Source organism: Prionailurus bengalensis, chromosome C1, assembly GCF_016509475.1.
Source record: "Prionailurus bengalensis isolate Pbe53 chromosome C1, Fcat_Pben_1.1_paternal_pri, whole genome shotgun sequence".
Lineage (NCBI taxonomy): Eukaryota > Metazoa > Chordata > Mammalia > Carnivora > Felidae > Prionailurus > Prionailurus bengalensis.
This window is the reverse complement of record NC_057345.1, coordinates 157,609,786-158,186,501: the sequence shown is the minus strand read 5'-3', so window position 1 is coordinate 158,186,501 and position 576,716 is coordinate 157,609,786. Positions and strand designations below refer to the sequence as shown.

Below are 576,716 nucleotides of genomic sequence, written 5' to 3'. Positions count from 1 at the left end.
TTTGTCCAAAGAAGACACCGAGATGGTTAACATACACATGAAAAAATGCTCAACATCATTCATCATTGTGTAAATACAAATCAAAACCACCATGAGATACCACCTCACTCCTGTCAGAATGGCTAAAATTAAGAACTCAGTCAGGGCACCTGGGTGGTGCAGTCTGTTAATCGTCCGACTCTTGATCTCAGCTCAGGTCATGATCTCACAGTTTGTGAGTACAAGACCCACGTCGGGCTCTGTGCTGATGTTGCAGAGCCTGCTTAGGATTCTGTCTCTCCTTCTCTCTGACCCTCCTCCACCTGTGCTCTCTCTCAAAATAAATAAACTTAAAAAAAATTAAAAAAAAAAACTCAGGCAACAACAGATGTTGGCAAGGATGTGGAGAAAGGGGAACACTTTTGCACTGCTGGGGGGATTACAAGCTGGTGCAGGCACTCTGCAAAACAGTATAGAGATTCCTCAAAAAAGTAAAAATAGAACTACCCTACAACCCAGCAATTGCACTACTAGGTATTTGCCCTGGTTTGAAGGGGCACATGTGAGACTGTTAAAAACTGAGAACAAACTGAGGGTTGATGGGGGTGGGAGGGAGGGGAGGGTGGGTGATGGGTATTGAGGAGGGCACCTTTTGGGATGAGCACTGGGTGTTGTATGGAAACCAATTTGACAATAAATTTCATATAGGGAAAAAAAAATGAAGGGGCACATGTACCCCAGTGTTCATAGCAGCACTATCGACAATAACCAAAGTATGGAAAGAACTGAAATGTCCATTGACTGATGAATGGATAAAGAAGATATATATACAATATTCCATATGTATATATAATGGAATATTACTCACAGGTCAAAAAGAATGAAATCTTGCCATTTGCAACAATGTGGATGGAACTAGAGTGTATTATGCTAAGTGAAATAAGTCAGTCAGAGAAAGACAAGTATCATATGATTTCACTCATGTGGAATTTAAGAAACAGAGCATAGTGGAAGGGGAGCAAAAATAATATAAAAACAGGGAGCCATTAAGAAACTTTTAAATACAGAGAACAAATTGAGGGTTGCTGGTGGGGTGTTGGATGGGGGAAGGACTAAAGGGGTGAGGGGCATTAAGGAGGACACTGGTTGGGATGAGCACTGGGTGTTATATGTAAGTGATGAATCACTAAATTCTATCCCTGGGGAGAAAGAAGGAAAGAAAGAAAGAAAAAGAAAGAAAGAAAGAAAGAAAGAAAGAAAGAAAGAAAGAAAGAAAGAAAGAAAGAAAGAAAAGAAAAGAAAAGAAAAGAAAAGAAAAGAAAAGAAGGAAGGAGAGAGAAAGAAAGAAAGAACGAACAAACTAAAGATATAGGTCAGTTTATTTATTTATTTATTTATTTATTTATTTATGAGAGAGACAGAGTGCAAGTTGGGGAGGGGCAGAGAGAGAGGGAGGCACAGAATCCGAAGCAGGCTCCAGTCTCTGAGCTGTCAGCACAGACCCCGACACAGGGTTCAAACTCACAAACAGTGAGATCATGACCTAAGCCGAAGTCGGACACCTAAGGGACTGAGCCACCCAGGTGCCCCTAGGACAGTCTCCTTTAAATTTCCCATGGTTATTCCCTTCCTGTTCCCCACACCCCTCTCTTCTGATGTGTTTGAGGTGCTAATTTCTTCCAGTGTATTCTCAAATAGATTTACATGTAGTTTTATATATCACTACATAAAATGTGTGTATATACATTTCTGCACATATATAATATTCCTGTTTTTAAATGCTAAGCATATATAACAGATATGCATAACAATACATGAAGGATTGTTTTCTTTTGTATATGGCTTATATATATATATAGCATATTATATTTATCAATATCTTGCTTTTCTTTTTCAGCATTGTTTTTGATCTATTTATATTGATATTTACCAGTTAAAGATCTTTTTAATTGCCACTGAGTATTGATTGCATAGATATAATACATTTAATTTATTTCCTTGTTGATGGGCATGAAGGTTTTTCCTCTTATTTACTAATACTAACACTGCTTCCATGAACATCCTTGATGTTTACTTTTTGCACATAGGATTTTTCTAGAGTATATGTGAGATGTAGAATTAGTGGATTGTAGCTTATAGACATTTTATTTTTTTAAAAAACATTTTTTAAGTTTATTTATTTATTTTGATAGAGCAAGTGGGGGAGGGGCAGAGAGAGAGGGAGAGACAGAATCCCAAGCAGGCTCTACACTGTCAGTGTGGAGTCTGATGTGAGGCTCAAACTCACAAACCTGTGAGATCATGACCTGAGCTGAAATCAAGAGTCAGACGCTTAACTGAGCCACCCAGGTGCCCTGTAGTTTATGTACATTTTCTTTTATTTTTTATTTTCATGTTATTTTACAATTAACATGCAGCATTATATTAGTTTCAGGTGTACAGTATAGTGATTCAACAATTTTATTCATTGCTCAGTGCTCCACACAGTAAATATACTCTTAATCCCTTTTATCTATTTCTTTCATCCTCCCACCCATCTCCCCTTTGGCAACCACCACTTTGTTTTCTATATTTACGAGTGTTGTTTTGTTTGTCTCTTTTTTCTTTGTTCATTTGTTTTGTTTCAAAACTTCACATGAGTGAAATCATATAGTATTTGTCTTTCTCTGATGGACTTATTTCACTTAGCATAATACCCTCTAGGTCCATGCATATTGTTGCAAATGGCAAATCTCGTTTTTTTTAAGGCTGAGTAATATTCCATTGTGTATGTTTACCACCTGTTCTTTATCCATTCACCTAATCAGTGAACATTTTGGTTGCTTCCATATCTTGGCCATTGTAAATAATGCTACAATAAACATGAAGATGCATGTATCTTTTTGAATTAGTGTTTTCATTTGGGGGGGGGGGGTAAATACCCAGTACTGGAATTACTGGATCATATATTTCTATCTCTTTTTTTTTTTTACTTTTTAAATTATTTTCCACTTTAATGATTCCTTTTCAAAAGTCCCATTCTGTCCATTAAAACATTTTCATTTAGTTTTGCCACTTTGGTGTATTAAGTGTCTGAGAAAGCAAATAAACTATTATTTCTTCAAGAAGCCCTTCTCTGAGCCCCAGCCTAAAAAAACCCAAAACTTATTTTTACCCTTTGTTAACCCTCTCATTGTACTCTGTATTATAACTATATGGTTATTTGTGAAATTATTTTTTAATTGAATCACCCACTAGGCTTTAAGTTCCATAAGGGCAAGGCATGTTATCTGTTTAACATTGCTGTAAGCCTAGGGTCTAACCTGTGTTTAGTATATAATAGACACTCTAAAAATTATTTGCAGAATTAATGAGTGATTAAAGATTAAATGAATCACGGGGCGCCTGGGTGGCGCAGTCGGTTAAGCGTCCGACTTCAGCCAGGTCACGATCTCGCGGTCCGTGAGTTCGAGCCCCGCGTCAGGCTCTGGGCTGATGGCTCAGAGCCTGGAGCCTGTTTCCGATTCTGTGTCTCCCTCTCTCTCTGCCCCTCCCCCGTTCATGCTCTGTCTCTCTCTGTCCCAAAAAAATAAATAAACGTTGAAAAAAAAAAAGATTAAATGAATCACAATTTGAACCTGATGATGCCCAGGGTCTTTCTCTGTTTAGAATTTGCCTAATGAGGATATAACAATTCAAAGTGCATTACTAGGCTATTTTTTTTTATTTTTTTTCAACGTTTATTTATTTTTGGGACAGAGAGAGACAGAGAACCAGCAGGGGAGGGACAGAGAGAGAGAGAGACACAGAATCCAAAGCAGGCTCCAGGCTCTAAGCTGTCAGCATTGAGCCCGACACAGGGCTCAAACCCACGAACCGTGAGATCATGACGTGAACTGAAGTCAGTTGCTTAACCAACTGAGCCACCCAGGCGCCCCTCAAACATTGATTTTTTAAGACCAAAGATAAGTGTGCCAAAGACCAGCTTTGGGTGGGAATGTCCAGATCCTTGGGGATTTCAATAGTCAAATTGAGAGAGGCAGTCAGTCTTTCATATCTCAGTTCTTTGGAAGGTACCAGAAAATCTTCAAACAGGGGTGGCTACTTTCTGTTTTTCTGATCCCCTGTAGCACCAAAGTTTCCTAAATTTCAACACAATTGTTGAAGTTTAGGCTAATTTTAAATAGAGTGTTAAAGAGTTGACTGCAGTTACTCTCATTCTTTGCCATCAGTTACATCTTGAGAAGCTTTAAGGAATTGTCACTTTTTTTCTGATTTCTTAAAAGTACACATGTCATAATTAAGGATATCACCTTTTGCCTGTGATGACATTTTAAAATTAATTAATTTTACTTTCCTACATACCCAAAAATAATTTGAGGTAGTTACAGGTTTGTTTGTACCAATTATTAGGCTACTATCAGTGGTTAAATGTATTAAATGCACTGCTAAATTAGTATCATATTCAAAGTTTGCTAATTTCACAATTACAATTTACAACCCACAATTAAATCCTGAATAAGTTGTAATTCAAACGATGATTTTTTTTTAATGAACAAATTCCTTTTGTTCATAGATAAGAATAAAATTTGTTTGTTAAAACATTTATTCAGGACTTACTGTGTATTGAAAGTTATTCTAAGTGCTGGGCACAACATATATTCCCTGGTATCATGAAACTTACAGACTAATAAGGGATTGGGTAGTTTTGTACTGTGTCAACTTAGTTAAAACTGAAACCATGATTCTCAGAATCCTCCTTCCGTGTATGGTTTTGGTTTAGTGTTGGGCACAAGAAACATCATCTTAAGATTTGGAAGGGAAGAGGAATGGGAAGCAGCAGCTCTAAAAGCTGGTGTAATGACAGGCACTGCTGCATTCATGCCCATCCTCACTGACCCGCCGGCTCACTTTGTCATCAGGCAGCCAGCCTGCAGCTGCTGCCGCCCCTGCTGCTCCTGCCTGGTCTCCTTCTTCAGCTTCTCTGAGTCCTGGGGCAGACATAGGTGCATCACCACAGCAAAGAGTACCAACTTCTTTGGCACGTTTTCCACATTCTCAAGATTGGGCGTTGCTATAGACTGAATGTCTCCCCCTTAAAATTCATATGTTGAACCCTAAGCCCTCACAGGATAGTTTTTGGAGATGAAACTTTGGGAGATAATTAGTATAAAAGAGAACCCAGGGAGCTCCCTCATCCCCTCCAACAAGTGAAGTTACAGAGATAAGATGACATCTGTGAAATAGGAAGTGAGCTCTTACCAGATCAGCAGACACTGAATCTGCTGGTGCCTTGATCTTGGACTTCCCAACCTCCAGAACTGTGAGAAATAAATTTCTGTTGCTCATAAGCTACCTGATCTATGGTATTTTATTATAGCAGCCTGAACAGATTAAGACAAAGGTAGTATGAGATGAACGTGGGTTCCAGTTGTCCTCGTGGTTTCTTGTTTGTCCTTGCTCTCCCCATTTCATACCTAGAGTTTCTTCCTGATTGCTGAACCTATAGACCTATGGAGTCTATGGAGACTTCAGGCTCACCACCAGAGGCAAGGCAACAGCCTTCCATAGACTTCTTTACCAGCACCCACAATTGCATAAGGTCTAATCCCTACAATAAATTTCACTTTTGATATTATTTAGGGTGGTTCTATTTCTTTGACAAAATATGAATGATAGAAGGAAATAGACTTTGTTCAGTGAATCGTGCAACATTCTACAAGTATGATTTGTGTTAAGGGATTTGAAGGAAGAGTACAAGCTATAATGTGACAATATAAATACAGTGCATTAATTTGGATTGGGGAAGGAGGTGTCAGGGAAGACCCTTTTGAGGAAGTAATATTTTATCTTATTTTATTATAATTATTTTTTTTTAATTTTTTTTCAACGTTTATTTATTTTTGGGACAGAGAGAGACAGAGCATGAACGGGGGAGGGGCAGAGAGAGGGAGACACAGAATCGGAAACAGGCTCCAGGCTCTGAGCCATCAGCCCAGAGCCTGACGCGGGGCTCGAACTCACAGACCGCGAGATCGTGACCTGGCTGAAGTTGGACGCTTAACCGACTGCGCCACCCAGGCGCCCCATTATTATAATTATTTTAAATGTTTATTTTTATTTTTGAGAGAGAGAGAGAGCAGAGAGGATCTGAAACAGGCTCTGCACAAACAGCAGTAAGCCTGATGCGGGGCTCGAACTCACGAACTGCAAGATCATGATCTGAGCTGAAGTCTGACGCTCAAACTGCTGAGCCACTCAGGCACCCCTGAAGAAGTAATTTTTTAGCTGAGACCTGGAGTTTGAGTAAACACTAACCAGGTCAAGAGTTAGACCAGAGGAATCAGTGTACAAGAGCTCTAAGGTCTGCCTCATTGGAAGAAATGAAAGAAGACCAGAGTAGCCAGAGCAGAGGGAAAGAGGCAGCAAGTGGTAGAGAGGGTGCTGCATTCCAGTTCGGTCTTGATGCTTTACTCAAACGGGATATAACAGGAGCATATTTCTGTTTTTAAAAGATTAAAAAGATCTGGCGGCACCTGGGTGACTTAGCCGGTTAAATATCCACTTCGGCTCGGGTCATGATCTCACGGCTGATGGGTTCGAGCCCCGTATTGGACTCTGTGCGGACAGCTCAGAGCCTGGAGCCTGCTTTGGATTCTGTCTCCCTCTCTCTCTGCTTCTCCCCTGCTCACTGTTTGTCTCTCTCTCTCTCTCAAAAATAAACAGACATTAAAAAACTTTTAAAAAAAGATTACTCTGACTGCTTTGTAAAAAAAGTGATTATATATTTGAAAATGATCATCTGATTGTTGAGAATTTTGAGAATTTTCTATAATGGGATTCAAAGTTTAGCACTTGTCTGCCTCTTGAAATAACAATTACCTGTCAAAAACTTCAAAAGCTCCCAGCATGCAAAAAAATAAAGACCTGCCCCCAGAGTCCTCAAAGCCTGACCATCAAATATGTGGAGGGTGGTTTAATTGCTATTCTTGATGAATCATATTATAGTATCATAGATGTCTTTTGCCTTTATTTGGTTTGCAAAGTCTTTGGTTTGCCTTTATTTGGTTTGGAAAGACTTTGAAATAAGTAAGGAAAACTGCAAAGTCAAGATCATGACTACAACAATGAATTAGAGAAGACTATTTGAACCTAAATTTAAAAACATGTAGACCTTGGGGAATCTGGGAGGCTCAGTCATTAAGCATCTGACTTCAGCTCAGGTCATGTGTGATTTCATGGTTCCTGAGTTCAAGTCCCACCCACATCAGGTGAACTCCAGCCCCACTTAAGGTAAACACAAGCCCCACTTTGGGTGAGCCCCATTCCTGTCTTTCTCTCTCCCTTTTTTTCTCCCCCCCTTCTGCTGCTTGTTTACTTGCACCCCTCTCTAGAAAATAAACAAACATGTAGACCTTATTCTGACACAGAGTTCTTCTTAAATATCACTGAATCATCTCTTTCTATTAGCTCTTGAGTTACCTACATGCTGACAGTTTTGCCTGCAAAAACTATTAGATGCCTTCTGCCACGTCTGTTGCACTCAATTTTTGTTATAAGTTTTTATTTCTTCTCAGGAAAAAGGCTTTGGGTTATAATTCCTCCATTTCCAATTTGAAAAGTATATTCCCAAACTGATGCCTTGTTAGTTCAAAGCCAAAATCTGAGTCACATGAAGAAAAAAATTAATAACAGAGGTGATGATGATGATGAAGATGATGATGATGATGATGATGATGATGATGATGATGATATCAATGATGGAATATGGAGGAGGCTAGAGAAGACTGGCTTAAGAATAAGCTTTTAGAGTCTCATACTCTACCAACTGAGCTAGCCGGGAAAGAACAAGCTTTAAACATGGAAAGGCTTAGGATGCCTAAGTGGCTCAGTCTGTTGAGCATTAGACTCTTGATTTCAGCTCAGGTCATGATCCCAGGGTCATGGGGTTGAGCCCTACAGTGGGCTCCATGCTGAACATGGAGCCTGCTTAAGATTCTCTCTCTCTCTCTCTCTCTCTCTCTCTCTCTCCCCCTCCCTCCCTCTGCCTCTCCCTCACTCATGCTCTCTCTCTACAAATAATTTTTTAAAAATGTTTAAACATGGCAAGGCTGAAAGAAAATACAATCATAGGTTTGGATTGGTTGTTGTTCCCAAGGAAAGAAAACTCTAATAATGAAGAAGTCTGATAAATACTGAAAAATAAAGAATTGAAAAACAGGATATGATTGTCATGGGTCTGATGAATGAAGGGCTATGGCAGCGGGAACAAAAAGGAGAGCAGATGCAGGGTGCCTGTGTGACTCAGTCTGTTTAGCGTCTGACTTCGGCTCAGGTCATGCTCTCATGGTTTGTGAGTTTGAGCCCCACGTTGGGCTCTGTGCTGACAGCTCAGAGCCTGGAGGCTGCTTCAGATTCTGTCTCCTCCCTCTCTCTCTTTCTGCCCCTTTCCCACTCGTTCTCAGTCTCTGAAAAATGAATAAATGTTAAAAGAAATTATAAAGCGTAAAAAAAGGAGAGCAGATGCAAGAATCTTCAAAAAGCAAAGGCAACAATATTTGGAGTCTGATAGAACATGAACGGTATAGGAGAAATGGTCACTCAGTAATGATAATAAGGCTAAAATTGAGGGTCCTGGGGACCCTGGTAGAGAGAACCTTTATTTCCAAAAAATTGAGATTTACTAGTACTAATGAAGAAAGTGGTAACTGGGCATTTTCTGTAGGTAAACAGAACAACTGAAACTCCTTTTAAAATATAACAGAATATCCATTTTCCTCAGGCATTCAAATGCAATCAAACTACTTCAGCCTAGAGATCATTGGGTCCTCAGATTCCCGAGAAGGGAATGCTTCATTTTTTGGAATAGCACAACACATGGACACAGTCTGTCAAGCTAACATGGGCATGGCCTTTAATTGTCTTTGGTCTTTCATTTTTTATTATGTTTATAGCCTTGGTTTAATTAATACAGAAGGAAAATATTTCAGAATGAAGTTGCCATGGTAACATGATTGGTATCTTGATTCTTTGTATTCATATGAATGTGTGTGTGGTTTTATCTAAGACAAAAATAGCATTACAAGAATACGATCATGCACTTGGATATTCTCTCTATTCAGATTACAAGCTGCCCTTGGTATTCACTATAACTATATTTCCCCTAAAAAGCACACTTTCTGGCAGAAATACGTGTGTGAGGAGCATGGTGTTTGCTCCCAGGGTCCACCTCACTCTACCGCCCCTCTTCTACCTGGCACCTCCATTCTCATTCCCTCCATTTGAGTGATCTTTTCTCTTGCACCTCCTGGAATTCCTACTAACTTCTTCCTTGACTGGGCCTTTCTCTGCTCCTGGACTCTAAGTAGGAGAGAAGATTCCATTATTTATGTGGTTTGCAAAAGAAAAATAGCAATTACTATCTGTGATGACAACTACTCAGATTGGGGGGGGCGGGATTTGTGTGAACATTCCATTCCTTCATTCAGAGCAATAAAAGATTGAGAATCTGGGGCTAAGAGTTATGGTTTTTTTTTAATTTTTAATGTTTATTTATTTTTGAGAGAGAAAGAGAGAGAGAGAGAGCACCCAAGCAGGGAGGGCAGAGAGGGAGACACAGAATCTGAGGCAGACTCCAGGCTCTGGGCTGTCAGCACAGAGCCTGATGCAGGGCTTGAACTCATGAACCATGAGATCATGACCTGAGCTGAAGTTGGATGCTTAACCGACTGAGCCAACCACGTGCCCCAAGAGTTATGTTTTTAAATTGTAAAATATATGTTGCTCTGGTTTGTTTGGAGTCAACTACTAAGGGATTGTGGCTCTAACTTAGGTCCCAAAGGGTAAGCCTTAGTTGAGAGTAGTGTATGTTGTACAGCATATGCTTTCATTCTAGAGAGTTCCTGAAAAAGGATTTTATTGGCATGTCCCAGTGGGAGCCATTCAGATTGTTTTCTCTTTTTTTTTCAACATAAAAACAGTATCGGTTTCAGCCTTAATTGTATTTCAAGGTTGCCACAGATATTCAAAACCCTCTAACTACAAAAACAGCCTCAAGCAGCTTCAAATTTTCTACTCCCACATTTCTCCCTTCAACTGATAAGTGCAAAAATCACTGTGTTGCTTTAAAAACTTTTTATCTTTGGAAAGACTAGAGCTTCAGAAAATTTGAGAAATTCCTAATCAAGACTATCCCAAGAGTTATTGTTTAATGAGTACAAAGTTTCAGTTTGGGATGATGAAAAAGCTCTGGAAATGGATAATGCTGTTGTTTGGACAGCAGTGTGAATATACTTAATGTCACTGAATTATACCCTTAAAAATGGTTAAAATAGTAAATTTTATGTTACATATATTTTACCACCATTTTAAAAAGTCAGGTTAATGGTTGCCTAAAGAAGGAGGTGTGAGGTTGTATTTGGGAAGGTCCTGGCATTATTCTATTTTTGTTCCAGTGATTATATGTCTCTTCAGTAACTATCATACTTACCTTTGCTTATGTTTCAGCATAGAATTGTTATGTTTCCCAATAAAGAGATTAATTAAAAAGTTAAAAAAAAAAGCTATCCCCAGTGTAAGAATTATGAAGCCTTGGGAAATCCGTTCTCCTGCTTTGGGTCTTTTTTTTTTTTTTTAATGTAAAATAAATGAGTTCGACTAAATGATCTTGGAAGACTTTCTGCTGCTAACATCCTGTAATTGTAGAAAATAACTGCTTGTGAATAGCAGAACTATAAAAAGCAAAAATCCTAGGGGTATTATTTCTTTGGGCTGTTTATTCCTTCACGGAAATTTGGAAAATCAAAGGAAAAAAAAACTTGGGGCAACAAAATCCACTGACTAATATGAAGAAATATAGATTATTTAGGATATAGCCAGGGTAAATAAAAATCCTAGAGGAGAAAACAGGCAACAATCTCTTTGACCTCAGCTGCAGCAGCTTCTTTCTAGACATGTCTCAGGAGGCAAGGAAAACAAAAGCAAAAATGAACTGTTGGGACCTCATCAAGATAAAAAGCTTCTTCACAGCGAAGGAAACAATCAACAAAATTAAAAGGCAACTGACAGAATGGGAGAAGATGTTTGCAATGAATATTGCATATCAGAGAAAGGGTTAGTATCCAAAATCTATAAAGAACTTATCAAACTCAACACCCAAAAAAACAAATAATCCGGTGAAGAAATGGGAAAAAGACATGAACAGACACTTTTCCAAAAGAGACATCCAGATGGTTAATAGACACATGAAAAAATGCCAGTATCACTCATCATCAGGGAAATACAAATCAAAACTACAACGAGATATCACCTTACACCTGTCAGAATGGCTAAAATTAACAACTCAGGCAACAACAGATGTTGGCAATGATGCAGACAAAGGGGAACCTTTTTGCACTGCTGTTGGGAATGCAAACTATGCAAACTGGTGCAGCCACTCTGGAAAACAGTATGGAGATTCCTCAAAAGATTAAAAATAGAACTACTGGGGTGCCTGGGTGGCTCAGTCGGTTGGGTGTCCAACTTCGGCTCAGGTCATGATCTCATACCTCACGAGTTCAAGCCCCGCGTTGGGCCCTGTGCTGACAGCTCAGAGCCTGCAGCCTGCTTCGGATTCTGGGTCTCCCTCTCCCTCTGCACCTCTCCCACTCATGCTCAGTCTCTCTCTCTCTCTCTCTCTCTCTCTCTCTCTCTCTCTCACCCTCTGAAAAACAAATAAACATTAAAAAATTTTTAATTAAAATGAAAATAGAGCTATCCTATGACCCAGCAATTGCACTACTAGGTATTTATCCAAAGGATACAAAAATGCTGATTCAAAGGGGCACATGCCCCCCAATGTTCATAGCAGCACTATTGACAATAGCCAAAGTATGGAGAAAACCCAAATGTCCACTGACCGATGAATGGATAAAGATGTGGTGTGTATATATATATATATATATATATATATATGTGTGTGTGTGTGTATGTGTGTGTGTATACATATATATGTATATATATATACACATATATATGTGTATATATATATACACACACACACATATATATATGTATATACACACACAATGGAATATTATTCAGCGATCAAAAAGAATGAAATCTTGCCATTTGCAACAATGTGTATGCAACTAGAGTGTATTATGCTAAGCAAAGTAAGTCAGTCAGAGAAAGACAGATGATTTCACTCATATGTGGAATTTAAGAAACACAACAGGTGAACATTGGGGAAGGTGGTGGGGGGAATGAGATAAAAACAGAGTGAGGCAAACCCTAAGAGACTCTTAAATACTGAGGACAAACTGGGGTTGTTAGAGGGGAGGTGAGTAGGGGAATGGGCTAAATAGGTGATGGGCATTAAGGAAGGCACTGGGATGAGCACTGGGAATCATATGTAAGTGCTGGATCACTGGGTTCTACCCCTGAAACCAATACTACACTGTATCTTAACTAACTTGAATTTAAATAAATAAATTTGATTAAAACACACACACACACACACACACACACACACACACATATATATATATATATATATACTTTTCATCCTCCATAAACTTCAAGATAGCACAGTAGTTGGGTACAGGTTCCGGGGTTAGAGCGCTTAGGGTTTGCATCTGGACTCTGCCTCTTGCAGCCATGTGACTTTAAAGTAGTTATTTAAGCTCTCGAGGCTTCACCTTCTCATCTGTACAATAGTCATAACCATAGTACTTCATTGCAGGGTTGGTGTGAGAATTTTTAAATAAAATAATGTATTTTAATTGTTAGCTATAGTTCCTGGGAAGTAGTTTAAAAATGGTTGGCAGTTGTTATTGCCTTATTATAATTACATCTTATTCCTTTCTGTCACCCTTTCCCTACCTATTCCTCTATCTCAAATTCCTTTAAAAAAGATATGTTTTCCCTGTATTTCTTTTGTCTTGAATTCTAGGGCTAGATAGTTGGAATTATCTTGGCAGTGAAAGAAGGGTGGCAATGGACAGATTGGTTCCTGTTTCCTTGTCTGAATTCTCTTGCCATAGAAAAGCAACAACCATTTCTGCCTAGTAATCAGTTCAGAAGCTCAGTAAATGCAATAAGTGATTTTTGCAAGATGGTAGCCTCCTAGAGGAGTGAATATGGCATGGTCATTTAGAGGGTGAATAGCGTATTATATGCTTAATTTCCGATGAAAGATAAAAGTGCAGCATAGCTAAAATAAACATCAAGAGCAAATCCGAAGGAAAATTAACTTCCCAAAAGCCAGTGGAATAGGAAAAGAGAGTGGAGTAGTATTTTACTTTGAGGATAGCATTATTTGACAAAGCTCATCACTCCTTCTCTTAACAATTTAGGAAGCCCCTTTTATGCTCCAGCTTTGTTTTGGATACTAGGCATAAATCAATAAAAATAATCAGATAAAAATACGCCCTTGTGGACTTACATTTTAGTAAGAAGAAAATAATGTATAGATAATAAGATGAATGGATGAATGGATGGATGAAGGATGGATGGATAGATAGGTAGGTAGGTAGGTAGACTCTACAGCATTAGAAGGTGATAACTGCTGTGGAGAAAAAGGTAGAGTAAAATAAGAAGAAGAATGAGAAAAGAGCATGGAATGTTATTTGCATTTTTAAATAGGATGGTCAGGTGACATTTGTACAAAATTGTGAAGGATCTGGACAGCAAGCTACAGGGACATCTAGAGGGAAAAATTACAAGCAGAGGAAGCATACTGTGCAAATGCCCCAAGGCAGAAGTATATATGGCTTGAGCCAAGAACAATACTGAGGCCAATGTAGAGACCAGAGATAATGATAATAGAAATAAAGTAGCTAACTTCTGTTGAGGCCTTACTATTCTCTGAACACTCTTCTAAGCGTTATTACATATAATTTTCAAAATAGTCACACAATGTAGGCAAAGTTATTCTCTCCATTTTATAGATAAGTATATCGAGATTTTTAAAAGGTTGAACAATTTGCACAAGATTGCATATCCAACAGCTGCTGGAGTCAATGTGTCTGATTCCAGTGCTCATGCTCTTGGACACTGCATTTGTAGCCACATGTTTGTCTGTCTTGGAGCTCAGGATTGGATTAGTTCCACTCTGTTCCCCACATGTCTAAACTGCATAATTCTTTGTGACTTTTTAAACTGGTTAACTTATCCTTTACATGCATATTAACTTAAATGCACAGTTTTAAATGTTAGCTGAGGTTTTCCTGGGGCCCTTTACCACCTTGTGACATTTCCAAATTCTCTCCTCTCCTTTCCCATTCTGATCTTCCATCATTTTACCAACTCTGCCTTTGCATACAAACCAGTTCAGCCTCAAGGATAAATCTACACACCAGAGGGCAACCATATCCTTTCTGGACTTCTTTCTCCAGAGATCAACTGATGTATGGTGGAGCCTCTTCAAAATACTTTTTACTTTGTGACTATAGGATTGTGGGCATTCATACATGGAGGCATTTTTGCAAGTTATTTTGATATATCCTTTTTCCTTCCTCCTTTTTTTTTAATAGAGGTTTGAAGATCCACCTCATCCTTTCATGGTATTGCTTTAAAAAATCCTAAATTCTCAACCCTGCCTACCACCTTCTTAATCAGATGCAAAATGTATTAATAATAAAGACAAGAAATAGTACCAAAAATTTAAAAGTCTGTTCACTTCTCTGTCCACTGATGAATATTTTCATCAGAATTCCTATGAGCATCATTCTTGTCCAAATTAATTTTTTCTCTCTTCAAAGAAAATACAAGAGGATTAAATGACTTCTGTTCCTTATTCAATATGTATAAAATATTTTCTTCTGGTAAAAGTGTGTGTCAAATTTCAAGCCAGAATGAAAAAGACAATGTTCATTTCTCTATTTGGTTCCAAAATCCCTGAGCTAGAAAGACAATGACCATGACAAAGAAAAAATTGATCTTTTTGCATTACTATCTGAAGAGAAATGGAGAAAAGAGTAGAATTCTTGGATATTTTCCCCACAAAAAAAATACTTAAAATTAATAGTTGCTTGGGTATTGGTATGCCTGGAATGGGCATTGAAATAGATGGAGGTGGAGGAAACTGTGTTTTGTGAATACTGTTTTTTAAAGGAAGTCCTATTTTTTTTAAATGAAAAGACTTATGTTGAACAAAGTTTTGAGATTTATGGCATAAATTGAAATGGCAGAAAGCCACTCTGTGGTAATTGCTTCCTTCAAAAGGTAAAGTTACATTTGCTTTTTTAAGTATATGGAAAAATGAGGCATAGGGAGTAACCAAGCCCATCTTATCATATTCCAAGTAAAAGCCAAATGGTTCTTAGATCACGACAGATAAAATCATACCCATAGAAATGATCTGGCTGAACTCTTCATTGGAAAACCACTCAAGGTTTCTTTGCCCTCCTAAAATGATTGAAATTAATATATGCCTGAATAAATATGACTTTGCACAATTTCTTCTTTTTTATTCTTTCTTGGAAATGTTTAAATAGATACAAAATTAGGATATTTTAATGAATCCTCAGTGCTCATCACCTAGCTTCAACTACTATCAACACATGGCCAGTCTTTGTTTGTTTGTTGTTGTTTTTGTTTTATTTATTTATTTATGAATATAATTTATTGTCAGATTGGCTTACATACAACACCCAGTGCTCATCCCAGCGAGTGCCCTCCTCAATGCCCATAACCCATTTTCCCCTCTTGCCTACCCACCCCACCCACCCTTAGTTTGTTCTCTGTATTTAAGAGTCTCTTATGGTTTGCCTCCCTCCCTCTCTAACTCCCCCCCCTTCCTTTCCCCCATGGTTTTCTGGTAAATTTCTCAAGCTCCACATCTGAGTGAAAACATATGATATCTGTCCTTTTCTGACTGACTTATTTCACTCAGCATAATACCTTCCAGTTCCATCCATGTTGCTGCAAATGGCATGATTTCATTCTTTCTCATTGCCGAGTGGTATTCCATTCTATATATAAACCACATCTTCTTTATCCATTCATCAGCTGATGGACATTTAGGCTCTTTCCATAATTTGGCTATTGTTGAAAGTGCTGCTATAAACATTGGGGTACACATGCCCCTATGCATCAACACTCCTGTACCCCTTGGGTAATTCCTAGTAGTGCTACTGCTGGGTCCTAGGGTAGTTCTATTTTTAATTTTTTGAGGAACCTCCACACTGTTTTCCAGAGTGACTGCACCAGTTTGCATTCCCACCAACAGTGCAAGAGGGTTCCCGTTTCTCCACATCCTCGCTAGCATCTATAGTCTCCTGATTTGTTCATTTTAGCCACTCTGACTGGTATGAGTTGGTATCTCAGTGTGGCTTTGATTTGTGTTTCCTTCATGATGAGTGACGTTGAGCATCTTTTCAACACATGGCCAGTCTGGTTTCATCTATACTTCATCCTCTTAACATCCTTCCCCTATAATTTTGAAGCATATTTAAAACAGTATATTATTTCATTCTTTCTCATTGCCACGGTGATGGGTATTGAGGATGGCGCCTGTTGGGATGAGCACTGGGTGTTGTATGGAAACCAATCTGACAATAAATTTCATATTAAAAAAAATATCTGATTTACAAATAAAAAACACAGTATATTATTTCACCTGTAAATACACAATTTTTTCCACATTCAATTTTGTTTTAATGTTTATTTTTGAGAGAGAGAGAGAGAGAGAGAGGCAGAGTGTGAGCAGGGTAGGGGCAGAGATAGAGAGAGGGAAACACAGAATCTGAAACAGGCTCCAGGCTCTGAGCTGTCAGCACAGAGCTGGATGCAGGCTTCAATTCACTAACCCTGAGATCATGACCTGAGCCAAAATCAGATGCTTAACCAACTGAGCCACCCAGGCGCTCCAAGAGGAAAGTTCTTACATTCGAAGTGTTATAATCTGAAAAATGCAATAAATCAAGATTAATTCTACTCCTGAAGCCAAGACTACACTGTATGTTAACTAACTTGCAAATACATAAATCAATCAATAAATGAATAAATAAATAAAATTTAAAAATACAATAGCCAAAACATGGAAACAACCTAAGTGTCCCTCAGTGGGTGAATGGATAAAGAAATTGTGGTGTGTGTGTATGTGTGTGTGTGTATACATTTTATGCGTGTGTGTGAGTGTATATATATATATATATTATATATATGTAGTATATATATATATATATTATGTATTTAAAATACATGCATAGGGGCGCCTGGGTGGCGCAGTTGGTTAAGCGTCCGACTTCAGCCAGGTCACGATCTCGCGGTCCGTGAGTTCGAGCCCCGCGTCAGGCTCTGGGTTGATGGCTCAGAGCCTGGAGCCTGTTTCCGATTCTGTGTCTCCCTCTCTCTCTGCCCCTCCCCCGTTCATGCTCTGTCTCTCTCTGTCCCAAAAATAAATAAACGTTGAAAAAAAAATTTTTTTTAAAATACATGCATAAAATGTATACACACACTCCACAGACTCCACAGTTTATATATATATATATATATATATATAATATATATACACACATAAAAAATACATATATATATAAAATATATAATATGGAAATACTATTCAGCCTTAAAAAATGAAACCCTACCATTTGCAACAACACGTATGGACCTTGAAAGCGTTATGCTAAGTGAAATAAGTCAGAGATAGACAAATACTGTCTGATCTCACTAACATGTGAAATGAAAAAGAATAACTCATAAGAGATTAGATTTGTGGTTACCAGAAGTGGAGGGTTTGGAGAGGATGAATTGGAAAAAGGTCATCAAAAGATACAAACTTCCAGTGATTAGATAAGTAAGTACTAGGAATGTAACATACAACATGATGATTATAGTTAACATTGCTACATGACATAGGAAAGTTAAGAGAATGAATCCTAGGAGTTCTAATTACAATGAGAAAAAATTGTTCCTTCTTTTCTTTTTTGCTTTTTATTATATCTGTATAAGAAGATGGATATTAGCTGAACCTGTTGTGGTAATTGTCTCACAATGTATATAAATCAAACCATCATGCTGTTTGTCTTAAATTTATAGTGGTATATATCAAATATTTCTGAATAAAACTTGAAAAACTAAGTAAATTAATTAAATTTAAAAATTTAAAGGGGCGCCTGGGTGGCTCAGTTGGTTAAGCGGCCGACTTCGGCTCGGGTCATGATTTCGCGGTCCGTGAGTTCGAGCCCCGCGTCGAGCTCTGTGCTGACAGCTCAGAGCCTGGAGCCTGTTTCAGATTCTGTGTCTCCCTCTCTCTGACCCTCCCCCGTTCATGCTTTTTCTCTCTCTGTCTCAAAAATAAGTAAACGTTAAAAAAAAATTAAAATAAATAAATAAATACATAAATAAATAAATAAATAAAAATTTAAAAAAATCAAGGTTAAAAAAAAAAGTGCTGGGAGTTTCTCCTGTGTTTAAATGTGCTTCCTGGTTCCCCTGGTCTACCGTAACTTCTAATGTTAGCCCCAGAAGGATAAGAGCACAGTTTCAACCAAGTCTAGTAGTCCATTGGAAAAAAGTCAAGAGGCCAAAGATCCACTGTCATATGTAGCAGATGTGCATAATTATTTTTGTCGACCTAGTATTTAAAGACCCTTTTCTATCTTTGGAGGCTTAATTGCACCTGGGGCTTCATGGAAGTCAGAGTCTATTTCCCATTGTAGGAGCTGAAAATGTGGAGGACTTTCTTTCCTGGCTCCTTTGAGTTTAGGGTCTTACTTGATGCTTAGCCATGAGAAACACCTGCCCTAGATTTTAAAAAGGGAGTGGATGACCAGAAGAAGCAGGGACAGAGAAAGCCTGCTATGGAGGCAGTGGCTCTGGCAGCCACGTCCATTTCATAGGTGGGAAGGGAGGAAGAATAGGGCAGACAATGTCAGTGGTGCCTATGTCTGAGTTCAGCATCCGTGTATAGAGTATGTTGATGAATGCTCAGCAGTGAAATTGATGTGGGACTAGTATGTTATAACATAGCTATAGCTGCGGTGCTGGTTGAATAGTTTCCATACTGGATTTTCAGCTCTGCTGGTCATTCTTTGAGCTACTCAATATCGTTTGACTAAATAATTTTCTGCATAATCTATGTTTCTGTTTTTGTTATCAAGAAACCTCACGGGGCGCCTGGGTGGCGCAGTCGGTTAAGCGTCCGACTTCAGCCAGGTCACGATCTCGCGGTCCGTGAGTTCGAGCCCCGCGTCAGGCTCTGGGCTGATGGCTCGGAGCCTGGAGCCTGTTTCCGATTCTGTGTCTCCCTCTCTCTCTCTGCCCCTCCCCCGTTCATGCTCTGTCTCTCTCTGTCCCAAAAATAAATAAAAAACGTTGAAAAAAAAAATTAAAAAAAAAAAAAAGAAACCTCACTGATTCACCTGGAGTGTATGCAAAACTTTAAATTTCCATCTGAAAGGGACCTTAAAATATAAGATGTATTAAAGAAGAAATAGAGAGAAGGCCAAAAATTACTCAAAGATCACTGACAAAAAGCTAGTAGAAACATACCACAGTAGCAGTTTGAATCATCATGGAGTCTTCAGATGGTGTGGTAGTTAACATTTTTTTACTGCATTCCATTTGAACTTCTTAGTTTAGGTTATTACTGATGAAGAGGGATGTTCACCAAATATTGCCTATAGTAGTAAAACAAAAATGAGGGAAATGTCACCTTAAATATCCACCAATTGGATTGGACACATTAAGACAGACTATACTACAGGAGCTGCCCTCTCCTACTGCCCACCCATCCCTCATTCCACCCAAAGTTAATGTTAAAAAGTCATATGTGGGCTTTAGAAAAATGTTAGTGACAAAATTTTAAGTAAAAAAAATCCCCAAGTCTGACTTTGGCTCAGGTTATCATCTCGTGGTTTGTGAGTTCAAGTCCCGCGTCAAGCTCTGGGCTGACAGCCCAGAGCCTGGAGCCTGCTTCAAGTTCTGTTTCTCCCTCTCTCTGCCCCTCCCTTGCTCATGCTGTCAATCAATCTCTCTCTCTCTCTCTCTCTCTCTCACTCGCTCGCTCAAAAATAAATAAACATTAAAAAAGTTTTAAAAATCCTCAAAACCCCAACATCAAATTAGACAGAACAGCAGTCCCGAGTATAGCCCAATTTTTGAAAAGGGCATGTTTGTGAATATTTATGTAAATATAACACAGAAGTAGTTCATGATGGCTCTCAGTGGGAAATAGGAATACAGAGAGAATTTTTATTTTTTTCATAGGCTTTATGTATTCGCTTCCAGTTGGGGCTGTAGCAAAAAAGCCACAGGTTGAGTGGCTTAAAACAATACAAATTTATTATCTTACAATCTGGAGATCAGAAGTGTAAAATGAGACTTACTGGGCTAACATGAAGATGTCAGGAGGGCTGTGTTCCTTCTAGAGGCTGCAGGGTAGTATCTGGTTTGAGGCTTTTTCCATCTTTTGTGTCATCTACACTCCTTGCGTTGTGACCCCGTCCTCCATCTTCCATGTGCATCACTCCAACCTCTGGTTCCCTTGTCATATCTCCCGTTCTGACTTTGCTCCTCTGGCCGCCCTCTTTCAAGGGCCCTTGTGATTACATTGAGCTCACCTGTATAATCAGGATAATCTCTCCATCTCATAAACCTTAACTTAATCATATCTGCAAAGTCCACTTTTCCCTGAAAGGTAAAATATTCATAGGTTCCAGAGACTAGGACATGAACGTCTTTGGGAGAAGATTATTCTGTCTATCATACTTTCTAAAAGCACTTTAATATTATTAAGAACTATTTCTTTCCTAGAAGCCCTTGTTCTCATTAGTTTAATAGTTTATTTATAGTATAATTGTAAATTTCCTACAAAGCCTCAACTAGAGTGTACTATTTAAGCCAAATAGATTTAATGAGGAGTTTTTGGTTTTGTCGTTTTCTTTTTACAAAAATTATATGTTTATTTCAAACTAAAGATATTTTTGGGAATTAATGAATTTATAGTTCTCTGTATTTCCTTTCTTTTCACTAGCCATGGCTTTCTTTTCTACCATAGTACATTTTTTATTTGACAAAAAGTCTTTAAAGTATTGTTCAAGATAGTTATGGTTGATGTTGAATCCATTTTTCTCATCTTCTAAAGATAAGTATTACGCTAAGTGTCAATGAATTTATGCCAACAAAGGCCATTAGCAATAAAATAAGTAACAAAAGTGTGAAATTTTAAATGGTAATTCATCAAAATTTAGTATTCACATTAAAGATACATGGCTTTTGACTCCTTTAAAACTTGATCCAGATGGGAAATAATAATAGAATAATCTCTAGTTCAAGTGTACCCTGTGTTTGAAAACAGAAGTTCATGATCAATATATTTTTAACTACCTCTGAATGTTAATGATCAGGAAAGCAGTGTTCCATTGTAAAACGGATCCTCAGTTGTGGTTGTTGGTGTTGTCATATCAGATAATATCAAATCTGCACATCCTGATTTATAAAATACATTATGGAAAAATACTCACTGATGATAACCTGGACAGTTAGGGATGTTCTGTCAAAGGATGAATGTGGTTAGCAGGCCTCATCAATTTCCCTGCCAGAAACAAACAAACAAACAAACAAACAAACAAACAAACAAAATATGACAACGTTGCTTTCCTTTGTGAACCATCTTAAAAGCAAATGACAGGAGCAATTTCTCTTATTCTTTTACTGGCACAACATGAATTCATGCTCATTAGAGGGTTGAGTGTGCAATGCATTGCAGGGGCTCTTTTGTAACTTGGGAATATTAATTAAGTCTTTGCTCAATATCTAGTCACTAATTACTATTTAGCTCCACCAGTTCATGTCTTGGTCTTTATGTGTTGCTGTTTTTTCCAGCTCAACCAGCCTCCTTTGCTTGGCAGTGTTTTGCCTTCGCCTTTGCCTTGTGTGTTTGAAACCATTTCTCTGGTGTAGTTTACTCTCCAGCCTTCACAGAACCTCAGCAGCACAGTGTATATTGTTTTGACTGCATTGAAATTCTGTTACAAAATTCTCTCTCCACCTCCTCCCACCACCCACCATTTTCATGTTGTTTTCAATGATATCTTGCCAACATCCTAGTTTCCTGGGAAACTTTGAAAGACATTTTTTTTGTTTTTGGAGCTATATAATCTTAGCAAAAATAATCATAATGATAATAGGTGGGTGTGTTATTGTAGGAAAAATGTAATGTAAGGAATAGTTTAATCCATAGGAAAGAATGCAATTGTGCATAAGATTTCTGGTTAGAACATTTTTCTCCCATTGGTAGAGAGGTTAGAGGTCTGATACACACAGAGGTATGATTCCTTTAAGATCGCTGCTTTGTAGTTTAAGCTATCCCTGAATGCTCCGGGCAACTGACCAACTGGAGCGATTGAATGATTTCGGGGCTCTGAAAAGCTACTTGGCCCCAAATATTTCTCTAACCCATGTTCAGAAGAACCACTTCTTAAGGGCTTTCTGGTAAAGATCTTTGGGGTTAGTAGCACATCTGTTGGGACTAGTGAAACTTACTACCATTCAGAGTTACCTAATGGAAAGCAAACACTAAAGGAATGTGCGCTCATGGCAGTTTACTTTTTGATAGAAAGGACAAATCAGAAATCGTAGAGAAAAGTCTAGAAAATGCCTAGAAGGAAGCACAGTGTAAGAGAATATTTAATGTTTCAAAATTCATCAAAGGAGAGGAGAAGGAGGAAACTTTTAGGGAATGTTGCACAATTATCCATATAGATATATTTATTCATCATTTCACACAGTTCTTATTTGTTTATGGCCCAATTAAATTATTCAGTGTCAGCTATGTAATGCAGTAGTTTTTCACATTTTAAATTTAGTGGCCAAATAAAAGTTACACAGACTATCCATGTGTAAACCAAATGAAAAGAGAGCTCTTTTGATTGAAGAGGGTTGGAGTATTTAGGGATTGCACTTCCCCACGTCAGTCTCTGAGGCAGCCTCTGATTAAAGGCTGGTTGAGTAATCAACATCCTTTGAAATGAGGGATGTTTATTCAATAGATTTGTGATTCGAATCACCATGTTGGGAAGAAAAATCACTCTTCACGAAAGTTGGTAAACTTGAGAAATTGCTGATACCACCACTTCATTAATTCATTTGCTCATTTTCTCAATAAATATTATTAATAACCTGTTTTGTGCCAGACACTGAGACAAGCTCTGCAGATACAGCAGTGACCAATGTAGACATGATCTGTGCCTCACGGAACTGACATCTTAATAAGAGTCAGCTATGTGCTGCTACATGTCCTCTTTGAACAAATCACTTACCCAAGGTATTCTCCCTGTATCCAACTACACTTTGCTCAACACATATTTTTCCATAGATAATGAACTTAGACATGTCTTACAACAACTTGCTCATGCTGTATAAAGTTCAAAAGATTATCTAGGTGGATCTATTACAACAATTGAAAAGATAATTTACAGTATGTTGAAAGATCACCAAAGCATTACCCAATCCCCAAAGACATTATTATTCTGTGGCCAAAATGTTGGGGATTAAAAGATTTTTCTCTTCATCCATACTAATGTTTCTCAATTCCCCCTATCAATGAAGTTCTTTGAGTCACTTAAAATTAATTCTCTGAACAAACTCAAGTATCAATATCTCATTTATTTTAGGCCTTTCTCTTCTTTGTCACCAGCAAATCATAGAAAAGTAGAAACCCAGGTTTCCATACTCTGTGATCTCAGGAAGCCGTCCAAAGGAGACCTGCTGACCAGCTTCATGGAAGCCACTGTGTGTGGTCTTCAAGGTCTGCCCTTCCAGAGGCCCAAACTTTCTAGAGTTGCCAGGATCAGTACTTTATATCTTGCCATTTCTCCTCTCTGTGTCCTTGGAACTACATGTCACGTCTTTTCTTTTAAACCTACTTGTTAATTTTATTGATTGATTGATTGATTGATTTATATTTTTTATTTTTTAAAATTTACATCCAAATTAGTTAGCATATAGTGCAACAATGATTTCAGGAGTTGATTCCTTAGTGCCCCTTACCTATTTAGCCCATCCCGCCTCCCACAACCCCTCCAGTAACCCTCAGTTTGTTCTCCATATTTATGAGTCTCTTCTGTTTTGTCCCCCTCCCTGTTTTTATATTATTTTTGTTTCCCTTCCCTTATGTTCATCTGTTTTTTCTCTTAAAGTCCTCATATGAGTGAAGTCATATGATTCTTGTCTTTCTCTGACTGACTGATTTCACTTAGTGTAATACCCTCCAGTTCCATCCACGTAGTTGCAAATGGCAAGATTTCCTTCTTTTTGATTGCTGAGTAATACTCCATTTTATATATATACCACATCTTCTTTATCCATTCATCCATCGATGGACATTTGGGCTCTTTCCATACTTTGGCTACTGTTGATAGTGCTGCTATAAACATGGGGGTGCGTGTGTCCCTTCAAAACAGCACACCTGTATCCTGTGGATAAATGCCTAGTAGTGCAATTGCTGGGTCATAGGGTAGTTCTATTTTTAGTTTTTAGAGGAACCTCCATACTGTTTTCCAGAGTGGCTGCACCAGCTTGCATTCCCACCGACAATGCAAAAGAGATCCTCTTTCTCTGCATCCTCGCCAACATCTTTTGTTGCCTGAGTTGTTAATGTTAGCCATTCGGACAGGTGTGAGGTGGTATCTCATTGTGGTTTTGATTTGTATTTCCCTGATGATGAGTGATGTTGAGCATTTTTTCATGTGTCTATTAACCATTTGGATGTCTTCATGTCTTTTTTCCCATTTCTTCACTGGATTATTTGTTTTTTGGATGTTGAATTTGATAAGTTCTTTATAGACTTTGGATACTAACCCTTTATGTGATATGTCATTTGCAAATATCTTCTCCCATTCTGTCGTTGCCTTTTAGTTTTGCTGATTGTTTCCTTCATTGTGCAGAAGCTTTTTATTTTGATGAGGTCCCAGTAGTTCATTTTTGCTTTTGTTTCCCTTGCCTACACTATTTGTTAAGTTTATATTGATAACCTTTGAGATAGCTAGAATCACTCTAAAGTGAGGTAAGACAGGACCAGAAGATCAATAGCATAATAATAATAACTAATATATCAACTGGTTATTCATAATTACTTTGATCTTCACTGCAACACTATAAGGAAGGAGTTATAATGAATCTCCTCTGACAGAGGAAGAAACTGATTACCAGAGATGTGAATTGACTAAGGTTCACACAGTTAGAAAGCCTCTGAGCCTAAACTCAAAACTGAGTCAAATTGGTACCAACTGTCTGCCTGCAGTTCTGGACATTTGGGATCATTCTTGTCCTCAGGCCTCCACATTTTCTCACTTTCAGACTCTTGAGGAAACCCATTAGGAAGAAATTTTAATCTTGATATCCTACGAGAAGGATATGGAACAATAAAAGTAATTAGAACTCCTCCATAAAAAGAGCAAAGATAGTGTGGTCAGTTAACAGTGTCGACCTGCTGACTTGAATGGTGTGGCTGCCTCGGCAGAAGACCTGCCCTGCCTCCCTCTTGCCTTCTTTCTGCTCCTCAAGTACACAAAGCTCTTTCCCATTGGTAGCCTTCACACTGCTGCTCCTCTGCCTCCTCTGGTGCCCAAGATCTTCTCCTGGCTAGCTCATTTCCATCGTTCCCATCTCATTCAGACACTGTCTCCTTGGAGAGGCCTCTTCTGACCATTCTGCGTAACCTACCCCATTACTTCCTGTCCTATCACCTAGTTTTGTTTTCCTCACACTACTTGCACTCTCTAAGATTAGCTTGTTTTACTTTGTAAAAATTGTGGTAAAACACACACAACGTGAAATTTACCATCTTAACCATTTTAAGCATGCAGTTCAGTGGTATTCAGTGCTATTGTGTAACCATCACCACCATCCATGTCGACAACTCTTTCATCTGGCAAACCTGACACTCTGTGCTGATTAAACAATAACACCCATTCCCCCACTGTTCCAGCCCCTGGCAACCACTGTTCTACTTTCTGTCTCTGGAAATGTGACTGCTCATGGACCTCATGTAAGTGGCATCATACAGTATTTTGTCTTTTTGTGTCTGGCCTATTTCACTTAGCTCCAGGTTCATCCATGTTACAGCATGCGTCAGAATCTCCTTCCTTTTTAAAGCTGAATAATATTTCGTTGTATGTACTACAGACCACATTTTGTTTATCCATTCATCTGCTGATTGACACTTGTTTGGCTTTCACCTTTTGGCTGTTTTGGGATTACTCAGCTGAGTGATTACTGAGTTGTGATTACTCAACTGCTGCTAGGCACACAGTGTATAAATGTCTCTTAGAGTCTTTGTCTCCAGTTCTTTTGGTCATATACCCAGAAGTGGAATTGCTGGATCATATGGTAATTCTATTTTTACTTATTCAATAGTGTCTGACATATAGTAGGTACTCATTATTTTCTGACTGAACAAAGAATGACACATAGTTTTTCATTAAATTTTAAAAGTACATGGTACATGTAAGTCGAAGAAGGAGGAGTAGGAAGAGGGGGAGGAGGAGAAGGAGGAGAAGGATGGGGAGGAAGAGGAGGGGAAGGAAGAGAGAAAGGAGGACTACAGCAACTTAAAATCTATAATAGGGTTTAATTGACAAGTAAGTCTCTCTTTCCTTGCCCCTAACTACCTAATATCTCTACTTAGATTCAGCAACTTTTACTAATTTCTTGTGTGTTCTACTTGAAATATTCTGTGAATATACAAACATATTTAATATATTCTCTCTTTTTCTTTAATGGTAGTATACTGACTTATTATCAAAGTGAAGGATTGACAGACAGGATGAGACTAATCAGCTCAAGAAGTTTTAAGACCTCAAAGTAAAAAAAAAAAAGTAACCCACCAGGTCAGAGTTACGAGGAAGAAATAGCTCCGAGACTCAGGATCAGAGGTCAGAACAGGCAGTCCTCAAGTAGAGAGGAACATTCTTACATCTGTTATTTAAGTCCCTATCTGAATGTGGCAATATCTTCTATCTGCCCCTTGTTTACCAATTAACTTCCCAGTGTCTCCCCTTTACCGGCCAAAGGAAAAGCTTAGGTAGCAGGACGGAGGGATGTGATGTTTAGTTTGACTGAGGAGTTTGAGGTCACAGCATCATGTAGAAGCGGGATATATCCAATAACACAATCACAGGGGTGGAAGTGGTGGGCACGAATCTGGACTAGTGATAAAGACTTGGGTATCACTTTTTGGTGGGTTGATGAAGTTTGCTGGCAACAAGTAGACATCAAAGAAAGTGTATCAGGACGGAAGAGCAGTAAGCCAAGGACTGAGCTCTGTCAATGTCCACGGACATAGTGGTGGGAAAGGGGAATTATTGAAGACAGGAGTAATCAGACCATATCATCATTAACAGATGAAATTTACTCATGAGCACAAAGATGATGTTTCTTCATTTAAGAACTTGGAAGTTCACTCTGATTCAGATAAGTATTTCCAGTAATTTATTTGCTCTAAGATCAAATGCTTTCCTAGAAAATTAGTCTGTAAAAATATGTAACTCTAAAAGAAAATGTTCACTGATAAGGAACAAGAAAAAACAATGTGTCCTGTTCACACACACTGTTCTTAACATGATCCTTTGACCAAATAGTTGCCATATTTCCACTATTCCTTTCAGTCCTTCTTCCCTTCTTCAATTTACTTTAAACTATCATGTTTCCTCTCAGACTTACTCTTTTCTAAACCTAAAACAATAGCTGTCTTATTCTGCATTGCAATGTCATTTTTCTTTATCTACGTGGGAACAATCAACTCTTCCTGAATCTTCAGTTAGGTTTTTGTTGATTTTCCTATAAAAGTTGCTTCTAGGTTTCTCTTAGGAACACTGTCCACAGTGACTTATTCATATTTTAGAATAAAACCTCTGAGTCTTCACATTTTTCTTTCTCCTCCTCCTTACTGTTTCTTTCAGGCCCAAATATGCAAGACAGCCTCCTGAAAAGCAGACACCTCTCTCATGTGAAACTTCAAATAATACAAAGAATGATCTTTGTTTTAAAGGAATCATGGGAATCTGGTTCTTTGGCTGTTTTATAAGGAAATTTCACTGTGGTTTTCTCTAGCACTCTCTGAATCTCAATGTTTTATTTTTTGAGGGGGAGCAAGAAGGTAATTCTGAATCCTAGTAAGTCCATAGGCACATATTAGGACTGCAGACTCAAGCTCCAGAACTATAAACTCATAAAATGTAATCCCATGCTATACAGAGAAAAGAATAATAGTGAAGAAAGAGCCCAATTATTGTCCAGAAAATACATCTGGGGAAAGAGCCTTAAAAATTATTTAAGGCTTTGTATGTGTTTCTACCTATTTGTTTCTATTCAACTTGCCTTTATTTACAGTTTATCATGTGTCAGGCACTCTGATTAATGCATTAATGTAAAGATAAGTAAGCTTTATAGAACATAGGTAAGAGATAAAATGAATATGATCTTTCACAGAGAAAAGTAAATATAACACCATTGGTGTTACAAAGTCCCAAAGGAATAAAATTGTCAGTTGGAATAAGGTATTGGAAGGGATTTTCTTTCCACTTCAAAAAGTAACCAATGAAAGAGACATGTCAAAAAAGCATAAAACCCTGTATGAAATTCAGAAGGACATGTCAGCTATATTTAGTAATGGAAAGCTGGAAACCATCATACTTCTTCTAGACATGCTATTCTACCTAAAGAGGAGCATCTAATAAATCCTTAGCTAGCTTGCTGACAATTTCTCCTCTGATAGGGTAGGGCAAACAATGAGGACAACAGCTACACTGGCTATACCTCTAGCCAATGTGAAGGACTGGTCAGAAAGAGGGAAGTGATGGGAGTCTCCCTTCAATGTGAAGGAAGAGAAGTTATGAGTGGCTAAGCATTCCTCTAGACTTGGAGAAAGCAGCTTGTAGAATGTTCAAGGGAAACGTATGCATGTTCCATTTTCTGAGGCTAAGAAGGAATATGACTGAAGAGAGATGGGAGGCTGTACAGGGCCAAGTGCTGACAAGGTAACCAGAAATCATCTCGAGTAGGAAGAAAATGGGGAAGCAGTCATGGAAAGCAATGCAGGAACCTAAGTACTCTGAGGAGTACTTTCACATGGAAGGCCATGTGAAAAAGATGCAAGCTGGGACACAAAGTCAGGGGCACCCAAACAAGTGCCACAATCTTGAAAGTCTAGCAAGAATCAGCCTGTACAACCTGATGGGGCATGGCACTTGTTTGACACAATAATTGTTGTATTTTCCCTGTGAAGTTCTTGTTATCTTGTGCCCTTCCCTCATCAGCAAGCTAGACACAGACACCTGTTATCTCAAAGGATGACTGTCACAGCACACAACCAGGAGGAAATTTAGTCCCATTCTGGGGTCTGATTTGTTATAGAACTTTTTCAAATGAGAGATACCCCCAAGCCCCACACCAACCCACTGTGCCCCATGGCTATGCCAAGTTTGATTCTTTTTAAAATCATTGAGATAATTTCAGAAAACAAAGTTGAGCTTTTATGTTCTTAAAGAAATAATTTTTCTATTATCCTCATTTTTCTCTAAGACAACATTAGCAATAATAATGTTAACACTTGTTAACAATAAAAATAACAGATATTACTTAAACTATTTTAAGACATTTTATTACAGATGAATTTCTTCATCGGTATATACATGCAGTCAGGGATACTACTCCCTACTCATTGCCAACAACAATCCTTACCACACACAAGTACACAAGAACTCCATGGGCGTGGTTAAGTGAGTACCACAAGGAAGGGAGGTGTGTGAACTCCTTTATTAAGAGCCCCAAGGCAGAATTGTGAGCTGTGGAGACATCACCACCTGTGGTCAACTCAGCTTAGGCAGTTTCATTGGGCAAGTTCCTCTCTATGCTTTATTAAAGAATGGCGTATAGAAATTTTGCAAAATAATTATATGGTCTCTTTCATTTTTGCAACATCTAAATTTTTGTCTTCTGGAAAGGGGCTTACAGGCCTTACTGTGATCTACCTTAGAACCATAGTCAACATAAAGTGCTAATCCTATTTTTTTCTCACAAGAAACAAAATCATACCTCTAGAGTATTGTTTGAAGAATTAAATATAATTGTCCTATGTCATTGGTCTCTCCTGATATCTTTATGCACAAGACAGAGCTTATACACAATAATGGTGTATGGATTGGCTTTGTAATGGTTTAAGTACTCTTTGTAAAAGAGAATTACTTAATGGATAGACGGCAATGTAAAAAGAAACTTCTAGTAGTATGTCAAAGGAATCTCTCCTGTTAAAGAATTGTCTAACAATGACAAGAATGAAGTGGTGCCTGGATGGCTCAGTCAGTTAAGCATATGACTCTTGATTTTGCTCAGGTCATGGGTTGTGAGTTGGAGCTCTGAGTTGGGCTCTGTGGTAACAGCACAGAGCCTGCTTGGGATTCTCTCTCTCCCTCTCTGTCTGCCCCTCTCCCCTCTCAAAATAAATTGACTAATTTAAAAAAACAATGATTAGAATGAAGACATGAAAATCATAAATAATTGTAATATAAAAACAAAATAAAACTGGTGGGAATAGAAAATATACCAAATAACAGAATCAAAATATTATATCTCAACTTATTGATAAAGTGGGGTTGAAATAAATAACAACTGAGAAAAGAAATGTAAATTCCCACACTGGGACTAAAAAAGGGTCAATTTTTATAAATCCAGATCATGGGGAAAATACCTTTAAGAGCAGGTCTCAAGAAAAATGTTGGGTGTTTTCATTGATTAAAGTGTCAACATGAACCAGATTAAAGAGGTTAATAAATTTTGAGAGAGAGTTTGCATTTTAAAGCTGCATTAGTAGAATAATGATGAGCACATCTAGCGCAGTGCTTCTCTCAACTGTGCTTTGTCCTGAATATAACTCAATCAGGTATTGTATTTAATTCTTGATACCACATTTCAACATTGACAAGCATTTGGAATAAGGCAATTAGGATTTTAAGGAACTAATTTTGGTTTCTTTTTATTTGGCTAGAACCACTTTTTACAAAAAAGAAACAATTCCTCCCTCATTCCATCAGATCTTAGTGGTATTATCTGTCATTGTACTCTCCCTCATCTTCTAGCTAAAGTGATTGGTCCAAGCACTAATGTGATTTATGTGTTGGAGGGTCAAGAGTTTCACATCTTTGTATGATAGGCTTTAAGATGTGGGCTTGGGGCAGCCAGCTGCCAACTTTCTAGCCAGGAGTCTGTTCCCAGAAGAAGAGAGTGAGGTCAATATGCCAAAAGAAGCAAATAATGGTGTGCAGGAGCCAGCTCAAACTGGCTTGTGCGAACCAATTGTTAAGTTTTCATGAAATTTGTGAGCCAATCATTAAAGATAGCCATTATTAAAAAACAAATGACAGGAACTTACCATTAACTAAAAGCAATACATAGTATTATACATAAGGGGAATACATATCTAAAACTCACCAGTTCCTAATTATTTTATGATGTTATTTATGATTATTTGTGGCTATTGTTTCCTAAATGATGGAAATATCATATAATGATGTGTTACTGCACATCTCTTCTCAATTCTGTGGTCAATGACATTTACACCAGTAGTTTGAAATCAGCCATGCTGGAAATATTTACATTATAGAAATTGACAAACACTACCAATCAAGGCTTAATTTATTGTTTTGTTTATTTTCTAGACCAGAGATTAGTAAACATTTTCTGTAAAAGACAAAATGGCAAACAAATCATGCTTTGCAGACCATATCATCTGTCAGAACTACTTACTTGAGCCAATTCAGTGCAAAAGCAGTTATAGACAATACATAAACAAACATGGCTGTGCTCCAATAAAACTTTATTTAAAAAAACAAGCAGCAGGCCAGATTAGGACCACAAGGCATAACTTGATAATTCTGTTTCTAGATTTAGCAAAATTATAGAGAAATGTTATGCAGATTAAACCTAAAGGTGTGTCATTCTAAAGATGTTACATTAGAAATAGTGCATAGAAATGAGTAAATATTATTCTAGTATTCAGCTATAATCCAATTCAGCAAAGAAGTCAGTTATTGCAAAAAGAGTGAAGCTCCCACATATATATTTATTGTTTCCCTTTCATCTTTCTTGTCTGGATTAGTAGGCTTGAACTGCCAAACAAAATACCATAGACTGTGTGGCTTAACTAACAGAAATGTATTTCTCATGGTTCTGGATGCTGGGAAGTCCAAGATCAGTGTGCTGGAAACAGGTTTTGTTCTGAGGCCTCTTCTTTTGAGTTCTAAGCAGCCTCCATCTTGCTGTGTGCTCATGTGATCCCTTGTTTGTTCACATGCAGAAAGAGAGAGGTCTCTTTTATTTTTCTCATAAGGCCACCAATCCTATAGGATTAGCACCTCACTCCTATGACCTCATTAAACTTAATTACCTCCTTATAAGCCCTATCTCCAAATATAGTACAGTGGTGCTTAGAGATTTGTCTTAGTCTGTTCAGGCTGCTAAAACAAAATACCTTAGACTCGTGGCTTGAACAATACACTTTCTTTTTCTCTGAGGTCTGGAAACTGGAAGTCTGAGATCAAAGTGCCAGCATGATGAGGACCCCCTTCCCAGCTGCAGATGGCTACCTTCCCATTGTGTCCTTACATGGTGGGGGCGGGTTTAGGGGGAGGGGAGAGAGAGCACACTCTGGTCTCTTTCTATTCTTATAAAAACATTAATCCATCATGAGGATCCCACCTTCATGACCTCATTTCAGCCTAATAACCTCCCAAAGTCCCTCCTTCCTCATGTTATCACACTGGGGGTTAGGACTTCAGCATATGCATTTTGGAGGAATACTTTCAGTACAGAACAGGCTTCAACACATTAATTTGTGGGGGACACAATTTAGTTTACAGCATTATCTTTCCTGTAAATGAAAATAGCAACTAACATTCAGGTCAGAGCTATACACATTCTTAAAAACAATCACATTTGGCTACAGATGTAAGAGTTTGGCAAAAATCAACAAAAGCATTCTATGGAAATAAATCAGCTATATCAAATTTATGTAAAGAGAATTATATATTTTATTATTATTCATAAGTCATTCCATACCTCATTTCTATTAGTAACATTTGCAATAAGCTTATATATGTACGTACACACATAATTTTGTTTTCCTTCAGAGACCTAGTTGCTAAAACATCTATTCACCCACCGCTAGGTAGAGACAAGTAGAAGTGAAAGATTGGAGAAGAATCTGAGGGAGTATTTAAGCCCCTGGATCTAACTGTGTTTATAATTGTCAGATCTACCCTTGTGCTTTCTAGTTACATGAACCAATAAATTCCTTTTATTGTGGTTGCTTAAAGCTTATCTTATTTTATTTTATTTTAAGTTTATTTACTTATTTTGAGAGAGAGTGCACATGTGAGCAGGGGAGAGCCAGAGAGAGAGAGAGAGAGGGAGAGAGAGAATCCCAAGCAGGCTCCACGCGGTGAGCACAGAGCCTGATGTGGGACTCCATCTCATGAACTGTGAGATCATGACCTGAGCCGAAATCAAGAGTTGGACGCTCAATCAACTGAGCCATTCAGGCGCCCCTAAATCTAATTTTAATTGGATTTCTGTCACTTGCCATCAGGAATCCTGACTAATATTAAGTGTCACAGACAAGGTCAGGAAACTGAATTTTTTTTTTAAGCATTGAGGAAGAAATTTCTGAGCCCTCCCTTTTAGGATCAAATCAGACTTTAGTAGAAGGAAATGATGAGCTCTGTTGTGAAACTCTGGATTTTGCATTCCTAGCTTTACTATTGCCCTTACTCTGCCCTTGTGTCCCACTTTGACAATGGGATCCATTTCTGAGCCCCAATTCCCATTTTTTACCCAGTTCTGCAAATAGGTCTCCTCTTTCTTGTACCTGGTGTAAGTAACTTTAGAACTGGCCCTGCCTTTTTCTTACCAATTCCCCTCGAGTTCTAGCTGCTGCAACATAGTATCCCCCTGTGCTCCCAGCCTGGTGTGTAGCTCTATGAAACTTGTTTCTTCCTGATTTTTATATCGGTGCCCTTGTGGGGACATGCTCTCATGGCCCTCTCTGATGTCAGTTGCTATTCTCATCAACCACATCCAGTTGGTAATGTGATCCACTGGATACAGTGTTCTGTGTTTGCCTGCTACACTAGACCCTTCGCAGAGTCTGCTGCTCAACAGAGCCCACTTAACTGTCCTTCCCCAGCCAGGGCCTTCCTTATAGGGTGGGCTCTTCCCAGGCCTCTGCTGCAGCCAGCAAGGCAAGCCCTATCGACTCCTTCTCAGAACTGTAGCACCTAATGTCTCCTCTTGTGGAGAAAACAAAATCACACACTCAAGTTTGGAAACCATTTGCATGAATGCTTTTCAACTTGAGACATGAGGGTTTGTTCCTCTTGAATACCGAGGAGAGTAGTCTACCTGTGAAAATAAAACATTTAATAGTCTCTAAATGTATCATTTAAAGACAAATTAATTAACTGTAGTGAGTTGACATGTACTTAGGTGATTATACAAAATAAGGCCATGCTTTGGATTCTGTGTCTCCCTCTCTCTCTGCCCCTCCCCCTGCTCATGCTCTCTCTCTCTCTCTCTCTTTCTTTCTCTCTCTCTCTCTGTCAAAAAAAAAATTAAAAAACAAAACAAAACCAAAATAAGGCCAAAGACTATCTCCGCTTGTTTATTTGTAACTTTTCCTTTACCTGTTCTTTTGAGATGTCAAAGCCACTAAAATCAAGGGTGGAGTGAGAACCATTAATCTAAGAGCTCAAATAACAACAAAAGGTTCAGTTCCCCGGTCCACAAAAGAAGAACCATGTGTATGTCTAGTCTTTGTTAGCATATCCCTTTGCACAATGGGTGCAGACACAGCCTAGCATCTTAATACTGGGTCCCATTAAATTGATTTTACTTTTAGCTTGAAAAAAAAGGAATGCAAACATATACATTATGTTCAAACAATTATGTGTCAACATCAGAAAGTCAAGACTGATGAATTCAAAAGACTGAAAATAAGGTGGGGCACCTGGCTGGCTCAGTCAGTATTGCATGTGCCTGTTGATCTTGGGGTCCTGAGTTTGAGCCCCACGTTGGGGGTAGAAATTATTTTGAAAAACGACAGGAAATAGGGCAATTTACTTTGCTCCACTTGAAAAAAAGTAAGAATGAAGCAAAGTGGGGCTAGTTAACAACCTTAGCCTGTATGAAATTTTTTCAGATGCTATAGGAAAAAAAATGGCTTTCAAAAACAGATGTTGATGGGGGAAGATGGGGAAACGATCTTTAGCAGGTAAGACAGGATCTATTCAAGATCATGTATATAGTAATGTAATTATTACAATAGAGAATTTCTCTCTTGAATCGTACCAAGGCTTCCACTGGGGATTTCCTACAGTAATGGGATTTGTCTTAGTTGTTCCCTAGAGCAGCTGTGCTCAACCTTTTTTGTTCTACAATTCACTTCCTGGATGACATTGAAATATGTGACATTCCCACAGGCATGCCCAGATTTTAATGAATCAAAAACAATTTTTGTGTGTGCAGAAATAAAACACTACAATTATTTGTAATGGCCGGGGCTATTAAATGTACATCAGTAATGTATAGGCAAGGCTGCCAGTGATGCTTACTTCCTGATACATTAGTGGTAATTTCACATCTTTTCCTCCCACTCAAGAAAGCATTATGGATTTTAGATGATTGAAAGTTATGTTATTTGAAGGCATAACCTTAATATATTTGCAAACTTGAGAACTTTAGCTCTCATTACTACACATTAGTGTGATGCACCTTCCATGTGGTTGAGACTTATAGCCTTGGCATTTAGGTCATCAAGAGACAAGAGGAAAGGGGAAAGCCAAAAGGAAAACAAGCCATTTTGATGCAAAATGGCAATCCGTGGGCAAGAGAATAGGGGGCGAAACAGAAAAGAATTGGAAGGAGTTGTGGAGTGTCAGACCACCAGCTCCTCTGACTTGCTCCAATTTAGCAGATGTGGTTCAGAAACAGGGAAGCAAACAGACTGTCCTTTATCCAGAGGAATCACAGGCCTGGGTAAGGGTGAGAAGGTGGCCTGGATTGGGGCCAGCATGTCTTAGAACTTTTTGTGAACACACTTTGTAAAGTTAGGAGACAAGATACACTTTTGACAGCCGGTCTAAGTAGCTAAAATGCTTTCCCAAAACCCACTTCCCAAGGAGAAGTTAGGACTCACCATTTTAGTATGAAATAACTTCATTCATATTAGGCTTTTACATTTAAAAAATTCCCCTTTCTGGGGTGCATGAGTAGCTCAGTCAGTTAAACCTCCACTTCTTGATTTCAGCTCAAGTCATGATCTCATGGTTCAGGTTGTGGGATAGAGCCCTGTGTCTGGCTCTACACTGACAGCAGAGCTTACTTGGGACCCTCTGTCTCTCTGTCCCTCCCCCGCTCCCCTCTCAGTCTCTCTCTGTCTCTCTGTCTCTCTGTCTCTCTCTCAAAAATAAATAAGTAAAGATTTTTTTAATAAAAAAATTCTCTCTCAAAGCAGGACATCTAATTTGAAAATACATCATATCACAACTTTTAAGCATAGTATGATATTAAGAAATTTAATAGGAATTTTAACATCAGAACAGAAGTATGTGTCAGAATACTGGCAGGACATAGTTGGGCACACTCAAAGGGATAACTGGTGAACTTTAATAAAGGAACTATTGACAGAGGTAGGATCAGGGTCAAGAGAAAAAATAAGGGATGGTAAGGCACCTTAGGATAAGCAACACAGGGAAGCCATTGCCATCCCTAAGCCTGAAGGGATGGGGGGAGGGCAGGTCGAGGGGGGTGGTCATCTGACAGAAGCATGGTGAGGGGAAAGGAGGCAATCCCAGCCAGAGCACTGCCAGGGAGGAGGGTGCACAGAGGTGGCAGAGGGGTCCAGGATTTTGTATCTTGTTGGCGTTTCCCATTGGCTGACCTAATCAGAGACCAGAGGGAGAGGAAACAGAAACAGAAGTGATGGAATCCCTGAAAGTCATCCTCCATGGGCACAGGGCACAGAGAATGGCTCCAAAGGGGCAAATAGAGAATAACCTGCACATAGAGTTTCTTTCTCCACAGCCTTCTGCCATCCTGCTGCCCGGCTCTGCATCACTCTGTAAAGTTCTGACAGTGTGGGTAGACAGGAAGAACTGGCAAACTAATTCTTTCTGGATTTTGAAATCCTCTCCATTTTGATTTGGGGAAAATTCTTTTAACATCAAAAAAAAATCACAGTCAAAACAACAACAATGGCAGTTTCAAGAGGCAACCTGGACAGTCTAAATCAAACTTTGGTGCCTTTTTCTTAAAGCATAAATATGGCCTGGAATATAGTTTTTAATAGAATTTGGTTCCTATAGAGAAAAGGCCATTGAGGTCAACAAATTGTTCTTGACTTTTTCTACTTTACTTAACTGTGTGAGGCCCCATAATCTGCAGGACCCAAAAGAAGACATGCCCTTACCATTCCAGACAGTTTGTTCATCAACTCTGAAGTGGTTTAGGTGTAGTAATTTTCTTTCTTTTAGGGAAGTTCAAAATGTCAATGAATAACTCAGCTTGAAATTAAAAAAAAAAAACCAATCGATTTTGAGTCAGTATAAAAATAAAATTGTTTAATTCTGATGTCTAGGAGATTACTGCAGAAACCTCACTTTGATGCCTGGGTGCAAGAGTTTTACTTCTCTGAGACTTGTGCCTCTACTTGTTTCTTTCATGATGCCTGAAAAGCCAGGTAAAAGAGATTCTACTATTATTCTTACTTAAAAGTCCTAACTCTAATTTTGTTATCTCTAACACAGTTTTATTATCATAAGTTTATAACATCCTATTAAAAGTTACAAGCTCTGGCTGTTAAAAGTTGCAGCACCCCCCCCCCAAAAGTTCTATGTTTAAAAATGGTTAGAAAATACTTTATTAAAAAAAAATAAATGGTTTTTGTTAGTACAGAATTTCTCATCTCCATATTCCAGTGTGAATGATGAATTATGTGAGTGGGTGGCTAATGGGTTCACCCTTCCCAAACTTCCTTGACTGCAGAAGTCAAGGAAATGTCACACATCATCTTGTAGACTAAAGTTTCATGGAATAAATTTTCGAAGCATGGTCTTAACAGCAGGTCTCCATGCTGCTGTTTCTCTCATAACAATGTATCCTGGTAAAATGAGTGGTGAGATTTAAGGGGCCGATGGAAGCTTCTCTAAGTGTAGAGTTGGGAAAACTAAGTTTGTTTGGTATTTTTTTTTTTATTTCACTGCTCACTGGCTGAGTAACATTGAACAAAGCATCAGGATATCCCTGAGACTCAATTTCCTCATCTCAAAGAGAGGAGTAATTATTTTTACCTGACTAGGTCGTTAAAAATTTTTCAAAAACAAGTTGGCAGTTTCATAAAATGTTAAATACATACCTACCATATGATGTAGCCATTATACTCTCAGCTATTTATTCTACATAAAGGAAGGCATGTGTCATATAGGAATGTTGATAGTAGCTTTATTTGTAGTAGCCAAAAATTGAAAAAATTCAAAAGTGTCCATCAATAAGCAAATGGATACATCAATTGTGGTAGATTTATAAAATGGAATATTAAGGGAGTGAACTGGTCACACATGCAACAACATGGAAAAATCTGAAAAAAATTATGCCTAGTGAAATAAGTCAGACAAAAAGCATTCGCTCTATAGGATTATACTTATATAAAATTCTAGAATGTGCAAACTAATCTATAGTGGCAGAGAAAGGATCAATGATAGCCTGGGGTTCCAGGGGAAAAGAGTGGCAGGGATTGGCAGGAAGGAGGATTTATAAGGAGTCATGACTAAACTTTTGGGAATGATAAATGTGTTCACTATATTTTTGCTGCAAAATAGCATTCTAGATTGACAGGTTTTTTTTTTTCTTACAGTACTTTAAAGATGTTTCTCCACTGTCTTGCTTGCTTGCCTTGTTTCCAATGAGAAAATTACATAGACTAGGGGTATATGAAAGATACATCCTTTTCCTCAGTACATAACAAGACCTTTTTTTTCCCTCCCCTCTGACTGTTTTAAAACTTTTCCCCTTTATCACTGGTTTTGGGCAATTTGACTATATACCTTCTTGTAGTTCTTCTCATGCTTGGGTTCATTAAACTTTTTAAAACTATGGTTTATACTTTCACCAAATTTGAAAAAATTTTGGCCATGATTTATTCAAATATTTCTTCTTTCCCACACCACTCTCCTCTCTCCTTCAAAGACTTCAATTATACCTATATTAGGCAACTTGAAATTGTGCATAGCTCACTGATGTTCATTTTTTTTTTAAATCCTTTTTCTCATTGCATTTTGTTTTGGATAGTTTCTGTTACTATCTCTTCAAATTCAGTAATCTCTTTTGCAATGTCTTTTCTGTATTTAATTTCATCCAGTGTATTTTATTTTTAAACATTTCATATTGTCGTTTTCATGTAGAGAAGTCTGATTTGGGCCTTTAAAGCCATTATCTTCTACATCTGTACTTAACTTTTCAAACATGTGGAGTACAGTTATAAAAGCTGTTTAAATATGCTTATCTGCTAATTCTAACTTCTGTGCCAGTTCCGAGTCTGCTTTGATTGATTGATTTTTCTCCTCATTTTTGGTTATATTTTCCTGCTTCTTGCAAGCCTACTTGATTGGATGCCAGACATTGTGAATTTTGCCTTGTTGGGTGCTGGATATTTTTATGTTCCCATAAACATGCTTGAGCTTTGTTCTGGGATGGTTATTTGGAAATAATTTGATCTCTTCTGGTCTTGCTTTTTGTGATTTGTTATGCTGGACAAAAGCCATGTTTAGTCTAAGGCTAATTATTTTCTTTTTTAAATGTTTATTTATTTATTTTAAGTGAGAGAGAGCATGCACATGTGAGCAGGGGAGGGGCAGAGAGAGAGAGGGAGAGGATCCCAAGCAGACTCCACACCACTAGCACAGAGCACAATGTGGGGCTTGATCCCACAAACTGCAAGATCATAACCTGAGCAGAAATCAAGAATTGAACACCCAACTCACTGAGTCACCCAAGGGCTAATTATTTTCCACTGTTGAGACAATACCTTTCTTAGTACTTTCTGTCCTCAACTCTGGCAATCTACCAAGGTTCACTTGGCCAGATCTGTCCTGCACTGTGGCCTGGAAAATCTCTCAAGGTAATGTCAAAGCTGTGGCAATTGTAGGGCTCACCTCATTTGTTTCCCATCTCTCAGGGAACACTATTCTTCCTTATCTGAAGTACAGTACCTTAATCCACCAGCCTTTCACTCAGTTGTTTTAGCAATTCTGATGCTCAAGTCCTAGAGCCATTATTTCATTAGGGATTATAAAATGATGATATTGGATTCTCTATTTCTGCATTTCTTAGATGGAATTATTTTTTAAAATTTTTTCTTCTATCATTTAGTTTGTTACCTGATAGTCCAGTTCATAAATAAAAGGAAGAATAAATGCTGTCTTGCCATAGTTTTTAGTTTTCATAATAACTAGCTATTTCACTAGCATCTTCGAAAGATAATCAATGAGTTGCATTTAAAAATTATACTTACATTATCATTGTGAGGTCATGGAATTTAATATATTTGATGAGTTTTTATATATTTTGGTTTTTTTGTGTGTTTAAGCTGTTCCATCTTCGGCCAAGAGGAGCCCTTTCAGATTGATGCCCCCTTCAGATTGACATTATTCTGATAGCTTCCTTGGTTTCTGACAAAACATAATATCTCAGATTCATTTGCTAGACTTCCTGACCCAGACATAAAGTGAACTAAGTAGCCCCCATTCCGTTTTAGTAGGAAATGATATTTAGACAGCATAATCTGGGTGCTAAGATTGTTTGTTTCAGGTGAGTAGTCACTGCTTCCAAGCCCATTTAGTGGAGAGCTTACAACTAAGTATTTCTAAAAAAAAAGAGACACAAATCATGAATTCATACTGACATTTACTATATAAATTTAAGATTATAGAGTTTTACTTAATTTTTTGGTTTTATATTTGCATGTCTTTTCTCTTATGCTAAAAAACAATTTTGTTCCTAATAAGAAAATTACTTATTTGCATATATATAAATATGTATTATATACACACACATGTGCACATATAAACATGTACAGTGTACTTCAATAAGACTGCTTAATGTAGATGAAGAATCCTTTGCATTTTTTCCCATTTAGGATATATTCCAGTAGAAATTTACAGACAAAATACTGTGTTTTAAAGTCACTTGAAATAACTTTTCTTTCAATTGTTATGGCAGCTAAATAATCTATATTTGATAAATTTGTCAATTGTGTTTGTCTTTTGTTTCTATTGATTACTCTTTTTTAAATTTCCTTTTATTTTTAAATTATGTAAAATATTAAATGGTTCCAAAGCAACAATGTTATGGTAAACATTTAACAACTGTCTTCCTAGAATAAAAGCTGTGATTTTGCCAATTTCTCTGGTGTAAATATTGCCACCATGGTTGATTTCAAGCTATCAGTGTTACATCACTGAATGCAGAAATTGGGAGATATACAGTAGCACACCATTATGTCATATTTCTACATACAATACAATAATCTCAGTCGCATAAATAATAGTAAAATGGAGTCAAATGATTAGAGACTGATGAGTTGTTAGTATTTATTATCTATTTTAATATAATTTATTTAATACTAAGTTCATATAATTTAATTTTCAATAATGGCTGTTTTATAAAATTCTCACAAACTTAACAACTGACTCCTGCTAGCTAGTGTGACCTGGCCCTGGGACACCTCTGCTCCAGAGTCAAAACCAAATAACAAAACATCCAGAAAAGGATTGTCTTCATACTTATTCTTTCTCCCAGTTTTCTCCTTTGCTCTATGGGTAACCATTTTTATTAGATTTCGTCTCATCCTTTCTTGTTTATTTTTGAAAATAAGCAGACTATTACATATCTTCTTAATATGTAGGTAGCACACACTAGACACTATTCTGCTCCATGTTTAACTTAGAATTTTTATTCTTGTTACATTGCAACTCCCTTAGTACAGGTGAAGAGGTAATGCTTAAACACCACACTTTGGTAGAAATTAGATTTCTTGAGAGATGACAAGTGTCTGAGTGGGACTTGGTTCCATTGAAAATAGGGGTAAAACCAGGCATCTGGGAGCTTTATACACAAACTTTACAAATTCACCCAGGATCAAAGCAGGGAAAAGCCAGGATTTGGCAAGCACTGAGGTGGCGAGTTTGCATGATGAATGCTCAGGTGCTGGCCGAACTTCTTCTACATATAAATCCAGCTCTCTTCATGGAAGTCATCCTACCTCCCTGTTATAAAACTTCTGGCCATCAGAGGGAGGAATTGGTATTTTAATGTTTTAGGTGGATTTTTCAGCTGAGTTAAATGTGATAGGGCTGTACTTATATCCTTGTGACAGTCATTTCTACAGTATTTACACATACGTACTGTATGGGACTGAAATCTTTTCTCAATATTCTGTTTCTGATGACTTTCCTTTGAAAGGACATGACAGATCTTGGAATTCACATCATTATCACATGATTGCTTCCAAAGTCATGAGATTTTAAACCTCTTTGTGTCTGGGGTGCCTGGATGGCTCAGTTAGTTAAGCGTTGGACTTTGGCTCAGGTCATGATCTCACGGGTCATGAGTTTAAGCCCTGCCTCAGGCTCTGACAGCCCAGAGCCTGAAGCTTGCTTCTGATTCTGTCTCATTCTCTCTCTGCCCCTTACCTGCTCATGCTCTGTCTGTCTCTCTCTCTCTCAAAAATAAATAAGCATTATAAACATTAAAAAAAATTTTTTTTAATTTTAAAAAACATCTTTAGGGGCACGTGGGTAGCTCAGTCGGTTGAGCATCCAACTTCGGCTCCGGTCATGATCTCACGGTTCTTGGGTTCAGGCCTTGCATCGGGCTGTGTGCTGACAGCTCAGAGCCTGGAGCCTGTTTCAGATTCTGTGTCTCCATCTCTCTCTGCCCCTCCCTTGTTCATGCACGCGCACTCTCTGTCTCTCTGTCTCGCTTTCAAAAATGAATAAACACTTAAAAATTTTTTTAAAGAAATTAAAAAAATAAAAAAACCTCTTTATTTCCTACAATGGCACATCCCATCTTGCATTCATCTTGATAGGTGATATCATTAGTGATTATTAGCACTAACACAATCATATTTACATGACAAAGGCCAGAAAGATTAAAAGGCTTTTGGCATGATTTGTTGGCTATTGTTCACCAGAATGGGCTCTTATTTATTTATTTATTTACTTATTTAATTTATATCCAAGTTAGTTAGCATGTAATGCAACAATGATTTCAGGAGTAGATTCCTTAATTCCCCTTACCTATTTAGCCCACCCCCCTCCCACAGCCTCTCCAGTAACCCTTTGTTTGTTCTCCATATTTAAGAGTGACTTACGTTCTGCTCCCCCTCCCTGTTTTTATATTATTTTTGCTTCCCTTTCCTTATGTTCACCTGTTTTGTATTTTAAAGTCCTCATGTGAGTGAAATCATATGATATGTGTCTTTCTCTGACTAATTTCTTTTAGCATAATACCCTCTAGTTCCATCCACGTAGTTGCAAACGGCAAGCTTTCATTCTTTTTGATTGCTCAGTAATACTCAGCAATATATATATATACATATATATATATACACACACACACCACATATATATATATACATATATATATGTGTATATATATATATATATATATATATATATATATATACACACCACATCTTCTTTATCCGTTCATCCATCGATGGACATTTGGGCTCTTTCCATACTTTGGCTACTGCTGATAGTGCTGCTATAAACATTGGGGTGCATGTGTCCCTTCGAAACAGCATACCTGTATCCCTTGGATAGATACCTAGTAGTGCAATTGCTGGGTCGTAGAGTAGTTCTGTTTTTAAGTTTTTGAGGAACCTCCATACTGTTTTCCAAGGTGGCTGCACCAGTTTGCTTTCCCAACAGCAGCTCAAAAAGGTTCCCCTTTGTACACATCCTCGCCAACATCTGTTGCCTGAGTTGTTATTGTTAGCCATTCTGACAGGTGTGAGGTGGTATCTCATTGTGGTTTTGATTTGTATTTCCCTGATGATGAGTGATGTTGAGCATTTTTTCACGTGTCGGTGGGCCATCTGGATGTCTTCTTTGGAGAAGTGTCTATTCATGTCTTTTGCCCATTTCTTCACTGGATTATTCGTTTTTTGGGTACTGAGTTTGATAAGTTCTTTATAGATTTTGGATACTAACCCTTTATCCAATATGTCATTTGCAAATATCTTTTCCCATTCCATCGGTTGCCTTTTAGTTTTGCTAATTGCTTCCTTCGCTGTGCAGAAGCTTTTTATTTTGATAGTTATTTTAGTTTGATAGTTCATTTTTGCTTTTGTTTCCCTTGCCTCCAGAGACATGTTGTGTTCCTGCGGCCAAGCTAAAGGAGGTTTTTGCCTGCTTTCTCCTCAAGGATTTTGATGGCTTTCCGTCTTACATTGAGGTCTTTAATCCACTTAGAGTTTATTTTTGTGTATGGTGTAAGAAAGTGGTCCGGGTGCATTTTTCTGCATGTCACTGTCCAGTTTTCCAAGCACCACTTGCTGAAGAGACTGTCTTTATTCCATTGGATATTCTTTCCTTCTTTGTCAGAGATTAGTTGGCCATACATTTGTGGGTTCATTTCTGGGTTCTCTATTCTGTTCCATTGATGTGAGAGTCTGTTTTTGTGCCACAGAATGGGCTCTTTTATTCTTTGCAACCTCCCATTATTTCTGGCTATTATTATGTTTTTCTGTGAATTCTAGGGGAATATATGGAATGGTGTTTATGAAAAGAACAAATGTGATCAGTTCATAAGACAAACTGATACAGTGTTTTCAGTGAATGTTTCTGTTAGCCAGGCTGAGGTTAAGGTTAGTGATCCCAGAGCATATAGAGCCTTTATGTGAAATCAAAGGGAAGAAATGAATCCAAGACATTGTATTGCAGCGCTGGGCAGCACTTTTTATCCTATACAGAGAAGTAGCCTCGGAAAAAAAGAGGATGGCAGATGATTAGGGCAGCCCTTATGTCCTCACATAGCATGGTAGCCTCTATAATGGATGAGCAATTACCTGAGATTAGAGATAGAAAAGAGAGTGGAAAGGAATTTTTATACTTTCATTAAATGTTGCTTTACAAACCTGCATTTGTAGGACCTCAGGACTTTGGGCCTGCTGTGATTATTGCTGCTCTAGTCTAATTGGTTGGCCATTAAAATTTGCTGTCTACTTACCCTGATAACAACATTTGAAAGAACGGGCCCAATCCCAATTTGTCTCTCTCGCAGCTACTATATTATACAATATGCTCGTTCTGAGTTAGTCCAGTGATTCAAATGTAACTGACAGTGGTTATAATCTAGCACCAGTGTACCAAAGGCATAGTGTCTGAGCCATGGAGTGGAATAAAGAGCTACCACACTTCTTACACTAACCTTCTCCTCTAAGGTGTATTAGAATCAGATATACCAAGTAAGAGCAGAGATTCTATATTAGAGATCTATGCCCTCAAAAGGGATAACCAAAGAATTTAACATACTGACATGAAGGCAGTGTTTCAGACACTTGAGAATGAGTGTAATTCACATTATAGAATTGGCATCACATAATCCAGCCTGAGACATTAATTCCAGTCTTGTCTTGTCTACTTATGTGTCCTTAGACAAATTGCAATGGGGATGATATTCTCTGTATATTTCACAGAGCTCTGGTGACAGTCAAAGAAAATGCTCACATAATAGAAACTCTTTAAACTATAAAATATTAGACCTGTAGAAAGGTTTTCATAAGCATCATGATCAGAATTTGAAGCAAGGGCCTATTCACAGTAAAAGGGTAAATCAGGAAAAATATACTCATTGTCTCAAGGAGGCAGTAAGGATGCTTTTCTGTCTTAGTCTGGGCTCTGGGGAGAAAAAGTTTCCCTTGATAATTTGAACCATGGGTCTGTCATTACCTTTGTTCCAAGAACACCCAAGCTGAGAAATAAACAAACTGAGGTGGGGGTGGTAATTCCTCTCAGGCAGCTAACAGAAACAAATGGAAAACCCACTTGTTTGGGAAGATTAGGCTCTTATCCAGGTCTCTCAGTCAGGATTTCCTTCAGCAATTCTGTATTTGAAAATACTTCTGATCTTCCACATGAATCTTATACTCTCAAGTTTAAATAGCCTCAACTCTTTCTTTCTTTTTTTTCAAATTTTTTTTATTATTTATTTTTGAGAGAGAGAGGGAGAGCACAAGTGGGGAAGGGGTAGAGAGAGAGGGAGACACAGAATGCGAAGCAGGCTCCAGGCTCCAAGCTGTCAGCACAGAACCCGACGCAGGGCTCGAATCCATGAACCATGAGATCATGACTTGAGCCAAAGTCAGACGCTTAACTGACTGAGTTACCTAGGCACCCCTGCCCCAATTCCTTCAACTAATTTTCATAGGATAATTTCCAGAAACATCCCCATCCATTTGCTTCTGTATTCTCTCTGTCAGTGTTCCATTTAAAATGTGATCCCTTCCTTCAGTTCAGACATAAGGGCAACACTCCAGAAATTGTCTAACGTGTATGAGATAAAAATGGGACCATTATAAAAATATAGAGGTAAATTAATATAGCATCATATCAATATAATAATGTATTAATATAATGCCAGTGTAATAAACTTTTATTTTCGGAGCACCCAAATACATAAAACAGTAAATAACAAACATAAAGGAGCTAATAGATAGTAATACAATAATAGTAGGGGATGTTAACACTCCATTTACACTGATGGACAGATCTTCCAAACAGAAAATCAACAGGGTGACAGTGGCTTGGAATGACACACTAGACCAGATGGATCCAGCAGATATATTCAGAACATTCCATCCTAAAACAGAATACACATTCTTTTCAAGTGCACATGGAACATTCTCCAAAATAGATCACATAGTAGGCCATCAAACAAGTCTCAACAAATTCAACAAAATCAAGTCATACCATGTATCTTTTCTGACCACAATGCTATAAAACTAGAAATCAACCACAAGAACCAAACTGGGAAGACCTCAAATAAATGGAGGTTAAATAACATGCTACTAAACAAAGAATGGGTCAACCAAAGAATCAAAGAAGAAATCAAAAAGTACACGGGAATAAACAAAAATGAAAACACAAAGGTCTGAAATCTTTGAGATGCAGGAAAAGCAGCTCTAAGAGGGAAGTTTATAGCAATACCTCAAGAAGCAAGAAAAACTGCAAAAAAACCCCCACAACCTAACCTTACACCTAAAGGAGCTAGAAAAATAAAAACCAAACCTAAAACCAACAGAAGGAAGAAAATAATAAAGATTAGAGCACAAATAAATAATTTAATAACTAACAAAACAATAGAAGAGGTTAATGAAACCAGGAGCTGGTTCTTTGAAAAGATCAACAAAATTGATAAACCACTAAAAGACTCAGAGAGAGAGAGAGAGAGGCCTCAAGTAAAGAAAATTACAAATGAAAGAAAAGAAATAACGACCAACACCGCAGAAATACAAATAATTGTAAGAGAAAATTATGAAAAACTATATGCCAACAAATTAGACCACTTAAAACAAATGGATAAATTCCTAGAAATGTATAACCAAAATTGAAGCAGGAAGAAATAGAAAATTTGAACAAATTGATTATCAGCAAAGAGATTGAATCAGTAATCAAAAAATTTCCAACAAACCAAAGACCAGGACCAAATGGCTTTACAGGCAAATTTTACCAAACATTTACAGAAGAGTCAATACCTATTCTTCTCAAAATATTCCAAAAAAATAGAAGGAAAGAAAACTTCCAACTTCATTTTATGAGGCCAGTATCACCCTGATACCAAATCAGATAAAGACACCACACAAAGAAAGAGAATTACAGGCCAATTTCTCTAATGGACATAGATGCAAAAATCTCAACAAAATACGAGCAAAGTGAATCCAAAAATACATTAAAATAATAATTCACCACTATCAAGTGTGATTTATTCCTGGGATGCAGAGGTCTTTCAATAATTGCAAATCAATCAACATGATATGTCACATCAATATCAATGGGGAAAAACTGTTCCCTAAGGTGAGGAGCAAGACAAGAATGTCACCACTTTTATTGAACATATTTCTGGAAGTTCTAGTCACAACAGTCAGACAACAGAAAGAAATAAAAGGCATCCAAATTGGTAAGGAACAAAAACTTTCACTCTTTGCAGATGACATACTATATATAGAAAACCCAAAGACTCTACCAAAAAACTACTATAACTGATAAATGAATTACGTAAGGTCACAGGATACAAAATCATTGTGAAGAAATCTGTTGCACTTCTATACACTAATAATGAAGCAGCAGGTAGAGAAATTAAGAAAATGAATCCATTTACAATAGCATCAAAAATAATAAGATACCTCAGAATCAACCTAACCAAACAGGTGAAAAACCAATACTCTGAAAACTTTATAAAACATTGATGAAAAAAATTAAAGACAAAGTGGTGTGCATGGCTGGCTCCATCAGTAGGGCATGTGACTTGATCTCGGGGTTGTAAGTTCAAGCTTCACATTGGGTATAGAAATTACTTAAAAATAAAATCTTAAAAAATATTAAAAAAATTGAAGGTGACACAAAGAAATATAAAGACATTCCATGTTCATGGATTAGAAGAACGAATATTGTTAAAATGTTTATACTATCCAAAGCAATCTACTGATTTACTTCAATCTTTTTCAAAATACCAACAGCATTTTTCACAGACCTAGACAAACAATACTAAAATTTGTATGGAACCACAAAAGACTTTGAATAGCCAAAACAATCTTGAAAAACAAAAGCAAAGCTGGAGGCATCACAATTCCAAACTTCAAGTTATATTACAAAGTTGTAGTAATCAAACCAGTATGATGCTGGCATAAAAATACACATGTAGATTAGTGGAACAGAATAGAAATAATCCCACAATTATATGGTCAATTAATCTTTGACGAAGCAGGAAAGAATATCTGATGGGGAAAAGACAGTCTTTTCAACAAATGGTGTTGCAAAAGAATGAAACTAGACCACTTTATTACACCATACACAAAATAAATTCAAAATGGAATAAAGACCTAAATATGAAACCTGAAACCCTAAAATATCCTTGAAGAGATCACAGGCAGTAACTTCTCTGACATTGGCTGTAGCAACTTCTTTCTAGATATGTCTCCTGAGACAAGGGAATTAAAAGCAAAAGTAAACTATGGAGACTACATCAAAATATAAAGGTTCTGCACAGTGAAGGAATCAATCAACAAAACTAAAAGGCAGCCTACTGAATGGGAGAAGATATTTGCAAATGACATACCCAATAAAGGGTCAATATACAAAATATATAAAGACGTTACTCAGATCCAAAAGCCAAATAATTCAATTAAAAAATAGGCAGAAGACATGAACAAACACATCTCCAAACAAGACATCCAGATGGCCAACAGACACATGAAAAGATGCTCAGCATCACTCATCATCAGGGAAATAAAAATCAAAACCACAATGAGATACCACCTCACACCTATCAGAATGGCTAAAATCGAAACCACAAGAAACAACAGGTGTTGGCGAGGATGTGGCCAAAAAGGAACACTTGTGCACCGTTGGTGGGTATGCCAACTAGTGCAGCCACTGTGGAAAACAGTATGGAGTCTCCTCAAAAAGTTAAAAATAGAACTACCCTATGATCCAACCATCACACTACTGGGTATTTATCCCCAGAGAATATGAAAAACACTTAATTCAAAGAAATACATGCATCCCGATGCAGCATTGTTTACAATAGCCAAGATATGGAAGCAGACCACATGTCCACTGATGGATGAATGGATAAAGAAGATATGGTATAAGGGGCACCTGGGTGGCTCAGTCGGCTAAGTGGCTAACTCTTGATTTCAGCTCAGGTCATGATCTCATGGTTCGTTAGTTCGAGCCCCAGGTCAGGCTCTGTGTTGACAGCTCAGAGCCTGCTTGGGATTCTCTCTCTCCCTCTCTCTCTGCCTCTCTCTGTCTGCCATACCCCCCACTCTTGCTCTCTGTCTCTCTCAAAATGAGTAAGTATCCTTTTAAAAGAAAAAGATGTGAGATACACACACACACACACACACACAATGGAATGCTATTCAGCATTAAAAAAATGAAATCTTGCCCTTTCCAATGACTTAGATGGGGTGAGAGAGTGTAATGCTAAGCGAGATAAGTCAGTCACAGAAAGACAACTACCATATGATTTCACTCATATGTGGAATTTAAGAAATAAAACAAACAAGCCAGGGCGAGGGGGCAGAGAAACAAACCAGAAAAAAAGACTCTTAACCATAGGAAACCAACTGATGGTTAACAAAGGTGGATGGGGGGGGATGGGTGAAATAAGGGATGGGGATTAAAGGAGTAAATTTGTTGTGATGAGCACTAGGTTGATGTATGGAAGTGTTCAATCACTATATTGTACATCTGAAATTAATATAACACTGTATGTTAATTATACTGGAATAAAATTTTTTTTACTTACAAAAAGGGTGTCTGGCTAGCTCAGTCAGAAGAACATGTGACTCTTGATCTGGGGGTTGTAAATTCAAGACCCACGTTGGGTATAGAGATTACTAAAAAAATAAATAAATAAAATTAAAATAGAAAAAGAAAAAAGAAAAAAACTTTTATTTTAATAGCAACTACTATTAAATGTGTTTTACATGCTAAACACTCTGTGCTTTATGTGCATTATCCCTTTTAATTATGTAATCCTAAAATAGGTTTTATTAGCCCCATTTTACAGATGAGGAGAAAGGTTAGTAAGTTGCCACAGAGATAGCAGTGTATACTGAACCAAAGCCAGGATTTAAACCCAGACATATCTGCCTTCAATATCTTTGTTTTCAACCACTAATATTCCACCTTTTTAAAATATAACTCCTGGTAGGGCATCTGAAAATTCAGGTGCCATTTCTAGTAACAGTCACACTTTTTATTGTGTTTGCAGTGAACTACAATTCCTAGGATTTTAAATTTCTTTAAAATTTAATCACAGGTACCTTTCCTAAGATGTTTTCATAAGAATAGGGTGACAAGAAGAATGAAGATAGAGGGAGAGAGGGAGCAGAGGCAAAGATAAGGGTGGTTAGGGATATTGGTAATATCTTTTGTATATATCCTAAGCTTGTAACCAGCCAGGCCTACCTGGCAGATGACGAGAAGCCGCTGTGGTCACTCAGTCAGGAATTCTGCTGGTTCTTAAACATGTTTTGATGCTTTTTATTTCTTACATTTCTTGAAGGTAATAGTGGTATTGTATTTCTGAAAGCCAACAGTCTGCTTTCATTGGAATCGCGTTTGCCTTTTCAAGGAACAAGGTCTCTGCAACACAGAGCCTTTATCTTTGGGAAGCCTGTCCCCTGCTGGATTAGAGAAATATTACATGCTCTGCTTTCAAAGCTCTCCAAAATTGGATCTAATTTATGGAGATTCCTAACCTACTGTTCAGAGTATTTGGGGGGGAAAATAAACACAGCTTTTTGAGATAATTTCTGTAAGTTCCTGGATTATTTGTGTTAACTTTTGGGTGGAGTTTAGGGATTTAAAAAACATCTTCCCCAAAACCTCAAAATAAATGGCTTAAGAACTCAAAGAGAGAATGGCAATAATGTAAATATTATATTCTGTGCTTTCTATGTGCTGGAAATGTGCCAAGTACTCTGCAAACATTGTCTCTTGCAACACTCACCAACACTGTAAGAGACAGGTTCTATGCATTATCACCCACATTCCAAATTTGCAGAAAGACTCGAGGAAGTTGAGAGCTCCTCCACCCCCACACTTACCCGCCCAGTCACAGGTTGGGAGCCATCAACTGACCACAGTTGATTGGACCAGAAATAGTCCACCAGGCTTGGTTACCCAGACTCTTTCTCCTGGGAATTTGGAACTGGACTTCAAAGAGAGCCATCAGTCAGGGCTGGTCACTTGAACAGAAGTCCTGTAAACTCAGGAGCCCCCAGTGAAAAAGCATCTTCCACCATATGCATGGAGAAACAGAAAAATATGATCAGGAGAAAGAAGAGAGAATAAAGGGGTAGCTTAGAGAGAAACAGAAACAACGTTCTATCCTTGGTCCTCGTCCCTCATGAGGCTCCCTGATAGTTTCATTGATTTGGCTTATTGATATACATCTTATTATTTTAAAAGGTATATGTAATCAAGCCATGTGAGCAGTAATATATAAAAATGAACCAAATCTAATGTTGTAATGAAATAAAATCTGAAGTTAATATGGCACATTGAATGATGTGCATAATTTTTATTGTACTTCATGGCAATTAGGCTCAAATAGGGAGCAATTAATGAAAATGACTGTAATTATTGTCATGTTAACAAAGCCAAACCCAGCGATTTCAGAGTCAGCTGTAGGGAAGAAAATTTAGAGACAGCAGGAAGTTGTTCTGCAGTTCCTCCCAAGGACCCTGGATTTAAAAACCAGGAGGTCAAATCCTAGGAAGAAGCTGTCAGCCTACTTTCCACAGGTCTACATCTACCTTTGGCACAGAGCATCGTCAACACAGTCCATTCTAGGTCACGTGGGTCCTGTATTGGGGATGCGGTCAAAATCCTCATGGCAATGAAAGTGTGAAATTGTCAGCCTTTGCTCTCTGTGCAGATAGATATCTTCCTCAGGTACCCAGGGTAGGCAGATTGACACATGGTTGGGGTAAGATTGGATTTTGATTGTTAAGATTGCTGGGTCCCAACCAAATATCATCCTCTCAATCTCTCACAGAGGTAAGACTAACAAAGAACACTCAAAACAGTTACCAAAGGCCAGAATCTTAGTGTGGCTTAAAGTAGCCAGTACTTATAGGAAGAAAAATTCAGAGACTTGAAAATATTTCATTTTCCTCCTTCCACACATGGTTAAACCCCAGCCTGAACTTCGACCAATTAGAGGCACATTTGCATTAATAAGCAAATATGTCTCAGATGTTTTAGATGTATTACTTTCTTGAAAATATTTTTTGTCATAATTAGCTATGGTCCTGGCATAGGAACAATGGGAATATTAGGGAAAGGACGAAGAAAAGTTTTTCTGGGAGTGATTCAGTGTATGTTATTGAATAACTACCACATGTCAGGCAGGGTGTTTGGCACTAGAGAAAAAGTCATAAAGTAAAATCTGTACTCCAGGAGGTTAATGGATGAAGTGGTCACCATTAACTAGTGTAATGACTTAGGGGAGCATGAAAAAGGGGCTATTCCATCTTGGAACATTTTAATTACATCTGAACGTTTTATACAGATAGAGTTGGGTTAAAATAAATACACAGAGGAGTCTAGGAGAGAATGGATGGCAGCAGGAGTGGGAAGAAAATTGCAGGAAAGGGGAGGATGGTTATCTTGGAGCTGGAGATGACTGCGTACATATGCATCTGAGGGCTGTTTTTAAACACTGTCTGAATCATCCCTCCACCCTCCACCCCCTACCTTCCACCCCCTAACTCACCCCTCTTTCCGAGTCGCCCAGATTGCCATTTCTCACTCGGAAAGGAGAAAAAGGAAAGGATGCCATTTTTCTAGCATTCTTACAAGATGCCAGGATACATTTGTGCCTTTCATCATCTGCACATACTGTTGGGCAGTAGGTGGGAAGTTCTGGGTAAAAATCGGCATACTGAAGGGCAAAGAGGTTGCATGACATCTCCATGTTACACAGATTCTACGAGACAGTGCCATAATGCAAACTCACATTGAACAATTATAACTAAGACATATATGTTGCTTTTTAAAAAGTAAAAAAGAGAGAGAAGCTTGAAAATATAAAAAAGAAAAATCTTCCCTTCTCTACCTTTCAAATTGTTTGGGGTATATCCCGTAGATTTTTTGTCTTGTGTGCACAAAGGTGTCTTTACACACGACATACTTATGTGGGTGAATATATATAATTTTTGCGTAAATGGGCATCCTAACTATATTGTTCTATAACTCACTTCTGTCACCTAACACGACATCATGGATGTAGTGTAATACAATGATACGTAATTTTAATACGTAATATATATCTTATTGAAGCATTTCCTTATTGATGAGGATGGCTGTTTTATTTTGAAATTCAAAATTAATGTTTTCTCATTAAAGTATTATCTGCAGGTGAGTTTTCAAATTTAAACCGTGCAGAGGAATCCTGAAATAGGAAAGCTCCTTTTCTCCTACCCTCCATTCCAATTCCCAACCCCCCCCCCAGAGTTGTTGTTACTGCTTTTGTTTTTTTCTGATACTTAACATTATAACTGAATTAAATACAGATACTTATAGGTCTTGATTTATCTGTTTTAGAATATATTGTTGTCTTGCCTCAGTGATACCTGAGAAGTTTAACATATTTTTGCTATCTCTGCCTCCCTCTTAGATTGTTAGCTATATAATATATAATATATCATTTTTAAGTTATTCAGTTTAATTACCTTTACATATTTTTCAAAATGTGTCTTTTGTGCTTTGTTAGAGATTTCAAAAGACATAAAGCCCATCTCAATAAAAATATAAACTATTCCAGGAGCACTTGGGTGTCTCAGTCGGTTAAGTATGCGATTCTTGGTTTTGGCTCAGGTCATGATCTTACAGTTTGTGGGTTTCAGCCCCTCCTTGGGCTCAGTGCTGTCAGTGTGGAGCCTGCTTGGGATTCTCTCTCTCTCCCTCTCTCTTCCTCTCTCAAAATAAATAAATAAACCTTTAAAAATAAGCTTTAAAAACTATAAAATATGCTGATTATGTAAATATTATACACTATAATGCCAAGAGGTAAAATAGGACCCACAGAGAAGGAGGTATTATCCTGGCAGTTACTGCTGGCAGCTCATAGGAGGGGATTATATTTTTTATTTCTTTTCAGTTTCCTTCTAGGCTGTACTGGGCTTCCACAGTTCTTTGTAGATTATATGCAAACTAAGGGATCCAAGCCAAAGAGCTCCATATTCTCCAAATCCAGATGAAGCATGAAGGGTTGAGGGCTTGGGTGAGGCAGAAGTTCCATTGTGTCCCTACTGAGGGAACATGGAAGTCCTAAGAGAGCCACTGACCTGCCGGCAACAACAGGTTGTATCCAACAGGCTGCCAAAGGCAGAGACGGGCTAAACCATAAACTTCAGTTCTGAAGTTAAGAGCATGGTATCCATAAATGCCAAACAGGACCAGACTCTGTGCAGGGGATCAGGTTCTAGATGCAAAACAGGAATTCTCCCTCGAACTCACATGTGCTGATCTGAGGCTTCCTTGTTCCCAAGCCACAAGGTTATGTAGATTGCCCTTTCCCAGCCCCAGACACCAAGATATCATTTTGACGAGGAGCAGGAGAAGGGAGAAGAAATACAATATAAAAGGACTGTTTCAACAAGATGGCACTAATATATTGGTATTTGTCGAGTTTAGTTATTTCTGCCCCCACACCCAATGAAAAAGAGATTCGTAAGAAACCATTCATGAGACAGACTGACTAGCTATTCGTTAAACCCATTTCCCTTCCTCATGGACTATGTTTCCCAGCTTCCTTGCAATTAGGTGTAGCCATGTGAGTGAGTTCTGGCCCCAAAAATGTGGTTGGAGGTGATACACCTTATTTCCAGGCCCCTGACCCATAAAGATGTCTCCTGCCTTATTCTTTATGTTCCTTTCTTTTCCACGATGATCTTGGAAAGAGTGTAATGAAAATGGTGGAGCCATATACGGTAGACATCTGAGTCTTTGGAGATTTAAGCCTGCCAGTTGGAAACCTGAAGCTGTGTTTCAGTTACCTATTGCTACATGGCAAACCACTGCAAAACTTAGTGGATTAAAGCAACACTTTATTATAGTGTATCCGTTTTGTGAATTGACTGAGCTCAGTCAATGGTTTCATTTGGGGCATCTCATATGGTTGACGTCAGATGAGGGCATCTTTTAATTCTAACTCGTTCACTGTTATAGATCCTTTATTAGTACCAAGGAAATATGTTAAGAATCCAACTTCCCAGACACTGTTTCCAGGGACCCTGATTCAGTAAGACTGGAATTGAGCCTGGAGGTTTGCATTTTAACCATCACTGTTTGAGGAGCTCTATTCCCCTTGTGAGGTCTTCCCATTTCCTAAGTCCCTAATTGCCCAGAGACTACAGGTCAGTCTCTCTGTAGACCTGATGGACCTTGCTTTACCCAACTCTGTATTTCAGCACAGATTTGGAAGACCTGCCATTTTATGAATCAATAGGAACTGGAGGTGTCACTGAGTCCTTTCAGCCCTACCTTCCAGAGGGGATAAAAGTGAAACTTCTTTTTCCAGATGAACATGGAACCTATTTGTAAAGACCACTGAGGAGGAAAATTGAGACAAATTAGACTGCTCAAACACTAAAATTATCATCAGTTGTGACTAGACTAGTTGACTGATTGACCTATACGTGTTTCAAATTTAGAATCCTAATCACAGAACAAGCCCCCCCTTTCCTTTTTCTTTTTTCTTGTTGCTGCTACTGCTGCTTCTCCTTCTTCTCTTTCTCCTCCTCCTTCTCCCCCTCCTCCCCCTCCTCCTCCTTCTTCTCCTTCTACTCCTCCCCCCTCCCCTTTCTCCTTCTACCCCTCCCTTCCCTCCTCCTTCTTTTTCTCCCTCCTCCTACCCCTTTTCCTCCTCCTCCTTCTCATCCTCTTCCTCCCCTTCCTTCTCCTTCTCCTTCTACTCCTCCCTCTCCTCCTTCTTCTCCTCCATCTTCTCCTCCTCCTCCTCCTTCTCCTCCTCCTTTTCTATCTCCTCCTTCTCCATCTCCCTCTCATCCCCCTCCACCTGCCCCTCCACCTCCTCCTCCAACCTGTCCTCCTCCTCCTTTCCCTCCTCCTCCTCCTTCAACCACTGCTTTGATCTTCATCACTCATTCTCTAAGCTCTCCACAGCTCAGCTGCCTTACTCAAAATTCTCATCTCATGTTTTCTGCAACTCCAGGCTTTCTTGCCTAGGATGTAGGTTTCCCACCCTGGCCATGCTACATTTTTATCCTCCTTGAACACACTGCTAAAATTGATCTCTCTGAAATAGCAAGTCATACAGGGAGGAACAGGAGCTGAGGAATGAAAGGAACACTGTCCAAGGTCTGGCTTGCCACTTCCTGGCTGTATTATCAGCCTGGTCTTCATTTTCCTTATCTGTAAAATGGGATCAGTATTAATCGTACCCCATTGGGTTGTGCTCCAGATGCACTAACTTTCTGTCAGTTCTTGGAAGGAATCATGCCCTGCCCCCACCAGCACAGGACTTTTGCAAAAGCTATTCCCCCTACCTGGAACATGGGCTCCTGCCCACCCTTTACCCTGGGAAATGCCTAGTGTTTCCTGGGGTATCAGGTCAGTGGTCACATCCTCAGGGACTAGGTCACATGTTGCTCTCAAACCACACTGGACCTCACCTCAGGACAGTGATCACAGTTCTAAATTCATATTGACTTGGGAGATTATTTAGTTAATATCAGTCTCCTATAATAGACTGCAGGCTCTCTGAGAACAGACACATCTGTTTTCTGCCACCATTTTATCTCCAGTGCCCAATGCTCAATAAATATTTATGAAATAAATGAATGAATATGAATGAATTAGCAATCGTTGTGAAAATAAAGGAGACCATGTATGTCAATCACTTACCACTGTGTTGTTATTATTAATAATATCTTCTCCAAAAGAGACTTTTTAAAACATGTTTTAGAAGTTTTTATTTATTTATTTTGAGGAGAGGAAAAGAGAGCACACAAGTAGGGGAGGAACAGAGAGAAAGAGAGAATCCCAAGCAGGCTCTGCACTATCAGTGCAAAGCCTGATGTGGGGCTTGAACTCACGAACTGTGAGATCATGACGTGAGCTGAAATCAAGAGCTGGATGCTTAACCGGCTGAGTCACCCAGGCACCCCCAAAGGAGGTGTGTTTGTTTTTTTTAACAGTAATACCAACTGTCAATATCACAAGAACTACACAGGGTAGGTATATAATAGTTGTTTGTAAGAGGTAAAGCACTAGACAAATATTAGCATTTGGTCACTGATCAAATTGATATCCCTGATCATTGATCATGATATCCGTTGGTTCTTTCTCCTACAAACACCTCAGTAAATCCTGGCACAGCCGTCTAATGTGTATGTACATACAGAGACAACTGTGCTTCAGCGACCTGGTAGGTACCTGGTTTGACTATTAGGTACTTGTCCTCACAAACAAATCGCAAGCACTGCAGTGGCACCATTCGTGGAAGAAGTGACACATTTTAAGGAAATGTTTCTGTTAAAACTCAGAGACAGAGGTGCTTGTTATCATGGAGCAGGCTTTGTCACAGACAGTGAGGCCAAGGTAGAGATGGTTGAGATTATGCATGACCAGGGACACTGTCCATAGTGGCTGCTCCCAGCAAAAGCATGTAGGCAGTCAGAGCACTGGGCCCAAAAGGGTGCAGCAAGCTCATGAGAAAGGTTTAGGCAGTCCTCAGCACTGGTGCACGATCTGTTGGATCAAACACGGACACAAATGTGGTCAAACACAGCGATATCAAGTAGTTTGTAACGTTCTAGTCAAACACAGAAAGACTCATACCAGTGGTTGAAGCCACAGGGACTCCAGGGAAAGGGGGTCATGGCAGACTAAAGACGGCCTCAAACCTTTTGACAATCTGAGAGGTGAAGTCTGTGTTTTCTCCCCTTGAATCTGGGCAGACTCTTTTGGCTGTGGCCAGTAGAATTTGCCAGACGTGGTGCTGTGCAAGTTTCTGAGCCCAGTCTTTACAAGATTAGCAGCATCCAAATCTTGTCTCTTGGAACACTCTGTCTGAGAAAGCCAGAGGCCATGTAAGAAATCCACCTACTTTTGAAACCTTCTTGTATGAGAAACCCAAGTTACCATGCTGTGACTAGCCCTGAAGGATGAACCTAGGTGAGGGAGTGGGGGAAGGGGAGAGAAGGGAGGGTAGGGAGGGTAGGGAGGGGAGAGAGAGAGAGAGAGAGAGAGAGAGAGAGAGAGAGAGAGAATTGGGTGGGAGGGACAAGGAGCATGGAGGCACCTCACCATGAAGAAACTATGGTTATCTGAAAGCATTGCATCTTGGGAAAGTCGATTATGCAGCAATAGACAACTGAAAAGGGACCTACTGGCAAGAAACAGGGACCCAAAGTTCTGACAGGTGAGGTCAGGGAAGTGCTTTAGTCCTAAAGGGAAACTGGACCACTAGGCAACTCATCAGACCAAATCCTACGGAGGAGAGAGTTCGGGAGATGGCTCAAGGTTAGCTGGTTCTCAGCATGTCCTAAGACACCAGACACAGTTAACACAAGAAGTTGGGGTTAAGCCAGTTACCATACTTCCTGGCCCTACAGGTGACTGGATGGTAAAGATAAGGTAAAACACTGCAAGAGTTTGGAGTTCCAGTAAGTGTATTAAAATAAATTATTCATCTTTCTAAGACTTGGAATATGTATGTATTACTATTACGTATTCTTTTAAATTACAAGTTTATTGAAAGCAACAGTTTTCTGCTCTATCCCTCTTCTTAAAATTTCTTTCACAATACAGAGTACATATATTATAGAGGTCAATGTCATTTTTGTTACCCAAAATCCAAGTTTCTTTTGCCTTCCTTGGGCACCCCCCTGCTTCTGGAAATCATAGTAGTGAGACATGAAACAGACTCCTGAGATCCTAAGGGAGGTGGATTTCCCAGGACCAAGTTATTTATATGAAGAGTAGGCTGAAAGAAAGGCTAGTTTACTTCACAGACCTAAGAAAAAAACAAAAGCCTGGGCTGTTTTGCTTACTAATCTACTGCAGCCATTTTCATGAATTTTTTTAATTACAGCAAGAGACAAATTCAGTAACATTTAAAACTAGTGCAAAATTATCCAGTGTAAGATTCCTGTATGCCAGTTCTGTGGGGAGTTTATTTTTGCTTTGAATTGCTTTTCCTTGTTTTGTGACCAACCAAGCTGAAAACACGGAAAGGATCTTGTCAAGTTTAAACTATTAGAAAGCCTTAGAAAAAGAAGTGAAAGCCTGCATTTCCCATCACTTAGGGAATGATTTCCTTTATGTCTGACAAAAAGGCTCTGTGGACTCAGAGGTCATTCTTCTAGATTCTTGCATGAATGTACCTTTCCAGCAAGCACTACTGAGTAGTTGTTTCAAGTGAGCAGATCTTACTGTGCTCGTTGGAGTAGAAGATTCACAAGGTCACTTTCTGTATATTAACTTTTAAATGTTTATCACATGGTCCAGTAAAGTATCAGACACACTATAAAAATGTTCTGAATGTGGTTGAATTAATTTAAAGGAATTCTTACAAACCACTGATGATTATGTAACTATACTTTTAAGGATAATAAAACAATTACTTTATCATAGTTAATCTGTGCTTTTAAAGAATAATTTTTCTCTTAATTATTTTGGGCCCAAATTTGCATATTATGGGCTTAATATTTCTTGCATTGAACAAGATTAATGATCTTTGTAGCTGAAAGTGCTAAGATCACTTAGGTTTTTAAAACCCACTAAAAATCTGTGCTCACCTCTTCCAGATCATAAGCAATAAGATGTTACTGTCAAATGCCAGGAAGGTCCACACCAGATCAGCTAAATCTCCTTGGTAGTAATTGCATGAATTTTTAAAATTCCATTATTTATAAATACAACAATAAAAAGAAAAGTTGAAAAAAACAGAAAATAAGAATTAACTGTTTGGAGTTTGCTAACAACTAACAAATATATATTAGTTTAAATTAAGTTTCCCTCCTCTTCTACCAAGATTATATCCTTAAAGATTCCCAAGGTAGAAAATGTCACTGAAATAAATTTAAGTAAAAATATGATTAGTGGGCTAAGGTTAGGAGTACACCTAGAAGATCTTTATAAACTCCTTAATGTTCACTAAAATAAAGAAACAGATTCTATAGCTACATAAAGGAGAAATCAGTGACATTTATACATCTTTTTTTTTTAATTTATTTGAGAGAGACAGAGACAGCACGAGCGGGGGAGGGGCAGAGAGAGGGAGAGAATCCCAAGCAAACTCTGCACTGTCAGGGTGGAGCCCAATGCGGGCTCAAACTCTTAAAACCATGAGATCATGGCCTGAGACAAAACCAAGAGTCAGATACTTAACCAACTGAGCCACCCAGGCACCCCCTATACATCTTAAAATAGTAGGTGTCTTTGTTCCTATGATCTCTTGCAAGCTAATAGCCACCCCAAAACATAGTGACATAAACCATTTTATTAAGTTCATGGAGTCTGCAGATCAAGAATTCAGAGCTCAGCAGGATGAGTTGTCTTGTATCATAGTAGCTGGGTCCTCAACTGGGAAGGCTTTAATAAGTGGAAGCTAAAATCATCAGGAAACTTCTTTAGTCTCATGTTTGGCGTCTGGGCCAAGAAGACTTGAAAGCTGGGCTCAGTTGAGACCGTCACCAGAAAGCATAGGCAGGGCCTCTTATCATGGTTTGGGCTTCTTCATAGCATGGCAGCCTCAGGATGTTTGGAATTCTTACATGGCCCTGTGGGACTCCAAGAACATGTGTGTTCAGTGAGCAAGGAGATAGCTACATGACTTTTATCATATAGCCTTAGGCATTGCATAGTACATATCTGCTATAATTTCTGGGCAAAGCAGTCACAAGCATAGCCAGATTTGAGGGGATGTATACCTCACCTCTAGATGGGAAGAATGTCAAAGAATCTGTGACCTTTTAAAGACCACCACAATCATACATTTGACATCTCCTAACTTACTAGAACTATTTATAGATCTTACCTACCACCTGTATTAGTCAGGGTTCTCCAGAGAAACAGACTAATAGCATCTGTGTGTGTGTGTGTATGTGTGTATGTACATTTCTCTATGAATGTGTGTATATATATGGAGATTAATTATAAAGAATTGGCTCACACAATTATGGAGGCTCACAATGCCAAAATTTCTATTCCTTCAGGGTAGGCTGGCAGGCTGGAGATCCAGAAGTTGTAGTCCAAAGGCTATTAGAGTGCTGTAGAACCAAGAAAAGCTGACATTGTAGATGAAGTCCAAACACAATCTGTGGGAGAATTCTCTCTTGCTGGAGAGAGACCTTTGTTCTAATCAGACCTTCGCATGAGTGGATGAGGCCCACCCACATTATGGAGGACAATCTGCTTTACTCAAAGTAACTGATTCAAATGTTAACTTCCTCTATACATTCCCATAGAAACACCCGGAATGGTTGACCAAATATTTCAGCATCCTGTGGCCCCGCCAACTTGACATGTAACATTAACCATCATATCACCCCTCTATCACATTCTTAGTTTTTAAAAAATACTTAAAAATCCCTTTTGTCTTGGGGCACCTGGCTGGCTCAGTTGGAGGAGCATGAGACTCTTGATCTCAGGGCCCTGAGTTTGAGCCTCACATTGGATGTAGAGATTGCTAAAATTAAAAAAAATAAAACTTAAAAAAATATTCCTTTTGTTTTATTGCCAGGTCATTTACATACTAAGCATCTTTCTTCTTTTTTGTTTCCTGCCTTTCCGATTCCATCAGCACTCACAGTTATTCTCCCTAAATCACTAATTGGAATAGCTGGAGAATCACATATGTTTTATCCAATAATTCTCAGGTCATAGACTCACAGAATTATGTAATGCACAAGTTCAGGCTGGACAGGAATAACCTCTGTGTCTCTAGGTTTAAATCACCAGAGAGTAGCTGAGGTGGTATCTCCATTTTGGTCCTAATGCAGATCCCAGTTCACATTTATTATCCTGTTTCTGTGTCTCTTACTTCCATTATCCTCATCTATATGCCATTCTGTTTCCTGCTAGACTGTTTCCTGCCTCACATTAATTAATACTCATTGAAGAGAGCTCTCAGGCAGTCAATAATTGTACAAAGTTCAAGCCATAAAATTCAGGCATTCTGCAGCAACTAACTACACAAAGCTCATCATCTGTGTTTATGTTGCTCTTTCTATTTCTGCTTCTGGTAGTCATTACAGAAAACATGCAATGCAAGAATTGCAGGAGAGTGACTCTCCCATGTGGCTATCTTTTAATGGGGAGCAAAATCTTGGAGGAAGTCTCCTATTCAGATTTTGTGTAGGCAGAGAAATGTTACAGACATCTATGTATGGCCTGAGGCAGGAAAAGGAATCTTCTGGTCTAAGTGGTACCTGAAGAATTCTCCCATTAAGTGGAACCCTACCCTCTTACTCACAAAACACTTTACTTCAAGGAATTGTTTTTTCCTAGTGCTGAGATGGAGGTTATCTTCCAACATCTGCTTTGGAATAGTGGGCTAGGTGTTCAAGTGCAGATTCCTGGGCCCCACCCAGACCAACTGAATCACAATCTCCAGCTGGAGGGCTGCCTGAGGCATTTGAGTTGTGTGTATAAAATATGTGTGTGTTTGTATGTATATATATGTGTGTGTATACACACACATACATAACATGAAACTTACCATTTTAAGACTTTTTAAGTATATAGTTCAGTGGCATTAAACATATTCACACTGATTTGCAACCATCACCACCATCCATCTCCAGAACTTTTTCATCATCTCATACTAAAACTCCATACCCATTAAACAGTAAATCCCATTCCCCCATTTCTCTCAGCCTCTAGTAGACTCTACTTTCTGTCTCTAAGAATTTGACTATTCTGGATTCCTCGTGTAAGTGGACTCATAACTATACTTATCCCTTTGTGTCTGGCTCATTTCACTTAGCATAATGTTTTCAAGGTTCATCCATGTTGTAGCATGTATCAAAATTTTTTTCTTGTTAAGGCTGAATAATATTCCGTTAAATGCTGCTGTCAACATGGGTGTACAAATATCTGTCAGAGCCCCTTTGTGTTCTTTTGAATACATAAGGAGAAGAGATTTGCATTTTTTAACAAGCCTTTCGGGTGAGGCTGTTGCCCTTAATTTTGATAGCCACTAGCTTAGAGGCTTTACCAGTAAATGATTTTGTCAAATCTTATGCAAACGCTTCCTGGAATTCAGTTTTATTGAAGGGTGGATAAATGAGTAGGTTTTTGCCCCATCTCTTTTCTTTTGCTATTCCCTTTTCAGCATCAGTGTTAAAGTCCTAAAACCCTGGGCCTCACTTACTAGAAGGATCTCCTGTGACAAGTCCTTTTCTTTTCCAAGTCATTCTCAGCAGATCAGTCAGGTGTTTTCCTGAAACACCTCCCTTGTTGCCTACATTCATCTCAACTTCTTTCAAAACCTTTCAGTAGTTCCCATGCCTAAACAATATAATCCAAACCCTTTAGCCTGACTTTAAAGCCATTCACAGTCTGGCTCCATTCACCTTTTCAGCCACATCTTCCCCCTGGAAATGCTGCATTCTTGCCAAGGGGTTCTCAGAGTAGGAGCCCTGGGGCACCAGCATTAGCATTACCCGGAAACTTGTTAGAAATGCAGCTTCTGAGTGACTCAGTTGGTTAAGTGTCCAACTCTCGATTTTGAATCAGGTCATGGTCTCACTGTTTGTGGGTTCAAGCCCCACATTGGGCCCTGCACTGAGCGGAGGCTGCTTGAGATTGTCTCTTTCCCTATCTGCCCCTCCCTTACTTGTACTCTCTTTCAAAATAAATAAATAAACTTAAAAAAAAATACTGCTGAGAAGGTCTGCCTCAGACCTATTCCATCAGGAAGGATGGGGAGTTATGGAACTCAGCAACTTGTGTTCTAACAAGCCCTCTGGGAGATTCTGAGTTTGAGAACAACTGTAGTGATGGGGTGACTTGTGACAGTCTTCCCAAAATACTTGTCATATTGCCAGCTGTTAATTTGTCCTCATACAATCCCACCTGCCAGAGATCACCCTCTCCTTCTGCCCTTTCAAATCCTGCATGACCTCCAAACCCCAAGCCATTGGCTACCTTCTTCACATGGCCTCCACTGAATCTCTTGTAGGGAATCCTGCTCCTAGTTCTGCACTTGGCTGGGCCCTTTTCTAAGAGCCACTTGGCAGTTCATCCTGTACTGGCTTGTGTCCTCTGACTTGCACATGGCAGGTAATGACTTAATTTTATTGATTCGAGTACATTTGCTTTACCTCTAATGAACTTAAAAAGGTAGCTGAGGAGCTTTTCAGACTATAGCCTCCCGTCCTTTCAAACCAGCCAGGACATCATGTTGTTAAGCCCAAATTATTGATGAGGATAATCAGACACTTCAGACAGATATCCAACCATGACGTACTGGCCCTGAACCAAAGGTGGGTAGTGTGAACTGGTGTGAAAATCAATCAGGTGGCACCCTGATAAACATTTCTTGCAGGAAATGACTGGGGCTCAGCTGTAGCAACAGATGGGTGGTGGGGGTGGGGAATCAGATCTCCTCCGCATCCACCAGAAGGAAAGGGCTGGAGCAAAGCACAGGTGCGGGGCTTTTGTTCCCTAGCCGGCTCCCTGCGGGTTTATGGAGATGTCTGAGAGCACTTCCCTTTTTGCTCAAGCTTTATGGCCCATGCAATCTACAGGATGCATTAGCTTCCTTGCAATTACTCAAAAAGGAACAAATAGTGAATTTTGTGTAGAAAATCTAGGAGGGTGTGCCAGGTTCAATTAAATCTTCTACAAAGCCTGTGAGAAGGAACAGTGGGAAGGCGAGATTTAATTTTCCCCCCAGATACTGAAGAATCTCCATAGTCCATGGGGAATGCTGAACTGTGTTCATGAGGGGAGTATCTATCTTTTTGTTCAAGTGCCACCTAATTCACTCAAAAATGGTAAGGGAAATGCTTTTCTACACATAACTTGATAAGAGGATTCATTAGAAATACTGTTGTAGAACTAATAAAATGTTGAATGATTTTTCCATCATTTTTCTTCCTAATGGTTTGTTAATGAGGATGAAAGGCAATTATTTTTATAATACATTTTCATGTAATTGGTGGCTAAGTGTACTCAATAGAGAATAACGAATGTACTAGTTTGTGATGAACTTCTTTGAAAGGAAAGAATATAATTTGGAAGATTCTAGAGGATTTGACCCTTTGGGCTACAAACACAAATTCTCCCCCACCAATCATTACCCATGACTTACAATATTTTAAACAGTGAAGGTGGTATTATTTCTTTAAACAGGCATAACTCTTTAAGAGTTCTGCATTTGGAATGAGTTCATACTCTTGCTTCAAATTCCCAACCTGCATATAGCGACAGGAAAAAACATGTTTGTTTTTTTAAGTTGGCCATTTTTAGCTATACAGGCTAAATGAAAAAAGCAATCTCATTTAAAATTATGCCACAATTTCTTGACATATGAAAGGAAGCCATTTTCACTAAATGTAATTCCAAACTACTCAGTGCCGTCAGGGGCAGGAAGTTCCTTAGTCTAAGAATGTTTTTCTAAGTTCTCTGCCCAAGAAGCTCCTGAAGAAAATAATCTACCAGTATTTATAGACAGTGATCACAATAACCACTAACCATTTAGAACCTTCTAGGAAATTGCTCTGGTTTGTGTCTTTGAAAACTCAATAATTTCTAGGTCCTAGGAAAAGCTTTCAAATACACATGAGAATAGAATGTGTGGAGCACTTACTAGTTTCTGTTTATCTTTCCAATATAACTATTTTCACTATTGTATTTCACTCTTACGTATACGGCTTTGCAGCTCTTCCTTCACCCCCTCCATTATTTCCTTAAAGTTCTGTCTGCTCTTGATGGAGAGTATTCTGCCTGGCGAACCATGTGATTTCAGGACAGGTTTGGAGTTATACAAAGGCGTGTCCGTGGGTATGCTTTGTAGGTGTTGATGGAAAGGCACTAGCACATAGTTTGTTTCTTCTAGAAGAGAGAACACTTCTATGAGAAAGGTTGAGATGCTAGATTGGCCTTTGGAGAGAGCAGACCTTGTAAGGTCTCAGTTTTCGTTCATTCTTTCTGTAGTTTTCCAAAAGAAAAGTTAACTTGTTAGCTTTATCAATTAATTCCAGTCATGGTTTTTCATTTGTTTGCTTTTTCACATTTCAGAAATGCATTGGAATTTCTCTTTCTCCCAAACTTTTTTCCTATGTGGCTCTTGTCTCCTTTTCTCCTGAGACATGGCCATCTTCAATGACAAATGGTTTTTAATAAATCCTCGGTTGACCATCAGATAGATCTCCAAAAGAATCTCTCCAGGCCAGGTGTCAATTTCATGGGAAATTACTTTGCTGCACTCAGCAGCCTGAGAATCAAATTCCAGTTTGTGGAGTAAAACTTGACAGTGACATTGTGAAATCTTATATTACTAATGACTGTATTTGTGATGCATGTGGTTCCACCAAGCCTTGCATTCATAATTTCATGCTTTATTTATGCAAATGTACTTTCCATAACAATACAGTTATTTCTTTCCTTCATAAAAAGGCACCTGGTACCTCCTGTCTGTCTCCACCTTTCAATCACTATCATCCTAATTGAGACCTTGGTCATTTTTTCCTGTGTATTGCCCCCATCTCTCTACACTAGTCTGTTCTACGTACTCTCATCAAATTAATCTTTCAAAATTGAGGCTCTATCATATCATTTTCCATGCTTGGAAACCTTCAGTTTTTCTTAATTGCCTCATGAACTTACACTGGCATCTGAGGCTCTGCGGATTGAGTAAATTTTCCACTTCTATCTCTCACTCTACCCTGTGCCTCAAACTTCCATAACCTTCAGCCACAGGAAACACACTCTGGCTTCCCACGTCCACATCTTAGCTCTTGCTGCCTACAACAGGGGTTGGCAAACTATGCCACGTGGGAAGTGGTCTGCAGGCTGTTGTTGTATAGCCCTGTAAGCTAAGAATGGTTTTTACATGTTTAAAAGGCAGAGGAGGAAGAGGGTAAGGATATGCAACAGAGACAGGATGTGACCTGCAAACCTTAAAATATTTATTGCCTGACCCTTTACAGAACAAGTTTGCCAACTCCTGGGCTAGATAACACCCTCTTCTTTCTTGTTCCTGCCATTACAATCATATTTATCACTGCATACCTATGCTAAATGTAGTCTCAAACACCCTTTCCTGCTCATTTGCCCAAATATCTCCTTCTTTGAACTCTGTTATTTTTGGGCTCTCTCAGAGCTCTTCTCTGTTATACAATAATTATGTGTAGGGGTGGCTAGGTGGCTCAGTCAATTGAGCATCCGACTTGGCTCAGGTCATGGTCTTGCAGTTTTCAAGTTCAAGCCCCATGTCGGGCTCTGCTGACAGTGCAGAGCCCGCTTCGGATCGTCTGTCCTCCTCTCTCTCTGCCTACCCCCACTCACACTCTCTGTCTCTGTCTCAAAATAAATACAAAAACTTAAAAAAAATTATGTGTGTAAATTTTTTTTATTTTGAAAAATTTGTAATGTTTATTTATTCTTGAGGGGGGAGGGAGGGGCACAGAGAGAGGGAAAAACAGAATCCGAAGCAGTCTCCAGGCTCTGAGCTGTCAGCACAGAGCCTGAAGCGGGGTTGGAACTCACGAACCACTAGATCATGACCTGAGCGGAAGTCAGATGCTTAACCCACTGAGCCACCCAGGTGCCCCATGTGTAAATTTTTATTAAGCTGGAAGCACCTTGAGAATTGAGAGACTATTTATTACTGTTTAAATTTTTAAAAAGTTTTTACAAGTTCCTTCCAACATTCCAGCATCTATAAAATGAGTTATAGGCCAAATACATTTTGTAAATATTTGTAACTGAAGTAAATTAGGGTCAAATATAAACACAAGCCATTTCCTGGGTTCCTAAAAATGGCTGAGAGATTTCCTCTTTGCTTGGGCCTCAGTATTTGCTGTTACAAGCAGCAGTATTCACTGGAGTGGGGGTCCCAGAATACAATGAAAGGGTGAGCCTGGCATGGAGTAAACCCACAGGGGCTGCTGGAAATTCTCTTTGGCCAAATCAAGAACAGATGCAAATTGCTAATACAGACCATAGCAACTCCTAAAGATGCATACTCCACAATGCTCTCACGTTTTCTGAGTTTACCATTTAATAGTTAGAGGAAGAATTTGCTACTCTCGGTGTAATTGATCTAGATCATTCCTTCTATGAATTTGTATGTTGGAATTTAGAAGTATAAGTTCTGGATCTGTGTGGATCAAAAGTTTGCCAAGCCAAGTACTCCATAAAGCACTCTGTCAGTCAGTAATCTACTACCAGCATTTTGGCAGAAGTTATGACATAATTTGATAACACACAAGAGTAGAATACAGATGTTGGTATATGGGGTAACATGATTAATAAGTTATTGAAGAAACAAGTAGCACTGATCCTACAAGCAAGGTTAAGTTTCATCACTCATTGGATACAGTGCATGTCAGTCATTTTTGCTCAACCAATAAGTTAAGTATAAAAAGCATCCTTCAGATAGGAAACAAACCTAGTGGGTGGTCCAAGGAGAGGCATGGACTTTAAAACACAAAGAAGAACCAGTGTATTTCAAACAGATTTCAGATAAGGCAACATGGTCATCTATGTAAAGATCTCATCTCATATTTGTGACAAATCCAGCAAGGACAACACACACACACACACACACACACACACCTGAACTAATATGTAAAGATATATATTATATATATATATATATATATATGCATATATATGTATATATATGTGTGTATACATATGTATATATGTATATATGTGTGTATGTATATGTGTATATATGTGTGTATATATATATCATATATATATATATATATGATATATATAAGGAAAACTCTTGTCATATAGCCAGAAGGAGAGCTTATGTTACAGTTGAGGAGGAAGCAAAACATCAAAGCCAGAAATAGAATCCCAAATGCAGGTCTAAGGAGTGAAGCAAGGCCATCATTCAGCAACAAGTATTCACGTCAGAAGTTAAAAGACTTGCTATAGCTCCAAATGCAGAGGGAGAGGCAGAACAAGGAGAATGGATCAGGATGAAGGCTACAACCAGTCACATGGGAAAGAGTTTTCAAATCAAGATCTTGAAAAATTAGGAATCTTCTAGTGAAATTGCATCCAGAGACCAGTATAGGGCTTAGAACTTTAAGCACCAATGACATTTTCTGAGATAACAATACCATTGTCACACCTTAAAAATAAACAAATAAACACAAACAATGATAACTTAATATTATCTAGTACCCACTCCACTTTCTAATTTTCTCAATTTTTTTTTTCATGTTTATTTTTTGAGAGACAGAGAGAGACAGGGAGGTGCAGAGAGAGAGGGAGACCCAGAATCAGAAGCAGATTCTAGGCTCCTAGATGTCAGCACAGAGCCCCACTTGGGGCTCGAACTCATGAACCATGAGATCATGACCTGAGTCAGAAGTCGGATGCTTAACCAACTGAGCAACCCAGGCGCCCCCTCAGTTGTTTTTATTTTATTTAATTTTTTTTTAATTTTTTTAAATGTTTATTTATTCTTGAGAGAGAGACAGACAGAGACAGAGTGTGAGTGGGGAAGGGTCAGAGAGAGAGGGAGACACAGAATTTGAAGCAGGCTCTAGGCTCTGAGCTCTGAGCACAGAGCCCGACGCAGGGCTTGAATTCATGAACTGTGAGATTGTGACCTGAGCCGAAGTCAAGACGCCCAACTGACTGAGCCTTCCAGGAGCACCCCCTCCCCTCCGCTCAGTTGTTTTTAAAAATAATAGAATAATAAAAGGGAAATTCTTTACTCATTTCTTATGGTGACATAGTTTCAAAAATTCTAATGGAGCCTAATGTTTATTGACTTTATGTTCCATCTGTGGGAGTTGCCAATTAATATTTTCAGAATCCCACCGCGACAGAAGCAGTAGCATGATGTCATATCAAGACTCCAGCAAGGCCAGGAGCTGGACCCAGTTTGTATCAATGGAAATACAAGGGGGAAACAGGGCAGAACTACCTCAAGGTGAGTAGGCATACACAATGAAGCTTTCAGGGTAAAAACAATCCTCTTTCTAAACCTCCTAAAACTTCATCTCCACCTATCCTATCCTGTCAGCCCCTCCCTGTTACCTGGGTAGAGCAAACATAGGCATGGGGCAGCAGAAGACCCAAGTCAGGATGCTCTGGCTGGAACTTCCCAGATTACTTTCTTTCTTTTCTCAGCAGCTTATCTACCCGCCTGCCCTCTTTGTTCCAAGTCATATACTTTCTGTTTGCTGCTTGTCTCACCTCTTGCACTTCCTCATTTTACGTGGACATTCAGACTCCGCCTTACTCTTTTTAACATGGTTCCATTTCCTCTGGCCTAATTCTGAGTACCTTCTAAATTTGGGCTCTCCACCCATTGGTTCATTGTGCTTGCTTCATGTTCCTTAACAATTACACCTTTGGCTTCCAAACTCCTACAGTAGAGAGAACCTTAGTCTCGCTTCCACAGCCCAGCCAACCTCTTTACTACACCTTCACAAGAGACCTTGAGCTAGAACCACCTAGCTAAGCCACTCCTGAATTCTTGATCCACACAAACAGTGAGATAATAAATGTTGTTTTAAGCTACCGAATACAGGGTACTTTTGATATGTAGCTGTAGATACTTCCTCATTTCTTCCTACATTTATCCACTTGATCCAACAAAAAATTATTGAGTTTTATTGGCTCAGTTGCAAAGCAGTCTATGGCAGGGTACACAGTACAAGCATCTATGGACAGAAGAAAACAGCTACATCTCAGACTTATGGGCAGCTCCCAACTTTAGCTGCAGAACAGCTCCTGTTTCCAAAGAGGCTGCATTTAATAAGGCACCCTTACCAAAGGGGGCTATCCTATTTTTTTTTAAATATTTTAGGGATGGAGATTGTACCAGTACTCTGAGAGTTGTTTTCATATCTTATTACTTCATTTAAGTTTATTCCCTTCCTTAGGCAAAGTTCATGCCATGATTTGAGCCCCCATATTCCTATCACTTCTTTGGGGAAGACAGAGATAATACTCAGTATAACAAACCCTTCACAGACTCCAAATTACCCAGCTCAGCATCGAAGTCATTAATTTTTAAAGGGCTTTGATCCCACTATGATAAGCACAAGAGAAATAAATAATGTATGTCTCTGTGTTTCTTATGTGCTTGTCCCCATCCATATTGTGTGGATGAGAGATTTAATCAATCCCAATTTGGGCTCAGAGACCAACCCAGTGATGCAGTGTTATTGCCTTTTGGTACAAGTATACTTCCTCCAGTATGTAATTCTCTTTAATGCTCCAACCCACAGGAGAGAACTTCTAAGGCATGAGCCTGATTTTCCTGGCATTTGTTTGCTCACAGATCCCTGTCTCTACATTTCTGATGCCAACTCTGATGTATGACTCTCCTTCTTCAGTAGCAGGAATTTTAAATTAAGTATGATTTTACATGATACTTGCATAGACTGTACCATGGCTTTGAATTCTTGAATAAATTATTATAGTCATGGCACATCTCTCGGGTCACTGCAATAGACAGTCAAGGGGAAAATATATTCTTTAAATCAGCTGTAATTTTTCATTCCAGTAGAAAATAATTTGTAATTCTATTCAAACAGATTCTTCCAGAGCCAGCTTCTAAAGCCTGTTTACTGAAGACTCAGGTATACCAGCTGTTTCTTAAAAGACCTACTGACTACAAGTGGCATAAATCAGGCTTCCTAAATATAGATAGCTTTTCCAAGTGAAATTCCTTAGCCTTTTTGTCACAGAGGCATAAGTGAATCGTTTTTCTTTGCAGATTTACTTTTCAGCTACCCAAAAATGTATAATGTTTGAATACTGGAATTACTCCTGAGTGGTCAGACATTTAAATAATAATTTTAGAGATTGGGGGCCCAGTGAGTATGAGAGAAGATAAATGGATCTTAGGCAACTAACTTTAGCCCATGTGGTAGAGGATACAATTGTCCAATATGAACATGATTCTAAAAATAACCCTGGGTAAAACTGTGGCCTTGTGGTAAATTAAAATGCCTCCCACTGAAGACAATCAAGCTTCATATATATTTAGCTCTTTGGGTGGGACAGAAATCCAAGTCTGTTGGATGAGACTATTAACCAAACTCAGTCTGTTTTAGTTGAAGGCAAGTTGTCAAAGAGATAGTAAGTCCAAAGAAATAACATAAGTTCACATTTAGTTTTAATTTTCAATTTCTCTACACAGTAGGGTCTTATTCTTAAGAGGCAAAAAAAATCACATTTCATAAATGAATCAATTCATAGAACAGCTCTGTGAGACAGGTTATGTTGACAGAAAGATGGGCTGGGGAGGGTGGAGAATGTCTCTGCACTCAAAATTCAGTGTGTGTTAATTTTGGAGGGAAATTATTTATGTTACCACTGCAAATGTTTAACTTATAAAAGCCATGCTTTGGAAGAGGGAAAGGCCAATGGGTAAGGCTTATCCAGCAAAAATATCTGGTTCTAAAGTTTATACTAAGCTTTTGTTTTGATAAAAGAACAAAAATACATATTCAACATTTATAAAAAATACCAGATATAGTGTTTTGTTTAAAGAAGAATCTATTTAAACTCAGGATTTAAGAAAAAAAGCTCACTCTGGAAATGAATTTTGATTAATTTTTTCATAAAGAGTAATTAAGGCAAATAAATATTCCTTCTGCCCAATGCATTAGCTATTAGCCTCATGTGCTATTTAATTTAAATTACTTAAAATTTAAATTATTTAAAATTTAAAATAACATTAAAATTTTAGTTTCTCAATTTCATGGGCCATATTTCAAGTACTCAATGTAAGTTGTGGCTACCATATTAAACAGCACATATATAGAACATTTCCATCATCACAGAAAGTTCTACTGAACAGCACAGCTCTATATCCTACCTGGAGAATAGCCAACAGTAGGTCACACCTAAAATTGTTACCTAAATTGAGAACGAAGATATAGGTAGTTTATTGGAAACAGTAGAGATTTTTAAAAATAGAAAGGCACCTGAAGATTCTGATAGTACTATAGTATGATATAATACTATTAAAGTGGTGGAGTGACCCACTGAAGATTTAACTTCTGCTTTGAATTGTGTTGTTATTGGTTGTAGCGATATTTATTTGTGGCTTTAGCAAGATAGATGCCAGAGATTCCTTTGGATTATCCTGGGTAGGATGACTGATCAGGGCAGCAGAGAAAGTATTTCCCATTAAAAATAATCTGGACCCTTCTCAAAGATAAGCAAACTCTGTTTTCTGATGAAGGGTACGGAATAAGCTCTCTGTGTCTTGTTAGGAAAGAAAAGAGGCTGGCCAACTCCTTCCCCCTGTCTCCCTGAATTTCTGAGACTGGAAGAAGGGACAGTTGTTGCATATTCTGTGAAGAGCTGACCCTCTAACCAACTCAAGCAGAGCACCTCTGGGCAGAAGACTTAGCTGCATGGGAATTCAGATGATGTCCAGGGATCCCAGAGAAGATGCTCTGGGTCAAATAGAGCTTCCTTTGAAAGCTTAGGCTTACCCAGAAGCTTGGCAGAAGTTGGTTGATGGTAACTTCCCTGTAGCTCTGGACAGTCAAGTGGACACAAAAAAGGGACAGTGTGTGGCAACAAGGAACAATGACCAAAAGGCAATAGCAGATCTTAAGACACAAAGTTCTTCCCCAGATAGAAGTGAAAGTAGATGGACTTCTTTATTGGATGAAAAGCTACCACAATTTTTGGATGAGCAAAGGGATTAAGGGAGCCCAGGGTATGTACTATAGGATTTCCTTTTCCTCTGGCATGCAGAGGGTTAAGCAATCTTCATTTAACCTGGGAAAAAGAAAAGACTTGATGTAACTTACATCCTCAGTGTGGGAGAGCAGTTGATACTCATTTCATGAAGACATAGGCAGCTGTAGTCTAACAGCTCACTCATGAATAGTTTGTATAAATAACCCATATTTAGAAATACTTCAATTGGCAGGAGACCCACATAACCAGTAAATTAGCAGATGGGACATGCCTACCTGATGAGAAAACTTAATTCAAGGATTAAAACAGTAAAAGTTCATTTTAAAACATTTAAATTTTTAAGTAATAAATTTAAAGATATATTTAAATTCCAGTAAGTTATGATTTTTATTAACAACTTTCAGACTCATAATATCTCAACAAATAGCATACTTGCAAATATTGACTTTTTTGTTTACTAAGTTCTAAATGAAGTTTTTCAGTTCATTTGGGCAGGTTTGATCTGCATTGCAAATAATTGGTTTCTGAACATGGTTTTGTACATAACAGGCTTTGTACGTGTATTAAAATTCACAGAATAATTGCCCTATTTTTAGATGAGTTAATCCATCTTCAAAATTGCAATGGGGATTTTTTATTGACTTGGTTTTGGAAAATAGTTCTCTCAATTCAAAATATTTTATGATTGCCATAACATAACTTTTTAAATTATAGTGATCTAAAATATTGGATTCATTTTAATCCACATGCCTTTCTTAGAAATGTAACTCCTTTTTTATAAGTATATACTTATGTTTACTTTCATACATAGATTATTATTTTTTTAAGTTCATTTATTTATTTTGAAAAAGAGAGAGAGAGAGAGAGCTCTGAAGGGGCAGAGAGAGAGGGAGAGAGAGAGAGAGAGAGAGAGAGAGAGAGAGAGATTCCCAAGCAAACTCTGCACCATCAGTACAGAGCCCAATGCAGGGCTCGAACCCACAAACTGTGAGATCATGCATGACCTCAGCTGAAATCAAGAGTTGGTCGCTTAACCAACTGAGTCACCCAGGCACCCCTTGTATGTAGATTACTAATGTCACAAATTTACAAATGCTTCAGGTTGACATTAAGATGCATAATGGCTCCATGCTTTCTCACACTTACACTGTGTTGTCCAGTTCTCTGTAACCTATTTATTACCTGCAGACATTTCCCTACCCAGTGCCCTATGAAAATTTTTAATTGTTTAGTCTCTTTGTTTACCAGAAGAAATGTTTATCAAAATACAATTTCGGCTCATATCATGATGTCCCTGGTGGGGTCAGGCTCTGTGCTGACAGTGTGGAGCCTGCTTGGGATTCTCTCTCTCTCTCCCCGCCCCCCTTCTCTCTGTCCCTACCCCACTCATGTGCAGGCACACACACATTAGCTCTCTCTGTGTCTCTTTCTTTCTCTCTCTCTTTCAAAATAAATGGATAAACTTTTAAAAATATATATGTTTTCAGATTGGATGTGTAAACCTCACTCAACCTCATACTATCCCCAATGTCTGCTTCTCCCACTTCTAAATACTGGTTTCAGTTACAGGATATTTATGATGATAAAGGAAAAACAGGTATGGTCATTATTTTTGAGCTTTTTTCTAAAAGCTTACAAAAGTAAGCATTATTGTGTTAGGTATAGTTATTTATTCACACAAGAATCCAATTTTGTGTATTGCTGAGTGACTGGTAGGTAAGTTCAAAATTAATTGGGGCGCCTGGGTGGCTCAGTCGGTTAAGCGGCCGACTTCGGCTCAGGTCACGATCTCGCGGTCCGTGAGTTCGAGCCCCGTGTCGGGCTCTGTGCTGACAGCTCAGAGCCTGGAGCCTGTTTCAGATTCTGTGTCTCCCTCTCTCTGACCCTCCCCCGTTCATGCTCTGTCTCTCTCTGTCTCAAAAATAAATAAAAACGTTAAAAAAATTTTTTCAAAATTAAAATAAAGACAGGATATGAAAAAGAAGTTCACATTTGAGCTGGCCAGTGGGCTATGCTGAATTGCTAAATGGGCAGACTAACAAGTTTGGTCATCAAAAAAAAAATGAGTGAGAAAGAAAAAAAAAGTCAAGTTCAGCTTCAATGAATTTATCCAGAATATTGCAATGTTAAAATCCATGGGGGAAAAAAAACTATTTTAATTTCTCTTTAATGTAAACTGTTCATATTCTGGCTTAATTTGGCTTATTTCAATTTTCATTTCTAGCCATATGTGTTGAAAATAGTACACCAGTTTGTTCAGAGTTTAAAGGATCCAAAGGGGACAGCTCTGGTAGGTGTCATAGTATCCAGGCCCGTCAAATCAGGCCATATTGATTAGGCAATAGTGTATTTTGGGTGAGATGTAATTAATATGTGTCTTCAGCTATGCCAACCAGGGACTCAGATGGTAGGAAATCCCTGAGGAAGTACTGCTGACTACCCTACACATGCCCTGGGTTGCAGATCCCTCTAAAGATGCTTTAGGTATTCCTGACAAATCCAGGTCTATAGTGTCTCTGCTATTCCTAGGAGAATTCAGACTTTTCCAATCTCCCATAAGTTGGCTCTTGGGAGAGTTCACCCATCTGAGTGGCATTTCTGTCTGGTTTGGTTGTGAATGAACCCAGCATGCACTAGGTCGGCCAAGTCCCCAGAAAATACTTCCTTCTTTTCCAAAGAAGGTGTGAATTTCCCCAGGTGACCCTCTTCCTAAACTTGAACCTTTATCTTTGCCAGGGGCACCTTCTCTTTCTCTTCTTTTAGCCACTACTTCTATCAGTAGATCCTCTACCAAATAAAATGAACAAGTCTGTTCTGGGGACTTGTAACACAATTCAATCATTAAGATTTTATGTGATGAAAGAAAGATTTGTTTCCCACCAAGAGTTAAAAGGAACTACTTTCCAAGTCTCTCAACCTCCAACCCTATAAGAAAAGATAAAATTTCTTTCAGTGAACCAACCCAGAATGTTATTTCCATTTAAATAGACATGAATAATGTCTTAAATAAAACTATTATGATGCTAATAAAAAAATCCCAAGTTTTCAATCCAAGGAACATTGTTGATGTGAATGACCACTTTTCTCCTAAATTCTGGCCTCAGTTACAGGATGTTTATGATGATATGAGCCTTATACAATGAATGCAGGCAACACTCCAGTTGATTTAATCTGACAAGAGCTTCCTTAGGTATGAGTGTGAGTTTGGGCTTTAAGCCAGCAGTCAAAAGGGATTGTAAATTTAAATGATTACATCACCTAGTGAAGTCTGCTTTTTGGCCAGGACAGAGGCACCTTCTCCAAAACTTATTCAGAATGTATTTGTATTATTCTAGCTGTGTGACCATGGAAGAATTACTTAATCTCCCTGTAGCTCTCTTTCTTCATCTGTAGGATGAGTAATTATAACAGTTACTTCATAGGTTCCTTAAACAAGTTAACATATGTAAAGCACGTGGATTACCTGACACATCATAAAATCTATATAAATATTAGCTATTACTAGTATTAACATTATTATTGGGTTGACAGAGGGAAGCTGCAAAGACTTTATATTTATTCTGAACCTCTGTAATTATCTAGCTGATACAATTTCTCCTTAGAGAATATTTTAAGACATACTTTGTGTACCTAAACATTTCCAAATAATGATCTTAAATCAACTACAAACCCCTTCTGCAAATAATTTCCTTTTAGAAGAAAAATAATTTGCAAATGTATGACTTGTCCTGGGAGAATGAAGGTAAAGAGATAAATGGAGAAAAATATTGCCATGAGTTCATAATTACTACCTGGGTCCTAATGGTTTTTTTTTTTTAATTTTTTTTTCAACATTTATTTATTTTTGGGACAGAGAGAGACAGAGCATGAACGGGGGAGGGGCAGAGAGAGAGGGAGACACAGAATCGGAAACAGGCTCCAGGCTCTGAGCCATCAGCCCAGAGCCTGACGCGGGGCTCGAACTCACGGACCGCGAGATCGTGACCTGGCTGAAGTCGGACGCTTAACCGGCTGCGCCACCCAGGCGCCCCTTAATGTTTTGTTTTTCATTGACCTGCATAAATACCTTATAGGTTTCTTGCATTTTTAAAAACTTACTTTAATATCCCTTTGGTAATTTAAAAAATCATTTAAAAATACTTTTTAAAGTTATAAGATATGTCTTGTAAAGAATATTTCTCATGTAAAAATTTATAATTATAGAACTTAAGGTTTTTGCCACAATGGAGTGTTGGTACCAGGCTAGCTCTCCTGTGATAAAATACTAGAAAACTGGGTAAAATATTTGAAATAATGATTTTCAGATATTGGACTACAGACAGTACAGGATTGTTATCCTCAAGGGAAGGAAAACAAGTAAGAGAAGCCCTACAATAACTTGGATTGACTGCCTAGAAGCGCTGTTCAGGCCATGGGGCACAGAGGTGAAAAACCAGCAAAGCACAATAGTCTCAGTGGACATGAAAACAAATCAGAGATTAGGGAGGCTGAGACAGCTAGAATTTATGGCACAGAAAGTGAGAGAATGAAAACTACATGGAATAAGAACTCCAGAAATCTTCATAGGGGTCCCTGAAGTCTTTGGCTAAATCTGTATATGCATAGGGTGACACTCAGTGAGGCCAGGAAAAGACAATTACCAGGGAACTATTTTTTTTTTTTTCTGAGTCAATGGATTTACTTATTTTAGATGTTTCATATAAATGGAATTATACAATATGTGGTCTTTGTGTCTGGTCTTCTTTTGCTAAGCATAAAGTTTTAGAGGTTCATCCACATTGTTGCATGTATCGATATTTCAGTCCTTTTTGTTTTGTTTTGGTTTTTTGCATTTGCATTTTTGGTTTTTTTTTGTTTTTTTTTTTTATGAAATTTATTGACAAATTGGTTTCCATACAACACCCAGTGCTCATCCCAAAAGGTGCCCTCCTCAATACCCATCACCCACCCTCTCCTCCCTCCCACCCCCCATCAACCCTCAGTTTGTTCTCAGTTTTTAACAGTCTCTTATGCTTTGGGTCTCTCCCATTCTAACCTCTTTTTTTTTTTTCCTTCCCCTCCCCCATGGGTTCCTGTTCAGTTTCTCAGGATCCACATAAGAGTGAAACCATATGGTATCTGTCTTTCTCTGTATGGCTTATTTCACTTAGCATCACACTCTCCAGTTCCATCCACGTTGCTACAAAAGGCCATATTTCATTTTTTCTCATTGCCACGTAATATTCCATTGTGTATATAAACCACAATTTCTTTATCCATTCATCAGTTGATGGACATTTAGGCTCTTTCCATAATTTGGCTATTGTTGAGAGTGCTGCTATGATCATTGGGGTACAAGTGGCCCTATGCATCAGTACTCCTGTATCCCTTGGATAAATTCCTAGCAGTGCTATTGCTGGGTCATAGGGTAGGTCTATTTTTAATTTTCTGAGGAACCTCCACACTGTTTTCCAGAGCGGCTGCACCAATTTGCATTCCCACCAAAAGTGCAAGAGGGTTCCCGTTTCTCCACATCCTCTCCAGCATCTATAGTCTCCTGATTTGTTCATTTTGGCCACTCTGACTGGCGTGAGGTGATACCTGAGTGTGGTTTTGATTTGTATTTCCCTGATAAGGAGCGATGCTGAACATCTTTTCATGTGCCTGTTGGCCATCCGGATGTCTTCTTTAGAGAAGTGTCTATTCATGTTTTCTGCCCATTTCTTCACTGGGTTATTTGTTTTTTGGGTGTGGAGTTTGGTGAGTTCTTTATAGATTTTGGATACTAGCCCTTTGTCCGATATGTCATTTGCGAATATCTTTTCCCATTCCGTTGGTTGCCTTTTAGTTTTGTTGGTTGTTTCCTTGGCTGTGCAGAAGCTTTTTATCTTCATAAGGTGCCAGTAATTCACTTTTGCTTTTAATTCCCTTGCCTTTGGGGATGTGTCGAGTAAGAGATTGCTACGGCTGAGGTCAGAGAGGTCTTTTCCTGCTTTCTCCTCTAAGGTTTTGATGGTTTCCTGTCTCACATTTAGGTCCTTTATCCATTTTGAGTTTATTTTTGTGAATGGTGTGAGAAAGTGGTCTAGTTTCAACCTTCTGCATGTTGCTGTCCAGTTCTCCCAGCACCATTTGTTAAAGAGGCTGTCTTTTTTCCATTGGATGTTCTTTCCTGCTTTGTCAAAGATGAGTTGGCCATACGTTTGTGGGTCTAGTTCTGGGGTTTCTATTCTATTCCATTGGTCTATGTGTCTGTTTTTGTGCCAACCAGGGAACTATAAACCGAAAAACCACTACAGAACTAGAAGGCATTGAAGTTCTGTACTTGAGCCAGAGTAGAGAGATATTCTTCAACAACTGGGCATTTAGTAGAGGCTTTAGAAAGTTTCTTCTTTAAGATTAGAGCTAAATTACCTCTACAAAATAGGTTATGCTACACATGCCTTACCAAAGCTTTAAGATAAATCTCAAAATGATCAAGGGGACCTTCAGTAGATTAACTGCTCACAAGAATAACACACAACCTTCTTCAAAGAAAGATAACAAAATCCATACACTAAATAAGATAACATTCACAGGAGAGGGCATATAATAAAAATTTACTGGAACTTCAAGGAAGCAGGATAATGTGACCCATAGCCAAGGGAAAACCAGTCAATAGAAGCAGACCCAGAAATTACAGAGACAATTAAATTAATAGACAAGTATTGTGAATCAACTTTAATGAATATAATTAGGGATTTAAGGAAAACATGTATGCAATGAGAGAAGAAATGGACACATATAAAAAAGACCCAAGTCAAACCAAATATATGGACACTACAGGGAAAAAGAATAAGTGAACTTGAAGATTGTGCAATGAATGGGGCACCTGGGTAGCTCAATTGCTTGAGCTCCAACTTCAGTAAAGGTAATGATCTCACAGTTTGTGGGTGCAAGCCCCGCATCCAGCTCTCTGCTGCAGCTCAGAGCCTGGAGCCTACGTCAGAGTCTGTGTCTTCCTCTGTCTCTCTGCCCCTCCCCTACTTGTGCTCTCTAGCTCTCTCAAAAATAAATGAATAAACATTACAAAAAAAAAAAGGACTGTGAAATGGAAAATATAAAAATTGAAGTAGAGATAGGAAAGGGGTTAAAAAATAAATATCATATATATTAGGCTGAATGAAAGAAGTCAGACACAAAAGAATACATATTGTATGGTTTCATTTATTTTAAATGGCAAAAAAACAAAACAAATCACAGAGAAAGTATTAGTGGTTGCTTAGTGCTAGGGTTAGGAATGGTGAGTGACTATAAGTGAGTATAGAATTCTTTGTTGAGATGTTGGAAATGTTCTAAAATTAAATCGTGGTAATGGTGCACATCTCTGTAAATCTACAACATCATGTGATTGAATTATATACTTAAAATGAGTGTATTTTATGATATGTAAATTATAACACAAACTATTTTTGTGTAATAATCAAAACAAAGCATAAATTGCCTAAGGAACAATATCTTGTGGCTTAACACATGTGTAATTAGAGTCTCAGAAAAGGGAAGAGTCAGAAAAAAAATTGTTTAACAGTTTATTGAGGTATAAGCAACTGACAAAAAAACTGTACGTACATATTTAGTGTATACAACTTAATGATTTGGAGATAATTTACATCCACGAAACCATCCCCATAATCTATGCCATAAATATACCTATCACTTTCAACAGAAAAAAAAATTTAACATGACTGAACATTTTTAGATTTAATTAAAAATATTAACCCAGCAATCTAAAGAGCTCAACATACTCCAAGATGGAAAAACAAGAAGGCATATCATAATGTAATTGGTTTTTTTTAAAGCAATTATTATGAGGAAAAAGTCTTAAAATTAGCCAGAGGAATAAAAGACACATTACATACAGGGATATGAAGCTAGGATTATAACTGACTTTTCATAAGAAAGAATGTAAGCCAGAAGACAATAGAAAGCCATTTTTAAAATGCCAAAAGAAAATTCAATCTGTCAAACTAGAAATCTATATCTAGTCAAAAGATCACTCAAAATGATAGTAAAATAAAGATAACCTCAGACAAACCTGAAAGAATTTTTGCTCAACAAACCCGTATTACAAAAAATGTTAGAAGAAGTTCTTTAGGCTAAAGAAAAATAATACTAAGTAAAAATTCAAATATATACCAAATAATAAAAAATGTCATAAGTGGTTAAAGTGTGAGGCAATGTAAAATGCATTTTACTGTTTTTAAAATGTATTAAAAATTATTAATTTTCTGAATCAGAACAATAACAACTTTTGTGATTAATCACATTTTTGAAATAAAATTAATATTCTTATTAATATTAAGAATCCTTATTCTTAGTAAGAAGAAAAAGGATGGGGAGGGAAAATGAGAAATACACTTTTGTAAATTGAGCTCTTATATTATGCATGAAATGGTATAATAGTATGTGATGATAGGCTATAAGTTAAATATGGATAGTATAAACACTAGAAGAATCACTGGGGAAAAAAAGAATGTGGAGGTAGAGATAATAATCCAATAGAGAAGACTGAATAGAATTCTAAGACAATTCAACCTATAACAAGGCATAGGATTGGAGTGAGGTCAGGGGGAGAAACAAATTACAATGGGAGAGAGACAAAACAAATAGAAACATGGTAGTATTAAACCAGTGGTGTGCTGGAGCTGATTGATGCCACTTCATGAAAGTGAGTGATGTGTACCTTTCCCAATTCTCTATCTACTGATTACATGTTGGTAGCTTGAAACCAGCACTGGTGAGAATATTTATACATGGAAATCAGCAGATGCTGAAAGTTGTGACTTCTTACTTTGGAAAGGCTATTTACCATCATACCAATGACTGCAAACAAAAAATTGTATAAAATGCAAAAGGAAAAAATACTGTAATTAAATGCCCAAGAATGGCATATAGATATAACATAATATTCAATATGATGCTGTTTATATTAAACACACTATAAGGATAAGACAGAAATAGGTTATAAATTAAAAAAAAAAGAAAGGATTAAAAAATATATTTTTAAGTAGGCTTCATGCCCAGCACAGAGCCCAAAACAGGGCTTGAACTCACAACCCTGCTATCAAGACCTGAGCTGAGATCAAGAGTCAGACATTTAACCAACTGAGCCACCCAGGTGCCCCAGAAAATATTTTATTCAGCATTTTTCTGGAGAATCTAGCCAAGACAGTTGAACAAGAAAAAGAAATAAAAAGCATCAAAATTGAAAAAGAAAAAAATAAAAGTACCTCTATTCACAGAAGACATGGTCTTGTATACAAAAAACCTAAGAAATCCATGAAAACATTAGAACCAGTAAGTACAGCAAAGTTGGAGTAAACAAAATCAATATACAGAATTTATTTGTATACACTATTAATGAACAAGCTTAAAATCATATTAAGAAAACAGTCCTATTTATAATAGCATTAAAAAATAAAAATACTTAGGAATATTTTAACAAAGGAAGTTTAAGATTTGCACATTGAAAACTATAAAATATGGGGCACCTGGGTGGCTCAGTTGGTTAAGCATCCGACTTTGGCTCAGGTCATGATCTCACGGTTCGTGGGTATGAGCACCATGTCGGGCTCTGTGCTGACAGCTCAGAGCCTGGAGCCTATTTCAGATTCTGTGTCTCCCTCGCTCTCTGCTCCTCCCCCACTTGCACCCTCTCTCAAAAATAAATAAACATTAAAAAGAAAAGAAAAAGTAAACTATAAAATATTATTTAAAAAATTACAGACCCAAATATATGGAAAGGTAATTCATGTTCATAGATCAGAAAACTTGACATTGTTAAGATTATAATATCACCAAACTACAGAGGAAATGCAATCCCTATCAAATTCCCAGTGTCTTTTTTTTTTTTTTTTGGCAGAAATTGATGACTATCCAAAATTCATATATAAATGTAGGGATCCAGATTAGGCAAAACCGTCTTTAAAAAAAACAAAGTTGGAGGACTCACATTTCCTGATTTTAAAACTTATGACAAAACAACAATAATCGAGGTAGTGTGATACTGGCAAAAGGATAAACAAATCAATGGAATAGAATTAAAATAAATAATTTTAATAAATCATTAAATAAAATAATAAATAAAACTACATTTACAGTCAATTGATTTTGACAAAGATACTAAGTGATTTATTAAGGAAAAAAATAGTTTTTTCAACAAGAGGTGTTGGTATAAATGGATATTCAGATATAAAACAATGAAATTGGACTCCAACCTCCTACCATCCATAAAATATAACTTAAAATTTATTACAGAGCTAATATATCCCAGCTATAAAAAGGAATAAAGTACTAATACATGTTACAACATGAATGAACCTTGAAAACATGCTAAGTGATAGAACCAGTCACACTAAGCCATATATCATATGATTCCATTTGTGGAAATGTTCAGAATAGACAAATCTATAAAAACAGAAAGCAAATTAGTAGTTGCCAAGGGCTAGGTGGAAGGGGGAGTGATTGCTAATGGGTACAGAGTTTCTTTTTAGGGTGGCAAAAATATTCTAATATCAAATGGTGGTGCTAGTTACAAAATATTTTAAAAACCACTTGTACACTTAAAAGGGGTTAATTTCATTGTGTATGAATTTTAGCTCATTTTTGTTTTTAAAAAATAATAAAGGGGTGCATGGGTGGCTCCATTGGTTGAGCCTCTGACTATTTCTGCTCAAGTCATGGCCCCAGGGTCATGGATCAAGCCCTGCATGGAGCCATGCAGTGGGCTCCATGCTGAGTGTGGAGCCTGCTTAAGATTCTGTCGCGTACTCTCTCTGCCCTGCCTACACTCTCTCCTTCCCTCTATAAAATAAAATTGAAAAAAAAAAAGTTATAATTGACAATCTCAAGTTTCCTTTCCTAGTAATTTATAATTAAGTCGAAAATTATTAAAAATAGAAATGGCTTTGCTACACTATCAATTTTGCCCAACTGATATTTATAGAACATTCCACCTAACTAAACAAATACACATTCTTTTGAAATGCACATGGAACACATTTCAATAAATTTAAAAAAGATTGAAATCACATAAGGTGTGCTTTGTGTTTACAGTGCAATTAGAAACTAATTACTAATTAAAATATCAAAAATTTCCCAAATTGTTGGAAAAACATATTCTAAATAATGATCAGTCCAAAAAAATCATAAGGGATATTGGAAAATATTTGAACCAAATGATAATGAAAACACAACATATCAAAATTTGTGGGATTAACAATGACTAGAGGGAAAGTCATAGCTTTAAATGCATCATAAAAAAAAAGAAAGATCCTTATTTCAAACCCAAGTTATATAAGAAGCTATAAAATAAGAACAAATGAGCCAAAAATAAAGGAAATAAATGATAAAGAGGAAATCTATGAAATAGAAACAGAGAAAACAACAGAGAAAATCAATGAAATTAAAAGATGGCTCTTTGAAAAGAGAAGAACGTTAAATAAGTTTATTAATTGTTCTATAAGCAATAGACATAAATTAAAGTATACCATTAAAACTGATAAAACAATGAAAGTTTAAACAGAGAAAAAGGATTAAAGGTATGTGCTGTCAGAGAAAGAAACAGAGATGGGTTTATCTTTTTGTTCTAATTTATAGAAAGTATATATGTGTCTGTCTGTGTTTATGTATACATAAAATTATAGCCAGGCTTATTATTATTTATATATAATTATAACCAGGTTTCTCATTGTTGAAAGACTTCTTCAAAAAGTGACTGATTTCAGAGCTTGGGCAGGGAAAGCACATGGGAAGCCTAAAACATTGTAATAGTTTGCAATTGCTGCATAAAAAATCACCACAAATTTAGCAGCTTAAAATAGCATCCATTTATTACATCGCCATTTCTGTAGGTCTAAAGTCTAGGCACAGCTCAAATGGATCTCTGTTCAGTGTCTCATGAAGTTGAACGCAAGGGGCCAGCCAGGGTACATTCTCATCTAGAGTTCAGAGTCCTCTAAGCTCAGGCAGATTGTTGGCAGAATTCAGTTCCGTGCAACTGAGAACCGAAACTCCCATTTTCTTTCTGGCTGTCAGTGGGGGTTGCTCTTAGCTCCTAGAAACCACCCTCAGGCCTTCAGGCTAAGAAATGGGCCTCTTACCACATGGTAGTTTTCTTCTTCAAAGCCAGCAGAACAGTCTCTGCAGAGAGCTACAACAGAGTTTCATATAACGTAACAAAATCATGGAGTCACTATCCTATCCTAAGTCCCTCTCCTTTCCAAGAGGAGAGAAGTATACCAAGTTTGTATGGGGAGGGAGCAGAAACCTCAGGGGCCATCTTAGAATTCTGCCTAACAAAAACATCTTGTGTCAGGGGTGCCTTGAGTGGCTCAGTCAGTACCTACAGATGACACAATGAGACTACATTCATATCTTTCAGTAATCACTCTGAATGTAAATGGACTAAATGTCCCAATCAAAAGACGTAGGGTATCAGAATGGATTAAAAAACCCACAAGATCCATCTATATGCTGCCTACAAGAGACTCATTTTAGACCAGAGGACATCTGCAGATTGAAAGTGAGGGGATGGAGAACCATCTATCATGCTACTGGATGTCAAAAGAAAGGTAGAGTAGCCATACTTTTTTCAGACAAACTAGATTTTAAAACAAAGACTGTAACAAGAAATGAAGAAGGGCATTATATCATAATTACAGGGTCTATCCATCAAGAAGAGCTAACAATTGTGAATGTTTATGAGCCCAACTTGGAAGGACCCAAATATATAAATCAATATCACAAACATAAGCAATCTTATTGATAAGAATATGGTAATTGCAGGTGACTTTAATACTCAACTTACACCAATGAACAGATCATGCAGGTAGAAAATCAATAAGGAAACAATGGCGTTGAATGATACACTGGACCAGATGGACTTGACAGATATAGTCAGAACTTTTTATCAAAAAGCAGCAGAATACACATTCTTCTTGAGTGCACATGGAACATTTTCCAAGATAGATCACATGCTGTGTCACAAAATAGCCCTCAATAAATATAAAAGAATTGATATCATTCCATGCACATTTTCAGATCACAATCCTATGAAACTTGAAATCAACCACAACAAAAAATTTGGAAAGCTTCCAAATCTATGGAGGTTAAAGAATCCTACTAAAGAATGAATGGGTCAATCAAGCAATTAAAGAAGAAATTTAAAAACTATATGAAAGCAAATAAAAATGAAAACATGAGTCCAAACCTCTTGGGATGCAGCAAAGGCAGTCCTGAGAGGAAAATACATTGCAATCCAGGCCTATCTCAAGAAACAAGAAAAATCCCAACTACAAAACCTAACCTCACTCCTAAAGGCACTAGAAGCGGAGCAGCAAAGAAATTCCATAGCAGCAGAAGAAAAGAAATTATAAAAATTAGAGCAGAAATAAACAATATAGAATCCCCAAAAAAACACTAGATCAATGAAACTAAGAGTTGATTTTTTGAAAAAATAAACAAAATTGATAAACCTCTAGCCAGCCTTCTCAAAGAGAAAAGAGAGAGGACCCAAATAGATAAAATCATGAATGAAAATGGATTTATTTCAACCAATCCCTCAGAAATAGAAGCAATTGTCAGGGAATACTGTGAAAAATTATATGCCAACAAACTGAACAACCTGGAAGAAATGGACAGTTTCCTAAACACCCACACACTACCAAAACTCAAACGGGAAGAAATAGAAAATTTGAGCAGACCCATAACTAGTGAAAAAATTGAATCAGTTATCAAAAATCTCCCAACAAATAAGAGTCCTGGACCAGATGGCTTCCCTGAGGAATTCTACCAGACGTTCAAAACAGAGTTAATACCTATCCTTCTCAAGCTGTTCCAAAAAATAGAAATAGAAGGAAAGCTTCCAGACTCTTTCTATGAAGCCAGCATTACCTTGATTCCCAAACCAGACAGAGACCCCCACTAAAAAGAATCACAGGCCAATATCCCTGATGAACATGGTTGCAAAAATCCTCAACAAGATACTAGCAAATGGATTCAACAGTATATTAAAAGAATTATTCACCATGATCAAGTAGGATTCATTCCTGGGCTGTAGGGCTGGTTCAATATTCACAAATCAATCAGTGTGATACATCACATGAATAGGAGAAAGGATAAGAAACATATGATCCTGTCAATAGATGCAGAGAAAGCATTTGACAAAATACTGCATCCTTTCTTAATAAAACCCTCAAGAAAGTCGGGATAGAAGGAACATACCTTAACATCATAAAAGCCATGTATGAAAAGCCCACATCATCTTCAATGGGGAAACACTGAGAGCTTTCTCCCTGAGATCAGGAACATGACAGGGATGTCCACTATCACCACTGTTGTTTAACATAGTACTGGAAGGCCTAGCATCAGCAATCAGACAACAAAGTGAAATAAAAGGCATCCAAATCGGCAAAGAACTCAAAGTTTCACTTTTTGCAGATAACATGAAACTCTACATGAGAAACCCAAAAGATTCCACCAACAATCTGCTAGAACTGATACACGAATTCAGCAAAGTCGCAGGTATAAAATCAATGTACAGAAATCAATTGCATTTCTATACACCAATAATGAAGCAGCAGAAAGAAAAATCACGAAATTGATCCCATTTACAATTGCACTGAAGACCATAAAATACCTAGGAATAAACCTAACCAAAGATGTAAAAGATCTGTTTGCTGAAAACTATAGAAAATTTATGAAACAAATTGGAGAAGACACAAAGAAATGAAAAACATTCCATGCTCATGGATTTGAAGAACAAATATTGTTAAAATATCAATATTACCCAAAACAATCTACACATTCAATGCAATCTCAATCAAAATTGCACCATCATTCTTCTCAAAGCAAGAACAAACAATCCTAAAATTTGTATGGAACCACAAAAAATCCCAAATAGCTAAAGTAATGTTGAAAAAGAAAACCAAAGAGGGAGGCTTAACAATTCCAGACTTTAGCCTTACTACAAAGCTGTAATCTTCAAGACAGTATGTTATTGGTATAAAAACGGACACATAGACCAATGGAATAGAACAGAGAACCTAGAATTAGACCCACAAATGTATGGCCAACTAATCTTTGACAAAGCAGGAAAGAATATCTAGTGGAAAAAAGTCTCTTTAGCAAGTGGTGCTGGGAAAAATGTACAGAAACATGCAGAAGAATAAAACTGGACCACTTTCTTACACCATACACAAAAATTAATTCAAACTGGGGCGCCTGGGTGGCTCAGTCGGTTAAGCGTCCGACTTCAGCTCAGGTCATGATCTCGCAGTCCGTGAGTTCGAGTCCCGCTGTTCGAGCCTGCTTCTGATTCTGTGTCTCCCTCTCTCTCTGCCCCTCCCCCGTTCGTGCTCTGTCTCTCTCTGTCTCAAAAATAAATAAAAATGTTAAAAAAATTAAAAAAAAATTCAAACTGGATGAAAGACCTGAATGTGAGACAGGAAACCATCAAAACCCTAGAGTAGAAAACAGGCAACAACCTCTTTGACCTCAGCCGCAGCAACTTCTTACTCAATACTTCTCTGAAGGCAAGGGAAATAAAAGCAAAAATGAACTATTAGGACCTCATCATGATAAAAAGCTTCTGCACTGCAAAGGAAACAATCAACAAAACTAAAAGGCAACCGACAGAGTGGGAAAAGATATTTGCAAATGGCATATCAGATAAAGGGTTAGTGACCAAAATCTATAAAGAATTTACCCAGCACAACAACCGAAAAGCAAATAATCCAGTGAAGAACTGGGAAGAAGACATGAATAGACACTTTTCCAAAAAAGACATCCAGATGGCCAACAGACACATGAAAAGATGTTTAACATCGCTCATCATCAGGGAAACACAAATCAAAACCACTTTGAGATACCACCTCACAACTGTCAGAGTAGCTAAAATCAACAACTCAGGAAAAAACAGATGTTGGCAAGCACGTGGAGAAACGGGAACCCTCTTACACTGTTGGTAGGGATGCAAACTGGTGCAGCCACTCTGGAAAACACTGTGGAGGTTCCTCAAAAAGTTAAAAATAGAACTACCCTACAACCCAGCAATAGCACTACTAGGAATTTATCCAAAGGATACAGGAGTGCTGATTCATAGAGGCACATGTACCCCAATGTTTATAGCAGTGTTATCAACAGTAGCCAAATTATGGAAAGAGCCCAAATGTCCATCAACTGATGAATGGATAAAGAAGATGTGGTTTATATATACAATGGAATACTACTTGGCAATGAGAAAGAATGGAATCTTGTTATTTGCAACAACGTGGATGGAACTGGAGGGTATTATTCTGAGTGAATTAAGTCAGTAAGAGAAAGACAGATATCATATGTTTTCATTCATGTGGAATTTGAGAAACTTAACAGAAGACCATAGGGGAAGGGAAGAGGGAAAAAATAGTTTCAAACAGAGAGGGAGGCAAACCATAAGAGACTCTTAAATACAGAGAACAAATTTAAGGTTCGTTGAGGCAGGGAGTGAGGGAGAGGAGAAATTGAGTGAGGCATTGAAGAAGGCACTTGTTGGGATGAGCACTGGGTGTTGTACGTAAGCGATGAATCATGGGAATCTACTCCTGAAGCCAAGAGCACACTGTATACAGTGTATGTTAGCTAACTTGACAATAAATTATATTTTTTAAAATGAAAAAAAATTAAAAAATTAGAAAGGATCTTGTGTTAGAGTAAGGAAGTACTTCAAAAATGATGTCAGATGGACAGAACAACCATCTTAGAGAGATCTCTTTTTTTGTCTTAGATCAATTTAAGTAAAATAAAAAATGAGAGTCATGGACTAAAATCCACAAAATAAGAATACATGCATTCATACTGATATACTGTAACTAATAATATGTATGGATTACATACCACATATATATTGTATGTTATGTATAAAAGCAAGTAAATGGGTGACAAGGGAAAGTTTTTTCATGTGGTAGAATCCAAGATACTGTGATAAATATAGAAGGAATAATGGAATTAGAAAATCACTATTTGGCAGCCATCACAGTAATAATTGTTTCAAACAAGAATCATCAATGAAGGGGCACCTGGGTGGCTCAGTGAGTTAAGCGTCCGACTCTTGGTTTCAGCTCAGATCATAATCTCACAGCTTGGTGGGTTTGAGCCCCACATTGGGCTCTGCACTGCCATCACAGAGCCTACTTGGGATTCTCTCTCTTTCTCCTCGCTCTCTGCCCCTCCCCCATTTACACTGTATGTCTCTTTCAAAGTAAAAAAATAAACTTTAAAAAAAAGGATTGTCAATGGATGATGAAATTAGTGGGCAAAAGTATGGTGAAAAACAGGTTATTTACGAAGTCTCAGAGTATTTCCCCTATAAGGTACAAATTGATTCGAAGAAGAAAATAGTAACTTTACAGCAGAGAAAGGGAGCAGCCCTTAGTTAACGTCACCAGTAATAGGATGAAGTCACATCATGTTCCTCCCGAAATGCTGACTGAGCATTCTTGAGCATTCTTCCCAAAACGTATAACCTGATCAAATCATGAGGAAACATCAGCCAAACACAAATTGAGGGACATTTTAAAAACTGGGTCATCAATACTCTCCAAAAGTGTCAAAGACAATGAAAAAGGGAAACTACAGAATGGTTAGAGGCTAAAGGAGACTGAAGAGATATGACAATTCATGCAAAATGTGGTCATATACCTAATCCTGGACCCAAAAAATGACATTAGTGGGAGCAATTAGAGATTTTTAATAAGGTCTGTAAATTAGATATCATAGTATCAATGTTGATCTCCTATTTTTGGTAACTGCACTAAATAGTTATATAAGAGAATATCCTTGTTTTTAAGGAAGGAAATACATACTTCAGTATTTAGAGGTCTTGCAAATCCAATCAATATAAGTCACTATATTAACAAACTAAAGGAGAAAAAATCACGTTTATATGAACATATGCAGGGAAAGTACTTGATAAAATTAAGTACACATTTATGATAAAACAAAGTATGATAAAACAACAAGAAAATTCCCAAACTATTGGAAAACCAGTATAAGCCTTCTTCCTCAATCTGACTGAAGGTATATGTGAAAACTCTATAGTTAAGACCATATTTAGTGGTGAACTACAAAATATTTCCCCCTATGATTAAGAACAAGGCAAAGATATCTTGTCCTCACATTTCTAGTCAACATTGTGCTGGAGGCAAGAGAATAATAAAGGGCATACAGATTGAAAGGCAGAAATAAGGCTGTCTTCATCCCCGACAACATGACCATGTATACAAAAACTCTAAATAATCTGCTAATAAACCAGTAGAGATAATAAATGAGTTTAGCATTGTTGCAGGACAAAGATCAATATAAACAAATCAACTAGATTTCTTGTTTTTATTTTTTAATGTTTTTTTAATTGGTTTTTGAGAGAAAGAAAGAGAGAGAGAGAGGGCATAAGTGGGGGAGGGGCAGAGAGAGAGAGGGAGACACAGAATCTGAAGCAGGCTCCAGTCTCTGAGCTGTCAGCACAGAGCCTTATGTGGGGCTCAGACTCATGAGCCATGAGATCGTGACCTGAGCTGAAGTAGGACACTCAACTGACTAAGCCACCCAGGTGCCCCTTCTTTTTTTTTTTTTTTAATTTATTTTTGAGAGAGAGAAATCAACTATATTCCTATATACTAGCAACAAAAAATTAAAAATTAAAATAAAAAATACAATTTACAATAGGATCAAAAACTTGACATATTTGGGATACATTTAATAGGAATATGTGCAGTGTTTGTCTACTAAAAATTATAAAATATTGACAAGAGAAATTAAGGAAGATTAAATAAATAGGAACATATATCATGTTTATGGATTGGAAGGCTTGATGTTGTTAAGATGTCAGTTCTCTTCAAATTAACAAGCTGATGCTAAAATTTATATGGATATTAAAAATACCTATAATAGCCAACATACGTTTTAAGAACTGACAGAAGACTTTCAGTGCCTGATTTTAAGATTTTCTATAAAACTGCAATAATCAAAGTGTGATATTGGTATAAGAATAGGCCTAAGATAATTTGGACAGAATAGAGTCCAGAATTAGATCCACACATACATGGTCAAATGATTTTTGACAAGATTGCATTGTACACCTTCCCTGTCAGGGACTTCTCACTGCCTCTGGCAACCACTGATCTGATTCCTATCACTACAAAAGAGATTTGCCTGTTTTAGATCTGCTTATAAGTGGAATCAAAGCATAAAGATTTTATAACTGAAAAGTCAAGGGAGTAGTTACGAATTCAGGCAGTATTCAAATGATTTAATCAGTTATTAATCTATTGGCTCCACCTTCTTTTTAAAAAAATTTTTTTAATGTTTATTTATTTTTGAGAGAGACAGAGTGTGAGTGGGGGAAGGGCAGAGAGAGAGGGAGACACAGAATCTGAACCAGCTCCAGGCTCTGAGTTGTCAGCACAGAGCCCGACGCGACGCTCGAACTCCTGAACCGTGAGATCATGACCTGAGCCGAGGTCGGACTCTAAACTGACTGTGGCCCCACCTTCTTCTAATTGACTTCATTCACAGCATATTTTCTTTAAGTGGGGGAAAATATGGCCATCAGAAGCTCAAGTACGATGTTGTTTCACAACCTCAGCAGAAATACTTCCTTATTTTTTGTAATTGCAGCAAAAGTGTTAAGTCTGATTCTTATTGTATTTAACTGGAGAATATGCTTATCCCTGAACTATGGCCAGGGACATGAGATGTGCTATCTCTGGATGACTCCAGCCCCACAGGACCCACATGGACTGAGAGAAAGGAGTAATGGTTTCCCTAAGTACTCTCTCAGGATCCTAATGTCCACTTTTGTTTGACAAGCTAAGCATCCTGGATTCTTGTCCAGCATTCATTAGACCACAATACTGTAATTCAGCACTTGAGACAATGCATAGTATTGCAGGACACCATTTGGTTGTCTGTTGCCAGGATGTGATGACCCTTCTTCCAAAGAGTCAGGGGGGAGGGGCTCGGACCCCATGGATTGGGGTTACCAGTGACAGAAATGATTACATAAGACCGTGTCATCACTGTGAGGACTTGCAAGCAAGAGTAGTTGCAACTATGACATCGTTTTCTAAAAATGAAATTTATAAAACTAAGCAAAGCATAACTGAACTTAATAGAGGGAAGAGAGACAATCCCTAGTCATTTTTAATTGTTTCATCTCAAGAAGATCAATGACTATGAAGAGAAAAGGAAAAGAAAAAAGTAAGAAAAATGGGAGACTGAAGAACTATATAGAAGAACACAGTTTCTTACTCAACATATCATTGACAATGTTGGCAAGCAGTCATTTTCAGCTGTCAAAAATGTAAGTAGAACAGCTCACTTAGAAAAGGGGAAGACAATATTAGTAAGCCTAATCTGTCAATCAATACTCACTTGATTATCTGTAGAGAAATGCTAGGAGAAAAGTTTACAAGTAGAAAAATATATGTGCATTTGCAATGAAATTAAAAACCTGGACTTTGAGAATATTCTACTTTTATATTTCTATGGCATTTGACAAGCTGGAATTATATTTTTGTTTTTTAAAGAAAGTCTGTATTTTATCATGGAAATTCAAAGTCCATCAATAAATGAATAACTTTCCACCGAAAGAGATCTTAATATTGTCAGCTTTACATGTAGTAAACACAGATATAGGCACCCTTATTTCAAGCAAGAAATAATGGAGGAAAAACATAGATCATAAAATTGTAAACTCCACCATCAATGAATTTAAAGTCAAAGGATTTCATAGAACTGAACCTTTTTCTGAAATAAGGAAAGAGCAAAAATACTTTAGATATTAGAAGAAGGGAGAGAGAAAAGCCTCCTGGAGTGAGGTTTGGTGAAACTTGAACACTCTTCCCACAGAATGTTGTGGGGTGATGGGATCTATGTTCCCTCTGTTGGAATTTGGGTGAGATTGTGACTGCTTCCACCAATGGGAGGTGGCAGAGTGAGGCTGTATAATGTTCAAGGCCAGGTCATAAGAGCCCTGGAACTTCTGTCTTGATCACTGGAGCACTAGCTCTCAGAGCAGACATAAAGGAAGACCAACTGCACTGAGACTGTCACGTTGGAAAGGCCAATTGTAGGTACAGTAGACCACAGTCTCAGCTGAGCTCAGCCCTTCAGCTGTCCCCACCAAGGCATTAATTATAGAATTGAAGCTGTGCTGGGTCCTCCAGACCACTGTGTGACCTTCATTAATGGTGTGTAGAACAGAAGAATCACCTAGCTAAGCCCTGCCCAATTTGTGACACGCAAAATTATGATATATCATAAAGTAATTTTTGTTTTAAGCCACAACATTTTGGAGTAATTTTTTATGCAAACAAAAGAACAATGGGGAAGCCATTTTAGAATAAGTGCTATAATTACTTTTTAATTTTATTTTTATTTTATTTAGTACTCTCTACCCTTAATGTGGGGCTCAAACTCATGACCCTGAGATCAAGAGTTGCATGTTTTTCCAAATGAGCCAGCCAGGCACCCCTAATTACTTTTTTTAAAAATGAGAACATAACACATATTTCTTAATGATGATTAAGGACAAATGGTCTAGCAACATATTGTAACAATTAACTAATATTGAATGTCCTTTCTCTGTTCTCAGGATGTTTGAGGCCCTGAGTGATACCTTTAATCAATAAGAAGAGTGATTCAAAAAGGAAATAACAGGAGAAATATAGAATTTCTTAATGTAATACACAATTAAATGAAACTTCTGTGCATCCAAAATTCAAATAATCAAAATGCTCAAACAGTAGATAGTGAGTTTTCTGTATCTTGTTTCTTTTTCTTTTTATGAAAAAGAGACAAGTAATAAGTAAGCAAGCTGATATTATCATTTTATTGAAAAAAGTCAAGCAATGTCAGGCCTTATCACTATGACACAGATTTTTAGAATTCTCATTTGAGGCAAAAGATACCAGAAACTTATTTATGAATAACTAGAGAAACAACAAAAACCTAAATTTATATCTGTATCTTCCCTCCTAAGTACTGCATGTTAGCAAAAGATGTTTATATCCTTAAATATCTGTAAGATACTGGGGGTCAAAAGGAACCAATAAAGATAACTAGAATAATCTCCAAAACTATCTTAACATAAAACATATCTTTCCTGATTTTTTTAACTTTAGTTACTCATTTCTCACAGACTATGTTTGTTTATTTTTCAATTCAAATAGTACGTCAATTCCACTGAAACATAATTTTTATTTGTTGAATTTGGCTTCTTAATGTGAAATGCAATACTTTCATACACGCACATGTGAAACTAGTGTTCTGCAATGAAAGCATAACAAGTTAAACTAAACACAGGAGCACACAGAAGAAAAAACAAAAGATATTACTTCTATTTTTTGTTAATCAAAAAATCAAAAACAACAGAATGCACAGGATTCACTTAAGTTTTGGTTACACTGTGGATCAAAACAATTCTACTATTAAACAAACTGCCTTATGTAGAAGGAATGCTATAAATAATTGTAGCATTGAGATGATTAAAAATAATAGTTACATGCACTAAAATTGTGATTAAAAAGAAACCAATATGCCAATACTATAAATCTCACCTTCAAAACAATTGTAAATTTTACTGATAGAAAGCTAGTTAAGAAAACTAATACCTGTCACATTTTATGTTTAGATTGAACCTATTCAGGATAAACAAGACCAAAATTTCTTAATTTTTAGAAGGTTTTTTTTTTTTTGCCTCTCAACATAATTGTCTCCAACTCTGATTCAACATTCAACATTAGGTCTCTAATAGGAATGCTTCTTTAGCAATTACTCTTATTTAAGTAAGTTTAATTAGTTTAACTTATTTCTTTATTAATTTTATTGTTTAATTAGTGTCAAAAATATGGATTCTAACAGCATCTTTAATTTCTTTTCAATGTTTATTTATTTATTTTGAGAGAGAGAGAGAACAGGGGAGGAGCAGAGAGAGAAGGAGAAAGAATCCCAAGCAGGCTCTGCAGTGTCAACGCAGAGCCCATCGAGGGACTTGATCTCACTAATCATGAGATCATGACCTGAGCCAAAATCAAGAGTTGGATGCTCAGGGCACCTAGGTTGTTCAGTTGGTTGAGCATCTGACTTTGGCTCATGTCATGATCTCACAGTTCCTGAGTTAGAGCCCCACATTGGGCTCTCTGCTGTCAGTGTAGAGCCAGCTTCAGATGTTCTGTCCCCACCCCCCCCTGCCCCTCCCCTACTCGTGCTCTCTCTCAATGTCTCTCTAAAAAAATAAATTTAAAAAAAAACATTAAAAAAAGCGTTGGATACTCAACTGAATGAGCCCCCCAGACATTCCAAGAAATGTCAATGTCTTAGAGAAGAGTGACACATAATAATAATAGAAAATCAGAATCCATCTCTTCCTACTGCCTAAGTAGGCTGTGAGATGGGCAGTTTGCTTTGGAGTTTCTTGCAAAGGTTGGACCCCTTGTTTAAGCTCAAAGAGGAAATACTGGCTGACGGAATTTAAGGGAGGGTTGAGCTAACACAAACGTGGTATTCATTGACTTAGTGGGACCTCAGGAACAAGTGACTAGGGATTCTCCTCACCAACGCACTTCCATCTCTGCTTCCCTCTGAGCATTAACTTTATTTTCTGACACCAAGGGCTGTGGGAGGAAGAGTGTGCCTTGTGGGTTCCCAAATGCTCCCAAGTGTGCCGATGAATAAAGAAAAGCAGCATTTTGTGATTTAGTGGTGAAAACTCTACTTTTACTTTTAAGACTACTGCCAGGAGACCTTGGAGCGGGCTGCATTCTCAGGCTGTTTTCCTCAGTCATCCATGATCTTAGCTTAGGGAAGAGGCCAATTTACTCTGATTTTACCTTTCCAACACAGATCCTACGCTCAGAAATTGAAAACAGGCATTTAAAAAAATTTTTTTCACCTAAAACAATCTTTGAGATTTGTCCCTGGAAAATCTCAAAGATTTGTTCTTTTGTCTTATAAAAAGAGGAATATTACCAATATTTAGGTTTATGGTCCACATTTCTTAAAGAACTCAAAATAATGTGAGCATTGCATGAGAAGAGTTGTCAAATCAAAGAATACTTTGTACTGGTAAAATGTGTCTAGTATAAATGTTTCAGAGAGTGTACACTTTCCAAAATGAAAAAGAAAGTTCTTAAAGATGTATCAAGACCCTCAAAATACCTATAGTTAACCTGGCGTCCTTCTTTGGAAAGTAGGTTAGTAATCAACTAGTTATAAACATACAAGTCCTTTGGGAGTTTCATCTCAAATCTTACATTCTGAAGGGTAGCAGAATATGTCACTCCAAAATATACCACGTTGGCATAAGGATTATTTTGAGCTGAAGACAATTAAGAAGAATAAGACACAAGAAAAACTCTCTTCCCTCTCCTATTTATCTAAAATCAGGACACAGTTTGGTACAAGTGCCCCCTTCTCTCTTTACCAGGAAGGACAGAAGTTAATCACCAGAGGTAATTCTAGATGCTTATCAGCCCAGAGATGATGGCACCAGAAGAATCTACAGAACAAACATGACTAGCTAGCTCCCACCTTCCATTAGTTCTCCCATTTATTTGTCTTCCTACAGCTTGTAGCCCTAGAAACTCAAAGTCCTTTTCCTTTGTTCTGTCACTTCTCTAAGAAGTTACTGTTCTTTTGTTAAGATGGTATGTAAGCACAAGTTTTAACCATCTATTTGAGCATCACTAAGTGCTACCATGTGTATGCCTCTTGTACGTGTTAATAAACTTCTGTTTGTTTTTTCCCTTGTTAATCTGTCTTGTGTTTATAGGATCCCAGCCAGAGAATGCAAGATGGGTAGAAGAAAAAGATTTCTTTTCCTGCCGTACAGTTTCTTAACAAAGTATTCCTTACAAACACATACAATACCTTGATATATACATTTCCTCCATCTCACTGTATTTTCAGATGACTTGGCACCTGAGCTAGATTCCATTATTGATCCCAATTTTTGATCCCTTTTTGCAGCTACACCTGTGCCATGGCCTCATCATCAGGGGACTATCTTTCCTCCCCTTGGCTTTGAATTCACTGTATGATTTGTTATGGCCAGTGATATGTGGGCAGAAATGACAGTGAACTTGTTCTGAGCCTAGGCCATAGGACACTGTGCATATTTCTGCATTTCCTCTTGCGTCTCTGCCTTCAGCTTGCTCACCCACTGGCCCAAAGAGAATGAGAAATGAGTAGAGCAGAGCTGCCCTATCAGTTGACCCACAGACGTAAGATCAAACCCAGTCAAAATTAATGGAATCGTTAGACTAACCTAGTATAGATAAGCCAATCTCCAACCAGCCTGCAGACACATAAGTGAAAGTAAATAATTGTCACTTGTAGCCAATAAATTTTGAGATTATTTGTCATGTAGTAGAAGCTGACCAATATAGCACACCCCCCCGTATATTGGTAGCCCCAAATCTTCCTAGCTGGTTCACACATTAATCTGGCTTGGAATTAGCATATGGTAGTATCAGGAAAAGAGCAAGGATCAGACCGTGGCTTACTGATGAAGAGGGCAATTGTGTGAGGCAACAAACTGGGATCGGACCCGAGGTGTCTTCATATGGCTACAAGTGCCATGATAAACAAGCATCCTGCTGTCTTTTCCCCTGTATCACTCTCTATGTATTCCCACAGAATGCTGGGCTTCTAAGCTGACTGGCAAACAAAGTACTGTGATATTACTTGTGCTAGATCTGAGACTTTGCAACAGAAACCCACACAGACTGACGAGCCAGAATTGGTTCCAATGCCTCAGTAATATGAATGATTTATAGAGATTCTGTAAGCTTGGTGACCATGTAGTATTGTCGCTTTATGTGAGTGTCTAACAGACATGTGAAGAAGCTTATCTACTGTGACTGGGATTGATTGGCTGGAAGATCAAAACAGAACTGCTCAGCTAATCATCAGAGAACCTAAAATAAACTGGAATGCAGCTGTGGATGACAGACAACCTTCAACTCAGAGGTAAAGCTGGGAAACTCCGTCTCATACACAGGTGAAGGAAATCCACTCTTTTTTTAGTTAAGTATTTATTCCCTGCAGGACGCTAGATTGACAGGCAGGCAGAATTCTGTGCAAAGCAGCCTTCTTCATGTCGAGAGCTACAGATCTTGCAATGGCCAATGGTTATGAACATGATAATATTTAACCCCCAGTTGTTGTGAAGATTAAACAAAATGGTGTGTTTAAATCATTTAGCACAAATCCTGCCTCGTACTAAGTGCACAATAAACATTAACCATTATTATTAGCAGTATGTTTCGAATGCCTTCAGTTAGAATGATTAAATATCATAGAGAATATCATCAACTATATAAAATGATTTAATACTTTCAAAAGCTGGAGCCAGTATGAATCATCACATTAAGCTGTTTCTGCAGAAGTAAGAACACTTGAAAAACTGTAATGTATTCTTGCAACAAGTTTCAGAGAGGCAGTACATCGGTGAAACTGTAAGAGATAATCATGAACAAGAAAATAATTGAGAGTAGGAAACTGCTCTTGGAAATGCAAATCATAATTGCTGAAATATAAACAATTAGAAGTGATAAAAAGCAAATTGAATGTGATAGAGTATTGATTCAGGGAATTAGGAAACACGCTCAAGACAGTTTCCTGGAACTTAAAAGGAAAAAGATAAAGGAATTCAAAATGTTGAAAGAAAAGTTTAGATATAGAATTCAAAAATTTCATATCTGTTTAATACGAACTCCAGAAAGAAAAGAGCAGGTGGAAGAAGGAAAGCAACAAAGAAAAAATAGAGGGAAATGTAGGTAACCTGGAAAAAAAAAGTGTATAGATCCTGAAATAGAAAGAATTCAGCAAGTATCATTCAAAAATTAATTAAAGGCCACAGATACTTAGATAAATCATGAAGCAACTTAAATGTAAAAATTAAAGGGAGGGGCGCCTGGCTGGCTCAGTTTTTAGAGCACACAACTCTTTTTTTGTTTTTTTTAATTTTTTAAATGTTTATTTACTTTTGAGAGAGAGAGAGAGAGGGAAAGACAGAATGCAAGTTGGGGAGGAGCAAAGAGAGAGAGGGAGACACAGAACTGAAACAGGCTCCAGGCTCTGAGCTGCCAGCACAGAGCCTAATGCAGGGCTCCAACTCACGAACAGCGAGATCATGACCTGAGCCGAAGCTGGACGCTTAACTAACTGAGCCACCCAGGCTCTTGATCTCAGGTTGTGAGTTTGAGTCCCATGTTTGGTGTAGAGATGACAAAAAAAATTAAAGGGGGGCGCCTGGGTGGCTCAGTCGGTTAAGTGTCCAATTCTTGATTTCAGCCCAGGTCATGATCTCACAGTTCCTGAGTTCAAGTCGGGCATCAGGCTCTCTGCTGTCAGCGTGGAGACCACTTCCAATCCTCTGTCTCCCTCTCTCTCACCCCTCCCCACCTCTCAAAAATACATAAACATTTTTTAAAAAATTAAAAGGAAAAAACCCTAAAAGTACACTGAGTCAGGTTAGAGAAAGATTATCAATTAAAGAACAAAAGTAAGACTGGTATCAGATATTTGTACAATATTAAATGCAAGAAGACAGTCCTGACATTTCAAAGGAAAATGATTTTCAACCAAGAATTATAAAATGTTTGCAATTTAGCAAATCTGCCCAGTAATAACCTACATTTCAGCTTAGTTTTAATTTACATTGCTCATTATAAGAAAAGTAAAACATCTTTTCATATGTATTTCTTTTTCTGTGAACTCTCTGTTCTTATCCTAAGCCCATTTGTTACTTGGGCTGTGTTTGCTTCTTAACTTCTAGAAACTTTTATTTATTTTTGTTAATGTTTATTTATTTTGGGGGGTGGGGGAGGCAGAGAGAGAATCCAAAGCAGACTGTGCACTGTCAGCACATATCCTGACACTGGGCTTGAACCCACAAACTGTGAGATCATGCCCTGAGCCAAAGTCAAACGCTTAGCCATCTGAACCACCCAGGCACCCCTAAAATCTTTTAAATACTGGGGAGATAAGCACACTTTGTAGTATTAGCAGCAAATATTTTTTCTAGTTTATTACATACATTTCCTAAAACTATTCCAGGTAATCAAAGATTGGCCCAAAGTGTAAAGAAATTAAAATATGCAAAGTATAATTCAAATAATTAGTAAGAATTAATAAAACGGGCAGCTCTTATCCAAATAATTGTTGCCATGAAAGTATGGTTATAAAAATGAATATATACTTTGAAAATAATTATTTAATAAGAATACACACAAGGCTCCTGGCTGGCTTAGTTGGTAGAGCATGCGACTCGATCTCAGGGGGTCATGAGTTCAAGCCCCATGTTGGGCATAGAGCTTATTTTTAAAAAATTTAAAAAAAAAGAATTCACATATAAAAAATAAATTAACATTAACACTTGGAACTTAAAGGCCTGAATAATCCCAACAGAAAAAAAAGAAGAAGAAGGCAATGGAAATAGGAGGAAAGAATAAAATATCTAAATCATCAAACTTATATGGATGTATGTTGACATTGGTAGCAAAATATATGTTCAAATTCATTTTCCAAAAATTTGAGGGTAAGTCTACTAGTTTCCCACGTTGTAACAGATGGTAACAGATTATCACAAATGTGATGTGAATTTAGTCTCTCACGGTTCTGGAGGCGCTTCTCACCAGGCCAACATCATGGCCTGCAGAGCTGCAGCCCTCCAGAGGCTCTAGGGGAGAATCTTGCCTCTTCTAGCTTCTGGTGGCAGCCAGCATTCCTTGAATTGCGGTCACATCATCCCAATTTCTGCCTCAGTGGTTACATTGCCTTTGAGCACTCTCTGTCTCTGTGTGTGTGTGTGTGTGTGTGTGTGTGTGTGTGAAATCTTTGTCTTTCTCTTATAAGGACTCTTCTGATTGTATTTAGGGCTACTTCAAATAATATAGGATAATCTCGCCATCTCAATATCCTTAACATTACACCTGCAAATACCTCTTTTCTTTATAGGGTAACATTTGTATCTTCCAGGGATTAGAGTCTGATATTTGGGGGGAGCTGGGGACATTATTTTGCCTATCATCTTAACCATTAATAAAATGAACATTTCAAATCACCAAAAGGAGAAAAAAAAAAGTAGGGATACTAAACCAAACATAGCAAATGATTTTGGAAAAAAATATCAGAAAGCATAAAATAAAAGTTAAGGAAAGTCAAATATATCCATTTTCACAGTAAATGCAAATAGCTTGAATTCTACTATAAAATGAAAAAGATCCTTGGATAGGATCAAAAAAACACCTCCAAGTATAAGCAAATAATGAAAGGCCCAATTAAAACAAAATAATGAAGAGAAGTGGGAAATAAAGTTATGGGCAAAAGATAAAGAAAAAGTGGCATTATTTATATCAAAGTAGAGGTCAAAACATAAATAATTAATTAAATGGATGGGTGCCTGGCTGGCTCAGTTGGTAGAGTAAGTGACTCTTGGTCTCAGGGTCATGAGTTCCAGCCCATGTTGGGGGTAGAGTTTCCTTTAAAAAATAAAAATAATAATAATAATTAAAATGGAACAAAGAATCATTTTATAATGATTAAAACTAAAGTCCACAAGAAAAATATAATATTTAATAATGTCTATATGCCAAATGACATACCTTTAAAATATATAAGCAATTGACAGATACAAGGAAAACCACTAGTGCAAATATTTTAAATACCTCCATATGTTTTTATTGGGGCGCCTGGGTGGCACAGTCGGTTAAGCGTCCGACTTCAGCCAGGTCACGATCTCGCGGTCCGGGAGTTCAAGCCCCGCATTGGGCTCTGGGCTGATGGCTCAGAGCCTGGAGCCTGTTTCCGATTCTGTGTCTCCCTCTCTCTCTGCCCCTCCCCCGTTCATGCTCTGTCTCTCTCTGTCCCAAAAATAAATAAACATTGAAAAAAAAATTTTCTTTAAATACCTCCATATGTTTTTATTGATCAACTAGACAACCAATAATCAAAGAAATAGAGAAATTGGAAAAGCAAATATAATTACCAAGATATAGGAGGCAATTTTTCTGAATGAGCTCTGCCAGAGGTCACTTTAATTTATCTGCATGTATAAGAGAGAGTGAATCAAAATGCTCTATGTCTAATAAGAAAATAGCAGATAAGATAGTGTATTAATTAACACAAATTTGGTGAGTTCACGTACACTTTAGTGAGAAAATTCAGTTTCTTACAAAAAATACCTTCAGTGGTATGCTGGAAAATGTGTTGCTACTAGGTCTCCATGGGGAGAAAAGGGCTCTAATTTATAGTATTTGCCCATTTCTGTGGTGTAAATACTCCCAACCATGGCTGATTTTTGAAGTCAAAGCTGGGAAGACATAGACAATTGACTCTCACAGCAACTATGAGTTGGCTCCAGCATAAGACTGATGCATTTAATTACGTAGAGAGCAAGCACATTTTCTTTACTGAACAAGGTTAACAAGCTTTCTGGTCACTCAAGTCTCATGGCTATACAGTGCATTCTTGGGAGACATAACTAAAACTTTATAGGTAAACAGTTGAGTGTCACAAAAATTCACTTGCCCCATCATCAAACATAAAAACAGGAACTGATAATAATGCTAACAGTAACAGAGCATATAGAGATGTAAACTTACTGCTCCTCCTAGCTAATCTCCAGTGGTGTTCCTTGTTTATTGTATCTTCGTGGCCACCAATTTGTAAATAAATGTAAAAAGAATAATTTCAACCTAGCACTTGAGTACTTATATCTACAGATTTTTCTCTTTTCAAAGCTTCTCATCAGATAAAATTCTCATCAGATAAAACCTATAGTCTATCACTTTTTAAATGTATACACACATACTCACACATGTGAAGATTTATACCCTACTGAGTATACATTTCCTTTGAACATTCATTGTTGGTCAATATGCAGCTTAACCATCACAAATGGTAAAAAAAAAAAAAAATTAGAGAGGATGTGATGATGTTGAACTTAAAATAGAGAGAGATATACCTATAATATATAAACTATTGCTTATTAGTTTTGTGGTGACAGAATATTGATCCAAGGGAAAAGGAGAGAGACAGAAGCAAACAACTTTTATGGGAAGAGAAGAAATTTAGACTCGTGTAACAGATTGGAAGATGATGGGTAATACTGGTCAGAAGAAAAAAATGTTTTAGGTTAATGATAAGTACACAAATGTGTTTGCTCAGAGGGTTTATAAGCATATAATTATGTAATTATGTATGCTCAGGCATATTATGTATTACATGGCAATAGAAACAGAATGCAGTAAATTAGTGGATTTATGAAAACATGTCTTGGTCAATTAGATGTATGAAGACACTGGCAGAATAAGGAGAAAACAACTGCTTGTTTATAATCCTGAAACCACAAAAATGAGACACAGTTGGCATTCCATCAATTTGGAACAAAGGGTACAGCTAGGAGTTAATTATTTAGACACCATTTCTAACTGCCCCAGCAATTTACTGATTAGGTCCAACTGAAAACCAGAACTAACAGTCACTTACACAAGATAGAAATGAATACTTCTTTCTCCCATCCAAGTACTAACCAGGCCCGACCCTTTTTAGCTTACGAGATCAGACGAGATCGGGCGCGTTCAGGGTGGTATGGCCGTAGACTGAATACTTCTTTCTTATAGAGTCTGGACATGTGGTCCAGGGCAAGGCATTCTTTTGTGACAGAGACCTGGGCTCCTTCTGTTTGTTTCTCTGTGTGTGGCCTTAACTTTATGGTTCTAGGTGGTCCAAGCAACCAAATGGAGGAAAGGATAAAAGAGAGACAGTGGGTGTTTAGGCTTTGTCTCTTAAGGAAGGTCCTGGAAGCTGCTGTACTAGATCTCCTTCTAAATCTCATCGTCCAGGGGCACCTAGGTGGCTCAGCCGGTTAAGTGTCTGACTCTTGATCTTGGCTCAGGTCATGATCTCACGGTTCATTGGGTCAGGCCCCATGTTGGGCTCTGCGCTGACATCACAGAGGCTGCTTGGGATTCTATTTCTCCTTCTCTTTCTCCCATCACGCCCCAAACTTGTGCATATGCTCTTTCTCTCTCTCAATAAAAAAGTAAACTTAAAAAATAAATCTCATTGCCCACATAACTAAATTTAGCAGAAAGGGAAGCTCAAAAATGTTCCATTTGTTCCTGGCTGCCTTGCACTCAGCCAAATATTTATATTATTGTAGAAGAGGAGAAGGCTGACTGAAGGACATTGATACCCCAGGTGACTGAAGGACACCTGGGGCATCAATGTCTACTGCCTTTGAAACTACCAAGAATGCTCTAGTACAGCAGATTAAGGGGCTTTCTTCCATGTCACATATTAAAATGAAAAAATGGTGAAATATGGGAGCAGGTGAGGTTAGATGTGAAGGAACATTCGGGGTCAGCTTGATCAAGAACAGCCTGGGGGCACTTGGGTGGCTCAGTTAGTTAAGCGTCTGACTCTTGGTTTCAGCTCAGGTCATGATCTCACATTTGTGAACGCCAGACGGCATGGAGCCTGCTTGGGGTTCTCTCTCTCCCTCTCTCTCCGCTTCTCTCTCTCTTTCTCTCTCTCAAAGTAAATAAACAAAAATGTTAAAAAGAGAACATGCTGGACAAGTTACCTGACTTTTATTTTTTAACTTAAATTCCAGTTAGTTAACATGCAGTGCTATTAGTTTCAGGTGTATGATATAATGATTCAGCAATTCCAAACATCACCCAGTACTCATCACAACTGCACTCCTTAATCCCCATCACCTATTTTACCCCCGTTCCCCTCTGGTAACCATCAATTCTCTAAAAGAGTCTGTTTCTTAGTTTCTCTCTCTCTCTCTTTCTCTCTCTCTGTTTTCCCCCTTGGCTCATTTGTTTTGTTTCTTAAATTCCACATATGAGTGAAATCATATGGTAGTTGTCTTTCTCTGACTTATTTTGCTTAGCATTATATTCTCTAACTCCATCTATGTCATTGCAAATGGCAAGATTTCATTCCTTTTTTGTGGCTGAGTAATATTCTATTGTGTATATATACCACATTTTCTTTATCCATTCATCTATAGGTGGACACTTGGGTTGTTTCCATATTTTGGCTATTGTAAATAACGCTGCTATAAACATAGGGGTGTACGTATACCTTTGAATTAGTGTTTTTGTATTCATTGGGTAAATACCAGTTGTCTGCTGGATTGTAAGGGAGTTCTATTTTTAACTTTTTAAGGAAACTTCATATTGTTTTCCACAGTGGCTGCACCAGTTTACATTCCCTCCAACAGTGCATTTAGGTTCCTTTTTCTCCATATCCTTGCCAACACCTATTGTTTCTTGTGTTTTTTATTTTAGCCATTCTGACTGGTGAGGTGAACCCATTGTAGTTTTGATTTGCAGTCCATGTGTCTGTTGGCCATCTGTATGTCTTTTTTGGAGAAATGTCTGTTCATGTCTTCTGCCCAGTTTTTAATTGGTTTACTTGGTTTTTGGTGTCGAGTTGTATACGTTCTTTATATATTTTGGATACTGAGCCTTTATTGGATATATCATTTGTAAATATCTTCTTCCATTCAGTAGGTTGCCTTTTACTTTTGTTGACTCTTTGCTGTGCAGAAACCTTTTATTATTATATAGTTCCAATAGATAGCTTATTTTTGCTTTTATTTCCTTGCCTCAGGAGACATATCTAGAAAGAAGTTGCTATAGCTGATATCAGAGACTTTACTGCCTGTGCTCTCTTCAAGGATTTTTATGGTTTTAGGTCTCACACTTAGGTGCTTAGTCCATTTTGAATTTATCTTGTGTATGGTCTAGAAGTGGTCTAGTTTCATTCTTTTGTATGTAGCTGACCAGTTTTCCCAACATCATTTGTTAAAGGGACTATCTTTTTCCCATTGGATAGTCTTTCCTGCCTTGTCAAAGATTAATTGGCCATATAATTGTGGGCTCATTTCTGGGTTTTCTATTCTGTTGCATTAATCCACATGTCTATTTTTGTGCCAGCATCATACTGTTTTGATTACTACAACTTTGTAATATAACTTGAAGTCTGGAATTATGATGCCTCCAGCTTTGCTTTTGTTTTCAGGATTGCTTTGGCTATTCAGGGTCTTTCGTGGTTCCATCAAATTTTAGGCTTGTTCCGTGAAAAATGCTGGTGGTATTTTGAAAGGAATTGCATTATATCTGTAGATTGCTTTGGGTAGTAACCTGACTTTTAATTAATGCAGTGCTGTTTGAAGTGTGGTGTGTAGACGAATAGCAGCAGCATTTCTGGAAAGTGATTTTTTTTGTCAAAAATACAAATCTTGGGTCCTCACTCCAGACCGAATGAATCAGAATTTCTGGAGGGAGGTGAGGCACAGGAATTGGTGTTTTAACAAGCACTCCAGGTGATTTTCAAGTGCTAAAAGAAGCATTGTATTAGTAGTTGGACTTGAACAATGTGACTAAACCAACTGTTTTTTTTTTTTTAATTTTTTTTTCAACGTTTATTTATTTTTGGGACAGAGAGAGACAGAGCATGAACGGGGGAGGGGCAGAGAGAGAGGGAGACACAGAATCGGAAACAGGCTCCAGGCTCTGAGCCATCAGCCCAGAGCCCAATGCGGGGCTTGAACTCCCGGACCGCGAGATCGTGACCTGGCTGAAGTCGGACGCTTAACCGACTGCGCCACCCAGGCGCCCCAACCAACTGTTTTTTTTAATCCAACTTCTTCACTGGGATCTTGTCACTATCCTTGCATAAAATATTAGCTGGAACTAGACACAAGATTGTTTGTTTGTTTGTTTGTTTAGTAAATTTAGTAGAATTTAGTAAAATAAAAGTGACATATTTATATATGTATGAAAATAAGAATAAATTCTGCACACACCCTATATATAGCAATATTTCTGTATATGAATATATATGTAACTATTTACTGGTGTTATGCTTGATGTGGAAAAACTAGACTCAATGCAACCAGTTGTTACTATTATTTACTATTGTTTTTTCAGAGTTAACCAATGAGACTAATCCCCAAGTAAAAATAAACTGATAAATACTGGAAAGGATGGTGCAAGGGTATCGTTATTTATAAATACTATTACCATTTTAGAGAAATAAACTTTCTTGAAAGAATTATGTAGGGACGCCTGGGTAGTTCTATCAGTTAAGCGGCTGACATCGGCTTAGGTCATGATCTTGTGGTTCCTGAGTTCTAGCCCTGCATCGGGCTCTGTGCTGACAGCTCAGAGCCTGGAGCCTGCTTTGGATTCTGTCTCTCTCTCTCTCTCTCTCTCTGTCTCTTAAAAAAGTGAATGAACATTAAAAATGAATAAATAAATTAATAGTAAACAAAAAAAAGAATTATGTAAAACCTAGCATTATAAATATTCCAGTGTTCCATAGTCTAATTTAGTTAATTAATGATATTAAAGTAAAACCTCAAAGCAATTTTTAGGAAAAATAAGACAAAACTATCCTAATCTATGAGCAAAAATAGCTATGCAAATTCTGGGGGGGAAATGGGATCTTGGTTTACCTTATATGCAGAAGGAAGAGAAAGAAATTAAAATATTGCAGTAGTCACACCAGAATAGGAAGGCGAAATAGGAGAACCAAATACAAAGTAGAAAATAAGACATATACATATTAAATAAGTTAATATATGATTTAAAAAAACCATTTTAACCTAGTAGAGAACGAATAGCTTAGTTAATAAATGAAGTTCATACTTTTGAAACTATTTTTGGGCTTTTGCCTTGGAGATATATGTATAAAGGGGTATCCCAAATATTTATAAATATGTTTTTAGTACATGACAACAGTGGCAATTTATAGTGAGAGAAGGTATAGTTTATTGAATTCATGGCACCAGGATAATTGATTCTATGGGAAAAATAAAATTATGTTCCTACTGCCTGTCAAACAAATAGTGTGTTCTAGAAAGATTAAACCATAAAATGTTTAATGGATGGAAATGCAAATTAGAATTAAAATGAGATACTTTCTTACACTTATGAGATAGGAAGTTTGAAATCACATAGTGTTGGTGAAGGTGTAGGGGAAAGAGGTATTCTTTTTTTTTTTTTTCAATATATGAAGTTTATTGTCAAATTGGTTTCCATACAACACCCAGTGCTCATCCCGAAAGGTGCCCTCCTCAATACCCATCACCCACCCTCCCCTCCCGAAAGAGGTATTCTTAAATATTGTCTTTGTGGGTATATAAATTGGTATAAATCCTTTAGAGGACTATTTGACAATATCCATGAATATTAAAAATACTCATCCTGTTTGATTCACTGTATCAATTAGGGTTCTTCAGAGCAAGAGAACCAGGAGAATATATGTATACAGAGATTTATTTTAAGGAATTCGTGCAATGATTGCGAAGGCTGTCAAGTCAAACTATGTCGGGCGGACCAGCAGGCTAGAAACTCAGGCAGGAATTGAAACTGTTATCTTGAGGCAGAATTCTTTTTTTCTGAAAATCTCAGTTTTTTCCCTTGAGGCCCATCCTCAAAGGATTACTGAAGGTAAGGGGTGCCTAAGGAGGCTCTGTCAGTTGAGCATTTGACTCTTGATCTCAGCCTAGGTCTTGATCTCAGGGTCATGAGTTCATGCCCCGAGTTAGGCTTCATGCTGCATGCTGGGTATAGAGTCTACTTAAAAACAAACAAACAAACAAACAAACAAACAAACAAACAGTTACTTAAAGTTAACTCATTTACAAAATACCTACACAGCAACACCTAGATTAGTATTTGATCAGGTACTATAGCCCTGCCAGGTGATATATAAAACTAACCATTATTATCACCAATTTCACTTCTAAGAGTTTACTTTAAAAAATATACTTGCACAAGGGCATGTGACTGGCTTGGAATAAAGAGCATGTGACCATTCGTCTTGGGGTTGTGAGTTCAAGCCCACGTTGGGTGCAGAGAGTACTTAAAAATAAAATCTTTAAAAAAAATACTTGCGCATGTAAAATTTCATACACACATGCAAACACAGAAAATCATTGTAGCATTGTTTTATGATAACAAAAGACTCAGAACAACCTAAGTGTACAGAAACAGAGGACTGGTTAAATATTATATTTACTGAGATGAAATATTTGAAATATTGTTAACTTAAAAAAAACAAGATGTCATTTTATGTGAAAATGTCTTTTTTTTTTTTAAAAATTTAAATATTTATTTTGTGTGTGTAAGAGAGAGGAGAGAAAGACAGAGCGCAAGCAGGGAAGGGGTAGAGAGAGAGGGAGACACAGAATGCAAAGCAGGGTGCAGGCTCTGAGCTGTCAGCACAGAGCCCCATGTGGCGCTCAAACTTACTAACCATGAGATCAAGACCTGAACTGAAGTCGGATGCCTAACCAACTGAGCCACCCAGGCATCCCTGAAAATGTCTTTAAAAAGAAGTCATGTTCAAATGCACTGTAATATGCATAGACTATCTCTGGAAGAATATATAAGAAACTGCATGGTGGGGTAAAGACTAGGACAAAGACTTACGTTTTCTAGTATAGTCTTTAGAACCTTTTGAATTTTGAATTAGATGACTATGTTAATTATTCTCAAAATTAAATAGTTAAGAAGCAGACTGATAATATGTCACCATAATGGCTAAATTTAAAAATGACTGATAGACCAACTGGTGAAGATATGGAGTAGCCATAATTTTTATACACTGTTGGTTAGACTGTAAAACGATAAACCACTTTGGAAAATGTTCTGGCAATTTCTTATAAAACTAAATATTTATCTACCCAGTAGTCTAATAATTTCAATACTGGGTGTTTACCTAAGAGAAATGAGGCCTATGTCTACAAAAATATTCAATTGTATAGGAATGTTCATAACTGCTTTATTCTTGGAAGCCAAAACCTGGAAACAGCTCAGATGTTCATCAACAAAGAATGGCTAACCCTACTGTGACATAGGCATACAATGGAATACTACTCAGCAAGAAAATGGAAGAAACTACATGTTATAGACTGAATGTTTGTGTCCTCTCAAAATTCGGAAGTTGAAACCTGCCCTCAGTGTGATGGTATTTGGAAGTGGGAACTTTGGGAGACAATTAGATCATGAAGGTAGAGCCCTCATGGATGGGGTTATTGCCTTTATGAATGAGACTTTAGAGAACTTCCCCTCCCCTTTTACCACTTGGACACAAGAAGAAGACAGGCATATAGGAACCAGGAACCAAGCTCTCACTATGTCCCAAATATGCGAGTGCCTTAGTCTTGCACTGCCCAGCCTCCAGGACTATGAAAAATAAATTTCTGTTTTTTATAAGCCACTCAGTCAGTGGTATTTTTGTTATAACAGCCTGAATGGACCAAGATACTACTCAGAGACGCAATAATATAGATAAATTTTAAAAGCATTGTACTGGGGGAGCCTGGGTGACTCAGTTGGTTAGGTGTCATGATCTCAGTTTGTGGGTTTGAGCCCTACATCAGGCTCTGTGCTGACAGCTCAGAGCCTGGAGCCTGCTTCGTATTCTGTGTCTCCCTCGCTCTCTTCCCCTTGCCCACTCATGCTAGTGTGCGTGCTCTCTCTCAATAAACAGTAAAAAAAAATTTTTTTAATAAATAAATAAATAAATAAATAAATAAATAAATAAATAAAAGCATTGTACTGAATGAAAGAAGTTTTGAACAAAAGACAACTTATTATATCATTCCACTTATATAAAGTTCTAGAAGAGGCAAGAAATCTATAGTGAAAACATTAGAATAGTGGTTGCCTCTGAGGGGTAACTGGGAAGAAAATGAAAGAATTTTCTAGTGTTGATGGTATTTTGATAGGGGTTTTGGGTTATACAGGTCAAAGCATAGAATGGTACACTAAAGATTTAGTTATTTCATGTATATAAATTTTACTTTAAAAACAATCTTGAGGGGTGCCTGGGTGGCTCAATTTGTTAAGCGTCTGACTTTGGCTTAGGTCATGATCTAGCAGTTCATGAGTTCAAGCCCTGCGTCAGGCTCTGTACTGTCATCTCAGAGCCTGGAGCCTGCTTTGGATTCTGTGTCTCCCTCTCTCTCTGTCCCTCCCCTGCTCATGCTCTGTCTCTCTCTCTCTCTCAAAAATAAATAAATATTAAAAATAATTAAAAATGAATAAAAATAAAAGAAAAAGAATCCTGAATTTGTATTAGTTAATAATATACATGCACAGTTAACATATAGTAAATATTTTTTAAGTTCATTTATTTTTGAGAGAGAGAGCACACACAAGCTGGGGAGGGACAGAGAGAGAGGGAGACACAGAATCCAAAGCAGGCTCCAGGTTCTGCTCTGTCAGCACAGAGCCCAACGTGGGGTTTAACCAATGAACTGTGAGATCATGACCTGAGCCAAGGTCGGATGCTCAACCTACTGAGCCACCCAGACCTCCCTAACATATAGTAAATATTAAAAATAATAAATAGTAAATATATTTTTACCTATCAAGGCAGCAAATTTTTTTTTCTTTTTAAAAAATTTTTTAATGTTTATTTTTTGAGAGAGAGAGACACACACGCACACACAAACAGCATGAGTGGGGGAGGGGCAGAGAGAGAGAGGGAGACACAGAATCCACAGCAGGCTCCAGGCTCTGAGCTGTAGCACAACAATGGGCTCAAACTCACGAACCATGAAATCGTGACCTGAGCTGAAGTCGGATGCTTAACCTACTGAGCCACCCAGGCACCCTTGTTTTCAATGTATATATACAGGATTGACTAAGGTTCAGTTAAATGGACACTTTTACACTAGATTTATAGGAATGTTAATGTATAAATAATGTTTGTCATGTTATTATTTATGAATCTAATTAATTGGAGTTGATATTTTAAATTGACATTTTAAAGTTAATTATTATATTGAGATAGAACACTAAACAAACATTTAAAAATTATAGAGTATCAATTGCATGGGGAAGTTTTCATAAAATGTTTTAAAATAGAAGTTTTATTTAATAAAAAGAGAATAAATCAAATTATATAAACTTCTGTGTCTCTATGTAGAAGGTGGACCAAAAACATACACTAAAATTTTATCAGGTGATATCTTGTAGTAGTATACCGGATATTATTTTTATTTCTTCTCCTGAATTTCAGTATTTTTCAAATTTTCTACAAATAACATATATTAATTTTGAATAGAAAAAAAAATTAAATGCTGTTCTTAGAAGGAAGTAATCCATATATTTGAGGCGGTTGGGAAATTTAAATGTGGTTAACTGAGAATAATAGTTAGCTTTGGCTGCATAACAAATCTCCCCCACAGTCTTTAAAACAATAGGCATTTATTTAATAAATGATTCTGTGAGTCAGCAATGTGGCCTAGGCTTAGCTATAGGGCCCTTCTGATCACAGCTGGGCTAACTCATTTGACTGTGCCAGCTGCCAGATTGGTTGGGGTGGCTGTTTGTTGGCTGGGGTGTCTTGGCACTCTTCCATGTTGTTTCTTACCCTCTAGCAGACTAGCCCAGGGGTAGTTCACATAATCACTTGGTGGGTTTCCAACAGAGGTAGTAGAAGTGTGCAAGGACTCTTGAGGTTCTGATGAAACTATCACACATTGCCTTGAAAGCAGTTCATTGGCCAAATCACGTCAGAAAACCAGTCCAGATTCTGGAGGTAGGAGGAGACTTTACCTGTTAATGGAAGGAGCTGAGAAGTCACATCATGAAGGTGTTTGGATACCTTGGGAGTAGAATAATTTGTGGTCATTTTTGCAAATCTATTAACACTGAATACTAGTCTCTATTTTATAAACAGATACTGAATGCTAAGGGTAAGAATAGTATGTAAAGATCTCTGTCTAGTATAAAAATCAATTAGTGATTAAATTATAAGCAACCAACCAACTCATAAGTAATTAATTATAAAGTTAATGAAAATATTACTTTTATGCTAGTTATTCAACATGATAAGGCATTTCCACAACTTGTTATTTCTTTTTTAAGATCTGGAAAACCTCAGTCATGCAAAGTTTCATAGGCTTGACTCATTTTACTTAGAAAAAAAGAAAACGGGAAGCCAACGTAAGAATTAAAAACCATTGGGGCGCTTGGGTGGCTCAGCTGGTTAAGCATCCAACTTCAGCTCAGTTCATGGTCTCACAGTTCGTGAGTTCAAGCTCTGCAACAGGCTCTGTGCTGACAGCTTGGAGCCTGGAGACTGCTTCAGATTCTGTGTCTTCCTTTCTCTCTGCCCCTCCCCTGCTCACAGTCTGTGTGTCTCTCTCAAAAATAAACATTAAAAAAAATTTAAAGAAAAGAATTCAAAACCAGACAAAAACATCAAGCAGAGTCCAATATGTTGTCAGTCTCAACTATTTGTATTGAATTTCTGCCAGTTTGCTTCAACCTTATCACAAGAAATTTTAGTCATGAGAAAATTTAGTTGACTTGAATTTATGTGAACAGTACATTCACATATGTATGCACAAACATACACACACAGACACACACACACACACACACACACACACACACACACACCTTTATACAAATTCTTCTCCTCCAAACTGTAAACCTACTGTAGGCATCCCTTTGAACTCCAGCCAATTGGACGTTTACATGGTGTTAGCATAGAAATGCTGTAGAATTCTATTTTCTCAAGAAAGTCTAGAAAACTGTGTGGATATATATACGGAGAAAGGTATATTTGTGTGTACAGATTTATATGTAGTTTAAAAATTCAGAATTTTAGGGGTGCCTGGGTGGCTCAGTCGGTTGAGTGTCCAACTTCGGCTCCGGTCATGATCTCGCAGTTCGTGGGTTCAAGCCCCATGTCGGGCTCTGTGCTGACAGCTCAGAGCCTGGAGCCTGCTTCGGATTCTGTGTCTCCCTCTCTCTCTCTGCCCCTCCCCTGCTCATGCTCTACCTCTCTCTCTGTCAAAAATAAATAAACATTAAAAAAATTTTTTTTTAAAATTCAGAATTTTATATCTGACATACCTGACTGTATCAGGTCCCAAAAGGTACCTCATTGTCTGGAAGAATGCATACCTTCAGATTGTTGCAAGGCACCTTTCTCAAGGTTTTAAGGAACCCTCATGTTTCTCTCATGTATTCACCTCCTTCCCCAAACATATACAAGGTGTCCTGAGGCTCAACAGGGCAAGCAACTTAGGGAATGATCCCCTGCCTTCTTATTGGGTTGCTTTTCTGACAATAAAGTTTCCTTTGCTTCAAAAAAAAATTCAGAATTTTAAAATGTGGAGTGTACCTTGAAGATGACCTCCAATCTTAGTTTTATATAGATTAACTGAGGTCCAGGAAATTAAGTGATTTAATAAATCCAATGCTGGTAATTTCTGAATTCAAGGAAGAATTCAATGAACTCTCTGCAGTACGTATGGTGGGTTGATGCTTAACATTTATCCCATTTTCCTGTACTGTGGAGACTGAAAACTAGTAAGTGTACTTCCCAGACTCCCTTGCAGGCAGGGTTCTGGGGGTGACTTAGGATTAACCAGTCAGGTGCACTTGCCACTGTGAGGCACAGGCTGTACTTCTGCTGCATTATTTTCCCCTCTCTCATTGTCAAAAACAACAATAAAGACATTTGCTTTTTTTGTGGGAGTTTTAGCTAAGGTTCCACCATTCAAGGACCTTTCCATGATGTCTTCATAGGAGGTGGGGATTGTTCCTAGCAGGTGTGGCATATTTCTGGAGCCCGTAGCAGTGGTGACAACTTCCTGAACATGGCAGGTTCCAATCCTGTTGGTTTCCTCATCTTGAAGGCTTATTAGCTACAGAAGTAGAAGAGTGGTTCTGGAACTAGAGGGTCCCCAGCTATGGAAGATTCGGCAGCTCTCTGGTGTCCATATTTGTTTGCTAAGGCTGCCATAACAAAGTAGCACAAAACTGGAGTGACTTAAAGCACCAGAAGTATATTCTTTTACAGTTCTGGAGGCTAGAAGTTTGAAGTCAAGCTGTCAACAGGGCCATGCTATTTCTGAAGGCTCTAAGGGCACTCTTTCCTTGCCTAGAAGTTTCTAGTTCTTGTTGGTAATTCTTGGCATTCCTTGGCTTGCAGATGCATCATGCCCATCTCAGTCTCTGGTTTCACATGTGTCTGTGTGTCTTCTGTTTTCTCTTCTTTGAAGTACACCAGTCATTCCATTAAGGCTCACTCTAGTGCAGAACGACTTCATCTTATCTTGATTGTATCTTGATTGTATCTGTAAGATCTTATTTCCAACTAAAGCCACATTTACAGGTTTCAGGTAGACATGAATTGGGGGGGGGGAGTTACATTCAACCCAGTATAGGGCCCCATTACTGCAATGTAAATATGGGAATCTTTTCTAAAAGTTCAACACAGACACAGTCCTTTTATTCCTTCCCCAAGATCTGGAAATCTTTTAGTATCCTGCAATAAATACCTTACCTTATAACTAGCTAGATGTATTCTTTTTTTTGCAAATGAGCTCTGCCAATATATCTGTATACATATTTTTCCTTAAGTGTCCAACTTAAGGTTTTGCTTTTTGATTATGGCATTGGTAAAAGAAAATGCTTCCTAATTTGAAACCTAAGTTTTTCATAACAAGCTTTTGAAATCTCAGGAGTTTTGGTTTTTAAGTATTTTTTAAAAGTTAATTTATTGATTTTGAGAGAGAGAGAGAAAGCGTGCCCAAGCAGGATAGGGGCAGAGAGAAGGAGAGACAGAAGCCCAAGCAGGCTCTGTGCCATCAGCACAGTGCTCAAACTCATGAACCATGAGATCATGACCTGAGCCAAGATCAAGAGTTGGACACTTAACTGACTGTACCACCCAGGCACCCAAGTTTTGTTTTTAATTGTTGTTTCTGGGTCTATCAATAAAGCTTAATTCAGAGGAGGGGGAAGAGAACCATCATTTATTGAGAGACTGTTAGTTAATTGGGCTAGTACAATCTGTTATCTGAATTTAACAGAAGAGAAAAACTGAGGCCCAGAAAAAAAGAAACAAGTTAATAGTTTGCACCTAATAAGTGAGAGTCTAATAAATTAAATAATAATGTTCTTTTTGTTGCTCTATTGTTCCATGAAGTACTTTACTGGAGGGGGAGAGGGTAGCTGAAGGATTTTAAGTAAACCTGCCTGATGGATTAAGATGGCAAAATGATGTAATTATCTAGTAATAGAACCAATTTAAAATAAAAACTTCTAAATTTAAAGGAATGTTGTTCCCTTCATATAAATCACATTGGGTGCTATATAGTTACTTCAAGGATTGCCCCAAGTATTTTGAGTCTTTTCCTTTGGAATGGCCATTAGAACTGGAGTCACACTCTTTCAAATATCCTCAGTGGCAAGTTTTCTTTTCTTTTAAGGGGTGCTTTTTGCCTTTAGAGTTGCTCTGATTTTAAAAACCAGCCAGTTTTTCAGAGCAAAGTGTAGTGAATAAATGGATGATCAAGCAATGATTTGTGCAGAACACAATCCCACAAATGTTCTAGAATTTCTGCATAATAAGCCTGCCTGACTGTTTGACCTTGAAGATTAATTCAGCATGGACAATACCATTTATGTCGAAGAAACAAATTAGCATTGTCTTCATTTCTGATTCAGTCAGGCATACTTTCTTAGATGTTTGGTTTCTTGGAATTTTCCATTTAAGATTTTGGCATCTTCTCTTCAGGACCTACTGAAAATATCAGGTTTCCTCAAGTTTTCTGTTGTCCTCAAAAAAAAAAAAAAAACATTACCTTGTCCAGCTTCTCTTGAAAGGTCAGAATAAATGTCAGGTCTTCTCTGTTACTGTTCATCACCGCAAATGCATGGGCTAATCTTCACAGCACCTTTCCTTTTGCTCAAATTTTCTTTTGGAGTGAAGCTGTTTCATGGCTCTTAAACACAGAAGAAGATGCTCAGCATCACTCCAAATGAGAGAAACAAAATAAAAATTTTTAAGGTTTATTCATATTTTGAGAGAGAGAGAGAGAGCGAGAGCTAGTGGAGGAGGGGCAGAGAGAAAGAGAGAGAATCTGAAGCAGGCTCCAGGCTCTGAGCTGTCAGCACAGAGCCCAACATGGGATTGGAACTCAGGAAAAACAAGATCATGACCTGAGCTGAAGTCGGATGCCCAACTGACTGAGCCACCCAGGTGCCAGGAGAGAAACAAAATTAAAGCTAAAATCACATTTTTTTTCCACCTACCAGATGGGCCAAGATCAGGCAGTTCAATAACCATAGTATACTAAAAAGGAGTCATCATACATCATTAGCAGGAGTGAAAATTAGTACAAGCCCTATGGTAAGTAATTTGTCAATATCCTTTGAAATTAAAAATGTACATCCTCTTTGATGCGGCAATCCTACTTCTAAGAATTTTCCTATAGGTACAGTCAGACACATGCAATATCATACGTGTGCATATTATTCACTGCAGTTGTGTTTATTTATTTTTTTTTATGAAATTTATTGAAAAATTGGTTTCCATACAACACCCAGTGCTCATCCCAAAAGGTGCCCTCCTCAATACCCATCACCCACCCTCTCCTCCCTCCCACCCCCCATCAACCCTCAGTTTGTTCTCAGTTTTTAAGTCTCTTATGCTTTGGCTCTCTCCCATTCTAACCTCTTTTTTTTTTTCCTTCCCCTCCCCCATGGGTTCCTGTTCAGTTTCTCAGGATCCACATAAGAGTGAAACCATATGGTATCTGTCTTTCTCTGTATGGCTTATTTCACTTAGCATCACACTCTCCAGTTCCATCCACGTTGCTACAAAAGGCCATATTTCATTTTTTCTCATTGCCACGTAATATTCCATTGTGTATATAAACCACAATTTCTTTATCCATTCATCAGTTGATGGACATTTAGGCTCTTTCCATAATTTGGCTATTGTTGAGAGTGCTGCTATGAACATTGGGGTACAAGTGGCCCTATGCATCAGTACTCCTGTATCCCTTGGATAAATTCCTAGCAGTGCTATTGCTGGGTCATAGGGTAGGTCTATTTTTAATTTTCTGAGGAACCTCCACACTGCTTTCCAGAGCGGCTGCACCAATTTGCATTCCCACCAACAGTGCAGGAGGGTTCCCGTTTCTCCACATCCTCTCCAGCATCTATAGTCTCCTGATTTGTTCATTTTGGCCACTCTGACTGGCGTGAGGTGATACCTGAGTGTGGTTTTGATTTGTATTTCCCTGATAAGGAGCGACGCTGAACATCTTTTCATGTGCCTGTTGGCCATCCGGATGTCTTCTTTAGAGAAGTGTCTATTCATGTTTTCTGCCCATTTCTTCACTGGATTATTTGTTTTTTGGGTGTGGAGTTTGGTGAGCTCTTTATAGATTTTGGATACTAGCCCTTTGTCCGATATGTCATTTGCGAATATCTTTTCCCATTCCGTTGGTTGCCTTTTAGTTTTGTTGGTTGTTTCCTTTGCTGTGCAGAAGCTTTTTATCTTCATAAGGTGCCAGTAATTCACTTTTGCTTTTAATTCCCTTGCCTTTGGGGATGTGTCGAGTAAGAGATTGCTACGGCTGAGGTCAGAGAGGTCTTTTCCTGCTTTCTCCTCTAAGGTTTTGATGGTTTCCTGTCTCACATTCAGGTCCTTTATCCATTTTGAGTTTATTTTTGTGAATCGTGTGAGAAAGTGGTCTAGTTTCAACCTTCTGCATGTTGCTGTCCAGTTCTCCCAGCACCATTTGTTAAACAGGCTGTCTTTTTTCCATTGGATGTTCTTTCCTGCTTTGTCAAAGATGAGTTGGCCATACGTTTGTGGGTCTAGTTCTGGGGTTTCTATTCGATTCCATTGGTCTATGTGTCTGTTTTGGTGCCAATACCATGCTGTCTTGATGATGACAGCTTTGTAGTAGAGGCTAAAGTCTGGGATTGTGATGCCTCCTGCTTTGGTCTTCTTCAAAATTCCTTTGGCTATTCGGGGCCTTTTGTGGTTCCATATGAATTTTAGGATTGCTTGTTCTAGTTTCGAGAAGAATGCTGGTGCAATTTTGATTGCGATTGCATTGAATGTGTAGATAGCTTTGGGTAGTATTGACATTTTGACAATATTTATTTTTCCAATCCATGAGCAGGGAATGTCTTTCCATTTCTTTAAATCTTCTTCAATTTCCTTCATAAGCTTTCTATAGTTTTCAGCATACAGATCTTTTACATCTTTGGTTAGATTTATCCCTAGGTATTTTATGCTTCTTGGTGCAATTGTAAATGGGATCAGTTTCTTTATTTGTCTTTCTGTTGCTTCATTGTTAGTGTATAAGAATGCAACTGATTTCTGTACATTGATTTTGTATCCTGCAACTTTGCTGAATTCCTGTATCAGTTCTAGCAGACTTTAGGTGGAGTCTATCGGATTTTCCATGTATAATATCATGTCATCTGCAAAAAGCGAAAGCTTGACTTCATCTTTGCCAATTTTGATGCCTTTGATTTCCTTTTGTTGTCTGATTGCTGATGCTAGAACTTCCAGCACTATGTTAAACAGCAGCGGTGAGAGTGGGCATCCTTGTCGTGTTCCTGATCTCAGGGAAAAAGCTCTCAGTTTTTCCCCGTTGAGGATGATGTTAGCTGTGGGCTTTTCATAAATGGCTTTTATGATCTTTAAGTATGTTCCTTCTATCCCGACTTTCTCAAGTGTTTTTATTAAGAAAGGGTGCTGGATTTTGTCGAAGTCCTTTTCTGCATCAATTGACAGGATCATATGGTTCTTCTCTTTTTTTTTGTTAATGTGATGTATCACGTTGATTGATTTGCGAATGTTGAACCAGCCCTGCATCCCAGGAATGAATCCCACTTGATCATGGTGAATAATTCTTTTTATATGCCGTTGAATTCGATTTGCTAGTATCTTATTGAGAATTTTTGCATCCATATTCATCAGGGATATTGGCCTGTAGTTCTCTTTTTTTACTGGGTCTCTGTCTGGTTTAGAAATCAAAGTAATACTGGCTTCATAGAATGAGTCTGGAAGTTTTCCTTCCCTTTCTATTTCTTGGAATAGCTTGAGAAGGATAGGTATTATCTCTGCTTTAAACGTCTGGTAAACTCCCCTGGGAAGCCATCTGGTCCTGGACTCTTATTTGTTGGGAGATTTTTGATAACCAATTCAATTTCTTCGCTGGTGATGGGTCTGTTCAAGCTTTCTATTTCCTCCTGATTGAGTTTTGGAAGCGTGTGGGTGTTCAGGAATTTGTCCATTTCTTCCAGGTTGTCCAATTTGTTGGCATATAATTTTTCATAGTATTCCCTGATAATTGTTTGTATCTCTGAGGGATTGGTTGTAATAATTCCATTTTCATTCATGATTTTATCTATTTGGGTCATCTCCCTTTTCTTTTTGAGAAGCCTGGCTAGAGGTTTGTCAATTTTGTTTATTTTTTCAAAAAACCAACTTTTGGTTTCGTTGATCTGCTCTACAGTTTTATTAGTTTCTATATTGTTTATTTCTGCTCTGATCTTTATTATTTCTCTTCTTCTGCTGGGCTTAGGCTGCCTTTGCTGTTCTGCTTCTAGTTCCTTTAGGTGTGCTGTTAGATTTTGTATTTGGGATTTTTCTTGTTTCTTGAGATAGGCCTGGATTGCAATGTATTTTCCTCTCAGGACTGCCTTTGCTGCGTCCCAAAGCGTTTGGATTGTTGTATTTTCATTTTCGTTTGTTTCCATATATTTTTTAATTTCTTCTCTAATTGCCTGGTTGACCCACTCATTCGTTAGTAGGGTGTTCTTTAACCTCCATGCTTTTGGAGGTTTTCCAGACTTTTTTCTGTGGTTGATTTCAAGCTTCATAGCATTGTGGTCTGAAAGTAAGCATGGTATAATTTCAATTCTTGTAAACTTATGAAGGGCTGTTTTGTGACCCAGTATATGATCTATCTTGGAGAATGTTCCATGTGCACTCGAGAAGAAAGTATATTCTGTTGCTTTGGGATGCAGAGTTCTAAATATATCTGTCAAGTCCATCTCATCCAATGTCTCATTCAGGGCCCTTGTTTCTTTATTGACCGTGTGTCTAGATGATCTATCCATTTCTGTAAGTGGGGTGTTAAAGTCCCCTGCAATTACCACATTCTTATCAATAAAGTTGCTTATGTTTATGAGTAATTGTTTTATATATTTGGGGGCTCCGGTATTCGGCGCATAGACATTTATAATTGTTAGCTCTTCCTGATGGATAGACCCTGTAACTCTTATATAATGCCCTTCTTCATCTCTTGTTACAGCCTTTAATTTAAAGTCTAGTTTGTCTGATATAAGTATGGCTACTCCGGCTTTCTTTTGGCTTCCAGTCGCATGATAAATAGTTCTCCATCCCCTCACTCTCAATCTAAAGGTGTCCTCAGGTCTAAAATGAGTCTCTTGTAGACAGCAAATAGATGGGTCTTGTTTTTTTATCCATTCTGATACCCTTTGTCTTTTGGTTGGCGCATTTAATCCATTTACATTCAGTGTTATTATAGAAAGATACGGGTTTAGAGTCATTGTGATGTCTGTATGTTTTATGCTTGTAGTGATGTCTCTGGGACTTTGTCTCACAGGGTCCCCCTTAGGATCTCTTGTAGGGCTGGTTTAGTGGTGACAAATTCCTTCAGTTTTTGTTTGTTTGGGAAGACCTTTATCTCTCCTTCTATTCTAAATGACAGACTTGCTGGATAAAGGATTCTCGGCTGCATATTTTTTCTGTCTAGCACCCTGAAAATCTCGTGCCAATTCTTTCTGGCCTGCCAAGTTTCAAAAGAGAGATCAGTCACGAGTCTTATAGGTCTCCCTTTATATGTGAGGGCACGTTTACCCCTTGCTGCTTTCAGAATTTTCTCTTTATCCTTGTATTTTGCCAGTTTCACTATGATATGTCGTGCAGAAGATCGATTCAAGTTACGTCTGAAGGGAGTTCTCTGTGCCTCTTGGATTTCAATGCCTTTTTCCTTCCCCAGTTCAGGGAAGTTCTCAGCTATGATTTCTTCAAGTACCCCTTCAGCACCTTTCCCTCTCTCTTCCTCCTCTGGGATACCAATTATGCGTATATTATTTCTTTTTAGTGTATCACTTAGTTCTCTAATTTTCCCCTCATACTCCTGGATTTTTTTATCTCTCTTTTTCTCAGCTTCCTCTTTTTCCATAACTTTATCTTCTAGTTCACCTATTCTCTCCTCTGCCTCCTCAAGCCGAGCTGTGGTGGTTTCCATTTTGTTATGCATTTCGTTTAAAGCGTTTTTCAGCTCCTCGTGACTGTTCCTTAGTCCCTTGATCTCTGTAGCAAGAGATTCTCTGCTGTCCTGTATACTGTTTTCAAGCCCAGCGATTAATTTTATGACTATTATTCTAAATTCACTTTCTGTTATATTATTTAAGTCCTTTTTGATCAGCTCATTAGCTGTTGTTATTTCCTGGAGATTCTTCTGAGGGGAATTCTTCCGCTTGGTCATTTTGGATAGTCCCTGGAGTGGTGAGGACCTGCAGGGCACTTCCCCTGTGCTGTGGTGTATAACTGGAGTTGGTGGGCGGGGCCGCAGTCAGACCTGATGTCTGCCCCCAGCCCACCGCTGGGGCCACAGTCAGACTGGTGTGTGCCTTCTCTTCCCCTCTCCTAGTGGCGGGATTCCCTGTGGGGTGGTGTGGCTCATCTGGGCTACTTGCACCCTGCCAGGCTTGTGATGCTGGGGATCTGGCGTATTAGCTGGGGTGGGTAGGCAAGGTGCACGGGGGCAGGAGGGGCAGGCTTAGATCGCTTCTCCTTAGGTGATCCACTTCAGGAGGGGCCCTGTGGCAGCGGGAGGGAGTCAGATCCGCTGCCCTTGGTTTGGCTCCGCAGAAGCGCAGAGTTGGGTGTTTGCGCTGAGCGAGCAAGTTCCCTGGCAGGAACGGGTTCTCTTTGGGATTTTGGCTGGGGGATGGGCGGGGGAGATGGCGCGGGCGAGCGCCTTTGTTCCCCACCAGACTGAGCTCTGTTGTCAGGGGGCTCAGCAGCTCTCCCTCCCTTTGTCGTCCAGCCTTCCCACTTTCCGAGCAGAGCTGTTAACTTATGACCTCCCAGAAGCTAAGTCGCGCTTGTTGTGGGAACACAGTCCATCAGGCCCCTCCGCTTTTGCCAGCCAGACTCGGGGACTCTGCTTGGCCGGTGAGCCGCCCCTCCGCCCCGGCTCCCTCCCGCCAGTCCGTGGAGCGCGCACCGCCTAGCCGCCCTTCCTACCCTCTTCCGTGGGCCTCTCGTCTGCGTTTGGCTCCGGCGACTCCGTTCTGCTAATCCTCTGGCGGTTTTCTGGGTTCTTTAGGCAGGTGTAGATGGAATCTAAGTGATCAGCAGGACATGCGGTGAGCCCAGCGTCCTCCTAAGCCGCCATCTTGCCGGAAAATTGCAGTTGTGTTTAGAATAGCAAAAGAATCCATCAATAAAGGTCTGGTTAAATTAATCATGGCACATCCATGCAATGGAATATTAATTAGCTTTTAAGAAGAGAGGCTCCTGGGTGGCTCAGTTCATTAAGCGTCTGACTTCAGCTCAGGTCATGATCTCACGGTTCGTGGGTTCAAGCCCTGCATCAGGCTCTGTGCTGACAGCTCAGAGCCTGGAGCCTGTTTCAGATTCTGTGTCTCCCTCTCTCTGCCCCTCTCCCACTCGCGCTCTGTCTCTCTCTGTCTCAAAAATAAATAAACATTAAAAAAATTTTTTTAAGAATAATGATTATGAGAGGTGCCTGGATGGCTCAGTCAGTTAAGCATCCAACTTTGGCTCAGGTCATGATCTCATGGTTCATGAGTTCAAGCCCCATGTCGGGCTCTGTGCTGACAGCTCGGAGCCTAGTCTGCTTCAGATTCTGTCTCCCTCTCTTTCTGCCCCTCCCCCACTCATGCTCTATCTCTCTCAAAAATAAAGAAACATTTTAAAAAATTTAAAAAGAAAAGAATTATGAAATGTTCTATGTCTTGCTTTAGGAAGTGGTTATACTCCTGTATTCAATCCTCAGAATGTATCAAATTGAATATTGCATCTTAGTGGATGCAAATTATGCCTCAGTAAGAAAAAAGATGGACACTGTCGACTTTGGTCTTCAGAAAAAAAAAAAAAGACTCCATGAGACCTTTTCCAACATTTGTTAAGTGAGAAAAGAGGGGCTGTGGATCAGTATGTGTTGCTGCTGAGGAGAAAATAATATATTACTATAGTTGCATATGCATAGAGTAACTCTTGAAGGATGCAAGGAGGAGGTAATAATAGTTATTTCTAGGAAAGAAGCCCACCTGGGTAGAAGATAAGGGGAAGAAGGAGATGTAATTTTCATTATATACCCCTTCTACCTTAAAATTTTTGTAACATGTCCGTGTAATATGTATTCAAAAGGAAAATATTTTTTAATGACATTCTTTTGTAATTTAAGTTTATTATCAGCTGCTATTCCCAATGTTAATTGCTTATTGGAAAAAGCAAATATTCTAGTTCTGTCAATAGATGTGTGAAACTTTTGGGTTACAGGATTGCTGCTTTTCATTTCACAATAAATATTCTTGCTACTTTTTAAGAAAATATTTGTGCCAATAAAATAACATTTTCTCAGTGTGATGTTATCTCCATATGCTCTTTCTTGGTATGGTCAGTATTTCACTTGCTGACTTAAATCTGTACAGTAAGGGAAGTACTAAATAGGCCATGCATTTTCATGAAGGAGGAAAAAATAATGCCCTTTTTTTTAATGCACCCAGTTGGATAAGTAGTGACAGACCTGTTTTGAGAACTCAGTCACAGAACAGTAAGCGTGCTGTGATTCTCAATATCCAAATAATGTGTGCATTAAGTGACTTGACAGTAACACAAGAAATTCTTTTTTTTTTCTAAAATCTTCTTTAATATCTTAATGCCATTTTAAAAGATTGAAACTAATAAAGATGAAAAAAATTATTGGGTTATCGATTGAAAGATGTTTCAAAGGTCTATAATATCACCTAGCCTTTTCTAGTCTCTTGAATTGCTTATATATACCACTATCCTTTATATTTGAGGAACAATTGATTTGAAAATTATTCACCACTTGACTGAATTAACTGCTCCATTTAGTTAATGGACCATGAAATACTGTCATACAGCTTTTACTTGATGTGAAGACCAAATTAATAAATTATTTATATTGATTATTCAAACTAATGGTTACTTTCACATTTTAAAGACACAGATTAACAATGGCCATTGTTCACAGAGTATTATTGATGGCACACAAAGGTAGTTTTAGATGTACTATTTATTAATATTTGGATGGAGGAATAGAGGCACATATGGAATACTTGTCTCCAAACTCAAAATTGCCAAAAATTATTGTTTTACGAAGGAATATTCCATTCTTGGTAATTGTTTCTTGGCTATCTACAGCCTTATTTTATGGCTTTAAATGGCATTAAACTGCATTACACATCAGCAGTTGTTTTAAAGTTAAATTGTAATTAAATTTAGTTAATAAAATTTTGTTAAAAGTTTTAATGTATTAATGGCAAAAATGCCTTGTCAGGAGCTGGAGGGATATAGTGCAAAGTTTAACTTTCTGACTTAGGAGTTGGATGGAGCAGATTTGGTAATTTTTTTTTTTTTTTTTTTTTTTTTTTTTTAGAGAAAGCATGATCGTGAGCAAACTAGGGAGAGGGTCAGAGGGGCAGAGAGAGAGAGAGAGAGAGAGAGAGAGACAAAGAATCTTAAGTAGGCCCGACACTCAGCACAGAGCCCAAGGCTGGGCCTGATCCCAGGACCCTGGAGTCATGACCTGAGCTGAAATCAAGAGTCAGACGCTCAACTGACTGAGCCACCGAGTCGCCTCTGGACAGAGCAGATTTGAATCCTGGCTCTGCTACAGATAAACTAGATTAGGGTATAGCTTAACTAACTTAACCATTATGACCTTCAGTTTCTCCATCTATAAAAATGCGTAACATGTGATTGACATCCTCAAGTCTTAGATGAAGATCAACTGATAGAATATAACTAAAATGCCTGGTACAGTGTCTCCGAACGCCGTGGTCATTGTTAGTGTTGTGAAAGGTATTATAGACATTCCTGAAAATGACCCTGAAGCAATATATTATGATCCAAAGTTATTTTTGTTATGAGGGTTAACATTTCATTCATTCACTCAATGATTCATTCACATGAGGGTTTCTGAAACAGAAAGTCACACTGAAGTCTTCTTTTGTGAAAGAAAAAAAACCCTGTATTTAAATGAAGGTAAAAGCTTAATTTTTGTGGGTAAATCTGATAAATTTATGAGAACATTCTTTCAAAACTTATCATTCTTGAGCCCTTCATATATTAATACCATCTGAAGTCTAAATTGTTTTGAATGGCTCTTCGTCTCACTTCTGCTCTTCTCCCCCAGCGTCAGGGGTCTCTCCACCAAACCCAAGCCACCAGAGAATTGGACCCTGTGGCCCAATAACTTCAATGTCTAGTTGTGGAGTTTTTGAGGCATATCTACAGTTTTGTACATGTGACCAGTCTCCCTGTCCCCAAAGGATTTATTCTTTGTTTACATGTCTGTCTGTCCCATTAGATCTTAAGCTCCTTTGAGAGCAGGGATGTGTCTCATTCATCATTCCATTATTCCACCGTCCTGTGTGCGAAGCTTCTGCACGGTACATACATAGTTTTTTTCTTTAAAATAATGCACTGAATATTATTTTATTCTAACCCTTTCCTTTCAATGAAAATATAATATTTTAAGTTTATTTCTTTATTTGAGAAAGACAGAGACAGCGTGAGTGGGGACAAGGCAGAGACAGAGGGAGAGAGAGAATCCCAAGCAGGTTGAACTCACAAAACCACAAGATTAAGACTTGAACCGAAACCAAGAGACGGAGGCTTAACCTACTGAGCCACCCAGGCTCTCCTCAATGAAAATATTTTTAAAAATATTTACTATTTCAACAGTTCTTATTTCAAAAACACTTAGTCCTTTTAAATTGATATTTTGCTTTGATTATTTGTTGTCACGTCTAATTCAGGAAAACCATCAGTGACCTTTGAGCCTTTTCAAGTTCTCACCTTGCTGGAAACCCCCCAGCTCTGGTGCTTTTCTAGTTATTGTGGCTTTCCTGTGTCACAGTGGTGTTCTCTGGGTGATCACAGTTATTTGCAACTTGGACTGCACATTAGAATCACCTAGATGCCCAATTTCTACCTGTGGGCTATGTGGTTTAGTAGGGTATAGGTGACACTCAGGACTGAAGAGTTTTTTTTTTTTTTTGAAGTTTATTTACTTATTTTGAGGAGGGGGGGGAGCAGAAAGAGAGAGGGAGAGAGAAAATCCCAAGCAGGCTCCATACTGTCAACGCAGAGTCTGACAGTGAGATCGTGACTGGAGCAAAAACTGAGACTCATTGGATGCTTAACCAGCTGAGCCACCCAGGTACCCCCAGGCCTGAAGACTTTTAACAAGCTGCACGGGTGATTCTGATGCCCAACCAGACTGAAAACCACCTGGATCATCTGTACTTTATGCCCTGGCCTAACCTGAACATGGGCTCAGTTCTCTGAAACATGGCATAAAAGGGAACTCTCCTGGTCTAATGTGGACTACAAGTGGTTGACCTGCACAGTATTATTGTTTCATAACTGTGAACTATTTGAAACGTACAGTAGAGATACTAGTGTAATAAAAACTCATGGACCTTCCATCCAGTCTAACAAATCTTATCATTTTGCTCTATTGCAGATTTTTATTGAAGAGATAAAACATTACAGATGCCATAGAAGCCCTTTGTGTGCCTTTCCCCCGACTACTCTGTCCAGAGGTAATGACTACCCTGAGTTTGAAGTTTATTATTCTGATCCATCTTTCACTGAAAGTGTACTTATTCGAAGACTCTGTTTAGTGTTTTCTTGTTTTTAAACATTATGTATATGGTATCAGATTCTGTACAGCATTTTCTAAAATTGGGCCAATATTTAAAAACTGAAAATTTTCACATGAAATCAGATTTGTTGGCTTCTCTTGAAACAACCGGAAGATCTGGCAACATGGGGCTAGCTTTCTGGCGTGACAGCATGCCGTGCTGGGCCAGCGCTGTTTCGGCGTGACATGGTCCCACTGCTCACACTGTGTAGACATATGTGCTTGCACCTGGACTGTGTCTCCTTTGATGTAGTTCTGGCCCCTGATACTGAACTTCCTTCCATCATCATTCTTTTCTTTCCTCAAGCCTGTCCTTTTCTCCTAACTGCTGAATTTCAAAGGCATCTACCTCTTCAAGTATCTCTAGCCACCTCTAACATCCACTTGTCCTTCTGTCTCTCCTCTCTTTAGTCGGATCTTCGTTTTCATTTTCTTGCCGTTTCCTGCCATTTTTCTTAGGATCCTTGAGTTTAGCACTAAAAGGGCATGGTTTGGCTTTGTTGTTGTTGTTGTTTAGACTTTGTCAGTCAAGAACAGAAGAAGTCATTTATTTTAATCAGCAAACTGACCCATCATATTACATCTCTATGATCTCTAGCTGTTCACATGTTTTGGTAACTTTAGTGGGTAGCTAGGGCCCTGGAAGATTGGACATTGGATTAAGTGGGATTTTATGGGTTATACAATTCTTTAAAAAAATTTTTTTTAAGTTTATTTATTTAGCAGTGCCTGGTTGGCTCCGTTGGTTAAGCATCTGACTTCAGCTCAGGTCATGATCTCATGGGTCGTGGGTTCAAGCCCTATGTCAGACTCTGTGCTGAAGCACAGAGCCTGGAGCCCCCTTCGGATTCTTTGTCTTCTCTCTCTGCCCCTCCCCAACTTGTGCTCTGTCTCTCTCTCAAAAATGAAGAAACATTAAAAAATTTTTTTTAAGTTTATTTATTTTGAGAGAGTGCATGCACATGCCCAAGCAAGTTGGGGAGGGCAGAGAGGGTGGAGAGAGAGAGAGTGAGAGAGAGAGAGAATCCCAGGCAGGCTCTGCACTGTCAGTGCAGAGTCCAATATGGGGTTCGAACTCATAAACCGTGAGATGACAACCTGAGCTGAAGTCAAATGCTTAACCAGATCGAGCCACCCAGGCGCCCTGTGGGTTCTACAATTCTTAAGGGAGTAAGTAGTTTTGTCTTTTATTTTCCTACAGTGTTTGGCAAAGTGCCATGCAAATTATAGTCCCTAGAAATGTATTTACTGAATGAAAGAATATTAATAAGTTAAATTACAAGTATTTTATTACATACCCCTCCTTACAAGCCAGGGCAGCCCCTGGCCCTCCTTTGTCTCAGACTGCATGTAACCCAAGATATTGCTCCCGATAAAGATCTGAGCCTGTCAGGGAGGCCAGAGAGGCAGAGATGGAAGAATGTTCAGGGTTTGTGGACAGTTTTGGTGGGAGGATTTTTTAATAAGAAGAGAGAGGTATTGAGAATATCTTTGGTGTTTGGGAAAATCTGAAGGTGAGAGGGATGAACAAAATATTTTCAGAAAATACTGTTTTCTGTAATGAATGGGATTCCTATTTGATATTCTTCAACAGAGTCAGCACTACAGAATCAAATTGCTTTTAATTACATTTTAATGTCATTCTGCCTCGGACAGGACTATCAGGTTTTAGGAAGATTGCATCATAAAAGAAATATGTATGCAGCACAGATTTACCATAATGCCTTTGGATGCTTTAGAAAAGGACAAACCTTGCTAAATATGGAGGTCTTCCCCTGTGGTACAGAGATTAGGGCTTCTGGTAAGACCATTCTCTGGTCCCATTCTATTAGGACCAGAAACCTTTCTATCATGGTCAGAAACCTCTGAGATTAATGAAGAGGCATTCACTGTCACCAGAGCAATTTTGTCTGTAATATAAAATGCAATAGAAAGTCAATTTCAAGAGCTGGTTGGGAAATAATGAAAACACATGTAAGTTCTAATTCATGTAAGTTTAATTTCTTAATCACATATGATGAATTTAAAAAGCAGTGTCTTTACAATAATTCAACTTAAAATAGATTTAAGCCTCTATTTCCATTTATGGCTTGGAAATAAGCAGTAATGACACCTTAACACTAAATCGTGTTAAACCTAATAAAATAGAATCACACCAGTTCTGGACTTCAGATGATAGATAGCATCAGCTGGGTCAGTGGAAAGAGCATGACACCTCTATCAGTATGCTAAGTGGGAAAGGTCTTCAAAGTTGGAAAGGTTCATATATTCTTGAATGCATTTTTCAGATGGACATTTGATATCCCTGCCAAGAATCCATGCAGATGTTTACTCCACAGAATTTGTTGAAAGTAATATTAAAAACAAGGTGTAGAGTCCAGGGTTTGGGTAATGTGGTGGCTCCAGAGTGGCTAATTTCCATTAGTGCCCTTTGCTAAAGTGGGTCCAAATAAAATGCAGTTGGCTAAAGAACAGATCCTGTAATCCTGCTATATTGGCTCCTCAGGGCTGCTTTAACAAAGTACCACAAACTGAGTGGCTTAAAATAACAGAAGTGTATTCTCTCACAGTCTGAAGTCTAGAAGTCCAAAATCAAGGTATTGGCAGGGTTGATTCCTACTGGAGGCTCTAAGGGAGAATCTGTTCCATGCACCTCTCTTAGCTTCTGGTTGCTGCTGATAACCTTTGGCATTCTTTAGTTTATAGACCTGTTACTCCAATCTTTGCCTCCTTGGTTACATGGCATTCTTCCTGTGTGTATCTGTATCTCTGGGTCCAAATTTTCTCTTCTTATGAGGGTACCAGTCATTAGGGCCCAACCTAATCCAATCCAGAATGACCTAATTTAATTAGATTACATTTGCCAACACCCTATTTGCAAATAGGGTCATATGCACAAGTATTGGGGCTTAGGAATTCAATATATCTTTTTAGGGGATATAATTCAACTTGTAATATGTACCTTCCCCTGACACCATCACCCTTGAATCCCTCCCAGTCCAAAATTTTGGAGCCATTAGTGTGTGCAGTGGGTCAGATGTGTTGCACATACCAGCTCATTTCATCCTTCCAGCAACCCAATCATCCTGGGGTGATTGTCCCTATTTAAAAAAAAAAAAGGCTCAGAGAGTTTAAGCTGCCAGCTAGTAAATGCAGAGTAAATATTTAAATCCAGCTATTACTGACTTAAACCTATTCCTTTTCTACTATGCTTTGCCATCATCCTAACTCAAAAACATTGGATCCTCGTCTCTGGAAGCAATCATTAATTTTTTTTTATTTTAAAAAATATTTATTTATTTTTGAGAGAGAGAGAGAGACAGAGTGTGAGCTAGGGAGGGGCAGAGAAAGAGGAAGAGAGGGAGACACAGAATCCAAAACAGGATCCAGGCTCTGAACTGTCAACATAGAGCCTGATGTGGGGCTTGAGCTCTCAAACCATGAGAGCATGACCTGAGCCGAAGTCAGATACTTAACCAACTGAGCCACCCAGGCACCCCTGGAAGGAATCATTTTAATTAAAATCCAGCTCTTCCACAATTTTCCCCTCAAACACAGTTACTAAAAGAGTAAGTATGAAAGAGTTGGAGATGAAAGATACGGTGATAGATTTTCTTCATACCCAAGAACATCTGGCCTTTTCCCACCATGCAATGGCAGTGACTTTGCAGTAGATTACAGGTTACCCATGAGAGAAAGACCATCTGTCAATCAAAACAGCCTCCCATTCCTTCAGTAGATGTATTTTTTTAAAGACATTTTATATATTGTACTTGTGTACATCTACTTTTTTAATGCATTGGGGCAATTTGATTTTTAAAGGAACTTCATTTGTCATCAAGTTCCATTTCTGTGCTCCTTAAATAATTCTTAAATCTACCTCCTCATCATTATCTTTAATATCATGAGCTTTATTCGCATGCATATTTGTCTAACTTGACTATAGCAGTGGCTTTCAAATAGGTCTCTCCGCCTTCAGTTTCCTCCCATGTAATCCACCCTTGACATAGCTGACTCATTCTGATGTTTAAAAGCATGTTTTTATACATTTAAAAAGTGTTATATTCATTCAACAAATATGTACTGAGTACATTCTGTGCTAGATATTATTCCAGGCACCGGGAAACAGCAGTGAACCAAAGGAACAAAAATTCTTGCCGTCAGAGAGCTTATATTCTGTACAGTTCATGATTGCCATTATTACATATCTTTCTCCTATATATTTTTTTGTTACAAATCATGGCAGATAATAATAATGATGTTGGTGACATCAATGAGGGTTTTCATTTTATTGAACATTTACTATGTGTCAGCCATTTTGCTGAGCTGCTTACCTACAGATTATGTTGTAACAACCCACGAGGAAGTTATTATGATGCTGATTTTGTGAATGAGGAAATTGAGACTTAGTTTAATAAATCCAAAGTCAGAAATAAAAAAACATGTTGGGGGCAAGATTTGATTCTGGCACTTTCTTTCTTCAAGGCTGTGGCCACTACACTACACATCTTCTCTTAGATGTTCAAAGGACTGCAGAGGAGGAAAAAACTTCCTCTAACTTCCTAGGAACTTCTTTAGTAACTGGAAGCCTGAGAATCGAACTGACAAAAGACAGATTAGCATGAGTAAAAAATAAAGTTTGTTTGCATATGTGCAATGATCATACATGTGTGAGTACTACATGATGAATAACCCGAAGGGATGAGTAGAACCAGGGGGCTTATATACCATTTTAACAAAGGGTGATAAATTGTGGAGAAGTGGTTTGACAAGGGAAAAAGGGGTTTGGCCTCTAGCAAGGGTAAATTATGGGAAGGTGACTGGGAAATACATAAGGTAAACTGATGATAGATACAGATTGTTCATGCAGACTCATTTCAGGGCCATCTCTGTGATAAGAGTCATTCTCTTCTTCCTGGTATGGGAGAGGGGGCACCTTTACAAATGGAAATTTCCTTTATGAATGGAAATTCCATTTACAAAAGGGAAATTTATGCCCTGCTTTTAGGCAGATAGGGGAGAGCAGAGAGCTCTTCCTGTGTCTGTTGTTTCTTTATTGCCTTCAGCTTAAAATAGTCCTTATGCCAAAGTGGCATTATTTTAGGGTAGCAGATTCTGATCCCTTTCAGGATATATGAATAAATAACTGAACCCCTATATAAGCTCTTTGTAAGGCAAATAACTACTACAATAATCTGTTTATAAGATGAAAATTTTATATATTCGGTTCATCTAAGGCAGCAGTTTGCTCTTCAGAGGACATTTGGAGGGATTTTTCACAGTTATGACTGAGAGTGGGGGGTGTTACTGGCATCTAGTGATAGAGGCCAGGAGAACAGATCTCTACAACACAGAGAATTATCTGGCACAAAATATCATAAGTGCTGAACTTGAGAAACTCTGACTTATAATGAGGCAGTTGTAAATGCTCAGTAACATTTAAACTCTTATTTTTTCTATGTTTTAAAGTCTCTGACTGAATGTATTCTTTATGTACTGAAGTAAACCTTGTTTATATTTTAAAGGCTTCCTCCCCTGCCATCATTCAGTTTAAATTCAGTAATAGGCTTTCAGGGGGAAAAAAATTGCCTATCAGTTGAGTGCAAGCAGGAGAGGGCCAGAGAGAGAGGGAGACAGAGGATCTGAAGCCGGCTCTGTGCTGAGAGCTGAGAGACTGGTGCGGGGCTCAAACCCACGAACTGGTGAGAGCATGACCTGAGCCCAAGTCAGATGCTTAATTAACCAACTGAGCCACCCAGGTGCTCCACAGTTGAGTACTTTTTAAATACACATATTTCTAAGTTTTATGTACCACTTTACTCAATTGTTTATGAAAATATTGACTTAAAATTCTAATATAATGCTTTTATAATTTAAAAATATAATTCATGTTCTTTTCTTCATATGTAAAAATGATTCCAAAGGCCACTGGTAGTAAATAGTCTTCTGTAAACTGATTTCCTGATGGTAGTGATGGGAATGCACTGAGACATCAGCTTTGTTAAGTCGTCATTCTGGTAGCCATTTGGAAAGTGGTGGTCTGGGTACAAATATCTGGTATGTGACTATGGAACAGTTGTTCTTTGCAGGAAACTAAGTGATCTGTGTTTGATTCAAATCTGTGCTATTGATCCTGACAGCATCATGTTTTCCTGTTAAGTTCCAAGAACTTTCCTTGGCCTTCACAGTCTCACTTCATGATTTGAAATTCAAAATATAAATTCATATGACAAAAATGGAGGTCATAGTCATTTAATTATTTTTCTTTTCCCTTAAAAGCAGTCCTTAAAAGTTCTTTGGGGTTGGGTGCAGCCCTTGAAAAGGTGAGCAGATACAGAGATCTCCCCTGTTTCCTTTTCCTCATTACTTAAAACATCAGAGGCCTGGAATTTACTTGTTCATGAAGTTGTCTGTTTCTTGACAGGCATTAAAATCAATAGGCAGTTTTTGAACACCCATGCATAAAAGATGTACACTTTCTTAGTTCAGCATAAATTTCTGCTTATAGACCAGAGTACCATAGTTGCTATACCCCATCTGTTCCATAATACTGTAAGAGATTAAGCATCGCTCATTCTAGTTTATATCAGTGTTGGACATATAACATTCGTCCCAATGAGTTTTGGAGTTGCCTCTCAATTATCTTTAGAAGAAAAACTTGAGATTTTTTGTGTATAAACACAGAAAACAAAGTATCACTATCTTTCTTAGAGCTTTTTTTTTTTTTTTTAAATAATGCTCATTATTCTTACTCACTTATTCAGTAGTTGTCATGAAAACTACACAATTTTGGCCAAATGACCAATATGACCACTGCTTCACTGCACCGTTTCTGCTTAAGACAAGAATGGTGTAATCTTGGTCATTACTACCAAGGGAACACAGGGAACATTCAGTGTGAAATACGACACCTATAATTAGGAAGACTCATGGTTAAACCATAGCAGTTTTAAAGATGAGGTAATTTTGACAGTGTTGGAAAAAAAGCAGCAATTAATCATGAGTTTTCAACGCAGTTTATTTAAGACACAGTATGCTCTGTAAAAGAAATGCCTGCTATCTGTTGTCCCTAGAGGGGTTAATGTGGCATGCTATTAAGAGTATAGAATTTGAAATAGTGTCCAAATCCCTAACATTTTTAAAATTCTAACTTCACAGGCCCTTATAGCACCTCCCTGGGATCCGGGCGGCCGGTAGGTAACAAATGAAGTAAGTCTGGGAACAGCCAGCGACCTAAGGAATCATGTTTCACTAAGAAAAAAAATAGAGGGGCTGCGATTAGATTAGACAAGGTGGGAAAGGGATATTGGCAGGTAATGCGCAGGAAAGTTACAACTTGGGTTATTTTTTAACTGGCGCCCTACAAACGGCCCGCGTGTAGGTGTCTCTCTCGCTAACTTGTAAATGAACTTCAGGTTCTCGTTAGCAGAGGCGACTTCTGAATCTGAGAACCTGGCGGCGGTTCAACGACCCCGCCCTCGGGGTCCCCAGGGGGCATCTTCTGGAGAGCCTGATTGTCTGGAACGCGGGCCCGGAAAGCAAACACAAACCCGTCTTGCTGCCCTCCGGTGGAAACTTCCCCGGCCGCGAGCAGAGCGGGAGGGGGCGGCGGGGTGGCGGGGCGGCGGTTCCCCTCGCGGAGGCAGAGAACTGCGCGCACGAGGCTCGGGTCGCGCGGCGAGCGCGGCGGCCGCCGCCTCCTCCCCACCCCGCCTCTGCCGGCGCTGCCTCCTCCCTCCGCCCGGCTCGGCCTCCCTCGCTCCCTCCCCTCTTGGCTGGCTCCGGCGGCGGCGGCGGCGGCGCGGCGGACGGGGAGGGCGTGCGCCGGCCGAGAGGTGTCGGCGGTGAGGGAAGGGAAGTTTCAAGTGGAAGGTCGTCCGCCGGCCGGCGCGTCCTCCCGCTCTCCTCCGGCAGCATCATGGCGGAGCCGAGCGGCTCGCCCGTGCACGTCCAGCAGCCCCAGCAGACAGCCCCGGTGACAGCGGCGGCGGCGGCCCCCGCGGCCGCGACAGCAGCGGCGGCCCCGGCAGTGCCCGCGGCGCCGGCTCCGGCCCCAGCCCCGGCGGCACAGGCCGTCGGCTGGCCCATCTGCAGGGACGCGTACGAGCTGCAGGAGGTTATCGGTCAGTGCGGCGGGCGCGGCGGGGCCGGCCCAGGCAGGGCGCCGAGGCCGGGAGGGAGGCGCGGCCGGGGGCGGGAGGGGGTGCGGGATGCTGGGCTTGCCTGCATGCACGCCCGGGAGGCAGAGCTGCCGGCTTCGGGGCCTACCGGCTTCAACAGTATTTTTTTTTTTTTTTTTAATTTATTTGTTCGTTCTCTGAGCGCTGGTGCTGCAGGAGGCGGCGCGGCGGATGTGACTCGCACTGCAGACGAGCCGCATGCTGCAAACTTTTATCTCCCGATCGCCGGGGCGGCGGAGCAGGGGACCGGCAAAGCCGCCACATCACCCTTCTCCCGTGCGATGGGGCCGCAGCCCGTGGCGGGTGGCCACGCAGGCAGGCAGTCGCGGGTGAGGTGGGGTTGCGGGGGCGCCGCCCTGGGCTTCCAGCGCCCCCGCGCTGCGCCCGGGGGGCCGCGTCCTGGGGGACTCTGCGGGCGCAGCCGCGTCTCTGCTCTTCAAGCTCCGCGCCCTTGCCTCCTGTCAGCGGCCTCACGCCGTGGGTAAGGGGGCCAGGTAGGAGTCGCGGAGGCCCAGGTTCTTTCCCGAGGTTGGGGAGGATGCCGGCCTCCCTGGCAGCCGCTGCTCCGCGCCCGCCTTGCAGCCCGGCGCGCCCCGGTACCCGCCTCTCGGTACCCTGGCGCGCCGCCTGCCGCCCAGCCTGGCCGCCCGGGGAAAGCAGGCGCCCTGGCCTTCTGCCCTGCACCGGGCCGGTGCTTTCCTCTGGTTCAGGGCCGAGCTGCAAGAATGAAACCCGAGGCTTTCTGTGATCTGCTTCCTGCTATTCGGTGCCATCTAGTCGGCTCACAAATATCACCTTATCTTACATTTTTAAAAGCCTGGCAAAGTCAACGGCAAGAAGCCGGCATTACTTTTCCTTAGGCCGAGCACGTGAAAGGCCAGGAGATTTGTGTTGACCCCTTCACTTAGAACGGCTCCTATCGGATCGTCCTTTTTGAGAGTCTTGTTAAACCTAGTTGGGGAAGCCTCCAGGCAAAGTGCACCCTCAGCTTCTAACCTTACTGGGGCTGGGCTAGGACGTAGTTTTCCCATATCTTGATGTTTAAGTACTGTGATGAAAAAGGAATTTCGGATATTTATGTTATCATTATTATTTGCTTTTCTTTTAAAAAATTCTCCACACCCCCTTTAAAAAATTAAAACAGAATTTCATTGGATGTTTAAATGAGCCTTTATCATCTGCCACTGTGTGAATGAAACAGCATAGACCGAGATACGCATATATTTCATATGTATGAGAAAATGATGGGCCGAACAGTAACCTAGGATATAAAAACTTCAAATAATCTAAAAGAGACATCTCTGTATAAAATTCTTTGAAAACCCAGACTTTAAACAACTTTGGGCCAGAGATTCTCAAGGAATGTGTCTTTGTGTCATTGGCTGGATTAAATCACCTTAAGGGCTTTTCAAAGCCTATTCAGTGAAGAGTGCTTTAACCTGGCATATAAGCCCCTTCAGTATTTCAGTGTTACTGCCTGCCCTCAACAGGCTTGCCCCTTCCCTTATTCTTCTTGTACTGATTGTACCCTGAGTATGCTGCTGTCCTGTGACACATGGTTTTACATTCCTTATTGCCTGGGCACAGGCTCTTCTCTCATCCGACTGCCCATCTTTGTAGTGAATCTCACACAGTTCCCGAGGCTAGAGAGAATTTTCTTTGAGAAGCCTTTTGCTTCTCCTGAGGCAAAGCACATTGACTGATCTCCTCTGCCTCTCCTTTTACATGCTTCATAGCAAGCATGTAACCCCCTATGTTTTAATTTGTGCCACAAAATTTAAGGGCTTACTGTGTCCCAAGCGTTGTGCTAGATGTTCAGAAGCATACAAGTTAATGAAAATGGTTCCTGCCCTCAAGGACTTCGGTTCTAGAAGATGTGATGTGTGAGCACTGGGAGAGCACAAAGGAAGGGGGAGGGGAACACCAGAATTTACTTATCAATTTATTTGGTCATTTTGTTAATTATTAGAGTTAAGATGGTGGGCTTTGCCTTTTGAAAACATAGTATTTTGAGTTGACTAGTTTTGTGAATTAATGAATAAAATCTTAATTTAAGTGAAGGGATTAAGTGCAGGGCTTCTCTCTGCTCGCAGTAACAGCATTGTTAATTATGGTTGGTCAATTTACCTAAGGAATTTGAGAACAAAAACACCTGCTTATTACTTCTACCCCTATTTTTGTACATTCAGACTGTAGGCATGGCTTTTCTCCATTTTAAATTTATCTCATCTGTTTTCCAACTAAAAGGTGGTCTGTGTGGAGGCCATGTTATTGAAAAATCAGAGCACGGGAATAGGGTTTTGCAAGAGCTTAATGTTTATAGGGAATTATAAACCCATTTCCATTTAGTGTTTAATGCTAGTTGAGTGATTACAAGTGAACTTGTGGTTAAGCACTTTTGCTTAAACATTACATGCAGGAGAGTTAGTAGTTCAGACACTGAACTAGTTTCAGCATGAATGCGGGTGGAGAGCCTTTGCCTCCCCTGTCCGTGTGGCAGGTGTCATATGATAGGGCTCCAGCAATGTGAGCTGTGACCAGCAGGAGGCTCGGATGTGCCTGAGCAGAAAAGACCAAGGGAGGCACCGTGTTTTAACTTTACAGCGTGGCACAGAGCACTTTTTCTTCATTTCCTTCTGCGCAGAGATTGGGGCCTCAGGATTATGAGAGAATAGGTTTACAAAAGTCCAAACAGAGCAGGTTCATTTGTTTGACTCCTGTTTTAGAAGAATAAACACAGGATTTTGCAGGTCTAAAAATAAAGGTTTCTTGTGGCATTGCTGTTCTTTTGTTGTAAAAGATCAATAGACAATTTGTAATGCTCTTAGGGTTAATCTGATTCAGAAGTTTATGCATGACCTGGAAATGATGTAAAGTCTGTTGGAGGGATTGAAAATGTTGTGAAGTTATTAGGTTCCTCCTTTTAGCCGTTGATACCCTTGTCATAGTAGATTTCAAATATTCGTCTCCTAAATAAGGAATGGCTCTTGGGAGGTTTTCTAACCTCTTTATACCCTTCAGCCTCATTAACCTTTGTTCCTTACCTCTCCCCTTCATCCCACCCTAAGATTGTTTCTTTGGAACTATCAGGGTTAGCCAACGATAAGACAATTGAAAAATTAGTTTCTTTGTTGGTGATGTCAATGGTATTACCTTTGTTGAACAGAATGAACAGTGAATCGTGTAAATGTTGTCTTGGGCATCTGTTGTAGAATTGAACAACCTCAAGGAACTTTTCTGGCAAAGAGCTGCAACACCAGTTTCTGTATTTGAGTCAGATAATGGCGTCAGGGGCTGTTTTCTTGGCTGATTTTCCTCAGAGAAACCCTAAATTGACTTATGCCTCAGAGTAAGTTTGATTTCCTTAGATTTTTTGCAGGATAAGCCTTTCTTTAGTTTTGTATTTGGTTTCTCAGGGTTGCTTCATTTTGCCCTGAGTGGTCATTTAGAATGATGTAAAAGTAATACATTTAATTTTTGGTCTCAGTCAACAAAAGACTTTGGTTCCGAGAATCCTAGCTATAGTTTGATGGAGGGCTCCTCTGAATACTTTATTTCTCTCCTGTGACGCTTTGTTTAACCATTCAGATGCATCTCCCCAAACCCAGATAATAGGGCATACAGCCAGGTTTTCAAGCAGCCTTTCCTAAAATGAGACCTGCCAGCAGCAGCCCAGAGACCTTCTGCCTCACTCTGTGCTCTCAGAGTTTGTGCGGGTTCTGTGGTTTAGGGATTAGAACTGGCTTTATGGATACTCTAGAGGGATCTTGAGGACGTTGAGAGCTACATTGGGTCACAGTCGTTTTTCTAGGACCTCAGAGGGCCCAGGCACAGAGTGTGTATTTTGATCTTCCAGACCTTTAAACTGGGCTGCTTTGCTGCTAGTGTTGGTTTGCTAGTTTGGCCATTTTATTTTATTTCATCTTTTAAACTAAAAGAGCCCTCAGATGTATGGCCTAAGACAAGGCTTTGATTTTCATATCATTTCACCTTTTTTTTGTAAAGAGAAAAATATATATAGAAATACTCTTTTTGTACTTTTGTATTATTGTGGTAAAATATGCAAATACCACATAAGATTTACAATCTTAACCGTTTTCTAAGTGTATATAATTCAGTGGCAGTAGTTACGTTCATAAGAGAAATGCTCTCATAGAATTCAGCTGTGAAACCATCTTCACTTAAAGTTTGTGTTTCTTTTTGAAAGTTAATGTATTACTCATTCAGTTAATGTATTTGCTATATATTGTATTTACTATTTGGATTTTGTCTTTTACTTTGGTCGTTTGTATCTTTCATGAAATTTTTATCTTTTTCAAGTTTATCAGTATACCTTTCTGCATAATTTTCACTTACTCTCCCGTTTAAATAACAGCTTCAGGGTGCCTGGGTGGCTTGGTCGGTTGAGCATCCAACTCTTGGTTTTGGCTCAGGTCACGATCTCACAGCTCATGGGATCAAGCCCCGCATAGGGATCTGCACTGACAGTGTGGAGCCTGCTTGGGATTCTCTCCCCCTCTCTCTGCTTCTCCCCGACTCACGCGTGCGCTCATGCTCTCTCTTGCTCTCTCTCACAAATGAATAAACATTAAAAAGATAAACAGCATTAATGAAGTATACTTCATGTACCATACAATTCATCCCTATATACTGAACGGTTCAACGTGGATTTTGTTTTTTGTTTTTCTATATCCACAGAGTTTATCAACAAGGATAACAGTTTTAGAACACAGAAATGCTCTTTTAAATGTGCTGTCCAAAATGCTATGTGAGAAAATTCTCTAGGTAGAAAAGAAACTTTTGGTAGAATGACTACAGTACTTTATGCTTTTGATTTGTGACCAATAATATTATGAATTTTTCCCTGTCTCTGATAGTCTGTTATACACTACATTTTTGATGATGTTTGAGAATAAATTAAAACATTGCAGGCTCTGGAGTCAGATGGCCTGGTCTATTTCATATCCTGGCAATAGCAATCACTGGCCTTGTGACCTTGAGCAAATTACTTAGATGTGTCTGCACTCAGTTTCCTCACTTGTAACATGGAGATGATAAAAATAGGGTTGTGAGGATTGAGAGAATGTAAAGCACTTAGAAGAGTGCCTGGCACGGGGCATGCTCTCAATTAGTCTTAGTCATAACTACTAAAAGCGACATTTGCTAATCAGATTCAAATTATCAGGAGAGAACACAGCCCTGTCTCTGGTGAGATGTTGGAGTGGCTTGAAGCGTTTTCTCTGCTCGCTTTTCTAGCCGGGGCTGTGGGGGGGTCGTGGCGGGGGGGACAGGAGGGGGAGTTTGCCAGCTGGTGGCCTTCTTCTGGTGTGTGGCTGGAAGGGGGCTCGCGGGGGGTCCCCAAAGCTCACGCGGCGGGGGAGGGGGGTGGGGGGTGGAGTGGCCTCCAGTCGCACCTCCCCTCTTTTGCAGGAGGAAGCTGAGGGACCTGTGGAGCTCCTGGTGGTTTGGAGAGCTCAGGGGTTTGGGTGCCAAATGGCCCTCTGACAAGTGGTGAGAGCATCCTGCGGGAAAGGTTGCTGGGAGGAACAGCCCATTATGACAGGGCTCTGAGAACAACCTGCTAAGACTGCACTTTTCTTCCACCTCTCAGTTGGCCCTGTGGAGGCTGCCATGCTGGCAGGAAATGCTGCTGACTAAAAGAAACATCGCGGTGTCCCAGTGCATGAGACGACAGGAGCGTTTGTGTTCAGATAAAGTCATCACTCTTGCTCCCCATCTCCTTTCTCCCCTCCCTGCTTTCCCCTCAGCTTAAACATACTCTCAGGTCTTTCTTATCTTTAACAACAAATGAGAACAAAACAAAACACTCACTCGTCCTTCCTCTTCTAGCCACTACCTTATCTCCTTCCTTCCTTTCACAGCTAAGCTGTTTGAAAGAACCTCCCATTCACTTCTCAGCCCACTGTGCTCTTTGCCCTCCTGCTAAGAAACCAAAGTTGGCATCTCCACGATCCCGGTGCCAACTCCTGGGGCCACAGCCCGGGGACGCTGCGGTTCCCTTTTCTCTTCTCCGCAGCATTTGGCACCGTCTGTCCTCTCTCCTCCTCCTTTCCTGCTCCAGGATCCACTTCACCGTATGTATGTCTGCGGCTGCAGCCGCCACCTGAGATGCTGAGGGTCTCCCTGTCCTGGGGGCTGGCGCGTCGGCTGCCCTTTGTATGTCTTTGTTTAGATGCTCCCGACAACGTGGCACTCACAGTTAAACTCATCGTCTGTCCTCCTCTGCCTCAATCCTGATGAGCTTCGTCGACATCCTCCATCTTCCTTAAGACCCTGGCGCGTGACGCAAGGACGCCGGTCATCCCACGCCCCTCCCCCCCCTCCCCCCCCCCCCCCCCCGGTCTTCTTTCATCTCCCGCATCTAATTGGTCATCAGTCCTAGGTACTCTGCATCCTTAGAATCTTCTTTGCTCTGTCTTTAACTCTTCCCTTGGCCATCACCGGTTTAGTTCAGGCCCTTATCGGTTCTTATTTGGGTTCTTGTAATAACTTCCTGACCAGCTTCCTTGTCTCCGTTCTTGCTTCCAGCTACGGGATGCACTCTTCCCAAAATGGTGGTGCTATGCCAACATTTTTGTCAGTTACCCTAGGCTTAAACACTTTTAGTGGCTTTTCTGTCATCTTTAAGGTTAACTCTAAGCATGGTTTTTAAGGCCTTTTGGGAATTGTCTCTTGCCTTTTGCGGACAGACCTTCCTTGTCATTTTCATTTGCAGACAGACTCCCAGCCAGTGGGAACCTTTTGCCGTTCTTGAAATGCTTCATGCTTTCCTAGCCTTGAGAGGCAAGTTTTCACTCTGTTTCAAACACCATTTCACACCCTACCGTTCAGTTTTCATGTATTTAACAGAGAACCCTGTCTCTCCTTTTCATTTTTACCTTTATTGAAGTATAACATGCATGTGGAAAAGTGTACATACCATAAATGTATATAGCTTGATGCATGTTCATTTGAACACACCCTGATCTGGCCTCCCTGTTAAGAGCTGGAATAAATGATTTCTCTTCACACAGTCTCTGCCCTTAAGCCTCCTTTTCCTTTGCTCTGTTGGGTGTTTTACCCCTGGCAATCCTCACACTGCATGCAAGTTGGTCGCTTCTTTGCCCATTAGGGTGCTGGATGTTAACTCCCTTGTGAGGACAGCGTCTCTAGCCTCCATACTCCACACCTCGTATTAAGTATTTGATAAATGTTTTCTGGATTAAAGCCTGAACTCTGGGGACAAACACTCCTTACTTTCTTACATAAGGGGAACGTTGCCTGACTTCTAAAAATTTGCCTCCCTGGATCCTCAAGATTTGATCTTGCCTGTGGTTGACGATGTTGCTTATTTAGTTACGTTAGGGCCAATCAGCTTAAAGGGCTCTGTAGAAATTAGCTCATTAATCCTCCCAGATGAAGAGTAAGCATTTGAGTGCTTCCGCTTGCCTGTACTGTGCAGGTAGGCAGGCGTGCAGCGGCCTGGCTCTCCTGAGGTCACTGGACTGCGGGATGGCCTCTCCAGGTTAAGGGCCTGCGGCCTCCTGCCCCGTGTGGCATCCTTTTACTTAGGCATTGTAGAGCGGGACACGGAGGTCCCAGTACTGGTCTCCTCTTTTCTAGAACTTTCCTTTCTTGAGCATACCCATGACTTCTCTCTTCCTGTTTATGTATTTATATATAACCCAACCTTAAAGTTCTGCAGGGCCTCTTGCTGTGTAGAAATCAGGACTGTTGGGAGAAGATCAAGGATGTAAGTGAAACACAGGAACAGAACATCAGGGCAGGTGGTTTTCAAAGGTTGTTACGATGGCAGGGGTTGTATTTTTATAAATAATAAGGGACCCAGGGTAACAGGATTTGTGCTGATAGGACAGGATATGGCTATGACGATAGACCATTTTTCTTTTTACGTCAGAATCAACCTAGTAGGTGTTATAATTCCTCTATGGTGTCTTTATTGGGAAAGCTTCTTTTTTTTCCTGTTTAAATAGAATTCTTCATGTAATCCTACAAAGTTTTACGTTTTTCTCCGGGACAGTGTTTTTAAAATTACACCAAAGCAATTTCAAGATGGTGATTCCAGTCTTTTGAGCGTTTCTTTTTGCAAGTCTGCCATTCATTGGTCAGTGTTTCGATATGAGGAAAGAAATCATTGTGTTAATTAGAAAGGCATGTTAGACTTGGCTTAACAAGGAAGCTGAGGAGAAATAGCTGCTCTTTAGAGAATGGATTGGCTATGCTTTAGTTCTAGAATTGATTTGGATAAACACTTTGGAATCTGATGTGAGTAAATGCTGAAGTATTTCACATTTGTTTTCACTTGCCAGTTATTTGAGAATAAGCTATAGTTTAGTTTTGAGAAACTTCTTGGATATCGAAGAATTAGATAAATAGACTTTTAAAACCAATTGTATGTGGGAAAACATCATTTTAAGATAGAATATTTTATTTTCAAACTTCTTCCAGGAAGTGATATTTAGTATAACTCTTAGAGGCCTAGGAGTGGGGCTGCTCATTCCATTCTTGCCTTAGATATAAGTACATTTTGGTGACAATTTTAGGGTTTAGGTTTCCCACCATTAGTCACTGCTAGGGCTATTTACTGGAAGAAATAGTATGGTAAGTAAATATTGGTGACTTTCTGCCATGTGAATGGTAGATCTTCATTTGGGGAGTATTTTTTTTTTTTAAGTTTAGTTTTATTTATTTTTTAAGTAAACTCTGCCCCCAACGTGGGGCTTGAACTCATGACCCTGAAGTCAAGAGTCACATGCTTTTCTGCCTGAGCCAGCCAGGAGTCTTCATTTGGGAAGTATTTTGGAAGCCAGTGATCTGTGATAATTCTGAGGTCTTAGAGGAATCTGTGCTCTTGTTTTGGACTGGTAGGATCAATTTTTACCGGGGTTTGTAACAAGGGACATCCCAATTGCTTTCCTGTTTGCCTGTTTAGTTTGGGGATTGGAAAAAGATGGTATTTTCTGGATTGGTGCCTGTTGGCCTATTTTGTATTACTTACATTTTAATTTGAATTATCTGGTCTTTCTTCCCCTCCCTTCTCCTCCTTCCTAATTGACAACGTCACCATTCCCTTTGCTTAATTGCCGAGTGACTCAAGAAAGCAGGGGGAGAGAGTGCTCAGGGGAAGGAATGATAGGTCACTGCTGGTTTTTTTGTAAGTCACCTCCTAAGTGAGGAATGGCTTAGGAATACAGAATCAGGAAATCTAATTTTGGAATAGACTGAAGAGAAAATCCATTCCTGCTCCTTTGTTTTATAGCTAAAGACTCTGGTGGCCTAAGTTCTTCAACTTTTTTTTTTTTTAACTGTTGGCCCAAAAGGCGTTAGAATCTCAGGCTTGTGATTCTTGCCTAGTTCAGTATTTTTTTTCTACTTATATCACATTGATTCATCATTCATTAGTGAGAAGGAAGGTTAGACATATTATCAACTCAGCTTTATAACTACTATTTTAATAGAGTACATATCTATATATAACGTATTTACCACTAACTACCATAGTAAAAATCTTATTTCTTTAGAGGTGTTAAACTGATCTTTATATGTATTTCTTTATCAGGGTATTTTATTTAATGTGTAAAGAACATGGTGGTGTATAAACATGAAGTTGCTTCATTTTTTTATTTTTTATTTTTTATTTTGTTATTTTAGAGAGGGGGCAGGGGAAGAGAGAGAATCTTAAGCAGGTTCCATGCTCAGTGTGGATCCTGATACAGGGCTCAATCTCACAGCCCTGGGTTCATGACCTGCGCCAAAATGAAGAGTCGGTTGCTCAACTCACTGAGCTACTCAGGTGCTCCAAAGTCACTTCATTTCAATCATCATCTTTTGCCTGCTCTGTTAAAATAGAGTTGTTGGGGGGCGCCTGGGTGGCGCAGCCGGTTAAGCGTCCGACTTCAGCCAGGTCACGATCTCGCGGTCCGGGAGTTCGAGCCCCGCGTTGGGCTCTGGGCTGATGGCTCAGAGCCTGGAGCCTGTTTCCGATTCTGTGTCTCCCTCTCTCTCTGCCCCTCCCCCGTTCATGCTCTGTCTCTCTCTGTCCCAAAAATAAATAAACGTTGAAAAAAAAATTAAAAAAAAAAAATAGAGTTGTTGGGGCACCTAAGTGTCTCAGTCAATTAAGACATCCGACTTCGGCTCAGGTCATATCTCATGGTTTGTGAGTTTGAGCCCCACGTTGGGCTCTCTGCTGTCAGCACAGAACCCACTTTGGGCCCTCTGTGTGCGTGCACACTCTCTCTCTCTCAAATATAAATAAACAGTAAGAAAAAACAGACTGTATTGTAACCTTATCATTGAGGTGGAGTTGGGGCATGGATGGGTGTGTTGGAAAGTAGAAGTTTAAGGAGGAGCAGGGTGATGGGTGAAGAAAACATATGAAGTAGATGAACTTCAGGGCTGATCATTAGCTGGAGCAAAGTTTCTGCACTACAGTCAGGTCCCCTCTGCCAGGCTGTGCTTTGTCGTGGTCACAGCAGCAACAGCTTTCCTTCATTTCTTGGCGTGTCCTTGGCTGTCGGGTAAGACAGCCAGTAGCCACGTGTGGCTATTTCAATTTAAATGCATGGAAATTAAATAATTTTGGGGTGGGGGATGAGGTATGAACAGGCAGAGCACAGATGTTTAGGGCAGGGAGACCGCTCCATGTGATAGCATAATGATGGATACATGTTATCCTTTTTCCCAAACCCATAGAATGTATAGAATCCAGAGTGAACTGTAGTGTAAACTGTGGACTCGGGGAGAAAACGATGTGCCAGTGTAGGTTCATCAGTTGTGACAAATGTACCACTTTGTTGGGGATACTGATAATGGGGGAGGCTATGCATGTGGGGGGGCAGAGGGGAAATATATGGGAAATCTCTACATTCCTCTCACTTTTGCTGTAAACCTAAAACTACTCTAAAAAATCTTTTAAAAAATACAGTTCCTCACTTAGTAACCACATTTGAAGTGCCCAGTAGCTAATTGTGGCCAGTGCAGCTGCAGAACCGGATTTTGTTTAAGTCTGTAATCCACACTATTGTATAAGGATATTGGATAGCTCAGATATAGACTGTTTCCATCACCCACCGCAAAATGTTTTATTGGGCCGCACTGATGATAATTTCTCTGAAATGTTCAGAAAATGACTAAATATTGTGATGGCTGTAAAAAGTGTGAGGCCACCTCCCGATAACATACTAAGGCATTGCCACTGACTCAGAGGTACACAAAGACAAGCAATGCTACACCCTATTAAAAAAAAAATCTGTTTTCACTCTGTGCTCTATTTGAGAGCTAATTGATTCATATTTTCAGAAGAACAGTTATTCTTCTTGTGTGTGTGTGGTGAAATAGATACCCCTGTTGACGTAGGGAAGATGGTTTTGAAGTGTGAGTTTTTATCTTACCCACTTAACTCATTCAGGGATGTTCTTGTAATTGTAAACATAGAGAGTCCTCCCAAATGAAATCCAGTATTTTCAGAAGTATCAAAATGTTACTTTTCCTTAAGAAATCACTTCAGAGTCTGGAGTTGGATGTACTAGACACTATCATTTCAGTTTATTTTATTTATGAAGAAAGTACTGACTAGGGTTTGTTTTTTTTTTAAATAAAATTACAGAGGAGTTGTGAACTTAACTCAGAAAAATAATACGTCTGTCAATTTTAGTCACTTAAATAGTGAGTTTGAATCATGGACCCTTCTTTTCTCTTGAGTTTAAAACAATTTGGTATTTCAGTCACTAAAAGATGGTTTAACCTAAGTTCTATATTACAAAGAATAGAAAACATCCAGTGTTTAAGTCAGCACCTTAACAGAAATTCACACTCAGTAACCACTGTTTGGGTAGGATACCTGCTTTGTAAGGAAGGAGAGAGAATTAGTGACTGAGGGGTGAAAAAGTCTGTGTAGGGAGATTAACTAGGTTTAATTTTGGGCAATTCAGGAACAGTCTGTCCTTTCTCATGTTTGATGTCCCTTGGGTAACTGAGTCCATAACAGAGTATTTTACTATGTAATCCTTTAAAATTTTTCCTTGTATGTGCCCTTTCAAATTTCTGGAGCCCTAACTCTAGTGCCTGACCTTCAACAAGGGTTGTTGTGGAAACAGTTTTAATATGGCACCTTTCCTGGGCACTTGGGAGGCTGAAATAGGGCTAGGGGAAGTGTCTCTGTGTAGTTTCAGATTGTGATCACTAGGACTCACTTAAGAAGAGGAATATTTTTGGCATAAGTCAAGATCAGGGGCTAGATTGTTTATCTTTACTAAAATAAATACTCCTCACTTGTTTAAAAAGTGACCATCTCTAGACCTAAGAGATAATGAGCTTCTGAGTTCATTTATAGCTATCTTCCTGATTGTTTTCATAGAAGTAGCAAGGGGCAGAGTGAGAAGGAGACTCAGAATCTGAAGCAGGCTCAAGGCTCCAACCTGTCAGCACAGAGCCCGACGTGGGGCTCAAACCCATGAAGCGTGAGATCAGGACCTGAGCCGAAGTCAGCGCTTAACCGACTGAGCCACCCAGCTGCCCCTATTTGCTTAAATAATCTTAAAGGCAGGTGTCTGGTGTGTAGTTACTAGAGTAGGTAAAAGTCCCAAGCATTTGTTTTGCTTGTTATTTCACATTTAGTCTACCATATGAAGAGTGAGTAGTTTTCAGCTGTGTACAGTTGTTTAAAAATTAAATCCTCCCTTGTCTCTTGGAGCTCCTTGGAAGAAAGAGAATGCCAAAAATATGAAAGGTAATCTTTATGGGATATGACTGACTTTAAAATTGATCACATCAATTTATTTACACAAGAAGTATCACTTCTTTTAAGGAGACATGGTGGGAGGTATCCACTTACACTTTACAGCTACGTTTCATTTTAAATTTTAAAAGTTACCCATTTCCATCAGCCCTCCTGTGAAGAAATGAGACTGATTCCTAATGTGACATTAAATTGCTCTTAAGATATTTCCAGAAAATGTTTTAAACAGTTGTGGCTTTATTGGAATAATAATTTAATCTTGCAGAATGATTCTAGCCTGAACAGTGCAGTGGGTTGTTTAAAGTCACTGTTTTTAAACAGACTTTCGGCATCACCAGTTCATAGAAGTGATGGGATCGAGACTACAAGGAGCTGTGTGTCTAGAGGTAGGGATAGCAAAAGCAAAAGCTGATGGTGGACTGGGGAGGCATGGTAGAGTGGGGAGTAGGATTCCAAGATCACATCTGTAAAGCCAGAGACTGGCACAAGGCAGCAACAGACCTCAGATCTGAGCAGGGGTAAGAGACAGACAAAGAACTCAGAGGCATATCCAAGTTTAAAATTCGCAGGAGTCCAGCAAGGTGTCAAGGCAAGGAGGGACAATATAGTTCTTCCCAGAAAAATTTGGTGGCAACGTCTTGTTGAGGTGGGCGCCTCATTTAAAGCTTTGCCTTCAGGGGGTGCCTCTGACAAACTGGAAGGTTTGGTGTGGATTCTGATGGTCTCTGTATCGGCTATGTATAGTTGTGTGACAAACCACCCCAAAACTTAGTGGCTTAAAACCATGGCTATTTTATTTGCTTACGATTCTGTGGGTTGGCAATTTGGGCTCAGCTGGGCTGGGCAGTTCTGCTGGTCTTGCCGAGCTTATGGCTACCTGGGCCGGGGCTACGTCTTTGAAGATGGTCTCGCTCGTGTGTGGTGGTTGATGCTGGCTGTCGGCTGGCCCTTTGTCCACTGCTGTCTCATTCTCAAGGAGGCTCCCCTGTAGTTTATCTGTTGGCTGCGGCAGCGTTCCAAGTTTGCAGGGACGGAGTCTCAAGGGCTCTTGAGGCCTCGGCTTGGTACTCACCCCGTGTCACTCTGCCTCATTCACATCACAAGGCCACTCAGATTCAAGGAGAAGGGAAATCCATTTCCCTGCTTGTTGGGCATAGTGGTAAAATCACATGGCAAAAGGACATGTATATAGACATGGGAGGGATTCTTATTGCCGTCTTTGCAAAGTCTCTACCACAGCAGCTTTATTTAGCTCAAGAGTGATGAATAGACAATGTTTGATATTCATTGAACTTTCCTTTTTAACTTGTGGTGGGGGAGCTAATTGCTCAACTACCTTCATCCCAGTTGTTATAGTGTGATTGATTATGGGTTTCATAAACTAATGTGCTGTGTGAACTATTTTGTTAGAAAAGTGGCTTTAGAAATATATAATTTGCTAAATACTCTAAAGGTGTTGAGTCTAATATGACATTTGAAGGGCGAAGGGGTGTGTGTGTGTGTGTGTGTAATGCATCTGATCCTTTTTAGCCTTGAGTTGTTTTATTCCAGACTGACCTTCTTAGAACTTAACACCACATTAAAAATATAGATTGTCTGCACGCACATATATACTTCTCCTGCCATCTAGAAGTCAGTGAACCAGATCTATCATAGCCCCCAAAATAACATGTTGTCTCTGCATCACTCAGTTTAAGTGTAGATGGTTGCTTACATAATTATGGAAGTTTCTTCACTTTGAAGTCAATCCAGCAATATTTTACTGCCAGTTTTATAATCAGTTTTCAAAAAAGAACTGCCATCCTATTAGGATAAAAAGATTAGAAGAAATCCAGTAATAGTTATTGGCAGAATTTGCCCGTTTTCTTTAGTTTATCATATATGAATGGCAGAAATGATGGATGGGAGATGTGCAAGTAATACCATTTATCAAATTGCAGTCGTCCTGGTAAAAGCACTTATGAAATATCATATGCTTTTAGATGTGGGAAGAGGGCTGAGTATTGTCGTTATAAATTTACAGACTTCTGTTTATTCTAAAGGGGGAGATAGATGTGTACGTGGATTAGATGCGTGGGATGTCCTTCCTGTGGTTGGCCCACACCCCTTTCTCACAAAGGGAAGAAAGATTGAGAGAAGGATATTACCTAAACCTCTGAGTTATAAAAACCTCCAAGCTTATTTATCTTAAACTTTCCAAATATTATACAAATAATACGTAGAAAATTTGGATAATGCAGATGAGTGAAAAGGGGAGAAAATCCACCAGTTACCTTACTGTCCACCAGCTATTGGCCTGACGAGCCTTTATTGTCCACCAGCTAGATAGTGTTTGACTTTTGGTGTAAGTTGACATGGGATAGGACTTAAAAAAAGGAGTATAAATTGATTTTTTTGGAGATTGATATGTCTTCGCATTCTCAGTGCTTTCACATTTCATTTGTTTTGAGAAAGAAAATAAACCAGTGGCAGATTAATACTTGCTTGGCAAAAGTGATTTGTTTCTCAAAAATTTGACACTGAAAGTCAAGCATACTTTATGATTACTGGACAGACTATATGTATGTATTTTTCTTACACTTATGTGTTTTCAGAATACGGTTACAATCTAAATGTCTACATTGCAATTTAGTATTTCTTAGAAGTGTCAGTTATTTGCCCTTTGCCCTTTGGGTGCTATGGATCTACCTTATTTGGTACTTTTCTGATTGCAAGTGAAAACATTTTACAGAAAGCTCTGGAATGGAGGGAACTTAAGAATAAGTAACTTTCTCATTGAGGGTGTGTTGAACACAGTAATGACTTTTAGATTTCACCTTGACCTTTCATATCAGACCTAGAGCTGACAGTATGAGAATTTTTTAGATTTGCTAAATATATGTTATCTTTTTGTAGAGCCAGCTCTTTGATTTCATGGGTACAAGGGAGAAATGAATCTTTAGGAATTTAATTTGATGATCTGAATGTTGAATTTTTTTGGTCTTTTTGGCAAGTAAAAAGCTTCAAGGATTTTATAGCATTTTCAGTGAACGGATGAAATAGCTATTGGCCTGACCAGCCTTTATTTTATTAAAGTTTTTAAATTACAAAGATATAAAAAATACTTTAGTAGGTGAAAATAACAACCCTCAGTTTTCATTTCCCAGAGTTACCCCTCCCCTCCCCCCCCCCCCCCCCCCCCCCCCCCCCCCCCCCCCCCCCCCCCCCACCGTGGTCAGTTTGGTGTGTATCTTTCTGGATGTTTTTCTTTGTATACATATGCCCATAGATTTTTTTCCAACATTTAATTATTATTCATGTAATGTGGTAACTGTGCATATTACCCTACACTTAATAATTTTTACTTCCATAGAGTAGTAATATGTATTACATGTGTATTTTACTTCTGGGTATCTTCTGTATGTATGTGTAGTAAAATATACACATTACAAATATCCACAGCTGTCATTCCTAGATCATTTCTCATAGCTCTCTACCTCATCTAAAGATATTTTATTATTTATGGTTAAATATTTAAATATTCTTATTTCAATTCCAGGTCCATTTCTGTTCTGTGGATTACTTTATCTAACCAATCTTTTACTGATGAACTTCTTGGTTGTCTCCAGGTTTCCATAATCCTGTGCGGTGGATTTCCAGCAGTGGGTTTGCAGGGACAAATGGTATTACTTTTGTATTTTTGATAGGTACTGTGGAAATTTCTTCCAGTTGTTACATTAATTGCTCCCCTTTCTGGCTTTAAAGGTAGAAAGGAGTTAGACTGAGAAGGCATCTTGCCTTCTCCCCTGTTGACCCAGACCTGAAAAATCTAAGATCAGGAGGAGAAAATGGTGGATGGGGTGGGGTGGTCACAGATCGGAAAAGAGAAAAATTGTCATCTAAGTTTGGGAAATAAAAGTTGCATTACCTCATGCACTTAAAAAAATGAAATGTCAAGAAGTTTATTACTGTGAACAAATTTATGGAAAGGTTTTTCTGAATTGGTGAAAAGTTTGGATTGCAGAATGTAACAAAGTTGATTTACTCTTTTGGTTACAAGGACCCAGGACTCACTTAAGTTATACCCCTGAGTAATAGGGACATTCTCTATGAAGACAGATGTGGGAATATGGGGACAGGAATGTCCTCCATAACCCCAGGGTTTTGTAGCCATCAGGAAAAGCTGAGCACCCAGCTCTTGGGGAATTGCAGTGTTCTCATGAGCCATGTAAGTGGACAAGACCTGAGCAGCGGGAATTTTTGGGTCCTCACTTCAGAATCCTCTAATGTTGGTGTGATTTAGCCAGTCGGGGTGAGTCTGCTTTTGCCCTGTCTGCTCGCTTCTCTCTCCTCTGTCCCGTGGTTTCTGCTGGGTCAGAATTTTGGCTCATTCATACCTGTCCTGGCCCTTAAAGCTTCTCTTTTCAACCCTTTCCCTTTTGGCCATAGCTATGGCTGCTAATTGCTAGATTTTCTCTTTATTTACCAATTTTGATGCCAAAGATTGAGAATCCAGTTTTTACCAGACTCCCTACATAGGACAGCTGCCAGCTCAGGTGGCCTCTTTGGACAAGGGTAAAACATGGGAAGCTCCTACCTAGGAAGGGAACTTGGGGGTGGCAGGCGCCTTGAGTTGGTGTTTATATAACTTTGCTCTTAGGTTAGTGACCTATCCAGAATGTAATCCTGATTAACGTACTTTTTTTGTTAATACACACACACACACACACACACACACACACACACACACACACACACTCTCACACACTCACATACACTTTGTTACATAAATATATATACTTGTGATGAACTTAAGAAGCAGTTTATTCTTTTAAGTCAGTATATACTTCCCTGGGACACAACTTTCCTTTTTCCCCATAGAGTAAATTGGGAAAACTTGTGCCCTGTCTCAGTAGTAAATGGTTTTCAATTCTGAAATACCAATGCCTGGATCATGAGGTATGGTCTTGCCGTTTCTGATGGACTTAAATGTCCTATGAAATATTTCATCCTCTTTATGATGGTACAGTTCTGAAAGGAAGAGTATCTGGTCCTCCCTAATTTTATTAGGTATTTGGCACCCCGGTGTTTCAGAGATGAAGAGTTGTTTATATTTCTCTAAGCTGCTTTGTTTTCTTCCTAAGGGTCACAATCAAGTATCCCCCACCCCCTTTTCTTTCCTGTTCTCCTCCTTTCTCAACCCCAGTCAGCTTCTCCTTCAAAGTAGTGGCTAGTGGGTTGAATGTTTCGGTGACTCTTGAATTCCTGAGCCCTTGACCTTGGTGCCCATGTCTCTCAGCATCTCAAAGGGCAGTTTCCCTATTCCTCTTAAAAATGAGAACCATGCTCATAAAATGCTGTCTCAATTTGGTTTCAGATCACTTGAAATGTAATCTGATTTGAAAGGCAGCATTTAAGCTCCTGTTTACCAAAAGGTTTTGATTATCATTTTATAGGAATTTTTGTTGGGTAAAAGATAGATGAATAGCATAGCGACCAAATGGTCTTATTTCAATTTGGAAAGTTTCTTCTGGTGGTCTTGAATTCGGTGTTTTAATCTGCTTTAAAAATGCCTCTTAGCACATAAGCAAAATTAAACATTATTAAAGTCTGTGCAATGCTTTTTATTTTGTCCGAGAAAAATCTTTTAAATACTTTTTGGTAAGGACATGTGTAATTTAAAGCTTTCATTTTGACAGCTTGGTTTTACTGATAGGCATGTTAATCTCTATTTGATTGCTTTGGTGGCGAGTTGAAAATCGCCTAGTGCCTGGCTTAGAGTACATTTATAAATGTGCTTTCTTTGGTTTTCTTTTTTTCTAAGTTTATTAATTTATTTTGAGAGAGAAAGAGAGCTCAAGTAGGGGAGTGACAGGGAGAGAGGGAGACAGAATTCCTGATGCGGGTCTCGATCCCACAAACTGAGATCATGACCTGAACTGAAAGCAAGAGTTGGACACTCAACCCACTGACCCACCCAGACGCCCTGGTTTTCATTTTGTGAAATAATAAAGTGAATTTTCTTACATGTTGCTGTATTATAGATTTGACTGTTTATCTGATTACCAGATTTAAATTAAAAAAAAATTTAGCCATTTTTTCTTTTGGCTCAATGTCCCTTTATCCTTTTTTTTTTTTTTCTGGTGTATGGGTGGCGGCCTTTTCTGTTATTTTGTAGCATGATAGAAAAGTGGATTTGTTTTGTTTTTTCAAGAATTTCCCGTTCTTTTCAACTTTGGCTTAATTTTCATTATGTTCTTTCTCCCTTTGGAAGTGTCAAAGTGTATGTAAATATGATTATATATAGAATATGTGACTGTTATATCATTTTTTTTCTTTATGTACATAGAGGCAAAAGATACATGTGTATGAAATTGCATATGACCAAAGAAAAATTACAGGTAATGAAGTTATTTGACTCTTGGGGAGACTTTTATTGTATCTCTTGAGATCTAGTGATCTTTGAAGAAAAACGTTGGCAATTAAAATTCTCCTATTCTCCTCTCTACCTGGAAGACTTGAGGCCGTGTAAGGGCAGTGTAAGCTGACAGGATGCTTCTGAGACTTCCTGGAGGACCTGCTGTGTGTTGCCTGGCCTGAGTACTTGACATCTTTTATGTGCCATCCTTACCTCATTCTTGCCAGGATTGGTATGATTATCCCAATTGTACACATCAGGAAGTAGAGACGTGGGCCATCACATAATCTGTTGAAGGTCACATGGCTGGATGTGAACCCAGTGACCTCTGGTTGCAAATCGCCTCCCTGCTTTTGCTATTTGACCTACCTTTAGGATTTCTCAAGTTATCAGTAGAGTTAGTTTCTAGAGGAAAGGTCCCTATTTTTTTTTTTTAATGTTTATTTTTGAGAGAAAGAGCACGTGAGCCAGAGTCGGTGAGGGGCAGAGAGAGAGGGAGGCACAGAATCCGAAGCAGGCTCCGGGCTCTGAGCTGTCAGCACAGCTCAGACAGACATGGGGCCCGAACTCACGAGCTGTGAGATCATGACCTGAGCCGAAGTCAGACGCTTAACCGACTGAGTCACCCAGGCACCCTGAAAGGCCCCTATGTTTAAAGCAGCATCACATGGTAGTTGGGCTGAAACTTGCACATCAGGCCAACATGGGCTCAGATTCTGTTGGCATCATTTTCCAGCTTTGTGACCGGGAGCCAGTTCCTTGGCCTCATTGTGCTTCATGGTGGTTCATCATCAAAATCAGGACCATCATGTTGGCCTTGCTGGATAATATAATGCGTAATCAATAATGAAGATGATGATCATAATTATAGCAATTAGCACTAAGGAGCTATTTTTGTAGCTCATTTAGTCCTCACGGTAACACCATGAGGAAGGTTCAGGTATCTCCGTTTTACGTAGAAAGTCCTCAGCATGTGAAGTCTTTTTAAATTATTTGTACTTTTCACACCAACGTACCTTTCCATTGCTGTGGGTAATTGAGGATTCACTGACTTGGAGAATTCACTGTCATTCAATAAATGTGAACACCTGTTATGTAGTCATTCAGGTAAACTTTCTGTCTCCTAGTATTTTTTATTACTAGATAAAAACTAGATAATTATCTAGTTTTATTACTAGATAAAAACTAGATAATTACTAGATAATTTTTTGCATAATATAACTAATATTTTAATAGGTTGTATTGTTAAAAGAGTAGTTTTATGGTAACTCAAGCACTAATTTAAGCATTCATAAATAGGAAACGCACAGGCAATATGTGTCCTCCAAATAAATTAATACTACTGTATTGGTACAAAGGGCTCTGGAGATTCTGTGAGAGGACCAGGAATCTTTTAAAAATGCCCTCTACTCATCCATTCATCTCTTTCTTACCATACAAAGTACATAAAAATTTAGTCAATAGACCTGTTGCATAAGGCAGCAATCCCCATGGCCTGCCGTATACCTGAGTCCGTGATGGGGATGTGGGGAGGTTTGAAAATGTTATGAACATTAATGCTAAAGTGTTGACATATATAAAGAACACAGAATTCTGGCAGCGGACTCCTATGTCTCATCGTAAAAGAGAGAAAACCATAGGGCTTTGCTCATATAATTCCCGACATTGAAACCAGACTAAAAAAATTTAGTCTAAACAGCAGACTATTCAACATTTAAAAGGAAAAAAAAAAAAAAAAGAAAAAGAAAACACACAAATGTACCCCTCTCTGAACAATCCTGTAATATCCTGGAATCTCCTGTCAGGTAGTACGAACCTTTGTGTCTGTTAAGAAAGTTCTTCCTCACGTTTTGGAGAAGGTAGGACCATGCATCTCAGAATATGAAAAAGTGGGTGGGGGAGGGATGAGTCTATTCTTCAGAAAGACCTGAGCAGCTGTGGGCTGGCCACAGGTCAGGTTTTATACCATCCTGCTTTTACTTGATCACAGGATGGGTTGACAATCCGTTTTTTGTGTTTGTTGAGTTCCAGTGTGTGTCACACGTTGCTGCATCTTGGTGATTTAGAGGAAGCTGCTTTTGGGGTCTGACCTTGAGAGACTTAGAAAAGTTTACAGGGGAAAACAGAACTGATTGCACCCCAGTGAGGTAATTGCCTGGTGGAGGTGTGTAACCAAAATTTAGAGCCGATCGCCCCATCCCCAAAGTCCTTCTGTCTTTTGTTAGTAGCATGTCATATATAGTTATTGTCAGAATCTTAAAGGAAGGGATTTCAAATCCAGTTTGTTAAGTTCCCACCACCCACTGTGTGTTGTAAAGTTTGTTTCAAGACAGAATGTAGTGAGAGATTAATAGGACTAATGTTTATTTTTGAGGCAGAGAGTGAGCAAGCAGGGCAGGGGCAGAGAGGGGAACAGAGGATCTGAAGTGGGCTCTGCACTGACAGCAGAGAGCCTGATGTGGGGCTTGAAGTCTCATGAACCACGAGATCATGACCTGAGCTGAAGGCAGATGCTTAACCGGCTAAGTCACCCAGGCGGCCCAGAATTAATGTTTTGATAAAAACTGGATAATTCGCATGATAAAAATAATTTTTGAAGTTCAGTGCTGTCTCTACAAACATGGGTTAAATGCTAGCATTAGTTGAATACATACGTCAGCACGCGTGTATGTATACATATCTGGCTTTTTAAAGACGTGCATGTATTAGCATCATGCTTTCATCTTGTATGTAAACTGTGGATTCTGAGATAATCAGTTTAAACTTTCAACAAGGAAGAGTTATAATGAAACGAAACAATGGTTTTTTTTGTTTCCCCAGTAACTAAATTTACCATTGTTCTGAGAAATCAGCAAATGACCCCAGGATGTGAATTTAATCCAGTTGTGCCTTTGAACGAAGGTATCCTGGTTCTGGTGGGATTTTCTACTTCTCATCATCCTGTTCACGTGTTCACTTGCTTCCCTGTGTTGAAATCAATAGCAGCTCACTATGATTTAACCAAGTTAACAAACAATAATTTTAATACAAAAGTAATGGACGTGGGAAATAAAAGGAACTGTTATTTCTGGCTCTGTCAGCTCAGCACTCAAAGTCAAAGACTTTTTACCTTTTGCTGAAAAAATGTTTTCCAATTATGGTTTTCCTGTGAAGGCCCACTTTAAAATATAACCCCTTCCACAGAGCCTAGATTTACTTGGAGATGCTTTTTGATTGTCAGTGACTCAGGATGTAGAATCTTACAATCTCCTCAATTGCACACATGTACAGTTGTATTATCTTTGGCAATTTAAGAAGTTCGTTTTGTTTTTGTTTTTGGTATTTTTTTTTAACATCCAAAAGAAACTAAGATATTTAGCGGAGAACTATTTTGAACCAGAACTTGCCCTAGAAATATTGGCCTTCATTTTATGATCTATTTTTCTTGATCCAGTTGAAAGAGATTTTGAGATCTCTTCTGGCATTGCCTGTTTGTGTCATCTCTTTTCGAGAAAAGCTCTGTGCCCACGTTAGTCATCTCTTATACTTCATCAGTCCTGTATTAATATAATAGCTACTCTACCAAGGATTTTACACACACATCTCATTTAATACTCCTATCAAGCCAGTGAGGAAACCAAAGCCCAGAGGTTTAAAACAATTGCAAGGCCGATTCAGTTTCCCTCTCTTTCAAGTCCATACTCTTAACCATGACTGTCCACAGCTTAGAGTCTTTGTTCCAGGAGAACCCTCCCTCCCAGGTAAGTCAATAGCATAGTCCCTGCGTAGCTCTTTAGAGGCTTTGTTTGGTATTTATTGCTGTTGGTAGTTGAGCCTCAATATTTCATTCCATTACTTTTTCTCACATTGAAGATTGTTAACAAAGAACAATCTTGATTACCATGATTATTCAAGTACACAAGGAAATGACAACTCTTCCTCTCTTTTCTGTGTGAATGCTCTGTAACGTGCCATTATGTTTTCAAGTGCATACCACACTAAGATAAGTGAAAGATGCTTACATGATAAAGTTTAATGGAGGCTTGTGAATCAAGATTAGCCATCTCTCTACCTGTCTCTATATCTAGATGAAAGCAAGAAAAAGTTTAAAGAAACTCAGCTTGTCCTCTATCCTCGCATCAAGGTAAGCAAGAGCCTGGATGGTCTGTGTGAAGGTATGAACACAGTCTTATCTTTTTAAAGGTTGATTCTGTTTAAACTTTTTTTTATTTTTTATTTTAGAGAGAGAGAGGGAGAGAGAGAGAGAGAGAGAGAGAGAGAGTGTGTGTGTGTGTGTGTGTGTGTGTGTGAGTCGGGGAGAGGGGCAGAGGAGCAAGAGACTCTTAAGCAGGCTCCATGCTGAGCATGGAGCCCAATGCAGGGCTTTACCCCATGACCCCAGTCCAGGATCATGACCTGAGCCGAAATCAAGAGTCATGCTGAATCAACTGAGCCACCCGGGTGCCCCTTAAAGGTTGATTCCAAGAAAAGACTTCTTTTGCTCCTAAGCCTGGATCTTAAGACCATGCAGATTGCTAGGAAAGCAATGGAGAAACCAAAGGGGTGTGTGTGTGTGTGTGTGTGTGTGTGTGTGTGTGTGTATTGAGAGAGGAGTGCTTGCTTGCAGCAGACCACTTGGAGAGAAAATTAGCGTTGGGCTAGAAGCTCTCTTTTTGGAAAGCATCTGTCTGACATTGGATTTGGACAGTGGAGGACAGAAGAGACCTACAAACAACCCTCTGTGGGCTAGTAGCAGGAGAGTAAAAGAAGCCCAAGGGAAAAACTTCCTGTCCGTGAGGAAGAGGGGCAGGAGAGGACTGGGCTAGAAGATCTCAGCATGGGGTGAGAGGAAGTCCCCCCCCTCCGCCTCCCTACCCCACCCCCTTCCCCACCCCCTTCCCCCTATTGTGACTTACCTGTACTCTGCATGGCAGCTAACCAGAAAATTGGGTTAAGTGTATATAGAAAGTGTCTGAAAACACCCAAAGTATCTGAAAAACAATTTTTTTGAAACTTACTTGACATAACGATACATGATTGGCTTACTAAAGTGCTTTAGGTACCACATAGGACTGGTAAGAAAATCGAGATTTTGCCCGGCCAAGGTAGGAGTGCTCCACAGGGGTTCGTGTGTTGCCTGCCTTCCTGGGGCCCTGGGATCATTGCTTATCTGTTAGACTGATAACGTGTTCTCTCCTAAACAAATAGTCACGGATGGCAAGGAACAAAAGAGCACCAGTCATCCCACGTCTTGTACTTCTGTGTTTGGTTTCATTTTGATGCAGGGGCCGTCGGTGATCACAGCAAGTGACACCGCTTGCCCAGGTGTCTCTGCTCCTCCTGGCCCTGCTGGTCTCTGTGGGTTGCACCCCCCCCCCTTTTTTTTTAGTGTTATTTAAGCTCTGCCATGATCTGGTCCCAGTGTGCTTTTTCAAGTAATCTTTCATTATTCCTCGTTAGTGCGATTTCCTGAAAATAAATGGCTAGTATCACCTTTTTGCCTTTGTAGACCCTCTGGCCACTTTCCAGCATGCTAAGCATCTCTTTTTTTTTTTCCTAATATATATTCTGAGTATCTTTTAAGGTTCAACCCAAATGCCTACCCCAAATTCTTGATTCATGTAGTTCTTAGAAGAAATCAACTGTTGGTGGATAGTGCAGCTATTTGGGCAGAAGCTTATTTGCTCTGGTAGGAAACATGTCCGCCCCAGGTTTATATCCTGAGTAACGTTTAACAGGGCTCTTGCCACTTGGTGGGAGCTGGTCCCTATTTATTGAATGGCTGTGTGACCATCAGCCTTTTGACTGTGCTACTATTTTCTCTTTATCCAATTTAGGCTCTCCCGCCTCTCTTTTAGACCTTTTCGAATCTGCTTTTATTTTTTTTCCCCACTTTTATTTATTTTATTTTAGTTTTTTGAGAAGTCTCTTCCATGTTCTTGCCTTTGCTCTCGGTGGCTGGAATTACCTTTGGGGAAACATGACACTTTATTGAGTTTGCCTCTCGGCCCTTCCAGTCTAATGATCAGGAATTTCTGCCATGAGTCATGTTCTGTAGGTGACCTGGCCCTTGCTCTGGTGAGCCCACCTGGGTTGAGCATTGGCTGTAAACTGGGGGCATAGAGGATTTCCACTTCTGTCCTTACCTTGGTACACGTGGTGTGTCTGTAGTCCCCGATCACTATTTTTGATGATCAAACGTTGTCTAGTCAGTTTCTTGGAAAAGATGATACACGTAGACACTGTGAAAGTGAACTTTTCCTGACATTTCTTCTGGGAAATTTCTCAGCTTTTGTAGTTGTCTCCAGGTGACTTCCCTACTTTGGACATCCAGGGCAGGCTTTTGGACCCTCTGTATGCTGAAACAGAAACCTACACTGTCCTGTGGGGCTTCAGTGAGCAACAGCAGCAGTGTTCGTGTCCTGAAGAGAAAGGCTTTGTAGGGCAGAGCAAGGGCTAGTCGGTGGCACCCTTTTCCAAGTTATGTGGTCTGGTGCTGTTTCAGTCTTCTCTCTGTCAGGATTCCCATCAGCAAGAGCCATACCAGTAACCTCATTTATTGCCTCCTTAAAGATGACACAGTATTAGAAGATGTTTATATGATCCCTGTATATCCTGGTATTTTCAAGGTGGAATTTAAATGGTTTGCTGCTAGTAAGCTACGTCTGTCTACTAAATCATGACACTAAATCATGGACTTGACCTTGAAATTGTAGTTATGCCTTTTTTCCCTTTTAAGAACACATTGGTGGGGCGCCTGGGTGGCGCAGTCGGTTAAGCGTCCGACTTCAGCCAGGTCACGATCTCGCGGTCCGGGAGTTCGAGCCCCGCGTCGGGCTCTGGGCTGATGGCTCAGAGCCTGGAGCCTGTTTCCGATTCTGTGTCTCCCTCTCTCTCTGCTCCTCCCCCGTTCATGCTCTGTCTCTCTCTGTCCCAAAAATAAATAAACGTTGAAAAAAAAATAAAAAAAAAAAAGAACACATTGGTTTTCAGGACCGGCTTTGAGATATCTATCTACCTTTGATCTAAATCTATACCTATCTATGACTCTTCTTCCATGATAATGAAAATCAATAGGAAATTGAACAAGGTAGATCTGTAATGGAATGGGTTCCCTGTATGGCAAAGAATTCCAGGCACTCTTTGTGGATGTTCTTGGATACCTTGGGAGAGTAGGATGCTTTTGAAGATACTGTTAGAGCTTCAGTGAAGCACATTATCACCTGTTTGGGTTTTGGGAGTTTCTTCAGATTCATAAGGAAGTTCCTTGTGGCAGTATAGTCCTAGCAGGCCTAAGAGAAGTCTGCTTTACCTGACAAGCATATCTGCAGCTAAGAACCTAGGGCTGGAACTGACCTTAGCCCAGCCACCTCCCTGCAAGCACCCAGGCTGACTTTTTATTTAAAGAGCTTCGTCCCCAGACCTTGTTGGGAAAAGCATCCTGGAACTATGCAGGTATTCACCTTGCTGGGGAGTGCCTGGTGCAGACATGATGAGAGCACCTTGGTTGATCAAAGTCCTCTCCTGTTCATGAGATCATCCATGAATAAGAGGTACCGTGGTCAAATCAGCTTTGTCTTTAGAAGGTTGAAAGAAGACAATGTCTTCTTTTGAAGGAGGCTTACAACAAAATTTCTCTGCCTAAGGACTTATATTTCTGTAAGGTTTGCTCAAGCTAAGAATGATGTCTCACCACTTCATTAGATGACTCATCTCCCTGAAGAAGGACATTTAGGCCTTTCTTCTGGACTGTCCCCAACCCAGGAATTTCTTGCAGGATTCCAAGGAGATCTTTAAACAGCCAAACACAACTTTTGCTTTGGTGTGTAGGCACACTTCTGTTTCTGTCAAAATAAATTAGGCTGGTAAGTCATAAAATTAAGAAGATATTTTGTGACTTGTGTTTATTATTTAACAAGTACAATCAATAGCTGGCCTCAAAAAACAAAACAAAAACAAAAATCCAAACCAACCCCAGCTCGGTTGACAGAAGATCATTTTACTGTTTGCCAACAGCGAGGATGTACCTTCTCTGGACACAGAGGCCTGTCCTCTGTCGCCTCTGATTTCATTCATTCTTCCCTGTTCCATCTTTCTTTGGTTACCTTCCTCTTTTCTGCCTCTGTCCTGTGGATTGGGTGGGCAGATGAAAGCCTAGGAGGGAGGTGCTGGGAGCCCTTTCCACATCTCAACTGTTTATTTCCTGTCTTTCCTTCATGTTACAAAGTTTCTCCTTACTTTGCTTTTATCAAGTCCATGAATGACTCCCTTTGTCAAGCTTATTGGAATGCCCTGTGGGAGGGATGCTGTGCAAAAAAATAATTGTATTGCATAACTGTCCAGTCCTTAGAGATGCCAGATCACACTTGGCACTGGAACAGACCCTCCTCTTTAGCAGGTCCTATGAGAGCAGGGCACAGTGTGTCTGAGAGGTGGCTCTGTCCTCCGCTCTAGTACCACGGACATGACCTTTACCCCAGCTCTGATAAAAGGCTTTTTTTATTTTTCTAAAATGCTTATGTTTCCTTAGCCCAGAAGGAGATGTTTCCGTGTGTGCATGTATGTGTGTGTTCCGTATATGATTCTTTCCAGCTGGCGTTCTTCACAAATGTCACACTTGTCTCCTGTGTCACCTTGAGGCAACTGACATTCGTGACTAAGTATTAAAAAGGGCAGACCTTTAGTTTATTTTCATGAAAACAAAATCCCAGAGAAGTCTGTTAGATACAGTGTAATTGAGCAGGTGACATGTTGATGTTTGGGGTTTGGTAAACATCCAGAAAGTGCAGAGTTTTTGGCATGGTTGTTGAAGGAGCCAGAAGCTCCAAGGTGAACTTCATGGATTTTCGACAACACTGCGTGTATCCTCTGAACCAACTCCAGGTCTTTAAACTTAATACCAAACAGCCAGGCCAGGCGGTCACCAGGCTTTGGGAAGGGTCATCTTGGAGCAAAGAATCATGTGATGAACCATCCAGCTAACTTACTTCTTTTTCCTGTGAAATCACCATAAATTCCCCTCAGCTTGGAGGGCATGGAAATGGACGGAGGGGCATTGCTGTCTTCTGGCTGTTTGGTGGTCACAGTAGTAGGTTGCGGGAGGGGTTTGGCTATGAAGGATGCATGTACAGTAGCTCTAAAAATTAACGTATTGGGCGCTTTGTGGTTTAGTCGGTTAATTGTTTGACTTCGGCTCAGGTCATGATCTTGTGGGTCATGAGTTTGAGCCCCATGTCCGGCTCTGTGCTGACTGCTCAGAGCCTGGAGCCTGCTTGGGATTCTGTGTCTTCCTCTCTCTCTGCCCTTCCCCCTCTCTCATTTTGTCTCTCTTCTCTCTCAAAAATAAATAAAAACGTTTAAAAAATTTAAAAAAATAAAATTAACTTATTACAGAATAGGGTTTTATTTTGGTATAGGTAGGAGCATACCGTGTTGATTCTTCATTATGAAATTCTCACTAATTGGCATATTATGTATGATCAAGTATAAAATACAAACCAGTCATGAAAACTGAATAAACAGTGTGAATCATGGTACATGCCTTGAGCTTCAGAACAGTCAGAAGGGATGGTGTGTGCTCACGTGAAGAGAGCGCCAAGATACATAGCAGAGACTAAGAAATGAAGAAGAGAGGTGAATACCATTTCTTTGGGCAATGAAGAAAGGCAGCAAACCAAGACAACGTGTTGGCCCCAGGTGTGGAGGGTTTAGGCAAGCCCCCTTTTGTTCAAGGCACACTGCCGTCAGCAGGCCAGGCAGAGCTGTTAGCAGAGCTGTTAGCAAATGCTGTGTCACATTTGCCTTGGCTTTCATTTGTGCTTTCCGCCTTCCTCATTCCTTTTCCCCTTTCAGCCTTCTTGAATGTTTATGTTATCTTTTCACTTGGGTATGTTCTGATAAAACATGTTGTTTTGCATGCATTTTTTTCCTACAGTGAAATTCACATCATATAAAATCAGTCCTTTCTAAAGTGAACAATTCAGTTGCAGTCAGTACATTGACAATGTTATGTAACTATCACCTCTGTCTGGTTCCGAAACTTCACAATCCCTCCAGAATGAAACCCCAGGCCTACTCAGCGGTCGCGCTCCGCTCTCGCTTCTCTTCAGCCCCTGGCAACCACCACTCTGCTTTCAATTTCTAAGGATTTACCTAGTCTGGATATTTCATATAAATGGAAGAGTACCGTACGTGACCTTTTGCGTGTGTGCATGTATTTTTCAGTCAACTTCATTGAGGGTTAATTTACATCGGTAAAACGCACACATCTTTTAGTGGACCTTCTGCGTGGTGTTTTTGTTTTTTACATCTTTTGCGTTCATTTACTGCAACTGAATGAGGGAAGACCCTATCGTCAACCTTCATTTTGCAGATGGGCATTGAGACTCAGGGAGGCTGATTTGCCTTAGGTTGAACAGCGTCTGAGTGGCAGGCAGGATGTGAAGTAGGTGGACTGGCTCTAGAATCTACCAGAATCCATGCTGACCACTGTTATCCATGGCCTCTTGGATCTCTGTGCAGTCTCAGAGCTTGCTTTCCCCCAGACAACAGTATGCTATTTTCCCACATTGACAAAAAGGGGCTATGGAATATTCTGCTGTTTGTATGCACTATAATTGAATTATTTCCCCAGTGGTGGATTTCTTAGGTTGTTTCTATTTTTTTTTCTGGTCATTAATCATATTGAAAGGAAGATGAAAGACCAAAGGACATTCCAAAGTAATATATATTTGTTGTAGAAATATAGCCCAGCAAGGAGAATAAGCAAAAAAACCCACATGTAATTCCCTTCAGAGGTAACCACTACAAGCATTTTGAACATAGCTTTCCAATCTCTTTTATCTTTTTTTTTTTTTTAAGGAAGGTAAAAGAAAGCCCTTTAGGAGAAAGAATGACACTGTAAATGAAATTTTGGCATAGAAAATTTACAGTATGCTGTGAACTTCTTTTTATCTAATTAACAATAGCGAATATTTACTAAGTGCTTAAAATGTGACAGGGACTATGTTAAGTGTTGTATTCCATTTCACAGGAATCCTGTGAGTTGTGTGGATATTCTAGCAGATGAGGACATTTATGTCTGCTTTAAACTTACATAAGTGGTTTTGTGCTCAAGCTCATACTATTTCTTTTTTTAATTTGGAACTATGTTCTTGTGATTAATCTGTTCAGGTTGCTGTATTTACGTAGACATATGTTCCCCTATGTTTCCTTATCTCCTGCTCCATCTCTGGGTCCCCATACATAGCACTGCAGGGGAGATCCTGTCATAGACCTATGGAATATATGTCCAGAAACAGGATATAGAGCAGGGAACATATATGTACTTATGACTAAGTATTGACAGAGGTAGATTCTTCCCCTGAATGGGGTTATGTTAGAGTCTACACTCCTATGCTACATGCTTTCTGTGGCTTCAAAAATGTGTGTATAAATGCCTAGAGAAAGGACCAGAAGGATATACACCAAATCAGCAACACTAGGAACATGTACAAGGGGATCAGGAGGAATATGAGCCTTACTGGTCATGACTTGATATGTTTTTTTTTTTTTTAAGATTTATTTGTTTGTTTTAAGATTTATTTGTTGTTCTATATAATATATATATAGTGGTCTCTATACCCAACGTGGGGCTCTTAACCCCAAGGTTAAGAGTTGCATGCTCTTCTGACTGAGCCAGCCAGGCACCCCGATGATTTAATAGGTTGTAAGGAGAATGTTTTCATGTGTAACTCGTCATTATAATTTACCATTTAAAAATATGGTCTGAAAACAGACTTTTAGCTAAAGTTTACTGTTTTATGCTGTGAACACTTTTGGAATTTTGAAATGTGTGGGTCAAGATTAGTCATAGCACATGGACTGGGTTCTTTCGCAAGTTGATGCTTTTTGGAGCATGCTCTAAACAGGTTTCCTAGTAATACCTGCAAGCCCTCCTTAGACATTTAGTCCAGGTCGCCCACATCTCAGGAGGCTCAGGGAGGTTAAGTGGTTTTCCCAAGGGTGCAGGGTTAGGCGTGTTAGCGAGGTTCAGCGTGGAGAAGTGGTTCTGGAGTGGTGGGCTGGAGAAGACTTCTTTCTGAAGGGTTTATTGACTGGAAATCAAGCTTAGGAGGAAGGTGGGTGCTGTTTCCTGCAGGTGAAGTAGGGAGGAAACATTCTTAAGAACAGTAAGTTTCACTAACTTCCTTATATAAACACTTAACTGAATGAAGGTATTAGTTTTCTCTGTTTACTGAGCACAAGGTATTAAGATAATCTTTGCCTTATAAGTACCTTCTCTCTGTAAAATGAAGGTGTGTGGTCTTTCAGGCCGTGAGCTTCCTTCTTTTCACCTCTTCTGAAGTGAGAGCAGCAAAGGTTCTGGATGACTGAAGAGGTACTTTTTAAAGGTCTTTCTCTTGCTTGTTAGTTTCAACTGAGATGCCTCATTCTTTCTACAGAGCTGAAATGAATAATGATCAATAAGTCAGTTTCTGAATAAGTGTGACAGAGCGGGTCTGTTATCTGCAAGGAACCCTCCCATCTCAGGGCCCTGGCAACAGTGTACAGTTTGGTTTATAGTGGAATCAGTGAGTCTGTGTCTGAATTTTATTTTCAGGACCAGGATTGGGAATATTTACATGAATGTGCTGTGCTGAAAGAGGTGTTTGCACACAGCTACGGTGAAAGGTTTCCTGGTGTAGGTTTCCTCTGATGAGCTACTTGAAGACAGAAGACAGACTGTTGATGATGCTTTATGAAGTAGAATATTATGTAAAGTTAAAATAAATTGGAAGGCATATGAAGATACAAGGTCATAACTTTAGGACAGGAATGTTTCCTACCAGCAAATACTACCTGCAACTCACTGGTTTGGGTGTTTAAAGGCACAAAGCATGGTTAAGAAGGCAGAACTTCCTGCTTCTCTGTTGTTCCCAGGGTTGGTGAACTCTGTGGAAACTCTAGAATAGAAATGACCATTATGAACAGGTGCACAGGTGTGGTAAATACTTGGTGGATGTGTGCTAACCAATAAATAATTAATACTACTTCCTCTTGACTCATATGGTTGAAATGAAGGATGGTCAGTCTAATTGTAATGTATACTTCTGTTGAGCAGAAAACTTGAGCAATCCTGCCATATTCAGTAATACTCTTGAAATGAAATAGGTGGGGTGGGAGAGAGAACAGTCATGCTTTGCCTTCTGGGTGGGTTTTTTTAAAAAAAATATAATTTTTTAAAATTGATTTTTGAGAGAGAGACAGCCAGACAGAGCACGAGTGGGGGAGGGGCAGAGGGAGATGGAGACACCAAATCTGAAGCAGGCTCCAGGCTCTGAGCTGTCAGCAGAGAGCCTGAAGTGGGGCTCGAACTTGTGAACTGCAAGATCATGACCTGGGCCAAAGTTGGACGCTGAACTAACTGGGCCACCCAGGCACTCTTGGGTGGATTTTTATTGTCTTGGTTGATAACTAATGGTAATTGTTTGCCCTAGCATATTGAAGGTATAAGATTTGTCAGTTAGGTCAAGAGGATTTGAAGTTTCAGTTTGTTCAGTGTGATTAAATGCCCATGGGGAGGATGAGCCACTAATTAGTTACCTTTCCTTTCTTTCTTTCTTTTTTTTTTTTTTTTTAGTTTATTTATTTATTTTGAGAGAGAGAGAGAGAGTGAGAGAGAGGGAGGGAGGGAAGGAGAATGAATGAATCCCCGGCAGGCTCTGCACTATGAGTTCAGAGCCCGATGCGGAGCTCAAACTCACAAACCTCATACACCGTGAGATCATGACCTGAGCTGAAATCAAGAGTCAGAAGCTTAACCTACTGAGCCACTCAGGTGTTCTGTTACCTTTCCTTTTTAAACTGTGTTTTAACTTATTTTGAGAGAGAGAGAGAGAGAGAGAGCTCAAGCAGGAGAGGGGCAGAGAGAGAGAGAGAGAGAGAGAGAGAGAGAGAGGGAGAGAGAGAATCCCAAGCAGGCTCTCCACTGTCAGCACAGAGCCCAATGTGGGACTCGAACCCATGAACCGCAAGATCATGACCTGAGCCTAAACCAAGAGTTGGCCATTCAACTGACTGAGCCACCCAGGTGCCCCATGATTGAAATTTTGATGAGCGTATTTTTGCTTTATTTCAGAGACAGGCAAGTGGAATAATAATCAAATTGTGTATCATTTTCTATAGATTGCCCTTATGATAAAAAGAAAACCTTCCCTGCTGTTCTCACCGAAAATAAAAAGGAGATTAAAGATTTTTCTGAGTGGATTTTGGATACATTATTCAAAGTATGACAGTTTGCTTAACTAGTAGATAAATCAAAGGGCATGTGTGTGTCTTGATGTTTCTGTGTAGCTTGTATGATCTGGGACCCGGTAATGAAGTTTGCAGTACCTCTAAGCTAGAAACTTTTAAGTAACCACAACGTATATTTTCTTTCATAGCCATTCTCTTAGCCTGCATGTGTGGGCCCCTTTCAAGAAAGGGTGGGAAAAAATGGTGGTAAATGACCTTTGAAGGGAACGTTTTATATTTGCATTACAATTCTGTGAGTTTGAGCTTTTAAGTTTGACAATTGTGGGTGGTATTTGTGAAGAGTATCAGTTTCTAGTATGTTCTGAGTAGTGGTGATATAATCCTTTAAAAAATATAAGCACATTTAGATACCTCTTTTATCTGCTCTGATGGCTTTAGAATGGTCATGCCCTTGTAACATGGGTAGGAATGGAGATTGTTTTCAATCATGTTAGTGTGTTATAATAGAAAAGTTACATATCTAAGTAGACATTGAGCTTCATGATTGAGACATTTTTTTTTTCCAAAATACATATTTTTCTGGTTATCTCCCAAGAATTTCCATCTTTCTTTTAAAAGTCTAACTTCTTAAAATTCATTTGACTTTGCTTCCCTTTTTTATTAAAAAAATTTTTTTTAATGTTTATTTTTTAAAAAAAATTTTTTAACGTTTATTTATTTTTGAGACAGAGAGAGACAGAGCATGAACGGGGGAGGGTCAGAGAGAGAGGGAGACACAGAATCTGAAACAGGCTCCAGGCTCTGAGTGGTCAGCACAGAGCCCGACGTGAGGCTTGAACTCACGGACCGTGAGATCATGACCCGAGCCGAAGTCGGATGCTTAACCGACTGGGCCACCCAGGCGCCCCTAATGTTTATTTTTGAGAGAGAAAGACAGAGACAGAGCGCGAGCAGGGGAGGGGCAGAGGGAGAGAGAGGGAGACATAGAATCCTAAGCAGGCTCCAGGCTCTGAGCTGCCAGCACAGAGCCCGACACAGAACTTGAACTCATGAACCTTGAGATCATGACCTGAGCAGAAGTCAGTGCTTACCCGACTGAGCCACCCAGGCGCCCCAGGCTTTGCTTCCCTTTAAAAAAAATTATTTAATCTCTACACCCAATGTGGGTCTCAAACTTACGACCCTGAGAACAAGCACCCCACGTTCTTCCGACTGAGCCAACTAAGGGTCCCTCATTTGACTTTGCCTAAGATTTTCATCACCGTCAATAAAAATGTATCAAACTGATTCTGTGCAGTTTCTTCATCCAGGCCTGGGGATGCAAAGGAGAGGGGCAGAGCCTAAGATTTCTGGAGGTTAACCAAGATAGAAGGTAGGTAGGCTTCTCTGGATTCAGGTGGAACAAGGTGGAGAATGATTTTAGGTGGATTTTTGGTGCCCCTGGATGTCCACTAAGCTTGTTTTCTCAGGTGAGCCTGGGCTATGGGGTGGTAACATATGGTGTAACAAACAACCCCCAAATCACAGGAGCTTAACGCAACAGAAGTGTACTTCTGAGAGTCTGGGAGGTGCCCCGAGTTGGCTCTTCTTCCTGCAGCAGCTTGGGGCCCTAGGCTGCTTCAGTCTTGTGGGCTGCAGTCTGGTTGCTGCAGGAGGAGGGGTGCAGGAAGGGAGGAGCTGCCTGAGCTTCCCTCTGCCTCAGCAAGGAGAGCCACTCATCACTGCTCCCACTTCATTGGCCTAGCCAATCCCCAAGGCCCTGTCTGTTGCAAGGCGATGCAGTGCTTTTGTGCTGAGGAAGGATGCTGGTGTGTCTGTCACATGCGTACAATTGCAGACTGGGATCTCAGAGAAGAGACTGGAGCCAGAGATGAGGATTTGAGAGGTCATTTACGGTAAAGGATATAGTGGTGTAAGTTTCTAAGGGAAAGTATGCTCTTAAAGAGGGTTCAGTTTTCCATGATGGTTTTTTTTTCAGTTTATTTATTTATTTTGAGAGAGAGAGAGTGCAAGTAGGAGAGGGGCTAGAGAGAGTGGGGGAGAGAGAATCCCAAGCAGGCTCAGCACGGTCAGCACAGAGCTTGAGGTGGGGCTCGAACTCCTGAACCATGAGATCATGACCTGAGCCAGAATTGAGAGTCAGACGCTTAACCGACTGAGTCACCCAGCCGCCCCTCCATGATGGTTTTTCTGCATTTGGCTTTCTTCACAAGCCAGGCAGTATGCTACCCCAGAAAAGTTTAAGGATAGTTATTGCTAGTGTCAGGAAAGTCAGAAAGGTTGGTGCTGTTAGTTTTCATGCTGTGTTGACATTGTCTGTTTCCAAAAGCATACTTGCAGTTGCTTGATTGACCACTTTAGGGTGATATAGGTCTTAGAGGTTAGCATATCCTTAAGTCTTGATGACAACAGGTTGTGTTGGCCAGAGCTTAGGTGGTGAGGTGTAAAAAAACAAAATGAAAAAAAGCTTATTATTACTTTTTGTATCTCAGTAGGCTTAGGAGACAGTTTGTATGTACTCTTATGGATATTAAACATTATGAGGACATTGGCTTTCTACTCTCTTTTTTCCCATGAGTGTTCATTACTTGAAATTAGAATATATGACCATACATCCACAGAGAAGGGACCTTCTGGGTCAGACCAGGAGCCAGTTTTTGAGTGTTTACTGCCCTAGTTCTTCACTTCTGATCCTTCCTTTCCCACCCCTATTTTTCCTTCTCAGCAGTTCTTCCCGTTTACTTTTCCCTCCGTGGTCTTTGGGAGCAGGCAGACCAGGATTTGGAGCTTCTACTTGTGACCAGCTGTTTGACATTGGTCAGGACACTCTCCAGGTCTCTGAACTTATCTGTAACATGGGGCTAAATAGCTGCCTCATGAGATTCTTAGTGTTAGTAATGTATGCAAAATACCACAGTACCTGGTACATTTTCATTGCTCAATAAATGTTAAGCTATGAGTAGTATTATTGCCATTTCCCATGTTTCAAGGCACATCTTGAATAATTCTTTCATAAAAATCTTTTTTTCATTATTTCACCAGGCAGAGGATAGAGTTTACAGATGTTCCTCAATTTATGATGAAGTTACAGCCTAATAAACCCATCATAAATTGAAAATACTGTAAGTTCAAAATGCATTAGTACACCTAACCTGGGGCACCTGAGTGGCTCAGTAGGTTAAGTGTCTGATTCTTGATTTTGACTCAGATCATGGTCTCACGGTTCAAGCCCCAGATCGGGCTCCGCACTGACAGTATGGAACCTGCTTGGAATTCTCTCTTTCTCTCTCTCTCCCTCTCCCCCACTCATGCTGGCACTCTCTCAAAATAGACTAACAAATATACCTCATCTGCTGAAAGTCATAGCTTGGTCTAGACAACCTTAAGTGTGCTCAGAACACTCTTAATAGTCTCCAGTTGGGCAGAATGAAAACAAAGCCTATTTGATCACAAAGTGTTGAATATCTCATGTAATTTATTGAATACTGTACTGAAAGTGAAACATAAATGGATGTAAGTGTATCAGTTTCCCCTCAGGATCACATGGCCGGTCGGGAGCTGCAGCTGCCACTGCCCAGCATCGTGAGAGAGGATCCCCACTACACATCGCTAGCCCAGGAAAAGATCCAAATTCAGACATCAAAGTACAGATTCTCCTGAATGCATACCACTTTTGTGGCATTGTAAAGTCTCGTGAAGCAGAACCATCCTATGGTCCCCTGTCTACATTCCATTGAGCTGCCAGAGCACTTTTGATCTCTGCTGATATTTGTATTCTTTTTTGTACACATGGGCTGGTGAACTGAGATCACACATCCCGCAGGGCAGTAGGTATCCTTTACTCATTGCTGTATCTGCTGTCTTGCCTTCATTGTGTGGTGCATGTAACAGATGCCTAATTAAAGGGTAAATTGAGTCAAAATGAGATGTAAGGAGAGAGGGCTCTACTGTGTTTAGAAAATAGTCCACCTTTGGGTGAATTCTCCTAAGTTGGAAACATAAATACTCTTGAAATAGTGCTCAGTGACTTCCCTACTTAAAGTTTATAAATGATTCCCACTGTTTATGTAATTGAAACTTTAAGGTAACAACAACAAAGGAAAATTAAAGAAATAATGAAAGCAACGCAAAGGGCATAAAGGTTATCACTATCATGAAGTAGCTGTTCTTGAGTACTCAGGAGAGCTTAATCCAGCCTGAGTCATTTATATAGCTGAGCAGGTGGCTTTCATTTCCCTGTGCTCAGCTGCTTGCAAGGCCCGCAACTTTCTGATTGGTTTTGCACCCGGGAAGTTGTACCTCGTAAGGTAAAAGAGATGTATTAAATGAATCTCTCCAGAAGTTGGAATCTGATAAAGAGAGTGGATTTACCTAGAATTATGCTTGTATTGTGGATCCAACTCAAGTTACTGGAGTTGGTTTCCGTCCCCTTGGAAGGGCATCACAGGAAGCTTGGAGATGTGTGTGAGTTCTCTCTTCTCCTTACCTACCTCAGATCACAGCCTTGGAACATTGGATCCTCAAATATATCCTTGAGAAACTCTTGTGTTTTTCATTCCCTTTTTCTCTTCTAGAAGTGAGTGGAATGTGGGGTGTCTGTCCTATAGATCTGTTAACACTATAAAATGTTAAAGAATGCAGAGAGACTTTAGTATGCTGAGACAAGTACTCTCATTTTAGAGTTCTAGGGGTCATGTGATTTGCTCACACGCGGAAGCAAGAGTCTTGATCTCATTTTTGCTACAACACTTAACTCATCAGGTGTATCTTTGTGATTGCGCTGGGAAGTAGGTGTTGTGGTGTGTGCTCTGGGCAAAGAAACATGGGTAGATGTGCCAGCTGTGGGCTTTTCTGGAGTCTGAAGGAGGCCCTCATGAGGACACGGCTGTCGGGGAGTGCGCTTTGCGTCGGTGGTAAACCAGATGGATGTAACAGGGCAGGTAGAATTATACGAATTGGGAGCTTTGACTTGAAAATCTGCTTAAAAAGAACTTGAGTGCTAAAACACATTTCCTTGTTATCTTGCCTTAACTGTCAAGAGTAGAGCTTAGAGAATTGTCTTCTCCTGAGCCTTTTTCAAAAATCTAAGGGAGTGAAACCTATATATAAAAAACCCACTATAGTAAAACTTCTTATCCATAAAATTCTCAATAGTGAGTAACTTAAAGTTGGCTTCAGAGATTTTTTTTAACTTTAGTATTATAAAGTAGATTTTTTAATTAAAAAAAAATTTTATTTTGGGGAGAGATAGAGAGTGCGAGCACCAGTGGGGGAGGGGCAGAGAGAGAGGGAGACACAGACTCCAAAGCAGTCTCCAGGCTCTGAGCTGTCAGCACAGAGCCCCACGTGGGGCTTGAACTCATGAACCGTGAGATCATGACCTGAGCCGAAGTCCGACGCTCAATCGACTGAGCCACCCAGGTGCCCCTAAAGTAAATTTTTGAATTGTAAAATAACACATGTTGATTGAAGAAAAATTGGTTAAGATGTAGGAAAAGCACAAAGAAGAAAATAAAAGTTACTCATAATTCCACCTCCAAAAGAGAAAACGGTATTTTAAGGTGTTTATTGTGTATTCACAAAGTTGGGATTATATTGTACATAATGTTTTATAACCTGTTATCTCTATGAAATACTATTAATTTCCCCTTTGTCCTTACATACTATTCCAAGATAAATGCTACAGGATTATTTAAAAGTTGCTTTCAACATTTTCTTATGAAAACTTTGCAAACATGCAGCAAAGTTAGAAAAGTTTACAGTGAATACCCATATAACCATCCCCCATAGTCTGCCATTAATATTTTACCATACTTGCTTTATCATATATCCATTTGCCCACTTACTCTCTCCACCCATCAATCCATCTTAGTGCTTTTTCCATGCATTTGAAAGTAAACTTCAGTGCAATATATTACTTATAACTAAGCTTGTTTACCTTCACAATTTTGTTTGGTTTACACCATTTTTCAAAGAATTTGTGTTTGCTGAGCACACACAAAGGAAAACCTAGAAAAGTTGCCAAGAGAATTTTGTTGGATGTAGTGAGAAAGGACATCCAGTGATTTAAAATTTGCCTTGGGGCAAAGTATGCATCATTAGCATCTGAAGTGGCAAATAAAGAACCAGGAAGAATGATCTCTTTCTGTCTCAACTGCTTTTATGCCTAATTCAGACTTGAGTATGGGGACAGGAAAAATCTTTAGAAGGGCTAAGGCTTCTCTCTTCTGTTGGCCCGAATGCTATCATGCTTGGTAAATAGTGAACGTGGGCTGACCTGCAGAATGGTTCCTGCCAGCCTCCAGGTGGGGTGGCTGTGGACCCAGGATTGGGCGTTCCCTGCCTCTTCCACCTTGGCTTTCCTGGCAGGAGGGTGAGGCATGCTTATTTCTGCTCTAGATAGATTTCCTGCCAGTTTACCTGGGCTTCCTATTTGCACCACAGGCTCTTTCTGTTCTGGTGAAGGTGGTGAAATGTTGAGGGGCCATTGTGTTGACAGCCTTGGCAGGCACAGAAAACACCCCTTGTTCGTAAGTCTTTGGTGCTCACTTTTAAAGTTGACTTAAACTGTCTACTCCCAGGGGCAAGGCCAGGTGTGGTGACCTTGCTTTGTGTACGGTTCCTGTCATAGCACCCTGGGTATTAGGCACTACTTGCCCATTGACAACTAGCCTGTCCCCGGTAGGCCTCCCAGAGTTCCTGTAGTTGTTTGCTGTGCAAGCATGGGGTGCCTTCCACAGGCATTTCAGGAACACACATTAGTTCTCCCAATCTTAACCTTTTCTTGTGTTTTCAAGTGGCTGCGGGCTTTGAAGAGAGAAGGCTCTGTTTCACATTCCAGAGTGTTCAATCTTGGTGTCACGTCAACACCATTTAAAACGATAAGAAGCCTCAGCTCTGACATTGGCAACAGCTCTGACATGTTCTTTGTCATAAACTCAGCCTCGGCTAGCTCCCCTTCCTAGGAACCGAGGTCTGTGGAGCCCTAGCTTTACATTAACTGCGTCCCGTAAGGCAAAGTGATTCCTCTTCCTTTCCTTTGTCTCCATTTCTTCCTTTCTGTCGTTTTTGTGAGGGCAGTCAATTCTTGGCCATCTCAGGGGAGTCATCCGGTTTCTGGGTAACCCAGGTTCCTCGATTTCTTGCCGGTGATGACGTTATATAACTCCCCTGCCATTATTGTACTGTTCCTTGTCAGAAAGTTCATCTGCACGTCTAACCTCAGTCTCTTATGCTTCTCCATCATCTTCTGCATATGATCCTGTTCTCCCAGCCCGATCTCAGTTAACCGTTAAATTTGTCTTAGAACCTCATTTCTCTTTTCTTAATCTCTCCAGATGTTTCCCAAATTTTTCAAGTATTCTGTCCATTAAATTGTGGTAACCCCATCCAGAGAGAGCATTCTAGCAGTTTGGACACTGCTGCATACGATGGAAGTGGTTATCTTTGGGGTGGAATTTTGGAGCAGAGGAACATGACTAACCGTGCAAATGACCAGTAGAATAACGAGAAAACTGAGACTTCCGCTTATCAGACGGAGATTTTCCACAAATCTTTACTCTGTCACTTATAAAAAGTTTGATCTTGGGTCTGTCGTTTCCTCAGGCATAAAATGGGGATGAAATACTTCATAGGGCTGTTTGTAGTAAAAATGAACGGGATTACGTCCGTACGAATGACCATTAGCACTTGTGAGTAAACAGCACTTGTAATTTCATTCACCGTGTCCGTGACTTGTGTTGGAGAAAATAGTCCAGGCTTTGGGAAATCTACAGAGATAGTTTGAGTTTGATGGTGGTTTTCACGCTTTGTTTTGTAGAGGAATTCCCAGGGAGCTTGTTGAAGAATACAGGTCCTCAGGCTACACCCCCAGAGATTCTACTTGGGAAGTTTGACCAAATGCAGGCATTTTTCTTTTCCACAGTAGCTCAGGTGGGTCTGATACAGCCGGTTCACAGGTGACACTGGGAGAACTGGTGGCTGTGTGCCTACCAGGCAAGCATACAGGAGGGGCCTCAGCTTTCTCAGGAAGCCTCTCCTGTAGTTGTTTTCTGTTTCTCTGGGGCCCTTGACAGAGGATAATCTGTTAGGGCTGTTTCAAGCAGGACAAAACTGTTCTTTGTTCTTGCTTTAATGACAACTGGAGATATCTTTTTATTGGATGGTCTCCTTGAACATTATTTTGATTCAGAGTCCCAAGTCTTTTGGGAACCAATTCAGGAACCCAGGCTGGGAAAATCTCCTTGTTCATTGGCTGATGGAACTGTGATTTGGGGTGGGGAAGGAAGGTTGGAGGGCTGTAGTGTTTGTTCTCAGTGGGGGTTAGGGGAGGCTTTGGGGAAAAAGAAGTGAAATGGCGGACGGGATTTCTCCCGGCTTCAAATTGCAGTCCTTTAGGAATGGGATAAAAACGACCAGATTCCATCCACTTGCAAATTATTTGTGTCTAGTTTCTCTCTTCTTTTGTTGAACTGTGCCTGGGAACCTAGAATATTGGCCGTATTCATATTTTACAGAGTTTCTTTTTTGCAGCTGAGGATGCTGTGTGTGGGGGGCTGGCTCACTGAGTGGGCCCGTGATGACCAGAGCTCGCTAACTCCTGAACTGAATGTTTGTATTTTCTTGACATAACGACAAAATAAACGTCCCAGGTTTGCCCAGAAATACATTTCACTGCTTCTCCTTGCCGCAGTTCTGGGTCTGTATGTGTTCTCAGAGAAATACCTTTCTGTGGGATACATTTTACCCACACTTTTCCGTTAGGCACAGCGTCTCCCTGCTAGCTTAAGGTTTGGCCTCTGTGGTGTGGGCTGCGAATCTAAAATATTTAAAAAGAAAATCTTGGAAGGAATTTCCATCATTTATTTAATAAATGAAAGTGTGAGGTAGAAATTAAAAGTCAACTGGGAGTGTAATTGGAAAATGTAAACCATGTGAGACGTGCAGTTTTAACTCCTTGTTGGTATTCTGTGCCACCCCCTCCCCCCCCAGCCAAGAACTCATTTTAAGTCCTGTCAATTGAATTTATTGAGTTTGAAACTGTGAACGTGAATCTTACATCAAAAGTGTATAGACCAAGAGTCAGGTTGTCCTGGGTTGGTGTTTTTCAATCCCACACATAGGTTGCTAGTAAGTCTTAGCCTACCTGAGCTATAGGAAATTGTTCTGTCTGATATTAGATCTCTGAGCCCATGGCAGGTAGAAATTTCCGTGTATTTCATCATTATAAAACTAAGGAGAGGAAATTTAATTATTTATAAACCAGTACAAAAATAAAAGGTGAAAAAAATCATTAAATGCAGCACTTAACAAAATAGAAGGTGAATGTTTAATGAATGTTAAATGGTAGTAGAAAATGAGAAAGAATCTGCTTAACTGAATGGTTTTTTTTTTTTTAATTCCAGTTTTAACTTATGGTGTCCTTTAAATGCATTCGTTTTGGAGCTGAGGGTAGAATGGTAGTTGGGTATATGCTTGTGTCCTGTAGACACAAAGGGTTATCCCTTTGAAATTATTATACAAAACTGAGAGAAAGGAGGATTCGAGTGCCCAGTCTTAGGGCTAACGGTGATAGTTTATGGTTCAGTAACCTGTTGGGATGTTGTGTTGCAACTAGTGTAATTATAAACATGTTTTAGAAACATGAGGGGTGCCTGGTGGGCTCGGTCGGTTAAGTGTCCAACTTCAGCTCAGGGCATGAGCTTGCAGTTTGTGGGTTAGGGCCCTGCATCGGGGTTCTCTGTGCTGACAGCTCAGAGGCTGGAGCCTGCTTAGGATTCTGTCTCCCTCTCTCGCTCTCTGTCCCTCCCCTGCTCTCTCTCTCTCAAAAAAAGTGTGCTGAGCTCTGAGACTAGTGACATAGCATTTAATATTGCCAGTGATTGCTTTTTTTGTTTTTTTCCCCCCTGCTTAATCAGGTGTAACCCTTCTCACTTCTTAAATATTTTGATACAGAGTTTTTGATACATAGATTTAAAAAACCCAGGAAAATATTACTTTAAAGATCAAGAGAGAAACTAAGGTAGATGGAAAATGGAACACTTATTTCATTGGCCCTGCTTGGTCACTTCGCTTCTCTCTGGAGAGTATGAGGAATTGTAATGCATGTCAGATACCATCGTGAAACATGGTACGATGTCCAGAGACTCTCATAGCCCAGACACTTCCAAGACCCTGCTGACAGCTTCACTATTTCAAGCAATACTGGATATGGCTGAATACCAGTTGTCCAAAGAATTTGGACGTCCTTTTGGATTTTTTGTCCAGTGTAAGTCTTGGCAGAAGATGTGAAACTCTGCATTGACATAATGCTAAAATACAGGGAATCATCATGGAATTCTTTAAAGTGGTGGTTCTTACCAGTGACTTTGAAGTACGATACAGTGTGTAAAACTGAACAGTTGTTTTAGTTATCCAGGATTGAGTTAAGGGGTCCCATGATGGGATCTTGCCTGTAGAATGCCATCTCTTTTTCTTCTTCAGACATTCTTCTGAAATGGTTGGACTCACAGGCTAAGGATAGTGAGTAAAATACATGGAAAAGGTGACATTCTGGTGTCCTAGGCTTTTGGGAGTCTCCACAGAGAGGCTGTTGCTGGCTTCCTTTTAAAGCTGAGAACACACTTGAGTCGTGTCAGCCCCATCTCCTGTCTGCTACACGGTACATCCCTTTAAGTGTCAGAGTATCAAGGGGTATATTAAACATTTTCTGAAGTTAAAGCCCCCTGAGGCTCCCCTTGCCCCTCTGCTACTTTTAGCACTGCCTAAAATACAATGCCAGAGGAAAGACTCTGGGGGACAGCTGGGAGAGTGGCGATGACATAGCATGTCACACTTTTTAGCCATGCCTTGAGGGGTTAGGAAGCCTTAAAGAAAAGATACCTTTAGAATACAGGATGGTGTTCTCTCTCTAGATGACATTTATTTGTGTCATATATTTATGTAGTTACCCACACATGTTTAAATACAGGAAAACTATTTTGAGGTAGGACTATGCTTAAAGCATTCAGAGCTGTCTCCTGCAGTGTTTCATCTGTGGACGCATACCTAGTGAAGACTGATAAGACTTTGGCAAAATCGAAGTGCGGAGAAGGTGATGATCCTCTAAGTCCGTATTCCATTCACTCATTAAAAAACAAAACAAAACAAAACAAAAAACAAAAACGAAGACAGTGCACACTCTAGGGTGCAGGTTCAGCCCATTTCCTGTTGTGCTTTGTGAGTTAGTCTAGTATCCTAGGTAAATAATCCCTCAATGAAATTGATGTATTTCTTTTTACTCACTTGGTTTGGCAAATCATTGACAGATAAATGATTTTATAAGCAATTTAATGAGTTTACAGTGACTTTATAAGAGCCTTGAAGCTTCTGGGTTTGGCATTGTTTTAGCTTTTATTTGCACCAAAGGTGGGTTATCCCTTTGAAATTATTATACAAAACTGAGGATTCGAGTGCCCAATCTTAGGGCTAACAGCGATAGTTTATGGTTCAGTAACCTGTTGGGATGTTGTGTTGCAACTAGTGTAATTATAAACATGTTTTAGAAACATGAGGGGTGCCTGGTGGGCTCGGTCGGTTAAGTGTCCAACTTCAGCTCAGGGCATGAGCTTGCAGTTTGTGGGTTAGGGCCCTGCATCGGGGTTCTCTGTGCTGACAGCTCAGAGGCTGGAGCCTGCTTAGGATTCTGTCTCCCTCTCTCGCTCTCTGTCCCTCCCCTGCTCTCTCTCTAAAAAAATAAACATTAAAAAAAATTTAGAAACATGAAAAAATGTTTACAGTCTAACTCACAATGAAAACAACAGAACATGGAGCCATAATTATTATGACTACATGTATGTGAGTGTGTGTGTGTGTGTGTGTGTGTGTGTGTGTGTGTGTGTGTGTGTCTGAATAAGGAGTATTTCATGCAATCATGAAATAGTTGTGTTTGGGTAATGAGATTTAAAAAATTACTTAGAATACTCTTTGTCATTGCTGTTTAGCATGGTTTAATTATAAAGAAGGGAGGAAGAAAGCTTTCATTGGGCTGGTTAATTATTTCTTTTGAGCCTCCAAAAGAAAAAGAGTGGGATGGACAAAAAAAAAGCCTCCAAATACCAAATATTTATATTTCTTTTTCTGGTTTTAAAAAATGTTTCTTCATAGGAGGCAGTACACACAAATATTCATTTGTAGGAAAAGACTGAACAATTCTTTTTTCCCTGAAAACATCTCTTGAATATGCAGAAACGCACCCGCCTCCCTTGCTTGCCTCTTCCCTGTAAATGGGGGCTGGGCGTAGCCTGGTTTCCACATCAGGCCCTTGCATCCTCACCCTTCATGTTCTTGACTTTGGAGGTTGGTTGAGCACATGCATGGTGGCCCAAGCTTTTTAAATTATTCTCGGGAATAAGCAGAATGTGTTCGGGTGGAGGGATAGCTCTGGTGGTAGGTAGGGTTTTGGAAAGGGTGAAGGTGAACAAAGAATCAAGTCTGTTTGTTATAAAATGCAGTGATGATTATTGTGGAGGTGATCATGCGTGCAGTTTTTTACTTCCTAAATGCCCTCCCCCTTCCCCCCCCCTCCTCCCGCCGAGTTAACATCTAATCAGTCAGCAAATCCTGTGGCTCTACCTCCAAATAGATCCCTAATCCAGTCACGTTTCTCCCTTTCCTCTTCATTCACCCTAGCTTTGGCCATTAATTTGTGCCTGCACATCTCTGGCAACTGCCTAACCAATCAAGCTGCATCTGCTCTTGCCTCACATTTACAACCTTATGTTAGAGTAGCCAGAATGAGCATTATAAAATGTGAGCTAGTAGTTCTTGCCAAAATTCTCCAGAGCACTTATTTTGGCCTGTAGGGCTCTCTTCTGTGTTTATTTCCCTGCCTACTGGTCCGACCATCTCTTTTTCCACCTGCCCTCTCCATCAACCACACTACCCTTTTCTCTGTCCCTTGAGCTCTCCAGACTCATTTCCTGCCTCAGGCCCTTTGCATGTGCCGCCCCTCTTCTTGGGATGTTCCACCCACAGATCTTTGTGGCTCCTTCTCATCAGCCCAGATGTCACCACCTCAGAGAGGCTTCCCTGCCCATCATAGCTCCAATGATCTTTCCACAAATTGCTGTAATATGTTTTATTTTGTCATAGCACTTATCACAGAATCAAAATCTTATTCATGATTTTTGAAATGGTCTAGGCCTGTCACTTCAACAAAAATGTATACTCTTGGAGGGCACACACTTTTTGCTCTCTGCCTCTTTTCCAGCAACTTAAATAGTGGCCAGTATCTTAGAAGCTCGATAAAGTCTTTTAAATAAATAAACAGACATGTAGTCTTTGTCATGTGATCGAGCAATAAGTTGAAGTTTGTTTCAACTCCAAGATGCTATTATTCTATGTGTAATGAAGGCACTGTTGCAGTTGTGCACAGTTGGTAGGTCATGCGCTTTTGGGTGTTCTTCCCACTCCATTCCCATTAATGCCAGTGGAGTTGTTAGAACCTCTGTAGCCATTTTGGTGTCCTGACTGGGACTGGTATGGGTGAAGTAATGTGAAGTTAATGGATACACGAGGGGACTGAATGTGAAACAGGGGCGTTTTCAGGACTTTGGTCCATACACTAGCGCTGGTGGGCCAACAGCTTGGAGCCTAGACCTGAGGCCCTGGCCGATAGGTTTTTCTTAAATTATGTGCAGGAGAGGTCGTCTTGACAGTGAACAAAAGCACATTAAGAACGCAGGTAAACTGCCTTCTGAGAGCTTAGAGTTCAAGGTAGGGAGACATTAGTTAACCACAAACTTGACGGCAAACACAGAAAACTAAACACCTCCTATCATTTGTTGAGGAAACGACACAGGAAGGAGATGAAGGAGTTTCTCTCTTAGAAGATCAACTTAACAAGTACGTACCAATCAAAGCAGTCTAGCTGTTTAGAACAAGGTGCCAAGTGGATGACTACACGTCATATTGCAGCTCATGCCATCCTCAGCAGCCCTCCGCAGACCACACATCTGCTTCCAGTTAGAGATGTGGTGGTCGATCTGGGGACCCGTGCCTCGTGCCGGAGAAAGTACTCCCAAGAAACAAAGTTACTGTTTGTAATCATCCCTTTTCTTGGAATACCACACCAGGTAATCTGTATGTGTTGAATTCAGACATAGTAGTGTTACTATAAAGTTTAATTCTTTAACGTATGTGAAATACAAGCATTTACAGTGATCTGGCTGTTCACCGTTGTTTACTGTGTACCCTTAGTTACCCATAATATTTGGGGAATCATGTTTTTTGGATGAATGGAATACATTTCCAGGTAACTGGAGCCCAAGTTAATTTCAGCCACAGTTGCTGGAAATAGTTTTGAAGTTAAATTACACTTCGTCTCCTGAGGCAAGAAAGTAGAGTTGGCCTCATCTTTCATTTGTAGCCAGTTTCTGAAAATGTACCTGCAAAATCAAATAATAAACTTAAATGTTAAGGAGAAGAGTGTTGAATCTTCATTTCTGAAGAACTAAATACACATACAGTTACTAAGCAGGGTTCCCTGGAGAGGGATTTGCTCTCTCTGGACTCCTGCCGGCCAGGGAGCCCCTTCCCCAGGCTGGTTGGTGCCTCTTATCCTGGACTCCCCGGGCATATGCTTTCCTATGCCGCGCTTCCCAGGCAGCCACAGGGTATGGGGAGGTGGGTTGGGAGGTTCCTAGACTTTCTGCTCCTTTGTTAGGAGCTGGGCATCTGGCACCTTCATGGTGATTTGGGTCAGCTGCCTCCCCTGTGCTCTAGCAATTCAAAGTGTGGTCCATGGAGCAGCTGTGTCACATCACCCGGGAGCTCCCGCCCCAGATCTCCTGAGTCAGCATCTACAGTTTCATGGGACACCCAGGTGACCCCTCCATTGTCTGCACATTTTCCAATTCCTACATAGTTCTCTAATATTTTGGCCCCCAGCCTCAAAACCAGGGGAGGGAGAGTTCTCTTCATGTCCCACCAGGCTCCCCCTGATGGCACCATGGGATCCTTGCAGGCGCTTCCTTGTGGGGACCCGTGGGCTCCGCCGGTGGAGGCAGGGATTGACAGAATGCTGCTGCTTCCCTCAGGGCCTTAGTGGTGAGAAGTGCCCTTTGTGGGTCACTTCTTCATCTTCTTTGTCACTTAGCTATGCTCTGGGCCCCTTGGGATTGAGGAGACGTTGCTTTCCACCACTCTCAACCTTGGCATTTTTGTAATTAGCACTCCCTCGTACCTCTTTTCTGCTGTCATTTCAGACTGTGGCATCATCCCCCACCGTCTAGGTGAAGAGCATGTCAAGAGAAAAGGGCAGGAAGACCTCTACCCTTTAGGGTTGCCCTTACCTCCTCTCGTGTGGCATATCTTGGGGGAGAACCTCAGGTTGCCAGGGGAGACCAGAAAAACAGGAGTGGGATTATGAGTAAAGTCAAATCAGATGGAGAGGTGTGTGTGTGGGGGGGTGGCATTAACATGAGTGGACGTTTTTTTCCCTCTGTCCTTGAGCTAGGAGAATCGTTACTTGTTGCCTCATGGATGTGGTAGCCATGGATATTTACCAGAGAAGTGGATCTTGAACAAAGAATCATTTCCTTGCATAATTTTCTGTACACCCAATCGTTGTAGCATAAAAATTAGTTGTCAGTGCTGGCTACCAGGAATAGGGTTGCAAGAGGTGAAGTTAACTTCACAGGAAACTAAGTATCGGGGCTCTGTGGGAGCAGAGGTGATCCCAGGGGAAGGGGATAAAAAGACATTTTTTAAAGATACTTATAGTAGATCTAGTTTCTATCCAGGTGTCTGGGATAATCATACTGTTGATAATACAGTCAAAACATAATTAGCTACTTATGTGCCAGACACGTTCATTTATATTGTTATGTTTTTATGTATTATCTCATGTAATATTTACAGCCATCCTGTGAGGTAGTTACAGTTGTCATTTCCTTTTTATAATTAAGGAAACTGAGGCACAGATGTACAAAGCAACTTGTCTAAGGTCATATAGCTGGTAGGGCTGTCTGGCCCTAGACCCCCACTCATAACTACTACGTGACCAAAAGACAATAGGATGGGGCAAGGGACCCCTGGGTGGCTCAGTTGGTTAAGCGTCCGACTCTTGATTTTGGCTCAGGTCATGATCTCACGGTTCACGAATTTGAGCTCCACATTGGGCTCTTTGCTGACAGTGCAGAACCTGCAGAGGGATTCTCTCCTTCTCTCTCTGCCCTTCCCCCGCCCCCACTCTCTCAAAATAAATAAAGTTTAAAAAAAAACTGATTGTTAAAAAAATAGAATGGGGTTGGGTTAGGGTTGTAAGTACAGAGTGAACATTTTGGGAGTGTTAGATATTAAGAGTCATTTTAGGAATTGTGTTTGGAAACAGAATGAACGAGAATTAAAAGAACAAGGCTGGCCCTTGCTAGGCGGAGCTTGGAATAGGCACCAACCTCTTGGTGGAGCTGATGGACATCATACTCCCTTGGCTCCTTATTAAGTGATTGTCTCTAAGCACCAGACAGACCTTCCTAGATGGGCTTGTGTGTTGGGCTGTTACTCAGCAAACTACATTCCTCCTCTGCCTGCTGTTTCCTGGTTAAGCTCTGCTAATAGGGGCTGCTGGAGGGCTTCTGGGAGGCTGGAGGAGGCAGGCAGAAGGGACATGATTCATTCCATTTCTTTGCTGTGCTTGTCAGACTCATTCCAGAAAGGGTCTTTCACTCTGCTAGCCACCGTTGGTACCTGTCTCCAGCTCCTTGCTACATCCTAGACCCAACCTCCTGGACCCCTTGGAGAATCCATCACCTGGCCATCCTCAGAAGTTTGAGTCCCAGCCCTGCGTGGACCTTCACAGAGGGTCCTGAGAGGCCAGCCACCTGTCCCTCAGAGGTCTGGTCCCAGCTCTGTGGGTCTCCTCCTCTCAACTGTTAGATTCTGATAACCCCACTTCCTCCCTTTGATTCCCCACTGTGCCCCCCTCCCCACCTCCAGTGGTGGGAGCTACTTCCTGCAGTTTTGCTCTATTACTCAGTCTTTTCATTTGTTTATATCAAATAGTATCAGTTGCAATACCTAGCATTGTTTCTATATTTCTAACTGGCCCCTGACTGATAAATCTTCCTGTGTCCTGGCAGGGGAGGGGAGAGGCAAGCTGATACCCAGAAACTATGTTTTTCAAATTTGAGAGTATAGGGGGCTCACCAGAGAGGCTTGTTAAGTAGACACATATCTCTCCAGTTTTAATCATTCTGATGCAATAGGTTGGATATGGGCTGTTTTTGAAACAGACATCTTAGATGTTCCTGATGTAGTTACTCTGTCTCAGAGGCTTTGAGAAAATCTACCCCAATCCAGGGCCTTCTCATGGGGCTATTTCTTAGGTCTAGGCTTTTCCTGGGGTCTAGAAACAAATTTTACTAATTTTTTTATAGGATGGATGCTATATGCTAATCTTTGTCCCAAGGCCACCAAGGTTGTACATTGCCCCTGGAGGCTGAACAGCCAACCTTGTTTAGCCCAGTGAGCTAGGATGCAATTAACTGGGAGAAAGGAGCTTTTTCCCTTAATTGTGCATTGTCCACTTGTCAGGCCTGGCACATCCAGGTTGGTGTCCATTTAGAGAGGTTCCTTTTTCTTGTTCGTACAAAGGCAGCATGCGTATAGCTGACATAGGATGGATGGGACTGACCTTGAAGTAGAGACAGCCCCTTCTTTTTCATGTGCAGCCTTTCCCGTTTCCAGGTGGCTTAAGGTTGGAGCAGTGAGGAATGGGAGACACCCTGTTAGAACAGGACACTTGTGTCTTTTGGCCTTTGCCAGTGGGTGTATCTGTTTATCTGTATGAATAGCAGTGGACATTCCTCTGTGGAATGTTGGCTTCCGTTTGATTGATTTAATCAGTAGAATGAGTGGGTTTTGCTGGGAGGGGTTGAATTGCCCCCTCAGAGCAGAACAGGAAGTTTTTCAATCCTGCCAGATCATGGGGCTTTGGGTTTGCAGGGGACAAGGACTTGACTTCGACCTTTAAATGAATATAAAAAATCCAGTTCGCTCTGCAGGAATGTGTCCCTCTTGCAGTCCAGGGCCTGACGCAGTGGTTCCTGGGGCGGATTTGGAGGACTGCTGGTGGCTCCGTCACCTCTTCGCACTGTTACGTGTTTTATGTCACTACTTTATTCTCAGGTGGAATCATCAGAGGCCCTACTGTATTAGCTTTTGCCTCATTTTGTGTAGCTCCTTTGTGCTGATCGGTGGCCCGGGGATTCAGTTTTTAAAAACCGAGGTTCCTGACCCATTCTGGTGGCACACTGCTCTTCAGTATGAGCTTTCCTGTGACATTTGACTCCAGAATTAAAACAGGTGTTCTGCGGATCAGAAATGCCTTCAGGCAGATAGGCTCCCTAGGCCTGTTCTTGAAGTTAACTGCCACTATCCACCGACTGCCTACTCAGAACACACACGACGAGCGGTTCAGAGATAACAACTTGAGTAAAATCGCACTTCCTCCTCGCTTCTACATTGTATAGTTGGCCAGGGCCTGGTGTTCTTTGTGTAGAACACAGCTTCACCTCCCTTGTGGATAGGTGGCCTCCCCAGGGATGGGTTGACGTGAGCTTTGATTCACTTAGCAAATGCTTACTGAAGGCCTCCTGCTCCAGGCAGGGACCTCATAGGAAGGGCTGATTCGAGGAGTGATATGGCAGAGGAAGAGCGCTCCAGGCTCGTGGAAGTGCTAGGATGAGGCCGCACCGGTCCTGGTCCTCGGGAGCAGAGAGGAAATGACTAACTCACCTGCGGTTGTTGGAGAAGGCAGGTCTCAGGCGATTCCCCACCAATCCCTGGGGCTAGGTTGTCAAAAGCACCTGCCCCTTGGAAAGAGGATGTTCTTTTTCTTAGCAAATAAATGCACATTCACCGAGAAAGACATTTCCTCCAAGTCAGCATCAGGGCTAGAATCCTAGAAGAGTTTAAGCTTTTAAGGGGTCTAACCCCTAAATGAGTGCTCTTCAGACTAATAAAGTTTTTTTTTTTAAACTGGCAAGTAATCATATTCAAAGAGTGCTTTTTTTGAATCTACTGTATATCATTAAGAAAACAAAAAATGTCTATGAGTAAATCCCAGTATGAATCATATTGAATTCAATGGGAGTCTGTTTTTTTTAATAATTCCTCATCGTGTACTTACCACTCTTCTTTAACCAGATGCCTAGAATTTACTTACACCCCCCCCATATTTATTATTGATTTTATTTATATCAGGTAATCCCAATCCATGTACTTTCTGAATTTAGTAAGTGTAGTACAGGGTTTGTTTGTTGTTGTTGTTTTCCCCTAATTGTTGCTTTAGATGTAGCTTGAGGTCCAAGGTGAGTTTATTGACATTCTCTTCAATTTGATTCCACATCCCAGTTCCCCTCTATCTCTCTTAAGATCAGATCCCCAGGCTACTTTTTGTTTTTCTGTGGCATTATCAGATGGTTCTTGCTGAGTTATATACAAGTGCTGCTTTTCTTTGGTGAGGTCTGTGACCTCTAAAGGTTCCAACAAGCCAGGCTTTCTCGGGTAAGTTACCGTAGTTTGTCCACATCAGTGGTGAAAGGTAAGGATATTTGCTCAGTGGTCATTTCTCCACCTCACCCTGGTTGCCTGCCTGCCTGTCCATCCTTCCGTCCTGCCTTCCTCCCTTCTTCCCTCCCTCCCTCCCTCCCTTCCTCCCTCCCTCCCTTCCTCCCTCCCTCCCTCCCTTCCTCCCTCCCTCCCTTCCTTCCTCCCTCCCTTCCTTCCTCCCTCCCTTCCTTCCTCCCTTCTCTCCTTCCTTCTGTGTGAGCTCTGAATCTCCTCTAGCAATCCCAGAAGGTGGGTCTACCAACTGGTTCTTTTGATGGAGGCAGAAATCCGTAACTCAGGAGGGTCCCCTGCTTGTAGCTTCCTTGAGAAATGTGGCCTTGCTGTGTGCTGCCTGGTGTATACACGCAATCTGTACCCTTTATACACACAGGCTTAGCAGTAGTGTCTTGTTTTGTTAAGGAATCCATATAGCAAATTACACATAACCCCTGTCTCATTGTTTCTGTTCTGTGTGTTTGACTTGAGAGCTTATTGTGCTGTTCCTTTCACATAGGATGCACCAAATGACAGGCAAATAGCCCTGAGAGTTTTCTCTTTGTGGGAAATAGTAGGACGAGGTGGATGGTAACATGGTGACATGTAGTAAATCAGTTTGGGCCCGTGTCCTGAGTATGTGCATATGTTACGTTGAATCACATGTGATCATTTTTGTTCTGGAAGAATGGCAACTTCATATGTGTAAGCTAATAATTTAAAAACTGGACCATCAGGTAAGGAAGGGTGCACCTTTGAAGCCAAATAGTAGTAACACAGGGAGGCAAAATACAGAGTGCAGCAAGCTTTTATGTGATTCGTAATGCTTTTGTATTTAAAAACATTAATTGCTAACCTTATCATATTAGGAGATCTCAAGCAAAATTCTGAGTTTTCAGCTTCTCTGCAAAAATTGGAATCTTGGTGGCTAGGTCAGCAAGCTTCCGTGGTGACATTAGTGGAGGCAGAATGGCAGCTGTGCCCCTGCAGAACTCACGTGTGTGTCCATTCACTCCCTGGCCAGCTTCTGGCTCTCGTGTGACCTTGACTGGCCTCGTGGGCTTTGAGGTTGGGCACATGATATAAATAGAACACATAGAGTAAGTTGGATAAACAGAGAATTGGAAGGAGTCATCTGCCGGACCAAAGCCATTTGTTTGATTTACTATCTACCACCAACCAGCACATCCAAAAAGAAAGCCTGATACAGCTCTGGACACTATTCACTGAGGAGGGACAGGGAAGCGTAATTAAAGAGTTCTTTCCTGTGCTAAGAGATGGGCAAACTCTTGTTAAAAGTTTTGGCTTGGTGCTCCTCATTTAAGTAGGATGTGATGACAGCTTCCTTCCACCGGCCACCATTCATGTTATAGGCTAACATATCTATTTTGTTTATTTTTAAAATCCTGACATACTCATGAGGAGAGGTTACTGGACAATTGACCACATCCTAACTTTAACATAAGGAAATATATATTAGTCTAATATATATATAAGTCTTTAACATAAAGACTAAAACATATATTTTTGGAGCACCTGGGTGGCCCAGTCGGTTATGTGTCAGACTTTGGCTCAGGTAGTGATCTCGAGGTTCGTGGGTTTGAGCCCCACATCCGACTCTGTGCTGACCACTCAGAGCCTCAGGCCTGCTTCGGATTCGGTGTCTCCCTCTCTCTCTCTGCCTTTCCCACGTTCATGCTCTTTCTCTTTCAAAAATAAACATTAAAAAAATTTTTTAATAAAAAAAGACTAATACATATATTTTAAAGTACCAGATCTTTATTGCTACATTATTCATATTGGGCAGAAAACTGGAAATAGAGAGAAGACTGATCAATAGAAGAAGGGCTGAATAAATTATGGTACACCAACATCATGAAATATGTAGCATTGCAACAACAAATTGGCAGGACACCAGTTGACTTGGAGGGATTTCCCTGAATAGTATACTTACTTAAGATTTAATTAGTACTTCCTATGTAGGAACGGTTCTAAGGGCTTTCCATGCATTAACTCATTTGATCCTCATAGCTGCCCTGTGAGCCCTGTGAGCCCATCATACAAATGAAGAAATTGAGGCATGGAGAAGTTAAGTGAATCATCCAAAGATAAGCATTTGTTTGTTTTTTATTTTTAAAAATGTTTTTATTTTATTTTTGAGAGAGAGCGAGGGCAAGTGGGGGAGGTCAGAGAGAGGGCGGTGGGGAACAGAGGATCCCAAGCAGGCTCCATGCTGAAAGCAGAGTGCAATGCAGGACTCAAACTCAAAAACTGAGCCATGAGATCATGACCTGAGCTGAAGTCAGATGCTCAACTGACTGAGCCACTCAGGCGCCCCGAAGGATAAGCATTTAGTATGTGGCAGGCCTAGGTTATGAACTCATGCAATCCAGATTGAGATTTTTAAAAATGATTTTTAGGTTATGTATCAAAGTACATTATAAGTAATAAGTTTAGCTATAGAATATTAATTCATAGTTATTTCAGAATTCTCTGTATTCTTCTATTTTATTATGTTCAACTCATTATGTTGTCTCAGACCTTAGAAATCACTTAGTCCTCTGGTTTTCAAACTTAGCCCTCCTCTTTCCCTCTTTAAACCAAGTGAATCTTCCTGGTAAGCAGAATGATACTTAGTACTGACATGGAACGACTTTGCCTTCTCTTTTGCCCTGGGGTGAGTGCAAACTATAGATACAGTCTATGTCCTTTACATTGCATGTACAGAAGTGCATTGCAGAGAGAGAGCCTAATGTTCATTGAGTTGATGTTTCCAGGGATGTAATTAGGCCTCATAGGTAGATTTTATTATGCCCATTAAGGAAACTGAGATTTAGAAATTAGGAAACAGGAAATTGTTACCAGAGTTGCATAGAATGTTTATTGAACCTTCTCTTCTAGGGTCTTCCTTACCTAAGGTTTGGGAGCTACTGTGGCCTACCGGAGGCCCTTCAGTTGAATGTTGTCTTAGCTAGCGCTTAACTCGATTAGGCAGCTGTTGAGAATGTCTAATTTGTAGGGCATTATTTGCCACAGGTGATAGTGGGGCAGTGACGTAGATGGATAATGAAGATGGCTTTTTTGTATTAATCAGCTTGGGCTCCTGTAACAAAACACTGTGGCCTGGGTGCCTCAAACAACAGGAATTTATTTTTCACAGAAGTCCAGATCAGGGTGCTTTCTGGTGAGAGTGCTCCTCCCTTCCCTTTCTCATCTGTAATGCCAGGGACTGGACTTGACGGTCCTTAAGGCTTCCTGCCCCTCTCTCATTGCTCTTGATCTCTCTTGTGGTTGAAGGCAATCTTTGGAGTCAAAGAGGTCTAAATCGACCAGTGGGTGGTTGCACGTGTTCATGCTATGACAGTCATCTCAGGTGCATTCTCTCTAGAGATGAGAAGGTGCCACTTGTTTTCCAGCCACTCACAGTTAAGTAATAGCAACTCTGAGGTTGTTCAACTCTATACAAGACTTTCCTTACCGCTGCCTCTCTTTCCAGAATTCTTATTTTTGTCCACATGCTTGCATATGTCTGTGGAAGGCAGGAGACTTTTTTTTTTATAGTCAAGGACTTAAAAGACTATGGGAGGCAGTCCCCTTTTACAGGCACTTGTGTTATCCCTTCTGGGAATCTGTTTTCATCTTTCCTGTTTTTCAGTTCCACTGCTTTGAAGTGTTCAGGGATGTGGATTAAGGATGGAGAGTGGAATTGGGGAGAGTTTTACAACAGGTAGAGCTGAGAATGGCTTCCCATCAGCAGCTCGTTAAAGACGTTTGTTGATTTCTCTGCTGGATACCAGGCCCAGTGCTAACCAGCTACTTATCACTTTCTCTGTGGCTCCGCCAGTGATGGTCTCTTGTTCTGGAGACCTTGACTGGAAAGTACACTTTGCTATCAGCAGGGCTCTTTGTAGTATTTGGCTCTGATATCTAGAGCATTCTGGATTGCACCCAGCATGCTGTGATCTGCAGGGCCGAGGCCGACGTGGTAGGACTTGGAATAGAAGCTGATGGAGCAGGCAGTGAGATTAGGGACAGGGAGGCCCTTTTAAGGATCTCTGACAACAGCACTCTGTCCTTGAACGAGAGAGTAAGGCTCACTTGAATCTTCCCTCTAGGTGGTTTCTCTTTTGTTCAAGCATGGAGGACATTTTTTTCTGGTCCTATAAGGCCAGGACAAGTGAGGAAGGGAAACGTGGACTCTGGCCTATGGGAAGCAGGGAAGAGCATGGAGCTTGGAGTCTGGCAGACTGACTCAGACCCCGGCCCAGGCACTTGGCTGCGTGGGCAAGTTTTCCAAGTCCCAGTGTTCTCACATATAAAATGAGGCTAGGAACAAAAAGTGAACAGGCTTGTAATGACAATTATTGCATGAGTAGAGATACCATACAGGGGGTGGTTAGTATATGGAGATTTTCTTTCCCAATGAACACAGGTTGGACTTCCTGGAATGGAAGTCTTGAAGTTTTGGAGCTTAGGGTGATCTGCTTGGGATACCAGGTCAGGGGGCCAGAGCTGATGTTGAGACCACAGGAGGAAAGAAAGGGCAGAATCTCAGCTCTGAAGACACCCACTTGGGCACTTCCTTGGCGTGGGAAAGCATTGACTTGTACTAGAAATGTCATCCCTGTCTATCACATCTGTAAGGAAAGCGAATACTGATCTCCCTTCTGTATTGCCCAAAGCTGCCCCCGCCCACATCTTATGATATTTGATGAGTCATTCGAGAAGTAGCCCTGGAAGAAAGGCTTTAAGGAGAAAGGTAGATGGTCAGATCTGACCCTCTTTTACACAGTCCTGGGCCTAGGCTGTTTCTCTCTTTGGCAGTCTTGCAGGGGTAGAGGATTTATGTGATCAGAAGGAGGGTTTTGGTATTCTCTGCAGAAGTGAGATGCCTTAACCCAGAGGTCTTTTTGCCCCTGTGGAATATAAATCGGATTAGGAGCTCTTTGTGCTCTGCCACAAATCACTACACGTCTACATTTTGCTCTTATAAAATATGGATAATGACATGACTCTGTCTCCTAGGAGTTTGAGTGCATTAGCTAACGATCATGAAACCTTAGAAATAGGAAATTCATATGAATGCCGAGAGCTTTTGTAATTACACATTTGCATCACTCACTTGGCATCCTTGAAAGTCGTGCTTTCAACACGAGAATACTTGGGTTGATTCCTGTTCTTCTAATTGTAGAGCAAGCACAGAAGAAAGAAGCTCAAAGAACACTCAGAGCAGATAAGTTGTCACAGCATCTCGTGGAAACCCTGAAGTAGCTCAAGCTGTAGTGGTTTGGCTTGGGCTGAAGTGGAAGAAGAGCTTGAGATATTTTAAGGGCACTGGAGTTAGAGAATACTGGGAGCCAAGGATGGTAATGGCCTCCACGCAGTGTTGTGCTCAGACGCTCATGTCTCTTGTCCCTGTGACCTCAGACCCGTCACTTGGTCAGCCTTTGTCCTGGGCGGCAATACACCTGCCATATGAAAGTGGGCTTTTTCGATGTGGGTTGCCCTCCTGGGTACAGATACTGTTTTTGTAGCCTGTAGAACAGTCCACATTTTCCCTTTTCTCCCACAGAGGATTATTCTCAGATTTAGAAACTCTTTACAAAGATGTCAAAAGGTAATGTTCTGAATACCGTGAGGAGAAGACTTTTTAAAAAAATAGGTATTTGTTTATGAAGGGGGTGACGAACATTAACCAGACAGCATGCCCCTTGATAGCTGATGCTGTTTTTATTTCGTTTCAGGCAGTGGAGCTACTGCTGTGGTCCAGGCTGCCCTTTGCAAGCCCAGGCAAGAACGTGTAGCCATAAAGCGGATCAACTTGGAAAAATGCCAGACCAGTATGGATGAGCTATTAGTAAGTAAAAAAGCGAAGGATCCCTGCTGGTTGCTCCTCGTCACTTATGGGTGTGTGGAGATGGGCCAGAGAAACAGGAGAAAGGAGAGCAAAGGCAGCTTGGTGTTCGCTCCTATTTGGACACACGTGTTTCTTGGAAAGCAGCCCACACCGCGTTTCCTCCCCTGCTTAATTATATCGTACCTGATGATGGTGTTGTATAGCGTATGACTTACTTTGCTTTGACAAGCAGGATTTTGTTCAGTCCTCATAATTCCAGGGTGGGGATGGTCTCAGTGCTGACCACTCTATTTTGGAAAAGCAGGGAGCAGACGCAGTTAGCTGACCTAAGGCCACGTGATACTGCAAGTGCCGAGCCGGGTGGAGAGCTTCTGGCCCTCTGTCTAGAATCATGACACAAACAGGAATTACTCTCCAAACAGTTTGTCGGCCATTGTGCCTTTCAGAAATTACAAAATGACCTACACATGTCAGTTATTCAGAATACTGCAGCGTGGCTTGGGTTTGGCTAACAAGAGCAGTCTGTTTCTCGTACGTGGCACCGTGTACCTCTTACTCTAAGTGAAGTACGTACGTTACGTAAATGATTGGAGCTTTTCAGTGTGGGTATGACTATAGTAGCACTGGTTGGTTGCAGGAACATTTGCTCTTGGCTTAACTGACTCATTATTAAATGAACAGCTTGGCAAATGGTTATTAGTTGCCCGGCAAACTGTGAAGGGTTTGAGAGTTTAATCTCATAAATATAGTTGTCCTTCTGCCTGCCAATTTTCTTTCTTTTTTTTTTTTTTTTCCTTTTGGCCATTTATTTGAGGATAATAGGAAACTGCAGTGGAGGAGTTAACTGATTGGTTATCCCAACCCTAATCCCAGGACAAATATTAGTACGACAGCTCCACACAAGCTACAAAGTATAATGACATTTGGCTCCAAATGAAGAAGCCTTTTGTTGTGTTCTACATTGGGAATGGAATGCCATTAACAAGAGCTTTTTGTCTTTACTCAGAATATAGCTTTTATTTCAGGCTTAATTACAGCACACTATAGTATAAATTAAGTACAAGGATAAAGCTGTACTTTTCCAGATCTGTTTGGCCTCACATTTTAAATTAGGCTACACAAGGCATAGATTTCACTGGGATTGAAGCGACAGATTGCCAGCTAACTCAGATTAAAGGAAGGGCTACCACGATTTAATGTTAATTTCAGAAAGAAAGAAAGAAAGGAAGGAAAGAAGAAAGAAAGAAAAGAAAGAGAAAGAAAGAAACGGAGGGAGGGAGAAGGAGGAAGGGAGGAAGGAAGAAAACACCCCAAATTCACAGAATTTGCATGTATTTAAGGCTTTTTACCTTCTTCAAAATATCAGCTGTGCTTTGCTCTTACTGAAATTATTGCTGCATCCTTCTGTTGCTTGTGATCACAGTGACCAATAAAATTGTGCCTTCATCACCTGACCAATTTTGAAGGTCACTTTTCCCAAGTGGAAAAAGCACTTAACAAACTGTGGGGAGAGTCGGGTCCTGTTTCTGCCACCAACTTATTTTCTACCTTTGGTCAAGTCATCTAACTGTACTGCACTATTTAGAAAGAGAAATGGGTTGGAAAATCTCTAAGATCCCTTTATAGGTGTCCTCAGATTCTGAGTCTATACTGAGTACACACTAATGAAAAAAAAAAAAAAAGATTGGAGAGTACATTTCCATATGCCCTGCCTGGAAATACCACTCACAAATTTGCTCGTGATGACTGTATTTGATTGTGGCGCTCTGTTGGAGGTCCCATGGCCATCCTGTTGGTACCAGCAGAATATTTACACACGGTCTGTATGAGGCCTGTGCGCATTTGTGTCTGACAATTCCAGAACCAGCCTTCTGGGCAGACGCAGTGGTTCCTGATCTCTACCAAGCCCCAAACTGCCCCAGGCCTCCACGTTCTCCCTCTGTTGGCTTCTCGTCAGCAGTCTGCTGCCAGCAATGGAAGTTACAGGAGGGTCCTAGTGGAGGCAGCAGGGTGGGGGAGAATGGAGGGGAGGGTGGGCAGTCCACGCCCTTAACTGTTTCCCTGAGAGCAGGACCAGTAACAGTGGCATTTAGAGATAGTGCTTGTAATTTGGGCATAGCTGCACATGTAAGGACTGGGGCTTTTCTGGCTTTGTGCTTGTCTCCGTTAATCTGAGGTTTTAGGAGTTATGAGTTTGCTTATTAGCAGTTAGTTTATTTATCTCATTCTTTTTCCCCTCTTAGTTCCCATGTTGTGTTAAGAAAGCATAGTATATGTGTATAATTATCCACTTTTCATTTGAAAGGTGTATTGATTTCTTGTGTCGATCTTTCCTTAACCTGGAACCTTTGACCTTTTGATGTCTTGATATTTCTAGAGATGGGGGGCAGGGAATGGCTATGGTTCTTTAGGATGTTTGTCCTTTGCAAACAAAAAGAAATGGAACTTACAGTATGGACTGCCCAATGTTGCCAGGCTTTGTGGCCCAGCTGTTGGCACACGAGATTGTGTGGAGCGAAGTTGGTGTAATCCTTTTGATTTTTAATACTGCTGTTGCTCGTACTTTTATTATCTCTGCGGGCTCACATTTTGGCAGTGTTTGGACATCCGGCATCCTAATAATCCTTTAATTCCCTGTGTGTGTATGTGTGTGTGTGCACATTATGTATAGGTCAGTGCTCTGCATCATTTCACAAACTGTGCCATGTGTTAACTGGAAGCCATTGTTCTTGTAAGAAACAATGGCCACTGGAATCCTTATCTTGTGAGTGTTATGTCATAGAAGTCACAGTTATCAACTATTTGCTGGCCGTTAGAACATCTGCCTCCCCTACTGAAACTGTATCGCCTCCCACTTCCTACCCTCTGTCCTGTCCCTGCCCCCTTGTCCCAACTCCCATAGGAAAGTGGGGTTTACACTCACAGGGCAGATGGACAGTCTTTCAGATTCTGTGGTCATGTGGAGTTTATTTCAGATTTGGCTGATGAAGGGTTCAAATGGTCATGAGTTTTCTTTTCTTTTTTCTTTTTTTTTTTTTTTTAGCATTTTCTTTTTTTTTTTTTTTAAGTTTATTTATTTTGAGAGAGGGAGGCATGTATGCACGTGCACTTGCACAAGGGGGCAGAGAGGAAGGGAGAGAGAGAGAATCCCAAGCAGGCTCCGTGCTGTCAGCACAGAGCCCGATGTGGTGCCCAAACTCACAAACTGTGAGATCATGACTTGAGCAGAAATCAAGAGTTGGACACTTAGCTGCCTGAGCCACCCAGACGTCCCAGGTGGTCGTGATTTCTGAACCTATCGTCTCTGAGAATGAAGGGAAGAAGTATTAGATGAAATCATTGGTGCTAAATTTAAATTGGTAATTTAAATAAAATTTATATTGTTGAAATGAGTACTGTAATATTCCTCAGTGATAATTTGGTTCCAGATCTCATGTGTATACATTTAGTAATTTATTTGGTAAATATTTAATGAGTTTCTACATTGTGCTTAGGCCCATTAGAAGGATGGGTTTTGGGTGTGTATATAGGACAACAAAGGCATATGCTCATCATCATGGCAATTAGGTTAGAAAACCCTAGAACAAAGGTTTTTCTTGGCATCACATGAATAACATTTAGTTAATCTAATACTTGTTCTATGCATTCTTTTAAGTTTTCATGTATGTTGTAGAGTTTGGCCTGTAACTATATCCTAATCTCTTTAGGTATGATGATTTGGTGGTTAATTTTCCAGGAGGCAGGGGATGTTACTGGTATGTTCTGTATTTCTGACCACTCCAACCTAGAGGCTTTGGTAATTTCCGAGATTTGCTAATCCCACATTTTTTTTTTTAATCCCACAGTGGTGTAAATGACTATAATAGGCTAACACTCTCTGGGAGGTATTTATAGTTTTAGAGCAGAACTTGTGGACTGTGTGATTATTAAACCCTACTAGGTGCTAGACACTGAGCCAGGCGATGGGAAAACAAAGATGATTTCTGTTTTTTGGGGAGCCTGGGGACTGGTAAATGAGTTTCTTCATTTTTATTTTGGGTTGGTGAGCTTTTTGAGCTAAGGATAGCTTTCTACACTTTTTCCATCTAGACATGGTTTAACAGAATATAGACAGATTCTCTAGTGTGCATTCCTTGCTTTTCAGTAGGAATTTAAGGCTTCCTAAATGGGTCTGATCCACTGTCATGCCAACTAGTATATTCAATGTGAAGGTGGCCTTGAGGTTTCTTGAAAGAGCTTAGTTCTCTCGTTTGTGGTCAGCCTCAGAGGTTAGGGATGCTGCTCAAGGGCCCACTTACTTCCCTTAAAATCTATTTCATGAGTGAAGAATTAACCTGTTCTTTCTGAACTCATCTTTTGGTCTCTGTCACCAGGTGACAGTTCCATAAATGTGACATAGTCGTCCTTCCTTTTATTCATCTTAAAACCCACTTTTTCCAACCTTCAGGGAACTCTTCATTATTTTTACCCAGGGATTGATGAACATTTTGATTCATCACCTTACTTGACTTCATGATTTTTAGACTTTAGCCATATCCTCAATGTTTTTTCTCTGGACTAGAGCTCTCATATTTTTAGTCTTGTCTTTGGTACCTAGTCACAGAAAACTCAGTAGCATTTTCTCATTCCTTCATATCAAAACATACAGTTTAATTCTTAGGGACAGGAATGCTGTGTGTGTAAGAGAAACCCTGGCCCTGGGGCCAGGCAAAGTGCTTGTTTCTTCAAAGAAAAAAAAAAAAGGTCCATCTTGTGATTCTATTATGAAATAATATGTAGTGATCATTAAAATATTGTAGTATGTGATGGGTGACAAATGTGAGCAAAATTGTTTCAAAAAACAACAGCTACCCATGATTGCTGAAACTTGTGATGGAGGGAGAATTGCTTCCTGGGTCAGAGGGCCCGGGTCTTCACTTGGATCGTGGACTTGAGACGAATCATTTATGCCTCAGTCTTCTCATTTGTTCACTGAGGAATTCTACTTGATGGCAAAACTTATTTTTATCACCGAAGTCTATGGTTCTGTGTATTTAAAAATCAATTCTTTTAATGAAGTTACTTTTAAAAATCACTTGCAGAAAAACACTGATTACTAGCAAATTATGCTTATAATTCCGGATAGAGTCAAGTCACTCCAGTGTTACAGGGTAACAGTAACATTCCACCGTAAGTGCATAGATTGGGGTACATAGGGTGCCATCTGTGTCTCCTGTGTACATAACGAAAGAGCCTCTCAGCCTCCAACCGGAAAGAATCTGGCATTTGCCCTTCTCTTCCTATATCATTTCTGTAAGGATATTTTGCTGTATTTCATGGATACGATTCATAGATAAATCGAGAGCTTACTTTCCTCAGAACAAAGCCCCTGCCCTCATTTTGCTTTTCTGCCATAATGTTATTTCTTATTTCTTATTTCTTTTGATCTGCTCTTTTCTTTCTACTCATCTCTCCCTTTCTCGCTACTCTCTTTACTTGTGTTTAGAGGAACAAATCAGCTGTGATTTGTAGGTTATTTTGGAGAATAAAGCTTTAGATGTTTATTTTGCCTAATGGTCATTTGAGAGAATAGTTTAATTATCCCCTAATAGTTTATTTATCTGACATAGGCTTCTCTCATACTTATTTAAAATTAAATTACAATATTTGGGGGGCGCCTGGGTGGCGCAGTCGGTTAAGCGTCCGACTTCAGCCAGGTCATGATCTCGCGGTCCAAGAGTTCGAGCCCTGCGTCAGGCTCTGGGCTGATGGCTCAGAGCCTGGATCCTGTTTCCGATTCTGTGTCTCCCTCTCTCTCTGCCCCTCCCCCGTTCATGCTCTGTCTCTCTCTGTCGCAAAAATAAATAAACGTTGAAAAAAAAATTTTTTTTAAATAAAAAAAAATAAATTACAATATTTGGGACCTTTGAGCAGTTCTTCTAGCTAGAAGGGGTTTTCCTCCTTTTAATTGAGATTTAGAAAATTAAAAATTTTTTATGTTTATTTATTTTTGAGAGAGACATAGAAAGGGAGGGAGAGGTAGAGAGAGAGGGAGACACAGAATCTGAAGCAGACTGCAGGCTCTGAGCTGTCAGCACAGAGCCTGACACAGGGCTCGAACTCATGAGCTGCAAGATCATGACCTGAGCCAAAGTCAGAAGCATAATCACTGAGCCACCCAGGCTTCCCGAGGTTTAAAAAATTAAAAAAAAATTTTTTCCCTGCATTTTTGCCTAATGTCTGTAATTGTGTTCATACTTTTGTAAGCCTTGCTTATTGTAGAAAAAAATTATACTGGTTTGAGGATGTCAGCCTAAAAAGCTGGAAACTATAATGTGTGTTTTCCTTATTATGTAAATGAAAGTATTTTTCCATGCTTTTTGAACAAAAGAATTTTTTAATTAGTAGATTAATTATTCATATCCCAGCTCATTAGTGCTTCACCATATGTGGTAATGAATTGCATTTGGCTGTTCCTAGTAGAATCTTTTATACCAAGGGTATAGCATTAAAATACAAGTGTATTTTACTGAATGTACTATTTTGAGCATTTCAGGTCTCACATATTAAATTTTGTACTTAGTTTTGTAATTATTTTCATACACTTTGGTGTTTATTTTTACCAAAGTATAATCCAGCTGAGGGCAGGATTAGGAATGGGAGATTTTTGGATATTTTGAAGACATACATTTTTAAGAAATTAGAGAATATTACATATGCAAAACTAATTTATTTTTACAGCTCTAAAGTTACATTAGCTGGCTTGTGATTCGTAGAACCAAATTCGTAGAATTTGGAACGTGAAATTTAAATGTTATAGTTGATTCAGATAATAAACATACTAGTTGAATTTACTTTTAGGTCAATTTTTATACATGTGTTAGAAATGGCTTGCTGGGGCGGGTGCCTGCATGGCTCCATCGGTTGAGTGTCCGACTTCGGCTCAGGTCATAATCTCATGGTTCGTGGGTTCGAGCCCTGCATGGGGCTCTGTGCTGAGAGCTCAGAGCCTGGAGCCTACTTCAAATTCTGTGTCTCCCTCTCTCTCTGCCCCTCCCCTGTTAATGCTCTGTCTCTCTTTCCAAAAATGAATAAACATTGAAAAAAATTAAAAAAAAAGAAATGGCTTGCTAAAATGTTTAACATCTCATTTTTTCTCCAAAGAGTAAACAGAAATGAATATTGTAAGGACACATGTTTCTGAACTTACATGTGCTTAGTAACAGAGAGACCCAGTACATACTCATTTTCAGAGTAGGAGAAAATGGGGAAAACACACTTAGATTGAATACAACTTTAGTTACATCTTGTTTATTTTTTATACCTCCCTTTTACCATCCTTCTGGAAAATGTTATTGGCTTGGGTTGAGACCAAGGATTTTGTTCTTTCCTCTGTTATCTTCTTTATTTTGGTTTGGTTATTTCCACAATTAATTAGCTGCTGTGGAAACAGAAGGACTGTGGAACAGTCAGAGAGAAGGTCTGAGCGTGTTGGGCAGGGCTCTGGCTGCTTCTGCAGGGGGGCTGTTCCTTGGCAGACCCCAGGCTGCACACTGGCCCCCAGCGTGGGACGGGGGGCACCACAAAAAAAGAAAAAGACACACTTGACCTCACATTCTCATTGTTTGGTGATGAAGCCAAATAGAGCAGCTGTGCTAAAAGTTGGCCCGGAGGTTTCCAGCAACATAAATTGGCGGACAAGAAAAATTCTTCCTGTTTCTGTTTTTAATGAAGTCTTTGACTTGACTTTTTCCAAGACTCCCAATCGTAGTCAATTAAATGATCAAACAGCTGTTATTGATAGCTGAATCTGATTCAGATTCCATGAGGGCCAACTTAAGAGCTTCCAGAACTCATAGGGCATCCGTCTTACTGTTTGCTGAAGAACCTCTTAGCCAACAGTGGGAGAAATTGGGTTCCTCCCCATTGGGTTTTCCTACAGTATTTCAACATCACACTTTGATTCTTCCCTTCCTTTCCCTCTCCTTGTTTCTTTTGAAGAAAACAACTATACCAATGGTTTCTTACGTTTCCAAGTAAAATTCTTCTGTTTTGTTTGGACAGTTTTTGCAGGGTGCCCAACTTTGTGACATCATCACCAAGCTGGGAGGCTCTGGGATGTGCATTCTCTTCTGCCAGCAAGTAGATGTTTACCCTTTGTGATTCCCCTGCTGATTTCAAGGGATTTACCCACTCTCCAACTCCCATGACACTCTACCTTTTGTTTTAAATACTTCTCTGCCAACACTGAGTAAGGCCGTGAGGGAATTTCTGCTCCCCTTTTCCTAATTTCTTTTTTTAAGCTTATTTATTTATTTTGAGAGAAACAGAGACAAAATGGGTAGGGGAGGGGCAGAGAGAGGGAGAGAGAGAGAGAATCCCAAACAGGCTCTGCACTGCCAGCACAGAGCCTAACACGGGGCTTGAACCCACAAAACTGCAAGACCATGACCTGAGTCGAAACCAAGAGTGGGGCGCTTAAGTGACTTGAGCCACCCTGGCCCCTCCTTCTCCTAATTTCTTAAAAAATATTTCCCTGTCTTATCTAGACTTTTCCCATTTCTAATCCTGTCTTCAATGGACTTCACTTGGATAAACACAGATACCAAGTCCTATAAAAATAACTACAAAACTAAATGGCAAGGAACAATGGTTGATACATTTGGGTACAAGTCGAAATATTTCACTTAATGTTTTTTAAAGTAGATTTTTCCCTTTTGATACTCTTCTTTGAAAAGAGGTAAGAGTTTGCTGCACATGTGATACATAGTTTTTTACATTGAAAGACCTGATACTGACATTTTCCTGATTGAAAATTGACAGTCCAAAAAAACCATACATTCCTCTTGTAACAACTGTGTCAATCTTTTTCTTCCATTTCTTGGCTGACATTTGAGATCATAGAAATTTATGGGTTTTGTTTTTGTCTTTGTTTTAATTCTGCCACTTACAGTATCAGGCTATTTATGAATATTAGGTTACCCTTCATGATGGTGCTGTTATGGAATTGTTATGGAATTGCAAGCTGGAGAATGACTTTCTGAAAAGTGTTACTTAATGTGGTTACCCTCACCATTTAAAGAGTTCTTAAAATGCCTGCAGAATGTTGCATACATTTTAAAAGATGTATCCGGTTATCTCTTGCGTTTGGAAATATAGGTTTCATTTGATAGTGTTTGTAAATCATACATATTTTCCCCTTTTTAAAGGATTAAAAGTTGCAGTGTGGAAGTGTGCCTGAGAGGTAGGTGTTTCTCTCAGTATTTCATTGAAGGAATGATGCATCTTAGTGCCTAGCTTGAAAACAGTAGTTCTCAACCTTAGCCGAACATTAGAATCACCTAGGAGCTTTTGAAAATTTTCATTCCCAGCCTCTTATCCTAAACCAATTTGCATCAGCATCTCTGGGGCTAGGCTCCAGGCCCTAGTATTTTTTAAAGCTCCCCAGGTGATTTCAGTGTGCAACCAATGTTGAAAACCACTGCTCTAGAATAAAGTTAGAAATAACATCTTCTCAGATTTAACTGCACATGATTTTGGAGGCTGAGAAATTTGATTCCTAACTAAGGCTGAGTGGGATATTTTGCCACCAATATCAGATGAAGAAGAATTTATTTAGGATTTACATAAGCTGTGAAAATATGCTAATTTGGTTAAGTGTAGTTTATTATTTTGAATTCAGAATCCATTTGAACTGTTTCTTTTCTGTAATGAAATTTCTTTCAGTACTTCGTGAATCTCCTGGTTTTAGGAACAAAAGACACTAGGCTTTAACTTTTCCTAATTATTATATCTTCAAACTCTTTTCTGTGCTCTGTGTTTTTTTATTTTTGTTTTTAAAAGATTTTATTTTTTAAGTAACCTCTGCACCCAACGTGGGGCTTGAACTTACAACCCTGAGATCAGGAGTCGCACACTCTGCCCACAGAGCCAGGCGGGTGCCCCTATGCTAGGTGTTTTGAACCCTTTGCATAAGTATATGTTAGGCTCCTTATCACAAAAGGGCTTGAGACGGTGTACCAGGATGCATGAAGTATGACAGGGTGGTATGAATTAAACACAGGGTGAAGTACTTAGGAAAACTCCTGTGGGAGACAACGTAGAGTCAGGAATAAAGCTACAGACTCGTGGCCCAGTGACCTATACACACATTACAGACTCTTAGAGCTGGCAGGACACACGGAGCGCGTTCTGTGATTGATGTTTCTGTAGGGCAGGGTAGGCGCTGCTGCCAGTGTCTGTCTCCGTGCCTTTGAGGTTGAGTCAGGAATTTGGGACACTTGAGGTAAGCGATCAGTATGGGGTTGCTCATCTGCAGAGAAGGAACCGAGACATTGAGAGGCTGTCTTTTAACGCTTGTGTTATGTGCTAGGCATCCTGCGAGGAGTGGTGTAGGTCTCGTTTCACTTATTTCACAAAAATCCTATGTAGACGGCATTAATAATCTCCTTTTATGACAGGACACTGAGGTTCAAGGACATGGGGTAACCTGCTGGGGTAATCGGGCTGCTCAGTGGCTTAGCCAAGCTTCCAAGCCAGCCCTGTCTTAGGACTTTAGCTCTTCCTCAGTGGCTCCCACCCCTGTGAACCACAGTTCTTGCTTGTCCTCAGTATGGTTTTTTTCTTCCTCCCTCCCTTCCTCCCTTCCCTCCTTCCTCCCTTCCCTCCTTCCTCCCTTCCCCCTTCCTCCCTTCCTTCCTTCCTTGCCTTCTTTCTTTCTTTCTTTCTTTCTTTCTTTCTTTCTTTCTTTCTTTCTTTCTTTCTTTCTTTCTTTCGTGGTGGTGGTGGTGGTGGTGGTGGTGGTGGTGGTAGGAGGAACAAAGGCCATAGAGCACTATTACAAAAGCCCTCATAAACACTTATACTTTCTTTCCATTTTTTTCAGTTTTTGGTTTTTTGGTAGTTTTTCTTTTTTTTTCCTCCCAAGCAATCCTATTTCCGGGATATTCTATGGTAGGATATTCTGTGTGTTTTGTGTCCCCCACCAAACCTGGACTATCCCACGTGAGAGGCCTATATCGTGCCCCGGTTGGGCAAATGTGGCCAGGCTGGCCTCGCAGCCGCGCGTGCGTGTCCCTCATAGGTCTGTCGTCCGCCCACCCGGCTCCCAGCAGAGGGCTGCTGCTGTGGCTGCCGCTTCAGTGCTGGCAGATGGGGAGGCCTTTTTCTTGCTATCCCATTTTAGGCCTGTTTTCCCACTCTTGTGAAATTTCGTTTGTGGTGTGTTTCAGATGAAGCTGCATGAGCAGCTCTTTGGTCCACAGGGCAGATTAAATACCAGGCTGTGGCTTGCTTTGGCACCTGATGGCATGTCTGTCCTATTTCACTAGACTCTTCCAAGGGAGTCACTGTGTTACAGTCCTTGACTGCAGTTTTGGCACATGTGTTGTCCGGATTTCAGAGTTGTGTAAGTTCTTCAAATCTTGACCTCGTGTTTTTCTCTCCCTGTGAATTGTTTACTAGTCTCCCCTATTTCTAGCTTTGTTTCCTACCCCTTTCTTCAGGTCAGACTCAGCTAGGCCGTGCCTCTGGGCTTGCTCCCCTCCTCAGGCTCTAACCCCATCACCTTCACTGCGGCCCTTGGTGCTCCTTCCTTTCACCTGTCCCCATACCCAAGTGCCTCTGTTTGCTTTCCACCACTTAGTCACTCAGAGTCTGGTTTCTGGACCTAACCAGTTTACTTGGAAGCCTGATAGAAATGCAGAATTTCAGGCCCCACCCCAGACCAGCTGAATCAGAATCTGCATTTTCACTTGGTCCCCAGGTGATCTGTGTACACTTTCAAGTTTGAGAAGCATTGTTCCAAATCATGCATCTATGGATTGTATCCTAGTTAAGGGAATAGAGTTTTAGAACCCGCTTATTTTGTAGGGAGAATTGGATAAACCTTTTTTATTTTATTACTTAGAGAGTGAGCATGAGTGGGCCTGGGGGGCGATGGGGAGGTAGGCAGAGGGGGAGAGAGAGAGAATCTTAAGCAGGCTGCATTCTCAGTACAGAGCCGGATGCAGGGCCTGATCCCAAGACCCTGGGATCATGACCTGAACTGAAATCAAGAGTTGGAGGTCAACTGACTGAGCCACCCAGGTGCCCTAAAAACTTTTTTTTTTTTAAATCATACCCACTTAATCATCTTTGGGCAATACTTTTGTCACTTTTAGAAATAGAAATGAATATGTTTGGGAATAAAGGGCTTTGCCTATCCTGTGAGTGAAGTTAGGACAATGGGAAAAGCTTGGATAATTTATCTGGTAGACTGTTCCCAGGGAAGGATTCAAAGAGCAGCTGTCATCACTGTTCTGAAAAGAAATGGAGAGAGTAGTTCTATGGAAAGAACATTTGATTCAGAAAATATTTATATTTTCAACATATAAAATATAAAAAGTATGTACAGTTGTCTTAATTGATTCAGGCTGCTGTAAGAAAAATCCCACAGATTTGGTGGCTTATAAACAACAGTAATTTACTTCTCACAGTTCTGGAGTCTGGAGGTCCAAGGTCAAGGTGCTGGCACGGTCGAGTGGGAGCCTTCTTCCAGGTCACAGACTTCTCACTGCTTCCTGTGGCAGAAGGGGCAGGCTACCTCTTTGGGGTCTCTTATACTGGCACAAATCTCATTCATGAGGGTTCCATCCTCAAGACCCGGTCACCTCTCAAAGGCCCCCTTTCCTGAGGCCATCAGCTTGTGAATTCAGGGGGTGGGCACAAACATTCAGACCATAGCAAAAATACAAATATATAAATATAAAATTTTGCATCTCTCTAGAAGGCAACTAAACACAAGGCTTACGTATAAACTGAAATAAGGTTGGATAGGCAGGTAGAACACCTCATTTGTTCTTCTGTGAGTGTATTTCTGCACTGCTTGTGGAAATACTTATCATGGAGGCTCAGTGATAGCACAGGTCATATGCTGAGGCTAAGTGACTGTTGTTTCTCCCTAAGGCAGGTTTTACCATGTCTTTAAGTATTAGAGGCTCTGCTACATGGAATGGCTTGTGTAGGAAATTGCATGATGTAGGAATGGGGGTATGGAACCCTAGCGAAGCAGTGAAGAGGAACTGTGAGGCTGCAAGGAAGGATGTGAGGTTATGAGTGGTCAGACTGATGGTAAGTCTTCTCTGAAGTTTTCTGTCTTTTCCTCCATCTGCCCTCGTGTTGGTCCTGGGGTGTATTAGTAGGGGCAATATCTATGTCCCTCTCCCTGCCTCTTTCTTTTAAATCCTCAGGACCTTTATATTTTATTATTATTATTATTATTTTATTTTAGAGAGAGAGAAAGAGAGAGCAGGAGAGGGACAGAGGCAGAGAGAGAGAGAATCCCAAACAGGTTCCATGCTCATTGCGGAGCCTGACTCAGGACTTGATCCTATGACCCTGGGATTATGACCTGAGCTGAAAAGCAGAGTCACATGCTGAACCGACTGAACCACCCAGGTGCCCCCAGATCTTCAGGACCTTTAAATGTCCATCTGGTACCTCTAAGACCCAAAATTTTGAAGGACTAGAACTTGGTAAGTTATATCCACAGGTTAAAGAGTTTTTCTCTCTCTCCCTCCCTCTGTACATCTCCCCCTGTTCCCTTTTCTCCCTCTCCCCCCTACTTTCTCTCCCTCCCTGCCTCCCTCCCTTTCTCTTTCACACACACACACACACACACACACACACACGCACATGCACACGCACATACCCACGCATGTATGCATGCCCCCACCCCCAACACAAATAGTTTGCTCACTGCAGTGTTGGAGAATCTGATACTCTGGGTAGGAAGTGATACTGCCCATCTAAATGGAAAGTGCAAGAAAACGGGTTTTTCCAGAGTTTGGCCCAGTATTGCTTCAGTGCAGACGAATTTCCTTTCATATGGGCATAGGTTGTTTATTGTTCATTTAGATTAATGATTTAAAAGTTTGGAGTTAGAAAGCTAGATAAGCATTCATTTGCATTAAATGTGAAATGATGAGAATGTGGAGCACCCACACTTTCAAGAAACATCATTCTCCTTTCTGTGAGCAGCGGGGGGCATCTGTGTGTATACCAGACCCTACCTGATGCTGCACGTCTTCCAAGTGAGCCGTCCGTCCCCACAGTGAACAGGTGCTAGTGACTTAAGGTAGGAATGGCCTGTTCAGTGTTGCATTTCTCCTTCAGCAGCATCTCGTGATATCAAAACCTAACACCAGAAACAGATGGAAACTGGACCTCAGGTTTCAGATCTTGTTCAAAGGACAGGAGTAGCTGAATTGAAAAGTGTCAGATTTAGAAAACCTGTAATTAGTTAAATGGATGAAGGAAATGAGGAATGGAAAGTGTTGTTATATAATGAAAATGGAAAAATTAGTGATTTTTTTCTATGTTTATCCTTGGTAAAAAGCACTTATATAAATATATAAACTAAGGTATACGTGTGTGTTACATGTCATAGTGTTTTGGTCCAGTATTCTGAGAAATAGGGTCTTGGCAGTTTGAGGATTAAGTAGTACTGGATGTGCAAGGATTGCATCCCCATTTGGAATCTTTCGGCTGGGTGATTTAAAATTAATTCAGAGTTAACTAGATGCTCATTATTATTGAAAATATTTATACGATGCATAAATGTACTTTTCTTTCATCATAAATACATAATAGCATGCATAAGGTTTCTTTGATGACTTACATTATTTTTTGTGGCTTTTGGACGGCACCTTGAGAGGGAGTTACACTAGTCTGATACCCTTGATTGAGGGTTAACTGAAGTTTTATTTTATTTTATTTTTTTTCTAGTGTTTTTTTTTCTTTCTTCTTTTTTCATTTTAATGTAATTTATTGTCAAGTTGTCTAACGCACAGTGTGTAAAGTGTGCTCTTGGTTTTGGGGGTAGATTCCCATGATTCATCGCTTACATACAACACCCAGTGCTCATCCCAACAAGTGCCCTTCTCAATGCCCATCACCCATTTTCCCCTCTCCCACCCCGCCCCACCATCAACCCTCTGTTTATTCTCTGTATTTAAGAGTCTTCTATGATTTGCCTCTCTGTAACTATTTTTTCCCCTTCTCTTCCCCCTTTGTCTTCTGTTAAGTTTCTCAAGTTCCACATATGAGTGAAAACATATGATATCTGTCTTTCCCCGACTGACTTATATCACTCAGCATAATACCCTCCAGTTCCATCCACATTGCTGCAAGTGGCAGGATTTCATTCTTTCTCATTGCCAAGTAGTATTCCATTGTATATATAAACCACATCTTTATTCATTGATCAGTTGATGGACATTTAGGCTCTTTCCTTAATTTGGTTATTATTGAAAGTGCTGCTATAAACATTGGGGTACAGGTACCCCTATGAATCAGCACTCCTGTATCCTTTGGATAAATTCTTAGTAGTGCTATTGCTGGGTTGTAGAGTACTTCTATTTTTAATTTTTTGAGGAACCTCCATGCTGTTTTCCAGAGCGGCTGCACCAGTTTGCATTCCCACCAACAGTGCAAGAGGGTTCCTGTTTCTCCACATCCTTGCCAGCATCTGTTGTTTCCTGAGTTGTTAATTTTAGCCACTCTGACTGGTGCGAGGTGGTATCTCAGTGTGGTTTTGATTTGTATTTCTCTCATGATGAGTGATGTTGAGCATCTTTTCATGTGTTGGTTAGCCATCTGGGTGTCTTCTTGGGAAAAGTGTCTATTCATGTCTTCTCTCCATTTCTTCACTGGATTATTTGTTTTTTGGGAGTTGAGTTAGGTAAGTTCTTTATAGATTTTGGATACTAACCCTTTATCTGATATGTCATTTGCAAATATCTTTTCCCATTCTGTTGGTTGCCTTTTAGTTTTGTTGATTGTTTCTTTTGCAGTACAGAAGCTTTTAATCTTGATGAGGTCCCAATAGTTCATTTTTGATTTTATTTCCCTTGCCTTTGGAGACTGAAGCTTTATAGGAGTTATCTGGCAATAACTTAAGACAATACACCAAAACCAATGGGAACTTAAGTATTGCAGGAAAATGTGGTTTATTGAAGTTGCCTATTTGATTTCAAAACTTTATTGTTTTGTGTCTCTATATGAAACTTATTTTCCTCTATAGTAGTAGTGTTTCCTAAATTGTGACCCACAAAGCATTATTTAACTGCATTGTTCATGTGGATTCAACTAGAACAGCTTATCTACTGCAGGAATTCTCAGAGTCTTTGACAGTAATAATGTTCCCTATAACCCTTTTAGAGTGAGATGTAGAGGATCTGATGTTTCCTGAGCTTATTCCACTAGCCTGCCCCCCCCCCTTTTTTTTCTTGATAAACTATCTACCATGAAATAGAGTTTGGGAAATTACGTTCTAGCATCTTAATGGGTATTTGCTCATTTACCATCACAGCAGTCCTGAGAAGCAGAAATAGTTTTGGATGAGGGAGGATCTAAGACCCGCCAGAGTTGAGGCTTGGCAGTAGGACCCAGGTCCCCTAATGACTCACTCAGCCTTTTCTTTCTCTATCGCAGCCTTCCTTGCAGGCAGGAGGCACTCAGTCATGTGTGATGGGGCTCTCTGCTACTGAGTAGGGAGTGATCTGGGTGATATGCTCCCTGAGGTTTCTGTGTCCTGTGACCGGTCCACAGGGCTCTGTGGTCTCCTAAAGAGGCCTTTCTGAATTCCAGCAAGTTGATAATTGGATGAATGACTTAGTTCTCATGCAGCTTCTTTGAACTAATGGTTTAAGCAGCCCCCCACGTATGTTTTTAAGTAGGAAAAGTGCCTAGGTGTGCTCAGTGTGTTTTGCTTCTCGATTTTTACCCCATGAGACTATGTCACGTTTTGTTCTTTTTATAGAAAGAAATTCAAGCCATGAGTCAGTGCAGCCATCCCAACGTAGTGACCTATTACACCTCTTTTGTGGTAAAAGATGAACTTTGGCTGGTCATGAAATTACTAAGTGGAGGTAAGTGGGTTTTGTTATTGTTTGCTTGTGTGTGTGTGTGTGTGTGTGTGTGTGTTCTTTTGTCTTTTGTGCAAGCCGTAATATTGCATACAACTTGACATTTGGTCCCCTTACTCTTGTATTTAAAGTTTTGCTTGGTTTATTATTTACCTAGAGAATAAAGCCCAGATTTCTTCACGTTGATATTGAAAAGCTTTCATAATATGGCTAAACTTCCTAGAATACCCGTGTCCTCTTCTGCCCAGCCTTCTTGGTGTAGGTGAGGCTCTCTAAATACCTCTGCACCCTGATGTCTCCACATCTCCCCTGTGCTGCTCCTCAGCCCTAGATGTCTGTCCTTCCTTCTCCACATGCCAAAGTCCTAAGAGGTCACGTCCTCTCTGCAACACAAAAGTTAACCAGTTCTTCCTGTTTAAACTCTGTTTTTAATATTATTCAAGTCCTTAACACATTGTAATATAGTGAATTACCTCAGTGCCGTTCATTAAAAGTTCTGTGATGATGGAAATGTTCTATAACTGTGCTCTCCAGTTTCTACTAGGTACATGTGGCTCTTAAATACTTGACATGTGGCTGGTGTTACTGAATTTCTGGAGGAACTGGATTTCTATTCATTTTTAACTAGCTTATATTTAAATAACCACAGATGGCTAGTGGCTACGATATTGGACAGTACAGATTTAGATTAGATTGTGGACTTGTTGAGGAGAGCATGGTCTAATGGACTTCTCCCTTATTGAACCTGGCACCCAGTGGGTACTCAGTAAATATTGTTTCAGTTGGAATGGAGAGAAACTCTGTGCATGCTAAATTATTTGCTTGCAGTGTTGATCGGAAGTGGCACTATTTTCATCCTGTGTTTGCATTTGAAGAGGCAAAGTAACTTTCACTCTGGCCTCAGGTCAATGAAGTTATAAAAGTCATTGACAATTTAACTTATAAGGCACTTTTACATTGCCGTATTTTTTCTTTTAATCTCTTAACATCACTAGTTGATAGAGAATGATAATGGTAGCCATTAACTTTATTGAACACTTACTCTGTGGCTAGATTCTGCTCAAGGCAATTTACTTACCTTATTTCATTTAATCTGGACAGCATCTTTGAATGGCAAGTGTCACTGTCCCTGCTCTTCAGAAAGTTCCCCAAAGCTTAAGAGAGTCGGGCAGCTTGCCCAAGGTCACATACACAGTAGCTGTGAGCACCGGAATTTGTGGCAGTAGGACCTGTTGACTTAAAAGCTGTGCTGCACCACAGGAATTATCACCTTCATTTTACAGACATGAAAATTTACGCTTAGAAAGCCCCAGTGATTTTCTTTGTAACACCCAGCATTCCCACATCTATCACTCTATATATCTTTTCCAGACGTGAAGTGTCGTTTAGGAGCAGAGGAAGACATTTTGCACTGCCTGGATGAAGCCAGAACCAGTATAGCTGAATTTATATTGTAGAGCCCGTTTTAACCTGTAGACCTGGTTCCAGTGAAGGCAGAATTGAGGAGGCATCTTCATTTTTTTTGTTGTTGTTGTAAAGAAACTCTCTTGGATCAAGCAGAGGCCCAGAGCTGACAGGACAAATATGCTGTGATTGCTTTGGGTCCACTTGCGCGGGTCTCAGTAGGGAGCCTGGGAGAGCTGAGTTAGGTTCTGTTCCCAGTCTTGTCAATCCTATTAGTCATTGTTTCCTTGAGTGCCTACTTCGGGTTTTAATTAAACATGAAAAGAAAGAAATGAAAGAAGAAAGAAAAAGGCAGCCTGCTGGAGCCAGACTGCAGGGTTTGAGTGTGGGCATTGCTCCTTGTCTCTGCCGAGGCTGGTGCTTTGTCAGTAAGACGACCCTTCACCCAATCTCTTGTTGCAGGGATAGAGGTTCTGGTGACCTGGGACCCTAGGCAGCCCCAGATACACTGCCCAAACTGAGAATTTTACTTCCTGTCTTTATTTTGATCCCAATTAACCTTTGATTAGCTTAACAATGTCCCGTATCCCGTTGCCTGAAGACTGGATGGAAAATTTCATTGTCTTTTTAAAAGAATCCAATTTAGTCTGCCTGGGCTTTAGGTAAGAAGAACGAGTTTTAAACAGGTTTCCACAGGTCAGAGAAACCTGGGCCGATGTGGACTGTTGCTCATTTTTTTTTAGCAAGCCAGAAATGCATACATACGTGCCTTACCTGGTATATACTTATAATATGAAAATGAAGCGGTTGTGGAAGTATTGTTTTCAAAACTACTAAAGAATTTAAGATTCAATGAATAAATAGATGTTTTGTTTCTCTGAGGGGGAAATATGTATTTGTTTTCTTTTATAATATTTTATCATATTAAATCTCTTAATGAGGGGCAGGCAGCTAGTCTGGTGTGGTAATACCTGATGTGGAAACTCAGTACTCCCAGTTAATCATAGAGCGCCTAGAGCCAGATTCAGGTCCTGAGGTAAGCCATTTGTTAACTCTTCAGAAATGTTGAACCCCCAGGTAATTAGGGCTTTTAAAATGACCGGGAGGTTTGGAATATTAATTAGTATGTGTTGAAACATGAACTCAGAATGCCAGGGATCCTAATCTGTTCATGGTAACAAAGTACCGTGTATTTATTTCATTATAAAAGTCAGTACATTATGGATCAAGTAAACAAAAATAAAGATTGCCCAGAGTCACAGAAAGGAATATTCTGGTTATCAGCAGGGGTCTGGAGGCAATATACTTTTTTTTTTTCTCCCCTCCTACCTGTGTCCTAGATGTTCAGGGAGACTGTGCTTCTGGCTCTCAGTTCATTGCGGTCTGTTCCCCTGGCCACCGCCTCCTCTTTTTTTTCAGTTCAGACATCTTGAATCCCCTTTTGAGTCTGTAACCAATTGTGCATGTGTGGGAGAAAAGACTAACCCTGGAGTGACCGTGAACAGTTTTTTGCATCCTGACCCAGAATTATTCTTATGCTGAAAGTGCTCTTGCAAACTTGGATCTTGTGTTTCTGGTCACGTGCTGCCATGCAATTGTTTGTGTGCCTTGGGAGCAATTGTGTCAAATAAACAAACGTATTTTGACATTTCCATTCAATTTTCTAAATAGTGGAGCCCAAGCTAGAAAGGTAATGAAGGTGCTTGTGCTTACACAGATGTTTCGATTCTTCTGTCTCTCCACCTAGGTTCCATGTTGGATATCATAAAGTACATTGTTAACCGAGGGGAACACAAGAATGGAGTTCTGGAAGAGGCAATAATAGCAACAATTCTTAAAGAGGTTTTGGAAGGCTTAGACTATCTACACAGAAATGGTCAGATTCACAGGTATGACTTTTGCAGAGATGTTTAAATTCAGCCATTTGTATATTCAGCTCTGGTTTGTAAAGACTGTTAAGGAAAACATATTGCCAGTAGGTATCAACATTATTTCTGAGCTAGGCCAAATAGTTGTGGAAAAAGTACTTAAAGAAACGAGAATAAGTTAAAAAATTATTTTCAATGTTTATTTTTGAGAGAGACAGAGCACGAGTGGGGGAGGTGCAGAGAGAGAAAGAGAGAGAGGGAGACATAGAATCTGAAGCAGGCTCCAGGCTCCGAGCTCTCAGCACAGAGTCCCGATGCAGGGCTCGACCCCATGAACTGGGGGATCATGACCTGAGCCAAAATCCGTGGTTAACCGACTGAGCCCCTCAGGTGCCCCGAGAGAATAAATTTTGATGAAATATATTAGTATCCTTAGCATTGCTTTATCCATTTTCACTGAAATAAAAGCAGAATATAAAAAAGTACCTAGTGAACTCACTAAAAAAAATAACAATACTACTCTTGAAGTATGCTTAATTGAACAGGATAGCATCTCTAACTATCTAATACAGGCAAAACTGTTCCAAATGTTGTAATATGTTCATTATTTTTGGCATGGTGGTGTGAGGAAAGGGGGGGTAGCTAATTTCATCTTCTTTTGTGACATAAAATGCTAATTCTTTAAATAGCCAAACAGCCTAGAATAGGAGTGTTTGATGTTTCAAAAGAGTTAGTGTTAACTTGGGCTCCTAGGAATAGCTGTGAGTAAATAACCATTTATCAGTAATGTTGCTATTGTAATTCCCCTACCTTGCGCTATATGTGGGCTATTTATTTAAGGATATCTGCCATGTCTTTTGGTAATTAGAAAAAAACATGACCTTAGATTTCAAACTGGTAAGTTGTTATTTTTCTTTTTAAGTGTTAAGACTTCTGTATAATGAAGAAATATATTATAGAATGTTATAATTGGCATTTATAATCAGTATCTCTCCAGGGGAGAGGCTGATCCAATCTATTGTTTAAGAGGCTGCTGGGATTAATTTGGAATTGTACCACAGACAAATTTAAGTGGAAGTAGAACAGCTTTACATAGAATTATCAGCTTTAATTCTTGAGAAAAGATAGTATGGTGAGTTAATGGGCGATCTCCAACTCTACAACATAAAGAATGTACTCACTCGTGATTTAATTAAATTTGGATAATGATTTCACATAAAATATTTGTTACTAAAATCCTAACCACCCCCCAGGAGCAAACTATAAAATCGCCGTTTCTCCCTGTAACTTTTTAAATCTGTGATATAATTTTAATATTTATAAAATGATAATTACTTTAAACAGCTACATTATATGATATGTTTTTAAATCTCTGAGTGAATTGATGCAATATAATGTCTATATTCCATAATTCATTCTTCATTTTTTTCTAATAGGGATTTGAAAGCTGGTAATATTCTTCTGGGTGAGGATGGTTCCGTACAAATAGCAGGTAACGCTGATAAAAATAAAAATTCTTCTGACAAGGAATGTAGAATCATTCCAAATAAATAAATAATGAATGAATGAATGAACAAATGAATGCATGTGATCTATTTTAAGCATGTATCTGGGCTGCCCTGTTAGAGAACATTTGGGTCTGAGGCAGAACATGTTTTCCTGTCGTTTTGGTTAAGTTGTTGTTAAATCATCCTGTAAATAATGTTATTTTAGAACATAGCCTTTTGATAGAGGCAATTTTACTTTCAATTTCATTTTTGCTAAATTTCAGGTTGAATAAAGGTGGTATTTATCTAACTGCAAGAAAAGCAGTTTTGAGAGTTTTTTTGATGAGTTTGAAAGTTTAGAACCTTGTACCCTTCGATTAATTTAAACGTTTCTATTTCTGAAGCGGTGCTGAAAGCACGGTGAACTCTCAAAGTCTGTGGGTTATTTTGTGGTCTTCAGTGTGACCCTGCATGGCTGTCCGTGACAGTAGGCACACAGGTGGCAGTGCACGTCTGTAGAGTGCGTACGCTAGACAAGTGCCCTCCGTGTGCAGACCTTCTCATTCTGTTATTGCACCAGAGTAACCCGAAAGGTCTAGGGTAAAGTGTCTCCGTGTCTGTATTGACTCGTGTCTCCCTCCCATCCGTGAAGGCCTGTCTCCTCAGTCCTCTCAGCCATCACTGCTTTTTGCATTTGTGGCTGGACAGCCCTTACCTGTACCGAACTGTCCCTGTCATCATTGCAGGGTATTCAGCCCAGCCCTCTGGCTTGCAGGCATTGAATGTTATTAGCAACACGTCCCAGCGACACGCTTGGTGAGAATCACTCATGTAGCTTCTGCTGTTGAAGAGTGCTGAAGTTTGCCCCAAATGCTTAATCAGTCCAGCCTGCTGCTTTTTGAGTTGGAGTGGAAGAAGCCTCTTTTCTAGTATTTAGGGTTAGGTTCTTTCTACATCAAGTTATTAGAGCAGAGTTGATCACAGTCCTTGGTTCTAGTCTAGTTTCTAGACAAATGCGAGGATCTGGGGTATTATTAGAAACAGGAGAGCTCAGCAGAAAACAAACACACCCCCAACACAAAGGATAAGCCTTGAGTCATCTCTTTGATTCATTGTTTGTCCCTCTCTAGGTGCCAGAGAACCTGTCAGGTGATGCCTGACTTGTGTGACAAGCACAGTGCTGACCTTGGGCTCTGTATTTAGTTGGGTATATTCACGGGGGCTTTTATTTATTTTCTTTTAAAGGAGAGAATAGAGGTTTTGAAAATACAAAAGGGAAATGGAGAATTTGTTTCAAATCAAATGTTTCTTCCCTGAAGAACTAATGCTGCAAGTGTTAGCTTTTATTAGTCCTCTCTTTGAAAAGATAAATTTAGTCAAATATTATTAGTCGTTGGCTTAAGACCACTGTGTAGGCACTCTGTATATCAGTTAAACACAAAGGCCTTGGAATCAAAACAGGCCTTCGTTTAGTACCCACTGTGCAGTGTGGGGCAGGCTGTCGCATCGCTGAGCCTCAGTTTCCTCATCTGTGAGATGGTGATGATGATGCCAATCGTTCAAGGAGACACAGATATCCTTTGCAGGTGTAAAGGATATTTTTGAGTTTATTTTGAGATAGCGCGAGCAGGGGAGGGACAGAGAGACAGGGAGAGACAGAGAATTCCAAGCAGCTCTGCACTATTAGCACAGAGCCCGACGTTGTACTTGAACTCACAAACTGTGAGGTCACAACCTGACCCACAACTGAGAGTTGGACGCTTAACTGACTGAGCCACCTAGGCACCCTGTACCTATTGAAACTTAAGCTTCAGGGCCCTGTAAGTGCAGTGTGTTTCTGGGAGTTGCAGAGTGTTCTAGGTGGAGATGGAGTGTTTTAGTTGGAGAGGTGTTCTAGACCATCAAGGGGTATTCTATGTAGGCATTTTTTGTTCAATTGTCTGAAACTATTCCAGAAGAAATGACCTTAATCTTTAGGACACCAGTGAATTGGTATGAATTTTTACTTTTAAAGAAATAGACACACTTACACCTAATTTCGTATTTTTAATTTTGTGTTGTTTATCTTAAAGAGGGTCTTCCCAGTTGTGTAAGCTTCACATCCCATGAAACTTGGATCTACTCCTGCTGATAACAGTTGTTGCAGTAGTTAAATAAATGTGAGAAATGCATAGTACAACCAAGAAAATAGGGCAGTAGACAGGAATACACATTATAAGCTTATTTATTAGAGCACAGTTTGTGATTGCAATAGATGAGAAACAACTTAGGTGTCCAGATTAAATATGATACATGGTAGATCTACATTATGGGACACCCACAAGCTGTAATGGAGAATGTATACATTGACGTGAAAAAAAGTATCGCCAGGCTACATAGTTAAGTGAATACAGCAAGGTGAAATAGAATGCATATACTGTGTCACCTTTTGTGAGGGAAATGGGGAGAAATACCTCCCTATCTTTGTACAAAGAAACAGAAGGATAATGGGGAGGGGGACTTGTATAGTGCATACCTTTTATAACATTTTGAATTCTGAACTGTGTGAACAAGTATGACCTGGTAAAACCAATGAAAGGAAATGACTTCATAAACTGTCAATAAGTGAAAGTCATTTTTTAAGCCTTTTATTATAAAAATTTTCATATGTAGCCTAAAGTAGAGAAGAGTAGGAAGAACCTCGTGTACCCACCATGATCAGTTTCAGGCCATTCTTGATTCATGTCTCTTCCCCCTTCCTACATTGGTGGCCTTTATTATTAACACCAAATTTTGTTCTTGAGCCATCTAAGTTAGTGCCTTATAAGTACACATCTTGTCCTTACTCTAGAGAGAGGCTCCTACCCCACAGGCCAGAGGCATTTAGGAAAAAAACAAAACAAAAACAAAGCAAAACAAAACAAAAAACTTCAACGAAACAAGTGACAACAGAAAACATCTGTTCAGGCGGTCTCAGCCCAGGGTACTCAAGGGTACAAGGTCTGGGATGAACTGGCATGGTTGAAATTCCCGGGTCGCCTTGCAACCTTGGTCAAGCTACACACCTTCTTTAAGATTCTGTTTCCTTAAAAGAGGGATACAAATATAACCCCCCTCGCCTTTTTTTGTGTGTGTGAAATCAAATGAGGCTCCTCACACGCAGAGATCTTAGCAGTGGCTGGCACACGAGAGGCACACAGCAGCTGCTGTCATACTTCTGCTCTTCTTCATGTCCCTGCCACTCCTGCTGTTCCTGGGACCAGCAGGCTTGCGCCCATCTCTCTGGCACCGCCTGGAGATCACATGTACCTCAAATTAGTCTTGCAAGGGGTTCAGCTCTTAGGGGCTTTTATGAGTTATAAAAAGCTAATGCTTATTAATTATGGAACTTGGAAGTTAACTTGTCATTAATCTTGCACTAAGCTGATAAGGAAGTACAACTAATTTTCTGTCTTTGGTGATGAAACGATCATTTCTCACTGAGAGGGTCAGAATAGCAGTGAACAGCCTTTGAAATGCGAAAGGAGGTCAGCCCTTGCCTTATTCTGCCACTTGGCACTGTGCCAATCACTTCCTCTATTCTTCTTGTCAGATTGGTGACCTGAGCTCTTTCTCCGGGCCTTCTGTAGCATATTGGCCTTTTCTTTTTCTCACTTGGGATCCCCTGAAGTAAGGTTTCCTGACTTTTTCTCTCCCTCTTGGGCCTTGGGTTTTTCCCCCCGCTGTGGGTGGTAGTGCTGAGTGTGACCCTGTAGGCACTTGCCCTGTGGGGGCTGCTGGGTTCAGAAGGTCACATGCAGAAAGCCACCACTACCTGGGTAGTTGTAGGATTAAATGAGCCCGCGCATAAACTGCTTGGAACAGTGCCTGGCAAGCATAGCGAAGACGTTGTGTACAGCCTTTCTGTACTCCCCTTGGTATCCCTTTTGTGTGTGTGACTTCATGCTTGTGTCAGACCAACTGAGAAATCGGCATCTCCTGGATGTATAATGGTGTGCAGACAGGCATTTAAATTGTGCAGTTTCTACATCTCTGGGGCTGTGGCTTTCTGGAATTCGTATTTTCATTTTTTCCACATTCTCTAACCTGAGCACAACATTGAATTCAATTCCTATAGTACTTTAATTTTATTCTGGTTTTAACTATAAAATAAGGTTATTGCTTCAAGAAAAACACTTGTAATGTTTCCTTGGAACAGGCAGGGTGCTGCTGCCTGTCCCTGTTTTCTAGGAGTTTGGCTTTCTTGGCCAGGCAGTTGGTTTCTGGGACCAGGAGTCTTCGGGATCTTTGCTGGCATCATTGTCCAGTGGGTGGTGAAGGGGGTGTGGGTGGGAGAGTGGAAAGCAGAGACACAGCAGTGGAAGAGGTAGACTCTCTCTTTTTGTTGCTACCTATTATATTTGGATATTTGGGGAGATAGTACATTGCTTTTATTGAGGCTGTTTGTGTCCTTTCCCTTTATATCTTTATGTTCTTTAAGCCCTGTTTTTTGAAATAAAATTTAAGCAAGGGGGATGTTTGCATTTATTTCTTTGAATGTATTGTTTGTTTACCTTCAGAGTATCATTATGAGCATTGTTTTTTATTTTATTTATTTATTTATTTATTTATTTATTTATTTATTTATTTTAACATTTATTTATTTTTGAGACAGAGAGAGACAGAGCATGAACGGGGGGAGGGCCAGAGAGAGAGGGAGACACAGAATCCGAAGCAGGCTCCAGGCTCTGAGCTGTTAGCACAGAGCCCGGCGCGGGGCTGGAACTCACAGAGCGCGAGATCATGACCTGAGCCGAAGTCGGACGCTTAACCGACTGAGCCACCCAGGCGCCCCTAGCATTGTTTTTTAAAAAAAGTATTTGTCTATTGTAATAGAAAACATTACAATTTTTATTTTTTTAAAAAAACTCCTTCTACCATATATATATTTCCTTTCTTAGAACTTTTAATTTGAAAAGGGGACGTTAAGGTGCCTGGTTCAGACCATGAGAAACTCTCATTTTATACAACCAACAAGTGTGGTGAATAAGGCAAATATGCTTTGTTCTCCATCTAAAAATACAAATTCTATGGAAATTATTTATGTTTCTATTGACTGTGGATATAAAATAAGTAACTGATGTGTCTCGAGTACTTCCCACGTGCCAGGCCAGGTTCTCTGTGCTGAGCGAGCTGTGACCCTTTCCCCACAGGCCTGTAAATGTGCCCATTTTACAGACAAGAAACTAAGGTCGAGAGATGGGAAGCAAGTTTCCCAGGTCACAAGTAGGTTTCAGATGTGGGGAGTCTGGCTCCAGAGCTGTGATCCCATGTCTGTGGGATTTCCAGGAAGACAGCCCTAAATCTGTGTGTAACTGATCTCAGTGTCATTTTTTTATTTTTTATTTTTTTTATTTCTTTTTTTAAATTTTATTTTTTATTTTTAAAAATTTACATCCAAATTAGTTAGCATATAGTGCAACAGTGATTTCAGGAGTAGATTCCTTAGTGCCCTTTACCCATTTAGCCCATCCCCCCTCCCACAACCCCTCCAGCAATCCTGTTTATTCTCTATGTTTAAGAGTCTCTTATGTTTTGTACCCATCCCTGTTTTTATATTATTTTTGCTTCCCTGCCCTTATGTTCATCTGTTTTGTCTCTTAAAGTCCTCATATGAGTGAAGTCATATGATTTTTGTCTTTCTCTGGCTAATTTCACTTAGTTGCAAATGGCAAGATTTCATTCTTTTTGATTGCCGAGTAATACTCCATTGTATATATAGACCACATCTTCTTTATCCATTCATCCATCGGTGGACATTTGGGCTCTTTCCATACTTTGGCTATTGTTGATAGTGCTGCTGTAAACATGGGGGTGCATGTGTCTCTTTGAGACAGCACACCTGTATCCCGTGGATAAATGCCTAGTAGGGCAATTGCCGGGTCTTCGGGTAGTTCTGTTTTTAGTTTTTTGAGGAACCTCCATACTGTTTTCAAGAGTGGCTACACCAGCTTGCATTCCCAGCTGATCTCAGGTTTAGATGGAAGACCAATAGTGATCACTAGCTCTTATACATCTCTGTGTAACACTTCCATTTTGAAGCCAGGGAATGTATTCTGCACCTTTCCTTTCCTCTCTCTGCTCCTTTAAGTTGAGACACAAGTCTTTGGTAAGGTTTTGGGGCATAGGAGAAGCAGTTATTTTGGGTGTCGTTTGGTGTCGAATTAAGCGTAGTAGTGACACCAGACTCTTTTTGAGACTGGAAAACTTCAGGTTTGATGTAATGAATTACAACTTGAGGACTGCCTCCTCATAGTTTAAAAGAAAATGCTTTATTTCTCATATCTTCTGTGCTCAGAGAACCTGAACGTGTGATTTCCTGATCATAAACTTGGATAGATGTGAAGGTTTTTGCTACAATATGTGACAAAAGGAGTGGCTATTTGAAAGTCATGCACTTCCCACGGCCTAGCATTTTATTTTCCAGTCTGATGTTCTGTCATATTGTCAGGAAGAGCTTAGAGCTTTGTCTGGCAAGTGACTAAGCCTGTTTGTCTGGTATTAATGAGACACTGCTCTAAGCAGAAATCCATACAAAACAGGTCACTTTGTGGTGGTCACTGCAAATATATCTACCCTAGGATTCTTTTAAATACTGGCCACTCTTAATGCACTATTAAAATGTTGATTTCAGAACATTTGATTTCTGAAGAACTTTCTAGAAGCACACTACTGGATTATATTAGGTAGATCTCATGTTCATTTTCTTATTTTTGCCTTTTAACTCCGAGTGTGTATATGTGTGTGTGTGTATGTGTGTGTGTGTGTGTGTGTATGAATGTGAATTTCCCATCCCTGGTTTTTCATAACAAACTGGTCCTGAGCTCAGACAGCCTCATACTCCAGAAGTCTAGAAATCTATCATTACATCAATCTCAGTGTATCTGAGACTGTCCCAGTGAAGCTTATGTATGCCTTAGGTTCTTTACTAAAGGACATTGGTATGACTTTGGGTAATATCTCTGTTTTTTGGGAGGAAGATTATATATCCTTAGTCAGCCTTTGAGTACATCTTGAACTTTATTCATTCTGGGTCTCAAAACAACTATGACTAACATTTCTGCCAGGAATACATGCAACTAGATTTAACTTGCTTCCAGCGCTCCAGTATTATTTTCAAGGAGCCAGAGGAAGGTGTGTGTGGTGCTGGAAGTTGTGTGGTGTGTGTGTGTGTGTGTGTGTGTGTGTGTGTGTGTATGTGTGTGGTGGAGTTTTTATTCCCATAGCTTTTAGGCTCTTTTGTTTTCCTTATGTACTCTTTGACCCTAGTGAAATGCATTTAGATGGGGAGGTAGAGGAAACAGGTGGAGGGAGTGTATCTTTTGTTAAGAGGGGCTGCTGCTTCACGCAAGGTAATATGGGCTCCCTGTGTACAAGGGAGGCAGCCTCTGATTAATATCAGAAAGGTCTGGCGTGCCTGGGTGGCTCTGTAGGTTAACTGTCTGACTTTGGCTCAGCTCATGATCTCACGGTTTGTGGGTTTAAGCCCTGAGTCGGGCTCTGTGCTGACAGCTCACAGCCTGTAGCCTGCTTCATGTTCTGTGTCTCCTCCTCTTTCTGCCTCTCCCCCTGCTCACGCTCTGTCTTTCTCTCTCGATCAAAAATAAACATTAAAAAAAAAAATTAAAAAACATATCAGAAAGGTCTGAAGGTCCCTGAGGCATCTGAATCAGGAAATGACAGTGTCATTGTATTTTGGTGCCTTGGCCTAGAGCAGGGCTCTGACACCAGACTGCTGTGGTTTGAATCCTGGCATAACTCCTCCTAGCCCTGTGACCAAGTTATTTAAACACTTGCGCCTTAGTTTCCATATCTGAACAATGGAAAAATACTAGAGGGTTAAAGGAATTAACACATTCCATTTTAGAATTAGTTAGCTCACATTGCTTCTGTATTGAAATGGGGGTGGGGTCCTTTAATTATTTAGACATTGTAAGATCACAGGGAGGAGGCTAGGAGGCAAGGCTGTTGTAGGCTCTCCGTCTGACCGGCCATATCATTTTGCTCTCCCGTTTTCTTCACCCCATTGATTTCCCCCCATATCACCAGAGTGGAAAATCCACAGTGCACATCTGACCATGTCATTCCTTTGCATAAAGATTAAAACTGTTGCTGGGGGGATGAAGCCCCAGCTCCCCAACATGGCATGTGAAGGCCCTGCCTGTTTTTCCAATCTCGTCTGCCCGTGCTTTTCTGCTTCCTGCTTTAAGGCAAGTTCTGCGTTAGCCAGCTACAAATGAAATGATTAATATGGTGAAGCAGAGCACACAAATTAAAAGCATTGGCATAGTCAGAAAATAGAGTCCAAGTACAAATTAAGATCTTTGGAGGGTATCAGAGTGCTTCATAGTGAACCACAATGTATGTTGTGAGTTTCAGGTAGTTTATAATTATGTGAATTATGGTTTAATGAATTATGCCAAAATTTTCATATATTCATTTTTTTGTTTGTTTAAAGAAATAGGGACAGCAAATTAATGTGGCTTTCCGAATTTTGGGATCTTGACAAATCAAGCGGTAACATTTGGTGAAACCTCTAGCAGGAAGCAAGAATGCCATTCAATTCTGGAAACCTAGTTTTCCAGTCCATCTGTCTATCATCAATGGGAAATACTTGGGGAGATTTTAAGCAGCTTCCTACCCTTTAACAGCTGCTAGCAGTTGCTTGAGCAACAACGTAAAGAAGTCTTATGAGGTGAACGCAATGGGAGGAATACCTTTGCTTTGCTCTTGCTGGAATATTTCCCCGGTGTGCCTATTTAGCTGCATGGGGCACAAGGTTGAGCTTCAAGGTTTGAGCATCTAGGAAGACATGGGGCAGATGGGACTTAGTCTTCCTTCTTCCTTCCCTCCTCCCCCCCCTTCCCTTCTTTCCTTCTTCTCTTCCTTTCTCCCTTTCTGCCTTTACGGGCCTGTAGTGTCATTATTAAATTACATTTTGTATATTACCACAAGCTGCTGAGGTCTGGGAAAAACAAGAGTTGTTAGAATACAAGCAGAGCAGTCCAACTCCGTTCTTCGTATGATCATTTCTTCATTTATTTTTCTGCTTCCCAGAGCCTGCATTTGTTATGGCAAAAAAACGGCCCTTCCCTGGAGAAAAGGCGAACATTAACCGTATGGGTTTTAGGCGCCTGAAGTGGTTGGTTGGCAGATGTTTACTACATATTTGCTGTGTTGTAGGCATAGCCCTCTGAGTGGATGTGGTGCTTAGCAAGAGAGACCTCGTCTGCTGTTGTAAGTTTACCGTTCAGGTGAAACAAGTATTATACAGTTAACAATTAAGTTTAATTTCAAAAATTTGTAAGCAGAGGGAAATGTGTATACCTGGGCAATCTAGGTTAGCCACATCAAGTCTAGTGTAATAGACTGTCATGGGGAGAAATCTTTTTTAGTATTTCATTAAACATTTTTTATATGTTTGTTTATTTTTGAGAGCAGGAGAGAGTGAGCACAAGCCGGGGAGGGGCAGAGGGAGAGAGGGGACAGAGGATCTGAAGCAGGCTCCGCTGTCAGCATGGAGCCCAATGTGGGACTCGAACTCAGGAACTGCAAGATCATGACCTGAGCTGAAGTCAGATGCTCAACCAACTAAGCCATGTAGGTGCCTGGGATAGATCTTTTTTTTTTTTTCTTTTTTTTTTTTTTAAACGTTCATTCATTTTTGAGAGAGACAGAGTATGAGCAGGGGAGGGGGCAGAGAGAGAGAGAGAGAGAGAGAGAGAGAGAGAGAGAGATACACAGAATCCAAAGCAGGCTCCAGGCTCAGAGCTCCAAGCTGTCAGCACAGAGCCCGATGCGGGGCCTGAACTCACAAATTGTGAAATCATGACCTGAACTGAAGTCGGACGCTTAACTGACTGAGCCACCCAGGCACCCCGGTGCCTGGGATAAATTTTAAATGTGTATGGTAAGTAGGAATGATTTGGGAAAAGGCGTTTTTGATTAGTAATATAAGTTACTACATGTATCATACCATAGGTTAGAGGTTTTTAGGAAATTTGAATAGGTAACACATTTATACTTTGGGATGTAAATTTAACACTTGATTACAAGGAATACACTTGAAGACACAGGAGCGGAAGATTATCTAGCTTTTCAAGTCACTGACAATCTGTGCCCCTAGCCAAGTCTTGCTGGCCATAGTTTGTATCACCTATAAAATGAGGTGCTTGGGTTCTCAAGTTTCCTTGTAACTCTAAAGCTGGTATAATTTAATACAGAAAAACTATAACCCTCATGCCCACTAACAGAATGCCCTTCTCACAGTTTTCCTTGCTTCTTTTAATGGCAGCTCTGTCCTTGCACAGAATAGGCCAGGAATTGGTATTCCCTGGTCCTTCTCTTTCTCTCATACCCATTCTGTCAGCAAATCCTCTCATTAACCACGTCTCACTGCCTCCCCTACTGTCCTCGTGCTTTAGGCCACCTTCAGCTCTTGCCTGGGTTATTGTGGTGGTCTCCTGAGAGGTCCTCTTCTGCCCTTGTCCCCTCTGTTCTCTATGTGGCAGCCAGAGGGATGCTGTCAAACTCAGTCGCCTTGTGTCATGCCTTTACTTGAAGCCTTCCAGTGCCTTCCCATCTCAGAGTGAAGTCAAAAATATTATGGTGGCCCACCCGGCCTTACAAGATCTGTTCCCTAACATTATCTTGTTGATCCCATCTCTTCATCTTCTCCCTCACTCCATTCTAGGCAAACCGGTATCCTTGCCATGCATGCTCCTGCCTCAGGACCTTTGCATTGGCTGCTCCATCTGGAATAGTCATTTCAGTACCTTCTTTAGAACTTAGCTCAAATGTCACATCACTGAGGCTTCCAAGGCCATCCTATGTAGCCTCCTCTACCCCCTATGCCCTGGTCTGTTTTTCTTTATGGCATACATCAGTGTACCCTGTGTTAGTGTTTTTGAGGTATGATCTTAAACCAGCAGTGTCACCATCACCTTAGGAACTTGATAAAAATGCAGATTCTTGTGCTCTTCCTCCCTGCACCTGCTGAATCTAAAACTTGGGAAGTAGAGCCAAGCAATCTGTATTTGAAGAAGCACACAGGTGATTCTGATGCACACTAGTCTGAGAAGCACTGCTGTGTATTATATTGCATTTCGTAATTTTGTTGATTAACCGTATTTACCTCCCCTTCCACTACTGCCCCAACTTATAGACCAGCTCCATGAAGGCAGGGTTTAAAACTGGAAATGGCACTTAGAGCACAGTAAATAGTTGCTGAGTGAGTTCATGAAAATATGACTATTTAGTAAATTTAGATTAAAAGAATACTGAGCAACAGAGTTTAATACATGATCCTCATATTTCAGTGACTCTTCAATGTTAAGAGTTTTAAATGTGAGGTTTTCTTTATTGCAGACTTAAAAATATGCAGAATCTTTGAAGATTGTATTAGCCTCAGTAATCCTTCTCAAAACTTTGTAGAAATGATGTAAATTGTTTAAATACTTGTGGCAACTGGAAATATGCTATTTTAATCATCTCCCACAGGGACCATCTCTTGTAAAGTGTACAGATGGGTCATTCTGGTTTATTGAAAGCTTCTGGTATGAGAGCTCGTCAAGTGGAGATTTATGTGAAAAAGAGCACCTGCAGGTATATGAATATTGCATTGGAAATTTAGACTTATTAATATTTGATCTAAGTTGCTTGTGCCCGTCTTGGCAGATATGGGCAGCCAGGAGCCCCTGTTGACTTCCACAGCCTGCCTTTGGTTTGGGAAATGATAGTACCTGTGTAATATGTTTACCTAGTGCTCTCCGTACAACGGCTTTTTCAGTTCAGCAGAGTAGTTCTTAGAGATGAGGGGATTGAGGACTGCTAAGCCATTGTGGACTCCTTGAAGGTCATTTTGAAGGTCATAAAAGCCAGTCTCAGATCTCTTGACGTCTCTTTCCATCCTTGGCTCATTTCCTTACCATTGGGCTCCCCCTACCCCTGCCTCTTAACTCTATGCCTTTTGACAGTTCTTGACCCTCGGGCTCAGTTTTTTCATCTACAGAATGAGAAAGTTTGGTAAGACTTTCTCTAGGACCTGTCTTACATCAGAATGTTTTAGTGGCCCTTCATTAACCTCAGTCACTAGAGAAATTCTCCATCCTGTTTGAAAGCATTCAAATCAGAGGATGGTCTTGGACATGGAGGGGAGAGTAAGCCAAGTGATGTGTCCTGTTACTAGTTTCACCAGAGCATCTTTACAGATACCCCGTCCCCACTGGGGAGCCAGGGAAGAATGGATTTGAGATTTGGGGATTATCTGTGGTTTTCTTTTGTTCACCATAATTACCACTTGTGATAGAAAGTTGACCACTAGTGAGTTCTTGGTCATGCCCATCAATGACGTGAGACAGCTGCCCCTTGCCTGGTTCCTTCAGCACAGCTGGTCTGGATTACTGCTCCAGCCTCCCCAGCCCCCTGCCTTCTGCTGGTGCCCCACCAGGTGTGGCCTCTGGCTTCACTGGTCACTGGATATTCACCTGCTGTGGCTCTGACGTAGTTGGGCACATGATCGGTGGTTTGCTGTCGTCTTAGACTAGTGTTGTTCTTCACGCTTTAGCTAATTGATCACATTAGCCAACTGAACTGTGAACCAAATGTGAATTGATATCGTTTTGTCCTTTTAAAGGCTTATCGTCCTGAGTGAGAATGGGGAGAATGAGGAATTAGGGAGTGAGTGGCAGCTTGTGTAGCCTCAACATTTTTACCAAGAATTCTGTTGAAATTTTCTTATTTGTCTATCATATCATGAATGTATATTGATTCCATGTACAAAGTACAAACAAGTGCTAAGAACTTCTCCTTTTGTAAGTTAAAATTTAACACATTTGAAGGAAACCTGTCAATGGCACTTTTAAGAGTGTATCCATATGTGAGGCCAGCCATGGGAAGGTTTGCTTCTTTGTGTTTCTTTTATTTTGAAAGGTGAAACTCTACCTTTAGGGAATAAAAATATGGTGTCTTCTGATTTCTTCTTTTTTTGTCAGAAAAGGCTGTGAAATTGTCGTTCTCTGATGTTTCATATAAGGTCAGGACTACCTCTCCCTCATTCACAGATGGGAAACATGGATTTGTTCAGAGCAGTTGAAAAGTGACTCCAGGGGGCAGACTCTGGAAATATGGCAGATTGTGTTTTCTGTCAGTGGATGCCTAGACGCCATGTTGTGGTTGGGGGTTGTAGCCTGTGGAGCCAAAGAAGGCCATTGAACACCTTTTGTTTACATGAAGGAATAAATAGAACTGAAAAAGTGGGAGTCTGATTAGGGGAGAGGAGATTGGGTAGAGAACGAGGGTTTCAGAGAACTGGTTCTGGTTCTGTCTGGTTCCTCTTGGGATGTCAGCCTTCCTCCTGAGCGGGACAGGTGTTGTGTCCCAATCTGTAATGAAGTAGTGTGTGAGTAATTGATCACTAATAGTAGATGAGATGCCAACGTGTATATCATTTGCTTAAAAGACGAGCAGATTCAAGGTTATCACTTTAATGATAATATAATATCATGCTACACAATTGCACATCAGAGGTTGAGAAGGGAATGGTGTTCCAAACATCTTGTGCCGAGAGTGATACTTAGCCACGGCCTATCTCCTCTGTGCCCTGGCGTCTCTACTGAGCAGCTGCTACTGATGGACTGTTCAGAAGTATTGTGATCATAAATTACCTTCCTGTATTTTAAAAAAAGATTTTAAAATTGGAGTGTGCCATGTGTGTGGGTTTGTTTGTCCTGTTTGACACATTAGACACCCTTGAGGATCACTGGGTGAGTTCTTTGTGGGGCATGATTTATGTTTTTAGCATTGCACTCCTATTTACCGTGTCATAAAATACATGAATGTGCACACATAAACGCTTTTTTTCTGCTACTGTGTCTCCACTACCAGTGTCTTCTGCGTCTAAGAGGTAAAAGAGGGGAGCCATGGAGTTGACATTGCTTTGAGATCATCCAGTCATACTGAATTGTGCCCTGCTAGGGAGACCATACTCTTGAGCAGTGCTTCTCCAACTTCTCTGTGCATCCGATCAGCTAGGGGTCTTGCTGTGATGCAGCTGCTGATTTCAGCAAGTCTGGGGTGGGATCCAAGAGCCTGCATTTCTTGGGGGAACCCCAGTGATGCTTATGATTCTGGTAGACCCCACTTTTGAGTGGCAAAAGTTGAAGATACTTCTTTCTCTTATTTTCTTAGAAGTGTATTGTTCTCTGTTTCTGGAAGGTTTATGTAAGTGTAGCCCAAAACGGAAAAAAACTACTGGTAAAAAAAGTGAATTCAACTGTTCTTGCAGTGTCTTATTCCCTCCACCCCCCGCCTCCGAGATGCCTGTGCATTTATTTGTTTTGATTTGTGCCCCTGGCATTAAGAGCCATGCTTAATACTAGAGCTGTTTAAAACTCCGGAATTGCACTGTGTACTAAATTGTTTTCTTGCTGATTTTTACCAAGTCCTTTTGGGGATTGCAGTGATTTTAGCCTCTGATGCAATGGTTAACCCTTAGTGGTCAAGAAGTATGAATAAACATGGCAGGACTGGGGAAGGACAGGTGACCATAAGAATTAAGAAGTCTTTGGGTCCAAATGCCAGAGTGCTTGACTGGCAGGAGATCAAACAGTAAGGACATTTAATTATCCCGCATCACAGAAGTCTGGGGCATTTGGTTCCAGGGTTGGTGCGGAAGCCCAGCAGTAGCACAGAGGTCTTGCTCCATCCTGCTCTCTGTTCTGCATCTCAGTATGTCGGCCAGAACATGTCTCTATGGGGTGCTCACTCCGAGCATCTCACCCTCACCTGATAGTGTCCTAAACAGGCTGGGGAGTGAGCAGTAAAGGAGCCTCATGTACAAGGTTCTTCTACAGGTGAAGAATTTCTCTGCAAGAGCTTATGCCGTATGCCCCTTGGATCTCAGGGCCAAGACTAGGGCAGACCTTCAGACCATTCACTGGTAAGGAGAGCCAAACACTGTGGTTGGCTTAGAGCAGTACACTCCATCCTCCGAGGCCTGACACACACAAGCAGGATTCTGATAGAGAAGAGCGGAGGGGCATGGATGTTGGGTAGGCAGCCAACAAGGACTATTAATTGAACATCTTCTGAATCTATTCTATACTCCCCATTTTATAGCTTGTGAAACCATTGCTCAAAGAAGTTAAGTAAATTATCAGGGAGTGTAATTGGGACCACACACAGGCCTGTTTGATTCCAGAGTGCCTTCTGAGGGTGGAAATGTGACTCCTTTGTACTCACCGTGTCCTTCCTTGGTGTGTTTTTTCTTCCCTTTAGTTTCAGGAATTTTTGGTCGAGACTCACTAGAAATTGTCAAGACCTTCTAGTATATGCCTCTGAGTGGGGGCCACATATCCACGCCAAGTGTGTTGTCATTTGGCCTCTTTTTTTCTTTTCTTTTTTTTTTTTTTAAGTAATCTCTTCACCCACCTTGGGGCTTGAACCTACAACCCTGAGATCAAGGGTCACAAGCTCCCCTGACTGAGCCAGCCAGGCGCCCAGCCATTTGGCCTCTTAGTAGTTGTATTCACATTCATGGTGCACTGAAACTATTAGAATGGTAAGAAAACTACTCCTGTTTCAAGAAGGAAATGAGCCCAGTGACGGTTGGGAGCCACTGTCGTAGGTCTTGCCACATCTTGACTTGGCCTCCTGGGATCTGGGCTCTGCTCCTTGCTCTGGGTTTGCTGAGTTCTGCTGAGCACAATGCAGGTGCCCAGAGGTATGGTGTCCACCTAGAGAATTTGAAGTGTCCCCTCAGTCACCTCTAAGTCAGCACTGCACCATGCTTTCTCCTGCCCAGGTTTGCAGGGATCCCCGGCAGGCATGAGGGGATGGCTCTCCCTGTTTCCATTCAGACTTGGCTCTCGGTGCCCCAAGATCTGATGACACTCTGAGGATGGCAAGGCTCCAGGGGAGTGAAAAGTTGTTCCTACTTAATTTATAAACAAAACTACAACAAACAGAAAAATGGGTAGAAAGGCTAAAGGTAATTACACATTAAAAAAATAAAAACTGGAAAACAGTGATTTGGTCAGTGAAGCTAAAAACACTCTACCAGAGTATGTGATAATTGGGTGAACATCAGTCAGAAGGAGACAATACTGGAAGCCTGTTGGCTTCCACATACGTGATGGAAGTGCGGCCGGGGTGGGGTGTGCGGTGGCTTTGCTATTCTTCAGATGCCGGGTCAGGAGAGTGATTTTGACCAGAGTGCGCTGTGATCAGAACTGTGTTTTAGGAAGATTAATCTGGACAGAATAGTGGTCTGGATTTCAGTTGGAAGAGGTGAGGTTTGATCTGAAAATGCTAAAGCCTTTACTTACCCTGGTCTGTATTTTCCTTCTCTAACCAAGAAAATCTGCAGGGAAAGGGCACCTAGGAATTGCCAGCAAGCAGAAGATGACACTTTTAATTGCGTATCGAGTGTTGTATGTTGGGCACATTAACATGTTTTTTCTATTCATGTTGTTCAGGGCATGTAACATTGATGTTTAAATTGACATCACATTTCCTCACATTAGCTCTCGCTAGAAGGCCAGGGTTGTGCCTAAATCAGAGCTCTGCAAGCCCCCTGGCTTGTAAACCCACACCAGCTGGACGTTATTGTGAACAGCCCCTGCTTCCCGAATGTCAGTGGGGTGCTGCACTACTGGCACACCTGTAAAAACATTAAAAGAACTTTGTTTAAAGTGAAACGGCTTTCCGGGCACCTGGATGGCTCAGCCGGTTGGGCATCTGACTCTGGATTTCGGCTCAGGCCATGATCCAGGGTCATAGGATCGAGCCCTGTGTTGGGCTCTGTGCTGAGGCGTGGAGCCTGCTTAAGATTCTCTCTTCCTCTGCCCCTTTACGCGGCTCGCGTGAGCGCACGCCTTCTGTCTAAGACACACAAACAAGTTTCTGTAGCCTGCTCTGTTAAGAAAGTTTTTGCTTCTGTTTTATACCTGTTGTTACATAGCTTGCAGAATTTGAATCGCAGTGTACTTCTTTGTATACTTCTTTATTTATCCAACATTGGTGGCATAACATTTTAAGGAAACCTGTGGGACTCAGGAAAGCCGGATGCCGGCAGCCCTGAAAACGTTCCTGGGTGTTTAGAAGTACGCCTCGGTTTTGCCAGTAAAGTCTCAAGAGTCTCTTGTGAGAAAACAAGACAAAACCCAAAACTGGGAATCAAACCAAATCGGGAAGGAATTGTTTTTGGTGACACAAATATGACATTTCAGAATAACTGGGGAACCTCAAACTAGTTTTTCTATGTTGTGTAATCACAACTTGATCTTTACTCAGGGACAAGCTCGAGATTTGTGGAATATTAACCCCGTTATTCTATCTTGCGTTTCCTTTTCAGTACAGAAAGTTACACTGAACTTTTTCAAATAGGAGACCAAGGCTAAGTGGATGACTCCTCTGTGAAGGGTGAAGGGCTGTGGATTTTATTCAGACCCTCGATAACTTGCTGTGTGATCTCTGCCAGGTCATTTAATCTTTTTACTTCCTTCTTCTTTTTCAATTCCAATATCCACTAAATCTTCCTATTTTCCTAAGAATTTGTCTAATCCTTTTCCATTTCCAGAGTCTCTCTTCAGATATAGGGCCTGTTGATTTTACTCCTGAACATCCCTAAATGACTGCTTTTCCCGGATTTCCTCTTGGGCTAGAGAGAGCACAGCAGTAGTCCAGGGTGCTGAGCGGATGGGGCTCAGCTTCTCTTACCTGGGACGAGACTGTGGTTGGGCTCCTCCAGTCTCTGTGCTTCCCTGCTTTTCTAGACCAAGATACTATGGGAAAAGAGACTGATTCGAATAAAGAGCTACCGGGGTTCCCTGTAGCTGTGGTGGCTCCCGCTACCCCAGACCCCCCCCCCCCCGCCCCCCTATGAGCCGCTTGTAGGTCTGAAGGGATCTGATGCGTCGTCACCCGTTTTGGATACATTTTAGGAAGCTCTGCACCATCAAATGCTGATTCCATTATTCTCTTGCCAAGGGTTGAACTAACCTGAGCCAGTTTCTCATGCACAACTCAGGTTCCTCCTTACAGGTATTCGTAGCTGTTACAGATGTTTGAGGCAGGTTACGTTTGGCCTTTCACTAGCAACACCACTCCCAGGTTTTAAGGAAATCGAGTTTCAGACCAAATTTTGCCATTCATTGGCAAACAAGCCCTAGAGAGCCCTCACAGATTTGTTCTGCACACTCAAGGAAGTTCCTGCTGTCTCTCTAGGTGAATGGAAAATTCACTCGAAGCAGACATGCCAACATTACAGATGCAGTTTTCTTACACACTTGTACTTGGGAGTCTAGAATCAAACTAGACCTAGAACTGGGGAGGGATTTAGCTTACTCTTGGGCCTGGCTGGATTCTTTTTATTCACGCAAGAGTGGGGAGTATAGCTAAAATTTTAGCCCTTCTCTGTGTGCTGACTGCCTTTACTTTGGTCAGTGAGAGCCTGTTTCTCACATGCATCATGGCTACCGACAGGTGACTGGCATTAATATTCTCCAATAATAGCCCCTTTTGGGCATTCACCTGGCTCGTACTTATCTATACTTAGATACAGATAACTGAAATACTTGTAGCAGCTGCCTCTGGCATCCTTCATCAAATGCTACCAGAACCTTCTGGCACTGGGCATTCTGGGTCAGGGTGTCAGTTGACCACTTGGGTCTCATAAATATAATGTTGCATGGTGTATGTGAAAGTATTTTAGGTAAATTTTAGGCATTGTAACAACTTACCAGATTAGTTTTGCAGGCTAAGCCGGGGAGGCATAATTGCTTTATTTTGCCTAATTTTTTAAAAAATGAATTTGTTGCGGGCAACAGAAAAGAGAGCTTTTGCGTAAAGGTCTCGATATTTGGCTTGCTCTGGGAAAATTGGGACTTTGGCCACACCAGACTCTATTCCTCTAAGGTGACTTTGTTTTCCAGTGGAATAGCAGCAGCCCACTTTTTAGAGCTGGGGTAGGAGGGCACCGAGCATGGGCTCCTGGGGAGGGCCCAGCACTTCCTAGGGTCCCCCTGTGCTGACACTGGGTATCAAGTGCCCTTTAATCATTGGGATTGTGCTGTTGGTTTGCAGGGCCCTCCTCCCTCCTTTACTCCCGCCTGGCCCCTGTAGGTATTTGAGTGTTCGACCCCTGCAGCTGTCAGACACTTTTTCCTCTTGGCTCAACACTTGTGCTTTGCTCACGCTGCTTCTTTGTCTGGAATGCCATTTCCTTTTCGGCTTGCCTCTCCAGGTCTTAACTTCTTCCTGAAGGCCAGGTCCAAGGCCCCCGTGGATGTGGAGTCTTCCATGGCTCTTAACACTCCTGGCTCCTCCGTGTCTACACAGATAGCAGCGCATTGTTGTTGTTAATTGTTTCATGCCTTCCCTCTCCTCAGGGGTAATATTCTTAAAGTCAGGAAATATATCCTTCTTATATTTTATATCTTCCACTGTAAACATGTTAATGCTTATCTCCCCATCCCAGTCTGAAGGCAGAGAATAGTCCGTGTATTGATCTACCTGACAATTATTTTAAAGCATATTTATACATGGTGAGGAGAAGCAGGAGCGTGTTATTGATAGGGTTCTTGAGCAAACGGCTAAGAAAGAATTCTTGAGATGTCTTTGGTGTAAAAGGTGATTTTATTAAAAAAATTTTTTTTAATGTTTATTTTTGAGAGAGAGAGAGAGAGAGAGAGAGCGAGCAAGCAAGCAGGGGAGGGGCAAAGAGAGAGGGCGACATAGAATCTGAAGCAGGCTCCAGACTCTGAGCTGTCAGCACAGACCCTGACACGGGGCTCGAACTCATGGACTCCGAGATCATGACCTGAGCTCAAGTCGGACGCTTAACTGAGCCACCTAGGCACCCCTAAAAGGTGATTTTATTAAAGCACAGGGACAGGACCTGTGGACAGATAGAGCTGCACTGGGGTTGTGAGGAGTGACTGATAATATACTTTTAAGTTAGTGGGGGTTAGGGATAGCGTTAAGTCTCTAAGGAATTGGGAAGCCAGGCTTTCAGGACCTTGAGGGGCTAGCTATTGTTAAGATAAGGTTATTTTTAGTCTTTAATAAAGCAAAAACATCAAGGAAGTAAGGTAGCCCTGAGTTGCTTGAAGATGGTCACGCTCTGCATGTCCCAAGTGTCTGCAAGTTGTAAGGAGATTTAATTTTAGCTACATTTCTCTTGCCTTTGTTTCCCTCATGATTATAAATATGAACGTAATATAAAAACAGGCGTAACCAAGAAACCAGGTAAGGAAAAAGACCCAGAAGCCCAGATTCAGGGTGTGCCAAACTCCCAGGGTGGGGGAGTGGCATGGTGTGCAGCCTAACTACCGGGACACCTGGCCCCTGCCAGTGTGGACCGTGCTGTTTCCTGGAGGATCTGCCCACTCTCCAAATTAGGTGGCTATGCCCCAAACCTGGGGGATCCGCCGCAGGGCTAAGCATTCACATATACCAAAATAAGACAGTTCCCAAAGTTACTTAATCGTACACCACACATCAGGCAGAAGTGTTGGGTGGGCATCAGACTAACCACACCCCAACACGAGGGGCTGTGAAAGAGCCCCCAGGCACAGGGAGTCAGGATGCCAAAGAGGCTTCCATTATTAATAAGGATGAGCAGGACGCCCCCTGCCGGTGGCCCTGCACTTAGTGGAGGAACAGTGTACCTGGGCGCATAGGCAGCGTCGTGGAGGGCAAGGCTGGTGATGGATTCGGGGAATAAACAGTAAGTGGTTCAGCGGCGCCCAGCCTCAGGGCTGCATTTGGGAGAAGGGGCAGCTGAGGCGGGAGAGGAAAAGGGAAGTCCGATGTGCATGCTGTGCTCAGGGATTCTGACATTTTCCTAGGGAGCAGAGGGCCTTTCAAGGGAGAAGTCAGGAAGAGAAAGGCCTGCGTGCCAGTCTCCTGGGAAGCAGGACGATGGTGGGGGTTCAGCAGGCCGTCCCAGCAGCAGTGCGGAAGGAGCGGGGTGGGTGGATTCAGGAGATGTGAGAGAGCCTTTAGTGCCTGGGATGACAGCATCCTTTCTGGTTTGGGATGCAGTTATTTCTGGATGCAGGAAGATGGGCGGGCTAGCTCTATGTGTAGCCTGTGATCCCGTGTTGCCGGAGTGATGTTTATGGTTTCTGACCCACGTCTGTCTGGTTGCACTCTTCTTGGCTGTATAGACGGACTTCTCCTAAAACAAGGGCTCTTTTTAGTGCAGTGGTTCACCACCTCGTTCTCCCTGTCCTAGGTACACTGTCTGGTCAGAATATACCGGCTTTCCTTTTTACACAGGCACACTATGTACTCTGGTCAGAATGTTGTTTCTCAGTACATATAAATCTTTCTGTATATACATTGGCAATACATTGGAGCACATCGTGTATTTATTCTGTAGTCGTAAGGGTGAGTAGATGTTAGGATTGGCGTTTTCTCCTTCTGGAATTTTTTGTTCTGAGCATTAAAGACATTTAACCATCTGTTTATGACTTTAAAGTGAGTGTTCTAAGTGGAGCCTATGAATAAATACGTGAATCATGAAGGATACATTTAAGGGGTATTGTCAGTAATAAATTGCTCCTGTGCATCTTTTCAGCTGTTTTTGTAGCTTTAAAAAGGTCTAATGTAATCATATGGAATTTTTAAGGAATTAAAAAAATTTAATGTTAACTATGGATTTTTATATGGATTGTATCTTCTAGGAGAGATTGGGGTGTAGGGTTGCTGCAACTGCATTAAAAAATATTTTTTTCCTTAGAGTACAGATGATATGTACGTAGTATTACATTGTTACAAATTTATTATTTTTTTTAATGTTTATTTATTTTTGAGACAGAGCATGTGAGCTGAGCCGGGAGGGGCAGAGAGAGGGGACAGAGGATCTGAAGCCAACTCTGAGCTGTCAGCACAGAGCTTGATACAGGTCTTGAACTCGTGAACCGTGAGATCATGACCTGAGCCAAAGTTGGATGCTTAACTGAATTAGCCACCACCCAGGTGCCCCACAAAATTATTTTACTTTGATTTTAATTTTTAAAAAATATTTATTTATTTTTGAGAGAGTGCAAGTGGGGAGGGGCAGAGAGAGAGACGGGGTCAGAGGATCCGAAGTGGGCTCTGTGCTGACAGCAGAGAGCTGATGGTGGTCTCGAATTCACGAACTGTGAGATCATGACCTGAGCCAAAGTCAGACACTTAACCGACTGAGCCATCCAGGCACCCCACAGAATTATTTTAATAGAAGTGGAATGTTGGAGGGGCACCTGGGTGGCTTAGGACTTTAAGTATCTGACTTTGGCTCAGGTCATGATCTCACGGCTCATGAGTTTAAGCCCCATGTTGGGCTCTGTGCTGACAGCTCAGGGCCTGGAGCCTGCTTCAGATTCTGTGTCTCCCTCTCTCTCACTGCCCCTCCCCTGCTCATGTGCATGTGCTCTTGCTCTCTCTCTCTCAAAACTAAACATTAAAAAAACTAAAAAGAAATGGATGTTGGATTCATTGTTGAACTTTGCAGAAGTATAAATTAACTTGAAATTAATATTTTTCAAAGCTCATCATACTATCTTTTCCTCTAGCTGAATATAGTAGATGTTTACAAATGGTTTTATTCACCTAGCTTTTCTGTAAGAACATGAATTGTATTTCCTCCCACCTACAGGAGACTGGCTTACTGGTTCTAGAGATTTCTTTTCACAAGGCTTCATTTTTTTGACCAAAATATAAGAATTCAAATAGTTTTAGTTTGGCACATATGTGCAAATTAAATTATCTAGCCTTTTCAAAATACACTTCTGCTCAGTATTAACATGAGCGTTAGCAGTGGGAACAAAGACTCACATTTGTCAATTTTTATTGCTTTTACTTGTAGTTGAAATCCTTTAGGGAGTTGAGTAAATTTAAATGTAAGTAAAGTAAAACAGTCAACAGATTTCAACTCAGGGAACTGGTTATAGTGTTATTGCCCTAACTTCATATTGAAGACCTAAAGCAAATGCTAGTACATTTTCACCTTGGTTTCTGCTGGACTTTGCTCTTGGGTAAATGGCTGTCATCCTGGTAGTCATGAAAGGGGATCAGCAAAGGAGAATTAAACGAGAGGAATTGGCAGGGGCTCAAACTACACAGTCTGCTGTGGCATTTTGAGGTGTTGATCACCTTTTTAAATTACTATTTACCAGCTTACTATTGAGCTGTTCTTTAGTTGGCTCTACCTGGTAGGTCTGTACTAGCCCTGAGTAGTTGGTACTTGAACTTATTAACTAGTTTTAACTTTTAATAAAAATCTAAGCAGAAATGCATGCATTAATAATCACCAGGTATTCCTTTCTCTTTTGTCACATACAAACGTTTTTTGCATAAATGCATGTGTGTATTTCCATACAGTATGCCTAATTTATCTGCTCACAAAAAGAATTTTTAGTATGTAATGGATGTTAAGAAAAGTGTTTTTTTCATTCTACAAACCATTGTATCTATACCTATGAAAATTATCCAGAAACCAAACGTAGGAAAAAAGAAAAAAACAATCTTTGCTGACCGAGCTTTTCCTTTGTGTTGATTGCTACATATGTACAAACCTGGGCATGTTGGCTTTATGTACCTGGGTTTGTGGATTTGCCGTTACGATTTTGCCTAAGGTGTTAGCACTTTTAAGCAAGGTCATGAGAATGTGGGAGATGATGTTATTTATCCTTTATTTTAATTTTTAATTGAGCTATAATTAACATACAGTGTTACGTTAGTTTCAGGTGGACAACTTAGTGATTCAGCAGTTCTAGACGCTACTCTGCTCATCACCACAAGTGAACTCGTAATCCTATTTCACCCATCCCCCAAGCCACCTTAAGAAAAAAAAAAAAAGCCACTCCCCAGACATTGATGATGTGGAATTAGAGGCTAGAAAGTAATCATTGTAAAAGAAAGACAAAAGAAGAAACTACATCACAGGGGCGCCTGGGTGGCTCAGTCAGTTAAGTGTCTGACTTCAGCTCAGGTCACGATCTCATGGTTCCTGAGTTCAAGCCCTGCATCGGGCTCTGTGCTCACAGCTCAGAGCCTGGAGCCTGCTTCAGATTCTGTGTCTCCCTCTCTCTGTACCTTCCCCTGCTCACACTGTTTCTCTCTCTCAAAAATAAATAAACATTAAAATAAAAAAAAGGAAACTACCTTACATACTATTTTTACTGCTTCCAGTGCTATTCTTATACATGATTTCAGCTAAAAACTGAGATCCTTTGTATTTAGGCCATTAAGAATGTGTTATTATTTTTATTGCTGTAATCCTTTATGATTAGTTATGACTTTTGATACCTTTTTGATAGAAAATACAATTTGGTATGCTAAGCTTGTGGACTGGTGGGCTTGCTGACCCATGATGATGTTGTTTAAACTGTAGGATGGCAGGATGCGTTGGTGGTCCCTGAGAGAGCTCATGGTGTTTGGAACAATTAAGTCATCATCACTGGAAAGCTCACCAGGAAAAGAGATGTTTATAAAACCAGAATTTGTAAGCAATAATGTCTTATATAAAATAAGGGTGATTTTTTTTTCTTACAGATTTTGGGGTAAGTGCATTCTTAGCAACAGGGGGTGATGTTACCCGGAATAAAGTAAGAAAAACATTTGTTGGCACTCCGTGTTGGATGGCCCCTGAAGTCATGGAACAGGTAAAAAAAAAAAAAAAAAAAAAAAAAAAAAAAAAAAAAAATATATATATATATATATATATATATATATATAAATAAAAAAGTGATGTTTTGTATCATTAAATACACTAAAATTTCATTCAAATCAATGATGTTACTAGAATGCATCATGTAACTCAGATTTAATTCCCGATTGCTGGGCCTTAGCAAAGTGATATTATCGAAGTTGTGCATATATGCTGTAGACTCCTGACATACTGTGGACCTCATGATGTGTGACCTTCCAGTTGTATAATTGTGTTTTTTCCTGGTTCTTTTCTTAGGTGAGAGGCTATGACTTCAAGGCTGACATGTGGAGTTTTGGAATAACTGCCATTGAATTGGCTACAGGAGCAGCGCCTTATCACAAGTACCCTCCTATGAAAGTAATTACTATTGGAAATAATATGTTGGGCTTGAAATAGGATTTAATGGAACAGGTTCTGTAATTCTTTTAAACATAATCATTTTTCTCTTAGACCTGAGGAGAATTAATGGAGGAATGCAGCCAAGTTAAATGTTGCCTGATGTTCTCAGTGGACAAAATAGGACAAAAGTGGTACAATTCCCAGCTTTGAAGCTTGCTTTTACGTTCTTAGCACAGAGCTGTCTGAAGAGTGTGATCAGATTGGTGGGTGGAGGATGAGAACTGTGACACATGCTGGTCATTACTCCTCTAATAGCAGAATACCCTAGACCCCCAAGGAAAATCCGAAAATAGATTATAGTGATACCATCTTTGTGGATAGATTTCTCCAATTTTTTTGGAATGATCTGTAACATTTCACCCATGTGCTCATACTGTCATGTTGGTGATTCATCTGAAATAAGTGAGCCCAGTGTTATTAGACAATAACCTACATCTGGATACTGTTTTCAGACTTTTGTTATTCTTTTAACTGGCCTACATCATTATTTCACTCAGTTCTGAGATGGTAAATCAGGGCTGATTTACCCGATTAGATTTTATTTGGGGGCTGAAATAGTTGAGTGGAAATTATTAAAGTATTTTACAAAGAGTACCATCTGTATTTGTTTCAATTTTTTCCTAGGCAAATACTGGAAAAATTTAGGTTTAAAAAAATGAGGATAAAAGAAGGTTAAATAATTTTACTGATTAAAAAGTTAATACATTCTTACTGGAAAAAATTTGGCAGTCCAAACAAGAATAAAGAGAATAATCATTCATAATCTCATTAGCCACAGACAATCCCTGTTAAGGTTTTAGTGTAGTTACATTACTCTTTTCTCTATATACATATTAAAAAAATTTTTTTTTAATGTTTTTATTTATTTTTGAGAGGGAGAGAGAGAGAGAGACCAAGCATGAGTGGGGTAGGGGCAGAGAGAGAGGGGGACACAGAATCCGAAGCAGGCTCCAGGCTGAGCTGTTGGCACAGAGCCAGATGCGAGGCTGGAACTTGTGAACCATGAGATCCTGACCTGAGCCGAAGTTCGACGCTTAACCGACTGAGCCATCCAGGCGCCCCAGTCTATATACGTATTTTTAACATACTTAAGATTAGGGTGTGTGTGTGCATACATACTTGCTTTTGTTAGCAGAAAATGTAAAGTTGAGACGGAAACTATTGAAATGAACTTTCAGAGAAAGAGTGCTAACGCAGCTCTTCCATCCGGTTTTTCTGTATTATTTTTTCGTATTTCTTGTTTTCTTTCTTCCCCCACTCCTTCATGTTTCCCACCCAGCTCCAAAATCATATTGCTGATCCCAGCCTGCTCTCCTGTCCTGCGGGACTCTGCTAGGACTTTGGAACTCTCCCACTTTCTTCTGTTTGCTGTTTTCCTCCACAAACAATAAACTGTCACTGTAATCCTTCATGTATTCACACATCTGAAAGTGTTTGAGAGGAGTCTTGGCATGTATAACATTTGCATAAATTAAGGCTAATTTATGCATTAATGAGGTTTATTCCTTTTATAGGTGAATAGTTTACTACAAATTGTATTCTTTTTTAAAGCAAGTAATTTTGATGTTAGTGTGAACGAATGGAATTTTTACCTTTTTGATTTGAAGCTGTATTTTGATTTGGTTTTGTCCCCCTCCAAAACCAGCGTGGCCTTTTGCTCTCTGGTTATGGTTTTTAGTAACTCGTATTCTGGCTGTCTTTCAGTGTTTTACTGTCTCAATTTGGCCAAGCCTTTAAGCAATATTCTGTAGGTTTTCTCAGTAAGAAAAGAGAAAAGGAAATCATGTGTTACCTTCTGGGATGGTGTGGATTTATTTTTAGGGTTGGCAGTGTGTTAATAGAAGCCTTGAGTAGGGGCGGTTCCTTACTCATGAATGACCTGTGCACATGAACTGCTGCTCTGGCCCCCGCCCCCACGCACGTTCCCAGCCAGAGCCCCGGCCCTCGCTAACCCTGTGCTGGAGCTACGTGCTCCTCCAGGCTGTGTGAGAGCCAGTTCCCAGAAGTTCTGTCCTGGCCGCTTTGGGAGATCATTCTTAACACACAGAACAGATTTTGTAAGTTCTGTCAATGGAATAACAGAAAGGTGAAAGGGCACATTGAGCAGATTTGCAAAGGGAAATGAATACTTTTAGCACACACTTTCTGGAAGGTTAAAATCATGGGAAAAGCATGTTTGTACCTAAATCAAGGATGGTCTTTGTGAGAGATTAAAGACTCGACTGTAGCCATTGCTGTACTGAGATTCTGTCTTGGTGTTTGTTTCTGCTGCAGGTGTTAATGTTGACTTTGCAGAATGATCCACCCACTTTAGAAACTGGAGTAGAGGATAAGGAAATGATGAAAAAGTACGGCAAGTCCTTTAGGAAATTACTTTCCCTGTGTCTTCAGAAAGATCCTTCTAAAAGGTATGTCACACTTAGTGGATGAGTTAATAATGACCTGGTTTGAATCACCACAAAGCGTTGTTTGTGCCTGGGAAAAGGCTGTGTGAGGACACCTGAAAGGTACTGCTAGTTCAAGGGAAATCCTGCTCTGGCCCCTGGTTTCCAACCTGTTAGTGGAAGACAGGGCGGGTCCAAGAGGGAGAGAAGTGAGTGAGGATGAAGGAGAGGCGGAGGAACATTTTTAGTGTTAATAAGATTCACTGTATTTGTTAGGTGTGGGCTCCGTCATCAAAGGAAATGAAATAAAACAGAAATCAAAAGAAATTGGCAGTGGTGCACTCAGAAGCTGAGCTAATATTCTGCACTGTGTAGGTTGAGCTGACCTCTCAGGATTTGAATATCCTGCTAGCTCCAGTCTAAACCAGGCAGAGCTATTGAATTTTGCATGAGCTTCCTTTTAGTTGCAGAACAAGTTGTGCTGTTTAAAAGATTATCAGTAAAGAAGATTAAGATTTTTGCATTAGAAACACTAATCATATAAACAGAAGCAAAAGGTTTGAAATCAACGTTAGTGTTTCCTCTTTATTCTTTGGTTGTTGCCTTGCTCCGTAGCATGCCTGTTTTCTGAGTTTGTTTCTTCCTTCTTAATTTCTGTGACTTTGAAATATCCTGGCAAGTCATAATATAGTTCAGCATCTTTTATCTCTTAAAGAAGAAAGTGACGTGAGCCCCACAGGCCTTGCCTGGGTAGAGTCCCTTTGTAGAGCTTGGTTGTGTGTGGTACCCTCCTGGCATACAGTCAGCCTGGACGACAGACCCGGAGAGGCCTCTGAGGATTTACTGGCCACCTTCTCCACCCAGGGGCTCAATTTGATACTTAGATTTGAAAATGTAAATGCTGGCTTCTCTCCAGAAGCTTTCTGTTTCAGGGAAGGACCTTGCTTTTAGACGGAGGGATTCCTGTATTCCTAAATCCTTTATGAAACTTCAGTTGTGTGTTTTTGTTTTTTTTAATCTTTGCACAGTACTCTATTGTTTGAGTCAGAAACCCTTCTCTAGATTCAACATAATTTCCATTATTGTACCCGTTCTTCATAGCTACTCTCTTCATTCCTTTACATTTTACTGAATTTGCCTTGAATCTTTTATCAGTCACCATTCATCCTCATGATGGGAGATCTGAAGACTGTTTGCTATTAAGCATCTTTAAATTATTTATTGTAAAAGGGATAGTTGTTTTGTCACACCAATAGGCCAATAGGCTATTTTTGCTTCAACATCTTAGTTGCCCTTTGTATTTGATTTGTAGGGCTTGTTTTTCCTCCCTAGTTATACTACTCTTTCATTGAGCTTACTTCTTCACTCTCCTATTGGGTGAGAATGCTCTTAGATTCTAATTTTGTTCTGCAACACTTGTTTGTCTTCCCTTTCTTTTTGGTGTCCTCTCCAAACATAAATTTTTGGCATCACCAGGGAAACAATTTGATCCTCCAAAGCCCAGTGAGAGAAGTATTTGTCTTCCCAGTTAGCACTGCATTACTGTGGTTGGTCTTTGTGATTCTCACACTAGTTGAGATCCCACCTAGTGGTGATGATGTGTAATGTCACCCAACTTCAGCCCTTTTGGAAAAAATACTGTAGGGTAGAATCACGGGTATACTTAATGATACAATAGATTTCTTTAGGAGGTTTGTAACTTAGGATAAATTAGATTATTATACACTATATTTAATGAACTGTCCTTATTTCTTAATTATCTTGAAAGTCTTCCCAGGTGTTAACTATATGAACTCAAATAATAGGTTCCCACCACCCCACCAAAAAAAAAAAAAAAAAAAAATCTCAATTAGAGCCTTGCATCATATATTTGAATTCTTACAAAGTCTTTCCCTCAGAGTGCTCTGTTAGGAACTTACTGATTTACAAAGTATTAATAGTTTAAGGATTTCTTTTAGATGTTTACATTATAACATAATCTAATCTCACTATTGTGCAGTTGTCCTCCGTAACAGAGTGTCAGTGGTGCACCAAGTTTTTAGGGGACTCTTTTTGTTGTTGTTGTTAATTGAAGCATAATTAACATACATAACTAACATTATATTACTTTCCGGTGTACCATACAGTGATTCAACAACTCTGTACATTACTCGGTGCTCATCACGATAAATATACTTAGACCCCTTCACCTATTTCACCCATCCCTACACCCACCTCCCCTATGACAACCAGCAGTTTGTTCTCTGTATTTAAGAGTCTGTTTTATTTGGTTTTCTTGTTTTGTTTCTTAAATTCCACATACGAGTGAAATCATATGGTTACATGTCATTCTTTGACTGACTTATTTCACTCAGCATTATACCTTCTACGTCCATCCATATTGTTGCAAATGGCAAAATCTCATTCTTTTTTATGGTCGAGTAACATTCTATTGTATTCATATACCACATCTTCTTTATCCATTTACCTATCAGTGGACGCGTGGGTTGCTTCCGTATCTTGGCTATTGTAAATAATGCTGCAATAAACATAGGGGTACGTATATCTTTTTGAATTAGTGTTTTCTTTGGGTAAGTACCCAGCAGTGGAGTTACTTGATCATATGGTAGTTCTATTTTTAAGTTTTTCAGGAACCTCCATTCTGTTTTCCACTGTGGCCGCACTAATAGTGTTCTCACTAATAGTGTGTGAGGGTTCCTTTTTCTCCACATCTTCGCCAACACTTTTTTTTTTTTTTTTTAACCTTTTGACTAGTCATTCAGACTGGTGTAAGGTGATATTTCACTGTGGCTTTTTAAAAATTTAATTAAATTAATTAAAAAAAATTTTTTTAATGTTTATTTATTTTTGAGAGAGAGAGAGACAGAGACAGAGCATGAGCACGGGAGGAGCAGAGAGGAGGGAGACATAGAATCTGAAACAGGCTTCAGGCTCTGAGCAGTCAGCACAGAGCCCGACACGGGGCTCAAACTCACAAACTGTGAGATCATGACCTGAGCCGAAGCCAGATGCTCAACCGACTGAGCCACGCAGGCACCCCATAATTTAATTAATTTTTTTAAGTAGACTCTCCCCCAACATGGGACTCAAACTCGCAACCCCGGGATCAAGAGTCGCATGCTCTACTGACTGAACCTTCCAGGCTCTTCTTTCATTGTGGTTTTGATTTGTGCTTCCCTAGTGATGGGTGATGTTGAACGTCTTTTCATATGTCTGTTGGCCATCTGTATGTCTTAGTTGGAAAAATGTCTGTTCAGGCCCTCTGCCCATTTCTTAATAGCAGCTTCTCAGGTGACTCTCTTGCTCTCTCTCTCTCTCTCTCTCTCTCTTTTAAATGAAATGACATGGATGTGGGAAGTTTTGAGGAAAAAAAAGATTGATGAAATATGAGAATGGGAATAAACAATATTGTTGAATTACTTATTATATAGGGTGCAGCTTTAAAATATGTATTCATTACTAAATAAGTAAACATTTAATTGCTACACAAACCTGAAAGAAACCATGACTATTTCCTGTCTTCTCTGCCTTTGCTTATGTTATCCAAAGGCTCTTCCTCTTCCTCTATATTCCTTGAACCTCTTTTAACACTTACTTGAAAGTCCTCATCTTCTTAGAGTTAGGTAAATCTGGGTGAGATTCCTAGCTCTACTTTATCGTCATCTACATGACTCAATTCCCTTTTCTGTAAAATGAGCCTAATAACATCTACTTCATAAGATTGTCATGGGCATGGAATATGATAATTCACTTAAAGAGGATAACACAGTACCTAGGGGTTCCTAAGTATTCAGGAAATTGGGATTGCTGTTCACCATTTGCTGTTTTCTTCCAAACTGAGTGGAATTATTACAACTCTTAGTTTTCCTGCAGTATGTTAAAGATATGTCTCTTGTATACTTACCACATTATGTAAATTTATTGACTTACACATCCAATTTCCTCATAGGTTTGTAAGTTTTTTAGAAGTGTCATTCATCTTTATGTCTTTGTGTCCACAGTGTTGGGTCTGTATTACATATTTGATATTTCTTGAGCAACTGGAGACAACTGGGAGCTTGCAATGTGGGAATGATTTGGACTCACTAACGAGTGTTTTAGAAACAAACCGGATTCAAGTGGGTTGAGGAGTAAATGCAAGATTTTTGATAATTTTTATTGATTCTGCATATAGTCATCTACTTATAATTTAAAAGCAGTTGATAGGTACCAAAACCCTGGTCTTGTTGAGTTCCTTTTTTTTTTTTTTTAAGTTTTTATTTATTTTGAGAGGGAGAATGGGAGTGGGGGGAGAAAGAGAGAATGCACATGCACACGTGCATGGGTGGGGTAGGGGCAGAGAGGGAGAGAGGAAGACAGGGAATCCCAAGCAGGTTCCTCACTGTCAGCTCAGACCTTGATGTGGGGCTCAAAACGCATGAACCGTGAGATCATGACCAGGGCTGAAACCTAGAGTTGTATACTTATCCTACTGAACCACCCAGGCGCCCCATGCTGAGTACCTTTTTGGCAACAGACAGAAACCTATCACAGGGGAACAGTGACCAGGACAGATTCAGTCCCATGTAGGAGCCCTCAGGCTAGCTGAGAATAAGCTGCATTTTCGGCCAACCTTGAGAGCTCATGGAACTTTCCTAATAAAAGAGAGCTGGGGTGTTGGAGCTATTTGCCTCATCCAAGTCCGTGCTCTGCATTGGCATAGACTAAGAGGTGCTTATATTTGCAATGCACAACATGTTGCTATTTCTTAAAAAATGAGCCTTAATCTTGTAGATTACATACTTCATATGGATGGCAACTATAAAAAGAGCCAGTATTTTCTTTGAGCAACAAGAGGGTGGATGTCACATAGATAATTTCATTAGAAGTGAATAAAACTTGAGTATTTCTTTTGTGGGGGAGGGGAGACTGAGAGATACAGCTCTGCCTGAGGTCAATGAGATGTTAGCAATTATAATGCACATTGTTAGAACTACTTAAACTATATCATGTTCATCCTGAATCCTTTGAAAATTATTTTAAGTCTCAGTGGACTTTGGTTCATCCATATGTATTAACTGAATCCTTTAAGATATTTTCTCCTGAGAATGTTGGTACTTGCAGACTACTGCATTGTTTTTAAGGATTTAAAATTAAATCATCATTCACAGCCTGTACCATTATTTGGGTTGCTGGTGTAACATTTTAGCTTTCCTCATAAAACAGTATCTGTATTTATATTATGTTGTATTATTTGAAAATTGTTAGCAGCCATGTCAGATATAACATGCTTGCAGAATTCTTTTTCTTATGTGGTACTCAGCTAAGTGGCAGGCAGCACTGATGGTTCCATATTAATCCTCTACGGGTGGTTGCTATAGCATAAAACTAAAACAAACACAAAAGCAAACAAAACACAGAAAACATAAAGTCAGATGGGCAGCATGCACCTTACCTTCTCTTGTACCTTTCTATCACTTTCTTCCTCCCTCATTTTCCCGTTCTTTCCAGTTCTGTTTTCCCATACTTTCTTATGGAGATAGCTTGGCACTTGTATGATTCTAACCCCCAAGCTATAGACACTTGAGTTATTTTGAGCACATAAAGAACCTGCAATTTAGTTCTTCTCTGTGTGGAGTAGACCTATTATTTTGTATGACCCATATGACCTATTAACATAAATCCTAAGCCTGTACAAAGAAGAATGTGGCTCCTTTAAACCATTTCTCATTTCTTATGTGATTGAGTGTATTTATTGATGAAGGCTAAGAATGGAGAGTGCAGAGAAAGAAGTTTTCTTTGTGGCATGCTTTTCCCCTTTACAGTTTTGGTCACCATAGAAATGACCTTGCTGGGGAAGGGAAGGTATTTTCCCAGGCGTGTATCTCCAGGCATGTCTGGCATTTCCTAGCCTTCTCTCTACATTGGTCCTACACCTCACCCTTAGTTTGTGGAAGGAGGAGGCAAGGTGCAGAGGAGCAAGGGGGGGGTGGGATGTAGCTCTCCACTTTTGGACCTCCGCTGTGCATGGACTTACCTCTGGTTTTGTTTGTTTCGTTGTTTGTTAGCATGAGTCTTGTTTTCATTACATCATTCTGTTCCCTACTCTATTGAACAGATGCTTAGAATTCAGTGTTGACTAAATTTGGCTTTAGAAGTTGTAGTTTCTCTGTCTGACTGTCTAGTAGCATCACTTCTACCTTGTATTTGATTATGTTATAGAATTGAGCTATGGCAGTTTTCTGGTCTGTGCTGGGCATTGGGGGTATAAAAAATGAATACCATGTGGTCCTTTGTCTGAAAGGGCTTATAACCTAGTGGGGTGGAGGCGGGAAGACCTAGGAACAGGTAATTACAGAATAGGAGTGTGTGGGTAGATTGGTGTGTGAGCACTGAGTAGGGAGCAATGGATATGTACTTGTAGGAGCTGATAAAAGTACCTTTGAAGATGGTGACATTTAAACTGGTTCTTGACTGATGAGCAAGGCTGTGCCAGTTGGTTACAAAAAATTTTGGAGCAAGAAAAGCAGCGTGTACTTTGTCATGAAAGAGCAGAGTGGGAGCAGGGTGGGAACATCCGTGTAGCCGGAGGACAGAGTTCATGTGGGGTGCGGTGGGAAATGAAGATGGAGGGAGCCAGCACCTCTCAGCCCACTGAAGTCCGTGAGGATGGATAAGATTTGGGTTTTTACAGAAGCCACCTCTGGAGCAGGGTGGGTGCTGGGCCAGAACGAAGAAGAGAGAAGTAGTGGAGAGACTGGCTGGGGGGCTGTTGTAACTGAATTGACCAAAGGCGATGAGAGTTTTCGACCAAATCGGTGACCTGGAGTCTCTTGATCATCTTGCTTTCCTTGGGTTTCTTAAAAAAGTTCAGTCTAACTTATTTTGTACGCCCCTTGGTTTTTAAGATTTTATTTCATGTTACGAGGTGCCAAACACAACACCAAGTCTCCGCGCGGTGTGTAACGGTCGTCCTTAGGTTTTCTGTGCAGCCCTCTCCTCCCACCACAGCTCCGCTGTAGCGCTTCCACGCTCTGACGTCCCTCTTACAGCCTCACCGCACTCGCTAATTCTTATCTGCTAGATTATTAAGTTGCTGAAGGTGGTATTTGCGTCTGTCGTATTCACTGCGGCATGCCTAGCACCTAGCGCGACGCCTGACAAGTAGTAGGTGCTTAATAAATATTTACAGGGAGGTTGAAAGATAAATTGGAGTAGCTGGAGGCCAGACACCTTGCCGATGATCAGTAAGAGCGCACGTTAAAATAACAGCTACGGTTAAATCACGTAAAATAGCAGTATCATTTTTAGTTCTGCTGCCTGTTTAACGAGGTACGGACTCATGAATCTGGATAGGCTCGCTGAGGGGATGTGGCACACAGACCGTCAATCATGGCCCACCTGTTGTTTAGACCTTTATTTACTCAAAGCAATTACCAATTAACAGCTGTGTATTGCAGTGGATGTGGTGATTCGGAGTTCTTTGTCAGGCACTTCTAACCAGTGTTCCACTTGAGGCTGAGGGAAAGAGCAATAACAATTTCAATAGAAAATTGCTCTGCAAAGAAATGTAGTTTATGGCCCCTGTAGACTTACGTAGTTTCTAGAGTGATGCACTTAAAAACGTTGCCTAAGTCTTATGTATCCTTTGGTTCAGTCCCTGGAAACGTTTTAATGGAGCTTCCTGGTTCCCACGCAGTGGTTTCCGATCTTTTCAAGTATGAGGACTCCTTTAAAAAAATTTTTTTTTAATGTTTATTTATTTTTGAGAGACAGAACGTGAGCAAGGGAGGGGCAGAGAGAGAGGGAGACGCAGAATCTGAAGCAGGTTCCAGGCTCTGAGCTGTCAGCACAGAGCCCGATGTGGGGCTCAAACTCACAGCTGTGAGATCAATGACCTGAGCAGAAGTCGGATGCTTAACTGACTGAGCCACCCAGGCACCCCATGAGGACTCCTTTTATTTTATTTTATTTTATTTTATTTTATTTTATTTTATTTTATTTTATTTTATTTTATTTTATTTTATTTTACTTTACTTTACTTTACTTTACTTTACTTTACTTTATTTTATTTATTTTGAATATTTATTTTTGAGACAGAGAGAGACAGAGCATGAATGGGGGAGGGTCAGAGAGAGGGACACAGAATCTGAAACAGGCTCCAGGCTCTGAGCTGTCAGCACAGAGCCCGATGTGGGGCTCAAACTCACAGCTGTGAGATCAATGACCTGAGCAGAAGTCGGATGCTTAACTGACCGAGCCACCCAGGCACCCCATGAGGACTCCTTTTATTTTATTTTATTTTATTTTATTTTATTTTATTTTATTTTATTTTATTTTATTTTATTATTTTATTTTATTATTTTATTTTATTATTTTATTTTATTTTATTTTATTTTATTTTATTTTATTTTATTTTATTTTATTTATTTAGAACGTTTATTTATTTTTGAGACAGAGAGAGACAGAGCATGAACGGGGGAGGGTCAGAGAGAGGGAGACACAGAATCTGAAACAGGCTCCAGGCTCTGAGCTGTCAGCACAGAGCCCCATGCGGGGCTTGAACTCACGGACCGTGAGATCATGACCTGAGCCGAAGTCGGACGCTTAACCGACCAAGCCACCCAGGCGCCCCAAGAGGACTCCTTTTAAACTTGCACCCTTCTCAACACAGTACTATTTGTACTTTTGGTAATCACGGCCTGAATGAATACCTCATAATATTCAGTAACGCTTCCCTCTCCCCTCCCCAGTTTTTTTTTTTTATGAAAAATTTTAAATACACAAAGGTGAAAAAAAATAGTACAGTGTCTGCTTCTGTAACACCACCTGGAAGCAGTAGTCACGAATATTTTCTGTATCTGATGTGTGTATTTATCTACATTTTATTTGCTGAACAGTTTGAAAGTGAGTAACAGACTTTAATAGTTCAGCTTGCATTCCCTGCAAATAAAAATGTGTTCCCTCATAGCCACAATACTTTTCCACACCCAAGAAAATGACCAATAATTCCCTAAAATCATCTTAATGATCTAGCCTATTCACATAGTCTCTAATTATTTCCAAATGTCTTTTGTTGTTTCTCTCCCTTCCCCTTCAAACACAGGATTTAGGCAAGGGTCTCCTGTGGCATTTGGTTTTGTTTCTTTAAGTCCCTTTTAATGTGGAACAGTCCCCTCCCTTCTCTCCTTTTCCACTTATGACACTGACTTTTTGAAGAGATCAGGCTGGTTGTCTGGCTGATTGTCTCATACTCTGGATTTATCTGATTCTGTCTGCTTGGCTGTGTGTTTTAGAAGGAACTATTTTGGAAGAAAGCTATTCTTTATGGAAGAATGCCATTTAATAAAGGTAGAAGGAATGATAGAAGTAGGAAATCAGCATTCTGCCACCTGTTAGGAAATAATCATTTAAGACAAAGATGCTGAAATTGTTAGGGGAACAGAAAATTCCTACAATGCCGAACCAAGTATTACCCAACAGAATGCTTGCCAATTGCCCTGGTGAAAACATTCCTTGACAATGGAGAGGTCTCAGGCCCGGGGGTCGTTGGTTAAACTTAGCATCACTCTCAGTGAGTTAACCTAACATCAGGTACCTCTGATGTGCCGTGGGGAGAAGTGCATGGTGTCATCTGTGAAGGATTCTTCCCCTAAATGCTTGATGCAATATAGTCAAGTTTTTAGATTTAACCTTTAGTTTATAGGAAGTACAGGATAGAGAAGCAAGTTAAATGACACCATGAGGAGCCAGACCAATCCAGTATTGCTTTTAAATGAATTTGCATTTTATGAATCACCCTCACATTTACCTTACCCCCCAGAGCCACTAGGGCGTGTGCACTGCACTTGGTGGGCAGAGAGAACTTGTCCACATGTTGCGGGCCCCTTGTGGTAACTGCTGCTCTTGGAAAATCCTAGGACACTGTAGACTATAGTTTCTTTGACAGGATCATATTGCAGCTTGCACGGCTTCTTAATAAATATAGGAATTTAGCTCACAGATGTGTCAGTCTGCCACCTTTAAGAAACACTGAATTCACTTAGTTGAAGTGTAAGGATGAAGGATGGAAAATTGATCGTGCCCTAAATATTTAACTTACAGCAATTTATGTGTTTTGCAGTAGAGTGGAAAGAACTGGAAAATCGGCACTGTTTGATTTGGTGCCAGCTTATGATTAATTTGTTTTCTGGTTTTGCTATTCCTGAAACTGGTTTTCCAGAAACATTCTGGGATTCAGTTGTTTCATCACGGCAGTGTATTTATTGAGTGGTCATTGTTTCAACTTTAATTTATTATTGATCTTTCAGGCCCACAGCAGCAGAACTTTTAAAATGCAAATTCTTCCAGAAAGCCAAGGTAACATGCTTAAAACCCCACGTAAATCTGCTATTTTGAAATCACTATGAATTTCTATGTGTGATATTTGGTGTTAAACTGTTGGGAATATTTATTTTGCAGAACAGAGAGTACCTGATTGAAAAGCTGCTTACAAGAACACCAGACATAGCCCAAAGAGCCAAAAAGGTAAGCATCAATAGTCTTTGTGACCCAGCATGGGCTCCTCCCCACCCGGGGATATGAAGCCCACAGACAAATAAGAAAAACATTGCCACATACTCAGGATGTGTTATTTAGAGGCTATCTGATTAGCAATTCCTCATATAGCTGCATTTTGCCTTTTGGCTATCTCTGGCTTGTTGTGAATGCATTTGTGGAAACAGTGTGAAACTTGAATGATTTCGTACTTTCCATTTTTCAGCTTTGCTTAAAGAAGGTCGGAGGGGAGGGGATTGTGATGAGGTATGAACATTGGAGAGGTGAAAGATCCTTGAATATCTTTCTTTTGGATTTTATAGAAGAGGGGGCAGTCATTTTGAAGCAGCTTGAAATGATGAAAACGAAAATCAAAATCTGTTTTCAATGGTTATCTTATTTTTAATCCGATTTTATTTACAAATTTAATGGTTATCTTGAGTATCTGGAATATTGGTTCTTTCCTCATCAAAGACCCTGGCCCCTCTTGTAGTTTACCTGATGTTAACTGAATTATGTTAATGATTACCTGCAAAAGTTCCCATTCTTGGTTTTAGATTTTTAAAATGGTGTGTATGTGTGAGTGTATTTATTTATGTATTTATCCAGAGTTTTATTTTTTTGTAATTACTGATTTCATTATGGTATGAAACCTAACAAAATTTAACCTCTGGTTTGGTTTAATTTGGTTTTAAAATTATGTTAGATATTTATAATTTAAAGTATTTATATAATCACAGATTTAGAAAGGAAGGTTCCTCCCCCTCCCTTTATGGTTAATAGTTATAGGGAAAGCCGATATGAATCTGAGTATATGCTCTGAAATAAAACTGGCAGAGGAATATGCGTTCGAGATTGCATCTCATCATGCCTCGCTGAAGTAACTTTGAATGTTGCATTCCAGACGTTGCCTTTCCTAAAGGCTCAGTAAGAAGTACATTTAGCGGATGCCTTAAAATTATTTGAAACAGATTTAAAAATAGATTTTAAGAAATGACCCACTCTGGGAAAGAAAAAAAAAAAAGGAGCGGGGGTGCCTGGGTAGCTCAGTTGGTTGAGCTACTACTGTCTCTTGATTTTGGCTCAGGTCATGATCCCAGGGTCGTGGACTCGAGCCCCCCATCAGGCTCCATGCCAAGCATGGAGTCTGCTTGGGATTCATTCTCTCTCTCTCTCTCTCTCTCCCTCCCTCCCTCCCTCCCTCCCTCCCTCCCTCCCTCCCCCACCACCCCCCTCCTTTGCTCGCATGCTCTCTCTCTCTCTCTCAAATAAATTAAAAAAAATAAAAAAGAAACGACCCACTCTGTGTAGGTGTGCGACTACCTCCCTGGGGCCAGCAGGATTCTCTCTGGCGTGTGGGATCTTAGCATGGGGCTTTTAAAAAAAATTTTTTTTAAGTTTATTTATTCGTTCTGAGAGAGAGAGGCCATGCACACGTGCACACACATGAGCATGGGAGGGGCAGAGTAACCGACTGAGCCACCTAGGTGGTCCCAGCATGAGGCTTTTGATCAGGCATCTAAAGTGTTGAGTTGAAAAACACTGTTAGGGAGCCATTGGCTTGTTCCATTTGTGAGGTCCTCAGAGAACATTTTTGTTGGTCTTTGCTTGTTTTCACTGTTTTTTTCTGGTCTCATCCTGTAGCTGTTCCCTCAAGAGGGAGTTTGCCAGGTGTATTTTCTCTCCAGAGCTTTATTTAGCTTCGCACCCCCCAGTCCCTCCCTGTCAGGTGGCCTGCCGGCCTCTCAGGTACAGTGGTTTTCCTCCCCTCCCAAACCTAATCTTCTTGTGTTCTGTGTTTCTGCCTGAGTTACCCAACCTCAGGACACTGGGATTATTTTTGTGTTTGGGACCTCCCTTTTCCCTGTCCTCCCTGTCTTCCTCCTTTCTATTCCTTCTTAGATGTTACCACAGGATTAACTTTCTGATCGTGTCACCTAATTGCTTAAAAGTGGTTCCCAAAATTAAAGATAACTCCAAGAGCAAATAAGTGAAAAATAAAGTTCCTATCAAATAGAGGCCGCCAACCTCCTTAGCCTCGAATTTATGGCACCCTTTCAACATCCAGCCTCACATTCTAAACTCCAGCTCAAGTCAACCACCTGTAGTTCTCACTCTGTCTACTTTCCTCACTAACATATGCTTTCCTTTGAGAGTCTGTCATTTGGGAAAAGTGAAGAAACTCTCCAGGCTCTGGCTTTATTTTCTTTCTTTTAAAAAAATATTTAAGTTATCTATTACATGTTAGTGTTCTTTGCATTCCACATCCCATTTTGCATGTATCGTAAACAGTAAGCAGCTAGAGTTTGGGGACCTGTGATATTTCAAGCATGTCTTCTGCCATTTACTTATTTCTGGGTTTTAGACTTAACTCTCAGGCTTGTTTTGTTATCCATCCCTTCAGGTGGAAAGTGGCTGCCCATCTTGGAGTCAGAGAAGTGTAAAGGGAGAATATGTTAGTTCTTTAAACATCATATAGAAAAGAGAGTGTGGGGCGCCTGGGTGGCTCAGTCGTTTGGTGTCCGACTTGGGCTTGTGTCATGATCTCACGGCTTGTGAGTCCGGGCCCCACGTCAGGCTCTGTGCTGACAGCCCAAACAAAGCCTGGAGCCTGCTTCAGATTCTGTGTCTCCCCCTCTCTGCCCCTTCCCCAGCTCACACTCTGTCTGTGTCTGTCTGTCTGTCTGTCTGAAAAATAAACATTAAAAAAATTTTTTAAAAAAGTGGCCCATAGTAATGTTATTCTTGCTCTCTAGCTTCATCAAGTCTGCTGTTTTCATGTTGCAATTCTCATTTTAAAGTTTATTTATCCATTTTGAGAGAGAGGGAGAGGGAAAGAGAGAGTGTGCATGCAGGCAGAGAGAGAGGGAGAGAGAGAATACTAAGCAGACTCCAAGCTGTCAGCACAGATCCTGATGTGGGGCTTGATCTCATGAAGTGTGAGATCATGACCTGAACTGAAATCAAGAGTTGGTTGTTTAACCGACTAAGCCACCCAGCCACCCCTATTAATTCTCATTTTAAATTGCACCTTGGTTATTAGCTACACTCCTCTCCTTGCCCATAGGCTCCATGGCAGGTATGCTGACCAGAACATCGATCACAGTGCGTGTCTTGCTCATATCAAGTGCCCACAAATGTTTGCTAACTCAGTGAACACATATGCTTGAGTGTACCAAGGAAAGGCCATTTTTTTTTTTTTTATTCACCTAAAATGCTTGACATACACTTGTTCCTAGGATTCCCGTTAATAGCAGACAAACCTCCCTCTCTCCTTGGTGTGCATGATGTTGGTAAGGGACGATGCTGTTCCTTATTTGAAACTTATCCTGCAGCCTTGGCCGCTTGGAAGTAAATATTATTTTAATCACCATGAGCATTGAAAACCTTTGTTGTAGGATGTCTTTGCTTGTCTTAGGTTCTTATAGTGTTTATGTATATCCAGTGTAAAAGTTGGTATGGGAGAGTTTTTCGTGTTGTGTCATCCATTTTTGGACTTCTCTTTATTGACATTCACTCAGCTGCTTATTTTCCTGGTTGATCATGTTCTAGTTTCCTGGTGTAGATTTGTTCCTCAGAGGCTACTTGTTGCTGTTGGTCCTTTGGTTTTTGTCTCCTCAATTTGTTGTTTAAAAAATAGAAAAAACATGGGGAGCCTGGGTGGCTCAGTCGGTTGAGCATCTGCCTTTGGCTCAGGTCATGATCTCACAGTTTGTGAGTTCGAGCCCTGCATCGGGCTCTGTGCTGACAGCTCGGAGCCTGGAGCCTGCTTTGGATTCTGTGTCTCCCTCTCTCTCTGCCCCTCCCCCACTCGTGCTCTGTCTCTCTGTCTCTCTCTCAAAAATAAATAAACGTTATTTTTTTTTTAAATAGAAACAGAGAATCCATTGATATTACCAGTGTTTACATGGAAACTGGGCCTGTTGACCAAGTTCTGGACATTGAGGCAACCTGTGTTGATTTGAAATTTGTTATCATAAACAACAGTTTCTGCTTCTCCTCCCTAATAGTAGCAAAAATTAAGAGATATTTTTAAATATGTGGTTTTTTTAAAACATGAATAGTTCTCATATTTAAAAGAGAAAGGGGCCAGTTGTAGCTGTTCTCACAGAGCCCACCAGCGCTGTCCTTTGGCACTAGAGAGGTAGAGGCCTGTCACATTCACGTTTGACCAGAATGTGAAGCATTAGTCGGGGGCCATGGGTAGGTGATCTTGTCTTCATCCTGAGTGATTCCTCTAAATCAAAAAGAAAAAAAAATCAGTGTGGCTTTCCTGGTAATTTAGTGACATAAAATGATTATGTGTGTGTGTGGTCATTGCTGAAATTAGGGATATTTGTTTTTATCCTGCAGGCATAGTATTTGGTCCATTTGGGGCTCTTTTTTGCTGACAGACAGTGTTGCTTAGGGATCATCTTGATTTTTGTTTACCCTAATTTTTCTCTGAAATGGAAATTCTGTCTGACTTCAGGCATGTGGTGAAGGGTAATGAGAGATTTGGGGTTCCTGGACCACAAGATAGTCTGTGAATTCTAAATGAGAATGTACTAATAATGACCCATGAGAACAAGGTTAAGTACACCTATAATTTCTTTTCAACTCTTCACCTATCCTTGTGCATGAGAAGAAAAGGCCTCATAGCCATTAACTCCTTCTCATGTGACTTTTTAGGGGCTTGTCTCCAGCCATCTTTAGGGGTTTGAATGCTTGAACGTGAGGTGTTCCACTGTGTGGGGAAGAGTGTACATCCTTCTGCCAGAAATGAATCTGATGCTTAGGGCTGTGTGCATTTTCTGTAGGACCATCTAAGTGTCAGAGTTGGTTTGTGTCTCTGCTTTATGTTAGTGATGTGAACATTGACTCACACCTTCTGTAGCTAAAACCCACTGATGGCAGGAGAGGGGCAAAGAGTTAGTAGCTCTACAGATAACTAGATGCCAACTGCTTAACCAGAAAGCATATTGGCCAGAGAAGGGATGAAGTCGGGGAAGCGCCAAACACTGTTGTTTCTGTGGCAGTTGCCGTGTTTTCATGGGAAGAGGAATCACTGGAGGGTTTTTATTGGAATTTTCTCAATTTTGAAATTGAGAAGTTACAAATGATTAGTCGCTGTCGGAAGGAAAGACATGTATCACTGTTGCATTTGGATGGAACGATTATGGATTGAAAAAAGTAGTGTGGTATTTGTGGGTCCCAGAATTTCTTGTATCAGGCTGTAAGTTGGGCTTCATATTAAGGACCCGGGGAGTTGACTTCATCTGATCCTCCCATGTGCTTAGAAATAAATGGGTAGGAATTGTTACAGTTCATACTTATTTAATACTTAATGTGTGTTCATGATTTGTCCTTCCTGGTTTTACTTGTCATTTTGAAATCACTTTGGGCTTAGAAAAATTTACAAAAATAGCACAAAAATTTTCTGTATTTTCTGTCTCTCTTTTGAAACATTTCAGAGTTATAGACATCATGCCCTTTATCTTTAAATATTACTTCAGTGAACATTCCCTCAAAACAAGGGCATTCTCTTACAGAACGGTATAATTATCAAAATCAGGAAGCTAACATTGACACAGTGCTATTACTTAATGTTCAGGTCTTATACAGATTTTGCCAGTTTTGCCACTGGTCATGTATCTGGCCCAGGGTCCAGTCCAGAATTGTATAGTTGTTGTCTACCTTTGTCTCCTTTCTTCTGGAATACACTTTACTTTTTAAAAAAAATTTTTTTTTTCTTTCAACATTTATTTTTTTGGGGACAGAGAGAGACAGAGCATGAATGGGGGAGGGGCAGAGAGAGAGGGAGACACAGAATCAGAAACAGGCTCCAGGCTCCGAGCCATCAGCCCAGAGCCCGACGCGGGGCTCGAACTCACGGACCGCGAGATCGTGACCTGGCTGAAGTCGGACGCTTAACCGACTGCGCCACCCAGGCGCCCCTGGAATACACTTTACTTTTACTGACAGTCACACTTTTGAAGAATACAGACCATTTATTGGGTAGAATGGCACTCAGTTGGGTTTTTTTCTGCTGTTTCTTTGTGATTACCTTCAGTTTATGCATTTTTTTTCCAGAAATACCTTGGAATGATGCTGTGTTCTTCTCAGCATAGCATGTTGAGAGTCACATGATGCCGGTTTATGCCGGTTTATTCCTTTACTGGTGATGTTAACTTTGGTCACACGTTTAAGGTGGCGCCTGCCAGCTTCTTCACTGTAATAAACACAATCACTTCTTAATAGGAGAAATAACTTTTTTTTTCATTATATTAAACATTAAAAGGTAAAGTGAACATACTTACTGTACAGGGTCCTTAGCCTTTTTTCAAGGAAACCTTTATGCTTTATGCCACTGTGGTTGTACATTCATAGGATATTAATGGTAAGAATTCCCTGTGATTTCTAACCAATGTTTTGCATAAGGAACACTTGACTAGAGTGTGATGTTTAGATTTAGCTAGGGAGTAGGAATGGTGTCTGGTCTGGAAGCAGCAGTAGCTGGATCTTTGTCCTTCACTGGGTGAGCTGGCTCATCTCTCTGAGCCCAGTGTGTCAAATGGAGCCAAGGACACTTACTGTGTGTTGCCGTGACGATGAGAGACGATCTGTGCAGGATGTCTAGCACTGTGTTTGACACGTCGTGAGTGCTCAGTCCAACACAGGCTGCCGTGACTATCTTGTAAATAAGGAATGATTATTGTGGCTACATAGGTGGAAAATTTAGAAGTAGGCAGTGAAATAGGGAGCAAGGGGAGTCCTGGGAGTTGGGCAGGTGAAGTGGGTGATGAAGGTTGTTTCTTTTGCTGTTGGTCTGGATGGGATGGAGAAGAAGCCCATGGAAAAGTAAAGAAAGAAGGAGAAGGACAACAACCATTATTTCATTGCTGTTGCCTATTCACATCTTCATGTTTTCTTTTCTGCCCCAGCGAGGTGCTGGCAGTGGGCAAAAGCCAGCAAATTTACTGCAGCCAATCCTCTCTACCATGAGAAAGAAGCACTGTGTGCATTTGTGTGTGTGTGTGTGTGTGTGTGTGAGAAGACCAAAGAATATTGAGAATCAAATACAGCTGATACTCATTTACAGCTTTTAGATCGCTTCTGCGTATGCTTCCTTATGTATTCTAAACAACATGCCTGAAAACAGGTTGGGCAGCTATTATCATTACACTTTGCAGTTGAAAGTGTGAGAGGTGAACTGACTTGTCCGAAGTCACACGGCTAATTAGAGGCAGTTCTTATTTCTGGTTCTGTGCTCTTTCCACCAAATCATACCTCAGAAGGAAGAAGAGAAGCGAGAGGGTAGAAAGGAAACATAGATGGAGAAGGTGGGCAGTGTGAGAGGGTCTAAGTAGGAAAAGGGGAGGTGCCTTTGTCATTCTCCCCAGCAGGTAGTCTTCCATGTGGCAATGTAACACATGCCATTCTTGGGCACCAGGAGATGCTGTAAACATCATTGTAGGACTCTGAAGCTTGCCAGGGTTTCAGCAGATGTGGGGGGTGTAAGGTGATAAGTGGGCTTTGGAGATTCTGAAGGGAAGAGAGTTGGCTAGTGGGAGTTTGATAGCATCAACAGTTGTCACAGCCTGCCAGAAGCTCAGCTTCTCATTCATGAAACGGGGAAAGTAATGAAAGTAACGATACCTACGTGTGTTTTTCAGGTACGGCGTAGGAAGCGTGTGACACAGGGGTTGGTTGGCACAAAATGATAAATGGCACTAGTTATAATCATAGTGAGTTTTATTATTATAATCACACATATTGCTTTATTATTACAGTTTTATTATTATAATGTCATTATTGTTTTTGTAACGTTTTTGATTGCCGTACTGCGGGTACCACTGCTGCTGTTCTCGTTTCTGCAGCTGCTGTAATGGCTGCTGACGTTACAACCATGCTACCAGTAATGGGCACTGAGGTGCAAGTAGATAAAGGACACAGCCCAGGCAGTGAAACTCCCCTTTCAGTGGGGAACACGGTGTAGGCAGCACAAGACGTACTCAAAGAGTAGCAGAGAATAGATGCCTTAGGATGTGGGCGCGGAATATGCACTGCCAGAGTGAGAGAGGTTGTGGAGCTGGTGGATGCAGGAACATGGGGAGAGGAGAGCGAGGAATCCACACATATTGTGTACCTTCATGCACCACGCTAGGCTCTTGGCTTACATTTATGTCAATCACTGATGCCTTGTAGTAACCAGTGAAGTCCTGAGTGACAGGACAGATAGGTGATTAAGAGTGGTTGAAAAAGGGTATACATATGTTGAAGTATGAGTGTAAAAGAGCATAAATATCGCCTGGTTTGTGATCGTTCAGTGTGTAGACCTGAAAATTAAGACCCAGATTGGACCTTGACTGAGTTGTCATACAGTGGCAGTCCAAAGCCAGCCAGCTTCCCAGTTTGCTACCATTTAGACTCTTCTTTTCGTCAGTAAAGAGGGAGAATGATTCTGAGTTTCTACAAAATTGCTTTTTTTAATCTCCTGGAATATTATAGCTAATTCATAAGATATTGAAGGTTATATATTATCAAGAAACCAGAGAATAAATACTGTAAGGTGATTTCAAACGCTTGATGGATGGATTTTAATTTTGTTCCAAGTCTTTCCAGTAGAGGGCAGTGAAGGGCTTTAGTTCTGTGTGGCTGTTGCAGGCAAACTGAGCAAAAGTTTTTGGTTTTGTTGAAGGTCTCAGACTTGGAGTAGAAGAATCAAAGGATGTTAGGTACCTACTGAGCCATGAGTTCCAGACACCTTAGTCAATTGGAGTGTTTTGTTTTGTTTTTTGTTTTACTGGACAGGGGGTTGAAGGGCGAAGGTTTAAATACTTCTTATTACCATTTTCATTTAAAATTACATTTCTATTAACAGATCAAAGTAACCTAACTTTTGTATTTTACGTAATTCGTGTCAAAAACAAAAAACATTCAATTTTGACTGCAGGATTAAGATCTTCCAGTATTTTACAGTTTAACTTAGTACAGTTCTGGGTAGTTGCAAACTGTTTCTAGAAAGTTCCTTGGTTCCTGCAGTTCTCCTTAAAGCCAGATAAATAGAGGGAACAAGGAGTCAAAGCATACGGTAACTGTGAAGGAGAAATGAACAGACCTCTTTTAACTATCATCATGTATTTTGGATTTAACAGAAAATACTGCTCTTGATTCAGGTCAGCCTGATGGTGCATGTTCTCTTATTACTTTTGATTCTTTTCCCCTTGTTTAAAAAACAACCAGACATATTGGTAGTATATCTTACTGAGGAGCTCACGTCCTCAAAGGGAGGAGGACTGTGGTGGTTGAGGATGTTATTTTTCCTACTTTAATACTGAGAAAAGTTGTCCAGAGAGGTTAAAATTATTGTCTTAACTGGGTCCGTAACTGAGACAGATATCCCTGAGAGTGTAAGCTCATTAATATTTGCATTATTTTTACATTTTAAATGCATTTTAGTTCAGAATGTAGAGTTCATTTGCTCAGAAAAGTGCTTTTGGTCACTAGGGGGTGCTATCAGAATAGCTCATTTAGGAACCTGTAGTCAGGAATTGTTCACTAGTCTATAGAAACCCTGCAGTTATAGATTTCTTCCTTTGGCATCATGCCTGTAAGGAGCTTGGGTTGTGTTTGTGTTGGGGGTGAATTAGGCAGAGGTGAGGGTAGAGGGAAGAACAAAGGGAAAAAGCATCATAATTTACTTTCAGTTCTGTTGACAAATTGAGTTAAAAACTGTATATATTTTGGGCAAGTGGCCTCTTTCTGGTGACATTGACTTAGAAAAAGAAAGGATCCATGGAGGAAATTGTGCTTTGCCAATCCTGGCAGCCCCAGTCACAGGGAACATCTGTATTTTAAGATTGAGGTGTCTTTTTTTTTTTTTTTTTTTAATTTTTTTTCAACGTTTATTTATTTTTGGGACAGAGAGAGACAGAGCATGAACGGGGGAGGGGCAGAGAGAGAGGGAGACACAGAATCAGAAACAGGCTCCAGGCTCTGAGCCATCAGCCCAGAGCCCGACGCGGGGCTCGAACCCACGGACCGCAAGATCGTGACCTGGCTGAAGTCGGATGCTTAACCGACTGCGCCACCCAGGCGCCCCGAGGTGTCTTTTAAAGACACCAATTGCTTAAGAGAGTTTTTAAAACTTTTACAGATCTTGGAGACCAAGTTTTGGAAATTTAAAAATAATGACATACATTCTGAGAATATTGTAAAAGAGACTGTACAACTTTAGTGTGTGGAGAATGGATTGTTTCCTTTTACTGGAAATGAGTAGACAGAATCAGTGGCCCAATTTCACATCCAGTTAGATTTTTGACATCTGCGTGTTCACATGCATTTTGTGCTTCATTTTTACCTTTGGGAAATTTGCTAACTTTTTCCAAAGATTGAGTGCATCAGGTAACTTTGAAACTTAATTGGCATACATGGTGGCTGAGAGAAGTCCCTGACTGCCCGCTCATCTAGGGCTCGCTGAGCATCACTGATAATGTACGAGGTACTGACTCCTATTAAGGCGGTTTGCCTTTTATTCACCTTTACAGCTCACTCTAATACTAGCATACCATTTCTTTTAAAAAGTAGATGAACCATGAAGAATGGAAAGGAATTTGGAATTTGGCTCTAGTTGCAACAACACAAGTATAAAAAGTTAACAGATGCTTTTTTGATCTTGTCAAAACCCTAATGTGATTGCACCTTCTTTCTGGTTTCGAACCATTCAATGGCTTCTTGTCAATTATAGGGTAAGTTCCCACTTCTGCCACTGATGGGATGAGGTCCGCTCTCTTGTAGGACGAGGACCATACAAGGCTCCCTGTGTCTGGACAGCTCTCCAGCCTCTCCTTCGGCCACTTGCCACCTCACCCTTGACGCATCCTTACAGACTCACTGCTTCAGGTTTTCTACCAGTGCACTTCTGAAATCCCACATGTGTTTTCTGTGGAGGTACATGTACTGGTCCCTCTGTTTAAGAGGCTTCTCCCTGAATTTGTATCTTTCCGAATTTAGCACCTGTTGTTTGAAGCTTTCTCATCCCATTCCCCCTACCCCACCCCAGCATCCAGATGTTTCATCAGTCTTTTCATCGGTGCCGCTTCTGTACCTGGGGCATCATCCCCCGGTTGCCCTTACCGCCGTTTGCTGTGACTTTCCTCACGCATTTGCCTTCTGTACCAGACTGACCTTGCTGGGGTGCAGGAATAGTGTCATTTTGTTCCTGTGTCCCCAGTACCCAGGACAGTATCTCAGTCCATCTGGAATTGAAGTTCAGGAAGCGAGATTGCAGTCACGATGATGGCTTTTATAGGAGTTGATGTGAGAGCATGAGGGGGAGGCCAAGCTAATCTTTTAGCTTTAAAGGAGAATAGTTTTGAAGTTTTTTAGCTGGTGCTATCTTCTTGTATTTTAGGATCAAGACTCAGAGATTATCTGCTTTTTTTTTTTTTTTAACGTTTATTTATTTTTGAGAGAGAGAGACAGAGCATGAATAGGGGAGGGTCAGAGAGAGGGAGACACAGAATCGGAAACAGGCTCCAGGCTCTGAGCTGTCAGCACAGAGCCCGACACGGGGCTCGAACTCACGGACCGCGAGATCATGACCTGAGACGAAGTCGGCCGCTTAACCGACTGAGCCACCCAGGCGCCCCAGAGATTATCTGCTTTTAGTAGAACATCCTTTGCCATCTCCCACTTGCTGAGAGTCTTGGATGAGCCAGTTAGCTTGACTCACCTTTGCCACTTTATCATGAAGTGGAATGGTTAGATTTTATTATCGAACACTTATGCACCCTCCACTTTGAGTTATTTGCCAGCATAAGTTTAGTCCCTAGCCTTTAGCATGTTCTATGTTATTATTTTCTTTTCCCAGCCAGGGATGTACATAAGTTTTCCCATCTTTGGAAGCCATGTCTAATTAGGAAAATATTTTGAAACTAGACTTAAATTAGTTTTCAGGACTCTCTACTACTTTTGGATTACCTGTTATGTATCCCTGCATTTAAGGGAAACCATTTAAACTTAACTCTTTGGATCATGATCCTGAAATCTTTAAAGTGAATATGACATTTTGGAGAAGGGGAGGTGATAGAGATAGAAAGTAATGGAACTTTTGTGCGTATTGGGAAAGGAACACGTTTTATCCTCCTTCCTCCCTGCCCTCTCACACTGGTCATTCATGGTGTGGTGAGGCCAGCAGAGGGCATGGTACACATGCGTTAAAAATCCAGTGCTCCCAGGGGCACCTGGGTGGCTCAGTTGGTTGAGCTCCTGACTTTGGCCCAGGGCATGATCTCACAGTTCGTGAGTTTGAGCCCCCCATTGGGCTTTGTGCTGACAGCATGGAGCCTGGAGCCTGCGTCAGGTTGTCTTTCTCTCTCTGTCTCTCTCTTTCTCTGCCCCACTTCTGCTCATGTTCTCTCTCTCTCCAAAATAAATAAACATTAAAAAAACAACAACAAAAAAAAAACCAACAGTGTTCCTGGGGGAGGGGGGAGGGTTGTGCTTGTTTTATGTTAATTAAATTTGATTGATAGAATAAAGATGCATTGTTTTATTGTGTTTTTTTTTAAAAAGGCCAGAATACATGTATTTTGTAATTTCTTTTTACTTTGAAATTAAGTAGTTTTAAAACAAATTAAAACTCAAGAGCTCAGTTAAAGTTGTACTTTGATACAGGATTTTCTAGACTCCCCATTAAATTACTTCTCACAAATTCAAATACTCATTTAGAAGAGCATATAATAACTTTTAATTGTTTTTCTCACATATGGAAAGGAAAGAAGTCATTGTACAACTTATGAAATAGTAATAGAGCTAAGAAATTCAAATAACAGTCTTTAATCCAAATTTAAAAGGCCATTTGAAATTGTTTTGGCTGTGTTGCATCCACTTTGTTAGCTGATGAGTTCGGTTAGTGAGGAACCGGGAGGGTCCTGTGTTATCCAGGCTGGAAGGGCTCCCTCGGTGGATAAGGGCAAAGTGCTGAGAGGTGGGCTTTTCTCTGTGACTTTGTGGAAAGTGGTAGGAGGTAGGAAGAGGAAAGTGAGAGACGAAGCCTAGAAAGAGGTGGAAAAGGCCCAAAAGGAAATGGAAATCTTGGTCAGGAAGATGGGATCCACAAAAGTCTGTGCTGAAAGGTAAGTCTAAGCGTGGGTGCTTCAGACAGGCCCCAGCTAGACCCTGGCTCTGCCACTTGCTTACAGAGTGACCTGGGGCATTAGCTAACCACCCCCACCCTGCCTGGCCTCATCTGTGAAATGCAGATGATTCAGTGGCTTCTCATTGATCCTCTAGAGTGAAAAGTGAGTCATGAACTGGGCCTCCAGTGCTTGCCCTGGTCTACTCCTTTCCTTATCCTTAAGACTTCTCTCGGTATTCTCCACCCCCACGCCCCCATTCTCCATGTGTCTGTTTGCCCAAGGATCCTGCACAGGCTGCTTTCCTCTCTGCATAGGAAGTATCAGCCCCCTCCATCCTCAGCAGACTTCACTTTCAGGTCAAAGAGGGCTTTCTGCAGAAAGCAAAATTGGAACCGTGCTGTATTCATTGTTCTGTGACTCCCCCTGTGTTTTCATGTCCACCTGTGACATCTTTTTGTGTCAAGAAACAGAAATCTACTAAGTTAGGTTTAATGACTGTATGATGTTCTATAAGAATGACTAATCAGTTCTTTCTTGTTGGACATTTAGATTGTTTCCAATTTTTTTCACTGTTAACCATACCGAGATGAACATCATTGTGCAATGCACTGTTGCATCCAGTGTTACTTATTTTGTTAGGGTATGTTCCTGGGAATAGAATTGCTTGGTCGAAGAGTAAATGCGTTATAATTATTGATGCATATTGGCTTACTAATGTTTAAAATGGTAGGCATTGTATTTCAGATCCCGGCCTGAGTCTCAGGTCTGTCACCTGTACAATAATGTATTACTCACACACACATGCACATGCATATTCTTAGCTCAGTGCCTGGCATACAGTATTTAATATTATTATTTATTTTTGCTATTGAAATGTTATCCATATACATTTATTTTATTTTCCCTTTTTGTAGATCTTCAGTTAACTGTTTTGCAGAGAGCATCCCAGGTCTCCTGGCAGTTTTGCAACCTTGAGACTTTCAGTAGCTTTAGGAGGGATTAGAATGAACCAGTACTAAAAGCTGATCGATATGAAGCCTATTATGGAGGTCCCAGCTTGGGTTCCTGAACTCTTAGGGCCATTAAACGTACTTAGGAGAGAGCCATCGGTGGTGAAAAGTATGGGGAGCCCTACTGTTCTGCAGCGTGTTCTTAGTTAAGGAATTACTTTCAGTGTGTGAGGACGGGGCTAAGTGTGCAGTGTTATGAGGTGTTTTTGCTCAATATTCTGTCACTGCAGTCTCTGTGTCCAGAACAAATGATAAGCCAGCTGCCAGCCTGAGAAATGATCCAGCCATTTTCATCATCCCTTAGTTTATGGTTTTCGAGCACTCATTATGGAGGTCCGACGTCAGCCGTCTGTGCTGTGGCAGGCATTGGTCCTGCCCGGTGTCACAGTCAAAGGACAGCACCCAACATTTTGGGTGCTGAGCTTTTTGTTTTTATTTATTTAATTTTTAATTTTTGATTCCTATTTATTTTATTTTGTTATGTACTCGTGTCCTGGTTCAGATCCTTTATGATCTTAACCAGTTGCAGCTTTTAGAGTTGGGAGCCCCATTTTTTGTTTCTTCTTTTCCGAATCATCACATAGGATGTTTTTAAGAAGTATAACCTTGAGATTATATCCTCACTGCCCCTTGTCTGGCTTTGAACCTTGGGTGAGTCTCCCACCGTCTCTGAGACTCCATCTCCTCACCTTCCCACCTGCCGAGGGTTTTTGTGATGTTTAATGCGACAGTTTATATCAAATCCTTATGCAGCATCTGTGATATAACAGGGATTCCACTCGCGTGTTTTTTGCCTTTCCCTTTCCCTCATCGTGCCTCAGGAAATGTTCTAGAAGGAAGGAATTGTGTGTTATACAAGTGAGCCTAAGGAAGTATTTAAATGTCATGTGAGGATTGTCTTTTATTTTCTTAAGGAAATTAAAGTCTGAGGTTAGTGATTTCACCTTGTGCTTTCCTTCTTTCTTCCTGTCTCCACAGAGCCCCAGAAGCGAACCCTTGTTCTTCAAATAGAACTGTTTGTTCTTGCTCCTCCGCCAGCACTCACAGGCTTAGTCGTTTCCTTAAGGACCTCAATTTACTCAAGTTTATTTAGAACTGTGTTATTCGTTTCTGTTTTCATTGTAAGATTCCAGATTTCTTCATTTATTTATGGATTTTAAAGTTATAATTAGAAAGGCTCCCCATTTAATGTATTTTTTAACAGATATCGTTAATTTATCTGTTAGAACTGTTAAAACCCAAAATTCAGCTGAGTACGTTTGAAGACCTAATTGGCTTTATTAAGCAATTCGTGAGTCAGGCAGCTTTCCATCTAGCAAGTAGAGAGATGCTTAGGAGTTGTTATGAATGGAAGATTTTTATGGGAAAGAGGGTGGGGCAAGAGGTTATTGGCAAAATCAAAGAAAGGATTGTTTTAGGCAAGGTCACCTTCCCTTAGGGGGAAGGGCAGAGGGTCTAACTAGGTGGCTTACTTCATCTTCCTTTGCGGGATGGAGAGGACCCACGTGACAGATTACCTCATTGGTGCTGACCGGAAAATTCCCACTGCCTGGGTAAGACTGCATTTTCGAGGGAGGTTGGAACTGCGCTTAGGTTAGGCGATAGGCCCTGGTGTGGTGACTTGGTCTAAGTCACTCCATTTTGGGCCTGTGGTTTTCTTTTTAACAGAGCAAAGTAAAAGTTTTTGGAAATAAATGACCTCTGACTCAGCTCTTCTCCTGCTGACATTTTCTATAATATGATGTCATTTCTATGTGATCCCTTCTGCTTTTCTTTTAGTTACCACCTTGAGAGATATTCTTCTGTCCCCTTTCCCTGTAGAAGCTTAACACCTAGTGGTTCTGAAAATTACTGTGCAGATACCCAGGCCCCTTAACCAAAGATTCACATTCAGACTCTGTTTTTAATAAGCTGGTCACTTGGTAACGGTACAAGGGATTGAGACACACCTGGTTTGTCTCCAGATTTGGAAGGAAACCATATTGTTAAGCTCACTCTACAAAAGTGATTTACTAGTCCTGCTTTATTAGTCCTTCTGTAGGTACAGGGAAAATGCCTGTATCTCATCCACTACTTTTCTCTTTTTTCTATGGACCTTTGAGCAGTGCTCTTCCCACCTGTCTTGCCATCTATGCTCCGAACTCCACCGAAGCAGTGTCCCCCTCCTAGTTGTTGCATGTGAGGTCTGTTGTCTATGTTGTGCTGGTTGCGAGCCAGGCAGAGCTGTAGTATCTCCTTAAACCACAGCTTCTTTTTGGTATTAATAGGTCTTATATTCATTCTCAAAGTAGGCATATCTGTCTTCAGAGTGCTCTGATTTTACTAGCATTATTAGCATAGGCATATGCTAATAATTTTTACCATCCTCATAATGCTAGTGTTGGAAAACAAAATTCAAGTGGTAAACTTACAGATCCAATTGGCTTTATTCAGTGATTCATGAATCAGGCAGTATCCCACCTCCAGATGAATTATACAAAATGGAAGGCTTTTATAGGCAGGAGATGGGAAGAGGAGGTTAAAAGAGTGGATCATTTCAGGCAAGGTTACCTTCTCTTAGAGGAAGGCAGGGGTTCTTGTCACGCAGATTACCTCACTGGTGCTGATCAGCAAATTCCAGACTGACTGGTTTAAAATTCCACTCTTAGGAGAGGCTACAACTGCTGTTAATTTAGGTAGTAAGTCTTGGTTGGGGTTTAGCAGAAGTGACTTAATTTGGGGCTTATTCTTTTTAACAGGACTTTTTTTGATGCGTGATATAGGAAGGTGTGTGGCCGACTAACATTTGAGGGAGGCAGGCTGGATGAATGAGCCTTACTCGTATTCTTAGTGCAGAGTGAGAGATAAGGTGATGTGCCGTATTTGCACAGTGAGGAGGAGAGTTTCTAATGGAAACCTTCCAAAGATTAAATAGAATGGAAATAAAAATCACAAAGGACCTAAAGGTCTGGAAGAGACCCTAGCTGTCATCTCAGACAGAGCTTCCCAACCAGTGGCCAGAGTACATGGGTAGACTGTGAGTGGGTTACAGGTGAGCCACACTACTGATCTTCTCATTCCTCAGGGCAGTGGAGCAGGGCATGAGATGACTAGGGTTCTGGGGCCAGTTGCTGTGAATCCCTTTAGCAGATTATCCCAGCATGCTATATACATATTACCATTTTCTGTATGTGCCATGAGGTGCACACGTTTGTGAAATAAGCACCCAACCCCCTTGGTATTAACATTCTAAAAAAGAAATTTCATCTGGAAGTCCAGAAATTAGGATATAAGAGATTTTGAGAAAGCTTAGGAGTTCAAAGAATTCAGTTTGAAGACTACTGGTCTCTCCTCCTGGTATAGAGAGCAGATACTGAGTTCTGGGGAAATTGAATGTATTTTAATCAGTGCCCAAGACCTGGATCACTGCTTTTGGCTCCTGCTTCAGTGCTAATTTTTTATATTGCATGAGTGGGGGAGGGGCAGAGAGAGAGAGAGAGAGAGAGAGACAGACAGACAGACAGAATCTGAAACAGGCTTCAGGCTCTGAGCTGTTAGCACAGAGCCTGATGTGGGGCTTGAACTCTGAACGGCAAGATTGTGACCTGAGCTGAAGTCTGATGCTTAACCTACTGAGCCACCCAGGCGTCCCTCAAATCAGACTTTCTATAGAGATTTTTGAGAAACTTGACAAGCTAATTGTAAAAATTTATTTGAAGAACAAGGGCTCAACAATATGTAATGTAGCTCAATAAGACATTGTGATATTGGGGATAGACAAATGATCAATGACATAAAATAAAGAACCCCCAAACAGACCCCTGATATATGACAGATGTATTGTAGATTGCATAGAAGGAGGGACTATTGTATTATGTAAGTAGTTCTGGGACAAGAAATACAGCCATCTGGAAAAAAAATTCTTATCCTACACCATATAAATAACTTCATTCCTAACTAATTAAAAATTTAATGTGGGGGGCCTGGGTGGCTCAGTTAGTTGAGCATCCAACTCTTGATCTCAGCTCAGGTCATGATCTCAGGGTCCTGAGTTTAGGTCCCTGTTGGGCTTCATGCTAGGCATGAATCCTACTTGAAAAAAAAAGTTAAAGGATAAAAATTTAATGTAAAGGCAAAACTAAAACTTTTAGAAAAAGCAAGCACTTCCTTGGAACAGGGAAGGTCTTCTTAAACAAGATCCAAAAAAGTCTGTCTCTAAAAGAAAGGGCTATTAAAGTTACCTGCATTAAAGTTAAGGACAACTGTCTGTCACTGGTTACCATTAATGTAACAGAAAGATAAATCTGAAACTGGGAAAAGAGGTTTTTAAGACCTACAACAGACAAGTGATTGGTGTGTAAAATATGCAAAGAACTTCTTCAGATCAGTAGAAAAATGAACATAAATAGACCAACAGGTGTTTCCCAGATGAAGAAATACAAATGGGCCAGACACATTCCAAAAGATGTTCAACATCATTAGCAGACCTACTATCCCTCTTATAAATAGCTAGTGGGAGTGAAAGGCACTACAATCAATTCGGAATTGAAGATAGTACCTTGTTGCTTATGAAAGATATTTCTGTGTCCTTTTGTCCAACAGTGCTACACTTAGAGAATTCTATATCCAGGGAAACTTTTGCATGCCGTGCTATGAGACCATTTACAGGAATTTTCAGAAAAACAATTGCAATTGTAAACATAAGAAAATAAGCAAGATATCCTTACACAGGAAAATGATTAAATGCAGTGTATCCACACATCAGAATATCCTCCAACAGTGAACATGAACAGCATAGATGAGTCTCAGAAATGTAATATTGAAGGGTGCCTGGGTGGCTCAGTCAGCTGAGTGTCCAACTCTTGATTTGTGCTCTAGTCATGATCTCACAATTTGTAAGATTGAGCCCCATATCAGGCTCCTGTGCTGACAGCGCAGAGCCTGCTTGGGACTCTCTCTCTCCCTCGCTCTCTGCCTCTCCCCTACTTGCATGCCTGCTCCCTCTCTTGCCCTCTTTCATGTTATATATATACAATGGGATACAACTTGGTAATAAAAAAAGAATGAACTCTTGCCATTTGCAACAATGTGGATAGAACCAGAGGGTATTATGCTAAGTGAAATAAGTCAGAGAAAGACAGATATCACATGATTTCACTCATATATGGAATTTGAGAAACTTAACATGATCACAGGGGAAGGAAAAATAAAAGGAAAAGAGATAAAAAGAGAGGGAGGCAAACCATAAGAGACTCTCAAATGTAGAGAACAAAGTGAGGATTGATGGGAGTGGGGAAAATGGGTGATGGGCATTTGTTGGGATGAGCCCTGGGTGTCATACATAAGAGATGAATCACTGGATTCTACTCCTGAAGCCGAGTCTACGCTGTATGTTAACTAATTTGAGAGAGAGAGAAAAAAAATCAGGTCAATAAGCAATACCCAGGGGGGAAAAAAAAGAAATGTAATATTGAGTGAAAATGAGTAAACTTACAGAAGAGTATTGTGAGAATGATACCATTTTTATAAAAGTCAAAACTGAGCAAAACTAAGTGAGCTAGTATTTAGGAATATGTGTTTGAGATAATAAGATTTTTTAAGAAGTAAATTGCAAACAGAGCAGGACTGGGACGGGTAGGAGCACATGGGTGAACGCAGCAGTATTTTAAGTTATATATTATTGCTGTTATGCTTCATTACTTACATATATCATATGTTCATTTCTATATATCCAGTATCATATCACAACAGCAAAAAGAGCCAGACTACCTAGATTCCAGTCATGGCAGCTCTTACACTGAATGCTCAACCATGGACAAGTTACCTTGACTTCTTCAAAGCTTGGCTTCCTTGTCTGAAAAATGGGATGATAGCAATAGTATCTACATCACTGAGTTGTGATTACTTTTTTTTAAAGGTCTGTACGCTCTCGCGTGCATAAGTCGGCGAGGGGCGGGGGGCGGGGGGGGGGGCGGCGGTGGGACAGAGGATCTGAAGCAGGCTCTGCGCTGACAGCCGAGAGCCCAATGCAGGGCACCAGATCTCACAAACCACGAGATCATGACCTGAGCCAGCTGAAGCCGGACAGTCAGCCGACTGAGCCAACCAGTAAATGGAACCCTCTGTAAGACTCAAGTTAGTTGCCTAATACAGAGGAAGCATGTAGTATATTTAACTTTTGTTATTTCATTATATTTTTCTTAAAACATGATGTGTGCTGCTCTGTGCTTCACTCGGAATTAAAGTAGATCTTACTCCCACACGGAATGCACTTCTGTTCTGATAGTGCGATAGAGATTTTCACAATGTGCATTTCAATATGCATGAGTAATACATACTGATTTCTTCAGATTCCCAGCCTTTGACTGAAGAAGAGGAATTCTGGAGGGAGGAGCAACCTTTCTGCCCTCTAAGTCTTTTTAATTCTGGAATATTAGCGCAACTGTTCCATTGTTTCTTGACTGAAAGAACACTGGAGAAAGGCAGTTTTCCAAGAGCAGGTCACAGATTGCTGCACAGTGGGGCCAAGACATCCCCAGACTTCTTGTGTTCTTGACTTCAAGGCAGTGACATGTAACTCCAGCAGTTATCAACGGGGCTCAGTAACGCCAGAAAACATTTTAGAAAGTGCAGTTCCCATGGGTAATTTGAAGTGGCATGCATACTCTGTAGGATGTAGGATTTTGCCAGTGTTGTGGAAACAGTTGTTTTGGAATTAGAAAGAGGATGTTTAAAATTTGTTTGGTTTGAAAATGTTTTGGCTGCCCACATTGGGAAACACTAAGCTGGATTTGTCAATAAATGGCTTTATTGGTACAAGAGGAGAAGTCCCTGTAAAGTAAATGATGCTTTGGCCCTTTACCCGAAACTTAGGGAAGTATGACAGTTTTTTTTGTTTTTAATTCATAGAGAGCGCACGCAAGCGCGAGAGCGAGCAAGCAGGGGAGAGGGGCAGAGGGAAAGAGAAACAATCTTTTAAAAAAGATTTTTTTTTGAAACTGTTACATTTTTTAATCTTTTTTTAATGTATGAAATTTATTGTGAAATTGGTTTCTTAAAAAAATTTTTTTTAGTGTTTGTTTATTTTTGAGAAAGAGACAGAGTGTGAGCGGGTGAGGGGCAGAGAGAGAGGGAGACACAGAATCCGAAGCAGGCTCCAGGCTCCGAGCTGTCAGCACAGAGCCCGACACGGGCTCAAACTCACAAGCTGTGACATCATGACCTGAGCCAAAGTCAGCCGCCTAACACCCTGAGCCACCCAGGCACCCCGAGAGAAACAGAATCTTAAGCAGACTCCACACTCAGCACAGAGCCCAACGTGGGGCCCGATCTCACAACTGTGAGATGAGATCATGACCTGAGCCGAAATCAAGAGTTGGGTGCTCAACCCACTGAGCCACCCAGGCACCCCAAGTATGACAATTTTTATTATATGTGGTCATAAGACATAGTCACTGTGAACAGTGTTACAGTAGCTATTACCACTTGTTGGATTAATAAGGAATATGAAAATGAATAAAATTCCCAATAATGTCCCAGAATTTGGGTTATGTTCACACATATCTTCATTTTACTATTCAATATAACTGTGAGGCAAAGAAAAGAACAAATATTTCACAGTCATCTGTGTGTTACAAACTTGAATGTAGTAGGTACATGGATGTGAAGGGATTTGTTTTTAAGGTTGAGTAGTAAATTAATGAGTCCAGATTCCCTTTATTTTGTGGCAGCTCCCTGATAAGAAATGTTCAAGCTAATTCCACGTTTAAGTGCTTTATGGAGGCGGACAAACAGAGCTGGTGCATGCCATACACTAAGTAGAATTATCCTGATGTCTTTTAGGACAGATGCTTTCTTCTTTCAAGTAGGCATATGGTAACTGAGGTGACACATCATTCTGGAAAGCTCCAGATTCCCAAAACCTTTCAAAAACGTTTCTCTGTAGCAAGCTGTATTATAGACGAGCCAACCCTCCAGCTGACTTCAAGACTTATGGTTTTTTTTTTAAATTTTTTTTAACGTTTATTTATTTTTGAGACAGAGAGAGATAGAGCATGAATGGTGGAGGGGCAGAGAGAGAGGGAGACACAGAATCGGAAGCAGGCTCCAGGCTCTGAGCCATCAGCCCAGAACCCGAGGTGGGGCTCGAACTCACGGACCGTGAGATCGTGACCTGAGCCGAAGTCAGACGCCTAACCGACTAAGCCACCCAGGCACCCCAAGACCTATGGGTTTTTAAAGACCTGTTCATCATGTTGTGAAGTTATTCATTTGGGAATTAGAACCAGAAAAAAGCAAAGTTTAGCATATTTGGGAATAAGACCTCAGGGTAAAATCACAGTTACCTTCTGATTTTCAGTTTAATAGCCATAAAGTTAATGATTATTTAAAAAGTAGTTTGTAAGCAGTGTCACTAATGCTAAATAGTTATGGCAAAATAACCAAGTGAGATAAGTTTTAAAATTTAAAGCTGTGTCATATGAAACAATTGCCATCCTCCAGGTAACTCATCTGTGATAAACATAGGAGCCATCAAAAACGATGCTACCTCACCACCCGCCCCTCCTTTTGTGAGTTAGATCATCATGAATTCCGCATTGATCCCATAATTCTGGTTTGTTGTTTAATAATCCAGGTGCAACTTAATCTGGGGTGTAATCTGTTCCTTTAAACTTAGTTCTAATTTGTATTTGTAGTCAGTAGGAGAGGAAGTGTTAACAAGAACAGTAACAGTAACAAAGATAATGACAATAATAGCTAATCTTTATTGACCTTGAACTAGGCCAAATACTGTGCTAAGTGCATGGCTGACATTTTCCCACTGAATTATTATAAACTCCTAGTAAGGCAGGTACTGTTATATCTTCGAGTTGCTGACAAGGAAACTGAAATTACTAAGTAATTTATCTGGAGTCTCCCAGCTGGTAAGTGCTAGGGTTGGGGGTTGTTCAGAGGCAGTGTGACTCTGAAGTAACGTTTTAAAATATTATGCAGTCCTGATTCCACACCGAGTACCATTACTTTAAAAATATATCAGAATCTTGATACATTACTCTTCTCGAGGCCGTATCCTAGGACTGGAAGACGAGACTGCCTTAGCTGAAACCCTTATTGTTCTTTAAAGGAAAATAGAATTCTTATCTTGGATTTCAGTGCTCAAGTGAGGTTCTGGAATAAATATAGCCCTTCAGTAGGACACAGCTGAATTCATTTCTCCAAGAATTGGAGTCATCACTCACATAAGGTCTTGCCCTTTTGGTTATGAATCCAGCAAACCCTGGCCTTAAAAATCTCAATTAAATGTGCACAGCTCTACATAGTCCTTCCAGAGACATCACTGGTATTTCCTATGGATGTAAGCTCCTCTGAGAACTGGTGTTTCCTTATTTAAAAATTTCCCTGTAGTTTTCCAGGTTTTCTGGCTACACCTTGTCAACCCAAGCTTGCATTGGAAGTTGATTTACAAGCCCAGACTCCCTTTCCCAAGACCTGGCTATTTTATGCCAGGTACATAATATCTCATAGTGGGGGTTTTTCCAAGTATGCCTGCTGAACCAAGGGAGTTGTCTGCCTTTCGGAGACCTGATCTGCTGACTTGATTGTTTTATAAGATGACTTCAAGGTACGTGCATGGGCTAGAACTGGTTTGCAGTGTGCTAAATCATTATGTTGTCCCTAATGGAGCACAGGGCTTGTTTTGTTCCCAGTGGATATCAGGTCAGAGGAGAACATGGGGACACTGTGAAATTGGTCAGAATGAGTAGGGTGAGCTGAGTTCCCTTCCATTCTCAAGATCATAAATTTCTTGCCCAGTAACTAGAGGTTATAATGAAGAAGCACTTTGAAAGTTCAACTTGTCTAACATGGCAAGGATCACCTTTTTTGAAATTGCTTTTTACATGTTGTTCGTCTGGCCAATATGAATATACAGTCTTAGTTTTTACTCATTATGGGCCCAAAAGGTAACATATTATACCGTTCTTTGTCTTGCCTTTTTTCACTGAATATATTTCCACATCTGTATGCAACTTCCTCATTTTTTTAAAAAAAAATTTTTTAAGGTTTATTCATTTTCGAAAGACAGAGCACAAGCAGGGGTGTGGCGGGGGGGGGGGGGGGGGACACAGAATCTGAAGCAGGCTCCAGGCTCTGAGCTGTCAGCACAGAGCCCGATGTGGGGCTCGAACCCAGGAACTGTGAGAACGTGACCTGAGCCAAAGTTGGACGCTTAACCGACTGAGCCACCCAGGTGCTCCCCCCCACTTTTTAAAATTTTTTAATGTTTGCTCATTTTTGAAAGACAGAGATAGAGCAAAGCAGGAGTATGGCAGAGAGAAGGGGGCAACTTCCTCATTGTTTATTGCTACCTAATATTCTATTGTAAGGCATAATTTATTAATCAGTTTCCTGTTGTTAGACATCTTGGTGTTTCCAGACTCTTGGAATCACAAACATTTCTGCACTGATTATTCTCGGGTACATGTCATTTTGCATGTGTTTAAGTTTTTCCATGGGATAAATACTCAAAGTAGGAATGCAGGATCAAAGGGTGCATGTGTATGAAATTTGGGTAGATTCTACCAAATTGTCTTCCAGAATGTCATGGTTTCCCCTCTACAACCCTCCTCCACTCTTCAGCCAGAATGCTGAGCTTCAGCTCAACGACTTTGGAGCTCTCCTGACTGGCCCTGAAAAAACAGGATATAGATTTTCACCGCTGTGCTTGTTCTCTGGATTTCTGGAAACATTACTTCCTTCTATTTCATTCTTCACCTTCACGGATCCCACCCAGATGTACAGGAAACCCCTGTCTCTTTTGGGCTCACACCTTCACAGTTCACGTTGCTTTTCTTTCCTTAATTTTTATGGCGAGTACACACGGAGCACACATTGAAACTGCTGTCTTCTACTACTTGCAACTTAGTTGTTTCTTTCCCAGTGTCTGGCCTGCCCAGCAGGATTATCAGCTATTTGAGTCTCATTTCGTATTCCTTTTTAATGCCTAGGACAGTGCTTTGCACATTGTGGGATTCTTTTTTAATCTTCTGAGGAAAATAGATTTATTGTTTGGTGACATTAATACTGCTTATTATGAAGGAAAAATGATCCTGGAGAGGGCCAGATATGTAAAAACTCCCTAAATACCCTTATCCAGAGATAACTACTGTTAGCACGTTATTCCATATCCTACTAGCTACCACCCACCCCCTTTTTGAAAAATTTTTTTAACATTTGTGTATTATTTTTGAGAGACAGAAAGAGACAGACTGTGAGCAGGGGAGGGGCAGAGAGAGAGGCAGACACAGAATCTGAAGCAGGCTCGGAGGCTCGGAGCTGTCAGCACAGAGCCTGACACGGGGTTCGAACCCACGAACTGTGAGATCATGACCTGAGCCAAAGTCAGACACTTAATTGACTAGAGCCACCCAGGCACCCCTCTAGCTGTCTCTTTGTGAATACATATACATATGTTCAGACAGACGTGTACCGTTTTACATATGGCCTCACACTGTTCCAACTGTTGGATAGCTTGCTTTTCTTCAATAGAAGCTTTAAACCTTTTCCCATGTCAGCTGATGTGGTTCTATATGATTTCTAATGGCTACATAGTAATTGTTTCTATATACACACCATGGTTTATTTAACTAGTACTGAACTTACGAACTTTTGTGGTTTATAGTTTTTTGAGTCAGTGTGTCTGTCCCTACTAGTGCAGTTATCTTCATAGGGTAAGGTAAACTCCTAAAAATGAGCTGTGTTAAAGCATGGGTGCACACTGTAGGATCTAAATGAGTACTTTAAAAAGAGAAGAAAGTTTACTGGAATGTTGAGTGCTTTTTCCCAGGCAGCTGTCAAATTCTAATAGTTAGCTGTGGCCTTCAGTAGTGGCATTCGGTCATCAAAAAGGATCAAGGCGTTTTATACATAAATAAATAAAAGGGAGAAAAAAAATCTCAAGATTCTCTAGGAGAAATAACCTTTGTGTGTATTTATGAGGGTATAAACAAATCACTGCTTTCTTCCTTTTCCCCTGCTGGGCAGTGAGTACCTGCCTTTCTCTTCCCCAAACTATTTGGAAAGCTTGCCTAATTTAGAGGATTATAAAAGGGTTTTCCCTCCTGCTAAGATACAGAGAAGGGCAGTGTTTTCTGTTTCTTGGAGAGTAGTTTGCTTAGGCAAGTACACAATCTAATGAAAGGACCTGTAGCTGTAGGCTATTCTAAAGCCCACTTGAAAACATTCTGGTGTGTTTATTTCTTTACTACTCCACTTTATTTCAGAAAAGATTTGAGATGGTTTACAAAGATGCAAACAATAAATAGATAAAATTTGCTTGATAGTTGAGACAAAGAGGTAAGGGAAAATAAGGAGGAAAGAGAAAAGAAAGCCAGGAGTAGGGTTTGTTTCACAAAATGCACATGAAGCACGAATTTGTTGTGTTCAGAGTTCCAGGAAGGTTGGATATGGGCAGTTTTGTATGGTTCAACCATAATATTCAGTCCTGTGCCTTTGCTTGAGGTGGACCTCAGATTTGACCCTGAGCCAGTGTGATGGGGTTGTAGCTTTATCCTTGTTAGGATTAAAACACAAACCTCTTACTCAAAAGTCTAAACATTTCTGATATTGAGGCCAGAGAAAATTCACCTAGAGAAAAGATTTTTAAACAGTATGTATGTATGATCCCAGATGATCACAGCGGGAAGGGCCTGGAGGGGCCACCCTGTCCAACATTCTTAGGATTGTGGGAGGCCTCTGGGAGGTGGAATGTCCGCATATGACTCTGGCCTTGAGTCAGGTGCTTAACTTCTCCAGTCTAGTTTTTTCAGTGCCAAATAGGGATAAGGATTGGTCCTTACCTCATGTGGTTGTCATAAGGATTAGATAAAATAATGCAAAGGAGCAAAATGCAAATCAAAACCACAATAAGATATCACTTCATACGTACTAGGTGAGCCACAATCAGAAAGGCAGACAAGTGCCGGCGAGGATGTGGAGAAATTGGAACCCTCACATTACATTGCCAGTGAGAATGTCAAATGTAGCTGCTTTGTAAAGAAGTCTGGCTGTTCCTCAGGTTAACACATGACCCAGCAATTCCACTCCTAGGTACATGCTGAAGAGAAAACACCAAAACCTCTACATGAATGTTTATAGCAGCATTATTTTATAAGAGCCGAACTAGACACAGTCCAAATATCATCAGTTAATGAATGGAAAAAAGGGCAGTGTGTTCCATGATTTCATTTCTCTGAAATATCTAGAACAGGCAAACCATTGAGACAGAAGTTAGATTAGTATTTGCCTAGGGTTGGAGGCTAGGGGTAAATGGGGAGTAATCGCTAATGGGCATGGGGTATCATTTGGGGGCCATAAAATTTCTTCTAAAATTGATTGCAGTGATGTTTGCACAGTCCTGTGAATATACTAAAAACCACCAACTTGGACACTTTAAACAGGTAAAATGTATGGTGGGTGAGTTGTATTTCAGTAAAGCTACACATATTAAAAAAAGATAATGCCCAGCAAAGTTCTTTGTGGAGTGCAGTAAGCAGCATAATAGGTCAACACTCAATAAATTGTAGGCTTTTTCTCTTTCTAAACAAATGATGAACCTGAGGCCCAGAGAGGTAAAATGCTTTATCCTGGTCACGGGGCCTCCTTGGTCTGAACAGGACCCTCGTTCTCTGTGAATGTCAGACTATATCGGCATGCTCTTCCCTCTAGGAGGACAGTGCAAAGGCCAGCATGGTGTTTGCTTTCTCTGCTAATGTGGTTGATTTTTTTTTTTTAACTTCAGTTGACCTTTATGTGGTCTTGAACCTTTCCACTGTAAAGATTTGTAAGTCTCCCAGTTGTAGATGCAATATAAACCTTGAAATAGTCAGCAAAATTTTCAATTAACCATGATAAACTGTTTGAAAAATTGACTCATGGTCCTACCTAGTATTGGCTTTTCAGAGACTGATTAGCCCATCTAAGAATTACTCAGGTCCTTTGCTTTTTTTTTTTTTTTTTTTTCCCTTTTTCTCCGTGTGGCCTGCCTTTGGCCATTCCACTTTCCACATTTTTCTACTTGAAGTAGGATGGGCAATCAGAAGCAATAGAGACTTCTGTCTTTTGAGTTGTCTCAAAAACAAATTTGGGACAAGTTGAATTTATAGTGTTGGTGTGAAGTTGGTGCCCCTCCCCAACTCTCTTGCACTCTCCCTCCCTCTCTCTCAAATAAATTAAACTAAAAAAAAAAAAAAAAAAAAGCCATCTGGGTATTACCACGTCCTTGTGACATGGAGAAACTATGAAGGTTAATATCAACCTGGGATTGTCAATTCAGTGAAATTGACAGGGTTTTAGATAATTTGAATTATGTGAGTTTGCTATATAGATTGGTGTTAAAAAACTTAAATTATCAACAACTTGAACAATGTGTATGTTTAATTTTGTATAAAGCTTAGTGCCTTAAAAGATATAGCTGGGGGTTTGATAAATATTACAGCAAAATTGAAGCTTTCTAAAAACTAGTTTTCAGGAATACTCAGTTTTCTAGAATAGCTCTCTCTTCAATAGTGGTTGAAGAATAAAGTAATAGGACCCTTCTTTGGAGCATACAAGTAGCCACCAAATAATACTCATTAATATAAAGTTAACAAAGATTAACTTCATGTTAACATCCCCACTAGTGTTTGGATTGGTAATTTCATTCTGTTAGATGTTAGGGCACACTGTGATGTGTTAGGTTACTATCCATTGTTATCTGTTGGTTATCAATCACTGCATAATGAATCACCCCAAAATTAGTGGCTTAACTCAGCAACAGTGATTTTATTTTTGTCTCTTATGGTTCTGGGGCATGACTGAGCTCAGTTAGGCAGATCTTGCTTGGGTTCTGTCACGTAGGTGCAGCCCTGAATGCCAGTGGCTTTTTGAGCCAGCCCACTCACATGGCTGGAGGCAATTGAAGATGGTTGTTGTTGAGGACCTCAGCTGTCTGGATACCTACACATGGGCTCTCCATGTGGTCTCCCATTCTTTACAGCATAGTGACTGGGGTTCCAAGAGGGAACTTCCCATGTGGACCAGGCAGAAATCCTGTGGCTTTTTGTGTCCTAGTTTTGGAAGCCACATAACATCATTTCTTCTGTGGTTACAGGCTTACCCAGATTCAGGGCAAGGGAATATAGGCTGTACCCATCAATGGGATGAGTGTCAATGACACATTGTAAAAAGAGCATGATGTGAGATAGGAAATGTTGTGATCCTGTTGGAAAATAACTGTACAGTCACTTTTTTCAATCATAGGAAAAGGAGACAAAAAGAAGGAAAAGGAGAAGAAAAGAAGGAAAAGAACCCCGGGGTTGGTAGGAGGGTAGAACAGTGAGCAGCGACAGCAAAAATCAGAGCAGGAAATAAAGCAGGACACACACCAAGTCAGGGGGAGGTGTGGGGGAGGTGGGACAGACAGCTCCCGGTGAACGGGGCATCCCTGACACTTACTGAGCCCACAGCCACAGGAGCTACATCTGAGGGTGTGCCCTTGATGGTATCTGGGTCAGGAGTACAAGGCATATTAACCAGTCATGTTCAGCAGGTGGGAGACAGAGCTGCCCCCTCCTTGCCCCGGTTAGCTGGCCAGGGTAGCATCTGATAAAGTACAGTAGGTATAGGATAAAAATCACCTGGTGATTGACAGGGATTTCTAGTCTTCCTGTAAGGAAAAGTAGAACATACCTGTATAAAATGATTATGCAGACCTCGAGTGAGAAATGGACACTTAGAGTTGTCACTCCCTCCTTCCCTTGCAGCAAGTATTTATTTTGATTATTAAAATTTGTGCACTTGATTTTTAAGAATATCAAATATTTATTGGGTGCTTACAATGTGCTAGGTACATTTTAGGTTGGGGTGTTGGATTAAACAAGAGTAAAGAAGAGTAAATGTAATAATTACTTAGTACTGTTTTGCACAGTTGCACAGTTGTTTGATTTACCCCGTATGTATTTGGAGAAAGGGTTCGTGTTAGCTTGCTGTGAGGCCTCGGGAAATCATTTAGCTGCCATGAGACTTTTTCAGACTCTGTAATACCTGTTTCCCCAGCTCTGGTAGGTATTGGAGACATGTTTGTAAAATGAAAAACACAAAGAAGCACTTAATCAAAGCTAAATTTTAGTACCTTTTTTCCTTAAGTTTATTTATTTAGAAAGAGCAAGCATGAGTGGGGGAGGGACAGAGGAGATGGAGAGAGAGAATTCCAAGCAGGCTCCATGCTGTCAGTGCAGAGCCCCACCCCACAAACCCTGCCATCATGACCTGAGCCGAAATCAAGAGTTGGAGGCTTAACTTACTGAGCCACGCAGGTGCCCCTTTTAGTACCTTTATGGACTGTGATTCAGTCAGATGTTCTAAAACAAAATCACATGACCTGCTAATACAAACTCAGGTATTTAGTGATTGTATGCATTCATTCATTCCACAGATCTTGGTTGAACACCTGGAATGTGTCAGTTAGCATACCAGGGAGGAACAAGCTGGACAAAGTCTCTGTTCTGTAGAACTTACATGAGGAACGTTCCTTTGTGAAAAAGACCTGAAAATGCATAAGACTTAGTGAAAAGGTGACACAGATACTCGAGCAAATCTAGTCACCTGTGCACATTTTCAGGAGGGGTACTCCTATTTCAGATAGTTGTGGTATGGAAAGGGTCTTGAGTAGCTATAAAGCTGTCAGCAGTGATGTGGTCAGAACTCTGGCATCTCAAAGCCATCACCTCTGAGTGCAGTATGTTGCCGGAAGAGTTTCAGAGGGCCAGAGAAAATGTTCTACTCAGTGGTGTTTGTCAACTTTAACCCAGGCCAGTGTTAGGAGACCTTGTTTAGCAGGACAAGGACACACAGTAGTATGTGGTAAGAAAGGGTCCTAGAATAGTAAGTTAGTAGCCTATTCTTTCCCTATGCCGTGCTCTTTGGGGCACAGCTATATCTCTTGCAAGATTTTTAATTCTGTGCTCACTGATTTGACATATATATTTATAAGAGTATAATTCAGAATATAAATATGGAAAAGGTCTCATAAGGAAGTTTATCTCAGACATTATATCATTAATACTTTAAATCTCATTATAACATTGTAACCTGGGTGCCACATCTTTCTTCCTGTATGGAGACCTTAGAGAAAAATTGTGGCCTGATGCCATCTTCATCCATTTATTATCAGTCTTCGTAATGATGATCTCAGATATCCAAAAGTAGTTCTATTAGGCCACATAGTTTTAAGGAAATAAGTAAGTCTACAATAGGTTTTTAAACTCCACGCATTTGGATGTAGTCCACAGTGATTCATTTTTAGAGAGTTCCTGAATATGAGGACATACCCACTTTTTGTTTTTTTCTAGAGTAGAATTCAATACAAACCAGCATTTTTGACCACATAATATGTTTTGGGCAGTGGACTAATGAGTATTTTACTCATATTATGTCATTTGTCCTTGTAGTAACCCGACGAGGTAGGTATTACCAGTCAGATTGACAGGTGAAGAGACAGAGACCTAGGATAAGTAATGACGTCCACTGAGCGGTCAGGTTGGAACCAGGGTCATCTCTGTCTGATGCAGAAATCTTTTTGTTGGTAGCCAGTATGTTGTATTGTCACTTAGTGGAAGGAATTGCACTTCGGCCTTGTTTTCTTAGTTCCATAAATTTTCAATAATAAATGTGAATCAATTTTATACTCCAAAAATTTCAACCAATACAATTTCAAACATGTGTTGTAATACAGGTAGATTCAAAGACATATTTTTTGTGTATGGTGTGAAAAATAGAAAAGTACCTGATCCTGAACTATAAAACCCTATATTTAGTGATTACTAGATACTGTAATGCTTAAAATAAAATGCAGTAGACATGTTAAGTATTAGCGTTTCTGCTTCAGTTATTTTTCTTGGGAAAGTAATACCCATTGACGTAAGATCTTTAGTCCCAGATTCTCAACTGGTTTTGTTTCACTGTGGATGTGATCAGTGAATTGTCTTTTGATAAGGACAAGAAAAGCACACCCTTTGTCTTTGTATTTATGTTTATAGAAAGGTTATGGGTGATTTTTGAGGAAGTTTAGTGACTAAAGGGAGAGAGCTACCCTGAGGGGCTAAAAAACTCAGTAAAGTTCTCTGATGATAGTGGGGATTTGAACATTTTTTTTCCTTCTTCTCTCTCTTACTTCAGGACTGTAATTTGGTTTCAGGAGCAGATATCAGTACTGTGGGTGACAATTTAGATAATTAAACAGGCTGATTTTAGACTCTTTCTTTAGTTCTTGCCCTCTTTCCTCCCCCACCACCCTATACACCTACTCCTGAAAGTTCCTTCCTTTTTGGCACTGAGCCTGTCCCAAAGATCCCTCGGAAGTTCTGCCTCAGTGGGTCTTGAGAAGGAACTGGAAATTTCACAAATGACCTAGGTAAGGTGTATGATCAGGCATCTTTCTGGCTAGAGTAAAGCCTGAATGAGGAGACCCAGTAAAGGATGAGATCTTCAAGCTGGAGTAAACCCAGGATGTGAAGAGCCTTAGATCATAAGCGTTGGGTTTGGAACGTGGTGCTGTAAGCTATGGGGGGCCAGTGATGGATACTATGGAAGCAGGGAAGCCGCTGCTGGAAAAGCTGGGTTGGAAGTGGTGTAGAATAGGGGACAGTCTGAAGGAGAAGAAATGGGCTGGCAGAGCTGTAAAGGCTTTGAGGCATGAGGGCGTGAGAATGTAAACCAAAACTGTAGCAGAGGTGTAGGGAGAAAAGAATGTGAGTAAGTGCTGTTGAAGGGCTAGACTTGAAAGCACCTGTAAATGACCCAGTATGGATGGGAATGGAACAGAAGGAAGGCAGCAGAAAACATTTGGGGTTGTATGCACAGGAGGATGGTTGCAGGGTCCCTTTAGGGTGAAGATGAATGCCAAGTGTTTTGGCATCTGTTTGAGTTTGAAGTTCCATTGTGACCTCCATTCGAAAGTGTCCTATTGACTGAAGGAAATGTGTAGCTCAGGAGAGATTGTGACTGAAGAGCTATATTTAGCAGTTTTCTCCATGGGGATGATTGTGGATACCATGTGAGTGGGTGAGATTGCCAAGGAGGACAGTACAGAGAGGATAGGGGAGTCCTGGGGGAACAGTTATGGGCCAGGCGGAGGATGGAGAGAGCTGTTGGAGGAGAAAGAGAAAGTGCTGTCACGGGAGACGGAAGCCAGGACAGTTCCTGACCACTGGAGGTGGTCAGCAGTTCTGAATTTTGCAGAGAGGGTAAGGACGGTGAGGTCTTATAAAAGGACATTGGATTTCACTCAGTTTTAATAGTAAGTGGAGAAGATGGACAGTCCAATTTAATGAGTAAAGAGATGATGCGGAAGTACAAGTGGGTAATTTTTCAAAGTTTTATGGTAAAGGGCAGGAAGAGACTTTCATAGCCTGGGGTGTGAGAAGATTTTTGAGGTCAGTGGAGACTTGTGTATATTCAGAAGCTCAGTGGGAAAAAGGCAAAAGAGGAGCAAGGTAGGTGTGTCGTGGGGGATTCTGAAGGGCAGTGGTTTACCAAGACAGTTACTCATTGGTGCACACGTTCTTTTCATGTATCAAGTTCTGGGACTGAGGTGGGGCTGCAGAGACAAGACACTGTCTTTTTTCTGTGAGTAACCCAAGAGAAGAATGGAAGTTGACCGTGTGGATTTGAGCCTGGATGACTTGGGGGTGGAGGCCCCACAGACTGGGGGAGGACTTGGCCAGGAGGCAGTAGTCAAGCAGGATAAATGCTATGATGAGATGATGCACAGCGAGCGGGAGCAGGAAGAGGAGGGCAGAGGGGGAGGCAGACAAGGGCTTCCTCAGGGACATGGTGCTTTAGTTGTCCGGTGTGGGATATGTGGCGGCCTTCCTTCTCCAGAAGGCGAGGGCACTTATCTCCTGTGGGGGGACCAGCATATACTTGGGGGGCAAATACTTGGAAATGTACTGGAAGAGCAATTGTTTATGTGATTGAAGTGGAGGGAGGGTATACAGGGGTGAGGCGGGACAGGTGGGCAGGACCCAGAACAAAAATGTCTTATGTGTCCTGATGCGTTTAGCCTTTTTCAGTTTGTTTTTGTTTTCCTTGAAAGCTCTGGGGAAGTGTGATAAAAATTGAAGCAGAGATATGCAATGCTCTAGTTTGCTTTTAGAATGGCTACCTTGACAGCAGCGTGGAGGATGGTTTGGAGGGGCAAGACTGGAACCGGCAGCCAGGTTGGTAGGGAGATGTTCAGGCCAGGTGAGGATGGGTAGGGACTTTCGGTAGAGTAGTCAGAGAACAGGTAGAAGAGAGATTGAGGAAGCAGAGTTGACATGACTTAGTTTTTGAAAGGTTTTCTTGGGGATGGGTGGTTGAGAGGATGGTGAGGGATGTGAAGATTTTGGGAAAAGCTGTGGTTAACCTGCTTTCTGACGTAGAGACTGTTTGGAAGGTAGGAAGAAACATTTACTGGAGAAGATCCTGAATGATTTGAATGTGTTGAGCTTGAGACACTTTTTGGGACCCCCTCATCTCAAATGGAGACAGTAGAGTAGACCAATTCACATGTCTGCAAATCACAGGAGGGAGCCTGGAGGGAGAAATGCGGGCGTCTTCAGCATAGGAGTGATAGTTGAGACCAGTGTCTGCATAGAGGATCCTGGGAGTATGTTGGCTACACACACACACACACACACACACACAGCCTCTTGACTCAAGAACTAAAACACTTTCTGAATTTTTCTGGGTGCCTTCTTTTTAGGTCTTAGCTATCTGCAAGTTAGCCATTGGACTTTTATTGGGATTAGACAGAAAACGGAAAAAAAAAAATGATGGTACCCAAATGTTTTCTACTGATTAGCAGCAGATGTGATGAGAGGATTAGATCCTTAGAAGAGGATCAGAATCCACAGAGAGACTTCGATGACTTGTGAAACTCATTTGTGCCTATACTTGTTCTGCCCCGTCCCTTAACAGGACTCAGAAGCTCCAGTGTTGAGAAAAAAAAATAACCCCATGAGAATACACAACTGTGTTATTGCTTGGTTTCTTTTTAAAATCAGGGGTTGACATTGTCTTCGTTTGGAAACTACATGATTAAAATACATGATTTTTCAGAATCTTTTACAGGGAAATCTATGTGACTTATTTTGCTCTGCTGGCAATCTCCTTTTAGTACTAAATGAACTAACAAAAATAGAATTTATGGCCCTTTTCAGTATTGCATTGAAGCAGAGTTGAGACATTTCCCCAGAAATAAAACCCCTGGCTAGAACATTTTTACACTGGGGCCTTCATCATGGCTTTTATTTATTACTAAGAATTAATTTTCCCAGTGATGTAAAGGACGTGAGTGTTATCCCTGTGGAGGTGGTGTTTCCTGTGAGGAATGGGAAAATAATGGAGCTCTTACACTGTCCTTTCAGTTGAAAAAGCAGCATCTAGAGCAGAGCTTGCTGCCATGAGTATGATGGCCAGCTCCCCTTGAGAGACCCCACTGAGAACTGTTACAGAATTAGCAGTGTGGACCGCATGTGGATCTTTAGATCCCACTTTGAATAAACAAACTGAAAAACGCACTTTTGAGACAGTGGGACGAGATTGAACGTAGACTGATACTAAAGTCTACTAAGGAATTGTTGATGATTTTGTTTTTTGTGAAAATGAGACCGGGATCATGTTTTAAAATGCCCTTACGTGGGGGCGCCTGGGTGGCTCAGTGGTTAAGCGTCCGACTTCAGCTCAGGTCATGATCTCGCGGTTTGTGGGTTTGAGCCCCGCGTCCGGCTCTGTGCTGACAGCTCGGAGCCTGGAGCCTGCTTCAGATTCTGTGTCTCCCTCTCTCTTTGCCCCTACCATGCTCATGCTGTGTTTCTCTCCGTGTCTCAATGATAAATAAACGTTAAAAAAAAAATTAAAATGTCCTTGTGTAGGAGACAGTGTGCTGAAGTGCTTACAGGTAAAATGATATGATGTCTAAGAGTTGCTTTAAAAATACTGAAGTAGGAGGGTGAGGGTTGTAAAGATGAACTGTCCGTGGAGGTAGGTAAATAAGGTTCATTATGCTATTCTCACCTTATATACATGTACCAATAGTTCCATTAACGTAAAGCTTTAGCAAAAGCCAATATAGTAAAATGTAGTAGCGAAGAACAGGAGGGAGTTGAAGGTCTGTTTCTCACCTGTTTCTGACACTTCTGTGGGATGTTGTGTCACTCTTTCTGCATGAAAGGTAATAATCTTTCTGCCTTTCTGGCCCAGAAATCAAGGAATAAAACACCACAGCTAGATTGTGTTTCTGTGGCGATAATGCCATCCCACCCAGGATGTGGACAGTGGTCTGGGCAGTTCCTGTCTCATCTTACTCAGAGTCTTGAGCCTTTCCTGGAAATGACCATGCAGGAGGTTCCTTGTCCCCATTCTTTTTGGGGACTTTTGAATGGGTTGGACTTGGGATGACAGCGTGGGTAGAGTGATCTATTGAAAGGGGTGGAATGGGAGAGGGTAGAAATTTAAATGGGAGTCATGGGATGCCTGGGTGGTTTAGTCAGTTAGGCATCCGACTCTTGATTTCGGCTCAGGTCATGATCTCATGGTCATGAAATTGAGCCCCACATCAGACTCCATGCTGGGCGTGTTGCCTGCTTAAGATCTCTCTCTCCCTTTCTCTCCCTGCCCCTCCCCCACTCATGTGTGCTCACACTCACGCGCATGCATGCACTCTCTCAAACAAATAAATAAGAGTGATGTTTCTTCATAGAGACCTTGTGATGTGATCATTGGCTCTTCTCATCAGTTCAAACTTATGCTGGAATCAGACCCTCTACTCTTTCAAACCCAAGTGTAAGTCAATGTTGTGTGTGTTCTTCTTCCAGCGAAACTCCATCTGAAGTCTCTGCCCTTTGCAGACAGTGGGATAGCAAAATGAGTTGGTTACAAAGGAAACATGATTTCAGCGAACCAACATGGACTTGTTTGCTTCTTTGAATTATTCTCAGCATGGTGGGATATTAACATGTCGTCTCAGAGGCAGATGGGCCCGTCCATTCTGATCATCAGCTTTGGTGTTATTTGGCATTTGGAACCATGCCTTTCCTCTCAGGATTTTCAGATGCTTAGAGGATGGCCCGGAGTTTTCTTGACAGCAGCTGTTGCTTTGCTTAAGGAGGTGGAATAAATTAGGCCCTTTAGCCTCCCTATACTCCTTATACTCTCTGCTGACTCTGTGTCACCACAATGACAGGGTCCATGATGGCAAAGGGTAGTAGTTGTCTGAGGACATGAAAAAATGCCTCGGAGTTGCTGGTTGAAGTATCGTGACCCAGAACTTTCTTGTGTCTTTATGTTTCAGCCCAGGATTATTTACTTATCCAAGTAACATTGCTTAAGTATCTATTAGGCACTAGAGGTCTGTATTGGGCACTGGTTCACAGAGTGAGTTTTTTGTTCACTGCTGCAAACTCCAGTTATGTCTAGATCTGGGGATTACGCAGACATGAGGAGTTGAAAGGGCTTCAGCTTGTCATGGGTTCTTAACTTGCCTTTCTCCTCATATCCCCACAGCAACTCTGTGATGCTGTGTCTCCAGCCCCTGACATCCATCTCCGCTGGGGAATGGTGGGAGGAGGATGGGGAGAGGTTCTCTCCTGGTTACGAGGTTTGCTTTGGCAGAGTTTTTCTTTTCCACAGAAAAATGTTATTTGCTCAACAAATGTATATTTGGTATCTACTAAATACAAGCTACTCTAAATATAAGGACTCAGAACAGATTTAACTACTTTTTACCCCCAGGGCATGTGCTTTCCCAGCTCCAAATTTCCTTATGTGTTGGAGCATTTCTTAATATCTTTGGAGTTTTGTAGCAAATGCCAGATGAAGAAAAACAATCCATTATTGTGTAGACATAATATAGAAGAGTACAAACTGACCCACCTGGTGAAGAGAAACGTATAAGCAGAGCGTTAAGAAGCACGAACTCCTGTCATTACATTTCCTATGTTAAAAAATTTGATGACCGGTCCTTTGACCAGACCGATAGTTTATTGTAATGGTGAGTCTTCATCCAGAATTTGTTGCATAGAAGTCACATATTAAAAATGTTGGAAATCTTGGGGCACCTGGGTGGCTCAGTTGGTTGAGTGTCCGACTTCAGCTCAGGTCATGATCTCACGACTCGTGGGTTCAAAACCCGTGTCAGGCTCTGCGCTGACAGTGCAGAGCCTGCTTTAGATTCTCTGTCTCCTTCTCTCTCTGCCCCTACCCTGCTTGCCCTTCTCTGTCTGCCCCTACCCTGGTCGCATGCAGTTTCTCTCTAAAAAGAATAAACATTTAAAAAAATTTTTTTAAATGTTGGAAATCTTAAATTTTCACATTTATTATAATAAATGTAGGTGAATATAAGTTGATGCTCTTGTTCTGACCCCATTGTCATGTCAAGGTTTTAGAAGGCTTTCTCTCTCTCCCTTTCTTTTTTGTAATTTGTTAGGCAACTTATCTTTTCATCAGGGTGGGCCCTTCTGGAAAAGTCACAATCTTTGGACACTGTTTAGAAGTAGAAAGTGGTTACTTTTACTTTTCATGTTATATACACTGCAATGCTGTTTGAAATTCTTTAAAGAGGTATGGATGTCTTTCATTTTCAAATACTTGTTTTTCGACTGACAGCATCACGCATAAAACTGATAAAAATTCAAATGACGCAAAAGGCTATACTGGGTGACAGGCAGAGGGAATGAATATGTCTTCTTCACTGATACTCCTTCAGCAAAGCATTCTTGGCCTTTCTCTGCCCAGTGACTTACCTGATTGGTGAGTTTGAAAGGAGAAATCAGCTGTGTGGCCCAGCCCCTTCCCTTCCCTTTCTACTGGCACTGGCCTGCTCACAGAGAGAGGTGCTCAGTCAGGTCACTGTGGCCCTGCTGTGAGGGAGGAATGTGGTGACCATCTTTGCTGAGGACTGGATAGGTAAGTCTTACCTAATCGAGGGTCAGTTCATCAAGGGAGGTGGCTGGCTCAACATTTAAGCCACATTCTTAAATATTACCTTTAAAAGGAGTAAGGGCAATGTTTTGACCTCTCTATACTTATTGGTCTTATTTCTAATTTAGTTCAGAACTAGCCATGGGGAGAAGGATATTATTATTATTATTATTATTATTATTATTATTATTTATTGGGGTTTCTTAAAGTGTACAACTTAGTGAAAAAGAAATCTCTCTCTCAACCTACAAGCCATCGCTAAGTCCTGTAAACCCTTTCGGAAGTGCTCTGCGCACATACAAATGTACTCCCTTAATTTCATGTTAAACAGTGATGAATGCTTTGTTCCCCGCTAGCTTTTTCCGCTTTGTGTATTTTGTTGATCTACTTGATACCTATTATTAGCTGCATACTATTCCATAATACGGATGTTGTATTGGTCTCAGGACCGGAAAGAATAACTGTGACTCCGTTTGAGCTCCACGCCATGATAAACAAACTGTAAAGCTCTGCCAGGCGGCCAACAGGGATGGCAGCTGTTTGCCAGTGCTTTCATTTTCTACGGAAGAGCCATGTTCTGTGTCTCCAGGTGATGAGACTTGGCCCTTGGTAGTGGAGAGCATGCTGCAAATCTACGTAGGGGCCTTCTTTTTCAGAGAACCTGTTGCTGACACTTAACTGGGAATTATAAACTGAGTTAATAGCAAAAACATAACCTTTAGGGAAGTTAATAATGATTTTTATGAAGGAACTCTTTGGTACTGACATCTGAAAGTTATTCTAAGGTGTTCTGGTGAATGTGACTATTTTTAAAACCAGGCATCTTAGTGAGATTATAATATTACAGAGGTTCTCACATTCTGTGGAAGAGTGACTGAGTCTGTAAAACTCAGTCCATTTGGGTATTTTCCACGGGTGATTATACCCTACGCAGATGTAGTTGTTGCCCGGACATTGTCAAGATGGTGCTGTTGATTGTATTACTCAGAGGCAACCTGAGGCGTGTTTCACCAGCAACTCAACCCTAATCTTTATGTTGGGTGTTTTTACAAGGTAAGAATCTAGTGTGTATGAAGTGATGGTAGTTCACATCATCTTAGTTATTTTTTTGTTTTATTGTCCTATTTGTTCAACTCTCGTCGTATTTCATTTGGAGACAGTAACATAAGTCCAAAAACCACTGGCTGCTGTTATTGGTATTGCTATTCTGCTAGCTAACTTGGCTTTTGTTTTTCAGTATGAGGAGGCTGCTAGGTTTAGTGTGTGTGAGTTAGATTTCACCCAGAGAAACAGAGCCAGTAGGGGACACGTAAAGAGATTTCCTGCAAGGGTTTTGTGATTATGTGGGCAGGCTAGGCAAGTCTCCTATCCATAGGGCAGGCCATCAAGAAGGGGAAGCCCAAATTCTCAGGCTTGGCTGAAGCCATTCTAGACAAGTGGAATGTCTTCTTCAGAGAAGCTTTGGCTCAGCAGTTAAAACCTTTCAACGGATTTAGTCAAGCCCACCTAGAATGTCACAGAGGCCATATTGTGAGGCCTTCTGCTAAATGCCTTCACCACAGTGCCTAGGTTAGCATTTGATTGAATAGCTGTGGGCTGTAGCATGGCCAAGTTGACCCTTAAAACTGGCCATCACAGTGATTCTCTGTTGCTTGTTAGAATTCTTCTGGTTCTAGAAGTCAGTGGTGCTGCCTGCCTGGAGCTACATTCACTTGGCTGCAGGCTCTTCTTTCTCATTTCTGCCCCTCCTACAATTAAGTTAACTTTGTAACTTACTGCTGTACCCAGAGCAGTTCCCTTCTGCTCCAGTGCCAGCCATTTATTTTCTCTCTCTCTCTCTTTTTTTCCCCCTTTGGTTTTACATGAAGTGTGTTTTCTCATCTGTGTTATTTGTCTTACCAGGACAGAACGTTCCCATTGTTTTCTTTATTAGCTAAAGTTACAGATCAGCTTGGCGCCCATTCCAGCAGGGGCTTTAATTCTCAAAGACAATAGTTGCAAAATTGGATGCTGCTTTCCTGGCTCCTAGCTGTTGTCATTGTTCTTTGTCACCCTAACTTGGGGAAATGCCATATTGGAGGTTTGATAGGACTGAAACAGAGTAAGAAATCTAATTGTTTCTCTGTGTTCTGTGCTGCTTCCTTGAAATAGCTCCCTCCCAGCTTCCAGAGCATTCTCTTTCAAGACCTTGCCCTTTCATGTTGGCTGTCCAAAGTTACAAAATTCCATTATCATTATCTGAAGAGCAACATTTATCAAATTTGATTCTTTTCACGTTGGAGAATGTTAAAGCATTGTAAGAAAGTTGCTACAAGTGTGTCCTTCACTGAACTAGCCTAGTGTTTTGAATTGTTATTATTGAATTATTAAAGTCTTTGTTTCTCTAGAACTTTTTCTAATTGCCTGCAGAACATTTTAATATTGTCATTCCTTTATTCTGTCCTTTTACATTTTGGGAAAGAAAAGGGAATGCCAAGTTTTAGCAGAACTAGATAAGCATTGAATTCCAAGAGGTCAAAAAAAAAAAAAGTTAATGTGAATTACTGGCAAAAATGTCTAAGATTTAGCTGTAGCCACTTATCTATGATTAATGGAAAAGGACTATTTTTTTCTATTTGGTGTTTTAATGAGTAATAACATGGTGTGATGGAAATAACTTGTAAGTATAAATTTAAATCTGAGTGTGCAGAGGCCTAGAATGTCCAGAGTCAGAAAACACTGACCCAGAAGCAAAGTGTAGCTGAGTCTGTTATAACCTGTCATGGTAAGGGGCATCAGATATGACCTACTAATTTTCAGAAATCACTAGGTATACAGAAATGGAAATTAAATAAATCACCTTATCACCATCCTTATTCTAGTTATCTATTGCCGTGTAACAAATCACCCTAAATTCAGCAGCTTAAGACAACAGCAGCCATTTTATTAAGTTTCAGTGGGTCAGGGGTTTCTGGTCTTGTGCAGCTGCAATCAGATAGTCAGGCATTCTCATTATGAGGCCAGTCTGGGCTGCCCAGCAGCATGGAGGCCTCTCGGCAGGCCGACCAATTACGTGATGGCTAAAGGCCTCAGCTGCAAGGATTCCAGTGAGCAAGATGGGAGTTGCATCATTTTTTCTGACCTGGCCCCGGAAGCTACATCTCTTAGTCCTGTTGGCCACAGGTGAGGCACAGACCCACCCAGATTTAAGGACAGGGCACTGGATTCCGTCTCTTGATAGTGGACTGACAAGCTTCTGGAAGAACATGTGGCACAGGAGCTATTGATGTGCGCATCTTTGGAAAAAACATTCTGCCACGGTCTGCCCCCTGGCTGCAATAATTCACATCTCTTCCACATGCAAAATATGCTTTTGCCCTTCCAGCACCCTCTGGAAGTTCTCTTCCCATTAGGGTTTCAGGCTCAGGCTCAAAATCAAGGGCCTTGCCATCTGAATCCGGTGTGGGAATTCAAATGAGGCTGCTCGGGACCAGTTTCCACAGGTACAGTTCCTTGAGGGCTGTTCCCAGTTACCTGCTGAACACACACCCAAACACAGCCGGAGGACAGGTGTTTTAAAGGCCTGCCCCATAGGGGAAGAAGGAGACACACACAGGTCCCATGGTGATCCTGGAATTTAGCCAGGTCCCTGTTACCAGTTCCTGTTGTGTCGTTGTGTGGGGTCTGGGTTGTGCTCTTTAAGCCAGCTGTTTCCATAAGAAAGGCCAGTATTTGTAGCTCAGTAGCCTTTTCAGACTGCTTCCTGCCCATAAATTTGAGAGATCCTAAGGCTCCTTTCATTTTGTGCTATTTTAGTCTAACTTGGCAGTGATTTCATAGTACAGGTATCTAAAAAACTGTGAATTTTCTGTGAATCTTGATGGGTTTGTGCCATTAGATGGGAGCCAAGGTCTGAGGATACATTGTCTACCTTAGGCTCCCCCTGAGACCGCTGAGGGACAACACCCACAAGGTGTCTAACCCACGGCTTAGAAGCCGAGTTATTTCATGCAAGTTTCTATAAGGTATGCTCCTGTAAGATCCTTAGAAGGCCTTAGGTCTGTTTGAAAGTGTCTAGGGAGCATTGCCTTAGATCTTTCTGAAATCTCAACAAAGTGTCACACAGCCACACCCTGGATTTGATCCTTGCTGGGAAGCCATTTCTTAATTTCGAGAATTACTTGACATCAGAAGAGTCTGGGAATGAGGAACGGTTTTATAGGTAACAGTGTGTTCCTTAGCTCATATCTCTCTGCTCACATTTTATCATAGGCCGCGAGCTGAAGCCGGGTGTCACTTTAAGTGTTCTGCCTGGAAATCTCCTTAGCTAGATCACTGCGTTCATTAGGCACATTTCCATCTCCCACGTTATGGCAGGTAGCAACTCTGCCAGACCCTGTCACTGTGGAGCGGGGGTCCTCTTGTCCTTTCGGCTTCCAGTAACACTGTCCTCACTTCCCTGTAAGTCCTCACTGTCAACCTGCCTGAAACAACAGTCGTTTCATTATCGTGCACTGTTCTTGTGCATCAGGAATATGGGACCGGCTTCTGCTGACTCCGGGTCCCCATGTGTTTGCTTTGAGAGTGGTGCCCACGCACTTGTGCGGGGATGGAGCCCCCAAGGAGAACAGGCCACCTGCCACAGGGCTTGAAGTCCCTCGCTTTTAGGGCGATTTGTTACTCACTGGTCAGTAGGAACCAGAGCAATTAACAGTACTGTTTACTTCCTGGCCTTTGTCCCCCTCCAGTCCTGGTTCCTCTCCTGCTCTGTTCTCAGGAATCCAGATTTGATCATTCTCTCTCCCCCCTGCCCACTCAGAAGCCTTCTGTTTGCCGCCATCTGAATTCCAAGCCCCCTGACTTGGTGTACAACAGAGGGTGCAAATGCACAGGCCAGATTTATCCCACAGACACATCGTTTTTAGGCTGTGCAGAGGAATTTTTTTTTTTTTTTTTTTTTTTTTTTTGCTTGACATACTTGTTAACATTTAAAAAATCAGGAGCATTCACATAAAAATCCAAATTATCTACTTCTCTGGAAGAGTGAGAAGATCCAGCCCCTTGGCGGCCCCCTTCCTGTGGCTGCAGTCAGCTAATGCTGGGCCCTCCCTATAGGTGGGAGAGGTCCTCTCCAGACCACCCAGTCCTCACAGGGTCCGCTTTGCATTTCCTGCCTGGCTTCTGTAGGCCTCTGAATTTGCCCTTCTTACTGTACAGGCTCTTCACACAGCTTTTCCAGGTTTATTCTTAGCCATTTCCTTAAAGTCAAGCCCCTAGACCCCAGGACCTCGTGAGCCAGCCACATTACCTGAGTCAGCAGAACTCGGTAAGTTCTTACCTTCTCTCCTGCTGGAATGATGTCTCCACTTTCCCTGCCCAGTGAGCTCTTGCCGTCCTTCACCAGCAGCCTTCCTCGTGGTCCCGCAGCGGATGCCGTCCTCTCTTTTGCAGTCCCACAGCGCTGGTGTCAGTCTTGTAGTGCTCACATTTTATTGATGTTATTAGTTTAAATATCTGTCACCTCTCTGGATTGTGAACTACTCCATGGTGTGGATTTACATTCAATTTATCTTTTGTCTAGAACTTGCCACCAGAATAGGTATTGAATAAAACTTTGTTGACTGAATGAATAAATAAGTGGTGTTTTAAAAAGGCTGAGCCGAGCTCTCTGCCCTGAGGGAGTGGACAATTCAGTATGTCATCCGTTAAGTGTAGTACGGGATAGAATAGTATACAGTTGCAGGCAGAGATACCCCTCGGGAGAATTGGCAAAAGCTTCTTGCCTTAGAAGAAAAGAGATAAGAGTGTAGAAGGGCAGATCGTGTATACAGGCCAAGGCATGTGTGTAATATACACATGAGAGGGTGGACTCGTGAAAATACGTAATTTGTATATAACTGGACTGTGGGGTGTCTAAAGGGATACGGTGGGAAAGAAGTCTTGGACGGGTACTTTGGGGCTAGGGTGTGGAGAGACTTGAATGTTAAGGAATTTGGACTCATAGGCAATAGTGAATTCTTGTCGGTTTTTTTGAGAAAGTGCTAGTGTGACTAGTGGAAATATGAAGGATAAATAGGCAGGAGGTTAGTGGCCAGGAGATTGATAAGCAGTTTGTTTTAATAGGAGAGACAAAAAAACCAATGTTGAATGTGGGGTGGGGGGGGGGGGGGGACCTGATCTAGCACAGTGGCAGTGGAGGAAGTGAAATTTGCAGAGTGTAACATTTGATAGATTTGGGTTGTGAGGAAGATGAAATGTAACAATGCCAACAGCACCTATCATGTCTTAAGTATTATGTGCGAGACATCATGTTAGGAACTCTATACGACTGTGCCCCTTGGCCCAGATGATGGGGGACAGGGGAGGGGGAAAGAATTTCAGAAGTGTTGTTTTATTTTAACCCAAATGGAAATTTATTTTAAATATTTTGTGTTTGAGACAATTTATAGGAAATAGGTGCCGTATTAGGCCAATATCCAGTGAATGCCAAATGCAGACAGTTTCTATAGACAACTTCTATAGAGAGATGCTTACTAGAAATAATACATTTATGTATTTTTATTCTTCTGGGGTTGGAATGTACCAACAGAAATATAAAGTTAGACTAGTATTTTTCTATCTTTCACATTTTACTTCCCTCTTATTCTACCATATAATCAAGGTTCCGAATTGTTATGAACAAAATACATAATTTTCCAGTGACATTTATGTTTATGTTTATTTATGTCACATTAATATTTACAGGAAGTTTGAGAACTTAATTCTCTGCTTTGACCGGCAAGGATATGTATTTCCCCTTTTATAGAAAAACTCATCAGGTGCAAAATTCTAGATCCTGTCTGCAGAATTTATCAGAAATTCCTAATAATAGAGATAACTTGAAAACAATGGGATACTTTAGTTTCCAAATCTAAAAATTAGAACAAACAAGTTTTCTGATGAGTTTGAATATAGGAACACTTAGGGACATAGATGAAATAACAAAATACTTACCAATGAAACTTAACAATTCTATGTAACTGTGTTAATACACATTATACCAAACATTTTTATTTGGAAAATACATCGTTTGTTTTCCTTTCTTTGTCTTAATGTTAGTTAGGCTCTCGACTTGTAGTGTTGGCATCAGTCATCACAGATCCAATGTTGCATCATCTAAAACAATTTTTCAGAGTCTGCTGTTGTCACTTTGCATTTTAAAAAGTGGAGGAGCACACTGTGTTTCCTCATGATGCTTTCATAAGAAATGTTAGCCCAGGCCATACGTATCAGTTTGAGTAATATGAAGATAGTTGCCCCCCTCAACTGTACCTCGATTGTTATAGGTTTGGTACGTAAAAGTCCATTTGTGTGTGTTGTTTCCAAAGGTCAAATTTGAGAGGCTTGTGCAATAGAATTGAGATATTTGCCATCGTAAAATATTTATTCCCAGAAGTAACTACTAAGCTCATGTCAAACATCTTGGTCCAATTTTATAACGTTCCCATAAGGTGAGTCTTTGCACCAGCGGTGTGCTGGTAAACATTGAAAACTGGCATTCTGGCAAAGAGGGGGGCATGCAAATCCTAATTTGTACTATTTTCCAGTTTCTGTTGTGTCAGTGAGTGCTTCTACTGGGGCCAACTTTACACAGCCAGTGTGAAGTCAACTATCTTGCAGACTTCCTGAAATTTTTAACAGTGGGCTCTCCTGAGTCAGCGTGAACCAGCTCCAGCACAGAGGGAGGAACTAAGGGAGGTAATGCTGGAAAGGTGTCAAAATGAGGCTGGGGGGTTGAGCCTTAGTGAGTGGGTTGGAGATGGCTCACTAGAAATTGATCGGACATTCATAACCTACAAAGCATTCGAAAAACAAGACTGAGAGACGAAGTGTCCAAGGTCATCAGCTTAGAGAGAGGGGAGGCCACTGGGGACCATGTGCTCTCTGGAGGAGACCGTGTCTGGAGGCCGTGTGTGCGGTAAAGACTGAACAAAGAACAGCAGGAGACGGGAGGACAGAGAAAAGTAGAAGGAGAAGCTGTACAGATTTGGGGAGGGCACGAAGTAAAAGAATGGGATTCAGCTGTGTCTACAAGATAACATTAGGGCAACAGCGAGGAGCGTTACATTACACAAGTGTGAAGTCATTAAATCTTGCAGGGGAGAGGCAGCTTGAGTGGCCTGCTGGGGACAGATAGTATTTTGTATGAGATTAAAGAGTGAGGATGGGCTGAGCAAGCGAAGGCTGCAATTAGAGACCGTCTTCAGAAAAATGTTGACAGTGAGCGGGGAGAGGGACCCAGTGACTGCTCCTGGAAGAAGCCAAATCTGAGCCCATCCCCCCTTGGGGCAGAAGTTTAGGAGAGAATTGAACATGTTCATGGTGGATGTGGAGAAGCAGGGCCTGGCTGTAAGTGTTTTGAAGGAATGAATGTGTGTATGGATAAATGAGCACACAGGAGGCATTGGCTTTTAAAGGAAAGGGGATCCATTTTCCTACACACAGGAGGGAAAGAGGCGAAGAGGGAGGAAGAGTGTGAAGGAGCTGATCAGAAACATGTAGAAATGTTGGGTATAGGCTGGAAGGACTTGGTGCGCCCAGGGTGACAGGTGGAGCTGTTTGAAATGACCGGAGCTGGGTAGGATGGAGTTCCCCTGTGAGCCACAGTAGCAGAGCCTGGGCCTAGAAAGTTGGGGTCAGGATCCTGGTCCCCCAGCCTGGCACCATCTCTTCCAGCTGTATGGGCTTGAGCCAGGTGTTTCACTTCCCTGCACCTCGGTTTTCCCTCAGAAAAATGGGGGAGTAAAATGATTCTCAACTCACAAGGCTACCGTGAAGATTAAGTTAGTTCATATCTTTCCAGTTGTCAGCGCGTAGTAGCAACTCTCTTCTATAAATAACAGCTGGTATGGGCTGGGGAGAGGGAGTAGGCTAACAACCAGTGATGAGGACAGTGCTTCTCCAACCTGAGTGAGAATAGGAATCACCTGAAGCTCTTGCTAAAAGGAATGTTCTGATTTAGTGGGTTTGGGGTGGGGCCCAACATGCAGCATTTCTAATAAGCTCTCCAGTGACGCTGTTGCTGCTTGGCCAGGAACTCCCCCGCCCCCGCCCTTGAGTGGTTGGGTTGTGGCAGCACTGATGCCCCTAGGCATGGCCAGAGAGTCTCTCTAATGGCACCAGGCAGCATGGCTATTCTCCATTCGCTCAGGGATGAAGGATGTTTGGTGAGCCCCCCACCCCGCGTTCCTCCCAGGTGTGATCTGTACAGGAGGCAGAGGGGGTGTAGGGTGGGGTGTGCTAAGTGCAGCGTCAGCCGAGTCCACCGTGGGCTCCAGATCTTATAAGGTGGGGGTGAAGCCAGGAGGGCCTGATAGAAGAGGCAGGAGAAGGCTGAGGGCTGGAGAGCACAGGGAGGCCAGGCGGTAGGTGGGGGATGGAGGTGTCAGAGAGGTCATAGGAGGTAATGTCAGAGTATGAAGTAGGGGAACAGTAAAATATTCAGTGCTGAAACCTTACTGAGTCTAATCTTATTCATTATTTTTGATGATTTAGAAGGCTTTTTGTTTGCTTGGCAGTGTCTCAAGGACATTGTAAACAGCAATTAATTAGAAACATTTTTTTTTTTTTTTACACTCTGGTCAGTACAATGCCTGATAAAGGAAAAGTTACTTGCTTTCTACCGTGTCTGGATCACTTGGGTTCAGGCTGTGGTCAGATTACACGTTCGACAGGTGGAGGAGAAGTGGAGCACGGGATTCCTGTTGATGGGGAAATCATTCCAAGGAGACGCTGAAATCCTGCCTCCAGGGAGAAGTTAATGTAGCTGTGGAAGCAGCTGGCAAGTGCCTCGGAAAGAGGCGCCAGGCAGGATTGGACAAATTCTGCTAAATTTTGGTCACTTTCTCTTTGGGTCACATTCATCCTTTGTTAGAGAAACACACTTTAATTTCTAACATGTTTTAACACCCTGTATGGAGAGCTTACCTGCTGGCTGTCTTCTACTGTCTTTCATACCTTGCTTCCTGTTCTGGTGTCAGGGGCCAGCTGGCCACCTGGGATGTTGTACAGAGATCCTGGGTCCTGATATGTATAAAAAGCTCCTGTTCAGAGGGGCACCCCTGGGAAGACCAGAGAGACCCCTCCAGTGACTTCCCCCTTGTTGCCTCTTTTCCCTACTCGTGGCTGCTTCATCCCCGCTCTGCTTTGGACACGTGACCCTGTGGCTACCAGACATAGCCCGAGACCACACTGTTCCTCTGCGCGTCTGAACCTGACTTATTTTCTGGTGGGAATCAGAACTTCAGTTCATTTTGTAAAAATGGATTTTCATAAAGACGCAGTTTCGAGAAAGGGAAGAAAATACTACTCTCCTCTTCGGAGGTATGACGTGCGGGTGGAACTGCTCAATTGTATTTTATTCCCAGTCTTGGGACTGAATGTCGCTGCCTGTAAAACTTTCTCTAACTTATTGCTGGGCCTGAGGAATTTGTGAGCTTATGACTGAGCCCATTTCTCTGAGAAGTATCGGATTCTTTTGTTTAAGCCTCAGCTACCACCTCTTGGCTTTATTAGATGATCAAATTATGTAACAGAACGAGAACAATGCAGCAGTAATGCAATCCAGATTCTGAGGGTGAATAACTCCCATCCTTGTCATTGTGGACGATGGGGAAGGACAGAAGCCTTTACACATCTTTTTTGTTTTGTTTTGTTTTGAAATTTTTAGTTGGTAGAGTATTCCTCAGTTCCTAAATAAGAACCCCGTTTGTTAAACTATGTGAAACGTAGTTGCCTTGACTTTGGAAGGTAGAAGTTGTTGGTTGTAGTCCCTGCAAACTCCCTGCAAGGATGTAGCTTCCTCGAATTGCTTCCTGGTCTCTTCAGTGTAGATCAATGTCCCATAAAGATACCATGAAACCTGGGTTTGAAATGATGTTGCAAGTTCTTTTCCTTTCAGGAAACCAGGAAAGGCTCATTACAAATCTGTATTCTTATTCTTCCTACTCCTGTACCAGTATTTTATGCTACATAGGTTTTATAATGTTTTTGTCTTAATTTCTACATTTGTTTGTTCAATATTTATGACTTAAAGGCCGATGCCGCCATTTCCCTCAATGTCTGAGGTTATCATCCTAGACATTTTCTTTGTCTCTCTTCTGGCAAATAAAACTAGGAGGGAGACAGCCTGCGTTCTAAAAGAAGATGCCCATTTTATTGTCTGTGGTTGGATCCTGCCTGTGGAAACAAAACTGTTGACAGATCTTGTAAACAGAGAGGAAAAAGGGGCATAAACGAAGTTTTAAGATGTAAAGCTGTACTATCTCTGCTGTTGGAGGGATTTCCTTAGCATAACCTCTTAAGTATTAGGTACTTGAAGAATGCCAATTTGTGAACTGTGCTTCATTATTGCAGTTTCAGTAAAGGTAGAGTTCTGTTCTATTTCTGATAACAGTTTTCCTTGTTTTCTCACTTCTTAGTTAATAGTATGTTTTGTGATAGATGTGGCTTTACATTCTTTCTTTTAATGTAGTCATTAACAGATTTTCCTGTACTATCATCATGATTAGTATTGCTAAGAAAATAATTTTACTGTATATGTCAATAGAAAATCATTTTCTCTTCCCCTACCCATTTCTTTTGTAGTTTTAAAGAGCAGTCTGTTCTGAAAGTGTTGAAGTGAGTTTCAGCATTTTTTCCATACGGTACTTTGCCAGCATCTATAAAGCATTATCATTAGAATAGGTCATTTCCAATGATCAGAATATGCAAATGGAAAAAATATCTTATGTCAAACACAGAAGGGGTTGTTTCAAATTCGAGTTCGTTTTTTTGGAGTGGAGAGAAGCTTCCCCCCCCCTCTCCCCATTAAGCATAACTGTTTTACTTATAAATAAGAACTTTTTACTTTTGAAGTTTCCATCCTGGAGTTCAGATCTTCTAGACCAAGTGGTCAGGCTTGCTTTTGCAGATTCCACAGGATAATTCCTTTAAGTCAGACCCAACCCCGAGCCTGTTTTGATTATGAATTGACATTGATCAAACGTGTGTAAATACTTACCTTACATTTAAGGTCTGTGGCATTTCCCTCAGGATTAATGAGGCTCCCATGATATAACCAACTAGTTTGTATTACGGAAATTAGTCTTTCTTCACATCATAAGTCTTTCAAAGTCTTCACAGGATGTTTTTAGACAACTTCGGTTTCACGGTTACCATTCAGTGGCATAAGATTTGCATTTGAATGGGAATCTGAGGGCTTTTATTTTTGCCTTAATTTTGTCCCTCTAGCCTTGTGATCTTCTGTCTTCCATCACTTTCCAGGCCTGGGTCTTCATTTCCTCATCTGTAAATTGAGGGGGTTGGACTAGACCCTATCCAGGGTCCCTCTCCCCTTGAAGTTCCTCTGAATCAGTGGATCACTCACTGGCTGTTACGTTCACATGTTCGCTGCTACATTGCTTTGTTCAGTTACATCTGAATCTGTTTTTTTAGCGCAAATTACTTTGGTCAGAGGCTCATCATTCGCAGTCATCCTGTCCTTTCAAAAGTTTTGCTTTTTCAACCACACAGGCATTTGAAGAAAATACCCCTGAATCACATCTACATCTCTAATCACAAGTTCAAATAAACTTGAAATCCTTGCAGAAGACTGTTATAACCTGTTTGGATGATCCGGCATGGCTGCTGATTATCTTGCCATGTTTCTAGCAATCCCCCAAGTCTCAAAAGTGTTACAAGGTGTGTTAAGAATAGTCTGATGCTGTTTCGTTTTGCTCAGGTAGGTTGAGCAGAATCTTGGGAAAACAAGTGTGATGTCAGGTTCTGACAAAGAGCAAGGTGGCAACAAAAGGGTATTTGCTTTTTTGATGGAGGCTTTAGATTGCTGATCAGTCCTAGACTGAGGTGTTTCATTAGGCTGCCTGACTCCCTTGCCTTCCCTCTGTCAGCAGTCTGTTGCTTGCTTGCGTTTCCTTAGGCAGTCTTGAAGCCGATCACATGGCCTTTAGTGTGTAGTAATTAACGAAGTATTAAATGAAGCAAAAGGAAAAGATGGATTTGATCCCTGTGGCTGACGCACGTGGTATTCTTCCAAAATATTTTGCTCTTGGTGTATAGTAATGCGTTTCGAGAACACAGTATCTTTGGAAAGAGGATGAGTGTGGGAGTCTGCAGGCTATGTAGTCTTTTTGGGGTATTAACTGCTCTGCCTGAATTCGTAACCACTCAAGGTATTTCCAGCGTAGGTGTGTGCTGTGCGACCCAACTAGCAGCACCAGCGAGCACTGTTCACGTTCTGCTAGTGAAAAATCTGGGCGGGTGTGTTTTGATTCAGGTGAGAAGAGTTCCTGGGTCAAGCGGTCACCTTCATAAAACTGAGGACGGTGACTGGGAGTGGAGTGACGACGAGATGGACGAGAAAAGTGAAGAAGGGAAGGCCGCTTTTTCTCAAGAAAAGGTAAGTGATGTTGACGATGGTGAGCTAGCCTGTGCACAATTTATGTTTGTGGCATTTTGTGTGTGCACGTATTAATGGATATGCAATTGTTTTACAGTCCCGAAGAGTAAAAGAAGAAAATCCAGAGGTGAGTGGTGGTGATTTATTTTAACATTTTTTTGCCACCTCACCATCCCCCCCTCCCACGAGCCCCCCTCCCCCTTGCAGTATCAGAGTATGATCCATTTGGGGAGGAGACATCAACATTTCGTCCTCACGGAGTAGCAGAAAAGAAAAGGCATGTAGACTTTGCAGGTCCTGATACTGTCTGAGTTACTTTTGGTCTTTGTAACTTGGGGCCGATTGTTTTACTCTCTGAGCCTCAGTTTCCTCCTCTGTTAGATGGTAATGACCAATCACACTACTTTTAAGTTGCTGTGAGCATTTGATAAAATCATGCACACGAAGCACCCACTGAGTGCTCAGCTTAGTTGATCTCAACTCTTGATATTACTGTTATGTAGAAAACATAATAGGCATTCAGGCAAAGTCTCTTCTAGATTTTTGGTTTATAGTAAAGCAGATAATTAAAATGGTGGGAGGCTCTAGGTTGAGTGTGCTTTACAATCTAGTGGGTAACTTAGTAGGCAGGACACACTCTGATCAGCTTCCCTTTGAGAACTGGTCACCTTTTGATTAACTTTACTTCTTCCATCTGGTTAATTATCCTAATGCTAATGTCTAATGATGACTGTAGTTCAGAAGACTTGCTAATTCTCCTAGAGAAAATTCGAGCATATTTAAATAGCTCCAAATATTTTACAGACCTAGTAATTAATGTGTACCTTGATAAATTCTCATTAAGGAAACCGAAGACTTCGGGATACAGATGATATCCATCCCAACTTTTTCTTTTGTTTTAATTAGCAGACGCTTCCTTTTGATGAAGTGAAGTAAATCTTAGATTCCACTACAAGGGGCCAGCGGGACTTTCTGAGAAGAGTACATCCGAGCTACAATCTATTGTTTCCCTGTCATTCTCCCTTCCCTCTGGTCTGTCCATTCTTCATGCCACACTGATAGGCCTTGACTAGGGATTTCTCAGTCTGCCTACCTCCCACTGTTAACTGTCCTTCAGTTCCTGTTTCTTCCTGTGTTGATCATAGGAATTCATCTTGTCATTTTGTATATAAAAGATAAGGTTTGTCAAGGAAGTTATCTCCCTCTGTTACAAATGATGGTGAGGACTTCCACAGTAAGACCCATTGGCCGCACACATGTGCTGGTTTCTAGAACCATCTTAACCAGGTATCGCGCACTCTGCCCTCTTCTGCCCACTTTGCTGTTTTACCTACAGTGAAGTGCAGAGTCAAGGTTTTTCGTCTCTTTCCTGGAGTGTCTCTAACTAAAAGTGTCAGTCCTGCTTAGAAATAGAACAAAATAACGTGATTTCGGGTAGCATCGTGATTCAGAAAGCATTCATTTTGGTTCACCACAGGACGTCTTTATTGGCATGTTTTCACTGAGTCCTGCCTTAACCTGGTACAGACTGAGGGTTGTGGGTCCTTCCTCTTGAGGATTTGTGAAGTTTATTGTGACAGTATCCTCCTATGTGCTTGTTGAAGTTGCTTTGATAACTGATCTGTTATGTGGATATTAGCAGTATCTTTTTGGCAAGAATGTTTTCTGCATAGACAGGAAAGAGAGTAATGTATAGCATGCTGTCAGTCATCACTGTCGACCTTCTTGGGTGGGATTTAAAAGTGTTAGACACTTCGCCGTGTCTAGACTAATTTGATTTCCCAGTGATATACGTCTGTTCCCGTATGAGTTTATAATTGAGGAAACATGAAACCTTACTTTTGTGAAAGGTTCATGTCTTTGAATGTGAACACTTTCACCAAATTTTAGGAATAATCAGCCCCACCTGCTATTGGACGGCTTCTCAGGCCATTTGTTTTGTTTTGTTATCTTTTTTGTTTTTCACATTTCAGTAGCTGGCATTTCAGTATCCTGAACTGTGTTAAGGGCAGATACAGTGATGGTTGCTCTGTCCTTTCAGCTTTTTAATTAAAGTAGCCCCATCTTGCCAACCACCCAAATTCACTTTTTGTGTAAGTGAAGCAAAACGTATTTATCTATTACAAAGGGAATTAGAACTGTTGAATATGTAAATAGGCGACAAATGTATGCACACATGCACATATATATACCTACTGTGCACACTGTTTTAGGAGGTGTTGGGAATACAACAGTAAAAAAAAAAAAAAAACAACAAAACATGAAATCCCTGTCCTTGTGGCACTTACATTTTTTAAATTTTATTTTATTTATTTATTTTGAGACAGAGAGCGAGGGTGAGCAGGGGAGGGGCAGAGAGAGAGGGAGAGAGAGAGAATCCCAAGCAGGCTCCGCGCTGTCAGCACAGAGCCTGATGCAGGGCTTGAGCTCACAAACCGTGTGATCATGACCTGAGCTGAAATCAGGAGTCAGGTGCTTACTGGACTGAGCCACCCAGGTGCCCCATTGTGATACTTACATTTTGATAGGAGCAAGTGAAAAACAAGCGACAGACTTTATAAATCAGTACATTATGTGGTTTGTTACAGTGGAGTAGGGGCAATGGGGAGAAAATAGAACGGTGTGGAAAGTACAGGGAGTGTGTTAAGGGACTGTGATTTTTAAATGGGTTGGTCAGGGTAGGCTTTATTGAAAGGGACACAAAGACTTGTAAAATGTGTGGAAGAACTAAACAAAAAATCCCGAAGAGCCACTTTTATTTTGCTACCTCTCCTGCCCCTGTGACTGTTCCTTCTTTCCATAGAGGTTTTCAGTTTACAGTATTTTCTTCCAGACTTTTTTCTTCTCATTTACATATAAATATGTAAATAAAGAAACCTATATCATATTAAAAGTGTGAATGGGATTATAAAAACCATAAATTTATTTTTGTATTGAAGTATAGTTGATGCAGCGTTCTGTTCATTTCAGGTGTGCAACACGGTGATTCCACAAAAATGTCTTTCTGGTTTTTGCAACTTGCCTTAAATCTTGGAAAATCTTTCCATGTCAGTTGTTGTAGATCTGCCTCTATTTTAACTGCAGAATAGTATTACCTTGGATGGATTGAAGTGGTTTATTTAACCACTAACTTTGTGAACATTTAGGTGACTATTATAAACCGCATTCCATTAACATTTTGTGTACGCATTTTAAGGAGCACATGTGCAGGTTAAGCATTTTAAAGAATTTAAAGAACCGTGGGTTTTCGTTTGACAAAATCTGGTTTTGGATTTTTCAATAGCTGCTATCAAAAGCTAAACCACTTTAAATATCTTACATTTTTTATTTGTCAATTATATCTCTGTAAAGCTGAGACTAAAAAAAAGCAGCACCAATTTATATAGCCTCTGACAGTGTACCTTATACCTTTAAACATCTTTGAGGGTGAAAATGCTTATCTGTGCCAAGTGGCACGTTTAAATGCCAGTGTTTACATTTTGATAAGCTTTTCGAGAATGCTCATCATTTAAATCACAGTTTATTTCCTTGGCTGACTGGAAGCTACTGGAAGACTGGGCTAGTATTTTATTCATATTTATGTTCCCTTTGCATCTAGTAGATGCTCTCTCCATGTTCGTTGGTGACATGAATACCCACACACTGAAGTAAACATTAAACAGGTGCCTGAAGAAGCATATCGTATTTATGAGTAGGTCAGAAGTGAGCAGAAAAATCCAAAGATGCCATTTCATTGAGCTGAAGTTCAGAGAAGGTAGCTTTACTTAGTAGTTACATTCAGACTGAGGAAGATAGTCCAATAAAAGAGGGGGTGCTGTAGAAATGCTTAATTTGTAAAGGGCTATTTGGCTTCCCTAGGAAGGTATAAGGCAGAATATCCAGGTATTACAGGGTTTGTTGGAGAAGATTAAGAAGGCCAGGGTGGGGTGTTTGTCAGGGGGGCCTTGGGAAGATGTGCTTGGTATTGGGCTGTACCAGGAGATCCTCCTAAATCCGAAAGAAAATTTCCAGTGTAACCTGTAAAGTTCTAGAGTTGTACCGCTCATCTTGAGGTTCATAGCCCAACCCATTTCAAAGCTGGTCCTCCTGTGTTCCTAACTGGACATTTTAGAAGTAGCCTTGCAAGGTATTAGTTATGACCTGCCAGTAATTCATAGTTTTTTATAAGTAGGTAATTCATGCTCATTTCATTTATTTATTATTGTATTCCACTTGGATGTGGAAGCCAGTGGTAGAACTTCATGTTAATAATGCAACAGTAATATTAATAATGAAGTTAATGGAGCAAATACTTAATCTGTGCCTGATTTTTTACATGAAGCAGTGCTAAGTACTGTACCATTGTGGGAATTACACAAAAACAAGGCAGAGAGCCCTGCTCTCTAGAAACTTCTCATCGCTTTGGAGGTGTAGGGGTTGGGAGTAGTATTTGCAAGACTGGCTTCCTCATGTGGGGGGTTTCCTATTTGCCATCCTAGCTTTTGTAAAACCTTCATTTATTATCTCATTATTGATCTTTTTTGACCAGTGATTTGGGAATCTGTTTTTGTCAGATTCTGAAAATAATCGATACATGTTTTATAATCTTTTAAAATCAATTTTGCCTTATATCCTCATTTTCTACATAAAAGTAAAAATGCCTTTATCTTTACATTCACACTTCATTTGGGTTTCCTTTAACCAAGGGAGACATTTGCTAAGGCTTCTACTAAAGAAGCATTCTTTTTAGCACAGCCCCTCTGTTAGGTGGCATGAAAACATATGGTTTGTAACCCTAGATTCACATCAGAAAAGCTGAAAGCTTTAAAAATGCAGATGCCCAGAACTAGCCCTCAAATTATCATTTGGTAGTTGGGGCTGAGGTCCAGGCAAGTCTGGTTTTCAGAAAGCTGCTCATGTGATTGATACATGGCTAGGATCAAAAACCACTGGCTAGGAAAACCACACCAACTGCTCTGAATCCCAAAGTCCACACTGAAATCCGAGAAGATTGTGTGCTCAAAATTTCTGAAGATTTGCTTCAAATATCTGTCTATCAGAAATGTCAAGAAGAAAAGAGAGAGGGGGAGAAGAGAAAAAACTATGAAAGATGATTCAGAGCCCCCTTGGAGAAGTTGTCCTTATTTAATCAGGTGTAATGAAGGCAGGTGGAAGGTTTGTTGACTTAGGCCCTCTCTAGCCCATGAGAGACATATTGAAGAATTCTGTTACAGAATCGAGGCTAGGTTAGTTGTGAAAATGTTGTTTCCTGTGATATTTTGTTCTGAGGAGAAAAGAAATTTGGTGAGGGTTTAGGTTGAGTTAATTTTGTAGCGATTAGTCACAATGCAGAAGCTAAATTTATTGCTTGTGTTTACTCATTGCTGTTACCTGATTGCTAAAACTGCCTTTAGCTTTTTAAATGTATTTCTGATGACATTGTGTTTTCCAAATGCCTGTCAGCTCTGATACGTGTTTGTTTTATATCCATTTGTAGATGGAGGCAAAGATTTGCTTTCTCCCTCCAGATTTATTATACTTAGCCTTGTCATCACAGATGGCTTTAACTTGATACCTTTATGCCACCATTTTCCAAAAGATGTTCTTATTTTAAATGACTGGCTTTCTGACTTTTTTTGTGATAAAAGCTAGATTTGTGATCAGAAATCTTTCTGTATTTCTGAAAATAACCTTCTATTTTGTAATAATTTTAGATTGCAAGAAAAAGTGCAAAGATGATACAATGTTCCCATACACTCTTCACCCAGGATCTCCCACTGTTAAATTCTTATGTGACCCTGGTACTTTTGTCACAACTAAGAAGCAAAAGTGTTACATTATTATCAACTAACCTCAGACTGTATTCATATTTCACTAGTTTGTGTACTAAAATCCTTTTTTTGTCTCAGGATCCAATCCAGGATAACACACTGCATTTAGCCACAGTATTTTTAAAAATAGAAAATGAGAAGATTAAGCAGAGCTCTATGGAAAATTAGCAGACATTGTCCCTTTCTTTTCCCTATTCTGGGATCTTTGCCTCTCTTTTACCCAGTTTCAGAGGCCTGTTTCCAGGGTGGTGTCCACCATTAATCTGTTCTTTTCCTCTTCCCTTCCTATCAAAACACCCATTCTCTCAAATGCAGTTCTTTTGATTTTTAATGTTTATTTATTTATTTTGAGAGAGAGCTTGAGCAGGGGAGGGACAGAGGAAGAGAGGGAGAGGGAGAGAATCCCAAGCAGGCTCCATGCTGTCAGTGCAGAGCCCGGCATGGGGCTCAAGATCATGACCTGAGCCGAAATCAAGTCAGATGCTTAACCAACCCAGCCACCCAGGCTTCCCTTGAATGCACTTCTTATAGCAAAAAAAAAAAAAAAAAAAGCCAAAAAAAAAATTCTAGCAAGCAAATTTATATTATACTGTGATGAATAACACCTGCTTAATATGTTGGCTTTCTTGTAAGCTTTTATAATTAAAAATGTATGCCCATTGGGGTGCCTGGGTGGCTCAGTTGGTTGAGCATCCAACTCTCAATTTCAGCTCAGGTCAGGATCCCAGGTTGTGGGATTGAGTGCCATGTCAGGCTCCGCTCTGAGCAGGGAGTCTGCTTAAGATTCTCTGTCTCTCAAGGGGCGCCTGGGTGGCTCAGTCGGTTGAGCGTCCGACTTCGCTCAGGTCACGATCTCACGGTCCGTGAGTTCGAGCCCCGCGTCAGGCTCTGTGCTGACAGCTCAGAGCCCGGAGCCTGTTTCAGATTCTGTGTCTCCCTCTCTCTCTGACCCTCTCCCGTTCATGCTCTGTCTCTCTCTCTGTCTCAAAAGTAAATAAACGTGAAAAATTAAAAAAAAAAAAAAAGATTCTCTGTCTCTCTCTCTCTCCCTCTTTCCCTCTCCTCAGCTAGCACCCTTTCTCAAAAAGAAAAAAGAAAAAAAACAAAAAGAAAACAATTTGCCCCAGAGGGCATAAATAAGCTGAACTGATAGAATTAGGTCCATAATGGTAAAATTTGGAGGATTCTAGTTGGTTGTGAAAGAAGGTGTTTTGTACAGGGAACTTCCCTCTCCATCCCTCTTGTGCATCTCTTCATATTTTCCTGAGGAATCACCCAGATTGCTTGTGCACCAGTGAGAGTCAGAGGCTGGTCCCTTCATTAGATGCAGGATTACACCTACAGAGTGAGGTTGCACAGGGTGCTTGGGGATCCAGTCCCCAGTGCAGGTAACTAGCTCTCCTTCCTGATGATGGCCCAGGAATAAGGGAGCAGGGCAGGAGATGGGACCTCCCACGGAGGAAAACAAGTTTTCATCTCTAGTAAATGCCATTAAGGTTTTTTCAGTTTACAGTGGTCCCTGGACTACAGGTGGGATATTCTGTAAGTGCTGATGTGGCTTTTGGTTGTATCTCAAACCTTAAGTGAGATGATGGGATCAGTCAGCCTGAAAGATTCTTCACAAAAGATCATTTGGTGTAGGCCCAGGTCCTCTGGCTGGTTAAAGAATACAAGTTGGTTGTTCTTCTTACACTGTCATATTCCCCCAACATTTTATGAAAATTTTCAAAAATACAGCAACATTAGAAGTATTTTACAGCAAACATCTATGTACCTACATTTAGATCCTACCATTACTATACTTGGTTTATCATGTGCACATCTATTCATTCATCAGTGTGTCTTCATTTTCTGATGCATCTCAAAGTAAACCGCAGACATTAGTACACTTCCGCCTATGACTTCATCACTAATATTGTGATGAAGCACAACAATTTTGAGGAAGCACAGAGTAACAATTTCATGTCTTAAACTTTAGAAAACTTGCTGCAAAAAATTTCTGATGACTTCTGATTGTTTTAGAATTGATAGTAAGCTTAGAAAATAATATGTTTTGGTTTTTTTTTTTTTTTTTCATTTTCATTGCTGTTCCTCTTCTAGTTTTATTTTCTGGTCTTTCAAGTTTTGTTCAAGGGCAGAGTTCACAGAAAGTAGGGCTCAGAAATACTTTTGGTATCACATTAGGGTTGGATTTCCAACCTTGAGGAAAAAACATAACCTGTCGTTCTGACTTTTCCTTTGGGGAAATGTGTTTTAAAAGTCCAATTACTTATGTATGTTTCTTAATCCAGTGAATAAATCATTCATTAGTCAAAGTAATGATTAAAGGTTAAATGATGATTAAAGGTTACTATCCTAATACCCTTTCACTGGGGAACTTTAACGTTGGACTATGTCATATAGATACAAGACCTATAGAAATTGTGTGACAAGAGAAAAATGATCCTAGAGCATCTTTCTGTTACCAAATTTATCAAATTTAAAATATCCAGTAGTCCATGCCTTTTCACTTTAGCTCAGTGGCTCTCTGAAAACATCAGGAGGATCACCCAGGGCACTTGTTAAAGATACCCATTCTCTCCCGTCTCCCTGAAATTCTGAATCCTAGGCTAGGTGAACCCAGGAATCTTAATCACGCATCCTAGGTGATTCCAATACACATCATCAAAGGACAACACTTGGGGAAAAACTGCTTTCAAATTACTTATGTAAAATTGTCTCTGATAAGTGGGACTTAATGTAACCACACTGACCTTAATGTCTCATTTTGGTTTCCTTAAGTGCTGTAACAGTGGCTCTCTTAACAGATGGCGGTGAATGCCAGCAGTATACCTGAGCAAATACGGTCCCTTTCTGTGCAGGATCCTCAGGTATGTTTCTCCACCAGTCCTTTATGTTTGAGGTGATTTGTAGACCTATTTTTAGAAAAACCAACATTTTAGGAAGATAGACAGTTTTGGGTTAATCCATCAGAACCGGAGGCTTGTAAACTCTCTCTTTTTTTAATAGGTATGGAGAAGAGAGTACTGTTACTATTGACCATGATTTTCAGGACCCCCAACCTTTAAATGATAGGTTCAAGAGCAAGGATTGACTACCAGACTGCTTCTGAAATTGTTGGTACTGTGTGAAATAAGATAAGGAAAGAAAATGACTCCCCATTCGGTTAGACTCTAGCTATAAAACAGTATAATTAATTGATACTTTTTTTTTGGCTTCCGGTTGGATTTTTATAACCTGTTTTCATAATTCTTTTATCATTGAATTTTATGGGCCAATTTATCTCTACAAGTTGCCTTGTAAAAATGGAAGTCCACTGACTGTGAAATGCATTTATACTAAAAGTTACATGACGGAAAACATGCACCGTGAGTCGTGTTGGGTGCTGATGAAGGGTGCTGAGCAGTGCAGGGGTGGGAACATGGACATAGAAGCAGAGTGCAGACCCCCATTCTGGTTTCACTGTATAATTAGTAAGCAAGCCCTTTTGCTTTCAAAGTCATTATACTATCAAGCATCATCAGCCTTAGGATCACAACTTTGTCCCCCCAAATCTGCACATCCGTTGATAAATTCATTTTTATCCTACCTGATGTGTGTTTTATGAAAACAGCTGTATACTGAGGAGAGAATAATGGAATTTCATGGTTGCAGGAAGCCTGTTTTGAAGTCAGACAGCTAGTCCTTGGCCCTTATTTTATAGCCAAGGAAGCATAGGCTTGCAGAAGTTGGCTCACGTGAGGTCATATAACTGGTTAGAGGCAGAGACAGGATTCAGTTTAGGTCTTTTTACTCCATATCAGGCAACTCAGTAAAACACCTTGAGATAAACTTCAGGGACTGGTTGAATGATAAAAGGCAAGTGAGGAATAGTAATTTGTCAGGAAGTGAATAGAATAAGGGAAACAGGAAAGGGGATTAGGATAACTGATATTATGTAACACGTAGTTGATGAGTTGTTTTCATATATTTGTTCTTCCAGCAAACTTTTGAGACCGGTATTATCCCCATTTTGTAAGTGGGAAAATAGGTTCAGGGAATGACTTGCTCATGATTGCATGTCTGGTCAGTGGCAGAGGCAAGTCTTGATCCAAAATCTCTCTATTTTTCTACTCCTAACAAGAAGGTCTGCTCATTTCTAAGAATTTGTAGGAGTCAGGAGGAGCTATGGAGTAGAGGCATTTGTGGTTGATGATTTATATTTATGGAAATCAGTTCTAGGTGAGAAACGCAGGGAAGATAAACAGTGACCTAATCTACTGGATTCCACTTTCCTTTGCATCCTGAGGTTTAAGGTGCCCAACCTTTGTGTTGGGACTAAATCCCAATGGATGTAGTCAGTCAGTGGCTCAGGTTGCAAGATGCTCCTTTAAGATGGCTGACCCTTCTTCCTTGGGCTTGCTGCAGCTTATACCAATTGTTCATAGGACCCATGCTACCATTGAGGTTTTCTGTTTGAAAACAGATCTGTTTGGATCTCCAGTTGTGTTGGGAATTAGGCATCATTCCAACCTTCATATAGGGGTATTTTTGTGGCCAAATGGGACCTGCCCTCTGTAAAGACCTAGTTTCGAAATTTCCAGAAAGGGTCATGTGAATCAAGGGATATCACGATTGTTTTTCCAAGTTGATAACAGTGTTTGCGGTTTTGTCTTTAAAGGGGCTACCCAATGCTAGCGAAGACTACAGAGAAGCTTCTTGTGCTGTGAACCTCGTTTTAAGATTAAGGTAAATAATATTGTTTATTTTGTATTGCTCTTCCTATAGTATAATATTCTTATCTCCTTCATTAACTTTTCATAATATTAACATAAAATAAAATTGTTAACTTACTCGATTTCTGCAAACAGCTAGTGTATGCTGTATTCCCAGGACTAATGGGTCTTTTTCTAATTGCTTACTAAAGAAGAGAAAGAAAGCACCATATGAGTGTGTCTGCAGGCTCAGTGTACCCTTCATTAAGTTGTTTTTTTTTTCCCCCCTTGCCTTTTCTTTCTTGGGCTTTTTTTCCTTTAAAAAATTTTTTTACAATGTAAGATCACAGTAAGAGATTTTTAATGAGTTTCTTTCACACTTCAGCAGTCAGTCTCTGACAGAAATAAACCGTGCTTGTACTACAAGTTGCCTGTTCAGAACATTTTTCAGTGGCAGGTTTGATCAGCTACTGTGGAGAAATGACAGATGTATTTTGAAAGAACCCTCCGTCTTCTAGGAAATGGATACAAATATGGTGCCTGACAGTGTAGACTTTGTATCTAGTGAATGAAAAGTTCTTTCTGCGTCATGGATTTTTAAATATTGAGGTACGTCGTAAGGTGTATATTCTTCGTTAAGAATGTGTCTTAAAACATATTTGCTTCCACTTAATTATAATAAACAGCTTAATTTACCAAGTCAGTGAGATTACGGTCACATTTTTGAAGGTGTTTTAAAGTAAGTTACACATAGGTTCTCCCTTGACAATTAAACAAATAAAGCACATGGCTGATGGACCATTTTCAGAGCTGTGGCTATAAAAAGCCGATTTGTTTTCAAGGTTAGTTTCCAGCCCTCTGAGTTATCTTAGACTGTCAGGGTAGATAATCATCACCATAATCACCCCGTGCTTGTGCTGGTCATTTACAATCTGTGGTGTGTTTTCACACACTTAACCAGGGGGACTGCACACTAAGGCTTGGTGTGATTTAATTCAGAGATGATTTCTGGTCAAGAAGTGAAGCTATTACAAGACTATTTTCCTTCTATTTGAAAGTGTCCTTGATCATGGTTCACAATTAAAATATATTTATTGCTCTCCAAAGAATGAAATAGCCCATTCCTTTTTTATTTGACTTTGGAACCAGGTACTGCTTTCATCTATTTTTCACTTGTTCGTTTATTTTTATTCATTCCACTGATACTTCCGGTACAACCACTGTGCCAGGCTCCTTGTTGATTCCTGAGATACGGTCGTGAGTGAGACTGTGGAGGTTACCATCGAGCCCGCTTGAGTGTACGGTGTTGGGGGTGACCTTCAGAGCATGGTGGTCCAGTCTCCTACTTTACGTACGCAGGAACGTTCTCTTTAGTGGTACACTAGATATTTAGTTAGCTTCTGTGCATACTTTGACTCTTTTTCCATGGACCACTCCTCCGATACTAAAATGCTTTGTTATGGTTCCATCTTCTTCCCTGAGATTCAGCTGATCTTCCTATTCTGGGCTCCCGTGGGCTCAAATTCTGGCCCTTAGAGCAGATATCAGGTTCTCTGGATGAAAGTCTCCTGGAGAGTGTTTTAAAATGCATACATATTCCTAAGCCTTACCTCCAGATACAGTTTTGCTCTGGGTACTAGAACGATATAGAACAAGGGCATTCCCTTGTTTTTTTGAGAGCCATTTGTGTTTTTACAAGGCTTGTTCCTTTTTCCTAGGCAAAACAGTCCAAGTAACCTTGCGTCTCATAATATGGTTTTATATCCTCCTTACAATTCTGGCCGTTCACCTTTATTAACATTTAGCCTGTATCTGCTTTTGTTACCTTTTCCCTCATGGCTCTGGGTGGTTTTTTCCCCGAGTTTGTGGCTTAGATCCCAATCCTTCATGATCTTAATGAAGAAAGGGTGCTACATTCAAATAAGCTGAGAAACAATGCTTAGTGTCCATCTGTCTATGTACGTATTTCTCCTAAATCAGCCTACATTTTCATTGCTTTTTGAAATAGCTGTGCACTTTGGTGACAGATACAGCATGACCTAACAGCCAAACAGAAGCTCTGATTTTGTGTTTCCCTCTTGGGAGGCTGTCAAGCCTAATTGGAACTGCAACTTGTGTTTTCAAATTCACTTTGTGTGTCTTAACATTTGTCACTATAATCATGAACCTGTTGGCTTTGACCCATTGCTTGCCTCCCCTCCGCCATACATTTCACTCATGATTGTCAGTGTGTCATACTAGTTATAATGTTTGGATACATGTCATTTGCCAATCGGATAAACCTGTTTTTACAGCTTTATCCATAACATTGATTTTACATGTTCAACAGTTCGAATAGAACAGTCTTCTGGCATCTGTTAGAAACCACTCATTTTCTACATGGCTTTCAATAATTGACTAGTATTTTTTGGTATAGGTGCTCAACCAGAAATAAATCGTATTGACTTCACTGCTTTTTAGTGGACATTCAGCTGTCTACTCAGAGGGATATCATAAAAGGAATCGTTTAAAAATGTTACTGAAATTAAGACCTATCAATGATATTTTTCTGAATCTAATCACCTAGAAATACTTCCAAAAAATAGAAATGAATTGTGTTTTATTATTTTAGAAATGAATTTTAGTATGACTTTTGTTGAATATATGTTCATGCCTAGTGGTATACATTATTTTTCTAAATGTGTTCAAAGTATTTGTTTACACCAGTTTTTTTTCATATTTGAGAACTCATGAATCTCTCAAAATATACAGTTGGTCTCCTCTCAGGGCAGTCCCTGTACTTTGAGAAATAACCTTTTAAAGTTAAAAGTTAAATACTATTAAGTTTCTGTGGTCACCCTGTGCTGCCATAAATGTAAGCAGCGAATATATTCATTCATTCTGTAAGTATTTCTTGAGCACCTGCTCTGCGCATGGCCCTGTTTGAGTTGCTGTGATACAACGGGGGAATGAAACAAAAGACAAATTTCTTGCCCCCTAGGAACTTACATTCTACAGGCAGGGAGGAAGTGTTCAAATACTCCTATTACTTACACGATGTCAAGTTCTCCATCAGGAGTATAGAAAGTATGGGGGTGCTGTCCCATAGTAAGGAAGGCATACGAGTTTTCTACTGTGTAGCAGGTTACCACAAATTTAGTGACTTACAAGAACACCCATTTGTTATCTCAGTTTCGGTAGGTCAGAAGTCTGGCACAGCTCAGACGGGCTTTCTGGTGTGTCTCACAAGGCGGCAGTTAAGTTGTTCTCAGCTGGAGCTCGAGGTCGTCTTCCAACTAATTTGGGTGTTGGCAGAATTCAGTTCCTGACAGTCATGGACTGAGGTCCTTGGCCTCTGTACAGGCTCCCCATTCCACACGCAGTTTACAGTATGACTTTGCCTTTTTTCAAAGGCAAAAGGAAACCATCTCTCCTCCCCTTCAAGAGCTCAGTCCCTTTGTGAGAGGTTTTTCACCTGATTAAGCCCGTCCCATCTAAGTTAATGCCCCTTTAGATGAAGTCAGAATCAACTGCTTTGGAGCTACATCTGCAAATCCCTTTACCTTTGCTCTATCACATAACTTAATCATGGGAATGACAGCCCATCATATTTAAAGGGCTTGGTCATATCCATTGAAGAGGATTATGTAGGGCATGTATACCAGGGGACAGCGATATTGGAAAGTGTCACAGAACTCTGCCTACCACAGAAGGGCTCTCTAAATAAAGTAGTGTTTGAAGATATACCTGACAGATGTAAAGAATCAAGCCATGAGATTGTTTGCAGGAAGAGAGTTCCAGGCAGAGCAAACAGTGATTGCTAAGATTCTGAGCAGGAGGCATGTTATAAGTGATTATAAAAACAGCCAGGGAAACAGTGTGGCCAGAGGGGTAGGGGAGCAGGCCAGATGATGATTCAGGGGCTGAATCATGTAGGGCCACGTAGCCTGTGGTGAAGACTTTGGACTTTACTGTTATTGGGTGGGAAATCATTGGAGATTTGTGAGCATATCTGAGTTATATTTTATTTTATTTTTATTTTGTTTCTAACGTTGGTTTATTTTTGAGAGAGAGAGAGTAGAGGAGGGGCAGAGAGAGAGGGAGATAGAGGATCTGAAGCAGGCTCTGCTGTCAGTGGAGAGCCCGATGTGGGATTCAAACTCACGAACTGTGAGATCATGATCTGAGCTGAAGTTGGACACTTAACCAACAGAGCCACGCAGGTGCCCCTGAGTTACATTTTAAAGCAAGCACTGTGATTGAATTATGGAGAATAGACCATACAGACACTATTTTTAGGGTGGAAGTGGAGAGCCCATTGATAGGCCATGTCAACGATGTAAAGAGTGATGATGTGACGTGGGTGAGGAGTAATGGAGGTGGCAAGTAATTATTGAATTCTGGAGAGAGAGGAGAGAATGCAAAGATTACTCAAAGTTTGGGCGTGAAAATATGGATAAATGGAGGGAAAGAGAGTTAGAGTTGCAGGTTTGAGTGGAATCAAGAATTCAGTTCCAGAAGTACTGAGTTTGAGTTGTCTATGGACATCTTTATGTGATGTCAAATAGGCATTTGAGTGCATGAGTCTAGATTTCAGTGGAGATCTAGTTCTGGGCTAGAGATAATAATTAATTTGAGAATATTGGCACATACAGTATTTAAAGCTGTGAAATTGGATGAGATCACCTAGGGAGTGGATAAAGATAGAGAAGTCATCTGGCGTGCCCTCAAGTGGTACTTGGGTAAGGAGCAGTCAGCAGATGGGTAAGGACAGGCTGGTGCAGTGGAGGAGAGAATGGTGGTCCTGTAAACCAAACAGAGGAAATGGCTCAGGAAAGAATGGGTGAAAAACTACATCAGTTGCTGTTATTAGATCAAGTACAACGGGAACTAACAATTTGCATATCTGGCAAAATGGAGCACATTCTTGACCTTGGCAAGTGTTGTTTCAGTGGAATGTTGGGGATTAAAGCCTGACTTAACTGGATTGGGGACAGAGTGCCAAGAGAGAACACCAGATAGCAAGAATAGGTTCCATGTTAATACAGACAGCTCTTAACAGAAACTTACTATACAGGGGAGCAGTGAAATGGGGTATCCCAGTGAAAATATGGAGTGAACAGAGTTTTTTTCTTTCTTTATTTTTTTTACCGTTTATTTATTTTTGAGACAGAGACAGAATGACAACAGAGGAGGGACAGAGAGAGAGGAAGACACAGAATCCGAAGCAGGCTCCAGTGTCTGAGCTGTCAGCACAGAGCCTGACGCAGGACTTAAACCCACGAGCTGTGAGATCATGACCTGAGCCAAAGTTGGACGCTTAACCGACTGAGCCACCTGGGTTCCCCCGGGAGTTGTTTTTAAAAAAGCATTATTTATAAGTTAATGGGAATGATCCAGTTGAGAAGGAAACATGAAATAAGATAGAGGACATTGTAAGACTGGTGTCCTCAGATGGGTGGGAAGGGATGATACCTAAACATCCACATAGATATCAGCCTTAGTTAGAAGTATGGAGAGGTCACTTGTTGGACAGCACATCCACCACGGCAGAAGGGTGAGCAAACGTGCAAGGAGTTTGGTGGGGTTGCGTACAGGAAGGTGGAAGTCTTCTGTTGTTTATATTGTCTCATTAAAATGAATGTGATCAGTTGAGAGTGAGGAAGGAAAAAATATTTGGGGTTTGAGAGATGAAGGAAATCGTGTAGGAGAGCTGGAGAGTAAATTTACCAGGGAAATGTGGTAAGATAAGCAGGCTGCACCAGCAATCACTTGAAGTTAGTGATTGTGACTTTCAAGTGGAGCTGGTAGCTTGATCCCTGAGATGAACTTAATCTTGATGTCCCAGAATATAAATCTGTGTGCATGTGTGTGTGGTTACGATTGACATTTAACAACAGCATTTAAAAACATTCGTCGTGGGCCGCCTGGGTGGCATGGTTGGTTAAGCGTCCGACTTTGGCTCAGGTCATGATCTCACAGTCTGTGAGTTCGAGCCCCACATCGGGCTCTGTGCTGACAGCTCAGAGCCTGGAGCCTGTTTCAGATCCTGTGTCTCCCTCTCTCTCTGCCCCTCCCCTATTCATGCTCTGTCTCTCTCTGTCTCAAAAATAAATAAACGTTAAGAAAAATTTTTTTTAATAAAAAAATAAAAATAAAAATAAAAAAATAAAAACATTCGTCGAGGAGTCTGTTCGAGACTCACTGTTAAATCATAAACAAATGTGGGTCATGGAGTCACCCTCAGTGATCTCCTGTGCACAAAGGTGGCAGTCACCTGCCCTCTCTAGTGCCACCAGCCAACACTCCCTCGTAGGTCCAGCTGCCTCCTCTTAGAAACCTCCAAAGTTACGTGCTTCTCAAGAATCAAAGCCCTGCCACCTAGTGTTGGTCCCTGCCGCACAATTTCTTCATTCCCCGTTCCCCATTTGAAATCTACTTGAGATCACTTGTCCCCTCTCTGGGCCCAGATAAACTACCTCCTAACCCAGCCCATGTGAGAGGAAGCTGGAAAGATTGTTCTGGCCAGTGTTTATTCGATTAGAAAACCCATGTCGTCTTCTGTACCTTTCTCATTCCTTTCTTTGAGATTCTGATATATGTGTGGACATATATGTAAATAAACACATATACACGAAAATATGCCCTCACTGTCTTTGCAAATTGCTGGTCTAGACCACGTACAGCTGTTGGGTACTGGGAAGTAGTGTGTTTGTCTCTTCCTATTCCCTGTGGCCATCTGGGCAAAGCATTTATGTTTAATGTGCTCCACGGACTAGTGGGTAGAGACTTGAGTTCAAGCCAGCCTTTCATCAGTCCTTAACTAATGCCGTATGGGTAACTGCCCTCTTACCTCTTGGAAAAGGTCATTCTGACTTTCTTTGTGACATAGCATTTTATAGGCTTACCTGCTAGGAATGTGGCTTCCTTGTCCCTCCCCCGACCCCCAGCCCCAAGATGCCAGGTAAGTCTCCCCTTTATTCTGTAAGTAGGAAACTGGGAAATGGTTTACTTTGCAAAATGTCACTTTTTATAACAAAAGACGAATACATGGTAGCTACAAGTAATATATTTGTTTCTCCATTACTCATTTCTGGTGATCATAAGCAAAAGGCTGAAGAGGCAAAGACTAATTTCTTTCTTGAAAAAATATGCTATTGCTTTTACCTTGTTCTTAAAACTGACCTGTTACTTATTAGTGTAGAGAAAAGGGATTATACCTTAGGTCTCAGTGTTAAATTCTGGAGATAGTTAAAAATGTAGATTTTTTTCTTTTTTCTTCTGTATACTTTTATGCAAATGTTTTCTTGCCAGTTGTATATATGTATATATTATACATATTTGTATATATGTAAATATACATATATATGTATATTTACATATATATGTATATTTACATATATATGTATATTTACATATATGTATATATGTATAATGTCATCTGTGTTATCAAAAAACTTGAGTGTCAAGGTACAGTATAAGGAAATCTTAAACACATCTCGGAGAAAAATGTTAAGTGGGCCATCTCCTAATTTATATACTGTCAATAGATGGTACTATAATTTATGATTTGAGTTGAACATTGTACAAATATTTTGCCATTGGTATATTTTTCATAAAATAGAATAGTCATGTATTTGACATAAACATGTGTTTTTGAGAACCAGGCTCAGTGATTTGGAAAAATGATAAACTTATCAGCTAAATTGTTAATTCCTTTGTGTCAGACACTGTTCATACTTTGACAGCTCAGCCCTATGGATTACAGTTAACTAGCTTTGTTGAAGGCGACTGTGACAGTTGTCATACGTAGATGCTCTGATCCCATCAATTTACTCATAATGAATTTACCTCATTACTAGGTTACTATCATTAGACCTTGATAGGCTAGTTAAAGACCCCAGACCAACAAAACTGCTTTCCTCCTTGTAGGGAAAGATGATCTCTAGAGTGGAGTATTTATTGTAACAAAAATCCTTAGCATGACAATATTGCCTAACTTGACCTAGTATTTTAATTTCCCTTGTTAAAAGGTGAACTTAGCTATTGGTATAGGCTTAGTAAATCATAATTTCATAAAGAAAGATGAAGCTGATAAAAACAATGTTGATCACTGTTTTAACACCAGTATGTCTGAATTCTAATTCCACATTATCATCATTCAGGAGGAATTAGAATTCTTAAATGGTTCTCTAAGCCTGTAAAATCGGGTTAATTGCATAATTTTTACTAGGCAAGTGGTTGGGAAGCTTGATTAATTTTTCCCAAAAGGTTAAATAGTGTAGGTATAGTGTTCAATTGTGGCAATGCTTTCAGGTACCTTTTCCCCCCTCAACAAACTGCTTATTTATGGCTTTCTTTGTGCAAGGCTTTGTTGAAAATCCAAAGATGAATAAGACAGGGTTTTTGCACTCAAAGAGCTTACCGTGTAGGCAGAGAGATCAGACTCTGCTCAAATGACTCTAATACAAGGTAGAAAATGATAAAGGCAGTAAGAAGATAGATGAAAAGAAGAGCTATGGGTAAAGGAAGGTGAGAGCCCTTTTGTTGAATGTTATCTTTGGGTTACTTGTTCCCGTGGTAACCAGTGTTTATTATTATTTTTTTTAACATCCAAATTTTGAGAAAAGTAATGGTTAGATCGAATCCAGGGGCAATGTCAGACTGTGGTCTTCAGTAAAGGCGTTATCAGACTTAAATTATTTCTGACAAGACCACATTTGTTGTTTAACAGAGTGGTATTTATTATGTTGGGCACCAAGTTATTACAAATATGGTTCTTTAATATTAAAAATATTTGGCATTTTACTTAATGTTTTTGAATATTCTCTTTTGGTAAATTCCTTTCCTATGAGAATTAAGTCATTGCTGCACAGCTTGACTTTATTGTCAGTGCGATCCTTCAAAAAGATGAAGATCCTACTGTGTACCAGGCACTGAGATGAGCACTCCGTATTGCCTGTCTTGTTGATCATCATAAAACCTCCACAACATCAGTCCTGCTGTTACTGACATTTCCCAGATGAGGAAAGGAAGGTTTAAAGTCATGGAGGTAATTTGTCCAATACTACACAGCTCAGAAGCAGCAGACCCGGTCTGGAACCTAGGACTGTTTAACACACTGGTCTTTGCTCTTCTCCGCTTGACCCTATGGCCATGAAGATCCCAGTGGACCCCAGAGAGCAGCCACGTTTGCTGGTGTTGAGACAAAGACACCAGAGTATGTGGTAAAACCTGGTGCAGGCTGTGTGTTGTGGTTTGCCATAATCTCTGAACCTCTGCCACTATGCGATTGCATGAATGTCTTCTGGGGCAAGTTGGCACCCAGCCATTGTTCAGCAAGACCCTCCCCCAGAGAGTCAGTGCAGGTTCAAACCACAGGGGTCTCTTAGGTGTAGGGTTTTGAAACATAACCCCATCTGAGATAAAACTCTGGAGGGAGGTGCTTCCTGACAAGGTGGACAGCTTGGACACAGACATGGGGAGTGGATGGAGGCCTAAGCCAAAGGAGGGGTGCTTGATCATGGGTGCTTGATCACGGGCAAAAGAGCATGATACAAGACTTAAAGAAATGAGTGACTTATTAAAAAAGAATAACATCCAAATCATAGGAGTCCCAGAGATGAAGAGAGAGAAAAAGGGGCAGAAGGTTTATGTGAGCAAATTATAGCAGAAAACCTACCTAATCTGGGGAAGGACACAGACATCAAAATCCAAGAAGCACAGAGAATTCCCTTTAGGTGGAACAAAAACCTATCCATCACCAAGGCATATCATAGTCAAATACACAAAATACACAGACAAGGAAAGAATTATGAAAGCAGCAAGGGAAAAAAGCCCTTAACCTATAAGGGAGGACAGATCAGGTTTGGATCAGACCTATCCACAGAAACTTGGCAGGCCAGAAGGGAGTGGCAGGATATATTCAATGTGATGAATCAGAAAAATAGGCAGTCAACGATTCTTTATCCAGCAAGGCTGTCATTCAGAATAGGAGAGATAATGAGATTCCAAGACAAACAAAAGCTAAAGGAGTTCATGACCACTACACCAGCCCTGCAAGAGATTTTAAAGGGGACTCTTTGAGTGGAGAAGAGACAAACAGAAAAAAAGACCAAAAGCAACAAAGACTAGAAAGGACCAGAGAACATCACCAGAAACACCAACTCTACAGGCAACACAATGGCACTAAATTCATATCTTTCAGTACTCACTCTAAATGTCAATGGACTAAATGCTCCAATCAAAGGACATAGGGTATCAGAATGGATAAGAAAACAAAACACATCTAGATGCTGCTTACAAGAGACCCATTTTAGACCTAAAGACACCTGCAAATTGAAAGTAAGGGGATGGAGAACCATCTGTCATGCTAATGGTTGTCAAAAGAAAGCTGGCGTAGCCATATTACATCAGACAGACTAGATTTTAAAATAAAGACTGTAACAAGAGATGGAAGAAGGGCATTGTATCATAAGTAAGGGGTCTATCCACCAAGAAGATCTAACCATTATAAATATTTATGCCCCCAATGTGGAAACACCCAAATGTATAAATCAGTTAATCACAAACATAAACTCATTGATAATAATACTATAATTGTAGGGGGCTTCAACACCATGCTTACAGCAATGACCGATCATCTAAGCAGAACATCAATGAATGACACACTGGACTGGATGAACTTAACAGATATATTCAGAACATTTCATCCTAAAGCAGCAGAACACACACTCTTGAGTACACATGGAACATTCTCCAGAATAGATCACATACCGGGTCACAAATCAGCCCTCAGTAAATACAAAGAGATCGAGATCGTACCTTGCATATTTTCAGACCACAGTGCCATGAAACTTGGTATCAACCATAAGAAAAAATTTGGAAAGACGATGATTACTTGGAGATTAAAGAACACATCCTACTAAAGAATGAATGGGTTAACCAAGAAATTAAAGAGGAAATTAAAAAGTACACGGAGGCAATGAAAATGAAAGCATGACAGCCCAAAACATCTGGGATGCAGCAAAGGTGGTCATAAGAGGGAAGTATATAGCAGTCCAGGCCTTCCTAAAGAAGGAAGAAAGGTCTCAAATACACAACCTAACCTTACAACTAAAAGAGCTGGAAAAAGAACAGCAAATAAATAAAGATTAGAGCAGAAATCAATGATAATGAAATAAAATAGTAGAACAGATCAATGAAACCAGGAACTGGTTCTTTAAAAGAATTAGCAAAATTGATAAACCCCTAGCCAGATTGATCAAAAAGAAAAAGGAAAGGACCCAAATAAATAAAATCATGAATGAAGGAGGAGAGATCACAACCAACACCACAGCAATACAAACAGTAATAAGAGACTATTATTAGCAGTAGTCTCTTGTTACTGCTTATTATACACTTATTATATGCCAACAAATTGGGCAATCTGGAAGAAATGAACAAATTCCTAGAAACATAACCTACCAAAACTGAAACAGGAAGAAATAGAAAATTTGAACAGACATATAACCAGTAAGGAAATTGAATCAGTAATCAAAAATTCCCCAACAAACAAGAGTCCAGGGCCAGATGGCTTTCCAGGGGAATTCTATCAAATTTTAGAGAAGAGTTAACACCTATTCTTTTAAAGCTGTTCCAAAAAATAGAAATGGAAGGAAAACTTCTATACTCATTCTATGAGGCCAGCATTGTCTTAATTCCAAAACCAGACAAAGACAGTGAAAGGGAGAACTACAGACCAATTTCCCTGATGAACATAGATGCAAAATTTCTCAACAAGAGGGGCGCCTGGGTGGCGCAGTCGGTTAAGCGTCCGACTTCAACCAGGTCACGATCTCGCGGTCCGTGAGTTCGAGCCCCGCGTCAGGCTCTGGGCTGATGGCTCAGAGCCTGGAGCCTGTTTCCGATTCTGTGTCTGCCTCTCTCTCTGCCCCTCCCCCGTTCATGCTCTGTCTCTCTCTGTCCCAAAAATAAAAACAAACGTTGAAAAAAAAAAAAATTTCTCAACAAGATACTAGCAAACCAGATTCAGCAATACATTAAAAGAATTATTCACCACGATCAAGTGGGATGTATTCCTGGGATACAGGGCTGGTTCAATATCTACAAATCAATCAGTGTGATACATCACATTAATAAAAGGATAAGAACTACATGATCCTCTCAAAAGATGCTGAAAAAGCGTTTGACAAAATACAGCATCCTTTCTTGATAAAAACTCTCAAGAAAGTAGGGATAGAAGGATCATCCCCCAAGATCATAATGGCCATATACGACAGACCCACTGCTAATATCATCCTCAATGGGGAAAAACAAAGAGCTTTCCCTCTAAGGTCAGGAACATGACAAGGATGTCCACTATCACCTCTGTTATTCAACATAGTGTTGGAAGTCCTAGCCTCAGCAATCAGACAACACAAAGGCATCCAAATCAGCAAGGAGAAAGTCAAACTTTCACTCTTTGCAGATGACATGGTACTTTATGTGGAAAACCCAAAAGATTCCACCAAAAAACTGCCAGAACTGATACATGAATTCAGCTAAGTTGCAGAATATAAAATTGATGTACAGAAATGAGTTGCATTTCTATATACTAATGATGAAATAGCAGAAAGAGAAGGAATCAATCCCATTTACAATTGCACAAAAACCCATAAAGTACCTAGGAATAAACCTAACAAAAGAGGTGAAATGTATACACTGAAAACTATAGAAAGCTTATGAAAGAAATTGAAGACACACAAAAAAATGCAAAAACATTCCCTGCTCACGGATTGGAAGAACAAACATTGTTAAAGTATCAATACTACCCAAAGCAATCTACATATTCATTGTAATCCCTGTCAAAATAACACCAGCATTCTAAACAGAACTATAACAAACGTTCCTAGAATTTGTATGCAACCAGAAAAGACCCCGAATAGCCAAAGCAATCCTGAAAAAGAAAACCAAAGCTGGAGGCATCCTTCAAGCTGTAATCATCAAGATAGTATGATACTGGCACAAAAACAGGCACATAGATCAATGGAACAGAATAGAGAATCCAGAAGTAGACCCAGAAATGTATGGCTAACTAATCTTTGACAAAACAGGAAAGAATATCCATTGGAAAAAAGACTGTCTCTTCAGCAAATGATGTTAGGAGAACTGGACAGTGACATGCAGAAGAATGAACCTGGATCACTTTCTTACACCATACACAAAAATAAACTCAAAATGGATGAAAGACCTAAATGTAAGACAGGAAGCCATCAAAATCCTAGAGAAGAAAACAAGCAATAACCTCTTTGACCTTGGCCACAGCAACTTCTTATTTGACATATCTCCAGAGGCAAGGGAAACAAAAGCAAAAATGAACTATTGGGACCTCATCAAGACAAAAAACTTCTGTACAGCAAAGGAAACAATCAGTAAAGTAAACGGCAACCAACCAAATGGGAGAAGATATTTGCAAATGACATATCAGGTAAAGAGTTAATATCCACAATCTATAAACAACTTATCAAATTCAACACCCAAAAAACAATCCAGTGAGGAAATGAGCAAAAGACATGATTAGATACTTTTCCAAAGAAAACATACAGATGGCTATCAGACACATGAAAAGATGTTCAACCTTACACCTGTCAGAATGTCTAAAATTAACGACATGGGCAACAACAGATGTTGGCAAGGATGCAGAGAAAGGGGAACCTTTTTGCAGTGCTGGTGGGAATGCAAACTGGTACAGCCACTCTGGAAAACAGCTTGGAGGTTCCTCAAAAAATTAAAAATAGAACTACTCTATGACCCAGCAATTGCACTACTAGGTTTTATCCAAAGGATACAAGAGTGCTGTTTTGAAGGGGCACATGCACCCCGATGTTTATAGCAGCACTATCAACAATAGCCACATTATGAAAAGAGCCCAAATGTCTTTCAACTGATGAATGGATAAAGAAGATGTGGGGTGTGTGTGTGTGTGTGTGTGTGTGTGTGTGTGTGTGTAAAACATATATATATATGTGTGTATATATATGTATATGTGTGTGTGTATATACACATATATACATACATACAGTGGAATACTCAGTGATAATAAAGAATGAAATCTTGCAATTTGCAACAACATGCATGGAACTAGAGTATTATACTAAGCAAAAAAAGTCAAAGAAAGACAAATATCATATGATTTCACTCATGTGGAATTTAAAATACAAAACAGATGAATATAAGGGAAGGGAAGCAACAACAATATAAAAACAGAGAGGAAGACAAACCATAAGAGACTTTCAAATACAGAGAACAAACTGAGGGTTGCTGGCAGGGTGTTGGGTGGGGGAATGGGCTAAATGTGCGAGGGGCATTAAGCAACTTGGATTTAAATTAAAAAAAAATCATGGTGATATAAAGTCACTTTTTTTTTTTTTTTGGACAGTGAATCAAAATGTGAGTGCAAAGACTTTCAGGAATAGGGAATGTAAAGAACTCTTTGTTTTCAAGTGGTAAATGGTTTTCTTAGAAATATAGAAAATCAAAAGAAAATAAAGAACAAGAAAACCATTCACAATCTTACTGCCGAGGGATACATCATTATTAACTTCTTAATGAATATTCTAGTCTTTTTTCCTGCACTTATACTAATGTAGACTTAAAATATCCCTGCAATAACATTTTTAAGATTTAGTTTCACATAACAGTGTTTTATAATGTGCTTTATTTGGCAATGTCTTTGTTATCTTTTCATATCAATGAATATAAAATTACCCAATCCTTTTAAGTGGCTGCCTTATATTTTGACTAAATGTGCCAAAACATTACTTAAAATGTATTATTTGACATTTGCAGAGTTTCCAGTTTTTTGGTATGGCAGCATATAAAAACAAAAATGATGTTTGAAAACTGCCCAATAGAAAAAAAGCAATCTCTTTCAGCATTGCTTTTTGACCTTGGTGGTATGCTCTCAGACTTTGAGAAACCTGGAGATATCTGAGTAAGCCTGGTGTCAAAGCACATGAGGATTAGAGGGGTTGGTTGTGGGTCTTGGCTCACTGGAGGATGTCACTATCTATGTAGCTGCTGATGCTGCTTTCCCATTCTGTTAGGGTTGAGTTCTTAGAGCAGGGTTTTTTAACTAAGGCATCGCACTAGGAAGCCACACAAATGAATGATTCCTGAGTATAACATGCTCACCAACATTAGATCACAAACACGGGTTTCCATTTTACAGCCGCTCTTTTAAGTTTTTCTTCTGGTGTATATTCTTTAAGAAATTCTCTCTTGACTGTTGGCTGTGATCACCTGGGGTTAGAGGAAGTGACATGTGTGGGACATAACCATTGGAGGAGATGAGAGATTGCCGTTATGCTTTTAGGGCCTTACACAATGTCCAGCATGTGATATACTCTTAACGTGTGTTACACAAATGCCGACTGAATGATACTTAAGTCACGTCTCACAAACTTTTAATATCAAGATGCCTCATGAGATGATTTTTTTTTGCAGCTCCTTATTTTTGACATTATAGTAGAAATGTGTACAAAAAATGCTTCTTTATTAGGTTTCCTCTATAATAATTCCCAAGCAAGGTAATACTTTAATATAATCTCTGTATTTCATTTTTAAAAAATACGTGTGGACTCCATGCTGTAAGCACTGTGAGACAGTTTCTGTAGCAGAGATATACAGGAAGTCCTGCTGAGCGAGAATCCTTACAGGATCATTTGCTGCCCTTCCCATATACTCAGTTTGGATTACTTCTAGGGTTGTGGCCAGTATCCATTGGCTGTACCTGACTCTGGGTCTCAGGACCAAGTCTTAATGTGTGAGTTTTTTTTTTAATTTTTTTTTTATGTTTGTTTTTATTTTTGAGACAAAGCACAAGCAGTGTAGGGACAGAGAGAGAGAGAGGGAGACACAGAATCTTAAGCAGGCTCCAGCTGCAAGCTGTCAGCACACAGCCTGACGCGGGGCTCGAACCCATGGACCATGAGATCATGACCTGAGCCGAAGTTGGATGCTTAACTGACTGTGCCACCCAGGCACCCCTCAATGTGTGAGTTTTTTTTTTTAATTTTTTTTTAAACATTTATTTATTTTTGAGAGACAGACCGAGCATGAGTGGGGAATGGGCAGAGAGAGAGACACCACACACACAGAATATGAAGCAGACTTCAGGCTCTGAGCTGTCAGCACAGAGCCCGACACAAGGCTTGAACTCATGGACCAAATAGTGAGGTCATGACCTGAACTGAAGTTGGATGCTTAACCGACTGAGCCACCCCGGCACCCCTGTGTGAGTGTTGAAGTGTCAGTGTTATATGCTACTTCTTCCAGGCCCCTCTCTGGGAGAAATTTCCCTAGTTAAAGAGAGTCGTCCTGGCTCCTGTAGACAGCTTAAAGGTAGAAGCTGCATGCCTCTGTGGAGCTTACCCATCACTGTAGCTCTGGTGCAGAATGTTTTTAGGGGAGCTCTGCTCAGCTTCAGAGAAGTGCAGTGAATTGCACCATATCCCATGTCCCGTCACTGTCAGTACCAGGAGTAGAACCCCAATGTCAGCCCGCCAAGGGGGAGCCTCCTTTCTCTCTTCTCTCTCCTCATAAGTTCCTCATTGCTCTGGCCAGCAGTCCATTCTCCTTGCTGGGCCAATTGCTTGGGTACATTTCAGAGACTTTCACATCTTCCCTGAACTCTTGCTTCTTTCTTGTGAGCTTTTTAATGTCATTGAACAGAGAGGCAAGGAGAGAAAATGTCTCAAATGTAGCAGGTACCTTAAAAAGCTTTGGTGGCATTTAAGTCAATGTTAATTACTTGATACCCTGGCTGAAATTTTAACAAACGCCCTCGTATTTTAAGTTATCTTTTCTGTCACTATGCAGAGGCTGTCTCCCTCATCCTTTTTTATATTCCGCCCTTCCTAGCTGCTGATGAGGTAACCTGCTGCTCTTAGCATTCTAAAAATTCTCCTCTCCCGTGTTCTCAGGGAAGGTTGTCTCTTAGGACTTGTCCTCTTGATCAGAGCTGAATAATTCTGAGGACTGTTTGCGAAGTTATTTCAGTTCTCAGTTACCATATCCCTGGAGATAATGAGTGGTAAGATTTCTTCCTGGAAATGTTGAATCTTAGAAAGGTAACAAGCGTATTTTAAGTTTGGGAGCTTTCTTCGTATTAACTTTTCTTTCCCCACTGAAACCAGACTCCCTAGAATATACTTGAAGTTTTATTTTGCAATTCTCAGGGTGCTAGAAAACTTTGTTCTCCTTGGTGAGGTTCGTACAGTTGTAACTGGTGGTGTAGTGGGAAATCTGTGCTGCCCAGTGAAGTTCACTGGTTGGTCTTTGTATTAGTTCTCTATTGCTGCTATAACAAATTGCCACAAATCTAGTGGCTTAAAACAGTACTAATTTATTATTTTCTCGTTCCATAAGTGGGCAGTCTAACACGGGTCTCAGTGGCCTAAAATCAAGCTGTTTGAGAGGGCTGTGTGCCTTTCTGGAGGCTCTAGAGAAGAGTCTATTTTAATGACTTTTTTTTTTTTAAGAATTTATTTTTTAGAGCAGTTTTAGTTTCACATCAATATTAGGAGGAAGCTAGAGAAGTTTCCTTTACTCCTGACCCCACATACACATAGCTTCCTCCACTATCAACATCCCCCAACAGAGCGGTACATTTGTGACAGTCTGTGAGCCTACACTGTCACGTCATTATCACCCAAAGCCCTTGGTTTACATTAATGGTTCACTTTTGGTGTGGTACATTCTGTGGGGTTGAACACATTTATAATGACCTGTATCTACCATGGTGGGATCATACAGAGTATTTTCATTGCCCTAAATTCCTCTGGGCTCTGCCTTTCTGCCCTCCTCTACCTCTGGCGACCACTGATATTTTTACTGTCTCCATAGTTTTGCTTTGCCCAGAATGTCCTATATTTGGAACCATACAGTACATATAGTCTTTTCAGATTGGATTCTTTTTAGCTATGAATAATATACATTGTACGATCCACAGTTTATCCATTCACCTACTGAAGGACATCTTGGTTGTTTCCAAGTTTTGGCAATTATGACTAATGCTGGTATAAATGTCCACGTGCAGGCTTTTGTGTAGACATAAATTTCCAGTTCTTTTGGATAATACCAAAAAGTATAGTTGATGGATTGTATGGTAAAAGTATACTTAGTTTTGTAGAAAAAAACCCACAAAAAACAGCCAAACTGCTTTCCAACATGGCTGTACCATTTGCTTTGCCATCAGCAATGAATGCGAGTTCCTGTTGCCTCACATCCTTCCCAGCATTTTGGCCATTCTAATACGTATATAGTGATATCTTGTTTTAATTTTCATTGTTGATGGCATTTGTTGTGGGACATCTTTTCATATGCTATTTGCGATCAGTGTTATCTTCTTTGGTGAGGATTCTGTTAAAGTCTTTGGTCCATTTTTCTTTTCCTTTGTCTTCTTATTTTTGAGTTTCCTATATTCTTTGTATATTTTGGACAATAGTCCTTTATCAGATATATCTTTTGCAAGTGTTTCATTCTCTTGACATTGTGTTTCACAGAGCAGAAGTTTTTGAGTTTAATGAAGTCTAGTTTATCAGTTATTTCTTTTATGAACTGTGCTTTTGCTATTGTATCTAAAAAGGCATCTTTTTACCCAAGATCATCTACATTTTCTGCTAGGAGTTATAGTTTTGCATTTTGCATTTAGGTGTGTGATTCATTTTGAGTTAATTTTTGGGAAGGATGTAAGGTCTATGTTTAGATTCATTTTTTAGCATATGGGTGTCCAGTTGTCCCAGCACCATTTATTGAAAAGATCTTTGCTCCATTCTGTTGTCTTTGCTCCTTTGTCAAAAATCAAATGACCATATTTATAGAGTATATTTTTGGGCTCTCTGTTCTTTCCATTAATCTGTTTTTCTGTTCTTGCATGACTACCACAATGTCTTGATTATTGTAGCTTTATAGTAACTCTTGAAGTTGGGTAGTGTCAGTCCCTCAACTTTGTTTTTCAGTTTTGCCTATTCTGAGTCCTTTGCCTCCATGTAAATTTTAGGATCAGTTTGCAGATATCTACAAAATAACTCGCTAAGGTTTTGATTGGTATTATAGAGCAAGTTGGGAAGAACTGACATCTTGAAAATATGGAGTCTTCATGAACATTGGATATCTTTCATTTATTTAGGTTTTTTTGAGTTCTTTCTTCAGAATTTTGTAGTTTTCCTCCTGTGGATCTTGTATATATTTTGTTAGATTTATACCTGAGTATTCTATTTTTAAGGGGGTGCTAATGTAAGTAGTATTGTGTTTTTAATATCAAGTTCTATCTCATTGCTGGTATATGGAAAAGCAGTTGACTTTTGTGCACAAACTTTGTATTCTATAACTTTTGAAAAATTACTTATTATCTATTCTTTTGAATTTTCTTTTTTTTTTTCAACGTTTTTTTATTTATTTTTGGGACAGAGAGAGACAGAGCATGAACGGGGGAGGGGCAGAGAGAGAGGGAGACACAGAATCGGAAACAGGCTCCAGGCTCCGAGCCATCAGCCCAGAGCCTGACGCGGGGCTCGAACTCACGGACCGCGAGATCGTGACCTGGCTGAAGTCGGACGCTCAACCAACTGCGCCACCCAGGCGCCCCTCTTTTGAATTTTCTACATTAGATAATTATATCATCTGTGAAGAAAAATATTTTTTTAAGAAAAAGGTTTTTTTTAACATAAATTCCCACTGAAAAAAATTTTTTATTTTTATTTTTGGGAGAGAGAGAGATGGAGCATGTGAGCAGGGGAGGGGCAGAGAGAGAGGGGAACAGAGAATCTGAAGCCAGCTCTGCACTGACAGTAGAGAGGCCGATGCTGGGCTCGAGCTCACAGATCATGAGATCATGACCTAAGCTGGATTCAGACGCTTAACTGACTGAGCCACATAGGTGCCCCAGAAAAAGTTTTATTCTTTTCCAATATCTATACCTTTTATTTCCTTTTTCTATTGCATTAGCCAGCACTTCCAGTAGGATGTTGAAAAGAAGTAGGGACATCCTTGCCTTGTATCTGATCTTAGTGAGAAAGCTTTGTGTTGCTCACCATTAAGTATGATTTAGCTTTAGGTTTTTCATAGATATTCTTTATCAAGTTCAGGAAGTCCCCCCTCTAATCCTAGTGTACTGAGAGTTTTTATCATGAATGGGTGTTGGATTTTCTCAAGTGATTTTTCTGCATCTATTGATATGATCATGTGATTTTTTTTTTTTTTAAGCTTCTTGACTTGATGGATTATATTAATTGAACTTTGAATGTTGGAGCAACCTTGCATACCTAGGATAAATCCCATTTGGTCATGGTATATTATTATCTTTGTACTTTGTTGGATTTACTTTGCTAATATTTTGTTGAGGATTTTTGCTTCTTTGTGAATCAGAGATATTGGTCTGTAGTTTTTTTTGTAATGACTATGGTTTGGGTGTTAGGATAATGCTGGCCTCATAGAATGGGTTAGGAGGTGATCTCTTAGTTTTTCTCCACTAAAAGAGGTTGTTAGGGACACCTGGGTGGCTCAGTCGGTTAAGTAACCTGGTTTCAGCTGAGGTCATGATCTCACAGTTTGTGAGTTCAAGCCCCAGGTCAGGCTCTGTAAGAACAGAGCCTGCTTGGGATTCTCTCTCCCTCTCTCTTTGCCCCTCCCCAGCACTCACTCTCTTTATCTCTCTCTCTCTCTCTCTCTCTCTGAAAACAAATAAATTTTTTTTTTTTTTTTTTTAAAGAGGTTATAGAGATTGGTGTAATTTCTTCCTTGAATGTTTGGTAGAATTCATCAGTGAAACTTCTCTAGGACTGGTGCTTTCTGTTATGGAAGGTAATTAATCATTTATTCAACTTCTTTAATAGATATAAAATCCTATTGAGATTCTTCCTTCTTGAGTAAGTTTTGGCAGATTGCATCTTTCAAGGAATTGGTTCATCCTCATTTAGGTTATCAAATTCATGAACATCAAGTTGTTTCTATGTTATTCTTAGGTTATCCTTTTAATGTCTTGGGCTCTATAGTGATATCCCTTATTTCATATCTGATCTTAGTAATTTGTGTCCTCTTTTTTTTTTTCTTAGCCTGGCAGAAAGCTTATTAATTTTGATCTTTTCAAACAGCCAGCTTTTGGTTTTGTTGATTTTCTGTATTGATTTCCCATTTTCAATTTCATGTCTGGTTCTGATATTTGCTCCGTCTCTTTAAATTATGTATTTTTGCCTTTTGGTATGCCTTGTAATTTTTTTCTGGAATGCCAGACATGATGTCCTAGGTAAAAGGAACTGCTGTAAATGGGTCTTTAGTAATGTGGCTGTGAGGTGGTGGTAGGGGGAGTGTTCCATAGTCCCATGATTAGGTCTCAGTCTTTTAGTGAGTCTTTGCCTCCGGATTGTGAACTTAACTGAGTTTCTGTTTTTTTATTCCTCTTCCTTAGGTGGGACAGGATGGCCAGAGCACGGCATTGGCTATTTCCCTTCTCCTAGGTCAGCTAGGCTCTGATAACCCCAGCAGGTTAGGCTCTGGTTAATTGGTTTCCCCTGAGGGCAGTCTTTGTGGCGAACAGAGTGCTCTGGTGCATTTCAAAATGGCTCCTTTTCATCTCCCCCTGAAGCCTGAGGGGATTTTTCTGATATTTGTTGTTGAAACCTGAGCTCCTGAAGCTCCCTAAGCTTATAATATTGTGGGCCATCTTATGATTGTGTTCCCCTGGTCTTTTTAACTCTCATACTTGTCTACACTGAGCTTCTAGTGATTTGTCAATTACGGTCAAGATTTTGCTACCCCCATGTTGATTTCCATCGTGGTTTCTGTTTGAGTCTCTGCTCCAATAGCCATGACTCCCTGTAGTTGCCTTTTTCTCCAATACTGGGGGCAGTGTTTTCACTGTGCCTCTTCCTTTATTACAGATGTAAGAAGGTTGATTTTTCAGTTTCAGCTTTTTACTTGTTATGATGGCATGGTGACTTTTAAGCACATTTTATTGTGGAACTAGGAACAGGAAATGTTCCCTTGCCTTTTCCAGCTTCTAAAGGCTAGCCACATTGTCAGCTCCTGGCCACCTTACTCTGTGCGCAGAACCAGCAATTTTACATCCCTCTGACCCTGCTTCTGTCATTACATGTCTCTCTGACCACAATGAGGAAAGTTCTCTACTCTTAAGTACCCGTGTGATTGAGAAAGGACCCATTTGTCAGGTCCATTGGTCATGTAAACTAACATGTTCATGGGTTTTTGAGATTAGGCCATGGGCATCTTTGGGTGGGTGTTATTCTGATTATTGCATTCTTGAATAGTGGTGATAGTAGAGAAAGATTTTTATGTATCTCTCTTTAGTTCATGGTGTATAATTTCTTTTCTAACTTTTATTATGCTTTTTTTCTGGTCCCACATTTCTTAGAATTATAGGGCCTGATTCATATTACTAACATTTAGGCTCCCCAGAAACTGGGCAGTGAACTTTCATGACCTCGGATCATTATTATGGAACACTTGTTTGGTGCCTAGTAGATACCGGATGCTACAAAGAGTATGTGCATGTATATAAATCTTACTTTTTCTATCTTCATAAGTCTGGGAGACAATTATATGGAAATATGCAGTTGCTGTTTCATCCCTGTAGCTGTTAGGAGGGATTGTTTGAACATGCATGGTAATTTGTGAATGTAAGCCATCCTACAATATCCCCGAGGTAGAGGTCTGAATCCATGGTTCCCATGTGGCTCCTTCCTTTAGGATCTAGCACCCAGGTCTCTACTGGTATACATGTAGAGTTTTTCCAGCTCTTTCACTATTGAAAATGGTGTTACCCTACACACATCTGATTATTTCCCACAGAAGAGTGTGAGTACAGATGTAGCTCTGGAAAGTATAGGACACAGTCAAGAAATTGCCAGTTCTCCATTTTTAACTGAAGTAATAATTACTATTACAGATAGATAGCATTTACTGCCTGTTAACCATATGCAACGCGATGTGCAAAATGTCCACTGCCTTATTTTCTTTGCAACCCTGTGAAATAGATAATAAATATTCTCGTTCATTGATAATGGGGGGAAAAAAAACAATGCTCAGAAGGTAATTTGCTTGCCTGGAGTCACACTCCTAATCAATACCTAAGGAGAAATTCCAACTTATGTTATTAGATCCTGGTGGACGCTCATTTAAGCACGACCCTATAATGCTTGCCGTAAAAGAAAAGGCCAGAAACATATACTGGGAGAGACCAAGTTATGGGTTTTATGATACATAATTTGTAATGTAATCTGTAGGCACTGGAAAGTAACGAAAATATTTTGGGTGTGACAGGAGACAACACAGGAAGAAAATGATCAGGACTTTTGCTTACTCAGAATTGGTTTGTCTTTCTTGCTGCCTTCATTCATGTCATTATCCAACATTAGCTATGTTTTCTAGTTGTTAAGCCATGGCTAAGAGGAAATCAGTCAGCTCAGGGAGTGTTCACCTTCTCTAGTTCACTGTTGTCGATGTTGAGTCTTCTGTGGTGCTGGTTTCACACTATTCCTCTTTGTGCATCAGCTGACAGTTCAGAGAGTGTCTGGCAATGGTTTATAAGACACTCAGTGACCACCTGTTATCAGGACTGCCACTTGTCTTTCATTTTGCATATGGTGATGAAAACCATTTTCTACATTGCGTGATGCATTAGGCCATTTGCTAGAGTTGACAGCAGTTAGTCAGGGGGCTGCTGTGGAAGGTGGTACATAGGTAAAGGAAGGTCTGTGCCTGGGGGCTGGAGATAACCTCTTACAAATGGCTAAGCCTGGCCTCTGCTCACAAAATATGATGAAAAACATTAACTCACCCAAACTTAAAAGCAGAGGCTAAGCAAGAGGTTGAATATATCCACTATATTTGAGGGAACCATGGCAAAATAAAACCCATCACTTGATTGATTTAATCAGAATTTGGTTACATGGATTAACTAGAGATTATCTTCTGAGCTCCCAACCTCTGGACCATGTGGAAATCAGACTATCACACAAATATGAGGACTACTCTTTTCTAAATTTTTCAGAAATTAAAACCCTACACTCTGGTAATCTTGTTTCTGTGAGTTTCCCCAGTGAGGCAAGTGGTTAAGTAACCATAATCTCTGAGAGAAATATGAATTTTGGTGGTGTTTTTAATGAATTTGGATGATGGAGAACTTCCAATGCATGCCTGGCCACAAAATATGTATGCTAAGTCTCCTTCACAATCCTTTGGCTTAGTTTTATTTGCTTCTGCCCTGGGTAAGAAAGCAAAGCACTTTCTCTGACACAGGAACACCCTGAGTGCTGTTCTCCCACATCCAGAGCACTCTGTGTAGGGACTTTAAGATGACTTTTTTTTTTTTATTAAGAAATTTTTTTTCAATGTTTATTTTTGAGAGAGAGAGAGAGAGAGAGAGAGAGTGTGTGTGTGTGAGCAGGGGAGGGGCGGAAAGAGAAGGAGACACAGAATCTGAACAGGCTCCAGGCTCCAAGCTGTCAGCATGGAGCCCGATGTGGGGCTAGAACCCACAAACCCCGAGATCGTGACCTGAGCTAAAGTTGGACACTTAACCGACGGAGCCACCCAGGTGCCCCAAGATGACTTTTCAATTACACACATGGAAAATTTGCCAGTGTTCCAGCCATTTGCCTTTGCTGTCTTAATGGAAAAGCTCTGGGGTTAATAAAATCAAATTCTACATGTTTGTGTGGAGTTGGTTCTAGATTTTCTTGCAGGTGGAGGTCAGCTCTGTGAAAAAGTTGTTGCGGTTTTTGTACTTTGATCCATTCTCTTTTTATGGGTTGATTGCACCATTATGCTCCCTCCCTGAAGGAGAGAGCTTTCTCTGAGAATGTTCAGATGAAGTATTAGTCCTTTAAATGGCTTAAAAAGAATGTTTATTACCACAGTATGGGCTATCCCATTTTAAACTCTTACATTGTAAATCACACCAAGGATCCTTGTCAGGTTGGCCCTTGACTGCATTAGACTAACTGCTCTGTTGCAGGGAAGTGGTGTGTTTGCTTAGAGTATTTTTAGCAATATACAAGTAGCTAAGATGAATCTTTTTTGTTCCTCAAAATATTCTGTCTTCCTCTACCTTCTCCCTCCCAGAAGATCTAAAAGAAAATGAGAAACTGAAAATATCAGGGCTAGAAGATATTTAATAATCTTTCATTCTTTTGCAATCAGTTTATTGAATAATTTATACTTTCTAGGTTAAGAAAATGAAAGTTTTATTTTTCTTTAGTCACTGTATTTAAAGAGCTTTGTTGGAGCTTCCTTTCCCATCTTTTTATGGCATCTTGGGCATTAGGCCACAATTTTCCAGTCAGTTAGGATATTGAAAAGTTGAGTCTAAGTCTAAACTTCAATCTTACATTCAATTTAGCCTTTATCCTCTTCTCCCCCCCAACATTGGTCCCCTCTGCCTGAGGAGGGGACACATCAGCTCTTTCACCCCTTTCTGCCTTCCCTTTCTGCACTTTTTCTCCTTTTGGTGGTCACTGTTTCTCAAACCATTCTCAGATGGCTGCCAGGGTTCTCTTAGGCAAGTGTGCAAAGGCTGACTCTTTGGTGGGAACCCTGATGGGATGCTCTGAAGAGTTCTAGGCCGTCTCCACTTCTTCCCTCCACCCAGGGAGGTAGGCAGGTGGTCTTTTGGGGCAGCGTAATGGCAAGGTAGCTTGATTTGGGCCACCTTGCAGTTGACTCCTTTAACACCCTAAGCCATGAGTATGTATTCAGGTTCTATAGCTGCTCCTCTTCTCCACTCTGCTGTCTCTTCTCAGTTCTCTTTTCCTCACTCAGGTAGTCAGGGGTAGGGCTAATTGATAGATTTTTTCCCTAAGCAGACAAACATCTGGGGAGTCAGATGTCTACTTTCCCTCCTCACAGGCAGTCTGGCGTGTCAAGAGATTCTATGGGAGACTATTGGAATAGACTTGGTAGTGGGAGTACCAGCACCCTCCCTGGATTCTTTGTCGTTCTGCACCCCACCCCCAAATTTTATTTATACAGATAAAGGTTGAGGGAGCCAGAGATCTTAGTTGAGGCTATTATAGCCATTTGGGCCAGTTATTAATAAGTGTTAGAATAGCTGATCTCTAATATTTGCAGTACTGTTTAGAATGTGAGGTACCCCAAACTTGTTAATCCTTAGCTTTTAGCATTCTGGAGCAACAGGAAAAGATTCATTCAGTAGTTACTGATAGAGTCATTCATCCTCATGTAGACTGAACTACTTTGGGCAAGTTACCATGAGGAATATCATGAAACATAATCCTTGGTTTTTAAGGATCATATGACATTTTAGTTTAAGGAAATAAAGATATAAACCTAGGAAGTATTAAATTACTGTCAGGCTGTATGTGTACATCCTCAAATGTAACTGAGGATATATGGTGTCGTTTTTCATGTCTAAGTGTCCATTGGAGTAGCCCACCAAGGTTTCCTCTTTGACCTGTCATGAGGGCTGTGGGAGCGGGTGAGGCAGAGGCAACTGAGCCTGGGGTCTTCCAGCTGTGCTGTGCAGCTCCCAGCTGGACTTTGCACATAAGGGGAGGAATGGAAGAAGTGTGAGAAGGTGTTAATGCAGTTTTAGGACTAACTTGATTTTTTTTTTTACGAGACTGAACTTTGAAATATGATATTCATGTTTATACCTTTTTATGGGGGTGGGGTCTGTCATAGTTCCTAAGGTATGAATGAGCAATGTATATTTGAGAATTGCGCCTCTACTTTTTAAGTGTTAAATAGAAGTTGTAAGGAGCTTGCTGTTTATGAACTGCTTTTCTTTCTGTCATGAAGTTTATTTCTCTTCAGTGTACTCATTCACTTCTTCCTGTATTTCCTTGAAAGGAGAGTTTATTTATTTTTTATTTTTTTAAATCTTTATTTATTATTTATTTTGAGAGAGAGAGTAGAGAATGAGCAGGGGAGGGACAGAGAGAAAGGGAGACAGAGAATCCCAAGCATGCTCCACACTCTCGTTGTGGAGCCCGACATGGGGCTCGAATTCAAAAGCTGTGAGCTCATGAGAAAGGGGAGTTCAAAATAAGCACTTTCTTTGGCAGTGGTGCTGTTAGAATTGTTACTCTGTTTGGGCTTTTACTTGTGTTTGGTTGGTTTGCCTTGGGTCTGTGGTAATGCTGCATTCTCGGTCTTATCACATGCTTATCACCTCCCCTTTCATAGGGCCCTTCTTCATTCACTTTCCCTGGAAGCTGTCACTGGTTTCCCTGGGTCTGGCCCATTACAGTCCAACACACAAAGTGTGTGGTCTTGAGTGTTGGTATATCAGGGGGTGTGTACATTTGAATCTTCTGTTTACTTCTCTTTTTGCAAATTTCTGCTCTTTATATACTTAGTTTTTTAGAGAATTATTAGAGGCTATTCTGTTCAGTCTTTTCACCTTTTGTGTAAAAATTCCAGCAGTTTATCAAGATTACTTTAGGGATTGGGGCACCTGGATGGCTAAGTCGGTTGAGCGTCTGACTTCAGCTCAGGTCATGATATCGCGGTCTGTGAGTTCGAGCCCCGCGTCGGGCTCTGTGCTGACAGCTCAGAGCCTGGAGCCTGCTTTGGATTCTGGGTCTCCTTCTCCCTCTGCCCCTCCCCCCACTCAAGCCCTGTCTCTCTCTCTCTCTCTCTGTCAAAAAAAAATAATAATAATAAACATTAAAAGATTACTTTAGTGACCAGTTGGCTGATGCTCAGTAACCTCTCTAAAGCTAGAATAACTTTATGACATTTGTTAAATCATCACTTTTAGAACTCCAAATTTATCATAATAGCCTTGGACTTCAAGTTGAATATTGAATGATAAGGAAAAGAATTTTTTCTCCCCATTTTATTGTCTATTATATTATTAGTGTTGAAACTGTGGAAAGGTCTATTAAGTCTAAGGTTACCTTAACGGGAGGCTGTCTCTGCCATTAAACTGCTAATACCTTTGATGTACACAACAGTATTTCAGGGACCTTTCCACTGTCCTCAAAAGTCAGCTGTTGCTATTTCTTATGCCCCCGCATCACTCAGAGAAAAGGAGCCACAGAAAAACAATACATTTTAAATGGCCTATAGATACATTTAGTGGCCTACACATTTGCTTCCAAGAAATGTAAGCCATGGATGCCATCTCGATGCTTTCCTTCTGCCTTGCTCTAGCTTACTTACCACTGTCTCCCCAAAAGGAGCTTATACACTCATCTGGAGCCCTGACTTTTGCGGTTGCCTCCCAGGGGAACTTCTAGGTTGCCTGGCTGTGGTGGCCAGTGGGATTTAAATTTGCTGTCCCTTAAGACTGTATATATTTGCATACTTTTAAAAGCTGCTGTCTGAGGGCCTGGCTTCCAGTCAGCCTGAATCTAGGTGCTGAGAGCTTCACTTGCGGGACACTGACAGATCTTGGCACATCCTTAATTATTGGGAGTTATTAAAAATATAATAGGTTGGGGGCACCTGGGTGGCTCAGTCGGTTGAGCGTCTGACTTCGGCTCGGGTCATGATCTCACAGTTCGTGAGTTAGAGTCCAGCATCGGGCTCTGTGCTGACAGCTCAGGGCCTGGAGCCTGCTTCAGATTCTGTGCCTCCCTCTCTCTCTCTACTCCTCCCCTGCTCACACTCTGTCTCTCTCTCAAAAATAAATAAAGATTAAAAAAAATCATATATATATAATAGGTTGCTTGGACAAACACAGATGTTTGAGAGATGACCAACAGCTGGGACAGGGCTGAACAAAAAGGTTCATCTCCTACACAAGGTCACTCCTTCAAGAGTGTCATTGTTTCATCTACTCTATAGAAGTCAATGGAGGGTCCAGCAATATGAAGAAAAGAGTGGTAATAAGTTTCAAGTGAAAGAAGAACCTCAAGTGAAAAAAAAGCTTAATGAAATGAAAACAAATAATTTACTTTATAAAGAGTTCAAAGTAATGGTCATAAAGATGCTTACCAAACTGGGGTTAAGAATGGAAGAACGAAAAACTTCAACAAAGAGATAGGAAATGTAAGAAAATAACAAATAGAAGTCACAGAGCTGAAGAATACAGTAACTGAAAAATACACTAGAGGGGTTCAACAGGGGACGTGATGAAGGAGAAGAAAATATCAGTCAACTTGAAGACAAAGCCATAGAACTCACCCAATCAGAGCAACAAAAAGAAAAAAATGAAAAAAATGTGAAGATAGCTTAAGGGACTTATTGCACAACATCAAGTGGATTAACATTTGCATTAGAGGGCACACAGAAAGGGGAAAAAGAAAAAGGGGTAGAAATCTTACTTGAAGAAATAATGGCTGAAAACCTCCCTAGCTTAGGGAAGGAAACAAACACCCAGATCCAGGTTCACACAAGAGGAAAACCACACCAAAGCATATTATAATTAAATTGTCAAAAGTTAAGAGACAAGGAGAGACTATTAAAAGCAGCAAGAGAAAAACAGCCTGTTACATACAAGGGAGCCCCCACAACATTATAAACACATGTTTTTCAGCGCAAACTGTGAGCCAGAAGGGGGTAGCATGATATATTTGAAGTTCTGAAAGGAAAAAACTTCTAACCAAGAATACTCTGCCCATCAAAGTTATCATTTAGAATTGAAGGAGATATAAAGAGTTTTCAGACAAGCTAAAGAAAAAGGAGTTCATCACTAACTAAACTGGCTTTATAAGAAATGTTGAAGAGACTTTTTTAAGATGAAAAATGGTATTGAATAGTAACAAGAATACATGTGAAAGAATAAATCTCAATGTATCAAAGAAAATATATCATAAATATAGTATGAAGGCTAAAAGACAGAAGTAGTAAAACATAACTATGATTACAATAATTAAAGGATACCCGAGATAAAAAGATGTAAAATGTGACATCAAATACATGAAACATGGGGAGAATGGGGGAGTAAAAATGTTGAGCTTTAGATTGTGATAGCACTAAAATCATTATCAACTTAAAATAGGCTGTCACAGATATAAGTTGTTTTATACACACACACACACACACACACACACACACACACGCCTCATGGTGATCACAAAGCAGAAACCTGTAGTTAAATACACAAAATATAAAGAGAAAGGAATATAAGCCTACCACTAAAGAACATCATCAAACCACAGAGGGAGAGAAGAACAGAGAAGAACTGCAAAAAATAGCTAGAAAACAATTAACAAAATGGCAGTAAACACATACCTATCAGCAGTTACTTTAAATATAAATGGATGAAATTCTGTAATTAGATGACATAGAGTGACTAAATGGATAAAAACAAACAAACAAGATCTGTCTATATGCTGTCTATAAGAGACACCCTTTAGATGTAAGGACACCCACAGCCTTAAACTAAAGGGATGGAAAAAAGTATTACATACAAATGGAAACCTAAAAAAAGTGGGAGTAGCTACCATCAATGAAAAAGATATTATATCTGGTACCACAGAAATGCAAAGGATCATAAGAGACTACTCTGAACAAATTTATGCCAGCAAATTCGACAATCTAGAAGAAACTTATTTCTAGAAATAAATTCCTGGAAACATACAACCTACCAAGACTGAATCATTATGAAATAGAAAATCTGATCAGACCGATTATTAGGAAATTCAAAACCTTCCAACAAACAAAAGTACAGAACCAGATTGCTTCACTGGTGAATTCTACCAAACATCCAAAGAGTTAATGCCAATCGTTCTCAAACTCTTCCAAAATATAGAATCGGGGGGCGGGGGGTTCTCTTCCAAATATTTTATGAAGCCATTACTACCCTGATACCAAAACCAGATAAGGATGCCACACAATAAAAAGAAATTATAGGCCAATATCCCTGGTGAACTTCGATGCAAAAATCCTCAATAAAATATTGGCAAACTGAATTCAGTTTTTTTTGCCAAAAGAATCATACACCATGATTAAATGGGATTTTTTCCAAGGATACAAGGGTGGTTCATCATCTGCAAATCAGTGTGATATACCACATTAACCAAATGAGGGTTAAAAAATCATATGATTATCTCAATATATGTAGAAAAAGCATTGACAAACTCAGCATCCATTATAATAAAACAAAGTAGATGTAGACCTCTCATCATAATGAAGGCTGTTTATGAAAGCCCACACATAACATATTCAACAACAAAAACCTAAAAGCTTTGCTTCAAAGATCAGGAACAAGACAAAGATGTCCACTCTTCATATTGAAAGTCTGACCAGAGCAGTTGGATTAAAAAAGAAATTTAAAAAACATCCAATTTGGAAGGGAAGAAGTAAAACTCATGATCTGCAGATGACATGATATTATATAGAAAACCCTAAAGACTCCATAAAAAAAACTGTCAGACAAATTCAGTAAATTTGCAGGATACGAAATCAGTACACAAAGATGCACTGCATTATTTTACACTAGTGAACTATTAGAGAAATTAAGAAAATAATCTCATTTATAATTGTATCAAAAAGAATAAAATACGTAGGATCAAATTTCACCAAGGAGGTTAAAAACCTTTGTATTAAGAACTATGAGACATTTTAGAAAGGAATTGAAGACAAAAATAAATGTAAAACTCAAGCTGTTCCAAGCTCAGGGACTACAAAAATTAATGTTGTTAAAATGTCCATACTACTCAAAGCAGTCTACAGATTCAGTGCAGTATCTATCAAAAATTCCAATGGTATTTTTCACCAAAATAGCATAGACAGTTTTAAAATTTGTATGAACCCTAAAAGACCACAAATAGCCAAAACAATCTTAAGAAAGAAGAACAGAGCCTGTGGTATTATACTTCCTGATTTCAAACTATATTACAAAGCTATAGTTATTAAAATAGTACAGTAGTGGCATAAAAATATAGACCAGTGGAACAGAATAGAGGGCTCAGAAATAAACCCTGGATATATGCTCAATTTACAACCAAGGATCCAAGAATATATATTTGACAGTCTCTTCAGTAAATGGTGCTGTGAAAATTGGACAGCCACATGCAAACGAATGAAGCTGGACCACCACCTTGCACCATACACAAAAATTAATTAATGGATTAAAGATCTGAAAATGGATTAAAGATCTAAATGTAAGACCTGAAACCATAAAACTCTTAGCAGGAAGCATAGGTGTTAAGGTCTTTGACATAGGTCTTGGGAATGATTTTTTAAATCTGACAACAAAAGCTAAAGCAACAAAAGCAAAAATAAACAAGTGGCATTACATCAAGCTAAAAAGCTTCTGCACAACAAAGGAAATGATCAACAAGATGAAAAGGCGACGTGTGGAGAAAATATTTGCAAGTCATCTGATAAAGGGCTGTTGTCCAAAATATACAAAAAGCTCCTGCAACTTAGCCAAAAAACAACCTGATTAAAAAATGGGCAGAAGATCTGAACAGGCATTGTTCCAAAGAAGACCTACTGATGGTCAACAGGTACACAAAAACATTATTAATCATTCAGGAAATGCAAATCAAAACCATGACAACACCTCACAGTAGTCACAATGGCTACTATAAAAAAGATAAGAAATAAGAACTGTTGGCAAGAGTGTGGAGAAAAGCAAACCTTCTTGCACACTTGGTGGGAATGTAGATTAGAGTAACCACTATGAGAAAGAGTATGAAAGTTCCTCAAAAAATTAAAAATAAAACTGTATGATCCAGCAATTCCACTCTTTGGGTATTCAGCTCAAGAAAACAAAAACAGTAATTTGAAAAGATATCTGCAACCCCATGTTCATGGCAGCATTATTTACAATAGCCAAGGTATGGAAACAACAAAAGTGTTCATGGATGGATGAATGGATATCAGTGGAATATCATTCAACCATAAAAAAGAATGAGGTCTTGCCATTTGTGACATGGATGGACCTCGAGGGCATTACACTAAGTGAAATAAGTCAGAGAATAACAGATACCATGTGATCTTTCTTGTATGTGGAATCTAAAACAACAACAACAAAAATGAAAAACAGACCAGCTCATAGATACAGAGAACAGATTGGTGGTTGCAAGATATTGTGGGGCATGAGGTGGGAGAAATGGGTGAACTGTTTTGTTTTTCTTTTTGGTTTATATAAATAGAATAAAGATTGTTTTAAATTTTAAAAAAGGCAGAGAAACTTTTAACATGATGCAGATATGGATCAGGGCTTTTTTTTTTTTTTTAGTATTTATTTAATTTGAAAGAGAGCAAGTGTCCAAGTAGGGGAGGGGCAGAGAGTAGGAGAGAGAGAATTTGCACAGAGCTTTCTGCACAGAGCCTGATGTGGGGCTCAGTCTCACCAACTGTGAGCTCATGACCTGAACCCAAATCAGGAGTCAGATGTTTAACTGACTGAACCACCCAGGTGCCCCTGGACAAGGGCTTGAAAATAACGTCTACAGGGGTACCTGGGTGGCTCAGTCGGTTAAGCTTCCAACTTCAGTTAAGCTTCCAACTTCAGCTCAGGTCATGATCTTGTGGTTTGTGAGTTCGAGCCCTGCGTCGGGCTCTGTGCTAATAGCTCAGAGCCTGGAGCCTGCTCCCAATTCTATGTCTCCCTTTCTCTCTGCCCCTCCCCTGTTCATGCTCTGTCTCTTAATAATAAATAAATGTTAAAAAAAAATAAAATAATGACTACAAAGAAAGAAATCATTATTTTCATAAAAATACTGTCTCTCCAATTTGGGAGGTTGCTTTCCAGTAGTTAAATCCTTAGTCAGAATGCCCATGTCCATTATTGTTCTGATAAACAATTGTGAACATGGGGAATCATTTTATACAAAGGGATCCTTACTCTAGAGGATTTCTTTACTGGATGATCTGCAGTCTCCTAAACTCAAATAAAAAGTGGAAATGAGAATCCTCTAGCTTACAAGTATACATAATACTGCTGTTGAAAGTACAAGGTCAGAGATTATAAGAAGATAAAAATCTTCACAACGTAGTGTGTGCTTTTGGCAAAGTTGGGAGGAGAAACCAAGGAAACAGTTGAAACAGGGCTGTGGTGGTGGGAGCAGTGGCACGTGCCTTTGGCAGTGGTCGTTGGTCAGTTGTGCCCGTTATATTTTTCTGACTTCATTGTAAGCTAACGCAGCCTTTCTTGCCCTGTCACTCCTGCAAGGAGAATTTGCACAGAAAATTCACATTTGCATTGCTTCCGTGTTATAAGGTTTAGAAGCAGCTGCATGATTTAATCAAGCAGGGAAATATTGTTCAGCTATATTTGGGGGGTTGTTTGTTTGCCTTTTTTCTGTACGTACACACTTAATTACTCCTATTACTGCAGTTTATATTTATTTTCAATTAAAAATTTAGGAATCATCAGCCTCTAGATTAGACTTGTCGCTATTAGTTATTGGTGAGTGGTTTTTTGCTATCGATGGCTGATAAATAGAACTCCTCAGATTAATTAATTCTATTTGTTCAACAAACAATTTTTTTAGTGCCTACCATATGTCAAGCACCATGCTTGGGGGTATAAAAGTGAATAAAACAAGTTAAAAGATAAGGGGAAATGTACTCTGGCTTCTGGGTGTAAAAGGTGGCCTTATGACTATGTTTTGTATTTGTGGTCAAGATTTTGGTAGTTGAAGATTGTGTAGTCAGGCAGTGGGGTCAGATGGATGGTAAAATGTAACCATTAAGGAGGTGGTTATAGACTTTTAAAAACTGGATTAAAGGGATGCTTGGGTTGCTCATTCAGTTAAGTGTCAGACTTTGGCTCAGATAATGATCTCAGTGTGGCTTCAAGCCCCCTGTTGGGCTCTGTGCTGACAGTTCAGAGCCTGAAGTCTGCTTTGGATTCTATGTCTCCCTCTCTCTCTGCCCTTTCCCAAATTACACATGTGTCTCTCTCTTTCTCAAAAATAAACATTAAAAATTTTTTTTAACTGGATTAAAGCCACCTGCCTACACCCCTTCCTCCCCAAGTGCAAATTTAACTTTATGCAGCATTTTGCACACAGTTTAGGTGGGCCTGCTGACCCTCAGAAACCATCCATAAACCCCACAGATTCTCCCAGATTAGAGGGAAGGGGGCTAGACCAAAACCCTTATTACCTGTTGTTACTGTTGTTTTTCCATGAATGCCCAGGATCTTTTATAACATCTACTTTTGTGAGTCAGATATGAACTGTGTCCTATTTGTTTGCTGTTTTGAACACGTAAAAGGCAGATTGTTCATTTCTACAGTGGAGCGTGGGCTGTGTGCAAAGATAATTTCTAAAGGGAGACCTCTTTCTCAGACAGGTGGAAGTGACACTAATCCAGTGGCAAAGAAAAAAAGTGGAAACTGCCATAAATGTTTAGAAAAGAATTTCTACATCGTTGACCCCTCGGCAGTTTAAACTTTTTATTTCTCATTAAACCAATTAGATATTTGTGAAAAGTGGAGGGGAGTAGCAAATAAGCACCAATTCAAGCCAGAGACACCAAGAGAGAGAAAAACTTCTAAGAAAACCCATGCATTTAAGTACAGAATCCAGGCGTCCAGCAAAGCCTTGCAAGATTTAGTTAGCGGTCTCCATTGTACGCCTTTGCTCAGGCTCCACGCCCACTGGATTCTCACCTCCTTTGTGCCTCCCTGCCTGCATCCCCAGCATCCTAGGTCATAGTTAGTCTTCTCAACTTACTTTTGGCTGATCTGGTTTGGTGACTCCCTTGGGTTTCCTTCCCAAGTTTCTTTTGGTTCCTGCATAATTCTCAGTTCTGTTTTCTTCTCTGAATTTCAATCTGTGTGCTCCTTTTCAGAGACCAGAAACATCCCACATGGCCCGTCCAGGCTCTCCATGAAGGGGTGCTGGTGGACTTGGACATGGAATTTGTGTAAAACTATGTCTAGGCCCATCTGCTCCACACAGTAGGTTCTGAGCATATGCCATCTATTGGAAATGGGAGAGTAAACATGAGAAAACATGTTTGTTTGTGGGTTTTTTTTAATTATATCAGTTTAAACTAAGCAAGAGTTACTTAACTAGAGGAGCTCTGTGATGTGCATGGGAAACAGCGTATTGATTACTGACTTGGGAAAAGGGGGTTGATGTGACATACCATAAAGCTATATAGACCTGCCAGCAGTTAGGTGAGCTTTGATTTAACCACATGACGTACATGATTGGAGGGTAACCTACATATGAAAACTTAAAGTAGAATAAGTAAAAGTAAGCTAAAATGAGATTTGAAAACTATTCTGAGAGTGGAAAGAGGATTGACTCAGGAGCCCAAAGTGATATAATTACAGTCGCTGAGAAGTAAATGTAGCTCTCAGCTTCTTAGCAACCAGGAAATTACAGTTGTCTACATAGTTATCCTTTTGTGATAAAAGTAAACCTACCTGATTAAAAGATGATATAGAGAGGTAAGATTCTGTCTGGCACTGCATTCAAGAGAAATTGATCTCATGGTTCTTTGTATAGCAAACCTTGGACAACGTAGCAAAAACTTGACCTGTATTTTTTGCAAAAAAAAAAAAAAAAATGCAAAGATGTTCTTGAATTGTGTTTTCTTTGGTTGACTCTTTAGAAATCAGGGGCTTGTCCTCACTGAATTACAGCATAAAGTCCTTACTGAATTACGGTGTAAAATCACAGCATATTTCTTCAGGAGAACTGTTTTCTTCTTTGCTCATCAACTCTAAAAGAAGAGCTCTGAGTTTAGAGAAACTAAGGAAACGCTTTTGGCTGGGAGAGAATAATACCTAGTCCAGGTTAAGAGTCTGACAACCCAAGTGCCCCTTTGCATTGTGTTGATCAAATGCATAGATACTAGATGAGCAAGTAGCAGTATTGCCATTCTCATAGGAATATTCTAAAACTGATTTGTGTGCCACCCAGGTAGAGCCCTTATTTCCAAACATGTTGCAGAGAGAGAACTGTGGGAATAGATGATATAATTTTTTAATGAGTTTCTAATACTTTTTTCCCATCTGTTCATTCATACCCCATAATACTGAACCATGCAATATAGGAGAATTGCTTTTAGCTTCAGCAAATTACTTTTCAAGTAGATGTAGTCAATGGCTTTCTCTTCCATAAGCCTAAGGAATATGCTTTAGAACTTTGATTATATCAAATGCTGCATTTTAAGTACATCTCCAAGAGTTTCACCTTAAGAGTTGGAAGGATTGCATATTCTTTCATTTTGGTGCTAGCAAACATTTATCACAAGCAATGATGTTGGCTTTAGCATGCTGATATTGACTTGTTAAAACAAAGTCAAAAGGATCAGCAGTTCTGGGAAACTCCTAATGTAAGTCCTGTCTTCTTCCCATTGGGCAGTAAGCTCCTGGCAGGCAACAACCAGGTCTGTTATTTTTTTGTGGGAAGGTTATGAAATTAAATATTTAATGTCTTCTTTATCCACCTGAAAGTGATCATTCATTTAATTTCTTCTTTTTATTGAGATAATAAGTGACCTATAACATATTAGTTACAGGGATACAACACTGATTGGCTATCTGCATGTATCGTGAAATGATCACCATAGTAAGTCCAGTTGACATCCATCACCACACATGGGTACAATTTTTTTTTCTTATAATGAGAACTTTTAAGATCTACTCTCTTAGCATCTTTCAAATATACAATACAGTATTGTTGTCTGTAGTCAACATGACTATAGATCTGTTTTATTCAACTCACTGTGTTCCATGCCTCGCACAGGTCCTGCCACAGAAGATCTTATTAAACACTTCTAAAAAAAAGAAAGTAAATTAAGGTATTTATATACCTTCATATATGCTTAATTAAAAAACCAAGAGGTTATTTACATGTACTGATGAAAGAGAAATTGGGAAAAAAACCCTTTGAAAGTGCAATTGGTATAGTATACGTTAGGAGATGTATTACGCCTTCTGTTCCTGTAATGCATCCAGTTTAGAAGGGTGAGTGCATGGGCCCTTCGCAAAGTTACCGGTTAACAGTTTCTGTGTACTGAGAGAACTCTTTTCACTCAGCTTAATTTTTTTGAGATTCATATGTATTGTTGCATGTGTAAACAGTTTATCCCTTTTTATTGCTAATATTTCATTATATGGATATACCACTTTTTTTCACCTATTGATGAACATTTGTTTTTTTCCTTGTTTTTTTAAAACTACTATGAATACTATGAACATTCACGTACAAGTCTTTATGTGGACTATATTTTTTTTTCTTATGAGAGAATACCTAGTTTTGGGATAGCGGGGTCAGGTGATAGCTGTATGTTTAACTTTTTTTTTTTCCTAATTTCTTAATGTTTATTTTTGAGAGAGAGAGAGAGGGAGAGCACGCTCAAGCAGGGGAGGGGCAGAGAGAGAGGGAGACACAGAATCGGAAGCAGGCTTCAGGTTCTGAGTTGTCAGCACAGAGCCTGGCACAGGGCTCGAACTCAGGAACCATGATATCATGACCTGAGCCAAAGTCAGCCACCTGACTGAGCCACTCAGGCACCCCGTGTGCTTAACTTTTTAAGAAACTGTCAGTTTTCAGAAGTGGATTTTCCATTTCCTACTCCCATCAGCAGTGCCTGAGAGTTCTAGCTTTACCACATGCATACTTGGAGTGGTCCATCTTTTCCAGGTTAGCCATTTTGCTAGGTGTGTGGTCGGTCTCCTCTTGTGGTTTTCATTTTCATTTCTCTCATCGGTCACATTGAGCGTTTTCTCATGTGTTTAATAGCCTTTTGTATATCTTGTGTTCATATCTTGTGTCAATATTTTATTGAACTATTTTTATTTTTATTGAGTTCTAGGGATTCTTTATATATTCTGAATATAAGTCCTGTGTCAGATGTATTGTGAATATATCCTGCCATACTGTGGCTCATGTTTTGGTTTCTTAGTGGTATACTTTGAAAAACAAATTTTAGGAGCACCTGGATGGCTCAGTCTGTTAGGGGCACCTGGATGGCTTAGTCTGTGCTGACAGCTCAGAGCCTGGAGCCTGCTTGAGATTCTGTGTCTCCCTTGCTCTTTGTCCCTCCCCTGCTTGTGCTCTGTGTGTGTGTCTCTCTCTCTCAAAAATAAATAAACATTAAAAATTTTTGAAAACCAAATTTTAAATCTTGATTAACAGTTTAATTTATTCACTTTATGAGTTGTACATTTTGTATGCTATTTAAGAAATGTTTACCTGCCTCTAGGTTGCAAAGATTTTTCTATTTTTTCCCTATGTTTTCTTTTAGAAATTTTTATCATTTAAGCTGTTACTTTTATGTTGGTACATATTTTAATTTTTGTGTATGGTAGCAAGTCATGGTCAATATCCTTTTTTTTTCCCCTTTATAGATATTCAGTTGTTCCAGCCTCATTTCTTCAGTGAGCTGAGTATCTGTGATACGTTTGTCATAATAAAAATAATGTGGAGTTTTTGCTGGGGGGCGGGGGAGGAGGAGTTCAGAAGAATAAGCTCAGAGATGGTTTCCCACCTGAGCAATATACCTGTTAACATTTCGATGTCTCATTCAGACACTTTCTCCATGCTTGTGTGTGTGTTTGTAGTTACAACGTAGACGAGACTTTGTAACCTGGTCTAGCTACCTTCAGGTAACATCTCTGACTGTTTCAGATTATCATTTAGACCTCACCCAAGGATCCTCTATTTCACTGTTGTTTTTTCCCCCTCAGTGGTGACCAAAAACAATTCCCTAGTGTTGCTTTTAGTTTTTAAGTTTTAGTTCAATTCTCTGCCTTTCTTTTAAGGTTCCCCCCTGCCCCTGCCCCACAACACCCCCCAAATGATAATGAGTTCTTCTAGCACAGCTTCTTTTTCAAATCCTAGGGGATCTTTTTTTTTTTTTTTATGAAATTTATTGACAAATTGGTTTCCATACAACACCCAGTGCTCATCCCAAAAGGTGCCCTCCTCAATACCCATCACCCACCCTCTCCTCCCTCCCACCCCCCATCAACCCTCAGTTTGTTCTCAGTTTTTAACAGTCTCTTATGCTTTGGCTCTCTCCCATTCTAACCTCTTTTTTTTTTTTTTCCTTCCCCTCCCCCATGGGTTCCTGTTAAGTTTCTCAGGATCCACATAAGAGTGAAACCATATGGTATCTGTCTTTCTCTGTATGGCTTATTTCACTTAGCATCACACTCTCCAGTTCCATCCTAGGGGATCTTTTTAAAGAAGCCTCCCCTGTATTATAAAAGTAATACATGTTCATTAGAGGAAATTTGGAAAATATAGAACGTTCTAAAGACAATGATTACCCATCTAACCATCACTTAGGGATAAGCACGATTAACATTTTGGTGTATTTCCATCTTTTTTTTTTTCTTTGCGTATATTTTTTATTGTCCCAATACTACAAATGCAGTTTTCTGCTCTGCTTTTTACACTTAGTATTACAATATAACCATCTTCTCATGTCATTAAAAATCCTTTATAAACAACATTTTAATAGCTACATAATATTACATCCTGTGGTTATTCCATTGCAGTTTATTTAACTATCTGCCTATCATTGGATATTTAATTTGTTTCCAGCTTTTTGCTACAAAATAAATTTTCTGAAGACTGGTATTATACAGAAAACTCAGATTTCTATCTAACTTATTTTGTATATCAGATTTAGAGCTATGGAATTGGTAGATCCAGGGGTATGTAATGACTCTTCCAAAATTCTGGAAACATGTTGCTAAATGTCCCTTTCAAAAGGTAGCACTAATTCATACCCCCAGTAGCAGTGAAGAAAGGTCTAATGGATTACATCCTTGCCAGTGTTCCATGTTTCATATTATCATTTTGTAATCTTTGCTCATTTTATTTGGCAGCTTATAAAATAGTGATTGGATTTTGTAGCTTGCAGTCCACTGAGCCAGATCTCAAAATCCCCAGATGGACAAAGCCAGAAAGGGCTTGAAAAGACCCTTTGATTGTCATTGTATTTCCAAACCCAGTGAGATGACTTATCCCCATATGAGAAGAAATGGATATTTCTGTGGCTATTCTAAAAGAATTCACAGCATGTCCCAAAATGTACATTAGTCTTAACAAAGCAAGCCTAAGGCATTCCTTTGAAATTGAAAAGTTCATTATAATAGCAAAGATAGAAATGAGGTTATTCTGAATTTATTTGTTCTTTGTGATTACCTGCTGAAATCCAGTGATTATTATTTCCTCCTTTGAGTACGCTCTCAAATTATCCCTTCAATACTGAGATGCTGAGGAACAGCCTCTGTAGCAGTATCTTTGTTTTTTCCCCTTCCTAACCTTTTCCTAAAAACACTTTGCATGCTCTTGCCCTCACCCTTACTCTATCAGAAAGCAATAGGAATTTTGTTGCTGGGTTTCCTACCTGGCTTGTGGATAGCAGGTGTGGGGCATTTGGGGGAAGCCCTTGCATTATGAGTATCCAGTGGGTACTAACCTTGTTAGAGCTTGACTAGTCAGAGGTACCCATATAAGTCCGGAAATACATCACCTTCTCCCCTCAAAACCTCTGGTCCTGAGCTTTTGTCTAATTATATGGGTAAACATTTTTGCCCAACTCAGGAATAGTAAGCCCAGTTTTAGCTTAGTAGAGCTATTTGGGCCAATACTATTCTATCAACTCTGGAGCCAGATCATTTGGCCTGCCAGGAGGAAATCAATAATATGGCACCTGTTTTCCCCCAAAGGCACATAGTGATGTGTTTGTATAACCACAGTTGGTGAAGATGGGGAGCCCACTCCATGAGCTTTCTTTACCAGCTTTATCGTCTTTTGACCAAGACAGCAAATCCTTTTCCCTTCCAGTCTCACAGTATTGTGGTTTGGGTATTTGCAGAGGAGCCACAAGACTCGGGCTAATCTCACAGAAAAATATTCTGAGTTTGCATTGTTCCTTGGTAAACCTGTCCTCATCTTTCTTAACTTGCAAAATGACGTTGAAATTCCTCATTCCCTCCCCACCCAGCTTGATAGTCTTGAATTTTCTTGATAGTCTTAAATTTTCTCTATGCTAAGCATTTATTTGCCAGTTCATTTTAGGAAATGTGAAGTCTGGGAATGACCTTGGCTCTGTTACCGCTTCCTTCATAGTAAGCAGTTCCCTTGCTTTTTAAGTGTGTGTGTTTAAGGTGGGGTGGTGGGGACAGAGAGGAGAATTGGCAGGGTGTGGTAGGGTAGATGTTTTGAGGGTAAAGAAAGAGAGGCATTCATGGTTCTAATGTCTGAGGTGAGAATTCTTTTAAGGACAGCATACCGAACACCTTTGACGTACCTCAGTTTCCTTGCCTGTAGAGCTTTTCATCTCTGAATCCTGATTGGTCGTAAGCTCATTGAGCACAGTCTGTGTGTTATTTCATCTCTGTGTATTCTCTCCTCCCAGGCTTTACACGTTGCCTATGTATGTCCTACACATGTATCTGAGCTCAGTGAGTGAGTTCTCTGCCCACCTCCTTTTCCACTCACCCATCAGCATAACCTAAGTCTTAGTTCCCAGATAGATTTGATCATATGTGCTCAATTAAATGGCCTGTTAGATACTTGGTTTAAAATTATATTGATGCATATTTTTACTTGTTATTTTTGACAGAAGAAAGGGAAGACAAAGTAAGAAAGGATCAAACTTTTCTCTGATTTGCTTTCAAGAACTACCCATAAGGATGTTTTAGAATTGCAAGAGTAGTATTTTTAAGTTGTTATTCCAAAGTTATAAGAACACATGTTGGTAATCACATGTCAGATACCAAAGTGAAATAAAGTCTTCATGTGTCCCGGGCAAAAGCAAGACCATCATCACAGGCATCCTTATTTCTGGCCTTTAAAACTCCTCCAAGAGTGGAAATCTGTTTTACATTTGTAATGAATCAAAAGCCTGAACAACATTCTGGATACAGGAGGTTCCCAGCACAAGCTTGAATCATCAGCAGTCAACTTTGATACCAGCTCCAAGTCTTTCAAATACACACACAGCTGTTTGGCAGCCAGATTCAGGCTCTGGTTCATAAAAAAGCATTTTCGGATCACTTTAAAATGTTTTATTAATGGCCACGTCAACAGGCTGAAGGAGGTCAGTATGCTGAGGCTCAGATAAAAATGAGTATTGTGTCTTTTCCTCCAAGTTGGCTCAGTGGGAGATCCTTTTTTTGCTCTAAAAAGTTATATAATTAGCATGGCACCCACCGCTCATTGGGCAAGCCAAACTGGTTTTTGATGTTCAGAATACAAAACACGGAAATGTCATCTTCATGACCTACCATGCTGTCACTGATAGCCGAGAGCATTTCTGAATGACACATCTGTAATAATAGTGACGATGAGAGTCACAATTAAATAGCACTCTGGGCTTGGAGCACTGTTCCTTCAGGCTTCCCCCTAAACCCAAAGAGGCCCTGGATGGCGGCAAGTCTGTAATTTAAATGGCCTGTGTGTGCTGTCTTCGACCGCAGAAGAAGAAAATTGCCAGAATTGATGGCCAAACCACTGACTAAATGGGTGCTTTTCTTGTAGCTCTTCTCTCAGGGAATTCTCCTGATCGGGCAGATGAGATGCACACCTTAGGCATGTTTCAGGCTTCTGTTGTGCCTTTCTACCTCCACATAAACTAGGATCTTTGATTTGACCAGACAAAGCAGAGCATTTAAATTATTCGTAAGGAAAAGAAGCGTGGGATGGATTATCAGGAGAATTGTCAGATCCTCGTGGGTTTATTTCACTCTCTAGCGATTATCAAGGATTCTAAAGCAGCCCCATTTCTACTCTGCTTGTTTCTTTCAAACTCTGAGTTGGAGAGTGCTGTTCTCCAACTCCAATTGGTCAGGCCCCATTTATTCAGGTATTACTGGGATTCTTAAGGAGATCGAGACTTGTACCCCCTTGAAGTCTCTTTATATATATTAGGGTTTATGGTTAGAAGCTGTTACAGGGTTGGAGGAATGGATGCCAACTCCTGCTCAGGTTAGGTGAAGGGACAAGAAAGAACCCATCTCTGCGCAGGGGCTGATGTCTGATACAGAGAACTCAGTAGCTATTATTACTGTTGTTGTTGTTACTTGATACGGACTGAATGCTTGCCGTGTGCCAGGCACGTCCATGCCTGCCTTCTCTCTGAGCTACCTATGAAGCAGTTCCTGTTACTACTTTACTTTACAGCTGGAGATACCAAGACTTGGAGAGTCAAGTAGATTGCCAGAAGGTCTCATAGCTGGTCCATGTTACGAATGGTTTTTAAACTCAAGAATGTTGTCTTCGGAAACCCAGCTATGACAGGCTGAATGAACCTAGCGAGAAAGCATTTGTTGTTCTCCTCTGACTCCCCATAAAACCAACTCAAAGATTTTGAGGAGAGGGTAGAAGAGGAGAAGAGGTGGATGGGAAGCCTGGTGTAAGGAGATGTGCTCCCTTGCCTTCTCTACTTAAAAATAAGTGTGTTGTAGATGTTAGAACAGTCTGGGGCTCAGGGCACAGGTGGCAGCATTTCCTAATCATAGATGAAAAGAGCCTTGGCGTCAGGCAGACTCGTCCGTAGCTTATATTTAACGTGAGCCTTGTCCAGGTTGATTGCACCACCCTGGATGTTGACGGTTAGCTCACTGCTTGTGAGGAATAGCTCTTGGCCAGAAATCTCTTCAGTATAACAGACCTCATTTATTTCTCCCAGATCCATTCCTAATGTGGCATCTGTTCTGGTGGGTCATGGTTGTGGGTCTGACCTGCATTGCAACTGAAATGCCTTCAGCCCAGAAGCTCTTTTTTTTGGGGGGGGGGGGTATTTATATAGGATTGGCTACCTTCATATAAAGGAGTTTTGCTAGTGTGATTACATTTGACATAATTCCATGCAACAGGTAAGGAGGAATAGTGTACTACTTGATGCAATTAGACTTCTTGAATACTTGTTGAGAGCTTACTTATGTGCCAGACTGTGTGCCAGGCACTCTGGGGAGAGACACAACATAGCATGATGGCTCCTCTGGCCCATCTTGTAAATTCTGTATATTAAAATGCTCATAATTGTTGACCTTTACCGTCTCTTTATCTTTGTTATAGATATTCACTGGCTTGCTTACTTTTTTTTTTTAATCCACTAATTCTCTTAAATTAAACTTGACAGATAATCAATGTTTATTTTATCTTGCCTCAAACTATGGAAAAAGGCTCTCCTCTTAGGTTAATCACTTCGCAAAGGGCCCCCTTGCGAACCCCTTCCCTGTCAGTGGCACTGTTTTTTGTACTTCCTTATGTAAAAAAAACATCAATTTACAGTAAAGAAGCAAATAATAAGTAGTTTGCAGGATGCGCTTATAAATATTTCTGTAGAGTGAGAATTCTTGTTTATCCAGCCTGACCTCCTTTATTAAATTTTCACTGAAGTCAAGAGTTCTAGAAAGCTAAGTCGGTCTTAAAAACTTGTCAGAGATTAACAGGCTGGGGTATAAGGATCAGTCACTGAAAAAACCATCATGAAGAAAATTGTTGGGGTCTTTTTTATTAGGGAATCTTAGATAAGAAAAATGCATGATCCCCACAGTCCTGGCAAGTCCTGCACTTGTCTGGTGCAGTTACATATGTGGAAGTTGCTTTTTAACATTCTCAGCATGTTTTTCAATAGCCTCAAAAATGTGCGTGTAGCTCTAAAATAAGGCTTCCATGGCTGACACATGAAAATCAGGTTCACGATTTGACAGTCATGCGGCCTGTGTTTGAACACAGGCAAACAGTTGTTTGGAGCAATTAGAATGAGATTCTGTGTTTTGCAAGTCTGCTTTTGAATCTTGTTCTCAATCAAGCCCTTCCTAGTGGAGGCAGTGACGCACCATCGCAGAGTAAGCACCATGGTTAGGTCAAGGGACTTTGCAATTTCAGTGAACTGTAGGTACTTGGAATTTTCCAATTGGGATGGTTGATTTCCAGGCGAAGTGATGAATGCCATTTCTGTTTACTTTATTGGGACTGTTGAAGAGATGGTTTCTTCCTGAAACATTGTGACAATGAGTACCATACGATAGTGCTCCAGAGGCAGAGAATGAATTTAGTGGTTGCTGAAGGTAAAAGTGTTGATTTTTAAAAATCTGCCGGGATCAGGGGTGCCTGGGTGGCTCAGTGGGTGAAGCGTCTGGCTTTGGCTCGTGTCATGATCTCACAGTCCTTGAGTTCGGGCCCCGCGTCAGGCTCTGTGCTGACAGCTTGGAGCCTGGAACCTGCTTCGGATTCTGTGTCTTCCTCTCTCTCTGCCCCTACCCCGCTCATGCTGTGTCTCTCTCTGTCTCAAAAATAAATAAAAACATTAAAAAAAATCTGCTGGGATCAGATGAGAAGGAAGTGTCCCGTGACAGCTGCATTTTAAGGACCACCATACAGTCACAGGAAGAGTTGTGCATTCAGATCAGCCGTGGGGTTTTCGAAAGGGAGTCCATGGGAAGCAGATAGGACTGAACTTGAGATTTTTTCCCCCCTCACTTGTGGCCATCTTCAGATTGAAAAAGTAGTTTCGTAGAAATACTTAGAAACATTTTAAGGTAATTAGCCCTCACTTTAAATCATATGCAAATAATGAACGCTTTCACATCCCCTTGCCTTTTTAGGGTATGTTAACACAAAGGAAGCCTCTCACACTCACCCTCAGGTGCCTGCCCAACTCTTAGTGCTTTTTCAACCGTGTTAGTGTAAGTACATAGAGAATCCTACAACTGCAAGCCTCAAAAGCAAGTGGGTGGTTTATTGGGGTTGGGAAAAGGGGGGAGCTTGAGTTTTTTAATTATTTAATTTTTGTTTTTACATTATTCTGAGGAAAAGTCCTGTCCTAATCCAGTGTCTTGATAAGATCTGTCTGATGTTCTCTAATATATGTGTATTTTGTTCTGATGCCCATCAACAACCTATCAAATGCCTAGTAACAAGGTTTATTTTCTGTGCAGGTGTATGTTTTATAAATAGCCATTTGCTGAAGTAATTTCAGGCAAGTCCAGTTTGAAGATTTACGATGTCTTTGCCAAAGGGTCACCCACACTAGACTGTAAATACATTTACTTATAGGCCATTTCTCTGAAATGGACCAAAAGAGAAAATATTTGCTCTGTCTCATTTATCATTAAATTTAATCGTCTTAAGGCACTACCTGCGGAAAAGCCAGGGAGGAGTCTGCTTACACTGATGTTAACGCTTATAATTCATTAGTCCTTCACAGTTTTCTTCTCTATCGGATGGTTTTGTTTTGTTTTGCGAAAGACAGCAGGCACGCCCAGGTGGGGGAGGGGCAGACAGAGAAGGGGACAGAGGATCCAAAGAGGGCCCTGTGCTGACAGGCTGAGAGCCGTGAGCCCGGTTTGGGGCTTGAGCTCACTAACTGTGAGATCATGACCTGAACCGAAGTCAGATGCTCAACTGACTGAGCCACCCACATGCCCCTATCAGATGGGTATTTTAAATCTAGTTGAAAATGATCGTGTTCCCTTTAAATTTGCTAATTTTTAATGCAGCTTTCCCTGAATATGATTATAGATACAAATTAATAGGAAAGTTAAAGCATAGTTGTTGCTACTTTTGTGATCACCTGGCTAAAGTTTAAAGAATTTTATGGTTATCTGCTCACTTTATATTATTGCAGCTATACTAAAGTTCTCTCCTGACTAAACTCTCTTGATTAGAAGCGGGCAGTCTTTAAAACTTTGAAGCAAACAATTATCCTTTCTGTGTTCTGAAGCAACAGAGTTTGGTGTTCAGCAGAGTGCATGTTCAAGTTTTTGGCCCACCACGGAGGTTCCTTTTGAAATGCAAACACCTTGCAGCCTGCCCCTCTTTGCAGTTACCACCCCTCGAGGGGAGGACATAACCTAAGTCAGTCTCCTGTAGGGTCACAGCAGAATGTTACCTCTGCACGTATGTGTTAGAGTCAAAGATCTTTGTTTAATCAACATGTAGACTATCAGATGCTTTCAGATGCTAGTCAGAGTTCAGTCACAGAAATCACCCATCGCAGCACTTGACAAAGACACTTTTAGGGCATCAAGAAGCAGTCTGTATGGGCCATTCATTTCTCCAGGTTCTTTGGGCTCCCTCTATTGAGGTAAATCATCAGGAAACAATGTACCTCAGCTATATTATTTCAGCTCCCAGCAGAAATGCCATCACTTAGGCAAGATTTAATGTGGTGCCTTCAGCACATGGGAGAAAAAAATGTTCATCTTTCGCACCACATAGTTGGAAGACATTTATATGAAGAAAAGTTTCTGTCCTTTGCAGCAGAGTTGAAGGCATTACTCAAGTGTCTCTTATAAAGGGGCTTCTGTACAAAATTTCTCCTTGATATTAATGCGAAGGGAAAAACATCTGCCTTGCATGTTTCTTTTTTGATAAAGAACTCTATCATGCAATACTTTCCTTTTTTTTTTTTTTTTTTTTTTTTTTTTGCCTGAGCTATGGGGAAACAAAGCTAAATTCAGTGTTCAGTGGGAGTAACTTGTGTATCGTATCTCTTTCTCTGTTCCCTTTAATTTCTGTTATTTTTGATAACCAAATATTTGTGTATTTGGTTTAACTTTGAACTACTTACCATCCTTTTTTTTTGCAAGAATTAAATGCCAAGGAAGAGGATAGTTTCCCATGATGATTAGATATTGTAGCCATTTGTGCCTTTTATTTTTTTTTAATTTTTTTTTTTAATGTTCATTTATTTTTGAAAGACAGAGACAGAGCATGAGCAGGGGCGGGGCAGAGAGAGAGGGAGACACAGAATCCGAAGCAGGCTCCAGGCCCTGAGCTGTCAGCACAGACCCTGACACGGGGCTGGAACTCACGAACTGCGAGATCATGACCTGAGCCGAAGTCGGACGCTCAGCCGACTGAGCCACCCAGGCGCCCCCATTTGTCCCTTTTAAAGTAAATTTGCATTGGGGCGCCTGGGTAGCTCAGTCGGTTAAGTGTCCGACTTCGACTCAGGTCATGATCTCACGGTCCGTGGGTTCAAGCCCCGTGTCGGGCTCTGTGCTGACAGCTCGGAGCCTGGAGCCTGCTTCCAATTCTGTGTCTCCCTCTCTCTCTGACCCTCCCCCCTGCTCATGCTGTGTCTCTCTCTGTCTCAAAAATAAATAAACGTTAAAAAAAATTTCTTTTAAGTAAACTTGCATTATCTTGAAACTTGACTCATCCTGGAACGCTGCAGAGACGTGCAGCACCACCCACTGTCCCATATGTTGTATTGATCTGCATAAATACACCTGCCGTGGCATGAGATCAAGAGCCCAAATGGACAGTTGTTGAATTCCAATCTTAGAGGTGCCCTTGCATTTTTAGTATAACTTACATGTCGTGTTGACTTGGGAGCCTGAATGCGTTGAAGAGAGGTATCCATCACAGAAACGTGGAGTCTGCGTTTTCTGCAGTAAACCCTGCCATCAAACTTTCAGACCTAAACGACACCAGTGAGGACTGCTTCTAGACTTGTATCAGTGGATTTCAATCAAGGCACATCCACAAAAACCTCTAACTAGTAAGCGTGCCTAACAGTTTTTCTTGGCTACTATAAAAATGGGAACTTTGAGTAGACTAATGTTTCTACCTCTACCAGCCATACACCTGAGTCTAGTTTTCATGTGGTCACTCCATTTCCTTCTTGCCCTATTGGTAAAAATTAATTCAGTAAATATATTCACTGAACATTCTAAATGCTGAAAAGGACTGCTAGCCATGAAAATACAGTTTCATGAACTTGACAGGAAATAGGGCCCTTATGCAATAATCCATTTGCTCACGATTTACCACAGTTGGGACATTACAATCGATTTTGTACTGTGTAGGCAAAATGTTATTAAAATTTTATGTCTTAAGCTCTGAGGTTAATATGACAAACTGTTACCATTTTAAAAGTTCTGGATGGTAGGTGCATGTGACTTTGTTTCATTCCTCTTTGAACTTTCCTGTATGTTAAAGTGTTTTTCATGATTTTCCAAAGTATGTACTAGAGAAAAAAAAGAAACACATTAGGTTGGAGAGTGGGCGATGTTGGTGAGAGGAAACAGCCACCTCCTCTACCTGGCCAGCAAGGAGATGTTCAAGAGGTTTCTGTTAAGGGTACTTAGTTAGGATTATTTCCAGATGAAAACTGTTTCTGTAGACAGTAAAGGCAGTTACTTATGATAATATTTTTGCAAGTGATTTATTCATACGTATCAGCATTGCACAGAGTATTAGAAATTTCCTTGCAAGGCTCTGTACACACAGGTCTAATTTAGAGATCAGCTGTATGAAATCCTCTGCTGGCAGACTGCTTGTTCCCTCCAGGCTACAAATCTGAAGGGTCCTTCAGGCTGCTCAGAAACCAGTGAGATGCATCAGAGTCCTTAGCCTGAGGTTCTAGCTGTAGACAGACCTGCAGACAACCAGTGTGAAAGTCAGATTCTTTAAGATATATCAAGATACAAAACTGTGTGTGTGTGCACGCACACAGTCACTGCTCATGTTTTCTTGTTAAAGGGAACAGTGTGACTTCCTGATCTATCGATTTGACATTGATCATAAGCTGGGTGATGCCGCATGGCTCGGTCTAGACTAGAATTCTGGATGCTGTCAGACTTCTACTTTGCTAGGCCATAGGCATATTTCTGGGTGTCTGAAGGTACAATGCTGAAAGGAATTGTCACTTTCATATTTTAGGAGACTCACTGATCCACAAGATGCTTTTGAGGCAAGTTAAATGCAAGGCCAAGGTTTGGCTGCGAGGGGTAGGTATGTGACTTACACTCCTGCAGCATCATTCAGGGTATATGGAGATCTGCACTTTAAGGAGAGCTTCTGTTTCAGGCGGGGCTTTGAAACACAGTGCTGATAGGTACAGCAGTGGCTCCTGACCTTTATTTGTGCCATCATCACATCAGTCATGTATAAAACACACTCCCATCTGTAACATCTCTCACTGCGTGCAGCACTTCTCAACTACTGGGGTAGGGGCATCACTGGGGGAGAGGATTCTTCCTTCAGAGTGTGCACCTCGGCTCACCCTGCAGTGTGAGAGCCACCAGTCAAGAATGAAAAGCAGTCATCTAGAAGCCTCAGTCTCAGGTATGGGTGTCATTTCTGCCATTGATGGCTCCTAGGACAGGCCTGACACCTAGTAGATGATCAATAAGTATTTGTGGAGTGTTGAGTGAATTAGCCAGCTGTGTAATCTTAAGCCACTTAATCTCTTTGGCTTCAGTTCTTCACCTGAGGAATGAGGGAAATGGATTAAGGTGACCTCCAGGGCCCTTGTCAGTTGTAAAATTATATGATTCTGTGATTGGTCCTGTACCTGAGAGAAGATTAATTTGACAGGAGTGTGAAGGATGGATAGAGTGAGAACCAAGAGCGAGACAATGCTCCTTTCCTTGAATTAGGCTAATATTTCTTTTCCTACTACTACTTTTTAAGCACTTATCTATGTTGGGGTTTCCCTGCTAGTTTTCCTCCCGTCAGCTGTCCTTCTCTGTGGGGATTGTGAACCCTTGAAGGACTGGAACCATGACTTTCTGCTTCTCTGTGGGGTTCAGAATATCAGGCATCAGAACGCCTGCCAGCACTGTGAGGGGGCCCACACCGTGTCTGTACACAGCTCCTCTAATCCAGGAGGGAAGCATTGTTTCCCGTTTTCCTGCAGAAGAACCTGGAGTGGAGGTTGGAGAGATGAGGTGACTGACTGAAGGTCATCACTGGCGAGCGACTGAGCTGCAGGGCTCAGGGTCCCTAGTCCTTAGGGGCCTAAAGACTCCGCTCTGGGAAAGCCCAGAGATGCATGTGAACACTGTGTCAGAGCAACCACGGGCCTGGACACAGGAGGCTTCTTTTTTCTCTTTCTGATTTTTGTCCCTGGGCTTACTTGTCGCTGTCCTTCAACTTCTCATTGCTTTGGGATCGTTTTCCACATCTCATTAAGTACAACAATTTTCTTCCTTCCTACAACACATTCATCTGCCAAGGATTACACCCTGAGTAACAGCTCCCTCAACCTTTTATGGCCTTTTCCTTTTGCTATACATCTGTACTCTAGCGACGACATTCTCCATGTGTATGTGTGTGGTATGTGTGAGTGTGGATAAAATACCCTTTGTTCATTAGATTGTTCATTCTTTTCTGTAGCAGAAATGGTGTCCCGCCTTCGGTCAGCGGTAGTGGAGTTTTAGAGAAATGGGTGATTTGATCTTAAGGAGGTCTAACCCACAGGTTGTGGTAGTTGGCTGTCCCCACCATTTGCTGCCATTGGGCGCAGAGAGAGAAGTGAATTTGAGAGGAAAAGTGATGTATTCCATTGTGGATATGCTGGATTGTTCTGTGTCTGGACATCGCTTGGAGAGATGCTGTGTAGGCACTTGGATAATGGGTTTAAAGCTCTGGGGCAGTACCTGGGTTTGGCTTATGCATTTGGAACTACTCATCAAGAAAGAGAAGGAGAGGGGAAGATTGTCAGGGCAGAACATTTAACACCGAAGGGACAGGCAGACAGCAGGGCTTGGGCAGGCAGAGAAAAGGCAGCCAGGGAATCACGGTGGTGGTGGCCAAGGAGAGGCACTTGACAAAAGCCAGGCTTGTAAAATTTTCACTCATTCATGTATTCCTTCCTTCATTCATTCATGTGACAAGTATTATCTGTTCACTCCCAAGGCACTGGGCTGGGTGCTGAGGGGAAGAGCAGTGAACAACCAGTGAACAAGCAAAAGCTAAAGGTCTTTGCTCTTTGGGAGCTTAGTGTCTAATGGACGAGATGGACATTAAAGTAATGACATTCTTGGGGCGCCTGGGTGGCTCAGTTGGTTAAGCATCCGACTTTGGCTCAGGCCATGATGTCACGGTTCGTGGGTTTGAGCCCCACATGGGCTCTGTGCTAACAGCATGGAGCCTGGGGCCTGCTTCAGATTCTGTGTCTCCCTCTCTCTCTCTGTCCCTCCCCTGCTCGTGCTCTGCCTCTCTCTCTCAAAATAAATAAACATTAAAAAATTTAAAGTAATCACGTTCCATTGGTGCAGAATATGAAGGTACTGAGCACAGATCTGGAGGCTAGGAGAGCACACTGGACAGGGCGCCTCATCTGGCTGCCTTTACTCTTCTTTCCCGGTCTACCCCAAAAGACACAACCAGGCCTCAGAGCACAATTGGAGTCAGTCATGTGGACAGAGAGAGAGAGAGAGTGGAGATTTCCTAGCAGTGAGGGGAGCTGGCCCCCCGACATGCTGCAGCCCCAGGAACACTTCTCCATTCCCTCCCCATCTGTTTCCCTCTTTACTTGTCCTGGCAACACACAAATGTCTCTTTTCTCCCATCTTAGAAAAGCCCTCTCTTTACCCCACCACACATTATAGGTATTTCTCACCACCCCCTTACTGCTAAAGTCCTCACAAGAATTGCCCCTGACTGTTATCCCTTTCCTCCCACTGCCTCCCGAGGTGCCTGCTGCACTCACACTGTGCCTTTGCAAAGCTGCATGTGGGGAAAGAGGGCAGGCCAGGAGATAGCAACAAGGTGAGCAGGGGAAAGTGTAGGAGAGCTGAAGGTGGAGAGACAGGTAGAAGCAAGTCTTGGGGGGGGGGGGGGGAGGTCATGCTAAGGATTTTAAATTTTGTTTTAAGAATAAGGGGAAGAAATGGAATCTTTCAGCAAGGGTGTGGCATGATCACATTTCCAGGTAACAAGCTGCCTGGCTCCTGTGTAGATCCTGACCTTGAATGTGGAGAGACCAGTCAGGAGCCTCTATAGACTCAGGGCAGGACCCACAGTGCCTCCAGTAAGGGTTATGCACTGGAGAAGACCATGGGTAACATTCATCCCGTTCTAGGCTTAGTTCACATCTGCTAATCAGACACATGATTTTGGATATGTCCTTTTACCCTTTCTAGGCCTCAGTTTCCTTGTCTGTAAGATAACAGTGGACAAGAGCCATCCCCACATCAAGGGTTGTTTTGAGCATGGCATGAGATAACATATGCAAAGCACCAAGCATTTACTGGCAGATAGTAAATGCCATTAATTATTATTCTCCCCATGTCACATTTAAGGAAACGGACTACAGATGCCAAGTAAGTAGTGAGTGGATTTGAATGTAGACCTTTGTCCCCACAGCTCCGTATGTCCTCAGTCTGTACCAGGCTCTCTGCTGCTGTGGAGGGAGAGGCCCAGGAAGCTTAATGGGAGCCATAGTCCATTTCTCCCCTAAGCTTGTGGGAAAAGACTTCAGTTCAGTATCAAGAGCAGGAAAGAAGCTTGAACTAAAAATGATATCCTGATCCCTGGCCCACCCTGTTTGAAAGTCTCCATCCTGCTCCCAAAAGGGGAGAAACGTTCCGGGAGTCTGGGAGTGCGAGTCCCTTTGGACTTCCTCGGATGCTGGAAGCTTCACCCTGACCTGAAATCTCAGGTTCAGGTAAGGAAAGGGGGAGCTGTCTGCTGCTTAGAAGGGAGGGGCTGCCCCTGTGCTCCTAGGAAACACTGTACCTGCCAGTGTTACCCCAGCTGCATCCTTCAACCTCAGAGCTTGGGGAAATGGTCGACATTCAGCCTCACTCCAGAGTGGAAAGGATGCAGTGCCAATGGCACTTACAGCTGATGATACCCTTTGACAACCAGTGGTCTTTGCATTTTGACAACCAGTGGTCTAAGCATTTGATCCCATCTGGTTCGTAGAGGGTGTGTGCCCCCATACACTTTTTGGCATGGGCTAAAAGACATTAATGTGAAGCTAAGGGATACACATAGTCCTGAGCTGGCATTTTGGCTTCAGAGCCCTCCAGGAGCAATAACTCTATCAGACAGTCCTGACATGGTACATTAAGAAGTGTAGAAAAATGCTACGTCCTATAAAATGCATACTTCAACTACACAGGCCTTCTGCACCTCTATCACCAGGGACAGTTACGTGTTCACTCACATGATTGTCATTACCGCCCCCATAGCCAGCTGCTTCATTTGAGTGTTCACTATGTTCCTTGCAGATGAGTTGAAGTAAGGAAGCAAGAAGGAAGACTTTACACATGACAGTCTGAATCTCTGATTTTCCACTTAGAATGGACATAGCACATATGTATCTTGTATGTGTCTGTGTCTGTATACACATTTTTTGTTGTGGTGGGTTTTTTTAATTTTTTACATTTTTTTTTAGTTTTTAACAAAATTGAGCCCAAATTCCTGCCTAGCTTAACCAGCTGGTGCTGAGTAGTGGTTGCCCTCTTTAAATGGGAAAGAAGCTTTCCAGTTGGCAGAGTCCTCCTGTCTCCTTGCTTTTATTTATATATATACATATACATATACACATATACATGCATATATACACATATATATGTGTATGTATACATATGCATGTGTATATGTATATATATACTTCTTGCTTTACTCATTTAAAGTTCCTGCAAGGGTGTTTACAAATTGCTTGAGAGAGTATAAATTGGTACAACTTAAATGAAGGGGAATTTGACAATATCTATCAAATTGCAAATACCTTTGTCCTTCGACCAAGCAATTTGCTTCTAGAAATTTATTTTCATACTTGTGTATTTGCAAAATGACATAAGGACAAGGAGCATTATACACAATTAAGTTTTGTTTACAATAGAGAAAGACTGGAAACAGTCTGTTCACAGAATGGGAACTGGTCAAAAAAGGACATGGCAGACAACGGAATACTGTGTAGCTATAAAAAAAAAAAAAAGGAGGAGAAAGCTTTCTATGAATCGATATGGAGAAATTCCAAGGTATACTATTAAGTTCAAAGACAAGGCGTAGAACAATGGATATAGTATGCTACGCTTGTATTAAGCAGGTTAGAAGGAACTATGTATGTTTGTTTGCTAATATATGCATGAAACCTTTCAGGAAGGATGCCCAAAAAACCTCAACCTTTCAGGGGACCAGGTAGTTGAGTGGCAAGAGGAGGCCCAGTTTTTATACAATACCCTGTTGTACCTTTTGGGTTTTAAACCACATGATGGCATTACCTATTTAAAAAATATGTATATATTCTGCCTGAGTTCTGTAGACCTTTGCCTTTATGATATAATGTATACCTATAATGAGAAATAAGGGTTTGTGTTTATTACTGAATTTAGGAGTATGTTTTTCATTGGGTTGGGTTGTGGGATTCTTCTGGTCATTTTTAGTATTAAAAGGGTTTTTAATAAGAGTTATCAAAGGTAGCCTGGGTCTTGAAGCTGTTAATTTTCAAGTTTTAAACATTTCCTCTGTAAAGTTGCACAGACTTAGTTTCCGGCCTTAAATCATACCTATTTTCAGCTTCTCTGAAATCAAGAGTATCTTGTGCCATATCAATTAAAGTAAATGTACTTTCAATTAAAGGTGTTAAGTAGGAGTCTGAAAAGATTAATTCTTTATAAAAGGATGACCTTCAGTAGTTAGATCCAATTAGGCATTTTTCCAACCATATTTCATCCTGATGAGACAAGTCTACTACTCACAATCAATCAATGTGATCTTTTCAAAGGCAAGTATTTTAGGTTCAGAGTCATAAAAGAATGACTTGACTAGGCCACCTCCATAACTTGAGCCATAGTTGATGTAGATAGAGATTATGGGTGTTGGATATTACTTCTGTGGTATTAATATTTAAAGAATCAGGATGTGCATGAAGATATTCTGGGTACAGTTCTTATACTTCTTTTCTCATGGCCTTAGTAGGACAAACTAATTTAGATAAGACTGGCCAAAGGAAAGGAAAGGAACAATGACATATATTCCCATCAAGTCAAATTCCTTTTCATTTTTTTCTCCTTCTGTCATTTCATTATTAAATACACTATAAATACTTGCTTTCCTAGTGATCATTTTTTTCCCTTATTGGACTGTTTTAGTACTAATTCAGCCTTTTTAACATACGGCATGTAAAACCAAGGCTGTTAAAAAGAATGCTTGCTGATCTTTTTATGGTAATACGCAAAATCTTGGGGAATATTGTTTTCTCTCAAAAGTGAAAAGAAATCCACTTTTCTATACTTGTATTAGATATTTCCAGTGTAAAATTGTTGGTCCTCACTCTGCCACTAAATTTGTAAACTTGGAAAGGCCATTGAATGTGCTCATCTAAAAAATGGAAAACAAGTAATACCTACTTTGCATATTTCAAAGGTTGATTGCTGGAAGAAAATGAGATTTGATTCATGACATTTGCTCTCTGTGTTTCTCAAAGTGTGCTCCTATGGCCCTAGGGATCTCTGAGTCCCCTTTAGGAAGCCCATGAGGTCAAAACTATTTTTATAATAACACTAAGAAATTATGTGCTTTTTTCACTTTCATTATTGCAACATGTAGAGTGGAATTTTCCAGTGGCTGGCAATGTGATATGTGATATTGCAACAGACTGAATACAGAATCAAAAATAAGAATCCATCTATCTTAAGCCAGACATTATGGAAGTTTACAAAAAAAAAAAAAAAAAAACCCAGTTGAAGAACTGCTGATACATATGAAAGCACTATGTAAATGTGTGGTGACACTGGTAGGTAAACAGTGCCACAGGCAAACAGCCCTTCCTTCGAAGGCACTGATTGTTCATGGCCCACTCCACGTCCAGGAGAGGGTCACTCAGTCTGAGGTCTAAGCTGATCTCTGAACCATCTTCAGTTGTCTGCAATTTCATGTGTTGGTCATATGCCCCCTTTTTGGAGAGAGTTCACAATTTTTAGTTTTCAGATTCTCAGAAGTTCCTAAAAGAAGCCCGGCTTTAGGAATTGCTGTCATCCCCTAGTCCTATTCTATCTCTGAGAGTAGTCACAGAGTCAAGGTGGGGGGACACCTGGGAAGAGATTCATAGTGGTTCAGGGCTCTTATGTCTGTGGCCTGGGCTTGGGCATCTCTTGAATTCTTGACTCTTCACTTCTCTGCTTGTGGAAAAGTACAGACTGGAACCCACATCTCTAGGCCCTGGGAGAAGGGCTTTCTCTAAGCCGGTAACGTGCCTTTGTCATTTTTCTGGGCCTCCTGTATTTACTGTGGTAGAATGTCATGGGGCCTAAAGAAACAAGGTCAGGCTATAGACCAAAAAGGGCCCACAGGCTGGTGGCATCATAATGTGGGCACTGTTTGTAGAGACCAGGAGATACTACTCCAGGATCCCAAACAGGACTACTTAACAGGATTTGATCAGACTCTTCTGGCACCAGAAGGAGGAGGTTTGGAATGGGTATTCAGGCCATCTCTGGTCTCTGGCTTGGACCCTTGGCAGCTGAGCAAGTAGGTGAGGGTTTGCAGAAATTACTATTGCATGTTTCCTACTGCAGTTTCTTATGGTGTTTTTATTAACTTTAATTGTAGCATCTGTTGAGAGTTATCATAACATTTTAGTGTTCTTATGAGAATTTAAAGCCATTCTAATTATAACTCACTGCCCCATATCTTTTCTTGAAATTAATATAAATGGAAAACTTACATCTTAGGTATTTGCTTGTTCCATATTAACCTAGTATCCGTTTTTGGATTGAATATACGTGTATATATGTATTACAATTTTATGTAAGCATTTTATATTTATTTTTAAAAATTTTATCTATTTGGGGCTCCTGGATGGCTCAGTTGGTTGAGGATCCGACTGTTGATTTCCTCTCAGATCATGATCTCCTGGTTTGTGGGTTCAAGCCCCGCACTGAGAGTGCAGTCTGCTTGGGATTCTCTCTCTCTCTTTCTCTCTCTCTCTCTCTCTCTCTCTTTCTGTCTCTCCCCCCACCCCCCTCTCTCTCAAAATAAACAAACTTTAAAAAAAGCTTCTATATTCAGTGGATAATTAAACAACATTCAGGGGTCCCCTCTATGTAGCAAAAATTTTAATAACAAAATACACATCCTTTTTGGGGCATTTTGTTACGTGATTTAATGCATAGTATTGTCATTGTCATAAACCTTACCACTGAGACTGTTTTTCCTGTTTCACTTTTTTTAAATATATTTTTTTAAAACATTTATTTATTTTTGAGAGAGAGAGAGAGCATGAGCGGGGGAGGGCAGAGAGGGAGACTGAGGATCTGAAGCAGCTCAGCAGAGACGTGGGGCTCAAACTCATGAACCATGGGATCATGACCTGAGCCGAAGTTGGATGCTTAACCAACTGAGCCACCCCGGCACCCTTGTTTGTTTCACTTTTTAAAAATAATTTGATAAAATGCTATTTTCAGGAAAAATATGAAACGTGTATTGAATATTATTTATTCCATACGAAAATCTTCTGAAATTGTTAATTATGGAACTACATTGAAGGTTATTGATTTAGTATAGATTTTATAAAAGAATGTTTTATTTTTGGAATTTGGGGAAATAAACATGTTTATATAGGTAAATTTAGTCATTTAAATATCTCCCTTTATTATTGTCATAACTATCTCTCCCATTTGAGGAAGTACCCAGAGGTAACCCAAAACTGTAAAACACTATCTACCTATTAGTAGCATCTTGTAAAGATTGAAATACATTTAGTTTGATGAAACTACACTTCGTTGGATTTTAATGTGCTACATGTTATATATTTCAGAAACTCCAGAAAGGAACTTAATGACATACGATTTGAGTTTACTCCAGGAAGAGGTAAGTTTTAATTGAAATTATTATCTTATTGCTGCAAAGAGCCTTTAAGAAATTCATTACAAGTGTGTGGTTATAATCTGCTATTTGAAAATGCTTTCTTTAAAAATGAAGAAAGGAGGATGGAGGGAAGGCAGGAAGGAGAGAAGCAGTGAAGGATTTGCAATAATTGTGGGGAATCCAAACCGAGCCACTACTGCCTACATGAGTTTCTGTGGCATGCTGCGTGGTTTACATACATGTACAAATTACCTGTGTTAGCTCAACCATGAGAACAAGTACTGGCAAGGGGACACAGGGCTTAAAGGACGTTATGGTGAGTGTAATGGGTAACAGAGAGCAATCCTAATGAGAGGTGAGCAACAAACGAGATGTCACACAAAAAAGGGATCCGCTCTGCCCCTCTGCTCTCAGTTCATATTATATGAAGCCTGTGTGGAAGGAGGAATGTCTGTGGTCTCTGTTGGTACACCTTGGTAGGCACATTGCCATTCTTGCTTCTAAATACAATTTTAATATTTTAAATAGTTAGTGAAACAGCTTAAAGGCTAGATTAGTTGCTCTCTCAGCTCCTGGATGCCTGGAGTTTCTAGAACTATGTCGCATTTCTTGGTATCTTTAGCACTTGGCAAATGCCCGCTATCCAGGAGAATCTCCAGTAGTTTTGGTTAATTAATGGATAAATAACATCTACGAACAGGCTTTGGGGACTGCAAGATTAGTTGTTAAGCAAAAGTCGCTACTTCCTCCCTTTAGTGTATAACCAGAACAACCCAGAGAGCTGAAAATCAGATGCTGATGCTGAGACTGTGACTCTTCTTCTTGACGGTTTCAGATTTTTAAATATGTGAAAGCGGCCTCAGTGTCTCTATTGAAAACCTTCTAAAATACATTCTGTTTTATTGTTAAAACAAAATACATTAGGCTCATACACTTGACTATATTAATATATATAAACTAACAACAGTCTGTAATTATTTTATGTATTAGAGCCCCATGTACATTTTGATTTGATTAAATTTGATTTCCTAAAATTTTGAAAATCTGAAAGTTTCTAGCATGTTACCTGGTTAATCACTTGACTACTTTGACCTCCCTACTATTAGAACCTGTAAGAAGACGCAAACTCAGATGTGTACAGGAGCCAAAGCAAATGTTTGGGGTTGGCAGGGAGGGGAGGGGGTGTGAGCTTCAGGAAACCAGGCAGTTCTGTCTGTTCACGTTCAGTGTAAAACAAAACAAAAAAACACTGCTGGCCAAAAAAATATGTTCCTGGGCCATATGTGGTCAAGGCACACTGGCCCTGATTTCTAGTCCCCTGTCAGCCTAAAGATTTTATGATTCCCAGTATATTTGAATTAAACTAACATCCAAAGTACCTTTTACAAACTATATATTTTTAAAAGGCCTAAACAAATTTGCTAATTGATCTTTCTTCTGGGAACATCCATTTTTGACAGTTTGGAGCCGGTCTATGAAATTGTACAGCACCAGTTACTGTTACCCAGAAGCTCTCTATTTTATCTCTTAATATAAGAATGTTGACCAGCCAATACTGTGACAAAATCTAGTAATTCCATAATAAATGTTTCAAGTACAGTAAGTAAAAGAACAACTTCTTATTGTAAGTTAAAGGTTGGGTTGTTTTTTTTTTCATCTAATTATCTAAAATTTACAGAGGCAATAAAATTAACTTTAATTTTAAGGGATAGCAAAGAAATGAATTTCTGAATTGAGGATTTGGGGAGGGGGAAGATGGCCCTATCAGCATTACCTAGACCTTTGTGCTGGCATAAGCAGCCTCGTTTGCCATTGTAGGTTGAGTCTGCTTTTGTTTACCAGATAGAAACCTTAGTGTTGGCTTCCTGAAGATAGCCAGCCATCACAGGGCAGTGAGCACAGGCCATTAGTAATGGAAACACCATGGATATATCACCGTATACCTCTGTGAATACTGATGCTGTCTTTTCATTCAGATGGTGTCTATACTACATCTGTGCATGCATGTGAGCATGCATAAGTACATATACATACATCTGTGCTCTATGTATACATAAATGTGTAATATAGCATAGAATGTATAAAATAAACATATCCAATATTCTGTCTTCATTTGAGAGTAAGCCCTCTGCATTTATTATTTTACTGTATACTCTGGAAACTAGAGCATATGTAATTATTTATGATTATTTAACCTGTTTGCACATTAGGAATGTTTAAGCAGCTTAAAGAAGAATAAATCACCAATTACCTTCAAGTTCCTGTTCCTAACTTTACTGATATATTACTTACATGCCTACAAGATAACTGCTTAATGGCACACAAGCATGGACTATTTCTATTTTGGATCAAAATGGCCAACATGACCCTTGTGCTATTTTAATGTGATTCATCTAATATTCAGGAGTCCTGAAAATAGGAGATGCTGGAAACTTGAATCATTTGAGAATGTCATTTGCTTTGGTACTGTTTTAGTGCTAGCCCACAATGTGGATTTGCTTGATTATTCCATTTTCAACTACATTCTGCGATTGTAAATTCTTAGATCTTATTGATACTTTAGAGGTGGTAGTAACACATCCATATGCTTTAACCGATGATCAGTCAGTAGAAATGTAATCACTGCCTAGGTAGGCACTTCAATTCAATATACTTTTTGTAGTCAAGTTTCCAGTGGCATCAGGAAGATGAGATTATGTGGCTGAGTGTCGACTTCACAAAGCTAAATCACATGCAGAGTAGAACCTCTCATTATTCCACCCTAGATTCCATGCCATGGGATCATTTTATCCCTGAGAGAATTTTATAAAGTGTTTTTGTACTTCTAATAATAAGGACAAGCCCCAACATTAGCCCCCGTGACGTGGAATCTCACAGGTTAGTTAAAATTCCTTTCTTTGTCTTTAACATTTCCCTCATGTTGTATTCCATGTCATTCATTGTAGAATGGAATGAGTAAAATGATGGAATGCGACATTTTCTCTGGATGTACAAAGAGTATCCATTGGCCCTCAGGTTTTTTATTGGAGATCTGGGAAATCGGGCCATGTATGAAAGGGAGAAAGAAAGTGCAGTAGAGCGTGGGGTACATTTCAGATGAGCTTTGGCTGCACATCATCATCACAGTTAACCATTTATTGAGTAATTACTATGTGTCACACACTGGGCTAAGCATATTAAAGCCCACAAATGTGAAAGATAATTTTACCTTTAGCGACACGCTCGTGTGAGCATAGAAACACACACACACACACACACACACACACACACACACACACACACACACACACACTTGAGGGCAGCCTCAGGTATGACAAACTGCAATTCAGTTTAGACGCTTGTTTGATTCACCAGCAATACTTTGAGGTGCTGCCTGACTTTGCAAGACACTTAAGTTAAACCTTCATCTAGGTTATTACCAGCTGCTGAGCCAGTTTCTTCTTACCCATCTACATTTCTGGATGTTTGTGATAATGTCAGAAGGCCATGGGGACCATGTCATGTCCTTTGGGAAGACATGAAGGTTCATAATGGTTCTTTTGAGCACACTGCCATTTATCAATTTCTCTTTACAAAGTCTTCAAACAGACTTCTCACTATTACCATGTTCATTCGTAGCCTTTCAAGTAATTTTGGTTATATTCATTTGATACAGCCTGTCCCATCTTTATGAGATCCCTAACTCCTGTCACTTATCACTGAGAAACTACATTCTTTTATTCAACCACATTTTCTAAGAGAATGAATCTGTTGCTATCAAATGATCAATGTCATGTGAAAGGAGTTTCTTAATAGCATAAATTTAAATAGCTCATCTTAATAGTCCAACAAGCTCAAAGGCTGTTTGTATCAAATATAAGGTTGTGTCAAGTGCTACCTGTTCAACCTTTGCCATAAATTCTGACTCAGTGGCTACTAATGATAGAAAAGGATTGATGATGGCTGGAATTAACCTTGGCAAGAAAGAAAAGCAGTGTCATTGGGGCCAGTTATGAGCTAACTTACAGAGGTACATTTGAGGATTAATTCAGATAGTAGCCAAAGGGAAAATGTTTTTTGGTTCACTAAAAATGAAATAATAATTTTGTGCATAACCTCTGTTGAATGAATGCAAAGATGCAAATTACATATGGCAAAATATATTTCACATCACTTCTGATCTTTCCTTCTGATAGAATCCAAATTGTTGAATTAAAACACACATAGGTGATTTTTGTAAATGAAAAATATATCTTTTACATTGTAATGGGTTGTTGCTTTTTATTTTACGGTCACTAATACGTATTCATTTCACATTTGGACAGATACAGCAGATGGCGTATCTCAGGAGCTCTTCTCTGCTGGCTTGGTTGATGGTCATGATGTAGTTATAGGTAAATCATTTTCCCGTATACAGTGTCTTTTTGTTGGTCTATCAAATGTAAATGCATTCAGAAACAAAAGTTTTCATAAAGGAATAATTTACTCTGGATGTTTGAAAATTGCGTCTTGAATTCTTATCTTTTATGTGGAAGAACTGTGTAAGACTCCTATTTCATTTTCTTTTTTAAAAAGCTCTTACTGTAATTCTGTCCCATTTAATAAGAGCCTCACTTACTGGAAATGTAAAGAAGAGCCTAGAAGACCCAAAAGTCTATGATGTAGAAAAATAAGATGGTATAAATTCCACATACCAAAGCACAGGAACCTCTGAGGTCCTCTGTCAGAGTTTTCTCTGTTCCTTCTTTGGGCACAGTTCTAATGAACTTAGATACTAGTTTTCCGAGCCATTAGCAAGATGAATCACAAGGTCTTAAGGTTGGATGTGACTTAAGAGATCATTCAGGACAGTTCTTTCATTGTGTGGACAAGGACACAAATTCCTGAAGGGATTCCATGTGTTTTCTGGAGCCATGCAGCTGGATTGGGACCGAGGCACTTCTCTTTGGGCACGTAACTGTTTCTACTGCTTTGAGAATAAACAGCTGCATGGAGATGGGGTGCCCACTATATAGAGGCTTGCTTTCGGGAGCAGGAGATGACTGGAGGCCTCCCTGCATGGCATGGAGGGAGGGGGCAGGAAAGCTGTAAGAGATAGACACTATTATCTAAGAAAAAGTGTAGCCTGTAGGGTGAGGGTGAGAAGCTCCATGCTCCTTAGATAATCCGATTTGTGAAGATTTCATAATGTAGTCCATTGCTGGGTATTCATATTGATGACCCTAAGTAATCAAGATTAGTTAACATTGTACTAATGGCAATGACATTAATTAATTATATTGTTAATAATTATTATAACATCATATTAGGGTAATGTGTATTATGATCAAACTTTCTTCAAAAATAACCGAATTAAAAATGATGCTTAAAATGACTTTGGGCCCCATAATTGATGTGTTTTAACTTAAAAAAAAAATCGCTCAAAATAAACCCTTTCCCCAGTGCTGTTGGAGTTTGTAACTGAGGGAGCTTTACGTGGATATGCTTCCCCATCAGAGTAATCTGTTCCTGTAAACTACAGTGTAGGTCATTATATAAATGAATTATTTTTGAGAGTACCTGAGGTTTTAGTGGCAGATTAGGATTCTCAGTAAAGAATCAGTATCTAATATGTTAATTTTTTTAATGTTTATTTATTTTGAGAGAGAAAAGAGAGTGCAAGTGGGGGAGAGGCAGAGACATAGGGGGAGAGAGAATCCCAAGCAGGTTCCGGGCTCTCAGGTGGAGCCCAACATGGGGCTCGATCCCTGAAACCGAACTGCGAAATTATGACCTGAGCCAAAATTAAGAGTTGACTCTTACCTGACTGAGCCACGGAGGCACCCCTCTAATATGTTATTGACATACAAACAATATGTCATAAAGGTGAAGATACTTTATAATTAGATATAATTAAGCTCTTTTTCCTTTCAATTGTATGTGATTTCCCAAGGAAGCTCTGATTCCTCTGCCAAGTGATGCATATATAAAGAGAGAGAGAGACATAGTTTAAAGCAAAGTGGCATACATACATATACATAGGTATGTATGTATCTCTTGATATTTTCTGTCTCTCACACTTTCCTTTAAAATCTTGGGAGATATCATGGCCAGCTGAGTTCTTAGCAAAATGTTCTGATCAAATGTGAGGGAGAGCTTGAACAATGAGGTGAGTTCACCTTTGGTGTCTACCGTAAATTCCATCTCAGAATTGTTTATGTTAACAGTTCCTTGGCAAAGATAGATGCTCTTTATTCTCATTAGAAAAAGTGAGCACACGCCTTTGTTTCCTGGTTGACCTGACAAAATAAGGAGAAAAGTTCATGGCTTGACCAAGATTAGCAAGAACTATGATCCATACACTATACAGCCTGAAATAAAAATTAATTAATAAATATAATAATCTTAAACTTATTTTAAATACCTACTAATGTCTGTTATTGGGCAAGAAGTTAAGGATGAAAGCCTTTTGACTTGAGTTAATCCTGGCAGGTGGTAAGGAACATGGAGAATAAGAGAGATTCATGGAAAGATACTAGGTTACATCTTTTTTGTAAGCATGGGCTTGCTTCAAGCCTTCAGTCAAATTTAGTATACTTCTTTTTTTTGCCTCAGTCTCAGTTGAATCTAAACTAAAGGATTTGGGGTTGTTAAGTTCTGTAAAAGAGGAAATTAAGGCAAAATTCCTGTACAATTTATTGAGTGTGTTTTAAATACAATATCAGATAGCCTTTATTTTTTCATACTTTACTTATTCTGCCAAATATTTTTATTTTGGCTTTTCCCCCCTAATTGGAGCTAAAGTATAAGGTGTTGGAATAAGGCCAAGCATATGCAATTCCTCCTTATCTAATAGCACTAAAAATTAGCCTTACATTTTTGGATAATGCCTTACAGAGTTGGTGTATTTCATTTGATTAGTTCATCAGTTACATAAAGTAGAAAGGACAGGTTGTTTTTAATCTGTATTTAATGGGTAAAAAGGGAAGGTCAAAAGATTCTGGGATGTTGTAACTTGTCATGGTCTTTGACCTTGCATCTTAGGACTCTAAGCCCAGAGCCTAACCCTGACCCTGACCTTCTGTGTACAATCAATCCAATGTCTTCAGCCTTAAAAAGTAGATCCAGATCATTTTAAATGATGTTTTTTTTTGTTTCTCTTGGAAAAATGAAAAGCATATCTTTACTTGCTTTTCATATACCAGTAGATGCTTTGTATTTTAACTGCAGACTCTTTGATAAACAGATAAAGTGTGCTTAACTGTCTTCCTGAAACCAGTCCCAGCAATTCTCTGCTCTCTCCTTTATCATCTACCTCCCTCTTTACATTTGTATTTCTCGCATCTTACAGAAAGCCCTGTCATTGCCCCAGCCCCCATTATAGCTATTTCCCTCCACCCATCCCCCTTACAGCTAAACTCCTCAAAAGAATTGCCCTTGACTGTAATCCTTTTCCTCCCACTGTCTCCCGAGCCCACTGTGGTCAGGCCTTTGACCTTCCCTCTCCACTCAGGCTGTGCCTTGGCAAAGCTGCACCAGGGGAGGGCGCTCACCTGGCGTGTGAAGTGTCAAAGCACAGGTGGGTGTGGCTGGAGCAGAGTGACCCAGAGCGATAGAGGGAGGATCTGTGCTCTGTGAATGACAGCTTGCTGTGTTCCTGGTTCCTCAGCCCAGTGGTTTGTTCTCAGTCCCCCCACAACCACCCCCCCGCCCCCGCCGCCTCCCACTATGTGGCACATGAGCAGCCCTGGACAGAGCAGACAGTGCCTTTTGCCGTGATAACTTTTTTCATTGGTTTTTAAGATTTCATTCTTGGTTCTCCCACCTTATTGGTGTTTCCTTCTCAGTCTTTTTCGTTGGTTGCTCCTCATCTCTCTGACCTGTAAATATTGACATGCTCAGGGACCCTTTTGTTGGGCATCCCCTCTTTTCTATAATAATCACTCCCTTGGTGATCTCCCCTAGTTTCGTGGTATTAATGTTTTCATTCTCTAATTCCCAAATGTGTTTCTCCAGCCCAGACCTCTCCTTTGAATTCCGGACTCCTGTCCAGTTCCTTTTGTGGTATCTTCTCATGAAAGGCTAGTAGCATCCCAGGTGTAATTAACATCTCCAGAATCCAGCCCCTGCTGTGTCCTCTCGATCTGCCCCTCCCCCAGCCTGCTCCCTGGGTTGATGTCATCTCTTTTCCGGTGCTCCAGCTGAGAGCCTGCATTGTCCTTGACTTCCCTTTCTCTCATACCTGACATCCAGTTTACCAGAATGTAATGGCCATTATTCCCATCTTGCTTCCCATCCAATTTCAAGCCTCTCTCATCTCTCAGTTGAATTACTGCATTCTTCCCTTTGCTGGTCCTCCAGCTTCTGTCTTTGCTGCCTTTCAGCCTGTTCCCTTTGCAGCATCCAGAGACATCCACGTAAAAAGCAAGCCAGATGTAAAAGTAAGGCCACATGTAGTGTGATTCCATTTATATGAAATGACCAGAATATGCAAATCCATAGAGTCAGAAAGTAGATTAGTGGTTGCCAGGGCCTGAGGGGGACACTGGTGGCAAGGGGGCGGGGGAACGGGAGTGACTGCTAATGGGCATGGGGTTTCTTTTTGAGGTGATGAAGTTCTTCTGGAATTAGAGGTGGTAATGCTGCACAACCTTGTGACTGTACTAAAAACCACTGATTGTACACTTACCTCAATTAAAAAAAAAAAAGCCAGGTTCCATTAATGCTTGAAATAAAAACCTCTAGTGGCTTTCCATCCCACATCTCAGTGCCTTACAGCCCCCTACATGATCCATCCCTGTCACTTCTCGGACATCCCTCTCTTCTTCTCTCTGTTGCTCGTTCCACCTCAGCCACATCAGCTTTTTTACTTGCCATTCTTTCTTCCGGGATATTCCTTCCCTAGGACACCTGTCTACCTCCTAGAGTCTAAATACTGCCTCTTTTTAAAATAGGATTTTTTTTTAATGTTTGTTTATTTTTGAGAGACAGAGACAGCATGAGTGGGGGAGGGGCAGAGAGAGAGAGGGAGACCCAGAATATGAAGCACACTGCAGGCTCTGAGCTGTCAGCACAGAGCCCGACACAGGGCTCAAACTCAAGAGCCGTGAGATCATGACCTGAGCCAAAGTCGGACGCTCAACTGACTGACTGAGCCACCTAGACGCCCCTAAATACTGCCTCTTAAAGGGGCCTTCCTTGACCAGCCTACTTAAAATTGCAGCCCAACCCCCACACCCCTTCCTCATTTATTTAAAAAAAAAAAACTTTTTAAGTTTATTTATTTATTTTTGAGAAGGAGACAGAACATGAGCAGGGGAGGGGCAGAAAGAGAGAGTGAGAGAATCCCAAGCAGGCTCTGTGCCATCAGCACAGAGCCCAGTGCAGAGCTCAAACTCACAAACTGTGAGATCGTGACCTGAGCCAAAATCAAGAGTTGTACACTTGACCGACAGCCACCCAGGTGCCCCCGCCTCCTCATTTAATCATTTTACTAAGTCTCTCCCTGTCTAACAGGCTATCTGCTTCATTTATTTAGTTAACCACATAGGTTTTCCCTGGAACATAAGTTCCTTAAAGGCTAGGATTTTTATCTGTTTTCTTAACTGTTCTGCTCCCACCATCCCAAACTGTGTACTTCATATAGTTGGCACTCTGTGAATCCTTGTTAGAGATAAACAAATACCATTTTTTTTTCAACTTTTTTTTTTTATTTTTTATTTTTTTATTTTTGGGACAGAGGGAGACAGAGCATGTACGGGGGAGGGGCAAGGAGAGAGGGAGACACAGAATTGGAAACAGGTTCCAGGCTCCGAGCTGTCAGCCCAGAGCCTGACGTGGGGCTCGAACTCACGGACCGCGAGATGGTGACCTGGCTGAAGTCGGACGCTCAACCGACTTCGCCACCCAGGCGCCCCAACAAATACCATTTTTAAATACACGGGTGTCTCATTTACTTTGGAAACAAAGAGTATTTTGATCCCAGGATCCCAGGTTTTTAAGAATCTTACTTTTGAGAGTGCAGAATTCAAGTAGTGTTATATAAATATGAAATGTGTTCAACTTGACAACTATACAAAGAAAAAGTAGTCCAGTTAAGCTTAGAGCATTGGCATCTAGAGGTTTGAATGATTTCTTAATGTGTAACTTTCCATCTTCCATAATATAAAGCAGCTACCATTTTAATAGGTTAAAAATCTTTTTCCCCCCATCAGAATTTTCTCCTGAATTAGACATGCTTAGGGCAACATTAAAAAAAAAAACAAAACCTGAAAGAAGCAATAGTATATGTTATGGAGCAATGAATGTTATGACTTTTATTATAGACTTTTATTATAATGTAGCAAGCATACGTTACAACAAGTCTTCAGCCCTGGCGTCAGGGTAATCTGCCTTTAGTGTGGGAACCTTTACAAACCACAATCCTTTGGATTGAAGAAGGAACGGTATAGTGACATGGAGTGATTGTTTTTGTGCAGAAGCAGAGCAGTGCAGAGATTCAATGCACTGTTTGTGGACTGCAATCATAAACCCACTTCAGTTGTGCTTAAATGCAGCGCTACCTTGGGCAAGAAACAGATGTTTTTAGGCCCTGTGTTAGTGGAAAGTGATAGATTAACAAGGCCTCCTGGGGGAGTGTTGGTTTGAAAAAAAAAAAAAGGTTAACTTTGTAAGATGCAAAAGTTGGTGATATGCATGTATGAATTTGCTTATCTTGCCTGGCTGGGAAGGCTGACAGCTCAAGAGAGACCAGTTCTGAGTCCCCATTTCAGTTGTTTCTAAGAAGGATCCCAAGGATCCCTGATACAGTGAAGCAGCAGAGAAACTTGTTTCCTTTGCCTCCTCCTTGAAAACCAGCCAATCAGAAGTTTTCTCTGCAATAGCAGCACAGGGGAGGAGAAAACGTAAAACCCAACTCACGTTCAAGACACAGCAAAAGTTCTGAATTTTGTTCAGGCCTTGTGATCCATGATATTTTTGAGTCTGTTTTGAATGAGTGTTAGAACCTCGGCAGTAGAGGGAACAGTGATGGGTGCTAACCTAGCCACTTGTCTGTCCTGCTCAGGGGCTCCTCCAGGGGTCCTATCCAGGGGCCGGATTCCACAGTGGGTGAACCTGGGGGGAGGTGGCTGCTCAGCAGCTGCCTTCCCAAGTGCCTGCTGAATTCCTTGCTGGGTCTTTATACCACCATTTCCTGGCTTTTAACAACATGTGTGTATATATTTTTTCCCGTAAGTGGAGTTTAGAACCAGATGTTAGAATTTCTGTTTCCTGAGAAGCGAGCTGTGTTTCTGCATTCATTTATGCAATTTTCCTTTGGTGGAGCTTCAGCCTAGCCGACTGGTTCTTACTGCACTGGAAGCTGATATTAGCTATGTGTATTCTCAAAGCGCTCTCAGTGGACTTTCAGACATGTGTTCATGACCCCGGAGTGCTCTTTTCCTGCACACTAGAATCCTGTTCAAAACCTATCTGCCCTTCAAGAAGCACCATAAATGCCATCTCCATGCAGGCTTCTCTGATGCTCACCCCCCCCCCCCCCATAACAGATCCAGGACAGCTTTTCCTCGTGTGAATTCCAGAGAACTGTATTTTACCTTTAGAGACACGTGGCTTTCATCTGCTTTCTGGTGCCTGCCTTCTCTTTTTTTTTTTTTTTTAATTTTTTTTTTCAACGTTTATTTATTTTTGGGACAGAGAGAGACAGAGCATGAACGGGGGAGGGGCAGAGAGAGAGAAAGAGGGAGACACAGAATCGGAAACAGGCTCCAGGCTCCGAGCCATCAGCCCAGAGCCTGATGCGGGGCTCGAACTCCCGGACCGCGAGATCGTGACCTGGCTGAAGTCGGACGTTTAACCGACTGCGCCACCCAGGCGCCCCTGGTGCCTGCCTTCTCTTTGTCTGGAGGCTAAGAGCGCCTTTAGGGCAAGGCCTGTCTTCTGCTTTATTGAACCTCTACCATCCTTGCCACACACGTAATAAATATGCCTGCGGATAAAGGAATACATTTAACCTCATTTGGCAGACTTAATGCTGCAATAGTCCATGGATTGATAATTTATATATATTGTTGTACCTTCTCAAAAGTGAAGAGTAATTCACCATAACTGATGTTTTCCTATCTTTCTGCCCCCTTCACCTTTTTCTCTTCTCTATATATATAGAGAAGTCTATTCTCTATAAGAATAGACTTCTCACACAACTTTAGCGTCTTGCCTCTTGGGAAGGAAATATAGTGGTTCCAGAAGGTATTCTTTCTTCTTGCACTTGCTGAAGCTCCAGTGTTTGTCTCAGCATGGACCCTGAAATGCCCATATCACTCTTTTCTTGGGTGCTTATGAAAAATGCACATTTCTGGATTCCAGCCTAGAGCCACATTTCTGATTCCAGCCTAGAGCCTGGAGTCTTGGGCTTATGAGTGTAGAAATTTGCTTTTATTTGTTTGTTTGTTCATTTGTTTGAGAGAGAGCATGTGGGGGAGGGGCAAAGGGAGAGGGAGAGAGAATCTTAAGCAGGCTCCACACTCAGCATGGAGCTGGATGTGGGGCTTGATCTCACAATCGTGAGATCATGCCCCAAGCTGAACTCAAGAGTCCAGACATTTAACCGACTGAGCCACCCAGGTGCCCCCAAATTTGCATTTTTTAACAAGCATCCCAGGTGATTCTAATACACAGTAGGATCTCATGGCTGCTGCTTTCTTTTCTGCTTCCGGTAACCTTTGGAAAGTGTTTTTAGCTTATTGTGTCATCTGTATCTTTTCCAATCTCACTAATCTTTGTTGCTTTTTTTTTTTTTTTTCCTTATTTGATTCTACATTTTAAGAGTCTGTTTTTTTTTTTTTTTAATTTTTTTTTTTCAACGTTTATTTATTTTTGGGACAGAGAGAGACAGAGCATGAACGGGGGAGGGGCAGAGAGAGAGGGAGACACAGAATCAGAAACAGGCTCCAGGCTCTGAGCCATCAGCCCAGAGCCCGACGCGGGGCTCGAACTCACAGACCGCGAGATCGTGACCTGGCTGAAGTCGGACGCTTAACCGACTGCGCCACCCAAGCGCCCCAAGAGTCTGTTTTAAAACTGTACCAGTTTGGGGCACCTGGGTGGCTCAGTCAGTTAAACATCTGACTTCGGCTCAGGTCATGATCTCGTGGTTCATGAGTTCGAGCCCTGCATCGGGCTCTGTGCTGACAGCTCAGAGCCTGGAGCCTGTTTTGGATCCTGTGTCTCCCTCTCTCTCTGCCCCTACCCCACTTGCACTCTGTCTCTGCCTCTCTCAAAAATAAATAAACATTAAAAAAATTTTTTAAAAAGCTGTACCAGTTGACGTTTTAAAATTGGAGTGTGTATGAATGGTAGAGACGTGTGGAGAAGCTTCATTGGTATAAATTTTTTACCATAATGAGTCAGTACAGTTTTTCTGAGAACTGCTGCTGTCCAGGATGCAGGAGGTCCCCAGTGGCCCTTCAGCTTTTATTTCTAGATAATGGCAAAGTGTCTTGAGTCTCCAAAGTATGTAAGCAACAGAACTTTGCTCATTCGTGAGCATATGGTTGGGTGTGTGAAGTGCCTTCTTCCCTCAGCTATAGCCAGGGATATTTTAGTCTGTTGTGAGTGATCTGGGATTTATTGAGGAGCACTATGCTTTTACAATGAAACTCTTGGGAAGGAGTGAACATATTCTCTTATATTCAGTTCGGTGATTATGCTGTGATGTTTACTGATGTTGAAATTCAGTAAAGGAAAACTTCCGCTAAAAAATATTGTCTCTGTTATACAACTGGACTATGATTTTAAAGTGGTGACAGATTATAAAAAAGGAAGAAAAGTCCTGAAGTCCTTTCTGGGTTTTAGACAGGGTTGGGGTTAGTTGAATGATGTCAATAAATACAGTTGAGTGATTCCTGATTAAAAGTTGTCTGCATGTTAAGTTTAATAGTGTAAGGAATTAAGGACTCTAAGTGGCTTGGGAGAACTATACTGATTGTTCTTCCTTACATATATTTATCAGAAATAAATGTTGAGCTGTTTAATATGGTACATAGGGTTTAATATGGTACATAGGATTTTAAACATTCAAAATGTGCCCCTACAAATTTGATTGTAGCTCATTGCTCCTGGCTTCCCAAGTATCTGTTTTGTTTTGTTTCTATTTTTTTTTCAACGTTTATTTATTTTTGGGACAGAGAGAGACAGAGCATGAACGGGGGAAGGGCAGAGAGAGAGGGAGACACAGAATCGGAAACAGGCTCCAGGCTCTGAGCCGTCAGCCCAGAGCCCGACGTGGGGCTCGAACTCACGGACCGCAAGATCGTGACCTGGCTGAAGTCGGACGCTTAACCGACTGTGCCACCCAGGCGCCCCTGTTTTGTTTCTATTTTAAAATACCTTTAGAAGTGCCTGGTGGCTCAGTCATTAAGCATCTGACTTAGGCCCAGGTAATATCTCACAGTTTGTGAATTTGAGCCCCGCATCAGGCTCTGTGCTGACAGCTCAGAGCCTAGAACCTGCTTTGGATTCTGTGTCTCCCTCTCCACCCCTCCCTTGCTCACACTCTCTCTCTCTCTCTCAAAAATTAATAAACTTCAAAAGAAATTTTAAAAATTAAAAAATCTTTATTGAGGTATCATTCCCAATATAGGAAAATTTATTTTAATATGAAAAATTAGTATACAAAAATTATCTTAAAGTATTTACAAGTGTTAATCTGGAACTGTCTAATATAAAAGTACCATGCTTTCAGATGAATGACTACCATTTCTAGCTGAATTCTCAAGTACTCAGAAATCAAGCTCTTTGGAAAGGACTAGAATCAGGGTTGATGATTAAATATTGAAAGAGCTGTTTGTTCTGTGCAATGCTGGGACCAGCACATAGAATGTGCAGAGCACATAGAAACACACACTCAGCGTTAATTTAGTCACAAACCTAAGTTAATATATTTTTAAGTTTATTTGATTGCAACAGAAAGACAGACTGAATTAAAACATAATTCTTATTTTAACAGAGTATACTTTTTATAGTCTGATGACCATCCCCTCCCCCAAACCTTAAGGGAATTAAACAGAAGAAACGTTTTCTTAGGAAACCAAGTCAAAAGCTAAAATAAGCTTCCCACACCTGTGATGAAGTTCACTGTCAGCCCCAGTCGCCCCCTCTGCTTATCTGAAAATTCTAATGGAAAATGATTGAATATCCAGGTAAGGGTTGGCAGACTGACTGTTTATAAAGACATTCTGAGTTAGGGAGGGGACAGTTTAAAATTGCCTTTCAAAATATGGGCAAATGTTATTTCCAGGAACTTGTAGAAAAGCATAAAATAACATCTGTAATTTCCCCCAAAGGTGTTCTCGGTTTCTTTATTACATGATTATGAATTAGTGCAGCAGTAAACCATACTGTAAGCCCTAATTTTCTAATTAACTTTGTCACTTTTTATTTAGTTAGGAGGTGTGGATCCTTTTTAAAACCACTGATATAGATAGACTCCAGTTAGGATCTGTACTTAATTTCACTTAAGTGAAACAAGAGCTTGCAAATGGATTAGGCCTAGATACTCCAGATGAATGACTACCATTTCTAGCTGAATTCTCAAATACTCAGAAACCGAGTTCTTTGGAAAGGACTACAATCAGTGTTGATGATTAAATATTGAAAGAGCTAACTTAGTTAGCAGAGTCTTGCTTTTTTCAATTACTTCAGATTGTCCTGTTTTAATTTATGTTAATCCGTATTTTAACTCTAGAATCAGATATGCCTGACGATTGTATTCAATCTAGCCGAACTTTCTGCCTATGAAATTACAATAAACTCCAAATTACCAGTCCCTACTTGTAGTGAGAATATCTTTCTGGTGAAAGTAAAGTAGGTTTATTCTGGTACAGGAAACCTGGTCTTTCTAATATTATCCATTTTTTTTTAACACTACCAGCTGTGTAGGATTTAAATTAAACGGCTCTTTTCCTGCACAGTCTATTCTATTAGTAGATTGATTTGTTTTTGGCTATAGTTAGTGTGTGTGTGTATGTATTTACCCACTTCAGAAATCTCTGGGCCTACATGAATCCTAACTATTTCATCAATAATACAGTATTGTAGATACAAGTACATGCCCAGTTGTGCTTGTTAATAGATTCGAGGCAGATCTCCTAATCCCAAACCAATTCTCTATTTTTTTTCTCTACTAATTGAGATAAAGGAGAATATACTGCCTCCTAATTTCTTGTATAACAGAAAATAGAACTCCCTGTTTACCCAATCAAAAAATTTTGAAGCCAAGAAAGAAAATTACGTCAACATTTTTGATGCAATGTGGGCTTGTCATCACTATTTTTTAGCTTCATGTCTAATTATAATCTTACATTCATTTGATCCTGTAGCTTGCATTTGCTTACCATTTTTTAAAAACAAAGAAGTTCTTCTTGCCAAACCCAAGAAAACCTAGTTTTTATTCTTGCACTGCTAGGTTGAGTATCCAAAAGGTTATAAGAACGTTTTCAGCCCAGATTCATTTTAAGGCTAAGGAGAGACCTTGACTGACCGCATTGTAATAGATTGAGCGTTAGGTCTTTTTTCATCACATTTACACTTTTCCTATTGTATCATCAACATTTGTGTCCAGTTGTGTTCCTGAGCCAACGTTCATCAGAAGTAGCCACAGTACTGTGTAAGCCATGGCAAGCATTCTATAAATGTTGGTTTTCCTGGAGGATTTCATGTCGGGTGAGACATAAAGACCACCCAGTAGGAATTTGTAGTTAGGAAAACATTTGAATAACTGTGGGTGCAAACTCACAGGCCTGGCTCTACAGTCCTCTGGCCAGGTACACTGTGATGGACTGCAAAGAAGGAGCTGCCTGTTAGACTTGGGAGGGAGGTTTGTTTTTTTCTTTTTGGGGTGGGGGGTGCCTAACTTTTTAATAGCAAAATGCCTTAATCTTCACCCTTAGGGAAGTTGGTCTGCCTTAAGAGGTTTGTTACTTGAAATGAGAACATCCCATTCAAAGTATCTTTTCAGTAATAGACCCCCAGGAGGACTAATTTGTAGCAGATTTTGAGACTTCTACCAGTTTGTGATTGTTAGCTGGGTCTTTAGAAACTCAATATGCTCATGCCTCTTTCTTCACTGGATGAATGGTTCTGGGGTCAGAATTCTGCCAGCTCTCTGCTCTTTCTCATCTGCCTGTGATATGCAATGCCAGGAGGACAGGAAACGGCTTCCAAATTGCTTAGGCTATAACCTTGCTTCCCTTCCCTCTGAGTTGACTGTCAGTTCTTCACATATTTTTCTTAAGGTTTTGCTTCTGATTGTCATAGTTGTCAGTGGAGCTGAGTGGTAAATTGAAAATGGCATGCACTTGAAATTTAACATCCAATAGAAAGGTAGAATACAAATTAGAGGACATGATTTGGACAACACTATTCTTGGGAAGCATAAAAACATAGATAGTTCTGGGGGACACCTGGGTGGCTCAGTTGGTTGAGCATCCAACTTCAGGCTTCGGTCATGATCTCGCAGTTTGTGAATTCGAGCCCCACATTGAGCTCACTGTTGTCAGCGCAGAACCCCCTTCAGATCCTCTGCCCCCCTCTGTCTGCCCCGTCCCTGCTCATGCTTTCTCAAAAATAAAAAACAAAACAAAACCTTATAGATTGTTCTGACTGATGGGCTTCTCAGCTCCTGCTGGAGCTCTCAGGATTTCTTAAAAAAAAAAAAAAAAAAAAAAAGGGTTAGCTTCAGTGCTCATAAAAATTGTTACCAGGTAAGGAATCAGTATGAGAAATTTTTGATATTTTCTTAGGGTGGATTTTTTTTTAACATCAAAAACATAGAACTTTATACTTAAAATAACTGAACGGTGCTTTCTGTAGTTAATTAGCAATTACTAAATATAACACCTCAGGCTTCTTGCCATAGTCTGAAATGTCCATGTATTTCGAATGTCTACAGACCAAATAGCTGTTAGCCAAGGAGAACAGAAATTCCCCTGGGATATTACTGAGTCCCCAGAGGAATGTGTCCCAGGGGCCACATTGCTTTGTCTTGCTGGTTGCCATGCGGTGGGCTCACTGGCTCCCCTTGTTCCCTGCCCAAGAGACTGAAGCATCCTCACTGGTGAAATATCACCAGCCAGCATGAGGGACCCAGTGCCCACAACAGTGGTGCTGTTTTTTGAAGGTCCTTGGGCACTTCTTTGTTATCGGGCCAGAGTGGTACTTGCCTCCATGCAGAAGTGGGAACAAGGGCCTTCTACCACACTTTGTCATGCAGGCCCCGAAGCTGCCCTACTTCATTTATTCAATAAACAGAGCATGTAATCTACTCTGTGCCCAGTACACCAAATGAACAAAACAGAGTTCTTGTCTCCATGAAGCTCCCAGTGTAACAAGGAGAGGAAGACACAGGTGTGGGTAACATTAGAAATTGTGAGACGTGCTCTCAAGGAAAAAGGTGCTCTTTTGTGCTCTAAAGAAAGTAATAAATAAGGGTCCTCATTTAGATGCAAGAGCAGAGTCAGCCCCTCTGAGGAAGAAACATGTGAGTGAACTCTTAGATTCAGCCTGGTCACACAGGGCAGAGGTATGGCTTGTGCAGAGATAATGATCTTGGTAAAACATGACCAGTGTGGCCAGATCAGGTGAATGAGGAGAGGGTGATGTGAAATAAGGCCTCAACCAGAACACCAGGGCCAGATGGTACAGGACCTTGTAAATAGCCATTCACCATAGTGCCTTGTTAAAACCAAACCCTAGCCGTTCAATTTTCAATTGAGTCACTATGTAGGTAAAGTATAGAACTTGAACCTTTCCTGCCTTTTTTTTTTTTTTTTTTTTTTTTTAATCAAAGAGGGCAAATAAATGCTTTCTTCTAGCCTCATTCACCTGCAGGGAGTCTGTATGCACAGTTTACATGGGCTCAGATCCCTTTGTTGCCTGGACTTGATTCCCACTTGGCTGAGCTGTGTAGGAACCACAGAAGGACAGGGCAGTAGTTCTGGAGGACTTGAGAATTAAAAGCTGAAATGATGTTTCAACATTCTGTGTTCATTTAACTTTGAGGGCATTGGAAAGTGACTTGTAAGTTAATGTTTAGGGACCAGGAGAGCTTCAGAGATGCCTTCTAGTAATTCTGAATCCAATTATTGTATCAAAGGGAAATTAGGATTTCTGGAAAAGGAAAGACTTGGACATTAATTGCAGATATATGCCTTCATGTATATTCCTAAGGAGAAGGAAGTATATTTTCCATTTCATAATATTGCCTTAATCTCACACAAATTATGGTGTGGGCTAAGGTAGCACTAATATATACAGTAGAACTATTTTCATTATAGTAGAGTACAGAAGATATAAAATATTCATGTTCTTTGGGTTAAAGCAGACTTGCCATTTCAAGTCCATTAATTGCAGTAGAATTTAGTGAAATTTCTTTCAGGGACTAATACTCTAATTACCTAAATTAAAGTAGGCATTCAGGTTAGCCTGATGTTCAGAACACAGGCCTAGTAAAATAAGTTCTTGTTGAACTAACCTTTGTCTTGGTGATCTGGATACGGAGCTGAAACAATGTTTTCTCGCAGTGGTGATTTCTAGAGTGTTTATAAACTAGTAAAGCTGTCTGATAGCACTGGCCATTCCTTTTTTACCTTCTCTATGCAGTACTTGCTAGGGAAATAAAAGCTTTCCAAAATTTCTGGAGTAGGGGAGTAGAGATAATAAAAACATTGAATGGCATAGAAATTACTGTACAGAACTCTATTTAGCCTCCAATTTTATACAGCCTCCATTAAATGATACCTCCTGTAATTATTTAAATAAATGACTGCATCTTCTGTACCTACATACAGAACTGGCAATGCGATTTGCAGGGCCAAGCACAGAATGAAAATATGGGGTCCCTTATTCGAAGAATAATAAATTCAAAACGTCCCAACAGAGGATTACGGCCAGCACAGAGCGCCTCTGTGCCCGGGGCCCTGTGTGTCTGCACAGACCTAAGTCCCTGACCAAGGGGCTTGGAGGGAGCAGCAGCATTTGAGGATGTCCCCTGGCCCTCTGTCTCCAGTGCCAAGGAGCTGCTTCTTGTGTGAGGTTCCTGCTCATTGGTGACTTGCTGACTGGGAGGTCTTGATGTGGAGCCAGACCCATTCTGTTTTAATTTCTGCTCAGTGCAGAATTCAAATACTGCTTCAAAGCCCACCTTTATTTCTTCTTCCTAATGAACTTTCTTCAGTGGCAATAGACTGATTTAAACCTCCTCTATCTCATCTCTTGCCATACTCTTCTAGTTTTTCTGTATCCTTCTGTAGGGCAGTGTCCATCATTATCCTGTGCAGACTCCAGAGTCCTAATGTGATTTGGGGGTTTCAGAGCTTATACATAATGGGAGTACCACATTTCCACTAATGGCATCAAATGCTATACTAGAATTTCAGGTAATATAAATACCATTTCTTAGACTTCACTTGATAGCAGAGTAAACTACTTTGTTAGGTTGTTAAATGTTTTATTATGAAATAATTCAAATTTGCAAAAACAAAAAGTGGGTAAAACACTGCAGTCTTCTCATCGAGATTTAATTGTTACTGATATATTTGCAGCATATTGCTCCCTGCTGCATCCCCATTGGCAATCTTTTTTCCATCTGGATGCTACTTCCCCAGCATACTCTTATTCTGTGTTTGTATAGTTGAGTTTTATGACCGGGAGGCCTTAGCTTTGTCTAATATACTTTTCTTTGTGTGGGCCCATTATAGAGTCTCTATAGCGGTACTGGAGACTCTCTCCAGGGAGTTCTAAAATCAACGTTCTTTCTGGCATAATTTTTAAGTTTATTAAAATTCTATGAAATGAACCTTGAAAGCATTATGCTAAGTGAAAGAAGCTAGACACAGAAGGTCACATATTATGTTTCCATTTATATGAAATATCCAGAATAGATAAATCCATAGAGACAGAAAATGGATCAGTGGCTGCTGGGAGCCAGGGGGACGCAGGAATGGAGAATGACTGCTTAATGGGTATGGGGTTTTCTTCTGGAGTGATGAGAACGCCTTGGAACTAGACAGAGGCGGTGGTCGCACAATGTTTTGCATGTACTAAACCACCCAGTTGTTCATTTTAAAAGAGTTACTGTTATGTGAAGTTCATCTCAATAAAAGACACTGTATGAAATTATATTTAATTATCTGGAATTTAGCATCATACATAAATACTGAAATCAGTAATGTTGGTATTTCTTTACTAGTAACTATTGTGAATATTGTTTACTATATACCCAGTCTGAAGTACTACCTTTTTCTTGGTAGGTGAGAAGGTGGTTATTGACAGTGTAGCAATTCTTGCAGATACATAGTGTTTCAAGAGCAAATTAAGTTCACATAATATTTGAGACCTTGGTTTCCTTATGCTCATAGCAAATGGGAAGCTCTGTAACTTTTTAGTAACATCTTAGGTATTGGTATGTTCTCTCTTGCCATTCACTCAAACTGTTCCCTGGTTTAAGACCGTATTCCAGATTGGCAAATGAAGTTTTCCTCTGGGGAGTCCCCAAAGGAATGTCCTTTGGACAGAATTGTAAAAATGGCTTCGTTTGTATGTAGCCTATTAACATTCATTACCAAATTAAATATACTGTTCCTAGCAGATTGTGGTATTTTAAGAAACTTCTGAGAGGGAAGAAATCTTTCTTTGTAGTCCAGTATGTTTTTGTATGAACACAATCAGTGCCTATCAGAGAACCACACCCACTGGGTAAAAATTGACTCTTAATGTTTTGAAGAATTTGAATGATTCTCTGGAAGAACATATTTTTCAATTGGAATCATTTAAGCTACAAGTAAGAGAAAATAGTTAAAATGGCTTAAACAAGAACTTTAGTGCATAGAACTGGAAATCCAGAGGAAAGGGAGGGTTTCAGGGTTGTTCAGCATCCCCGCGGCATCGGCCACGGCCAGAATCTTAGCCCAGGTTCTCTTAGCCCAGGTGCCCCAGATTTGGCGTTACGCCACACAGATCATCCCTTCATTGTCCTAAGAGGCTTCCAGTGGCAGACAGTGCTGCATGTTTCCTAATCCACATTTGGCTTTTTGTGGTCCTTTCTAAGGAGCAAGAAAGTTTGTCTTGTGGAAGCTGCCTTTGTCACTCACGTCCCTAAACAGACCTAGTGGGGATGGGGGCTGAGATTTCCATGAACCCGCTGTGGGGCATCAGCCACCATAATCACTGCTGGCCCCATAATAATCTTGTTAGATAGTCTTACATCATCTTTTCAAGTCGTCTACATTCTAGGAATAGAAGGGTCTTCAGAATATTTGCTGTTTTCAGAAAGGTTATGCCATGGTAGTGTAACATTCTTTCAAATGTGCTATTTAGATGTGCTGTTTACAGACCAATTTCAAAAGAGGAATATTAAAGAGGAGTAAAAAGCAAAATGCACCTTCATTTTTGCTCATAATTAGTTGGTGAGCATCCCATACCTGACAGAAGAACAAAATCTACTTTGTTTCTGCACCTTTATTTGGTGTGCTACATAGGTTTGTTTTTAATAGACAAACCCTCTTTCTTAAAAATTTTTTTAAAATGTTTATCTTTGAGAGAGGGACACAGTGTGAGCGGGGGAGGGGCAGAGAGAGAGGGAGACATGGAATCCGAAGCAGACTTCAGGCTCTGAGCTGTCAGCACAGAGCCCTGCGGGGGTCTTGAACTCACAGACCGTGAGATCATGACCTGAGTTGAAATCAAGAGTCCAACACTCAACAGAAGGAGTCACCCAAGACACCCCTAGACAAACCGTCTTTTAAAGTTAGTACACTCTTGGTGCCTCATTGCTGATTGTGTTGTTTTGTTCTGTTCTCTTAACTACACTTGGTATGCAAAATTCAACCTTAATTATGTATTATAGACTTTCCCCTGACTTTATGCCATGACTCCTTTTGTTTGAATATGTTAAAAAATAAATTCCCAAACTGTGAAAAACTGGTTTTTAAAATGACTTCAGTCTACATTTTCGATCTCAAGCCTTAATTTAATCACATTTCTTGAGGAAATGAACCTAGACAGTCTTAATTGAATGTCTCTGTGCCTGTGGAATTCTTTTCCTCTGTTGGCACACCAAAATTGAAATCTGTTGAGCTTTAAGTTTTTACCGCAAAGCCTCTGAACCACAGTTTAGTCAATAACTCATCCCACATCCTCTTTTTCTTTTCTGCTCTGACTCCAATTCCCGACAGTTCCTTCAGTGTTTTGCTTATAGTGCCGAAGTTGCATCCTTCTGGCCCAAGGTTTGGATCTTGCCTACAAATGTATCTTGTTTGGCTTGGGCAGTGTTTTTAAATTTTGGAATTAGTTGCCAACATTTAAAAAATGAGAGAGCTGACATAAGAATCCAGTTTTGGCTTGTCTTAGAAAAACCAGATCTGAAAACAATTGAGCATGAAATCCTAAATGGAAAAAATTCTACCCCCTCCTCTGTGACTGATTTATATTATCTCCCTGGCCCCTGAAGATGTGTGAGTTTCCAACCCCTGTAGAGTGCATCAGTGCTAACTGATGCCATCCTGTTGTCTTCCTTCATAAATATCATGCCATCTCTGCAGACCCAGATAAAGTTAAAGATTATTTTTCTAAGCAGAGCACAAACATGATTGTTCCCTCTTTGATCAGGCTAGCGATATAAGGCGTCTGCAGCTTTTTAAAGACTCCCTTTCCCTTACAACTCATTGGAAATCACCAGCGTCCTTAGACAAGGCCTTGGACCAGAAGAATTCAGCGTGCATTTAATAGTCCAGTTTTGGAAAAGTTTAATACCAGGCCAGTAGAACATAAAGTCCTAACCTGTTTCCCGTGAGGGAGGAGGAGCTACACACACCCGTGAGGGTTGACACTGGATAGCAGAGGAAACTCAGAATCCTTAGGGAGCCAGGCCCTTGGTCAGTTGTGGCTTGGGTGCCCACACGAGCACCCCAATTAAGAACACCCACAGTGACGGTCAGTCCTGCCGATACTCCCATCTCCTAGGCAGATTCCCTGGTCACTTATTAATACTTTCTTGATCTTGCCCATTAATGCCAAACTCCGTCAGTGTGTGGTCCCCACCTAATGTGCAAGACCGCAGCATTAACAGAGCACGCTGTATTCAGATGACTAATAAAGCAGCAGGAGCAGCAGCAACACACAGTATTCTCACTCAAAGATGATTACGATATCATCCTAACATCCCATTATTGCTTTTGGGGATTATAGTTTTGACCTCACTCCAAGACCTCTTCCACCCCCATCAGACAAACCCACTTTAAAGCTATAACACACGTCTCCTTACATCTTTTCAAGCAGATTATTACTCCTTCCCTGCCTGCCCCCCACCCGTTCCTGTAGCCTGTTCCACACACCAGGGTACTGCCCAGGGCTGAATATTCCAACATTAAGGACAATCTCAGACCAGGCACACAACTTCCAAGTGATGTTCTGCTCTCGGCTTAGTGTTTCTGATTTAGACGTTTATCATGGGAAGTCCCATCTTTGGGGAAGTGTGTTAAGTTGGAAGAAACACTCATGTTCCCTTAGTAGTGACTTAGTTGGCTATTATAACATTTTTTATAATTAATAGGATTTTGCAGTCTAGCAAGGTTTGAAAAGTGTTTATAACAACTACTAAGCATTCTGTATAGTAAATGTTTGTTACTTTACCCAACTAGGTAATCTGAATTGTCCTTAAAATTGAAGCTAGTCTGTTCCATTTCACCATGGCAACCCCTTGAAATCCAAGTTTCTAATAGGTCATTGCCACTTTGGACTCTGAGCACCGTGGGTGGCCATGCCTGGTAAAATGTGATTTCCGGGAAATGCTGGTCATTCAGTGGCTTTGTTGAGTGAGTTCACTAATCACTGGACTAAGCTCCATACCAGGGTTGTTTTTTTTTCTTTTTTTTGTCTGCTTTGTTGACTGATCTATCCTAGAGCACTCAAATGGAAGAATAGGATGATACTGGGTGCCTATTAGATATCCAATAAATATTTGTCAAATGAATGAATGATCAGATTAACTTAACACATACCATTCTACATCCTATAAAAATATGTGAGGTTCTTGGTGCTGTTGGGTCTCGTTGGTCTTCATCACATCACTGGCATGTGTTGGCAGTAAAAATTGGGGGTCTGCATTTGTACGGTTCAGATTTCTAGACTAAGCAGGATGGGCATTCCAGAGGTGTCTGCCTTCCAGAATTACATCTCAGAAACCAGAAGCCGGAATGCGGTCGTTTCTTACTACATTACCCAGGCAAGAATGAATTCATCATTTTCATCTCCCCATTTCTCATTAAGAGCCTATGCCAGTATCTCGTCCAGAGCAGTGCCAAATTTCACATTTTGCTTAAGTAAGAATTGAATGTATGTTTGAACAGCAGACTGTGGGTCTCTGGCAGATTCTTTTTGGAAATGGAAAAAAATATATATTTAACTGACCTGCAGCCAGTTAGAAATAAATCTTCTGCATAGACTTGCCAAAATGTCACTCGGTTGTGAACAGGGCTCCTCATTTGTCCTGTGAGACCCTGCGTAGCAAATGTCAGGCCACCGCAGACTCTTCTGTCCCTCTCTTATTCTCTCAGGCAGGTGCATCTTTGATGAGGTGGTTTTGTGAAGAAATATAATTGTGTTCCTTTATTTGTGTTCTTGGCTACATTTTTACCTTGGTGAACTATCTGTAGGATGAGGAATTTTTTTTAATTTAGTTTCTAGCAACCATTTACTTGGTGTGTAACTGTGTTTCTGATTTCTTCCTAAGCTTTTAACCTATTGCTTCCTCTCAGTTAGCCCTGGTATTATATCACACATCAAGTTCTGTTCTTAACAGCAGCTGGAAACTTTAATCCACCTTCACCATGTTTAAAAATAAGTTCACAAATGCAATCTGGGTGGACAAATTTAATCATGATTTTCCTGTTGCTTAACACCTTGTGTATTTAGGTATACTTCCGATGGATGATTGATGTGTTTCCTTTTTTTAGTTCAGAATTTCCTGCAATTTAAAAAATACCCTGACTATAATATATATGATGTAAATGATACTCATTTCAACTAAGTGTTTCATTTTTGCTCCCCTAGAAAAACATACCTGTTGCTGAATATATAAATAGGGTTGTCAGCTTAAAAACGGTCTCCTTTTTAAATTTCTTGAGTAATTGTTCTGCACTTAGAGTCCAAATCGTCACCTTGGTCTCATTACTTCCATCACCCACTGCTGTCTGGCCGTCCTCACCAGGACCTCCTAGGCATCCAGTTTATCACCACTCTTCCAGTATTGGTTGAATATTTAGCATCTTGATTTTGTTTGTTCTTGTTCTTGCATAAAAATCAAATAGGGGGCACCTGGGTGGCTCAGTTACTTCAGCTCAGGTCATGCTCTTGCGATTCATGGGTTTGAGCCCCACGTCAAGTTCTGTGTGACAGCTCAGAGCCTGGAGCCTGCTTCCAATACTCTGTCTCCCTCCCTCCCTCCCTCCCTCTCTGCTCCTCCCCTATGCGTGCTCTTTTCTCTCTCAAGGATAAATAAACAAATTTTTTTAAATGGAATTAAATCCCTACTACTGCTGGTTCTTCGGGGACAGTGGGTAGCAATGTATTGGGTAACAGAGGGAGTCCCACCTGAGAATAGCTACATAGGACAGTCGATGTGATGAGTTGCCCATAAGGATCAACTCTCTGATGCTATTACTTTTAAAATCACATGTATGGTCCCACATTTACCACAGATTCTTTTTTAAGTTTATTTATTTATTTTGAGTGACAGAGAAAGAGCACAAGCAGGAGAGGGGAAGAGAGAACCCCAAGCAGGCTCCATGCTGTCAGCACAGAGCCCCACTCAGCTGATCTGATGAACCGTGAGATCATGACAGCTGAAATCAAGAATCAGACGCTTAACCAACTGAGCCACCCAGGTGCCCCTCACCACATAATTTTTTATTCCTTGTTTTGAGGAATGACTAGCTCTATTGTTTGGGGATGATCAAGGTGGCCATTCCTTGTAGCTGACAAGTGACAGAACATTGCTCACACTCTTCAGCCCTCCCTAGCCCAGTGTCAGCTATATCCACTAATAGATGTCATTACTGAGGAAAAAAGTAACAGCTGGGAGTACTGCTCCCCTTGGTGTGTGGGGGCTGAGCACTCTGGGCAGAGGGTGGCGAGTGTCTTCAGCACTGCTCTCGATTAAAGCCGTAGGTCAGTGATTGTTCCCTATTTACCACCGTAGCTGCCCTTCACCCTCACACAAAGCATAAAGCATAAGGAGGCAGTTAAGCTGCCCATCTTCTCACCCCTTCTCCTGCTAGAGGCAGTCTTCCGAGTATACCCAATACCATAGTTTTTTTAGGTGGTTTAAAATTTTTTTTAACGTTTCTTTAATATTGAGAGACAGAGACAGAGCACAAGTGAGGGAGGGGCAGAGAGAGAGAGAGAGAGAGAGATGCACACAGAATCTGAAGCAGGCTCTGGGCTCCGAGCTGTCAGCACAGAGCCCAGTGTGGGGCTTGAACTCACAAACTGCGAGATCATGACCTGAGCCAAAGTTGGACGCTTAACCTACTGAGCCACCCCGGCACACCTAGGTGGTTTTAAACATGCTCATTCAGTCAAGAATTTTACATGTGGGTTTCTAAAGTCATCATTGAATATAAACTAAATCTGCTCCATCACTGTCTTCTACTCCAGCAGTATATTTCTTTCTCCTTATGTTAACAAGGGGAAACCATCTAAGGAAGAAAGTGTTTTGTTTTTGTTTTTTCCCTTAAAGCAGGAAATAAGATGTAGAAGCATCAACAACAAAGTAATCCTCAGAGCAGCTTCACCTTTCCACAGCTTTAACTGGGACTAGCTATCAAGTTTTTGAATAGTTGAGGTGTCTAAAAAATCGTAGCTGAAAGGCACTAAGATAAAAAGATGATGGTATTGTATTTTGGGTCATATCAGCCCTAATTTTTCTAAAATGGTCATGCTGGAGAACGTGGAGGGCTTTTTGATAGTGTTGCACTTCCTCTCTTGGCTCACTGTTCAGGTCCCCAAGGAGATCGCCATACAGGCCTCATGACTGCCTTGCAGGAGCAAAAATACCTTTTAGGCAAGATAGAAGCCACACTGGTGACAGCTCTTTGATGTAGGGGAGAGGACCCCATATGTGAGGGGCACCAATTTTGCCTCTTAGATCCTGATTTTTATTTTTAAGTACCTGCCTTAAAACAGTAAGTCTGTTTTAAGATGGTGGATATCTGGGAGGCAGCATGCACTGTGGTTACGCATACAAGTTCTGGTGAGCCAACCTGCCTTGTTCAGATCCTGTCTCAGCCCCTTCCAAGCTGTGTCATTTTGAGCAAGGTACTTCCTCTCTCTGTGCCTCAGTTTCCTCTGTAAAACGGGGCGGATGCTAGTTCCAACCTCAGAGGGTGACTATGAGGCTTCTAAGCATAGAGCATGATATGTATAGATACATATAGATCATGGTAAGTCTCAGTAAATATGTTATCATTAACTATTAATAGTTTTATTTATCCAAAAGTAACAATTTCACTGTTGTCGTTGGCAGAATTCTTCAAAGTCAAAATGCAGAACTGCCAACCCAAGGACTTGGGCCACCAGTGGTCATTATAAGTCAGTGAAATTAAAATCTTTAATTTAGAGGAACGCAGAAAGACATGATTATTTGGGGGTTATTTGGAAGTGTCACTATTCCCTGGGTGACTTTATACAGACTGATCTTTGATTGTGAAAACATCAGGACCTCCCCTAAAGGGGGTTACCCTCTGCCATGCCACCCTGGGATCTGATTGGAATGCCTGGGACCATCTCCTTAATGGTCTCTTTTATTAAATGATTGGACAGCCATGAACAAGGAACATCAGTAAAAGAGAGTGATCATTTACCTTTCACCTTGGAAATAGCATATCTTCATTTTTCTCATAAATGCTCTACAACCTTCCATAGTTAACTCTGCTGCCATAGACGTTTCTATGAAGAGGAGTGATGCTATTACCAAGTTTACATCCTTGCCCTTCTCACAGCTGGCTAATGTAAGTCTGCTAATCCTCTCCTTAACACCCTAAAAGTACAGGATTACGATAAATCTGGCGAAGGGGAAGGGGCCACAAGAGGGCAGGGGAGGGAGGGAGGGCGTTAGTCTAGTCCTGGAACAGCAGTACGGCCAGGAGCTGCATTGTCCTTGCTTGTTCCCTGGTTTTTTGAATCAGGAATCAACTTCAGTTGCAACTTGCAGCTTATCACTCAATTTCTTCCATTGGATAGGAAAAGCCAGATCTTTCCAGAGTTAATGAGATCTTCTTGCTGCCTTAAATAGCTTTGGAATAAGCAGCACTGCCTCGTTCTCTCTGAGGCTACGCATACAGCCCACAGTCTTGTTTGCCCTTTCACTGCTGTCAAACAGTCTTCTGATTTTTATTCCTCAGTGCATTATTGATGATCATCCCCAAGTCAGCATCTCTTTCCTGGCTCCTCTTCTAGATTTTGATTGCCTGTGACTCCTCTTGGTCCTCGATCTCATTACTGCACATGCCATGAGCCCCTTTTCCACATCCTTCTACGAACAGCTCCCTTCCCTAAGATAGTCAACCACTTTGTTTTCATGGATGGCAAACTACCTGTGCCTCATAATGACCTCACGTTGTTCCTTTCTTGTCTGTTCCCTGACCAGAAGTGTTTTGTCTCCTTCTGTTCTTTATTCTGCATAAACATCTATTCCACTTATTTTTTATCTGCTACCTGTAGAAAAAAGACTAAGTCCACTTGTGCTCAGGCGTCTAAAGGCTGAAATACAGCAAATTGGTATCTTCTCTATTAGGGAGGGAATGGAAATCTGAAATTCAAATAGTTTTATTGTGTTGAATGCATTTGCAAGGAACTTGTGATATCTGACCCCTTTATAAGTACAGAACATTTCTGAAAGTTTGGTAATCTTCTCATTCAGAAAGTCTAGTATTGTTGCAAGGACCAAAGCAAAAATTATAGTAGTTGTTCCCTGGATTGCCTTGGTTGCTATTTTTAAGCATAAGAATGAATTGATTCCCCGCACCACCCAGTCCTTGGAGACCCAGCACATCCTCACTGCAGACTCTCTTATTTCTCCTGCCATTCTCCTAATAACTTCTGACAATGACAACAAAAAATACCTTTTTCATAATTACCTAGACTGTGTCTGGCCTGAGGGGCAAGGCTCTTAAAGTATACATTTAAGATGGCCTCTGCTTTCCCCTTCCAAATAGGGGATTAGGACTGGAATTCCTAATAATTCAGTTTATTGTGTGGGGTGATGGTGCTGGCCAAGGCACATGCAACTGGTGAGTTCCAATCTAGAGAAATAGTAGCAGCAGAAAGACTTAGAGAAGCTATGACTATGGACACTGTGATCTAAATTTTTGGCATACTCTATGTTTCCTTCCATCTCAATATACTGCGTTTTATTTAATGAATAATCTAGAAGTGCAGATCCATCACAGCAGTGAATCTTGGGCTGCTAAGAGTTCAAAGGTAAGGTTGTTTGAAAGTTATTGAATTTCTAGGATATTTATTTCTTGAAAATACCTTCTTATGACATGTAGTAGGTGCTGAATTACTATTTTGATACCCTAAAGCATGTAAGTTAGTATTTACTATTTGTTAAAAGTTTCTATTTATTTTGAGAGAAAGAGAACATGAGCGGGGGAGGGGCAGAGAGAGGGACAGAGAAAATCCCAAGCAGGCTCTGCACTGTCAGCGTACAGCCTGATGTGGCGCCCAAACCCACAAACCATGAGATTATGGCCTGAGCCGAAATTAAGAGTCAGATGGTTAACCAACAGAGTCACCCAGGTGCCCCTAGTGTTTACTATTGATAGTAATGCCTATGTGGAGTCTTGGAGGCTGTGTTTTACTATTTAGGGAACTGCTTTTCCCCCTAAATTCATGTCACATATCCACCAAGACTTCAGTAAGGCTAGTGGTTTCATTAAGATGCCCTGGCAGGTGATAAAGTTGTAACAGGGTGCACTGTGGAAATGGGTCATGAAGAGATGGAAACTTCTTCCATAGACATTCTCAGATGTAAGATAAACAACTTCCTCGGGTCTTAAATGATGTGCAGATAGTTGTTCCTGAAGAAGAAAGGCTGCAGTCAGGAGCCCCCAGATTCCCTTCTAACCTCAAGACACATTATAAGCTGCTTCTCCACTGCTGACTTTATTCATACAGCTTTGGTAAAACAAATGTACAAACAAAAAAATCAATTTGGAAGTTCTTTCACTGAAGTTGGTTTTTTCCAGTGTCGTTTTTATCTTCTTTGCGATAGTGGCTCTTCTTCTCCATTACCCTGGTGGGAAGAGAACAATGTCAGGAGAGAAAAATGAATTCGCTGATACGAGGTTTCTTATCTGTTCAATTAGGGTAACTATTATAGTAAGATACAGTGATTTCTTCATTAACGAATCATCTGGGGAAAAGAGCTCCTCTATATAAGGTTAGTTGCATAAAGCCCACACCCCGTGCACCATGGCATCTTAGAATAGCTGAGGCTGCCTGCATGAGAGTACGCAAGTCAGGTATTTTAACTCCTCCTTTAATGTGTCTTAACCCAGGCAATGTACTGTAGTAATATTTTTTTCACATTCTGCATGAAAATGTCATTTTACATGGGCAGTAACTACAAATACTGATTGTACACATATAAAGCTTTGCATTTTAGGGGCGCCTGGGTGGCTCAGTCAGTTAAGCAACCAACTTCAGCTCAGGTCATGATCTCACAGGTTGTGGGTTCAAGCCCCAAATCAGGCTCTGTGCTGACAGCTCGGAGCCTGGAGCTTGCTTCGGATTTTGTGTCTCTCTCTCTCTCTCTGTCTCTGCCCCTCCCCAACTTATACTCTGTCTCTCTCTCTCTTTCTCAAAAATAAATAAAACATTAAAAAAAATTTTAAATCTTTGCATTTTAAAACATAACAAGTCATATTTAATGATATGTTCAGTTCTAATCAACATCTCATATGACTGTTAAAATACTTTGGCTTTTCTAAAGCCAAACCAGAATTTTAGATTTCTTTCTCCACGAACTTTCAACAACAATGATCATGTTTTTCAGTGTGTATAGTCAACATCACTAACTGGTATAATACTTTAAACCCATTTCCTGGGTGGTAAAGCTCATCCTCTTTGGTGGACAAGGCCCTGATGATCAGCCTCTACCAACTTCCTCACCGTATCTCCCGTGGTCCCTCTGTTCTAGGCTTGCTGCTGCGTGCTGGACCCTCCGTGGTGCTCTCAGACTTGCTCTGCTCCCGTCTTTCACATGCTCTTTCTCTACCTGGAACATTCTCATTCAGCTGACCAACCCCTACTCTTCTTTCTAGATGTGGATTAAGTATCACTCTAACTGGAGTCCTACCCAGAACCACCCTCCAGGCCTTTGCTGTACTTACACCTTATTCCTACCCTGCCAACAACATTTGTGGGATCTTGCTGTCATCATCGGGTTATGAATCTGCCCACACACCAGGCAAGGCAAGGTGCACATTACTTGTGTTTGTATCTCCCCAACATCTATGGTAACACCAGCTTATGGTACACACTTTTGTAGGAATTTGTTTAATAACTAAACATCCACACGTATTAGAACACACACCTGCTTTCAAAAGTCATGGGTCTTAGTAGGCAGCAGCTTTCCTTGTACATACCATCCCCTTTCCCCATATCCCTAGCCATTGGCCCACAACACAGAGGGCCCAAGTTCTCTGCAGTCTCCTCATGGCTACTTTCTCATGATAAAACATACATGTGAAGGATCTTTGAATCAGTGCTACTGCCCAACCCCCTTTGAGACTCCTGGAGGGTTAGAAACAGCAGAGTCCAGGAGGCTTTGAGTTTTCATGTTGGGATGAAATCAGGAAGGTAGAAGAACATAGTTTAAATCCCATATTGTAATTTAGGGAGAGGAGACCCAGGGCATGTTGTCAGGGTTGAAGGGGTAATCTTACGTGAGTGAGTGCTACATACTCAGCTTCCGACCTCTGGAGACCTAGTGCAGATGGGAGGGATAAAGGGGTCTCAGGTTCAAGGTACTGTACTGAGAAAGTACACTTGAATTTCACTGAATTTTAGGGACAAAGAGAGGCTGCACCCCTTCCTTCTGCAATAAGGAAGAGTAATTTCACCTCCACTAGTTTCTAATTGCCTAAAATTTCTTTACCATGAAATCTATCCTTCTATTCATAATGAGAGATCAAGGCTCAAATTTAATTGCAGATTCCTTGGAAGAGTTAACATTAACATCCTTGGCAAAATCTGCTGCCAGTTTATTCTCATTCATGTGTTCTATAATTATTTATGTGTACCTTCTGTGAGCCACGCCCTGTCCTGGGTATTGGGTGTACAACACTGAGCTAAAAGACCTTGTCTCTGTCTTTCTGCTACCTTGGTCAGTTGGAGAGGGGGAGGAGTTTTTCAAGCATTTAACAAAGTCGAGGAGGTTACACCTCTGGCATGGGGTGGGTAACATAAAATGGAAGCCAGAGGTCTGAAAAGACAAGCCTTACATTGCTCCAATCAGCTCTAGTTTTTCTCATCTTTGTTGGGGGGTAAATATCAACTTCTGAAAAACTACTTCCTAGTCCTGTTAACCAGGTACTTGGAGATCTCTCCTTTGTTAATTTATTTAGCACCTACTGAGTGCTAGGCTCAGTGTTGGGTACTGGCTGGGAATCTGGAAGTGACAGGCTGGGGGGGGTCTATTTTCCAGGAGCCTCAGTCTAGATGCTTGGGAAGTAGGATGACCATACCGATTTATCATGTAAACCAGGACATTTTTGAGAGTGTAAGATGAAATCTATCCCTGAAAGGGTGATATGTAAACATACCTCCTGCATTTGTGCCTGGCAAGTCATTTCCTTCTGGAAACAGCCTTTGAAAAGTAACTGCTAGCTCTTGACAGAGGTACTTATGCTTTGTCAGGCAACTTGTGTCTCTCGGCATTCTTGGGAGTCAGTGACCTAACTACAGCCCCTGGATGGGTGGTAAACTTTGACAGACGCTGTGCGTAGGTTCCGTGGCTTTATGGAAAATGAAAATCAGGACCTCATTTTTTATTACACATGTACTTTTTAAAAGCTCATTTTGGTGTCAAAATAGTTTAACGCAAAATTTACAAAAGATTATGAAATAAGAAAACACATAGTTGTAGGGGCGCCTGGGTGGCTCAGTCGGTTGAGCGTCCGACTTCGGCTCAGGTCATGATCTCGCAGTTCGTGGGTTCGAGCCCCGCATCAGGCTCTGTGCTGACAGCTCAGAGCCTGGAACCTGTTTCATATTCTGTGTCTCCCTCTCTCTCTCTGACCCACCCCTGTTCATGCTCTGTCTCTCTCTGTCTCAAAAATCAATAAACATTAAAAAAATTTTTTTTTTAAATAGATAGTTGTAGACTGATCCCATCGACACATCTCAGAACCAGTATAATAGGAATTTCAAACTGTCCTCTCTTTGGTCTATGTCAGCCTTTAATTTCTGCACATATTTCATGGTCCCTAACCTCTGATTTTATAATGACTCTACCAGCTGTGCTTTTTCTGCATTTTACAGGCTGCCCAGTGGACCTTAGCACAACTAGCTGGTGTCTCAGAGTTCTGACAGGGGCATCAGATTGACTCTTCCTCCTACTGCCACCATTATCAGAGCAGTGAGCTGTCCCTAGCCACTCCCTTTATGTTATCAGCAAGCTCCACATGCTGTCATTCAAAGAGAGGTGTAGTTACCTTGCATTGGGAAAGGGGAATTGGGCAGGGGGGTAAGGGTGAGGATTATGGAGATGGTCTTTCAGATTTAATCGTGCATAAAAGTGAGGCCTTTGTTCAATGTAATTAATGTCTCACATTTACTAGATAAGATCAAAGCTGCAGTTACAAAGTCTGCTAAACTCATGCCAGCTTATTTTCATGCAACAATTAACAATGATTTGTTAAAAATTAAAAACACAGAACAAATGTTAAATTGAATATGACACTTTGACAAGAAGCTTCTTTATGAAGTTCTGTATTTAACTTTCTTTCATAAGCTCTTTTCCACATTCCTACTATTCATCTTTTATTCTGCCATTGATTGTGAAGTTTCTGCAGAAAGTGCCATTTAAATATCTTACCTGTGGTTGGAGATACTGTGTAACACCAGTTTTCTTAGACTTGATCCAAACCAATCTATCAAGAATGGTGGAGGAAGGAAGGGACAGGTTAGTATTATTTTGGGAACAGTCCAGAGTAGTCCTATTCAGTGTGATCCATGTACTGGCTTGTGCCACGATATCAACCAATATTAAGTACATTGTGAAGTTCAACTATCATTTTTTCTTGAGGGGAATGGGGATAACAAGACTTTATCAATGAAGGAAGCAGTGATTAATTTACGTTCTGGTGCACACTCCATACCTCATGTGGACTGGTGAACATTTTGGCAGCTGACTACTTTGAATTTCACTGGTCTGAGGCACAGGGAAGGTGATTTTCCAAAGTTTATTTTATGTATTATAAATAGCATTAGATTGCAGGTCCTTTATTCTTTCAGCAGAGTCCTAGAGTGAGGTCCCAGTCAACCCTTGAATAGATTTGACTTCTTATTATTAAAGAAGTGAATTGTTCTACCTTGGTCTGTACCTCTCACGGGCTACTAAACCCTTACTTCCAATGCCTTGGATATATACCACAAAGAAGAAAATAACTCAAGAAATGAAGATAAAATAGATGTCCTCCTCTGGGGCGGTGCACATCACATAAACGGAAGCCCAGCTCTCTTCCTGTGTGTAACCTGGCCACATGTGTGAGAAACCTGTGTGTCTGGAAGGCAGGCCACCGCATGCCAGGCTAGGAGTCTTCAGGTTTCTCCCAGTTTGTGCTTATGCCAGATGGCTCTGCCTCAGTTGGCTGCATTGGCCCATAATTTAAGTAGCATTCCTCTTATCGGTGTGTTTACTGTCTCATTAATTTTAACTTTTCCAAAGCTTTTCCCAGCCCAGAAGCCACCAGGCTAAATCTCAAGCTGTGTGTGTTTGATTAATACGTGACTATTGGAAAACCTGGTTATAAACAAATCAAGATAGGGACACATGGGTGGCTCAGTCGGTTAAGTGTCCGACTTCAGCTCAGGTCATGATCTCGCGGTCTGTGAGTTCTAGCCCCGCGTCGGGCTCTGTGCTGACAGCTCAGAGCCTGGAGCCTGTTTCCGATTCTGTGTCTCCCTTTCTCTCTGCCCCTTCCCTGCTCATGCTCCTTCTCCCTCCCTCCCTCTCTCTCTCTCTCTCTCTCTCTCTCTCTCTCTCTCTCAAAAATAAACATTAAAAAAAATCAAGATGAAGCAAAAATGATAATAAGAACAAGTTGATTCTGTGAATTGTTTCATTTCCCTTTGGTGTATTTCCTCTGACTGATTAGAACTTTTCTAGAATTTTAATGATTTGACAAGGTCGTAAAGACAGGTTAAAGCTTATTTCTATAAGTGTTTTTGTTTTCAATCAAGTGAGGATAGGCATTGAAGAAGACACACGTTGTTTTTAGTCTTCTACATACAATGGAGAACAGCTGTCCTGTTGTCTCCCTTTGTAGTACATGCTGCACGGAAGTCTTCTTTCAACCATGTTTGAGAGATTGTCATTAAAATTCCAGAGTATGTCTTACCTTATATACACAGTCTTGTTAATATTTTTTAGAGTGTGCTGGTGGGTGTGAGACTTCTCTCTTGGAATCTAGACATCTAGCATAATTAAATAAGACCTCTTGTTGTAAACGGTGAAGACCTGGACAGGTTTTTCTTTTTACCTCTAAAAATCAAAGTTGGGTGGATTTCCCGTGTCTTACCTTGTCTGCCTTCCATGATATGATCATTTCCTTCTCTTCTTTAATTCTACTCAAACTTATGATCTACACGTTTAAAAATCTCTAGTAGGGCTGAGGTTTCTGAACTCTATAGATAGGAAGCTTCCAAGATGTAGACTGATGTTGTTCAAGCTGTAGCTGAGACGTCTATAGTTGTGGGTTTTTTTTTATCATTTATTAGATGAACCAGGAGATCTGAAAAGCTTACATCTTGGATGAAGAAATACCTGTAGTTCCTTAGCAAAGATTTTTTGTTCTTTTTAGAAAAAGCCTTCTGCTTAACAGAGAAAAATCACACCTGCATTTATAGAAACCCTTAATTATTAGAAAGTGACTTTAAAAAAGACTACACAAAATAGGCACCTGGAAGGACACAAGGAAATGTAAATTAAAATTACAATCAAGTGTTGGCAAGTGTGTGAGAAACTGGAACCCCCTCACACTGTTTGTAGGAATGTAAAAATGATACACTTGCCATAGAAAACATTTCAATAATTTCTTAAAAGAGCCAGCCATTCTATTCCTAGGTATCTACCCAAGTGGAAGGACAATGTGTGTCTATACAAAGATTTATACATGAATGCTGATAACTGCTTTATTTGTAACAACAAAACCTGGAAACAACCCAGATGTCTATCAAGAGAAGAATATGTAACCAAACTATGGTATATCCATACAAGAGAATATTCCTTTTTTACTTTAAAAAGGAATGAATTATGGTATATCAAAAAAAAAGTCAAACGAGATAAGTATACACCGTATGTCTCCATTTGTATAAAATTTTAGAAAATGTAAGTTATAGTGACAACAAACAAATCAGTGGTTTCCTGGATAGAGTGGAAGAGAGCAGTGGAGAGGGGAAGGTGGAGGGAATTACAGAGGATCTGACAAAATGTTTGCATATTTGGGATATGCTCATTATATTGTTTGTGGTAATGGTTTCATTGGTGTATACATGTATCAGAATTTACCACATTGGGGATGTCAGCGTGACCTAGTTAAGCGTCTGTTGGTTTCCGCTCAGGTCATGATCTCATGGTTCCTGAGTTTGAGCCCCGCATCACTTAGGATACTCTCTCTCTCCCCCTCTGTCTTTATTCCTCCCCTGCTCACGTACACACACTCTCTCTCATAAAAGATGAGTAAATAAACTTAAAGAACTTACTAAATTGTATGCTTTAAATATGTACAGTTTATTATATGGCAGTTGAACTTCAGTAAGTCTGTTATAAAAATAAAGGCCCACCTCTAAGTTGCTTACATTAATATGAGATGTTAGTAAGCATTTGGGACAGCAATTTAAGGTTATCCAGGACAGGACCCCATTCAGTATCTGGTGATAGCCACACACTCTCTCCCGGGAAATGTGCGTACAAACTTTTACCTCCGAGTTAGAGGGTTTCAAGACTAAAAACTTCAGGTTAAGTCACCTATTTTTGAAGAACCCAAGCACGTTTTAACAGCTGTGTCTCCCAAAGCAGTAATCCTCTTTGTTTTTCCAAAGCAAATAAATTCTTACCTTCATCTCAGGTGAACGTTGGATATGCTTGGCAAGCCTGACTTTCAAGTTGAGCCATTCTTCACACAGTATTTTTAGTTTTTTACTTTCTTCATCTTCATGCTAAAGAGGAGTTAAGCTCTAAACATACTGGTATGCCATCTCCACCAGCTAAATAAAGCTACAATGTCATTGTTTATACCACTTCACTGCTTTCAAAATGAGCAATCGTAACATAATGATTATTGGACCCTTCCATTACCACACTGTGGTCCAGTTCATACAAATCTACCTTAAACACAGTACAGGAAATTCAGGACCAACATATTAATTTTATGATTAAGATTATTTATTTTGAGAGAGAGAAGACAGAATGTGGGAGGAGGGAGGGGCGGAGAGAGAATCCCAAACAGGCTCCGTGCTGTCAGTGTGGAGTGGGACACAGGGCTGGAACCCAGGAACCGTGAGATCATGACCTGAGCCGAAACCCAGAGTTGGACGCTCAACCACCCGAGCCACCCAGGCACCCCTATGATTTTATTTTAAAGGACAGATTCAATACCTGTCAGTTTAGCCATTCCAAACTGTTTCAGATTTTCTCATTATGCCAAGATAATACTAAAGAACTGGAATTTCCCTGAGCCATAAGGAGAATGGCAAGCGAATTTATTGTTTTTTTATTTCCCATCATTCTTTTTAGATACAAATAATGCTAATACTCAAGTCTTTTTGAAATTTTTGTCTCAAAGGCTGGTTGCTTATGGTACCTGTAACATTCCTAAAATCTCTTCTAACTACTGCTTTTTCTCACCATCTAACTAATGTAGCTTGGTGAAATACAGGGAAATGGTATATAATATACTCGATTTCCCCTTTTCCTCTAATATTGTATTTATCATTTGCACTTTCTTTTTTAATATGTCAGAATGGCCAGTGTATGATTAATTCTAGTATAGTTAACATACAGTGTTATATTAGTTTCAGGTGTACACTATAGTGATTCAACACTTCCATACAACACCTGGTGCTCATCACAAGTCACTCCTTAATCCCCATCACCTGTTTCATCCCTCCCACCCACCCCCACTTCCCCTCTGGTAACCAGCCATCAGTTTGTTCTCTATAGATAAGAGTCTGTTTCTTGGTTTGTCTCTCTCTCTATTTTTTCCTATGCTTATTTGTTTTGTTCTTAAATCCCACATATGAATGAAAGCATATGCATTTGTCTTTCTCTAATTTCACTTAGCATTATATTCTGTAGCGCCATCCATGTTGTTGCAAATGACAAGATTTCATTCTTTTTATGGCTGAGGAATATTCTATTGTATAGGTATACCACAGCTTCTTTATCCATTCATTAATCAATGGATGCTTGGGCTGCTTGCATTGTACATAATGTTGCCATAAACATCGGGGTGCATGTATTCCTTTGAATTAATGTTTTTGTATTCTTTGGGTAAATACCCAGTAGGGTGATTACTAGAATCATAGGGTAGTTCTATTTTTAACTTTATAAGGACCCTCCATACTGTTTTCCACAGCAGCTGCACCAGTTGGCATTCCCACCAGCAGTGCAAGAGGGTTCCCATTTCTCCACATCCTTGCCAACACCTACTGTTTCTTGTGTTTTTGATTTTAGTCATCCTGACAGGTGTGAGGTAATATCTTATTGTGGTTTTGATTTGCATTTCCCTGATGATGAGTGATGATGAACATCTTTTCATTTGTCTTTTGGCCTCCTGGATGTCTTCTTTGGAGAAATGTCTGTTCAGTGTCTTCTGCCCATTTTTCATTTGGTTATTTGGGTTTTGGGTGTTGAGTTGTATAAGTTCTTTATATATGTTGGATACCAAGCCTTTATCAGATATATCATTTGCAAATACTTTCTCCCATTCAGTAGGTAGCCTTTTAGTTTTGTTGTTTCCTTCACTATGCAAAACCTTTTTATTTTGACATAGTCCCAGTAGTTTATTTTTGCTTTTATTTCTCTTGCTTTAGGAGACATATCTAGAAAAATGTTAAAGCCAATATCAGAAATATTACTGCTTGTGTCATCTTCTAGGATTTTTATGGTCTCAGATCTCCCATCTAGATCTTTCGTCCATTTTTTAAAAAATGTTTATTACTTTTGAGTGAGAGAGTGTGTGCATGCATGCTCGTGAGTGGGGAAGGGGCAGAGAGAGAGGGAGACAGAGGAACCAAAGTGGCGTTTATGCTGACATCAGGAAGCCCAATGTGGGGCTCCAAATCACAAACCATGAGATCATGACCTGAACTGAAGTCAGACGCTTAGCCAAATGAGCCTCCCAGGCTCCCCAATCTTTAATCTATTTTTCAGAAAGTGGTCCAGCATGTAGCTGACCAGTTTTTTCAACACCATTTGTTGAAGAGACTGTCTTTTTCCCAGTGGATATTCTTTCCTGCTTTGTCGAAGATTACTTGACCATATAATTGTGGGTTTATTTCTGGGTTCTCTGTTCATTAATCTACATATCTATTTTTGTGCCAGGACCATACTGTTTTTATTACTACAGCTTTATAATATAACTTGAAGTCTGGAACTGTGATACCTCCAGCTTGGCTTTTCTTTTGAAAAAGTGTTTTTGGCTATTCGGGGTCTTTTGTGGTCCCATATAAATTTTAGGGTTTTTTGTTCTCATTCTGTGAAAAATACTGTTGACGTTTTGATAGGGATTGCATTAAATCTGTACATTGCTTTGCATAGGATAGACATTTTAACAATGTTTGCTTCCAGTCCAGTCCATGAATGCATGGAATATCTCTCCATTTCTTTGTGTCACGCTCAATTTATTTTATCAGTGTTTTATAGTTTTCAGAGCACAGGTCTTTTACCTCTTTTGTTAGGTTTATTCCTAGGCATCTTACTATTTTTGGTGCAGCTGTAAATGGGATTTTTTTTTCATAATTCCTCTTTCTGCTGCTTCATTGTTAGTGTATAGAAATGCAACAGATTTCTGCACATTGATTTTGTGTCCGGTGATTTCACTAAATTCATTTATCAGTTCTGCAGTTTTTTGGGGAGTCTTTTGGGTTTTCTATACATAGTATCCTGTCATCTGCAAATAGTGGAAGTTTTCCTTCTTCCTTACCAGGTTGGGTACCTTTTATTTCTTCTTCTTGTCTGATTGCTGTGGTTAGGAATTCCAGCACTGTGTTGAATAAAAGTGGTGAGAGTGGGGTCCTTCTCTTGTTCCTGACCTTAGGGGTAATGCTCTCAGTTTTTCCCCATCGAGGATAAATTTCGCTGTGGGTCTTTCATGTATCGCCTTTATTATGTTGAGGTATATTCCCTCTAAACCTACTTTGCTGAAAGCGATTATCATGAATGAATGATGTACTTTGGTCAAATGCTTTTTCTTTGTCTATTGAAATGATCATACAGTTTTTATCCTTTCTCTTATTGACGTGATGTATCATGTTGACTGATTTGTGAATATTGAGCCACTCTTCCATCTTGAGGATAAAGTGCATTTGATCATAGTGAATGTTTGTTTTTGTTGTTTTTTTTTTAATTGTTGGATTTGGTTTGCTAGTATTTTGTTGAGGATTTTTGCATTGATGTCCATGAGAGTTATTGGCCTGTAATTCTCTTCTTTCGTAGTATCTTTATCTCGTTTTGGTATCAGGGTGATATTGAATTCATAGAATGAATTTGGAAGCTTCCTTGTATTTTTTGGAATAGTTTGAGAAGAAAAAGTATTAAGTCTTCTTTAAATTTTTGGTAAAATTCACTGGTGAAGTTGTCTCATCCTGGACTTTGGTTTATTGGGAGGTTTTTGATTGCTGATTTAATCTCACTGCTGGTAATCAGTCTGTTCAATTTTTTGTTTCCTCCTGCTTTATTTTTGGTAGTTTATATGTTTCTAGGAATTTATCCATTTCTAGTAGGTTGTCCAATTTGTGGGCATATACTTTTTCATAATGTTCTCTTACAATTGTTTGTATTTCTGTGGTATTATTATTTCTCCTTTTTCATTACTGGTTTTGTTTATTTGAATCCTTTCTCTCTCTCACTCTCTCTTTTTTTTTTTTTGATGACTCAGTCTAGCAGTTTATCAATCTCATTGATGTTTTCAAAGAATCAGCTCCTGATTTCGTCAATCTGTTCTATTGTTTTTGTTTTTGTTTTGTTTTTGTTGTTGCTGTTTCTATATCATTTATTTGTGTTTTTTTTCTATTATTTCCTTCCTTCTGCTAGTTTTAAGTTTTGTTTGTTGTTCTTTTTCTTGCACCGTTAGGTATAAGGTTAGGTTGTTTGTTTGTTTGTTTACTATTAAATCTGTTGTCAAATTGACAATAAATTTATTGTCAAATTGATTTGCATACAACACCCAGTGCTCATCCCAACAGGTGGCCTCCTCACTGCGCATCACCCACCCTCCCCTCCCTCCCCTCCCTCCTACCCCTCATTAACCCTCAGTTTATTCACAGTTTTTAAGAGTCTCTTATGGTTTGGCTCTCTCCCTCTCTAACCTTTTTTTTTTTCCTTCCCCTCCCCCATGGTCTTCTGTTAAGTTTCTCAGGATCCACATAAGAGTGAAAATATATGGTATCTGCCTTTCTCTGTATGACTTATTTCACTTAGCATAACATTCTCCAGTTCCATCCATGTTGCAGCAAAAGGCCATACTTCATTCTTTCTCATTGCCAAGTAGTATTCAATTGTGTATATAAACCACAATTTCTTTATCCATTTATCAGTTGATGGACATTTAGGCACTTCCCATGATTTGGCTATTGTTGAAAGTGCTGCTATAAACATTGGGGTACGAGTGCCCCTATGCATCAGCACTCCTGTATCCCTGGGGTAAATTCCTAGCAGTGCTCTTACTGGGTCATAGGATAGATCTATTTTTAATTTTTTGAGGAACCTCCACACTGTTTTCCAGAGTGGCTGCACCAGTTTGCATTCCCACCAAGAGTGCAAGAGGGTTCCCGTTTCTCCACATCCTCTCAAGCATCTATAGTCTCCTGATTTGTTAATTTTAGCCACTCTGACTGGCATGAGGTGGTATCTCAGTGTGGTTTTGATTTGTATTTCCCTGATGAGGAGTGATGTTGAGCATCTTTTCATGTGCCTGTTGGCCATCTGGATGACTTCTTTAGAGAAGTGTCTATTCATGTTTTCTGCTCATTTCTTCACTGGATTATTTGTTTTTCAGGTGTGGAGTTTGGTGAGTTCTTTATAGATTTTGGATATTAGCCCTTTGTCCGATATGTCATTTGCAAATATCTTTTCCCATTCTGTTGGTTGCCTTTTAGTTTTGTTGATTGTTTCCTGTGCAGTGCAGAAGCTTTTTATCTTCATGAGGTCCCAGTAGTGCATTTTTTGCTTTTAATTCCCTTGCCTTTGGAGATGTGTCAAGTAAGAAATGTCTGCGGCTGAGGTCAGGGAGGTTTTTTCCTGCTTTCTCCTCTAGGGTTTTGATGGTTTCCTGTCTCACATTCAGGTCCTTTATCCATTTTCAGTTTATTTTTGTGAATGGTGTAGGAAAGTGGTCTACTTTCATTGTTCTGCATGTTGCTGTCCAGCTCTCCCAGCACCATTTGTTAAAGAGACTGTCTTTTTTCCATTGGGTATTCTTTCCTGCTTTGTCAAAGATTAGTTGCCCATACTTTTGTGGGTCCAATTCTGGAGTCTCTGTTCTATTCCATTGGTCTATGTGTCTGTTTTTGTGCCAGTACCATGCTGTCTTGATGATGACAGCTTTGTAGTAGAGGCTAAAGTCTGGGATTGTGATGGCCTCCCGCTTTGGTCTTCTTCAATATCACTTTGGCTATTCGAGGTCTTTTGTGGTTCCATACAAATTTTAGGATTGCTTGTTCTAGTTTTGAGAAGAATGCTGGTGCAATTTTGATTGGGATTGCATTGAATGTGTAGATTGCTTTGGGTAGTATTAACATTTTAACAATATTTATTCTTCCAGTCCATGAGCACGGAATGTTTTTCCATTTCTTAGTATCTTCTTCAATTTCCTTCATAAGCTTTCTATAGTTTTCAGCATAAAGATCTTTTACATCCTTGGTTAGGTTTATTCCTAGGTATTTTATGCTTCTTGGTGCAATTGTGAATGGGATCAGTTTCTTTATTTGTCTTTCTGTTGCTTCATTATTAGTGTATAAGAATGCAACTGATTTCTGTACATTGATTTTGTATCCTGCAACTTTGCTGAATTCCTGTATCAGTTCTAGTAGACTTTTGGTGGAGTCTGTCGGGTCTTCCATGTATAAAATATCATGTCATCTGCAAAGCGTGAAAGCTTGACTTCATCTTTGCCAATTTTGATGCCTTTGATTTCCTTTTGCTGTCTGATTGCTGATGCTAGCACTTCCAACACTATGTTAAACAACAGCGGTGAGAGTGGGCATCCCTGTCGTGTTCCTGATCTCAGGGGAACAGCTCTCAGTTTTTCCCCATTGAGGATGATATTAGCTGTGGGCTTTTGATAAATGGCTTCTATGATGTTTAAGTATGTTCCTTCTATCCCGACTTTTTCGAGGGTTTTTATTAAGAAGGGGTGCTGAATTTTGTCAAATGCTTTTTCTGCATCGGTTGACAGGATCGTATGGTTCTTATCTTTTCTTTTATTAATGTGATACATCACATTGATTTGCGAATGAATGTTGAACCAGCCCTGCATCCCAGGAATGAATCCCACTTGATCATGGTGAATAATTCTTTTTATATGCTGTTGAATTCAATTTGCTAGTATCTTATTGAGAATTTTTACATCCATATTCATAAGGGATATTGGCCTGTAGATCTCTTTTTTTTGCTGGGTCTCTGGTTTAGGAATCAAAGTAATGCTGGCTTCATAGAATGAGTCTGGAAGTTTTCCTTCCCTTTCTATTTCTTGGAATAGCTTGAGGAGGATAGGTATTATCTCTGCTTTAAATGTCTGGTAGAGGGGCGCCTGGGTGGCGCAGTCGGTTAAGCGTCCGACTTCAGCCAGGTCACGATCTCGCAGTCCGTGAGTTCGAGCCCCGCGTCAGGCTCTGGGCTGATGGCTCAGAGCCTGGAGCCTGTTTCCGATTCTGTGTCTCCCTCTCTCTCTGCCCCTCCCCCGTTCATGCTCTGTCTCTCTCTGTCCCAAAAATAAATAAACGTTGAAAAAAAAAAAATTTTTAAAAAATGTCTGGTAGAATTCCCCAGGGAAGCCATCTGGTCCTGGACTCTTATTTGTTGGGAGATTTTTGATGACTGATTCAATTTCTTCACTGGTTATGGGTCTGTTCAAGCTTTCTATTTCCTCCTGATTGAGTTTTGGAAGTGTGTGAGTGCTTAGGAATTTTTCCATTTCTTCCAGATTGTCCAGTTTGTTGGTATATAATTTTTCATAGTATTCCCTGATAATTTGCTTGTATCTCTGAGGGATTGGTTGTAATAATTCCACTTTCATTCATGATTTTACCTATTTGAGTCATCTCCCTTTTCTTTTTGAGAAGCCTGGCTAGAGGTTTATCAATTTAGTTTATTGTTTCAAAAAACCAACTCTTGGTTTCGTTGATCTGCTCTACAGTTTTTTTAGATTCTATATTGTTTATTTCTGCTCTGATCTTTATTATAGCTCTTCTTCTGCTGGGTTTGGGGTGTCTTTGCTGTTCTGCTTCTATTTCCTTTAGGTGTGCTGTTAGATTTTGTATTTGGGATTTTTCTTGTTTCTTGAGATAGGCCTGGATTGCAATGTATTCTCCTCTCAGGACTGCCTTCGCTGCATCTCAAAGCATTTGGATTGTTGTATTTTCATTTTCATTTGTTTCCATGTATTTTTTAATTTCTTCTTTAATTGCCTGGTTGACCCACTCATTCTTTAGTAGGGTGTTCTTTAACCTCCATTCCATGCTTTTGGAGGTTTTCTAGACTTTTTCCTGTGGTTGATTTCAAGTTTCATAGCATTGTGGTCTGAAAGTGTGCATGGTATGGTCTCAATTCTTGTATACTTATTAAGGGCTGTTTTGTGACCCAGTATGTGATCTATCTTGGAGAATGTTCCATGTGCACTCAAGACGAAAGTATATTCTGTCGCTTTGGGATGCAGAGTTCTAAATATATCTGTCAAGTCCATCTGATCCAATGTATCATTCAGGGCCCTTGTTTCTTTATTGATCCTGTGTCTAGATGATCTGTCCATTGTTGTAAGTGGGGTATTAAAGTCCCCTGCAATTACCACATTCTTATCAATAGGGTTGCTTATGTTTGTGATTAATTGTTTTATATATCTGGGGGCTCCTCTATTCGGCGCATAGACATTTATAATTGTTAGCTCTTCCTGGTGGATAGACCCTGTAATTATTATATAATGCCCTTATTCATCTCTTGTTACAGCCTTTAATTTAAAGTCTAGTTTGTCTGATATAAGTATGGCTACTCCAGCTTTCTTTTGACTTCCAGTAGCATGATAGATAGTTCTCCATCCCCTCACTTTCAATCTGAAGGTGTCCTCAGGTCTAAAATGAGTCTTTTGTAGACAGCAAATAGATGGGTCTTTTTTTTTTTTTATCCATTCTGATACCCTATGTCTTTTGGTTGGAGCATTTAGTCCATTTACATTCAGTGTTATTATTGAAAGATATGGGTTTACCTTGTAGTAAGGTTTCTGGTACTTTGTGGTCCTTGCAAAATTTCACTCATAGAATCCCCCCTTAGGATCTCTTGTAGGGCTGGCTTAGTGGTGATGAATTCCTTCAGTTTTTGTTTGTTTGGGAAAACCTTTATCTTTCTATTCTGAATGACAGATTTGCTGGATAAAGGATTCTCGGCTGCATATTTTTTCTGTTTGTCACATTGAAGATTTCCTGCCATTCCTTTCTGGCTTGCCAAGTTTCAGTAGATAGGTCTGCCACTACTCCTATGGGTCTCCCTTTGTAAGTTAGAGCCTGTTTATGCCTAGCTGCTTTCAGAATTTTCTCTTTATCCTTGTTTTTTGCCAGTTTCACTATGATATGTCATGCAGAATATCAATTCAGGTTACGTCTGAAGGTAGTTCTCTGTGCCTCTTGGATTTCAATGCCTTTTTCCTTCCCCAGATCAGGGAAGTTCTCAGCTATGATTTGTTCAAGTACACCTTCAGCCCCTTTCTCTCTTCTTCTTCTGGAATTCTTATGATACGGATATTGTTCCATTTGATTGCATCACTTAGTTCTCTAATTCTCCCCTCATACTCCTGGATTTTTTTTTATCTCTCTTTTTCATAGCTTCCTCTTTTTCTATAATTTTATCTTCTAATTCACTGATTCTCTCCTCTGCCTCTTCAATCCGTGCTATGGCCATCTCCATTTTATTTTGCACCTCATTTATAGCATTTTTAGCTCCTCATGACCATTTCTTAGTCCCTTGATCTCTGTAGCAATAGATTCTCTGCTGTCTTCTATGCTTTTTTCAATCCCAGTGATTAATTTTATGAATATTATTCTAAATTCTTGTTCCGTTATATATATTGCTTAAATCATTTTTGATCAGTTCATTAGCTGTCACTACTTCCTGGAGTTTCTTCTGAGGAGAATTCTTCCGTTCCATCATTTTGGATAGTCCCTGGACTGGCACAGAACTGCAGGGCACTTCCCCTGTGCTGTCCGGAGTAACTTGTTTTGGTGGGCGGGGCCGCAGTCAGACCCGATGTCTGTCCCCAGACCACTGCTGGGGCTACAGTCAGACTGGTGTGTACCTTGTCTTCCCCTCTCCCAGGGGCAGGACTCACTGTGGAGTGGTGTGGGCCCTGTCTGGGCTACTTGCAGACTGCCAGGCTTGTGGTGCTGCTTCGATGGGATCTGGCCAATTAGCTGGGGTGGATCCGCAAGGTGCACAGGGGTAGGAGGGGCAGGCTTAGCTCGCTTTGCCATAGGCAGTCCCCTGCGGGAGGGGCCCTGCAGCACCAGGAGGGAGGCCCTGCAGACCCGTCGCAGGGATGGATACACAGAAACACATTGTTGGGCGTTTGTGCGGTGCAAGCAAGTTCGGTGAAGGGAACTGGTTCCCTTTGGAATTTCGGCTGGGGATGGGAGAGGGAGATGGCACTTGCCAGCGCCTTTGTTCCCCCTCTGAGCTGAGCTCTGTCTTCCGGGGCTCAACAACTCTCCCTCTCAGTGTCCTCTCGCCCTCCCCGCTCTGAGAGCAGAGCTGTTGCCTTATAACATTCCAGATGTTAAGTCCCGCTGGCTGTCAGAACACACGGTGTCCGGCCCCTCAGCTTTTGCAAGGGGCTCTGCCTTGCTGGTCGGGCTGCCCCTCTGCTGCCCTGGCCCCCTCCCGCCTGTCCCTGTAGCACATACTGCCTCTCTGCCCTTCCTACCCTCTTCCGTGGGCCTCTTGTCTACACTTGGCTCTGGAGAGTCTGTTCTGCTAGTTTTCTGGCGGTTTTCTGGGTTATTTAGGCAGGTGTGGGTGAAATCTAAGTGATCAGCAGGACGCAGTGAGCCCAGTGTCCTCCTACGCCACCATCTTCCCCTCTGTCTATCAGGTTAGGTTGTTCATTTGTGGTTTTTCTTGCTTCTTCCTGAAGTAGGCTGTATTGCTATAAACTTCCCTCTTAGAACTGTTTTGGCTGCATCCCAAAGGTTTTCGACCATTTTCATTTGTTTCCATATGCTTTTTGATTTCTTCCTTGATTTCTTGGTTGACTCATTGATGGTTTAATAGCATCATGACATCATTGACTCATTGACTCATTGATGGTTAATGTTATTTAACCTCCATTTGTTTGTGATCTTTCCAGATTGTTGCATGTGGTTTATTTCTAGTTTCATAGTGTTAAGGTCAGAAAAGATACATGGTATGACTTCAGTATTTTTTAATTTGTTGAGGCTTGTTTTTTGGCCTAATATGTGATCTGTTCTGGAGAATGTTTTATGTGCATTTGAGAAGAATGTGTATTCTGCTGGTTTAGGGTGGAATGTTCTGAATATATCTGTTAAATCCACATGGTCCAGTGTGTCATTCAAAGCCACTGTGTCCTTACTGATTTTCTGTTTGGATGTTCTGTCCATTGATGTAAGTGGGGTATTAGAAGTTCCCTACTGTTATTGTATTGCTATCAATTAATTCCTTTATGTTTGTTATTAACTCTTTTATGTATTTTGGTGTTCTCATGTTGGGTGCATTCATATGTACATTGTTATATCCTCTTGTTGAATTGTCACGTTTATTATATAGCATCCTTCTTTGTCTCTTTTTACAGACTTGGTTTTAAAGTCTATTTTGTCCAATATAAGTATTGCTACTCTGGCTTTTTTTGACATCCATTTGCATGATAAATGTTTCTGTATCACCTCACTTTCAATCTGTAGGTGTCTTTAGGTCTGAAATGAGTCTCTTATAGGCAGCATATAGATGAGTCTTGTTTATTTATCCATTCTGTCACCCTATTTCATTCTGTTGAAGCATTAGTCCATTTATATTCAAAGTAATTTTGATAAATGTATATTTATTGCTATTTTGTTACTCATTTTGTGGTTGTTTTTTAGTTTTTCTCTGATCCTTTTATCTTTTTCTCTGCTTCATGGTTTGCTGGTTTTCTTGAGTGATATACTTGGATTCCTTGCACTTCATTTTTTTTTTGGCATATCTCTAACTTTATTTTTGATTTGTGGTTCCCATTTGGTTAATATATAACATCTTCTGAATATAACAGTCTACATTAAGCTGATGGCTGCTTAATTTTGAACTCATTCTTTAACCCTCTCCTCTCCACATTTCACATATTTGATATCATATTTTACATCTTTTTATTTTGTGTTTCTCTTTCATTTATAAATTTAAACATAGAAATTTCTTCTAAGATGGTTGTACCATGTTTGTCCATGGATTTTAGTCTTAAGGTTTCCGAGGGGAATTCCCAAAGAGGGACAAAGTAAGAGTCATCAGCCAACAATTATCCCAGCAGATGGGAGAACATTAGCCTCATTCCTAAAGAGAAGATGTGGGCTGCACACCAAGTATTCACTGTAGTCCACTGCTTATACTGCTGGGATCCACCTGGGAATAGTTCCTCTGGGTTGGTTTCTTTTCCTGGGGAGAGCTGTAAGAGGGGAGGTTAGTGGTATGACTTAGTCCTCATTGCTGCAGATAGTCGTGAGGCCACACTGATGCTCACCATGTCTGTCCTCTACTTACCATTGTAGATTTCCTTGTTGGGACGACCACCTGTGCCAGTCTGGGTGGCTTACTTGTGGAGTGACCTACTCTCATTTCTTGAAAAACAATGAAAAATAGCAAATTTTGCTGGTTCCTTATAGATGGAATGGGTTGGAGGTAGTAAATGAAAAGAAGCAAACATTCTGAAACAAAAGACAAAACTGTTGAAGAAGGCTCATCTGACTGCTGGGTAGAGGCTGAACCATTGAGGGGCGAGGATGGAAACAGAGAGATACGAGGCTATTGTATGAGTCTAGACAAGAGACAGTGGCAGCTGTACTTGGGTAGCGGCAGTGGAGGTGGTAAGAAGTCATTAGTCTCTCTAAATGTGGGTATATTTCAAAGATAAACCTTTTGCCGAGGTGAATAAGATTTTGTCTGGGTTATCAAAAAATATGAATCCACTGGGGAAACAAGATTTATAATGGATTGTTTTAGCATAATGATGAGAGTAGCGGTAGATACCTATTGGAGGGGTGGTTATGGAGCCCTACCTGGGAAAATCTAAGGTAGGACAAGGCAGAATATGAACTGAAGAGGTAGGTTGGGCCACACCGTGGAGGGTCTCATAGACCGAATTAAAAACTTGGACTTAATCCTGAAGTTGACATGTACGATTAAGCATAATCCTAAAGAGGTAACACATTCCAATTTATGACTTAGATTCTCCAAGTAACTCTGGTGAGTGTAAGAGGGCTCATGGGTTAAGATTGAAAGCAAGGAAACCAGTTAAAATATGCATTTGTCCAGGATAGAGATAGTAAGCTAATATTTGTCATGTACTTGCAATCCATCAAGCACTAAACACTGTATGTATATTAACTCAATCCCCAGAAGAACCTTATCAGACAGGGACTATTAATATCCACATTTTACAGATGCATAGACTCCAGCACAAAGAGGCTAAAGTAAACTTGCCCCAGTTCATAGAGCCATGTGGCTCTAAGCAGGAAGCAGGATTTGAACCCACACACTCTGGCTGGAGAATGCATGCACTTATGCACTGTGCTACACTCGTGTCCTTAAGATAAGAGCCCAGAGAGTTAGGGAAAGTAGTAGGGTGAATCTCTTGTATTTTGTCCCAAACATAATAGTTAATTAGCTGTAATTTCACATTAGTGTTAACAGCAGTATCCATAAGATCCTCACCCTCCTATCATTTCCTTTCCTCCTTACTTAGAAGCTTGCATTCTCTTTTGGCATCTGTGTCTCTTTCTTGCTTTGCAATCTGATGCTGCCTTTCTGCAGCAACACAGGGTACAAAGCAGATGTTCAGGATGTGTCTTTGGATCAGACAGTATTGTGACATCAGGTAACCCAAGTCTGCGCTTTTGTCTTCTCTCAGAATTTCCTCCTAGGGGAGTGCCTCAGACCTGGTGTTCATTGGAGTGCTTTTCTCCACAACTTTTGTTTGGGAATAGCTCAAATTAGATAAATTAACTCATGGCCACTGGAACATCAGTACTATAGGAGATTGTTGTGAAATACACTGGTACCTGGGGAGAAAAGTGTATGTTTCCACTAATCACCTGTAATGCAAACACAGACTGTAAATAGTCATTATGTAACTATTACTTTTCTAACTGTCAAAATGTGGAGAATTTGAGTAGTACAAGGAGTTTATAGAGAAAACAGGGTCTGGAAAATGCTTGCCTTAGTTTGCCAAGTAAGTGTCGGCTCTGCTGCCTTACTTCTGATGGATTACCCCCAGGACAATCTTATTTCTTTCTCTTTTGGATTCAGGGAGGTACTGAACATCACCATCTTTTTCATGTGGTTGTTAATGATACTATTACAGTTTCATAAAGCACAATACCTACCGTACCTTAGGCCAAATGTTATTCAAAAAGAGCACATACAATTTGTAGCCCCTCTTCAAGCCTAAAGTATGACAGAGAGACACAAAAATAGCCAAGAAATAGATGGCTCCCACAAAGGTACCTTATAGCCGCAGTGGTAGGACAAGAGGGCCACAATCCCTGGTACCTCAGTGAGTGTTTTCTGTGTCCTCTGTGGTCAAGAAACAGAGCACTTGTGACTGAAGAGAAGGGATGAGGAGGTGGGCAGGGGTCTGCTCAAGGGAGAGAACACAGTCTGCATCAGAAACTAGGGGAATGGGTTCTATTGGGGAAAGCCAGGAAGGATTGGAGATAAGTTGATGGCCAGTGAGTAGGCAGGGTTCAGAAGCCCCATATTTTGAAGAAATCTAAAGCACCTTAAAACATGAAGTTCAATAATATCAGCACATACCTGAGAAGCTATGAAGTTAAGCAGCCCTGTCCAACCCTTCCTTCTGAGCTCACATTCCAGGTAAGGAACATTTTTATTTTTGAAATCCAGGTGCACAGTCAGGAGAAGGGAGAAAACAGTGACACCCATCTTTTTAATGAGCATTGCTAGTGGAAGAGAAATTAGTGTCACCTTGAATTTTATGTGATGTCAGTTAAATGAAGGTATTTTATAGCACTTTACAACAAATTAGAATCAACTAAATTGAAAATAAGCCTAGCAGGTGGGATAAGTAATCAGGTAAGTGGCCAGTTTTGCTATTTTTGCTTTGAGTTGAAGACAGAATTTGAATTTCTAATGTCCCCGAGGCATAGGGTTCACAATTGGGGAGCATGGCTTCTGGGATGATTGTTTAAGATGCTAGCATTTCAGCTTTGCCCTCTACTCTACAACTTGCTTAGCCATGTTCCTGGGAGATGGGCCCCAGCACATGGGCGTGCACGCCAGAGAGAGGGCTGTGAATTAGTGGAGGACAGAGCGCTGCTTCTGGCAGAACACTACAGAGCAGACTGGAAATAGATGACCCAGAACAGGGTAGTAAATCATCCACATTAACTCAGGGCCTCTAATGAAACGACTGAAATTCATATGAAGACTTTATGGCCACTCATGAAATCAGCCCAAATCAGAGGGGCTATTAGAACACTTTTATGTTTTAAGAAAACGGTGGCTGTGCTCAGCTGCTGTAATTTGCAGTCAGAATGCCCTGACATCATAAATACTGGCTTTGGTGGACGGTGTTTCACAGCACAGCTTTTCACCCCATGAGGCAGTGTTTCTTGCGTGGATTACTAGATGATTGTAGCATCTGAAATACGTTCAGGAAACCGCTGAGGAGGCCAGAAGATGCTTGGCGCTGATACCTACATTGAGGTTGGTGGCCCAGGATATACCTGATGCTTGTGCAAGTTTGCATGTGGGGGCAAAAGAAAGAGGAGAAGATGTGAAAGGAGGGGAGTTCTCATAAACGAAACTTTGCAGTTCGCTCAGAGTGGACATGTTAAGGGCAACAAATGATAAAATGATGCTTGTAATTAGGGTTTATAAAGAGAAATAGCCATATTGAGTATATAATTTTCATTTTTTCCTCTTCTGCAGCTGATGAGTTAAATGAAATAACTAATCTGCAGAAAATCCACGTATCTATGTTGTTGTTTTTTGTTTTTTCTTTTAATTTTTTTTTCAACGTTTATTTATTTTTGGGACAGAGAGAGACAGAGCATGAATGGGGGAGGGGCAAAGAGAGAGGGAGACACAGAATCGGAAACAGGCTCCAGGCTCTGAGCCATCAGCCCCGAGCCTGACGTGGGGCTCGAACTCACAGACTGCGAGATCGTGACCTGGCTGAAGTCGGACGCCTAACCGACTGTGCCACCCAGGCGCCCCATCTATGTTATTTTTAGTCCACCTTAGAGAAACATGAAATATGCAGATTTCTTTCTACTCTCCACTTGGACTTTCTACTTGAAACACTTTTCTCAAAATATATGTTATCTTTTTTTTAATCTTAAAATAGTTACATAACTTTTCAGGTACCTAATTACTGAGCAGCAGATAGCTTTCCACATGAAAAGTAAAAATGATAAACGGAACCTTCTTTAATTTCTTCCATAGTCATTTCTTTTTCTCTAACCAGCAGCCCTCACTTGATTTTCAACACTTTATACTTTTTTTTATTTTTTTTAATGTTTTTATTTATTTTTGAGACAGAGAGAGACAGAGCATGAATGGGGGAGGGGCAGAGAGAGAGGGAGACACAGAATCGGAAACAGGCTCCCAGGCTCTGAGCCATCAGCCCAGAGCCCGACACGGGGCTGGAACTCACAGACCGCGAGATCGTGACCTGAGCTGAAGTCGGACGCTTAACCGACTGAGCCACCCAGGCACCCCAACACTTTATACTTTAGATTTGGACACGGAAAGAGCAGGGTTTTAAATTTCCATCATCATTACCTTTTGATAATTCTGTACCCTAAACTGGAATGAGTACGCAGGAAAGGCTGACTTCTCTGCTAGAGTATCAAATATATGATGACACCATGGAAAATGGGACGGGGCTCTGATGAATCTTGCTAATACTGAAAACATATCTTCGCTATTGATCCCCACACTGACAGCCTCTAGTGCTTGACCCTGTTCAGCCAACTTGGGTGTTGTTCCAGGTGGCACTTCACAGGTTTGACAGATCATCGTGCTCTGAAAGCATTAACACATGTGCCCGAGTCATAGAGGTTATCCACTGTATTTTGTTGCTTTGATAAAAATGGGTGCAGAGAATTGAGTGAATTTATCGGAGAAAGGTTCAAATGTACTGACCTAGGACTTTCAGAGAGGCACTTCTTTGTAATACCTCGCCTCTTTGTTTTGTGCTGCCCTCTGCTGGCTACTAAATTTTGTAGTAATGAGCCTTGAGAAAAACCAAGTGGTGGAAAAAAAAAAAAAAAAGAGTGGAAGCTGCTGTCACCTCTGCTTTCCATTAGAAAGTAACTTCCCATTTTATTTTGTGAAATGTGGGCTCAATGTGTAGTGATTAATTCAGATGCACTGAAGATATAAATTGGAGAAAATGCATGAGACTAATTTGGTTATTTATATGGACTTTGTAAATGTCTGTGAAAGAAATAATTCTGTAGCTTATCGCATGATTAGTCAGATTTTCTGAATCATCAATGTGAAAATCCAGTGTTATTGTAAATAATTTGGGCATGTTTCTCCATGTTTGTATTTTTCAGTGGCTGCTAATTTACAGAAGATTGTAGATGATCCCAAAGCTTTAAAAACACTGACATTTAAGTTGGTAAGTTGAAAGTTCTGGTAAGAAGGTAAATATTTTGCCATGCTCTGCCAGCAAGGAACAGTAACAGTTTAATAACCTGCTCTGCAATGTTGTTGCTATTGTTGCTTTCTTTCGGGATCCATTTTTGCATCCGTCATTTGCCTGTTTAACATCTGGGAACATTTTCTGACCATGACCGGGAGTTTACTCTTCCATGAGTGTAGCTTGCTTCCCAGTACATCTTTAAGAGGGGTCACTGGAGAAATCTTGAAGCCTGTACCGTTCTGCTTTCAGTTTGTATGGCACCTTGACCATACAGACAAAATTAAACTTCATTCCAACCAACACTGTTAATAAAGGTTTCCCAGAGTGAAAGCCAAGTGGTTCTAACTTTTAAAAATTGAGGCTGATTGTTGTAGAAATGGTTTAGGTAATTGGAAGCGATTGTAGAACTACTCGCTGAAGGCTTGTGAACAAAGACCTAACATTTTAACTCCCCATTTCAAATCACAGCAATAGATTCTCGTAGAGAAGAGGTGTTCCAGCAGTTTTTCTGCTCTAGCAGACTTGAAATGTGAGAACTAGCGTGGCCATAAAGATATAGATCCGGAGCATTCTGGCGTCATTCTAAAACCAAGAGACACGGTGACCATGGCCGGAAATAGAAGTCCAAACAGTCAAAAGTGACTATTTTCCTGAAAGTTTGAGCAAACAGTACATTAAGTGACTCATTTTAAAATTATGAATCTTATCGAGACCCAGTCAGAATGCCACAAGCAATTTAAGATATAAATGACTAACACTTTGCTCTGCACAATATGTATTGATGATCTGTCTTTTTTATTTCTTGTGAAAATTTAATGGAAAGTGTACACGGCCAAAGACGTGAAAATGATCAGTTACAGTAAATGTTAGCCCTGTGCTAATGAATTTTCTGGGTCTTGCCTCTCGCCTGATTTCATATGGCTAGGCTGTGGGATGAAAACAAAACACAAAGATTCTCACAGAAAGAATTTATCTGAAGAAATTTGTTTCGATAACAAAAAGAACGGTTTACTCAGACACAGAATGATAAAATTAACAAATTGAAAAACCCATCTTCTGGTTTACAACATTTCTGTCACCTCTATTATGATTCTAAGCTGCCTACATCTTTGTGAACATATTTCACTCATATGAGAATGTACTGATGGAGAAAATGGTACCCTATGTCAGGATTTCAAGCCAATATTAATGTTTCTTTATTCATTTTTTATACCATAACAAAGAAGTTATAACACACCACCTCCAGAAGATCGGTCTCATTTTGAATATGCAAACAGAGATAAGAGATTAGAGCTTTTGTGCTGGCTTAGCCCCACACTCGCTAAACTTGCTTACCTATGAAACAGGAATAGCAACCCCCCACCCTTTGCCTATTACTGAAGGTCTTATAAAAACAGCTACTATAGGGGCGCCTGGGTGGCTCAGTCAGTTGAGCGTCCTACTTTAGGGCAGGTCATGATCTTGAGGGTTCGTGAGTTCAGGCCCCATATGGGGCTTGCTGCTGTCAGCCTGTCAGGGCAGAGCCCACTTTGGATCCTGCGCGCACGCACACACACACACACACACACACACACACACACACCCGCCCCTGTCCCTGCCCCTCCCCCGCTTGCACTCTCCCAAAAATAAATATTAAAAAAACACACAAAAACACCTACTATACCTTCTCTAAACAGTAAGAATAATGTAAAATTCCCCTCATCTCCTACTTGAATCAATTTATTGCTTCTCCAAATTCTCTCACATGATTCTGTCCTCTTCATCCCCATTTCCAGCACCCTTGTGGGATCCTCTTATCTCCCGAAACAGATCTTCCTGCCTACGGTTTGCCAGCCTCTGGCTCCGTTCACCACACTGTGGCTGTGGCCAGAGTGCTTCTACAGTGCACAGCGCTCCAAATACTTGAGTGGTTCTCCACTGCCCTCTACTACAACTCAGACCCCTGACCAGACCTCCCTTTAAGGTTCCTGCCCTACCTTTCTTTGTCTGCCCTCACTCTCCCCACCTCTCTCCCCCTCATTCCCTATCTGCTCCTGGCTTCATCTGCTGGCCTTTTTGCATGTGCTTCCTCCTCTTACTTAGACATTCCTCCAACTTCTCCAGGCTGCTTCGTTGTCTCCCTACACCTCGGCATGTTCTAACTTTCTCCTGGCCTTTCGCTTTCTCCAGGAAGCCTTCTCTGACATCCATTCCTGGCTTAGATGATCTTCCTCTGTTCTCCCCCATGAATTCATACCTCTTAAGAAGTCTAGAGGTTCCAGTGGCCAGAGGCTTCTGCCTTGGACCCACAATGCCTAGCACAGTGGCTGGCACACAGCAGAATAATACCAGCCTCATTTAGAAAAACTAGCCATCATTGGTTTTTCCTTGCCATTTGTTTTAATCCCTGTAAAATGATTAGGATGGGGACTTCTACTTCATGCCCTCTTTGTAGAGTCCCTTAAAATTCCTTGGCCTTGCCTGCAAAAATCACAAGAATCCCTTTCTTATGCATCCACTGTTTGGTAGACAGTGCATGAAGTGTTTCACATACTCCACCTCGGTTAATTTAGTCCTCACGATCCCACAAGATGGTGATATCATCAGGCTCATTTTCTGTTCTAGGAATCTGAGACTCTGTGCAGTGTCTTCACTTACCCAGGATCATACAGTTGCAGGCACTGCAAATTCAACTCTGGTCTCGCATCACAGCCCTGACTCTTCAACAACAGTTCATTCTTAGAGACAGGACGCTGCAGCCTTGTGGTTTTATGGCTTTCTGTTTCTTTGTGGATTCCTCCTTTTGGATGACCATAAAGCCACAAGGCTGCGGGGGTCCTGCCTCTAAGAATGAACTTTTGTCGAAGAACTAACTGTGTGATTCTGGGTAAGTGAACCCCATATTGACAGCGGTTGAGACGGATTGTCTTCTGTGCTTTAAGCAGATTGAGTAGCATTGGCCTGTCTGGCACAGGAGTCTTATAAGAGAACCCATACACATCTTCCCTTTCCCTGATAGCTTGAGAATGTAGTAATGTGCTGTTCCCAGTAAATGGAAATTAATGGCTTTTTCCCCAAAAGGTAGCTAAAGATGTTAAATAAAGCCAGACTCAGGAGCGTCCTTCTATTTCTGTCACTTACCTCTCTATCCAGCCCTAGTTAAACCTGAGGGGGGTCTCTTTGTTGTTACCACTTGCCAGCCAGTTTGAGAGCCACTTGATAGAGCTAATTTGAACTGCTTCTTGGCCTAATATTCTGTGGAACACTAACATCCTGGCGAAACCACAGAGATTCAAACGCATTTGCCTTCGTTCATCCATTTGGCTATTTCCTTGAAGAATAAAAGATCAAAGGATTTCAGAAGCACTTTTCCTCAAAAACTACTGCTGCTCGTGGTCCTTTTATCTCTCAGCTGTTTATCATTTTTATCTCCAAGCTTTTTTTGCTTTCTAAAGGAGAGTGTCAGGAGCCTGAAAATCGTCTAAAGAACAAGTTGTATCTGTGGTTCTTTACCTCACAGAACGGTGGTTTACTCAGGGGGTGGTTGGGGCACTTTAAAAAAATCACTGCTGCCTGGGTCCCATGCCAGATATCTTTAATGTAATTACTCTTGGTGCAGCCTGGGTCTGGGGCATTTTGAAAGCATCCCCTGGTGATTCCAGTATTTAGCCACAGCTGGGAAACATGCTGTTTTGTGGATCGTTCAGTCTCTGATCTCTTTTCTCTCTACTCTGCCACCACTATTAGAATTATATGGCTCAAGTTTGAAAAGGTGTCTGTCCTTATATATCTGCTTACATAAGAAAAACAGTGGCCCAGAGAGCAAAGATACTGGTTATATCAAGAAGAGCATTTACTTTTTTCCTTGCCCAGTGAGATCTTGTACTTCACTTATTATGAGTCAGATGAAGCTAGATTTCCATTGTTGGCATGACCAGAGGCAGGAAGATCAGAAACCTTTTTCATATGTAACACTTTTAACAAAGTGGTTCAAGCACAGAGGGCATTTCAGCTCAAGTGTAACATGCTTTCAGTTTAACATCTCAGTACTGCCTCTTTGTTGATTGTCGTAAGCCTTGCCTTGAGACAAGTCTCCATAAATGCCTTTTAAGGCATTTTTAAATTTGCTCCTTTGCAGTTTTATAAAGTAATTGAATCTTGCTGCTTTCGACGTGGAATTTTTGAAATTGCATTAATAAAAATACGAAAGATAATTTGCCCTTAAAGAATACAAATTGTGAGTATATGTAATTAACATCCAGTTGGTACACATTTACATGAGCATTGTAGATTTTAGATACTGAAGTTTAATAACATGCATTATGTACAGTGATTTCCATAGGCATTTTGTCAATTAATGACTAACGGGCCTTAGTTTTCGAGGCTTTCGGCTCAGGTGTAGTTGGAGGCTGCATAACGGAAGGCAGCATTTCCTGAAGCACAGGTAAAGCAAAGACCAAAATGAGATTTAAAACTACTTAAGAGTATTAACTTTTTCTCCCTACTGAAAGGGGAGTAAGGTAAGAAAAATCTTCAGGGAACCTATCAGTTCAAGAAGATCCAGGTAGCCTCTCTGAGCCTCCTGCTCCAGTCTGAGACACTGGTTCTCCAGGTGTGGTCCCCAGACCAGCAGTGTCTGCTTCATCTGGAAACGTGATAAAAATGTAGCCTTCCAGGGCCATATCCCAGGCCTAATGAATCAGAGTCTCTGGGGGGCGGGGCACAGGAATCGGTTTTAACAAGCTCTCCAGGTGAAGCTAAGGTTTGAGGAAACTGCTTTATAGGAAACATGGAGCTAACTCGGTGCTTCACACTTTGGGAAGCACTCAGGTAGAACAGTGGTTCCAACTCTACTGACCTTTTGCATCATCAAGGGAGCTCAAAATCCCAGTACCCAAGCCACACCCCAGACCAATTCATTCACGACCTCTGGGATGGCAGTGTAGATTTTCAAATTTCCAGTGGTTCCAAAGCGGACGCAGGTTTGAGGTGGAATATACTAAATCCTTTGTTGGCATTTCAGCAGTCTTCACAGCATCTGCACCAGAAGTAGGTTCCATTTCAAGACCACTTTGCTCATCCATAAAAAGCAACTCCTCATCTGCTCAGATTTTATCCTGACCTTGTGGCAATTCAGTCCCGTCTTCAGGCTCCACTTCTAATTCTAGTTCTCTTGCTGTTTCTACTACATCTGAAGTTACTTTCTCCACTGAAACTTTGAAGCCCTCAAAGTCATCCATGAGGACTGGGAACGGTTTCTTCCAAATTCCTGTGAATGTAGACATTTTGACCTCTTCCTAAGAGTCACTCATGCCGTTAATGGCATTTAGAAAGGTGAAGTTTTCTGGAAGGTTTTCGATTTTCTTTGCCCAGATCCATCAGAGAAATCACTGTCTGTGGCAGCTATAGCCTTATGAAAAGTATTTCTTAAATAATAAGACTTGAAAGTTAAGGGGCATGTGGGTGGCTCAGTCAGGTGAGTGTCTGACTTCGGCTCAGGTCAAAAGTTGAAATTACTCCTTGACCCATGGACTCTAGAATGGATATTGTGTTAGCAGGCATGAAAACCACATTAATCTCATGGTCCAGCTCCATCAGATCTCTTGGGTGACCAAGTACATTGTCAGTGAGCAGTAATATTCTGAAAGGAATCTTTTCTGAGCAGTTCTTAACAGTGGGCTTCAAATATTTCAATAAACCATTTTGTAAGCAAATGTGCTGTTGTTCCATTTATCGAGTACATATTCTATAAATAGCTCTAACATAATTCTTAAGGGCCCTAAGATTTTTGGAATGGTAAATGAGCATTGACTTCAATGTCAAATCACCAGCTAACATTAGCCCCTAAGAGGAGTCAGCCTGTCCCCTTTGAAGCTTTGAAGCCAGGCACTGACATCTCCTCTCTAGCTGTGAAATCCAAAGTGGCATTTTCTTCCAAAAGAAAACTGTTTTGGGGGCGCCTGGGTGGCTCAGTCAGTTAAGCGCCTGACTTTGGCTTAGGTCATGATCTCACGGCTAGTGAGTTCGAGCCCCATGTCGGGCTCTGTGCTGACAGCTCAGAGCCTGGAGCCTGCTTCAGATTCTGTGTCTCCCTCTTTCTCTGCCCCTCCCCTGCTCATGCACTCTCTCTCTCTCTCTCTCAAAAACATGAAAAAAAAATTTTTTAAGCTGTTTTTGTCTACACAGAAAATCTGTTGTTTAGTGTAGCCACCTTCTTTAATTCTCTTAGCTGGATCTTCTGGATAACTTGCTGCTTCACCTCATACTTTTATGTTATGGAGATAACTTCTTTCCTTAAACCTCATGAACCAACCTCTGCTAACTTCTAAATTTTCTTCTGCAACTTCCTCACTTCCCTCAGACTTAAAAGAATTGAAGAAAGTTAGGGCCTTGCTCTGGATTAGGCTTTGGCTTAAGGGAATGTGGTGGCTGATTTGATCTTGTATCCAGACCACCAAATCTTTCTTCATATCAGCAGTTAAGACGGCTGTTTTGCTTTCTTGTCATTCGTGTGTCCACTGGAGTAGTGTATGTTCAATTTCCTTCAAGATCTTTTTTTGAACTTTGGCATTCACAGCTTGTGAGAGGCCTAGCTTTTGGCCTGTCTCTGCTTTTGACATGCCTTCCTCATTAAGCTGAATCATTTTTAGGTTTTAATTTAAAGTGAGAGATGTGTGATTCTTTCTTTCCCTTGAACATTTGGAGGCCATTGTAGGGTTATCAAGTGGCCCAATTTCAATACAGTTGTGTCTCAAGGAATCAGGAGGCCTGAGGAGAGGGAGAGAGGTGAGTGGAACAGTCAGAACACACACAACATTTATGGGTTAAGTTCGTGGGCCCCAAAACAACTGCAAAAGTAACCTCAGAGATCACTGATGTCATATCACCATAACAAATATAATGAAAAAAGTTTTAAAAATTGTGAGAATTACCAAAATATTACACAGACAACGAAGCGAACCAATGCTTTTGGGAAAATTACACCAATAGACTTACTTGGTATAGGATTGCCACAAACCTTCAGTTTGTGAAAAATGTGGTATCCGTGAAAGGCAACAAAGTGAAGTGCAATAAAACAAGGTATGCTTGTATACTGAAGGATAGTGGTTGTCTCCAGGAAAAGCTCTTGTGAGGTTGAGTTGTAAGCTGAACTAGCCATGTTTTTCCCCGTGGAACACTAATTTTATTTGGAAGAGTAACTGACAAAATGTGGTTGTTCAGACTAAGGAATTGGCAGACATTTTTTCAACAGGAACCAAGTAAGCCTGGTGCTTTAAGGAAAACAACTGGCCATATTTGTCCTCGATAATAAATTTCAGCTTTCGAGCAGAAAAATGACTTTGGAAAACTTGCATCTGCCCCTGTAACCTTGACAGCATCCCAGTACTTACTTTTTCTGATGAGATTAGTGATATGTGATAGTTTTGAACATGATTGGTTGGCATGGTGTATTGAGACATAGAGATTATAGAACAAACTGTGTCAGCAGTGGAAGATGTGCATAATTCAGTGATGCCGAAAAGTCATACCTGGGCAAAAAGATCAATTCAAAACGCAAGATAGACTAATGGTTTTAATCTAACAGAGAATGAAATTTCAATACTATGGTTTCAGATTCCACGTCGCAACTAACTTTTAGGAAACTCCACTTGGAAAGTCTCAAAGTAGTAACAAACAATATCCACAATTATCAGAAAGACTTTTAAAATTCTATTTGTTCCCTTTTTCAACTACATATTTATTTGAGGCTGGATTTTCTTATATATACTTCAAGGAAAACAACCTAAAACAATAGATTGAATGTAGAAGCAGATAGGGAAATCTCACCATCTTCCATTAAGCAAGACATTAAAGAGATTTGCAAAATATAAAGCAGTGCCACTCAGTTTGGGTAAACTGGTTATTTTTCATGATTTTATTTATGTTAGCATGTAGTGGGTTTGTTATTAGATTTAATGAAGTAGTAAATGAATAATTCAGAAATTTCTCAGTTTTAATTTCTGAGACCTTCAGTATAATATAATCTACATAACCATGTTTGTTTTTAATTATTTTAATACTTAAAAATACTTTAAACATGACTTCAATAATGTTAAAAAATTTTCAGTTTTAATTTCTAAAATAGTCAATATAATAAAGGTAACCTGCAAAAACATAAGCTTTTTAAGTTTTATGTTGATTCCAGTATAGTTATCCTACAGTGTTACATTAGTTTCAAGGTGAAAAATGTTATGATTCAACACTTCCATACACCCAGTGTTCACCACAAGGGCCCTCCTTAATCCCCATTGCTTATTTCACCCATCCCCCCCATCCACGCTCCTCTGGTAGCCATCAGTTTGTTCTCTATGGTCAAGAGTTAAGCTTCTTGGTTTGTCTCTTTTTGTTTTCCCTTTGCTTATTTGTTTTGTTTCTTAACTTCCACGTATGAGTGAAATCATATGGCATTTGTCTTTCTGTGACTTCTTTTGCTTAGCATTATATTGTCTGGCTCCATCCATGTCATTGCAAATAGCAAGATTTCATTCTTTTTACGGCTGAATAATATTTTGTGTGTGTATGTATGTATGTATATGTATATATGTATACATATATATGAACATACTACATCTTCTTTATCCATTCATCGATCAGTGGATGCTTGACTGCTTCCATATCATGGCCATGGTGAATAATGCTGCTATAAGCATACAGGTGCACGTATCCTTCTGAATTGGTGTTTTTGTATTCTTTGAGTAAATACTCCATAGTGCAATTGCTGGATCATAGGGTAGTTCTAACTTTTTGAGGAACTCCCACATATTCTTTTCCGTAGTGGCTGCACAAGTTTGCATTCCCACCAATAGTGAGTGTTCCTTTTCTCCACATCCTCGCCAACAGCTGTTGTTTCTTGTGTTGCTTTTAGCCATTCTGACAGTTATGAGGTCATATCTCATTGTAGTTTTGATTTGCAGTTCTCTGATGGTAATTGATGTGACTATCTTTTCATGGGTCTCTTGGCCATCTATCTAATCTTCTTTGAAGAAATGTGTGTTTGTGTCTTCTGCCCATTTTATAATTGGATTATTTGTTTCTTACATGTTGAGTTCTATAAGTTTTAAAATATATTTTGGATACTAACTCTTTATTGGATGTCATTTGTAAATATCTTCTCCCTTTCAGTAGGCTGCCTTTTAGTTTTGTTTCCTTTGCTGGTGTAGAAACTTTTTATTTTGATGAAGTCCCAATAGTTTATTTTTGCTTTTGTTTCTCTTGCCCCAGACTTATTTTAGTAAGAAGTTGCTATGGCCAGTGTCAATGAGGTTACTGCTTGTGTTCTCTACTAGGATTTTTATGGTTTCAGATCTCATATTTAGGTCTTTAATCCATTTTGAATTTTTGTATATGGGGTCAGAGAATGGTCCAGTTTTCCCAACACCATTTGTTGAACAGACTGTCTTTAGCCCATTGGATACTCTTTTATGCTTTGTTAAAGATTAATTGACCATATAATTGTGGGTTTATTTCTGGGTTTTCTACTCTGTTCCATTGATCTATGTGTCTGTTTTTGTGCCAGTATCATACAGTTTTGATGACTACAGCTTTGCAGTCTAACTTGAAGTCCAGAATTGTGATGCCTCCAGCTTTGCTTTTTCTTTTGTAGTTCTATACAAATTCTAGGATTTTTGTTCTAGTTTTGTGGAGAATGCTGGTGGTATTTTGGTGTTAATTCCTTTGGGTAGAATAGACATCTTAACAATATTTGTACTTCCAGTCCATGGGAATGGAATGTCTTTTCGTTTCTTTGTGTCTTCTTCAATTTCTTTCATCAGTATTTTATTCCTAGGTATCTTAGTATTTTTGGAGCAATTGTAAATGGGATTGTTTTCTTAATTTCTCTTTCTGCTGCTTCATTATTGGTATATAGAAATACCACAGATTTCTGTACATTGATTTTGCATCCTGTGACATTACTGAATTTGTTGATCACTTCTAGTAGTTTTTTGGTGGGGTCTTTTGGGTTTTCTATATACAGTGTCATGTCATCTGTAAATATGAATGTTTCACTTCTTCCTTACTGATTTGGATGCCTTTTATTTATTTTTGTTGTCTGATTGCTGTGGCTAGGACTTTCAGTATTATGTTGAATAACAGTGGGGAGCGTGGACATCCTTGTCTTGTTCCTAACCTTAGAGAAAAAGCTGTTTTTCCCCATTAAGGATGTTAACTGTTTTTCATAGATGGCCTTTATTATTTTGAGGTATGTTCCCTCTGGACCTACTCTGTTGAAGACTTTTATCATGAATGAAGGTTGTACTTTGTCAAGTGTTTTTTTGTGTCCATTGAAATGATACGGTTTTTTTTTTTCCTTTCTCTTAATGTTGTATCACATTGATTGATTTGTGAATATTGAACCAGGCTTCCATCCCAGGAATAAATCCCACTTGATGGTGATGAATGATTTAAAACAAAACAAAACAAAAGCACAAGATTTTGAAGTCCTTGATAATTTTTAAGAGTATCAAGAGTACCTGAGACCAAGAAGTTTGAGAACTGCTGCTTTAAGGGTCTCTGGTCCCTTTGCTATAGATTCCAGAATCTTTTGCATATTGCCCTCAGTGTTTTGCAGGCCACAGTGAGAGAGGCAAGGACTCAGCCTTGGTTAAGAGAGAGTCAGCAGGGTAGTGGGAGAAGAAGAGCCGAGTGCCTGACTCAAAGCCAGACAACCTGGCCTGTGCCTCTTTGCCAGGAAACCGAATGTTCCAGTGTCGCTGGGGGAGGGAGGTGCTGGGACTGAGGGTGACAGGTAGACTCCCTGTGTGATGTACCCACAATAACCACTGGTTTGATCACCCACTTGCGTTGTAAATTCTCACTTCCACTACTCTTCACAAGAGGGACTTAAGATTTTTCTTTCATGTCTAGTTGGCTTAACCACTATTGGATATTTTGTTTTTATTTCGGGTCATTTCAACCTCCTGCTCGTCCCACTGCCAAATTTCTGATGTATCTTTGACATGCAGGGATGCGCTTCACAGCTTCACACTGTCTGCTCCCTCCTCATCCCTGCCAGCAGCTATTGGTGCTCCTGGGGTGTTTGTCATTTGCCTATTAATTACATGCGTTGTGTCTGCCCCCATTCACTGCATTGAGTAAGTGAGCAGTAAGTCAGTCAGCAGTAACTACATAGCAGGGGAAGGTTTAGGGAGATACACAAACAGGGCTTGTGGAACAAGAAAACTGGTGGTGGTGGGGGTTGAGTGTCATAGTGTTTGTATGACAAACACCCACGGGAAAATACCTTATCTGACAACCCTCCTGTGCCTGTACTACTTTGTTAAAAGTGATAAGGAAAGGGACGTTTTTGATCTTACTGCCCTTTACTGAATATCTTGTCAGAGTAAAGCTAGAGAAATCATTGGACAGGGACAGAGTAAATTCTTTAAATGTCAACTAACGTTTCTACCCTTTATGCTTATATAAGAAAATCAACAGCGTAAGTGCTGACACCATTACTTTAAAGATAATTACTTAAAAATATTCAAGTTATATGTTCTAATTAGCTGCTTATTGTAAGGGAGAATGTTGAGGTTGACAAAGGGCTGAGTTTATGTACTGTTTTTTGGAGCAGCGCAGAGTGGTTCATTGTGATGATTGGAAAGGGCTTTTTTTTTACATGGGAAACTAATTGTTTTGACAATAATTTAGCAGGAATTAGGCCAAGAAAAAGTTTGGATGGCCCTTTAGTGATTAATTGCCCATTCCCAATCATTCATCATACATTTTTCTCCCTACTTGTGGTACTTACATAATGTCTGGTTCTGATTTATGTAGTCTGAAGAGGCAGCCTTGGAATGGTGATCTGAGTACTGTGTGTGTGTGTGTGTGTGTGTGCACATGCATGTGTAGGAAAGAGAGGAAAGTGAAAAAAAAAACACTTGAATGAGGACAAGTGAGAGGTTTGATGGACAGTGACTTGTTTTCACTTTTTAATTTTGAAGAAAAATCAAAATATTTGACATGCTATAATTTGGGCCAATTTTAGGCAATAAATGTCCTAAAATATTATAAACAAAACTCTGTCATGGAAAAATAAGTTATCTATCATGAGCCATTCAACTACTTGGTAACCACTTTTTTTTTTCTTTTTTTTTTTTTGTCAGTATTAGAGAAGACACCTTTTGGTAAAAACCAGGTTTACCCTCAATGACCTGTTAAGTCGCTTGTGCTCATTTTCATAATTTTTTTTTAATAAATGGAAGTGTGTACATCTTAATTCCCTCTACCTATTTTGCCCATCCACCCAGCCCCTTCCTTTCTGGTAACCACCAACTTTGTTTTCTGTATTTGTCTGTTTCATTGTTCATTTGTATTGTGTTTTAGATTCCACATATAAATGAAATACAATATTTGTCCTTCTCTATCTCACTTAGCATAATATCCTCTAGGTCCATCCTTGTTACAAATGGCCAGATCTTATTCCTCTTTACGGACGAGTAATATTCCAGTGTATATACATATACCACATCTTTATCCATTTATCTGTGGATAGACACTTAGGTTGGTTTGATATCTTGGCTATTATACATAATGCTGCAGTAAACATAGGGGTGCATATATCCTTTCAAATTACTGTTTTCATTTTCTTTGGTAAATAGCCAGTAGTGGAACTACTGGTATTTCTATTTTAATTGTTCGAGGAACCTCCATATTGTTTTCCACAGTGGCTGTACCACTGCATTCCCCGCCAACAATGCACAAAAATTACGTTCTCTCCCGACCCTTGCCAACATTTGTTATTTCTTGTCTTTTGATCCTTTCGTTCTGGCAGGTATAAGGTGGTATCTCATTGGATTTTGATTTATGTTTCCCTGATGATGAGTGATGTTGAGCATCTTTTCATGTATATTTTGGCTATCTGTAAGTCTTCTTTGGAAAAATGCCTACTCAGGTCCCCCCATTTTTTTTTACTGGATTATGTATTTTTTGGTTGTTGTTGAATTGTAGAAGTTATATTTTAGATTATTGACCTGTTAGCCAATATATAATTTACAAATATCTTCTCCCATTCAATAGGTTGCCTTTTCATTTTGTTGATGGTTTCCTTTGCTGTGCAAAAGCTTTTTATTTGATGTAGTTCCAATAGTTTATTTTTGCTTTTGTTTCCCTTGCCTGAGAAGTCAGGTCCATCCAGAAAAATGTTGCTAGGGCTGATGTCCAAGAGATTACTGCCTGTGTTTTTTTTCTAGGATTTTTATGGTTTTAGGCCTTCAATTCATTTTATTTTTGTGTATGGTGTAAGAAAGTGGCCTGGTTTCATTCTTTGCACGTAGCTGTCCAGTTTTCGCAGCACTGTTTGTGGGGGGACTGTCTTTTCTTCATTGTATACTCTTGCCTCCTTTGTTGTAGATTAATTGACCGTATAAGTATGGGATTGTTTCTGGGCTATCATGTTCCATTGATCTGTGTGTGTTTTTGTCCCACTACCATACCATTTTGATTACCATAGCTTTGTAGTATATCTTGAAGTTTGGGATTTTGATACCTCCCTGCTTTGTTCTTCTTTCTCAAGATTGCTTTGGCTATTTGGAGTCTTTTGTGGTTCCATATAAACTATGATTATTTGTCCTAGTTCTGAGAAAAATACTACTGGTATTTTGATAGAGATTGCATTGGGTGATATGGATATTTTATCTCTCCATTTGTGTCTTCAGTTTCTTTCATTAGTGTCTTACTATTTTCAGAGTACAGGTCTTTCACCTTTTTGACTAAATTTATTCCAAGATATTTTATTGTAAGGAACTCTAATTTGAAAGTATATTTAAGATCACTTTCTTGGCAGCCTCAAAGCTTTAAGCCTAGACATTGTGGTGTTTTAATGGGAACAAATCCCTCCCCCTCTGCACCCCCGTTTTCTGCACTTGATAGCAAGCATGATGGTCAGATTTGTTACAGTAGTAATTAAGCGCTGGAAGAAATGGGACACTGGCCCCACGCAGATTGTGCCTTTGCTTGGATCAACTGGCACTGAAGGTGTTTTTTTCCCTTTTCAGGCTTCAGGCTGTGATGGGTCGGAGATTCCGGACGAAGTGAAGCTGATCGGGTTTGCCCAGTTGAGTGTCAGCTGATGTATGTCCCTTGACATCTCCCCCTGATTTGTCATGCCCCCACCTCACACCATTTCCCTCGATCTTCCTCCCCCACCCCTACTCCCTCCCAATTCCCACAAAATCAGAAGATTGTGAAGAGTCTGGCTTCAGTGACATGGGATAAAAAAGAATTTTTTTAAACTTACAACACTCCGAGTTCTGCTTTATTCTCTAGCAATCCACAGTATGAGAACAAGCAAATGCCACAGCTGCACGACTGTTGCTAATTTTTCCAAAAGCTATTTAATATTCTTAGCAATCAATTCGGATATCCCTTAAGTGAAAAGAATCTGAAATACACTCAGGTGGTCCTATTTATTGGCAACAAAAGGAATTTTTTCTATCAGAAGCCTATTTCTTCTTTCATTGTTCTGTTCTACTTTAATTGTACATCTGACAATACTGCCTCTTTTATGTTGTATTTAGAAATTAATATACTTATAAAATTAAGATTTATTAGCCAAACTTGAATTCTAGTTTTAAAACTGACTGTGAATTTTATTTTTCATATATTTATGCATTACACACCTTAGCTATAAGAAGAAAAGTTTTTGATTATATGCTTCTTGCAGTTAATCTCTTGTTATTTAAACAAAAAAAAATCAGGTCTATCTTTGGAGTATTTATAACTTTTGATTTTTGAAATGACTGAATTAGGAACTTAGATGCTTATTCTTTTGGTTTGTTTGCCTAAAAACCAATCCACAATCTGATTGTCTCTTGGGAGAGGGAGGTGCCTTGCAAACTTTCATATTAAGAATGTGCCTGAGGCTGCTTTACTCTGGAATAGTCTCAGATCTAAAACTTCCTCTACATAAAGTGGCATATGTAAGTTTTGCTTCATTGGAACATATAGAATGCTATATAAAATGTTGCCATTCTATTAGACTGCTAATTATGTACCCATCTCTGATTTGACTTCTCTGTGATAGGATTTGTTATTCCAAAGGTGATAAACTTGAAGATACCAGAATCTGAGTTTTACTTGAAATTCTGCAGAATACCCAGATGGAGTGAAAAATAGAAAGGGTTTTTGTGCAATGACTAAAAAAAGGTAAAATGCTGTTAAGTTTCGAGAATAAATACTTTCACCCAAGTAGCCCTCTGCTTGACTATATATTAAGGAATAGTAAACCTTAGGATTTTCAAAATTGGAGTCTAAACTTTCAGGGAGGTGGGCTCCCAGGATGGTACCATTGCTCTTTCCTAGCTAACCCTAGATATGGCAGCTCTTTAATGTACTTTAAAAAGCAAATATATATTACTAAGGAAAGAAAAGTTATTTATAATTGCCTTGTCATAATTGTTAAGGTGTTCTAGAGCCATTTGCATACAACTTAATGTAATTTCATTCCATTCTATTGTTTACACAACAATTACTCAAAGATGACTGCAAAGGTAAAAGGAAAATAAAAGTGTATTGCACAAAGAGATGGCGTCACATGGTTTCCTTCCTCCTTCAGGTAGCACCTGCATGGCAGCAGTGAGATTTAGCACTCCCATGCCTCCCAAGAACTAAGGAGGGAAAAGTGTCCTAAAGGCAACAAGGCATCCATTCAGTCTGAGAATCAGGTTTGACGATTATTCACACTCCATGTAGTAGGGCCACAGGGAACGAGAGCAAAAAAATTCCTTACAGCCAATTCATTTTAGCCCTGAGGCTTGGAGTGGTTAAGTGACTTTTCCAGGGCCCTTCCCAAAGCTACTTACAGAGCTGGTCTCCCAAGGCCCTGGTTCTGATATTCAGAGCATGTCCTTAACACTCTATACAACTTGTAGACGAAAATAGTGTAAGACCCTCATCTTCTGAGAGAGTCAAACATACCTGAATAACTGGAGGACCTTGTTTTGCAACATAGTGATAAGTATCATATAATATCTGTTTAATGTATGTCCATAGTCCCACATCTTTACTGCTAGCATTTGAGTTTATGTACATCCATACAATAGGACAAAGATTTTTTTAATGAGAAAATTAGGATGAAGGGTCCATAAGAACTGGTTAACAGTATGAATGCAAGGGTCAAGTTCATGCAAAGAGGTGTCTGCGTACAGCCCACTCGTTTTTTTTCTTTTTTCCTTTCTAAAGTTAGGAGAAATACAGTTTTTCCTAGTACTAAAGCCTGCAATGAATTTTTCTCTAGGCAGTTACATTTAGGTATTCAGAAACTTCAAAACTCTCCGAACAGCCCTACAAATACATACATAGTTAAGTTTTGAACACTTACCTTTTCTAGTGCTTTCAGCAGATGCTCAGAGTCATGTGATAGGAAGTGCCAGTACCAGTCAGCAAGGAGCTGAGAGTGTAGTCCAAGCAGTTACTGTCACTTGTGCTCTTGAAAGACACAGTAATCAAACGGTTTAAAAGGAACGAATGCACTGTATGACCATGACTGTTTCTCTTAGCCAACCTTTTGAGGAAAAAGGACATACAGCAATGAAGCATTCAAGGACCCAAGCTCCACTGAACACGTATGTCGTATTATTTGGATAGATTCATATGCCTTGACAAACAGGTGGGTTCGAAAATCAAGGCACCCACGTCTCATACCTAAATACACACAAAAACTTTTTAACATCAGTGTGCCTCTATTATGGTCAACTTGTAAAGCTGTAGTAATAGAAGCAAGTTCCCTTTTATCTCATTTGAACTCCCAATGTATTGTCCTTGTGCGAAAAAAATGGTTTTCTGCATTTAAAACAACTTTTAGAGATCCTTATAAGTCATGTGTGATAAAAAATTTATTATTTTTCCAGGAAAAAAGAGTAGCCTTTAGTTCCCCATGTGTTCCGTATCTTATGTGCTGGTAAACATGGTGGATGGCCTGCACGTCTGAGTAGGGTCAGGTAGTAGTCTTTAGACGAAGACCCAAGAATTCCCTCAAAAAAATATTCCTACATACAATGATGTTGGCATGTAAAATTTTCCTATTAGCAATTTTCATTCACTCATTTCAGTAATGCACCTACAGTCTATTTAGTTTTAAGCAATATACCTCCCGGGTGAACCCTCCAATTTAAATTACAGAGATGGTGAATATAAGCCCAATTCACGTTGGAGGGCTTCTGCCAAAACTTGGGATTTGCGTTTGACAGTAAACGATCTTTTTGGTTTTTCTTGGAAGTACATTTGATAACAGAAGCTGTTGCTTAGTGAGGCCCACTGAGGTTGTGACAGTAAAATCAGATGATCAACTTAAAATAAAATGTTATCAATTTCTTATAACTGAAAACATGCTTCTAATTCACCCCAAAGTGGCCTTTATACAAAATGATTCCACTTAAAGGGAACCCAGATATACCTGTTTTTCTGCTGTACATATTTATATTGCCAAATCCTAGCTAAGAATGCTGACTCTCACCAGGATATTTAGGGGTAGTTTGAATATAAGTAGGGTGCCATGGTGGGTGGTACTAGAACATTCCCCCTCAGGACTGGAATGTCCCAGCCTGGAAGTACATGCTGCTTTCCAGGGTTCTAAGTTTCAAGAGGTCTATTACAAGACCTAACAGCCATAAACAAATGGCTTTCAAGTGATAATTTCCATTGTGTATCTTCATGAACTAAAAATTCAAGTATAATGACTTTGATTATAAGTGAGTGTTACCTTTAGGCTAATGCAACACTGCCTGGAGTTTGGTGCTTGGGATGTGCACTCTCAGGAATAATAGAAATATTTAAGGCATGTAACTGGTGCAGACAGTAAGAAAATATGTTTAAAATGATAAAGTGACTCACTCCCTCAGTATATCGATTAACACCCAAACCACCACCAAAAATGGGGGAGCTGGCACTCCACTGGAAAAGACAAGGCATCAAAAAATGGTCAAAAGTACCTGTTTCCAGGGGCATCCGGATGGCTCAGTCGGTTGAGCATCTGACTCGATTTCAGCTCAAGTCATGCGTGATCTCATAGTTCATGGGTTCAAGCCCCACAACCAGCTGTGTGGTGATGGCACAGAGCCTGCTTGGGATTCTCTCTCCCCCTCTCTCTGCCACGTTCCAGCTCTTGCTTGCTCGCACACGTGCTCTCTGTCTCTCTGAATAAATAAACAAACATTAAAAAAAAATACCTGTTTGCAAAATGTCCCAGTGGTTGCCCAGCTGATATTATGCCACGGAGAAAAATGCATGGTCAAATAACAGTGATGTCCTTTTATCTGCCTTCTTTTGCCTTGCTCACCAAACCTAGCTGGGTAGTTTGGGTATCTAAGAACAGTGAAGAAAATCAACATGATTAGATTATCAGCCACTGTGCATCCTGTGCCAAACCAACGGATACTGTTTTCTAATCGAGCATCCCCAGGTGGAAACACTAAAACACATAAAACTTCCCCCTACGTGAGTTATAGCATACAGAATATCATTAGCTGAAGTTTGTTGAGCCCTTATAATTTAGCTCATAACTCATCAAAGGGCAAGAAATGTTATTAAAAGTTACAATCTTACTCTATTGTTATTTGAATTTGCTACAGAATGATGAAAGGGCAGTAATAGAATAATCATTCCTAGAGTGTACTTATCCCTCATGTAGAAAACCGTCTTAAGAAACCAAGACTTGTAATTTATCACAGAGGAAACTGGCTTACTTTCTAGATAGAATATTCAGTAAAATAGCAGGCCCGTAATCTGGGAGGAGGGAGGATAGTGTGCTTCTTTACAAAATGGTGTAGACGATACTCTGGTCCAGCCTTCACCCAGATGAATAATTTGGTGTTGAACAATTCTGGCAGCACTTAGATGTGTTAAGTAACATAAAGTTCAAAATGAATGGTGATCAGAGGAAGGTTGTGTGTATACTCAGGTAGATTTTTCACATACCTCAGTCTTTTTTTCTCCTCTCCAAACTCAATGGGATTCTGAAAAAGGAAACAGAATCAAAATGAAACAGATGATTGAGGAAGTATCGTACTGAAATGCCAAGCACTGTTCATGCATGTTATTGGAAAACCCTGACTTCAGATCCAGCACTATTTTCCCATGCTCTAGAACATTGTAATGAAGCTTAGCTGTATACAATATCAAATCTGATTCACAGTAGTCCTGTGATAATGTTTATATGTACACTGAGTCACAACGGAAGATCTAATTCTTATTGAGGTTGAGGATTGTAGCCAGTAAGAGTTTGAAAGCCACTCCTTTAAGCCATTTTGAATTTTTTTTTTTATTCTTGCAGCCAAAAGCAGTCACTTTGCTAAGTACTTTACATCTTCTCATTTAATCTTAAAAACTCTGTTGGCTAGGTTTTATTACACCATGTTAAAGATGAGAGAACTAAGCCTTAGAAGGACTAAGATGCCCAAGCTAACACAGTAAGTGTCAAATATGAGGCAGGACTTGGAATGTAGGTAAATCTGGTTCTAAAGCCCCCACTCTCAATCATATCAGACAGCCTCCCTACATGATACAAGACATTCGTTATTGCAGGCTTTTCTGGACCATGCGCTAAACCAAAGACTTCCTACCTCACCTTAAGCCTCTCAACAACTCTGGGAAATTGGTTTCATTATCTGCATGTTACAGATGAGGAAATAGATGTACACAGGTCTTAAGTAACTTCTCCAAGGTCAGTAGGTAACAGGGACTGAACGCAAGTCAGGAGGACTCCAGAACATTTCCACTGTACCTTAGAGAGCTGCCTCTCTTCAGGGCCTATCCAGATTTTGTGGGCCCTGAAATTTCTACGATTAAGGGTAGGGAACTCTAAGTTTGGGTGCAAAGTTACTTGTGGCAAATAGATACCGAGTCTTGCAAGGGGCCCTGACCGTTACTCCTGGTAACTCTGCCACCGGGTCACAGATGTTGCATCTGCTTTTCGATTCATGATTCATATTAGAACTTGTATATTCATCAGAATCTTTTGTGATGTGGCTTCCAAATCTAGGAAAGGAAGTAATTTTTCCAAGATCAAAGAACGCGAGATGGTAGTTTGAGAAGGGACAGTTTCAGCCTGATTATTTTAAGTGCCTTTAAAAAAATAATTAAATTCCAATGTAAACAAAAGAAAAACCAATCGCATTCCTTAGTAATAAAACATAAAACCAATGTACCTTCTGCTCAGGCTTTGTTGCCAACTGTCAGTGTGACCTCACCCAAGTTCTGTTTCACTCCACTAAGCCTCAGTGTACTCATTTTTAGATTGAGGGGGATTAATTAGTTGATTATTAACTTCCTTTCCAACATGAACATTCTAGAGGCCTAATTGAGCAGAGGAATGAATAAACCGGTTGCTGCTTGCCTGTAGTGGTCCATCCATTCAGCTGTAACAGTCGAGCTGTTGGTGAATTGAGTTTTAGAAATTCTAATCAGGTAATTAGGAAAGAGTTGGTGGTACAGGGAGAGTCAGGTTCAAACTACTTCAAGTTAAAAAGATGGGTATGTTAATTAGCTTGACTATTTCACAATCTATATGTATATTGAAACATCAGGTTGTACACCTTAAATATATATTGTTTTTATTTCTCAATTATGCCTGTGGACACGGTCTTAAGAGAGGTAAAATATTTCTACTTTATGGCTATCCCCTAAGCACCTAGTACTTCACAGGGCCCATTCCACCAAGCTCTTTCTTTCCTCATAGAGCTCCTGTTACAAGAGGAAAGGCAGGAAGAGTGTTGAGGAAAGGAGAGGTGAGGAGAGAGACACCTGACCGACCATCCTACCCATTCATACTGCCTGCCACGTGTGGGTAAAAGCAGCCACAGCGTCCCTGTTGACTCCTATGAGCTAAGTCAAAACCAAAATCTTAGAAATCGCATATCCCTATTATTTCTAGCATTTTTGTTTTATAGTTAATAATGATTAAAATTATTTAAAATAGTTAACATTACTAAAAATAGTGACCACAGAGTACCTACCTTATTCCAACTGCTTTTCATATGTATTATCTCTTAATCTTATTATAACTATGCAGGGGCGCCTGGGTGGCTCAGTCAGTTGAGCGTCCGACTTCGGCTCAGGTCACGATCTCATGGTTTGTGAGTTCGGGCCCCCATGTCAGGCTCTGTGATGACAGCTTGGAACCGGGAGCCTGCTTCTGATTCTGTGTCTCCCTCTCTCTCTGTTCCTCCCCTGCTCACACTCTGTCTCTCTCTCAAAAATAAATAAAGATTTTAAAAAATTAAAAAAAATAAGTATGCAAAGCAGGTATGCCTATGTCTAAATTACAGATGAAATGAAGTTCAGAAAAGTAACTTATCCAAGATCAACAAGTGAATGGCAGTCCTGGAATTTGAATTCACATGTATCTTCCTACTATACCACATTGTCACCCAGTTAAATCTGCATCGTCCCTATATTTATTATAATATAGTATTAGGTATTATATATAAATTAAAAAATAGATTATTTAATTGCCTTCCCAATCAACCAATAAGCTGCTTACAGGAGCAGTTTCAAAGGAAACTTGGTAATGTTGTCTGGTACAGACCCTTACTGAATATGTGTTGAGAAATACAATATAACTGGCAAGAACAAAAAATCCATTAGGAGACATGTCTTGTTGAAAAACAATGACTACAATCAGACCAGCAAAGAATCCGGGCATAAAAATTGCAAATGGTAGTTACAGGGTGATCAAGAAAAGGACCGTCTGAGTGGCGACGTTTTCAGCTGTTCCTCTGTTGGCAGCCTTTCAAACCCAAACGACTACTAAATGCATTAGTATTAGGAAGACTGTGATAACACTACAGTCAGCTGTGTAAAATGAATTTAAGAGTGACTGACAGATAAGTAGACTTGAAGTAGCAAATTGCTGAAAAGATCATCTCGGAACTGTGAAGCAGAATGATACTTTGGTGTGGGTTAAAAGAGAAAGAGTTGACATGTCCATCACGAGAGCCACCTTGGGGATCAGTCAAGTACTTCAACTTCTCAGAACCAGCATGGTATAGAATAAGGTTCAGTGTCTCATTGAAGTATCACCTGGACAATCTCACTACCATAAAATTCACCTTTGAGTCTGAGTCCTTTCTATTCCTCACTTTATTAGCTCTTTGCCCTTAATCAGAAAGATAGGAGACTTGTATTTAAGCAATGGTATAATGCTGGGCTCTTTGTGGCAAGCCCTGTAGATTTCAGGTAAGAGTTTGGTATTGCCTCTTTAAAAGAGTATCATCAATGTCTGTGCTCCATTTGTGCAGGGAGACTTTGCATTTGGTCGCTGAGCCTCAGTATTTTACAGCACAGCATTCTAGACACCCCGATCAATTAGACACTTATGAAGGGAGCTAAACCATGAAAATAAGAACTCTGTGACATTTTATTAACAGCCATATATGGAAGACTTAGCTTAGGGAAACTGTGCAATAATTGAATGAATGGATGAATGCTATGTTTATACAATTCCCTCACATTTAGACTGAGTATACTTTTTAAAAGATCGCAGGATTTCAGAAATCATCTGTTTTAATCTCCTGGCAATCTTTCTTGGAACCCAGGCTTTCTAACTCCCAGCCTTGTGTTTTTTGTGCTCTGCAAAGAAAGAAATTCCCTTACTATTAAGGAAGAAATATCATACAAATATGAAATCAGTTTTTTGAGTCGGGTAAATGTGTTTCTGAAGGTTTTAATCTTAGAATATTTTAAATGTAGATGATCCCCAAAATATCATCCACAGAGACAACAGGTCAAGAATAACCACAATGAGTATACAAGGAGATTTGATACATAAACAAAGTTTCATCAACTCACCTTGAAACCCTTACCTACAGAAAAATGATTAATTTTCAACAATGACTGAGCCAGGGAAGCTTATCTACTCCTGCATTCTCTGATGAAGACAGCTAAGGCTCCATATTCATTCTCTGTTCTTGAGTTTGCAATTGATATCTATGAGGTGGCCATATTTGGAAAGTCAACCTCAAAAGAGCCCTTTGACTAAAGCCCATTCAAAATGATGGAGAGCCAGGTACTTGACTATGAGGACATTTTCTTCAAATACATTGTTAAAAGAGCATCATTTGGGGGCACCTGAGTGGCTCAGCTGGTTGAACAGCTGACTCTTGATTTTGGCTCAGGTCATGATCCCAGGGTTGCGGGATCAAGTCACACGTTGGGCTCCGCACTGAGCATGGAGCCTGCTTGGGATTCCCTCTCTCTCCCTCTGCCCCTCTTCCCTACTTGTGCGCTCACTTTCTAAGATAAAAAAGTAGACAAATAAAAATAGAGCAGCATTGTGTCCACCTAGCTCAAAACACAGGAGGATAAGAGTGTAGTTGTCAATAATTTTTATAGCTTCTTATGTAAATATGAAGCTTTGTATTACCTCACGTAGGTCATAAGAAAATACAATCAGTACCTGGTCTACAAAAAAAATTCTTATGTACAAATTGAATCATCTGTCTCCTTTCTCAATGCATATCTTCTACCAAAGACCCCCCTGCTGTGCTGGTAGTAGAGATAGAGAGCTGTGGGTCTCTTAAGTTGTTTGGTTCCCCAGCACCTCCACAATCTCTTCTCCTACTTTACTCTGCTCTCTCAACTTCAGGCATACCCAACTTCCTTGTTGCTTTTTTAACATGTCAGTCACTGCTTTAGTTACTCTTTTGGAGACAGTCTTCTCCCAGTTCTTCTTAGCTAATTTCTTCTCCAAGTTTTTGCATAAGTGTTACTTTTTCAATGAGGCCTCCCTGAGCTTTGTATTTAAAATTGGAACCTTCAAGAGGTGGTCCAAGATGGTGGCATAGGAAGACCCTGAACTCACCTCCTTTACAAACACAATAATCTACACCTATATATTGAGCACTTCCTCCTGAAGAACTGAGGGCTTATTGAACAGCATAAAAAAACAAATGATACATTCTCCTGTGGACCTGCCCCCTCCAACCTGGCCTCAGTAGGAGTTTTCTAAAGTGGCTCCAGGTCCCCTCCCACAGTGGACCAGCACAAACCTTGCTAACACCATGTCCCTGCACATTTTCCTGCAGACCTGCCCCCCAACATGCCCTCAGCATCAGTCCATCCAAAATGGCACCACAAGTGTGGCAGTGTGCAAGCAGCCCTGACAGGGGTCAGCACCACCCCAAAGTGACTCTTGCCCCATGGAGAGGACACAAAAACCACACATGCCAGTTCATCTGTGGCCCCAGAGTGGGCTGGTTGCAGACATCTGCTCTGACTGCATTCCCCACCCACCAACAAACGCTTCTCAGGGACAACACAGGGAGAAAACCCCATAGCTTGTTGCTACTGCAGCCCTGCCAAATGCCTGGTCTGACCGAAGCTAAGCCCAAAGTGGCCCAAGACTGGCCCATTAATAACACAGGGACAAAGCCTTGCCCACAGGGTGAGCCAGTGCAGACAACTAGACTGAAGGGAAATGTGGCTCAGCCGCAACAGTAGGGATATGCAAACATATAGGAGATGCCCCTGAAGTGCCAGGTTCTGGTGAACAGGACTTCTTCATAAGGCCACTACATACAAGAGCAGGAAATGTAGCCAACTTTCCAAGCACATAGAAATAGACATAAGGGGGCAAAATAAGGAGACAGAGGAATATGTCCCAAATGAAAGAACAGGACAAAGTAACAGCAAGGGAGGTAAGCAAAATGGAGACAAGTAACACCACTGGGACTTGAGTAGAGGACCTTAGTGAGTCCGTCAATAAACATAGATAACATAAAAAGGAACCAATCGGAGATGAAGAACTTAATAACTGAAATTAAAAATACACTAGATGGAATAAGTAGACTAGAAGAAGCAGAAGAACAGACCAGAGACCTGGAGGACAGAGTAATGGAAAACAAGCTCAACAGGAGAAAGAAAAAAGACTTAAGAAGAACTGAGAGGGGAACTGAGCAACATCATCAAGGGCAGTGACATTTGCACTACAGGGATCCCAGAAGGAGAACACAGGAGAAAGGGGGCAGACATTCTATCTGAAGAAAAATAGCCAAAAGCTATCTGAATCTGGGGAAGGAAACAGAAATCCAGAACTGGGAGCCAGAGAACCCCAACAAAATAAACCCAATGGGGTCCACACAAACGCACATAGGAATTAAAATGGCAAAAAGTATTGATACGGAGAATTTTAAAAGCAACAATAGAAAAGAAAAAGGGGAGCGCCTGATGGTTCAATCAGGCATCCGACGCTTGATTTCAGCTCAGGTCATGATCTCAGTGGTTCATGCAATCAAGCCCCACATCAGGCTCTGTGCTGACAGCGAGGATCCTGCCCGAGATTCTCTCCACCCCTCCCCTTTCCCCACTCATGCGTTTCCTCTTTCAAATAAATAAACTTTTAAAAAGAAAAGGAAAATAGTTACATACAAGGGAAACCCCAGAAGGCAATCAGCTGAGTTTTTAGCAGAAACTTTGCAGGCAGAAGGGAGTGGCATGATATATTCAGTGTTGAAAGAAAAAAAACCTGCAAACAAGCATACTTTATCAAGCAAGGCTAATATTTAGAATAGAAGGAGAGCTAAATAGTTTTCCAAACAAAAGTTAAAGGAATTCATCACCATTAAACAAGCCTTACAAGACATATTACAAGGTACTCTGTGAATGGAAAGGAAAGACCATAAACAGGAGTAAGGAAAGTAGGAAGCACAAAAGCAGTAAAATTAAATATATCTATACAAATAATCAGTCAAGGGGTTCACAACATAAAAGGATGTAAAGTATGACACCATACACCTAAATTGTGGTATGGGGTAGGGAAGTAAAAGTTTAGTTCAAATTAGAGCGACCATCAACTTAATATAGACTGCTATATGCATAAGATGTTATATATAAACCTAATGGCAACCACAAATCAAAAATCAGTAATAGATTTGTAAAAAATAAAGAGAAAGGAATCCAAGTATATCACTAAAGAAATCCAGAAAACTGTGAGAGAAGAGAGCAAAAGAATAAAGGAACAGACAAGAACTACATAAAACAAGTAACAAAACTGCAGTAAGTGCATACCTACCCATAATTACTTTGGATGTAAATGGACTAAACACTCCAATCAAAAGACATAGGGTGACAGGATGGAAGGAAGGAAGGAAGGAAGGAAGGAAGGAAAGAAGGAAGGAAGGAAGGAAGGAAGGAGGGAGGGAGGGAGGGAGGAAGGAAGAAAGAGAAAGAAAGAAAAAGAAAAAAAGACAGAAAGAAAAGAAAAGAAAAAAACAAAACAATAAGACCCACCAGTATGCTGCTTATAAGAGACTCATTTCAGACCTAAAGACACATGCAGATTGAAAGTGAAGGGACGGAAATGCGTTTATCATGCAAACGAAAGTGAAAAGAAAGCCAGGGTAGCAATACTTCTATCAGACAAAATAGACTTTAAAACAAAGACTGTAGTAAAAGACAAATAGGGACACTATATAATCATAAAGGGAACAATCCAACAAGAAGATAAAACAATTGTAAATACTTATGCACGCAAGATGGAGTGCCCAAATATATAAAGCAGTTAATAACAGACGTAAAATGAGTAATCAATAGTAATACAAAATAATAGGGCATAACATCCCACTTAAATCATTCAAACAGAAAAATCAATAAGGAAACAGTGGCTTTGAATGACACATGGGACCAGATGGATTCAACAGACATATTCAGAACATACCATCCTAAAACAATACACATTCTTTTCACATGCACATGGAACATTCTCCGGAATAAATGACATGTTAGGTCACAAAACAAGTCTCAACAAATTCAAAAAGACTGCAGTCACACCATGCATCTTTTCCAACTATAATTCTGTGAAACTAGAAATTAACCACAAGAAAGAACACAAATACATGGAACTTGAATAATCTATTACTAAGCAATTAATGGGTCAACCAAGAAATTAAAGTGGAAATCCCAAAACACATGGGGACAAATGGAAATGGAAACACAATGGTCCAAAAGTCTTTGAGATGTAGCAAAAGTGGTTCTAAGAAGGATGTTTATAGCAATACAGTCCTGCCTCAAGAATTAGAAAAAAACTCAAACAACCTAACCTTACACTTAAAAGAGCTAGAAATAAAAAAGAAAGAAATAGAATCCAAAATCAGTAGAAGGAAAGAAATAATAAAGATTAGAGCAGAAATAATTGATATAGAAACTAAAAATAGAGACCAGATCAATGAAACCAAAAGATAGTTCTTTGAAAAGATCAACAAAATTAATAAACCTTGAGCCAGACTCATGAAAATGAAGAGAAAAGGGACTCAAACAATATCAGAAATGAAAGAGGAGAAATAACAACTGACACCACAGAAATACAAAGAATTATAAAAGAGTATTATGAAAAATTATATGCCAACAAATTGGACAACCTAGAAGTGGATATATTCCTATCAAAATACAACCTACCAAAATTGAAGCAGGAAGAAATAGAAAATTTGAATGGACCAATTACCAGCAGTGAAATTTAATTAGTAATTAAAACAACAACAACAACAACAACAACAACAGCAACAACAGTCCAGAACTGGATGGCTTCCCAGGTGAATTCTACCAAACGTTTTAAAAAAATAATACCTATTTTTCTCAAAACTTTTCTAAACAATAGAAGAAGAATGAAAGCCTCCAAATTCATTCTAGGAGGACAACATTACCCTGGTACCAAAACCAGATAAAGACACTACCAAAAAAGAACTATAGACCACTGTCTGTGATGAACACAGATGCAAAAATTCTCAACAAAATATTAGCAAACTGAATGAATCCAACAACACCTTAAAAAAGTATTCACCATGATCAAGTTGAATTCATTTCTGGGATGCAACAGTGATTCAAGTTTTGCAAATTAATCAACATGGTATATATCACATCAGTAAAAGAAATGATAAACCATATAACCATACTAACATCATGATTTTAAAAAAGTGAAAAAAACTGAAAGCTTTTCCCTTAAGATCAGGAATGAGACAAGGATGTCCACTCTCACCACTTGTATTCAACAAAGTATTGGAAGTCTTAGCTACAGCCATCAGTCAACAAAAAGAAATAAAAGGGATCCAACTTGGTATGGACGAAGTAAAACATTAACTATGTGTAGATGCCATGAAACTACATTTAGAAAATCTAAAGATTCCACCAAAAAAACTACTAGAACTGATAGATGAATTCAATAAGGTCAAATGATACAAAATCAATATACAGAAATCCATTGCATTTCTATACACTAATAAGGAAGTAGCAGAAAGAAAAATAAGAAGTCAATCTCATTTACAATGGCACACAAATAATAAGATACTAAGGAATAAACTTAACCAAAGGGGTGAAAGACGGGTACTCTGAAAACTGTAACATTGATGAAAGAAATTGAAGAGGACACAAATAAATGGAAAGATATTCCATCGTTGTGGATTGGAAGAACAAATGTTGTTAAAATGTCCATTCTACCCAAAGCAATATACAAAATTTAATTCAACATATAACAAAATATCAGCAGCATTTTTCACAGAACTAGAACAAATAATCCGAAAATTTGTATGGAACCACAAAAGACCCCAAGTGGCCAAAGAAATCTTGGGGAAAAAGAACAAAACTGGAGGTATCACAATTCCAGACTTCAAGCTATATTACAAAGCTATAGCAATCAAAACGGTATGGTACTGGCACAAAAATAGACATATAGATCAATGGAACAGAGTAGAGAGCCCACAAATAAATCCATAATTATATGATCAAATAGTCTTTAACAAAAGAAGCAAGGATATGAAAAAGGGAAAAGACAGTCTATTTAATAAACAGCTCTGGGAACCGTGGACAGCTACATATGAAAGAATAAAACTGGACCACTTTCTTCCATCATACACAAAAATAAATGCAAAATGGATTAAAGACCTAAATGTAAGACCTGAGACCATAAAACTCTAACAACAACAACAACAACAACAACAACATATAGCCAGTAAACACTTGGACCTTGGCCCAGTAATAGTTTTCTGGACTTATGTCCTCAGGCAACGTGGATTAAAAACATAACCTAAATATAAGATCTGAAACCATAAAAATCCTAGAAGAGAGCACAGGTAGTAATTTATTTGACATCAGCAGTCACATTTTTCTAGATATGTCTTTTAAAGCAAGAAAACAAAAGCAAAAATAAGCTGTTGGGACTATATCAAAATCAAAAGCTTCTATACAAGGAAACAATCAATGAAACAAAAAGACAACTTACTGAATGAGAGAAGATATTTGCAAATAGTATATCCAATAAGGGGTTAGTATCCAAAATATATAAATAACTTCTGCAACTCAATACCAAAACCCCCCAAATTATGCAATTAAAAATGAAAAGACATGAACAGACATTTCTCCCAAGAAGACACATACAAATGGCCAACAGATATATGAAAAGACCCTTACCATCACTCATCATCAGGGAAATGCAAATCAAAACCACAATGAGATATCACCTCACACCTGTCAGAATGGCTAAAGTAAAAAACCCAAGAAACCACAAGTGTTGATGATGATGTGGAGTAAAAGGAACCCTCACACACTGTTGGTAGGAATGCAAACTGGTGTAGCCACTATGGAAAACAATATGGAGGTTTCTAAAAAAAATAAGATAGAATTATTTTATGACCCAATAATCCCACTACTGGGTATTTACCCAAAGACTACAAAAACACTAATTTGAAAAGATATATGTACCCCCTATGTTTATAGCAGCATTTTTTTACAATAGCCAAGATATGGAAGCAGCCCAAATGTCCATTGATAGATGAATGGATAAAGAAGTGGTATATATACAACGGAATATTACTCAGCCATAAAAAAGAATGGAATCTTGTCATTTGCAAGACAATGGACTCTAGGATGGACCTAGAGTATAATGCTAAATGAAATAAGCCAGTCAGAGAAAGACAATACCAGATGATTACACTCATATGCAAGATTTAAGAAACAAAACAAGCCAGGGGGAAAAAAGACAAACAGAAAAACAGGTTCTTAAATATATGGAACAAACTTATGGTTACCAGAGAGGAGGTGGGTGGAAGGATGAATGAAATATGTGAAGGGGATTGAGCATACACTTATTGTGATGAGCACTGACTGATGTATAGGAACGTGAACACACACACACACACACACACACACACACACAAATGATAAAGGGCCTAGAGAAAGAAGGGTAGGAGAGATGGAGACATGGTAAAAACAGGGAACACCCCTCCCCCCTGGCCCTGATGTGGGCCTGCAGTAGGAAGGGATATTACTGAGGGGCTCTTATGCAGACTCACCTGTCCTAGGGCACAGCAAAACAAAAACCAAACCAAAACAAACCAAAACGACAACAAACAGTGGTTTAGGGACCAGGGGATGATGATGGAGTAGGAGACCACTGACTTCACCTGTTCCCATGGACATACTGAGGCAACAGCTACATATAACACAAGTCACAGTGAAAACAACATGAAGACTAGCATGGAAAAATCTTCCACAGCTAAAGATATAAAGAAGAAGCCACATCAGAAGGGTCAGAGGAGCAGAGAGGGTGGCTGAGAACCAAACCCCGGCACAGCAGCCCACAAGCATGAGGGATATTGCAGCTACATAGGTCCTCCCTGAGGGACAAGGGGAATCAAGCCCCACATTAGGCCGCCTCAGCCATGGGGACCTGCACTGGGCAGACAAGACCCCATGACATCTGGCTTTAAAAATCAGTGGGGCTTAACCCTGGGAGATACAGAGAGCTGTAGGAAACTAGACTCAGCTCTTAAAGTGCCAGGGTACTATTTCATTCATTCTAAGACCCAGAACAGAGGAAGCAGTTTGAAAATCATCTGGGTTATACATGAGGGAGATCTGTTGAGTAATTTTAGGGCAGGTGCTGAAAGAGCAAAAATTAGGAGATTTCCCTGGGAAGGGAAGTGCTGGTGGGTGCCATTGTGTTGTGCCCTCCTTCAGCCTAACGAGCACTACTCAATCTGCCTTACAGATCCTCTCCAAGGAAGCTCCTGCCCCGTTACACCTGATGGGCAGCCTCAGATGGGAGTGGCATCACCCCAGAGCAAATACCACTTGCCACATCTGTCAGGCAGCCCCTGCTGGGTTGGCAAGTCTCCAAAGTAACTCCAGCCCTTGGGAGAGGGGGAGCCAGCCTCACCCAGCAACACACTGGCATCAGCTACAGCTAGACCTCTCAGCTGTAGCTGGCACAGCTGCACTGGGAAGTAATCCCTCTGACCCACCAGCAAGCCCAAAGCAGCTACAGCCAGGGATCTCAGCCAGCTACACTGGGGGCCAGCACAACCAACCACTACACCCAAGGAGGTTGTGGCCACTCATTGCAGCAGCAGAGTTGAAGGCCATCGCTCCCCACCAGCATACCCCCAGCAGCTACAGATTTGTCTCCCAGCTGACCACATTGGGTTGCAAGCTCCGCCCTCTAGTATGCCTTCAGTAGTCACAGCTGGTCATCAGACAGCTGGGCTGAGGGCCAGCCCTTCCTACCAATGCACTGCAGCATACATGTCTCAGTTGCAACAAAAGGGCCCATGCAGCCCACAAAGGAGGCACCCTGAGGCCATCTGGTTCTGATGATCAGGAAGAATTATGCTACTGAGTCCCACAGGACCCCTTCTTCATTAGACTATTGCTTTCAAGACCAAGAGAAGTAGCTTATCTACCTAATACATAGAAACAAATACAGAGAACCTGAAAGAATGAAAAGACAAGGGCATATGTTCTAAATGAAAAAACAAGATAGAATCTGAGAAAAAATTAAGTGAAACAGCTATAAGCAATTACCTTAAAAGAGTTCAAAGTAATGGTAAGATTCTCATGAGACTTGAGAGAAAAATGGATGAATTCAGTGAGAACCTCAAGAAAAGAGAAAATATAAAAAAGAACCAATCAGAGCTGAAACAAAAAACATACTAGAAATGAAGTGAAATGAAAAATACACTAGAGGGAATCAGCAGCAGACTAGAGGATACAGAAGAAAAGAATCAGTGACTTGGAGAAGAGGGTAGTGGAAAGCAACCAAGCTAAACAGCAAAAGGAAGAAAGAATTTAAAAAATAAGGATAGATTAAGGGATGACTAGGACATCAAGTGTACAAACATTCTCATCATTGGGGTTCCAGAAAGAGAAGAGAGAGAAAGGGGCAGAAAACTTATTTGAAGAAACAATGTCTGAAAGCTTCCCTAACTTGGACAAGAAAATAGATATCCAGAACAAGGAATCAGAGAGAGCCCCAAACGAGATAACCCTAAGGAAGTCCACACCACGACACGTAATAATTAAAGTGTCAAAAATTAATGATAAGGAGAGAATCTTGAAAAGCAAAAAGTTACATACAAGGTAAGCCCTATAAAGCTATCAGCTGATTTTTGAACAGAAACTTTGCAGGCCAGAAGAGAGCAGCATGATATAATCAAAGTGCTGAAAGGAAAAAACCTACAACAAAGAGTCCTGTACCCCACAAGATTATCACTCAGAATTGAAAGAGAGATAAAGAGTTTCCCATACAGAGAGGACCAGCAGAAGATGGAGGCGTAGGAGGACGCTGGGCTCACCGCGCATCCTGCTGATCACTTAGATTCCACCTACGCCTGCCTAAATAACCCAGAAAACCACCAGAAGACTAGCAGAACGGAGTCTCCGGAGCCAAGCGCAGACGAGAGGTCCACGGAAGAGGGTAGGAAGGGCGGCGAGGCGGTGCGTGCTGCATGGACTGGCGGGAAGGAGGCGGGGCGGAGGGGCGGCCGCCGGCCAAGCAGAAAGAAGCAGTGAAGAAATGGGCAGAAAACATGAATAGACACTTCTCTAAAGAAGACATCCGGATGGCCAACAGGCACATGAAAAGATGTTCAACGTTGCTCCTTATCAGGGAAATACAAATCAAAACCACACTCAGATATCACCTCACGCCAGTCAGAGTGGCCAAAATGAACAAATCAGGAGACTATAGATGCTGGAAAGGATGTGGAGAAACGGGAACCCTCTTGCACTGTTGGTGGGAATGCAAACTGGTGCAGCCACTCTGGAAAACAGTGTGGAGGTTCCTCAAAACATTAAAAAAAGACCTACCCTATGACCCAGCAATAGCACTGCTAGGAATTTACCCAAGGGATACATGAGTACTGATGCATAGGGGCACTTGCACCCCAATGTTTATAGCAGCACTCTCAACAATAGCCAAATTATGGAAAGAGCCGAAATGTCCATCAACTGATGAATGGATAAAGAAATTGTGGTTTATATACACAATGGAGTACTACGCGGCAATGAGAAAGAATGAAATATGGCCCTTTGTAGCAACGTGGATGGAACTGGAGAGTGTTATGCTAAGTGAAATAAGCCATACAGAGAAAGACAGATACCATATGTGTTCACTCTTATGTGGATCCTGAGAAACTTAACAGAAACCCATGGGGGAGGGGAAGAAAAAAAAAAAGAGGTTAGAGTGGGAGAGAGCCAAAGCATAAGAGACTCTTAAAAACTGAGAACAAACTGAGGGTTGATGGGGGGTGGGAGGGAGGGGAGGGTGGGTGATGGGTATTGAGGAGGGCACCTTTCGGGATGAGCACTGGTGTTGTATGGAAACCAATTTGACAATAAATTTCATATATTGAAAAAAATAAAAATAAAATAAAATAAAATAAAATAAAATAAAATAAAATAAATAAAAAGTTTCCCATACAAACAAAGCAAAAGGAGTTCATCACCATGAGCCCAGCTTCATACAAATTTTTAAAGTCACTTATTTAAGCAGAAAATGAAAGGCCATAACTAGAAGTAAAAAATTATGAAAGGAAAATATTTCAGTTCTAAAAGCAAACACCATAAAGGTAGAAGGTCAATCACTTACAAAGCTGGTAGGAAAGTTAAAAGATAAAAGCAGTAAAATCAATTAAATCTAAAAAATTAATTAAGGGATACACCAAATGAAAACATGTAAAATAGGACATCATATACATTAAATGTGGAAAGGGAGGAGTAAAAATGTAAAGCTTTTAGAATGCATTTGAATTTAAGTAACCATCAACTTAATATAGACTGCTATGCACTCATAATGTTACACAGGAACCTCGGGGTAACCACAAAACAAAATCTATACTAGATACAGACAAAAGAGGGAAAAAATCGAAGTATAACACTAAAGAATGTCTCTAATCACAAGGGCAGAGAGCAAGAGAAACAGAAAGAAAGAGAACTACAAAACAATCAGAAAACAAGTAACAAAATGACAATAAGTACTATACTTATCAATAGTTACTTTAAATGTAAGTAGCCTAAATGTTTCAATCAAAAGACATAGAGTAACCAAATGAATAAAAAATGCCATTTTCATGCTATTTATAAGAGACTCACTTCAGACCTAATGGCATATGCAGACTCAAAGTGAAAGGATGGAAAAAAAAAACATATTTTATGGAAATGGAAGCAAAAAAATTTTAAAAAGCTGGATAGCAATATTTTTATCAGACAAAATAGACTTTAATTTTTTTTTAACGTTTATTTATTTTTGAGAGAGACAGTGTGAGCAGGGGAGAGTCAGACAGAAAGGGAGACACAGAATCTGAAGCAGGCTCCAGGCTCTGAGCTGTCAGCAGAGAGCCTGATGCAGGACTCAAACTCACCAACCGTGAGATCAAGACCTGAGCCAAAGTCGGAAGCTTAACGGACTGAGCCACCCAAGCACTCCAGACAAAATAGACTTTAAAAGAAATACTGTAATGAGAGATAAAGAAGGACATTACATGATGATAAAGGGATCAATCCCACAAAAGGATATAACAATTGTAATATTTATGCGCCCAACATGGAGGGACTTAATTATATAAAGCAAATAGTAACAGACATAAAGGGAGGAACTGACAGTAATGCAATAATAGTAAGGAATTTTAACATACCACTTACATCAATGGATAGATCATCCAGACATAAAATCAATGAGGAAACAGTGGCTTTAAATGATACATTAGACCACCTAGACTTAGCAAATGTATGTTGAACATTCCACCCCAAACAGCAGAATACACATTCTTTTCAAATGCACATGGAACATTCTCCAAAACAGATCACATTAGGCCAAAAAGCGAGTCTCAGTAAATTTAAGAAGACTGAAATCACATCAAGCATCTTTTCTGATCACCCTGGTATAAAGCTAGAAATCAATTATATGAAGGAAACTAGAAAAAACAAATACAAAGAGGCTAAACAACTTGCTATCAAATACAATGGATCAACAAAGAAAACAAAGAGGAAATCAAAAAATACCTCAAAACAAATACAAATGGAAACACAACAGGTCAAAATCTTTCAGATGCAGCAAAAAGAGTTCTATAAGAGAAGTTTATAACAATACATGCTGCCCTGAAAAACAAGGGAACTCAAATAAACAACCTAGCATTACACCTAAAAGAATTAGAAAGAAACAAAGAATAAAGCCCAAAGGTAATAGGAGATAGACATAATAAAGATCAGAATGGAAATAGAGACTATAAAAACAATAGAAACGATCAATGAAGCCAAGATCTCGTTGTGTCAAAATAAACAAAACTGATAAACCTTTGGCCAGACTCATCAAGATAAAAAGAAAAAGCACTCAAAATCAGAAATGTAAGGGGAGAAGTTACAACTGACACCACAAAAGAGCAAAGGATTATAAGACTACTAAGAAAAATTATATGCCAAACAACTTATCAGAAGTGGATAAATTCCTAGAAACATAAACTCTTTCAAACTGAATCAGGAATAGAGAACTTGAACAGACTGATTATTAGTAACAACAATGAATCATTAATCAAACAACTCCCAGGATGCCTGGGTACCTCAGTCAGTTAAGCATAGTACTCTTGATCTCAGTTCAGGTCTTTGATCTCAGGGTTGTGAATGCAGTGCATATTGGGCTCTCCACTAGGTGTGAAGCCTACTTAAAAACAATGGACAAACAAACTCCCAGCAAACAAAAGTCCAGGACCAGATGACTTCACATGTGCATTCAACCAAATATATAAAGAAGAGTTAATGCCTATATTTCTCAAGCTACTCCAAAACATAGACGAGGAAGAAAAGCTTCTAGATTAATTCTATGAGGCCACAATTACCCAAATACTAAAATCACAAAGGACATTATAAAGAAAGAAAATTACAGGTTAATATCTTTGATGAACACTATTAAATGTAAAAATCCTGAAAAAAATATTAGCAAACAAAATTCAACATTACTTTAAAAGGATCATCCACCATGATCAGGTGTGATTTATTCCAGGTATTCAAGGGTGGGCCAATAACCATAAAATCAATCAACATAATATACCACATTAACAAAATGAAAGGTAAGTATCAAATGGTCATCTAAAGAGATGCAGAAAAGGCATTTGACAAAGTACAACATCAATTCATGAAACTAACTGTCAAGGAAGTGGGTTTAGAGGAAATACATCACAACATAAGAAAGGCCATACATGGGGCACCTGGGTGGCTTACTTGGTTAAGTGTCCGACTTCAGCTCAGGGCATGATCTCACAGTTGGTGAGTTCAAGCCCCACGTCAGGCTCTGTGCTGACAGCTTGGAGCATGGAGCGTGCTTCGGATTCTGTGTTTCCCTCTCTCTCTGACACTCCCCTGCTCATGGTCTCTCTTTAAATATGAATAAACATTTAAAAATTTTAAAAAAAGGCCACATATGACATACAACATCATACCCAATAATAAAAAACTGAAAGCGTTTTCTCTCAAATCAGGAGTAAACAAGGATGTCCACTCTTGCTACTTTTATTAAACATAAATACTGGAAGTCCTACCCACAAAAATCAAACAAGTAAAAGAAAACCCATCTACACTGGTAAGAAAAAAGTAAAACTTCATTATTTCCAAATGAAATGATACTATATGTAGAAAACCCTAAACTCCACCAAAACTTTATAAGAACTAATAACGATATTGAGGATAAATTGCAGGACACAAAATCAATATACAGAAACCTGTTGTATTTCTAATAACAAACTAGAAAAAGAGAAATTAAGAATATCTCATTTATAATTTCAGCAAAAATAATATCTAGGATGAAATTTAACTAGGAAGATGAAAGAACTGTCCTCTGAAAACTATAAGACACTTATGAAAGAAACTGAAGACGACACAAATGGAAAGATATACTATGCTCATGGATTGGAACAGTTAATATTGTTAATGTCTATACTACACAAAGCAATCTACAGATTCAATGCAATCTCTCTCAAAACACCAGTTTCACAACACTAGAACAAATTATCATAAAGTTTTCATAGAACCACAAAGGGCCCCAAACAGTCAAAGAAATCTTAACAAATCAAGAGGTATCACAATCCCAAATATCAAACTACAGTACAAAGTTACAGTAATCAAAATAGCATCGTACTGGCACAAAAATAGACATTTAGATCAATAGAACAGGATACAGAACCCAGAAACAAACCCACACTTATGATCAATCAATTTACAACAAAAGACAAGAATATACAATGTGGAACAAACAGTCACTTCAACAAATAGTGCTGGGAAAACTGGTTAAGCTACATGCAAAAGTATAAAACTGGACCACTTACCCTATACACAGAAATAAGCTCTACATGCAAAAGTATAAAACTGGACCACTTACCCTATACACAAAAATAAGCTCTAAATGGATTAAAGAACTAAATGTAAGACCTAAGACCATAAAACTCCTTTAAAAAACAGCCAGTAAAGTCTTGGATCTTCCCTCAGCAATAGTTTTCCAGATCTGTCTCCTCAGGCAAGTGTAACAAAAGCAAAACAAAGAAACAGACTACTACAAACTACTGAGACTACATGAAACCAAAAAGCTTTTTTATACAGTGAAGGTAACCATCAACAAAACACAAAGTCAACCTACAAAATCAAAGAAAATATTTGCAAATGATATATCCAGTAAGTGGTTAATATCCAGAAAATATAAACAATGGCTAGGACTCAGCACCAATAAAACAAACACTCCAGTTAAAAGATGGATAGGGGCACCTGGGTGGCTCAGTCAGTTGAGTATCTGACTCTTGATTTAGGCTCAGGTCATGATCCCAGGGTCATGGATTAAGCCCCACATCAGGTCTGCACTAAGTGTGGAGACTGCTTAAGAGTCTCTCTCTCTCCTTCTGCCCCTCTCCCCTGCCTGTGTGCTCTGTCTCTAAAATAAAAAATAAATTAATGCATAAAAAATGGACAGAACTGAATAGACATTTTTCTAAGAAGATGGATGGCTAACATATGAAAAGGTGCTCAACATCACTAATCCATCAGTTAAATGCCAAGTGAAAAGCACAATGAGATATCACTTCACAGCAGTCAGAATTGTTAGTATCAAAAAACAAAAAAAAAATAATAAGTGTTGGCATTAATATGGACAAAAGATGACTCTTGTACATTGTTGGTGGTAATGTAAATTGGTGCAATTGATATGAAAAACAGTATGGAGCTTCTTCAACAAATTAAAAATAGAAATACCAAATTACCAAGTATAAACACCACATCTTGGTATTTACCCGAAGGAAAGAAAAACACTAATTCAAAAGGATATATGAGCCTATGTTTATTACAGAATAATTTCCAATAGCCAATATTTCAAATCAACCTAAGTGTTCATCAATAGGTGAATGGATAAAGAAGATGTGATACACATACACAGGAATATTACTCAGCCATAAAAAACAATAAAATCTTGCTATTTGCAACAACATGGATGGACCTAGAGAGTATCATGCTAAATGAAATAAGTGAGACTAAGAAAGACAAATGCCATATCATTTCAGTTATATGTGGAATCTAAAAAAGAAACCAAACTAGAAACAGTTTAATAAATGCAAGAAGAACCTGGTGGTTTCCAGATGGGAGGGTAGTGGGAGGATAGGAGAAAAAGTTGAATGAAGTAAGATGTACAAACTTCCAGTTATAAAATAAGTCACAGAGATTAAAAGTATAAAATAATGTAATAAACAATATTTTATTAACTTTCTATGGTGAACAGATGGCAACTACACTTATGTAAGTGAGCATTTTGTGTGTAGAGTTGTTAAATTACTGTGTTGTACACCTGAAACATATTGTATTTCAACTTTACTTCAATAAAGTAAAATAAGCCAGTCTATTTGAAGAAAATAAACTTGTAACATTTTTAAATCTTTAAGTTCTCCATGATTTTTTCTAAAGAGATTAATTGGAGTGGGGGGCACCTGGAGTGGTTCAGTTGTTTAAACGTCTGACTCTTGATTTCAGCTCAGATCATGATCTCATGGTTTGTGAGATTGAATCGCACATCATGCTCTGTAATGACAGCATGGATCCTGCTTAGGATTCTCTCTCCCTGCTCTCTCTCTGCACCTCCCCTGCTCTCTCTCTTAAAAGAAATAAATAAACATTAAAAAAGGGATTAATTGGTTAGTTTCAAAGAATAACAGAGAATTAACTATTTGTTTTCAAAACTAGAAAATAAAGGGAAAGAATCATGCATTTATTGTGCATTTCTTACATGAACTATACTACTGGATAGCCTACAGTAGAGGAGGGAAGGGTCTCTTTATAAACCCATTCCAATGAGTAAAAGAAAAAAATTGCAACTTCTAATGAATTGATGGATCTAGGACATGTGTATCAATGACTGCTCACATCTCAAAAAGAGAGACAAGAGATAGTATATTTCCTGGTGAGAAAACATAAAGCTGCCTACAGTTTTGCCAAAGAGATCAAATATGAGTTTGATCAAACCTTTGAATGTAGCTGCCAATTTCAGGAAATATCAAGGACACAAAAATACATCAAGTCACACCAAGAATATGAAACCAGAAAAACCCAGTCTGCCTGAAACTTTGTATGTCACTTGGCCTGAATTCTTCAACAGATAAGTTATCAGCAAATGAAAGGGATAGAAGACTAGCCTATAAATCAAGAGGCATTTAAAAGAAATAATAAAGTTTTTTTAAATAGGCAAAGCTAAAATATAATGTTTAGGTAAGCATATTGGGACAATATTACTTTAAAAATATATTTAAAATAAAACCTAGTGGTTTGAAGGGCAACAGGACTGTTAGTGAAGAAAATCCATTAACCCTAGGGCATCCACCAAATAGGTGGGGGAACTTCTGGAACTCTCTCTAGGGTCAGAGGTGCCAGTCATCACTTTTTTTTTTCATTCCCCCTCTATCTTGATAGTACAGATGGGAGCAGAATCCAAGCACTTTAGCTGTCCTGCTAGGGCCACTTCAGTAAATCCCAGGGCCCTAACCCATACCAGCTCCATCCATCCCACCAAGGCTGCCCCAGAATGGTGCACTCTGGTATTCCCCTGGCCTGCACCCAACCCACCCATCCTGCCACATCTACTCCAATTACAGGTGTCCTACCAGAGCAGTCCCAGGACAATGTACACAGGGACAACTTCAGCCCATGCCTGCTCCAGTGCCAGCGCCAGCTATCCTGCCAGGACAACCCTGGTGTGGCATAGCGTGACCCTCACCAGACCCAGCTTTCCAGCCATGGTGGACAAGGTATGGCACACTCTGGACCTCTGCACCTGCTCTAGCCACCCTGCCAATGTGGCACCTGATGAAGTGCACCTTGGGACCTCTGGCCTGTGCCCAGTCATGCTACTGCCATCCCGTCATGTACACTCTGCCCCCAGTTGTCCCATCAAGGTGATTCTAGTGTAATGCACACCAGCACCACCTGGCCCACACACGCTCCAGCCACAGCTGTCCTGACAAGTTGCCCCCGACAAAACAAGCCCAAGGAACTCCATGAGCTATACTGCTGTAACTCCAGTTGTCCTACCAAAGCTGACAGTCACATGCAGTCTACACAGAGAACATGACTCCCCAAGGCCATTCCTTCAAGATTGGGGGAGGTAGCTGTTTTACCTAATTTATAGAAAAAACACATAGAAAGTCAAACAAAATGAGTAGACAGCGGAGTGTATCCAAGAGAAAGAAAATATAATGTTATATTTTCTATAACATTTATATAAAATGCTAGAAAACATTTAAAAAACCTAAAGGAGATAAGTATATATAATAAGTATATTATTATATTATATATATAATAATATATATATTATATATAATAATACATATAAGTAAGTATATATAATAAGTATATTATTATATTATATACTTATTGATACACATTATATATATATAATAAGTATATATAATAAGTATAATAAGTATATAATGTTATATTTTCTATAACATTTATATAAAATGCTAGAAAACATTTAAAAAACCTAAAGGAGATAAGTAATTTACCTGATAAAGCATTCAAAGTAAGAATCATAAAAATGCTTATCAAACTCAGGAGAAGAATGGAGGAGTACAGTAAGAACTTCAACAAAGAGAAAGAATAAGAAAGAACCAATGAAGGAGTGTAAATTGGTGCAGCCACTGTGGAAAACATTATGCACATTTCTTTAAAGATTAAACATAGGAATGCCGTATGATCCAGTCATTCCACAACTGGGTATTTACCCCAAAGGAATGAAAACACTAATTCAAAAAGATATATGCATTCCTATGTTTATTGCAGCATTATTTGCAATCGCCAAGAAATGCAAGCAAACCCACATGTTCATTGATAGATGAATGGATAAAGATGTGGTATATACACAATGAAATATTACTCAGCCATAAAAAAGAATTAGATCTTGCCATGTGCAAGAATACGGATGGACCTAGAGGGTATTATGCTAAGTTAAATAAGTCAGAGAAAGACAAATATGATTCCACTTATACGTGGAATCTAAAAAAAAAAAAATAGAAACAGACTCATAAATACAGAGAACAAATTTATGGTTGCCAGAGGGTTGGGGGTTGGGGAGGTTAGACAAAATGGATAAAAAGCAGTGGGAGGTGTAGGCTTCCAGGTACAGAATGAGTAAGTCATGAGGATGAAAGGTACAGCAATAGTCAGTGGTATTGTAATAGTGTTATATGGTGGCAGAGGTAGCTACACTTGTAAGCATAAGATATAGACTTGTTAAATTACTGTGTTGTACACCTAAAACATGTGACATTGTGTGCCAGTTACACTTTAATAAAAAAATAAAGAACCAGTCATAGCTGAAGAATACAATAACTAAAATGAAAAATGTACTACAGAGAATAAATGGCAGATTAGATGATAGAGAACAGATGGATGAGCCAACAGACAAAATAGTAAAAATCACCCAATCACAGAGGCAAAATGAAAAAAGAATTTTAAAATGAGGATAACTTAAAGGAATCTCTGGGAAAACATCAAATATACAAACATTCATATTATAGAGGTATAAAAAGAAGACAAAAGAGAAAATGGCAAAAAAAAAAACTTATTTGAAGAAATAATGTCTGAAAACATCCTTGACCTGGGAAGGAAACAGACATTCAGGTCCAGGAAATACAGAGAGCCCCAAACAAGAGGAACCCAAAAATATCCATACCAAGACATATGATAAATAAAAATGGCAAAAATTAGAGAGAGACTCTTAAAAAGGCATCAGGACACAAAGAATCACATCCAAGAGAATCCCCATAAGACTGTCATCTGATTTTTCATATGACACTTTGTAAGCCAGGTGTAAGTGGCAGGATATATTTAAATCACTGTACAGAAAAACTCAACCAAGAATACCCAGCAAAGTTTTCATTCAGGATTGAAGAAGTGATAGTTTCCCAAACAAGCAAAAACTGAAAGAGTTCATCACACTAAATGGCATTACAAAAAATGTTAAATGGTCTTCTTTAAGAAAAAGGAAAAGGTATCACTAGAAATAAGAAAATATATGAAAAACTATCTCTGGTAAAGATAAACATATAATAAAGGCAGTGGGTCAATCACTTAAAAAAGCTAGTATGAAGGTTAAAAGGCAACAATGGTAAAATCAACAGTCACTACAATGAGTAGTTAAGGGAAATCTAAAATAAAAAGATGTGAAATATGATGTCAAAAACAAAAAGGTTTTCTCTGTGTAGAGGTCAATGTGTATGCACCTCACAGTAAACACAAAACAAAAACATACAATAAATGTGCAAAAATAAAGAGGAAGAACCTAAACATAACACTAAAGAAAATGGTCAAGTTGCAAGGGAAGAGACCAAAAGAACAAGAAAAGAATGGAGAAAAACTCTAAAAAACTATAGAATTAACAAAATGGCAAAAAGTAAATGCCTATTAAAACTACCATAAATGTAAATGGCCTAATAGCTCCAAAAGACATAGGGTGGGTAAATGGATGAAAAATAAGACATGTATATTTTGCCTATGAGAGATTCAATGTAGATCTAAAGACACATATAACCTGAAAATGAAGGGAAAGAAAAAATATTTCGCAGACATAGAATCAAAAATAGAGCTGGAGTAGCAATACTCATATCAGACAAAATAGATTTTATTTTATTTTATTTTTTTCTGAAATTTATTGACAAATTGGTTTCCATACAACACCCAGTGCTCATCCCAAAAGGTGCCCTCCTCAATACCCATCACCCACCCTCTCCTCCCTCCCACCCCCCATCAACCCTCAGTTTGTTCTCAGTTTTTAACAGTCTCTTATGCTTTGGCTCTCTCCCATTCTAACCTCTTTTTTTTTTTTTTTTCTTCCCCTCCCCCATGGGTTCCTGTTCAGTTTCTCAGGATCCACATAAGAGTGAAACCATATGGTATCTGTCTTTCTCTGTATGGCTTATTTCACTTAGCATCACACTCTCCAGTTCCATCCACGTTGCTACAAAAGGCCATATTTCATTTTTTCTCATTGCCACGTAATATTCCATTGTGTATATAAACCACAATTTCTTTATCCATTCATCAGTTGATGGACATTTAGGCTCTTTCCATAATTTGGCTATTGTTGAGAGTGCTGCTATGAACATTGGGGTACAAGTGGCCCTATGCATCAGTGCTCCTGTATCCCTTGGATAAATTCCTAGCAGTGCTATTGCTGGGTCATAGGGTGGGTCTATTTTTAATTTTCTGAGGAACCTCCACACTGCTTTCCAGAGCGGCTGCACCAATTTGCATTCCCACCAACAGTGCAAGAGGGTTCCCGTTTCTCCACATCCTCTCCAGCATCTATAGTCTCCTGATTTGATCATTTTGGCCACTCTGACTGGCGTGAGGTGATACCTGAGTGTGGTTTTGATTTGTATTTCCCTGATAAGGAGCGACGCTGAACATCTTTTCATGTGCCTGTTGGCCATCTGGATGTCTTCTTTACAGAAGTGTCTATTCATGTTTTCTGCCCATTTCTTCACTGGGTTATTTGTTTTTCGGGTGTGGAGTTTGGTGAGCTCTTTATAGATTTTGGATACTAGCCCTTTGTCCGATATGTCATTTGCGAATATCTTTTCCCATTCCGTTGGTTGCCTTTTAGTTTTGTTGGTTGTTTCCTTTGCTGTGCAGAAGCTTTTTATCTTCATAAGGTCCCAGTAATTCACTTTTGCTTTTAATTCCCTTGCCTTTGGGGATGTGTCGAGTAAGAGATTGCTACGGCTGAGGTCAGAGAGGTCTTTTCCTGCTTTCTCCTCTAAGGTTTTGATGGTTTCCTGTCTCACATTTAGGTCCTTTATCCATTTTGAGTTTATTTTTGTGAATGGTGTGAGAAAGTGGTCTAGTTTCAACCTTCTGCATGTTGCTGTCCAGTTCTCCCAGCACCATTTGTTAAAGAGGCTGTCTTTTTTCCATTGGATGTTCTTTCCTGCTTTGTCAAAGATGAGTTGGCCATACGTTTGTGGGTCTAGTTCTGGGGTTTCTATTCTATTCCATTGGTCTATGTGTCTGTTTTGGTGCCAATACCATGCTGTCTTGATGATGACAGCTTTGTAGTAGAGGCTAAAGTCTGGGATTGTGATGCCTCCTGCTTTGGTCTTCTTCTTCAAAATTCCTTTGGCTATTCGGGGCCTTTTGTGGTTCCATATGAATTTTAGGATTGCTTGTTCTAGTTTCGAGAAGAATGCTGGTGCAATTTTGATTGGGATTGCATTGAATGTGTAGATAGCTTTGGGTAGTATTGACATTTTGACAATATTTATCTTTCCAATCCATGAGCAGGGAATGTCTTTCCATTTCTTTAAATCTTCTTCAATTTCCTTCATAAGCTTTCTATAGTTTTCAGCATACAGATCCTTTACATCTTTGGTTAGATTTATTCCTAGGTATTTTATGCTTCTTGGTGCAATTGTGAATGGGATCAGTTTCTTTATTTGTCTTTCTGTTGCTTCATTGTTAGTGTATAAGAATGCAACTGATTTCTGTACATTGATTTTGTATCCTGCAACTTTGCTGAATTCCTGTATCAGTTCTAGCAGACTTTTGGTGGAGTCTATCGGATTTTCCATGTATAATATCATGTCATCTGCAAAAAGCGAAAGCTTGACTTCATCTTTGCCAATTTTGATGCCTTTGATTTCCTTTTGTTGTCTGATTGCTGATGCTAGAACTTCCAGCACTATGTTAAACAGCAGCGGTGAGAGTGGGCATCCTTGTCGTGTTCCTGATCTCAGGGAAAAAGCTCTCAGTTTTTCCCCGTTGAGGATGATGTTAGCTGTGGGCTTTTCATAAATGGCTTTTATGATCTTTAAGTATGTTCCTTCTATCCCGACTTTCTCAAGGGTTTTTATTAAGAAAGGGTGCTGGATTTTGTCGAAGGCCTTTTCTGCATCGATTGACAGGATCATATGGTTCTTCTCTCTTTTTTTGTTAATGTGATGTATCACGTTGATTGATTTGCGAATGTTGAACCAGCCCTGCATCCCAGGAATGAATCCCACTTGATCATGGTGAATAATTCTTTTTATATGCCATTGAATTCGATTTGCTAGTATCTTATTGAGAATTTTTGCATCCATATTCATCAGGGATATTGGCCTGTAGTTCTCTTTTTTTACTGGGTCTCTGTCTGGTTTAGGAATCAAAGTAATACTGGCTTCATAGAATGAGTCTGGAAGTTTTCCTTCCCTTTCTATTTCTTGGAATAGCTTGAGAAGGATAGGTATTATCTCTGCTTTAAACGTCTGGTAGAACTCCCCTGGGAAGCCATCTGGTCCTGGACTCTTATTTGTTGGGAGATTTTTGATAACCGATTCAATTTCTTCGCTGGTTATGGGTCTGTTCAAGCTTTCTATTTCCTCCTGATTGAGTTTTGGAAGAGTGTGGGTGTTCAGGAATTTGTCCATTTCTTCCAGGTTGTCCAATTTGTTGGCATATAAGTTTTCATAGTATTCCCTGATAATTGTTTGTATCTCTGAGGGATTGGTTGTAATAATTCCATTTTCATTCATGATTTTATCTATTTGGGTCATCTCCCTTTTCTTTTTGAGAAGCCTGGCTAGAGGTTTGTCAATTTTGTTTATTTTTTCAAAAAACCAACTCTTGGTTTCGTTGATCTGCTCTACAGTTTTTTTAGTTTCTATATTGTTTATTTCTGCTCTGATCTTTATTATTTCTCTTCTTCTGCTGGGCTTAGGCTGCCTTTGCTGTTCTGCTTCTAGTTCCTTTAGGTGTGCTGTTAGATTTTGTATTTGGGATTTTTCTTGTTTCTTGAGATAGGCCTGGATTGCAATGTATTTTCCTCTCAGGACTGCCTTTGCTGCGTCCCAAAGCGTTTGGATTGTTGTATTTTCATTTTCGTTTGTTTCCATATATTTTTTAATTTCTTCTCTAATTGCCTGGTTGACCCACTCATTCGTTAGTAGGGTGTTCTTTAACCTCCATGCTTTTGGAGGTTTTCCAGACTTTTTTCTGTGGTTGATTTCAAGCTTCATAGCATTGTGGTCTGAAAGTAAGCATGGTATAATTTCAATTCTTGTAAACTTATGAAGGGCTGTTTTGTGACCCAGTATATGATCTATCTTGGAGAATGTTCCATGTGCACTCGAGAAGAAAGTATATTCTGTTGCTTTGGGATGCAGAGTTCTAAATATATCTGTCAAGTCCATCTGATCCAATGTCTCATTCAGGGCCCTTGTTTCTTTATTGACCGTGTGTCTAGATGATCTATCCATTTCTGTAAGTGGTGTATTAAAGTCCCCTGCAATTACCACATTCTTATCAATAAGGTTGCTTATGTTTATGAGTAATTGTTTTATATATTTGGGGGCTCCGGTATTCGGTGCATAGACATTTATAATTGTTAGCTCTTCCTGATGGATAGACCCTGTAACTATTATATAATGTCCTTCTTCATCTCTTGTTACAGCCTTTAATTTAAAGTCTAGTTTGTCTGATATAAGTATGGCTACTCCAGCTTTCTTTTGGCTTCCAGTCGCATGATAAATAGTTCTCCATCCCCTCACTCTCAATCTAAAGGTGTCCTCAGGTCTAAAATGAGTCTCTTGTAGACAGCAAATAGATGGGTCTTGTTTTTTTATCCATTCTGATACCCTATGTCTTTTGGTTGGCGCATTTAATCCATTTACATTCAGTGTTATTATAGAAAGATACGGGTTTAGAGTCATTGTGATGTCTGTATGTTTTATGCTTATAGTGATGTCTCTGGGACTTTGTCTCACAGGGTCCCCCTTAGGATCTCTTGTAGGGCTGGTTTAGTGGTGACAAATTCCTTCAGTTTTTGTTTGTTTGGGAAGACCTTTATCTCTCCTTCTATTCTAAATGACAGACTTGCTGGATAAAGGATTCTTGGCTGCATATTTTTTCTGTCTAGCACCCTGAAAATCTCGTGCCAATTCTTTCTGGCCTGCCAAGTTTCAAAAGAGAGATCAGTCACGAGTCTTATAGGTCTCCCTTTATATGTGAGGGCACGTTTACCCCTTGCTGCTTTCAGAATTTTCTCTTTATCCTTGTATTTTGCCAGTTTCACTATGATATGTCGTGCAGAAGATCGATTCAAGTTACGTCTGAAGGGAGTTCTCTGTGCCTCTTGGATTTCAATGCCTTTTTCCTTCCCCAGTTCAGGGAAGTTCTCAGCTATTATTTCTTCAAGTACCCCTTCAGCACCTTTCCCTCTCTCTTCCTCCTCTGGGATACCAATTATGCGTATATTATTTCTTTTTAGTGTATCACTTAATTCTCTAATTTTCCCCTCATACTCCTGGATTTTTTTATCTCTCTTTTTCTCAGCTTCCTCTTTTTCCATAACTTTATCTTCTAGTTCACCTATTCTCTCCTCTGCCTCTTCAAGCCGAGCTGTGGTGGTTTCCATTTTGTTATGCATTTCGTTTAAAGCGTTTTTCAGCTCCTCGTGACTGTTCCTTAGTCCCTTGATCTCTGTAGCAAGAGATTCTCTGCTGTCCTGTATACTGTTTTCAAGCCCAGCGATTAATTTTATGACTATTATTCTAAATTCACTTTCTGTTATATTATTTAAATCCTTTTTGATCAGCTCATTAGCTGTTGTTATTTCCTGGAGATTCTTCTGAGGGGAATTCTTCCGCTTGGTCATTTTGGATAGTCCCTGGCGTGGTGAGGACCTGCAGGGCACTTCCCCTGTGCTGTGGTGTATAACTGGAGTTGGTGGGCGGGGCCGCAGTCAGACCTGATGTCTGCCCCCAGCCCACCGCTGGGGCCACAGTCAGACTGGTGTGTGCCTTCTCTTCCCCTCTCCTAGGGGCGGGATTCACTGTGGGGTGGTGTGGCTCGTCTGGGCTACTTGCACCCTGCCAGGCTTGTGATGCTGGGGATCTGGCGTATTAGCTGGGGTGGGTAGGCAAGGTGCACGGGGGCAGGAGGGGCAGGCTTAGATCGCTTCTCCTTAGGTGATCCACTTCAGGAGGGGCCCTGTGGCAGCGGGAGGGAGTCAGATCCGCTGCCGGAGGTTTGGCTCCGCAGAAGCGCAGAGTTGGGTGTTTGCGCGGAGCGAGCAAGTTCCCTGGCAGGAACCGGTTCCCTTTGGGATTTCGGCTGGGGGATGGGCGGGGGAGATGGCGCTGGCGAGCGCCTTTGTTCCCCACCAAACTGAGCTCTGTTGTCAGGGGGCTCAGCAGCTCTCCCTCCCTTTGTCCTCCAGCCTTCCCGCTTTCCGAGCAGAGCTGTTAATTTCTGACCTCCCAGACGCTAAGTCGCGCTTGCTGTCGGAACACAGTCCGCCCGGCCCCTCCGCTTTTGCAAGCCAGACTCGGGGGCTCTGCTTGGCTGGCGAGCCGCCCCTCCGCCCCGGCTCCCTCCCACCAGTCTGTGGAGCGCGCACCGCCTCGCCGCCCTTCCTACCCTCTTCCGTGGGCCTCTCGTCTGCGTTTGGCTCCGGCGACTCCGTTCTGCTAATCCTCTGGCGGTTTTCTGGGTTATTTAGGCAGGTGTAGATGGAATCTAAGTGATCAGCAGGACGTGCGGTGAGCCCAGCGTCCTAAGCCGCCATCTTGCCGCAACTCTGCAAAATAGATTTTAAACAAAGATGGTAACAAGAGACAAAGAAGGACATTACATAATGATAAACAGATCAATCCAACAAGAAGATATAACAATTGTAATATTTAGGCACCCAACATAGAAGCACTTAAGTATATAAAGCAAATATTAATAGATATAAAGGGAGGAACTGACAGGAATACAATAATTGTAGGGGATTTTAACACACCACCTACATCAATGGACAGATCATCCAGTGAGAAAGTAAGGAAACATTGACCTTAAATGACACATTAGACCACAATGATATAATAGGTATTTACAGAACATTTCATCAAAAACTGCACAAAACACATTATTTCCAGAGGCACATGGAACATTCCCCAGGATAGATCATATGTTAGTCTACCAAACAAATTTCTATAAATTCAAGAAGATTGAAATCAGTGCTCACTCTGGCAGCACATATACAAAGAAGAATGAAATCATACCAAGTATCTTCTCCAACCAAACAATATGAAACTAGAAATCAATTTTTTAAAAATTGGGAAAAACACAAACATGTGGAAACTACACAACATGTTACTACCCAACCAATAAGTCAATGAAGAAATCAAATGAAAATTTTATTTTTTACTTATTTTTTAAGTTTATTTACTTATTTTGAGAGAGAGAGAGAGAGCACAAGCAAGAGAGGGGCAGAGAGAGAAGGAAGGAGAGAATCCCAAGTAGTCTCTGCACCATCATTGTGGGGCCTGATGTGGGGCTCGAACTCATGGACTGTGAGATCATGACCTGAGCCAAAACTAAGAGCCAAATGCTTAACCGATGGAGTCACCCAGGCATCCCTATTTTTTTACTTTTAAGATTTAGTTAGTTAGTTGGTTTCAGGAGTAGAATTTAGTGATTCTTCATGTACATATAACACCCAGTGCTCATCAAACCAGTGCCCTCCTTACTACCCATCACCCATTTAGCCCATGACCCCCCACCACCTCTCCTCAACCCTCAGTTTGTTCTCTATCATTAAGAGTCTCTTATGGTCTGCTTTCCTCTTTTTTTCCCTTCCTATATGTTCATCTGCTTTGTTTCCTAAAATCCACACACAAGTGAACTCATATGTTGTCTTTCTCTGACTGACTTATTTCATTTAGCATTATATACTCTAGTTCCATCCATGTCATCGCAAATGGCAAGATTCCATTATTTTTAATGGCTGAGTAGTACTCTATTGTATATATACACCATATCTTCTTTATCTATTCATTGGTCAATGGACACTTGGGCTCTTTCCATAGTCTGGCTATTGATAATGCTGCTATAAACATCGGGTGCGTGTGTCTCTTCAAATCTGTATTTTTGTATCATTTGAGTAAATACGTAGTAGTGCAATTGTTGGGTCATAGGGTAATTCTATTTTTAACTTTTTGAGGAATTTCTATACTGTTTTCCAGAGTGTCTACATCAGTTTGCATTCCCACCAATATTTAAGAAGTTTCCCATTTCGCACTTGGGTGGCTCAGTCGGTTAAATATCTGAATCAGTGTCAGCTCAGGTCATGATCTCATGGTTTGTGGGATTGAGCCCTGTGTCCTGGCTCTGTGCTGGCAGAGTGGAGCCTGCTTGGGATTCTCTCTCACTCTCTCTCTGCTTCCCACCCTTGTACTCACTCTCTGTCAAAATGAATAAATATTTAAAACACGAAAATTAAAGAGGGTTCCCCTTTCTCTGCATCCTCCCCAACATCTGTGGTTTCCTGAGTTGTTTTTTCAGTCATTCTGATAGGCGTGAGGTGATATCTTATCATGGTTTTAATTTTGTATTTTCCTGATGAGTGATGTTGAGCATCTTTTCGTATATGTCTTCTGTTCCTTTCTTAACTGGATTATTTGTTTTTTGGGTATTCAGTTTGATTAAGTTCTTTATAGATTTTGGATACTAACACTTTATCAGATATGTCATTTACTAATATCCTCTTCCAACCTATAGGCTGCTTTTTGTTTTGTTGACTGTTTCCCTTGCTGTGCAGAAGCTTTTTATCTTAAGTCCCAATAGTTCATGTTTACTTTTGTTTCCCTTGTCTCCAGTGATGTGCCTAGTAAGAAGTTGATTTGGCCAAGGTCAAAGAAGTTGTTGCCTGTGTTCTCCTCTAGGATTTTCATGATTTCTTGTCTCACATAGGTCTTTCATCCATTTTGAATTTATTTTGAGGTATGGTGTAAGAAAGTGGTCCAGTTTCATTCTTCTGCATGTTGCTGTCCAGTTTTCCCAACACCATTTGTTGAAGAGACTGTCCTTTTTTCCTTTGGATATTATCTCCTGCTTTGTCAAAGATTAGTTGACCATATAGTTGTGGATCTATTTCTGGGTTTACTATTCTGTTCCATTGATCTATGTGTCTGTTTTTGTACCAGTACCATATTGTCTAAATAACAATAGCTTTGTAACATAATTTGAAATCTGGAATCGTGATGGCTCCAGCTTTGCTTTTCTTTTTCAGGATTGCTTTGGCTATTCAGGATCGTTTGTGGTTACATGCAAATTTTAGGATTGTTTGTTCTAGCTCTGTGAAAAATGCTCGTGGTATTTTTATAGAGATTATTTAAAAAAAATTTTTTTAACGTTTATTTATTTTTGAGACAGGGAGAGACAGAGCATGAACGGGGGAGGGTCAGAGAGAGAGGGAGACACAGAATCTGAAACAGGCTCCAGGCTCTGAGCTGTCAGCACAGAGACCGACGCGGGGCTCAAACTCATGGACCGCGAGATCATGACTTGAGCCAAAGTCAGACGCTTAACTGACTGAGCCACCCAGGCGCCCCTATAGAGATTACTTTAAATGTGTAGATTGCTTTGGGTAGTATAGACATTTTAACAATGTTCTTCCAAACCTTGAGCATGCAATTTTTTCCCATTTCTTTGTTCCCTCTTCAAATTTCTTTCATAAGTATTCTATAGTTTTCAGAGTACAGATCTTTTACCCTTTTGGTTAGGTGTATTAGGTATCTTACTGTTTTTGGTGCAATTGTAAGTGGGATTGATTCCTTCTTTCTATGCTGTTTTATTATTGGTGTATAGAAATGCAACTGATTTCTGTACACTGATTTTATATCCTGCAAATTTGCTGAATTTGTGTATTAGTTCTAGCAATTTTTTTGGTGGAGTTTTGGGTTTTCTGCATAGGGTATCATGTTGTCAGCAAATAGTGAAAATTTGACTTCTTCCTTGCTGGTTTGGATGCCTTTTATTTCTTTTTATTATCTGATTGCTGAGGATAAGACTTCCTGTACTATGTTAAATTGTAATGGTGAGAGTGGCTATCACTGTCTTCTTCCTTACCATAAAGGAAAAGCTCTCAGTTTTTTTTCCCATTGAGGATTATATTAGCTGTGGGTCTTTAATATATGGCTTTTATGATGTTGAGGTATACTCCATCTATACCTACTTTGTTGAGGGTTTTTATCAAGAAAGGATGCTGTATTTTGTCAAAAGCTTTTCTGCATCTATTGAGAGGATCATATGGTTCCTATTCTTTCTTTTATTAATGTGGTATATCACATTGATTGATTTGTGAGCATTGAACCACCCCTAAATCCCACTTGATTGTGATGAATAATTCTTTTAATGTACTGTTGGATTCGATTTGTTAGTATCTTGTTGAGAATTTTTGCATCCATGTTCATCCGGAATATTAAGCTGTAATTCTCCTTTTTTAGTGGAGTCTTTGTCTGGTTTTGGAATCAAGGTAATGATGGCCTTGTAGAATGAGTTTGGAAGTTTTCCTTCCATTTCTATTTTTTGGAACAGTTTGAGAAGAATAGGTATTAACTCTTCTTTATTTTTAATTTTTATTTTTTTAGTATGAAATTTATTGTCAAATTGATTTCCATACAACACGCAGTGCCCATCCCAACAGGTGCCCTCCTCACTGTCCATCATCCACCCTCCCCTCCTCCCACCCCCCATCAACCCTCAGTTTATTCTCAGTTTTTAAGAGTCTCTTATGGTTTGCCTCTCTAACTTCTTTTTTTCCTTCCCCTCCCCATGGTCTTCTGTTACGTTTCTCAGGATCCACATAAGAGTGAAAACATATGGCATCTGTCTTTCTCTGTATGACTTATTTCACTTAGCATAACATTCTCCAGTTCCATCCATGTTGCAACAAAAGGCCATATTTCATTCTTTTTAATTGCCAACTAGTATTCCATTGTGTATATAAACCACAATTTCTTTATCTATTCATCAGTTGATGGGCATTCAGGTGCTTCCCATGATTTGGCTATTGTTGAAAGTGCTGCTATAAACATTGGGGTACGAGTGCCCCTATGCATCAGCACTCCTGTATCCCTGGGGTAAATTCCTAGCAGTGCTCTTACTGGGTCATAGGGTATCAATTTTTAATTTTTTGAGAAACTCCACACTGTTTTCCAGAGTGGCTGCACCAACTTGCATTCCCACCAACAGTGCAAGAGGGTTCCTGTTTCTCCACATCCTCGCCAGCATCTATAGTCTCCTGATTTGTTAATTTTAGCCACTCTGACCGGCATGAGGTGGTATCTCAGTGTGGTTTTGATTTGTATTTCCCCAATGAGAAGTGATGTTGAGCATATTTTCATGTGCCTGTTGGCCACCTGGATGTCTTCTTTAGAGAAATGTCTATTCATGTTTTCTGCTCATTTCTTCACTGGATTATTTGTTTTTCGGGTGTGGAGTTTGGATTGGAAGAATAAATATTGTTAAAATGTCAATACTACCCAAAGCTATCTACACATTCAATGCAATCCCAATCAAAATTGCACCAGCACTCTTCTTGAAGCTGGAACAAGCAATCCTAAAATTTGTATGGAACCACAAAAGACCCTGAATAACTAAAGTAATATTGAAGAAGACCAAAGTGGGAGGCATCACAATCCCAGACTTTAGCCTCTACTACAAAGCTGTAATCATTAAGACAGCATGGTATTGGCACAAAAACAGACACATAGACAAATGGAATAGAATAGAGACTCCAGAATTGGACCCACAAAAGTATGGCCAACTAATCTTTGACAAAGCAGGAAAATATCTAATGGAAAAAAGACAGTCTCTTTAACAAATGGTGCTGCAAGAATGGGACAGCAACATGCAGAAGAGTAAAACTAGACCACTTTCTTACACCATTCACAAAAATAAACAGAAAATGGATAAAGGACCTGAATGTGAGACAGGAAACCATCAAAACCCTAGAGGAGAAAGCAGGAAAAAAACTCTCTGACCTCAGCTGCAGCAATTTCTTACTTGACACATCTCCAAAGGCAAGGGAATTAAAAGCAAAAAAATGAACTATTGGGACCTCATGAAGATAAAAAGCTTCTGCACTGCAAAGGAAACAATCAACAAAACTAAAAGGCAACGAACGGAATGGGAAAACATATTTGCAAATGACATATTAGACAAAGGGCTAGTATCCCAAATCTGTATTAACTCTTCTTTAAACGTCTGGTAGAATTTCCCTGGCAAGGTATCTGGCCCTGGACTTTTGTTTGTTCAGAGATTTTTGATTACTGATTAACTTTCTTTGGTTATGGGTCCGTTCACATTTTCTATTTCTTCTTGTTTCAGTTTTGATAGTTTGTATGTTTCTAGGAATTTGTCCATTTCATCCAGATTGCCCAGTAGATTGGCATATAATTTTTCTTAGTATTCTTTTATAATTTTATTTCCGTGGTATTAGTTGTGATCTCTCCCTCACTCATGATTTTATTTATTTGGGTCCTTCATTTTTTTCTTCTTGATAAGTCTGGCTAGAGGCTTATCAATTTTATTAATTCTTTCAAGGAACTAGCTCCTGATTTTATCGATCTGTTCTACTGTTTTTGTTTCCATATCATTTATTTCTGCACTTTATTATTTCCCTTCTTTTACTGGCTTTAGGCTTTATTTGCTGTTTATTTTCTAGCTCCTTAAGGCATAAGGTTAGGTTGTTATATTTGAGACTTTTCTTGCTTCTTGAGGTAGATCTGTATTGAAATATACTTCCCTCCTAGACTGCCTTTGCTTCATCCCAAAAGTTTTGGATTGTTGTGTTTTCATTTCCATTTGCTTCCATGTATTTTTTTTTAAATTTATCATCTAATTTTCTGGTTAACCCATTCATTATTTATTTGGTAGGATGTTCTTTAAACTCCACATATTTGTGGTCTTTCCAAATTTTTTCTTAAGGTTGACTTCAAATTTTATTTTATTTTTTTAATTAAAAATTTTTTTTAATGTTTATTTATTTTTGACAGAGAGAAAGACAGAGCATGAGCAGGGGAGGAGCAGAGAGAGAGAGAGAGAGAGAGAGAGAGACGCAGAATTAGAAGCAGGCTTCAGGCTCCGAGCTGTCAGCACAGAGCCTGACGCAGGACTCGAACTCACGAACCGCGAGATCATGCCCTGAGCTGAAGTCAGAAGCTTAACCGACTGAGCCACCCAGGCACCCTGACTTCAAATTTTATAGCATTGCAGCCTGAAAATATGCATGGCATGATCTCAATTTTTTTGTACTTGTTGAGGACAGACTTGTGGCCTAGTATGTGATCGCTTCTGGAGAATGTTCCATGTGCACTCAAAAAGAATTTATACTCTGCTGCTTTGGAATGAAATGTTCTGAATATATCTGTTAAGTCTATCTGGGCCAGTGTGTCATTCAAAGCCATTGTTTCATTGTTGGTTTTCTGCTTAGATGATCTGTCCATTCCTGTAAGTGGGCTGTAAAGTCTACTACTATTATTGTATTATCATCAATGAGTTTCTTTATGTTTATTATTAATTGATTTATATATTTGGGAAATTACAAGTTGGGGCCATAACTATTTACAATTGTAAGATATTCTGTTTGGATAGACCTCCTTTATTATGATATAGTGCCCTTTTTTCATCTCTTGTTACAGTGTTTGGATTAAAATCTAGTTTTTCTGAAATAATGATGGCTACTCTGGCTTTTGTTTGATGTCCATTAGCATGATAGATGGTTCTCCATCTCCTTACTGTCAATCTGCAGGGGTCTTTAAGTCTAAAATGAGTCTCTTCTAGGCATACAGATGGGTCTTGCTTTTTTTTTATCCATTCTGATACCCTTTATCTTATGATTGCAGCATTTAGTCCATTTACATTCAGAGTGATTATTGAAAGGTATGAATTTAGTGCCATTGTGTTACCTGTAAGGTTGGTGTTTCCGGTGATGCTCTCTGTTCCTTTCTAGACTTTATTGCTTTCATTTGTTTTTTCATTCCTCAAAGAGTCCTCTTTAATATTTCTTACAGGGCTGGTTTAGTGGCCATGAACTCCTTTACTTTTTGTTTGGGAAATTTTTTTCTCTCTACTCCTATTCTGAATGACAGTTTTGTGGGATGAAGTATTCTTGGCTGCCAATTTTTCCCATCTAGCACATTTTCCCTTGCTGCTTTCAGGAATCTTTCCTTGTCTGTGTATTTTGTGAATTTGACTATGATAGTCTTGGTGATGGCCGGCTGTTGTTGAATTTAATGGGAGTTCTCTGTGCTTCTTGGATATTGATATCTGTTTCCCTCCCCAGATTAACGAAGTTTTCAGCTATAATTGGCTCAAATAAGCCTTCTGCTTTCTCTTTCTCCTCTTCTTCTGTCACTCCTATGACACGAATGTTTTATGCTTTAAGGAGTTGCTGAGGCCCCTAAGTCTACATTTGTGATCCAATACCTTTCTTTCCCTCTTTTTGTCCAGTGTCATTTTTTCCCATAATTCTATATTCTGTATCAGTGATTCATTTCTCTGCTTCATCCATACTAATTGTCATTGTATCCATTCAGTTTTGCATCTCAGTTATAGCATTTTTCATTTTGATCTAATTTTTAGTTCTTTTATCTGCAATAAAGGATTCTTTAGTGTCTTCTATGCTTTTCTCAAGCCCAGCTAGTATCCTCTTGATTATTGTTTTAAATTCTGGTTCAGACATCTTATTTGTATCTATATTGATTATATGCCTGACTTCTTCCCATTCTTTCTTTGCTGTGAATTCCCCCATCTTGTCATTTTGTCTGGATCAGGTTTTTTTGTGTGTGTTTTGTGTGTGTGTGCGTGTGTGTGTGTGTGTGTGTGTGTGTGTGTGTGATTGTTAGGAAATCCTGTTGTTTTCCTGTTCCTAATAGCTATATTAAGAAAAGGTCAAAAAAAAAAAAAAGGAAGCTAGATCTGTTTTAGTCTGCTTGCTAAAATATTCTAGATCCCAGAAAGAAAAAGAAAAGAAAAGAAAGCTAGATCCTATTTCCCCTAGAGCTGAAGTTTTGCAGCACTCTATAAATGATCAGTAGCCTTGGTGTGAGCAAGAGGTTTGTGCACTATTGGAGATGTACCTGTAGAGTGCAAAGTGAACAGAGTTTGGTGCAAGCAGCTTCAACTTCCACTGGGTGTCACTGTGTTGCTCACTGAAATCATCAGTGCTGAATGAATGGGCTTGGCCCAGCTCTCCTCCCCAGAGTGGGGAGTTTGCACCTGCCACTCTTCAGGAAGTCCTCACAGAACAAACAATCACCATCTTGTGTCCCTGGCTTCTGCCAGATCCCTGCCTTCACCCTCCTTGCATTTGAGCTGTCTGCCTGCCATGCACAGGACAGTACTCCTATATTTTATCTCAGGCATGTAGCTAGGTTTAAAATCTCCAAATGCCAAATTTTAGTACCCACATAGATATAGACTGGTGCTGATCCTCTGGGGGAGGGTCTCCCTATGCTATTGCCATTTGCCAGTCTGTCCCAGAAAAGCAGTCTCAGGACCACACAGTGGTTCAAAGTCTATAGTAAAGTGCAGCACAAAGCCATTGCCAAGTTTTGCTGCCCTGAGTCGGTGTCTTTGTTCCAATGCTAGGGAATAAGGATGTACCTTGGTGACACCAGTTCTTTTTGTCCCTAGGGAAGCCATGCCACCACTCCCAAATGCACTCCAAGAAGGGGAACTGTTTCTCCCTGTGTGACCCAGGGGATCCTCAGGCCATGCCGCCCACTCCTGGGTCTTCTAAAGAGAAAATTTTAAAAATTTCTTGAGACAAGTGAAAACACATAAAGAAGATGTATTATACATATATGCAGTGGAACATTATTCAGCCATAAAAAAGAATGAAATCTTGCCATTTGCAACAACATGTATGGAGCTAGAGAGCATAATGCTAATGGAAATAAGCCAGTCAGAGAAAGACAAATATGTTATGATCTCAGTCATATGTAGAATTTAAGAAACAAAACATGAGAAAAGGGGGAAAAAATGAGGCAAGCCAAGAAATATACTCTTAGCTGTAGAGAACAAAACGATGGTTACCAAGAGGTAGGTGGGCTAGGGGATGGCTAAAATAGGGGATGGGAATTAAAGAGTACACATATCATGATGAAATGTTAACCAAATAAAATTTAAAAAGGGAAAAATCTAGCACTGGCATTACTTATACTCAATGCAAATATTTTGATAAAAAATATGAAGTCCAATTTTAATCAATTTGGAATATATTTAGAAGTTCCTTAGGAGAGAAATATTTATGGAATTGATGGAATGATGAGGAGATATTCATGGCACAATTTCAAAGAAAGTTCTTGAGAATTAAATGAGATAATATATACACATATTTTAACACATAATAAATGTAATTTATGAAAAATGCAAATATATTTGGCATTTTATAAGTATTGGAGCCCCCCCAAACATATATTTGTTATTTTTCAAAAAAGAAAATGAAAACACAATTTCCCCAAATCTATGGGACAGAGGAAAAGCAATCCTAAGAGAGAAATTTATAGTGATACAGGACTAATTAAATAATGAAGAAAAACACCAAGTAAAAGAAAAATCCAACTTTACACTTAAGGAACTAGAAAAATAGAACAAAGCCCAAAGTTAATAGAAAGAAGGAAATAGTAAAGACCAGATTGGAAATAAATACAATAGAGACTAAAACAACAATAAAAAAGACCACTGAAATTAGGAACTGATTCTCAGAAAAGATAAAAAAAAATTGAAAAACCCTTTGTCAGACTCTTAAAAAAGAGCAAGAGCCCAAATAAATAAAAGTAGAAATGAAAGAGCAGGTACAACTGATACCACAGAAATACCAAGAATCATAAAAGATTATCGAGAAGAATAGCATGCCAGCAAATTGGATCATCCAGAAGAAATGGATGGCTTCAAAAGTGAATTTCTAACAAACTTTTAAAGAGTTAGTACCTATCCTCAAATTACAATTGACCCATGAATAATGTGAGGGTTGAGGGCGCCAAGCCCCTGACCAGCAAAAAAAAAATTGTATATAACTTGTGACACTCTAAGAACTTAACCACTAATAGTCTACTATTGACTGGAAGACTTATTGATAAAATAAACAGTCAAAATGTATTTTATATGTTATATGAATTATATACCATATTCCTACAACAACACTAGAAAAAGGAGAATATCAAAATCTTAAGAGAAAATACATCTACTGTACAGTAGAGTACAAGGAAGCATCACACATACCCTTGTCCCCACATGGGTAGGAAGGCTGGATCCTGGAGTGACACCCACTCCTTGTTTCTCTAACCCAGGAATGAAGGAAATCTTTTTGCAAGCAAAGTCTGAGAGAAGGGCAGAGAATAGAGGAAGGCAGAGTACCTTTGCCCATCTCTCTAGGTAGGTCACTTACTCCACCTGACCCCCTTTGTGTGGTTCTAACACAGTTTCTGCCTGTGGAAATACTGGCAAGGAGGGAGTTGCCAGTTCCCCAGTGGTATTATCTCTCTGCTTCAGGGAACTTTCAGCACCAGTGACCTCATCCCTTCCCTGGTCAGCTCTGTGTCTCAGGCTCCTTCCTTGTGCTATCTTAACCCCAATGTTCTCCTGGACCCCTTACCTTGGAGGCAAACAGTTTATCATTTGTGGTCCTTGACCAGCTTCAGCCAGTGACTGAGCCTGACACTTTGACTAGAATCCCACCTCAGAGCCAGTTGTTTTGCCTCTCTCAGTTCAAGACCTCAATTAACCAAGCTTTGCACAGGTGGTACAAATGCCAACAGCAGGTGAGAAACCTCCCATTTCAATCTTCCCCACATCTTTCTTCCACTTCTTCCTTTCATGTCTAGTTACTTGACAACTTCTATCTTTTCAATCACAATATAAAATATGTATTAACAACAAAAATCCACATATAAGTGGATCCATGCAGTTTAAACCCATGTTGTTAAAGGGCCAACTGTTTTCCAAAAACTGAAGAGGAAGGAATGTTTCCAAACTCATTTTTACAATGTGAACATTATACAGATACCAAACCCAGACAAGGAGACATCACAAAAAATGAAAATTACAGGCCAATATCTCTGATGAACATAAATGCAAAAATATTTAACAAAATATTAGCAAACCATATTTAACTATACGTTAAAAGGATCATTATCAACTGTGATTTATTCCACAGATGCAAGGATAGCTTGACATTACCAAATAAATCAACAAGACTCACCACATTAACAAGATACAGGTTAAAAACTCGATCATCTCAAGTGATGCCCACTTTGGGACTTTTATTCAAAACAGTATTTCAAGTCCCAGCCAGAGCAATTAAACAACAAAAGGAAATAAAAGTCATCCAATTGGAAAGGAAGAAGTAAACCCTTTACTATTGGCAGATGACAGGATACTATACATAGAAAACCCTAAAGACTCCACTAAAACACTATTAGAATAAATGAATTCTGTACAGTTGCAAGATACAAAATTAAAAGAAATCAGTTGCCTTTCTATACACTAATAATGAGCTATCAGACAGAAATTAAGAAAACAATTCCATTTATAGTTATATCAAAAAGAATAAAATATGTAAGAATAAATTTTATCAAGGAAGAAAAGATTTGTACTCTGAAATCTATAAGACAGTGATGAAAGAAATTGTAGACAAAATAAATAAATGAAAAGATGTTATATTTCATGGATTGTAAGAATTAATATTGTTAAAAAGTCCCTATTACCAAAAGCAATCTACAGATTCAATGCAATCTCTATCAAAATACCAATGGTGTTTTTATTTTTATTTTTTTACAAAACAAGAACAAATAATCCTCAGATTTGTATGGAGCAATGAATGACTCTGAATAGCCATAGGAATCTTGAGAAAGAGGAAAAGGGCTGGAGGTGTCATACACCCTGATTTCAAAACTGTATTACATAAGCTATAGTAATCAAAACAGTATGGTATTGGCACAGAAGCAGTCACATAGATTAATGGAATAGAATAGAGAAACTGGAAATACTCATACTTATATGGTCAATTAATCTGTAACAAAGGAGGCAAGAATGTACAATGATGAAAACACAATCTCTTCAATAAATGGTGCTGGGAAAACTGGACAGTTATCTGCAAAAGAATAAAACTGGACCACTATCTTACACCATATACAAAATAAATTCAAAATGAATTAAAGATTCTGTATGACTGAAACTATTAAAGTCTTAGAAGAAAACAGGCAGTAAGCCATTTGACCTCAGTCTTAGTATTTTTTTAACCAGTCTCCTCAGGCAAGGGCAATAAAAGTTAAAATAAACAAATGAATTACACCAAGGTAAAAAGCTTTTGCACAGCAAAGGAGAAACCATCAACAAAACAAAAATGCAACCTACTGAATGGGAGATGATATTTGCAAATCATATACCCGATAAGGGGTAATATCCAAAATACATAAAGAATGGATATAACTCAATAGCTAAAAATTAAACAAACTGATTTAAAAAATGGGAAGAAGATTTAAATGGACATTTTCCCAAATATGGGAAAGGTCAACATATGGAAGGTCAATAGGCACATGAAAAGATGCTCAACATCACTAACCATCAGGAAAATCAAATCAAAGCCACAATGAGGTATCATCTCACACCTATGAGAATGACTAGTACCAAAACAACAAAAATACCAAGTGTTGGTGAGATTGGGAGAGAAAGGGAAGGTTTACACATTGTTGGTGTGAATATAAATTTGTGCAGCCAGTATGGAAAACAGTATGGAGGTTGGGGGTGGGCAAAATAGGTGAAGGTGATTAAGAGGTACAAACTTCCATTTATAATAGAAATAAGTTACGAGGATGTAATATACAGCATAGGCAATATAGTTAACAACATTGTAACATTGCAACTTTGTATGATGACAATAATTAGACTTACTGTGGGGATTTTATAATGTATAAAAATATCTAATTACTATGATATACAGCTGAAACTGATGAGATATTGTATGTCAATTGTACTTTAATTAAAAAAATAAATTTGCAAATCAATCCATCTACCCAGCACTCTTAATTCCCCTTATTCTGCTGCTTTTCTCTTTTCCCAAAGTAGGTATCACCTTCTAACACTCTTTAAAATGTACTTTACGTCTGGTATATAGTCTCTTATTCTGCTCCCCAAAGTTACAGATCTATTGTTTACTGATGTATTTAAACTCCCAGAATAGTGATCAAAATATTTTAGTATCTCAGCAAATACCAATTAAAGAATAAATGAATTCTTAAGGAAAATCATGTAAAAAGCTATGAAACAACAGGAATAGTTCAGAAAAATCTGACCAAGAGAGCACCCTTCTGAAACTTTATTTATCCTCATTATTCAGCCTGATATGTCACCAATATTATGAATTTGACTTAAGTGATCTCATCTTTTAAAGTGAAAATACTATAGTAATGGTGCTTAGAACTCAGTTACTGATGCATTATTGTGAATTGATTTCAGTTCATCACTCTTTTTCAGTCTCTAATGGAGAACATCTTCCTGATGAGAACAAAAAGAGCAGAGAAAACTAGGACATTTTGGAACACAGACCACACTAGGTAGTGTGGAAATCCTGGCTTAGAGCCAGAGTGAGGTGGCTTAAGGCACCTTAATATGGCTCAGCTTGGAGAGATGAGAATGGTAATGCCACATTTACATATCAATGCTTAGTTCTATGATGATCTTTTCAAAATCCCTACAAAAAAAAAAATCTTGTTTAGATCAGTGACTGCCTCCATTAAACTGATTACATCTGTTGGCCAAGTATAACCTAATTCCCAAAATGTGCCCAGCAGGAACTTGTTTAAAGGAGTAAATGGGAACAGGGATGGTCTTTTGGTTTCCTAGATCTCTCAATGTGACTTTTGCCAGGAAACTGAAAATGCTTATCAGATTTGCTTCATCTAGAAAGAATGGTTCTGTTTCCCTTGCAGGTCTCTATAGGCTGGTCCATCTGATGAACTATCCAGATTTTACTGCCCAACATTGTGGCGCTTCCACAATTTATTTGGCCTCCATGAATAATGCCAGTATTACAGCAAACACAAACATCATTTTATGGCTATTTTATGATTGTTAGATTGTTGATGGTCAGGCTGTTTTCAGAGTCAACCCATCATCCCATAGTGTCCAGAGATTTCAGACCCATTCAAAGACCTCAACCAAACAACTTTGGGATAATGATGAAAGACTGTGTGGGGTTGGCATGAGCAGTGGTGCATTGAAGAGAGCTCATGCTTAAACATTTTTGGCCATTAAAGTTATTCATAATCTAGAGGGCTGTGGAAGCTTAATGAAATCATTTTCCTCTCATTCTTCCTGAAAACCAAGTGACTTATTTATAGCATGATTTCAGACATTTGAGAAAACAAGGAAAAGAGAATAGAATGAGAAACCTACAGACTCACAGGTCTTGTGTCCCTGTGAGCCAAATGGAGGGATGTTTTGACAGAAAAACTGGAAACTCCACAAAAGAACTCTTCTGACTTGAAAGTCTTCTACAATAATAATAGCTACTATTTACTGAATGCTCATTTCTTGCAAAGCACTATACACACAAGATTGCATTTAATCTTCATAATAGCTCCTAGAGATGTTATCTTTGTTATACAGATGAAAAAAACTAAGGTCCAGCTCACTGCATATCTACCCAGGTGTCCAAAATGAGGAGGGAGCAGAACCAGGGCCCCAAACAGTGGCTGAGCTAACACCCATGTTCTTCTTTACTTCATTATTTTGTCTTTGTCCAGAATGATGAAGGGGTATCCAGGTCTCTTGGCCCTGTTTGTAGAGAGAATGTCTCAAGAGATTTGTTTTATACCAGAAATTTTCCCTATTAGAGCTCGGTGTCACGTTTTAGAATGAGAAGTCCCTTCATCCTTGTCTTCTCACCAATCTCTGGGATTAACAGTGGTGGGACTCAGCTTCTTCCTCTCACCTGGGTTGCCAGCTGCCCACAGAAAGCACACATTTTCTGGTGCTGAGTGCCATAAGCTACAAATGGTGAGGCCTGTGGATCAGATCTGGGGAGCAACATCACCAAGATGGTGACATGGACATTCCTGATGTTGCTCCCTGTCAACAAGAAGAACAACTAAGAACTATTTATGAACGAGACACCACCAAAAGGACCCGAGACCATGGGGGTGAGGCTATAGCACCTCTCTGTACCACAGAGACCAAGAGAGACTGAATTAGAAAGAATTAGAGAGGTGGCTACACAATGATGTCACTGCCCATGCAGAGATGTTTCCCCTGAGCCTCTGGCTCCTCCAATGGGAAAGAGACAACTAGCACCCAGGAAGGCAGCCAACATCTCCTGACCCATAGCACTGTGAGTTACTATGTAGGAGCCCCTAGTCTGGTCTTGCCTCATGGGGGTTGCAGGGACTCAACCAGAATCTGGGGATCTGACTGTGACAGAGAAGGGAAAGGGACTTACAAAAACCAGTAGATGAATCTTGGGCACTGCAGTTACGAATTCTTAAGCCAACTAGTAATCCCAACCAGTGGCTTGCTTATTTGCAGAACCAAGTTTGCCCATGCCAGACCAGGTGCTGAGTCATAGCTCCACCCACTGGGGAGAGTTATCCAGGACCCGTATGGCCAGAGGGGCTGGAGAGATCACCAGAAAGCTGTGTAGCCCCACATTGCTTGAGTCAAGAGGTGAGCAGGCAGAGCTGATCACTCCTAGAGTCAAGCCAGTACTGGGCATGGAGAGTTACCCTGGTGCACCCAGGCAGGGGAATAAATTCATAGCCTCAGGTGAGCCTCTCCTGACAAGAAATCCTATCTGGGAAAAATTGGGACAGACCTGATATGGTCCCTCATCATCCTGCACAGACAAGGGAACTGAGACATAACCCCACCTGCTATGGAGTGTCTCCTGGTACCATGTGACCATAAAGACTGGAAAAAATACCTGGAAACTGTATAAGCCAGCAACATGCAAGCAGAGAGAGAGGCAGGCATAACTGATAATCTGCAGAGCAAAACTCATGGCCTTGTTTGGCCAGAAAACTTAACCCATAGTCAGCTTAAGTTAGAACAATGATCAAAGAGCTTTACTTATTTTAGAGCTGCTTCTCCCTCTGCTCTGACAGAGAAATTAATACCTGGCTCCATTCATTGCTGAATACAGCTTTCAGTCTGCCTGACTATTGAACATAACCAGAGCATTTGGGAAGCTGTGTGGGACATCTAACAGCCCTGATTACGGTGCACTTGAGCAGAGACACAGCTTGTGACTTTTCCCTACTGAAGAACAAAACTGGTGGCCTCACCTGACCAGAAAATTCAGTGCACATTCTTGCCCAATTCAGGTCCCTAAACAATAAGCCATGCAGGCTTTGGGTCCCATCAAGAGCAGGAAGTGAATTCATGACCCCATCTATTACTAACTGTAGAAGTTGTTCCTGACTATCTAGTAAGCCTGACAAGTCACATAGAGGTGACTCAACAGAAATTTTCCAGGCCAGAAGAGAATGGGATGACATATTCATAGAAAGAAAAAATTGTCAACTCAAAATTGCCTACTTGGTGAAACTGTACTTCGGAAATAAAGTAGGGGTAAAGGCTCTTTTGAGAAAACAAAATTTTCAAAAAAGTTTTTTTGAGACAAACAAAAATAAAAACACAACATATCAGGGGTGCCTGGGTGGCTCAGTCGGTTAAGCATTCAACTTCAGCTCAGGTCATGATCTCACGGTTCGTGGGTTCGAGCCCTGCATCAGGCTCTGTGCTGACAGCTTAGAGCCTGGAGCCTGCTTCAGATTCTGTGTCTCCCTCTCTATCTGCCCCCCCCCCCCACTTGCACTCTGTCTCCCTCTGTCTCAAATAAACTTTAAAAAAATTAAAAAAAAACACAAAAAACCACAACATATCAAATCTTATGGGATGCAGCAAAAGCAGTTCTAAAAAAATTCATAGCAATAAAGGCCTGCATTAAGAAGAATGATCCTAAATAAACAACCTACCTCTCTACCTTAAGGAACTAGAAAAAGAACTAAGCCCAAAGTTAGCAGAAGAAAGGAAAAAAATAAAGACTAGAGTAGAAATAAATGAAATAATAGAAATATAATAAAGATTAACCAAACTAATATCTGGTTCCTTGGAAAGATAAGCAAAATTGATAAACACTTAGATTAACCATGGAAAAAAGAGAGAAACCAAATCAATAACATTTATAAATGAATAATGAAGGAAACAACAGAAACCAGAGAGATAAGGATCATAAGAGATTACTATGAACAACTCTCTGCCAACAAATTGGACAACTTAGTAGAAGTGGAAAAATTCTTGGAAAAATATAATGTATCAGGATTGAAACAAGAATAATTAGAAAATTTGAAGACATCAATTACTATTAAGGAGATTGAATCAATAATCAAAAAATCTCCTAACAAAGAAAAGCCCAGGACTAGATAGTTTCACTGGTGAATTTTCCCAAACATTAATGAAAAATTAACACCAACCCTTTTCAAACTCTTTCAAAAAATCTTAGAGAACAGTTCTCAATTCATTTCACAAAGCTAGCATTGTCCTGATACCAAATCCAGATAAGGATACTATTAGAAAAGAAAATTACAGGCCAATATCCTTGATGAATATAGATGCAAAAATTCTCAACAAACTACTAGAAAACTGAATGTGGCAGCATATTCAAAGGATTATTTAGTGTGATTAAGTGGGATTTCTCCCTGGATGTAAGAATGGTTCAACATATGCAGATTGTTCAATGTGATACATCATATTAATGGAATGAAAGAATTATATGATCATCTCCATAGATGCAGAAAAAACATTTGACAAAATTCAACATCTGTTCATGATAAAACACTTAACAAATTAGGCATAGAAGGAACATATCTCAACATAATAAAGGCCACATATGACAAGCCCATATCTAACATCACACTCATTGGTGATAGTTTGAAAGGGTTTCCACTAAGATCAGGAACAAGAAAAGGGTGACCTCTGTCACCACTCTTATTCAACATAGTATTGCAAGTCCTAGCTTGAACATTAGGGAAAGAAAAAAAAGCATCAAAATTGAAAAGGAAGCAGTAAAATTGTTTCTATTTGCAGATGACATGATTTTATATGTAGAAAATCCTAAAGACTCAACCAAAAAACTGTTAGAACTTATCAAGAAATTCAGTCATGTTGCAGGACACAAAATTAACATACAAAAATCAACAGTGTTTCTATAACAATAAGTTTTCTGAAAAAGAAATAAAGCAATCAATTTAATTTACAATAGCATCAAAACAGTAAAATATGGTTAAACCTTGGATTGTGAGTAACTTGTTCTGTGATTGTTCCACCAGATAAGCAAACATTTCTAATAAATTTTAACTTGATAAGTGACCAATGTCTTGCAATACAAGTAATACATGACACCAAATGTCACATAATCACAACTGAGCCAATGGTTCTTGAAATTCGCTTTGATATACAAATCCTTTGGATTACAAGCATGTTTCTGGAAGGAATTATGCTGCTATGCTGCTGGCAAACCAAGGTTTTAACTGTACGTAGGAATAATTTTAACCAAGGAGGTGAAAGATCTCTACTCTGAAAACCACAAGATACCGGTGAAAGAAACTGAAGATGATACAAATAAGTGGAAAAGTATCTTGGGTTTGCAGTTTGGAAGAATCTTATTAAAATATCAATACTACTCAAAACCATATATAGATTCAACACAATGCCTATCAAAATTTAAATGGCATATTTTTTTACAGAAATTGAAAAAAATACACTTTAGTTTGGATGACATTTTAGGAAAATATTCCAAATAGCTAAACAAATTCTGAGAGATAAGAACAAAGTAAGAGGCATCACAATTACCATTTCAAGATATACTATAAAGCTATAGGAATTAAAGCAGACATCTAATAGGTCAACGAATATATGACAAAGGAGCCAAGGATATTCAATGGAGAAGACAATTTCTTTCATAAATGGTGCTGGAAAAAATGGATATTCACATGTAAAATCATGAAACTTGATTTTTATCTTACCACTCACAAAAACTGTCTACAACTGAATTAAAAACTTAAATGTAAGACCTCAAATGATGACATTCCTAGAAGAAAACAAAGGAAAAATTTCATGGACATGGGTCTTTGTAACAATTTTTTTCAAACCGCACAGAAAGCTCAACCAGAAAAAAAGTAAATAATAAAATGGAATAATAAAAAATAATCAAACTAAAAAGCTCTGCATAGCAAAAGAAATGATCAACAAAGTGAAAAGACAACATACGGAACGGGAGAACATATTTGCAAACCATATATCTGATAAAAGGTTAATATCCAAAATATATAACTGACTCATACAACTAAATAGCGAAAAAAAAGGCAAAGGGAAGGTGGATAAAAGTGGCAGAGTAGAAGGATCCTTAGCTCCTTAGGTCACCTCCTTGTATGAACACACCAAGGCTGTAATTACATACAGAGCAACTCTGAGAACAATGTAAAGACTAGAAGAATAGCTCTTCTGCAGCTAAAGATATAAAGAGTCACACTGAGAAGAATAAGAGGGGTACAGATTCAGTCTTCAGGACTCAGACTACCAGTACAGTAACCCATAAACGGGTGGAATATCACAGGTGTGAAGGTCCTCCCTGAGGAGTGATGATTTCAAGCCCCACAAAAGGCACACCTGCCCTGGTGTGTATCTACACCAGGAAGTTAAACCCCCTTAACATCTGGTTTTGAAAATTAATAGGCCTAACTCCAGTCTGGGGACCTACACCAGAAAAAGAAAACCCATAACATCTGGCTTTGAAAATCAGTAGGGCTTAACTGCAGGAGAGTTGAAGAGCTATAGGAAACAGAGACCTCACCCTTGAGGAGCCTTTCCACAAGTTCACTCCTTCTGAGATCCAGCACAGAGACATCAGTTTGGAAAGCATCCAGCCCATACATGAAAGAGATCTATTAAGTAATCGAAAAGAATGTGTCAGAGAGGCAGGGATCTGTAGGAAATTTCTCTAGGAATGGAAATTCTGATGGGTGTCATTTTTTTACACTTCTTTTACCTGGTGGCCCAACACTGGAAGGCACCATTACTAACACCCTCCATATACCTTGCTAGCACCACTTGCCCATCCCTGGCATTCGCCTGTGGATTCTTCTAGTCCAACACATCTCCCCCAGCAGGCACCCCTTCAAAGCAGCTCCCACCCTCCTGTACTGGGCAGATGGCCTTGGCCTGGATTAAGTCCCTACCAAAGAGGGTCCTGCCTCAGGGGTATGCCAGCCCTGCCCACCAGCACACCTTCAATAGCCATAGCCAGCCACACTGATGGCTCGCCTTGCCTACCAGTATACCTGCAAGAGAGCCAGCTGGGCCTCTCAGCCAGCTGCAGCAGGGGCTAGCTTCACCCATCAGTGTGCCCATAAGAATCACGGCTAGAACTCACAGCTAGCTGGGCTGGGGGCTGCTCCACCCACCAACATACTTGCAGCAGTCATGGCCCAGCCACACCCAGAAGGTGCACACAGTTCACACCTAGGACATCCCTGGAGTGCCTGGTTCTTGTGACCAGGGGAGATTGTGCTTCTGCATCACAGGACACAATCTATATAAGACCACTCCTTCAAGATTGGGAGATGTAGCTGGTATACCTAATATATTGAAACATACAGATTAAGACACAATGAAAAGGGAAAGGAATATATTCCAAATGAAAGAACAAGACAAAACCTCAGAAAAATAACTAAATGAAGTAGGGATAAGCAATCTACCTTATAAAGAGTTCAAAGTAATTCTCATAAAGATGCTCACTGAACTCAAGAGAAGAATGGATAAACATAGTAAGAACTTCAACAAACAAGTAGAAAATATGAAAAAGAAGCAATCAGAGCATAAGAATACAATAACTGAAATGAAAAATACCCTAGAAAGAATCAACATCAGATTAACGAATGCAGAAAAATGGGTCAGCAAACTGGAAGATAGGTTAGTGAAAACACCCAAGTTGAAAAGAAAAAAGAAAAATTTAAAAATGAAGGTAGTTTCAGGGACCTTTAGCACAAAATAAAGCATATAAATATTAGTAACAAAAGGGTCCCAGAAGGAGAAAAGAGAAAGGAACACAAAACATATTTGAAGAAATAATAGCTGGAAACATCTCTAACCTGGGGAAGGAAACAGACATCCAGGTCCAGGAAGTACAGAGAGCTACAAACAAGATGAACCCAATGAGGTTCACACCAAGAGAAATAATAATGAAAATCTCAAAAATAGGGGTGCTTGGGTGGCTCAGTCGGTTAGGCATCCAACTCTTGGTTTTGTCTTATGGCAGGATCTCATGGTTTGTGAGATTGAACCCTGCATCAGACTTTATGCTGACAGCTTGGAGCCTGCTTCATATTTTCCCCCTCTCTCTCTCTTTCTCTCTCTCCTACCGCACCCCAATCACATTTTCTTTCAAAAATAAATAAACTTTAAAAGTAAAATAAAATGTCAAAGATAAAGACAGAATTGTAAAAGCAGCAAAAGAGAAGCAAATAATTCCATACAAGGAAACACCCATAAGAGTATCAAATGATTCTTCAGCAGAAACTTTGCAGGCCAGAAGGGTGTGGCATGATACATTCAAAGTGCTGAAAGGAATAACATAAAACCCAGAAAACTATACCTGGAAAAGTTATCATTCAGAATTGAAGGAGAGATATTTTCCAGACAAATAGATGTTAAAGGAGTTCATCACCACTAAGCTGGCCTCACAAGAAGTGTTAAAAGAATTTCTTTAAGCAGGAAAAAAAGGCCATAATGAAAAGAAAATTATGAAAGAAAAAATTTCACTGGTAAAAAGCAAAGTTATAGTAAAGGTAGTTGATCAACCACTTACAAGGCTAGTATAAAGGTTAGATGACAAAAGTAGTAAAATCAGCTATATGTAAAATAATTAATTCAAAGACACACAAAATAAAGAGATATAAAATATGATGTCAAAACATAAAATGTGGGGTGGCATTCTAAAATAGTGTTTTAGAATATATTTGCACTTCATAATTGACATAAAACAGACTGCTATATATGTAGGATATTATAGATGGACTTCATGGTTACTATAAACCAAACACTTATATACACAAAACAATAAAGAGGAAAGAATTCACACATACATAGCACCAAAGGAAGCCATCATTTCACAAGGGAAGAGATCAAGAGAAGCAGAAAGGAACAGAGAAGAACTACAAAACAACCAGAAAACAATGAACAAAATGGCAATAAGTATATATCCATATATATACTCAATTATTTTAATTAATAATTAATTTAAATGTACGTGGACTAGACATATTTGCTGCCTACAAGAGACTCACTTTAGATTTAAAGACACATACAGACTGAAAGCAAAGGGATGGAAAAAGATATTTTATGCAAATGCAAACTAAAAAAGCTGGGGTAGTAACATTAGAGAAAATACATTTTAAAACAAAGATTGTAACAAGAGACAAAGAAGGATGTTGCACAATGATGAAGGGATCAATCCAACAAGAGGATGTAACAATTGTAAATATCTATGCAAGCAACATAAGAGTAGCTAAATACATAAAGCAAATATTAACAGACATAAAGGGAGAAATTTATAGTAATAGTAGGGAACTATAATACTTTATTTATATCAATGCATAGATCATCTATAATAGAAAGCCAATAAGAAACAGTGACCTTAAATAACACATTAGATCAGGTGGTCTTTCAGATACACACAGAACATTTTATTGGAAAATAGCATAATGCCCATTCTTTTCAAGTGCACATGGAACATTCTCAGGTCAGCTCAGATGTTAGGCCATAAAACATGTTTTAATTAACTTAAGAAGACTGAAATCCTGTCAACTATCTTTTATGACCCCACCCATATGAAAGTAGAAGTCAATTATAAGAAAAAAAAAACTGGAAAAAAACCACAAACATGTGGAAACCAAACAGCATGCTATTAAACAACCAATAGTCAATGAAGAAATCAAAGAGTGAATTAAAAATATACCTTGAGACAAATGAAAATGGAAAGCAATTTTTTGAGAATCTATAGGATGCAGCAAAAGCAGTTCTAAGAGGAAAGTTTATAGTGATACAGGCCACTTCAAGAAATAAGAACAATCTCGAACAATCTAAACTCACACCTAAAGGAACGGAAGAAATAAGAACAAGCGAAGTCCAAAGTTAGTACCTGGAAGGAAATAATAAAAATCAGAGCAGAAATAAATGAAATAAAGACTAAAACAACAATGGAAAAGATCAATGAAATAAGAAGCTGGTTTTCTGAAAAGAGAAACAAATTTGATAAGCTTTTTGCTAGATTCACGAGAGAGAGAGAGAGAGAGAGAGAGAGAGAGAGAGGGAGAGAGAGGGAGAGAGGGAGAGAGGGAGAGAGGGAGAGGTTGGGGGAGAGAGCTCAAATAAAATCAGAAACTAAACAGGGGAAATTACAACCAACAAAAATACAAAATGTTATGAGACCATATTGTTGTATGGCAACAAATTGGACAACCTAGAAGAAACGGAGAAATTCCTAAAAACATACCATTTTCCAAGACTGAATCATAAAGAAATAGAATATTTGAGCAGACATTTCCAGTAATGGATTTGAGTCAATAATAAAAAAATTCTCAATAAACAAAAGTCCAGGGCCAGATGGCCTCAAAGGTGAATTGTACCAAACATTTAAAGAAGGATTAATACCTAACCTTCCCAAACCATTCCAAAAAATTGAAAAGGAAACAATGCTTCCAAATTCTAGGAGGTCAGCATAATCCTGATACCAAAACCAGACAAAGACACTACAAAAAAGAGGGAAAATTACAGGCCAATATTCTTGATGAATGTAGATGCAAAAATCCTCAATAAAATATTAGCAAACCAAATTCAACAATACATTTAAAAAATTATACCCCATGATCAAGTGGGATTTATTCCAGGGATGTCAGGATGGTTAAATATCCACAAATCAATCAACATGATACACATTAACAAAATAAAGGATATAAATCATATAGACATCTCAGCAGATGCACAGAAAGCATTTGACAGGATTCAGCACCCACTTATGATAAAAACTCAGCAAAGTGGGAATAAAGGGAATATACCTCAACATAATAAAGGCCATATATGAAAAACCCACAGGTAACAGCATACTCAATAATGAAAAGCTATAATTTTATCCTCTAAGATCTGAAATAAGATAAGGATGCCCAGTCTTGCCACCTTTATTCAACATAGTACTGGAGGTTTGAGCCACAGCAATTAGATACAAAACAAGAAAAAAAAAAAAAAAAGAAAGAAAAAAGAAAAAAGTCATTCAAACTGGTAAGGAGAAGTAAAACTGTCACTATTTGCACATGACATGATTCTATATATAGAAAATCCTGACGCTCCCACCGAAAAAACTTTCACAACTAAAAAAATGAATTCAGTAAAGTTGCAGGATGCAAAGTTAATACACAGAAATCTGTTGTATTTCTATAAACTGATAACATACTAGCAGAAAGAGAAATTAAGAAAAACAATTCTATTTACAACTACATCGAAAAGAATAAAATACTTAGGAATAAATTTAGCTGAAAGGTAAAAGGCCTGTACTCTGCAAAGTATAAAAGAGTGGTGAAAGAAACTGAAGACAACACAAATAAATGGAAATATATATTATTTTCTTGAATTGGAAGAATTAATATTAAGATGTCCAGACTACTCAAAGCAATGTACAGATTCAATGCAAACTCTATCAAAATACCAAAGGCATTTTACACAGAACTAGAACAAATTATCCTAAAAATTGTATGGAGATTCAAAAGACTCTGAATAGCTAAAGCAATCTTGAGAAAGAAGAAAAAAGCTGGAGGTATCACAACTCCATATTTCAAAGTATACTACAAAACTATAATAATCAACACAGTATGGTACTGGCACAAAAATAGACACGTGGATCAAAGGAACAGAATAGAGAGCCAGAAAGTAACCCACACTTATATGGTCAATTAATCCAGGACATAAGAGGCACAAATATAAATGGGAAAAAGACAGTCTCTTCAATAAATGGTTTTAGGATAACTGGATAGCTACATGCAAAAGAATGAAACTAGGTCACTTTCTTATGCCATACATAAAAATAAACTCAAGATAAATTAAAGACATAAATGTGAGACCTGGAACCAGAGGATTCCTAGAGGAAAACATGGACAATACATGTTTGAACATTAGTCTAGGAATATTTTTTTTAGATCTATCTCCTCAGGTAACAGAAGCAAAAATAAACAACTGGGACTACATCAAACTAAAAAGCTTTGCAAGCAAAGGAAGCCATCAAGAAAACAAAAAGGCAATATATGATGGGAGATCATATGGGAGAAGATTTTTAAAATGATATATCCAGTAAGGGGTTAATATCCAAACTATATAAAGAACTCATACACCTTAATACCACAGGAAAAAAAAAAAATCCATCCAAATAATCTGATTAAAAAATAGGCAGAGGGCCTGAAGAAACATTTTTCCAAAGAAAACATACAGATGGCCAACAAACACATGATAAGATGCTCATTATCACTAATTAGCAGGGAAATGCAAATCAAAACCAAAATGAGATTATTACCTAACACCTATTTAAATGCCTAGTATAAAAAAGACAAAAAATATGTACTAGTGAACATGTGGAAAAAGGGAAGCCTTGTGCACTGTTGGGAATGTAAACTGGTGCAGCCACTGTGGAAAACAGTATAGAGGTTCCTTGAAAAATTAAAAATAGAAATACTCTATGATCCAGTAATTCTACGTCTGCATATTTTTCTGGAAAAAAAATGAAAACAGTAGTTTGCAAAGGTATATGCACCACTATATTAATTGTAGCTTTATTTATAATAGCCAAGATATGAAAGCTACTGTCCATCTATAGATAAATGGATAAGAAAGATGTGGTGTATATATACACAATGGAATAGGCCTCAGCCACAGTAAAGAACAAAATGTTACCCTTTGCAACAATGTGGATGGACCTAGATGGTATTATGCTAAGTGAAATAAGTCAGACGGAGAAAAACAAATATCCTATGATTTTGCTTATATGTACAATCTAAAAAACAAAACAAATGAACAAACAAAACAGATACAGACTCATAAATACAGAGAAAAATATGGTAGTTGCCAAGTGGGAGGGTGGGGGATGGGATGTACAAACTAGACAAAGGGGATTAAGAGGTACAAACTTCCAGTTATAAAATACACAAGTAACAGGGATTCTAAAGTACAGCATAGGGAATGTGTTCAACAATATCGTAATAACGTTGTATGGCGACAGATGGTAACTAGACTTATCTTGGTGATCATTACATATATAGATATAGATATAGATAGATATAACAATATATATATAAACAATATATATATGACATAATATATAAACAATATATATGATATAATATACATATATATTATGTTATATATAAACTATATATATATATATAAACAATTCATTATGCTGTACACCTAAACTAAAATTATGTCAACTGTACTTCAGTTATTATCTAAGTGAAATACATCAGTTGGAGAAAGACAAATACCATAGGATTTCACTTATATGTGGAATTTAAGAAACAAAACAAACATGGGGGATAAAAGAGAGGAAAACCAAGAACACACTCTTAACTATAGAGAACACACTGATGGTTACCCGAGGGGGTGGGTGAGGGGTTGGGGGAAATAGGTGATGGGAAGTGGTGCCTGGGTGGCCCAGTTGGTTAAGTGTCCAGCTTCGGCTCAAGTTATGATCTCCCAGTTTGTGAGCTCAAGCCCTGCATCAGGCTCTCTGTTGTCACTGCAAAGCCAGCTTTGGATTCTCTGTTTCCCTCTCCTGCTCCCCCCAATCCCACTGTCTCTCCCTCTCTCAAAACTAAATAAACATTTAAAAAAAAGGTGATGGACATTAAGGAGTACACTTGTCATGATGAGCACTGGGTGTTATATGTAAGTATTGAATCACTGAATTCTACACCTGAAACTAATATTAATATTACACTGTATTAACTAACTGGAATTTAAAACTTAAAAAATTATTGCTATAAATAAAAATAACAAATGTTTAAGGTGGACAAAATACCTAAAAAGACATTTTTCCCAAAGAAGATGTATGAATGGCCAACAGGTACATGGAAAAGTATTTAACTTAACTAGTCATTTGGGAAACACAAATCAAAACCACAATGAACCATCACCTCACACCTGTTAGAATGTCCCTCATCAAAAGACAAGAGAAAACAAGGGGAGCTTGGGTGTTCAGTCGGGTTAAGCTTCCGACTCTTGGTTTCCACTCAGGTCATGATCTCATAATTTTTAAGATCTGTGCTGACAGCACAGAACCTGCTTGGGATTCTCTCTCTGCCCCTCCCCCCTTATGCTCTCTTTCTCTCTCTCAAAATAAGTGAACAAACTTAAAAAAAAAGACAAGAGATAACAAATGCTTGTGTGGAGGCATAAAAAGTGTACTTTTGTACACTATTGGTGGAAATGTAAATTGGTGTAGCCCTTGTGAAAAACAGGTTCCTCAAAAAATTAAAAATAGAACTACCATATTATCCAGAAATTCTATTTCTGAAAATATATCCATAGGAAATGAAAACATTAACTTGAGAAAATATCTACAACTGTATCTTCATAGCAGCATTATTTATATAATAGCCAAAAGAGGGAAAAACCTAAGTGTCCATCAGTGGATGAATCAAGAAGTTGTAGTGTATATATACAATGGAACATTAGCCATAATAAAGGAGGAAATCCTACCAGTTACAACAACATGGATGGAACTTGAAGGCATTATGCTAAGTCAAATAATTCAGACAGAGAAAGACAAGTACCATATGATCCCAGTATGTGTGGGATATAAAAAACAAAAAATAACCAAAGCCCCCAAGAACCAAACTCCTAGAAAAATACTAGGTTGGTTATTACCAGAGGCAAAGGGGTGGGAGGAAGGAGAACTGGAAGAAGGGGGTCAAAAGCTACAATCTTCTGGTTATAAGATAAATAAGTACCAGGGATGTAATGCACAACATGATGACTATAGCTGACGTTGTTGTAGGATATACAAGAAAGTTAAGAGAGTAGATCCTAAGGGTTCTCATCACAAAGAGAAATTTTCTGTTCCTCTCTTTTTATTGCATCTATATGAGATGATACCAACAAAAACACTCCTGCTATCATTGTACAATATATGTAAATCATTATGCTGTACAACTAGAACTTGTTGTAGGTCAATTATTTTTCAATAAAACTGGGGAAAAGTTGAATGAATAAACAAAGTGTGTGTTTGGTGGGGGACAAAGTGGTTCATATTAAAAATATTGAATTCACTGGGGTATATATCCTACTAACATAGAAGAGTAAGAAGAGGATTATTTTATTTTATTTTATTTTATTTTATTTTATTTTATTTTATTTTATTTTATTTTATTTTAGAGAGAGAGAGCACGCAAGCAGGGGAGAAGGGCAGAGGGACAGAGAGAGAAAATGTTAAGCAGACTCCACACGCAGCGCTGAGCCCAACACGGGGCTCCATCCCATGACCCTGGGATCATGACCTGAGCAAAAATCAAGAATCAGACGCTCAACTGACTGAGCCACCAGGTGCCCCACCCCCCCCTTTTTAAAATAAAAATGTTTACTCTTCATCTAAGATACACTATTCATGATCAGAAAGTTTCGTCCAGCCTCCACATCAAGAAATTAATTTTTTTATAATGTTTACTTTGAAAGAGAGAGAGAGCACAAGCAGGGGAGGAGCAGAGAGAGAGGGAGACACAGAATCAGAAGCAGGCTCCCGGTTCCAAGCTGTCATCACAGAGCCTGACACAGAGGCTCAAACTCACAAACCATGAGATCATGATCTGAGCCGAAGTCAGACACTTAACTGACTGAGCCAAACAGGCACCCCTAGAAATCAATTCTTTTGTGCATTCCTAGAACTGCCTTTCTACTCTCATTTAGCAAATCTCCCTCACCATTCATCTCTGTGAGCTTTAAGGAAGAAAAGGCAAAGCATATGAGGCAAGGTCTCAGTTTGCTTCCTTCACAAAATGAACCAAATGTTTTCTCTTGTGAAGCAAGAACCCAATGAGTTGTCATTAGTTGGTAGCACTGATATGGGGATTAGGCGACTTCACATGGTCTCTTTAAGTGTTTTCAAAATGGGTTAATGTGAATGAACATTACATTTCTCTGTTACCAAATGCCTTCGGGGATGTGAAAATGAATAGTTTGGGTAAAAATTGGGAAAATATCTAAGATAAATGCTTCTCTTTGATTGAACAGGGACAGGATGTAAGAGCCCTAATGTGCTATAATTTGGAAGGGCTTCTGGAGAGGAGCCAGTTCCTTAAAAATTAAGCGTACGTTCAGCTTTTATGGTAAACTTTATAAGTACTTATGCCATTGGGTATCACAGAAGGAAAGTTGAATTACAAAGCCTATAAAACAACACATAAGCAAAAGAAAAAATAAAGAGGAAAAGTTTTCTCTTTATTTTTTTCTTGACCCATAAAATGCCCTAGAGCCATCTGACTGTTTCTTGAAGAATTTCTTTACTCCATATACTTCTCTTGGTACTACTTACATGGTATAAGCTGCTACATGATGCTTTTTTTACCACTAAAAACAAGTCATAAAAAACAATCTATAATGAAAACCACAAAAGCCCACAACCCAGAAATAAAGCATATATATTTCCAAGTATATTAATTTTTCTGATAAGTGAACACATAAATAGCACATTTCGAAACTCCATCAAATGCTCAAACTAACCACAGGATAGTGAAATGTTCTTTAGTGAGGACATTAAACATTTTGTCTCTGACAATCCAATGGGGAACTTCATTCATTCCTATCTTATTCCTGCAATAGTAGCTTGGAACTAGATCTATGTATAACCTCGTCAATATATGTATATATTTTTTGCTTATATTACAAAGTGTAGTCAGTATTTTTACAACACCAAAGTGAGTGCCAGGAATCCTTGATGCTTAAAAGGAAATGAATATATAGAACACTAGGAAATATAGAATACCTAGCCAACCATGTTCTCCATTTAACTAAAATGAACGTAAAAGGTCAGGATTTTCAGTTTTGATTAAAAGAGTAGGAAAAGAGAAAATTCTAGACTGGACATACTCCACTGTTAACCAGCTTATCTGTTCAAGGTGTCTTTCTGGAATTCCACATAAATGGAACTAAAGGTAGACATTGGCTTTCTCGCCCACGATCATAACTACCAACACAGAACTGGAGCGAACCTTGGATAGGATATAGATTCTCTGCATAGTCAGCAATCAAGTTTTCCCAAGCAAACTATGGGCTAAACTATACAAGTTTGTACCTAAGAAATATTGGTGAATAAAAGAAGCAATGGACAAACATACGATAGTCAGACTAAGCTCTGTAAAGTATGGATTTTCTCATAGTGCTCGAAGATAGTGGACAGGTCATAGTACTCTGAAAGCTTAGACTCAGAAGATTCTGACTGATGTAATAAATTTGAGAAATTCTCTGTTCCAGTCATGTATGTTCACATCGGAAGAGGGCTGGATCCAGGGAGATGAAGCTTATTGCCTCCATTCCACATAGGTTGGGACCGACAGACCCAACCCTAGACTCAAATTTTAACTTTACCCCCAGGCTCATGCTCCTCCTCTGCCATGCTGCCTGCTCTTTACTGTGGCAGTCTTAACTATGTTATTCCTCCCATCCTATTGCAATGACTTGCTGGCTTTTTGTAAATGCTTACTCATTTACATTAGTAAAGGGAATACCTCAATTATACAGTGTGTAACTGTACATCCTGTTAGCAGTGAGTCTTTCGGAGTCACTTGAACATTAGTACCTCATTAGTTTACATTTAACCTGCTATTTTTTTGTAGCTGACCACATGGTAAATTTTTCCTTCTTTTTCCAGCTTAGTGAGGTATAGGTGGCAAATAAAAATTGTATATATTTAAGGTGTGCAGCTTCATGTTTTGATATACACAGTGAAATAATCAACACGGTAAACATTTTTATGGTGGCTTATTATTTCACAAAGTTCAACACCAAAGGAAATACTTTGTTAATGAGTATTATTGATTCCAAAATGATAGTGCTAAAGTAGCAAAAGAAGGAAACATTTTACTAGGCACATTTTAATATGGAAAAAGAGTTGATTTTTTTTTTCATTTGGAAGCTCAATTATGCCTATTTAGCATACCATGTTTATAGTTAGGCAGTAGTTAATATGTTAGCATGTGTCAGCCATTATATTTCTGACAGAGAATTAAACACATATAAATGACACTTTAAAAAATGTTTATTTATTTTTGAAAGAGAGAGAGAGAGAGACAGACAGACAGAGTGTGAGCAGGGGAGGGGCAGAAAGTGGGGGAGACAGAATCCAAAGCAGACTCCAGGATCTGAACTGTCAGCACAGGACCTGATGCAGGGCTCAAACTCACAAACCTTGAGATCATGACCTGAGCCAAAATTGGACACTCAACTGACTGAGCCATCCAGGTGCCCATATAAATGACACTTTAGGGAAGCTTTTAAATCCTGCATTTATACTTATGTTAGGATCCAGATAAAAGGCAAAGTGATGCACCTAAATATAAATACGCATGACTGGTAATGGAGTGATGTTCAGCTGCCTTTTTGGTATCAATGAAGCTAGTTGAACACATGTAGATATTATACACTTTTTTTTTTTAACATGGAAGCTATCTTTTTCCTCCAATGCATTCTGTTACCTATGGTCATTTTCATTAGTTGAGCAAGTAGGTTTCTTAAGCTGCTTTACCTTCAGTATTAGTTTGGTAGGAGTGTTTAAACCACAAACTGATAGTTTAAACAACATAAATACATTTCCTCACAGTTCTGGAGGCTGGAAGTTGTAGATGAAGGGGTCATCAATGTTGGTTCCTTTTGAGGACTGACAGGCAGATATAATATATATATATAATTATATATTATATTATATTATATTATATATTATATCTATTAATCTATATATCTATTAATTATATCTATTAATATTTATATTTGAAATTGAAAGTTTAAAAATAAATATTTAAGGGGCACCTGGGTGGCTCAGTCGGTTAAGCGTCCAGCTTCGGCTCAGGTCATGATCTCGCAGTTCGTGGGTTTGAGCCCCATGTGGGGCTCTGTGCTGGAGCCTGGACCCTGCTTCAGATTCTGTGTCTCCCTCCCTCTCCGCCCCTCCCCTGCTCATGCTCTGTCTCTCTCTCTCTCTCTCTCTCAAAAATAAATAAACATTTAAAACAATTTAAAAACTAAAACTAAAAATAAGTATTTAAAAACAATGAATCCATTACATGTTACTATAAATAACATTTTTAGTGAAAGATGTTTAAAAACTTCTGTGAAAAATATTGCATTGCTTCACATCTTTGTAAATCTTTCTAAAGTTTGATAATAGAAGACAGCTAGATTCTCATGTCTGCTTTTGCATTTAATTTGTTGTGCTATTACATGTCATGTGGCCTGTGGAATACCTCACTATATCCTCATGAGAAAATGAAAATGAAAAAGGCAAAAAAGCCTTAGGATTCTCATAAAAGTAACTTTGATCTTGTAAAATCTTGAAAGTGTGTCAGAGACTCCTTCAGAGGCCCTGGGCTAGACACTGAGACCCATTGCTGAGGACAAAATGGAAGACTGGGGTCCCAATGTGACCACATGGAACAGAGCCCTCTAACCCCATACACCCTAGACCACCTACCAATATACACCTTTGTGCAAGTGATAAATCTTCTACCTTAAGCCACTGTGCTTCGATCTCTGTTTAAGCAATCAAGCCAACATGCTAACTAAGACAATCATTTGAGAGGCATGTTGTTTTCCTTAAAACAGAGTTAGGAAGAAAGCGAGATTTCTTGTACCAAGTGTGAACTAAATGTGGGAAACAAATTGTAGACTTAGGAAATCTTCGCTTTCAAGATAAATGGGAGGAAGTGCGTCTCCTTATGGAGCTTACAGAGACTTCCAGGATTTCTGGTTCAAAATGGGACTGTTTTACTTTGACCCACTTTGCTCAGTTATGACACTTGCTGGAGCCAGCAGGCAAATAAGCCAATGGAAGTTTTGTGTAGGAAAGTGATCAGAGCAATATTCAGGGAGGTCAGTCTGAGGGCCCTAGGACAAGTGGACTGGAAAGGAGATAGCCTAGCAAGAGGAGAGCCAGGCAGTCTATGGAAGGCTACCATAAGATTCGAGGATAATTAATGAACGGTCTGGATTAAGTCCACGGAGGAGGGTAGGAGGAACAGAGTACATTAAAAATATTAATTTCTGAATCTCTGTTACCTACACTGTAATAGTTACAAAGAACCATGGAACAGAGCATAGCCCAACTGCCCATAGACTGTTCCTTACATGGCTTGTTTTCAGCCTTGTCTGGACCATGCAGGAACATTAAGGGTCCTTTTAAGTCTTTTCCAAGACTGCCTAAAGCTAGACCTAGTATTTCTTTCTCCAGAGCCTGACCCCCTGCCTCAACCCATCTCCCCATGTTGAGCAACTCTAAAACGGAGGGCACATTTGGCCACATTGCACCTGTTGGCAGGTGGCAGAGGATAAAGAGTGGCTCCCTTCAGGCTGTCTGCATTATAATTTCACCAAAAGATTCTGCCTTACAGTCCTGGGAAGGGAACAAGGGGGTCACCACCCTGGGTGGTGGTCCTTACCTGTATCCAGGATATCCTTGATGGTTCTTGGAACTTATCCTAGCTACCTTCTTCCTGAAAGCTGGAATGAAATACAAGAAAGATCGTGTGCCCAGTGATAGGAAGAATAACAATAGCTAACATACATAGTTTATAAATGTGCCAGGTATGCATTTATGTGTTTTAGATACGTTAAAAGTTGTTTAATTCTTATAACAACTTAAGACAGGTACTAATATCACCCCCACGTTACCGATGAAGAAACTGAGACACAGAATGTTAAATAGCTTGCCAAGGTCATATGTGTAATAACTGGAGAAGCTTGCAGTTAAGCCAGGTCATGTGTCTCCAAAAGCCTGCACCCTTAATCCGTATGTTGGTTTGCAACCAGCAGCCCCCTCGGGAGCTTCCTGGGTATAATGTGGAATGAGTCCCCATGTGCAGAGTGCAGGGAGCAGCCGAAGAAAGGCAGGTCACTTCAGGTTGGTAGGTGGCAGTTTTGATAAGCAAAGGAAACTTACATGAATGGATCCCCACACTCGCCTGCTAAATCTTAGAAGTTTTTAAAGAGGCCTTGACTGGCTTCATCACATATACTGTGCAGGTGTTTTCAATACCATATCACTATCTTTAAGGTATGTCCTGGGAGCAGCCTCTGGGAACAGGAAAGGCAAGCAGAGTGCACATTCCAAGTACAGGGGAGGGGGTGAAGCACTTTTAGCTCACAGGTCAACTGGTGGTCATTTCTTTTGATGAGCTTCCTCAACACCATAGCATTCTACCACCTCTAATACCGTGGTAAGGGTTCAAGCCTGAGTTGTGGAAGACAGCTGTTTCCAAGAGTAGGAGCAAAAGAGAAGGCTTGATATTATGTATCTATTCACAGTACCTGATACCCAAACAGAACTGGAGAAAAAATCAGTTTGATTCTTTCTGTGCCTTTATACCACACACCTAAATTCATTAGGGTCCCATGTGCCAAGGGCAGAATGGAATGAAAAAACAAGTCTAAAGTGAGGAGTCTGGAGTGCTGGACTATTGTTTTGAATCCACTCAGGAGCTTTTATTTATAACCTGCTGAAGAGCAGGGAGAAGTGTCCCCAGTTCTAGGTTGCTACTGGGCTTCTAATTATACATCATTTAAAGAAAAATCTGTCAGCAGGGCAGCATCTTGGTGCATTCACAGTCTTACCTGTGTTCTGAGAGGAAGCTGGCAAGATCCTCAACTCTCTCTTCGACAGGGAGCTGATCGCCAGGGGAGTAGATTCTCCATGTTTAATCAGTAGATAGGGGAGAATTCGGCACAGCTGGTCAAGGGCCATCCATGTGTTTTCCTTTCAGAATGATTATGAGTTCCTATTTGCTGCATCCAAGCTTATGCCCTTGGCAACCAGGCCAATTTTGTACTTATTTTGAAAATATCAACTCAAATCCTACCAACTACACGATATCTTTTTCTCCTGCCATATGCAGAATCCCCTTCCTAGGGTTTTCATAGCACCTTGACCATAGCTTATGTACTAAACTGCATTGTAATTGGTTGTTTATATACTTGTTCTTCTATCAGATTATGAGCCTAAGACAAGGACTGTGCCTTACCCGTCTGTGGGCCTCTGCACTGAGTAGAGTGGCTTGACACACAGTAGGTCCTATGGTTGATGAGGAAAAACAAAAAGAGTGGCAACTGAGAATGAGAGGCAGATATTGGTGTTAACACCTTTGTAGTATAAGATGTTCTGAGAATAATGCTCCTATCCCCCCCCCCCCCCCCAGATCTTCTTTCTGGGCTTGCTTCTGTATGTGACATTGTACAATAACCAAAGAGTTGTGAAAATGCAAATAGCATTGGGAAAAGAATTCTTCATCAGCCTATAGCTATTAGTATAGGATGGAACAATTTTGAAAAGGTGAGTTTAGGAGTGGCTATTTGGTTAGGTGTCTGACTCTTAATTTTGGCTCATGGTCTCATGGTCATGCAATAGAGCCCTGTGTCAGGCTTCACGCTGAGTGTGGAGCCCGCTTAAGATTCTCTCTCTCCCCTCCCCTCCCCTGCTCACTCACACGTGCTCTCTCTCTCTCTCTCTCTCAAAATAAATACACATTAAAACATAAAATAGAAAGGTGAATTTCATGGGAGAAAGAGACTGGGAAAGATCAGGATATGGTGGTACCTATAATGGGTCATCCTAGACAGAAGGGAAAAAACCAGAGACATTGAGTGTCTCGGCTGGTAAGAGAAGGGGATGGGAGGATTTCAGAAACATTTCCTTACATCATAATTGTCTCTAGAACTAGCCTAGAAGGGAAAATATGATTATTCTGCATATCCCTTGATATATTTTGGAATCATGGTGCTTATTTCAGTATAAAGTTTATGTGTAGCTATCAGAGTTATATCAACTAGTCTAATTCTCTTGGCAATGTGGGACTCAATGAGCCAAACTGTTGAAGTATATAATTCAGTGATTTCAAGGCCAAAGCAAATGCTGCATATTTAGTGTTATTTTTTTCCTGAATAAAGTAATCAATCCACTGGATGAATCCATAGTTCCTTTTCACAGCCAAATCCCACATAACATGATAATGATTTTCCAGCTCCCAGTGGTAGTTTAATCTGGAATTGGTTGTACTTTATGATTTGGGGGCTTATTACGCATTTTAAGAGACCTCCACGACTGTATTAGCCCTGGAAAACAAACCACACTGAGCTGCTGTGAACTGTGGACGTGAGACTCGTTTCTACAGGGACTCTAGTCTTCCCGCTCCTAACCACCAACTCCCTTCCACCGTCATTTGCCTCTCCCCCCACCCCGTCCCCTGCTGCCTACCTTCAGGGTCATTTACTCTTCCAAAGCCACCTGCTCCTCCTTGCCTTTGAGTTCCCAGGTGCCAGCTCTCTAAGATTTGACCTTGGGAACTGCCAACACAGAGCTGGGATGGCTTTTCCCATCTGCAGCAAAAGCCATTTCAAAAAGCAGAGAGAGAGCTGGGCTTCTCATATTTTCCTTGCTGGATGTGTTTGTGGCTGCAAAAACCAATTACTGAAGCTCAGCTGTAAGAAATGAAATGTGTTTAGTCACAGGTAAAGTTCATGAACACGTTATTAGCTGCAGAATGTGTGTGGTGGCATCTTTTACAAATGAATGCGTATCCCAGATCCCGCTCCTTTTACAAATAAGCCATCTCCAGAGCAATATTGATGGCAAAAACAGAAGCAAGTCTAATGGCCTGGCAGCCTCAAAGCTGCTCAGAATAACGAGCTATGGCACATAGCACTTCATCTTCATCAGATTTTTCCCTCTGCTTGTTTAAAACATCTGAAATGCCCATATTCCCTTGGGATCAAAGAAGCTTGCAAGACCCTCAGGACAAACTCTTCCCTCCACACTTCTTGGGTTAACATTTGAAGCTGAGCTCCAGGAGAAATTGTTGCATAGAGAGAACTCAGAAGGCAGATGAAGGCACATATGGACGGCATTTTGGCTCTACCAGCACCATTTCTGAGAATGACTATGTCCTCCCTTCCAATTGGCCAAAAACCATTTGGGAAACAAAGAACCGACCAACAGATTTAGTCAGCTTGTTCTCACTACATACAAACTTTGGTGCAAATGAATCTTTGAGAGAGCAATTTGCTTTTGATGATTTGTGTTTCTATAGAGAAGTTAAACCTGGAAGACCACCCAGTATCAAATGTTATTCTAGGTGAAATGGAAAAGCTTTCTAAAACCACAGATCTGAAAGGACCTTGAAGAGGCCTGGAGAAGTCCGACTTGCTAGGCTGTTGGCTTATTGTTCAAACCATTAGATGAAAGGTATTTGTGTGGTTCACTTAGGTCTTTGATTGATCCATGGCCTCTGCTGTACTTGGTTTTCCTTGGTTTCCCTCCCTACAGGGGGCAAGCTGACTTACTAGGCTAGGTGCTGGTTCCCACTGCCAGCTCCCTTATAACACCACTGGGCAGCACCAGGTTAATCCTATATTATTTCTTAACTGTTTTTTTTTTAACTCTCTTTTGTTCTTTACTTTCCATTTGGAGCCACAAAGGGGTAAAAAAAGAGTCTGAAGGAGATCTAAACTTGAAGAAGACAGAATTTGTTATGAAACCTTGCAAATGCTTGAGGAGACCTCTGTCCCGCTGAGCTCTTCTCACTTTCCGCCAATGACCTGCTTTCTTTACTGCAAGGAAAGAAGTCCTCAGGTGTCTGTTTTCTTGATACCTTCTGGTTTCTTCAAAATTCCATCTTTATATGAATCCTCTTCTCTTTTTTTATGATCTCAGAGGGCGTCTGTTTTCCCAAGCTAATTAGCCAGCCTGAATTCATAAACCCATGCTCTCCTCTTCTTAGTGACTTTGCTCTTTTACATTTCCTCTTCCCTCAGCACCCTCCATTTCAACTTCTGCCTTGGCTCCCTTTTTCAGTTGCCTGCAGATATGCACACACCTGTGCCTGGAAGATTTCCTAAGCTATTCTGCTAATTTACTTTTGCTTTTCCCTACCAAGACCCTTGGCCAAATACCACCCAGTGTCTACCTCCAGTAATAGTAACACTAATAACAAGAAATTATAAATAACATCTGAGTGTCTACTCTGTGCCTACCCAGTGTTGAGCAATTTACATACACTTTTAGTCTCACAAAAATCCTATGAGGTAGCTATTATTACGATAATTATCTCCATTTTAAAGATGGAGAAATGGAGGAAGAAAAGAGTTTATTTAGCAGCTTTCACAAGATCACATAGTAAACCTGTGCCAGAGATAGCATTGAAATCCAGGGTGTCTGGTCTCAGCGCCCACAGTTTACAGCACTGTCTCATACTGTGCTTTTCTCTCTTTTCTGCAGTCAGCCCTCCCAGAATTCTGAACCCAGATGCAGGAAGTGTGTAGCCTCAAAAGATCTGAGTCCACTGACATTATCCATTTCTCATACTCATCTCCCTTTCTGAAGTATAGGATAGAGTTGATCTTTGGTACCCCTCTTCTTTCTCATCACTACCTCACCTTTGGCTCCAAAGCACCATACGATTGTGGTTCTTGTCCATTCTCTCTGATCTTTCTTTCTGTCTTCTTTGCCAGCTCCATTTTCTTCTCTTAATAAATATGAGCACGGCCCAAGTTTCAGTCATTGAGACATGGATAGATGATCTCTCACATCATGCCTTCAATTGTATCATCTGCCAATGATCTTAGTTTTCTAGTTCCAGCCCCATTGTCCCTGGCTCTAGGCTTGGATTTCCCACTGCACAGTGAACTTTTCCACTAGATTACCTCACCTTCACTTCAAATTCAGTATGAGTTAATACACATGAAATCATATTTTCCCCAGATTGCTAGAACGTTGTTCTCCTCTGTCCTTCATCTCTGCTTTAGTTCAGTGGTACTATTTAGTTGTCCAGTAACCTAGTTAAAGCGTGGATGTCAATCTTGAAGACTCCCTCATTGTCACCATTCAGCATTATCTAACTAGAACTAGATTTTTCCAGTTCTTTCATGATTTTCACAACCTTCTTCCCTATTCCATGCTCTCCACCCCCAGCACTGTAGTAGATGCCCTTATTAGCTAATGCTTGGCCTACAGCTTAAGTCAGTCTCTGACCTTCTTGCCACTTTTGCTGACCCCAATCTATATGGCTGGCTGCCAAAATGTCATCAGTCTAAAACATTACTTCCATCACGATATTACCCTACTCGTAAATCTGAAGGAGCTTCCTATGAGCAAAATCCAAACTCATTAGCCTGGCATTTAATGCCCTCTCTAATCGGACCACAATTTATCTTTCTAGCTCTTTGTCCTCTATTCCAGGTGGGCTCTTGCCTACATCCAAACATTTTCAGCCCAATCTTGTGTCCACACTGTTGCTCTACCTCCTTGGGATGACACCCCCATTCTTCTCCACAGACTGCTTACCTTTCAGGATCTAGCTTCAGTTCTCACTTCTTCAATCAATATCTTATGACCACATCCCCTAGAAATGATCTCCTTTGTCTGAATTCTATAGTAATGATCATCTATGCAGTCAATTTAGCACTTAGCATTTCCTGCCTATATTTTCATTTGATATGTATCCCCCCCCAACTATATATGTGTAAACACATTGAGCGGCTATTAGAGTCTGAGCACTATACTAGGTGTTCTAAAGTCACCATATTTTAACAATAATCTTGAGAGGTATTTTATCTGTATTTTATAGGTCAGGCAATTGAATGTCTGAGAGGTTAATTGGCTAAAGATGCTGCTAACATGAACCCAAACGGAGATATTACCCAGGGAATGTGACTCTAGGGCGTATTCTTTTTCAGTTGTACCACATCATGTCCTTTCAACTGCCTTGAAGGCAATGATCCAATTTTATATCTCCCAGTCCACCCCATGGCATCCAGCACAACTCTGGAACGTAGTGTTCTAAATGTTGCTATTGGAAAGATGTATTGCCAAAAAATAGCAATTTTGTAATATGAAAAGACATGAATAAAATTTGAAGGCAAATTATAAAATGGAGATTTTTATTGTCATACTAAAAATAAGAATTGCTATCAATTATATAGGGAGAAAACCTTAATTTTTTAAAATTTAAAGTTTACTTGGTTATTTATCAATCCATTTATATAAGTGGCTAAAAACATTAAAATTCAAAAATTTCAAAAGAGCTCTGTCTGGGTTGGGTTCTATGGGAAAACAGACTCTTTTTCTTTTTAAAGTTTACCCATTTATTTTGAGATAGAGAAGCGGAAGGGCAGAGAGAAAGGGAGAGAGAGAATCTCAAGCAGACTTTGAACTGTCAGCACAGAGACCAATGTGGGGCTCAAACCCACAAACCTTGAGATCATTATCTCAATCAAAACCAAAAATCAGATGTTCAACCAACTAAGCCACCCAGACACCCCAGGAAACAGACTCTTAAATGGAGATTTAAGAAAGCAAGTTTATTGGGGAGAGCCCTGGTTGGCTGCATCAGTGGGAGAATGAAGGAAACCGGGTTGGGCAGAGGGAAAGCAGAACGCTGATGCAGATAACAGTGTTATCAGCTAATAGCAGATCAGCTCAGCTGAAAACACAATCCCGTGACCCATGAAGAGTCTTGGAGCTGAGATCTTGCTTTAGATTTGTCCTTCCTTGAGGTAAGGGGGCCAGTGTTTGTAACTTCCTCTCCTCATCAGTTTCATTAACACAGGATGTCCTGGCCAGCTGAGGGCAATTTCCAGAGAGGGACTCAACTGAGAACCAGACATTTCTGGCAGATGCGGACATGAGAACCTCTGACACAAAGAGGAATGTGGTAGCACCTCACAGCATCCACTACAGATCTATGATGATATGTATAAAGATATTCCCATGTTTGCCAGGCATCAAGTTGCCTCCTACAGAGGTAACCAACGTTAATCACTTGCTTTTGTATCTTTCCAGAGATGTTTCATAATATTGAAGCAAACACAAACAGATATTATTTTCCTCCTTTTCACACAATTGGTAGCATACTATACATGTTGTTCTGCTTTTGCTCCTTTCACTTAAAATACGTTGGTTTAAAAAAAAAATATGTTGGTTTTCATTCATGCCATTTTTTAAAGGAAATTGCTGCTTCTTTTTTTTTTTTAAGGCAGCATTTCATGTGGATGCATACTGATTTATTTAATCCATTCCCTATTGGTAAATACCTAGACTTGTTTCCAATCACTTGCTATTACAAACACTGCTGTAATGAATAACCTTGTATTTGCCTCTCTCCATTCACATGTGAGTATATACACACGATAAATTCCTAGAGGTAAGATTGCTAGTTCACAAGATTTGTAAACCTACAAGAGTGATGCATCTGGCCAAATTGTCTTCCATGGAGTGTAGCAATGTATGAGAATGCCTATTTCCTCACACCCTCATCAAAACAATGCATTATCAAATTCTTTAACCTTTGCATATTTGATAGGCAAAACAGTGGCATATAACCATAATTTAAGTTTGCATTTATTTAACTTTACAGCATTTATATGGCTCTTAGTATGTGCCAGACATTGTTATAGCATTTTATAAATATCAACATATTTAATACTCAAACTTCCCTAAGAGGTAGGTTCTTCTGTTGTACCCAATTTATTTATATGAAAACTGAGGCACATTGAAGTTAAATAACTTGTACAGGGTCATACCCATATTAGAGGTGGAACCCATATTAGAAATTTTGGCTCTAGAGTGCTTCTTTTATTATGAGTGAGGTTGAGCATCTTTTCATATGTTTAATTTAGATTTTTTCTGTAAATTCTCTCTTCATATCCCTTTTGTATATTTATTTTTAATTTTTTAAAATATTTATTTATTTATTTATTTATTTATTTAAAAAAAATTTTTTTTTTCAACGTTTATTTATTTTTGGGACAGAGAGAGACAGAGCATGAACGGGGGAGGGGCAGAGAGAGAGGGAGACACAGAATCGGAAACAGGCTCCAGGCTCTGAGCCATCAGCCCAGAGCCTGACGCGGGGCTCGAACTCACGGAGCGCGAGATCGTGACCTGGCTGAAGTCAGACGCTTAACCGACTGCGCCACCCAGGCGCCCCTAAATATTTATTTTTGAGAGAGAGAGAGAGAGAAACAAAGTGCAATTGGGGGAGGAGCAGAGAGAGAGCGAGCCACAGAATCCAAAGCAGGCTCCAGGCTCTGAGCTGTCAGCATAGAGCCTGACGTGGGGCTCAAACTCACAACAGCAAGATCATGACCTGAGCCAAAGTCAGCAACTTAACCGACTGAGCCATCCAGGCACCCCCTTGCTGTGTCTTTTAAAGTGGGGTTGAGTAAATAAATTATTCATCCCCAAATATGTAATGGCACAAAAACACTAAAATCAGATCAAATAAAAATAGCTAATGGCTTAACACAATGTTTAAAATGCAAAGATATTTTTTTGTGCTGTGTAAAATGTATTCTGATAAAGCCAGTTATCAAATAGATTGTGTAGCTTGATCCCCAAATCTACATACTTTTCCATATCTTTGTACCTTTATATCCATATAATTAAGCTATATAAACACTGGAAGATGTGTATAAAATATTAAAAGTTGCTATCCCTACATAGTAGTATGGTAGAGGGTTTTAATTTTCTTCTTGGTGCTTTTCTATATATTTTTTAAGTTTTAACATTTACACATATTATTTTTGTAATCTCTAAAAAATGAGATTTTTTTTTTTCTAAAAATGAAATAGAAAAAAAAAGCTGATTGGCTATTTGGCACCAAAATCCTGGCAACAGTTAACAATAGGCCTCCTTATCACCTGTCATATTCACCCTGCATTCTGGCGGAGTTCTAGAAAGTATATAGTTTTCCTTGAGTAGAGTCCTCAAAACTTGGGCACCAGAAGGAACTCAATCCCTGTCCTCAATCTCTCCTGGGGACTTCTGCCTGATTGTCTGGAACAGGGTGGAGGGTGTTCCTTTTCTAGGAGACCCATTTTCCCTCAGGCCTAGTGCTTATAGTTTCATTTTACCCAGGAGGTTTCTGCAGCTCCTCATTCCCAAGAATTCCCAGAATAGTTCCCAGAAGAACAAGATGTTCTTTTTCTTTCTTTTATTCCCTCACTAGTCTTTGTTTACTTGGGAGACAGGAACATTTCTTTGACTAAAAACCTGTCAATTTTGCTTTTCAACTCCTTCAATGGGTAATTTAACTGTCTCATTAGTTTTTTTATGCTTGGATTTTAAGAGAATTTCATGGAGTTTTTGTTGTCCTTTTACCAGTTGATGTGGAGACACAAGCTATCATTATAAAGCCTCTTAAGAAATTAAAACCATTTCTCTGAAACAATCTCTATAAAGAACTCCCAAGATTTGTGTTTTACATCTCAGGCAGGACCTTCTCTTTGATTAAATGCTTTATTTGTCAGCTTCTGAGGCTGAAATGAAGTTTGCTGGTGCTTTGGTTGTATTTCTAATTCCAATGGCATGAAAGCACTTGCAGTGTGTGCTTTTTGTTTTTTGGTTTGATTTTTGCTTCTGTTTTGTGTTATTTTTATTATTGGTTCTACAGACGTGGCTATTTCCATAAAGGTTGGGCAACTGCATAACCACTCAAGGAAAAGAATGGTCTAAAAAAGAAACTAGACACAACAAAATGCAATCCCTCAAACCATTAATTTCAACTTCTCTCAGCATAATTTGGGGTTGAGGCGATATTCAGAGTAAAAACCTATAATTTTGTTCTAAGTGTAGTATATTCCTTCCTCCTGTTAAGCTTCTGTGTCCAATTCCCCAGCGAGTTCTTAGAGCAAGTGCTGTATTGATTAGGTTTTTATATCAAGTCTACTACTAGACTGAGATAAAACTGACCTAGCTGATAAAACCAAATACTTCCTTCTTTTTGTTTCAGAAACAGGGTCAATCCTAGGGAAAAAATAATCAAGTGCATAGATTGTTACTCTCTCGTCTCTTATTTCGGTCCTCTCTTGGGGTCCCTGGCAATACACTCCAAGCATCGTGTTGCCTTGGAAGATCCCTAAACCAAACACTGCTGACAGGCTGCATTTTGCCTGGCAGATATATTTTGTGAGGCCTGTATGCAGTTAATAATTGGTAAATGTCATATCAAGACTCAAGTACCAGAATCTCTTGGAAGAATGAAAATTTTGGCCTATAGAACATAGAATCCTGCAGAAAAACAGGTTACCCCTTCTCTTTTTAAAAAGTTTTTCAGGCACCTGAGTGGCTTAATCGGTTAAGCATCTGACTTCGGCTCAGGTCATGATCTCACAGTCTGTGATTTCAAGCCCCACGTCAGGCTCTGTGGCTGACAGCTCAGAGCCTGGAGCCTGCTTTGGATTCTGTGTCTCCCACTCTCTCTGCCCCTCCCCCGCTCACATTCTGTCTCTCTCTCTTTGAAAAAAATAAACATTATAAAAAATTAAAAATTTTTATTTTTGATAAAATTGTATTTAGTGTATACAACGTGATATTTTGATACATGTATACATTGTGAAATGATTACCACATGGAGTTAATTAACATATCTATCATTTCCCATAGTCACCTTTTGTGTGTGTGGTGAGAACACTTGAAATCTACTGTCTTAGCAAATTTCAAGTATACATTAACTATAGACACTATGCTGCACATTAGGTCTCCAGAACATATTCATCTTCTAAATGAAAGCTTGTACAGGATGGTACTGGCACAAGAACAGACACTCAGATCAATGGAACAGAATAGAAAACCCAGAAATGGACCCACAAATGTATGGCCAACTAATCTTTGACAAAGTAGGAAAGAATATCCAATGGAATAAAGACAGCCTCTTCAGCAAATGGTGCTGGGAAAACTGGACAGCAACATGCAGAAAAACGAACTTGGACCACTTTCTTACACCATACACAAAAATAAACTCTAAATGGATGAAAGACCTAAATGTAAGACAGGAAGCCATCAAAATCTTAGAGGAGAAAGAGGCATAAAACCTCTTTGACCTCAGCTGCAGCAACTTCTTACTCAACATGTCTCCAGAGGTAAGGGAAACAAAAGCAAAAATGAAATTTTGGGACCCATCAAAATAAAAAGCTTCTGCACAGTGAAGCAAACAATCAGAAAAACTAAAAGGAAACCGATGATATGGGAAAGATATTTACAAATGACATATCAGATAAAGGGTTAGTATCTAAAATCTATAAAGAACTTATCAAACTCAACACCCAAAAAACAAATAATCCAGTGAAGAAATGGGCAAAAGACATGAATAGACACTTCTCCAAAGAAGACATCCAGATGGCTAACAGACACATGAAAAAATGCTCAACATCACTCATCATCAGGGAAATACAAATCAAAAGCACAATGAGATACCACCTCACACCTGTCAGAATGGCTCACATTAACAACTCAGGCAGCAACAGATGGCGAGAATATGGAGAAAGAGGATCTTTTTTGCACTGCTGGTGGGAATGCAAAGTGGTGCAGCCACTCTGGAAAACAGTACGGAGGTTCCTCAAAAAATTAAAAATAGAACTACTCTACAACCCAGCAATTGCACTACTAGGTATTTTCCCAAGGGATACAGGTGTGCTGTTTTGAAGGGACACATGCACCCTAGTGTTTATAGCAGCACTATCAACAATAGCCAAAGTATGGAAAGAGCCCAAATGTCCATCGATGGATTAATGGATAAAGAAGATGTGGTATATATACACAATGGAGTATTACTCAGTAATCAAAAAGATGAAATCTTGCCATTTGCAACTATGTGGATGGAAGTGGAGGGTGTTATGCTAAGCAAAATTAGTCAGAGAAAGACAAAAATCATATTATTTCACGCATATGAGGACTTTAAGATACAAAACAGATGAACATATGGGAAGGGAAGCAAAAATAATATAGAAACAGGGAGGGGTACAAAACATAAGAGACTCTTAAATATAGAGAACAGAGGGTTGCTGGAGGGGGTGTGGGGGGGATGGGCTAAATGGGTAAGGGGCACTAAGGAATCTACTCCTGAAATCATTGTTGCACTATATGCTAACTTGAATGTAAATTAAACAATAAATAAATTAAAAAAAAAGAAAAACAGCAAAAATTGTTTAAAAAAATAAATGAAAGCTTGTACTTTTTGATCAATATCACCAGTTTTCCTATTCTGCCTCTGTTACTAGGAGTTCAACTTTTTTTTTTTTTTTTAAAGATTAAGACCATGTCATGTCTGCCTTTCTGTGTCTGGCTTATTTCACTTAGAACCTGTCCTCTATGTTCATCTACATTGTTGCAAATGAGATAATTTCCTTCTTTTTTTTAAGGCTGAATAAGGGTCTATTTTATATTTTCTTCATTCATTTGTTGAGGGACTCTTAGGTTGTTTCCATATCTTGGTTTTGGTTTCTGGGAATAATGCTGCAATGAATATGGGAGTGCAGATATCTCTTCAAGATCATAATTTCATTTCCCTCAGATATATACCCGGAAGTGGGATTGTTCAATCATAGTTCAATTTTTAATTTTTTAAAGTTTTCAAAAACTTCAGTAATGTTTTCCATAATGGCTGTATCAGTTTACATTTCCACCAAAAGTGCACAAGTGTTCCCTTTTCTCCACATCCTTTCAGGTTCTGGATAATAGCTATCCTAAAAGGTGTGATCTGAAACCTCACTGTGGTTTTTATATGTATTTCCCTCATGCTTGGTGATGTTAAGTGAATTTTTAGAAACTGGTTGACCATTTATAAGTCCTTGAGTAAAATGTATATTCAAGTCCTTTGTTTATTTTTTAATCTGGTTATTTGCTTTTGTGCTATCAAGTTGTATAAGTTACTTACGTATTTTGGATTTTAACCCTTGTCAGATATATGATGTGCAAATCTTTTCTCCCATTCCATAGGCTTCCTTTTCATCTGTTCATTGTTTCCTTTACTGAGCAGACACTTTTTAGTTTGATATAGTCCCATTTACTTGTTTTTGCTATTGTGGCTTGTGCTTTTGGTATCAATTCCAAAAAATCATTGCAAGGCTAATGTCAAGGAATTTTCCCCGTTTTCTTTTATGAGAATTATGGCTTCAGGTGTTATATTTAAGTCTTTAATCCATTTTCAGTTGATTTTTGTGCATGGTGTAACATAGTGGTCCAATTTCATTCTTTTGCGTGTAACTGTCCAGTTTCCCAACTGGACATTTATTGAAGACATTATCCTTTCCTCGTTATATATTCTTGGTGCCTTTGTTGAAAATTAGTTGACCATGTATGCTTGAGTTTATTTCTAGGCTCTCTGTTTGGTTCTGTTGATCTGTGTGTCTGCTTTTACGTCAGTCCTGTATTGTTTTGATTACTAGAGCTTTGTAATGTAGTTTGAAATCAGGAAGTGTAATGACTTCAGCTTTGTTCTTCTTTTCCAAGATTGCTTTAGGAATTTGGGGTCTTTTGTGGTTCCATATGGATTTTAGGATTATTTCTGTGGAAAATGCCACTGTATACAGTTCACTTTGAGTAGCATGGACATTTCAACAATATTAGTTCTTCTAACCCATAAACATGGGTTCTCTTTCCATTTGTTTGTGTCATCTTCAGTTTCTTTACATTTTAAATGTACAGATCTTCCCACCACCTTGGTTAAATTTATTCTTAAGTATTTTATTCTTTTTGATGCTATTGTATATAGGATTGTTTTTTTAAGGTATTTCACTGCTAATGTATAGAGTATAACTGATTTTTTATGTTGATTTTCTATCTTGCAACTTTATGGAATTCATTTATTAACAGTTTTGTTTATTTACTATTTATGAATAACAAATGTTACATTTATTAACATGTTTTAGCAGGGTTTTTTTGGTAGAATCTTTAGAGGGTGCTATATATAAGTTCATATCATCTGCAAAGGGACAGTTTTACATATTCCTTTTTGATTAGAAAAACTTTTATTTCTTTATTTTGCCTAACTGCTATGACTAGGACTTTTAGTACAATGTTGAATAGGAGAGGGTACCCTTGTTTTGTTCCTGATGTTGAAAGAAAACCTTTTAGCATTTCACCATTGACTAAGGTGTTAGTTGTTGGCTTGTCATAATGGTCATAATTATTTGAAGTCTTTTCTACTATACCCACTTAGTTGAGAATTTTTATGAGGAAAGGATGTTGTATTTTGCTAAACGCTTTTACTGCCTCTATTGAGATAATCATATGAATTTTATCTTTTATTCTATTGAGGTAGCATATCAATATTTACAGATTTGCATATGTTGAACCATCTTTGCATCTCAAGGATAAATCCCACTACATCATGGTATAGGGTCCTTTTTAATGTGCAGTTGAATTCAGTTTGCTGGTATTTTGCTGAGGATTTTTGCCTATATGTTCATCAGTGATATTGGCCTATAATTTTTTTCCTTGCAGTATCCTTCTCTGGCTTTGGTGTCAGGGTAATACTGGCCTTGTAAAATGAGTTTGGAAGTGTTCCCTCCTCTTACATTTTTTTGGAGGAGTCTGAAAAGGATTAGTATTAATTTTTCCTTAGATGTTTGATAGAATTCCCCATGAAGTCATCTGGCCTGAACTTTTCTTTGTTGGGAGATTTTTGATTATTGATTCAATCTTTTTACATTGGTTTACAGTCAAAATATGTATTTCTTCATGATTCAGTGCTGGTAGATTGTATGTTACTAGGAATTCATCCGTTTCTTTTAGGTTATCCAATATGTTGGTGTTTAATTTTTCATAGTAGTGATTCCTGATCCTTAGTATTTCTGTGGTATCAGTTGTAGTGTCACCTATTTTATTTCTGATTTTGAATCTGCTCTCCTTTCTTCATAGTCTTCATAGTCTAGATAAAGGTTTATCATTTCTGTATCTTTTCAAAACCCAACCCTTTTACTGATATTTTACTATTGTCTTTCTAATCTCTATTTCATTTATTTCTGAGTTTTGTTATTTCCTTCCTTCTACTAGCTTTTGGGCTTAGATTGTTCTTATTTTTCTTAAGTTAGGTTGTTAATTTGAGATCTTTCTTTTTTCTTAATGTGAGCATTCATCACTATAAACTTCCCTTCTAGAACTGCTTTTGCTGTATCTTTTAAGTTTTGGTATGCTGTGTTTCCATATTTGTTTATCTCAAGATATTTTTAAATACCCCCTCTGATATCTTCTTTGACCCATTTGTTGTCCAGAAATGTATTGTTCAATCACCACATATTTGTGAATTTTCCATGTTTCTTCCCATTATTGATTTCTGGTTTCATACCATTGTGGTGAGAAAACATATGTGATATGATTTCAATTAATCTGCTTAAATTTATCATTATGATTATTTCTATAAGTTTATTTATTTTGAGAGAGAGAGAGAGGTAGAGAGAGAAAGTGTGTGTGCTTGAGCAGGGGAGGGGCAGAGAGAGAGAGAGAGAGAGAGAGAGAGAAAGAGAGAGAGAGAGAGAATCCCAAGCAGAGCTCCACTGGGGAACTGTGAGATCATGACCTGAGTTGAAATCGAGGGTCAGATGCTTAACTCACTGAGCTGCCATGCCCCAGTCTGCTTAAATATGTAAGACTTGCTTTGCGGCCTAACATAAATGTTCCACATACACTTGAAAAAAACATATATTCTGCTGCTGGTCTACAGGTATGTGCTGAGAAATCTGCTAATAGTCTTACGGGGGATTCTCTTTTATGTGATGAGCTTCTTTTCTCTTGCTGCTTTCACATTCTCTCTTTGATTTTTGACAGTGTCATTATAATGTATCTCAGTGAGGTCTTCTTTGGGTTTCACCTGCTTGGAGACCTTTGAGCTTGATGTACCTGGCTGATGACATCTTTCCCTTGACTTGGGAAGTTCTTAGCCATTATTTTTTTAAGCAAGCTATCTGCCCCATTCTCTCTCTCTTCTCCTTATGGGACTTCTATAATATGAACACTGTTTTGCTTGTGTCCTATATGTCATATAGGCTTTCTTCATTCCTTTTCATCGTTTTTCTGTTTTTCTCCTCTGACTGGATAATCTCAATCTCAAAGGACTGTTTTTGAGCCCATGGATTCTTTCTTCTGCTTGACTGGGTTTCCTACTGAAGCTCTCAGTTGCGTTAAGTTCACTCATTGTATTCTTCAGCTCCAAAATTTCTGTTTGGTTATTTTTTATGTTTTCTATCTACTTGTTGAACTTCTCATTTGTTCTTGTATTGTTTTCCTGAATTTGTTAAATTATTTATCCATGTTCTCTTGTAGCTCTCTGAGCTTCTTTAGAATAATGTTTGAATTCTTTGCTGGGTAGTTCGTGGATCTCCATTTTTTGTGGTTACTGGAAGTTGACTGTTTTCCTTTGGTGGTGTCATATTTTTCTGATTCTCCATCATCTCTGTAGCCTTGCATAGAAGGGGGCACATTTGAAGAAGCAGTCACCTCTTCTAGATTTTATAATTCATGTTTATAAGGAAATATCTTCATTTGTGGGTAGGGGCATGCTGGAGCATGCTTTGGCCTCAGGTCTACTGGTGTGGGGCACACCAAGTGTGGGGGCCTGTGGTTGGTCTGGATCTGGGGGGACATGGTGAACTGTTGGCTCAGGCAGTAGGGATCCATGATATCAATGACTGCAACCCTTGTTGGCAAGAGCTGCAGGGATACAAGAGCTCTTGGAGTTCCCAGTAGCACCTCCAGGCTTCATGGGAACCAGGGCAAGTAGTGGTGGTGGCCAGGGCTGGAGGTGTGCATATAATCAATTGTGGGAGCTGGCTACAGGTGCTTGTGTGGTGGTAGGGTGGCAGCAGGCACATGCACAGTGGCAAGGACAGTGGCCAGTGGCTGGGGCTGAAGCCAAGTGCAGATGCAGCAGGGCTCTAGGCTTTTGTTGTCTACTGATGAGGCTGCCAGATGAACCACAGGTGCAGGCATGGTGGTGGGGACCGATGACGGGAGTTGGGGCTAATGCATTACAGATGAAAGGCTTCAGAGTTTAGCTGCAGGCACCTGTGACTGTACAGGCTGGTGACAGGAGTCTGGGATGGCTCTGGGCAGCAGAGGAGGTGCACCATCCTAAACTGGCACTGTGCACACACACAGCCGCGGGAACTGTGGAGAGCTGTGGGTGGCGTGGCCATTGTTGGATCACAGGCATTGTCTGTCCAGCCTGGGGTTGGCTGGGGCAACTCTGGTCAGGGTGGAGAGCAAGGAGGAACTCAGGCAGCTGGAGTTTGCGAACACAAAAAGCGATGGGGCCTCCAGCAAGGGGTCTGCAGCAGCTGTGTCGGCCATTGGTTTCCTCTGTGGCAGAAGCTGCTGGGATCCTCTGCAGAGCAGTCTGCTGGGCTCTGTGATGGGGTCCTCAGTGATGAGAGCTGTAAGAGTCCACAGCATCCATGAGCGCTGTTGAGAATCTTGGTGGCGAAGGCTGCTGGGGTCCTCTGCAAAGCAGGCCACTGGGAACTGTGGTCGTTCCTACCAAGTGGTCAACATGGGTAGCCCATGCCCTTATTTGCTCCTAGCCATTTCGAGACGTCTCAGCTATGCCAATCTCTGGGTGGGGTAAGACTGAGGTGGGTCCTTTCTTGCAGTGTTTCAAATGCTGGGGAAGTGGTTGCTCACCCTACTTTTCTTTTTCCAGTGAGAGAAGTTCCCTCTCAGCTGAGCTATGTCAGCCTAGAGGATGGGCAGGTATAGGCAAAATGAGATCATTTTTACTCCTTTTATGTGGTTACTCTCATTTGTTTTTTCCTCCACAGTGTTGTTGAAGCTCCTTAAGCGGACCCCTGAACTTCCCCAGAGCTATTTTTGTTCGTGGATAGCTAATTGTTGTTCCTTGTTGGGGGAACCAAGGTGGGGTCTCCTACTCCACCGTGTTGATGTCACTAGAAGCTCTTCTCTTTAGGCGGAGCTCTCTGTTTTGCTACAGTCACCACTCCTTATCATTTTATGCCTGTTCCCTCTATAGCACTCACTTATGCAACTTTCATTATTTCTCTTGTCATTTGAGTCTGTTTCCCTCCATAAAGCGAAACAAACAACACACACACACACACACACACACACACACACACCAAAAGAGCAAAAAACTGATGAAGACTTAACTTTAAGGTGTGGTTCTAAAAATTTAGCACATATCAAAATCCTCTGGAGAGTATGTTAAAGCACTGATGGCTGGGCTCAACCCCCATTTTGTAGGTCTAGGGCAGTGCCTGACAATTTACGTTCCAATAAATTGTTAGATGATGCAGATACTGCTATTCTAGAGACCACACTTTGGGAACCACTGCTGTAAAGCATTACTTCTTGGTGCACCTGGGTGGCTCAGTCAGTTAAGCGTCCAACTTCGGTTCCGGTCATGATCTCATAGTTTGTGGGTTTGAGCCCCACACTGGTCGCTGCACTGACAGCTCAGAGCCTGTAGCCTGCTTTGGATTCTGTATCTCCCTCCCTCTCTGCCCCTCGCCCACTTGTGTGTTCTCTCTCTCTCAAAAATAAACAAACACAAAAATAAAGTATTACTTCTCTGAGGGTATCTATATTTTCATTCATTCATTTGTATATTCAATATTTATTACAAAGTACTTTATTCTATATTGACGATTCATCAGTGATCAAATATATATGGTCCTTATTTTGATACTCAGGCAAAATTTAAAATTTTATTCATTTGGGAGCACCTGGGTGGCTCAGTCAGAGTCAAGCTCACTCTTGATTTTGGCTCAGGTTATGATACCAGAGTCGTGGGATTGTGCCCAGTGTCAGGCTCCACACTGATAACACAAGGCCTGCTTGAGATTCTCTCTCTCTCTCTCTCTCTCTCTCTCTCTCTCTCTCTCTCCCTCTCTGCCCCACCCCCTGCTCATTCTCTCTCTCTAAAATAAAAAAAAATACTCATTTTGTACATAGATATATACTTACAGATGTGATAGTGCTGTGAAGCGTATTCAGAATGGCTTCCTTAAGGAATGACATGAAGCGGATCTATAAAGGGAAAGTAGGACTTGGTCAGATGGGTTAAAGAGGAGAGAGGAACTTTCTAGGTCGTAGGAAGAGCACATGTGAAGCCAGGCAAAGCTGCCTCCCAGACCTAAACGAGGAGCCTCTGATGGGAGTTTCAGAGACTGTGGGAAATATTTCAGGTTGGGGCACTTCCCAGTCATCATTCCAAGGAACCAGGTGCCTATTCTGATGACTTCTGGGGCTGACTGTTTGCAAAATTGCAGAGGACAGAGCCAGGAGAGAGGGAGCCGTCAGCACTGGCAGTCTCACCCATCAGTTCTAATGGAGTGGGCTGCATGAAGGAGCAGTGGCAAAAGTTCTTTCGAAATCCTGTTCTGGGGGAAATCCCAGTGGCATGTTGGCAACTCATCCCAATTTCTCTCTACTCCAGTTTCTGGGCCTTGGAGCATTGCTAGGAAAAATGTAAAAAAAAAAAAAAAAAGATGCCAACTGCAAGATCAGATCATTAAAATTTCAGGCTCAGTTCACCTGTGCCTCTGCTCTGGCTCATCAGTCCTTTTCTTCTGCAGTGCATAAGCGGTCCATGATGCAGTCGTCCCTCAAACGTCCAGGTCTCATCCGTGCCCTCGCACCTGTGGCTGCTCACCTCTCATGTTATCTGGGGATCCTCCTTCTGTGCCATCTGAAAGCATTTATTTTAATCTCTTTGGCTTATCACTCTTTCTCCCTATCCTCAGATGTCTAAATGTAAAAGCATTTGTTTTTGTTTGCCTTCTGTCTTTCCTTTTCTCTTTTTGCCAAAATCTATGAACAAGGATGCCTTCTATTAAAAAATTTTTTTTCTAGGGCACCTGGGTGGCTCAGTTCATTAAGCATCCCACTTGCGCTTAGGTCACGACCTAATAGTTTGTGGGTGCGAGCCCCGCGTTGGGCTCTGTGCTGACAGCTCAGAGCCTGGAGGCTGCTCCAGATTCTGGGTCTCCCTCTCTCTGCCTCTCCCCTGATTGCACTCTGTCTCTCTCTCTCAAAAATAAACAAACATTTAAAAAATATTTTTCTCTATTTCTTCTCAAATGTCATCTACCTTTTTTTTTCTATTTATACACATAAAATTCATTTGCAAATAGTAATATCTAATTCAGCTCTCCAAGCCTCTGCTTTTACTTTTTTCTTTGAGAAAGTGGAATGTTTTTGATGTTGGCAACCACTGTTGTCTCTTTTTAAGGATGAATTGCTTTCTGCCTCTTCATTATTCTTTATGGATTGTCTTACATATTCATTTTCTAACATAGCAGTACTATAGAATGCTCCTTGAGGTTGCCTTTAGTTCTGAAATATTATGATTACAAGGAATTTGCTTCTCTTCCATATGAATTTTAATTGAATTCCCAGCTTTTAATAAATTAATTTTGGTTATTTTCATAGCATCATAAAAAAAAGAACATGCCTTTCACTTACATTTTATGACTTGTCTCCTACCTTACAAATTAATTGCATCAATGCTACTAGCCAACTTCTTTTTATGTGATTTTATTCTGGCTTCTTAAAGTGGATATCTAAAAATATGCCCTTTCCTAAAAGTGTATCTTATACACTGATTTTAAGTATTTAACTTTGTTGGTTACTTTTGTTCCCATTTTTCTCAAGGTGGTGGAATCATTATACTATCTTTCTTACATGCAGAAAGCATAGCAGAGCTTCAAATAACTTTCTTCTTACATATCTTTTGGGTTGTGCATGCATCTTGAAAATCCAATCTGTGTCCTTTCCAACTCATACCTTGCATTATCTTTCCAATACAGATCTCTTGGATCTTCCAGTATCTGATGGATAATCCAAAACTTTACCCAGCATCAAGCCCCCTAGGCTCTGCTTTTCCTAACATACCATTTGCAGGAGATGCAAATCTGTCTCTAGTTTACTTCCAATAAACTTTTCTGTCTCTCTTGTCAAATATGACATTTACCATTTTCGTTTTTCTGGTCTGATAGCATTGGCAATTTTGAGTTTCCTTACCTTGTTTGTACTGTTTTAACAGTTGAGCTTATTTTTATTTATTTGGTTAAGTTTTCCTTTGGCCTCACTCACTTCTTTTAACTCCTTGGGTTCCAGACTCTTCTGATGAGGGTGCTATGTTATTCCTTTCTCCTGTATTTGAATTTCTTCTACAGTCTGCCTTATTATTTTCATTTTCTTTGATATCTTTATCAATGCTCTTGCCTTTTCTTCTCCCCCTGTCCAGTGATTCAAATGGAGAGGTGTCATTATGCTTTAGTAACTTCTAATGCATTCACATAATTTTAAATTCTATTACTTATAATCTTTATGTTGAACATGTTTTAATTCATATTTCTTGAATTGTCAAAAACACACAAAAAACATAAAGATCTTTGACACTTGTCTATATAGGCTAAGGAATTCAGCAAATTTTAATTTCCCCTCATCTTTTCTTAAAAATTTTCTTAAAGGAGTTGCGGCAAGATGGCGGCTTAGGAGGACGCTGGGCTCACCGCACGTCCTGCTGATCACTTAGATTCCATCTACACCTGCCTAAATAACCCAGAAAACCGCCAGAGGATTAGCAGAACAGAGTCGCCGGAGCCAAACGCAGACGAGAGGCCCACGGAAGAGGGTAGGAAGGGCGGCGAGGCGGTGCACGCTCCACGGACTGGCGGGAGGGAGCCGGGGCGGAGGGGCGGCTCGCCGGCCAAGCAGAGCCGCCGAGTCTGGCTTGCAAAAGCGGAGGGGCCGGGCGGACTGTGTTCCGGCAGCAAGCGCGACTTAGCATCTGGGAGGTCATAAATTAACAGCTCTGCTCGGAAAGCGGGAAGGCTGGAGGACAAAGGGAGGGAGAGCTGCTGAGCCCCCTGACAACAGAGCTCAGTTTGGTGGGGAACAAAGGCGCTCGCCAGCGCCATCTCCCCCGCCCATCCCCCAGCCGAAATCCCAAAGGGAACCGGTTCCTGCCAGGGAACTTGCTCGCTCCACGCAAACACCCAACTCTGCGCTTCGGCGGAGCCAAACCTCCGGCAGCGGATCTGACTCCCTCCCTCTGCCACAGGGCCCCTCCTGAAGTGGATCACCTAAGGAGAAGCGATCTAAGCCTGCCCCTCCTGCCCCCGAGCACCTTGCCTACCCAACCCAGCTAATACGCCAGATCCCCAGCATCACAAGCCTGGCAGGGTGCAAGTAGCCCAGACGAGCCACACCACCCCACAGTGAATCCCACCCCTAGGAGAGGGGAAGAGAAGGCACACACCAGTCTGACTGTGGCCCCAACGGTGGGCTGGGGGCAGACATCAGGTCTGACTGCGGCCCCGCCCACCAACTCCAGTTATACACCACAGCACAGGGGAAGTGCCCTGCAGGTCCTCACCACTCCAGGGACTATCCAAAATGACCAAGCGGAAGAACTCCCCTCAGAAGAATCTCCAGGAAATAACAACAGCTAATGAGCTGATCAAAAAGGATTTAAATAATATAACAGAAAGTGAATTTAGAATAATAGTCATAAAATTAATCGCTGGGCTTGAAAACAGTATACAGGACAGCAGAGAATCTCTTGCTACAGAGATCAAGGGACTAAGGAACAGTCACGAGGAGCTGAAAAATGCTTTAAATGAAATGCATAACAAAATGGAAACCACCACAGCTCGGCTTGAAGAGGCAGAGGAGAGAATAGGTGAACTAGAAGATAAAGTTATGGAAAAAGAGGAAGCTGAGAAAAAGAGAGATAAAAAAATCCAGGAGTATGAGGGGAAAATTAGAGAATTAAGTGATACACTAAAAAGAAATAATATACGCATAATTGGTATCCCAGAGGAGGAAGAGAGAGGGAAAGGTGCTGAAGGGGTACTTGAAGAAATCATAGCTGAGAACTTCCCTGAACTGGGGAAGGAAAAAGGCATTGAAATCCAAGAGGCACAGAGAACTCCCTTCAGACGTAACTTGAATCGATCTTCTGCACGACATATCATAGTGAAACTGGCAAAATACAAGGATAAAGAGAAAATTCTGAAAGCAGCAAGGGGTAAACGTGCCCTCACATATAAAGGGAGACCTATAAGACTCGTGACTGATCTCTCTTTTGAAACTTGGCAGGCCAGAAAGAATTGGCACGAGATTTTCAGGGTGCTAGACAGAAAAAATATGCAGCCAAGAATCCTTTATCCAGCAAGTCTGTCATTTAGAATAGAAGGAGAGATAAAGGTCTTCCCAAACAAACAAAAACTGAAGGAATTTGTCACCACTAAACCAGCCCTACAAGAGATCCTAAAGGGGACCCTGTGAGACAAAGTCCCAGAGACATCACTATAAGCATAAAACGTACAGACATCACAATGACTCTAAACCCGTATCTTTCTATAATAACACTGAATGTAAATGGATTAAATGCGCCAACCAAAAGACATAGGGTATCAGAATGGATAAAAAAACAAGACCCATCTATTTGCTGTCTACAAGAGACTCATTTTAGACCTGAGGACACCTTTAGATTGAGAGTGAGGGGATGGAGAACTATTTATCATGCGACTGGAAGCCAAAAGAAAGCTGGAGTAGCCATACTTATATCAGACAAACTAGACTTTAAATTAAAGGCTGTAACAAGAGATGAAGAAGGACATTATATAATAGTTACAGGGTCTATCCATCAGGAAGAGCTAACAATTATCAATGTCTATGCACTGAATACCGGAGCCCCCAAATATATAAAACAATTACTCATAAACATAAGCAACCTTATTGATAAGAATGTGGTAATTGCAGGGGACTTTAATACACCACTTACAGAAATGGATAGATCATCTAGACACACGGTCAATAAAGAAACAAGGGCCCTGAATGAGACATTGGATCAGATGGACTTGACAGATATATTTAGAACTCTGCATCCCAAAGCAACAGAATATACTTTCTTCTCGAGTGCACATGGAACATTCTCCAAGATAGATCATATACTGGGTCACAAAACAGCCCTTCATAAGTTTACAAGAATTGAAATTATACCATGCTTACTTTCAGACCACAATGCTATGAAGCTTGAAATCAACCACAGAAAAAAGTCTGGAAAACCTCCAAAAGCATGGAGGTTAAAGAACACCCTACTAACGAATGAGTGGGTCAACCAGGCAATTAGAGAAGAAATTAAAAAATATATGGAAACAAACGAAAATGAAAATACAACAATCCAAACGCTTTGGGACGCAGCAAAGGCAGTCCTGAGAGGAAAATACATTGCAATCCAGGCGTATCTCAAGAAACAAGAAAAATCCCAAATACAAAATCTAACAGCACACCTAAAGGAACTAGAAGCAGAACAGCAAAGGCAGCCTAAGCCCAGCAGAAGAAGAGAAATAATAAAGATCAGAGCAGAAATAAACAATATAGAAACTAAAAAAACTGTAGAGCAGATCAACAAAACCAAGAGTTGGTTTTTTGAAAAAATAAACAAAATTGACAAACCTCTAGCCAGGCTTCTCAAAAAGAAAAGGGAGATGACCCAAATAGATAAAATCATGAATGAAAATGGAATGATTACAACCAATCCCTCAGAGATACAAACAATTATCAGGGAATACTATGAAAACTTATATGCCAACAAATTGGACAGCCTGGAAGAAATGGACAAATTCCTGAACACCCACACTCTTCCAAAACTCAATCAGGAGGAAATAGAAATCTTGAACAGACCCATAACCAGCGAAGAAATTGAATCGGTTATCAAAAATCTCCCAACAAATAAGAGTCCAGGACCAGATGGCTTCCCAGGGGAGTTCTACCAGACGTTTAAAGCAGAGATAATACCTATCCTTCTCAAGCTATTCCAAGAAATAGAAAGGGAAGGAAAACTTCCAGACTCATTCTATGAAGCCAGTATTACTTTGATTCCTAAACCAGACAGAGACCCAGTAAAAAAAGAGAACTACAGGCCAATATCCCTGATGAATATGGATGCAAAAATTCTCAATAAGATACTAGCAAATCGAATTCAACAGCATATACAAAGAATTATTCACCATGATCAAGTGGGATTCATTCCTGGGATGCAGGGCTGGTTCAACATTCGCAAATCAATCAACGTGATACATCACATTAACAAAAAGAGAGAGAAGAACCATATGATCCTGTCAATCGATGCAGAAAAGGCCTTCGACAAAATCCAGCACCCTTTCTTAATAAAAACCCTTGAGAAAGTCGGGATAGAAGGAACATACTTAAAGATCATAAAAGCCATTTATGAAAAGCCCACAGCTAACATCATCCTCAATGGGGAAAAACTGAAAGCTTTTTCCCTGAGATCAGGAACACGACAAGGATGCCCACTCTCACCGCTGCTGTTTAACATAGTGCTGGAAGTTCTAGCATCAGCAATCAGACAACAAAAGGAAATCAAAGGCATCAAAATTGGCAAAGATGAAGTCAAGCTTTCGCTTTTTGCAGATGACATGATATTATACATGGAAAATCCGATAGACTCCACCTAAAGTCTGCTAGAACTGATACAGGAATTCAGCAAAGTTGCAGGATACAAAATCAATGTACAGAAATCAGTTGCATTCTTATACACTAACAATGAAGCAACAGAAAGACAAATACAGAAACTGATCCCATTCACAATTGCACCAAGAAGCATAAAATACCTAGGAATAAATCTAACCAAAGATGTAAAGGATCTGTATGCTGAAAACTATAGAAAGCTTATGAAGGAAATTGAAGAAGATTTAAAGAAATGGAAAGACATTCCCTGCTCATGGATTGGAAAGATAAATATTGTCAAAATGTCAATACTACCCAAAGCTATCTACACATTCAATGCAATCCCAATCAAAATTGCACCAGCATTCTTCTCGAAACTAGAACAAGCAATCCTAAAATTCATATGGAACCACAAAAGGCCCCGAATAGCCAAAGGAATTTTGAAGAAGAAGACCAAAGCAGGAGGCATCACAATCCCAGACTTTAGCCTCTACTACAAAGCTGTCATCATCAAGACAGCATGGTATTGGCACCAAAACAGACACATAGACCAATGGAATAGAATAGAAACCCCAGAACTAGACGCACAAACGTATGGCCAACTCATCTTTGACAAAGCAGGAAAGAACATCCAATGGAAAAAAGACAGCCTCTTTAACAAATGGTGCTGGGAGAACTGGACAGCAACATGCAGAAGGTTGAAACTAGACCACTTTCTCACACCATTCACAAAAATAAACTCAAAATGGATAAAGGACCTAAATGTGAGACAGGAAACCATCAAAACCTTAGAGGAGAAAGCAGGAAAAGACCTCTCTGACCTCAGCCGTAGCAATCTCTTACTCGACACATCCCCAAAGGCAAGGGAATTAAAAGCAAAAGTGAATTACTGGGACCTTATGAAGATAAAAAGCTTCTGCACAGCAAAGGAAACAACCAACAAAACTAAAAGGCAACCAACAGAATGGGAAAAGATATTCGCAAATGACATATCGGACAAAGGGCTAGTATCCAAAATCTATAAAGAGCTCACCAAACTCCACACCCAAAAAACAAATAACCCAGTGAAGAAATGGGCAGAAAACATGAATAGACACTTCTCTAAAGAAGACATCCGGATGGCCAACAGGCACATGAAAAGATGTTCAGCGTCGCTCCTTATCAGGGAAATACAAATCAAAACCACACTCAGGTATCACCTCACGCCAGTCAGAGTGGCCAAAATGAACAAATCAGGAGACTATAGATGCTGGAGAGGATGTGGAGAAACGGGAACCCTCTTGCACTGTTGGTGGGAATGCAAATTGGTGCAGCCGCTCTGGAAAGCAGTGTGGAGGTTCCTCAGAAAATTAAAAATAGACCTACCCTATGACCCAGCAATAGCACTGCTAGGAATTTATCCAAGGGATACAGGAGTACTGATGCATAGGGCCACTTGTACCCCAATGTTCATAGCAGCACTCTCAACAATAGCCAAATTATGGAAAGAGCCTAAATGTCCATCAACTGATGAATGGATAAAGAAATTGTGGTTTACATACACAATGGAATATTACGTGGCAATGAGAAAAAATGAAATATGGCCTTTTGTAGCAACGTGGATGGAACTGGAGAGTGTGATGCTAAGTGAAATAAGCCATACAGAGAAAGACAGATACCATATGGTTTCACTCTTATGTGGATCCTGAGAAACTGAACAGGAACCCATGGGGGAGGGGAAGGAAAAAAAAAAAAAGAGGTTAGAATAGGAGAGAGCCAAAGCATAAGAGACTGTTAAAAACTGAGAACAAACTGAGGGTTGATGGGGGGTGGGAGGGAGGAGAGGGTGGGTGATGGGTATTGAGGAGGGCACCTTTTGGGATGAGCACTGGGTGTTGTATGGAAACCAATTTGTCAATAAATTTCAGAAAAAAAATTTTTTTCTTAAAAATACATTCTAGTGTTACATTATCTGAACTTTCATTCTGATTATTTTCAAGTCACTAGTAATTTAGTACTGTGTCTTGATTTTTAAAATATGTAGTTATGTAGACATATTAAAACAATTATCTTATTTAATCCTTTGTTTAAACACTTTCCATGTTAGCTGTCCAGATTTTTCCAATCCTGAGTTCAGTATTTTTATTCATCTCTAGATCAACTCAAGTAAACCTTTAATTTTATTGGAGAAGTCCAGTCAAAATATCTAGACATCTCTTGTTGTTGACTTCTTGTAAGAAAGATGGCTTAAATATGAATGGATTTTTGAGGATAAAATTTTTTACTTTGAAAACTCTGCTAAGTGGAAAGCGTACAGATGTTCATCAATGTGGGATTAGTTAACTCTATAGTGGTCATCAATATAACAAAATATTATGACATTTTTAAAAAAAGAAATAAACAAAAAGTTCTCCATACAGAATATGAAAAGATCTCTAAGATTCATCCATCCACGGATGAATGGATAAACAAAATGTGGTATATACATATAATAGAATATTATTCAGCCTTAAAGGAAGGAAATTCTGACATATACTACAGCATGGATGAACCTTGAGGACGGTATGCTAAATGAAATAAGCCAGTCACAAAGAAACAATACTATGTGATTCTATTTATATGAGGTATCTAGAATAGTCAAATTCATAGAAACAGAAAGTAGAATGGTAGTTGCCTGGAACTAGAGGAAGGGGAAAGGAGGGGTTTGTTGTTCAATGGGTACAGAGTTTTAATCTTGCAAGGTGAAAATTTCTGGAGATTGGTGGCACAATAATGCAAATGTATGTAACACTACTAAACTGTATACTTAGAAATTGACTAAGACAGTAAATGTTATATATATATTTTTTTACCACAGGAAAAAATATGGTACAGAATATGAAAACTTTGAGGTTAAAAAATGAGTTAAAAATTTAGATGTATTTGTAATTGCTTGAATATGCACAAACAATGTATAGTATACACAGGGATATGTCAATAGTAGTTGTAAGCGGGTAGGTTTGGAACAGACAGATGTGGCAAGCAGCATTAGGAAGGATATCTTCACTACATATTTTAAAAAATATTCTTTTCTTCAACCATGAGAATGTATCACTGATTCATTAAAAACAAAACAAAACAAAACAAAACAGTAAGTAGACGATGTTGGCATTTATGGCCCCAAATCAATCTCCCACTTCCTAGTAGGAGAGCCTGTGTATCTAATGGGGAAAGAAGGCCCCTCTTGGAGGCCCCATTCTCAGTGTTCAAAATGTTTCTTTTACTGATAAAACTTGTTTCCTGGCTGTGGTGGGCAGAGTAACAGCTCTCCCAAAGATGTCCTCATCCGAATATCTGGAACCTGTGAATATGCTACTTTACATGGCAAGGGGGAAATTAAGGTTACTAATCAGTTGATTTTCAGATAGGGAGGCCATTATGGATTATCTGGTGGGCTCAATATCATCACAAGGGCTCCTAAAAGGGGAGTTAGGAGAGGAAGTCAGAGTGACGTGATGTGAAAAAGACTCTATGTACTTTTGCTGGGTTTGAAGAAGGAGGAAGGAGGCAATAATCCAAGGATGCAGGGGGCCTCTAGAAGCTGGAACAGGCAAGGAGACAAATTCTTCTTTAGAATTTGCAGAAGAAATGCAGACTTTCCAACACCTTGATTTTAGCCCAATAAGACCTGGGTAGAACTTTTGACCTAAGGAAGTGTGAAGTAATCAATTTGTATTGTTTTACCTGCTAAGTTTGTGGTCATTTGTTACAGCACTAGTAGGATATCATGATTATGGAGTGGGCTGAGGAAGTGCTTGGGAACAAAATAATCAAACTCGAATAGTGTCTTTAAAAATCTAAGTGTTTCTGGGGCACCTGGGTGCCTCAGTAGGTTGGGCATCTGACTTTGGCTCAGGTCATGATCTCATGGTTTGTGAGTTCAAGCCCCGTGTCAGGCTCTGTGCTGACAGCTCAGAGCCTGGAGCCTGCTTCAGATTCTGTGCCTCCTTTCTCTGTTCCTCCCCCGCCCATGCTCTGTCTCTCTCTCTCTCTCTCTCTCTCTCTCTCAATAAATAAAGATTAAAAAAATTTAAGAAAATCTAAGTGTTTCCTCATTTTCTGAATTAAATTTGGGTAAAGATGAAAAAGAAAAAAGTAAATCTTCATGGATATTGGCACATCACCATCTAGTCTTTAATATTGGAGAGGATTAAAATCGGTGATTCTTACTTTGAAAGAAATCACTCTTACTTTGAAAGAATTTGAAAGTAACATATTTTTCTATTTTCCTAATTGTGGGACTCCTTTTTTCCTTCAACCATGAAATTAAAAAAAAAAAAAAACCTATCCTTACTCATCAGAAAATAGAAAATACAAAGGAACAAGAGCCACTCTTGAAATTAAATACAAATGAAGACATGCCTATGTAGGGACCACCCCCCCACCCGCTGCAAATTTAGCTATTTTGGAGTTCTTCCTTGGTGTCTAGCACAAAGCTTTAAATCCAAAAACCACCATATCAAGTAGGAATAATTCGTATCCACATTTTACAGGTGATAATCCCAAGATTAAAATAGTTGAATATTTTTTTTCCAAGTGAATCACTTTAAGTCTATGCTTGTTGACTCAAGAGCCCCCATTCATAACCACCAAGGTTCCCTGTTCTCATGTCCTGCTTCAGTTCCTCCTGGCTCTTCTTCAGGAGCACTGTCCTTCATCTGTTGCTTCTGTATTGCCTGGCTGCTCCCTATGAAAGATTTCTTATCCATAGACTTCATGTTATCTTCTTCCCTCACATTTTGTCTTTCAAATCATTGATCCCTATTTTTCTGATATCACCTCTGCTCTTTACTACTTTCATTGTATATTTTAATATGCTACTATACTTTTAGTGTCCTGGTGTGTGTGTGTGTGTGTGTGTGTGTGTGTGTGTGTGTGTGTGTGTTTTATATGCTTTAAGGCTGATCATTTCAAATAATTCTATATTTGAACTTATTTACTCTATCATCTCTTGATTCATAGAAACACATAGGAAAACAAAAAGTACAGGCACACCTTGGTCATATTGCAGATTAGTTCCAGACCACCCCAATAAAGTAAATATTGCAGTAAAGCAAGTCAAATAAAATTTTTGGCCTCCCAGTGCATATAAAAGTTATGTTTACACTTTACTGTAAGCTATCTTCCTTTCATGATTTCTCTGTAGCAGATGATGCTGTTTGATAGTATTTTACCCACTGTAGAACTTCTTTAAAAATTAGAGTCAGTGCTCTCAAATGCTGACCCTGCTTTATCAACTAAGTTTATGTAATATTCTAAGTCCTTTGTTGTAATTTCAACAATCTTCACAGCATCTTCACCAGGAATAGTTTCCATGTCAAGATATCACTTTCTTTGCTCCTTCCTTTGAAGCAACTCCTCATCTGTTCAAGTTTTATCATGAGATTGCAGCAATTCAGTCCATCGTCAGATTCCACTTTTAGTTCTAGTTCTTTTGCTATTTCCACCACATCTGCAGCTACTTCCTCCACTGAAGCCTTGAACCCCTCAAAGTTATCCATAGGGGTTGGAATCAACTTCTTCCAACTTTTTATCAATGTTGATATTTTGACCGTTTCTTGTGAATCATTAGTCTTCTTAATGGTGAAGTTTTCCAGAAGGTTTTCAATTTACTTTGCCCAGATCCATCAGAGGAATCACCAGATAGTCCAGCTATATATGCAGCTATAGCCTTACAAAATCTATTTCTTAAATAATAAAACTTGAATGTTGAGCTAATTACTTGATCCTTGGGCTGCAGAATGGATATTGTATTAACAGACATAAAAACCACATTAATCTCATTATCTCCATCAGAGTTCTTGGGTGACGAAGTATATTGTCAATGTGCAATAACGTTTTGAAAGGAATCTTCTTTTCTGAGTAGTAGTTCTCAATAGTAGGCTTAAAATATTCAGTAAACCATCTGTAAAGAGATGTGCTGTCATCTAGGCTTTGTTGTGCCATTTATAGTACACAGAGTAGATTTAGCATAATTCTGAAGAGCCCTAGGATTTTCCAACTGGTAAGTGAGCATTGGCTTCAACTTAAAGTCACTAGCTGCATTAGCCCCTAACAAGAGAGTCAGCCTGTCTTTTGAAGATTTGAAACCAGGTCTTGGGGTGCCTGGGTGGCTCAGTCAGTTAAGCATCTGACTCTTTGCTTCAGCTCAGGTTATGATCTCATGGTTCATGGGTTTGAGCCCTGAGTTAGGCTCTGTGCTGGCAGGGTGGAGCCTGCTAGGGATTCTCTCTCTCTCCCTATCTTTCTGACCCTCTCCCCACTTATGCTATCTTTCTCTCTCTCTCTCTCAAAACAAACAAACAAACAAACAAACAAACAAACAAACTTAAAAATCAAAAAAGAAACCAGGCCTTGACTTCTCTTCTTTAGTTATGAAAGTCCTAGAAGCATCTTCTTCCAATAAAAGTCTGTTTAATACTTAAACGTCATAAAAGCCATTTATGAAAAGCCCACAGCTAATATCATCCTCAATGGGGAAAAACTGAGAACTTTCCTCCTGAGATCAGGAACACGACAGGGATGTCCACTCTCACTGCTGTTGTTTCACATAGTGTTGGAAGTTCTAGCATCAGCAATCAGACAACAAAAGGAAATCAAAGGCATCAAAATTGGCAAAGATGAAGTTAAGCTTTCACTTTTTGCAGATTCCATATTATACATGGAAAATCCGATAGACTCCACTTAAAGTCTGCTAGAACTGATACATGAATTCAGCAAAGTCGCAGGATACAAAATCAATGTACAGAAATCAGTTGCATTCTTATACACTAATAATGAAGCAACAGAAAGACAAATAAAGAAACTGATCCCATTCACAATTGCACCAAGAAGCATAAAATACCTAGGAATAAACCTAACCAAGGATGTAAAAGATCTGAATGCTGAAAACTATAGAAAGTTTATGAAGGAAATTGAAGAAGATACAAAGAAATGGAAAAGCATTCAGTGCTCCTAGATTGGAAGAATAAATATTGTTAATATGTCAATACTACCCAAAGCAATCTACACATTCAATGCAATCCCAATCAAAATTGCACCAGCATTCTTCTCGAAGCTAGAACAAGCAATCCTAAAATTTGTATGGAACCACAAAAGACCCCGAATAGCCAAAGTAATACCGAAGAAGGAGACCAAAGCGGGAGGCATCACAATCCCAGACTTTAGCCTCTACTACAAAGCTGTAATCATCAAGACAGCATGGTATTGGCACAAAAACAGACACATAGACCAATGAAGTAGAATAGACACTCCAGAATTGGATCCACAAAAGTATGGGCAACTAATCTTTGACAAAGCAGGAAAGAATATCCAATGGAAAAAAGACAGTCTCTTTAACAAATGGTGCTGGGAGAGCTGGACAGCAACATGCAGAACAATGAAAGTAGACCACTTTCCTACACCATTCACAAAAATAAACTGAAAATGGATAAAGGACCTGAATGTGAGACAGGAAACCATCAAAACCCTAGAGGAGAAAGCAGGAAAAAACCTCTCTGACCTCATCTGCAGCAGTTTCTTACTTGACACATCTCCAAAGACAAGGGAATTAAAAGCAAAAATGCACTATTGGGACTTCATCAAGATAAAAAGCTTCTGCACTGCACAGGAAACAATCAACAAAACTAAAAGGCAACCAACAGAATGGGAAAAGATGTTTGCAAATGACATATCGGACAAAGGGCCAATATCCAAAATCTATAAAGAACTCACCAAACTCCACACCTGAAAAACAAATAATCCAGGGATGTTTTCAGGGAAGAAATGGGGAGAAAACATGAATAGACACTTCTCTAAAGAAGTCATCCAGATGGCCAACAGGCACATGAAAAGATGCTCAACATGACTTCTCATCAGGGAAATACAAATCAAAACCACACTGAGATACCACCTCATGCCAGTCAGAGTGGCTAAAATTAACAAATCAGGAGACTATAGATGCTTGAGAGGATGTGGAGAAATGGAAACCCTCTTGCACTGTTGGTGGGAATGCAAACTGGTGCAGCCGCTCTGGAAAGCAGTGTGGAGGTTCCTCAAAAAATTAAAAATAGATCTATCCTATGACCCAGCAATAGCACTGCTAGGAATTTACCCAATGGATACAGGAGTGCTGATGCATAGGGGCACTTGTACCCCAATGTTTATAGCAGCTCTTTCAACAATAGCCAAATTATGGAAAGAGCCTAAATGTCCATCAACTGATGAATGGATAAAGAAATTGTGGTTTATACACACAATGGAGTACTACGTGGCAATGAGAAAGAACGAAATATGGCCCTTTGTAGCAATGTGGATGGAACTGGAGAGTGTGATGCTAAGTGAAATAAGCCATACAGAGAAAGACAGATACCATATGTTTTCACTCTTATGTGGATCCTGAGAAACTTAACAGAAGACCATGGCGGGAGGGGAAGCAAAAAAAAAAGAGGTTAGAGAGGGAGAGAGCCAAAGCATAAGAGACTCTTAAAAACAGAATAAACTGAGGGTTGATGGGGGGGGTAGGAGGGAGGGGAGGGTGGGTGATGGGCATTGAGGAGGGCACCTGTTGGGATGAGCACTGGGTGTTGTATGGAAACCAATTTGACAATACATTTCATATAAAAAAAAGAAAATCTGTTGTTTAGTGTAGCCAGCTTCATTAATGATCTGAGCTAGATCTTCCAGATAACTTGCTGCAGTTTCTGTATCTGCATTTGCCGCATCATCTTGCACCTTTATGTCATGGAGATGGCTTCTTTCCTTAAAGCTTTTGAAGTGAGCTCTGCTAGACCTCTGCTGGACCTCTGCTTCCAACTTTTCTTCTGCAGCTTCCTTACTTCTCTCAGGCTTCAGAGAATTGAAGACAGTTAGGGCCTTGTTCTGGATTAGGCTTTGGCTTAAGAGAATGTGGTGGCTGATTTGATCTTCTATCCAGACCACTAAATCTTTCTCCACATCAGCAGTAAGGCTATTTTACTTTCTTATCATTCATGTGTTCACTGGAACAGCACTTTTAATTTCCTTCAAGAACTTTTCCTTTTCATTCACAACTTGGTATGAGAGGCTTAGCTTTGGGCCTGTGACTGCTTTCAACATGCCTTCCTCACTAAGCTTAATCATTTCTAGCTTTTGATTTAAAGTGAGAGACTGGACACGTCCTTTCACTTGAACACTTAGAGGCCATTGTAGGGTCATTGATTGGCCTAATTTCAACATTGTTGTGTCTCAGGGAATAGGGAGACCTGAGGAGAGGGGAATGCCCAGTGGCATTCAGAACACACAAAATATTTATCGATTAAGTTCATGGTCTTTTAAGGGTGTGGTTTGCGGTGCCTCCAAACCAATATGGTAGTAACATCACTGATCACAGATCACCGTAGCAAATATAATAATAATGAAAAAGTTTGAAAAATTGTGAGAATTGCCAAAATGTGACACAGAGACATGAACTAAGCAAATGCTGTTGGAAAAGTGTCACCAACAGGGTTGACTTGATCTATACAAGGTTGCCACAAACCTTCAATTTGTAAAAAAATAAAAATAAAAAAAGCAATATCTGCAAAGCCCAATAAAGCAAGGTATTTCCACAAGTGTTTTCTAATTTTTTCTTTTGTTTTCTATGAAATATTTCCCTTCCCCACTTCCAATACATGGCACCTTTTCACTTCTCTTGGGCTTTACATTCCCCAGAAGATAGCTCTGTAAGTACAATATGTTAGGAACTAATGGTTCCCTTACCTTCCACATGGAGCTTGCCAGGGCTGTCCAGGGCTGATTCTGACAAATGCGATCTAATGCAGCTCTCTTGAATGAAGGAAAGATTGTCTACTGCTTCCTGTTCTTCAGATTCATTGGAAAGCAATTCATTCTTTCATATTAGGAGTTGTCTGCACATTTACTTTTGAATTTTCTCTGAAATTCCAAGCAGAAGCATGAGAAATACAATCCCCAGAGTGCATTACTCCTTGAAGCTTCCTGTTTATATGCCTTCCTGAAGCCTGATTGCATATGACAATGTCATCTACCTCCTGTCTGCTCTTACCATTTTCTCCATGCACTACAGGGTAGCTCTCGGTATGTGGGAACAGAGGGATCACTGAGGTTCCTATGAACGTGCACATGTGTGTGTGCATGCTTTACTCTCTGGCTTAGGATTCACATCTTTGAGGTAAGGATCTATCCAGGACGAGAGGTGTGGGGAGGCGTCTCTCTCCATCTTCTCTCCTGCCCCATTGTCCTCATGGACACGCTGTTCTGTCTCACATGGTGCAGCATTTGCTTGGCACTGCTGTTTGTAACCACATGACCCCTTCTAGGCTTTGTCCAGTAGAAATTCCTCCCAGAGTGTCAGATGGTTGGTATTTATTTCTGATTTTCAGTGCTGCCACAACTCACTGTAACCTTTTGCTGTTACTACAGTGGGAAATAAGAGAAGGGCGGATTGGTACCACCATCACACCCCAGGAGTCAGCACCGTGAAGGTGTCTTTGCTGTATACATGCTTCTTGCTTCTGTCCTCAGCTGGAGCCCTCATCTCTGTGTACCACGCCTCCATCCGTAGCTACTTGCTCTATTTTCCTTTACTTCCTCTTCTTTACTTCTCTCCATTTGTCTTTGAACCTCACCTAGGTGATGTGCACTAACCAGTGCTGGGGACTTTGTGTGTTCAGTTAGGCAAACGTGTTCTGTCATTGCTGTCATCTTTCATTGCGAGCCTTTGAAACTGGCACCGGTTGCCTATCTCCCGTGTGGGGCCTTGAGCACTTTGCTTATATATAATCCCCTTTTATCCCAAAGGCTGCACAAGATGTTCTTCCCGGGAGGCTCTGCTGGGCCCTTTTCTCCATCCTAACATGCTTTTCCTGACTGTAGGTTATACTCAGATGATTTATTGAGCCTCATCTGTAATATGTCTTTGATTCCCTCACACTCACTGAGAACCTTCTGTGTCCCTAAATGAAAAGCACTTGGCAGGCAGTTAACCTTATCTTCCTTTGCCCCAGTTCTATTTCACGCTTGTATCAATGAAACCAACTCCTAAACTGTCTGCTACTCTTACTGACACCATGCATATGTCACAATCTCTTCTTAACAAGTCATAGAACTATTGATCTTTAGGGTTGAAAAAGGTCTTAAAAGTAATTCAGTTATATATGATGACATGAGGACACAAAGTCATGATGCGAAACTATATATACAATGTGGCCTTCGTGCGTGTGTACGTATGTGTGCTGAATGTGTGTTCTGGGAAGGTATATATCACAATGTGAACAGGGGTGTCTCTGGGTAGTAGGATTACCGTTGCTTTTTATTTTTCTTACGCTTACTTACATTTTTCAAATTTTCTTTAATAAGCAATACCAGATTATAGGAAACACTGGAGAATCACCTTAAAAATTCTGAGGGAAAAAATTTCAGACTCAAATTCTGTATCAGTGCAATTAATTATCAGTAGCCATCTAGAATAACAACATGTTAGGGGCGCCTGGGTGGCGCAGTCGGTTAGGCGTCCGACTTCAGCCAGGTCACGATCTCGCGGTCCGTGAGTTCGAGCCCCGCGTCGGGCTCTGGGCTGATGGCTCAGAGCCTGGAGCCTGTTTCCGATTCTGTGTCTCCCTCTCTCTCTGCCCCTCCCCCGTTCATGCTCTGTCTCTCTCTGTCCCCAAAATAAATAAACGTTGAAATAAAAAAAAAAATTTAGAATAACAACATGTTAGAAATGAAAGTACTAAAAAATTTAGCTTCAATTTGTCCTTTCCGGGAAGGTCAGTGGAATAAGCCAATGGAGTGGAAGACACGGATGCAGGAAACAAAACACCCAAACAAACAAACAAACAAACAAAAAACAGGAAAAGAAGAAAAAGTTTGAAAAAGTTCTTAGGATAGCAGACATACAGTCAGTCCTGGGAAGTAATCCCCTTAGGAAGGAACAGAGGCTGAGAGGGAGAGCTGATTTTTCCCTTTGGGAGAAATAAAGAAGAAATTAGCTCTGACATGTCCCTACATGTCAGTTATAAAGGATAGTGTTATTCACACATTCATTCCTTCACCACCTATTTATTAAGCACCTATTATGTGCCATTGCTATGCTTAAGTGTGGGGGACACAATAGTGAACACCCAAATCCTGTTTTTATGTAGCATAAGAAGCAAATGGCTATTATCTCCTTTAATTCCCCCCACAGCCCCATATATAAATGAACTCATCACCTCATGTTATAAATAAGGAAGTAAAGTTCAGAGGGTTTGCATAATGTATGTGCTCAAGGCTGCCACTTAGCAAGTGCCAGAGCTAGGATTCAGTTATGGACTTGAAGCCTGTGCTTTCTTTGCTCTACTCTAAGTAAAAGCTTTTTCTTTAGGGGGGAAAAAAAGTCTTTGCCAAGAAATTTGCTTCCTTAGAATTGTATACTTAGCAAAAATGGTGAGGAAAATAATTCTGAAGACTCTCCTGGCTGGCCATCTTGCGGACGATGTGTCTGGGCAAATCTGCACCTGATCGTCTGTGACAATCCGCTCCTGTACAGATGGACGCACAGCAGATGATGCTGCAGCCTGAATTAGTGCTGTGCTTCCCAAAATGTCTGCTCAGCATAACTGCAAATTGAAAATAAACTTGTAAACCATTGTCAGTGATGTAGCTCAAAGACTTTATGTGCTGAAGCGTCTTTAAAGCTGTTTTTCATTATAGTCTGCCCTTTTTCAATGGGCAGAATTCGTTTTCTCCCCTTTAACTGTGCTCAGTGAGGGGAAAACAGATCTTGAAAGCAAGACGTAGGTCTGATTTCCTGGTGCCGGATGTGAAATGCATCCTATTCTTGAAAGCTGGGATCATTTCTTTCTCTCCCCTCCCTACCCCCACAAGGCTTCTCCCACAGTCTGTCATTCTCAGGCAAGCTACTCCAAGGTACTCAGACTCTGTGTTCAGCCAGGAGATAGCTGCTGGGTGTAGACAGGAGAGTCCACGGTCACTGTGATGTGAGGTTTGGTATAAATTCCTAAGCCAACCTCAGCTTTGGATGATACAGTGGTTTTAAGGTTTTGACTCTGAAACCGGAAATGCCTGGGTTCTAATCCTAGCACATCTCTAACTAGCTCTGTGAACTTTGATAAGCTACATAATGCCTCTATGCTTTGGCTTTCTGTGAAGTAGCAATATTATTGATAGCCCCTTCTTTATAGGATTTTGATGGGAACTAAGTGAGGGGATCTATGTAAAGCACTATAATAATGCCTGGCAAAAGGTGTGAGTGATTTGGGGTTTTAAGAAACGATTTCCTCACCAATGATTTCTTTTCACCATGCTTTCTTATCCCTAAAATAGTTTGACCCAGGATTTCGAACATATGACTTCCTCCTAAATGCCAGTATGATCTGTTTACATGTAATTGGTTCTGGATTCAAAAAGCTATCTGTTTTCATTTCCAGTCTGTTCTCCCTGGTCAGATACTGTGTCCTGTCAGGGAGCAAGAATTCCTGTCCCCTCAAAGGTCTTCTAGCTGGACTGAGAATCAAATTGACATGAGACAGATTAACAGAGGAAAATCACTTAATAGCTTATGTACACGGAATCCACCCAGACATGGGATTTTCAAAGATGGGCAAAATGAGGTATATGTGTCATCCTGAACCAAGGAAGCAGGGAAGGGCGTTGGGACTTTGGAGGAAAGGAATGCACTTCCCCGGGGCAACAAGGAGAGCAGATATGTGGTAATCAGACTGTTGCCCTGGCATGCAGATGGGTCACCCAGATACAATTTATTTCTGCTAATCACCCTTATTCTGGGAAGGGCCCCCAATTTAGATTCTGCTCCATAGGTAAGGGAGGGGCAAAAGTTTCTCTTGAGCTTTTAGGATCTTGATTGCCTTTGGCTCTGGATAGTCTTCATGCCAAAGGGGCACATCTTGGGGCAGCCTGCCCTGGCCCCTCATAGTCCCTTCAGGAAAAGTAGTTAGTTCAGATGCCTCACCTCTGATAGATTTCCTCTCCCTGCTGGTGTTAAATCCTTAGACCCAGACGCTTCTACACCATCTGAGGGTGAGCACCTTTCTTGGCCCACCGCTGCTCTTCCTCCAGCACTTTACGGCACCTGCTAACTTGCAAGATCCGTGTCAAGGATTCTGGCACGAATTGGTAACTTTTGCAAAATTTAACATCATTAAAAGGTTTGTAATGGCAAAACCAGATTTCAAAAAGGACAATACTTCCTCTCAAACCCAGAAAATGTAACTCGTGTCTGATATTACATGCAAAAACTCTTCCATTTGCAGTATTTCCCCTTACCAAACCTCCTCCACGCTCTTCCTGGGCAAGCTCAAGTCCCTTGCGGTTCACTAACCAGCAATTCAGAGACAAACCTGTGTCCAGCCTGCTATGAACCTCCAAAGACTCTGAAAACCAAAACCAACAAAACCTGTAAGGGAAAAGAAAGCCTACCCTTTCCTTACAGATAGGAGCTCCTCCAGGATCTATCCTAGGTCTGTCTCTATTTCCCTCCATTTCTCTTTCATCTCCTCTCCGCCCCTCACTGTACACGCTCTGCATTGGTAGATATCTGGGAGGGGGTGGCCTCCACTCTCTCCTTATCTCTCTCCAAGGCACAGAACACTCATCTGATGACTGGCCCCCCTTCAAAAGTAGGCACATCATTGCATGTTGAAAGGTCAGTTTATGGCTGTGCCTCTTTTCATTCGTTTCTTCCTTTCTCCTGGCTTGAATACTACCGAATGATTCTCCATCGTTCATGAGAAGAGGCCCTGCCACCTTGCTCAGTCTCTTCTCTCTGCACAGCTGCCCTGATTGGCTGCTCCGGGGTCTGCTGCTTCCAAGTGGACCTGGCTACCATCTGCTGTTCTCATGATTTTGCCTGCACTTCCCTTTCTCTTCACCGTGGTTAGTATGACCAGCACCCCGGGCCCACTTTGCAGATGGTAGAGACTTAGTCCTTATTCTTTGTCTCTCAGCTTCTCTCTTGCCTTTTTCTCTTTCTCGCACCTAGCTGCTGGGCTATGGCAGCTGCTATAGTTGGGCCTTGTCTGCTGAAGCAACAGGACTCAGGAACCAATGTCCTTTTAGAAAAATTGTTCCTTTTTTCTTTCTTTCCTTCGTTTGATTGTCAACTCTACTTTTTACCACTGTCTCTTTCTCTCTCCATCTGGATCTGATGGATGTTTTTCAGTTGTATTTTCCATGAAGCAAATTGAAATTTATTAGCTTAGAAGAAGGTTGTAGCAGACTACTTTCATTTTTACTTCCTCAGACGCATTCATTCACCTCCTGGTGACAGTTACCCAGTTTAATTCTGGGAAGCTACCCTTTTCCCCAACCTCCATTCATGTCCTTTGGGTTGAGCCCCCATGCCCAGGAGCACGTGGCTCGGGTCTGAGTAGTCAAAGCATTCTTTTGTCCTGGCCACAGTGCTTGTTTCAGGGATCAGAAACTAATAATACTTTTCTTGGGACTGTTAGGAAATGTTCTTTTCCACTGGACTTGAGATGAGAGTACGTGACGTTGGAAACTTCTGGCAGCGATCTTCAATCACAAGGGGACAGGTTTCCTGACAATGGAGACAATATGCAGGGATATGTTAAGCTATGGGTGGCAAGATACCTGGAGACTGAGCTGTAGGACAAAGCATCCCTGAAGCCAGCTCCACCCTTGAACTTTTCATTCAAACCCAGTAAATTCTATTTTGTTAAGACCGTTTGAATGAGATTGTCTCTCACTTAAAATGGGAAAATGACAACTAAAGAGAGGGGGTTCAGTTCCAGACTTTCCCCTTCAGTTTACCAGATTTGGGGCCCATCCCCAATTCATCATAAAATGAAGTGATTTCTTCAGCTATTATTCTTTGCACTTTTATCTTCCCCAGGATACTGTTCAAGAGGCAGGTTTGGAGTGTTCTTGGATTTTCTAGTGGCATTATCTTATTCATCCCAGTTTGATAATTCTTAGATCCATATCTTCAGACCAGACGTTTTGCCCTTATATTTAAGTCAATGATCCATTTTACTTTTTCTATACAGTGTGAGGTAACAGTCTAAAATCATTTTGGGGGTGGGTGGGTGGCTTGGTTAAGCATCCAACTCTTGATTTTGGCTTGGGTCATGATCTTGTGGTTCATGAGTTCGAGCCCCACATTGGGCTCTGTGCTGACATTGAGGACCCTGTCTCCCTCTCTCTCTGCCCCTGCCCCCATTTGCACTCTCCCTTTTTCTCTCTCAAAAATAAATAAAATAAACATTAAAAAAATAAAAAAATCATTTTGTCACATGAGATTACCTTATTGTTGCAGATCATTTGTTAAAAAGGCGTTTTTCCCCTACTGACTTGGCACCATTGTTGCACATCTATGGACCATAAATGAAAGGATTTTTGAATCCTCAATTCCATTGATACATATTTCTATCCTTACACTAGTGCCACACCATCTTGACTTGTTTTGTAGTAGTTTTGGAATTGGGTAATGTAAGTTCTCCAGGCTTTTCCTTCAAAATTGTCTTGGCTATTCTGGGTTCTTTGCATTTCCATACAAATCTAGGATCAGGTTGTCATATGAAAAAAAAAAGCCTACTGAGATTTGGAATAATGAATTTTCTAATCCATGTACATGAAATGTCTTTCCATTATTCAGATTGTCTCTTTATCTGACTAATTCATTGTAGTTCTCAGGGTATATAACTTGCACTTCTTTTGTTAAAATTATTCCTAAGTATTTCATTCTTTTTGATGCTACTGTAAATGAATTGTTTCCTATATTCCGTTTCTGAATTGTTCTAATCTTATGTCTTCTAAGCTCATTAAGAGAAGAAAAAATATTTATACAGGCTGCTAGTGGTTTTTATTTCTTTCTGTAGAATCTCTTTAACATCTGGTATCATTTCCTGTCATCCAGAAGGACTTTAGTATTCTTATAAAGCAAGACTGCTAACAACATACCTCGGTCTTTGTTTATCTAGGCATGTTTTTATTTTGTCTTCATTTTTGAAGGATAGTTTTGCTGGACATAGATTTATTCACTGAATTTTTTTTTTTTTTTAATTTGAATGTCATTGTACTACCTTCTGGTCTCCACTGTCTCAGATGAGAAGTCAGCCATTAATAACACACTGCTGTTCCAAGACCTCTGTGTTGAAGTTCTGGGTCATCTCGGGTCACACTATTCTCCCCAACTAGAACGGCAACTTCAGGGGAGAACAGCTACTGACTGCCTTGGCAGAGCTGTTGCTGACCAATACTGATACTCTAACAACATAAGGAAACCTGGGTTTCACTTTCTACTCCAAATCAAGCCAAGCCCTCCAGCAGTGAAGCTCTTCCTTTTCATGGCTAGCCTCACTGTGGCAAAAGTACCTCATTGACTGAGCTGGGGGGGGGGGGAGGTGAGGAATGAATGGGAACCACCCCAGGCAAGGAAGAATCCCTACGTTCTTATATAAAGTTCCAGCAGCTTTTTAATAAATAAACATTCCTCAATTTGTCGTTTGTCTTTAGTCCACTTCCAGAGCCATGAAATGAATGTTTATGAACATTTGAGACAGTTTTTAAAGATTATTTATTTTCAGGGAGAGAGAGAGAGAGAGAGAGAGAGAGAGAGCGAGAGAGAGAGAGAGAGATGGCATGTGAGTAGGGGAGAGGCAGAGAGAGAATCCCAAGCAGGGCTCCACATTGCCCGTGCAAAGCCTGATGTGGGGCTCAAACCCATGAACTGTGAAATCATGACCTGAGCTGAAATCACTCAGGAGCTGTGTCCAACACTTAACTGAGCCACCCAGGTGCCCCTTGAGCCAGTTTTATAGTTGTCTTTTAGGAAAGAGGATTTGCCAAACTCTTCACTTTACCACAGGCAGTTGTTGGGTGATTTGAACTGCTTTAATAATATCCACTTATAAATATATTCACATCTTTTATTTTCTTTGACCATTTTTGAATCAATAGGAAATACCTGTTTGTCAAGGTCATTCTGTTGTGATTTTACAAGAGCTTTAAAATTTGGTACTCTTGGGGTGCCTACGTTGTTGGTTGAACATTGATTCTTGATTTTGGCTCAGGTCATGATCCTGGGGGTGTGGGATCAAGCCTCTCATTGGGCTCTGCACTGAGTATGGAGGCTGCTTAAGATTCTCTCTCTCTCTCCCTCTCCCTCTGCCTCTCTCCCCTATTCTCTGTCTCTAAATTAAAAAACTAAAAGAGAATTAATAAAAAATAAATAAAAGTTTGGTAATTCTCTGTAATCCACTTACCATGACACTCACCATGCTAAATAGAAAATTGCCCAATTAATGATCTTTAGCCGTCACCAAACTATAAGGTTTATTCTGGTAGGGACTGTATCTCTTTTGTTCATCAGCTATATTCCTAGGACATAGCACAATCTGATATATTACAAGGTATTTAGACTTATTTTTAAATATTTGGTAATCAAATGAGTAAGTTTCCCCTACCCTTTTCTTTATCTCATGTAGGTGAGGTGGTGCTGCAGGAATAGGGAATGTTCCCGGAAGGAACATTCCAGGAAATGTAGGAAGCATTTTAACTAGAATTCTGTAGCTAAGTGATTACTCACGGGGGTCTTTGTTTAGGAAAGCACTGCTCTGCCCTCAAAATGAGTGATCATTTAGCTTATTAATATTTTATTTGGTGAACCCTACACTTGTTTTTGAAGGCACGTAGCAGGTTTTTATGGTTTTAGGAAGAAAATGTAATAGGATGGGAAAATTAGGACTTGGAATTTTGATTTGCTGCTGTCAATAACTGGTTGAATGTCATTCTCTTTGGGCCTCCATTTTTGCATTTAAATGTGAAAGTTGGACTATATTTTATTCATTTCCAAACATGATTGAGCAGAGAGAATCACCCATTAAGATTGTCCCAATGTTAGAAATTCCAGGATTGAGGGTGTGGTACCCTGTATCTTTAAAAGCTCCAATAGTGATGTTTTTGGGTTTTTTTTGTGGTTTCTTTTGTTGTTGTTTGTTTGTTTTGTAGTTAGCTAGACTGGCAAATGGATGGCATTTGAGAATCACTGGACTAGATGAACTCAAAGGTTGCTTTCAGTTCAAAAACTTATTTTCTTCCATTCCTCTCAGCAAAAATGAAAGTCTCTTTGGAGTACATACCCAGGGTCACCCAAAGCCTCTGTAGGGAGGGTAAGTCTTTGAAGATGTAGTTTATTCAGTCAGCAAAAGACAAGACAGGTTCTGGCTTGTTTTGGGGTAGTCATGCAAAACTTTGGTTGCACGTGAAATGGGAATTGTATAAAGGAAACTTACATCTTTGTTGGCTGACTGACAGTTGATATAGGTAGAGAACTAACTGCTAATTATCTAATAAATGAGGCTGGAAGTGTATTTTGATCATTTTTTTATTTCTGAACCTGCAAGTGAGTGAATGTCTGCTACTGTCTCATTTCTCAGCCTTTAGGAAAGCAGCCCTTCCCAGCATGAGCTTATTTAAAATAAATGGAATAAGGCTTTACATGTAAAGAGGGTGTGTTGGGTACTGTGAGCAAGTCTCTTCTTAACCTTTTCCACAGTCTGTTTTCCTGGAAATAATATTAAATAAACTTTGAGGAAAGTGTGACAGCTGCCTAGACTAGTAAATGTTTTTGCTCAAACACAGGCATTTGATTCCTTTTTGTCTGTGAGATATAAAGATCTACTTAGGTCCCTAAGAGGAAAGTTGAGATCAGTGTGATGGTTCTGAAATGTTAGTGCTCTCTGTGTTGCTAGAAGAGAATGCTCCCTTTAGATGCCAAAACCCAGTATTTGCAGAATTAGACTTTCAGCAGGCCAGCCTAAGTGTGTGTGGAATGACTGCTCCCACAGCACCAGCGATGCATTCTGTCCTCCAAGTAGAACCACAGGCTGTACTTCCCTGTCCATGGGCCCTAATGAACTTGGTGCTCTTTCTGACAGGTAACAATTCTATTTTGGAATCGGAAAATAAATAATTTTAATGTGCAATTTCCTACCTCATGATTTTGTCTTCTTGGAACAATGAACCACTCTGACAGAAATTTCTGGTAGTTTAGTAGACAGTTTGATTAAATTATAATATGTACCCTAGAAGAAATGTAATCTATCTAGTAAAAGTAGTGTATACAAAGAGTGGAACAACATATAAAATGTTTACAGCTTTAAGTAATAGAGACAAGATCGAAGATAGTATGGAAAATATTGATACTATGAAAAAATAGAAACAGGAAAATTAGTTGAAGAGAATGTATAGAATAAATAATAACTGCATTAGAATAGTGGGATTTTTTTCTTTTTCATACTTTCAGTAAGGTGGTTTACCAAAATGAGAGTATACCAACGGTTACTTAAAAATGAAAGCTAATTGAATGAAGGTCATCCACTGGTCTGAGCATCTCTTCCTCTCTGACTTCCATTTCCCTACACAGTCCTTCAATCAAAAAGTAACAAGTGCTCCTGTATCAGAAAAAAGAATTAGGGGGTTGAGTTGACTGCAAGCTTACTATGGGTCTGGCTGTCCCAAGCTCTGCTGATTTAGAGGTGATGAACCCACCAAGCACATCTAGACTATTGTATTAAGTATGAGAACATCTATATTACAAAGGATATTGACCAATTATATTGGCAAGGAGGAACTCTGACAAATGAATGCTGAAAACATTGATTCGCTTGCTCCATCATTCTTGTATTTAAGTGGTCATCTATACCTATCCCAATCTCCACTGCCACTACATTGAATACCCTGTTATCACTATCTACTCTGCTTCAGAACCTTCAGTTATTCCTTATATTCTACACCAGCCACTTTCTAATACCATCTTCAGCCAAATGAACTTTCGAGGCATTTTTATCTCTTCTGTCTTTGCTTATGCAATCCTGTCTATCTGGTGCGTCTGCCCTTTTCCTTGATTAGCTTTTATTTGCCTTACTTTATTCAGCTTATATGTCACCTGTTCTATAGCATTTACTACAAATCCTCCATAGAGTGATGTGCTTTCTCAAAGACTCTTTCAACATATTCATTTCATACCTGTTACATAAGTAATCACATTATATCATTAGGATTTACTTCCAATGTTTGTTTCCTTTGTACCCACACATTCAACTCATCTGAGAGAGGAGTCCTGCCTTATAAATTCTGGTATACCCCCACTTAATGATTTTTGACACAATAAATGCAGTAAATATTTGTTGAGTGAAAAAACAACCATTTATCAGTTACTATGTGAATGAGTGACTGAATCAATGAACTCTCAACAATAATTTTCCAGAATAGTAGAATACGAACCTCTGAAAATCTGCTCCTCCATGAAAGCAATGAGGTCATTGGAAAAAACTGTCAACTGTCAAAGTAAACTTTTAAAAAAAAAAATAAGAAACTTTTTCAAAGCTCTGTAAATGAACTAAAGGCTTGCCACAATCGGAGAGTTTATTTAAGAAATAGGACTGGATCTTTAAAGGAACAGTGAACTTTGTGGGGTTTTCATTTGCCAATTCCATCCACCTCTTCCTAGCTCTGCAGTAGTCTTGAAAAATAACATGTTTGCAGTTATGGTAGCTATGGAAACCAGCAGCTTAACAAGCCACCGGAAGAGGCATACTGGGTTTGGAATACTCCCCAAATATCCCATTACCAAGGAATTGTTACTATTTGACCTGACAGCTCGCTGAAGAACTCCATTATCAGGGCTTGCTTTTATTGAACCTGATGCAGATTTCACTCTCTGAAAGCAACCCTACCCAAAGAGTGTTTGTCAGATAAAACCAGTGGAAACTACTTAACATTACTGCTGCCTGAGGTAATGTTACCAGTTGGGACTCACAAGAAACTGACCAAATTCTTAAGAGAAACCCTGTAGATTGAGATGTCCATAGCAGGCTTTGAAAAGTTCTGGCATATTCCTGGAAGTCTAAAAGGCCATGCACATACCAGATTATGGTGCCCAGAAATGACCTAAGAAGGCCTGATGGTCATAACTCTGGCTAGCTTGGAAGCTCTGTGCAAGCAGGAAGTGAAGGCTAAGGTGGAGTTGTACAGTGCTTGCCAGAGCTTTGAAAGCATGTCTCTCCCACTTCACACACAGAGCTCCTCTGCAAAGACTGGAAAACATATTGGTTCAAGGCATTTAAGGACATCTCTGTCCAATAACTAGCTGGCCACTAACCTTACTGATTAGAGGCTTCAGTGGCCATACATGCTAAAGAATATAAACTATATAAACTTAGTCCATGAAGTTCAGTAAACAAAGAAATAGTTTAACAACCACCACAACAAAGAGCAGTAACAATAGACCCTGGGGAGGAGACAAAAGTCGAATATCTAGAATTGGCCAACTGTATTATTTAAAATGTCCAGTTTCAACATGAAAAGAATATGCAAAGAAACAGGAAAGCATTTCCCATTTAGAGGAACAAAACAGTCAATTGAAACTGTTCCCAAGGATGCCATGTTGAACTTACTAGATAAAGACTTTAAACTAGCTATTATAAATACATTTAAAAAACTGAAAGACACTATATCTAAAAAAATAAACAAAAATATGAGTACAGGGCACCTGGGTGGCTCAGTTGGTTGGTTAAGTGCCTGATTCTTGATTTAGGCTCAAGTCATGATCTTGTGGTTCATGAGACTGATCCCCATGTCAGCCTCTGTGCTGACAACACAGAGCCTGCTTGGATTCTCTCTCTCTCTTTCTCTCTCTGCCCCTTCCCTACTCACACACTCTCTCTCTCAAAATAAACAAACATTGAAAAATATATATGGTAACAATGCTTCACCACATAGAGTATCAATAAAGAGAGAAATTATGAATAAGAACCAAATAGAAATTATTTAAGAGTACCTGAAATGTTTTCCAGGATAGGCCGTACACTTGGCTATAAAATAATTACAATAAATTTAAAATAAATGAAATAATTCAAAACATTTGTATTCAAAAATATATAAAAATGATTCAAAATAATTCAAAACAATTCAGTTTAACTGGAAACCAATAGAAAGATACTGAAAATCTTCAAATATTTGAAAATAAAGTAATATTCTTTTAAATAATACAAAGCCAAAGAAAAATCACAAGCAATATTGAGAATATTTTGAACTAAATGAAAACAAAACCAAAACATATCAAAATGTATGGGTTATATCTAATTTAGTGATTTAAGAGAAATATATAATCCAAAGAAGCCTATATTAGAAAATAAGGAAGGTCAGGTGCCTGGGTGCCTCAGTGGGTTAAGCGTCCAACTTCGGGTCAGGTCATGATCTCACGGCATGTGAGTTTGAGCCCTGCTCAGGTCATGATCTCGCGGTTCATGAGTTCGAGCCCCCTGTTGGGCTCTGTACTAACAGCTTGGAGCCTGGAGCCTGCTTCGGATTCTGTGTCTCCCTCTCTCTCTGCCCCTCCCCCACTCACACGCTGTCTCTCTCTCTCTCTCTCAAAAATAAATAAAACATTAAAAAAATTTAAAAAAGGAAAAGAGGGTCTAAAATTAATAATCTGACTTCACAAAACCCCCCAAAACTTTAAAGAACGACAAAACAAAGCAAATAAACAAAACTAAACAGTAAACAGAAGGATAGAAATAATACAGACCAGGGTGGAAATCAACAAAATAGGGAAATAAAAGCAATAAGGAAAGAATCAATGAAGCCAAACTTGGTTCTTTGTAAAGACCAATAAAATTGATGAGCCTTTATCTAGACTGAGAAAAACGAAAGAAAGGACACAAATTACCAAAATCAAGAATCAAATAAGGGATACCACTACCAGAACAAAACAAAATTAAAAAGGATTATAGGAAAGAATATGAAAAATTTGTGCCAGAGTGGTATATCCATACAATAGAATATTTACTTAACCACAAAAGAATGTGCTACAACATGGGGGAACCTGGAAAACATCCTGCAAAATGAAAGAAGCCAAACACTAAAGACCACATACTTCATAACTGTATTTATGTGAAATGTCCATAATAGGTAAACCCACAGAAAAAGAAAGTGGATTAGCGGTTTCCAGGGGCTGAAGGGAGAAGAATGGGAAGTGATTGCTGATGGGTATAGGGTCTCTTTCTGGAGTGATGCAATGTTCTGAAATGAAAGCAAATATTTTTCTAAATTTTTATTTTAGAGAGAAAGAGAGAGGGCATGTACATGGGAGAGGGGCAGAGAGAAAGGGGGAGGGAGAGAGAGAGAGAGAGAGAATCCCAAACAGGCTCCACCATGCTCAGTGCAGAGCCCAATGTGGGGGGTTGATCCCATGACCTTGGAATCATGACCTGAGCTGAAATCAAGAGTTGGATGCTCAACCTACTGAGCCACCCAGATGCACCTGAAATATTCTGAAATTAGATAATGATCAACCTACAACTATGTGAATATGCTAAACGCCCTGAATTGTATACTTTAAAAGAACCAACTTTATTTTATGTGAATTATTTGTTAATAAGGAAAAAGTTTACATGGTTAGAACAGAAAACTAATGAAGAAAATGAAATTCCCATACCCTCACCCCACCAAAAAAAAAACAAAAAAAACAAAAAAACCAAAACCCTCCAGGGGTTTAATTTGCTTCTCTAGAGTTCATTTTCTTTTTTTTTTCCAACATTTATTTATTTTTGGGACAGAGAGAGACAGAGCATGAACGGGGAAGGGGCAGAGAGAGAGGGAGACACAGAATCGGAAACAGGCTCCAGGCTCCGTGCCATCCGCCCAGAGCCTGACGCGGGGTTCAAACTCATGGACCGCGAGATCGTGACCTGGCTGAAGTCGGACGCTTAACCACTGCGCCACCCAGGCGCCCCTCTCGAGTTCATTTTCTACAGAGCATTTCATATGGTTTAAACTGAGCTCAAGCCTTACTATTGCCCTCCTTAAAACCCTTTGAAGTTTTTCTAAGTGTAGTATGTGGCCAATTTGGGATTCTTAGGAACATAAGATTCCCAAAAAGATTTATTGCTAAAAATACAAATATTACTCTGTTAGAATAAAAATTCTCCTCTTTCAGTTTTTTTTTAATTTTTTTTTAAGTTTATTTATTTTTGAGACAGAGAGAGACAGAGCATGAACGGGGGAGGGTCAGAGAGAGAGAGGGAGGCACAGAATCGGAAGCAGGCTCCAGGCTCTGAGCCATCAGCCCAGAGCCTGACACGGGGCTCGAACTCACGGACCGCGAGATCATGACCTGAGCTGAAGTCGGACGCTTAACCAACTGAGCCACCCAGGCGCCCCTCTCCTCTTTCAGTTCTTATACATGGTAAAATCTAAGAATTGCTGAGTTTGATTTCAATCTAAAAATCAGTAGTTTGTCTTATAGGGACTTGTATGACTTGGTTCTCCTTCCCATTCCAGCATTATCTCTAATTCCACCTCCAGCTCACCATGTTCTACCCACATCATCTATCTTTCATTTCCTTGTATAGTTCATAGACAATTTATAAGCAAATGGGCATGGCTGTGTTCTAATTAAATTTTATTTATAAAAACAAGTGGTGGGCCATACTTTGCTGACGCCTGCTCTAATGAATAAAGATCTGATACTTCAAAAACAGGGGATAAAATATCTGATACTTTAAAAATGGTATAAAATTAATATCTGATACTTCAAAAACAGGGTATAAAATTAATAATTTTCTGAAAAGTGGCTGAAATCTCAGTCTTAAATATATCATTAGTTTGAAATTTGCCTCCTTTAGAACATAAGCTCTAGAAGAGTAAAGATTGAGTTTATTTTGTTCAGTAGTATATTCCCAGCTCTTAGCACGGTGCTCAGTATATATTTGTTGAATTAATGAATGAGATAAAGAACACATACTATCAAAACTATTGTAGGAACTGGCTATAGAACTGTGAACAAGAGAAAACCAGGAAGTGTAATGGCAAAGGTTTTTTTGTCTGATTTGTTTATTGCTATTTTCCCAGTGGTCAGAATGGTACATGGTACATAATAGGTGCTCAGTCAACATTTGTTAAATAAATGCATAACTGATTGAGTAAATGAATAAAGGTGGATGCAACCCCTGCCCTCATGGAATTCTTTTTGGGTGGGAGATAGAGATAGGTCAACGGGTAATTACCATGTATGATCATCAGGTTTAAAAAGACAGAAAGCAAATAGAATATAGCTCAGAGTTGGTAGAGAGGAGTGTCAGGGAAGGCTTCCAGCATAATGGGCTTGTGAACTGAGGATGAAAGATTAGGAGCAATTATCCAGGTGAATAGGTGGGAAAATGGCAGAAGGAAGAGGGAGGAAGAGAGGTTCAAGCAGAAAGGATAACGTGAAAAGCCTAGAGGCAAGTGAGGGAATGTATGGAGTGTGGCCAGAGCACAGAATGGTGAGAGATAATTCTTGAGAGGAAAACAGGATCTGGTAAACCTTTGTAAAAAGGCATTTGGCCTTCATTCTGCAGCCATGGGGAGCCTTTAGGTTGGGCGAAATTAACATGATCAGATCTGTGTTAGAAAGATTACATGTCATAGGATGAAGTTTATGGGAAAAAGAAAGGATGAAGGGACAGAATGATAATTATTTTCTAATACTTAAAGGAAGTCTAATGGCCTGTCCAGGAAGGGCACGGGTGGCCTTAGGAATGCATGAGCTCCCTGTATCTGGAGTTAAGTAAAGCAAAGGTGGATGAGCATCATCGGAACTGAAATTGGTTGAAGTAGGGCATAAAAGTCTCTTCTGACAACTTAGGTTTTATGATTTATGACTTTTCTCCTTAAAGGATGAAATCAATTAAAAGGAAAACTAAAATAAGGGAAAAATTAACTTTATTTTGAGAACTATTTGGGACGTTGGCATTTTCCTCAAGATAACAGAAAATTTTGTTAATTTAGTTATCTAGTAAGTGTTTACTGAGCACCTTCTTTGTCTACTTTTGGTGCTGAACATACAACGTGGACAAAGCAGTCTGCCTTCATGGAGACTATAAAGGGAGACATAGATCGGAATCAAATAAGGCTGGTTCCCAGATTTCTAATTTGAACAACTAGGGCTAATAGGTCCAATTACTGAGATGGGAAAATTGGAAATGGAGCAGATTTTGGGAGAAGATAAATAAGGTCTGCAAAATCTAAGGTTGGTAATCATTGTTTTGATCCATTCTGAAGGAGCTCATCTGCTCTTAAAACATGAAGGGCAATAACCCAGAAAATCTTCCTCTTATACCAATGGAATGATATTAGGGAATATTTGTGACTTCAGCATTCTATTTGGTGAAACTCTTATTTAGAGAGACTGTATGGTATTATCAAATGCATTTCTGAAGGATTTTGTATTTTAGAAACCCTACAACTCTCATACCATGATTGCCCCTACCTGCATGCTTTGAGTTAAGAAAGGGTGATAAACAATATCAATGTGTAGCATTTGACGGGAGACTTGAAGTTTGAGTAAAATGGAGGTATGATATGGGGAGATCACCCCAGACCATGGAGTAGATACCTTGATACAGAAGACTAAACAAGCCCTTGTTGAATGTTTCTGTGAAGTTTAATAAAGTTAAGTGAGAGATGCCTTCATCCTAGTTGGGCAATTGCTGAATAGTCTGGAGATTTTAAACCATGTCCAGTTGCCCATGCATAGCTGTGAACACAGATCGAACATGGCTGCTAACTCAGAATAGGGGGCAGGTTTGCTTGCTCAAAGCTCTTTAGCAAATTCTATTGCCCATTGTACAATCTGCTTCTCTTAATTTCATAGAAATATATTTTAATATTAAATTTTTAAAGCTATTTAGAGTTTTGTATCATCTTCCATTTGTTTGAAGGAAAGAAAGTATCAGCCCATAATGTAAATGAAACTTACTGGTTCTTAGTTGGGGTGGGGCTCAAACACAATTTACATTGCAGGGAGAATGGATTTAGTATTTGAGATACTCAAATATATAGACTACATATGCATTACTATGTTTCTTTTCTGGTTAGCAGACACTAATCAACCATGTTCTAATCCATTAAGTTTATTCATGAAAGAATAAAAATGCTGAGTCCATGGACCAGGTTATAAACAATGCTGGCTTAGTGATCATGGGATCACAAGTTCTTCCATAGTGAACTAGCTCCCACTAAAGCATCCAGGGATTAGGAATTCTAAGAAGCATATTCTGATTTTGAATAACAAGGAAGCTTGAGCTTTGAAAATAATATTGGGCAATCCACTCCTAAAATGTATAAACACTTGGTACTAACATTGTGCCTGATTCCTGGTTAGCCTTCAAGAAAAATATATTGAGTTAATGGTTGAATGAATGAATATGCCTCCATGGACTTCCACTGACATTCTATCATCTATCTAAGAGTAATAAAGCAAAATGATAGCTTATTCCACTGAAATTGATTTTATAGTTTATCAAAAACCTAATGTGAATGTTTTTATTTTGATTTTAAAGTTAGCTTTAAAGCTAAGGTTGCCTTAGGTCATACCTGCCTTCTAATATAGAGAAGAGTATCCAATGATCTCTCTGCTGAAAATATTAGGGATTTCACTTATTACTTAATCCATGTCTGTGGAAATCCAAGCAAATCCAGTCTCTGGGATTCAGTTATAGCACATGTGCCAAATTTAAAGCAAAAGAATGTAGCATTTCTAGTATGGGCATGAGAACGAACTAAGAATAATTATAAAGCAAAAGTAAGTGAAGGAAAACAAACAAGCAAAAAATCAAGGTGATATACAAGAAAATTCGAACTGACAATCACCACCTTAGAGAAAACCTTGACTGACAACTGCCTCTTGGGGACTACCCTTGTTTTAAACTTCTCTACCTAGAAAAAATTGGATGGAGAGTGGCTTGAAATCCATGACACTTAGATACTTTTCACAATGGCAAAAGCAAAGTAACATTGATCAACATAATCTGAAAACAGGTGACCTTTTCTTCATCTTCATGTCACCCTGAATTACTTTCTGTTCTCTTACTTCCCGTCCTTCCGGCCCTTTGCTCACTGTCTCTTTCAAACGTTCTCATTGTCCCTATTGCTGATGCTTTTCCTTTGTTACTTGAGTCATTTTCTCCTCTCTCCATTTGCCTTGAAAATAAAAAATGGATGCACAAAACCTTTATGAAGTGTGCCTTGTGTTCTTGGTGAAAAATATTTATTTTACTTACTTGTGGCTACATATGATCTAGGTTACTTCTTTTATTTGATGTTTATTTTTGAGAGAGAGCAAGCAGGGGACAGGCAGAGAGAGACGGAGACAGAGAATTCGAAGCAGGCTCCTCGCTGTCAGGCCAAAGCCCAACACTGGGTTTTTAGGAGTTTTTATGAGTTTTAAACTGAAGACTGCACTAGAGATTTAAACCTCACCTTAATCCTTAACGAATGCTAGTATCTCTAGACTCTAGCCTGAATACTAGGGTCTTGATACAAGAGCACTGTCATTGCCTGAGAGCTTATCAGGAAATCGGAACTTTGGTTGTACACTGAACTACTAATCTGCATTTTAACAAGATTCCCAGGTAATTACTAGGCACATTACAACATGAGAAGCATTGCTGTAGAGTGTATGTGTCCCTCATGCTGTTTTTCCTGCTCCAGGCTCCTGCTTTGCTCCCACAGCCATGCTGCTTATAGCTTGGATTGCCCGTAGGACTGAGGAGCATATTGTTACAAATGGCATGCTTTCCAAGTTAATTCAGATACTTCTGCGATAAAGTTTGAAGAAAACCTGTGGTTGTGAAGTTATCTTTTCCTAAAGGAAATGTGGACTAGCAAATGTTGACGAAACCAATAGAAAGGGAGCACAGGCAGATGCAGAAATAGAGCTTGTCTGAGTGTGGTTTGAGACAAGTGTGGAGACAAATCCCCAAGTGCAGAGAGGGCTTGCCTTTTTAATGAGCTACCAAGTGATGGATGCCTCTCCAGAGGATCCTTTGCTTCCAAGAGGGAAAAAGTATAATTGAACTTATAGATTGTTCTACTTTACAGAAACGTGTGTGTGTGTGTGAGCTCTGAAGGATAGAAGCTCTGCTAAAAGTTCCTACTGAGCTGGGCTAGACTCTGAGTGAGTGGGGTTATAGATTTTTGACTTGCACCTTCTTATTAATATTCATTAGATTTGGATATTCTCAAATCAATGTGGTTTGTTTTTAAGTTACAGAAGCTTTTACCTGTCCTTTCACATTGTTTAAGATTTTTTTGGTCTTCTCTTCCTCTTCAGGCTTTTCCTTTTCTTTGTACTAAATTGTCATAATGGGTTATCTGAAGAACTTTTATATGCATTAGACATTATGCATGATGACTACTGAATAAAATGCAAACCTTGTGTAAAATAGAAGTTTGGAACTTACCTGGCAGGTAAGTGAGTGCCAGGGGGTGGAGAAGGGGGCTGACTACAAAAGGGCAAGAGAATTTGGGAGGTGATGGAACTGCTCCATATCTGGCTGATGGTGGTGGTTATCCAAATGTATCATTTGTCAAAACTCATAGAACTGTACACTTAAAAGGGGTGAATATCAAAGTGTGTAAATTATGACTCCAAGAAAGTGGTGGGTGGGGTGTTCCAATCTGAAAACAAATGAAAATAATTACACGGACTTCATTGGAGTTGGGCTAGGGGTGGGACTTGGGGTGCATGTTCTTACCTTCAGAGGCAGCATGCTGCACTGGTTACAGACACAGCCTTTACAGCCAGAGGGCCTGAGCTCACTCTGTAAGTTACACAATTGTCTGTTGCCTCAGTTTCTTAATCTGTCACTTGAGATAACAGTAACACTACCTCAGTGGGGTTACTGTTAGGACTTAAGAAGCCAGAGGGATGGGCACTGAAAATTTAAGGCTTTGCAATGGGAGAGAGTCTGGTGTTTTCTTTTCCCTCACCGCATGCTTGGTGAGGTCATCCTTGTCTCTACTGAAAAATAGTCTTCATCACAAAAGCCCCACAAGTAACACTGCCCAGCCTGCCGTATCAGGCAGCCACTGCTGAGTAAACGCTCTGGAATAAACCTCAGAGAGAGAATAAATCACCTTTCACGCCATCCTCCCCCCAGGTGAGGACTGAGGTCATTGCAAGAGGCATAACAAATAGTCGACATAATGTACCAAACTAATAGATACTATAAGGAAAACTAAATGGAAAATTTTTCTTGAGTGCTGGGCACCTCTGGCTGAAGAGACAGTGGAGCCAGTGTTATTATAGATGTAGTTGAATCAATAATACTTTTTCATTCATTTCTTTTTCATTTCACAAAAATGCCTATTTTAACCAGCAAAGAAGTAAGGAGATATTATCAAGGGCAATTTTTCATGCTCACATGGATTATATTCTGGGACACATCGTTCTTCTAAATAGTCCCATTTTTTTTTTCTCTCAGAAATGTATTCAGTTCTCTTCCAGCAGTGTGAATTTATCTGGAAAGCTTTGACAATCAATTAAGTAAATGAGAAAATAGAATGCTTGTAATTATGATAATCAAGCTATATGAAACCCACCCTCTTAGGTCTAATACCCACACATCTTTAAGCAATATATTAATTAAGCTTTGGATAATTGTTACAATTAGAATCAAGTTTTTATAATTTTTAAAAATCACCCAGAGATAAAAAGGAAATATTTAAAAAATATATGCAGCTGTCGGTTTTTAATGCAATTCATCCTCAGTGACTACATTGTCATTTCCCCGGCTGCATAGAAACAATTCCAGTATGCTTTATCGATGTGACTTTTCATTTACAATTGGAGGAAATGTGTATGTAACACCTTGGTCAGATGTCTCCCTGTTTCTTTAAGTCAGAGGTTGGCAAACTCTTCCTGTAAAGGACCAAGTATTTTAAGCTTGCCGGCTAAGAGGCAAAATCGAAGATATCTGTGAACTTGCTTAAGAAACAGATCGCCACAGTTTCTGTACTAATGAAATTATAATAAAATAATAATTAAGTACATTTTTGGCAACACACATCTACTAATGAAAAGAGTAGAATTCTTACCATTGGGAAACCATGTTGCTTAGTTTGGGGTGCAATGTGAGTATCTCCCCTCATCGAGTCTTTGCCAATATTCATCCTGAAACCACTCTCAGAGCGTTGGCAGCAGTCTGGCTGTGGTTCACACAGGGTAGTCGGCCAGCCCCTGAGCAGCGTTCTCAACGTTAATGGGCCTGAGAATGGCCTAACCGGCTTGTTAATATAGATTGCCGAGTCACACCCCCAGGTTTCTGGTAAGTTCCAAGAATTTGCATTTCTAACAAAGTCCACTTGGTACTGATGCTCCTGGTTAAGACCAGGCTTTTACAATATTGCTCTTGATGTTGCTCCTTTAAAAAAAGTCACGCCGAATACAAATCTATATGTTTTACGTTTTCATTGTTTATGCCGCCTGTATTTTAGCTCACCTGATGGACTTAACTTTTTGAACTCTTGAGGTGCAGCGGCAGTAAATCCAGTTAAATTTCCGTTAAAAAGTAAAGAGCTATTTAAGTGAATTCAGGATTGATAATAAGAGGAA

At 39.9% G+C, this 576,716-nt stretch overlaps 1 protein-coding gene across 2 annotated transcripts; it reads left to right on the top strand.

Moving 5' to 3' along the window:
- The first annotated feature begins 138,230 nt into the window (after positions 1-138,230).
- STK39 (serine/threonine kinase 39) lies at positions 138,231-450,689 on the top strand. 2 transcript variants are annotated; one of them, XM_043576954.1, is made up of 18 exons: positions 138,231-138,590; positions 197,350-197,462; positions 214,243-214,351; positions 217,500-217,641; positions 219,057-219,112; positions 243,669-243,778; positions 244,081-244,182; positions 246,499-246,632; positions 256,898-256,946; positions 257,049-257,114; positions 309,530-309,652; positions 309,750-309,779; positions 318,270-318,332; positions 320,123-320,190; positions 379,503-379,555; positions 383,857-383,925; positions 435,062-435,126; positions 449,163-450,689. In XM_043576954.1, the coding sequence occupies exons 1-18, from the start codon at positions 138,386-138,388 to the stop codon at positions 449,235-449,237; spliced, it is 1,632 nt and encodes a 543-aa protein (XP_043432889.1). In that variant the 5' UTR covers positions 138,231-138,385; the 3' UTR covers positions 449,238-450,689. The 2 variants fall into 2 exon arrangements, with proteins under 2 accessions (XP_043432889.1, XP_043432890.1); XM_043576955.1 differs by lacking the exons at positions 435,062-435,126; positions 449,163-450,689 and adding an exon at positions 388,085-388,131 and having other exon boundaries at positions 138,255-138,590.
- Positions 450,690-576,716: the final 126,027 nt, after the last annotated feature.

What these genes read in the sequence shown, in the direction of transcription:
- STK39 (XM_043576954.1), top strand. Translation starts at nt 138,386, where the DNA reads ATGGCGGAGCCGAGCGGCTCGCCCGTGCACGTCCAGCAGCCCCAGCAG. An exon ending in TGGTTCCGTACAAATAGCAG is followed by an intron (nt 219,113 to 243,668) that starts GTAACGCTGATA and finishes TTTTTCTTACAG; the next exon opens with ATTTTGGGGTAAGTGCATTC. An exon ending in TGAGTTTACTCCAGGAAGAG is followed by an intron (nt 379,556 to 383,856) that starts GTAAGTTTTAAT and finishes ACATTTGGACAG; the next exon opens with ATACAGCAGATGGCGTATCT.